The sequence below is a fragment of the Crotalus tigris genome, unplaced genomic scaffold (assembly GCF_016545835.1).
Source record: "Crotalus tigris isolate CLP2741 ecotype Arizona unplaced genomic scaffold, ASM1654583v1 scf7180000017865.1625608, whole genome shotgun sequence".
Classification (NCBI taxonomy): domain Eukaryota; kingdom Metazoa; phylum Chordata; class Lepidosauria; order Squamata; family Viperidae; genus Crotalus; species Crotalus tigris.
In genome coordinates this window covers 502,790-1,079,505 of record NW_024096686.1, presented here as the reverse complement: position 1 = coordinate 1,079,505, position 576,716 = coordinate 502,790, and the positions used below count along the sequence as shown (strand labels likewise).

General features: G+C 41.0%; 4 protein-coding genes, 4 long non-coding RNA genes and 1 other non-coding gene across 25 annotated transcripts; 2 read left to right on the top strand and 7 right to left on the bottom strand.

Moving 5' to 3' along the window:
* Positions 1-137,811: 137,811 nt before the first annotated feature.
* Positions 137,812-146,290, bottom strand: LOC120308093. The gene is made up of 3 exons (XR_005556744.1): positions 144,925-146,290; positions 144,221-144,366; positions 137,812-140,532 (listed from the first exon to the last, which is right to left on the bottom strand). It is a non-coding gene; the product is annotated as an uncharacterized LOC120308093 (long non-coding RNA).
* A 20,872-nt stretch (positions 146,291-167,162) lies between these two features.
* On the bottom strand, positions 167,163-222,321 carry LOC120308092. The gene is made up of 2 exons (XR_005556743.1): positions 221,574-222,321; positions 167,163-170,074 (listed from the first exon to the last, which is right to left on the bottom strand). It is a non-coding gene; the product is annotated as an uncharacterized LOC120308092 (long non-coding RNA).
* Positions 222,322-227,437: 5,116 nt separating this feature from the next.
* LOC120308090 lies at positions 227,438-229,365 on the bottom strand. The gene is made up of 2 exons (XR_005556741.1): positions 229,306-229,365; positions 227,438-228,819 (listed from the first exon to the last, which is right to left on the bottom strand). It is a non-coding gene; the product is annotated as an uncharacterized LOC120308090 (long non-coding RNA).
* Positions 229,366-232,091: 2,726 nt separating this feature from the next.
* LOC120308091 lies at positions 232,092-247,919 on the bottom strand. Its single transcript, XR_005556742.1, has 2 exons — positions 243,216-247,919; positions 232,092-236,957 (listed from the first exon to the last, which is right to left on the bottom strand). It is a non-coding gene; the product is annotated as an uncharacterized LOC120308091 (long non-coding RNA).
* On the bottom strand, positions 244,584-244,655 carry TRNAT-CGU. The gene has a single exon. It is a non-coding gene; the product is annotated as a tRNA-Thr (tRNA).
* A 10,725-nt stretch (positions 247,920-258,644) lies between the features above and the next one.
* RAB11FIP4 (RAB11 family interacting protein 4) lies at positions 258,645-477,856 on the bottom strand. Of its 2 annotated transcripts, XM_039343593.1 has the most exons (15): positions 477,631-477,856; positions 405,396-405,483; positions 386,716-386,804; positions 288,124-288,344; positions 281,278-281,466; positions 277,764-277,898; positions 274,967-275,002; positions 271,801-271,900; positions 270,774-270,877; positions 269,580-269,720; positions 268,032-268,113; positions 265,017-265,154; positions 263,129-263,284; positions 262,418-262,561; positions 258,645-260,134 (listed from the first exon to the last, which is right to left on the bottom strand). In XM_039343593.1, exons 1-15 carry the CDS (start codon positions 477,781-477,783, stop codon positions 260,018-260,020), a joined length of 1,893 nt encoding a protein of 630 aa, XP_039199527.1. In that variant the 5' UTR covers positions 477,784-477,856; the 3' UTR covers positions 258,645-260,017. The 2 variants fall into 2 exon arrangements, with proteins under 2 accessions (XP_039199527.1, XP_039199528.1); XM_039343594.1 differs by lacking the exons at positions 386,716-386,804; positions 405,396-405,483; positions 477,631-477,856 and adding an exon at positions 315,705-315,835.
* Positions 477,857-487,461: 9,605 nt separating this feature from the next.
* Positions 487,462-519,665, bottom strand: SCPEP1 (serine carboxypeptidase 1). Of its 3 annotated transcripts, XM_039343592.1 has the most exons (15): positions 519,511-519,665; positions 508,159-508,604; positions 505,705-505,797; positions 504,725-504,870; positions 502,835-502,924; positions 501,862-502,017; positions 500,237-500,311; positions 498,770-498,842; positions 497,468-497,505; positions 496,197-496,325; positions 495,699-495,792; positions 494,000-494,113; positions 493,302-493,439; positions 491,872-492,035; positions 487,462-489,483 (listed from the first exon to the last, which is right to left on the bottom strand). In XM_039343592.1, exons 4-15 carry the CDS (start codon positions 504,797-504,799, stop codon positions 489,418-489,420), a joined length of 1,212 nt encoding a protein of 403 aa, XP_039199526.1. In that variant the 5' UTR covers positions 504,800-504,870; positions 505,705-505,797; positions 508,159-508,604; positions 519,511-519,665; the 3' UTR covers positions 487,462-489,417. The 3 variants fall into 3 exon arrangements, with proteins under 3 accessions (XP_039199526.1, XP_039199523.1, XP_039199524.1); XM_039343589.1 differs by lacking the exon at positions 505,705-505,797 and having other exon boundaries at positions 519,511-519,662; XM_039343590.1 differs by lacking the exon at positions 505,705-505,797 and having other exon boundaries at positions 519,434-519,538.
* Positions 519,666-519,757: 92 nt separating this feature from the next.
* Positions 519,758-538,962, top strand: COIL (coilin). 3 transcript variants are annotated; one of them, XM_039343587.1, is made up of 7 exons: positions 519,758-520,169; positions 521,656-522,772; positions 524,270-524,356; positions 525,769-525,816; positions 529,190-529,259; positions 529,637-529,725; positions 538,516-538,962. In XM_039343587.1, the coding sequence occupies exons 1-7, from the start codon at positions 519,907-519,909 to the stop codon at positions 538,633-538,635; spliced, it is 1,794 nt and encodes a 597-aa protein (XP_039199521.1). In that variant the 5' UTR covers positions 519,758-519,906; the 3' UTR covers positions 538,636-538,962. The 3 variants fall into 3 exon arrangements, 2 of the variants coding, with proteins under 2 accessions (XP_039199521.1, XP_039199522.1); XR_005556740.1 differs by lacking the exon at positions 538,516-538,962 and having other exon boundaries at positions 525,183-525,816; positions 529,637-529,668; XM_039343588.1 differs by lacking the exons at positions 529,637-529,725; positions 538,516-538,962 and adding an exon at positions 525,183-525,273.
* A 7,273-nt stretch (positions 538,963-546,235) lies between these two features.
* TRIM25 (tripartite motif containing 25) lies at positions 546,236-576,252 on the top strand. Of its 12 annotated transcripts, none has more exons than XM_039343574.1 (10): positions 546,236-547,328; positions 554,210-554,305; positions 556,809-557,042; positions 557,523-557,679; positions 559,909-559,956; positions 561,642-561,719; positions 564,712-564,744; positions 567,756-567,782; positions 569,696-569,803; positions 572,525-576,252. In XM_039343574.1, exons 1-10 carry the CDS (start codon positions 546,705-546,707, stop codon positions 573,058-573,060), a joined length of 1,941 nt encoding a protein of 646 aa, XP_039199508.1. In that variant the 5' UTR covers positions 546,236-546,704; the 3' UTR covers positions 573,061-576,252. The 12 variants fall into 12 exon arrangements, with proteins under 12 accessions (XP_039199508.1, XP_039199507.1, XP_039199510.1 ...); XM_039343573.1 differs by having other exon boundaries at positions 546,237-547,328; positions 559,906-559,956; XM_039343576.1 differs by lacking the exon at positions 564,712-564,744 and having other exon boundaries at positions 546,238-547,328; positions 559,906-559,956.
* Positions 576,253-576,716: the final 464 nt, after the last annotated feature.

Genomic DNA, 576,716 nt, shown 5'->3' with positions numbered 1-576,716 from the left:
ACTCTAGAAAGAGTACAGAGAAGAGCAACAAAGATGATTAGGGGACTGGAGGCTAAAACATATAAGGAACGGTTGCTAGAATTGGGTATGTCTAGTTTAACGAAGAGAAGGACAAGGGGGGACATGATAGCAGTATTCCAATATCTCAGGGGCTGCCATAAAGAAGAGGGAATTAAGCTATTTTCCAAAGCACCTGAAGGCAGGACAAGAAGCAACGGGTGGAAACTAATCAAGGAGAGAAGCAACCTAGAACTAAGGAGAAACTTCCTGACAGTGAGAACAATTAATCAGTGGAACAGCCTGCCTCCAGAAGCAGTAAATGCTCCAACACTGGAAGTTTTTAAGAAGAGACTGGACAGCCATTTGTCCGAAATGGTGTAGGGTTTCCTGCCTGAGCAGGGGGTTGGACTAGATGACCTCCAAGGTCCCTTCCAACTTTACTACTATTATTATAATAAGGATTATTATTAAATATTAATATTTTTAACTTTTAATTTATTATCCAAAAATCTTGTTCATTGTCATAATAATATCTAAAGAATAAGAATTTACATTATAATTTAATATATAGGCTGCATCCTGGATCTCACTTACATGTTTTAGTTAGATTGTTTTACAAATTTATTTTAACTTGGTCTTAAACTTTATTTTATTTATTTCAGAATATACACACTTGTGCAGACACACATATTTTCGTTCGTTCGTTCGTTCGTTCGTTCGTTCGTTCACAGAATGCCCTGCTTGTCCTGGTCTATGACCACAGTAAACTGAACTGAATTGAACCAAGGAGTTGCAAATGAACGGGCCCATACGTTTCTTTCAGATTTATTACGTCTTGACCATAGAAAGTATGAAAGCAAAACATATTTTGATTGTTTTTTTGTTTTTTATAGTTTTTAGGCCATAAGAATCCTATCTAACACTTATTAAAGCCTGAAGCCATTGAAAAGGCAATATAAGATATACCAATCTTCTATTCCAAATTTCAGGCTGGTGTTTTCAGCTTCGTGCTTCGAGGAGCAATGTATGGTCTTAGCTGTTTCTTCCTTTTAACTGCCAGTGGGGGTATGAACTGATTGGGTGGGAGCTTGGCTGTGCTCTGATTGGCTGGGGGGTTGGCTGTGCTCTGATTGGCTGGGGGAGTGTTCTGTTTGGGTGGGGGCTTTGTTGTACTCAGGTTAGTCTGAGTTGCAGGGGAGTTTAAGATGGTGGGCTGCCTTGCTATTTTTTGGCTTCTGTTCCAAAAAATAGCAAGGCAGCCTACCATCTTAAAGGGGTGAAGCTTCAGGAGGAGGTTTTGTTTAAGGCCCCACTGCTGAGGCAGAGATCCCGCTGACCTATTTCGGGAGAAATAGAAATGGGTCAGAACCTCTTCCTCTGATCCAGGAAGTGAGTTGCTGTAGATTCTGCCACAAAGAATGTACAGGTAGTCCTCGACTTACGACCGCAATTGAGCCCAAACTTTCCATTGCTGAGTGAGACAGTTAAGTGAGTTTTGCCCCATTTTACATCCTTTCTTGCCACAGTTGTTAAGGGAATCACTGCAGTTGTTAAGTTAGTAACATGATTGCTAAGTGAATCTGGCTTCCCCCATTGACTTTGCTTGTCAGAAGGTCGCAAAAGTGTTTACATGACCCCGGGACATTGCGACCATCATAAATATAAGCCAGTTGCCAAATGTCCAAATTTTTGATCATGTAACCGTGGAGATGCTGCAATGGTCATAAGTGCGAAAAAAAGGCCCTTCGGTGCCGTTGTAACTCCGAATGGTCTCTAAACGAGTGGTTTTTAAGCCGAGGACTACCTGTATTCAGATTGTCTCTTCCTGTTAATCCTTTCAAATTTCCTACAACCACTATCTGAAACTTCGGTGCTGAGAAGCCACCCCAACGTGAAGATGTTCAGCAGTACATTAAACAGCTTCCTGCACTTGTGTTCTCCATTAACGGTCTTCTCAGCCCCAACTGTAAAATTTGACCTGACATTTAAAAATAGCTCCTTGAGAAGAGCTGAGAGTTCCTCAGCAGAGGTTGCCAGGAAAAGAAAAATTGGCAAGCTCGTTTGCTGCTTAATGTTTCAAAATTAATTTTCCCTGTCAAGACTCTTCTTTCTTTTTCCTCTGCTGTTTATGTAGGTATGTAATGGGGAACGATTAAAACAACCCAAATTTCAAAATTGCTGAAGGCTCTGTAAGAAAAAAAAGGTTTGCTCATTGTTCTCATTTTCAGTGTGTTGTCATCTTCACTGTTATTGCATTTATTTCAGCTTATTAGATGTGTACCTCGCCCTTCTATTCAACTGAATTCGCAAGTATTGTCAAACTAGAGAGCCAGTTTGGTCTAACGCAGGGGTGTCAAACTCAATTTCATTGAGGGCCGCATTGGCATTGTGGTTGCCCTCGGGGGGGGGGGCGGGTGGGTGCGGTCTACTGGATGGGTGTGGATGGAGTGGGTGTGGCCTACTGGGTGGGCGTGGCCAGCTCTACATCATTTGCGTCAAATATGCCTGTGGGGGCCTGGGCAGGAGTGGGACAGATCTGAGGGTCTCTGGCAGAAAGGAGTGGGACCAGGGCAGAGCCAATCAAGCCGGATATGTGAAGTAGGCGAGGGCCATTTGCTGACCACTTCCAGGCGATGGTGCATTTCTTTATTCCTCATAAAGAGTGACACCTCCCCAGCATGCACCCAGGGGGTGGGGCCAAAGTGGCAGGGGCTGGTTCTTCGCTGTTACAAGACGGCCTTGTAGAGCTAAGACTGAATGCATTTCAGCATAGATGGCCACCACAAAATTGTATATTGGCTCCCGGCCAGCCTGGAACAGGGCCAAGGCAGCGGGGGCTGTTCCCTCACTGTTTCCAGGATGGCTTTGTGGGCCACATGAAACCACTTTGCGGGCCATATCTGGCCCCCGGGCCTTGTGTTTGACATGTCTGGTCTAGCATTTAAGGCATCTGGCTAGAAAAGATGAAACCATGAGTTCAAATCCTGCCTTGGCCATGAAAGCCAGCTGGATGATCTCGGGCCAATCATCTTCTCTCAACCCAACACTCCTCAACCCAATTTGTAAGGAAAATTGGAAGAAGATGTGTTGGATAAGTTTGCCGCCTTGTAAAAATAATAAAGGTGAGATAAAATAATGCTGATAAAAATCTTTGAATAATTTAATAACAATATAAATAATAAATAATATAAAAATATAAAAACAATAATTTAATAATAATAATTAAAATATCAGAATACAGTATACAGTATCATTAAGATGTTGAACTAAGATCAGGCAGACCCAGGTTGTCATAGGTGGGAAACAGGTGAACAGAATGCTGTGAGCTTGAGCTTCTGGAAGAAATGATAGAAACCTAACAAATAAATAAAACAAGAAGCTATATTTTCAATGGCAATAGGACAAGACCCTAGTATCAAATGCAAAGGTGAATGAACTTATTTTCATCTTACATTGAAATTGATATAAGGCAATACTATTTAATCTCCTGTGGGAGGCTATTCCACAGAATGGATACTACTAACGAAAAGGTCTTCCTGGCTGATGCCAGTCAGAGGCATCTATGGGGCAGGCATGACCAGGCAGTTAAATTCCTTACATACCTGCCCTTTGGATGCTCTTGACCTCTCCCCATAGACACCCCTGATGCCAACTGAAGATGCACTGAATGGGTCCCAGCCAGGAGTGTCCTCTTAGGTCTTTTTAAGCAAAATTCTTTAGGTTGACACTAACATGGTAAACTTGGACCTATAGAAAATGTATTCTATGTTTGTAGAGTTAGATGCACTACACAGTGTAGCTGTTTCCTTTTGCCCCAGCTTAGCTTCTGGGTCAAGCATAGTCACAGCCCAACAAAGAGCACATTATATTATACCGTTGTACAGGTGGCACTGACTTCAATAACTTTGATGGCTGAAGCTGAACTTCCAAACAGAAGTCCTCCTCCTGATAAGAATAGCATTGAGCAATAGCACTTAGACTTATATACTACTTCACAGTGCTTTACAGCCCTCTCTAAGTGGGTTTAAAGAGTCAGCATATTGCCCCCAACAATCTGGGTCCTCATTTTACTGACCTCAGAAGGATGATAGGCAGGAGTCAGCCTTGAGCCAGCAGCACAAATTGGCCACCGTTTTGAGAAGGTCCTTAATAATGTATCTTATTACAAAGTTGGAACTAAAGTATGATTGAGACTTTGGACTTCCAGAAAGACAACTGGGAATCCTGTAAGGTTAAAGCTGCCAACTTTCTGGATCAGAGGAATTTTCCTTTCTTTATAAAAACATGGGGATGTGTTCATCTGGATGCGGCTTGTCTTGTTGCAGCAGTGGGAACAGTCCTCCTTCCCACCCACCCCACAGCTAAACATTTTTCTAATTGTGTGCTATTAAGAGAAGAAAATCATTTGAGGAAAAGAACTGGCAACTCTAAGATGGGAGCCACCCCACCCTCTCCCACAGTTGCAACTGCATTGTGGTTCTGAAAAGTACAGTATGTGCGATGGTGTCATAATAGAGTGCTTTCATGCACCAGTTCTGAAACCCTTCCAATCTGAAAATTCCCCTATTCCTACGGGGAACATTCTGCCTTGAAAGTTTAATTCAAACTAAGCAACACCAAATTCCTGTACATGACGCTCCCTACCCACAAAATAATCAGAATGAAGAATTTCTTTTATCTGCCCTCCCAGATCTTTGTCTTTTCCTCTGTCTGCTATCATATTGATTTTTTCTGTCCTCTCTAACACTATGCTGTTTGTACACTTTGATCTCTCTGGTTCCTTCAGTTTGTACTGTTCTACGACAAATACAAGGCGTGAAAAGCTTATGCAACAACATTTGAATCTTACAGTGGTCCGATCCATATGGAAACAAGAAGAAAGAAGTTGCATCATTAGCGACGAAATCTTGGATAGCTTTCTGGAGATGGAAGGGAGAGAGAGGAGCGCTTTAGCAAGCGCCTGAGAGATGCTGAATATAAGATGGGAAAGGGTCATCTAATCCTGGATGTGCAAGTCAGAAACTCTGTGATGAGTCCCACTAACTGCAGAATTTCCACGAGGCACACTTGGGTTAAGATCCAGGTTTTTCTGCAATAAATCCATAGGAAAACAAAGCTACACTGCATTTTCTATGACTTTTGGCTTTCAAAGGTTTTCAGTCTCCATTCAAAGTTTTCACTGAATAGCTGCATAAGGTGCATGAAAAATCAAAGGCATTTTTCAGTCCTACCTCTCCCCTGATCATATCTTAGAAAAAGGCCCCAAATCTTGAAGTAAAAGCACTATACAAATCAAAATCATCAGACTAAAGCTAGGGAAATTTCTAAGGTAAATCCTAATGTACATATCCATAAAACTTTTACCCCAGGGTTGTATGTTTGTAGGCAAGACTTGGAGATGGACTAGCATAGAGTGCCACCAGGTCTTGATCTGGGCAAGCACATATAAACTTATATATACTGTCTAAATTTGATTCGATATCATGAAACAAATATGAAGACAAACATACTCTTAAGCAAAATGCAAGCAGCAACACACTGAAGCACATAAACAGTAAATATAAACAAGTGTTGTGTCTTGATATAATTCCTTAGAACATTTCAGATAATGTTTACTATTTTGGCGTCATCCCTAATGCATGTACTTTGTTCACTGTGGGGACCTTGGTGCTCTCTGAGCTTGGTGGTTTGCTTATAGAGGTGTTTCATTACCAAACTAGTGCCAGCGAGGGTCCCTGAGCTGCAAATATTCTCTTAGAGCAGTGGTTCTCAACCTTTCTAATGCCGCGACCCCATAATACAGTTCCCCATGTTGTGGTGACCCCCAACCACTTATACACCACCGGGCGTGGCCAAAGAAAAGGGGGAAAAATGGCGGACAGCCTTGTTTGGCGACCCCCGTGAAATGGTCGTTCGACCCCAAATGGGGTCCCGACCCACAGGTTGAGAACCACTGTCTTAGAGCTTTCCAGAGCTGGGAAAGGAGGACTCAAAAGTAAATGGAATGTTAACAATAAAATGAAAATGAAACTAAATACTGTTTGCCTTAGTTCTAGTTTGTGTTTCTTCTTTAGATCTCCCTTATTCCTAAATACATCCATGTTTACATTCCTGGTACATTTTCTAATAACTTATGACAAGGATATTATTATGGCTGCTTAGATGAATGTCTAAGCTTTGCTACAGATAACAAGAGCCAACTTCCTCCTGCCAAGGGCGTAACAGACCATTGTTTATGAGAATAATCTGCACTTTTGCTACAATCAGCATTATTTCCAGGAGGTTCTAGTTAGGTTTATCTTCAAAATCTCATTTGGTGTAGTTTAAGAATATTTAAATTGCAGCAGTGATGCTTCTGCTTAATGTCAAAGATACTGTTAGTAGCTTCAGTGTTGTAAAAGGAAGAAAGTGCAACAGATAGATATCCACTACCACCACCTTGCCTAACATACTTCTCTGACTAAATACAGATGGTTTTAATGAGGTCAAATAAATCTCTGCATCATGATGATGGGGAATGTCCTCACTGAAAGTCATGAATAATGCTTAAATGGTTACAAACAAACAGCCCTATTTTCTCCCTTTTTACAGATTTTTTAAAGATTTGTGTGTGAATGTGTATGTTTGTGGCTTGCATGTCCCCTCCTAGTGAAACAGGCTAAAGTGCATGTGGAGATGATAGTGACATTAAACGGCAGATAACGCTGGCATTGATTTATATTTAACATTTTGGGACAGGAAAACAATAGTTTCCTCCAAAAATTCTGGCTCGATGTGGGAAATTGCGGGAAAGGGGGAATGAGATTTTTTAAATGTTTCTCTCAAAGGGGAGGTAACTCTATCCATATGCTTGTAAGACAAGGGGAATTTAAAAAAAAAGAGACCACCATAATTAATTCACTAAAAATGAAACTGAAGCATTCCTCTTAATGTTTTTAAGGTTCTGTATTTTAATTAACCAAGTTTAAAAGAGGCAGATTTAATATTTAAGAGATAGTTTGAAATCAATATCTACATGGAAACTGCAGTTTAAAATGTTATAGAACTGCAATTAGAAATAAAAAGAAATGTGAATAAGCCTGCAATAGCATACAGAGATTAATACGTCAACACAAACTGTGCTATAACTGTGACAGAGGTTCATAGGCACCATCTGAAGGTAAATGTAAAGGTAAAACGTGCAGAAAATGGAATACAGTAAGAGCTCAGCAGAAGGCCTGTTGCTTAGAGAGTAAGAAAACCATTTGCTAAAGACAAAAAAATCAGCCATGATTTAAAAAGGAACACAGAATTACAACCAAGCTCCATAAATCATGTCTAGGTCTATATGTCAGGCACAAAAAGAAATAACCTAGGTAGGACAGAAGCTGAGGGAATTTTATCAAAATTTGATCGACGCCCATTGATTATATCTGATTTTCCCATATCTGGAAAAAAATAGAATGAATTTTTCAGGCTTTACAGTGATTTTCATGTTACTGCTACCTCACTATTACCGGTTGCTGATATCCTTTGTCCAGAATTAAGGATATTTATGCTAATTTTCCTGGGCAATCTTTCAAACAAATAGATCTAGCAGAAGCTTGAATCGGTAAATACAGAGGAATATTTTGAGAGGCTTCTCAAAAGAAATACAATCCTTGCAAAGGTTTAAGACTTTTACTACAGACTTGTTTGTGGAGCACCATCTGCAGAGAGACAGAGACCAAAGTGCCACAAGACTTTGCTGGGCACCTGAGACTATTTAGATGGCATCACTGCCACAGCAGAGAATGATGAAGTATATCTGCAAAATCTCAAGACAGCATTGCAGAAATTGGCAGGGGGTACCTTAGTGCATGATGTGACAATTGTGTTTTTAAAAGCTGCTATTGCATATTGTTGCCATATCATTAACATATAAGGCCTAGGCCAGTATTTCTCAACCTTAAGTTTCTCAGCTTTAAGATGTGTGGACTTCAGCTCCCAGAATTCTCCAGCCAGCAGAAAACATTCAAACAGTTATGAATGCTCCACAACTGCCACACACTAATTTTTTTATTTGTTAATTATTATAACAGTTTTCTGCCAGAGTTAGCCATCAGGAATCTATCTCTTGAACTCTTTGCCAGTGAGGAAGTCATGGCAGTAGAAAGGAGAATTTGAACAAGCAAAGAAAATGGTGATTTTGGACATTATCACCCACCTTTACTACTGAAGCTGTCTTGTAACTCTTGGCATCGACCTACTTGTGTTTCATATTATGGAGGAAAGCAGTGCATGCCTAACAGCTTTCATTGCACAGTAATTTCCAACATAAAATAAGAATCGTGGGTAGACATGGAAGCACTGAGGTCTGTTTGAGGATTTAAACATTTCCATCAACCCTGGTCCAGAAGGGAGTTTGTTCTCAAAATTGGTCATCAGCCACTATTATCAATCTTCAATGCTTTAAAAGACTTTCTGCTTAGAGTAGCTGCATTGGGCTTTGTTCCTTGGAGAACACAAAAACAAGACGGAATTCAAAAGGACATTCAATACGCAAATGCCTATGGATTGTTTGTTTTACCCCGTAGAATAAACAGTCTGAAAAATCAACATTAGATGGGGTTTCCTTTGACATGTTTTCTCTCACAAGGATTGAGAATCTTCCTGTCACAGCTGAGATAGTTTAAAGAGAAACAAGGAGAGACTTAATACTGTCTATTATTCCAGAATGACTGGAATACGTAGCAAATGTCTCAGTTCTTGGAGTTTTATATGCTGTGATGAATGTATACTTGAGGGTGACTGTATGAGGTGGGATTGGAGGGTCATCACACCATCCGGGTTGAGAACTTGAGTGTTGGAAGAATGACCTGCTTGCTATCTTTGGGTAGTAAAGGAGGAGGCAATAATTCATTATGCTATTTCGTGGCCAGAAATAGACTCAAACAACATGCAATGGTTTTCAGGTTGTCAGCATGTCCAAAAGTTGTCAAAAGCCATACCACTTCACCTGTGAAAACCATCTGCTTAATATGGCAGAGGATTAATACAGGCATCGCTGCACTATTATAGGCATAATATTTTTCAATGTCAGTTCAAAAGTGACCCAAGGTAATTCCAGGAACTTCAACAACAACAACCACTCATACCAGATGTGTAATGAGAGACTTCCTGCAGAAAGCAGATGTTCCAGAACAAACAGCAAGTGACAGTGGACCACAAATTGTAAATGAACGGTTTTGGTGTTCCTGAAAAGACATGTAGTGCCAGCACCATTCCTCTGAGCTACAAATGGATTGACTGAACAGTTTGTTTGAAGTTTCAAGGGTACTTTAAGTGTAATATTTGAATCAAAAACTTATAATTTTTTGTTTGCACATCTTAGTACGGTTCACGTAGCAAAAAAGTCAAAGACCGGCGATGCTGTGATTGTACCTCATGTTCAAGGTTGGGCCTTCTCAAACCAAATTTGAGAGGAAGTGTTCAGAACTAACAGCAGGTATAAGTAGTCCTCAACTTATAATCATAATTGAGCCCCAAATTTTCATTGTTAAGCAATACAGTTAAGTAAGTTTTACTCCATTTTACAACCTTTCTTGACAAAGTTGTCAAGTGAAGCACTGCAGTTGTTAAGTGAATCTGGCTTCCCCATTGACTTTGCTTGTCAGAAGATCGTAAAAGGGGATCACATGATCCCGGGGACACTGCAACCATCATGAATAGGGGTCAGTTGCCAAAAGTCCGAATTTTCATCACGTGACCACGGGGATGCTGCAACGGTCGTAAGTGTGAAAAATGGTCACTTTTTTTCAATGTTGTTGTAACTTTGAACAGTCCCTAAATAAATGGGTATAAGTTGAAGACTGTACAAGCTGAGTGAGCGTCTCACAAGGAAACAGGACTACCTAGCCAGCTGAAGGTCAGAGGTACAGAAACAAGTGGAGGCAAATGCTGAAGTTGGAAACTCAACTATATTTCCTGAATTATCAGCAGAAGTGCCTATTGCAAAAATAGACATACAACTGTAAATGCTAACAGTGGAGTAGTTAGATATGCCCCAAACAGTGGAGATCCCTGTTTGTGGAACAGATGATTTGCTTATGAAAGCCATCAAAATACTTAAATATGTGAACATAAGAGGCTGTATACTTTGGCAAGGAGATATATCAGGTTGTTGTTGTTGTTATTTAATTAAACATGCCAAAGATCTTACATTTTACTAACCCTAACCTTTCTAGAAGTTTCAGTGTGAACAGCCCCCAAAACCTTACTCTCAATTCAAGTGTCTTTTTGTTTGATGCAAAGAAGAGGTGCAACATAAAGTACCCTGGAAACTCAGATTTGCCTTGGCTAATATACATACATACATACATACATACATACATACATACATTTGCTGATCTGAAGATATTATTTGTGCTTTATATATATATAAAGTCAGTAAAATGAAATGATGAGCTCCGGGATATAAGAAAAAAGGCTTCTTTATTGCTAAGCTTTCGTCAACAAGCTGTTGACATCATCAGAGCAAAGGGCTAAATGACAAGAGAGCATGTGCATACACTTACATAACAGTTAAAATGGTTACAGTATGGCATGTGCATATAGTGAAAAGCAAGCGAGCTTTTTATGAGCACGCTATATGCACATGCCATACTGTAACCATTTTAACTGTTATGTAAGTGTATGCACATGCTCCCTTGTCATTTAGCCCTTTGCTCTGATGATGTCAACAGCTTGTTGACGAAAGCTTAGCAATAAAGAAGCCTTTTTTCTTATATCCCGGAGCGCATCATTTCATTTTACTATTTTAAAAAAATTATACATGTGCAGTGGTTATTATTTAGATAGATGTTGATTACATCTTTCATTTTTCACTTTGTATACTGCTTGGAAGGTCTGTGGATTGAAGAGCCACATAGAAATATTAAGATTAAAGAATTTGTAATTATCCTCCCTCAGTCTCAAGTAGTTGTGGAAGCCATAGTGATGCAAATTTCCTAAATTCCATATGGTTCTCAGAAAATAGAATTACAATGAAACCATAGTATGCTCTGATTTGTGGTGGCTGAACATGTTTGAAAACTGCAACCTGTGTCTTCAAGAATGAATGCAAAGCACACAGGAGCAGCGATCATAAGCAATTATTCTAACATGCTACACAAAGCCTGGGGTAGCTCTTGAGCTGAAAAAAGTTGGCACTTCTGAATTAAGCCATAGTTTGTTTCACATAGCTCCTTTAAGAAAGAAAAATGTTACGTTAATCGCCCAACTAGTCAGTCAGTTAATAACCGTAACAATTATGCTATGCCACAACTTGTGGTTTCCAACTCACAGTGGCTGGGTTCCCATGCTATGACATGGCAAAATCCAGCTGCCTGATGGCTTAGTGTCACTTGCCATGTCTGATCTATTTTGTTGGAGGGATAAAACAAGGCAAGAATATTGAAAAGTAGGTTGGCTACTAAAAAGGGCAACGGAGCCCAGAGCCAACAGCATTCATCTTATAGTGGCCAATGCAGTTTTCAAACTTAAACTGCAAATGTTGTCTCTGCCATTTTAATTGCATACATTTAAAAATGGTAGGAAGACAAGGCCTCGAGGAAGTCCTTTAGGGAGGATGTATTTGTTTGTCTGCCCCTCTGCAAAGCTGACTTGCTCCGGAGTAACTGATATTTTAAGGTTTTAGGATTCCTGCCAGGTTTAATACCCTGATTTCATTGGCAAACCCTGGCAAATTTCAACAGAACTTTGCATGGCCTGTTGAATTATACATCGAGGGAAGTGGTTTCAGTTACCCAGGGTTCTGCTGGTGACTGTGGTTAGTCGGAGGGAGCAGCCTTCTCTTAATGACACACTGGAGTTCTGCTTTAAAAGTCGAGTGGAAGGCAGCTTTCCATCCACACCATGGTGAGCAAGACAGGAGAAGAGCCATTCTGAGGGTGACAGTGGGAATTAAGCTGTTTGTTTTACGGATAAGTATAGTTCCAGCTATTTCCTGCACATTCCAGTTGCACAGAAGATCACCTCTGCCAATTTGTTCTTGACATATTTACAGATGGAGAAAGCTGTCTTTGGATTCGTGCTTGCAAACATTGTGCTCCGTGATGAAAATGTTCCTTTGGAGCTGAACAACACATATTTGTCCCCTGTGCAGCAAGAGCCGGAGTGTCTGCCAACTCTATTAAAGGCTAATTCTACACCTTTTAAAAGGAGGAACACATGCGTACACCAGCACGCACATACAGGCACACAGAGAGCGTTTGAGCTGGCATAATAGAAACCCAAATCCTTTCCAACTGCTTTTCTTCAGACTCCATACCCAAACAAGTGAGATTATGTGATTATTGTTTGAAAGCAAAAATAAATGAGGAGTGTTTGGGAGATGTCTCCCTTCCTGACAATGGGCATGTCTGGAGTTTGTTAGGAAACTGACTGGTATCTGGGGCTGCGCCTTCACAAGGATTTGCGAAGGAATGGGGAAGGTGATCTCATTTTACTCATCTTGTATTTGATTCCAACCTCAGCATTGGAAACAGGAGATGCCCCTACAGTGGGCCTGCTACAGGCCTTCATTATTTAGAGTCTGCCAAGTCACACTTGCTTGTTGTTTTTTTTCCCTCTGGCTCTTCTTTTATAGGCTTTTAGAAGCTGTCTGGATGTGTTTCAAAGCTGGGAATTCTGTAGCATGTTGTATTGTTAACATGAGGGGAATTTTTGGTATCATAAATTGCTTACATCTGTAATAATGTAATAATAATAATGAGAGACAGTTTGGTGCAGTGGTTAAGGTCCTAGGCTAGGACTTGGGAGGCTGTGAATTCTAGTCCCACTTTAGGCACAAAGCCAGCTGTGTGACCTTGGGCCAGTCACTTTCTTCGGCCTGTGGAAGTAGGCAAGGCAAACCACTTCCAGAAAAAGTTGCCATGGGAACTTCAGGGAGTTGACAATGTCAACACTGATTGAAGGCAATCATCATCATTATCAACAATAACAACAACAGTGTAAGATTTTTAACATAGATTGTCAGGTTGTCTCCTATACAGATGTAGGAATGGAATTTGGCCCAGAGAAATAGACTATAATATCAATAAAGCAGAATAAAATAAAAAACATAATGGAATTGAAATGCCAAATGGCCAAAATCACCAGGAGCCATCAGGCTGAAGCCTACAAGCATCTGGGTATTTTACTGTCAGATAGTATCAAGTATGGACAAGTTAAAAATATAATTAATAAAAAATACGCCCAAGAGTGTGAGAAAATTGCTAAAGACAAAATATAACAGTGGAAACATCATCAAAGCCATTAATACCTGGGTCATATCTGTGATATGATGCGCTGTTGGAATTATTAATGGGACAGTTAGGATCAATAAACAAGAAAGTGATGGCTATTCATCATGCATTACATCCCCATGGTGATATAGATACCTGTCGAAGAAGAAAAGTATGCATTGGCTGATTATTGTAGAAGACATCCAAGAACAAGCAATGATATAAGTTAAAAATTGGAACTTACTACTATCGCAAACAAAAAGTGAATTTTGAATATTGAAATAATATAATAAAAACTATTTGAACTTATGCAGTAAAAGCCAGAATTGAAAAATCAGCAAATGATTCAAAATGCAGATTGTACAAAGAAGCAGAAGAAACAGTGGATCATATACTCAGCTCAGGAGGATATGCAAGAAGATTGCACAAATTGATTATGAACAATCACACAACACAGTTATCAAAATGATTCACTGGAACATCTGTAAAAATTATCATGTATTAGTAATTAAAAAATGGTGGGAACATATAGTTGAAAAAGTAGTTGAAAAAGAGCAGGTTAAAATATTGTGGGATTTTCAAATACAGGCTGATAAAGACCTGGTTCATAATACACCAGATATAGCTGTGATTGAAAAGAAGAAAGTATAAGTAATTGATGTAGCTATACTAAGTGATAGAAGAATAGAAGACAAAGAATTGGAGAAGATCACAAAGTATCAAGATTTGAAAGATTATGGCATAAACCAGCTCTAGTGATCACACATGGTTATTGGCATACTGAATACTAAAAAATCTTGGGCAGCACTTAAGAAAATCTGTGCCTTGACAAAATTTCCATGTGTCAGTTGCAAAAGGCCACAATGCTCGGATCCACACATTTACTACACAGATCTTGGGAAGATCTCAGTGCATATGAAGGCCAATACTAGCTAAAAAACTGGCAATTGTGACTTCACCTTGTTATGAATAGATAATAATAATAATTAATTGCCAAAGACAGCTTTACTTGGTAGAGATTACATCCTGCAACAACACCTTTAATAAACAATAACAACTGCCTATTCCAGATCATTGGGAAGGACTCAATACATGGATAAAAATGCCAAATCCAGTCTCAACTTCTGGCTGACTGTACAATCAGCCATACTAATAACTTATGTCCTGTGATGATATCTTTAATATTAATACATTACAGTAACTAATATTAAATTAGAGTAATTAATATTATTAAATAGCCATAAAAACCAGCTGGGTGACTTTGGGCTGGTCACTCAATCTCTCACCCAGCCCACTTCACAAGGAATATAGGAGGAGGAAGATATCTTGGATAAGTTCACTACCTAAAGATGAGATACAAAGCAAGCAAGCAAGCAACCAACCAACCAACCAGTCAATCAATCAATCAATCAATAATTTTTCTTTTGTCCTAAGTTGCATAGACCTAGCAAAAGTCCTGCCCCATCCACTGTCAATGCAAAACTGAATCCACAGATTTTTAAGATTGTTGGAGATTTAACTCTTCTTTAAACAGGACATCCTGATGAAACTGGTAGAGGAGGCCAAAACTACTCTTTGATCACGTAAATGGTTTCCAGGAAGGCTTCTTTCTATGGGGGGGGGGGAGTGAGTAAATCTTCCTCAGTCTGCCCTGCAAACTGTCTTCAAGTTTGCTTCTGTTACTGTAAATGCTGCCACTTTACTAGTGGCCAACCCAGCCCGATGGGATTTGAGATAATTATATCTTTTTGCTGTTACTAGTCTGGTGTTCTGATGAATGGACATCTCATGTTGGCTTGGTCAAGGCAGCTATTTTTTTCTCTCATATTTTCACCCTTATGGACCGAAAGACTTATTTTGCTAATCAGGACTGTACAAAGTGTGATATGGGGAACGGGGGTGGCTATATAAAGTTTGCAAAAAAAATGTTGGGTGCTTTCCCCAAAGCCTCTGCAAAAATCACCATTGAGTTGTAATTTTTCTGAGACAGAAAGAAATCTGAAGATGTGGGTAATGCTGTTATTTTATGAATTTAAGGTCAATGGCTTTTACAATTACAATTTTTAGTATAGATGCTGGTGTACCACTCAAAAGCAGCATGGACCCCTGCATTTGCATTAGCACCATTGTCTTCTTTTCTTTGGGGGCTGCTGTAGAAGTCACTTTTCTTACTTTCCAGGAATTAGACTTCTCCCACAACTCTCTCTTGATTCTCTGTTCATCCTGTATCTATTGTGCCTCTTCCCATTTTTCACCCTAGGTCCTCCAGCTTGGGTCTTACCACAATCCTGATATCCTTATGTCCATCTTCTTCTGCAGGAGACCCAGTCCAGCAGAGACCCATGGTCAGATTATTTTCTAGCATCTTTTTTTGGGTGGAGGTGAACAACTAAATGAATATTATCATTGCTGTTTCAATTTTACTCTCTCTGCTGTCTCAGCCATTCTAGGCACTCTGTCCCTTCCAGATTTTTGGCATCAAAGAGGTGGTAAACGGTTGCACTGGCAGAGCTGTTTCTCTGTGGCAAGGATCTTGGAAGCTTCCCCCCCTAATGTTTAAAACTTAAATAGCTGGCATTTTGTTCTGCTGACTCAACTAACTTAAAGAGAAGACCTTCAGCTACAGTGAGTGAACCCTACATTCACTTCTGTTCTATTTTATATATATATATATATATATATATATATATATATATATATATATATATATATATATATATATGTTTTCTGAGGTTTTCGCGGGTATTTGTATGTAGGTCTTTGGTTGTTCGGGTTTTCTCCCGCGTAAAATTGGAAGTGTCTTGGCAACGTTTCGACAAAGTCCCATTCGTCATCTTCAGGCTGGTGTTTTCAGCTTCGTGCTTTGAGCAGCAATGTGTGGTCTTAGCTGTTTCTTCCTTTTAACTGCCAGTGGGGGTATGAACTGATTGGGTGGGAGCTTGGCTGTGTTCTGATTGGGTGGAGGTGTGTTCTGAATGGTTAGGGGCTTGGCTGTGCTCTGATTGGCTGGGGGAGTGTTCTGTTTGGTTGTGCTCAGGTTAGTCTGAGTTGCAGAGGGGTTTAAGATTTTGGGCTGCCTTGCTATTTTTTGGCTTCTCGTTCGTGGTTGTGTCTCCTTTTCATGGAGGGTGTCAGTTTGCTTCATGTATGGATTGGAGGGGTTTAAAGTGGCTAATGATGCAGCTGTGGTCTGGCTTCTGGTTTGTGGTCGTGTCTCGTCATTGGTGTGGCTTTGGGTTTGTTTTTTGCGTGGATGTGTGGTGGTGACCTCCTGGTGACCAGCCATTTGGAAACCCGCCCTTATTGACAAACGACTCCCTAACACAAAAAATTGGCCACCTGGTCGCAGACAACCAGACCACGGTAAGATCTGCGGAGGAATTCCTGAGTAGGATAAGAACTTTGAGGATAGAGGACGATGAGGTGATGGTGTCATTTGATGTCATCTCCCTCTTCACCTCTATCCCACAGGACCTGGCCGTTGCGACGATCAAAGATGTTTTGAGCCGCAGAGGACCAGGACATTACCAGGATTCACTCCGCTCTGATGACCTTGTGGACCTTTTAGTCCTTTGCCTCAAAATGTATGTTACGTTTCAGGGCACAATGTATGAGCAAATAAAGGGCACCCCCATGGGGTCACCTATTTCGAGTGTTATTGCTGAGGCTGTATTGCAGCAGTTGGAACACGTAGCGATGACCCAATACTGCCCAAAGTTCTGGGTCCGCTACGTTGACGACACGTTCGTCATAATTAAGAGGAGTCAAAAAGCTGACTTTGTGGACACACTTAATTTGGTGTGCGTGGACCTGCAATTTACGGAGGAGGAGGAGTATCAGGGTAAGCTGGCATTTCTTGATGTCTTAGTCCAACGCCAGCCAGATGGGACCTTAACCACCCGGGTCTATCGCAAACCCACGCACACCGATAGAATTTTGCATTACAACAACAATCACCCAGTGGCCCACAAAGTCAGCTGCATTAGAACCCTCTTTAAGAGGGTGGACTCCCACTGCAGTACAGCCAAAGCTAGGACGGAGGAAAGAAAACATCTCCTCCGTCTCTGTAGGTACAATGGGTACCCCATGAAATTCATCAGACGCCACAGTACTCTGGCCAAACCATCCCAAAATCCATCAAATGGGATGGTACCATCACAGATGACTCGTATCACCCTCCCTTACATTAGCAACGTCTCGGAAGCCACCACCAGACTATTGGCACCCTATGGTGTAAGGGTTGCACATAGACCTGACCGGACGTTGCGTTCCTGCATTATGAGACCAAAGGACCCACTCCCCATAGTTGAGAGATCTGGAGTCGTTTACAGGATTAACTGTAATGACTGCCCAGGCAATTATGTGGGAGAAACTTCCAAAAGGGTCAGAACAAGAATGCAGGAACACAAGCTGGCAATAAGAAGAGGTGAGCAATACTCCCAAATACTGACTCACATGGAGGAGTTTGGTCATAAATTTAATTTTGACGATGTAAGGGTGGTTGCCAGTGACACCTCCAAGAGTGGTAGGTTACTCAAAGAAGCCTGGTTTTCAGACAGCATGTCAATCAATCGACATGTGGACCTATGCCCAGCATATCAGACCATGAAGGCGTGGGAAATGCGTAGACGACCTGGGAAAAAACATCTGAGTAACAAAAACTCTGGGTGTCCATTAGATGAAACTGGCAACAAAGAAGAGAGACATCTACAATCTAGACCCCCTTTAGTTAACGATTCGTGTGTACATCCGCCATTAATTAAGAAATTTATTGATATTAATGGCCCATCCTCGGATGCCCCAGACACCTCCTTGCATTGTACCCAATACTCAAGAATAAGAATAACAAGTTTCCCAATTAACACAAAACAAACTCACTACCCCAGTGACCATATCGGCTCCACTGTCCCCAATGGTGTCCCCGCTACAACGCACCTGGTCGCCGGTGCCTTGGAAATGGATAGGAATTCCAAAAAGGCAACACCTACTACGAGCGACGGCAGAATAACACCTTTGCTATGCGGCCACACCGATCAGAGCCACCGAGACAGAGACATGCCTTCAATGGATGTACGGAAGATCAATACTTACAGCCGCCCCATTATGGGGGTGGTCACGCGCTCCCGGAGAGCGGTGTTACGGAAGACTGAAAGAGAGGCAACCGGATTGGGAGTTGCACCGGATGGTACGAAGGAGGAGCACGGAGGATGCGATATGCTGGGAACAGTGGGGGGAAATAAAAGTGTGGATGAGATTGGTGGCAAGGATTGTGGGGGGATTGAAGGAGTGACAGGATTGAAGAATGCAAATGAGTGTGATGCGTGCCGGAGGAGTGGAAGAGAGAAACGTCCCGAGGAACACAGGAAGAAGAATCAACTCAATAGTGCAGAGGACCCTTTAATTTTGAGAAACACACGTTGCCTATATGACTCAGGAACTAAAGGGAGGGGGGAAGTGGGTGGTTGTGTGGATGTAAGAGCTATAAGAAAGAATCACTGAAGGCTGTAAGTGAAGCAAGGATTAGCCGGCTTGGATCTGTTACAAGGTCCATGCGTATAGGCGTGGCTATGCTTATAAGCAGGTTTCCTCACTAGCTAGCTTGTATTCTGACAATGATGGCAGGTGCTAGCCATTGAAAGCTAGGTGGATGTAAGTAAGAGCTAAAAGAAAAAATCACTGAAGGCTGTAAGTGAAGTAAGGATTAGTTGGCTTGGACCTGTTACAAGGTCCATGCGTAGAGTTTAGGTATGGCTATGCTTATAAGCAGGTTTCCTCACTAACTGGCTTGTATCCTGACGATGATGGCTTCCTTTTTTACTGATATATACGTAACACAGCCAAGCTCCCACCCAATCAGTTTTGTTTTTTGCGTGGATGTGTGGTGGTGACCTCCTGTGTGGTTTTTGTGAGTGTGGGTCTGGTAATGCGTTCCTGCATTATGAGACCAAAGGACCCACTCCCCATAGTTGAGAGATCTGGAGTCATTTACAGGATTAACTGTAATGACTGCCCAGGCAATTATGTGGGAGAAACTTCCAAAAGGGTCGGAACAAGAATGCAGGAACACAAGCTGGCAATAAAAAGAGGTGAGCAATGCTCCCAAATACTGACTCACATGGAGGAGTTTGGTCATAAATTTAATTTTGACGATGTAAGGGTGGTTGCCAGTGACACCTCCAAGAGTGGTAGGTTACTCAAAGAAGCCTGGTTTTCAGACATAGCCACATCTAAAGTCTACGCATGGACCTTGTAACAGGTCCAAGCTGACTAATCCTTGCAAACCCCTAAACACAGATCCCACTACCTACCTGGAAAAAACCACCAGATCCAAAATAAAAGCCTCACCCATTAGCGAAGAGATCCAGCAAAGAATCATTCCCAGAGAGAAATCATCCAGATGCCCTAAGCTCTATGGTCTCCCCAAGATACACAAAGAAGGAACCCCATTTAGACCCATAGTCAGCTCCATAGGCTCACCTCTACAAAACCTAGCCAAATTTCTCGCCAAACAACTATAGCCCTATGCAGAATCCATCACCTCACACGTAAAAAATTCTTTCCATTTCTTAGAGATCATAAATAAACAAAACTTACAGCCCAGCGACCTACTTGTGAGCTTCGATGTCATATCCCTCTTCACCCAAGTGCCAATCAAAGAAGCCTTGACAGTTATTAAAAACAAATATAACCCCCCAAAACACATCCTAGATCTGACCAACCATTGTCTATCCAACACATACTTCATCTATAATGGACAAAAATACAAACAAATAGAAGGAGCACCCATGGGATCACCCCTCTCACCTGTCATTGCAAACCTCTACATGGAAAACTTTGAAACCCAAGCTCTAGAAAAATCTGAACACAAACCCAAACTCTGGCTCAGATACGTAGATGACACCTTCATAATCTGGCCACATGGGAAAGAAAAACTGGACAACTTCCTCATACACCTCAACAGCCTACACCCCAAAATACAGTTCACCATGGAAACAGAAGCTAATAACCAACTTCCCTTCCTAGATGTCTTAGTCTACAAGAAATCCAATGGCTCCCTAGGACACACCATCTACCAGAAGAAAACACACACAAACCGCTATCTGCATGCTCTCTCACACCACCACCCAGCACAGATCAACTCCGTAGCCAAGACACTCATCTCTAGAACAAAACGCTTAGCTGATGAACAACACCTAAAAACCGAACTACACACTCTCAATAATGTACTTACATCCAATGGATTCCAACCAAATAAGATCACCAAACTAATCCAAAAAGAAACCCCCACTAAAACCCAAGACAGAGAACAAGAAAACGGCAAAGCCCTCCTCCCTTACATAAAAGGCACCACAGACAGAATCAGTAAGATTCTTCACAAACACAACATTAAGACAGCATTCTGCCCAAACAGAAAAATATCCACCATCCTAAGAAACCCCAAAGATAAAATTGAATTAGAAAATCAAGGAGTATACGAAATCCCATGCACCACTTGTCCCACCACATACATCGGACAAACCAACAAAAGAATAAGTGCACGCATTGAAGAACATAAGAACTCAGTCAAAAAAGAGGAACCAACTTCTTCCCTGGTCTAACACCTAAAAATCACAGGACATGAAATTGACTTTAAAAAGACTAGAACTATTGCCAAAACTGAACATTTTAATAACAGAATAATCAGAGAAGCCATCTAGATAGAAAAATGCCCACACAGCATGAACAAACGAGATGATACCTCCCGCCTACCAGCCATTTGGAAACCCGCCCTGATTGACAAATGACTCCCTAACACAAAAAATGACACCAGATCCACACTCACAAAAACCACACAGGATGTCACCATCACACATCCACGCAAAAAGCAAACCCAAAGCCACACTGATGATGAGGCACGACCACAAACCAGAAGCCAGACCACAGCTGCATCATTAGCCACTTTAAACCCCTCCAATCCATACATGAAGCAAACTGACACCCACCATGAAGATGAGGCACGACCATGAACGCGAAGCCAAAAATTAGCAGTGCAGCTCACCATTTTAACCCCCCCGGCAACTCAGACTAACCCGAGCACAACAAAGCCCCCACCCAAAAAGAACACTCCCCCAGCCAATCAGAACACAGCCAACCCCCCCAGCCAATCAGAGCACAGCCAACCCCCCAGCCAATCAGAGCACAACCAAGCTCCTAACCAATCAGAACACACCTCCATCCAATCAGAACACAGCCAAGCTCTCATCCAATGAGTTCATATCCCCACTGGCAGTTAAAAGGAGGAAACAGCTACAACCACACATTGCTCCTAGAAGCACGAAGCCAAAAGCACCAGCCTGAAGATGACGAATGAGACTTCGTTGAAACGTCGCCAAGACACTTCCAATTTTATGTGGGAGAAAACCCGAATAACCAAAGACCTACATACAGACACCCGCGAAAACCTCAGAAAACATATATATATATATATATATATATATATATATATATATATATATATATATATATATATATATATATATATATATATATATATATATATATGGCTCAGCTTGGAAACCTCTCCCTTTCCCCTCAGCATGGCTGGCTCAGGAATTCTGGGAGTTGAAGTCCACGAATGATAAAAGAGCCAAGGTTGCCTACCCTTGCTTTAGGAGCAGGGATGGAAACTGAATGGAAAAAAAAAAAGGAAGCAGATATATTTCAGAGCTGTGGTACCTCTGGGGAGCAATATAGTTATGTTTCTACAATTTGAACATTAGGTTATGTATAGTCACTTGTTATTCTGATCCCTTGTTCTTTCAATGCTGCAAATATGAGTAACAATTCCAAATTTTTTGATATTCCTAAAAACTGAGGGTTGATTAAAAAAATGTGGTTTCTGAATCAGTTGATTGTGGTGAGATGTCATACAAATCTACCCTGTAAACAGCAAAACATATACTATACTTTTGCTATTTGAAATGGTGGTGTGTGTTTTTTTTAAAAAAAAATTGCTGCAAAAAAGCAATTCCCACATTGACAGCTGAGCCAAGGCCTTGTCTCTGTTAAACCTCATCTCTCCAGTCCACTTTTTACAGCCAAGTAATAATCCCCTGGAAAGTAGAATTGCAACAGAAGTCCTGCTAACTGCTAACCTAATCTTAAATGTAAACCACATTGCTTTACTAAAAAAGGACACAACTACTTATTAAACATATCCATGATTCAGCAATGTGAACTTTAGAGCAACCTGAAGTTTACATTTCTTGTATACTTGGCACAGGTAACCTGCCTTGCTGTCAAAGGCCCCATGTCTTATTTGCACACTCACCGAGCGGTGGGCTGCAATCCATTCATGGCACTCATTCAACTATCACAAACATTGATGTGAATGCCCCAATGTAAGCTTGACAATGCAACCACCTTCCTTCTGACTGGGTTGATACATCCTTGTAAGAGGAATGGCAGCTTTTACATAGGTGTTTTTACCTTGTGGGTGCTAAAAGGAAGCTTCGCTTAAAATCCTTCAGCTAAAAAATGAGAAAGCAAGACCTAACAGTAAACAAAGATAGCAGTATTGATTTTTATAACAACTTTGTTAACACATAATCTGTTTTTTGTCTGATACTGCAAAGATTTGTAAATGCCTAAAACTGAAGTCCTTAGTGAAACACAATCCCACCCACATATCTGGGTGTGTTTCCCCTTGACACCTTCAGACTTCATGCTCTACCTGTTTTTTTACATTTTAGAAAATGTTCTTAACTGAAAGACGGCCTGCTGCTGATCAAAGGGATAGCCCCTGGCATCATTTTATTTCCAAGAAAGCCTCCAGGATTCAAAAGGAACCCCAAAAGGCAGATGGAGAGGGATCCTGAGGAGGTAACAGCAGCAAATGGAATATATTTGTGCTTTGTAAATGCTTCACCTCCACCGTGGCAGTAATTTGGAGAACAGATAAATATTTCTCATCAGTCACTTTAAGAGAATGCTCAAAGCATGCAAGCATGGTTCTCCAGCCGCAAAAAGTTTAAGACCTTTGGGTTAGGTTTTCATTTGCTACGGGGGACAGCATTTCCCATAAAAGGTGATATCCCACCCATTGAATGCTTATACTTTGATGGATGAGATGCATAATAATCAAAACTACTTTTATTAATTTAATTTCTATGTTTAATGTTTGTAGCCACCCATTTCTCTCTTTGACTGACTCCTCATACAAGGCGACATTATGTAGTAACAGGCATATATTAACTACAAGAAAATATCAAATAAAATTTATATTCACTGTAGAACATATCCACTGATGAATGGCTATCAAAGAGGGATCCAGGTAGCTTGGAGCTTGGAGGCAGAGAGTCCCAATCTTTAAATTCAGAGCTTTCTCTTGTCTTTATCAATTCAGGCTTCACAATAACTATGACACAAAACACAGCTTCACTATCTAGAGATGAGACTGACTGATATACAGTAGGATGAGGACCTTAAGACACTCTGGATCTAAACCTTTTTCAAGCTTTAAAGGTCATCATTAGCATTTTGAATTTTGCCAAGAAATAAATTGGGAACCAATGCAGCTTGTCAGGCAGATTGAATTCTTGATAGAGGCCTTATGCTTCCTGATCTATTCTGTTATTATGTTAGGATAAATGCCCCGGAATTAGTGAAATGAACCTAATTGGTTGTTATTTTCATATTTTCAGACATTAAGACATGTGATTGTAAATGTTGATTGGGGATTGTCAACATTCACATGTGGCTATTGAAATCCCACAGATAATCCATAAAGAATCTACAACTCTCTGCTACTGTTCTTTTTTCTTTGTAGGCATTCTGAAGAATGTGGCAACTTTATCCTAGATCAGACCATTTATTTATTTAGACCAATATTATCTGCTTTGAATCATGGGTAGAACTTCATTATGTTAGATGTTTCTTAACTAATTTACTTAAGGTTCTTTGGCATGGAGAACCCAAAGATTAAATCAGACATTGTCCTTCTTATAGACCAGTGCTTCTCAATTATTTTCTGTCATGCCCCCCTAGGAAGAAGAAAACATTTCGCGCCCCCCGCGCGACTGTAAAAATTTTTTTTCTGTACAGAGGACCGATATCCGGGTCTAAAAGTCACATGGGCGGGTTTGGCCAATCAGGATAGAGCATCATGTCTATCCAATCGGGTCCTTTGCATGTGTCACGTGCATTGGCGGTCATGTTGTCCTCCGCGTCGGGCTGCCGCTTGTGAGTGAGTCGGATGATCCGATCTAGAAATCCAATATGACAGTATTTGCTGAGGTCAAACGAGCCCCCCTTTACGGAGCCTCGCGCCCCCCCTGGGGGGCGCACCCCACTATTTGAGAAGCACTGTTATAGACCATGTGCTGTGCTTTATCATTGATTGCAATTTTGTTCCAGCATTCATATAATATTGTTACTGTATTCTTAGACCTGAAGAGCACCCATTTATAAGTGTTGTCTATAAACAGTATATTTGTATGAAGCCTCCCTGTTCTACCTAGAGCAGTGGTGGCGAACCTATGGCACGGGTGCCAGAGGCGGCACTCAGAACCCTCTCTGTGGGCACGCGCGCCGTCGCACCACTCCTAGGCCTTCAGCTGGGTTTTATAAAACCTTTCCGCGTTAGGCCTCCGCCACCGTGTTAAAAAAAAAAAAGGTTCAATGAATCAGTCAATTTCAACTTCTCGCAGGAAAAAAAAAGATCTTGCAAAGTTGGAATTGATTGATTGAACTTTTTAGTCCTACCCAGTCTGCAGTTACCACCGCAACCATGCCCACCCAATGGGCCACACCCACCCAATGGACCACACCCACCTAATGGGCCTCACCCACACGGCACCCGAGGATGCATAAGTGGGTTTTGGGTTGCAGTTTGGGCATTCAGTCTCTAAAAGGTTCGCCATCACTGACCTAGAGGCATCATCTTGATCTGAATGGTTGCAATGACCCCAGCTGAGACAAAATATAAAACTGCTAGGCATCAAGTGCCTGAAATTGAGGTGTCAAAACAAGTCAACTCAGTGGTGGCAAAGGGCCCCTGATTAACTTCAGAGCATGCACAGAAGCCTATTTAGCATCCTTATCTGTTTCTTCAACAGCAAGCTCTGTTTTAGTCTAGAATGCTGCTTTGCTACCCAAAGTGATCTTCTGAAGTTTACACAGTCCTCCTAAGCAAGGAGTTAAGTTTTTAAAAAAGCAGGAGTATTGTTTCTGTGGTCCCTGTCTTTGCTAATTATCTGTTTAGGTGCAGCCCTACTCCTATTTTAAAGGGGGAAAAAAGCTGAGTTAAAATCATAACCACACTGAAATTCATTTCTGAGCATAGATAGATTGCTTTCCTTATCTACCAACCACATGCCATGGCAGCTTGTCACTCTACATGAGGAAAAAAGTAAGGTTGCCTTTTCAGACAGACAGTTCCTACATTCCCACAGTCCCCAAAAGTATTCTCTTTTAAAAAAATAAACCAAGCACTTGCTCCATCCTTTACTGGACACCTCTCTAAGAACACCTTAGAGCTGTGGTGGCGCAGCAGTTAGAGTGCAGTACTGCAGGCCACTTTAGCTGACTGTGTTCAGCAGGTCAGCGGTTCAAATCTCACCGGCTCAAGGTTGACTCAGCCTTCCATCCTTCCGGGGTAGGTAAAATGAGGACCCAGATTGTTGGGGGCAATGTAAATATATATATATATATATATATATATATATATATATATATATATATGTAGGTCTTTGGTTGTTCGGGTTTTCTCCCGCGTAAAATTGGAAGTGTCTTGGCGACGTTTCGACGAAGTCCCATTCGTCATCTTCAGGCTGGTGTTTTCAGCTTCGTGCTTCGAGCAGCAATGTGTGGTCTTAGCTGTTTCTTCCTTTTAACTGCCAGTGGGGGTATGAACTGATTGGGTGGGAGCTTGGCTGTGTTCTGATTGGGTGGAGGTGTGTTCTGATTGGTTAGGGGCGTGGCTGTGCTCTGATTGGCTGGGGGGTTGGCTGTGCTCTGATTGGCTGGGGGGTTGGCTGTGCTCTGATTGGCTGGGGGAGTGTTCTGTTTGGTTGTGCTCAGGTTAGTCTGAGTTGCAGAGGGGTTTAAGATTTTGGGCTGCCTTGCTATTTTTTGGCTTCGCGTTCGTGGTCGTGCCTCCTCTTCATGGAGGGTGTCAGTTTGCTTCATGTATGGATTGGAGGGGTTTAAAGTGGCTAATGATGCAGCTGTGGTCTGGCTTCTGGTTTGTGGTCGTGCCTCATCATCGGTGTGGCTTTGGGTTTGTTTTTTGCGTGGATGTGTGGTGGTGACATCCTGTGTGGTTTTTGTGAGTGTGGGTCTGGTATCATTTTTTGTGTTAGGGAGTCGTTTGTCAATAAGGGCGGGTTTCCAAATGGCTGGTAGGCGGGAGGTATCATCTCGCTTGTTCATGCTGTGTGGGCGTTTTTCTATCTCGATGGCTTCTCTGATTATTCTGTTATTAAAATGTTCACTTTTGGCAATGGTTCTGGTATTTTTAAAGTCAATTTCATGTCCTGTGGCTTTAAGGTGTTGGACCAGGGAAGATGTTGGTTCCTCTTTTTTGACTGAGTTCTTATGTTCTTCAATGCGTGCACTTATTCTTCTGTTGGTTTGTCCAATGTATGTGGTGGGACAAGTGGTGCATGGGATTTCGTATACTCCTTGATTTTCTAATTCAATTTTATCTTTGGGGTTTCTAAGGATGGTGGATATTTTTCTGTTTGTGCAGAATGCTGTTTTGATGTTGTGTTTAAAATCCAAGACGAAGAACAAGAAAACGGCAAAGCCCTCCTCCCATACATAAAAGGCACCACAGACAGAATCAGTAAGATCCTCCATAAACACAACATCAAAACAGCATTCTGCACAAACAGAAAAATATCCACCATCCTTAGAAACCCCAAAGATAAAATTGAATTAGAAAATCAAGGAGTATACGAAATCCCATGCACCACTTGTCCCACCACATACATCGGACAAACCAACAGAAGAATAAGTGCACGCATTGAAGAACATAAGAACTCAGTCAAAAAAGAGGAACCAACATCTTCCCTGGTCCAACACCTTAAAGCCACAGGACATGAAATTGACTTTAAAAATACCAGAACCATTGCCAAAAGTGAACATTTTAATAACAGAATAATCAGAGAAGCCATCGAGATAGAAAAACGCCCACACAGCATGAACAAGCGAGATGATACCTCCCGCCTACCAGCCATTTGGAAACCCGCCCTTATTGACAAACGACTCCCTAATACAAAAAATGATACCAGACCCACACTCACAAAAACCACACAGGATGTCACCACCACACATCCACGCAAAAAGCAAACCCAAAGCCACACCGATGATGAGGCACGACCACAAACCAGAAGCCAGACCAGAGCTGCATCATTAGCCACTTTAAAGCCCTCCAATCCATACATGAAGCAAACTGACACCCTCCATGAAAATGAGGCACGACCACAAACGCGAAGCCAAAAAATAGCAAGGCAGCCCAAAATCTTAAACCCCTCTGCAACTCAGACTAACCTGAGCACAACCAAACAGAACACAATCCCCCAGCCAATCAGAGCACAGCCAAGCCCCTAACCAATCAGAACACACCTCCACCCAATCAGAACACAGCCAAGCTCCCACCCAATCAGTTCATACCCCCACTGGCAGTTAAAAGGAAGAAACAGCTAAGACCACACATTGCTGCTCGAAGCACGAAGCTGAAAACACCAGCCTGAAGATGACGAATGGGACTTCGTCGAAACGTCGCCAAGACACTTCCAATTTTACGCGGGAGAAAACCCGAACAACCAAAGACCTACATACAAACACCCGCGAAAACCTCAGAAAACACACACACACACACACACACACACACATACATACATACATATATATATATATATATATATATATATATATATATATATATATATACACATTGCTTACTGGTGTACACCGCTTAGAGAGTGCTTGCACGTAAAGCGGTATATAAGTCTCATAAATAAATAAATAAATAAATAAATAAATAAATAAATAAACACAAGCTTTGAAATATTGAAACACAGAACTTGACAGGAAGCTTTATGATAGTACAAGTCATCGCCAATGATTTCACTCAGAAAGTTATTGAGAGCTGTGTTATAGCCAGTAAGTATTTACTGGCTTCACTTAAGAAGCAACCTCAAGCTCCCAGAGAAGGAAGGAAGGGAGGGGAGGGGAGAGGGAGTGGAGAGAAGGGAGGGAGGGAGAGATGGGAGGGAGGGGAGGGGAGGGCTTTGACATTACAGATGTTCTTCTTGGAGGGGAGGTCTCCAGGTGGATAGAGCAAGGCAGAAGGGAGACTTCATCTTCACAGCAAACTCCTCTGCCATTATACACATCTGATAATGGAGAGAAAAGTGGGCTTTCTAAGGATGTTTTCCATTAGAAGAATTCCCTTTCTAGTGAGATCTACCTGACATCTTCACTACATGCATTATCTAGATGCCAACTAAGACTTTCTTCCAGTAGGCATTCAGTGTTTTATCACATAATAATTTTTGTTGGCTTTTTTCTGAGGAAGAAAGGGAAGGGGAACTAGCAACTTTATTGTCTTGTTTTTTTTCCCCACTGTCAATATTTTATATTTCCAACTTGCTCCAACAATGTGCGTGCACCCATAATTGTGTTGAGTAAGTTGAATCCAAAGCCCTTTTGTTTCCCTCATAAACATAAAGTGCCCATTCTCTAGTTATTGCACTTAATATTCTCTCTTGTTAACTTCAGCGTAAAGGAACATTTTTAACAAACCCAAATGTGACCACCTGTTGTAGTCAGCTGGGCATAAAAAAGAACAGATCTTCACTGCATTTTTCCAATCAAAAGATTGCTTTGCCTTCTTAATTAGAGGATATGTACAGAGATGTGATAGCAAGTTAAAAGCAAGACAGATATGCTATTACTCACAGGCAATGAGTCAGTGGAGCACTGGATTTTGATTAATTATGTTCAGTTTCTTCCAGGAAGGAAGACCAGCAATTTAGGCATTTCTGGTGTTTATTTATGAATGTTTTTCAAACAAGCAGATGTTTAAGAGCCGAACATGACAGGGCTGGCTGCAGAAGAAAGAGCAAAGCTCGGAAACACCATACTTATCTCATCGGGTTGCTTGTTAGTGAAATTGTTTCCAATTGAGTCCTAATAGGGAAGTGGTAGAGGAGTTTAGAAGAATTTGGCAAAGAGCCCACTACCCATTGGTAACAAAGTAAAGTAGCCTTTTCTCAGTCTTCATCTTATAGCAAGGGTGAAATTGACTTCTTTTCCATGGGAATCCGTTTCCTTCCTTCTTCCTGTATGCAATTTGGAGACTGATGCAATTTCAAGCTGGATCACATTCTTTCCTGACTTTGAGTCATAATGCAACCCTTGTTGAAGCTATGCAGTTTGAGCTGATAGTTTGACGTGAAGCAACCTAAGACTTCCACATATGCTGTCTTGAGTTCCACCATCTGAAAAGTGAAAAAAAAAAAATCCACACAATATACCCGGTCAAATATATCTTGGATGTTGAAGTGTCATCTCCAATAGAATTCTTATTATTTTAGAGGGATAAAAATATCCCAAAGGGTCTAAATGTGACGGGAGGAAGAGGGTTGTTTTGACAAGAATCTTCCAATATATTGGCTTTGCTTTTCCAAGACTTCTCTTTTGAATTTTCTCTATCTTCTTGTGCTGATGGACAATTTGAGGTACAGTAGACCAGATGTCACTGGGCTCCAGGTCTTATCATTATTCATGCTATCTGGCAATGGTAGGGAATGACATTCAACAATATCTAAAGAGCTATAATCCTTCTCCTTAAATCAGTGTTCCTCTAGAGCTGTGGCCTTGTGTCTATCTTGGGACTTTGAAAAAACTGGCTCTCATATCATAAAGCAGGGCTCTTCAAACTTGGCCCTTTTATGACTTGTGGACATCAACTCCCAGAATTCCTCAGCCAGCGTGCCTGGCTGAGGAATTCTGGGAGTTGAAGTCCACAAGTCATAAAAGGGCCAAGTCTGAAGACCCCTGTCCTAAAGTAATGGCAATTCCCAAACCTTTAAAATGTTTAAACAATGTAGAAATGAATGCTGAGGCTTGAACATTCAAAGAATTATCTATTACTTTTGATGAACAGGCAATGCATGTTATATGCATGTTATAAGTCCTGTTAAATTCATTGAGGCTTGCTGTTAATCTATTGGGGAGGTGCAAATGATGACATACACATTTTGGCTGGCAATTTTACCTAATATGAAATTATGGCAAGGATTTCCCCCCAAAGGAATGATAATTCCCCATCTCTCAAGGTCATGCTACAGATTCAGAGGGCTACTTCATTTGCCACAGTTATTTATTTATTAAATTTATATAGCTGGCCATCTCACACGTATATGACTCTGTATATACAGGTGAAACACAAGTAACAATCATAGATAGTCCTCTACCATTAAAGACACTTAAAAACTACATTTTTAAAAATACAGTAATCAAAAGAGGAAGGTGCAGTCTAACTATATACAGTGTTAACACTTTACATTGTTATGTGTGTGCTCATGCTCAGCATAAGCAAAGTCCTCCATCAAGATTGTGAAAAGAAGCAGGATTATTTCCACTTACTTCGTCCAGTTCCTTAGACCCATCCGAGTCTGGAACCTTAAACTTTGCATTGTCCATTCCATCAAATTGGAATTTTTTGGGGAAAAAAAAGAGATCCAAAGAGGTGGCAAAAATATGGTTGTGAATTCTGTTGTTAATTCTGTAAATAAATGCAACTCTTTCTTCAATGTTATATCTGGCCTCTCTTTAGCATTTTTAAATATGGCAAAGAGTGCAATAACTTGCCATTCCAACATTTCCTGTGATTTTTCTTTTTGTTCCTATTTTGGAAAGCATGAAGAAGAGACAAAGAACATAACATATCTAGAGAAGGAAAGGAGGCACATGTTGTTGAATTTCTTATCCCTTTGAGCAAAGGTTCCCCCAAATTATTAATGATATCACTTAGGAAATGCCAAACAATGTATGAAGTAGCCAAAGTTATTATGTAATGTTCTCTCTCTCTCTCTCTCTCTCTCTCTCTCTCTCTCTGTGTGTGTGTGTGTGTGTGTGTGTGTGTAGTAAGACTTCTCAGAATGCTAATAAACATTAAGCAATGGAGTAAAACATAATGGGCAAGAGACTAGAAGATTTTCAAGATGCCTTCCAATCAATGGTTCTATGATTGTAATATTTTTTTAAAAGGCAAATTAAGACTTCTTTCAGATTTCAGGTCTAAGGCAAACAGCCTTTCTGGCACTCTATTACATGTGTGTGTGAGTGAGTGAGTGAGTGTGTGTGTGTGTGTGTGTGTGTGTGTGTGTGAATGTGTTTATTTTACATGCTACTATGCTGCTTCAATCATAATAACGCTAGGTGACTTAAAAAAAATCATAAAATACATACAGTGCAGTAAATTCTAATCTAATAAATCATTTATCAAAATTATATAGTATTAATAATGATACTAAATCACTTCCATTCATTAATATAATCATAACTGCATCATGAAGACCATAATGCAACTGATGGATGGATGAAAGAAGGGATGGATAAAGGGAGTGAGGGAGGAATAAAAGACCAAAAATCTAGACTGATCTCCACTCAGGTACACCTTTCATCCTTGCCCTAAATGCATGCTTAAAATGTGGTGTCTTTAAAAGCTTCCTGAGTCTATGGTGGGGGAGGAGGAAGGGGGCGGTTCTTAGATTTGGTGGGCGGGCATCTGTGGGCCAGCAGGGGTGGAGTCTCTTCTCCTCTTCCTGCGGCAGGCAGGGCTTCTCAGCAAGCTCTTTTCAGAAAAGCAAGATGTGTGTTTCCATCCAGCTCAGCAATTTTGTTTCTTCTTAATGACAAAAATATTAGAAACCCTGAAATATATAGAGACACTTTATGATTCCACCCCCCCCCCAAAAACCAAGTCTTTAATGGGTGGTTTTAGTAGAACAGTGTTTGGAATATGGATTGATCTGGAATATGTATGTGCGTATGTATGCATGCATGTATGCAAGATTGTGAACCTATAAATATGCCAGCCAACTATACTGTGGTACTTTATAGTCTGTTAAAATTTTAAGAGGACATTAGAAATCACAGAATTATGGGAGGAAATTCTGTAAAATAACTTACAGCAAAATGGAGAGCAGAGTTCTATGTAGCTGACAATCTGGAAAGCTTTAAGAGTCTCAAGCATGAGATGGGTGGCTATATAAATTCAATATATGAATAAAGAAAACACAAACTGATTTCCCTCAGTGAGATTCAACTTAAGACAAAGCCTGATATTTTTTATTACTATTGTCATTCAAGTTTGAGTAACTGCTAACGGAGAACCAACAACTTTTAAAAGGATGTTCTCCCTCCCTCTCTTACACACACACACACACACACACACACACACACACACACACACTTTCTTCAGTTTTTTATTTCTTTCATTCAATCATGTTCAGTTCTGGGAGATTGCCTGGATAAGTTCCTGCAGTTTCCTTGGCAAGCTTTTTCAGAAGTAGTTTGGCCATATGCCTCCTTCCCAGGACTGGCCCAAGATCACCCAGCTGACTTTGGGGCTGAGGTGGAAGTTCCTAGTCTCCTGTTTTGTAGCCTCAAGCTTTCACCACTGCACCAAACTGGCTTTATTTCTGCCTTTCCTAGGGAAGGACTCCATGGTTGAATAAAAATGCCAAATCCAGTTTAAATATCTGACTGGTTGTCAACGAACCATAGTAATAACACAGCTCCCTCAGAACATTGCTCCTAAAACAGCCCTACAGCCATTGTGGGCATTTTGGGGGATGAGGAGATGGCTGTGGTCACTAATCCAGAAAAAAACATTCCTTGTTGTGAAACTGATTTCAAAGAGGCAGAAATTTTAAAAAGGGAAATAGGCAAATCCTATTTTACTCCTCTCAGCCCTCAGTCCAGTCACTCTTAGCTCTCTTCCAGTTGAATCTATTATTACAGGTCTTGCAGTATTTTTCTTTCCCTCTGAACATTGGCAGGTAACTGCCAATTTCATTGGAAATGTTGAAGGAGTGAAGTGCTTAATCTCAGGTTCACAATTATTGGGAAACATTGGAGGAGGGGGTGCTATAAACATAGGAGGGAAAGGCAGCGTAAACATCTCAAAAGCAGAAACAAAATAAATTATAACATGACGTCTGGAATAAAGATTGTATTATTTTTCACATATAGCACTGGACAAACTAAAAATGATAGGAAAGGGAGAAAGAAAAGAATAATTCTGGTATCCTAGCTTTGGAAATCAATGTAAATTCTAGGTGTTTTGTATCATCTCTCTTTCTGGGCTAACCAAGCACTGTGAAATGGAATCACTCCAGAGACTAACGTGAAACCATTGATATGATGTTTCAGTATCAGGATAGCATTTAAACTGATTTTAAGGTCTGTTTAATGCAAACATTCACCACTTATTCTGCTTGGTTTTTATCCCTCCCTCCCTGACTCCTTCCATCCATCCATCCATCCATCCATCCATCCATCCATCCATCCATCCATCCTATCCACTTACCATACCTACCTATCTACACGATATAGATATATGAGTTACTATTGTTCCTAGCACCAAATGGTATCTGCCAAATTGATATATACATATTGTCAAATGCAAGATCATTTCACCTGGAAGTGAGCTACAGCAATTATAGGACTTTCTGAATTCAAAAATCCTGAAGATGTTCACGTTTGGGTGTGAGGTGCTGTTTTGTGACTCATTTTTAAACTTGTTTTTTTGAAGGGTCTTCTTCCAGAAGTTGGATGGCCAATGAGTCTCCACATTGTCTGCTTTTGAAGCAGGGTTGACTATGGGTTAGAAAGATGTGAAGAAAATAACAGAATAACAGAGTTGGATGGGACCTTGGAGGTCTAATCCAGGGCTTTTCAACCTTTTCATCCATTGTACCACTTTTAGGATATGGCAACATCCGAGTTCCACCAGTCACCTAACAAGGTGTCAAAAACTTGATGACCCAAAAAAAAAAAAAGGAAAAAAAGTGATAAAGTACAGGTAGTCCTCGACTTACAACAGTTTGCTTAGTGACTGTTTGAAGTTACAATGGCACTGAAAAAGTGACCCCCCCCCCAAGCTACAGCCGAGCAAGACACCTGCCTACCCACCCGGCGGCGCTCTTCCTCCTGTTTGAGGTTTTCATTGTTGTGAGCATTTCTGTTGAGGATTGGCAGCGGGGGTGGGGTGGGGGGTGTTTGGTTTTTATTCCCTCTGTCTGCTGGGTGGTTGCAGCAGGTTTGGTCACTTCACATGACCCTGAGACACTGTGATCGTCATAAATATGAATCAGTTGCCAAACATCTGAATGTAAATCACAAGACCCTGGAGATGCTGCAACAGTCCAGCTGATCGGCACTTCTTCAGGGCTCTAGCTGGAGCCTAGCGCTGATCCTGGCGTGTCCACTGAGCCCTGACAGCTCCGAAGAAGCGCCGATCAGCTGGAAAGTGGCACTGATCCTGGCGCTCCAGCCGTCTTCGCTCAGGCTTGTGTGGTGCTGCCATTGGTTCAGCTCATTCCTCTCTCCTGCTACCACTATTATAGAATGGCCGTGTACCACCTGCCAGGTGCCAATGTACCACAGGTGGTACCCGTACCACTGGTTGAAAAGCCCTGCTCTTATCCAATCCCCTATTCAAGCAAGAAACCCTATACCATGTCAGACAAATGATTGTCCAGTCTCTTCATTTCTGCATTTTCTGCCAATGCCCAAATTGGGATGGTTTGTTCATGTTTAGGGATGTTTGCTGACTCACAGGGCAAAAGAGTGCCCTACAGGTTTCTATTGAGAACATTGTTTTCTTCTGCCAAGTTTTTTATTGATCATGAGGGCCATTAGCACTCAGAAAAGCGAAACCATTATGGAAGGTCCCAGGGAACCCAAGTTGGATTCGGGGGGGGGGCATGAACCACACTTACCCTTTTGTGTAATCAGAAATCCACAGATGTTATCTGGCTTTGAATAGATATTAGATATCAAAAAACAGATGTTCAAATGATCATAGTCATGTTTCTCCATCTAATATGCAGATGAAATTACTAGTTTTTCAATTTTCAGTTTATATGAATTTCTCGATGTAGTTCCTAAACAACAGAAATGCTTATATTAGGAAGAAATATGCACATAAGTGAGTATATTACGAAAAGAGCATACAGTCATTACATAAGTTAGTAAAACTGCAAACTTTTTAATGTAAAAAAAATGAGATTGACTGTGAACATTTTTTTTTTACCTGAATAAAACTGAAGTTGACTGTTTCATCTATTCTTATGAAAACTGGGCTGAGATTAGTGTGCTTACAAACCGGTTAGGCATGACTCACAGGCAACTTATTCAAGTTACATTGCAAAGCTGTAGTTTTTAAGAAGAACTATTGGGCTAAGCCCCAGATTAAAGAAGCATAAAATGGGGCAAAATGCACATAACAAATTTCTCACTTATCAACATAAATTTTGGGGTCAGTTGTGCTCATAAATAGGGGACTATCTGTACTTTTTTCAGAAGCTGGACAGTCAGAGGTTAGGTGTATTAAGTCAAGAATGTTATTATCATCAGTTGTTTCGAGGTTTCAATGCAACGCTGAGCAATTAAAATACAATGCAGTACAATCTGAAGACCATACGAAAGGGGGCATGATAAACTTATATAGGCTAGGTCAGGGGTAGGCAACCTTGGCTCTTTTATGACTCGTGGACTTCAACTCTCAGAATTCCTGAGCCAGCCTGGCTGGCTCAGGAATTCTGGGAGTTGAAGTCCATGAGTCATAAAAGAGCCAAGGTTGCCTACCCCTGGGCTAGGTTGTGTAGTAACTGTGAATCATGCAGTAAGCCAGCCTTCCTAAACCTGATATTCTCAAGATGTATTTGGACTGCACCTCCCACAATTCCTACTCGGAATGCTAACTAGGTTATTCTGGAAAATGCATCTCCATTATACTGGTAGTCCTTGACTTATGGCCATTTGTTTAGTGACCGTTTGAAGTTATAGCGGTCCTGAAAAAAAAAGTGGCTTACAACCAGTTTTTGCACTTACAACTGTTGCGGCATCCCCATAGCCACATAATCGAAATGCGGGTGCTTGGCAATTGACATATATATTTATAATGGTTACAGCATCCTGGGGTCATGTGATCACCACTGGTCACCTTTCCAGTCGGCTTCTGACATGCAAAGTCAATGGCAGAAGCCAGATTTGCTTAATGACCACGTAATTCACATAACAACTACAACGATTCACTTAACAACCAAAAATGATTGTAGAATTAGGCATTACTCACTTAATTGTCTTGCTTAGGAATGGAAATTCTGCTCCCAGTTGTGGTGGTAAGTCAAGGACTACCTGTAATGGCAGAACGCCAAAGTGCATCCAGTTGTCCACCAAGTGAAACAATATTAGATAGAAAGAGTAAAAGAGTGCCTTAAGCAAAAAAAAAAAAATACCCTCTCCTCAACAACCTGCTTATAGACTCCTAAATAATAATAATAATAATAACAACAACAACAACAACAACAACAACAATAATAAAGTTGGAAGGTACCTTGGAGGTCATCTAGTCCAACCCCCTGCTCAGGCAGGAAACCCTATACCATTTCAGGCTGTCCAATCTCTTCTTAAAGACTTCTAGTGTTGGAGCATTCACCGCTTCTGGAGGCAAGCTGTTCCACTGGTTAATTGTTTTAACTGTCAGGAAGTTTCTCCTTAGTTCTAGGTTGCTTCTCTCCTTTATTAGTTTCCATCTGTTGCTTCTTGTCCTGCCTTCAGGTGCTTTGGAGAATAGCTTGACTTCCTCTTCTTTGTGGCAGCCCCTGAAATATTGGAACACTGCTATCATGTCCCCCCTCGTCCTTCTTTTCATTAAACTAGACATAGCCAATTCCAGCAACCGTTCCTTATATGTTTTAGATTCCAGTCCTTTAATCATCTTTGTTGCTCTTCTCTGTACTCTTTCTAGAGTCTCAACATCTTTTTTACATCGTGGTGACCAAAACTGGATGCAGTATTCCAAGTGTGGCCTTACCAAGGCATTGTAAAGTGGTATTAATACTTCACGTGATTTTGATTCTATCCCTCTGTTAATGCAGCCCAGCACTGTGTTGGCTTTTTTGGCAGCTGCAGCACACTGCTGGCTCATATTTAAGTGATTGTCCACTAGGACTCCGAGATCCCTCTCACAGTTACTACTACTGAGCAAGGTACCCCCTATACTGTACCTGTACATTTGGTTTTTCTTGCCTAAATGTAGAATCTTACTTTTTTCACCACTGAATTTCACTTTGTTAGATAGCGCCCAATGTTCAAGTCTGTCAAGATCTTTCTGTATCTTAAGCCTGTCTTCTGGAGTGTTGGCTATTCCTGCCAGCTTGGTTAAAGCTGTTTTAACTCGTTGTTGTAGAACAAGTTACCTCAAAGTATAAATAGAAAAAGAAATATAAATTAAACCCAACTATTTCAATCAATCGGAATAGAGCTGGAAGGGACCTTGGAGATTTTCTAGTGCAACCCCCTGCAAGACCCTGTACCATTTCAGACAAGTGACTGTCTAATCTCTTCTTAAAAGCCTCCAGTGATGGAGCACCTATAACTTCTGAAGGCAAGCTGTTCCATTGGTTCATTGTCCTCACTGTTAAAAAGATTCCCCTTAATTCCAGGTTGCTTTGCTCCTTGATTAGTTTCCATCCATTGTTTCTTGTCCTGCCCTCTGGTGTTTTGGAAAATAAATTGACTTCCTCATCTTTGTGGGGGCCTCTCAAATACTGGAAAACTGCTATCATGTCCCCCCTAGTCTTAAATTTGTTTCTTTATTTAGCCGCCAAATGGTCTGACAGACTTCTGAGGAACCCTGTTCTACCATTGTTATTTTCTTACTACATGATTTATTTTAAAGGGACATAAATAAATAAAAGTAGACGTTCCAGCACTTCCTGCACGCTAAGGAATAAAAAGATCTCCTTTTCATGCCTTCTTCTTGGGTGGGGATGCAGAAATTGCAGCAACCAACTTCCCTTTCTTCCCGAAAGCTAAGCTGTGCATAGGAACTAAATAGCAGATCTGTGAGGCAGTTTGTGAGTTTTTATTAAGTTTGGAGTTAGGCTTCACCTAAATGAAATGAAATGAAATGAAGTTAAATCAAATCAAATCAAATGAACGGATATAATAAAACGTTTTCGACATTTCTAGCATCCTGGAAAGAAGCTGGATCTGGTTGCCTGCAGCTTTGCCTTTCGGTTGCACAACCTTTCTCTGAGAAATTGAAAGAAAAGATCTTGCAGTGATTGCAGGTAGTCCTTGACTTATGAACCCAATTGAGCCCAAAGGTTTTGTTGCCAAGTAAGACAATTGTTAACTAGGTTTTGCCCCACTTTATGACCTTCCTTGCCACAGTTGTTAAGTGAATCGCTGCAGTTGATAAGTTAGTAACATGGTTGTTAAGTGAATCTGGTTTCCCCATTGACTTTGTCAGAAGGTTGCAAAAGGGGATCACGTGACCTTGGGACACAGCAACGGTCGTAAGTATGAGCCGAGCATCTGAATTTTGATCACATAATCATGGGGATGCTGCAGCTGTGAGTCGCTTTTTTCAATACCATTGTAACTTCAAATGGTCACTAAACAAATGGCTGTAAGTCAAGGACTAGTTGTACTTAGTGTGGAAAAGGGAACCAACTTTTGGGAAGGGGCTTCTGAGCTCACATCTGCATGTTTGACCCTAACTTTCCCATTGTCTGCAGAATTTGGGGGGCAAAGTGGTTGAGATGTTCTCCTTTCCTCAGTTGTTGCCTAGAACAGTGGTCCCCAACCCCGGTCTGTGGACCAGTACTGGGCTGCGGCATGCCAGCCACTGGTCTGCACAAACAAGCAAAGCCCCATCTGTGGGATGCAGGCAGCACACAAAACCACACACTTCCAGTCGGTAGAAAAACCTTTCTCCACGGAACTGGTCCCTGGTGCCCAAAAGGTGGGGGACCTCTGGCCTAGAATTCACTGCCAGTAAATGGCCAGTAAACCCTGAATTACTGAGCATATTCTCCCCATCCCTGTGGCCTACGCTATTTGATTGGCTTCAGCGGCACTCTTGGTTTTATGTGTTGGAGGAAGAGTCTTGAAGCGTGCCATGTCATGTTTAAGCAAAATGAAGATTGATGTTCTTCAGAAGATGGATGCAGTGAACGGCACAGCCAAGTAGTGAGCTACGCTCCTTTTCCACCAGATACTCCCGGAGATTTGTCAGTGATTTCACAGCATTTTGCACAGAGAGAAACATATCCATTGGGCTTTGGAACCTCTTATAGGTTCCAATTAACTGCCGGACTCTGGGGAATGAAATTTATTCCAGTTCAGCTGCCTGGAATGAGCCAAAAGAAACAAATGGGACCTGAGGTTAAAATGTAAAAACTCACGACTGTGTAAATATCTCAAAACCAGATCCTTGAGTCTCATCTGGGAGTACAAGACATGTTACAGAAAACAGATATTTTCCCCACCCCCACCCCTCTTTGAAAAGGAGTAAATTTTTATACATGCTTCCCCCCCCCCCACCCCTGGTCATTTACTTAGGGCTGCTTCCGTTGTCTCCCTGGGCTCAGTAGTACAGCAAGCAGTAATGGAGTTAACTTTCCCAACTGCCTCCCCAAAAAATCCCCATCACATTATGTGGGGAAGGCAAATGCAGGCTTGTCACCACATGTATTCTCAATAGGAAAAGCCAACTGTTCCTCTGCTGAGTTTACCCACATGGTCCTTATATGAGTTATTTACCTGTATGAGTTTATTAGCCTCTGTAGCAAGCACAGAATTCCATTTGGGCCAATTTGACACTTTGGGCCCTAGCTTGCTTCAAGCTGGATCTCAGAGAGATCTGAAGAAATGATATCTTTCTCCTGTTAATTAGCTTGGGAAATCCACAATGGCTGCCGATTTTTACTTTTCAACAGAACAGGATGAAGTTTCGTTATATATTCAAGTTGGACAGTATTTAATATTTATTTGTTATGTATATGTAGGGGTGTGAGTCTACACATATGTTGTACATAGTATGTTTAGGTGTGTGTCATGTATTTGTTTCACTTTGAGAGTGGGCAACTAAATTTCATTTTTTATGTGTGCCGTTGTGCCCACAGTAAAAAAATGACAATAAAGGTTATCTTATCTTATCTTATCTTATCTTATCTCATCTCATCTCATCTCATCTCATCTCATCTCACCTCACCTCACCTCACCTCATCACCTCTCCTCTCCTCTCATCTCCTCTCATCTCATCTCATCTTATCTTAGTTGATTCTATAATATACCCCAATCTTAGAGAAATGCATTTGGGGTTTCAGAGCTGAACATTTTCCCCTGCTGATTTGGTTAAGCGATGGGTTCCTTTCTTTGTTTTAAAACTGAATTTGATAGAATATGCATGCTTCGTTGTACCTTTCTGAGTTACCAAGTACAAAATATGTGCTGGAATATGCTTTAAGGGATTTTTTTTTACCGCTAGGTAGGAAAACATTTTCAGCCTTCTCTCTAGGTTGGTGAATAATATCTAGAAACATTTCAGCTCTTGTACAGTAGGCGTGACACTGTAAGTGCTATTCTTTCAGAATCCTATCAAATTCTAAAAAGGCACAAGTTTTGGCATCTGAACTCGGAAGGGACAGATCACTCAAGACAATCTCGTGATCACTTCTGAAGGCCCCCCCCTCCCATTTATCTCACAGAGTAAATGAAACATCCCCAGCTTATTTATTTTATTTACTCATTTATTAAATTTTTATGCCTCCCATCTCCTCAGTAAGGTGACTCTGTTATCTGACTGAAATCAGCGCATACTCCTAGAATTGAATTACCTGCAGGAGTCTACAACTTACATTCAACTCAGTTAGTTAAGGTTTTTTTTACTGTCCAAAAAATGTTGCTGGAAACAAGGAGGACTCTTTTTATTTGCATTCTGTCACTGGGCCCAAAATTAAGGAAAAGATCTAAAACCACAGAAATTATTATCTCCCGTTTCTTAGAGGACTATTTCCGAATACTAAGCATTTCTCTTACATCCTTGGCAAGTTGCAACACAGCATTAAAAAAAAAAAAATCACCTGTTTTTAATCATAGGATGAAGAAGGCTGAGGGACGCCTTCATTCTATCGCCTTAAAATAAAATCCATTTCAGGTTTTCCTCCTTTCTCTGACACCCCTTCCTTCTGCCGTTTTTTTTTTATATATATATTATTGTTGCTCCTGACTTATTTTAATGGGGATGTAGAGGATATTTATACCAATCCTGGTGAGGATGTTTGTTTTCTGCTTCCTGATATGAATACGGAGATTATGAGGGAATGTCCACTGCAAGGCAGGCCAAAGAACAGAGAATGGTACAAGTGGCAGAGAAACAAAAAGACAGGGAAAGGAAGATGCCTTGAGTTCTATTTTCAAAGCAAACCTTTAAAGATGCACTTATTACTGTAGTGCTTTGGGGCATGGGAAGTATTTGGAAGGCATATATTCTCAGGACTGAGGGGAGAAGGGAGAGAAGGAAACAAAAGAACGAGAAGGGAAAAGGAAGCATTGGGACAAAATATTGAGTGCTCTCCAGGGAATAACTGGAAAGGATGTGGCCAGTTATTCTCCTAAACTTTCATTCTGCACTTCCAGGAAGGAAGGGATAATGGAAGAAACACCAATTAGAAGTAGGAAAGAGGTTCTCTGTATCTGGCATCCTGACTAATTACTGTGACGCAACTGCAATTCTTCTCAAGGTCAATGGCTCTCTTGTCCTGGGCTGATTGGCAAATAAGATTTATGAAATGCTGCATAATTCTTACATTCACACCTTATCCTCTCCCCCCCTGCCCCCAACAGTTACAGGGGTGTCCAACCTTGTCACCTTTAAGACATGTGTGATTCAATTCCCAGAATTCCCCAACCAGACATGTGAAGAGAAAAATGCTTCATTTCATGAGCTCATACTAGTTCTGTTTCAATGGCACCGAAGGCTTTCCAGTGTTGTCCTTTCAGCTGCTTATCACCTGGATATAAACCAAATGGAATTTGAAGCTCTTTGGGAAATCCCTTCCTGGATTTGGCCTCAGGAATAACCAGGAGTTCTGCTGTATATGGACTACAACTGAACCGCTGCTTCTTTTCCCTTCCCAATCTTTACCCTCCTGTGGACAGATCTTCTGAGGATCAGTGCAGAAAACAAATCACACCACAGTTTTACAGATCGTCCTGCTACTTTAGAAAAGAAAAGAAAAACTTGGCAGAGCTCCTGTCAATTTAACAGAATAACAGAGTTGGAAGGGACCTTGGAGGTCTTCTAGTCCAACCCCCTGCTAAATAGGAGACCCTATAGTATTTCAGACAAATAGCTGTCCCATCTCTTCTTAAAAACCTCCAGTGTTGGAGCACCGGTAACTTCTGGAGACAACTTGTTCCACTGATTAATGGTTTTTAACTGTCAGGAGATTTCTCCTTATTTCTAGGTTGGTTCTCTCCATGATTAGTTTCCATCTATTGCTTCTTCCCCCTTTATGGATTACTGCCTTGTCGTGGCGAAGGGGCTTGCGTAACTCAATGAAGCTATAAGCTATGCCGTGCAGGGCCACCCAAGACGGACAGGTTATAGCAGAGAGTTCTGACAAAATGTGATCCACTGGAGAAGGAAATGGCAAACCACTCCAGTATCTTTGCCATGAAAACCCCATGGACAGTACTAAAAGGAAAAAAGATATGACGCTGGAAGATGAGCCCCTCAGGTCGGAAGGTGTCCAATATGCTACTGGGGAAGAGCAGAGGGCTAGTACTAGTAGCGCCAGAAAGAATGAAGCGACTGGGCCAAAGCCGAAAGGACGCTCAGCTGTGGATATATCTGGTGGTGAAAGGAAAGTCCGATGCTGTAAAGATTTTTTCTCCATAGGAACCTGGAATGTAAGATCCATGAATCAAGGCAAGCTAGACGTAGTCAAAAAAGAGATGACAAGACTGAACATCGACATCTTAGGAATCAGCGAACTAAAATGGACAGGAATGGGTGAATTTAACTCAGATGACCATCAGGTATACTACTGTGGGCAAGAATCCCTCAGAAGAAATGGAGTAGCCTTCATAGTCAATAAAAGAATAGGAAAAGCAATACTGGGATACAATCCCCAAAATGACAGAATGATCTCAATTCGAATCCAAGGCAAACCATTCAATATCACAGTAGTCCAAATCTATGCCCCAACCACTGGTGCTGAAGAGGATGAAATTGACCGGTTCTATGAAGCCCTACAGCACCTTATAGAATTAACACCAAAAAATGATGTCCTTATCATCATGGGGGATTGGAATGCTAAGGTAGGAAGCCAAAAGATAACCGGAATAACAGGCAAGTTTGGCCTTGGAGTACAAAATGAAGCAGGGCACAGGCTAATAGAATTTTGTCAAGAGAATACGATGGTCATAACAAACACTCTTTTCCAACAACCCAAGAGACGGCTCTACACATGGACATCACCAGACGGTCAACATAGAAATCAGATTGACTATGTGCTCTGCAGCCAAAGATGGAGAAGCTCTATACAGTCAGTAAAAACAAGACCAGGAGCTGACTGTGGCTCAGATCATGAGCTTCTCGTTGCAAAATTTAGGCTTAAATTGAAAAAAGTAGGGAAAAGCACTAGGCCACTCAGGTATGAACTAAATCATATTCCTGATGAATATACAGTAGAGGTGACAAATAGATTTAAGGAATTAGATCTGATAGACAGAGTGCCTGAAGAACTATGGATGGAAGTTCGCAACATTGTACAAGAGGTAGCAACTAAAACCATCCCAAAGAAAAAGAAATGCAAGAAAGCAAAATGGCTGTCTGAGGAAGCTTTGCAAATAGCTGAAGAAAGAAGGGAAGCGAAAGGCAAAGGAGAAAGAGAAAGATACACCCAATTGAATACAGAATTCCAGAGAATAGCTAGAAGAGATAAGAATACCTTCTTAAATGAACAGTGCAAAGAAATAGAAGAAAACAACAGAATAGGGAGGACCAGAGATCTCTTCAAGAAAATTGGAGATATGAAGGGAACGTTTCATGCAAAGATGGGCATGATAAAGGACCAAAATGGCAGAGACCTAACAGAGGCAGAAGAGATTAAGAAGAGATGGCAAAACTACACAGAAGAACTATACAAGAATGAGCTTAACATCCCAGATAACCACAATGAGATGATCATTGACCTCGAACCAGACATCCTAGAATGTGAAGTGAAATGGGCCTTAGAAAATCTGAGCAACAACAAAGCTAGTGGAGGTGACAGTATTCCAGCTGAGCTATTCAAAATCTTAAAAGACGATGCAGTAAAAGTGCTACACTCAATTTGCCAGCAAATTTGGAAAACTCAACAGTGGCCACAGGATTGGAAAAGGTCAGTTTACATTCCAATTCCAAAGAAAGGCAATGCCAAAGAATGTTCAAACTATCGCACCATTGCACTCATTTCACATGCTAGTAAAGTTATGCTTAAAATCCTACAAGCTAGACTCCAGCAGTATGTGGATCGAGAACTACCAGAAGTACAGGCAGGATTTCGAAGAGGCAGAGGAACTAGAGATCAAATTGCCAACATACGCTGGATCATGGAGAAAGCTAGGGAGTTCCAGAAAAACATCTACTTCTGCTTCATTGACTATGCAAAAGCCTTTGATTGTGTGGATCACAACAAATTGTGGCAAGTTCTTAAAGAGATGGGAGTACCAGACCATCTCATTTGTCTCTGAGAAACCTATATGCGGGTCAAGAAGCAACAGTGAGAACCGAACACGGAACCACTGATTGGTTCAAAATTGGAAAATGAGTCCGGCAAGGCTGTATACTGTCGCCCTGCCTATTTAACTTATATGCAGAGCACATCATGAGAAAGGCAGGGCTAGATGAATCAAAAGTTGGAATTAAGATTGCCGGGAGAAATATCAACAACCTAAGATATGCAGATGATACCACTCTAATGGCAGAAAGTGAAGAGGAACTAAAGAGCCTCTTGATGCGGGTGAAGAAGGAGAGTGCAAAAGTTGGCTTGAAACTCAACATTAAGAAAACCAAAATCATGGCATCCGGCCCTCTCAATTCCTGGCAAATAGATGGGGAAGAAATGGAGGTAGTGACAGATTTTATTTTTCTGGGCTCAAAGATCACCTCAGATGGGGACTGCAGCCAAGAAATTAAAAGACGCTTGCTCCTGGGGAGGAAAGCTATGGCAAATCTAGACAGCATTCTAAAAAGCAGAGACATCACCCTGCCAACAAAAGTGCGTATAGTCCAGGCCATGGTTTTCCCAGTTGCAATGTATGGCTGTGAAAGTTGGACCATAAGAAAGGCTGAGCGCCAAAGAATTGAGGCCTTTGAACTATGGTGCTGGAGAAGACTCCTGCGAGTCCCTTGGACTGCAAGGCGTTCAAACCGGTCAGTCCTAGAAGAGATCAACCCCGACTGCTCTTTAGAAGGCCAGATCCTGAAGTTGAAACTCAAGTACTTTGGCCACCTACTGAGAAGGAAGGATTCACTGGAGAAGAATCTAATGTTGGGAAAGATTGAGGGCAATAGAAGAAGGGGATGACAGAGAATGAGATGGCTGAATGGAGTCACTGAAGCAGTAGGTGTGAATTTAAATGGACTCCAGAAGATGGTAGAGGACAGGAAGACCTGGAGGAACATTGTCCATGGGGTCGCGACAGGTCGGACACGACTTCGCAATTAACAACAACAACAACAATTGCTTCTTGTCCTGCCTTCAGGTTCTTTTCATTCAGTTGAAAGAAGAGTGGAAAGGAACAGCACTTGGCAAATCCACCACTGAACTTGTTAACAGAGAAAAAAGAAGGTCCAGCTCTTCATGGCAAGCAGTCCCCAGTTTAAAATGGCCACTGGGTGCAGAGACAAGGGACTGGTGGAAACAGCTTGCTTTTCAGAATATCCACCAGCCAACTTTAACAGAGGCAATTTCTGTGAGATGGACTGAAACAAAGCAGGTGGGCTGGACTGCCCTCCTTGCGCTAGTAGAAAGGAGGGGAAAATACGAGTTTTGATGCAGAGCCAAATCACCTTCCCAGCAGTCTAAAGCTGGGTTGAAGTTGATATAATCACTTACTAATCTCCTTGAAAGAATAGGTGGCCTGTTCTTGAACTGGGGAAGCTGGAAGTGCAGATCAGCACAAGGAACTCTCCAGATTTGATTTCCATAATCTGTTGAATTGGGTTCCTGTTCTGCCAATTAAATGGGCATGCATAACTATTTGTAGGCGTAAGCCCTCTATTAATGGAATTATTAATTTATTGGGAGTTGGATTAGAAGACCCTTCCCACCCTATTATTCTACCTTCTGTGTTCAATGGCTCCAGCATATTCTCATATCACATATTCTCATTCAGCACACAATTGTAAACTCCTAACATTTAACTAAGTAGCAGTGAAGTGATAAGTGCTGTACAATCCCAGGGCCATCTCTGTTTAGCAATCTCTTGTCCTCCAATGAAGGTAGAATTCAACTGCCCTGGTTTCCAGCTGTCAATATCTTGCAGTAATGAATGATGAGAATAGTAGCTTGTTATATTTTCAGGGCTTACCACTTCCTCTAGCATTGTGATTAAATGTTCTTCCTCACTGGGGACTCTCAGCATCTGCCTTAACCGAAGCAATATCCAGCCTGACTGCATTTCTATTCCATTTGCCCGGTGAAAGTGGGAGGATGCTGGAAGGCCGTAGAAATCCCTAGCGAAGAACTGACATCTATCCCATGTGCACGCTTAACCTGAATGTCAATCTCCCTGAATACAGAGCCTTCAGTCTGCATGGATGAACATGCAGAGTGTTGCAGTATAAAGATACTACAAGCAGGCAAGTTCATCCACAAATAACCAAAAACAAACAGGAGCGCTAAGACCAAGAATTCCAGTCCCGAGAAGGGAAGCATCACCATATTGAGGACTAAAGATGGAAATTCTCCAGTTCTGGATAATTCAAATACCCACAGCCACTCAGTCTTATCAGGGTTCATTTGAATCCATCATCTCTGTTCATTTAATCCTGTTTCAGCAGCTCCCCATTATTTTTTTGTCCCTTGAGGTCAGTAAGAAATAGGAAATTAGAAATAACTGTTGTTCTTAGATTTTTAACCAAACCAGTTTTTAATGGAATAAAGTATGTCTTTCCATCTGTTCATTTCAAACAATGAATATACCTTGGAAGGAACTCATTCCATGTGTGGTCTGGAAACCATAGGCACCCATTGTCCTCCCTACTTAAAAAAATATTCTGCAGACACAGGATAGCTGCTCTGGCAACACTGAGACTGGTTCTAATAATATTAACCACATCATTGGTTATCCTTTATTGTCAGGATTCCCCCAGGAAGGAGATGAGCAGAAACCTGGTGTCTTATCATTGGGAGCTGCCATCTCTCTCTCTCTTTGCTGAAGGCACCTAATATTTGCACTTAGCTTCTCAACATTTTAAAATGGTCTGTACTGCATTTCCATTCAGATAATGAACTAACAGCAATTTTTCAAACAAATGTTATTGATAGAGAATCAGGATATTCCCCCGGACATACATCAAATGTTCAGTATGGCAGGGATGGTATCTGTGTGCAAAATCAAATCTGAAGAAGCAGAACTGTGTGTGTGTGTGTGTGTGTATAGGTCTTTGGTTATTCGGGTTTTCTCCCGCGTCAAATTGGAAGTGTCTTGGCGACGTTTTGACGAAGTCTCATTCGTCATCTTCGGGCTGGTGTTTTCGGCTTCATTCTTCTAGGAGCAATGTGTGATCATAGCTGTTTCTTCCTTTTAACTGCTAGTGGGGGTATGAACTGATTGGATGGGAGCATGGCTGTGTTCTGATTGGGTGGAGGTGTGTTCTGATTGGTTAGGGGCTTGGCTGTGCTCTGATTGGATGGGGGGTTGGCTGTGCTCTGATTGAATGGGGGAGTGTTCTGTTTGGGTGGGGGCTTTGTTGTGCTCGGGTTAGTCTGAGTTGCAGGGGAATGTGAGATGGTGAGCTGCATTGCTGTTGTTTGGCTTCGCATTCGTGGTCGTGCCTCATCTTCATGGTGGGTGTCAGTTTGCTTCATGTATGGATTGGAGGAGTTTAAAGTGGCTAATGATGCAGCTGTGGTCTGGCTTCTGGTTTGTGGTCATGCCTCATCATCGGTGTGGGTTTGGGTTTGCTTTTTGCATGGATGTGTGGTGGTGACATCCTGTGTGGTTTTCGTGAGTGTGGGTCTGGTGTCATTCTTTGTGTTAGGAACTCGTTTGTCAATAAGGGGGGGTTTCCAAATGGCTGGTAGGTGGGAGGTATCATCTCATTTATTCATGCTGTGTGGGCGTTTTTCTATCTCAATGGCTTCTCTGATTATTCGGTTATTAAAGTGTTCAGTTTTGGCGATAGTTTTGGTCTTTTTAAAGTCAATTTCATGTCCTGTGATTTTAAGGTGTTGGACCAGGGAAGAAGTTGGTTCCTCTTTTTTGACTGAGTTCTTATGTTCTTCAATGCGTGCACTTATTCTTCTGTTGGTTTGTCTGATGTATATGGTGGGACAAGCGGTGCTTGGGGTTTCTAATTCAATTTTGTCTTTGGGGTTTCTTAGGATGGTGGATATTTTTCTGTTTGTGCAGAATGCTGTTTTAATGTTGTGTTTGTAGAGGATCTTGCTGATTCTGTCTGTGGTGCCTTTTATGTAAGGGAGGAGGGCTTTGCCGTTTTCTTGTTCTCTGTCTTGGATTTTAGTGGGGGTTTCTTTTTGAATAAGTTTGGTAATCTTATTTCTTTGGAATCCATTGGATGTAAGTACATTATTGAGAGTGTGTAGTTCAGTTTTTAGGTGTTATTCATCAGCTAAGCGTTTTGTTCTAGAGATGAGTGTCTTGGCTACGGAGTTGATCTGTGCTGGGTGGTGGTGTGAGAGAGCGTACAGATAGCAGTTTGTGTGTGTTTTCTTCTGGTAGATGGTGTGTCCTAAGGAGCCATTGGATTTCTTGTAGACTAAGACATCCAGGAAGGGAAGTTGGTTATTAGCTTCTGTTTCCATGGTGAACTGTATTTTGGGGTGTAGGCTGTTGAGGTGTGTGAGGAAGTTGTCCAGTTTTTCTTTCCCATGTGGCCAGATTATGAAGGTGTCGTCTACGTATCTGAGCCAGAGTTTGGGTTTGTGATCCGAGAGGTTTGCAATGACAGGTGAGAGGTGTGATCCCATGGGTGCTCCTTCTATTTGTTTGTATTTTTGTCCATTATAGATGAAGTATGTGTTGGATAGGCAGTGGTTGGTCAGATCTAGGATGTGTTTGGGGGGGGGGGGTTATATTTGTTTTGGATAGCTGTCAAGACTTCTTTGACTGGCACTTGGGTGAAGAGGGATATGACATTGAAGCTCACGAGTAGGTCGCTGGGCTGTAAGTTTTGTTTCCTTATGATCTCTATGAACTGGAATGAGTTTTTTACATGTGAGGTCATGGATTCTGCATAGGGCTGTAGTTGTTTGGTGAGAAATTTGGCTAGGTTTTGTAGAGGTGAGCCTATGGAGCTGACTATTGGTCTAAGTGAGGTTCCTTCTTTGTGTATCTTGGGGGGACCATAGAGCTTAGGGCATCTGGATGATTTCTCTCCACACTTTGGGACAAATCCAAACAACTCGCCGCCTGGAGAGTTGAAACACAGACCACCCTCAAGACACATCTGACTATCAAACCAAATTAACCAACCTACTTCAAGACTCCACATACAAACCCCTAAACACAGATCCCACCAACTACCTGGAAAAAACCACCAGATCCAAAATAAAAGCCTCCCCCATTAGTGAAGAGATCCAGCAAAGAATCATTCCCAGAGAGAAATCATCCAGATGCCCTAAGCATGAACAAACGAGATGATACCTCCTGCCTACCAGCCATTTGGAAACCCGCTCTTATTGACAAAGATACACAAAGAAGGAACTCCACTTAGACCCATAGTCAGCTCCATAGGCTCACCTCTACAAAACCTAGCCAAATTTCTCGCCAAACAACTACAGCCCTATGCAGAATCCATCACCTCACACGTAAAAAACTCATTCCAGTTCATAGAGATCATAAAGACAGAGAACAAGAAAACGGCAAAGCCCTCCTCCTTTACATAAAAGGCACCACAGACAGAATCAGCAAGATCCTCCACAAACACAACATTAAGATAGCATTCTGCACAAACAGAAAAATATCCACCATCCTAAGAAACCCCAGAAAGAAAATTGAATTAGAAAATCAAGGAGTATACGAAATACACACACACACACACACACTCTCAGCACTTACAGGGGAAATATAATATATGTGTATGTCTTGAGTATTTTTTTGATGCACCCTGTCATCCCAAATATGGGAGGAAGAAATCTTTTGCCTGTATCAGCCTAATCTAGGGCTATCCACAGGCAGCAGTCACTACTGCGACATCATTTGTGTGCTAATTTTTGGGGATTGCACATAAATATACATATATTATATTTCCCCTATAAGTACTGAGAGAGACTTTCATGGGAATGTTAAATTTGGTGCCTCTGAAATAGGCAACATAAAAGATACTGCTGAACCCAGAAGATGAACCATGATCCAAAGTGTTGTAGTGTACTTGTTAAAAAGTTGGGTTTAGCTAGGAAGACCCAGGCTCAAGTCCACAGTCCATCATGGAAGATCACTGTGCAATTTGGGGCAATCATTCCTTTCTGCTGAATAGTGACCTGTCTTGTGCCTTGATTTCCAAGAAGAATGTAAACCAGGGGGTCAGCACCTAGCTCGCCTTGGCTCATCTCAGCAGCTAAATACAGTCATGACCAAGTATAGGTAACCCTCCACGTACGACCACAAATGACCCCAAAATTTCTGTTGCTACATGCTCCAGGAAGGCCTGGAGGAACGTTGTCCATGGGGTTGCAATGGGTCGGACACGACTTCACAACTAACCACAACAATATGGGACAGTTGTTAAGCGAGTTTGTCCCCATTTTATGACCTTTCTTGCCACCATTGTTAAATGAAACACTGCAGTTGTTAAGTAATGCAGTTGTTAAATTAATCTGGCTTCCCCACTGACTTTGCTTGTCAGAAGGTTGCACAATGGGATCACATGATCCCGGGACACTGCAACCGTCATAAATATGAGTCAGTTGCCAAGCGTCTGAATTTTGATCACGTGTCCATGGACAGTCTGCAACCGTCGCAAGTGTGAAAAATGGTCGTAGGTCATTTTTTTCAGTGCCGTGGTAAACTTCCAACAGTCTCTAAATGAATGTAAGTTGATTACTGTAACGCAGTGTTTCTCAACCTTGACAATTTTAAGGCATGTGGACTTCAACTCCCAGAACTCCACAGCCAGCATTGCTGGCTGTGGAATTCTGGGAGTTGAAGTCCACATGCCTTAAAATTGTCAAGGTTGAGAAACACTGCTGTAATGTAAGTTGATTACTGTAATGGAGAAACATCCAAAAAGAACACAGTGGCAAACTACTTCTGTAACACTGCCAAAAGGACTTTAAGGAGTGTCTTTACACTCATGCACACACTCACTGTCACATAGTAAAAATACCATGCACATGAGTTTGGGAACCTACAATGGAGTCATCAAGGGACATGGAGAAAACCTTGTTTCTAGCACATGTTGGCCACTGGAAGGAGCATCAGAGGACGCAGCTTCTAATTAGTAACTTCAACAGAGGTGAGGAAACAGTGCGGTAATAGCAGAACTGGGCACTGCAATGGCAAGATCCCTGTTTCCACCCTTAGGAAGCCAATCAGGGTACATGCCATCTGAAGCAAAGAAAAATGCGATCAGCGCTTTTAATTAAAAGAAAGTTCGGAAAGATAAACAAGTTGTTCAGCTGACTGCCCCTTTCTATGGTTTGCTTGAGACTTCTGTATCATAACTGTCAAATGTTCAAAGAAGAAGCCACCCAGAGTCCACTGAAATTGGGTGGCTAATACATTTTAATTAATTTAATTAGTTATTACTAATAGTAATATGCTAACTCACCTGAAGGTTGCTTTTATCCAGATTTTCTCCACCCTACTTTAGTTTTTGTGTGAATGGGGAACAGTTTAAATTCATTTTATCGAAATTCATTTTATCGAAATTTTATTGCACTTTAGCGCCTGGAAAACCTTTATGGACAAGAGAAAGAGAGAGAAACCGGGAAAGAGGAAAGAGAAAATTGAACTTGTGATTTTTGGGTTTGAAGACTTTCACCTTTATGATAGGAGAAAAATATAAATCTATAATTATTTTCAAGATGCTTGGAAGATTTTTCTTTCTTTCCTTCCTTCCTTCCTTCCTTCCTTCCTTCCTTCCTTCCTTCCTTCCTTCCTTCCTTCCTTCCTTCCTTCCTTCCTTCCTTCCTTCCTTTCCTTCCTCCCTCCCTATTTACTATTTTTATTATTTTTTCTTTTATGGTTCTTACTTTGTTAAACATTTCTTCAGTAAAAGTTATTAAAAATAAATAAATCTGGTTCTACTCTGGGAACTAATTAAGAAAAGCAACACAAATGCCTCAAGGAACAATAAAGTATACTAATATGAAATGCAACATTTACAAGGTATTTCCTATACAGTCCACTATAAATGTTATTCTGTGACTTCAATTTATAACCTGAAGTACATGTGCAATAGAGATTACTGTACATGCTTGTTAAATGTTTTAACTGTAGTAAGGCCCTTAGTATTGGTTAGTGGGGAATGCCTTAACCTCTTAGGAAACCACTCTGTTTTTTAAGTTTTAAAAAGATGTTGGGGTTTAGCACTGGTACACTGGAGGGAGCTAGAGAGTGATTTCTTTTCCTCGAGGCTAATGATATTTTAATACTGGAGTTTTCTCATGCCGTCCCTGAAACCATCCACAAAAAAGTCAAATTTTAAAAGATCCTTTAAATCCATTGTCAAGTTTCCTAATTCACTCTGTTAATGCAACCTTACCGATGCCTTTCCTCCCATATTAGTGTCATCTACAAAAAGCACTTATTTGGGTAGTCTTATTTAATTTTTATTAACCCTATTCATTTCTGATTTGCACTGACTAGGCCCCAAACCATTTTGAGCAGACCATCCCAGAAGTGCTGGGAACGCTGAGTCTAACAGTCCCAACAATGTATTGTAACTTTATTTACTTTACTTTATTGTAACTGGTGTAACAAAAAGTTTTTAAAATAAATATCAGCCCTAGACATCAATAATGCGTCATTGAGCAGCCTATGCCTTTAGCCATTCTGATCCTGCATGTGAGAAGCAGTATTTGGAAAAAAAAAATGGTAGCCATATTTTGACAGGAGGGGGAGATCTGTCTGGTGGTTCTGTGGGAATAATTATTGTAGCCCTAATAGTAGCAATAATAACACTGAAAGACTCTTTAATGATGTTTTCCCCTAGGTATAACTCCTCATTACATACCAAAAAGAGAAATTACGGGATCTCTGTTAACTGCCTTGCCTGGAGCTGTTCAAGACAGGGCAAGACCGAATAGGGTGTTAATGCCGCAGAAGAATTAACCGAACATCTTTTCATTTATTGTTTCTCTCTCCATCCTGATGAAGGAATCTTGGGTAAGATCCCTGCTCACTTTCTTCAGTGAGAATATGCCTATTCCTCCTGTATACATTTACAGTTCAAGATCCCCTTAGGGATCTAAAATAAAGGGTTGGCTGATCACTGGGCTACATGTTGTCTTGAGTAATAAAAGAAACAGAGGTGATTTTTTTTAGTTTCTCTTTATATAGATATAAGGATTATAGCATTCATCTTTCACATCAACATGGAGTTAGGGAGTTGAATGGGAGACACTTGTCCATCCACGATGAAGCACTATGTGCTTGAATTCCCGGGGCTAAACTCCAAGTATACAAGTCACAACATTTCTATGATGACATCATCATACATATATCATTTCTCACTCCCTTTAATCCCCTATGGAAACCAGTAGATGAATGACTTGCCTTCAGACGTTGTGGGTGCTCCATCATTGAAAGTTTTTAAGAAGAGACTGGACAGCCATCTGTCTGAAATTGTATAGACTAGAGCAGTGATGGCAAATGTTTTAGAGACCGAGTGCCCAAACTGCAACCCAAAACCCACTTATTTATCACCAGGTGCCAAATGGGCATGGTCCATTGGGTGGGCGTGGCTGTAGTGGTCATGGAAGACTGGGTGGGTGTGGCCAAGGTGGGCGTGATAACCTTGATGTTGCTCCTGGGGAGGGATGCCTATGGGGGCCAGGCACGGTTGGGGGAGATCCAGGGGGTCTCTGGCAGGTGGGGCAGTGCGTAGGAGGCTTGTGCTGCTGGGTGAGGCGAGGCAAGGCAAGGCAGGGCGGGGGTGCCATTGTCACAGGGCAAAGTGAGGCAGGGGCCGGGAGTGGCTGCTGCCTGACACCATCAGCCGCTGCACACAGAGGCCAGTGAGCGCATGGGTGCTGGGATGCATCTGGCCATGTGGGACCTCAACGAGTTAAGGGGCAGCTGGTTGAAGAGGGACGGTTACCATCTCCGGGGCATGGCGTGTGTGCCCACAGAGAGGGCTCTGAGTGCCGCCTTTGGCACACGTGCCATAGGTTCGCCACCACTGGACTAGAGTTTCCTGCTTGAGCGGGGTTTGGACTAGTAGACCTTCAAGTTTCCTTCCAACTCTGTTATTCTGTTATTCTGCTCCAAGCAATATTTTTTAGACTTTTTGGGAGGACTCCTTGACACCATTACTAGCTGCTTATCTGATCTGCAAAGACCTCATTTTTTTGTTTATTAGATTTAATGTGAACCCAGAGGCAAGAATGTGATGTTGATAGCCGAGTCCTATGTGTGTAGGCACAAACACTGATGCTAACTACCCAAATTGTATGCCAGAAAAACCAGAAGGTGGATGGCTTCCTTGCAACCTATGTGCCAATATATGCAGGTTTTACATGCAAATGGGATGGGAGCCAGGGACCAGGATAATAGTTTTTGTTAAGTCCTCGAAGCGATGGCGAATGATGAAGACACATTTCTTCAGAACAACTCTTTATTGTGCTTTTAGTCAAAACTCTAACAACGAGCAAAGGCACGCAGGCCTCCTTTTATACGCCCAGATCCCTGGACATAATGGCAACATAGTCAAGCACTTTTCGCGCCTTGCGCATGCGCGTAAAGCCGGCGCCACTCAGTCTGGTCATGGGCAGCTTCTGCAAAGCCCGGGACCATTGTAATGTCCCGAGCCTGCATTTGCAGGCTTGGGACACAACACCCCTCCCCACTAGCTTGGAACAATCCTGACACTTCAGTATTCTTATTTTTGGGAAGAGTGTCAAACTTCCTGACAGTCAAGCATGGAAGGGAGTGCCTGAGGTTGCCTCCACCCACAGGTTCCTATCCTTGTTTCGTCAACTAAGTAAAACATAAGTAAAAAATCATAAGTTAAACAAAATACATTATTAACTAATAACCTTAAGGGTAGTACCCCTTGTAGCTGGACAGCAACTTCACAATGTCTGAAAGATATTTGGGAGGGCACTTGGCCCTTTGCGACCTCCTCGAACCGGGAGAGTTTGCAGGCTCAGGACACAACACTTTTCTCCCTCAATTCATCTATGTATTTTGATAGTCTGCGCATGACAGCCATAAATCTTCCTGAAGAGAAACATGTACAATGGTAGAGCTAGAATGAGTTGCAGAATGAGAAAAAAAATCAGCCCTGGGAACTAAAAGTCTTTCAGTATATTATCAATAATTTTTCTGAATATTTCTCTATTTTATTTAGGAATAGGGATAAATGACGTTTCCAGGAATAATTCATTCATGAAATATATTTAACTCCCAACAGATGGATTTTTTTTCTCAAAAACTTGTCCGTTATTTGGATTTCGATCCCACTAATAATTGCTTCACACTTGGACCCCAGGTGGGGCTCAGGCACACATTAACTTTGCTTTCATTTACATTATCTTAAAGTTTTTGGGTGCCAAATTACAGCATATTGTAGACTGCTAAAGCTAAATAAAATATGGGCTAATTCTTGAATTGATTTTCTTGTAAATCCAATAAAGTAGTATTACAGTTAATTAAGTCTGCTCCCATCCAATTATTACCCAGGACACAGAAATTACCTCCAATTTCAGCTAAATCAGAATATGTCAGTCATTCTCAGCTAACAACAATTATGACTTTGCAACCTTTGAGTTTCTGAATTAGACTGCACTTTTTTTTTCCGTAAGGCACAACTTTTGAGGTATCTGACCAATGTAACCTTTTGTCAGGAATTCTCTTCACATGGCCCCGTGATATCTTTGTTCAGTGAAATTTTGTTTTTTGTCAAGCAAGCCAGGTAGCTGCATCTCTTTGCCACAGGTTGTTGGCCTTTGATCCAAGAGAACAAACGGGTATGAGTCAGCACTTTCCATCTTGCAAAAGCCAGGCCGTTTCCACCCTTTTGGAAACTTCAAAAGATCATGATGACTTCACAGCTTGGCGCCTGTGGGTTGCAGAAACCACCCTTGGGAAGGGATGGTGGAAGCCTGGATGATCTCACCAGACTGTCCTACCTGAGTTATACACAAAGAGGCACTCCTGGGCACATGGAAGACTATCTGAGCTGCCTGTAAGGAGATTACACCCAGAAATGTTTGAACCCTCTTAAAACAAGCCCTGTGGGATGCGTTATTGTCTGCTGGGCCAAGTTCACATCTCATGATTTGGTTCTGATTCATCACTTAGGGCTGGAATAATTTTGCTTCCCAAAGCTGGTGGCAAAGAGAGAATCCAAGATGCCAGGTTCCTTCATAGAGCTGAGAGGCCAGAACAGGAAGCATGATTTAAATTTGTACCCATATACTGTACATTATGGATTGGATGAATAGGGAGGAATTATTACCCAAAGGAAGATGCAGAGATGGGAAAGAAATATGTGTGGTTTGCTTTTGATGCGAATGCATTTCACATTGCCTTATGAAGATAATGCCCAAAGTACAACTCAATGATCCTATTTTATTTGCACTTTTCCAAAGTCGGCAATGCAAATCATCAAATTTAAAAGCAAATGTTGGCACAAAACTTTGTGTATTAATGAAATAAATGTACAAAATGATGCATTATAGTAGGAAAAGACATTACATTACTACGAAGCTGTATTTTGGGCAAAATACATATTAACATATTTTTTTAAAAAAGTTATTCTTGAAGCTATGTGTCTTTGTGAACATTTTTTCTAAGAGAATATATTTCTTAGGAAAAATGTTCACAAAGACACATAGCTTCAAGAATAACTTTTTTAAAAAAATATGTTAATATGAAAAGAAGATTAACTGAACTTTGACTAGAAAAATAAGAAATTTGAGAAACTAAGACTGATAGGTAAAACTTCAGTGAAAGCATAATATGTTCTTCAGAATTCACACTGCTTCTTAAACTTTTAGATTAGTGTGTAGTTTTATTTCTCCCCCCCCCCATTCTAAATGTAAGCACTAAACTTTGATTAGAAGTTTAAATGAATCCAAGAGAACCTAGGGCAGGGGTAGGGAACCTTGGCTCTTTTATGACTTGTGGACTTCAATTCCCAGAATTCCTGAGCCAGCATGGCTGGCCCAGGAATTCTGGGAGTTAAAGTCCATGAGTCATAAAAGAGCCAAGGTTGTGTTGGAAGAAAGGTCTTCATCATGGTTCCAGAGGGTATAAAAACCTACTCCCTACATGTGTTCAGCCCTTTTTTTTTCACTTCTCTTGCTGCCAGAACCATCTTCCTGTCTGGCTCTCCTCTCCAATAAACTACAACCTTCTTCCCAAAGCAGTTGCCATGTTTATTCCCAGCTTGGATGAACCATGATGAAGACCTTTCTTCCAACAGTTGCCTACCCCTTGGCCTAGGGCTTCTAGGTTCTGTGCTAATCAACATTCATGTGAACATGGAGTTGAGTTACCTACTAGTTGAGGGGGTTTTTTTTAGCACTTGTAAGTACCGAGGAGTTTCTGGGTTGAAAGAATTACCCAGTGACATCACACCCAGTTGGGGGCTCCTTTCACGTCCCCGGCAGGATCTGGAAGGAAGGACGAGAGCTCAACCCTTCCCTATAGTAGCTCTTGAGTCTCAAACACAGATGTGCTAACTTCCTGCCCAGTGTTCCAATCACATGAGCCACCTTGCTCCTTTACTAGTTGAGATAATGATATATGTGAAAGCTGGCAACAAGAATCCTACTTGCACAATCCTACTTGCATCTTGATCATTTCTTAACCAAGATAACCTCCATGAATATTCTGATCACTAGGCTGCTAGAAAAACATGCTGTTCTTGGTTTGTTTCTTTTTTTTTTCAGACTGATAGCTGTATAGGTTGCTATGAAAATAATTAATGCAGCAGTTTAAAAATTATAAATTATATTCAGTTGGTTTACCGTAAAGGAGCCACAGGACCAAGACTGTGTTCATTTCATTTTCTCCAACTCCTGATCAGATAAAATGCAACTGTAAGAACTATGATAATTATCTCTAATGTAAGCTTGAGTCTTTTGTTTTGGCCAGATTTTGGTTAAATGGAGACTCCCTCTTGCACTGTATTGTGTTCATGTAGACTTGTTTCCACCCCAAAGTTTAAATTACTCATCCAGGTAAAGAGCAGATGTTTATCTTTCCACTTTGGTTAGCTTCTCTTTTGTCTCATTTTATTTTGTTTATACTTTTTCTTAATTTAATGTTAATAGGTTTTGAAAAACCTATTTTCTGCCAAGTCAAACCATCTCTGAAATGCAGAAGTAAGTCTTTGCTTGCAGGAATCAACAGTTAAAATTAGACTTGTTACAAAATGGGCTTAGTAAAGGCTTCCTACTGGAAATCAGAATTGGTTGGTAGGGAGTTCTTTAGCCAAATAAAGGTGGACAGAGATATTTGTCAGAAAGTGTTTTTGACCTATTATTCAAGCCTATTGAAAGTTTTGATTTTCTGGAGAAAAGAGTCATTGTGATTACTGAATAATCAGAATCCAAACCGGGCTCTTTCTAATTTTGGAAAGCATGAGTCTGACTGCCTGGAACAAAGTCTCAGCCATATTTGAGTAGATTAAATTTTCTTGCGAAAATGCAAGGGAAAAAAATTCTAACTCTCCACTCCCACCCCCCAGCATTATTTGAGCTTTCAGTGGGTCTACATTACTTGCTTTTGTAACTTTGTGGTATTCTGTATGCCTCCTATCCTCTTGTGTGGAATTTTAAATTCCCTCTTAGTCTTAGCTATGGATATGGCTATCTTGGTCAATTTGGGCTGATCAGATAAGTAAAAGGTAAAAGGTAAAGGTGAACAGACCAGGAATACTGTAGAGCAGGGGTTCCCAACCCCGGTCTGTGGACCCGCACTGGGCCATTGCATGCCAGAAACCGGGCTGCACAAACAAGCATCCCTGGGATGCAGGCAGTACGCAAAACTACGCCCCTCCAGTTCGCAGAAAAACCTCTCTCCACAGAACCGGTCCCTGGTGTCCAAAAAATTGGGGGCCGCTGCTGTAGAGAGATCCAGGTTCAAGGCCAGCCTGATCTGTGGAAGATCCTTAAATGGCTGGGGCAGATTGCTTCCTTTTAGCCCAACATTTTTCAAAGGATTGTTGAAGATGGAGTATGATGGAGGCTCCCCTTTACTTCTGAGAGAAAGCGTGATATAAAGTTTATAGGTAAACAAGCAAATTCTTGTTGATGTTATGCTTTTTCTAATGGGAGTGCTGGCTATATGCGATGGTAGTTTACAAATTGCAAATATGGTTAGAACTGAAGCACAGATTTGGTTTGGATTAGTTACGAGTAGTGATAATCATGATACTTGCATAGTTCTAGCACAGGAATTATTCTAAAAGAGGCAAGAGAGGAAAAAGAGAGAACCGTTTGGTGCAGAATTGTATGAGGTATCGCTGCCATATTTTTTAAACTGTCATTTACAGCAGTTTGTATCCAGATAATCTATATATAGTCCAAATGGTCTATGCAAAGAACCATTTTTCAGAGGCATTGATTATTCCCAATTTTTGTACCTCTGAATGTCAACTACCCTGAGTTTATAAGTTTGAAAACGTGAATACTTTTGAATAGTTGTTTAGCATTGGACCAGCACATAGGAAACTATTCATACAGCATACATAAAAAGGGAAAAGACAGCACCCCAAATGATCTTGCCTTCTAAAATCATTTGTGGGATTTTTTGCAAAGAAACTAACTCATATGCAAAGTTTGGGGGGGGGGGAAACAATTATGAGATGTTTAATGAATTGAGAGTCTTGTTCAAACATACAGATGTATGTATCACTCTGTCTTCAGCCGGCACATGAGGAATTAAAGTCAAAGGCTAACCGAAATTGGATTTTTTTTTTTCATTCATGGATTTTGGCAGAGGGTTGCTTTCAAACAAGTGATTTCCCTCTGCCTTCTCCATATACTTTTTGCGGTATAGTTATGCTAAATATTTGTTTCAGCATGTTTGGTTGGCTCAGTTCCAGCTGGCCTGGAAGTTGGTTGATTTGATCAAGCAAATCCAAGTTTTCTCCTGAAGGAGCTTGAATTATATATTGTTTTTTCCTATCCACCTTCCCCCCCCCCAGTTTTATGTTCTGCAATTTTCAGGTACCTGGAGTGCCTCCCAGAAAAACAGGAGATGACGCCAAGACATTGAAAACTGAGATTTTTTCTCCCCAACTATTTCCAGAATCTGGGTAGCTGAAGCATGGATTTGCATGTCTTGGAATGTTCATGAGTCTCATACAGATAAATAGAAAAGAGAAGGGGAAAAATGAGTGGAGAACTGAAGCAGCATTTTTAGGAAAATGCATGAAAATATAATGGGCTCTTGGCAATTTGCTGATTGGAAAGCTACTGGTACTTACATCGTTTCATGTTACTGATTTGTTGAGATGTATGGAATAATCTCAACCATGTTTGCTGAAAAGTGGAACCAAATTCGGCGAGGTTTACTATCAGGTGATTATTTTCCTTTTTGCATTATGTTAGAAGCATGCTTTGGTGACATTAGGAGGATATTTCTCACAGAAATGCCACACATCTCATCCACAGCTTATGCATGGGTGAAAAGGATGTTTTCTCCTCACACTGACAGCAACTAGCGATAGTTAAAGATGAGAGACCTCTGTGGTACTCCCTACATGTGCTGTAGCAAAATTAAGTGAGCTTTTCGGAGGTGCAAAGTGCCTGTCACTTATTGGTTACTTTTGGCTGGGACTGTGCGCACCCCTTCCCTTGAGTTCAATTGGCACTTGCTTATCTTGCTATGGAGGGTGGGTAAAGGAGGGAGCGAGAAAGAGGGCAAGAAGGTCTTTTGTTGTGAGTTCTCCAACCCTACAGAGCAGTGATGGCAAACCTTTTAGAGCCCAAGTGCCCAAACTGCAACCCAAAACCCACTTATTTGTCACCGGGTGCCAGGTGGGTGTGGCCCACTAGGTGGGCATGGCTGTGATCATGGCAGACTGGGTGGGTGTGGTGGTGGGCAGGGGTGCCGTTGCCGTGGGGCATGCGAAGCAGGGGCCGGGGCAGCTGCTGCCTGTCACCATTGGCCCCTGCACACAGAGGCCAGCGAGCGCATGGAGGCCAATAGTGTCCGTCAGCAGCCACAGCCTGCCAGCCCCTCAATCGATGCATTCTGGGGCTCCGCAGTCCACCACCAACAGTTCAGAGAAACTGCCACTGAGCTGGACGGCTGGCCAACAGCTGAGGAGATGATGCAGTGGGTTGTGCCCAGGAAAAAGAGAGCATGCGAGGCCAGGATGGATGGGATGGGGGGGGGAGGGAAACCAGCCATGCTGGGATGCATCCGGCCACATGGGAGCTCAGCGAGTTAGCAGGCGACTGGTTGAAGAGGGACAGTTGCCATCTCCAGGACATGGTACGCGTGCCCACAGAGAGGGTTCTGAGTGCCATAGGTTCGCCAACACTACTACAGAGTAATCTCTCAGGAGAATCTGAAAAGTGGTAGTAAAGGAGTTGTTTACCCCTGATATTTCCCCCCCCCCCCACTGCTTCTCTTGCCACCTATAGCTAAAGAAGCAAAAAAGGTAAAGAGCCAATTTGGTCTAGAGGTCAAAGCACCAGGCTAGAAACCAGGAGATGGTGAGTTCTAGTCTCTCCTTAGTCATGATAGCTGGCTGGGTGACTTTGGGCCAGTCTTACACTCTGTGGGTTGGAAACGTTCACCACCTTCTTTGGAAAAATATTAAAACCAGGATATAAATAATTTTTAAAAAATGGCAACCATGTGACCCCAGGACGCCAAAAACATCATAAATTGCATGCCAAGTACCAAAATTTTGATCACATGATCCATGGGGATGGTGTGTCGGTTGTTAAGTGTGAGGACTGGTTATAAGTAACTTTTTTCAGCATCAATGTAACTTTGAACGTTCACTAAACAAATGGTTGTAAACTGAGGGCTGTCTGTATCCATGTGCAACTTAATCCCATCTGCTGACGATTCGCAATAAGGGAAGGTCCAGTCAACTGCGGAGCAGCCATTTCCCACATATTTCCCAATAGTTGTTGCTGTTATTGTTGTTGCTGCTGTGTTTTCTCCTTTCCATGGTGACCTGATTGACCCCCAAAGGGAGAGAGGGAACTTATCCACCAGTACCCCTTTTTTTCCATTTGCCATCACCTTTCATCTATGGTCTCTGTATACTAAGACAGGAAATTCCTAGAGAGTCCTTTTTTATGGGGAGGGCTTCTCTGGGCCTTACTCTCTATGCTGGCAGCAGCAGAAGAGACTAAACTCTCTGACCTTTTCACACTGAAGCCTTAAGTAGCCTAATTCCTGGATAAGAGAGCTGGAAATGCAGCCCGCCTAATCTTTCCTGGATTTGTTCAGTCCCTTCCTCCATGTTGGCCAAAGTAAGGGCCTGATGGACGGGCCTGTCTTGCTCACTAGAGCATAGACAGGTAGTCCTTGATTTACGATTACAATGGAGCCCCAAATTTTTGTTGCTAAGTGAAACACATTTGTTAAGTGAATTTTTTTCTCCATTTTACGACTTTTCATGCCACAGTTGTTAAGTGAATCACTGAAGTAGTTAAATTAGTAACACGGATGTTAAGTGAGTCTGACTCCCCTATTGACTTTGCTTGTCAGAAGGTCTCAAAAGGGGGTCACATGACCCCAGGACACTGCAACCGTCATAAATATAAGTCAATTGCCAAGCGTCTGGATTTTGGTCATGTGATTATGGGGACATTGCAATAGTTGTAAGGGTAAAAAACAGTCATAAGTCACTTTTTTCAGTGCTGTTATACTTTGAATGGTCACTAAATGAACTGTTGTAAGTTGAGGACTATCTGTACTTGGCGAATTCCTCTACTTTTTTATCCCTCCCATCCTGCAAAAGCAACCCTCGATTACTTTTGGTCAGTAGGTCAGTAAGAATATGGGGTTTTCATGGACAAACCTTTTACAGGTCTTTTGATTTCCCATTGTATTTGATAACAGCAATGTCCACAGAGTGCATTTGTGTGTGTGTATAAAATAAGTTGAGACAGTTCCAGCCTTTGACATAATCACAAAAGAGATAGAGTTTGGATTGTACTGGTGTAATGGCCTATTTTAAACACACACACACACATACCTGCTCGACACCTTCCCACTTGGTGCAATCCCTGATGGACCAGTTAAAATAACTCCTTCCACCATTTTAGCATTCTTCCTGTCATTTGGGCTAGAAGGAGGAACTGGCAGAACTCTTTATCCATTTCAAGAAGAGAAACATCCACTTCTTCAATTTTTACTTCCAGGGACAAAATGGCAACAGAGAGCAGCAACCGGTCATAGTAAGAAAAGGGTATTCCTCTTCAGCTGGGCATTTGTGTCTCATGAAGCAAATTCCAGCACAGAGTCAAAAATATGGTTTTGGAGGTGTAGCAGGAAAAGAAGTTGCCTTCCTGTTTGGCTAGGTGATATCGTCCCTATAAGGTAGACTAGACTGAGAAACCGAAACCATGTAGGTCAAGAACTACTTATATTGCAACAGACTCTTGTAAGTCCGAATGTGCTTCCCCTTTCCTCACTTTATATCTGTGTGAATTAGGGAGAGACCCATCTGAGACTTTTAATCAAAAATTAGTTTCCTGAAATGAGCTCAAGCAGCATTGTCTGATTGTTACTGCAGTAGTAGCTCTTACTTCAGATCTTCACGGGCCATTCCCTCTGGTCTCCACAGATAGATAGAGAACAACAGTATGTATTCCTGCCCTCAAGAAATGATTAGTAGCTTATACTCCTACTAGGACAAGGTAGTCTTGCCAGAATATCCCCCTCTGTTAACCATTTCAGCCCACTTCAAAAGGCGTTGCTGATCTGGGGGGCAATCAGAGTGTTGTGTTTGTGAGTTAACCTCAGGCTGATCTTCTCTCTTCCCCCTATTGATAACTGAGCCGAAATGTTTGCCCAGCCTGGTGCCCTTCCCTTTGACCAAAGCATCAGAAGGCAAGACAAGAGGTAATGGATGAAAACTTATCAAGGAGAGATCCAAATTAGAACTAATGAGACGTTTCCTGACAGTGAGAACAATTAACCAGTGGAACAGCTTGCCTACAGAAGTTGTGGATGGTCTATCACTGGAGGTTTTTAAGAAGAGATTGGACAACCATTTGCCTGAAATGGTATAGAGTTCCTGCCTGAGCAGGGGTTGGACTTTCAGCTCTGTTATCCTATTATTCTGACCCCCTTCAGTATATCATCAGAATTCTGCTTGGGCTTGGAGAACAGTTCAGCCTCCAGCTAACAAACAGAGAAACACTGTAAATAATTTGAACAGGGCCAATATGGAGTTAAGGAGCCAATGGCCTGACTCATAATACAGGTCCTGCCTTATTTTAACTCTCCACAAATGGAAGAATTTAGCATACCCTTCCGTCTCTCCCACCGAAATGAGGGAGGGCAAAAGGGGTTTCCTTTTGCTGATAGAAGGTTTATGACCACATTTTTGTGCTGCACGGTGCTTTCATCTGTTTCTCAAGAACCATCCAGAGTCTGGATTGGTGAATAAAACCATGGGAATGGCATCATCAAACATCCCAGCTTGCCCTGCTTTAAACCACTCAGTCTTTTATCTAAAGCTGCCTTTTAAGTAGAAAATAACAACAATTTGGAAAATATAAATCTAGTGAGTCAGTCTCACGAAGTTCCCAGTGAATGCAAAGTTCTCATTATAGCTGTGAGTGTGTGGTTTTTTTTTTTTTAAAAAAAAAAACTAGTAACAAAGGAAACAAGCTGACACAGTGAATTTTGATCTGAAAAACATCAAACTTGACATAACAGGTAGTTAGTTACATTTTTCTTAATCTCTGGTAGCTGCCCAGAGGCTGCGTTTAATCAATCTCCCACTGCAGCTCCTGAGAAACAATCAAGCTGCATTCATATTAATGAAAGACTAAACTCTATTGATAATAAGTCTCGTTAGACTTGCAAAGCTGCCAGTCCACATCCTATTCTTCTAGGTATCATTACTAACCTTGAATAGCCAAGAAGGGAATGGAACAACGGTTTTCTTATGTCTTCTTTCATGTTAGAACTCAACTATTTTCATGCCCAATTCTGAAGACTGAATTGCAGCATTTCTGATGTTTCATGAGTGAAAAATAGTTCACATCTTACAGTCTCTGCAAAAACAGATGTAAATCAAGTGTATGGTTTCACACAATGCATTTTTATTTATCTGTGTATGTTTGAAAACAGACAAAGACAAGACCGGGGATTGCCTACAAGGCTCCAGGCAGTTACTCCTCTCAAGGAGATATTGAGACAGCAGTCTCTGATGGGCTTTGAGCACTAGGAGATCAGGGAACAGTCTTTTTACTCAAACTGCAGTCGGTGCCTTGGATTCACATACGTCTTTTTCTAAAAACTTTTGGAAATTGCTTGTTAAGTACTTTCCAGCTGTTAGAAAACTTTGGATCAATAAGACTGAAAACACCAGATAAGTCAACCTTCAATCCTTAATGACAGAAAATTTTAACTACCACATTTTGTATATAACTTAGGATAATGAACATAACTAATACTCCTTCCTTCAGTAGGAGTAGGAGTAGGAAGAGAAAGAGAAGGAGGAAGAAGGAAGAAGGAAGGAGAAGGAGAAGGAGAAGAAGGAGGAGGAGGAGGAGGAGGAGGAGGAGGAGAAGGAGAGGGAGAAGGAGAAGGAGAAGGAGAAGGAGAAGAAGAAGATACCCCTGGTAGACATAGTCTAGAAAGAATATCACCATGGGCAAAACAGAGGAAGGGGTTGAAACTTGGAAAAGAATTTCTTTTTGCACTGGCCTTGAGAGTACCAAATGTGTTATTTTTTTTCTAAAAAAAATCAGTTTGCAGAAAAAAGAAGCAACCCTCACCTGTCAAATGTTTCTGGGTTCAATATTGGGTACTGGTCCTACTTCATATTTGTAGTTCGTAAATAAAACTACAACAAAGCAAAACCTATGTGTTACAAGCATCCAAGGGGAGGATTGACCTTAAAAAGACAGACATGGCTGTGCAATTGCAGTCCTATCCCCTTTTAATGTGCATCACATGTGTCCTTTATATGTAAAAAGAGGTGGGGCTTCAGTCTCCCTAGTGGTGCTTAATACTTTGATGCTACTGCTCACCTTACAACGTATGTATGTCTTTGTTACTAGCCACAAACTGTGGCATTGCTCCTCTGGATTGCAAATCAGAGTCAGGAAAGTGGATCATTGATGTTCTATTCAGCTTGAACATTTTGTCACTGAAGGATGTCGTTCTTAGATCAAATATCTGGAAATCAGAAAGTTGATATGGTTCACTTCCAAGGAGACACATGCTGACTTATGGTGAAGCGGATAACAATTTATTTATTTATGAGACTTATATACTGCTTTAAGTGCAAGCACTCTCTAAGCGGTGTACACCAGTAAGCAATGTATATATACATTTACATTGCCCCCAACAATCTGGGTCCTCATTTTACCTACCCCGGAAGGATGGAAGGCTGAGTCAACCTTGAGCCGGTGAGATTTGAACCGCTGACCTGCTGAACACAGTCAGCTAAAGTGGCCTGCAGTACTGCACTCTAACTGCTGCGCCACCTCGGCTCTTTCAATTAATCTTCTGATGCATGGAGCAAATGTCAAAATAGATCAACAGTTTCATTCCTTAAGACCAGTGCTGAACTAGAGGAAGGAAATGCCTGAGAAATGCCTGATCCTTGCTGGAAACCAGGATCAGAACGCAAGAATTTTCCCTCCAAGTTCACCTCGGAGAGAAAAGGTCCTTCCTGTGAAACCACACCCTCCATGGGCATTTTATTAGAGTCACAAACAGATAGGAATTCATGAGACTATGCTATATCTCGGTATTTGTGATAGCAATCTCAGTTGTAACTGACCGCCCCAGGGAAATTATTTGTAATATGTACGCTTTGGGAAGAATTACTACATGTTACAGCAAAAAAAACAACAAAAAACCTCCCTGCAATCTTCCAGGTATCTCTGGAAGGTGAAGGGGGGGGGTGGGAAAAGTTGTAAACAAGGAGTCTGTAAAAATGCATGAGTAGAAAATTATAGGTGACGATGCGTTTAATTAAAATGGAAGATGTACTGCAACAGTCTTACCCGACTTCCATGCTAGAGATAGTATGCTCTGTGTCCGCAGCCATGGTGAAATCTCAAGCAACATCAAATTTCAAGCAACATTTTTTTTTGATTACTTAGTCTTAGATCTTTATTCTCCATCATTGTTAAGAACATTTCTATACAGGTGTGCGGTCTTTCAAAAATGTACGTTTGATGTTTGCTGGTCCTTGCTCCCAAATGAAGATCAGGCAATCACTTTGGGTGATCTTAAAAAGGGGTCCCTTGACTTCTGGTGGTCAGCGTCGATGATGGCGGCTACATTGTAGCCGTCCTCCTGGGACGGCGTCAGAACCGCGGAGCATAGCGTATACCAGCTGTCCCGCGGCTCAAAATCCCCCTCCCGGGCGAAGGGAGAGGGCAGAGAAGTACACGAATAGAGGTAGAGCCTCTTAAACCCCCCAGGACTTTTCTTTTTGGGGGGTGAAAAAAGAGCTCCCTCGGAGTTCGTGTTATCTCCGCCTCCCAGCTGTTTTTGCTTCTTCGGAAGCAAAGCGAAACGCCGCTACCATCTCCGCACCTAAAATGATCGGGTGAGTGACTTTTAAAGCGGACAGAGCCGGATAAAGGATTTTACTTACTGAGTTTTATTTGCTTTTTAGTTTATGTTGATTTCTTTTTCTTTTGTTCTTTGTCGGTTTGGAGAGTGAAAGTAAAATGGCGAATTGAAAGTGCCCTTTTTTTTTTTTCCGGAAAGAAGCAAGTTAAACGGAATGTAATGGACTATATAGCTCTTTCTCTTTTAAACTTTCTAAACTTTTTTTTGAAAGTGGTTTTGTGGTTTTAAAGTTTCTTTTGGACTCTCCTTTGCTCCTTTTTAATTTTTGAGGATTCTAGTATTTTTTTTTTCAAGAAGGAAGAAAGAGGGAACAAGATCCTTTTAAAAAAATGGCTTCAAAGAGGCAAGCAGTTCCTACATTTCCTAAGGTGGCTTCTTCTCCTGCAATCTTACCAGTACAACAACCTAAAGCTACACCACCATCTTCTCCTCCTTTGCCAGTATTATCTGTACAAGATATGAAAGATATAATGGGAAATGCTGTATCCCAAATCAGAGAGGAAATGAAGGAGCTTCTAGATCAGAACAAATCTGAAACTAAAGGGGAAATGAAGGAGCTTTTTGATCAGAACAAAATTCAAATTAGAGGAGAAATGAAGAACCTCTTAGAGCAGAATAATACTATTTTGAGGCAAGATATAGTTACGGCTCTATCAGGATTGGCCTCTGTGGTTGAGAAGCTTGATTCTAGAGTGGAAGAGGTCGCAGACAAAGTTGATATCCTGGAAGATAAATTTGAAGGTATGGAAAAAAAGATGGAAATTTCACAAGATGATATTGTTATGTCTCAGTATAGGGAAATGGAATATGCCCTAAGAATCAGGGGTTTGAAAGAGGATATGAATCAAGATTTGATAGAGATTGTGGTTAATGACCTTGCCATCGTTTTGAATAGGGAGAAAGATGGATTACGTAGAGAAGTGGAAAAAATTTACAGAGTTAACTCCTGGGTCGCAAAACAGAAGAACTTACCAAGAGATGTTGTGATTTATTTTGCAAAGAGATCTCTGCGCAATGAAATCATACAAGCTTTTTATAATAAGAGGTTCCAGATTGCTGCTCAAGATGTTATCATTTTAAAGGAGATCCCATCTAAAATTTTAAGAAATAGAAAAGACTTTTCTTTTTTAGCCAATGAACTTAAAACAAGAATGATGCCATTCAGATGGGAGATTCCGATGGGTATTGTTTTGAGCCATGCGGGGACGCGTTACAGACTTAACACAGTCGCTAAAGCAAAGGAGTTTTATACTTCGGTCCTGGGAGCAGGCTCATCGTCATCTATGATGCAGAAAGTTCTGGATGCTAAAGAGGCGGAATAGCAGTCTGAAGGATTAGGTGTGATGGTTGCTGGAAAGTTACAGACGGAATGGTTGCGACAAACAGAGATCAAAGAGCAAAGAATGACCCGTGCAGCACATAGACGCAAGGAAAAGGAGCAACAAAAGAAAGAAGTTAAAGAATCTCTCCAAGAAAGTGCTTTGTTGCCGGTGGGAGGAGCAAGACCCAAGAGTTCTGCAACACATTCTTCAATGGCAGACCTTCAGGCAGTCTTCTCCAGGCTTCTGGTTAAGGGAGATGGTAAAGCTCCTGACTTGGAATGCTAACGGCCTTAACTACCCGAATAAAAGAAAGAAAATCTTTCACTACTTAAAGCAACATAATAATGATATTATTTGTTTGCAGGAAACACATATTATAGCCAAAGATCAAAAATATTTAGTCAATTTTCGTTTGGGATCTCATTTTGTATCTTCAGCTCCTGGGAAAAAAGGGGGTGTAGTTATTTATGTTAAGCAAAACTTATCAGCCTGTTTGGTAGAATCTGATCCTCAAGGGAGATATGTTATGATTGAAGTTGGTTTATATGGTAAGAAAATACTTATAGTGGGACTGTATGCACCAAACCAACAACAGGAACAATTTTATAGATTGTTGCATCAGAAATTAACTTTGTTGGATTATAGATCTGTGATATTAATGGGAGACTGGAATGGTGTCTTAGATATACAAAGAGATAAAAAAGGATCTTCCACTTTTTTTAAACAGGCTAAACTACCCAAAGCTTTTTTTGACTTGAAAGAGGACTGGGAGCTGCGAGATTACTGGCGTGAACGCAACCAGGAGGAGAGAGACTTTACTTTCTTTTCAGATAGACATCAATCCTTTTCAAGAATTGACTTTTTTTTTATTACAACTGATTTATATTTTAGGGTAAAGAATGTAAAAAATTTTCCTAGGACGTTGACAGATCACAGTCCAGTCTGGATGGAGTTGGTTGATGAAAAAGAGGAGAGGAGATCGTGGAGGGTGAATGAGAATTTATTTAGACAAGAAAAGAATATTCAAAAATTAACAGAACATCTAAAGGACTATTTTGTTTTAAATATGCATAAAGGAACTTCAATGTCAATGGTATGGGATGCAGGTAAAGCCTTCATGCGTGGGATTTTGATACAAATGAATAGTGCTCAGAGACAAAAGCAGATTCAGAAACGTAAGGATTTGGAAGATGAGATTAAATTAAAACAAAAATCTCTGATTCTAAATCCCACAGACGAAAAGGTTAAAGAATCTATAAAATTGCTCAAAACACAATTTAATATGTTGATGGCTGATCAAACCGCAACTAACTTATTGTATATGAAACAAAATACATTTTGTAATGCCAACAAACCAGGGAGATGGTTGGCTTATCAATTGAGAAAGAAACAGAGACAGAGAATTATAGATAAAATAAATTATAAAGGTAAATTGGTGTACCAGAAGGAGTTGATCAAGAAATCTTTTTTAGATTATTATTAAAAACTATATAAGAGTACTAATGTACAAATTTTAGATATAAATAATTATTTAAGTGAAGCCAACTTTCCCAAATTAACAGAAGATCAGAAACAAGAAATTAATGGTTTAATTACCACTGAGGAAATTGTGACAGTGATTAAGGAATTAAAATTAGGTAAAGCACCGGGTACGGATGACTTGACATCTATTTATTACAAAACTTTGTTAGAAGAGATGATTCAACCTTTATGTGAGCTTTTTAATAATATATTACAGGGTTTAGAGATTCCTCCGTCATGGGGCAGAGCTTTCATATCTTTAATTCCAAAAGAAGATCAAGATCTTACTTTACCAAAGAATTATAGACCTATATCTCTTTTAAATGTAGATTATAAGATTTTTGCAAAAATCTTAGCCAATAGGTTTATGAGGGTTTTCCACCAGCTTATACATAAGGACCAAACGGGTTTTATAACTGGCAGGTATATGAAGAATAACGTTAGACAAATTATTAACTTACTAGAATACTTAGATAAGAATAACCAAGTTTCCGCAGGACTGATATTTTTAGACGCTGAAAAAGCCTTTGACCAATTGAATTGGCAGTTTATGTTAAGATTAATTGAGGATATGAATTTTGGAGAAAAATTTTTACAAGCTCTTGGTGCTATATATCAAAAACAAATGGCACAACTTATAGTTAACGGGGGCCTGTCAGAGGTTTTCACAATAGAAAAAGGGACAAGACAGGGATGTCCGTTGTCACCAATACTGTTTGTTTTAACTTTGGAAATTCTGCTGATTAAAGTTCGAGAATCCCAGGAAATAAAAGGAATAGAAATTAATAAAAAAGAATATAAACTAAGAGCTTTTGCAGATGACTTGGTGGTTACCTTGTCTCAACCTACCTATTCTGTAGTAGAGTTGTTACAATTGATTTACCAATATGGATTGGTTTCGGGATTTAAAATTAATAATAATAAGACTAAAATATTACCCAAAAATATGACTAATTTGGATAAGCAGACGTTGGTTAACTTGACAGATTTTGAAGTTGTTGATAAGATAAAATATTTGGGGGTCACTTTATCTGTTTCTAACGCAAAGTTGTATAAAAATAATTATGAAAGGTTGTGGGTCAGGGTACAAAGAGACTTGAAAAATTGGGAGAAGTTGCAATTATCCCTTATGGGAAGAATTGCGGTGATTAAAATGAATGTCCTGCCAAAGTTTCTCTTTTTATTTCAAATGATACCTATTCAAATGAGGTTAACTTAAATGAATGGCAGAAAGGTATCAATAAATTTATTTGGGCAGGGAAAAAACCAAGAGTAAAGCTTAAAATTATGCAAGATATTCGTGAGAGAGGTGGACTCAAGGTACCGAATTTGAAATTGTATTATGATGCTGTGGCTTTAACATTACTTAGTGACTGGGTTAATTTAACAAATGTAGAAATACTCCACTTGGAGGGTTGGGATTTACTTTTTGGATGGCATGCCTACTTAATTTTTAATAAAAAAGTTGACCGGGTTTTTAAATCTCATATTATAAGGATTTCTTTACTTCGGGTTTGGAGGAAATATTATAAAAGTGATTTTAAAATACCATTATGGGCTATACCTTGGCATGCGATAGAGGGGATAAGGAGAGGAGTTAAGATGGATAGTGTTTCTTATGCACAATTACTCAGATGGGATGGTAAAAATTGGCACTTAAAATCTTTGGAAGATTTAGCACATGAAAATATTACATATTCATGGTTTCAGTATAGACAAATAGTGGATAGATGGAAGATAGATCGTAATATGGGTTTGCTTAGAGAAGATGAAAATCTTTTTAAACAAGTAAAAGACCAAAGACGAACTCATATTAAGAGAATCTATGGGGTGCTAGTAGAACTGGATTCAGAACCAGAACTAATTAAAGAATGTATGATTAAATGGGCACAAAATTTTGGTGAACCAGTTCTACTAGACACTTGGGAAACCATCTGGGTGAGGAATGTTAAATTTACACAAGCCCAGAACTTAAGGGAGAATTTTTACAAAATGTTTTATAGATGGCACCTTGATCCACAAAAAATGTCTCGTATGTATCCTGACTTACAGCCTAAATGTTGGAGATGTGGTTGTTTGGATGCTACTTATTATCATATTTGGTGGTCGTGTAAAAATATAAAAGCTTTTTGGATTAAGATATGGTGGAATATTCAAAGAATTTTTAGAAGGAGGGTAAAATTTACCCCACAATTGTTTTTGTTGGGTATCGTTACTGATTGTGATGCTAAGGAGGTTATACTGATGTTAAATTTAATCACAGCCGCAAGGTTGTTAGTAGGGCAATACTGGAAGAAGGAATCTTTGCCTACCTTGCAAGAATGGTTTTTTAAAGTTTCTTATTTGGCGGAAATGGCAAAGATTTCGGCTTTTTTAAAGGATCAATCGCAAGAGAAGTTTTTTGCGGTATGGGAAAAATGGATAGATTTTATACAACATAAGTTGGATATAAAAAAATATTATTTAGTTTTTCAATAACCTATATATAAATTTTAATATTTTATAGATTGTATTTTTTTTCTTCTCTTTCCTTATATTTTTTATTTTTATCTTATCTTATTTTACTTCTTTTTTATATATATATATCTTTTCTTATTTCTTTTCTCTTTTATTCTCTTTCTTTTTAAGTAATTTTTTTTCTCTTTTTTAATATCTATGGGTTTTTTTACATATATGTTATTGTTAATTATCTTATAAGTTTAGGTAATGTATTTAGATATATTAATGGTTTATATTTTTTTAATTTTTTAAAAGATTTTTAGAAATTTTAATCAAGCCTATATTCAGCTCTGGGAAGGTGGGGGGGATGGACTGGGAGGGTTGGGGTGGTTGGGTAGGGTTGTTTTTTGTTTTTTATTTTTTTTTCTCCTTATTTGTAAAAACTTTTAAAAATTTTCAATAATAAAAAAAAGGGGTCCCTTCTCGGTGCAGGACTTTGAAACTGGCAGCTGGATTGCATTTCTTACACTGGGATTCTCTCAGTGATGGGATTCAGCTGGTTTGCACCACTTCGGCAGAACCAGTAGCTAATTTTTTGTTGCCCAGGTCCAGAACGGACTTCCGGAAGCGGCAACCACACAGACAACCAGTTGTTCACATATTTGAATCCCACCATTGGATTCTCTTGCTAACTCTGTTAACCCGCAATCAATACAGGCAGTCCTCAACTTACAACCATTCACTCAGTGACTGTTTGAAGTTACAACAAGTTACACTGAAAAGGTGACTTATGACCCTTTTTCACACTTATGACCACCAACATCCCCATAGTCACATGATCAAAATTCAGGCACTTGTCAACTGGCATGTATTTATCATGATTGCAGTATACTGGGGTGATGTGCTCCCTTTTGGGACATTCGGACAAGCAAAGTCAATGGGGAAGCCCGATTCATTTAGCAACCATGTTACTAACTTCACAACTGCAGGGATTCACTTAACAAGTGTGGCAAGAAAAGTCATAAAACAGGGCAAAATTCATTTAATGGCACTCTTGCTTAGCAACAGAAATTTTGAGCTCAGTTGTGGCCCTAAGTGGAGGACATATAGCACACTGATACAGAAATTGTATAGCACACGGATACAGAAATTGGGCACATGTTGATTTCTAGAACTTGTCATGTGCAAAAATTTTCCAGCTTCTCAGAAATGCAGAATGGCATGATTGGCAGACATCACTGGACTATTTTGCCATAAGGAAATGAACAAAATAACCTAACATCTGGATATCAAGCGACTCTAGCCAGATAAAAGGTGCCAGCTTATGCTGGGTAATAAAATCGCTTCTTTATTTATTATTTATCAGATGCTTTTCTCTCAAACGACAAACAAGACGCAGAAAAGACACAAGTCGATATGCTTAATTCATCAGAATGCAGATTAGGAATTCTGGTCACGTAAAAAGCAAACCCAGCAATACTGAACATGAGACAGCAGAAATCAAAGAGATGCCTCATGCCAAAACGTCTACTAAGCAGCCCAAATAGCTTCTTAGCTTTTGAATTTCCAAGAACTCTGCTATATTTTGGGAAGTTAGTAGTATATAGACAATTTTGCCAAACGTGGAAAGATAATACCTTGCTATGGGCTTTGGATGGTTTAGCCCAATAGATGCTAAGCAAGAAATGCTGCTTTTAAAGTGGATAAATTACAGCGACAGTATATGTCTTTAGTTAACCAAAACATTAATATTACTCCACTCATTAAAATAGCATCCTGTTGGAGCTACTGATACAACTGTGATGTAATATGGATTAGAGAGGCCATTCTAATAATACTTGTGACAATAAATAACATATCCAAGTGTGCAACAGACAGGCATCATGCATTTACAATATTCCTTCTAGTAGCTCCTTTTTATTTATCATGTGTTTTGTTCCATCTTTATCGAACGAGCGCAAGGTAAGGCACATTCTTCTTTCCTTAGCAGCCTATTCCCTTGAAAACCTTAACCTAAGAGATACTAATTCATATAAGGCAGAGGTGTGCAATCTTTTTTAGACTGAGAGGCTAAATTCCAAAATGGGGAGTGGGGGGAGGGAAACAGAGAAGAAACTCTATTTGATTCCATTCCATTTCCATTTATGGTTAATTAAAACCAGCCTAAAATCAATTCTCTCATGATGTTCTAAACCACGATATCACAAGATCATTCTGACCTTTTGCCCATATATCCTCCATCACCTTCCTGGAATTTTCCTTCCTCTGTGCCGGCCCATCAGCTACCCAGTTTCTGGGTCTGTTTACCTTTCAGTTGCAGCCCCTAGATTTTCTCCTCATGCTCTGCCCTCGCTGCTTTCTCTCTCATTCCCTGCATGAATTAATAGTGCTTAATTAATCCTTGGTTCTCATTCCAATAGTATGTTGTATAAATCCTGATATTTCTGGAACCCCAATAGAAAATGGTGGTGTATTTTGAAGACGCATGGTGCCATCTTGTCTGTTGACAGTTCTTGCTTTCCTGGAATTCCTCTTCCTCCCCTTCTAGACGTGGAGACATGTGGAATCATAATGATGGAACAGCCGGCCAACTTTCTCCCATGCTCTCCCTGCTGGCCAATTCAAGGTGAATCCTAATAGCTTTGGGGTGAGAAGGCCAGCCTCATGCTGGAAATTCCTTGCTAAATTAAGACGCTAGTCCATCAAAAACAACCTCCAAAGGATGTATTAAGTTATGGTGGGGTAAGGGATCAGTGTGTCGCCCTGACATTTCAGGTTCTTGTCAGAAGACCTGAATCTGGTTGCTTCTCCTCTCCCCCAAGAAACGAGTCACATTGCAGTAAATGGGTGTAAACAGAAATCCCAAAGCACATGACTGCACAGGCCCACCGTAATTATTCGGCAAATAGTCCTTGACTTACAACAGTTCAGTTAGTGACCGTTCGAAGTTACAACAGCACTGAAAAATATGGCTTAATGACCATTTTTTCACACTTGTGGCTATTGCAGCATCCCCACGGTCACATGATCAAAATCCAGATGTTTGGCAACTGACTCTTATTTATGATGGTTGCAGTGTCCCAACGATCACCTCTTGCGACCTTCTGACAAGCAAAGTCAATGGGGAAGCCAGATTCACTTCAACAGCCGTCTTACCAACTTAACAACTGCAGTGATTCACTTAGCAACTGTGGCAAGAAAGGGCGTAAAATGGGACAAAACTCACTTAACAAACGTCTCACTTAGCAACAGAAACTTGGGGCTCAATTGTGGTCGTAAGTCAAGGATTACCTGCATTACGTTTGTGGGAACTCCACAAAATGGGAGGGATAAAGACCTTTAGATCTTCTCCATTTCCCTGTCATGAGGAAAAGAATGCCTCCCGTTCTCCCTTTAATAGCAAACAGGCATAGCAACCATGTTGGTGAATTTTCTTCAGGACGCGCAGCTGAAAGTCCAGGCCATATGGCATTTGCCTAGAGGAAAGCTTTCTTGTGTGCACAAGCAGCATATCCTGGCGTAAGTCCTGTTTCACAGGCCTGGAGCCACTGTGGTTCTTCCTCATGGCAATTCAACACACCACAGCTGTTGATGTAACCCCAGAGACTTGCTTTAAGCTGACATATTGATGCATTAGGAAGACCTGTCAGTAGTGCTTCTCTTCACTTTCAGCAGCTTTCTCAAAGCACCATCCATCATTAGCTGCTGTGGCTCTCAAGAGGACCAGCATGTTCCTCTCATGGAAACAATTTGCTCTCAAGAATATCTGGCCTGGGAGACGGGCTCCCTCTAATTAGAGGGAGGGCTTGTTTCAAGGCTTCAGCTGAAGCCTCTCAAGTTTGTGGCAGCCTGTAGCTTGTGTGCCCCTGGCCTCCCATTCATGCCCCCCCCCCCAGCAGCTTGAGATCATGTTGTTCAACCTGGGTAGCAAATGGCCACCTTTTCACAATGTCACTTTCCAGGATTGAGTCCCCTCCCCAAATTAAGGATGGAAAAAATGGGGCAGGAGGCTTAACCCTTCCTCCTAAAACCCTACATGGTTGGGGAGGCTGAGAGGGACATGGGAGTGGTGGCTTAAAGATGGGAGGTCTCTGTGAGACAAATGGCTACTATTTCCACTATAACTCTCATGGGGATTGGGGGTTGCTTTCCAGGGATTGCTTTCCGGGGATTGCTACTCTACCTCCCACTTTTAAAATCTCCATAAGCACAAAAAAGGCCTCAGTGTGTTTACCCAAATATTTCTAGTGCTATTTGCATTGTTTGATGAGTTCTCTTGGCCTTCTGGAAGGTCACTTCTGGCTCCAGACATTGCCCCTCCAACCCCTTGCCTCTCCTACTGAAAGGAAAACTGCTCCTTTAGCTATTAAGAAGAGAAGAAACTCATCTCCTGATGTAGATTCATGCTTCCTCCTCTTGTCCCCATAGTTGTGGAAGAGTTCTCCCCATGCTTTTCAAACTTTAGCTCCAGCCCTGACATTTCAAAAATGAAGGGAAAAGCACTAAAAGCACATCTGGGGTAAAAATATGCTTTGCAGATTATTGGTGTAATATTCTCATCATATATACAGTGAGGGTGTTGGTCCCTCTCCCTTCGCACCTCAGCAGTGCTTCCTCAGCCTCCCCTTCAGAAGAAATAGAAGGTTTCTTGGAGCTGTCAAAATTGGGCCACTGAGCATAGGATAGCTTCCATAGTTCGGAGAACCCCAAAATTCAGGGTCCTTATGCCTTTAAAACTTCAAACCAGTAGATAATCTCTCTCCTCCTCACCCCTTCCCTCCCTCCCCCCTCCCCTCCTCCCCTCCCCTCCCCTCCTGTTGTAGTGTTCCAATTGTGAATAACTCTGAACACAAAAATAAAATCACATCAGCATCAAGTACAATAGAACCTTTACTATTTTGGAGAAGAAGAAGAAAAAAACACCACCAAAGGGAACATTTTCAAAATATCCCAGCCATTGTTCCTTTCCTAAATACACCTGGAAATGCTGTCCCATTGAAGGAAGGCAGCAGTTGAGAAGGGTCACTTTTATGATCCATAAACAAGACATTACCTGAATGGAAAGATGTAACGGGAGCCCACAGTACCTACCTGATGATGATAACAACAATGAAAATGACAACAACAATAATAATAGAGTTGGAAGGGACCTTCAAGGTCATCTAGTCCAATCCCTTGCTCAGGCAGGAAACCCTATACCATTTCAGACAAATGGCTGTCCAGTCTCTTCTTAAAAAACTTCCAGTGTTGGAGCATTCACCATTTCTGGAGGCAGATTGTTCTACTGATTAATTCTTCTAACTGTCAGGAAGTTTCTCCTTAGTTCTAGGTTGCTTCTCTCCTTGATTAGTTTCCATCAGTTGGTTCTTGTCCTGCCTTCAGGTGCTTTGGAGAATAGCTTAATTCCCTCTTCTTTGTGGCAGCCCCTGAGATATTGGAACACTGCTATCATGTCCCCCCTCATCCTTCTCTTCATCTTCATCTTCCTGGACAGGCAGAATCAGCTGGGAGTAGGTAGTCCCACACATTTTCATGTCGTCAGCCTTGAAGAGCTTTAATTCAGCACCATGAATTGTACCTGGAAATTAAGTGGTAGCATTGCAGCTTTCCAAATATGGAGATGAAAGTTGATCACAGCACAAGTGCTTTTTAAAATTAACCACTGAATTTGCGGTCAGGGGAAATGTGTGGACAGATTTTCTAAACTGAATCTAAGAAGAGGGTTGAAACAACATACTGGGGCTAAAAATGCAGAATGTCCTTCCCATCTCTGAGAAAAAAAAAAGGAAACTGACAGATAGGCAGGCTTTGCACTCCAAAAAAGGAAAAACATTAGCAAGAAAACCTGGGAAAAGGAATGTCCAGAATGAATGGTACCCAGAAGCTGTCTTTTCCAAGGCCTTTGAATCCAAGACCATACAAAATTTAATAAATCTTAAAGTAAAAATTCTGGCAGAATATGGAGCATTGTAACTTATACTAGCATGGTTCCTCCAAACCAGGGGTCCTCAAACTTGGCCACTTTAAGACCTGTGGACTTCAACTGCTAGAATTCCCCAGCCAGCCATGGCTGGCTGGAGAATTCTGGGAGATGAAGTCCACAAGTCTTTAAGTGGCCAAGTTTGAGGACCCTGGCTCTAAACTCCCATGCTTCTTTAGCTCTTGTCTGTAGAGTGTTTGCTGGAACCGATGTCCTACCCCTATTGCTAAGATTCGACTTGCTTCCAGCATAGTTCCTATGCCACCCACAAAGATCCTACAGCCCACAAGTCCATTTGCATTAGATTTGATTTGCCTGAGATGCTCCATCTGTCGTTACATGGATTGCAGATGTCTGTTCAGAAAATATATTCATTATCATCCACACTGGGTGTTCCTCACCTTTTAGCTCTGTCCCCTAAAGGACAATAGAGCACCCTTATAGAATGCAGAAATCTTGCTCATCCCCTGAGTTTTATCTCCTTTCCTGAACTTCAACACGTACAAGATCTTGAGGAGTTGTGAATCAGCATCATGTGAGGCTGGCTCATAGATTACAAAACAGCTGTATGGGATACCTCGGCAATAAATTCTCAGGAAAGAATTCATTCAGATGGGTTATTCCCATAGTTCTTGTTAGTAACTTTTTGGGGCATTTTAGATCACCGTTGCCTGATCTTGCACAGTGCTTTCCATTATCTAAAAATTTCAAAAGTTGAGATCTTAAAAAAAAAAGACTTAATTCTCATGTAAAGTTTCCACTGAACCCTCCACCACCAAACCTCAAACAATAACACAGGCAAGAGATTTCAGCCTTTGAGATGTATTTTTAAATGTTACAAACAGGAGATTTACGAATAGGAGTTCTACACGGGTGGATCTACGACAGGGGTAGGCAACCTTGGCTCTTTTATGACTCGTGGACTTCAACTCCCAGAATTCCTGAGCCAGCATGGAAACCTCTCCCTTTCCCCTCAGCATGGTTGGCTCAGGAATTCTTGGAGTTGAAGTCCATGAGTCATAAAAGAGCCAAGGTTGCCTACCCCTGGTCTACGACAACTCGCTGAGCTCAACTTGCCACGGCCAACTCACTGTGAGACAACTTGCCATGGCCAACTTGCCATGGGACAACTTGCCGCGGAACAAGAGTCACACCAATATTGAAAAACTCGTGGAATAGAATCATTAAAGAAAGGATGTCAAAAGAGTGAAAAAAAAATGAAAGGTGAATGACAAAAATTGAAATAATTTTTTAAAATTATTTTAAATAATTAAATTGAATTGTCCCACAGCAAGTTGTCACCATGGCGAGCTGGCCACACTGAGTTGTCCTGCAGTGAGCTGGCTGCGTTGAATTATCTGTGGTGAGTTGACTGTGGCAAATTGTCCCATTCTATACATGGGTGGTGCTTTATTGCTCACTGCTGTCATATTTAAAAGTTCACAGCTTTTGGAGTGGCAATGGCACATTTTTAAAGAATGTAAATTCACACTGTACTACAGTTTGATTTGCGAATACTATTGAAAATAAGCATATGCATCCAACACAGTCTTCCAGTTGCCCAGATAAAGCAAGAGGGACCTATATTAGTCAGCAGCAATATAGGAAGAGGCTGGAGGCAGGAGATCACTTTAGTGACAATGGCAAAAGCATCTGTTCATGTAGTGCGAGAGAAGGCAATAGTAAACTGTTTCTATACTGCTACAACCCATTCATGGACAGATAGTAATAATTCAAACTAGTTCAAACAAAGATGGAAGGAATATACTAAAACTCTGAATAGTAAAGATGTTTCCTCCTCCTCCTCCTCCTCCTCCTCCTCCTCCCGCCGTCCCCTTGTCTTGCCTTCCCCTCCCCTCCCCTTTGCTCCGCCCCCCCTTCTCCTCTTTGTCATATTTCTGTAGCTATTCCACCAGGAATTCCAACCTGGTAATGACTAATGGGCTGATCTTCCAGTAAATAAGGAATATTTTCTAAGGTATCTTATATGTGCATATCCCTACTATTAAAAAATGTAAGCACGCTCAGTGCTTTTTTTGTAAAAAAAAAAAAAAAAAAAAAAAAAAAAAAAAAGGTGCCGGAACTCACTCATGTCATACAACCCGCCTTGCCTACCCTACAAGGTTCCATCCAAAAAAGGTACCAGAACTCCGTTCTGGGCGTTCTATGACAAAAAAAAAAAAAAAAGCCCAGTATGTTCCTTCCATTTTTATTTGATTGAGTCATTACCAGGTTGGAAAACTACAGAAATTAGCCTTCCTGATGGAATATCTACAAAATATGGCAAACAGCAAAATAAGAATCAGTAAAATGTTAAACCAAATAATACCAGCAGACCTGGAGAACAGGTTGATTCTGGGGAAATGAATGAATGGAGCAATGCTTGGTCTGCAGATTCAACACAGTAAACAAACTAAGGCATTTATTAGCTAGAACAATCAATTCTCAATTATCTCTACTTGTTAGAGAAAGCAAACCTGTGATAAACTGTTAGGAAACAGCAAACATTTAGAAAAGTGGGATAAATAATTCTAATTTGCCATGTGCCAAGCTAATTAATAGCATTTGAAAAGAGTTGGATATTATGTAAATTGAAAGTAATTATTTTTTACTACTCATACATAATAAAACAGTGTAGTGATTACATTTTTCACCATTAAAATTTAATTCGACTTTGGAAAGTGTTCTCTAGTAGAGTTGAACGCTCACGTCGGTGACTTACAATATGAAGCACTGAGAAATAGCTACTATTTGGCAAATCGTGGACATGCTGGGGAATTTTACATTCCAATCAGCAAGTAGATGCCTCAGCTGAGCTCATAAGAAGAAGGGGTGGGGGGAGAGAAAATCTGACTGTAAAGTTATTTGGGGGGTTACCACATGACTGTAATATGAAATATAGCACATCATCAGCCATATAGCAATCAAAACTATTTAAACCAGTGGTTCTCAACCTTTTTAATGCCACGACCCCCAACCGGTCGTAAGTCGAGGACTACTCAACCGGTCGTAAGTCGAGGACTACTCAACCAGTTGTAAGTCGAGGACTACCCAACCAGTTGTAAGTCGAGAACTTTCCCTGCCCGGGAGCGCCGCACATGCGTGGTGCCGCTCCCTGCGCCGGCCGAGGCGTAGCTGGCAAGGGGCAGCGATGGCGCAGGGTGACCACTGGCTGGGCCACCAGCTGGCCCAGCCCAAGGGAGGTAAGGCACCCACCGGGCCCCACGCACGCCAGCAATCCTCCCTGCGCCTGCTGGCCTCCCACCTGCAACCCCTGGCCCTCTTTTACTTACATTTTTAGTAGTTGCTCAGCAGGGAGGGGTGGAAACTTCCAGACAGCTCGCGTTCACTGCAGACAACTTGCAGCACCGTCAGCAGGGCAGAGACAGCCTGGACAATTCCTATTGGCTTTTGAAAGCCAATAGAATTAGACTCTATTCAAGAGAGTCTATTCTATTGGCTTTCAAAAGCCAATAGAATAAAAGGGAGTAGCACAGCTAAGGAAAAGGGGGAAAAAATGGTAGACTGCATTGTTTGGCGACCCCCGTGAAATGGTCGTTCGACCCCAAATGGGGTCACGACCCACAGGTTGAGAACCGCTGATTTAAACTATATTTTAAAATAGAGTGAATAATTACAACAGAGAGAAAAAAAATTTCAGCAGACATGTTCCAAGAACTTCAGGAAAGTTAGTAGTATGATTATAACATTTGTTCCTAAGCAGTCATTACCACCAAGATGGGTTTATTCCCAGACCCAACTAACAATCACTCCTTACTATACTATGACCTGGACCATAATTGTTATATTGAACTATACAAAAAAATTGCAGGTGGTCCTCGACTTATGATCACAGTTGGAACTGGATTCCAGTGAAGCAGTCATTAAGTGAGACACCCACGTGACTACTATGCTCAACGGCTGAAAACCCAGGTCTCCCAGTTACGGTTGTTAAATGACCACATGGATTGTTAGGTGGACAGAATGAAAGAGCTACCTGCTGAATTTCTGTGTTGGACTGGAGAAATGAAGGCTTGGATCCTGAACATCCAAGCTTTGTTTCTGCAGTCAGAAACATGCATGAAGGGGAAGGCAGCAGCTTGCATTGACTTCTGGGCAAGCCAGCAAAGATTGCAAATGACGATCACACAAACACGGTGTGGAAAGTCAGCCTCCCCTCCCCCCGAGAAAAAATATTTTTGGAAATATTTAAAAGGCAGAATATATTTCCCTAAAGGATTTTAAAAGCAGAAACCAACCCCACCCCCAAGTCTCTCTGTCCAAACAGGAACCAAATCTGTAGAATTGCAGATGTGATAATCTTGTCAGAAAGACTGGAATCAGGAAACTGGGATTAGGAAGAAAGATCCTTAGAATCAACACACCAAAAATCTAAGAGTCATCATCCACAGCCCCAAGGAAGCACTGACATTTGGGACATAATAGGATTAACCCACCACCATCAGAATACCAGAAAGGCACACTCAGACTCAGGTCAAAGTTCATGCCACAGGAACAATTCCAAACAAAAGCCCCAGAGGATATAAAAACCCACTCCCTACATGTGCTCACTCTCTTTTCTTCCAGAACCATCTTTCTGTCTGGATCTCCTCTTCAATAAACTGCAACCTTCTTTCTAAAGCAGTCACCATGTTGTTTATTCCCAGCTTGGACTGAACCATGATGAAGACATTTCCTTCAATAATGGAGAATTTAGAAAACAGTTTCAAATGCGAACAGGTTGCTGAGCACCCAGATCATGATTATGTGACTGCAGAGGGTGGGGAGGGGGAGAGAGAAACAGCATCATGATTTCTGACAGCCAGAATTGCTGTAAAGCAGGAGTCCCCAACTCCTGGTCCATGAACCAGCACCATGTCGCGGCATTCCAGAAAGCAGTCTATGCAAACAAGCAAAGCCCCATATGCGGGATGCAGGCAATACATGAAACCAGGCCCCCTCCAGTCCACAGAAAAATCTCTCTCCATGGAACTGGTCCCTGGTGCTCAAAAGGTTGGGGACCTCTGCTGTAAAGAACCTTTTCTGAGTTGTAGTAACTTCAAATGGTTGTTAAACAACTAGTCATAAGACGAGGACCACCAGATATTGTTATCAGAAATAACTGAACCATAGTACATGGAGATTCTCAGTCATCCAGATCATGGTTGTCCCAAAGGTGCTTTTTCAAGTGGTTACTGGACTTCCTTTGTTTTTCCTTGAAGACGTTTCACTTCTGATTCAAGAAGCTTCTTCAGTTCAGTCAGAACTGAAGAAGCTTCTTGGATGAGAAGCGAAAGTCCCGTTGTATCTTGAAAAAGCACCCTTGGGAAAATTGAACCATAGGTGACATTTTACTGCCCCACTCCATTTAATCCTACGCCAGGATTAATTCCCTGCAAAATCCTTAGATAAACCTTTGCAAAAGTAGTCATTTTTTTGAAAAAAATTAACAAATCAATTTATATATGAGGAACATAATACGAATGGCAAGCATTTACTTAATTTAATTTCAAATTATATTTTAAGTTTAGATTGAATTTAGTTTTGATCTTGGCCCGGTTTTCTGCTTTGTCCTAGACCAGGGGTAGGCAACCTTGGCTCTTTTATGACTTGTGGACTTCAACTCCCAGAACTCCTGAGCCAGCATGGCTGGCTCAGGAATTCTGGGAGTTGAAGTCCACGAGTCATAAAAGAGACAAGGTTGCCTACCTCTGTCCTAGACCCTCCAGCTTTGGGAATGTAGCCCCTGGCATTCTGTCTGAAGTTCAAGGGCAGCATTTGTCTCTGGTTGTCAGAATCCAATCATATTTCATCTTTAATTATCAAATATAGAAACTCCCAATTCTGCCTTCTTTGGATTCTGCCATAAGAGGGAGAGAAGGGGGAGAACAAAGGGGCTTTATGGCCCTCACTTCCTTCAGTAGACTTCAAAGAGCTGAATGCTGAATGTGTGTTTATTGTAACCTATTGTAACCTCAAAGTGTTAGCACCAGAGAACATTAGCATTAACAAAGAAGAGTATTTGCCTTTCATGTAGTTATCTGAAGTCTCCATCCAGACGGAAGAAAGAAGAAACGGGGTGGAATTGTGATACTTGAAACTATCACTGGAAGGGGGGTTGATTGGGTGGGACTACTGGGGAACCCCTTAAAACCTTGAATGGGAGAGCTTGGACCCCAAGTCCTGTCTAGCATGCCTGCAACCATTTTCTCTTAATAAAGGATTCCTGTTGGAAGAACTATTCCAAGAGTTCTGTCTTCTTAAGATGCAAAGTGGGGTGGGTCCTTACATTAGACAGGACTTGCAAAATTAATCCACCTGGAAGGTAGACCCTTGCCGGGGGATTTTGCAAAAATTTACCATGTCAGACAACGAAGCAAGAGAGGGAGAAAACTCCCTGGAAAGAGAGCCGCTGACCCAGTTGGAACCTTGCCAGACGTTGGGATCCGAGAGGCCAGATTTCTCAGAAGAAGAAGTGGTGGAGACACAGGACCACAAGCCTCACTGGTCGATGGGCGTTGGAAAGAAAAGCGAGTGGGGAAAGGAATCAAGAAAAGTGACCCTGAGACGAGGGACCAAGCAACCAGAATGGAAGCAGGAGATGGAGAAATCCCTGCACGCAAGTGAAGAGGGAGGAAGCTGTATGCCGTACTCAGACTGGATCCTAGAGAGAGCTATTGACCTGATGAAGAGAACTCTCAGCTCCCTAGGAGAGGAGATTCCTGAGCCCTACGCCCGCCCCAGTTCCTGGAGCCACAAAGGGAGAGACACCGAGGGGGACGTGGAACCTGCAACCCCAGGGACATTTACTGATCCAGGAGCTCCCACCCCCTACCGGACCACAGATGGAAATCTGGACGGAAGACACTACCACCCACAATGGAGGCACCGATCCATTCCAAGACGTCCACCGTTGGAGGTGAAATTCAAAGGGGAGCCAACACGCTTGGGGTTTTTCCTAACCCAAGTCCTCAGCTACATGGAGGAATATGGGCAGGACATCCCCAGCGACAAAGCCCGCATCCGGATCGTGCAATCTGCCCTGGATGGACCAGCTGCAGATTGGGTGGTGAACCTGCATGACTCCAATGCCCCAGAACTCAGTAACTTCAACCGTTTCATGTCCTCGTTGAGAAGACGATTTGAAGACCCCCTGGCTGATCGCAAAGCCCGTGAAAGAATAACAACGATGAGGCAGGGCAAACGCCCAGTGGCTGAGTATACACAAGAATTCCGAGCCATTGCCAGCAAACTGAATTGGCCAGAAGACATCCTCCTTGGCCGTTTCAAAGACGGACTAAACTATGATCTATATGATGCTTGCCTGCCCCGAGGAGACCCACATCGACTTGAGGAATGGTACGTCTTGGCAGAGGAAGCAGAGATCGACATATTGAAGAGGCATCGCCGAGGAAAACAATGGAGCCGCCCCCCGCCTGAGCTGACACACCAACCGGTGAAATCATCGGATACAGCCAAGAAGCAGATGGGGTGTTTCAAGTGCGGAAGAGAAGGGCATCGAGCTGTAGAATGCCGCTCAAAGGCCCCCCAGCACAACCCAGACAGATCCCCAATCAACAAACCCAGAGGGTATTCAGCTAAGCCAAAAGAAACAGCCATGAAAATGATGGAAATTGCAGAAAACCCCACCTCTGCTCACCAAGGGGAAAGAACTCCAGCCTACACCACAGGGACGGTGGATGCCTCAGATGACAGCTCGGAAGGCGAACCCCTGGTAAGTGGACGCATCACACCCATCTTCAAAACAGTGACTATATTAATCCCCCCCATGCCCGAAGCTGTGAAGGTGAAAGCCTTAATAGACTCTGGCTGCACCCGCTGCCTCATTAGCCCAACACTAGTGGGGAATCTGGGCATCCCATCCAGGAGACTGGAACAACCAATCTCATTTGGCCAGCTAGATGGATCCATAGCAGGGGGGGTGCCAGCTACCCTAGCCACTCTGCCAATACACCTCTCCCTGGGCAACCATGAAGAGGACTTAACGTTTGTGGTGACCCCAGGTATGGAATGCCCAATGATTCTAGGGATGGAATGGTTGAAAAAATGGAACCCCTGGGTAAATTGGAGGACGACAGAAATCAAATTCCCGAAGGGGGACCCTATGGACTTAAAACCCCAAGGGAGGCTACCAGAATCAAGAATAGAAAAAGCATCCATAGGAGAGGAAAAAAGATTAACAGAAATACCAGAGGAATATAGGGACCTTGCTGAAGTCTTCAGTGAGGAGAGGGCGAATGAGCTTCCCCCCCACCGACCCACAGACTGTACCATTGAATTCAAGCCTGGGGCAAAACTCCCGAAACCCAGATTATACTCCATGAGCCCAAAGGAGAAGGAGGAAATGGAAAGATTTATAAAAAAAAACCTGGAGAGAGGTTTCATTGAACCAGCTAAGCCTAAAGTGGCTGCCCCGGTCCTTTTTAGAGAGAAGAAGGATGGCTCTTTACGTTTATGCGTGGATTATAGGGCCCTGAACACAATCAGTGAAAGCAACCTATACCCGCTGCCCCTCATGAAAGACATGCTGTCACACCTATCGAAAGGGAAAATTTTTTCTAAACTAGACTTAAGGGAAGCTTACTATCGCGTGAGAATCAAGGAAGGGGACGAATGGAAGACTGCATTTAACTGCCCCATGGGGTGCTATCAATTCAAAGTCTTGCCATTTGGATTACAAGGGGGCCCTGCAGTCTTTATGCAATTAATCAATGACGTTCTAAGGGAGCACCTGTTTAAGGGGGTCCTTGTTTACTTGGACGACATTCTTATCTTTACCGAAACAAAAGAAGAACACGTCAAACTTGTCAGAGCGGTTTTAAAGAAGCTGCGAGCCGCTCACCTATATGCCAAACTCTCAAAATGCGAATTCCACCAGGAAAGGATAGACTACCTAGGCTATCGCATATCCCCACAGGGCATTGAAATGGACCCAGAGAAGGTCAGAGCAGTATTAGATTGGGCACCACCCCGCACAAGAAAGCAACTACAAAGTTTCCTGGGCTTTGCAAATTTTTACCGCCAATTCATCCCCTCATTTGCACAGATAGCCTTGCCCCTCACTAACTTACTAAAAACGAAGGGAACATCCTCAGTAAAACCTAGCCAGCCACTAACATGGACAATGGAGTGCCAAGCAGCGTTTGAGAGACTAAAGAGACTTTTTTCTGCCGAACCAGTACTAAGGCACCCAGACATGGACAAGCCCTTCATAATACAGGCAGATGCAAGTGATGTGGCAGTGGGGGCTGTGCTATTACAAGAAAATGATGATGCAGTATTGCAACCCTGTGCATATACATCCAAGAAACTCACGGAAACAGAACAGCGCTGGCCCGTATGGGAGAAGGAGGCTTATGGGATACGTTGGGCATTACTCACATGGCGACAGTTCCTGGAAGGCAACAAAATCCCCTTCCAGGTGTGGACTGATCACAAAAATTTGGAAGCCCTGAAAACTTCCAGGAAACTCAATCCCAAACAAGCCCGCTGGTCCCAGCATTTTCACCAATTCCAATTTAAGCTCAAACATTTACCAGGAAGAAAGAACTTCCTGGCAGATGCACTATCTCGCATGCCCCAATATAACAGCGCACGAACCACAGACTCTAGACCAATAATGGCAGAGTCACAACTGGCAGCACCAGTAACCACAAGAACCCAAGCCAAAATAAAACCACAACTGGACAGCCAAACTGGGATTGAATTCAGAAAAAGTTTGGAAACAGATGATTGGTTCCAGAAAAACAAACATGTGTGCACAATGAGAGACGGATTGCCTTGGGTAGGGGAAAAGTTATATATACCAACAACTCAAAGACTAACTTTCATGCAACTTTGCCATGACACAAAATCAGCAGGGCATTTTGGATTTGTAAAAACTTTACACTTAATTAAACGGCAATTTTGGTGGCCATCAATAAAAAAGGACATAGAAAGTTATGTTGCCAGCTGCCCAACCTGTGCATCAGCAAAGAGGTTGCAAGGGAAATCGCCAGGGCTATTACAACCAGTGGCAAGTCCCTCAGCCCCCTGGAGGGAAATAGCCATGGATTTTATAGTGGAATTGCCTGAAAGCAATGGGAATACTGTTATCTGGACAGTCACGGACCTATTTTCCAAACAGGTGCACTTTATCCCTTGCCAAAAAATTTCCACTGCAAAGGCCTTAGCAAAACTTTTTATCCAGCACATTTACAGATTGCACGGGGCACCCCAACGCATCATCTCTGATAGGGGAGTGCAATTTACGTCTACATTTTGGAAGGAATTTTTATCCCTCTTAGGGACCACTCAGGGACTGACATCTAGCCATCACCCTCAGACAGATGGACAAGCGGAACGCTGCCAGTCGGTACTTGAGCAATATTTGAGATGTTTTTTAAATTTCCAACAGAGTGATTGGACGGACTTACTTCCTTTTGCAGAAGTTGCCTACAATAATGCAGTCCACTCCAGCACAGGCTACACTCCTTTTCAAATAGCCAACGGCCAAAGTTTCAACCCTATGCCAGAGTTAACCCCAAAAGAACCAACGATCCCTTCACTGAAAGAATGGATGGAAAACCTACAAAACACCTGGCCAATAGTCAGAAAATCACTAGATGAAGCTAGGCGGGCATACAAAGCACAAGCCGATAAAAAAAGGGTTGAGCCTACACCATTCATTATAGGAGAAATGGTGTACTTATCTACAAAATACCTAAAGTCCCTACAGCCCTGTAAAAAACTTGGACCAAAATATATAGGACCTTTTCCAATTAAAAGGATCATAAATCCAGTAACAGTAGAATTAGAATTACCCAAAAACCTCAGGCAAATACACCCAATTTTTCATTGCAGCTTGCTGAAAAGAGAGCATCAGTCACCTCTACGGCCAAAAATCCCCCCCCCCACCACCTCCAATCATGGTGGAGGGGGAACAACACTTCGAAATAAAAGAGATCCTTGACTCTAGGAGATATCATGGAACAACTCAGTACCTAGTTGCCTGGAAACACCTCCCTGCCTCACAAAAGGAGTGGGTCCATAAACGTCACGTCAGAGCCCCGAAGCTATTGAAGAAGTTTCACACAGAGTATCCTAACAAGCCTAACTAAATTTTTTTACTTGTGTTTTCTTTCAGGTGGATCTCTCTTATTGTTAAGAGTGGCCGGATGTCAGAATCCAATCATATTTCATCTTTAATTATCAAATATAGAAACTCCCAATTCTGCCTTCTTTGGATTCTGCCATAAGAGGGAGAGAAGGGGGAGAACAAAGGGGCTTTATGGCCCTCACTTCCTTCAGTGGACTTCAAAGAGCTGAATGCTGAATGTGTGTTTATTGTAACCTATTGTAACCTCAAAGCGTTAACACCAGAGAAAATTAGCATTAACAAATAAGAGTATTTGCCTTTCATGTAGTTATCTGAAGTCTCCATCCAGACGGAAGAAAGAAGAAACGGGGTGGAATTGTGATACTTGAAACTATCACTGGAAGGGGGGTTGATTGGGTGGGACTACTGGGGAACCCCTTAAAACCTTGAATGGGAGAGCTTGAACCCCAAGTCCTGTCTAGCAAGCCTGCAACCATTTTCTCTTAATAAAGGATTCCTGTTGGAAGAACTATTCCAAGAGTTCTGTCTTCTTAAGATGCAAAGTGGGGTGGGTCCTTACACTGGTACTTCACTGATTGAACTATGATGCTGGAGAAGACTCCTGCTAGTCCCCTGGACTGCAAGGCGATCAAACCGGTCAGTCCTAGAGGAGATCAACCCTGACTGCTCTTTAGAAGGCCAGATCCTGAAGTTGAAACTCAAGTACTTTGGCCACCTAATGAGAAAGAAGGACTCACTGGAGAAGGGCCTAATGCTGGGAAAGATTGAGGGCAATAGAAGAAGGGGATGACAGACAATGAGATGGCTGGATGGAGTCACTGAAGCAGTAGGTGTGAACTTGAATGGACTCCAGAAGATGGTAGAGGACAGGAAGGCCTGGAGCAGCGGTTCTCAACCCATGGGTCGCGACCCTTTTGGGGGTCGAACAACGTTTTCACAGGGGTCACCTAAGACCATCGGAAAACACATATTTCCAATGGTCTTAGGAACCGAGACACTAGTGAGAATTTCTGCTCAAGGCTAGCTCCACCACCCAGCTCAGGCAGACAGGAAAGCAGCCACCTCAGCAGCATGGCGGGGTTGCGCTACCCGTCGCAGAGCAGCTACTGCCGCGTCGCCATGGCTATGAACCTCCTGCTCGGCGTCTTTCAGATCCTCTTGCCTGGCTTCCATCTTTGAGAAGCGCAGGGCCAAGGTAAAAAAAAAAAAGCCTGGCAAAATACTCCCGAGGGGTAGCGTCGATCTCTAGCGGGAGGTGAAGGGAGCGGGTGGGTGGGACGGGGTCGACCAGAAGGGAACCGGATCTGATAAGGGCGAAAATTGAGTGAGGTTTTCCTCCTTGCCACTCTCTCCGCCTCCCTTTGTGCAGCGGCGTCTCTGGCTGCTGCCTTTCTAGTCACCAAGAAAGGGGAAAAAAAGAGCCATGAGCAAGTTCCCCTTTCTGCCTCGTTGCTTAAAGCTTTTTTTTTTTTTTAAACGAGCATTCGTTCAGAACTCCTCGGAGCTTGTTTGCACGAGCTTGTGGCAGATCAGTAAATAAAGGGGTGGGGGAGCCAAATTGTCCAAGGCATTTGCACCCTGAACGTGTGGATGCTGCTTTCATGACTTGCCACCACTGCCCCCTCTCTTCCTGCCCTGCTCTAGCAACGTGCTGTTGCTGCTGCTGCTGCTGGCCGAGCTGAGCTGAGCTGCGGCGCCGAGCCGGTCCCCACGCCTCCTGGTTGCTCGGCCGTGCTCCACCCCGGCCGCCCTCTGCGCCGCACTGGAGCCTACCCCGCGCCGCCTGGCCCGCCTCCCTCGCCGTCGGAGGGCATCTGTGTGTGTTTCTAGATCTTACTGGACTACCATCCCCAGCAGCCCTAAAAAGCACTGTAGAAGAGTGGGGAATGCTGGGAGTTGCAATTCATCACCATCTGGAAAAACATCTCTCCAAAGATCGATCAATCCTTCCTTCCTTCCTTCCTTCCTTCCTTCCTTCCTTCCTTCCTTCCTTCCTTCCTTCCTTCCTTCCTTCCTTCCATCCATCTCCTTCCCTTCCCCTTCAATCTCTCCTTCCTTCCTTCCTTCCTTCCTTCCTTCCTTCCTTCCTTCCTTCCTTCCCCCTTCAATCTCCTTCCTTCTCCATCTCCTTCTTTCCCCCTTCAATCTTCCTTCCTTCCATCTCCATCTCTTCCCCTTCAATCTCTCTCTCCTTCCTTCCCCCTTCAATCTCCTTCCTTCTCCATCTTCTTCCTTTCCCCTTCAATCCTCCTTCCTTCCTTCCTTCCTTCCTTCCTTCCTTCCTTCCTTCCTTCCTTCCTTCCTTCCTTCCTTCCTTCCTTCTCCATCCCTTCCACTTCAATCTCTTTCTCCTTCCCTCCTTTCCCCTTCAAGCTCCTTCCTTCTCCATCTCCTTCCTTTCCCCTTCAATCTTCCTTCCTTCCTTCCCCTTCCCTCCCTCCCAACATTTTTGAGCAAGGAAGCGTAAGCTTCTCCAGCAAGCATTGCTATATTGTTTTTGTGATTAATCACTGTGCTTTAATTATATTCAATTCGTAACCATGAAAATATACCCTGCATATCAGATATTTACATTACTATTCATAACAGTAGCAAAACTACAGTTATGAAGTAGCAACAAAAATAATTTTAGGGTTGGGGATCACCACAACATGAGGATCTGTATTAAAGGGTTGCGGCATTAGGAAGGTTGAGAACCACTGGCCTGGAGGAACATTGTCCATGGGATCACGATGGGTCAAACATGACTTCGCAACTAACAACAACAACAACAACTTCACTGATGCCACCAAGATCATTCAACTTCTTGGTGAGCTGGGAATCCAAGCAACCAGCCCATTAGCCAAGCCTGCTTTTGTCAATAGACATGCTATTTCAAGGTCAGGCATTAGGATGACTATTTAACGGTGGTAGCTACATGTCATTTTATACATTCTTGTTTTACATGGTTGTTGCATTTTAAAATCTTTTGGTATTATTTGATAATCTTTTCATATTATTTTTCATAGGTAGCAACATCTAAATGGCTTAAATAAATAGATAAATTTGGAATGATCTCTAAATAAATAGATAAATTTGGAATGTTGTTCATCACAATGAAACAATGTTCATTTTAAATTTCCTCTAGGATTTTCTATGGAGATTCTCAATCATCCAGATCATGGTTGTCCCAAAGCTGCTTTCCCAAAAGGCAACGGGGTTTTCTTCATTTTTCTTCCTTGAAAATGTTTTGCTTCTCATCCAAGAGGCTTCTTCAGTTGTGACTGATGAAGCTTCTTGGATGAGAAGTGAAATATTTTCAAGGAAAAAAACAAGAAAGTCCAGTTACCTTTTGGAAAAGCACCTTTGGGTTCCTCTAGGATTCCAAGAAGTTCTAGAGATGAATTTGTAAATTCTATTTCCTGGCAATTATGAAGTATGATGGTCTTCTATAGATTAGATTCCATTTGAGCCAGAGAACATATGTCTCCCTCCCCCTCCCCCACTTAGAAAATGGAAGGGACAAATTTTTGCCTCTTTACTTCCTTTCTTTAGAATCTGATATGTGGCTACAGCCGTGTCAGCCACATAGAAGAACCCAAATATATTTTAAGTAACAGTAACATGTTTTGATGGATTGTATTAAGATTACAACAGGTTCATACTGAGCCGGGGATTAGTTTAAATCCCAACAACATAGGAATTGTGAGCGTGTTTGTGTACAATTGCAAATAATAAATCCAAGTTTGAAACCAGCCGTATCAAAAGTTTCAATGGTTGCATATCCAGCATAAATATGTTTTTCCTTCAGCCTTTAGCCTGCCATACCAAATTTCTTGATTTGTCTTGATCAAATGTTTTGTCTTCAGAGCATTTCTGTGGTAGCTCTGGTGCAGCATCAGAGTGATTCGGAGTTCCTTCAACTCACATATGGTGCTCCAAACAAACTGAGATAAGGCTATTACCTGGGACCCTGCCTTTTCTGGATTTCTGGATTCTAGGCCTAGCAAAGATCAAGCAAATAAACCAGGGCCAAAACTCAGGCATCTTGATTATTGCTACAAATACTGTAGATAGTGCTCACATAGCCTTGTGCAACAGTTTTGGCTTTAGTTAAAAAAGTGCTGATTTGCTTAAACAATTTATGTACTACTCCCTGTATGGAAGGCAAGTCGAAGCTCTGCTTGTATTTCTTTGAACATATTTACATTAATAAGACCCTCCCATCTCCAACCTAGATAAAGTGAAAGAAAGAAAGGAAGGAAGGAAGGAAGGAAGGAAGGAAGGAAGGAAGGAAGGAAGGAAGGAAGGAAGGAAGGAAGGAAGGAAGGAAGGAAAAAAATCTTCAAACTCTTAACCTCTTTCAGGCAATGGCATAACTTTTTAAAAAGTACTCATCATGATTCCCAAGTTCAGTCCAATGAGAGATGATGTAATTGAAGGACAAAAGTCCTGCAGATTCCTGCTTAAGAGATGATCAGGAGAGGAACCTTTGTTCCAAACTAGCAGAACTCTTTTTGTGTACTTAGTTGCATTATATGAATGAAGGATTAGTAGATCAGTGACTTCCTGCTTACCTACTGTAACATGAACGTTAGTGCTGTTGAGTTTGCTTCTATTTATTTTTGGAAGCACATTTTAATTAAAATTATTATGGCTTGTATGTCAAAGTCTTGTACTTACCTGAATTTTGTTTGTTTATTTTTATTTATTTATTTATTTTGCTGCCCACTACACTGATGCAGTTACTCTGGGTGCCTTATATCAAGGGTCTCCAACCTGTGGGCTACGGCCCACTCTTGGGCCATGAGGGGTTTGCAACTAGGCCACAGAAACGAACAGCAAGTGGGCACACACATGCATCCTCACTTGCGTGAGCAGCAGGTAAGTGCATGTGTGCATGCTCCATTTGCATGAGCGGGAGGCGCGCATGCACATCACTCACCTAAATGGAGCTGGGTACGCGCACGTGCTTGCCAGCCATTCGTGCGAAACCTTCCCCCCCTGGATTCACGAAGCTGGAAATGTTGGGGAACTCTGCCTTATAGTATAACAAAAAGGTAAAAAAGATAATACAAAATGATTAAAATTAAGAGGATTAAATAGGAAGCTAAAAACCAAGAGGATGAGTGACACAAGAGTTGGGAGAGATTTCCATTGCATAATTATTTCTCCAGCAATCTGTAACTTTATAGGTTTCCCATGTTTCTCTTATGTACCTATCAGGTACAAATAACCAGGAGCATTCATTGAGTTCAAAGCATAGAAAAGTTAATGACTGCTACTACTAATACAAAAATCTAGTCAACTAACTGTCAAAGCTAAAGGGTGCTGGGTAAGAGTCAACAGAATCCATGGCGGGGTGGGATCTGGAATCAATGTGTCCTGCTGCTGGATCCACTTGTGCTTCAAATGAAGTTGTCCCAAGAGTGCTTTTTCAAAAGGGTTCCTGAATGGTGGAGGATGGAAAGATTTATATTCCTTGCCGTCATCTGGTCATTAGCACTCTTTCTGAGAGTCATTGAGGTTAATGACCGGATGACTGCAAGGAATATAAATCCTTTCTTCCTCCACCATTCAGTCAGAAGCGAAGAAGCTTCTCGGATGACAAGCAAAACATCTTCAAGGAAAAACAAAGTCCAGCTGCCTTTTGAAAAAGCACTTTTGGGACAACCATGACCTGGATGAGTCCATAGACATTCAAGTGAAGTTGACAAATGGTCTGATATTTTCCTGAAAAATTCTGATTCAAAGCAAAATTCATCTTTTCTTCAATGATGGCATGTTGTCTAGGTGTTAAGGCAGCAAAGCATCCCTAAATCCTGATACTGTACCTCCAAGATTGACAGCTGTATAAATGTCCTTATATGGAATGCAATGTTGGTTTCTGACAGATGTAACAACACCTATGTGGTTTGGGGAAACCTACTTTTGACTCATCCATTGAGCATCATCCTTGGGCATCATCCAGGTACTGTTTGATAAATTTGAGATAAGTATTACTTTAATGTTTTTGTTAATGAACATTAGCTTATATCTTGCTATCTCCCAGAAATCCCAATTTTCCCAGTCCTTTTGATAGTGGAGGCACAAACACTGTCTTTAATCAAGGCAGGAAAGTTATGCAGATCTCCTGGGTTCCTTTATATTTTCCTGAACAATTTTAATTTCTGCTCTTGGAGTGATTCTCACAGGAGAAATTCTTGGAAAAAAGAATGCAACATTGCCTCCTTTTCAAAACTAAGACCCTGGCTGTATATTTAAGAAGCACTAGAGCTTTATGGATTACTGCCTTGTCGTGGCAAAGGGGCTTGCGTAACTAATGAAGCTATAAGCTATGCCGTGCAGGGCCACCCAAGACGGACAGGTTATAGCAGAGAGTTCTGACAAAATGTGATCCACTGGAGAAGGAAATGGCAAACCACTCCAGTATCTTTGCCATGAAAACCCCATGGACAGTACTAAAAGGCAAAAAGATATGACTCTGGAAGATGAGCCTCTCAGGTCGGAAGGTGTCCAATATGCTACTGGGGAAGAGCAGAGGGCTAGCACTAGTAGCACCAGAAAGAATGAAGCGACTGGGCCAAAGCCGAAAGGACGCTCAGCTGTGGATATATCTGGTGGTGAAAGGAAAGTCCGATGCGGTAAAGATTTTTTCTCCATAGGAACCTGGAATGTAAGATCCATGAATCAAGGCAAACTAGACATAGTCAAAAAAGAGATGACAAGACTGAACATCGACATCTTAGGAATCAGCGAACTAAAATGGACAGGAATGGGTGAATTTAACTCAGATGACCATCAGGTATACTACTGTGGGCAAGAATCCCTCAGAAGAAATGGAGTAGCCTTCATAGTCAATAAAAGAATAGGAAAAGCAATACTGGGATACAATCCCCAAAATGACAGAATGATCTCAATTCGAATCCAAGGCAAACCATTCAATATCACAATAGTCCAAATCTATGCCCCAACCACTGGTGCTGAAGAGGATGAAATTGACCGGTTCTATGAAGCCCTACAGCACCTTATAGAATTAACACCAAAAAATGATGTCCTTATCATCATGGGGGATTGGAATGCTAAGGTAGGAAGCCAAAAGATAACCGGAATAACAGGCAAGTTTGGCCTTGGAGTACAAAATGAAGCAGGGCACAGGCTAATAGAATTTTGTCAAGAGAATACGATGGTCATAACAAACACTCTTTTCCAACAACCCAAGAGACGGCTCTACACATGGACATCACCAGACGGTCAACATAGAAATCAGATTGACTATGTGCTCTGCAGCCAAAGATGGAGAAGCTCTATACAGTCAGTAAAAACAAGACCAGGAGCTGACTGTGGCTCAGATCATGAGCTTCTCGTTGCAAAATTTAGGCTTAAATTGAAAAAAGTAGGGAAAAGCACTAGGCCACTCAGGTATGAACTAAATCATATTCCCGATGAATATACAGTAGAGGTGACAAATAGATTTAAGGAATTAGATCTGATAGACAGAGTGCCTGAAGAACTATGGATGGAAGTTCGCAACATTGTACAAGAGGTAGCAACTAAAACCATCCCAAAGAAAAAGAAATGCAAGAAAGCAAAATGGCTGTCTCAGGAAGCTTTGCAAATAGCTGAGGAAAGAAGGGAAGCGAAAGGCAAAGGAGAAAGAGAAAGATACACCCAATTGAATGCAGAATTCCAGAGAGTAACTAGAAGAGATAAGAATGCCTTCTTAAATGAACAGTGCAAAGAAATAGAAGAAAACAACAGAATAGGGAGGACCAGAGATCTCTTCAAGAAAATTGGAGATATGAAGGGAACGTTTCATGCAAAGATGGGCATGATAAAGGACCAAAATGGCAGAGACCTAACAGAGGCAGAAGAGATTAAGAAGAGATGGCAAAACTACACAGAAGAACTATACAAGAATGAGCTTAACATCCCAGATAACCACAATGAGATGGTCATTGACCTCGAACCAGACATCCTAGAATGTGAAGTGAAATGGGCCTTAGAAAATCTGAGCAACAACAAAGCTAGTGGAGGTGACAGTATTCCAGCTGAGCTATTCAAAATCTTAAAAGACGATGCAGTAAAAGTGTTACACTCAATTTGCCAGCAAATTTGGAAAACTCAACAATGGCCACAGGATTGGAAAAGGTCAGTTTACATTCCAATTCCAAAGAAAGGCAATGCCAAAGAATGTTCAAACTATCGCACCATTGCACTCATTCCACATGCTAGTAAAGTTATGCTTAAAATCCTACAAGCTAGACTCCAGCAGTATGTGGATCGAGAACTACCAGAAGTACCGGCAGGATTTCGAAGAGGCAGAGGAACTAGAGATCAAATTGCCAACATACGCTGGATCATGGAGAAAGCTAGGGAGTTCCAGAAAAACATCTACTTCTGCTTCATTGACTCTGCAAAAGCCTTTGATTGTGTGGATCACAACAAATTGTGGCAAGTTCTTAAGGAGATGGGAGTACCAGACCATCTCATTTGTCTCTTGAGAAACCTATATGCGGTCAAGAAGCAACAGTGAGAACTGGACACGGAACCACTGATTGGTTCAAAATTGGAAAAGGAGTCCGGCAAGGCTGTATACTGTCGCCCTGCCTATTTAACTTATATGCAGAGCACATCATGAGAAAGGCAAGGCTAGATGAATCAAAAGTTGGAATTAAGATTGCTGGGAGAAATATCAACAACCTAAGATATGCAGATGATACCACTCTAATGGCAGAAAGTGAAGAGGAACTAAAGAGCCTCCTGATGCGGGTGAAGAAGGAGAGTGCAAAGGTTGGCTTGAAACTCAACATTAAGAAAACCAAAATCATGGCATCCGGCCCTCTCAATTCCTGGCAAATAGATGGGGAAGAAATGAAGGTAGTGACAGATTTTATTTTTCTGGGCTCCAAGATCACCTCAGATGGGGACTGCAGCCAAGAAATTAAAAGACGCTTGCTCCTGGGGAGGAAAGCTATGGCAAATCTAGACAGCATTCTAAAAAGCAGAGACATCACCTGCCAACAAAAGTGCGTATAGTCCAGGCCATGGTTTTCCCAGTTGCAATGTATGGCTGTGAAAGTTGGACCATAAGAAAGGCTGAGCGCCAAAGAATTGAGGCCTTTGAACTATGGTGCTGGAGAAGACTCCTGCGAGTCCCTTGGACTGCAAGGTGTTCAAACCGGTCAGTCTTAGAAGAGATCAACCCTGACTGCTCTTTAGAAGGCCAGATCCTGAAGTTGAAACTCATATACTTTGGCCACCTAATGAGAAGGAAGGACTCACTGGAGAAGGGTCTAATGCTGGGAAAGATTGAGGGCAATAGAAGAAGGGGACGACAGAGAATGAGATGGCTGGATGGAGTCACTGAAGCAGTAGGTGTGAACTTAAATGGACTCCAGAAGATGGTAGAGGACAGGAAGACCTGGAGGAATGTTGTCCATGGGGTCGCGATGGGTCGGACACGACTTCGCAATTAACAACAACAACAAGAGCTTTAGAAATGATTTTATAACTTTTTCCACATCAATAAGCTTTAAATACGACTTTTAAAATGAAGATCTTAAAATTTCCTTCATGAAGGGTATGATGTGCCTCTGGAATGGGAATGAGAACTTCTGTCAACGCTGCTAACATCGGATGTTTTTGCATTGACAACAGATGGAAATGTAGCCATCTTTTACCTTTTGCTTTTAGAGTTAGATGATGCTGGGAGGGGGGGATGTGAATGAGAGTCCAGCTAGACATAACAACACTAAATCTAGCATGAGAAACAAGGTTATTGTAACCAGAGCTGATAAGGAACTGTTGGGCTGGAGAACTGGAGAGGAAGCCTGCACTTCAAGCTAATTGGGGAATGTGATTTATGACTGTTAATTGGAGAAGGGAATTGTGCTTTGATACTATGTGGGTCAAGGGGAGGGGGTTCAGTTTTTGGCTTTGATTATGCAGTGCCGATGTTATGCTACTCAAAATAAGGATTCTTTAAGGTAAACAATGCCTCGAAATTCTTTTGAAGAATTTCTTCTGTGAGAACCATGACGTTCATTTCAGTGAGAAAGCCAAAGCTGAATGAAGTCCACAAATGGACTAGTTATCCCACTACCTGAACTGGAGTGATTATTTTTTCACATTAACAAACCACCTGTTGCATGAACAAGTTTATGACAATGTTATTTGTTTAGGCAGTTTCCTCTTATATGTCAATAAACACAATACAGGTAGTCCTCCTCTTATGACCATAATGGAGCCCAAAATTTTCTGTTGCTAAGTGAGACCTTTCTTGCTACAGTTGTTAAATGAATCACTGCAATTGTTAAGTTAGTGACATGGTTGTTAAGTTAATCTGGCTTCCCCCTTTGGTTTTGCTTGTAGAAAGTTACAAAAGGTGATCACATGATCTTGGAACACTGCAACCATCATAAATATGAATCAATTGCCAAGCGTCTGAATTTTGATTTACAACAGTTTTTGTAAATCGAGGACTAGCTGTATGTGTTTCTGATGTTATCGAGGGCCAAACATATGCAAAAGAAATTAGAAAATTGGAATGGATAGATCCTTTTTTTTTTCATAGAACTGTACTTTAAAGCACTGTAAAAATGAAATTGAAGCTTTTCTTTTAAAGGGAAAATAACTTTTGGGAAACAGAAGATAGACTTTGGCAGACTATCAAATAGGAAAGCTCTCTGGAGGGAGAATATTAAAATTTGGTTAGGAATCAAATAATGTAAAACAAAATGTTTATTAATAATCATTGTTAAGCCTCACATTTGACTCTCTAGAAAGAGTGCAGAGAAGAGCAATAAAGATGATTAGGGGACTGGAGGCTAAAACATATAAAGAATGGTTGCTGGAATTGGGTATGTCTAGTTTTGTGAAGAGAAGGACGAAGGGTGACAGGATAGCAGTCTTCCAATATCTCAGGGGCTGCCACAAAGAAGAGGGAGTCAAGCTATTCTCCAAAGCACCTGAAGGCAAGACAAGAAGCAACAGATGGATTGGGATCTAATCAAGGAGAGAAGCAACTTAGAACTAAGGAGAAATTTCCTGACAGTGAGAACAATTAATCAGTAGAACGACTTGCCTCCAGAAGTTGTGGGTGCTCCAACACCGAAGGTTTTTAAGAAGAGATTGGACAACCATTTGTCTGAAATGATATAGAGCAGTGGTTCTCAACCTGTGGGTCGGGACCCCATTTGGGGTTGAATGACCATTTCATGGGGGTCGCCAAACAAGGCTGTCTGCCATTTTTCCCCCTTTGGCCACGCCCCTGGCACCCAGTGATGTATAAGTGGTTGGGGGTCACCACAGCATGGGGAACTGTATTATGGGGTCGCGGCATTAGAAAGGTTGAGAACCACTGATATAGAGTTTCCTGCCTGAGCAGGGGGTTGGACTAGAAGACCTCTGAGGTCCCTTCCAACTCTGTATTCTGTATGTCTCTTTATGTACGTAATTTATATTATATTTGTTGCTAAGCAGAGCATATTTTCCTGTTCTAACCTCTTGGACCCTGGAAGGCCTGTCTCTGTGGAATTTTTAATTCCGGGCATTTAAGTCCAGCACTATGTTCTTATTAGTATAACTGCAGACATTTTGCAAAATTTCTTCTGGGACAGCTCAGCTTCCATATGCATATCAATTTCCTTGCTAAAAAAGTCTTCTTTTTCTTTTGCCATAGTGCAACTATTTAACAATCCTTTGCTGGACAGCAAAGGATTATACTGAACCTCAAAACACATCAGAAAGAAAAGGGGGTTGTCTTTGCTAAAACTTTCACGTTTAACAGAATTCTTATAAGAAAATCATTTCTTGGGAAGAAGTAGCAGACAGCCATGTTCAATAAATCTTTTCACATTATCGACTAGTGCCTCATGCTACTGATGGTGTTGGAATGATAGCCATTTCTCAGGGTGTACAAATGTGAAACACTGTCACCCATGTGTGACTTTATACAATCTCATACTTTAAAAAGAAAACCTATGAGTAAAATAATAAAATAGTATAAATGTTTCACTTTTGGGGGAGCAATGGGGTAATTCTATTAAATAACAAGGACTTGTCATGCATGGATGAGGCCAGAAATGTCTAAGGGGATTCTAAGTTTTTGGTGGTTTTTTAAAAAACTTTTTATAATCACATTGGTCCTAATTTAGGGTTTGCATTACACTTTTCCTCTGTTTTCTGCGCAATTCTGCAGGGGCTTATCTCACTTATTGCAGCTGGAGGGTCCTATGGTGGACACAAAACATTACATATGGCCTTAGGGCCTTAGGTTGCCTGTTCCTGTTCTAAAAGCAAGAAAGATCTTTATTCATGCTCATTAAATGCTACTCATCTCACACAACACTTCTGGGAAAGCCCTTAATTATTGTGATACTATTGTATATGTGATGTACTTGCAAACCAGGAAGAAGAAAGGAAAACAAAGAAATCAAGGAAAGAGTAAACAGTGCAAAAAAGGGAGAAAAACCTAAATAGAAAAAAAAGTAAAGAGACACATAAAGTGACTTCTGATATTTTTCACAGTAGTTACAACTGCAAATATATTTAACCTCTCTTTCTAAAGTCACATCATAAAAAAACTTCTTCCTATACATCTACCCTACCTAAATTATTAAAGCCATAAGATACAAATTTATTTTTTATTTTTATGCAAGACATCCATAAGGAGTTTCCAGTCATCAATAAATCTAGTGTCTTTTCTCTAATGAAAGAAATTAGTTTATTCATCTCCGCAAGTTTTTTTCAATTTCACCAACTATTCTTCCATAGCGGTTAGCATTGAATCTTTCCATTTCTGTGCATGTAATAATCTTGCCACAATAATCATATACTAAAATAATATTCCATCATTTTTTTCTAACTGTTTATCCATCAGTCCTAAAAGAAAAAGTTCTGGATTTTATTAATCTTTAAAATCCTCTGTATTTTTTAGCTTTTTTACACGTCCACCAAGCATGATAGAATGTCCCTTTGTGTTGTTCACATTTTCATCGTACATTTGAAGTGTCTTTATACATTCTGAATCATTTTTCTGGTGTCATGTACCAACAATATCTTTCAGAAACATTTTCTTTGAGATCAAAACATTGTTATGGTTCCGACAGTCAGAGACGAATAAAGCAGAACTCCGAGGCTTGAAAATTCCTCAAAGAACACGTTTATTAGTTACAAAGTATTGGCACAATCAAAAGTGAAAACAAGGCTGAAATTCCCACTAAAATTTCCCAGTTACAAAATATAATGTCCCACCCACAAAACTATGCTACACTACATTCCCCAATACATTCATTTGGCCCAGTCCCTGATTGCGGGAGCAGTAGATGACCTTGGTTTCCATAGGACAGAAAATTATTATGACTAGTGAAGCACCTGGGCAAGCCCCCTTCCCTCCATCCTGTGTGGCAACCTAGAATGAAGAGAAAGATGGCTGCAGCCGGGCTCATTGCAGAGTTGACAAACACAATGCAAATTTCAACCCTTTTGACCACATATCTTCACATTGATCTATCTGTACAGTATAACCAACATTCTTAGCCTACTTTAATCATATATTCTTTAACCTGTCTTTCTATGTTTCAAATTTCAAAAAAGGTTATACATTTTAGCAATTATATGTTCATCGTCAGAGCACAGCTGTAGTTCAAATTCTGACTTACTTTGCTCCAAGCTATAAGTCTTTTTGTACATTTCTGGTAACTGTAAATGGAAAACCATTGACAACTGTATCCTTCTGTTATTAATTGTTCTCTTGATTTAATTTTAAATTCCCCTTGATGGTTTTCAAATAATTTCTGGTATGTCAACCATTTGCCTTTGTCTGCTGTTTCTCTTCTGTAATATGCTTTTTGAGCTGAAATCTGTAAAGGTGTTTTGAATTTATATCTATTCCATATTCTCCATATGGCATGCCGAATACGATGATTTTTGAAATCTACTTTAATTTTAACTCCATTATACCATAGATATCCATGCCATCCATTTTTTCATCCAGACCAAACAATAAGCAACAAAATATAAGTTTAAATCTGATGACTCAATCCTCCTCTGTCGTTTGCATCTTGTAATACTTTATATTTTACTTGTGGATTTTTCCCTTGCTTTATACATTTAGATATATCTGTTTGCCATTGTTTAAATGGTACTTGAAATTTTGCCTGAAACAAAAACATTCTTAGCAAAACATTCATTTTTATCACAGACAGTGACAATTTTCTTTTCACCCATTTTAACATGTCCTTTTTAATTTCATGTCTTCACATAATTATTTTGAAATAGCATACAATTCATATTTGCTCAGCTAAGATAATTTAATTTACTTAGTCATCCCATTCTTTTTGGATTTTGAGCACTTACATCATAATCCTGCATCCCTTATAATACAAACTTAGTTCCACACTGGAGCAGTCAGAATGACCCACTCCTTTAGGTTTCTTAGAAGTTAGTTCTTGAGTTGATTCTGCATAAAAACATTAGGAAATTAAAAACAAAGCTCTGGCTGAAAAAAAGGGTCAAAAACATCAACATCTCAACAGTTGCAGAATTATGGAAATCAGGATCGGAATTTGCACCCTTCCAGGGCCTCGGGCACGATTTTTTTTTTTTACCAGTTCCCACAATTAGATCTTTCTCCTTACTTCTCTGCATTTCCACTGCCAATTTGTTAAAAAAAAAGGAATCTGTTTTTGCAAAGCTCAATCTCCCTAGAAAGATTGCCTTCTCTATCCAGTGGACTCTATGGTGGGGTGCTCAAATCTACTTCCTGCATGCTTCATAGTAATGATAAATGAGTTGCAATGAGATGAAGGCTCCTGTTACTCATCTAGAGAGAGAGAGTGAAACTTTTGTAACATTTTTTATCCACCTGGCAGTCTTCCCTTGCACAACAGTATTGCTGCCTTAATTATTTAAAAAACAAAATTAGAAATAATTTTAAATGTGCCACTTCTTCAGTGCCTGCAATCTTCCATCATTAAGTTTTTATATTCTAAAATTCTACAGTTGGATACTAATTTGAGGTATCTTTGAAATTGGAAACAATAAGTCAATTTAAGACGTAAAAACAGGGCGCGGAATATAATAGGACTACGGTAATTCAAATTATTTAATCAGTTCAGATTTCCAAATGAGAGACTCAAACTGAGTTGATTTCTGTTTGATTTGGCAAAAAAGGAGGTTTTGTGCAAAAGGCCCACAAATCATCAAATAGGTTTTAGAAATATCAAAGGTCAGTCTGAATACATGATCAATTTTGTAAGGATGTGTGATTCAGCGATTTGCCAGTATCACCTTCAGACTGAATCTTTGCACAGTTTTCATGAATAATACTGCAAATTGCCCTAGAGACAATTTTGGGGGCAGACGGGCAATGATGTGGTGAATAAATAAACCAATGAATTAATTGATTGAAAACAAAAATAGAATACAACCAGGGAAAGGCACCAAGAGATAGAAACTTTTGATAATGAGGAAGCACAGTAAGATGCTGAATTGGTAATATTCCTGCTTTTTGCAGACTGAATACTTAATAGCACAAGGCCTCGTTCTATCGTCTAAGTGGTTTTGCAGCATTTAAGCTCAGAATACATAACATCCCTGTTGCCTTCAGAAAGCATCCTGGATAGGAGCCAGACATCTGACTTTGAACTAGGCTTGAAGCGGTCCAAGATGAGAGAGCAACAGAGATCTTGTGCTTAGCCAAGCCTTCCCCAACTTGATGCCCTCCAGATGTGTTGGGTTTCAACTCTCAAGAGCCCTTGCCAACTGGACACCAAGTTAGGAATGGCTCGCTTGGACAATCCTAAGTTATTGGCGATATTATAAACAACATTTCAGGTATTCTTGCAATACCCTAGATAGCTAGGATACAGAAGGCTTGGCTTGGATAGCATGTTTGCAGTTTGTAGGCAGTCAGATCATTTTTCTGCCTCAAAATGGAAGACAGAAAGGAAGGGAAAAAGTTCTTCACGATTCTCCTGTTGCCTTCAGAGTGAACAATCTGGAATGGTCCATGGAATGAGCAGAGGTAAACTGGGCAGAAAGATCGAGGAACGAAGGAAGAGAATACTGATTGCCAATATTAATTTGGTAGAGATTATTTGGAGATGGAATAATCTCCTCCTCCTCCCCCCCCTCCTCCTTTCCTTTCCTTTTCTTTATCCTGGAGTAAAGTTTCTCCAGTAAGAATTCTCTGGCAGCCAAAAGAAATCTCTGCGATCTCTACTTATTTTCCATTCTTAGGGGCTCACTTTACCAGATAGATGCACTGCACTGCACTGCTATTCAAGGTGATGTCAGGAAGGCACGGCAGATCAGAGTTTTATTTTCTCTTCAAGATGAGTCATGAAACAAAAGGGGGAAAAGTTAATCTTGATTTTTGAACCATGTTGTTGGAATGAATTCTTGAGACTCCGGGAAAATTGGGAACAGGCTGGGGCTGGAAGACCGTATGCTCCTTGCTGAAGATTTAATCTCTCCTTCACCTCCAGTGTAAATGAGGCTTGGGCACCTCTGATGCAGCCAAGGAAATACATCTGGCTCTGAAGCTTTGCCTTGCTTGGAGGAAGAATAGACAGATGAATCTATCATTTAAGCACTTGCCTTTCTTCTGGGAGAAGGGAAACAAATGATTTGTTTTCTGTGGTTGGAAGGAAGATGACATTTTATACTAGTTTTATCCTCGTTTCTTACACATCTTGATCTGAGACTGTTAAAATCCACCAGGATTACAGGAAAAGCAGTTGATGCGGTCCCATTAAGAAACCTCCAAGTCTTTCAGATAATTTTTCAACTTTTATTTACAATAACAGTAACACCAAAGGCTAAGGAGGCAATCCAGCCGAAATGAAATGTTTGGAAACCTTACGGTTTTAATCAGAGACTAACGGGGCTTTCTTGTAAATGTGTCCTACGTTTCTTGGCGTAACTTACTCCCCGATTAATGAAAATAGGAGAAAGTGCAACACAGAACTTCAAGGAGTTTCAAGTGTTCTAGGGAGTTTGACAACTGGCATGTATTTACCCAAGAGAGGGTCAATAGCTCTTGGCAGCTTTCCAGACCCAGTTGCATTCCTCAGCAGGAATGCGGAGCTGTCCTGCCCTGTGATGTCATTTTTCCAAGCTGAATTACTGTCCTTTTTAGCCCTCTGTGGTTTTCTAGGTGGTGGGCAAGTGGGCTGGTGTTACAAACTTCTTTGGGTTGCTGCTCAGGAAGAATACAGGAGAAATGAGTCAAATTCTCATTTTAAGATTAGAACCCATATAATGTCAGAAGGAAGAAAGGAAGGAAGGAAGGAAGGAAGGAAAGAAAGAAAGAAAAGGAGGGAGGGAGAGAAGAAGGAAGGAAGGAAGGAAGGAAGGAAGGAAGGAAGGAAGGAAGGAAGGAAGGAAAATATTCATGAAATAAGCATAAAAAAGATTTCTAAGAGGAGCTTGCAGAACACTTGCAAAAACCTATATTTTAAGAGAAATGTGTATGAAAATGTGTATCAAATCTATAAGCCAGCGGTTCTCAACCTGTGGGTCAGGACCCCATTTGGGGTCGAATGACCATTTCACGGGGGTCGCCAAACAACGCAGTCTGCGATTTTTTCCCCCTTTTCCTTAGCTGTGCTACTCCCTTTTATTCTATTGGCTTTTGAAAGCCAATACAATAGACTCTCTTGAATAGAGTCTAATTCTATTGGCTTTTAAAAGCCAATAGGAATTGTCCAGGCTGTCTCTGCCCTGCTGAGCCCACCAAAAGTCCCAGTCTGCAAACGGTGCTGCAAGTTGTCTGCAGCGAAGGCGAGCTGTCTGGAGGTTTCCACCCCTCCCTGCTGAGCAACTACTAAAAATGTAAGTAAAAGAGGGCCAGGGGTGGGAGGTGGGAGGCCGGCGGGCGCAGGGGGGGTTGCTGGTGCATGTGGGGCCTGGCGGGTGCCTTACCTCCCTTGGGCTGGGCCAGCTGGTGGCCCAGCCGGTGGTCGGCCTGCTCCGTCTCTGCCGCTTGCCAGCTACGCCTCGGCTGGCGCAGGGGGCGGCACCACGCATGCGCGGCGCTCCCGGGCAGGGAAAGTCCTTGACTTACGACCGGTTGGGTAGTCCTCGACTTAAAACCGGTTGGGTAGTCCTCGACTTAAAACCGGTTGGGTAGTCCTCAAATTACGACCGGTTGGGGGTCGCGGCATTAAAAAGGTTGAGAACCACTGCTATAAGCCAATGGCAAAAAAGTGAAACTAATTGAGAATAGGTGGTGATCAGGAGAGAAAAACAAAAGGAAGCCTAAAATTGATAGAGTTGTCAATCTGTTCTGTGACTGTGCATATCAAATACTTGAAGATGATAACATCAACTAATTATCCACACCTGAAGCAAGCAACACACGCTGCACCTAGAAAAAGTAGCACATGAGGGAAGGGTAAGCTGGGAAGATCAGTGTTCATATATTAATTTTCCAAAGAGGCTTTATTTTTAGGATGAGGAAGTGTTCGATCCTGCACATTTCAGATGAACTAGCATCTGTATCACATAGTTATTCTGATCCATCACAGGTAAAGCCAGTGGCAATGTCATTCTCCACATGGCTACAATAATCAAATGCAAACTCCAGGTATGTGGGATGTAGAAAATGGCTGTAGTTATGGCTGCATCTTGTAGGCATCAATATGTCAATCCACAGTGTATCTTTCCATTTCCATGGGGTGGTCTACTCCTCACGTATCCACATTTTTGAAGCCTATTATAATGTGGCCTGCTTTGATCAATGGCCATATTTATTTCTGAAAATTTACTAGAAATCCAGTTTACTGAAATACAATTCAAACAACTTGACCTTTACATTTCCTGTTTCTGGTTTGGTTGAGTAAGGGCTCTGTCCACAATCTATTGAAGCAATTACATTTAAAAAAAAAACAAACCACTTTCCAGTGGATTTCATAGGATTTGGGCCAGACCTTCTATAACTGAGAATTGATGCAAATTAAACTGAAGCGGAGATTGTTTGAATATGTGTGCATCAAATTTATTTTGAAACTCTCCTGGAATATCATTCAAAAACATAACCGCAAAGTTATTTGAGTTTTTAGATCTTTGTGCAGTGGCACCCTGCATTAGGGCTTCATAAATCCTCCTTCAGAGGTTGAGTGGACTATGTCATTATATGGTTTAGCCCAGGGGATAGGCAACCTTGGCTCTTTTATGACTCGTGGAATTCAACTCCCAGAATTCCTGAGCCAGCCATGCTGAGGGGAAAGGGAGAGGTTTCCAAGCTGAGCCATGCTGGCTCAGGAATTCTGGGAGTTGAAGTCCACAAATCATAAAAGAGCCAAGGTTGCCTACCCTTGGTTTAGCCACTCGGTAGCAGTAGACCTAGGGTTTTTTATTGATGTAATTAGCTGTTTTGTAATGTAGGACAACAAAGCTTCTGATCAATGTAACCTCTAACGTAAGTCTGAAAAAAATATGACAGAAGTAGCTTTTAGGACATGCCTGATTGGGACTATGGCTGTTGGGAAACTGTCAGCCAGGTTGGAAGGAAAAGTCAAACAGGGAATTAGTCTTGAGTCTTTTCCCAGATGTAAGAGCCATAAGCTTGACCCTCCCCAACATCCATGAAACTTTATCTGCTTGGTCCTAGGAGAAGGCAATCAGTTTGGGGAAGATTCTTGTAATATAGGTAGAGAACAATAAAGATGCTTGCTTTAGCTATTTATGAATAGCTCCGGTTGCTTACGCCTGACATTTGCTTTCCCACCATCCTGTTCCTCCTATCAACTATCAATTGAATCTTCCCCAAACTGCTTACCTTCCTCTGGCAAGCAGCAGATAAAGATACTTGAGGCGCATCCTTTGTGGATGTTAAGGAGAGTCAGGCTTATGCCTTTTGCATCTGGGCAAGGACTCAAGGCTAATTCACTGCTTGATCCTTTCTGATAGTTTCAGTAGAAGAATGTGTGTGTGTGTGTGTGTGTGTGTGTGTGTGTGTGTATCCTTATAACAGGATATGCAGAAGAGGCCTTCATCCTGCAGTGGATAGACAATGGCTAAAATGACGATGACGATGATATCCTGATATGTATAAGAATTGCTGGGTATGAATGTGTGTATATCTGGGTGTGATGTGTAAGTGTCTCTGTGAAAACATGGGCTGTGAGAATAACCTTGGAGAGACAGGAGGGAGGGCTGCAGGCTAGACAAACAGTCTGATAAGAGAAATCCAGTCCAAAAGAGGCCTGTGTGGGTAGAAAAGATAGCTCAGAAGGGACACTCCCTAGTTCTCTGGAAAGTAGAGGCAAGGGAGGGGAGACGTTCTGTCAGACTTTCAGAATAAAGGTAGAACTAGTGCTCATGGTTTTGGTTTCCTGTATGGACTACCTCAAAGGGCTGACACTTTGCGATGATCATAGGCATATGTCTTCTGGGCGAGAATGAATAGGGATGCCTTTTTGCACAGTTCTGTGTATATACAGTATGCATTTCTGTATCTGTACATCTTCTCAATCAGAATAGAGCTGGAAGGTACCTTGGAGGTCTTCTAGTCCAACCCCCTGCTGAAGCAGGGGACTCTATACCAGGGGTAGGCAACCTTGGCTCTTTTATGACTCGTGGACTTCAACTCCCAGAATTCCTGAGCCAGCACAATTGGCTCAGGAATTCTGGGAGCTGAAGTGCACGAGTCATAAAAGAGCCAAGGTTGCCTACCCCTGCCCTATACCATTCCAGACAAGTGGCTGTCCAGTCTGTTCATAAAAACCTCCAGTGATTAAGCACCCACAACTTCTGAAGACAAGCTGTTCCATCTGAGGAAACAGGGTGTAGGGTACACCTACACCAATGGTGGCGAACCTATGGCACGGGTGCCAGAGGCGGCATTCAGAGCCCTCTCTGTGGGCGTGCACGCTGTCGCCCCAGTCCTAGGCCCTCAACTGGGTTTTATAAAACCTTTTCGCTTTAGGCCTCCACCGCCGTGTACAAAAAAAAAGGTTCAATCAATCGGTCAATTTCAACTTCTCGTGGGGAAAAAAAAAGATCTTGCAAAGTTGGAACTGATTGATTGAACTTTTTAGTCCCACCCAGTCTGCTGTTACCACTGCAGCCACGCCCACCCAATGGGCCACACCCACCCAATGGGCCACACCCACCTGGCACCCAACGATGCATAAGTAGGTTTTGGGTTGCAGTTTGGGCATTCGGTCTCTAAAAGGGTCGCCATCACTGACCTGCACTGTAGTTTTTGCCCCACTGGCTTGTAATCCCTGAAAGAAAATCACATGTTAATTTAGTCTGGGGGCAAAAAAAGTGGTTCAGTATCCCTGTTCCAAACCTTTTATGGTCTATAGAAATCAAGCTTAAATTCAGAAATTCCTAAATGGAGCAAAAATAGGTCTGAGTTCTCTGCCTTGACTCCTTCAGTTTGGAAAACAACTGGAAGGGGTTAAGAAAATATAAATGGAGATGCCTAAAAGAGTAGAGGCGTGCAGGATTAATCTTAATCTGCTCATGTCTGTGTCCACAAAACTGTACACATTCTGTTCCAACATTCTGGGGCATAAAAAGAAACCTGGGAAATTCTCATTTCTTGCTGTTAATAACTTTCAACTTGTAGAGGTTTATATGTAAGTGTAATGTTTGCTTTATGATAGCTGCATTCATATGCTTTTTTGGAATGAATTTTGCTTTTTTGAGGATGCATCTTTCATAGCTGATGCTTTGTTTTGCCCATTTTTGGCAAGAGACTCTTCGCTGCTTCCCATCTTGTAATGATGGAATTCATTTGGGCCAACGATGCCAATGTGTGCCCATGTCTAGAGCATTTTGAGTTATCTCATAGACCTATCTGAAGCCTGGGCATTTTGGCAGGATGGATAATGGTAGTATGGTAAATAGTAAAACTTAAATGATTACGTAGAATGGGGAGGACAGCCTTTTTTCCAATCAGTGTCTATTTGTGGAGTTTTTGGTGCTCATGTTACCCGGTTGGGTCATGAAATGTCTGCAAGCAAACAACCAAGCCCAGAGGACACCAAGGATTTCACACTTCCACCCTGAGCTACAAATATTCTCTGCATCAGAATTTGTCGATTTGTTTTCTTTCCCGTGTTGCAAGTTCATCATGGTGACAAAAGGATATGTCTCAGGGGTGCAGTTCTTGAGATTTTAGGATGGACTTTGGGGTTAAGTAAAATAGAGGCATCAACCCTATCAAGAGCTTTAATCATCTTACTTGCAAAACAGAAAGAGAAAGACAAAAGTGTCACACGATTTTGGTGGTTTGTCAATTAATTTTATCGTGCTGATCTTGAAAGATAAGACGAGCTGCAAAATAATGCTGGGAACTGCATGTAACTCAGGCTGGGATATGGAGAAGAGTCATTAGATAGCAAAGCAGCACCACAGACTGGAGCCTCTGATGGTCTGGATCCTTGAAGACCCGAAGATCCTCAGCTTTGATGCACTGTTGTACTCCAGCTTCAGATAACATTGGGGGTGGGGGGAATTCACAGGCAATTGATGCTGAATTCTTCAGAATTCTTCTGGAAATGAATTACTAAGTGGTTCGCTGCCCAGTACCAAAAGGAGAAATAAACATCTGAATCACTGGTATCTGTTGTGCTGAGTGTGTGTAAAGAACCACACAATATTTCATCATGCTTTTTGTGAGCACAAGACATGCATGCTGACTTGTGACATATTTATTTGAAGTGATGCTCAGCTTGACTTTAAGCTAGTAATTTACAAGAATCAGAGCTTTCTCAGCTATATTTAGGTTGTGGCATTTGGGTAGATGTTAGATCTAGACCAGGGGTCTTCAAACTTGGCCCTTTTATGGCTTGTGGACTTCAACTCCCAGAATTCCTCAGCCAGGCACGTGACAGCACCTGGCAGAGGTGGTATACCCTGAGGCTGCTCTCACACTTTGGAATAAGATGGAGAAAGCCACACTAATGCCAGTTCAATGAAGGATAAGTCTTGCCTCTCTCAGGAACTGGAAACATGGTAAAGGCAACTTTCATGGGAACGTGGCAGAAAAAAAGGGCTGCCAGGGCATGTCACTATGGTTAGGTACCAGTAGCCCAAAGCCCAATTTCCATTTTGTTTGACTTGTGTTCCATAACCTGGACATTTGAATATGCCTGAAAAATCCGGGAGTGATAATGGTCATGTCTTAAAACCACTCAGGTCAAGTGATTTAAATCTCCCCCTTTTCCTAAAGTGAAACTCAGATTTTATTTTTTATTGCCATGATCTGCCTTTGGTTATTTTGTGAAGAATAATTCCCACTTTCTTGGAGTCCCTGGCTGGGGTGGGATGGGTAGATACCGGGCTATATTGCAGACTCTGACAGGATCTTCACAGGGCTGCAGTGAGGTTCAGATAAATCAGAAGGGTAGATGAGTGATTGTGTTCTCCTAGAATAGCTCTCCTGGAAGAAAAAAAAGATGGGGTGCTGGGTTCACACATGGCACCAAGCTAATGCCAAAGAAATACATATTAAGATTAGCATGATGCATGACTTCAACTGGAAACTTGCCCTTCCTTCTCCTTTCCTGAGAGAAACACTGGAAAGAACAGCCTTCTCCAATCCGGTGTCTTCTGATGTTCACGTCATTCTGGCTGGTGAGGCTGGGAATTCTAGCCAAATGTATGAAGGAGACCAATTTGCTGCAGTAAAGCCAGGTGCAAAAACAGCCTCACTGTTGCCACCCACAGAAAAATCATTGAAAGGGCTGTGGGGAGAATGAAACTCTTCTCTTTTATCAAAAGAGTTTCCTGGATGCTTTGGAACTAGATCCCCGTTCGAATCCTTACCTGGAGAGTCTTTTGTCTGCCCAAAGTAGCTTTTTATAGCTCTGAAGAGCTGTTATAGACTGAGCATGTTTTAGGCAGGAGTCAGAATTCTCCAAAAAGGTTGCCTAAATCATGTTGTCACCGGCTGGCTTGCACGTTGTCAGATATTCTGTAAACATCGTGAGATAGAGAGGATGGTAGGTCCTTGGCATAGCCTGAGAGTCACGTCCTCTGTGCTTCGTGCCTACAATATATTCTCAGAACTTGTTTCACATCTCTGAGCTGAGTGCTCTTAAAAAAACTGCTACTCAGTCTGAACAGATTCCTGTCCTTTTCAGTGCCGGGTAGTTGCACAGTACAATGCTTTCTTAAAACACTACTTTCAATCAATTTGGAATAAAAGAAATCTCAAGCTTTTAAAAAAAAAGTGAAACAAAACAAAAAATGCATTGTGGTGCTGTCAGCAAAGAGGCAGGTAGCTTCGCATAATATCAGATCAATATGTTTACCCCTGAAAACGTTGGTCTGAAATGTTTCTCTTTCCATGTCTCAAATATGTCATCCGTACCTTTTGGATTACAGTGGGAATGACTGGAGGAGAAAGGGACTGCTAGAACCATCCCTTGAATACAATTTCCTGGGTTTGACGCCTTCCAAATGTGTTGGAACTATAATTCTTCCATTTTCTCTACCAGCCAAGGTTGAGGCAAGCATTCTCCAGCTAGTAAGTAGACTGAGCTATAATTCTCAGGATTCTCTCAAGAGCATGGCCACTGTGCACCTAGTACACTTGGGAGATACTAAATTAGAAAAGGTAATACTACTACTACTACTACAACAACTAGTAGTAGCAGTAGTAGTAGTAGTAATGTAGGAAGGGACCTTGGAGGTCATCTAGTCCAACCCCCTGCTCAGGCAGGAAACCCTATACCATTTCAGACAAATGGCTGTCCAGTGTCTTCTTAAAAACTTCCAGTGTTGGAGCATTCACCGCTTCTGGAGGCAGGTTGTTCCACTAGTTAATTGTTCTAACTGTCAGGAAGTTTTTCCTTAGTTCTAGGTTGCTTCTCTCCTTGATTAGTTTCCATCTGTTGCTTCTTGTCCTGCCTTCAGGCGCTTTGGAGAATAGGTGATTCTGTTCTCCTTTTCATGCCATTTCTTCCTGCTTGCCTGCCTGCCTGCTTGACTTCCCTGCAAGTTATTCTATACAGGTACAGTAGTCCTCTACCTATGACCACAATGACCACAAAGAGCCGAGGTGGCGCAGCAGTTAGAGTGCAGTACTGCAGGCCACTTTAGCTGACTGTGTTCAGCAGGTCAGCGGTTCAAATCTCACCGGCTCAAGGTTGACTCAGCCTTCCATCCTTCCGAGGTAGGTAAAATGAGGACCCAGATTGTTGGGGCAATGTAAATATATATATACATTGCTTACTGGTGTACACCGCTTAGAGAGTGCTTGCACTTAAAGCGGTATATAAGTCTCATAAATAAATAAATAAATAAATTGAGCCCCAAATTTATGTTGTTAAGTGAGACATTTGTTAAGTGAATTTTGCCCCATTTTACAACATTTCTTGCCATAGCTGCTAAGTGAATCACTGCAGTTGATGAGTTAGTAACCTGGTTGTTAAGTGAATCTGGCTTCCCCATTGACTTTACTTGTCAGTTCACAAAAGAGGATCACATGACCCCAGGAGTCTGCAACGAGCATAGCATAGCATCCAGATGCCCAGCATATGAATTTTAATCACATGATCATAGGAATGCTGCAAATGTTTGTGAAAAACTGTCACAAGTTACTTTTTTCAATGTCGTCGTAACTTTGAATGGGCACTAAAAGAACTGTTGTAAGTCAGGACTACCTGTGTAAGTTGTAAATATTGATATAAATAGCCCATTGATAGCTACCATCTGGCACCGAGACAGTGGGATCATCTGAGTGATCATAGACACATGGCTAGTTATGTTGTTAGTTATGGTGATAGTTATTGTAATTAGCCATTCTGAAGCATGCATTCACCCATTGTCTGAATGCTTAGAGCAATGTTTCTCAGCCTTGGCAGCTTTAAAATATGTGGACTTAAATGCCCAGAATTCACCAGACGGCATACGGTAGTCGTTGGCAAATTCTGGGAGCTGTAGTCCATACATCTTAAAATTGCTAAAGTTGAGAAACACTGCCATAGAAGGAAGACCGACTTTCATTTGCCTGAAATCTAACCTAATCACAGATATTTGTGGGTTAATGTCAGATGTTCATTTGTCTTACAGCAGGTCTGCATGGCAGGTTTTTTTTATTACTAGCAGGGAAATATGTCCAAATGTATCCATTGAATGAAGGTCCAACAGGAGTCCATTAGAGTGTACAGATATACTTCAGGGGTGCATCCAATTTTCTGTTTAGAAATAATGTCGTTATGAACTGCTTCTAAAATTCTACCAAGATAGCAAGTTGGGGAGAACAGTTTAAAATGGTGCATACCAGGTATCTTTCTTCTGGCTTGAATTATCTTTACTTTAATTTTGTGCTTAATTCCCAGAAGGTCTTTTTGAACTCAAAAAGCATTGAAAGAAACGTATTAGGAAAATCCTTACACAGCTATTTCTAAACCACCACAGGAGACAGAGACACATGTTTGAAATCTGGAGCTATGTTTGTGCCACTAGATCTCAGTCTCCAAATTTCACATATTGCTTGGCCTGTCAGCCTGGGTGTGTTATTAAGTGCTGATATATTTTTAAAGCATGTTCTTCCAATGTGCCAAGCACAGCTCTCTCTCCTGGTTTGAGTTGGGTCTATTTAATAAATAAATAGCACATAATTCCCTGTACTAATAAGGGTAAGAATGTATACTGCAGTAATTAAAATGGCGTGTTCTAAATATTTGTCTGTGGTTAAAGGAAAATATGTAATTTTACAGCCCAAGAATATGCTAGAACAACTGCTTCGGCATAGATAATGCTTAGCGTCCAAGAAAAATACATGGTTAAAGAGCCATACTCCAATAAAACACATGCACACACTTAACTGGCAGTTTGGGGGAAATTTCCCAGCTGCAGCTGTTACTGTGTGATGCTGTGTAGTGATTCAGGAAAAGTTCTTATAATCTTGAGACTTCTTAAGGAAGCCTGACCAGATTACAGGTAGTCTTCAACTTAGGGCCACAAAATTTATGTTTCTAAGTGAGACATTTGTTAAGTGAGTTTTGTTCCATTTTATGACTTTTCTGGCCGCATTTGCTAAGTGAATTGCTGCAGTTCTCAAATTAGTAACAAGGCTTCCCCATTGTCTTTGCTCGTACAAAGGTTGCAAAAGGGGATCACATGATCTTGGGGACACTGCAACCATCGTAAATGTGAATCAGTTGTGAAGCATCCAAATGTAAAATCGTGTGGACCATGGGGTTGCTGCAACAATCATAAGTGCGAAAAATGGACATAAGTCACTTTTTACAGTGCCGTTGTAACTTGGAACAGTCACTAAATGAACTCTTGTAAGTTGAGGACTACCTGTACTTGTGGAAATACTGATTTCAGAAAGATCTCACAAGATTTTTGTTGCTATGGGATGGCAAGACTTAGCTGTACCTACTTTTTTGTGCCACTAGTGGTTTCACAGAAAAACACCCTAAATGCAAGGGATATGATTACCTATTAAACATCACAGAAAAAAGGAGGTCATAAAAGTATGCAGGAATTATTCCTGGAAATAATAACAACAACAACAACAACAACATCAAGCACACTGAAGTCAAGAAAAAGATTAGAGGTAAATACATCAAGAGAGTGAAGAAGATCTTAAAGTCCAAACTCAATGGAGAAAATACCATAAAGGCAATCAACACCTGGGCAATTCCAGTCATTAGGTACACAGCTGGAATAGTGGACTGGACTCAAGCAGAACTAAAAGCAATGGATAGGAAGACCAGAAAAATAATGACAATGAATCATGCCCTTCATCCACGCAGTGACATTGACAGACTTTATCTACCAAGGCAAATAGGTGGGCGTGGAATGCTACAAGTACATCAGATGGTTGAAGAAGAAAAAATGGCTTTGGAAGAATATCTGAAGAACAATGATGAAGATGCACTGAAATTAGTATATCAGGAAGGCTTACTGACTACTGGAGAGACCAAACTGGCCTACAAGAAAGACCAAATGAAGAACAGAATAGAGGCATGGGAAGACAAAGCACTACATGGCCAATACATTAAAAAAATAGCTGGGAAAGCAGATAATAACAAGACCTGTCAATGGCTAAGAGCAGGAAAATTGAAGAAAGAGACCGAGGGACTAATTCTGGCTGCACAAGACCAAGCCTTAAGGACAAATGCATATAAAGTCAAAATTGAGAAGACAGCAACAGACAGTAAGTGCCGCCTATGCAAAGAAGCTGAAGAAACAGTGGACCACCTGGTAAGCTGTTGCAAGAAGATTGCACAGACTGATTACAAGCAGCGGCATGACAAAGTAGCAACAATGGTGCATTGGAAGATCTGCAAAAAATATCATTTGCCTGTAAGCAAAAACTGGTGGGATCATAAAATAGAGAAAGTCATAGAAAATGATAAAATTAAACTGCTCTGGGACTTCAGAATTCAAACAGACAAGCACCTGCAACATAACACCCCAGACTTAACAATTGTCGATAAGAAAGACAAAAAAGTCTGGATAGTGGACGTGGCAGTGCCTGGAGATAGCAGAATAGAAGAGAAAGAACTGGAGAAGATAACAAAATACAAAGACCTACAAATAGAAATAGAAAGACTGTGGCAAAAGCAAGCAAGGGTAGTACCAATAGTCATAGGCTCCTTGGGTGCAATCCCAAAACAACTGGAGCACCACTTGAACACAATTGGCATTGACAAATTCGCTATTAGTCAATTGCAAAAGGCGGCCTTACTAGGAACTGCTTCCATCCTGCGACGATATCTGTAATACCATCAAACATCCACATCTGCCTATCCCAGGTCCTGGGTAAGGACTCGATAGGTAGACAAAATGCCAAATCCAGTCTGAACATCTGGCTGACTGTGCGATGATCCATAATAATAATAAAGTTGGAAGGGACCTTGGAGATCATCTAGTCCAGGGCTTTTCAACTTTTTCATCCATTGTACCACTTTTAGGATACAGCAATATACGAGTACCACCAGTCGCCTAGCAAGGTGTCAAAAACTTGATGACCCAAAAAAAAGGGATAAAGTACAGGTAATCCTTGACTTACAACAGTTTGCGTAGTGACTATTTGAAGTTACAATGGCACTGAAAAAAGTGCCCCCCAAGCCACAGCCGAGCAAGGCACCTGCCTGCCCACCTAGCGGCACTCTTCCCCCTGGCCGAAATGCTCCATTGTTGTGAGCATTTCTGTTGAGGATTGGCAGTGGGGGTATTTGGTTTTTATTCCCCCCATCTGATGGGTGGTTGCAGCAGGTTTTGGTCACTTCACATGACCCTGGGACACTGTGACCGTCATAAATATGAATCAGTTGCCACGCATCTGAATGTAAATCACAAGACCCTAGAGATGCTGCAGCATTCCAGCTGATCAGCGCTTCTTCTGGGCTCAGCAGAAGCGCCAGGATCAGCGCCGAGCTCCAGCTGGAACCTGGCGCTGATCCTGGTGCTTCCGCTGAGCCCTGACAGCCCTGCAGCTCCAGCCATCTCTCGTTCAGGCTTGTGCGGTGCTGCCACCAGTTCAGCTCATTCCCTTACCCCGCTCTCACTTTTCTAGGATGGTTGCGTACCACCTGCCAGGTGCCAGTGTACCACAGGTGGTACCCGTACCACTGGTTGAAAAGCCCTGCTCTAGTCCAATCCCCTGCTCAGGCAAGAAACCCTATACCATTTTAGACAAATGGCTGTCCAGTCTCTTCTTAAACTGATTGCTTCAAATGTAGCCTTTGTCCACAATGTCATATGCAAAGTCCCCTGGTTTTTCTGTGAAGCCGGCAGTGAATTTTAACCACCTTCTTCATGAGTGAGTGGAACAGAATGTGGTTGACAACGTTCATAGGGTGACAAACACCTGAGGGAGGGTGGTGGGCTGGAATAGAAGGGTTCTGTGAATATAATGTACTTGGGCCTGGCTTTTGTAACATCCAGAGAGACCTCCTAAGAATGAGAAATACCATAAACTGAAAGGATAGAAATGTCATTGATACCAGCCTCCTAGAGCAGAGGTCTTCCAATTTGACCCTTTTATGACTTGTGGACTGCAACTCCCAGAATTCCTCAGCCAGCGTGCCTGGCTGAGGAATTCTGGGAGTTGAAGTCCACAAGTCATAAAAGGGCCAAGTTGGAAGACCCCTCTCCTAGAGGTTTGGGGAGCATGCTTGTAATCAATTCTACAGACCGGCACCTTCTGCGGCATGACAAAAACTGGGCCATACAAACAAGTGAAGCCCCATCCACGGGATGCAGGCAGCATGCGAAACCACGCCCCTCTAGTCCTTGGAAAAACTTATTTAGAATAGAACAGAACAGAACAGAACAGAACAGAACAGAATAGAGCAGGAAGGGACCTTGGAGATCTTCTAGTCCAGCCTCCTGTCTAAGCAGGAGAACCTAGACCATCTCAGACAAGTGACTGTCTAGTCTCTTCTTAAAAATCTCCAGGGATGGAGCGCCCACAATTTCTGGAGGCAACCTGTTCCACTGGTTAATTGTCCTCACTGTCAGGAAGTTTCTCCTTAATTCCAGGTTGCTTCTCTCTTTGATCAGTTTCCAACCATTGTTTCTCATCCTTCCCTGTGATGCCTTGGTGAATAACATGACCCCCTCTTCCTTGTGGCAGCCCCTCAAATACTGGAATACTGCTATCATGTCTCCCCTATTTCTTCTTTTCTTTAGACTAGCCAAACCCAAGTCCCGCAGCCGTTCTTCGTATTTTTTAGTCTCCAGGCCTTTGATCATCTTAGTTGCTCTTCTCTGAATTGTTTCCAAACTCTCAACATCTTTTTTGTGATATGGTGACCAAAATTGGCTGCAGTATTCCAAGTGTGGTTTTACTGGGTTTTATAAAACGGCACTAATACCTTGCATGATCTTGATTCTATGCCTCTGTTTATACAACCCAGAATTGTATTTGCTTGTTTGGTTGCTGCTGCACACTGCTGGCTCATGGTCAAGTGATTGTCTACTAGGACTCCAAGGTCCCTCTCACAGTTACTGTTTTTGAGCCAGGTCTCACCCAATCTGTACTTGTACCTTTGATTTTTCCTGCCCAAATGTAAAACTCTGTTTTTCTTCACACTGAAACTCATTTTGTTGGATAGGGCCCATTGTTCAAGTTTGTCAAGATCTTTTTGGATCCTGAGTTTGTCTTATGGGGTGTTGGCTACTCCTGTCAGTTTGGTGTCATCTGCAAATTTGATGAGTTCCCCTTCAATTTCCTCATCTAAGTCATTTATGAAGATATTGAAGAGTACTGGGCCTGAGACAGAACCTTGTGGTACCCCACTGCTTACTTCTCTCCATGTGGATGTAGTGCCATTGAGGACTACTCGTTGAGTATGGTTTGCCAGCCAGCTACAGATCCATCTGGTGGTGATGTTGTCTATTCCATCTTTTTCTAGCTTACCAAGGAGTAGATTGTGGTCTACTTTATCAAATGCCTTACTTAAATCTAAGTATACTACGTCCACAGCATTTCACTGGTCTACTAGTTTAGTCACTTTATCGAAGAATAGGATAAGATTGGCTTGGCATGATTTGTTTTTAACAAACTGATGCTGGCTACTAGTTATAACTTTGTTTGCTTCTAGTTTTTTGCAGATCTGTTTTTTGATTATCTTTTCTAGGATCTTCCCAGGTGTTGATGTTAAACTGATTGGTCTGTAGTTTCCTGGGTCTGTTTTTTTTCCTTTCTTGAAGATGGGAACCACATCAGCCCTTTTCCAATCCTTAGGTACTTCCCTGTGCTCCAAGATTTATGAAAGATGTGGTGCAATGGTTCTAAGATAACATCTGCCAGCTCCTTCAGAACTCTGGGATGTAATCTATCAGGTCCCGGTGATTTATACTCATCAAGGTCGAATAGGTGTTCTCTTACCATTTTCTTGCTTATTTTAATTTTTGTTTCTAGTTTGTCTTTTGCAATGGTTTTTTTTTTTTTTTGGTATGTTGGGCTATAGTTTCTTTTTGTGTGATGATTGATGCAAAGTATGAGTTAAGCAGCTCTGCTTTCTCCCTGTTGTCTGTAATTTCCTTGCTATCTTCTCTCTTTAGTGGACCTACAGTTTCCTTGATTTTTTTCTTGATGTTCTTGTTGATTTCCATGGAACCGGTCCCTGATGCCCAAAAGGTTAGGGGCCACTGTTCCAATGCATATCTGGGATCTTTGCTCCTCCAATTTTACCTCTGTCTGCTATTCCTGAGGAAGCCTAGTCCTCCTCAACTGTTATTCTTTAGACTTCCCAACTTCCTCTGGCTTCCTTCAGATTTGTTCTAAAGGTCTATTTTTGTCTCTGAAGCCACTAGCTGTTGTTTCCATAGGTGGAGCTGAGGTCTGAAGAATAGAGGAGGGGAGAGGAGGGGATGGGAAAGGAAGGGAAGAGAAGAGGAAGAGAAGAGAAGAGAGGTGTTCTGTTTCTCGCATTGGTAGGCATTGAACGAGGGAGAGTAACAAACAGGTGCTTCTTTATTTGCAGCTAAACAGAACTCTCCACAAAATGGCTCCGTCCCTTTTTATACATTCACCCTGAGGCATTGTCAGCCAATGAATGCAATGTATTTTCCCGCTCAATGCATGCTCACCGGGCAGGTCACATGGTCTGCCCGGGTCTCAGTGCAGCTTCCTGCACCTGCTCCGTCAATCAAAGCCCAGAACATAACAAGAGGAGAGGAGAGGAGAGGAGAGGAGAAGAAATGTGAGACAGTGGTGGTGCACAAGAGGAAACAGTGAAAGGTGAAAAAGATAAATGATGGCAATTGCTGAGAAAAAGGGGGGGGAAAGAAAATATAGTGATAATGGGGGAGGGGGCAGACAGTCAATGATGCCTCCCCTACCTGTTGTACCTTCCTTCACCTTCACCCATAACCCACCTCAAGGGATACAGCCTTCCCATGGCATCACCAGTGGATGGATTGTAACTGTCATGTCTACAAGAGTTCCCTCTTCCAATTATTCCTCCTCTGGTATCAGAATATAGAGCCCCATATTACAGTCTTGTCCAAGCTGTAAGATCTGCAACTACACTTGCCAGTTATCCAGGGTACATCCCAAAACAGTGTCACAGCTTTCCTTAGCTTAGTTGCCCGCAATCATATCAGCCGAGGGTGCACATGGAATTTTATCATATTGGAAAGAATCCAAAGAATTCAAGAATTAATAACTGAAGATTCCATATCCGGTTTGATCTCATAGTGCACTTAAACTTGGTGGTTAAAGAAGATGATCTGCCGGGTACAGCAATTTCCAATTTTGGGGCAAAACCAAATGTTCCTTTTTAGGCCCAGTATCAGTTTGAGTTTTGCAGCTATACTTTTGCCATCTCTCGTCCCCAGCAAAAATAAAAATGGGCTTCTGAAATATGCTACATATTTCTGATCTAGCTTCTGCTTCTGCTATAACCCAAGCAAAGCATTTTGATGCAGCGTTTGTCAATGGCTAGGGATCTGCTTATATTTAATAGTCACTGGAATTTTGAATATGTATGTTTTCTAAGCCAGTATGCTTGCATTTTTCTATAATATTGACAAACATTATAGGGAAATGAGCCTGTGTTGAACAAAGACAAACAGGGACTTACAAATGGAGCACTAAGACTACCAAACTTTCTGGGAGACTGACTCAGGAGGCCCATTAGAGAAAGAGGTTCCCCTATAGAGAGAAAACTCACCCCTCAAACATCTCCTTGCTGCACTAACAAACACTTTCCACTGTTGTTTTCTTAGTGTCAGGCAGAGAAATGCTCCTGCATTATTATTTTTTTGCTTCTAGTTCTCACTCCATATGATGAAAGAGAATTTCCTTTTGATTTTTTTTTCCCAAAGACACATTTTCATGGATGAGTTGTGGTGTTGAGCACTTCCAGATGCTAATGTTTCTCGCCTTATGAGCTGCATGCACCTCTGCCAATTGGATGTAGCCTGCACACCAGCTTTACTGTGAAGCCAATTTCTCAAATTTTGGGTAACCTGTTTGTATCTCCTCTTCTTTGCTTCAGTAACCAATGAAACTTGCACTGCCCGAAGTTCAACAAGGGTTTATCTATCCCACTGGAGGGCTGATTCATTTTCTCAGTGGTAGCATTTGAACAACAGTGTGTTCAAGGGATAGATCAGGAAAGGCTGTGGATTCCTTAGATCAAAAGCCCTATTCTTCTTTTGGACCTGTCCCCACACTGGGAAAGGAGTCAAGTCAAATCTCTTTATTTTGAATATGTACCAGCAAAGGGAAAGGAATCAGGAGATATCGCTAGCCAGAGAAAAATGGGAGGAAAAATAAATGATTAAATAAGTAAGCAGAAAGGAAAGCAGTGAACCATGGGATTTGGTGTTGGTTTCCTTGCCATGGACCCTCTTGCTGCTCTCCTGTTAGGATTGTTCCTTAAAAACTTGCATGCACTGGCAAAGGAGCTAGGCGTATTGATGGCCCAAAGTAGTTTTCTTGTTCTGCTTCCTTATTGTTCCTTTCATTGACTGAGCCCTGCATTATTCCTATCCAGGAAGGGTTAGTTTTCTAAAAGGCTGCAGTTACAATAGGTTGACTCCTGGCCCCACAATTCCTATCTGCATCCTTAAGCATCACCCCATCTCGTCTCTTGCCAAACTTCCTCAGATATGTATTCCTTAGAGGTGGTGGAGTTTTGGATGAAGATGGTGGGGACAGCCTTATAGCTATCCACCTACTGTATTAAGCAACCTCAAATACAGTTTCAACCCAGTGTTAAAGGTTGACCAATAACCCATCAGATTAAGATACAACAAGTGGAACTCTTACACAGATAGAGGCGGTTCTGTTGCTTCTATTCTATAAAGGGGGTTTCTTTATTCTGGATTAATTTAATAGAGTTAGAGTAGGTTTTGTTTTGTTTGGGAGACCCTGCTTGGAATCTGAGATTACTATATTCTGGGAAGGAGAGAAGGAAACTGAATTTGGACTGCACAATTTGACTTAAATTTGTTGTTGTTAATTGCGAAGTCGTGTTCGACCCATCGCGACCCTATGGACAACGTTCCTCCAGGTCTTCCTGTCCTCTACCATCTTTTGGAGTCCATTTAAGTTCACACCTACTGCTTCAGTGACTCCATCCAGCCATCTCATTCTTTGTCGTCCCCTTCTTCTATTGCCCTCAATCTTTCCCAGCATCAGGCTCTTCTCCAGTGAGTCCTTCCTTCTCATTAGGTGGCCAAAGTATTTGAGTTTCAACTTCAGGATCTGGCCTTATAAAGAGCAGTCAGGGTTGATCTCTTCTAGGACTGACCGGTTTGAACTCTTTGCAGTCCAAGGGACTCGCAGGAGTCTTCTTTGACTTAAATATTAACTGTCAAAAGGCTACCAGTTGCTGTGGATTGACTAGCGAGCTTAACTTCTTTTATTCACGTGTGTGTGTGTGTGTGTGTGTGTGTGTGTGTGTGTGTGTTGTTAAGAGGGAGTGGTGAGTTATATTAAAAGGTTTTTATGTTTAATCAAAGAGACAGTTGGATAATTAAAACTATTAAAATTGATAGGGCACTAGGCCTAGATAAATTACATCCTAGCTCTCGAGCAGTTAGGATGGCCTCTGGCAACGATTAGGGTGGGAAGAGAAAGTATATGACATGATTCGGAGAGGAGATAAGAGCTAAGATACATGTTCTTAGTGGTTAATTTATAGGTGTTTTTTTAAAAAAAGAGAGAGAAAGGGGAAAATTCCTTCCCTCAAAAGAAGGAAGACAAAAGATATAAACTTTGAGCATTGTAATTGCCATCACTCCCTCCTGGTTCGAACGGTGTTTATTATTTATATAGGATTCTCAGTATTCATAGTGTTTGGGATTAAAATAAGGAAGGGCCAAATATAGTTTCCCATCTCAAGAACGTGCCATCTTAATTTTGACCGAGAAAGATATGGCAAAGAAAGGAAAAAAGGAACAAAGGGAGGATATAGTTTGTACAAATACCAACCTTTCACTAAATATAGGCTTAGTGGTTTAGTTACAATGTCGGATTGGTTTATTTTTTTTTTTAAATGCAAAGTTAAACAGAATATAGGCTCATAATCCCCCAATTTCCCATACACCCCTGATCTTTCCACACTCCAATGCTTTAAGATGGGTGGTCTACTTTTGTTGATGGGGGCATGTTTAATAACGGAGGAGGTAAAAACTGCAGAAGGTAAGGCAGTGATGCCAAGTGGGTGGGGCCTTGTGCCAAACGTAGACGTTTGTTTTCCCAAATTTGGAGATGGGAGGGGAATTTGTGAGGGCCTATCTTAGGCTTCTTTAAGCCTATATTTTACATTTTAGGGCTTACATCATAGTTTAATTTTTTTTTTCTTACTTTAGAACAGCAGTTTGCACATGCCAGCCCTTTTTAGCAAAATAGAGAGGGCTACCACTAAGGGGGTCCTGGCTCACCCATTGCCCTGTGTCCTCATGTTCTCCAAGCCAGCTTTAACATGTGTTTTTGCAGCTGGACTTAGCTTCAGGATGAAGGTAGCTCTGGAAAAAAAATGCCTTAAAGCAGCAGCAAAGAGTAGAATGAGGAAAGCAAGGAGATGATCTGTCCTTTCTTCTCTTTATGCCTCTTGTTGCTGAACTCTTGACAAACAGATGCTTATTGGACAGGAATGAAAGCTGATGGGGCAAAAAGTTCATAAACTATTGCTTCTTGAAATTATGTATTGTATTGTATTGTATTATTATATTACATTATATTATATTATATTATAATAATATAATATAATATAATATAATATAATATAATATAGTTACATTTTGATAGCAAAGATGCCCCACAATGTTACTTAAACATTTCCTATTTTAGGTTCTTTTCTTTGCTTTCATCAATGCTTCTTGATGAATATAGGTAAGGGGTTAGTGATGGCTGACTAATTTATTCATTTTTAATCCCACCTTTATTATTCTTATAACTCAAGACGGTAAACATATCTAATACTCCTTCCTCCTATTTTCCCCATAGCAATAACCCTGTGAGGTGGGTTAGACTGAGAGGCAGTGACTGGCCCAAAGTCACCCAGCCAGTTTTCATGCCTAAAGCAAGACCAGAACTCAGAGTCTCCTGGTTTATAAAGGGCTTTTCTGCCCTGCAGTCTTAAACTGCTTGACTCCTGTGTGTAAACAGCTGGAAAAGAAGCCAGCTTAAAGGATCCCTTTCCAGATTTCAACTTCTTCCTCCACTTCGTCCATGGTCCTGGAATGGCCTTGCACCCAAAACGTGCATACAATGGCCACTGATGGTTGGACCCGCCTAATTATCTATCTCTCCCACAAATGCCAGGAGAGCAAGCCCTTTGCCACCGGCATGTCTTTGAGAATGTGTGGTTTCCATTGGTTCAACATTTTATATGAGCTACACTCACTGGCTTGCTCCCTGCACTTGCTACCTTTCCATTTGGCGTCTCCCCACAAGAAGCCAGGAAAAGAATGAAAAGTTCCATTTCATTCTGGTGGGAAGTAGAAATTGATAGAACTCTTTTCAAAAATATTCAGGATTTCACTAGTGCAGTCTCTTCCCGTTTAGGCTCCCAGGTTGAGATTCTTTTGGGAGAGCAAGTGGCCCAATAAAATGGCCATGGAGGACAGTAACTGGTGACCAGAGAAGTAGGGCCATTCCTGGCACAGTAGCCAGAGGACAGGGAGACATTTGCCTGCAATGCAGCCAAGTACAGCAGGCAAGCCAAACTGTGCCACTTCAGCCAACACAAGTTGGAAATCAGGACTTTTGATAAGTCACAGAAGAAGACAAACAGAACTTGTCTTTCCAGTGGGCTGGGGCTGGATTGATGGTGAAGTTTTCTGTTCCTGTCCACAAGAATTACCCATATTTTTGCCAGGGCAATTCATATCCATCAAGCTGATGAGCCTATAAATTCTCTCCAGTCAGGATGGGATAAATTGATGGGTTTATTCCTGATCCATGTCAACCCTCATTTCCGAATAAAATAACCTGGTTATTTTAAAATTAAAAATTGACATAAAGATTCACATGGAGATACATATCCAATATTTTTGGAACGTCATTTCTCACAAAGCACAATTTATGGAATACCTTTGTAAATCCAGTCAGTTATAACATACCCGTTCTAAAGCACAGCCCAATATACTGTACTTTGAAGTTGAGATTTCCATCACAAATGTGGGGAAAAAAATGCAAAGTCAAGTGAAAAACTGCATTCTGATCGGCTCATGAATTCCGAGATGCAACTGAAATTCATAAAATTTGGCCTCAGTATTGTTAGCGGAGAAATGAAAATACTGGGGAGGGAGCATTAGTCTCCCTGAACAAAATGACTCTGTGACCTCTGAGAAATGGGAGAGAAGAGAAGATGCGGCTGAATCTCATCGAACCACTATGGCCTTGAAAAGTGCCTTGCCATCTTCATTCCCAACCAAGCAGTAGAAGTCCCTCTTCCTGGCCTGCTGCTAAGATGTATCCTGAGTTCAGCTTGAAAGAAGCAATAAGTTTCTGGACTTTAGCTTCTGGCCAGAACAATCAATCAAAAGTGATGGCTCATGTTTATGTTTGGGCGAGAGTCACAGAACAACCACGAGGATGTTGACATGCCTGGCTGACTTGGCACGGAAGAGGCAACCCTTGGTCAAGTGCTCCATGCTGGCAAACCTTTAGGGAGAGGGACTGCGAGAATATTAATAGTCCGAGGATAATCACGGGGTCCGTTCAGAGTTCCTTCACTGTTCTAACCTCTGGAGGAGAGGAGAGCAACGATTTTAGAAGCACCCATTTTACCTTGCTTTGCCAGGTTTTATGTTTTGGGGTGAAACTTTCTTTGCAACATATATGAAGTTTTGACTCCACTTCTGAATCAACTAGTATCATCCAATAAATCATATTAGAAAAAAATTAACTTAGTTGTCCAAGTGTAATTTCCTCCTTCTTTTCCCTCTCCCACAAGTAGCTGGCTGCATCTGCTGTGTAAAAAGACAGTTAAACACTTACTGATTACTGGGGAAAGAGTTCACAGGAAAACCTATTCCTCTTGTGGCATTCTGCCAGGTTCTCTCCTCTCACCTTGAAAGAGGCCTGAGGTTGCAAGCAAGGGAGAAAGTCTAATTGCTTAGCAGAATGGCTAAATGGGGCAATATTAACTGTTCCTTAAATACTGCTTTTGTAACTCATGAGCTAACAGTCCCAATAGTAGAGGGTGATGTTCATCTATAAATGCCACCAAGCAATCTACATCAGTGGTTCTCAACCTTTTTAATGCCGCGACCCCCAACAGGTCATAAGTCGAGGACTACCCAACCGGTTGTAAGTCAAGGACTTTCCCTGCCCGGGAGCGCCGCACATGCGTGGCGCTGCCCCCTGCACCGGCTGACCACGCGTGGTGCCGCCCCCAGCCCAAGGGAGGTAAGGCACCCGCTGGGCCCCACGCAGGCCAGCAACCCTCCCTGCGCCCGCCGGCCTCCCACCTCCCACCCCTGGCCCTCTTTTACTTACATTTTTAGTAGTTGCTCAGCAGGGAGGGGTGGAAGCTTCCAGACAACTCGCCTTCGCTGCAGACAACTTGCAGCACCGTTTGCAGAATGGGACTTTTGGCGGGCTCAGCAGGGCAGAGACAGCCTGGACAATTCCTATTGGTTTTTGAAAGCCAATAGAATTAAACTCTATTCAAGAGAGTCTATTCTATTGGCTTTCAAAAGCCAATAGAATAAAAGGAAGTAGCACAGCTAAGGAAAAGGGGGAAAAAATGGCGGACTGCGTTGTTTGGCGACCCCTGTGAAATGGTCGTTCGACCCCAGATGGGGTCCCGACCCACAGGTTGAGAACCACTGATCTACATGCTTAGGATCTAATAACTTACATAAATAAATCAACCCAAGTCTTATGCATTCTGATGGGCTGGGAAGGTTTTCTTCAATTTAGCAATGTGGTGGTTAATAGCAGGACTTCTTGGTGGCAACCTCTCTGTCATGGGAGTCTTTCTCAAAAGAGGTTTCTTAGCCTATATCTAGGTGGCCAATGAATACTTGTCTGTTGTCAAGTATTTGAACTGCAGTTCAAATACTGCGGTTCCTGTCAGGCATAAGGAACCAGAATAACTCCTTGAACAGACCAAAGCAGTTTCTTTATTGTTGATCACCTATTTTACAAGAATCTCACCAGACTGACTGCTCTTCCTTGGAAACTGGTAGATAACAGCTTCACTAATCTGGCCTATATCACAGTCTGGTTTAGAAGCATCACTGCTTCAGACAGGAAGGCAGTGCAGAGAGTGGTGAGGATGGCTGAAAAGATTATTGGCAGCTCCCTCCCTTCGATCCAGATTTAAGCGTTGCTTGAGCAGGGTCCATAAGATTGTCTGGGACACTACACATCCTCTTCCCAACCTGTGTTCCTTGTTAGCTTCTGGGAGGAGGCTCCGTAGTATCCAAAGCAGAACATCAAGATTCAGTTACAGTTTTGTTCCATATAGTATTAACTTGTGAACTCTAATGCTTCCTCCTTCTGTTATGTATTCAAGTTGGATAGGGATTAGTATTTACATGTTGCTTATATGTAAGGGTGTAGGTCTATACATATGTCGTATATAGTATGTTTAAATGTGTGTTTTGTATGTGTACACTTTGAGAGCAAGCAACTAAGTATCATTTTTAATGTGTGCCATTGTGCCCACAGTAAAAAATGACAATAAAGGTTGTCTGTCTGTCTGCCTGCCTGCCTGCCTGCCTGCCTGCCTGCCTGCCTATCTATCTATCTATCTATCTATCTATCTATCTATCTATCTATCTATCTATCTATCTATCTATCTATCTATCTATCTATCTATCTATCTATCTATCTATCATCTATCTAGCTCAAGGGTCTTCAAACTTGGCCCTTTTATGATTTGTGGACTTCAACTCCCAGCACGTTGGCTGAGGAATTCTGGGAGTTGAAGTCCACAAGTCATAAAAGGGCCAAGTTTGAAGACCCCTGGTCTATCTCATTTCCTCCCACAGAGTGACTCCATGCGGGAGCCCCTCTTTATTTCCCCCTCTCCTTTGGCTGCTGACTCCACATCACCACCATTGCTCCAGGATCAGATTATCAGTCAGACGGTCTTTTTAGTGATGTTTTAAATCTTTGGGCAATGCCTGTATGGTTTTGTTTTAGGAAGTGCTCAACTAGGTGGCGGCCCTGTCTGACCTTGGCTGATCCAGGAGAGCTAAGCAGGGTGAGGTTTAGAAGGAGGACCTCTAGGACAGGCTGAGGCTGTGGGCTAATTGAAAATAAACATTTTTTAATGGGAATAAGTAGAAAGGCCAAATTACCCCATGACACGATCATATGACATGATCTGTAGTCGCTAGAAGTATAATTCAGCTCACAGAAGATGTTATATTTTGCGGGAGACGTGTGGTTTGTTGTTGACTTATTTATTTTTACTCAACTTTTCTTTTTATTGGTCTGCCCTGGGCTCCTTCAGGAGCAAGAGCAAGAAATAAAATTCAATAAGGTTGCAGGTTTGGTGGGTGGGACTGTGACGTTCCTTTTCTTCTGTCTGTTCTTGGTTTTTAAAGCTGTTTTCCAGCTATTTTAAACTGTAATCCTCTCTTTCCTTTCCCCAAATGCCACCAATCTTTAACGCCTTGTAGATGAAGGATGTCCTGGGAGCTACGACGGAAAAAAGCAATCAGGCTACAGAGCCTACGAGCAACTTTGCAGCCAGTTTACCCACTTCGGTGCTGTCAGCACTTTGCTCCTTCAAAGGTTTATCATACATTTCCTCAGTCGGCTGGCTTCAGAAAGTGGCCTGGTTGAAGCTGAGTGAATGCAAGCTTTCCCCAAGTTGAACTTCCAGACACAGCAAGAGGAGAGGTTTTTTTTACATGTGTAAGAAGGCGCCTGCTAGGGGTTAGCGTTAAGGCACCTGGCTAGAAACTGGGAGACTGTGAGTTCAAATCCTGACTGAGACATGAAAGTCAGCTTGGGTGACCTTAGGTCAGTCACCCTCTTTCAGCCCAACCCACCTCACAGGGTTGTTGTGAGAAAAATAGGAGGAGGGAGGAGTATTAGGTATGTTCACTGCCTTGGCTTGTTTTTATAAATGAATAAATAAATAAATAGTTAGATATCAATAAAGGGGACTATTTGTAGTTCAGGGTTGAAATGAGTGGGGTCCTTGTTACTCTTTGAGCTTGGCTGTTTTCTTGCAGACTAGCACTGATGATGTTACCTAGGCTTAGGTAATGAAACATCTGCAAGAAAACAAGCCAGCTCCGAGAGCATAAAGAACCCCCCCCCCCTAAAATTAGATACGTTCACTGCCGTGAATTATTTATAAAAATAGTAAAGGTGGTATCAAGAAAATTAGGTAAAAAAAAAAAACTAGATGGAAAAAGTGCAACCTGATTTTGGAATGGTTTCCTGGCACCTTGTAACTGAGAACGCCATGATGGAACGGGCAATGTGATTTTTACCGACTTCGTTACTGGATCCTGCTGATTTCAGAAGGAAGTCAGACTTGAAAATTTACCCCAAAGCACAGGTGGTCCTCAGCTTACAACCCCAAAATTTCTGTTGCTAAGTGAGACTGTTATTAACCGAGTTTTGTTCCATTTTACAACCTTTTGCACCACGTTTGCTAAGTGAATCACTGCAGTTAAGTTAGTAACACACTTGTTGAATGAATCTGGCTTCCCCGTTGACTTTGCATGCCAGAAGCTCACAGAAGCTGATCACATGGCCCCAGGACATCACAGCTGTCATAAATACATACCAATTGCCAAGCATCCAAATTTTAATCATGTGACCATAGGGACGCTGCAACAATTGTAAGTGTGAAAAATGATCATAAGTCACTTTTTACCTTTGAACAGTCACTAAACATATGGTTGTAAGTCAAGGACAACTTGTATGATTTCACACATTTGGCAACCGTCAAACCCCCACCCTTCAAAATGCTAAGGGCAGCCTTGGCCATTGAAAGGTTGCCTGCTTCTGCCCTGATAACATTGGTTTGTTTTGGCTATTCATGATTTATCCATCAAACCACGGTTTAGACTGATGTGCATCTTGGGTGTTCCCTGCATGTCTAAAAAGTGACAGGCACATTGATTTGGGGTTCAGTAGAAAGGCTGACTGGTGTTTGATCTGTGTGAATCCTGGTTTGGCATTTGGAGAATGAAGATGACTTAAGATGGTCATTCCACTGAGCTGCATGGGAGACGACATGAGGACATCACATGGGAAAGAGTCTGCCATGGCATGTTTGTACCAGGGTTAAGTGCACGCAGGGAACGTTTCCAAGCCCAAAATTATCTCATCCATTTGGCATTTTGTTGACAACTTTTTTTTTCAGTGCATGTTTTTTTTTCCAGCTGTTTATTCTGATTTTCCAGGATTTGGGTTTCTAAGCATATCTTCATTGCCACATGAACACAAGGAACAAGAATACAGTACAGACTGGCCTCAAAGGTGAGCGGAGAGACAGAATAAAACAACAATGAAGCATGTCAGTTTCACCAATACTGTATTCCAGGGGTGTCCAATCTTGGCACTTTTAAGACCTGTGGACTTCTATTCCCAGAATTCTAGCTGTCTTCATTCGTGGCTGGCTGGGGAATTCTGGGAGTTGAAGTCCACACATCTTAAAGTTGCCAAAGTTGGACACCCCTGCTGTGTACTGTCACATTCACTCAGTTCTTCTTATCCCAGCAAACCTCCTTCTCTGAAGGCTTTTCCACTGAAATTTTCATAATCTGCTGTTAGTCTGGCTGTCCAGTTTGGGAATTCATACTGTAGTTATTCTATCTACAACATCTCCTTTCAGTTCAGTTGAGGGAAAACAGAAAGGAGCTTTGGATTTTCTACTCCAGAGCCCAGAAATACAAAATTTTGTATGAAATCAGAAACACAACAAGTAGCTGTGCAACAGTTCAATTTTGCTTGAGCTGAGCAAGGATGACTGGCCCAAAGCTTACTTCAAAATGAATTTGTATTTTGGTCTCCTCAATCCTCCTCCAATTTCCTTAACATTGTTTCATCCTAGGTCTATAAAGGAATTTATTGGGAATACCACAAAATAAGGAAAACAACAATCACAAGAGTTTCCTTGTGGCAAATAATGGGTGGCAAATAAATGTAATAATAAATAAAATAAAAAATAAAACCCCACACAAAGAATTCAAAGTAAACTAGATACTCAGCATGGTTAAACCAGTTACTTATTATCTCTTTGCATATGCTTTAAGTCTCAACATATTCAGGATTCATTCCAGAGATGATGGTTGAAGAGAGAATATCTTGGCCTCCTTTATGGATGTTGTTAGGCAGTCCTCCATTTTCCTTTCTTCCTCTTTTTCTACAAGTACCATTCTCAAGAATACAGAGGACAAGTGGAAGTCAGGAACTGACTATTGCTTTGACTCATTTAGCAAAATGCTCTGATATTCTGAACTTAACTAACACCTAAAAAAATATTTAGTGACTAAACTCAGCTTCCCACTTGGAGGAATTATAAAATATGGTGTGAAATGGGGTGGTATAAATAGGATTGCATCAAAGAGGCATCTTTTATTAGGAGTTGGGGAGAAGCCAAAGCAGACTCCCATTTATTCAAACCTGTTAGCTTGAGCTCAGTTTAACTGGTGCTTTGGGGGCTCTGAAACCAAAAGTGTTATCAGTTACTGGGATGTCTTAAAGCATCCAGCTCTTCTGTTAACAAAATAGGATTTATTCTAGGCTATGTGCATAAGTGAAATGTCTCTTAGTAACATTGTCCTATTCAGATTAGCTTCCTCTCCTAGTTTTGGTATTCCTGCAACACACTAAGTGATGTTTTACTCAATTTGTCCAATCATCTGGGTCCACACCACTCATGGAGTCTCCAGGTTGCTAACTTTATTTTAACCTAGTATATTATACCATAGGTGTTTTTTGGATTGTTGCCTTATTGGCTTCAGAATACTTAAGCTTGGATGGATTTCCTTCTTGTTTTAGAGATAAAGTAGGCTTTACACAGCAGGCCCATCAATATATTCCCAGTTGCCTCTCTTTAATGAAATTTAGCTACTGGAAAATATAGTTGCTGGGAAAGAGTAACCAGTTTCCAGCCCATTCAGTGGGGTTGTCTTTGTTTCTTCCAGATTTTTTGGTGGTGTTTTTTTTTAAGATGTGGGGAGAAGGAACGGTTAAACAGTCCCAGTTTCTTTCTCACTTCTTTCATCCATTGGTCATTTCTTGAGATGGTTTCCACATTTGAATGTCTAAGTGTAAAGGAACATTTTAAGTCTGATGGCATTTTCAACATTTAGAAAAGCCAGATGTCTTGGAAAGCACACCATGAACTGGGGAAGGTTTTATCTCTGTGTGCCTTTGTGTGTGTATCTTATGCATCATTCAATTAATATATAGAGCTTCTGGATTACATGATTGATTGATCATGTGCCAACAAGTCATTGTCAACTCTTAAAAGATCCTATACATAGGTCTTCTGCATGGCAATCTGTCCCTAAGCTGGTCTTTCAGGTCTTCCAATGGTGCACCCATCGCCACTGTAACTAAGTCAATCCAACTTGCTGCTGGTTGTCCTCTTCCTCTGAGCTATATTCTATGCAGATGTCTGCTTCTTCTGCCTCCATTTGCCTGTTTCCCCACCTTCTCAGTTTTAACCCTCCCCCACTTTTTTTCCTTGCTGAAGTCTCTGCCCTGGAGCTGATGCTGCTGTGCCTGTAACCTTTCTTTGCAGCTGCTTATATGCTGCTGGTGCCAGCTGGAGAGCCCGATTTTTTTAAAAAAAAAAAATTGCTGACACATCAGAAATAAATGTGTTAGGAGCCTTTCACTATTATTATCTCATTATAACTTTTTCTGGCTCTCTCGAAGGATGGTAAACAATAGCTGTGTTTATTGGAGGTCATAAATTCATAAATATGCACCTCTGTGTGTGGTCTGCCAACAACTCTGATTTTATGTTCAGGGAGGGAGGGAGGGAGGGAGGGAGGGAGGGAGAGATTGAGAAAGGAGTAAAAAAAGGTGCAAGCTGACTTTTTTGGACATCATCTTCTGTTGACAGACCCTGTTTATCTCATTTCCTAAAATGACATATCAGAATGCAATAACTAAACATGTGAAACCAGATTGTTAATTGAGATATTTCGGTCAGTTTGACCGAACTTTGTTTTTTTTCTTTCTCCACAGAGGAAAGCATGCAGAGAACATAATTCTGGATTGCGAAATTGGTTCGTATTTTGCAGGAAAAACCAACAAGCTGGAGTCCTGTTTCCGGACGGTTTGTATTCATGGACACATTTTGAAAAAGCCACAAATTAAATACCTCCTTCCTTTTTACAAACAGCACTGCAGAGTCATCAATACGTTTTCTTCTGCAGGGCAAAAGTGCACATTGATAGGAATTCTCAAACTTTGGGTCAGGATCTTCCAGGGGGTCACTAACAACATGGAAGGCCATGATCTGATTTTTCTTTCAGCCTGATTCCACTTTCACTGGCACAGGAGGGGTTCCAGAAGGCAGCTGTAGCAACCCAGAATTTGAGATCTGTAATATAATCTGTCGATTAAAATTTAAATATTAAAATTGGATCTTTTTTACATTGCCCAATCCAAATCCCATAAACATATTTGTTTCATTATTGAGAAGTCACACAAAATCATCCATCATTTTAAGAGTCACTGTACCACAAAATTTGAGAGCCTGTCCCATATGAGAAAGTTCCCTTTGGAAAAGCAGATACAAGAATAACAGAATAACAGAGTTGGAAGGGACCTTGGAGGTCTTCTAGTCCAACCCTCTGCTCTAGAAGGAGACCCTACTATTCCGGATAAATGGCAATGCAGTCTCTTCATAAAAACCTCCAGTGATGGAACTTCTGGAGGCAAGCTGTTCCACTGGTTAATTGTTCTAACTGTCAGGAAGTTTCTCCTTAGTTCTAGGTTGCTTCTCTCCTTGATTAGTTTCCATCCATTGCTTCTTGTCCTATCTTCAGGTGCTTTGGAGAATAGCTTGATTCCCTCTTCTTTGTGGCAGCCCCTGAGATATTGGAACGCTGCTATCATGTCTCCCCTCGTCCTTCTTTTCATTAAACTAGACATACCCAATTCCAGCAACTGTTTTTAATATATTTCACTGGAAAGACTCAAAAGTAGTTTAACAAAAGATTAACGTTAGGGATGGAATGGGACAAAATTTCTTTAATTCCCACTTGAAAGTCAATTCAGTAAGACAGCCACTTCCTTCCAAATCATGCCAGCACTTTGCCAAGAAAGAAAACAGCAGTATAAAGAAAGGCCGCCCCTGCATATTTATGAGAAATTTCCTCAGAAATCCATTGCATTGGCAAAAATCAGGTGCATTAAATAAAACTGCAAACAAAAATACCTACGCTTAGAAATACAGGCATATTTTACTGTACATTTTCATGAAAGCAATCTCAACTGTGTGGGAGGAAACCATATTTAAAAATAGAAAAAACAAAAACAAAGAGAATCCAAAGTGAGCAGATTCATTCATTCCAAATGTGAAAAAGAGCTGTACAGGTAGTCACCAGCTTACAACACAATTTGAAACAGAACTTCTGTTGCTAAGTGATGCAGTCATTAAGTGAGCCACATCCAATTTTATGACCTATTTGCTGTAGCTGCTAAGTGAATCACACACAGTCGTTGAGAGAAACTGACTTCCCCCATCGCCTTTGCTTGTTGGAAACCCACTGGGAAGATCACAAATGGCGATCACGTGACCCCGGGGGATGCTGCAGCAGTTGTAAATACAGGCAAAGGGCGACCACAGGGTCTCTGTCGTGGTTGAAATTGCAAGGACTGGCTGTAAGTCCTTTTTTTCAGTGCCACTGTAACTCTGGATTGTCATTAAAGGAATTATTGTAAATTGAGGCCTACCTGTATAAATAAAAAATAAGTTGGCTCTGCATACTGAAGATCTAGTTTGGTAAGAAGGATCACCATGTCATCAAAACAAAAAGGACAAAAGAGGATGTGGAGTCACATAAAGCTGACAAAACTACAAGATAAGACAAGGGGATTGAGTGCCTCCTTGCTCTGCTGTCCAGGCCTTTGGGCTCTTCCTTTCCAAAAAGCTCTTTGAGGAGAAGTCAACATAAAAGTACTTTTCAAATTGGCATTTCTGGCAGTGATTTTCCTAAAAAATTGGAAATGTTTAAGGTTGAAAGGGATGTTATTATGCAGGTGCACCTCTGCAATTCCTGGAATAGACTGAGACAGTAGCACTCCAGTCTGGCCTAGGAGCTAAATCTTGACGGATGGAGAATCTGTTTACTCCACCGTTTAGCTGTGTTTTCAAAGGTAGGTGGGAGCAGAACTGGGCTGTCATCCATGCAGTTCTAATGTACTTTCTTGATTTCCTCTATTTTTATTGGTGGCTCTAATAGCAATAACAATTTGGAATGCAGAGCCAAGCTAAACAAATAGGCTTGGAAAAGCTTAAAACCAAACACACTGCTCCTGTTGGAAACAAGGGCTTTTTTAACTTTTAAAAGTCACACTTGCGGGCTTAAATTGAAAGGACCTGGCATCTCCTTAAAAGACAGCAAACCAAGCAGCACCTTAAATCCTTGAGGACCACCAGCTTGTGAGGCCAGCTATGGATCTAAAAGTTGGTTGCCAAAAGGAAGTGAAAGATACTCTCTTTGTTGCACTTGAGCAAAGTCAGAGGAAGAGGTCCAGCAGACCACTCTTCCTAGCATGTGTCATCCACACCTCACCTTGTTTATTCTAAATTAAAATGTAAAGTTGCCTTCCAGGCAAGCTCAGCTCCTTGTGATTTCAAGGACAGTTCAGATAGGTTTGGCAGCAACAAATGCAGAAGTTGTTTGCATGGCCTTAATCTATACAATTTGATGGCAATTTGGGGATGAACAAAGGGGGCGGCACACAAATGGAAGCCTCTTGAGATGCACTTGTGTTTCTTGACCTAAACAAAGAAACTGTTCTCAACTTCTAATGTGTGTGTTGATGACCACTTGGAAATTGTTGAGGGTTGAGTATGTTGTTATGATATAGCAGGGTCATCTTCAGAGAGCAAATCACTCAGATGAGAGGATTAGGATGAATCCAGGGTCTCAGCAGTGACGAGGGGAAGGAAGGAAAGAAATAAATCCTTCATTTTAAGAATACTGAAGGATAAGCATTTGCAGTTAAAGATTCCCTTCTATTATAACATGATAGACTGCTTGTGCCACACAATGTCCTGCCATGAGCAGCAGCAAGTGGCCACAGAAGAAGTCAGGTGTTGGTGTGACAAGTGTGAGGCATGGGATGCCTGGTTGCGGCAGTCCTGAGGTAAGCGGGTAAGACATCCCCAGAAATAAGACCTTGTGTCTCTTTTAGTGGCAAAAAAAATATGTAAGACCGGATCTTATTTTGGGGAAAACATGGTAGCTTCAGCACACTTTTTTCACTGTTCTCCAAGTATTCTTCCAATGCCCTTTTTCCTTCTTCAGTTGTCTGATGTATTCCACTCCCACTTATTTTCTTTGATAAGTCTGTCAATGTCACTGCATGGATGAAGGCCATGATTCATTGTCATTATTTTCCTGGCCTTTCTATCCAGAGCTTTTAGTTCTTGCTTGAGACCAGTTCACTATTCCAGCTATGTACCTAATAACTGAAGTTGCCCAGGTGTTAATTCCCTTGATAGTATTTCCTTTACTGAGTTTGAATCTTTGCTCTCACTTCTTTGTAGATTTCACATCTGGTCTTGAATTCAGCATGCTTGATGTTGTCAGCCTGAAGGATTATTATTGCTAGTGTTTCTGGCAATGAAGGAGAAGAAAAAAGTGAGATATTTTGCTCAAGCTACCAGAAAATATATTAAACATTTAGATATATACACACTATGTAACTTGCCTTGTTGGTGAAGAAACAGGTATGGTTGACCTGCTACAAGAGGAAAGCCTTGAGCTCTGTTTGGGAGTTTCCCTTTTATTGCATTTACCCATGGGCCTCAGTTAGACCTCCAGACAAAATCATCCAAAGGTATTAAGTAATTCTACTGCTGAATGGATTTTGGGAAGAAAAGACAGAAAAGGGGAAGAGAGACAGAAGGTGATTGGCAAGTCATGTTACTCTAGGCCTCCCCGAATGTTTTATAATTAAGGTGATTGTAGAAGTACGGGCCCATTTTATTCTTGTGTAACATACAAGTAGAGTAAGTTGACATTGCATATACCCTCTGTAATATTTTGTAGGATATGTTCAGGGTTGTGTATATTTACTTTTTTTAGTGGATGGAACTTGGGCCTTCCCCTGAACTGAGATCTTAGGGATTAAAAAAAAAAAAAGCTGCATTCCAGTCTTCTCTATCCTGATTCTGGCTTGATCAATTGGCCTGCAATTCTGAACATTCCTAGGCCATGCTGGCTAGAAATTTTAGAACTGTAGTTTCATCCACTCTGTGAGAACTCCAGATTAGAGAAGGCTCTAGGCATTCTTCTCATTCAAGTTTCTTTCTTGGCCTTCTTCTTTTAGGGAAGATTAGATCTTTGTGAAGAAACAGGTGTGGCCTTCCACCAGCCTTCTCATTCCAGCACCGAAATATGGAACAGAAAGACGTAGAAAAGATTTCAGGTGGAGAACTAGATATATTCATCACCCACAATACTACTGCTGGTGTTCTTACTCCTTCTGTATAGTATCAGAAAATGGAAGAAAATGATATACTTGTATAAGCAGTGGTGAGAAAGAAGTTCCACTCCCAGGAAGTGGGTCTAAAGCATGTGGAAATCTGCCACTTTGATTCAAGGTATCCTTTTCATCTCTGCTGATGCTCCTCGGGAGATCTTTTAACATTCCTGGGTCTGCCAAGTAATTCCAGCCAGTCCCTGTTGAGTTTAGGTTTACCCCCATTTCCACAGGGGTGCCACGGCAGCAACCCCAGGGCACAGGCTGCAAGTAGGAGCAGGAAGAATCCTTGAGAAAGATAGGAGTGGTCGCCAAGACAGATGGTTTCAGGAAGGCAGATATTTGCCCAAACAGGAGATGTCTGGATTCTTTTCATTACCACACCTACTTCATTTCTCTTGTGGCTGATTGGGATGAGGAAGCTATTATGCTCGAGCTAAAATGTAGGAGGATAATATTCCTTGCAGTTTGTTTGTTTGTTGTATTTACACCTCCCCTTTCTTTCAGGAACACAAGGCAGTGTGTTTTATTCCTCCAATAAAAAAGTTTAGGAGGTAACTTGAGCTGAGAGGGAAAGAGTGAATGATCAATGATGATCTTGGTTTCCATGGCCCAGGGGAATCTCCCAAGTCCTTAGTTCAATATTTGAAATGTTTCACCATGTTGGCTTTCTAGTTTAAGGCTGATTGTATGGTTGGAACATCCAGCTGATTCTCAAGAACTAAGGAGGATTGGAGGACTACATGGGAATTACAGGGCTATAGTCCAAAGTGGTAACTGAAAAAAAATTAGCTTATAAGAATGCAGTCACTGAGAGTTCAGGCCATTTTCCCACTTTCTTTCAAGTAATGCCACCAAAATGAGATACAAGTAATCCTTGATTTACAACCACATTTGGGGGCAGAATTTCCATTGCTAAGCAAGGCCGTTGTTAAGTAAGCGGTGCTTGATTTTCTAACATTTCCCCCACTGCTGTTAAGTAAATCACATGATTGTTAAGTGAATCCAGCTTCCCCAATGACTTTGCTTATTAGAGGTCAGCTGCAAAGGGGATCACATGGCCCCAGGATACTGCAACCATCGTAAATACATGCCAGTGGCCAAGCACCAAAATTTTGATCATGGGATGCTGCAATGATTGTAAATGCAAATACTGGTTGTAAGTAAATTTTCAACGCTGCTGTAGCTTTGAATGATCGCTAAATGAACAAAGGCCACCTGTGCAGTACTTGTTCATTGTCCTTTAGCCATCTCAACCCTCGATTCTGCTTTATTTTTAAATGAAACCAATTTTTGGCATGCATGTACATCTAATAAAACAGACATTTATTATGCTAGGTTCTATCCCCCTCCAACAGTCTCTTCACCCATCTGAAATGAAAACAGCAGCGCTCTCTATTTAATGATTGCATGAAGTTGGTTAAAAACAGCAGCTCTTTTAAAAGGATTGAGATGGAACATAATCCAGTCATAATACTTTCAGCACATGGAGCTATTTCTTGGAAGGGCTATCAAAAGATTCCGCAGTTTTGCCCTTGGCAGTGCCAGAAACAATTTTAAAAAAAAATGTATATGTGTGTGTGTTTATCTGTGTTTGTGTGTGTTTGTGTGTACTCTACCTTGGAAGAGGCACAACAAATAAACAATTGTCAAGGGAAAAGAGGCTGTAAAATGTTGCCCTTCATATTTCTTTTCTTCGTTTTTCCCCTCACCCCACCCAATCTGCCCTTTCGAAGCCAAACGTTCCTTTGAAAGAACGTTTAGCTCAGTACATTGCACTGATGGATATTTTTTATTTCTCTGCTTGGAAGGTTGTTTAATTGCTATTCAGGCTTATTTTTTTCTGGATATTCAGAGCATTTTTGCTTTGGTTGGTTTTTGTTCTAAATGGAAAAAGAGGGCAAAATCTCTCGGGAAAGAAACACTGCCTTTTTTTTTTTTCTTCTTTTAGTGCTAAAATAACTGCTGAGATACTCCTTGTACTCCAGTATGGGCACACACAAAAAAGGGAAAATCTTTGCCAACAATTCATTAGGACTGGCTCAACCCCCACATCCCAATAAATGGGATGGGCATTCTCTTCCTTGCATTTGTATAACATGTTTTGTTACTCCCCTCATTTAAAGCCCGTAATCGCTGAATTTCCTTCCTTCCAAGAAAACTCAGGTCATGAAAATTGTTTGTCTCCTGTCACATAATGCATTGCTGTAGAGAGCTTGCAGAGCAATTGTAATGCAGAGAACCCTTTGATTAGAAATGGTTGATTATTTTCATTGGTGCTGTGCTGAGGAAATACAGTATGTTTTGGAGGTTTAGCATCGGCTTCCAAGAATTTCCAGGAGTTAAGCCATTGCAAGGTATCGGTTTACCTATCTTTGGTAGACTTATTTACTTGGATCAACATGATCAACAGGTGGGTGGGTTCAGACCTGAAGGTCATCTATTGTTGAGAGCTGGATGGACCACCACAGCTGAGTGATGTCATTTAGAGTCTGTGACTTGGCACCATCTCACAGTGAGGCATGATGGTGGCTGCTAGTAATAAACAGATAGGCTGAAGACTACTTCGAACCCAAAACTCGCGACATCACATGATGTCACACAATGTATCTGGCCGGTTTTGCCATTGCAATGGGGTAGTCACAGCTTCCGGATGACGCGTCCGACCTGCAGGCTGGCAGTTTGACACCCCTGAAAGCTTTGCTATGTGAACCAAGCCTCTAGTTTCAGGCTCTGCTGAGTAGAAGTATTTGCTTTGCTCAAAGTTTGATGAGGTCATCCCGTTTCTCCCAACTCAAGATGCACAGAAGGATTACCTACCCTTGGACGAGGCTGCCAGAGGCATTCCTGTATAAGGCAATTTTGGCTTCCTTCTGATCAGGAACCATACTAAGAACGGTGACTCATGCCGAAATACAGGCAGGTGGTCTCCTCTGAGGATGTGAGTAAGTCTTGTTCTTTGTTCTCTAAAAATAAGTAATTGGAGCATTAGGAGCCCTGTGTCCTCCAATTTTAAACCAGAAAAAAAAAAGTACTGCAATCTTTTGCGTGCCTATTCAACCTTAGACTGTGTCAGACCAGCCCGTTCGTGGTGGCAGTCTAAACTTTAGGCTAGCCAAACTGTTTTTTACTTAAGTATACAGACACTGCTGTATTTTTTTCAAACTGAACAGTTGTTCAAAATTGGATTTATTTGTGCAAAGGGCATAGAGATCAGACTAGGTACCACTGGGAAATATTTCCTTAAGTGGTAAATACAATATTAAATTTGCAGGAAGGAGCCCATGTAAGACCATCAATGTTTCTTTGTATGCATCAATAGCTGTGAAAACATATTTATATTGTGCACGTTAACGAAGCTCATCACTAACAAATTGCCTCTCAGGCATCTGGAAGCTTTCATTACTAATTGGTTTTTAGAATGTGGCTTAAAGGAGACATCATTAATGTACAGATCCTCATCCTGTAATGAGCTAGAGAAAGGGAGATGATGGAGACAGTTAACAATCCCACTTCACTCTTACTTGTTGCTATGGAATTCCTTCATTGTTCAGCCCAACAGATTTTGTAGATTTTTCCTCATGCTGAAAATCAGGATCAGGCAAATGGCCAACAGCCTTTCCTGGATCTGGGCACCCTCACACTGCATTGTAATGTCAGCTTCTAGAATTCCCAGCCAGCATCTGGAGAATGCCAGGACAGAGCGCTACAAGAGCATTTGCATTCAGAGGGTGTGACTGGTTAGCATTAGCAAGAATCCAAGGGGGCATCCAGACAGAGGATTCTTTGTGTTACCAGTCAAAAGTCACGGCGCAATTATGTCTTCCTCCTTCCAGTGTCATATCCATGGTTGGAAAAAAAGGAGAGGAAAAGCAGTGAGAAAACACAACTCTAAATGAAAGGAGGCAATGGGCACGTCTACACTTTCATTGCTTAGCCCCTTAAAAGCAGCATGATGGTAACTTGCCATTGACTTCACTGAAGCCTCTTCAGACCCTACAAGAACACGGGGCAAAAAGGCAGGGCCAGTCTGGAGCTGCCACTGGTTGATTCCCAGAATCATAGAGTCGGAAGGTACTTGAAGGTCTTGGTGGAACCCCCTGCCCAAGGCAGGAATCTTCAAACTATCCCAGACAAATAGCTGTCCAAATTTGTTTGAAAACCTCCAAAAATAGAGCATCCGTAACTCCAGGAGGCAGGCTTTTCCATTGTTTTAACAGCTGTCAGGGTCAAGAAATTACTCCTCATTTCGAGTTTCTGTCTCTGTCTATAAAACGTCTACCCATTAGTTTTGTCCAAACCCCAGGCACTATGGAGAAAAATCCAGGCCCTTTTCCGTGGGACAGCTGTTCAAGTATTGGAAAGCTACTATCGTATTTTCCCTTAGCCTTCTCTTTTTTAAAGTTAAACAAACGTATGCAGTTCTTTGCACTGTTCTGCTGTGATTTAGCTTTCCAGGCCCCCATCACTTTTGTTATTCGTTTCTACACTCTTTCCAATTTCTCAGCAACCTTCTTGTATGCATGCATGCATGCATGCATTTTTTAAATTTATATGCCCTCCATCTCACTATCAAGTGACTCTGTAGTGACCAAACCTGGACATAATATTCTGGGGACAGTCTGATCAGCTCAGCAAAGGAGAATGATCCTTTCTTGTGATCTCAACATTGTATCACTGGTGATGCAATCTAACTTTTGGCAATTAAGGCATTCTGTTGCCTCCTGAATAAATCACCTAAGACACCCAGATTCTTAATAAAAGTTCCGCTGCTACTTACCTTCTACCTGCACATCTGGTTTTTCCTATTTTAATCGACATCCTGCCACAACAACCAACACCTTGTTCCCATTCCAGATAAAACAGAATTAAATAAAATACTATGTATGCCATATTGATGTAGGTATTTATGTTGCATCCTGGCTTTCCAGGGGGAAAAAAAAATCCCAATGGTTTTAATAAGGGAAAGCTGAAAAACATCATGCTGCCTTTCTGTTTTAAGGACTTGGCAATTTGGTTGAAGAAGGTGAGGGGAAAGAGGAGATTGTTAAAATAGTGAGCCACTTTGGTGTAGTGGTTAAGGCATCAGGATAAAAACCAGGAGATCAGGAGTTCTAATCCTACCTTAGGTACAAAGCTAGTTTGGGCCAGTCATTCTGGGCTAGCCCTAGTAGGACAATGGCAAGTCACTTCTGAAATCTTGCAAAAAAACCAAAAACAAACCCTAACCCCAAAACCTATAGGGATTCATCCAGCAGGCATAGGAGAGAACAGCTTACTCACCACTAAGTCCAGAGTTGCAGTGCCTCTTACTCACTGAGTCTGAACTATTTGAAATTATGCATTTGGAGATGCACATATACCATGCTTGGAAATGACCAATATCTGATTTTTCTCGGTCCTCTAAGGTTTTCTCTGGTTGAGGCACGATGATCATATAATCAAAGCCACTCGAGCTTAGCTCTCTCTTCACCACACACAGAAAGAATTGTCCAGTATAATGAAAAGCAGTTGAAATGTGTGCCTATTTCTTTCCGTTTGATAATGGCAAGGGGGAGGATAAGTGTAATTAAGATGCTGACAGAAACTTGAAATGAGAATTGCCTACTTTAGGCAACTAATAGACTGCTCTCCATTAGATTATCATTACCATGACTCCACTGCCTTTGGGGATATAAATTAGTGGGATTATGACTACATCTCGGTGCATTGCTTGATTTTGGGACAATCTGGCAAAAGGTTGTTGCATTCTCTAACAAGAGATGCTGCCATGAGCAAATCCTGGAGCAATAGGTTGTTTTGTAGAGGAAAAATCAGAAATATTGTAACAGGGTTTAGATTTGGCAATGTATAAAAAATAATCAAACCTTTTGGGCTACTTGCCAATGGATCCAACTAGAAAAATGGACAATCTACTAAGGGACCATCCCTTTTTACTCTGGTTAGTCCAGAGCAGTGTTCATATTGATGTGTAATTCTTAAGCAGAGTAATTCTAGGAGAAAGGGGAGAGAACTGTGTAATGGCTTGGCTCCTGTCAGGTGTGAATAAGCAGACTCACACCTGAAGAGTTTAAACTAGCTAGGAATCTTCCCAAACTGGCATTCAAGGGGGTTCAGACCTTGCCCTCTTATGTCTATGTAATGATTCCAGACTAATTCCCCACTTGACCCCTTCTCCCAACTGGGACAATCCCGCAGTTAAGCATCCACATTGCCCTGTCACTATTAATGAATTCATCACCTGCTAGGTGTTCTCTAGACTTCCATCGCTCCCTGCCAGCACATCCTAAAATTACCATGACTTTCCTGGTTTGAATGAAAATCCCAAAGCACATGAAGTTTTCTCTTATACAGCATGTGTTTTCCTTTTTGAGGTCAACACTCTGCTCTTGGGCTCCTGGAACACAGGACCAAAGGATAGAGAGCTGCAGCCTTCAAGGTGCCTTGTTCCGAATTTAGCAAGTACTAGCAGCTATTTATTAATTGGGATGTCATGAACCCCAGTTTAATTACAGCTCTAAACCTTGTCAAACTAGCTTCCTTGGGAGCTAAATGAGAAAGTATAGGTCTGCAAAGGAGTCCAGTGTAAATCACAAATGAGTAGGGTCAGCTCTATTTTGGTCTGAGGTGTTGCTGGCCCTGATCACATATTGAGAACAAGGATTAGAGCTGTTTTCCTCCAAATAATGTTTTTGTGGTGCCTTGTGAGGAGAAATAATTCCTGGGCACAGGGGTCTTGTGTAGATGTCCAGAAGAAGAACCCTTTTCTGCTGTGGCTCCTGCCCTTGGGGACATTGTATTCCCCCAAGGTGAGACCCTCACTCACCCTCCTGACCCTCTGTAGGGTCTGAAGACCCGGCTCTGCCAGTTGGCCAGGGGCCTCCAACGGGGGTGCACCATTCCAGAGGTGGCTATTGTATTTTATGTTCCCACCCATTTTTAATGGTAAATTATAATTATTATTGTTATTTATTATTTTAATGTTTACCGGTTGTTAATATTTGTAACCAATAGTTGCCTCTGGACGAGACGGGCAATGCACATATTTAACAAATAAATGAAAATAAGTAGAGGTGGTGAAGCAATGCTCTGGATCTTTCTTTATCATATAAGTGCCAAGTGGATTATGATACGCAGAAGAACATCTGGACCTACAATAGCTTAAAACACACGGACCAAACCTTGTAAAGGGACTAGGCTTGTTAAAGTCCACCCACCAGCCTCAAATAGGTGGTCGTTGGTTGGGGATGATGGGAAATATTTTATTTGGGGTTTTATTATATTTCCTGATTGCTGTTTCTCATTTTGTGGTTTTCAATGTGTGCCAGCCGGAGTCACCTTTTGAGAAGGAGGAGGGCTTCATCATTGCCTGATTGGATAAATAAGCTGGAGTTGGCAACTTCTAGGTGGCCACATCCGGCTCATTCTTCTTAAGACAGACAACAAATTGGGACTCTGCAGCTCACCCAGATTGGCAGACGCCTGTGAGCTGAGTAGCAGCTTGCATATGGTTAGTTTGGTGCCTTGTTTCAAAAGCCAAGGATAAGACCGAAATTTGGAAGTCAACATGCAGGCCTAAAAGCAACACAGAACTGCTTTGTGCTTCCTACAGCATTGGAGACTGGCCCTTTACACCACCATGTCTCACTTGGAGAAAAGGTCCAACTCTCAAGGATTGGCCAAAGTGGTGGAAACTGAAGAATTGGCCCATTTGCCTTCCCTCCCTCTCCTGAAGGTGAGCAAAAATGCATGTCATTCTTCCTCTTAATTTCACACACACACACACATACACACACACACACACACACACACACACACACACACCTTCATTTACTTTGATTCAGAATGTGCTTTCTCCTCCCTCCTCTCCTCCCCCTTTCTTCCTGGCTGGCAAGAGGAAAAGCTGTCAGAATCTGACACCGTTCAAATGGAGTGAATAATATTCCCCATGCCAAGGCGCGCACACACACACACACACACACACACACATACACACAGAGTCAGTCCTTCAACACTGCAAATTCCCTTCTCGTGACACCACAAATTGACAACTGTGTTCTTATTTCCTCAGGAAATTTCAAACGGCTTTGGAAATGAAGTGGAGTGGGCATGATCCAGCTTCTCAGATGGCCACTACATGTGTGTAAGGGAAGGTTTCCCGCAGGATTTCATAAAGCCATCGGGCCTTAGCTGGATAGCCAAAATATACATAAGGAGGGGTCCTGGCTCAGCATGCTGACTAGAAATTTTGGACTGTCTGCCCAGTTTCAGAGATAAAGTTGATCTTTGCAATGCCTCCATTTCCCAAGGACTTTAAAAAAAAAACTGATAGAATTCCAGGGTCTGTTTTTTGATGGAGAAAAATGTGCAGTTTCAGCAAGTTCAACTTTTTTTTAAAAAAAAGAAAAAAAATATTCATTTGTTTATTTAATATATTTTATCATGCAATACCCCACAAACACTTGTAGCCCTGTACAAATAAAATAAAAACAAAATAGCAGGGGATCAAATGTATTGATCAACAAAATATACCCAAAGCACCAGCCTGTAAAATCACAACTTAAACAGGACTAAGTTCAACTAGTATAATTACACCTGGTTTGGTTTTGTTTTTTAAAAAAAGTTTGGTTTAGTCTTGGAATACTGATTCATGCATCTCTGAGTTCAACTCATGATGAATTAAGCAATGAAGAACTTTCAGTAGATTTATTAAAGTCAAGTCAGCCAAGATAAAACAGAGCAGTACATAAATATTTCAGCACATGTTAGGCAATACCCAAAAATTAATAAACTCTAAATATTCAACATTGCTTAACTGTTAACAATGTGTCAAAAATATTCAAGAAGTCCTAATTAGTTCACTAAGGAAGAAAGGAATCCTAGCAATTGATTTTGTTACAATATATGAGGAAACCTGGATGTTTTTGGATTCAAAGCTGGACACAGCATTATTTTCCAATGGCTCTTATCATTAACAACACTAGCTCTGTAATTAATGCTGTTAAATCAGTTCTTCAATAAATTTCCAGCCTGATCCTATGCATCTGGATTCCAGGTTTACTCCTTTGGCATTCAGTGCATGCTGAGTGATAGGTGCTGTGATCCAACACATCTGCAAGGACCTATTTGGAAAGGCCACAGATGGGGGTGAAAGCAGTAGCAGACTGGAGCTAGAACTGTATTAATTGAAAAAGTGAGACCCAGATAATATGCATGACAGATAGTTCTTGAGTTACAACCATTTGTTTAATTAATGACAGTTTGAAGTTACAATGGCACTGGAAAAAAGTGACCATTTTTCACACTTCACCACCATTGCACCATCCCCATGGTCATGTGATCAAAATTCGGAGGCTTGGCAACTGGCATGTATTTATGACTGTTGCAGTATCCTGGGGTCGTGTGACCACTTTTTTGCATCCTTGTGACAAGCAAAGTCAATGGGAAAGCCAGATTCAGTTAACAGCTTTAACAATTCTGCAGTGATTCACTTAACAATTCTAGCAAGAAAGGGCATATCATGGGGCAAAACTCACATAACAACTGTCTTGCTTAACAATGGAAATTTGAGGGTCAGTTGTGATTGTAAGTCAAGCGTTTCCTGTACTTGGCTTGCTTGACAGGTTTTGAGGCAATGTCCTCTTTCTAAGGACAATCCACCTTTTATCTTCTATGGGGCTGGACTTTTTCTGATTGAACTAAGACAGCAATTTTGGTCAACTGCACTAAATAAAAAAGGCTAGAAATTTCAGCCCCATCTTCTCCATCAGTAGATAACACTGGGTCACTGGCATGTCTATGTATTATTCTCTGTGTCCTAAAACTCGATTTAAAAAGTGTGCTCTATCCCACCACGTCTATGGGGTTAATCTGTACTCTTGCACCCTGTCCAGAATGGAAGACCCCCAACTTCCAAGCTGTACCCGTGATTTGGATCACCTGTAGATAGAAGGTGCCGCATCGGCTTGATCCTGTTGCTGCCTTTGCTATAAATAGCTAGATATAACAACCCCCTTGGGTCCCTGTGAATAATTCTCACATCCTCCCCGTTGCTTTGTTGAAAACAGAGGCGGTGATACTTAGGCGGTCCTTGGTCTCAAAGAAAACTTTAATACAGTGAGTGCATCTAAGGAGCTGGTTAAGACTGCGAGCGATGCCACTGGCATTTCCTTTTGCTGTAGCTATATTATCAGTCCATTAAAAAAATGGTAGAAGAATTAGCTTTTGGACATTGGTTGGTAGCAGCTAAATACATAGAGAAAAGGGCCTTTGAGATGTTATCGGATGTAGAAGAAAAAAATGCTTCAAGTCACAGTGTTCCACTGAAGTTCGATAAGCTGGTTTTATTTTGTTTTTTCACTTCTATAGTATCGTGATCTTCATCATGATCATTTTTTTTACTAGCCTTTCCTTGCCAGATTGATCTGCTCCAAGATTGTGTAAGGCCCTCATCTGCTTTTTCTCTACAAAAGTCACATTTTTCTTTTTCACATTCCTTTTATCCCTCCCCAGATTAAAAAATGACACATCTGAAAGAATTACCACAGCACACAGTGGGCCAGACCCAGCAATGGCAATTTCCTTCGTGCTGAAATGTTATCGCCTGGCTGAGTGCATTATTGTGTGAGATAGCTAAGCTTTCCCAAATGTCAAAATTCAAGTTAGAGATGCTTTGGTGCTTGTTATCAAAATGCTTTTGTTTTACATGAAAACCTTGAGAAGATAGAGGGAAATTCTCCACAAAGAATCAGAGAAGTGAAAAAGTCATGAGTAAATTCAGCTTAGGAATGAAAAAATCTGTTCACTTGAGAACCGTATGTCTTTCAGAGGTTCCTGCTCCTGACTTGTGAGATTTTTAAAAATTCTCTCCAAAATATTCCTGATGAAGGGGGGGGGTCAACCTATTGTCCAACAAAGCACCTGAAGGCAGGACAAGAAACAATGGATGGAAACTAATCAAGGAGAGAAGCAACTTAGAACTAAGAAGAAATTTCCTGACAGTTGGAACAATTAATCAGTGGAACAATTTGCCCTCAGAAGTTATGGATGCTCCAACACTGGAGCTTTTCAAGAAGAGATTGGACAGTCCAAATATATTGGAAGGGATTTTTTATGAGAATAAATCCCTTCCAATTTATTTGGACTGTCTAGAGCAGAGCTTTTCAACCTTTTCATCCATTGTACCACTTTTAGGATATGGCAATATCCAAGTACCACCAGTTGCCTAGCAAGGTGTCAAAAACTTGATGACCAAAAAAAAAAAAAAAGAAAAAAGGGATAAAGTACAGGTAGTCCTCGACTTACAAATTTGCTTAATGACTGTTCGAAGTTACAATGGCGCTGAAAAAAGTGCCCCCCAAGCCACAGCGGAGCAAGACACCTGTCTGCCCGCCCGGCCGTGCTCTTCCTCCTGTCCGAGGTTTTCATTGTTGTGAGCATTTCTGTTGAGGATTGGCAGAAGAGGTGGGGTGGGGGGTGTTTGGTTTTTATTCCCCCGTCTGCTGGGTGGTTGCAGCAGGTTTTGGTCACTTCACATGACCCTGAGACACTGTGACCATCATAAATATGAATCAGTTGCCAAGCATCTGAATGTAAATCACAAGTCCCTGGAGATGCTGCAACATTCCAGCTGATTGGCGCTTCTTCTGGGCTCAGCAGAAGCGCCAGGATCAGTGCCGAGCTCCAGCTGGAGCCTGGCACTGATCCTGCTGCTTCCACTGAACCCTGACAGCCCTGCAGCTCCAGCCATCTCTCGCTCAGGCTTGTGTGGTGCTGCCACCGGTTCAGCTCATTCCCCTCCCCCGCTACTTTTCTAGGATGGTCACGTACCACCTGCCAGGTGCCAATGTACCACAGGTGGTACCCATACCTCTGGTTGAAAAGCCCCGGTCTAGAGTATGTTGATGTCTTCCAGTTGCCAAAAATTGCATCACAATTTTCAGGGGAAAATGAAATCTGACGAATAATGAATCTCCAGTCAACACTAGGAGCCCAAGAAGGGCAAACCAGCTAATGTAATATAGGAACTCACAAAGATCGGATGGCTTTGACAGTCCTAGTTGAGATGTATTTTGAACAGAATTTTCTGTAGCTTCTCTGCAGTTCAGAACATACAGTACTTTGCTGGCTTGAGCAGCATGTCAGTTCAGTTTGAGGGCTTCTACAGGATTAATGCCACGCTTTCCCTTGTTTTTCTAAATGCTTAGGTGACTTTCACTCCAGATTGCAATCAATTAATACCAATCCTATGTCTGTTTCTGCAGAATAGGATGGTTTGTAAAAAAGTTCGTAGGGTGGAGCCTATCAAACTTCAGATCAATAACATCAGGCTTTTGCATAAAAAAAAATATGATAAATAGACCACAGAGTCTGTAAGCAAACATGTGTTGGCAGGCTCTTCTCATTGTCCTCTGCCCCACTTCATTTCATGTTTTAAAAGTCTTTTAATTAAAACAATATTCAGTGGGAAGTTAAAATGCCACAAAGCAAAACCCAAGCCTAGGAAATCATTTTTATTGACCAGAATGCATCGGGCTCCAAAGGCGTTCTTAGAAAAATAAAAAGGATGGGTTTATCCCCATTGTTATTTGTTTTAACAATGGAGATTTTACTTATTAAAATTCGAGAATCCTCTATAATAAAGGAAATAAAAATAAATAAGAATGATTATAGGTTGAGAGCTTTCGCAGATGATTTGGTTGTGACATTATCTCAACCGACAGAGTCGGTAAGGGATTTGGTGGAAATTATAACCTAGTATGGGAAGGTTTCTGGTTTTAAGGTAAATAAAAATAAAGACTAAAATATTTATTGCTTACCTGCTTAGTAAAAGGTAAGCAGGGATCAATAGGAGAATACTAGGAAGAACCGCACCAGTTTGCTTTTTGATTCATCTTTTTTTAAGTTTTAAGAAGAGTTTTTAAGAAGAGGTTGGGCGACCATTTGTCTGAAATGGTATAGGGTAGGGGTAGGCAACCTTGGTTCTTTTATGACTTGTGGACTTCAACTCCCAGAATTCTTGAGTCAGCATGGCTGGTTCAGGAATTCTGGGTATTGAAGTCCACAAGTCATAAAAGAGCCAAGGTTGCCTACCCCTGGTATAGGGTTTCCTGCCTGAGCAGTGGGTTGGACTAGAAGACCTTCAAGGTCTCTTCCAACTGTTATTCTGTTGTTATTCTTTTTGTTTTCGAGAAGCTTGATCCAGTATGGCAATCGTTTTGGGCCTAGTGACTCCCTCTCTGGGGCAACCATTTTGGAAGAGGCTTATCTTTTTAATTTTCAAATTCCCACCTCCCTTTAAAGGTTGCTTGCTTGCTTGATGCAGATGAGCTGCCTCGCCTTCATATTTCTAGAGCTGTTTCACCGAATACATTTTAAGGGTATACAACAACCCATTGGCAATCGACCCAATGGAAAAGAAGGCAAGCTGAGCTGGTGCTAAATGCCACATCAGGGCCATCGCAAGAGATTCTCAAAAGTGAGAGCTATAGGAACGAGGCTGGCCTTTTGGGGCATGAGTCCACACTCAAACATTAGTGTCTGTTTTCAGTAACCTGGCATCTTTGGTGGCCTTCAGAATGTCATATTTGCAAGACAAGGACTTCAGTTCAGTGACAGATGAGCGTATATCACGGAGATCGATTGTCAGCACCTCCATGTATATTTAGGGATTGTTAGCAAGCAGGAAACAATATCCTCCCATTGTAACCGTGTGTCACACATTCCTGAAGTATAACAGATTTGGAAAGGCAAAGGCATGGCTGGCGAGAGGCCAGGGAATCACCATAATTCAGGGCTGGAGATCTCTGTGCTCTCATAGCAACTCTTCCCTCATTATTTGCATTTCTAGACAAGCTCCTACCATAAAAGTGCTTTAAAAGTGTGCCTATCTTATGACAGAATTTGAATATGGCGGATCGCTTTTTGAAAAGGAGTTCCCAATCCTGCGGAATTGAATGAAATCCTCGCTAGTTCTTTTATCCCCTTTAGTCCAGAAGGAACTGGGGTCAGATGGATTAGGATTACAAAAGGATTAGGATGATAAAACCAAAGTTGGTTGTAGCCTAAAATGCTCAGTTCATTTGTTCCAATGGCGTCTTGTTAGCATTTGTCAATTGTGCTGTTTTAAAGTGACTTGCATGCGCCAACACTAAGCTCTGCTTAGCATTTGGGGATCGACTCTTCCCTAGTCAAAATGTACAATTTCCGCTTCTATAACTTCCATTTTACTACGAAGTAAGGCATATGTATTTTTCATATTTGTGATTGTTTCTTGGTAGGAATGGCATACAAATTCTGAATGCAGTTTAGAGGCTGAGCTTGTGCTTTGCAGACCAAAGAGTTCAGTTAAAAAGATCTTCTTACCAGTTCAGCCCCAAGGATAGACTTGGATAATTTCTCCAAGTTTTAGGAGACCTGGATTAGAGTGTTAGATATGATTATGATCTTCTTCGCATTACAGGTAATCCTTGATACAAGACCACAGATTCAGTCCAAAATTTCTGTTGCTAAGCAATACAGTTGTTAAGTGAGTTTTGCCCTATTTTACGACCTTTCCTGCTACAGTGGTTAAGTGCAGTTGTTAAGTTTGTATGTAACACGGTTCTTAAGTGAATCTGGATTCCCATTCACTTTGCTTGTCAAAAGGTTGCAAAAGGTGATCACATGACCCGGGGAGACTAAATATAAGTCAGTTGCCAAGCATCTGAATTAAATATGAGTCAGTTGCCATGATCATGGGGGCACTGCAACAGTTTTGAGTATGAAAAACAGTCTTACATTACTTTTTTCAGTGCCATTGTAACTTTGAACGGTCACTAAAATAAGCTGAAGATTACCTGTACACAACTCCTTACTTGAACAGCCCAGAACGGTAACCAGATGCTAAACTTCAGTTCCCAGCATCTATTATCATTGTCCAGGGTTACTTAGACCACCTGGGAACTGATGTTCAACAGCACCTGGTTGCCCACTTATTTAACGATAATCTCTCCAGTTTTAGAGTGATGGTGTTTCCAGGTCTTTGACACAGGTTAATACACTCCATCCTAGGAAAGCTTTGAAGGAAGAAAGGAGGTCCATCTGTGTGGCAAATTGCACAAGAGGGAGGCTGGACAGAACCATGCCATCATACTTCCATCCCAGCGTGCCAGGGACTAGGTTGGCAAAACCGGGTTTTAACTGTGCTCCTGAGAAGGTTTTGTAGACATTCCTTCTTTCCCATAAGTCTCTCTACAGGGCCACATGCCCTTTATACAATGTTTCACATAGAAATTTCACTCTAACCTTACAAGCACATCTTAATATTAAGTGGGTGAAATATTCCTTACAAAACAGAAGCCAAATTACGCTGAGATAACGACATGACAAATTGTCATGCATAATGTCCTTAAGAAATAGTTCACAAGTGACAACAAGAAAACCGTCAGCTGCCCATGTTTCATTTCTAGAGATTGTTAACACCACATCACAGCAACTGGAGGAGAAATACTAGTTAATTGGCCAATGTTTTTTGTGTTTTTTTTTTAAAAAAAGACCTTTCTCCCTATTCAGTTTAAATCTTAGTATTATGAGTGAAAATGAGGTATCCAGAGGCATCTGTGGGAGGATAAGGTAAAAAAATCAAGATGGTGGTTTCAACTGCGCCGTAGAAGTTATGCCACTTTTTTTTACGTATGTTACATGTCAAAAGAGACCGAACTTCAGTCATATGGCCATGGCTGTAATCCTGACCCTTTTAACACTACATTTCTATAGATGCCCATTGATATACAAGTAGTCCTCAACTTACCACCATAAATTGGTACCAGAATTTCTGTTGTTGTTGTTGTTGTTGATGATGATGATAATAATAATAATAATAATAAAGTTGGAAGGGATCTTGGAGGTCATCTAGTCCAATCCCTTGGAAACCCTGTATCATTTCAGACAAATGGATGTCCAGTTAACCAAGGCGGGTTAAATGAATCATGCCTGATTTTATGACCTCGTTTGCCACAGTTGTTAAATGAAATCAATGCAATTGTTAAGTGAATCGTACAGTTGTTAAGTGAATCCAGCTTTATCCATGGACTTTTTTGTCGGAAGCCAACTGGGAAGGTTGTAAATGACAATCACGAGCCTCCCTCACCCACCCACCCACCCCCCCAGGATACTGCCTCTGTTGTAAATACATGCTGATTGCCAAAGGCACAAATTTTGATCACGTGACTGTGGGGATGCTACAACGGTCCTAAGCGTGAGGATTGGTCGTAAGTCACTTTTTTCAGTGCTATTGTACCTTCGAATGGACACTAAACAGATGGTCATAAGTATTCTTGTATTCTCACTGCCTCCACTCCTCCTCAAAACAATCGCTTGCATCTTTTCAGACAGTAAACTCAGTTTAGCCAATTTGCTCTCTGGAGCAGCCAGCGCTCCATTTTGATTTTAAAAATGACAAGGTGAAGAAGTCCAGTTTCAACACCACCATTAAGCAACTAGGATTTCACCCCTTTCCCGCTAGGAGCTAAAGTGTTAAATTGCTAATCGCTTTCTCTTATGTGATTGCTTGCTTTTTCATAAAAAGCCTCACTGAAAAAAGCAGCTATTGCTGTGAAATTTGAATATCTCCTGTCAGGTCTTTGGATTAATTGAACATCACGTGTCATGGGGAGCATTTTCCACTCCTGGGTAAATGATATTGAAATACCAAAGAGGGAAGATTGCTCTTGCTAATAGAATAGCGGAAGAATTTTCACTGCGTCCGTGGAGGGTCAAGCTCCTAAAGGAGTCATTGGCCTTCCACACACAGCAGGGAATGGGCGATTCAAATCAATCCTGTGCTATGGTTAAGCTCTTCAGGCCATGGATCACCTTGGAGATGGGCAGCATATCAATTTAATAATTAAATAAATACAGGCATGCTTTCCTTTCTTAAAACTATTTATGGATGAATGACTGGTTGTGTTCTCCATTACTTCTTTTCCTTTAAATAAAATAAGGGAAGGTAGATGGTCAGTGGAAAGTTCTTAGAACTTCCAGCATTTCCAGTGATACTTTACATTTTAGAGGTATGTCAGAAAACACATAGGCCAGTTGGGAGTTATAGAGGGTTGGTGGACAGAGGGAATAGTTGTGTAAGGGGCTGAAGGTCTAATACAGCGGCTTCCAGACTTTTCTATACCCCACACCCCTAGAACGCTTCTGATATATTCTCGCACCCCTTACAAAAGTTTGAAATAATGGCAACAAATTATGCATATACACTACAATTTTGAAAACCCAAGTTTTCACACCCCCAAGAATATTGTCTTCCACCCCCAGGAGGTGCAATCACCCCCAGTTGGGAACTCCTGATCTAATGCTTTGGGGATTGTTGGACTTGAAAATTTTGTTGAGATCATGACTGGTGCTTCTGGAGGCTAACATGAGTTTACTCGGAAGTGCCACCAATCACCTGCTTGATGTTAAGATTTTACAGTGGCAGCAGTGATGGTGAGTGTTTCTTTGTGATCAGCAGCAACTGCTTCTCTGGTCAGTTCAATGGTACTAGCTATGGGATCCTAGTTGTGCAAGGTTTTGGTATGCTGGAGTGACTGGATACTGCCACCGGGACCACAGGAAAGCTGTCTGTTCCCACTGCTGTTTGCGCCTTCTGTAATGACAGGGTTAGCCAAAGGTGCGACAGTTAGGCCTGAGATCTGTGTTTTCTAGTTTTGAAAGGTTGTAATGGATGGTTCTCTTGGACTGGGGACAACTGATGAGAAATTTGTTTTCCCTCTGGGTGTGAGACCGTGAAGGGCAACATATCCTTCTCAGATACCATAACACCAGGCTGTAATTGGGTTAGAGTGGATTGTTTTCATGCTGATTAGTCATGGTGAAGGCAGTCACAGGACTGGAGGTAGCAATCTGAGTATGAAGGGTGTGTGGTTGGGGGACACCTGGCTTGTTTAGGCCTGAACTTACTATGTGCTGACGCAGACACAGTAGAAGTGGACTTAAGGTTCTGACAAGTCATCTAGCCTTGGAAGTGGTTGGTGATAATACCTGGATGTTGGATGAAATCCATGGAGCTAGGGGCATAAATAGCAAGGTGGGTTCAGTTCCAGGAAAAGGCAGGCAGTACTGTGACATCTCTGGGGTGATGAGCAGAAGAAGGGATTGTGGGATGGATGGTGGGGGCATGTTGATCTCAGGGAAACTATACAGGTAGTCTTCAACTTACAATAGTTCATTTAGTGTTTAAAGTTACAACGGTACTGAAAAGGTGACTTATGACCATTTAACATGACCCAGGGTCACATGATTAAAATTCAGATGCTTGTCAACTGACTCATATTTATGATGGTTGCAGTGCCCCAGGGTCATGTGATCACCTTCTGTGACCTTCTGACAAGCAAAGTCAAAGGAGGAAGCTATATTCACGTCACAACCGTGTCCCTAACCTAACAACTACAGTGATTCATTCAACAACTGTGGCAAGAAAGGTGGTAAAATGGGGCAAAACTCACTTAACAACTGTCTTGCTTACCAATAGAAATTTTGGGCTCAATTGTGGTGATTAAATCAATTACCTGTATTTGGAGTCTGTTACAGATTCTGCCTTCTGGGCTCAACCCCAATGCCTGATCTTCAGATTTTCAGAGATCTTGGATTCAGTTGTTGCTATTCAGTGCCTACAATAAGGCTAGAAAACTCAGGAATGTGAACCATTTGGATTTTTGAAAAAAAAAAACATTTAGGGTAACAGAATCTTGAAAGCCTGTTAAAGCAATTTTCCCGATCAACCTATGTCTAGCATAATTAAGGTAGAGTTACTCTATGTCTTTTTCTCATGTGTCTGTGTTCTTCTAAAATAGGGAATTTTTCTGTGACAATTCAATTTCCTCCCATAATACTTTTGCTCCCTCTTTCATGTTTCCCCAGGTCTGATAGACATTCCATTACACCTCTTCATCCAACTTATTATGGATATGAGGGCTGACCTGACATGCATTATCACGATCTGGATGGGCACTTTGAAAGAGGTTTCCCTCTTGGAAATGTGTTCACTTGGGTTGGACACAGCACAGTTGTGGAGACCGGATGGAGATCTTTTGTGGGTTTCAGTGTCATTGTTCTGCAAATAATTGAATATGAAACCCTGTTTGGCTCTAGGGAAGCTTTTTTTGGCTTGGTGGCCTGGCAGGGGGTGGGGGAAGGAATAATTCCCTGTGAGTGGCAGGGGTGTGTGTGTGTGTGTGTGTGTGTGTGTGTGTGTGTGTGTGTGCAAGGGCAAGCGGCTGCTACTTGTTCAAGGGGAGCTTCACGTGCAAGCACATGGGCTTACCCACCACTTATGCGACCCGGGGGTTGGGGACCCCTGCTCTAGGGAACAGATGGGACTGCTGCCATTGTACCAACATTCCTGCTGCATGATGACTTCCCTGCTTGAGGTGCTTGATACTGGGATCGGATTAATAGTGCTATCATACACTTATGACACTAGCTTCCCACTTCAGAGAGGTAGGACCCATTCAGTTGGTTCTTCTCGGTTGCCTGGTGGACCTTATTGGATTTCTGGGGACATTTGGGGAAGTTCCTGAGGATTTGATGGTTTGACTGAAATATTAGTCTGCTTATGGGAATGACGGGGTGGCTGGGGCCGTGGATAAGGTTGTGCCTGTGTGGTGTGTCTTTACATGCAGATCTCACAGGGTTTCTTAGCTTTCAGAGGAACTCTGAGAAATGACAAAGAAGAGATACCTAGTGTGTCTCTGGAGGAAGCTGAAGGGCAAGTCTGACTAGGCATGGTTAACCACCTACATTAAGGATTGTATCATGGCAGTAAGAACAGCAAGACCAAGATATGTTTCTGGTCCTCCGCCACCACGGTCTAGTGCAGTGATGGCGAACCTTTTAGAGACCGAGTGCCCAAACTGCAACCTAAAACCCACTTATGTATCGTTAGGTGCTGGCTGGGTGTGGCTTATTGGGTGGGCGTGGCCCATTGGTTGGGTGTGGCCCATTGGGTGAGAGTGGTTGCGGTGGTAACCGCAGACTGGATGGGATTAAAAAGTTCTATCGATTCCAACTTTGCGAGATCTTTTTTTTTTCCTGCGAGAAGTTGAAATTGATTAAACCTTTTTTTTTGCTATGGCGGCGGAGGCCTAAAGCGAAAAGATATTATAAAACCCAGCTGAAGGCCTAGGACTGAGGCGATGGTGCACGTGCCCACAGAGGGGGCTCTGCGTGCCATCTCTGCCACCCGTGCCATAGGTTCACCACCACTGGTCTAGTGGCTCTGTTTAAGGTAACCTGCTTCCTGGGTTACAATAGATATCTGTGCATAGAATGGGCAACTAGGAAACAAGACTGGCCATGGCTTTCTAATGTGGGGAGATGGTGATGGGGACACGCTTTGTATGGTCTCAGAGCTTTCACTGAGCCATGGTGGAAAACATTCTGTGGCTTACCCACCATCAGTACCAATATAACACCAGAACTTGATTCACATTTGGAGGGAATAGCTAGAGGAGGTCCTGATTGGCATGGACCAGTAAACAACTTTGCAAGTCTTGAGATGTGCCTATTTCCCATCATTAGAGGGAGAAAATACCATTTTTGAAGGCAGCTACAGCAAGACATGATATGAAGTTTCATACCTCTTAAACCAGCAGTCCCCAGCCTTTCTGGCACCAGGGACTGGTTTCAGAAGAAAAAATTGTCTTCCACAGACCGGGAAGGGGAGGGGAATAGTTTCATGCACAACTTAGATCCCGCATGTGCACAAATGAAGCTTTGCTCACCCGCCTGCCGCATGCATGGTCCAGTTTCTAACAGACCACGGACCAGTAATGGTCCACAGTTTGGGGGGTGGGGGACCCCTGCCTTAAACCAATTTCTCCAAGCTGGATGCCCTCCAGAGGTTTTAGAACTTGAATGCCCAGGAATTGTTACATTAAGGAAATTATCCTCTCGATATGTGAAGGTGTTCAGACTGGGGGGTAGGTGAATGAGGAGTCTTGCACAACTATTTCAACACTCAGATCACTGCACTTACTTTCCACCATGAACAGAAAGAAAAAAAAAAGAATCAGAAATGATTAAATCAGTTCCTAGCTTTAGAAATAACTGCATACACGTACACTCCCTCATTTCACATGATGTAAACATTTACCACACACACACACACACACACACACACAGAGAGAGACCACGCATTATTAAATCAACAGTGATGAGCAAAAGCTGTGTGCGACTTATAAACAAGCTTATACAAAGTGCTGCTTAATATTAAAAGCTGCCTGTTGTAAATTATGACTTATTATAGGCTGCAACTTTCTTATCACCAAGGCAATGTGTTTCAACTAGTTCTCTACAAGACAGGGATTTCAAAAGAACGAGAATGCACACGTCTACTGCTTGCTATCGTTCATACTAATCCTAAACATACATACTTCAGAGGAGTGGCTAAATTCAAGGTTTACCATTCCTACTATAATTCATCCACCATTAACATATTCTAGTCATTTGTCCATCTATTATAGCAACAAGGATCTGGATTTTTCCCCAAGGTACTGAGATCAGGATATTGATATAGCTAATACATGGTGTGGTTGGTGGGGACCTCAACATTGTTTATTTCTTTAAAGTATTGTTGTATTGTATAGTGTAGTTGCATTTTATTCCCCTCCTCCCAAGTTCCTTTTGGTAGATGGGTGACTATCTGAACTCTTTTAATAAACAAACAAACACCACAAAGGCAATGTTCTGCTCTGGTCTAGTGATTTCTTGTGAATAAATTGCCAAACTAATAGCAGCACTTGCTTTTTACACCAACAGGAAGAAACATATTGACCTCCAATTTTTCCTTACAGCAACTCCTAGAAAATGTGAATTAGGATGGCTGCCTCCAATAAGAAAAAAATATAAAATATATTTTAATGAATAATGAAGCGATAAACCCATTTTTAAAAAATAAATAAATATCAATTAGTAAATTAAAGCTTTAGGTTAATAAATCAATAACATTTAATTTAAACTTTCAGCAGATCTGAAAATTACAGATGTTACTGTGGAGTGGCTGTTTCAGTTCAGCTACCTTGCAGTATAGTAAAGAGGAAATAAATTAATTAATATTTATTAAATTTAAATTTAAAGAGGAAAGTAAAAGAAAATAAGAGAGAAAACCCAACAAGAAATGAATTTCTTTTGATTGAATTGTATTCCAGATCTCCTTGATTATTTCTGAATGGCAATTTTATTGATGTTCTGCTACAACAGATTAACACCCAACCAATGAATTAATTGATCAATCTGTCAACAAGCTGATGATTAATCTGCTGAATGTTCTCTAATCAGCTGGTAGCTTTACACAAGCATCGCATTGGGAATGTGTGGAACGTGCAACAACATTTTCACCACTTCCTGTTCTACCACCAGTGAAATCACTGCAAGGAAAAATACTTACCTGAAGCTACTTTTCAACCGAAATGCTTAAACTATCTGGGAGAATAAAAAAGTAACTTAATCTAGTGGTGGTTGCTAAGGAATGTCTTTCGCATCAACCCCAGTTCCCTCTGCTTCAGGATCTCCTTCTTTGATTGTCAAAAGAATTGAGACTCTCCATTTCTGCCAAAGGCCTCTTTGCTTTGGATTATATATTGTAGGAATGAAGTGGTTGAGGCTTAAGAGCCATGTCTTATGGCTTAGTGTGATGGGTGAACCAAGCCTCCTTGGTTTCTTCCATCAAGCATGGCCAAAGCAAACCACAAATTAGTAAGAGGGGAGAACCCAGTTATTGCATGGAAAAGAAATAATACCCTATTCATGGAACAATCACATGAAAGACTAACCTGAGAATAAGGTTCTTTCAGGCCTGCGATAATATGTGGCTTCACCCAGCCTCTGATCAGAGTTGGTTATATTGTCAAGAACTGGCTACGTATTCCATATATAAAGTGTCTATTTGTGTAAAGGATCTGCCTCCAGAGCTTTGCTTGATGCTGAACCAGAACAAACTTCAATCTTAAGAGAAGGCTGGCAGATACACAAACCTCTAACATCTGGAGGCAGACTTGTTCCCAGGGTGAGGTGGTGGATACCAGAGGCCTATCAGCCCTTGCCTTGACACCTAGCAGGTGCCTGTCGATGATTTAATTAAAAAAGGGGGTGCTACATGCTATAAAACTAGTGCAGCCTAAAGACAGCTTAGTGAATGTGCCCACCTATCCAGAAAATCTAAACCAGGGGTGTCCAACCTTGTCAAATTTAAGACTTGTGGACTTCAACTCCCAGAATTCCTCAGCCAGCCATCCTGGTTAGTCCACAAATCTTGAAGTTGCCAAGCTTGGAGATCCCTGATCTAAATCAAAGTTTGTTAATGTAAAGAGCCACTCAGGAGTCTAGAAGCTAGTTAAGGAAAAGCTTTTCTCACTTTGTTGTCTGGTAAATATCTATCTATCTATCTATCTATCTATCTATCTATCTATCTATCTATCTATCTATCTATCTATCTATCTATCTATCTATCGTCTATCTATCTATCCATCCACCCACCCACCTAATCTAATCTAATCTAATCTAATCTAATCTAATCTAATCTAATCTAATCTAATCTAATCTATCTGTCATCTATCTATAACATTTTTGAACCCTCCTCCCAGAGGGACTCTAGGCAGTGTAGAATAAAATGTTTGGTAATAGATGCTTGGTGCCTGGCCAGGCCCTCCACAAGGGCCATTTTGTGGGACAGCCAAAATGCATTCTCAATACCCCAAGTGGAACCATCTGCCCCCCCCCCCAAAGTTGGAAATCTCTGAGCAAAATGGGACAGGTAAAGAAAAACATTCATTTAATGCCCTGAAAAAAATCTGTACAGCAAAATACAATCACCTCCTCCCAAAGCACTTAAAACATCCAGGTGTGGGGAAAAATAAGATACCCCCCTCCGCAACTGACACCAGAGATTATGCTGGTTTCCAAGAGGAACCGTACTGTCTAGCTGTGGAGGGGAGGCCTGCAGCGTTCCTCCTCGTCTTAACAGCCACCATGATTTATGATCCAAAGGAAGCTGAGGAAAATTATTCCCACATAAGGAACAACAAGCGATCATTTCCTTTTCCAGACAAAGGGTCATCATTGGCTTTACGGTGCCTTGCAACAAGAGGATAAATATGATATGGCAAAGAAAAAGCAAAGGGCAGAAAGGAAAGCATCCTCAAACATCCATAGCCGTGGCAGGCCTTTTCCTGTTTGTAGCGCTAAAAATATGTGAGAGTAATGGCTTTCTGGTCTGCAGCCTGATGCACAGTGAGGTAATGCTCCCTCTGCTGTGTTCAACACAACTCAAACACAGATAAAGCTAATCACATCCACAGGCTGTGCCAACAAAAACAGACTGACCCTTCCTTCTCACCTCTGTACCAATAGGAGGCATTTCCAAACCGTAGATGGGAAAAAAAGCTCTAGTGGGAACATTTGCTAAAGAGGCAACCTGTTGGGAAGTGAGGTGAGGTGGGTGTTGGGAGTGGTCACCAAAATTTGAAGATGCAGATGACAGACCAAGCAGGACATTGAGGGCCATTGACATGACTGGAATTTTAAAAAATTAAATAAGTCCCAAAAGACATCACTAGCAAACTATGTTGCCAAGGAAACTCCATGGACATTCTCAGGAAATGGAGTTAACTTGAAATACTTTTCTTTCTTTACAAGTATTGACCAGGATCTTATCCTCATTTGTAACTTCACTCTTTAAAACCTCTCAACCAGCCTTCCTTCAGGCATGTTGGACTAAAACTCTCATCCTACCCAGAGGGGCAAAAAACATTACCACATTTTACTGCATGTTGGTTCTTCAACACTGGAAAAAGTATTAATATATGGAATTAGTGTCTTGAAAATGTGATGTTAGTTGTGATGAATAAATTGGTTACAGTGATAGATTATATATGGATTACAATGAAATATCATCACTCTCTATTGAGACAGCTGTCTAAAACTTTGAATACATATTGGTATAAGAAACCTTTTTATTTTAAAAAAATCAAATTAATTATGCATTGCATCAATGACTTTCTTCAGTCTACTATCAATTTATTGCAATTCCATCTCTTGGGGTATGTCTGAATATGATTAGTAGGATGACAACGTCCCCTCCACCCACTTTTTAGAAACCTTATATTCATACTCTGCTCAGTGGACTCCGGACTAAAATTGCAAAACAAAAACAAAAACAAAAACACCACAGACCAAAAAAAACCTCAAAAAAGAAACAAACCCCCCACCAATGATTACAAAAATATTGATTACCTGAAGACCTCATTGGGGTTAGGTGTAATTATTCTCTTTGTCATGACACTTAGTATTTGTATGTATCCAAGCAGAAAGCAATTAGTAAGTAACATCCAAGCCTAAATAACTTGGAAACAACCAATTTAATCTTCACCAGATCTTTTTAAGAAAACTGGATACTGTCCAGAGAATAAGCATCTGTCATTAATATCCAAATATCTTTTCCTTTCTCTAGTCTGTTCTCTACAGTACATCTAGTCAGAAAGAAAGAAGAAATCCTGAAATAAACCCTATGTTTTTAATTCTTTGTGTCTTGATAGATTTCATCTGGAAACGTGGATCCAAATCATTGTTTAGTTGTAATTCTCTCTGCTCAACCCCCCCCCCCCAAAAAACAGCCTGCTTCATGGGGGCAAAATGAAATGATTTCATATTTGCTTCACTGAATTTCCTGGAGAACGGTAGTAGAGTGCAAATACAATGAACTGAGTAATCCGAAGCATTTGTTGTAAGTCGTGTTTATTTTGACAGCATTCGGTGTACAATACAGCATTTAACACATTAGAAAAGCCAGCAGCAAATGCCTTGATATTTATTTATTTATTTATTTATTTATGAGACTTATATACCGCTTTAAGTGCAAGCACTCTCTAAGCGGTGTACACCAGTAAGCAATGTATATATATATATATTTACATTGCCCCCAACAATCTGGGTATCATTTGGAAAAGCATGTACCCTTAAAAAAAGGTAAAAGTTTCCCCCGTCCAGTCATGTCCGACTCTTCTCTGTTTCCTAGCCGAGGGAGCCAGTGTTGTTCAAAGACATTTCCATGCTCATATGACCAGCATGGCTATAAGCAAGACTCACAAAATGCTGTCACCTTCCCACTGAAGTGGTACCTATTTACTCACATGTGTATGCTTTCGAAATGCTTGGTGGGCAGGAGCTGGGGCAAATAACAGGCGCTCACCCGTCACGTGGCCCTTAGGTCTTGAATCTGAGCTGTTAACTTTACAGCCGGCAAGCCCAGCGTCTTAACCCGAGCCATTGTGCCCTTCATGTAAAGCAAATAAATAAAAAAAATAGTTGCATCTATATGTCCTTCCTCAAAGTAAGTGATTGATCCAGCATCTAGAGCTGCATAGGAATAGCCTAACCAAGCAGTCTTTGGGGCATCTTTTCCTCAGTCAACAGTTGAACAGTTGCTTTTCTGCTTACCTGTTTTAAGATGCTGATAAAGCTGAAGTTACCTGTTCAAGGTACAGGCATTCACATTGGGAGCTCTTCAGGGTGATCTCATCTCTGTAGGAAACCTTGTCCCAGTTGGTGCCTTCCAAATGCACTGGACTACAAGTCCCACCCTTCCCAATTGTGTGTCAGAGGTGATGTAGACTACTGTTCATGTCATCTGGGGGGTTTCAAGGTTAATGATTGTTTTCAGCTAACCTAAGGTGTCAAATCTTCCAACCTCATTCATGTAGTACAGGCAGTCCCTGCCTTACAACCACAATTGGGAAGAGAATTTTTCCATTGTTAAGCAAGGTAGTTGTTGAGTGAGTTGTGCCAATTTTACAACCTTTTTTTTCCCCACGGTGTTAAGTGAATCCCTGCTCCTTGTTAAGTGAATCCAGCTTCACCAATTGAATTTGCTTGTCCGAAGACAGCTGGGAAGGTTGCAAATGATGGTCACTTGACCCCAGGACGCTGCAATAGCTGTAAGTACATGCCTGTTGCCTAGTGCCCAAATTCTGGTCACAGACTGTGAGGATGCTACAACAATCATAAGTGCAAGAACCAGTCATAAGTAACTTTTTTCAGTGTCACTGTAACTTCAAATGGTTGCTAAATGAATGGTTTTAAGTCAAGGACCACCTGTAACAACAGGAAAGACACAGCCTTAGATAAAGACTCAGCCAAATTAACCAAAAACTAAAAAAGGCCTAGATAAGGAGTGGGGAATTTTTGCTTTTCCAGAATTTCTTGAATTACAACTCCTGGTTTTCCTCTCCATAGCTGTGCTGTTTGGGATGAAAAGAATAGTAACTCTGCAAAATCTAGAACAGTGACAAATTCCCCATCTTTGTACCAGATAGACAATCCTGTAGACGTCCTCTTCTTGGGAATAGCATTACGTCTTGAAAGCAGTCAAGGAATTTAATACAAAAAGATTGCCTTGTGCAACTGTAATTTTGCAGCACGGCTAGAAGTTGTCATGTTCTGTACAGCTGTCACTCAAGAAATGCTTCTTGGAAGCAGAGCCCTATGGACCAACAATAACAACAAAGGATAAAATAGATTAGCTGCCAGAAGAAATCTACGATAGGAAAAGTCACATATTTAAGCACAAATGTTACGATCCCTCTGCAGACTAAAGGAATTTAGAAATAGATCTAGGATGCTCCCAATACTTCCTAAGATACATCTTTAGAGTTGCAGCCCTATCTATCCATCAAAAAAATGCAAGAAAGGATATAGAATTTAGAATTTTAACAATCAAGTTTTGAGCACTTTCAACAGCAAGGCTGTATGGAAATACACGCACAGTGATGGGAGAGGAAGTTGAGCGTGATTCTTAGCAGTTAGGAGAAACACTTGAGTACTTCATATTGTTCTGCCTTAAGCCTAGCTGAAGCCAAGAGCTAGGCAACAAGCAAAAATAATTCTTTTTCTTTTAAATCAGAAATGCATATGCAAAATTTTTTAGTCTTTTCCTGAGAAAGAGAGAGAGAGAAATGCAGCTTTTCTTGGCACAGTCTTAATAGTCTTGGCAGAGAATATTTGCACAACCTTGTTCAGAGGAACATACCTCAGCTCCGAGTTCATAAAAATGAAACCAGCTGAGATATAAACTGTTGTACAGTAGCTCTCAGGCAGAAAAGGCCTTCTGGTGTGTATGTTGGACTTGATAGAATCAGGTCAAAGAACTCCGTCTCTGACACTGGCTAACCTCTTCTGGGGAACACCATGTGCACATCAAAACCCCGTGTGCATGGAAAAGACATTTGTTCAGCAGGGCGCCTGGCAAACTTCGGGGTCTATAGTATAAAGGTTTCAGAGCTCCACAATGTACTCTTAAGAAAGCTGCCAAAGTTTGAGCAAGTCCAATATGGTAGTTATGTAAGAGATCTGGCCTACTCTGGATCTACAATATACCCATAATGTTGATATATACCTGATGTTGCAATATTTTTTTCTTCTCCTTTTTCCTTACCGTGCGTCCTTCCTTTCTTTTGCTTACTGTGCCTTACTTCTTTTTTTTTTGCACTTTGCATAGCGCTGCTTACTATAAACAGGAACAGCATGATCGGTATGCGTGCATATTTACATTCAGCGCAGCGAAAAACTCACGACACTCTTTAATAAATATTGTATCTGTCTGTTCAATAGAAGCATGTTGCGGAGAGGAAGTGCCTGTCACAAACAACAACACAGAAAAGCAAAAAAAAAATAAAAATTCAAATCTGTTTGATGCTGTGTACGGATTGGAAGGGGTTGCAATTCTTCTTTGACCACAACTGAGGATCCTTGCACCGTCGGATGGAAAGTGATTTGCCCCCAATGGAAACTCACCTTTGAAAATCTTTCTTGACTGCGGAGCATAGTTGAACATTGCAAGGAACAATAAGGATTTTTAGGGGCATTATGACTGGGTTAGTAAAACACAGCTGCCCCTGAAAGTCCCTCATTTTTCTTGCTGTCTCACACCGTCTTCCTTTGGGTTCCCGGAACCAAGAGTGGTGAACCCCTTTTTGCACAGATCAGCATGCTTGACAAAAATCAACAGACAGACCCCTCTTTTTTTTTAAACCACTGTCTATCAGTGTTGAACAATCAGTTGCAACATGGCGAAAGCAGGCAAGCACAGAGATGTTTTTATTTGCCCTTTCGGATCCCATCCAAGAAATCCACATGTGTTGTTTTTGCTCTTCTGAGTGAGCAAACAATCACAGATAATATCAGAGACTATTACATTCTGCAGCATATAGAAGCTCTCAGGAGACTGATTGTCAATTGCTCTTGAGCAATTGAAGCCAATTTAACATCCTTCAAGCTCAGACTAGTGCTGCTAAACCAGCTTTCTAAAACCCGGTGCGCTTCAATTATGGGCCACGCTGGCCAGGAAGGACGTGAGTTCGGCTTCACTGAGGAAGACATGCTGAGCATTCAAATCTTGCTGCAGAACAACACTCCTTGATAGCCAATACTTTCATTTCACTATATGACATACAGCAGTGGGGTCCCCAACCTTTTTGGCACCAGGAACCGGTTTTAGGGAAGACAATTTTTTCACACTTACAATAGTTTTTCGCACTTACAAGAGTTGCAGGATTCCCAAGGTCATGTGATCAAACACTTGGCAACTGGCATGTATTTATGACGGTTGCAGAATCCCGGGGTCATGTGACCATCTTTTGCAACCTTCTAACAAGCAAAGTCAATGGGGAAGCCAGATTCACTTAACAACTGTGTTACTAAGTTAACAACTGCAATGATTCACTTAACAAATGGGACAGGAAAGGTTGTAAAAAGGGGCAAAATTCGCTTAACAAATGTCTCACTTAGCAACAGAAATTTTGGGCTCAATTGAGGTCATAAGTCAAGCACTATGTATATTTGGTTCAGGGCTAGCATATGGGCTGCTCTCTGTTTTCCTCCCGTTTGTTTTACATTAGACCCACAAGGCTGCGGTCAGCATCCTCAGAAACTCTATGACCACTGCTCAACAAAAAGCATGAAAGGATACTAGACGCTTTGCTAATCATCCATTAGAAGAAGAAATGGAGTAAGAACTCCTTCCCGGAAAGATGTGGCTAGAGCAGAAGAATCCTCAGCTGACAGACAACTTGTGATTCTTCAACTTCCAGAGGGCCCGCAAGGGTGTCACTGAAACCACAGATCGTGAGCAAGGCCCAGAGGAATGGGAGGGGGGGGTGTGCAGAGAGAGAAGTTAAGGAGGACTTTTGGGGAAAGCCAAGTATTGCTAAAATAGCCACTGATCGATTTAAGGGGAACTGTTCCACAAACTTCTCAACTTCTGGAGTGCAATTTAAAGATGATTTAAGACAATGAAGTCTGTCCTTCATTAGACACCATTTTAAACATTTTTATACAAATATTTATAAAGAATTCCAAATGGTTTTCTCCATCTTAAAAGTTATTCCCTCTTCTCTTTCACATTAGGCGGTGTGTGTGTGTCTTCCAAAGTGTTTTATTTTAAATGACAAGAAATACCTTTACTGGCTCAGAAATGTGTGTTTTTAACCTCTCTGCAAATACTGCATGACTCACACTCCATCCAAAAGCAGAGACATCCATTTTCACAGAAGTGAGGAAAGGCCTGTGGCAGATAAGCCAGAGGCAGAAACCAGAGGGAGGCTTGAGATTTATTTAACTTTCTCATTCCCTCTTTGGTTTCCTCGTTACTTCTCTTCCCACTAATTCTAATATCTAATGAGTTACAAATTCCCAAATTCTTTGCTCTCGGCCCTGCTGTCTAGAGCAGGGGTCTTCAAACTTGGCCCATTTGAGACTTGTGGACTTCAACTCCCAGAATTCCTCAGCCAGAATGCCTGGGAGGAGGAATTCTGGGAGTTGAAGTCCACAAGTCTCAAATGGGCCAAGTTTGAAGACCCCTGGTCTGGAGTAATAAGAGCTGTAGCTGAGCTCTGTAGCCGTTACAGAATTTTAAAAACAAAGTATGGAGAGTTATGCCATCCCCTTGGAGAAACTTCTCATAATGTATTAACCTCCTTGGACAGCAAGCCTTCCTGCTTGATCTCTGAGCAAGAGGATCCACACCTGAGGTACAACCACAGCAATTAGAATTGCAGCCTAAAGCCGCCAGGCATCCATCCATTCAAAGCCTTGAACTGGGCTGCGGCCCTAATTTTAATAAATGTAAGAATTTCAATACAGGACCAACCCTTTCTCGTCCACAACTCTGCTCTCTCCCACCATCTTGCCATGACGGCTATCATTCCTTAATGGATGGTTCACAAACTAAATGGGACACCTGTCTAAAGTTTCCTTAATGGGAAGCTGCCAGAAAGCCATCTGCAAATGGCTCTGAATTACTCGTGAGGGGAAAAAAAAACCAGGGTACAAATAGAACAATGATTCATGACTGTCAAGAAACAGTTGCAAAAAAAAAAAAAAAAGGTATGTTAAAAAACACCATCCATAAATTCATAGCAAGGCAAACAGCTGAGCCACTCTTATATAAAAGAATGGGAAGACTTTGCTTTTCTCAGGAGGGAGAAAAAAATTTAGCCTGAAATATCTCTGGGAGGTGGATTCTTTTAAAAGCTACTGTTCTGGCCTTCCCATTGAAACACCACATTCAAGACAGAGCAACAAGAGATTTCAACTATGGTTAGCCCTGACAGCTGTTTCATTCATTAAAAAGAAGGAAGAATCCATCTAGATGTAATGAATGTGAAGTGGATGTTCACACTCCCCAGTTATTATTACATTACTTCTAGGGTGTTCATGTTTGAATGTTAAATTGGGCCACATTGTCTTTTTTCCCTTTTGTTATAGCTGCCACAGATGAAGAGAGATGTATCAGCTTTTTTTAAAAAAACAAGCAACTTTCTAGGACAGAATGATTTGATGGGGGGGGGAATTGTTCAGAGGGTCAGGCATGTTGATCCCTTTAGATCTGGTTTCAAAAGGGGGGGGGTCAAAGAGGACTTGAAGCTGCTCCATTTTTATTATTGGAAGAACAGAGAGAATAGATGAGTTTTACTCACCCGGGGAACAGTCTTCCCACATTTGGATGAAATAGCAATAGCACTTAGACTTATATACCGCGTCATAGTGCTTTACAGCCCTCTCAACATAATTTTAAGCTATAGCAAGTGATTCCAAGTTTCCCTGCACACTTTTTTTCTATGAATATAAATTCCCAATGTTCTTTTTCTTCTGCCAGAGATAATGTGAGAATTCCACCAGACTGGAAAATCTAATTAAGTTGGACTGGCAAGAAATTGTTGGGTTCTTCCTCCTAGATGCCTCCTAAGTTTAGCTATGGAAATATCGTGAGCATTTGCCAGTGAAGAAAGGCTGGGTATAAGTCAAAAATAGTTAGTCCTGACTTATGACCACAGCTGACACCGGAATTTCCATTCCTAAGCAAGGTGGTTGTTAAATGAGTTGCACCCGATTTTCCATGGTTGTTAAAGTGAATCACTGCAGTTGTTAAATGAATGACATGGTTATTAAGCGAATCTGGCTTCTCCCATTGACTCTGCTTGTCAGAAGCCAGCTGGGAAAGTCAGAAATAGCAATCACATGTCCCTGGGAACGTTGCAAATTTTGATCACGTGACCGTGGGATGGCGGGGATGGCAGTCAGTGTGAAGACTCATCGTAAGTCACTTTTTTCAGAACTGTTGTAATTTCAAGTGGTTGTAAGTTGAGGACTACCTGTAATAAGTAAATACAAAAAAATACATCCAATATGTACCCTGATTATGATTGTGTTCAGGACAGCTAACATTATCAAGGAAATTGAAGAATGATTAAAGGGAGAGGAGGGAACAAGGTTATGATTAAGTGAAGCCTCCTATCCCTCCTGATCCCCACTGGATCTACCATTGGTTTGCTCAAGACTTACAATGAAATTAGTCTCCAATTTCCCTTTTTGCTAACTGGACGCTTAAGTGTGATTCTCTTAAGACAGGTGAAAGTTTTGGACAGATGACTCTGCAAGTATTGAGCAATTCAGCAATGGTGGTTTCCCAACTGCATCAACCAGAGAGGAGGCAGCTGGCAACATCATGAACATTCACAGCAAGCCATAAATCAGGTTTAGTACATCATATAAAATGTTGTATGTATCTTTTTTCCTTTAAACCTTCTCAAACCCTTTCCCTTTTTTTCTGGAGAATAACCCAAACGTCTTGATGTGATTAGAATTTTTTTAAAAAATAAATTTCCTGCCTGCAAATTCCTTCCTCCCAGGAGAATTTAAAGCGAAGTGCCAGTTCTTCTTTTAAGAATTTGGAGCAAAGTGCCAGTTCTTCTTTTAAAGATTAACTATTTGCTGGCTCCACCAACAGTGGACTCCCCTTATAGATGATAGGCTCTGCCCCAATCTTTGGTATACGACCAGATTTTAAAACCACACCCACCAAAAAACATTGTAATCATGGGAAAGCAAAGCCACAATCACTGGAGAGAACTTTCAAAACCTGAATGTGCAGAAAAATGCTAACCGTAAACAAGATTCAGGAAAAAAGGATGAAATTGTGTCGTGTGCTTAGATGGCATATTGATAAGATAATTTGGGTCAGATTGGTCCAGGGTGAATGTTTTTAGCTAATCTTATTTTGAGTTCATCTTTCCTGAATAGGCACAAGACAGCATAAGGATACGATTGGGATTATGTGTAAAAATGCACACAATAACATGCAGGTAGTCCTCGACTTACATTCATTTGTTTGGTGATCGTTCTAAGTCAGGGCTTTTCAACCGGTGGTACACGTACCACTTGTGGTACATTAACAAGTGGCAGGTGGTACACAGCCCTGCCTAGCCAAGTGTAGTGGGGGAGGGAAAGAGCCAAAGAGCCAGCGCAGGCAAGGACTTACTGTGAGAGAGTTCTCTGGAGCTGCAGAGTGACTGGGGCGAGGCAAAGGCCCCAGGCTCACTTCTGGCTCACCCTCCCCCGTGAGAAAGGAGGAGGAGGGGGATGGAGACAGGAGAGGCTATAAAAGGAGGCAGTTTGGGTGGAGAGGGAGAGAGAGAGAAAAAAAGCAGCAGCCTTGAGAAGAGGTGGAGTCAGCTCTAGCTACACCGAAGGAGGAGGGTGGGGGGAGGGGAGAGGAGATCAATCAGGCTGGCTATGAGCTGATCTACAACTTCTGTGGCAGCCACCTGTGCTGGCAGCAACAAACAGGCAAGAAATGCAGCAGGGGAGGGGTTGTCCTCCACAAGGAATGAAGAAAGGTAGCATCAGCTGGAAGTGAGGCATGGAGGGAGGGAGATGGAGAGTAGAAGGATTCTTATGTGTTTGTGACTTTGAAGTTCTGGGATTTGTGCAATGTGGGCTTTGTGTTCTTAAGGAGTGTTTGGCAATTTCTATTTGGCTGATGGCCGATGTCTTGTGTTAGCTTCTATTGCTCTGCTATTGTTAGCTGTAAGTTTTGCTGCAAGGGATTTTAAAGTATTTTTCTTCTAAATAGATTTTGCCTGTAGCATTCCTTTACTTATGAATGGAGCCATTTGGGGAGGCTGCCTTAGCCGGCAATACTTACTACATTTTTTTTCTTAAGTGCCAGCTGCGCTCCTTAACTTTCCTTTCTAGCCAATAGCTAATTCTTAAAGGGGAATGTGCCTTTTTAAGTTAGTTCACTCAGCAGCTTGTCTTTTCTGTCTCTGGAGGCTTTTCTTTGTTTGATGAATATATGGAAGAGGGAAAATATGGGGGGGGGGTGTTCAAAATCTTCCTTCAGAAGGAGGTGGGCATGGGAAAGAGGGAGGGAGGGAAGTCCCGCCTTAGCACTTGGCCACCAGCAGCCCTGAGATTGACTTTGCTTGTCAAAAGGTTGCAAAAGGGGATCACATGACCCTGAAACACTGTGACCATCATAAATATGAATCAGTTGCCAAGCATCCAAATATAAATCACATAACCCTGAGCATGCTGCAATGGTCATAAGTGTGAAAAATGGTCATAAGTCATTTCAGTGCAATTGCAACTTTGAACAGTTTTTTTTTTGTCATCAAGTTTTTGACACCTTGCTAGGTGGTACTTGAATATTGCCATATCCTAAAAGTGGTACAGTCAGTGAAAAGGTTGAAAAGCCCTGTTCTAAGTTACAACAGCACTGAAAAAAGTGATTTAGGACTATTTTTCATACTTATGATCGTTGCAACACCCCATGGTCACATGATCAAAATTGGCAACTGACCTGTATTTATGACAGTTGCAGTATCCTGGCGTCATGTAATCACCTTTTGTGACCTTCTGACCAGCAAAGTCAAAGGGGAAGCTGGATTCACTTAACAACCATGTTACTAACTTAACAACTGCAGTGATGCACTTACCAACTGTGGCAAGAAAGGTCATAAAATGGAGCCCAAATCACTTAACAACTGTCTTGCTTAGCAATGGAAATTTTGGGCTCAATCGTGGTCATACGTTGAGGACTACCTGTATTTCACTTTGCAATTTCAGTGAGAAATCAGAAGGGATGATATTTGTCTCCAGGATTGCCCCATACATGGACTGCAGTGCTGAAAAACAAAACAAAACCCAAGAGTCTCCATAACAAAATGGATGCTTTTTATGTAGAGTTGTGCTCCCCCACTTGCCAGCTCTTTGTTCTATTAGTTGGGAATTTTGAAAGTTTAACACATCTGTATAGGATGCTACATTTGGAGAAATGATAGAAGGACTCTTGAGTCAATTTCCCACACCTCCATTTAATGCAGGGGACTTCAAAATTGGCCCTTTTATGACTTGTGGATTTTAATTCTCATAATTTCTCAGCCAGACATGTGCCTGGCTGAGGAATGCTGGGAGCTGAAGTCCACAAGTCATAAAAGGGCCAGGTTTGAAGACCCCTGATCTAATGTTAAGAGACAAATGGCTCCCCAGATGCTGCTAATTGATACATTCAGAGCAGACTCAATCATGCAAGCGATGCTGGGAATGGTTATTGAGCAACCTCTGAAGAGTCATATGTTTCCCTATCTCTGAGGTAGGTTTGAGACTGACTCAAAATCCCCCAGCCAGTTTTCCATGCTTAAGGCTAGGAGAAGGACTCATGGTTTCTAGCCTGATGCCTTAACCATTAGACCATGGGTAGGCAACCTTGGCTCTTTTACGACTCTGTGGACTTCAACTCCCAGAATTCCTGAGCCAGCATGGCTCAGCTTGGAAACCTCTCCCTTTTCCCTCAGCATGGCTGGCTCAGGAATTCTGGGAGTTGAAGTCCACGATTCATAAAAGGGCCAAGGTTGCCTACCCCTGCTAAGCAAAACCTAGCAATTACTTCAGAAAACAGATGCCACTAAGAGTAGTGGCAGTTTTCTATTCCTTAGCAGACAGAGCTCTGTGTTACTATGTGATTCCTAAGCTAATCTGATGCCTCAGATGTACCAGAAAACAACATTTGGTCATCAACAGTGAAAAGAAAATGCAGCTGCATTCCACCTTATAGTTCTTCGGGCAGAAAATGTCTTGGGCCATCCTTGAACTTATGTATCTAAAAAACCCTCCTCTTTTCCTAGTATTGCATTGGAGCATTTCCAAATTACCATAGAAAATTAGCATCCAACAATTTACACTCAGCAACAGACTGATCCAATTATAAAGCAGATGTCTGAAGAGCAGAGAAAAGTTTGTGTGCACACAAACACGCATGTGTATATGCAAGGAACACATTCCCCCTGCTGTGACGGCTTAGACAGCTTCTGAAGGTTCCTGGAGAGACTGTGCTATGTTAGTTAGCTATGCTAGTTCTCCTGAGGAAGAAGAAACTGCCTTGTATGAAGAGAGCCTTGTCTCACATTTATTTTTTAAAAAATACAAATAAAGCTGATCATTCTCTTCAAAATTATCTCAAAGGAAACTTCAAGTCAACATTCTTTCTAGGAAGAGCATAACTTCATGGCTGATCTCTACTCTGAATTAATCACGCCTTATGGAGACACCAGGAGAGCCGCATCAAATGCCCAGTGAAAGGCAAAGGGCCCAATCTTTTGGCTGACATATATTTGGGAGGAAGGGAGGGAGGGAGCAGGAGGACAGCTGTGGCTTTTGTACAAATAGAAAGGGAAATTTTATTTCATATTAAGCAATGGAGTCATGAGTTGCCAGTTGGCCTCGTCCAGGGGTAGGCAACCTTGGCTCTTTTATGACTCGTGGACTTCAACTCCCAGAATTCCTGAGCCAGCATGGCTCAGCTTGGAAACCTCTCCTTTTCCCCTCAGCATGGCTGGCTCAGGAATTCTGGGAGTTGAAGTCATAAAAGAGCCAAGGTTGCCTACCCCTGGCCTAGTCAGTTGCCAGCAGACCAGATATTTGGTTTGATTTGGATATTAGAATTTTAAAGTAAATTTATCAATTTATTTCCATTCCACACCTCTGCTCTACTGGTACGGTCCACATCTAGGTTGCCAAACTCAAGCCCAGTATAGATAGTCCAGGACTTATTACCACAATTGAGCCCCAAATTTCTGTTGCCAAGCAAGACAGTTGTTAAGTGAGTTCTATCCCAGTTTGCAACTTTTCTTGCCAGTTATGTGAATCACTGCAGGATTGTTAAGTGAATGGCTTCCCCATTGGTTTTGCTTGTCAGAAGGTGTCAAAAGGTGACTTTGAGAATGCTGCGACAATCATAAGTGTGAAAAACGGACGTAAGTCATTTTTCAGTGCCGTTGTAACTTTGAATGGTCACTAAATGAATGGTTTCAAATTGAGGACTACCTGTACAAGATTTCACATGCTAAGCCTAGGCGACTTCAGAATACAGGCCTGGACTTTTTCCCTTAACACCATCTTCCCATATGCTAGCACAAAGATAAACAATAATAAATATTGCTGTATATACAGATTCCCCATCCATAGTATCTCATCATGACTCCATCGTGACCTGCTTCATTGAACTTTCATTCTCAAATGGTAGCTCAACTGATTTCCTTCTAATAAATTTTTCTACATAACTGTATTACATATAGTAGAATTTCTATAAATCATGGTGATTGATATAGAAATAACTAAGATTACGGGCCCAAGATTGGATCAATGAGAATTCATGTCTGACAGAACACTCCGTGATTGCAGGACGGCGCCAATGTTACAAAGGCTGCCACAGCAGATCTGGAAGGCAAGAGTGCAATTCTCATGACTCAAGTAGACTCCTCACAAATTGGCCAACACTTTTTACATTCTATCATGAATTTTCATGTCTTTTTGTCTTTCTCCATAAATTAAACACTGAATTGCAAACCTAAGTCATGCTTAGGGATCCAAATCTGAGTCATACTTAGAGACGACTTATTAAAGTCAGTGAGGTGAGTCAATCACAGTCTACTTGCACAATTTTTTTTAAAAAAAATGATCTAAATTTAGGAGGGGGTTGCATGGCTCAAAAGTAGTTTTCGGATCTTTTTGGTTCAGAGGGAAACTTGTAATATAGAAAACGGAAATATGAAAATAGAAGGGAAGAGAAATTGATTGGGATTTATAGGTGATCTGCTATTTTATAACAGGTGCTTTTGGCGAACCACCCAGGTATTAAGTGTTATTATAGGTGCTGTTGAATATTTTCCATTCTGAAACGCTCTGTGTTATGTGTTTGTGTGTGTTTATATTTTTAGTGAAAGTTATTTTAAAAAATGATTTGGTATCTGTGGTTGTGCTGGTCCGTGATTGTAATACAAATTGAATTATTCTTAGTATCTTTGGGATTTTAGCTCTAAAATATTTTAAGAGGAGGGGGGGAAATACCCTTTTACATTTCATTAAAGGGCCAACCAATGCCAATAGGTGATTTTAGACACTGAAAGAGTATCACCCTCCAAGGATTGCTACTACAGGTACTCCTTGACTTACAATCATTCTAGTCATCATTTGAAACTATGACAGTGAAAAAAGTGATTTATGACTGTTTTTCACATTTATGACTGTTGCAGCATCCCCCATGGTGACATAGTTAAAATTCAGGCACCAGACCACTGGCATGTATTTATGGTACCTGCAGTGTCCCTGGGTTATGAGATCAATATTTGTAACCTTCCCATCCAGTTTCTGACAAGCAAAAACAATGCAGGAAGCCAGATTCGCTTAACAACCCCATGATTCACTGTGATTCACTTAACCGTGGCAAAAAAAGAGCTGTAAAATGGGACACCACTCACTTAGCAATGTCTTGATTAGCAATGGCAATATGGGGCTCAGTTGCAGTTGTAGGTCGAGGACTAGATGTAATAAATAGTAAAATGGTAGACCGGTTAAAGACAAAGGATATTTTTTTGTTTAAAAAAATATTTCAATACAAACATGTATCTTATTCCTCTGAAACAATTTCAAAATTTAACTTTTCACATAGTTTTATTGCACTACTTCCCAAATGTGGTACAGCTAGAAAGTCTAAATTATATTTTGCTTTTTTAAAACTTTGCTTTGTTTTTTTATTTTTAAGGAAAAACCAACTTATTTTTAGGGTCTCCACTGTCTTGTACATTAGACAGATTTTCCAAGTAGCTGAAAAAAACGAACGCAGGAACCAAGCATTCAAATAGCAACTTGTCTAATTTGTTCAGCCTTGTGATTATCTCACTGTTATTTATGTCCAGGGCAATTCAGAGATCAAGGAGAGTCTGCTCTACCTGCGTGATTCAGAGTATACCAAATAAAACGCTTCCCATTTTTTTCTGAAAGTCATTTTGGAGCTGCAGTTCTTCCCAAAGATCAAGCTACCAATAAACTGTCCTAAAACCAAAGTGCTTAAAGATGGGGACAGTCTAAATGTTTAAAAACAGAACTGTCCAAATGCATACTAGCAGGTACTATATAAAGCATTAAACAGGACAGTCTTAGGGAAAACTGTGGAAGGGTTTTATTTGGTAGCGTTGGGCTCTAAAATATTTTAATAAGAGAGTGGAAAAACCCTTAATACTTTTTATTACAGGGTCAAGCAATACCGATAGGAATTAGAAATTAAAACAGCATCATCATTCATGGATTTCTAATAATAAGTATTAAAATATAGAACTTGTTAAAGAAAAGGGCTATTTTTGCTTTAAAATTATTTTAAACTAACATGCAACTCATTTCTCTGAAACAATTTCAAAAGCTTAACCTCCCCACTAATCCAACCTCTGTTTAGATCAGTGTTTCTCAATCTTGACAATTTTAAGGCATGTGGACTTCAACTCCAAGAATTCCACAGCCAGCAATGCTGGCTGTGGAATTCTGGGAGTTGAAGTCCACATGCCTTAAAATTGTCAAGGTTGAGAAACACTGGTTTAGATTAATACATCCCCAACCAATGTCTTTGTAGCCTCTGTATGATCAACTGCAGCGAAGGGAAACCTTTCTCTCTAGGAGATTGGCTCTATGGTCATGAGGAAGCTTTGGTAACATTCCCCCAGAGCCTGCCTTGCTGTGATCCAAGATCATTATTTCACACCCAGCATTTTTGAGAAGACATGAGAATTGCCTTCTGTCTTCTTTTCTACAGCCCCTTTGAAAGCCCTTGAAGACTACCATCATAATCCCCATTGTCTTCTCTTGGCAAGGCTAAATTTGCCCAGTTTCTTCAATCTCTCCTCCTAGGATTTAGCTGCTAATTCCATGATTCTATTTACGGCCCATTGTTAAACCAGTTCAGAATTCTCGGAATTTTCCTTATACCAATTGCAGCCTAAAATCATATCTGCTTTTCTGACAGCCATGTTGCATGGTTGACACAGACTCAGCTTGTGATCCTCTTTCACTACCAGATCAAGTATGATTATCAACCCATGTATGCCCCTTTCTGTTCCTGTGCACATAGTTGTATCACCTGCAAAACTAATATGCATTCCCTCCACCTAATTGTCCAAATTAGGACCAATCCCAGGCAAAAGCACGGGAAAGGAGAAAGCAAATTCAGATACTCATTCTTAAAAGGCTTTGGTTCTCTTGTAGCAACCAGCTGGGATAAGCAGTTGAATCATTATGATGGAACAATGACCACCTTAGATGGAAATGAAGAGGACCTGAGGCAATGGAATAGCCTGTTTCTCTTCTTCCCCACAGCTCTGTTTTTTTGATCCCATCTTTGGGTCAAAGAGCCTTTCAACTACCACCTAAGCTCTTTTTTGTCGACAGCAGACATTGACAGAAACAACCCAGGCAAGCTTCTTAAATTCACTGTGGATTTAAGCACATCTGGTTTGGCTGGACTATAGACAAGGCTGCTATCATCTACTCCTTTGTTAATATATTCCAAATAGTTGCGCTAGTCCTCTTTACCTAAGAATAATCCTTCTGCTCTACTACAATCTCGCCAAGCACCCAGCCTATTAGCTATCAGAACTAATGAAAATAATAAGGTTTTGTTGTCTTTCTCCAACCTTAGTGTGATCCAGCTCTAAGTAAGCCAATTACTTGGAAGCGAATCGTAAGTACATATTGTCCCTGAACAACACAGTAAGTTGGCAACAATGAACATGAGAAAGGCCCGGGTGCATCAGGCCAATGGCCCGCCCAGTATGACTTAGTAGCCAGTAAGATACGTCCAGGAAGCTCAGAAATATCAAGACAGGAACATTTTTCCGCTTTGGCTCTCCGACAGCTGAGACTTAATGTATGTTGCTTGTAATGCTGGAAGTAGTAAAGAGCCAACCAACTAATAGCTATTGATTGCCTGATCCTCCAGGAATTTGTCCAACCTCCTTAGTGGCCCCATGGGATAAAATTCCAGGTCAGCTTTGTGCTTTGTAAATAAATTCATTGTTCTGCTGGTCCTAATCTCTCTGCATCTGGTTTTAGTGAATAGAATAGAATAGAATAGAATAGAATAGAATAGAATAGAATAGAATAGAATAGAATAGAATAGAATAGAATAGAATAGGAATAGAATGATTGGTCAACTGTGATTCAACACACAAGGAATTTGTCTCTGATGCAAGTCCAAGGCTTAACGTTGTGAAACAGTGGGAAAAACCCTATCTTCTTCCACAGGTTCCATGCTATGAATGATCTCAAGTATCTCTATTACATCTCCTTTGACACATCTTGGTCCATGTTATAAAGCCCCAGACCCAATAGTCTTTCCTTGTAGGGAAGCGTCTCTTCTTGCTTTAGCTGTCAATTCTCTTACAGCTTTTCCAGCTGTGCAGTATCCCTTTTCAGATGGGTTGACTAAAACCGTACACAGGCTCCAAGTGCAGCCTCACCACAGATGTATATAAAAGGCATTACTCTATTGGCTGTTCTATTTTCATCTTATCCTAAGATGCCAAGCATGGGATTTGTCTTACTGATTGCAATTGCACCCTGTGTTTGACATTTTCATTGAGCTGCCCGCCATGACGTCAAGATCACTCTCCTGATTGCTCAGTGCCAGCTCAGATTCCATTAATATGAATGCTGGAAGGGCTAATGGGCATCTCTTTGCATTTGCTGACTTCTAACTCAATTTGGCATTTTACCACTTATTCCCCCCATTTGTCATTTTGACACCCAGACATCCAGTTCTCTGTAGAAGCCCATTCTAACCACGCTAGAGCTCACAGGAAACATTAGGAACTTCAAATGCAAGTAACCAAATTCACCAAGCAGTTCCAATACCTTGTCTTAGTTTCTCTCTATAGAGATTCTCAATCATCCAGGTCATGGTTGTCCCAAAGGTGCTTTTTCAAAAGGCAACAGGACTTTGGTTTTTTTCCCCTTGAAAATGAAAACTGAATGAAGAACTGAAGAAGCTTCTTGGTTGAGAAGCAAAATGTTTTCAAGGAAAAAAACAAGAAAGTCCAGTTGCCTTTTGAAAAGCACATTTGGAACTTGTCTTAGCTTACAATTTCCTTGCTCCTCTCATCTCTTATGATAGACAAAGCTGCCTATATGAGACATAACATCCCATTGCCAGTGACTAAATTACCCTTTCATACAATATATAACCAACGGCTATATCCTTTCTTCATCTGGTAGGCTCTGGAGCAACGCAAGAACTTTGCAGTAGTTGGGATGAACTGCAGTCCCACAACATCTGAAAGATCCCAGGCTAAGGATGGTTGAGAGGTCTGAACAACACTTGCTTCCTCTGTATAAGGATACCCAATATAGACTTTCTGATTCTTTCCTTTTATCTCATGATTTTTCTTCTGATCTATGGTTGAATCAAGACAAGACACGTGAAGAGTGGTTTTTAAAGACTTAATTATTTAAGTCAGAAATTGAAAATTTCTTCACTTCCAGATTGTGATTTAGCTGGAATGCGTTCACAGGTAGTCCTCTACTTACAACAATTTGTTTAGTGACCGTTCAAAGTTACAAAGATAATGAAAAACGTGACTTATGGCTGTTTTCACACTTGTGAACATTGCAACATCCGCATGGTCACGTGATCAAAATTTGGACACTTGGCAACTGGCATGTATTTATGACGGTTTCAGAATCCTGGGGTCATGTGACCATCTTTTGCAATTTCTGACAAGCAAAGTCAGTGGGGAAGCCAGATTCACTTAACAACCGGGTTACTGATTTATCAGCTGCAGTGATTCAATTAACTACTGTGGCAAGAAAGGTTGTAAGATGGGGCAAAACTCACTTAACAACTGTCTTGCTTAGCAATGGAAATGTTGGATTCAATTGTGGTCGTAAGTCAAGGATTATTATATGCACATACACATATAAATTTGGACTACAACTTTTTTTTTTGCTCTGATTCGTACGCACTTAGTTTGACTGATTGGAACGATTTTTTTTAGGAAAAATGCATCAGTTTAAAAAATGAAAATCTGTGCAGAAGGTTAATCTGAATCCCAATCGATGGTTAGAGTGTCCTTGACTATGCTACCTTAAATTTTATTTTTAAAATACACAGCAATAATAAGCCTATAGAAAAAGAACTGCCATTGAGTATAATGGTGATTTACACTTTGGTAAAAGTGCCTAAGATTACAACCTAAATCACTTGTTCACATTTCCGAATACTAGATAAATCAATACAATGAGAATAAGAAAAGGAACGCTAAAAAGCAGTGAAACTGAATCATTTAAAAACAAACACCAGTTTGCCACCACACAATGGAAGCAAGTGAAGTCCTGAGCGAAATAAAACAGACTCAATACTGCACTGAGGGCAGCACCAGATGGATTTGAGTTTATCACAACAGAAAAGTCTGCAAAAACAGTGTCCTTTAGAGCCGGGATGAGGAACGATGGCTTCAACTCCGAGAATTCTTAAGCCAGCATGGTTGAAATTGAAGTCCATAAGTCATAAAAGGGCCATCGTTCCCCATCCCTGCTTTAAAGGAAAACCCCGCCCATCACTCTTATGTCTCTGGCCCAAGAGATATCCTATTTGTGAAGAAGATAGACCAACATTTTTACTGGCCTCTGCCATGTTTTTAGTTGCCAGCAACTTGGTCCGGAGGTTCTAGCACAGTGATTCTCAACCTTTTTAATGCCGCGACCCCCAACCGATCATAAGTCGAGGACTACTCAACTGGTCGTAAGTCGAGGACTACTCAACTAGTGCAGCACCGTTTGCAGAATGGGACTTTTGGCGGGCTCAGCAGGGCAGAGACAGCCTGGACAATTCCTACTGGCTTTTGAAAACCAATAGAATTAGACTCTATTCAAGAGAGTCTATTCTATTGGCTTTCAAAAGCCAATAGAATAAAAGGGAGTAGCACAGCTAAGGAAAAGGGGGGGGAAATGGCGGATTGCGTTGTTTGGCGACCTCCGTGAAATGGTCGTTCGACCCCAAATGGAGTCCCGACCCACAGGTTGAGAACCACTGTTCTAGCAAATGATAAGAGTAACCTGTTCTGAGTGGCAGCTATTTGTATGAGAAGGGGAAAAGGCTGAACTAAGAAGCTTAGCTTTCCTTAAGTTGGTGCCTCCCAATTCCAGAAATATAAGCTGGCCTGGTCACTGGGAGTTCTCACACATTTATAGGGCACTAGGCTGAGGAAGGCGGAGGTAAGGTCTTCCCATTACATCAGAAGATGGCTGATCCTATGGGAAAGATCTTCCTGATTGATTTAATCCATGTGGTTGGGATGTTCAAGCCTTTCCAGCCACCTAGAATTCTCTCAAGAGTTTACGACTCCCCCAGGAGTGGGAAAATGAGCTGAAATAGCACGCCTCTGACATCTCCACGCTGACATCTGTGTTTCTGGCATCCAACTCCATGAGCCTTTCAGTTTTGGCTTAAAGATTTTTAGTCACTCATGAAGGGTAGGATGGGCTCCTCAATTTTCTCCGGCCACTATTTCCCTTCAAACTGAGTTTCTTTGGGATGAATCCAGCTCGAACCAATTTTCTATATTTCACAAGGACAGCGAGGGTTTCAACATCCATCCCTGAGGCTGGATGGGGAAACCCGAGTGTGCAAGAGGGAGATTTGGGCTGCTGTACCTCCTGCGAGGGCCAGAGAGGAACATGACATTGCGGGGGAAGTTTGGGAGGGGGGGAGGGATGCTTGAAAAAGGAAAACCAAAGGAATCTCCTCCTCCGTCAGGACTGGACCCAGCAAAGGGTTAATGTCTAAAATAAGCATTGTTAGAAAGCCAAGAAACCTGCTCTCACTTGTCCCTTGGGAGAAAGGATTTGTGGGCAGGAAACCAGAGTTTCTTATTTATTTATTTGGGGCTATTTGTCCAACTGTGCATCTACGAGGTGCAAAGCTGTGATCAATCACAAAGTGATGCTGGATAAAGATACGCCTGCATTTGTGTGCCTCTGTGTGTGTGTATTTGGTGTATTTTTCTTCCTTTTTCAAAAAGCAAACCGAAACCACAGCCACTGGGGCTTGAGGAGTGTGTGTGTGTGGGGGGGGATATAAGTAGCACAGTACAAATGACCTTTCCCATACTTTTATTTCTCCTGCATTTCCAAAATTCAGCGTGGCTGCAGGAGCATGTGGTTTGGGCTCCTGCCGTCAACACAGCAGAGAGTGCTAGATTCATGCTCGTGTATCTAGTGAAGAAGAACAACTGCAATTGCAACCAGTGAACATGAACAAATGCCACCTCTGATGGAATTCCAGCCTTGGCTTCTAATTAAAGTTGGAGGAACAAACTGCTGTAATTTCCTCTCCCCCCCCCCCCAGGCTACCCTTTAGATAGAACAGTGTTTCTCAACCTTGGGAACTTTAAGGCATGTGGACTTCAACTCCCAGAATTCCCCAGCCAGCCATGGAGAAACAAAGCAGTATCCCATCCCGTAGTTACTGGCACAGCCACTGTGCTAAGAGTGTGGCTGTGATTTATCTCCAAATTAACAAGGATTAAAGGGCCTTCCCAGTTTGCATTTGCAAAATCCTGACATTCTGTAATTTTAGGCTGGCTGACTATACATGCAGGGCAACATTATTTTATTACTTGATTAATTCCCTGAAAGTCTAGACAGTTTATTTAAATTTAGCAAGAGGACTGTCTGGGTCATAAGTGGAATAAATAAATAGAAAGTATTTTTCCCCCAGAACCATCTAATGCATTTGATATAATATCATTAAATGTGAGGAGCACCATTGCACAGGCATTAACAAACATTTGTTTCCCTGACAAACAAATCACATTGGTTGATGAACAAGGACGCACTGCATTATTAAAGCTTACCAAAAATAACACCGCGATTAATAGATATCTGACGCCATTAAACCAAGGCTGGGAAAAAAAGTACAGTTCAGATCTCCACTGTAATTAAATACGGTGGAGAAAGTTCTGGGCTGCATACTTGTGAAAGTTCAAAGTATATCTAAGGGGAGGGGTGAAATGGAGGCAGGTTTACAGTGTAAAGGTTTAAGGTAAGTAAAAGACTTACATGGATGCAAGCATTCATATCCCAGAAAAAGCTATTAAATCTTTTTTATTGTGAGACATAGGGATTTTAGATCTTGCAAATGCATACTTTTGGGAACATGTTAAGAGGCCTGTCTTTCTTTTTGCTTTTTCAGTGCATTTTAGATAACTTTTATAATTTATTTTTAGAGGAGAATATTTGTAGTTCCAGGTTGAAATGAGTGCTTGGTGCTCTCTGAGCTTGGTTCTTTTCTTCAGACGTTTCATTACCCAACTAGATAACATCATCAGTGCTGATGTTCTGATCAGAGCATGGATGATGTTGCCTAAATTGGATAATGAAACATCTGCAGGAAAACAACCAAACTCAGACAGCACCAAGACCCTTTATTTATTTTTAAAGTGCCCTGTCTAAAGGTTTAGCCACATACTTTTCAATTCAGAGGAAAAGGAGGAAAAATTAGCTGGAAAAGTGTGTTACCTTGCATCTATGAAAAGGTGGAAGAAAAAAAAGAAAAAAAAATTCAAGTGCTCTTGTTAGGAGAGGAGGTCCACCACATGACATAGTGTAATAAATAGATTATGGGTCAGTTTTCCTTATTTGTGTCATGTCACATTTCAACTATTAGAATTTATGGATGTCACTTTCCACTTTCTCAGCAGTGAATGATTACTTTACTCTGAGCCAATGAATGAGGACAAGGAGAGAAAGCCTACGGACACCCAAAAGCAAACAACCACACATTTTTCTAACATACACTTTGACAACTTGGGTTAGCTAACTTACGCATCCTGTGATTACAGCAAGCCAACAATCCAACAGCGAACAACTTCAATTTCCACTTGTAGAATGGAAGTCTGTATGAATGGTAAGTAGAAACCTAGGATATTCAGAGAATCCGGACACATCAGTTGTAGATCAAAGGCAACTAATTACATAAGTAACAAAAACAGAGCACAAGTTGATCGTTTTCTTCGTCTGCTGATGTTACAGTTATGGGCAAATCTGTCAGCTGAAACCACACTTGTGGTTTCCACACTTGTGCATATACAAAATTTTAGCAATATGCTGCAGCCCTTAAAGCAGGGGTTTTCAAACTTGGCCCTTTTATGACTTGTGGACTTCAAGTCCCAGAAATCCTCAGCCAGGCAAGCTGGCTGAGGAATTCTGTGAGTTGAAGTCCACAAGTCATAAAAGGGCCAAGCTTGAAGACCCCTGCTTTAAAGTATCTCCAAACGCTTTCTTCGGCCTCAATAATAATAGATGGTCATTAAGCAATGAACCTTCCCCTCAGGAAATCTACATGACACCTAAGTTGTGCTTGCTGAACCAAGAATTGTAAGAGGAAAAAACTACTTGCAGCCCCACCATGCCGTAAGATCTCAATTACTCTGGATCGGACGCCACTTTCAATGCACAACTCCGGAACGTATGGGATGGGCAGACAGAACATAGAACAGTACAGAGCTGGATAGACGAGGAAGATAAAGACCAATCTAATCATAAGCATTTGACAAGAAAATCACGCGGGTGAAGATCAACAAAACCAGAATGCCTCTTCTGAATTTTTTTTTTTTTTAAATTGTGGCTGGTATTCAAACATAAGCTTCCCTCTTTGATCTCATGTTTTATTTTCAAGAAATCTATGAAAGGGCACATTTTAGTCATGTAGGAGAAAAAAAGGCAGAGAAAAAAGGGGAAATTATACTGCAGCCTGATATATATTTTTTTCCTCATGTCTTCACAACTGATTCGATAAAGCTTTTCATAAAGCAGGGCAATCTCGTGGCAGGCGCCTCAGACCTTCTTTTTTCCTTAGCCAATGTGGTTGGCCCCTTGCTCTGAAGCAGGGCTGGGCAAACTGCAGCCACACTTCGTTATCCCCCCCCCCCCTTTAACTCCTGGAGCCCTCCAAGTTGCACCATTAACACCTGCTGGCAAATGACCGATCTGGGGCAGTTCAGTTTTTGGTTCTTTTTTGAAAGGCTGAAAATTCCCTCTGGTTCAAAATGGGGTTCTTTTTGGGGGGGGGGGTCTGTGCACCCATCTCCAAGAACCATTCATTTTAACTCTGTCTCTTTTAATCACACAACTGTATTACTGCTGTGCCTGCTGGAGTCATACGATACCAACCTTTTAGAAGGGTGGGGACAGTGGGCACTGGACACAAAATGGTTGCTCAGTCATGTACATAATAAACCTTCCTACCAGAGTCTCCTGACTTTCTTGGTTGCTATCCCCAATTTGCAAATAGCAGTGCAAACAGGAGTTACTGCGATCCAAACATGGAGAAAGGGCTCCCCCAAATTCTTTTCCCTACAACCCCCTCCCCAATTATATTTGAGGCAGGGCACTTCCAATTTTACAGGATGGAAACAATGAACACTATTATTTACCTAAAACGTTTCAATTTAAGTTTCTAGTCTTCTAGATATTCCTACCAACACGATGGAAAGTCAATAAACAGAGGTGAGTGTCTGTCTGTCTGTGTCAAATTTATTCCTTGCTTGTGAGTTTCCTAGCAGAAACTGACAGGCCAGAAGCTGCCATGATGCCTAGCCCTAGATGATAAACTCAGACTTTTTTTAGATATTTTAATATAACAAACTGTATTATCATGAATGCTGATATATGGAAATTAGTGGACCAAGTAAGCATATTTAGAGCTTAGCTGCAGTCAAAATTTCAGTGAGGTTTATTTGCAGTCTCACCCGCTTATTCAAAATAATCACTGGATTATGTTCACTTGGGTCACAAAGGACTTTTCTCTTAATCGCTAGCATTCATATATTGTTTGCATTGTTTCTTTCTAGGAAGGTATCCCATTATTTCCTGCTATTCCAAAACGCCCTACAGGATCTTGCTACCTTGGATTCCCCTCCCCAATCCAGGGGTGGGGAACTATGGCCCTTTTATGACTTGTGGACTTCAACTCCCAGAATTCCTGAGCCAGGCCGGCTCAGGAATTCTGGGAGTTGAAGTCCACAAGTCATAAAAGGGCCATAGTTCCCCACCCCTGCACCTAATCAGTCAGCGCTAAACTCAAATCCAAGGGCATTTTCATAATTCTCCATCAATATGTGCAACTAGCCAGAATGTAGATCCTGGCAGTAGGACATTTTATCTCCTCATTCTGGCACAAGGACACCCGAAAGTGGAAAGGGGCATGACATTCCCAAGGAAACAAAACAATGATAGGAAATAGTATGCTGCTCCTTTGACTCACAAGACTGACAGCACAAATCATGAGGCGTATGTGTAACCAACCAGGTGCTTCTCTAAGTTTGGAGGGGGGGGAATGAAATTTGGCAATTTTATCTCTGCCCATCTATACAATTTTTCCTATGTTATATTATTTATACTGCATTATATACTATATAGGATTGCATACTGCTTTTCCATCTGAAGGAAATGTTTGGCACATCCAGCAATGCAGTATCACCCCCACCATAATTTAGCCAGGAATTCCTGACTAAAAGCTGGCCTTGCAAAAACATTTTAATGAATTTAATTACTTTCCTATTTTTGAAGATTCTATTTGAATTCCACAAAGGATGACTCATCCTTTCACAGTTGTAGCATAATATTTTCTTTAGAGTTGTTCCAGATGAGACCAAACATAACTATCAGATCCAACACATTAAATGTATGCGATATCATATCACACATATGTCAAATAAAACAAGGTTTGGTCTCTAGCTTATGATTTGGTCTTGAAAGTACTCACAGCATTTAAAACAACTGGCTGCTCATATATTCAAACAAAGCAATTGCCAAATTTTCAGAGGACCCTGCAAGGTCTACTGAATAGAAGACAAATTGTTTTATTTAGTTGGATAGGATAGTTCTGAAGTTCAGCACTTGGGGTTTCGCCCTTGCAGTTTGACTTTGAAGCCTCCCTTTGAAAAAGTTAGACCTTCTTCATCCACTTAAGATCAAGTGTCTGTCTGCCTGCCTATCATCATTGTCTATCAAATATCTGTCTGTCTGTCATCACATTTAGAAACGGCCCACTTTTATCACAGAGGGACTCTGGCCAATGTACAATCAAAATGTTAAAACATAAAAAAATGAGTATTAAAATTAATTTTTTTAAAAAAAGAGGCAAGGAGAATTAAAATTCAACATTAAGAGCTAATTACAAGGCAAGGGAGGGCATTTGGATCGCTTTCACTTTACCACTTTTATCTTCCTGTTCATTTGGATGGTGTGGCTATCCAGAGCAATGGCCAATTTAAATCAACAATTTATATAGCAGCTTGCCAATTTGCTCCTTCCCATGTTTCCTTTTCTCCATCTCCTTGCCAGTTAGAACATTTGACAGGACCATTTTTTTAAAATGCAAGGGGGAGAGGGGGGGTTGAGAGCGCTATATTCAGGTTTGGGTGTTTGGCTTGAGATTTCCTCCCTGATATGTTTTATTCTTGCTTTGTTTGCTGCCTGATCTGTCCTTGTGAGAATTCTCAAAGGTGGGGGAGAGGCAAAGTGCATGTTTTAAGGCAAACTAGCTAACAATGCATGAGATTTTTTTTCACTCAGACCCTCCTCTTTTAGAAGATAGGATTTTAGTCTCTCTCCTTCTCTCATGTTTCTCTCTTCTTTTAGTAAAATACACGTCTTTCTTACAAAGAACAGTATATACGTATTGTAAATATTCATTTCACCAATTAATAGGAAACGAATCCGCGTGGCACTCACACCCCTTTTGTGGTTAATGGGAACATACCAAAGTAAATTACTCTGCAAGGCCCGTTCAGAGTAGCGCCAAACAGGCTTCTTCAGGCATCTTTTATCTTCTTGAAAACTTTTCACTTTGGTTTTATATACTGTACGGTGGAAACGGTGCAACACCTATGATCTCCTATATTTGGCATGTCAGAGCTTTTTCCAGACTTTCTGAATTGGCATGCTGCTTGCACCGGATGAAACAGACAATTTGGTAGTTTTAAAATAGCAACCAGCACAAAATACTTAAAGCACAAGCTTGGATAAATCAGTTGCCAGTCTAACCACTTGGTTTGCTAAGAGCGTAATAGAGAGAAAAATTGTTTGAACTGCTGTTGCAGTTAATAGGGAACAATCCATGCCTCCAGAGGTTCAGGGAGATCATATGAAAATAAAATGTTTCCTTAGGAGCTGCTGCATCGAAAGAGTTAAGTAGGATACTACTAATTCTACACTGTAGCTTCTGGGATCATGATACTGCTGTCAAAACTCCTTCATCCTGCACCAAAATCTTATCCCAACCCTGGTGAAGAGAAGACAATGCAAGTGTTCCTGTGTGTATGTGCAAACTGGAGATAGATGAGTATCCTATATCCATGAGTCCATGCTCTCTCTTCTTTCAGTCCATCTCATCTGAAACTGAGCTGGGAGAAAAGAAATCCCCACTTTGGAATTTGTTCTGAGCTTGATAAAATTGATTAAAAGATTTCATTAAAATAAGTAAAGCCTAAAGCTCTTTGAGCATGGGGAGATGAATGGGAAAGGATTCAGCTCCCCTTCCAAAGTGCCTAAATTAAATATGAGTGCAACAAAGGCATGAACATTTGTCCACTTGTATTTGTGAGAACGGGCCTCTTTCATCCTAACCTCTGACATCAAGTAGGTCCAGGACAGGTTCCAGATTAGAAGCTCTCTTAGCAAAGTTCCTTCTTGCTCTGTGCTACTGGTACACGTAAACGTGCGCACACACTCACACACACTCACACAAAACATCCTACGCTAGCAATTTAGCAGTTCATTTTTGCTATACAACAATGCCCTACTAGAGTGTAGTTATTTGCTCTGGCAACAGAGGTGAAATGGTAGACATTCCATAGTTGGGAAAAAGCTGAACATGCAGGATAGATCTGATTTGATCCAGGCACTGTTAATCAGCAACTGGAAGATACCGGATCCAGATACTGGATATACAGCTTGTCTCTTTCAGACTCTACTCAACTCCCACCCTAACTCAGTGTCTGGGCATCCTTTCTTTATAGCCTTTCAATGCTTTAATTTCTATCTAGTGCCAGAAATATTCACTGTGTTAAGTACTTTTCAGCTGACTAGAATTTCAGTGTTTCTCAACCTTGACAATTTTAAGGCATGTGGACTTCAACTCCCAGCTTTGCTGGCTGTGGAATTCTGGGAGTTGAAGTCCACATGCCTTAAAATTGTCAAGGTTGAGAAACACTGGACTAGATAGACTAGGCTTCAGGCTAGGCCAGTGGTTCTCAACCTTTCTAATGCCGTGACCCCATAATACAGTTCCCCATGTTGTGTGACCCCCCAACCACTTATACATCACCGGGTGCCAGGGGTGTGGCCAAAGAAAAGGGGGAAAAATGGCGGACAGCCTTGTTTGGCGACCCCCGTGAAATGGTCGTTCGACCCCAAATGGGGTCCCGACCCACAGGTTGAGAACCACTGGGCTAGGCAGAAATCAACTCCAAAGGAAAGCCAAAACTACTTTTATTGAGATTAGCTATAATAACACAATCTTGCAAGTCTGATTGTGCCGAACCGTCTACTTACAATTCAGTGAATCAGGGAGGCATCTGCCTAAGACACTGTTGAGTGTTATTTCATTGCCCTAAACCAGTAATAGTGAAACCTATGACATGTGGGTCAAAGTGACAAGGCCAACATTTTGGGTGACAGATCAGCATTCACTAACGCCTAACAATTATTCTCGAAAGCATGTCCTATGCTCGCACAATTTTGGGAGGCTGCAGGGGCCACAGAAGACATTTTCCCAAACTACTTCAAGAAAGAAGGCCTCGTGCGACCCAAAGCAGCCTGAGGTAGGCTGTGGGGCCTATCAACAGAAAAAGAACACTACTTGAAAGTAAGTGGAAGATGGCAGAATGTTAGGAATATAATCTTCCTGGCAGACAGCCTTTTTTGCTCTCAAGCATCCCAACTGTACGCTGAAGGATTATTCATGGAGTGCACATGCACAGAGGGGAAATTCTTAGGGGGTTGCAGAAACAGAGCTGAAATCCTGAAGATTGTAGCTCCATTCTTGCAGGCAGCTGAAGGATTTCAACCTCCCTCTGCTTGCAATCTTCCCTGCCAGCTTCTCCACTGACTTTCTGGGGAAGCTGGTAGAGAAGATTGCAAACAGCAATCATATGATCACAGAATGCTTGGCAATTAGTCCTAAATGCAAGCTGGTTGCCAGACCCCTGAAATGTGGTCATGTGTCTGCAGGCAGGCAGCCCAACATCTTATGACATCTAGAAGTGCTTTACAGGCCACTGTAACGTTGAATAGTTGTTAAACAACCAGTTATGAGTGAAGAACTGTCTGCACACATGCAAGAATTTCTCTTACGACCAAATGATCGGAAGTCTTTCTTGTGCTCAAAATTGCCATATCAGAGGCTAGGCTAGGCTTTTTCTTAAGGTATGACTATGCAATTATACACCGTGAGCATATCATTTATGCTGCCAGTTACCAAAGGCTCCTGAGACAAAGACTGGATTTTCACCTGGAGTCTCAAGTTTCACATCAATAATGGGAAAAATTAATTAAGGATTGCACGCATACAGAAAGAATGTCTAAAGCAGGGGTTCCCAACTAGGGGTGCAAGATGATATTCCAGGGGGTGTGAAAGCTTGCGTTTTCAAAATTATAGTGTACATACATAATTTGTTGCCGTTATTTCGAACTTTTGTAAGGGATGCGAGACTATATCAGAAGCGTTTTAGGGGCACAGGGTATAGAAAAGTTTGGGAACCGCTGGTCTAAAGCATTGGTCCAGCTCTTGGTCCAACTCTCATCGGAGCCTCCTGCCATTCACAGATCCACAAGTAGATCGATGCACATGCTAAATGGGAGGTGGCTGCTGGTTGCATCAACAGTAGCCAAACTATGTTAGTTCAACTCTTGGATTCAAAGCAAGGAGAAGACAACAAACCCCCTTTAGCTTTGCTGTTGCCTGGCTCCAAAAAGAAGCCTTGTGTTGATCTCCCAATTGTTGTTTTATTTATAGCCTGCCTTTCATTCAGGTGCAAGAGGTAAATGTACAGAAGAACAACCCTATGACTTTGGTTGGGCTGGGAGACAGCAAGTGGCCCCAAATCAGCCAGTGAACTTCTGGGCTGAGGATGGACTAAAAAGCTGGGTGTCCTCAGTGCCCTTCCATCTTCTAAAAGGCTATACCACTAGCTCTCTAGATACTGTGGGGCAGAAAGCATAGTAGAGTTGCTGTACAAATTAAAGAGCCGTTCTGAAACATCGCCTTTCTACTGGAATCCCATGCTAAGGGGAGTTTCAGCTTTATGGATTATAAACAGTCCACAGTTTCTTTTTCTGGTCTGAGACTCTGATATAACCACCAAGCTCTGTGCGAGTTGGTGTCCCTTCTCTCCTGCAAAAGTAATGGGGTCATTTCCCTTATGATAGACATCTTTGGGAATCCCCTCTGTCCCGCATGCAGCTGGGTTTTCAAGAGAGGATCTGGAACCAATTAATCCTATTTTCCAGATATTATAAGGAGTCACAGCACTTTCTGCCTCCTGGGTGACAAAACATGAACACACTCTGGGATTAGCTTCAGAATTAATTCCTAGAGCTGTTGTACATAAATTCATTTCATTTTAATTTCATTTTAACAAGTGGGAATTGTACTCTTTCTTAGACAGCATATACTGGTAGCAAACGATATGCCCAAACATTTTCAGGTTGCAACGTTACCCTATTACCTTATGTGGGGGAATCAAGCCACATAGTATGTCCCAAGTGCCCAGATCATCTCACAATTGCAATAAAAATACTATCAGACTCTCCTTTTTGCTCTCTTACCAACGCAGAGGGAACACGCACAAATTTTCCATATCACCCAGATGAAGTCCTGCTGACCCTTTTACTTGGTTAAGGCAGCTTGCAAGGTAGCAAAATTTTGCACAAAATTTTGCATGTCAAATGTGGCAACAGACAACAGCCAATCACTGGCACAATTGACAATCCATGAATCTCTGCAACTGTTGGATTTGATTTCCCATTGCTTTTTTGTTAGTCTCTGTTGACTATTTAAAGTGGCCGGCCTTTGACCATAATAAACAATTCATCTAATACATTTGTAAATATGCATCTGTGTATTCAGATGTGAGTTACAGGGTATAAAGTCTGATCACGTCCATATGGTTCTTTGGGAGATTTTTCAACCCAATTTAAGAGATGCCACAGACTGACAATTGAATCTTCTGTATGCAAACCATGGACCACCTAGCCATCTAACACCACACCATGCTTCTACTCGCAATCATCTTGCTTGGCACGACACACATGGTCACAAAGAAAACCACGCTTGCACACTGAAAAGTCGAAGTGGGGAAAAGCCACTCTTTCAAAAAGATTTCAGTTTCATGCTAATACAAAAGGAGGATTAAAATACACTGAACTGAAACTAATGCTGATGGGATGGCCCAGGGCAGAGGCGAGCAACTATGGCAACTTTACGACCTGTGTATGAACAATGGCTGGCTCAGGAATTCTGGGAGTTGAAGTCCACAGGTCATAAAGTCACCATAGTTGCCCACTTCTTGTCCAGAGTACGGGTGGATATATGTGTCTACACACACATCCTTACTTTGATTAAATCTTAAGTAGTTAGATTAAATGGAGAATATATCAAAGCCTTATCCCTTAAATCTTAGCCCATCATCCTTCTTTTTGAAGAAAAATCCTTCTGGTTGAAATTCAGTATTATTCCAGATGCCCCAGCACAAGGCAAACCCATCACAGTTCTGCAACAATGCCACAGCCTTAGCAGTTTCTGGAATTTGTTCTTACTGTGCTTGCATATTTGAACTTAACCCTATAGTGAACCGCAAATTTAATGAAGACAACTTTTGTTTGCACACAGAATTGGTTAACTCTGATTTAAATAATATTGTTTGTTATAATGGATATATAAAGAGAGTTAAAGGTATTGCTAAAATTTGTAGCTATTGCTGGCTTTTACCGATTTCGTGCCCTCCAGCTATGTTGGATTTCAGCTAATGTGGCCAGGCTAAATCCCACTGCATCTGCAAGACTGGACAAAGTTCTTTCACAAATTGTATTGTTCTAATACTGAATCTCCTAAAGGTGAACTCTAGAGCTGGCTGAGGAATCCTGGGAGTTGAAGTGCAGACTTCTTAAAGAGGCTAAGGTTGAGAAACACTGCTCTAGTGATTCCAAAGGTAGGCTGAAAGGCAGAGTTTCAGCCTCTCGTTTCAAAGTGCAGCTTTCAAGGGAGAATCTTATCTAAAATGAGCATTTGGGTAAAGGCCTACTTTTGAAGGATTTGTTTTTTTAGATTGAAAGTAGCCCACTACTTACGACCACAACTGACCCAAAATTTCAGTGGCTAAGTGAGACATTTGTTAAGTAACTTTTGCCCCATTTTACAACCTTTCTTGTTAAGTGAATCTCTGCAGTAGTTAACTTAGTAACACGGCTGTGAGGTGAATCTGGCTTCCCCATTGACATTGCTTGTCAGAAGGTTACAAAAGATGGTCACGTGACCCCGGGACTCTGCAACCATCACAAATACATACATACATACATGCCAGTTGTTTGATCACATAACCATGGGAATCCTGCACCTATTGTACATGTGAAAAACAGTCATCAGTCACTTTTTGCAATGCCGTTGTAACTTCAAATGGACACTAAACGAACTGTTGAAAGACAAGGACTGCCTGTACTACTTGAGAGAGAGGAGGAGGGAATACAGGAGACTACAAGGAGCAAAGGAACCAGGATGGAGATCCCAAAGATTGCAGATATTCAGAAAAACACATTTTGCAGCAACTTGGCTTGTGTTCTGTCAGCTGAAAATACATGAGGGCGTTTTGAAAAATAATGCCCATGTTTAAAATTCAGCATAGGCTGCCATTTGGGCAAAATATTCCTAGTCATCTGTTCTGTCCTAAAAATGACAAGTTATCCTCAATTGTATTTGCAGGTTTCTCTCTTCACAGATTTTTAATGCTCAAATAAAGAGCAGAGAGGAAGAGGAAGAACGGAACTGTAAGTAAGACTGAAGAAAATGAACTCGTGGATGCAGCATTCAGCCTAAATTTTTGTAAGCATTACTGGCTTCAATAGGAAAAATATGTAACTCATTAAGAGTAAATTATCTAAAATTCTTTGGAAATTAAAAGAGAATTTCTGGAAAAGCATCAACCTAGAGATCCATATGATCCGGTATACAATAAATGATATATTATATATATATATATATATATATATATATATATATATATATATATATATATATATATATATATATATATATATATATATATATTTGATATATGATATGATACGATGTAGCCTACTATGTTTCAAAATTCTTTATAAATCCAGTTTCCCCCCAATCCTTGAGCTTGGGTAGGTGACACATCTCTTTCATGATTTTACACCTTAATCTGAAGTTTATCTATTCTTATCTTTTTTTGTTGTTGTTATATATTGCTTCATGTTGTTTTAAGATTGTAAGTGGCCCTGAGTTTATATGGAGTTGGTCTGCCTTATAAATTTGACAAGTAAATAAACTTTCCTAATAAGTGAATGGCTATTATAAATCTAATGGAAGAGAAGGAGGGGGAGGAGGAGTGTTGAAGGAGTCTAAAATATACACAACTTAACCTATAATTATTTTCATTGCATCTTAACTTTGGCTGTAACATACTCCCTAATCTGTATTGTAAAATCCTGTTCTGTATGTTTCTTCTTGTTCATTAACCAATAAATGTAATTTAGAGATTCAAGCACATGGCTTCAATCTAAAAGTCTGTTTTTTAAAACAGGTAAGTGTTAGCCTTCTCATGAGCTAAGCCAATTCTTTCCTTGCCCCCAATTTTTCTTCAATAAAGTAGAAGCACAGATTTTGCAGCTAGTTCATTACAGAATGATACTATTAAGGCTGCCAAAGGGACACAATGGAACTGGGTTCCACTGAAACAAGAAATATCTTTCATCGTATGTCCAATAGAGATCTGAAGTCCTGGAATAAAGACATTCTCTTTAAAATGTCTGCCAAATCTAGCTGTTGTAAAAGCCAACGAGATAATAATTTTCGAAGCGCTTTCCATGCAAAAGCCATTTTTATTGCAGTTCTGGAACCAGGAGCTATGACTTGTCTTGAGATCTCTGTATATTGTCAAGATTCCAAGGGAGGCCTAAACTACCCTCCCTCTCGAGGGAGCCATTTCAAGCCTTGTGACTTCTTTTTTTTTTCAAATAACTCTGCTGTTTTCATTTTTCTGAAAATCTGAACTTTGTTCAGGAATACTCAAGGGTAGCCCAAAGGCTTTTTTAAAAAAAATGGAAGAAAAAGAGGAGGTGGGGGGGGAGAGAAAGAGAAGTAAATGAGGGAGGGGGAGAGAGAAAGAGAAGTAAAGGAGGGAGGGAGGATTGTTCTCAAGATTCTAAAAATTCCAAAATATTGCAATCCTCCTCCCCCGACTATCTGACGCTACATGCAGAATATGCATATTCAGGTTTAATAAACCCAAACTAAAGAAAGTTCAACTTTCTTCCCCTTTGTGCCTTCTGACAGTCCTTTCTGTCCCTTCCCACAAAGGGGAAAGTGGGTGAACACGACCCATGACAAGAAGGAGAAACTACCTTTCCTTCAGGGCTCGGGGCTCTCCCCCTGCAAATGGCATCCCCTTCCCAAAGCTGTTCATCTGCTCTCTGATTTGACCCTCCTTTCAGAGCCCAGCTGATATGGGAAGAACATGATTTGAGGAAAGGGAAAGGGGGGGGGGAAGGGGGAGGTGCCTGATCAACCTGTGCAAAAATTCCAGCATTCACTTTGGGGGCTGTTGGAAAAAGGGGCAGAGGGAGGCAGGCAGCCTCCCTTGCACGAGGCTTGGAGGGCCGAGTTCCCAATCGTGCCACCAAAGCTGCCTCGATAATGTTACCGAAAGTGGGAGGGAGTGTCTGCGAGGGAGGGAAGGAAGACTGCTCATTTGGTGGAGATGAAAGCCTTGGGAATGAATGGTGCAATTTGACGGATAGGCTGAGGATTGCTTCAAAGCCGTGGGGAAAGGAGCAGAAAGCCAAGAGGAGGGACAGCTGATAGAGAACAAGCCGAGAACAGGGCCCTTCCTTGCCTGCCTCTAACCGCAGAGCAAACCTGATAACTATTTCTTTTCATATCACGTCCTTTCCACATTGCTTTCCTCTCACCCCGGCCTCCAGCAAGGCAATTTAAAAGGCTGTCTTAAACTGCTCCGCTTCCAAAGTAGTATTTTTTTTTTCTTTCCTCCTAACACAATTTTGGCTGTGGGTGCAATTTAGCATGCTTCGCTGATGATGCGGCTGCTGATGTGGTCAGGAACAGGGTCTGTCCAGCTCTGTTGGTCACTACAGGCTGACGCGGACACAGGCCTGCCTTTCCCATTGCTGGGAACTGCCTTCCGTGGCCATTTTGGCTGGGGGCTGGAAGAGACAGTGACCCATAATGCCTGCCTAAGGATTTCTGAACGCTCATGGAGCCTTGTTGCTCTTTTGCAACAATACTGGATCTGCTTTTTAAACACGGGGTTGGTGTCTCCAGAACATGGATCCTGAGAGAAATCTAATCCTCTGTGGCACAGAAAGCCAATTTAAGCTAGGAACAGGAACCAGGTTTTACCCGTGAAAATTCTGTCATTTCAGGTTTTCAGCTGCTTCAGTTAGCATGGGGTTTCCCTCTTTGAGCTATATTGGATTACATTGAGGGTACCGGCTGTATTTGGCCTGCTCCATTGCAGCTTCTTGGCCATCTATGAGCTTCTTCCAGGTGGTGCTATGATCCATGACTTGGTTTTGCTATTAACAGCCCTACTCCCTTACAGCAGGAGTTTCCAAACGTGGCAACTTTAAGACTTGTGGACTTCAACTCCAAGAATTCCTCAGCCAGCCATGCTGAGGATACAGTTTGCTGGTTATCATTTGCTTCCTTCCTTCCTCCTTCTCCCCCCCCCCCCCAATTCCGGTAATCTATCTGTTAGACTACTTTGGGGCATGGATTTAATGCACAAGACCACTAGACATCTGCTCAGAAATACTGTGACTGACACATCACAGGTACCTATAGTTGGGCAACCGAACACTATTCCAAGCAGCAGCCTCACGCCATCTAAAGCAGCGTGATTGGTGGTAAGAGGGGAAGCCAAACTGGGGGAATCCTTAATTTATTCCTAATAAAATAGCAGCACCAGTTCCTGGCACCATTAGTATGGCAGAATAACGATTGGTGATTGGTGAGCAAAAGTGGTGTCAGCCTACCTTTTTATTGGCTATAGGATAGGCAGACAGCATATTAATGTAATCAGGTGGTTAGACTCAAAGACCGACAGAAAGAATAGCGCCACAAGCATGGGCTACCGAAATCTGCACAGCCACTAGAGGACAGCAAAGAGGTACAAAAAGCTCAGACTCTTTGCTGCCCTCTAGTGGGCTGTACAGATTTTGAATGGCTGCAACTCAAATCGGGTTTCCCAATCAAAGAAAGATAAATGAAAAGAAAGAGAGGTTGAGATTAGAGTGCAGAAGAGATGGTAAATGAAGGAAAGAATGACCCAATGAGAATGAATCAGATAAAGAACAAAAGTTCAAAGAGTTTGGAAATGTAGACCAAGAGGCTAAAGCTTGGTAAATACTGTGCCGCTATGCTCATAACAATTCCACATAATTGTAGCAATAGTAGCTTTTACAGCCACTGGAGCACTGTGACCTAGCATCTAAAGAGAGCAATAAGAAACCAAAAATAGTAGAGAGCTGGATTTCAGAAGCAGATTAGATCCTTCCAATCTACCAACTTCTAGTCTCATACTCTCCTAATTATGAAAACAGGCACCGGAGTGGCTTAAGCTAACCTTGGCTCTCCTTGTTTTCAGAAGAATATGAACTGTGCAGGAATGGATGCAAGGGCTGCATCTTATCATCTGGCTCTGGAAGCATTTAGTCATAGCAATAGGAGATTTTTCTTCGCCTCCAAAATTTCCCGTAAGCCTCCAGACATTAGGAGAAAATTGGCTAGGCTGGAATCATCTCTGGAGGCACTTAAAAACAAAGGAAGGTGGCCGCAAATCCGCAAAAACCAACATTCTTCTAAGATGATCCAAGAGCACTCAGAGAGGATGATGAACTAGAGTTTCAATGATTCCTTTGGATCATTATGTTTAAAATCATGATTGGAAACTTGTACTTACTGACCTAATAAAATAATTACACCTGAGCCAAGTATAAGACTGTGGCCTTCTCCAAAAGGGGTCTCTTGTCTAACAGCCTTCTCTTCCTCACTTTTTTAAGGTCCTACCTCTCAGCGCACGATTTAGTGGAAATATGCCAGTTTAAAATTGGGTGTCCCTATTCCCAATCCTTATTCTGCTATATTAAAGATGCTGGTGAACGGTGCTGTCCTTGGAGGCAGGGGCGAAGCTAGGAAAACGACTGGTGGACTCTCCTTACTTGGTTTCCCTCCCACCATCCATACCCATGGATAAAAAAACATTCTTCTTAATACAGGTAGTCCTGTATTAACCAGTCACTTAGCAATTTATGACAGACACCCCCCCCCCCCAAAGACTTATGACTTGGTACCGAAATTCTAATGGCTGGTCACCTCCAACATGGTCACGTGGCTGCATGTTGGCGCTCTGCAACCAACTTGTATTTACGGCTGTTTACAGTGTCCTGTGATTATGTGACTGTTTTACCTTGTTTTTGCTGAAAACTGACATTTACTTTCAGTTTTAAGCAAAAGCAGTCCATAGAGAAAAATGAGTTTGCTTTATGGCCGCAGCATTCACTTAACAACCGCCACAAAAAAGGTTGCCAAAACAGGTTCGGTTACGTGGCGACCTGCTTGATGATCATCATGACTTACAACCGTAATAGCAGGCTCCATTAAAGTTGTAAATCAAGGACTACTTGTATGGACTCGGGTGGGTTTAAGCAGCTGTTTAAATTTGCAGGTTTAGTCAACTACCTAAGACAGTGGTTCTCAACCTTTCTAATGCCCCATGTTGTGGTGACCCCCAACCACTTATACATCACCAGGTGCCAGGGGCATGGCCAAAGAAAAGGGGGAAAAAATGGCGGACAGCCTTGTTTGGCGACCCCCGTGAAATGGTCATTCGACCCCAAATGGGGTCCTGACCCACAGGTTGAGAACCACTGACCTAAGACATGAAAGGTGATAAGGAAGGGTACAGAGTGAATTGGAAAGTTCTCTCATTGCTTCTGCCTAGTGCAGGGGTGGGCAACTTTGGCTCTTTTATGACTTGTGGACTTCAACTCCCAGAATTCCTGAGCAAACATGGAAACCTTTCCCCTCAGCATGGCTGGCTCAGGAATTCTGGGAGTTGAAGTCCACCAGTCATAAAAGAGCCAAGGTTGTCTACCCCTGCACTAGTGTAACTACTGCTCTGAATCTCTTTCTTGTCAATCACAATGTGTCCCAATGTGAATCAAGCACTCTTTTAAATAAGTGCTAAACGTATGTTGAAAATTTCTTCCTGATAGGGAAAAGGCCTTCTTCTCCCTTACCAACAGAAATGCCATGCTGGCAGCAAATGATCAAGGAGCCTAGGTCTCATGGCAGGTAAACACTAAAAGTACTGAACATGGAGAACAGACAGGTTAGAAGCAACTGGAGGATGGATGCAATTGTGACCAACACAGATTCAGTAACAGCCATCCCCACGGCACCTAGTGCTGCCAAAGCCAAAGTCAAGTGGGCAAAATCCTGATTCCCCCTATCCAAAGGGACCATAAATAATTACAGTGCGCTGTATAAACAACCATTAAAACTGCAGCTGCATTTACACTGCTCCCTGGTCAGTACAATAGTTGTAAGCCCTCTTGTGCAAGTCCAAAAAAGTTCATAAAAATAATTGGGGGGAAAAAACCAAACCAAACCCCAGAACAAGTAAAAACATGCCATTCTCCCTTCTCAGTCCCTTGTCAGCTGAAGCAGCAGAGGCCAGCAGCTATTCTGCGGAGTGACAGAATCAGCAACATGCATTCTGGCAGCAGGTCTGTTTCCCAGTTTAAATGGGTATTCTGAGCAGTGCAGGGCTAATGCTCTTTTAAGGCTTGCATTACACTCTACCTGTCTTTCACAAGAGCAGGAGTCTGGGGTTTAAACCCAATTCTGTATTGGGCCTCACCCAGGGACTATGCAAAGCCCAAGCTGCCAGAGGACAGTGGTGAGTGGCAGGAGGGGAGGGTGTGACTCCACACTACATTAAAATGAAGAGCTGGGCCCTGCATCAACCACCCAATTTATTCTTTGAGTTCTTCCTTCCTTTCCTTCCTTGGGTTTTTATGCCACTCAGTTTCCGTAGGCTCCAACCAGATTACAAACTGCCAAAACTTTGGATTAAAGGTATCAAATTGCTTCAGAGCCTTCGAACCCAGCAGGAAAGTACCACCCACAAGCGGGCCTGACTGTAGCCACAGGCAAAATTGGGCTGGGAATACAGGGAAAATACTACTTTGAACCTGGAACATTTGAAGCTGCTTTTGCCAGATTAGAGAAAAGGCAAAGATAATGTCACGAGAAAATGGAAAGAGGTGGTTATCAGGGCGTGTTCGTGCCATGGTTAGACACAAGTGAGGAAGAGGTTTAAGATTTCTAAAGCCAACCCAAGGCTTGTGCCAATAAATACCACTTCAGCACTTTTACCCTCTACAGCAAGGGGGGAGGCAAGCTTGGCAACTTTGTGGATTTCAATTCCCAGAATTTCCCAGTAAGTATTGATAGCCTCAAAAAATAAATAAATGGAGACGTGAGATGCGGATTTAGTACAGTCCCATCATCTCAAGGCCAGAAAATCCAAACCCAACCCAACCCAACCCAGATAAATAAGATTATAGAGAACATCCAGAAAGGGCCAGATGGAGTGGCATGAAACAACTCCATTAACTGTCATTTTGTCGTTCTGACAGAAGGATCTTTCTCGGGGACCTTGTTAGTAAAGGGAAGTCAAAGCCACGTTCCAGAAGAAGGCAATGATGAACCACAGGCCTACGTTTGCCAAGGAAGAGTCACACAACAGTCCAGGAATAATTTCAAGATTTACTTTAATAAATAAATATATTTATTTGTTTACTTGAAAAGACTGAGACAATCTTTTGTGAATGTTCAAGCCATCACCCGCCTCCCTTCTAATAGCCCCCTTGAGGTGGCACCTACTTATTTATAGAGTTTTGCCTATCTAACCAGGATAAGCTGAGGGAGTCATTCATTTGCCCTCTCCCCCACCGAGTGAGAGGCCTTATTTGTTTTAGGGCCTTAGCCTTATCATAGGTAAAAAGATTCTGCCTGCTATGTTGGCTCGCCAAATATTTACCCCTTCTTGCAGAATGTTGAAAATGTCACCTTTACTGCACAATGAAAATTTCAGAGACTTTAATTGGCAGGAGGCAGTGGGACGGGAAAAGGGAATTAATTAGACCACCCTCTAAAAGACCAGTTCTTGAGGGGACTCAGTTGTCTTTCCTGGCTCTTGACTTACCCCCCCCCCAGCCCTTTATTGGGGGTGGGTGTAAAGACTACAAAAATAAGGTAAAATGTAGAAGACAAACTAAAAGAAAACCTCTTTGATGAATGGCATGAAAACCTATGAAGCGATATTCACTTTGGGCACAAGTGCAACGCTGCCACCTCAAGATACACCAGAAAGAAAAGTGAAAGGGACGGGGGAGGGGGCCTGCCAGGCAACATTTAATCAAACTTCTGCCACCTGTGAATTGTCAAGCCAAAGGCAGCCTAATTAATACATTGTGGTTTGCCCCTATGGGATCAACATATGTCTTGCTTAACATCACAAATGCTGCGCTCAGTTGTGTAAGGGACAAAGAAAAGGAGGGAATTTAAATCTCAGACAAGCTGTAGGCAGCAAAAGTACTTGTACAAAACATTTGCTTGGATACGAAAAGGAAAGTGGGGCGGAAAGGAAACTGGAGCATCCCCTGGTGAACACATGCAGACATACTTGCTCGGCCAAGTGGGTGACCAGAGAGATGGGGCGGAATAACCCCTCCTCATGAAGCAAGCAAAAAAAAAAAAAAAAGAGGTGGCATCATCAACCCAACATAAACTTAGCCACAACTACATGCTATCAATAGCAATGGACAGCAACCAGATGTCATTAGTATAGGTCAGGGGTAGGCAACCTTGTCTCTTTTATGACTCGTGGACTTCAACTCCCAGAATTCCTGAGCCAGCCATGCTGAGGGGAAAGGGAGAGGTTTCCATGCTGGCTCAGGAATTCTGGGAGTTGAAGTCCACGAGTCATAAAAGAGCCAAGGTTGCCTACCCCTGGTATAGGTTATGACCACAACTGAGCCCGATATTTGTGTTGTTAAGCAAGACAGTTGTTAAGTGATTTTGCCTCATTTTATGACTTTTCTTGCCACAGTCGTTTAAATGAATCACTGAAGTTGTTAAGTAAACCTCGCTTTCTCAGTGACTTTATCAAGTTACAAAAGGTGATTACATGACTCCGGGACACTGTAATTGTCATAAATACAGGCCCAGTTGCCAAGCATCCATATTCTGATCACATGACCATGGGGATGAAGCAAAAGTCATCAGTCTGAAAAAATGGTCGTTTAAGTCACTTTTTTCGTTGTAACATTGAACGGTCACTAAAAGAATGGTTGTAAGCTGAGGAAAAGTGGAATTTAAACTGGACTAATTCATAATAAATTTCTCCATTGGGACATCACTCAATAGAGTCATTTGCATAATATTTTGTTATAAGATGGACAGCAAATACATTCAATAATTAAATAAAATAAATTACCCTGCCCAGAAACCAGTCTCCTATAATAAACTGGGCTCTAGAGATATCACATCACCAATACTGTGTATACTCTAAATGATGGGGAAACCACAGGCTGAGAGAACGACTATATTAGTTTTTTTTCTAGCTCTTTTGTATAACTTACAGCAACAATTAATAAATGCCAACTTTCTTTTATTATCATTACTATTTATTTGCCATCCTTTCTTGAGGGCCCTAAGCACTGAACAACAAAGAAATAGCCTCCACACTATATAATATTAAAATCTATCGAAAAAATTAAACTAAAACAGAAACATCATAAATAAGTAGCTCTAACATCACAAATACTAAGTTAAAGAGGAGCCGAGGTGGCGCAGCAGTTAGAGTGCAGTACTGCAGGCCACTTTAGCTGACTGTGTTCAGCAGGTCAGCGGTTCAAATCTCACCGGCTCAAAGTTGACTTAGCCTTCCATCCTTCCGGGGTAGGTAAAATGAGGACCCAGATTGTTGGGGGCAATGTATATATATATATATATATATATATATATATATATATATATAATATATATATATATATATATATATATATATATGTAGGTCTTTGGTTGTTCGGGTTTTCTCCCACGTAAAATTGGAAGTGAAAGCACCAGCCTGAAGATGATGAATGGGACTTCGTCGAAACGTCGCCAAGACACTTCCAATTTTACGTGGGAGAAAACCGAACAACCAAAGACCTACATACAAATACCCGCGAAAACCTCAGAAAACATATATATATATATATATATATATATATATATGTAGGTCTTTGGTTGTTCGGGTTTTCTCCCGCGTAAAATTGGAAGTGTCTTGGCGACGTTTTGACGAAGTCCCATTCGTCATCTTCAGGCTGGTGTTTTCAGCTTCGTGCTTCGAGCAGCAATATATAGTAAGAAATAAAATGATCACCAGGGTAATAAAAACCATAAAATTTAATAAAAAGCGCCTAGCTTTCGCCGTCACCTGCCGGCATCCTCAGGGCTAGTGCGCCAGGGAATGAGAGAGTCACTTTTATAGGTGTAACAAAGCCTGCGCACGACTCCTCGATCTCATCATCGGGCCTAATTGGGATGACTGCGCACGGCTGGTCTGTTCCTTTCTATTCCTTTTAATTGCATGTTCATCCTCCTCCATCCTTCTTTCTCTCAGTCTTAGGGTGGATGGGCAGATGCCTCTGTAATTACAATGGTCTCTATGTTTTAATCCTTCTCCCCCGGGGTCAGGTGGCAATACACATTCCATGTTTGTTTTGCGATCCTCCTTCGTCCCATTGTCCTTCTTATGACAAGTTTTTCCTTTAGTTTTGGTGTTCTCACTGTTTATATGGATATCATCTGGGTGGACCCGTAGGTCCTTTCGAGGTGGCTGTGATCTACTGATAGTCTGGGGCTGGAGGAGGAGCCGTTCAGTCACGGAGGAGGGGGGGGGGACGACAACTCCCCAACCACCCCTGCATCCGGTCGTCTCGCGCGTACCGCACCATAGTCAGACAGCCCGGGGGGAGCAGCGGCGGAATCATGTCCTCGCTCCTCCCCCTGGGGTAAGCGCCGTTCAGACAGTCCCACAGACCCCTCCCAGGTGAGTGTAGCTCGTCGATGGTTCGGAACCAGGGGATAGACCGCTCGATCGTGAATGGAAGGGGGCGGCGGTTCCCCGTTCGTCACTGCACCCAGCTGTCTCGCGCGTCAGCTGGGTGCAGTGACGAACGGGGAACCGCCGCCCCCTTCCATTCACGATCGAGCGGTCTATCCCCTGGTTCCGAACCATCGATGAGCTACACTCACCTGGGAGGGGTCTGTGGGACTGTCTGAACGGCGCTTGCCCCAGGGGGAAGAGCGAGGACATGATTCCGCCGCTGCTCCCCCCGGACTGTCTGACTATGGTGCGGTACGCGCGAGACGACCGGATGCAGGGGTGGTTGGGGAGTTGTCGTCCCCCCTCCTCCGTGACTGAACGGCTCCTCCTCCAGCCCCAGACCATCAGTAGATCACAGCCACCTCGAAAGGACCTACGGGTCCACCCAGATGATATCCATATAAACAGTGAGAACACCAAAACTAAAGGAAAAACTTGTCATAAGAAGGACAATGGGACGAAGGAGGATCGCAAAACAAACATGGAATGTGTATTGCCACCTGAACCCGGGGGAGAAGGATTAAAACATAGAGACCATTGTAATTACAGAGGCATCTGCCCATCCACCCTAAGACTGAGAGAAAGAAGGATGGAGGAGGATGAACATGCAATTAAAAGGAATAGAAAGGAACAGACCAGCCGTGTGCAGTCATCCCAATTAGGCCCGATGACGAGATCAAGGAGTCGTGCGCAGGCTTTGTTACACCTATAAAAGTGACTCTCTCACTCCCTGGCGCACTAGCCCTGAGGATGCCGGCAGGTGACGGCGAAAGCTAGGCGCTTTTTATTAAATTTTATGGTTTTTATTATCCTGGTGATCATTTTATTTCTTATTATGAATATTCCCAGGGTTCATGTTTTTAAATTTCTTAAACGCGAATATATATATATATATATATATATATATATATATATATATATATATACATACATACATACATACATACATACATACATACATACATACATACATACATACATACATTGCTTACTGGTGTACATCGCTTAGAGAGTGCTCGCACTTAAAGCGGTATATAAGTCTCATAAATAAATAAATAAATAAATAAAAAAAATAATTCTAGGGCTACACGATATGCCAAACAACTGAGTTGTTGTTGCCTAAAATTTAACTACGACGGAGAGAATTCCACAATTAGGGAGCCATCCGTAGAAAGTTTTTATTTCAAGTAACCACGTCGCAGGCCATTCCCATCACTAGGGCAACAAACAGCATTCACCTTGTCACTCCCAAAGCTTATTCTGAACCATACAAAAGAAATATTAATTATTTAGGATTTTGTACACTGATCCTGAAGCACTGGATTAGGGATGGCAACTTCATACTACAACCCATGAGCACAGCTGAGAAAAGAGCTGCTATCTTGCAGAAAAACAAGTAAGTCCCTGAGCATCGGCAAGGAACCCCCTCTTATGGACAAAGGCATCTTTCATCACATCAACTGCCAGAAAAAAAAAACTGCCCTTGAGACTTATTTCTATAACAATACTATATTTTGGCGCAAACGCATGAAAATGCAGGGGGCTTAAAGACCACCCGGAAACTTCAACTGATATAATCTGGCTCAGAATGCAGCAGCAGTCACAGTATTGGTAGTCCTCAAGTTATGACGGTCACTTAGCAATGGTTCAAAGTTAAGATGGACCTCCTTAAGGCTATTTATGACTCAGAATCAAAGTTCTGACAGCTACCCCCTCCTGTGGTCACGTGGTTGCATTAGGGGCACTCGGCAACCAGCTCACATTTACAGTCGTGTGCAGCACCTGTAATCTCGTTATCGTGATTTACGCTTTTTGCCGAAACCAGTGTTTATTTTCAGTTTTTGGCAAAAAAACGACAACAACCAAACCTCCCTTCATGAACTCATTTAACAACTGTAGTGATTCACTTAATAACTGCTGCAAAAAAGGTTGTAAAATTGGGCGCAGTCACATGCTGACCTGTTTAACAATCAGCATGACTTACGACTGTAATTCTGGGCTCAATTATAGTTTTAAGTTGAGCACTACCTGTAATGGAGGCCCCCAGGTTTGCCCATGTAACACCTCTGTTGTGCGAGCTGCACTGGTGTCCAGTTTCTTTCTGGGTGCAATTCAAGGTGCTGGTTGTCACTCTAAAGCCCTATATCAGAGGTCCCCAACCTTTTGGGCACCAGGGACCGGTTACGTGGAGAGGTTTTTCCACGGACCGGACATGGTGTGGTTTTGTGTGCTACCTGCGTCCCGCAGATGGAGCTTTGCGCAGCCCAATTGCTGGCACGCTGCGGCCCGGTATTCATCCACAGACCGGGGGTTGGAGACCCCTGCCCTATATGTCACAGGGCCAGGCTATCTGCAGAACCATCTTTCCCCAAGGACATCTACCCATCCTACCTGGTGAGATAAGATGGGCACACTCTCAGTCCCCTCCCCTAAATATTGCCATCTGATGGGAGCTAGGAAGCAGGCCTTTTCCAGAGCAGCTCCTGCCCTGTGGAATCTTCTGTCCTGTGAAGTCTGGCAGACCTCTGCCCTTCTAGCCCCTCCGTAAAGCTTTAAAAATCTGGCATTTCCCCCAAGTGCTGGGATAAGATTGGATAATTGCACATTAGAAGTTTGACTAGCCGCCAGGTTTTTTTTGTTTTTAATGTGTTTAGTTTTTACAGTTTTAATATGGCTTTGATGCTCTTTTAACTTTTGATTGGGAGCCGCCCAGATTTTGGTTATAAGATTGGCAGCTTTATAAATGTTTTAAATAAATAACAAAGTAAAATGTGATGCATACAAGGTAATTTATTTTATTTTTTTTTGCCAGTTCTCCCCAAACATGAAAGAACAGACTTAGCAACTGCTCTGATGAATCATTAATACTGATGGTGCTGGTTTAGGCGGCTTAAAACCATAGGAGGCCAGTTCACAAGCAAACTTTCTACCATTTTTAAAGTTTCACAAATCTGTAATCCCACTTTTTACACCTAGTTACAACCAGTTTGATACACAGTTACGGCACCAGTCTAGAAACTGGGAGACTGTGAGTTCTAGTCTTGCCTTAGGCATGAGGCCAGCTAGGTGATCCTAGGCCGGACACTCTCAGCCCTAGAAAGCAGGCAAGGGCAAACCACTTCCAAACAACCTTGCCATAAAAATTTCAGGGACGTGACAAGACAGTTGCCAGGCATCAACATGGACTCAGACACCAATAAATAAATATAAAAATTCGCCCAATATAAGCTAAAATGCATGATTCACATAAGGCTCATTTCTATTTTTTCACACTAGCAACCACCCTAACATATCGTAAATGCTCTAATTCAGTTTTACATGCACATGAACAATCGTTTGTTGTGTTTGGGGGAGAAGGTTATGCTTCAACTCAATGCAAACTCTTGAGTTCAAAATCAAATGGAATGGGGCAATTAGAGGCAATATCTAATTCATTCCAAGGAGGACAAAAATATTTAACTTGTTCTGTCGCCAATTCAAAATCTTCCCTAGAGTTCCGCTTCTGATACCGTCCATTAAGTCATGTCTCACAGGGTAGAAAACCAGTATTACATGGGGTACAAGGGTTCCTTCCATGACAAAGAGGCTGTCCTAACAATCTCAACCTGTTGGGTGAAAAGGAAACATGTCTACACGCATACAAACGGAGTCTCTCACACACAGAGGCCTTTAAAAATGCTCCAAGTAAACTGAAGCAACTGAAAAACCTTCTTGAAGAATCAACAGGATTCAAGCCCAGATTGGAAGAACCTGCATCAATTGATTCAAATATATTGTGTACAGGTAGTCCTTGACTTACAACCATTCATTTAGTGCGGGGTAGTCAACCTTGGCTCTTTTATGACTCGTGGACTTCAACTCCCAGAATTCCTGAGCCAGCTGTGCTGGCTCAGGAATTCTGGGAGTTGAAGTCCACGAGTCATAAAAGAGCCAAGGTTGACTACCCCTGATTTAGTGACTGTTTGAAGTTACAACAGCACTGAAAAAAATGACTTCTGACCATTTTTCACAATGACACTGAAAAAGGTGACTTATGAACGTTGCAGTTCCCCCATGGTCAAGTGATCACAATTAGAATGCTCGGCAACTGACTCATATTTATGACAGTTGCAGTGTCCCAGGGTCATGTTTTGCAACCTTCTGAGAAGCACAGCCAATGGGGAAGCCAGATTCAGTTAACAGCCGTGTTACTAATGTACCGTATATGCCGGCGTATTAGGCGACCCGGCGTATAAGACGACCCCCGTCTTTATAGCCGGGCCGCATTCCTAGAACGTCGTCTTATACGCCGGAAACTACCAGTATTTCCGGCGTATAAGACGACTCGGCGTATAAGACGACCCCCGTCTTTGGCGCCGATTTCAGCGCTCGCGGAAGTCGTCTTATACGCCGGCATTTACGGTACTAACTGCAGTAATTCACTAAGACAGATTCACTTAACAACTGTGACAAGAAAAAAAAAATCGCAGAATGGGTCAAAACTCGTTTAACAACTCTCTCACTTAGCACCAGAAATTTTAGGGTCAATTGTGATCGTAACTTGAGGACTACCTGTGCCTGCAATGTTCTGGGTTCCTCATTTCAGTTTCATTCTGACCGTAAAAAGGAAAAAAAAGTTGTTTCTTGACATTGTCTTTTTTATTCCTAGATTAAATCTTGATTTCCCAAATAATGTTCAAGAACCAGGGATGGGTCAGGAGAAACCCTTCTCCAGGATGAACACAATATGATTCACGCTACTTCCCGGGATAAGGAAGTTAGTGGGACGAGCCCTGCACAACCCTCCTATATCTCCATATATGAATACTTCCAACATTTCCAAAAAAAGGCTATATTTAAAAAAAAATGTGTTTTAATGTCCAAATCATTAGTACCTTCTGCTGGCATGCAAGAAGTCACATCCTAAAGGCTAAAATCTCCCCGCCATTCCATGGGGTATTACTCTCAAGTAAGAATGTGGGACTTTTTTTCTGAGCGCAAACGTGTTTTGCAATTCTGCAGATTCAAATTCAGCCTATGTGCCTTCCATTAGTCAGTCTCTAGTAATTGATGGATACAGCCAAGCCAAAGACTTCCAACCAAGTTACTCAAAGACTCAAAAGAAATTAGGGATGGGTGAGGGAGATAACAGCATCACAAGGTTATTTGTTTATCTAGATTTTCATTCCAATGCTATCCCAAGGACTGGGGGGGGAGAGGGAGGGAGGGGGTAAAGCAACAATACTGCCTTATATCTCCACCATGAAGGAATCCTTTGTTGTTCCAAGATAAGGAGGATCCTTAATTTGTGATAGAGAAAACAAGGGCTTAACTTGAGCATTGGTTTAACAAGTCGAACAACAACTATATGTTTGTGAACAAGGCAGCTAGGCCCTGGGACAATTTTCTTCTGGGCTAGACCAGGATAGGCAGCCTGACCCAGAGGTCAGAGAGATTCTATGCAGCAATGACTTCATTGCCATTGTTTTATGGATCGTTTTATAGCCTTATAAACTGGCCCTCGCTTCGGCGCAGCACTGCAGAAGCCACTAGCTGATACCCCAAAGGCCAATCTTGGGGGGGGGGGGGTTGTCCCAAACTGAAGAGACTCCTCTTGCTCACGGCAGAATTTTATCCTCTTAATTACCCGGCAACTCCGTCATTCTCCTCCAGTCTGCAAGATGCCTTCTAGTAAGAATGAATGGGTGAGTTCAGACGCCAGAGAATGAATCCAAAGGACCCTGCCAAACGGGTGGCCAACCCATAATACCTTCTTGGAAGGTTCCTTCACATGTCCCCAAGCATTTACAAATGTGTGTGCCTGGCGTCCACAAGGGAAACACAATTCACTCATTCATACATTACAGGATTCTTGCAGAAAAACACCAGTTGAACACTTGTTTGGCCACAGCAAACATGATTGTCAGCTAAAATATGGAATGGGGCCTGGAGTACATTTATAGGTTTGCTTTGGCACGTTCCTCCTGTGTCAGCTTGCTAGCCTAAAAAAGAGAAGTCACATTAATCTTTTTTTTTTTCTGTTTTTGCCCAAACGTTTACAAGAAGGATGCACGCTCAAGCACTGTCAGTAAGAATACATACTGTAGAACAGAACAGATAGTCTTGTATACATCAAAAAATCTGAAAGTGCCTGCAGAAGAACTATGCAAATACTTGAACTCTCACTGGGCAGTTTCCCAGTATACCAAAGAAAAGGATGGATCATTATGTTACATTTTGAGTACAAATATTTAAACCATTCCTAGAAAATCTGCACAAGGCAAAATATCAGGGCGAATCTTCAAACAGAAGATTCCTCTATTTAAAGGATAGCAAAACCCTGAAATACTGTATTCATTGAAAATGGAGGAGACAAGCAATGAAATCTGTACTCAAAAGCAGATGCTTACTCTTTCCAAACAGAACTCTGTGTTTCTCTCCTAAGGTTATTGGTTTGTCTGCTTTAAACAATCTCTCTCTCCCTCCCATCTGAATCTGAGAAGAGCCTTAAGGAAAGAAGGGAATTGCAAGACTAGAATTCCAGGAGGCACAGCGAGATCAGAGCAGAATCCAGATTCTTGGCAGAGTTCCTGCTTTTTCTTACAGACCCCCATGAAACCCTCTGGGCTAAACTCCCTTTCTGCTAAAAAAGACTTAAATAATAGGTGTCCCCATTGTTCTAACTGACTAGAAGCTGGAAAACGACAGATAAGCTCCTAAAATAAGTAACACGATTTCAACTAAGGGGCAATCATTAAGCTAAAGAATAAGGATCTTGTGCTGACTTTTTTACATTATTGAATTGCGCTTGGAAGTAAGACAGGCTTGAACCTCTTTTGTGTTTGGACAGGAGGCCACAGGGAAATCCCTGGGCTATAGGCTAGACTGGTAAGTCATAAAGCATCCCAGAAGAAGGCAGTAGCAAAGAACTTCCATATTCTTGCTACTAAAACTACACAGATGCAAGAATGAATTCACTAGACTTTATTAATTGTAAAATAGCATTCTATGTTTTAATGGGGTGTAGGGATTATAATGGGGCAATTTCTTGATCTAACAAGAGAAGCATGTAGACATACACAAAGTTTTCTCATTCCAAATTAACCCCCCCCCCTTTTTTTTTTTTAGGTTTTCTTCCCTTCTGCAGGGCTACTAGCAGCTTCCATTTATTGTAGAAAACAAAAAACAAGGTTAAAGAATAATTTAAGTGACATGGCGCAAGGAAGAAGTAGACTACTCTGTGGCTAGTATCTCTGGAGTTTCTTCGAAGAAAAGAATACAAGTGCAACTGCAATATAACAAAAGGATACTGAAAGAAAACTGAAAGCATACTCATTTTAAAAATTTCCTATTAAAATCCAAAGGTCTGAGATCAGGAAATATATAAACCAAAGACCGAAACATCCAAATGAAATATTTTATATATCAGTGTTAATCTTCAGAGTTCCACCTAATATGCGAATTGAGCTCGTACAATTCTTGAAAAATATTTGCTCTTTTGGTTTTCCCCAAACTACTTTGAGGGTTATCACAGAGTTTTACAACTATTAGTATTCAGAGGATTTACAGCACAACTCTATTCACACTGTTTCTTATGAAAGTGCTGCTGTGTAAATGCAGCCTATGGATTTCAGAGAAGTACACAAAGGATTGCAGTCCCAGGATCCAAGCCTAGAACCACCTATGAGTCCTTCTAAAGCAGTGTTTCTCAACCTTGACAATTTTAAGGCATGTGGACTTCAACTCCCAGAATTCCACAGCCAGCACTGCTGGCTGTGGAATTCTGGGAGTTGAAGTTCCCATGCCTTAAAATTGTCAAGGTTGAGAAACACTGTTCTAAAGTCTTTCGATCTTCTCATGTGGAGACATTTTAGGAATGCATTCTTAACCAAGGATTTCGCATTCACCTCGCTTTCGATCGATCACATACACTTTCTCGAAACAAATCAATTGCAGCATATGCGGGAACACCTTACAAAATGTTTGAAATCTAATCCAGTACAAATTTACATTTAATTTTAATAAATACTCCAGGACACGTCACCGTGTGCTAGATCATGTCATAATACTTTTGACGGGCGTTGGCCTAGCAGAAGGGCTTTAGAGAAGCTCCTCTTCTTTCCAAAGCTGTGCTAAGGGACTTACTCAAGAAATGCTGCTCCTAAGAGAATTTAGAGTAGAAAATTCAATGATAATTGGACATAAGTGCCCCCAAAGGATGACATTTCCTCTCTTCCTCCACTGAGCTCACACATCTACTTCATGTTAGGGTTAAGCGACAAAACTAAGAAAAATGTAATGGGAAATGTCGTTTTTCCTATTCATAAAATGGAAAGTCTGGAGAACAGGAATGGAAATTGAGTTTGCTACACAATGAGATGCATCCTTGTGTAAGCCACAGAGGAGGATCCCTCTTATAATAAAGAGCAACACATACAAAATTGTTTTATTTGTTTCTCATGGCAAACGGATTTTCCTTTAGTCAGATTTACTACATGATGAAAAATATTTAGGTCTGAAAATAAGGTATGTTTGCCCCCATGGAAAAATGTGTCTATTAAATAATTAGGGTTTGGGAAATTATATAGAATGAATATGAATGCGCGCACACACACACACACACACACAAATATAAAGCATATTTCTTGTTCTGGTTTTTTATTATTTAAATAATCATAGTTACTGTTTATGGGCTACCTAGGGCAATTAATAAGCTAATACGGGATATAAAAAGATAAATAAAATATTAATACATATGTTTTTAATATATTAACTGTATCCCTCTAGAACAGGAAAAAAGCTAACAAAGTAACCTTAAAAGTAAAGTAAAATCACATTTTACCTACTAAAGTTTGTTTGTTTTTACTGAAAAAAGAGTGACATTGACTTTAGTCTGAACACTTATTCTAGCAGTAAGTCTCAAGCAATGGGACTAGAGTTTCTTTCTGAGGACTGTAGCACAGAAGTCAGATCCTATGCCTGTTAAATTTAAATTAGATCTTAAATTTCCTAGAAGAGCAGAATTCATTCCCAAATAAACCGACATAGGACTGCACCATGCATACTTCTTTAGAGAAATAGCTGATCTAACAATCATTAAGAGTATTTCTAAGAAAATAGAACAAGGCCCAAATGGACACCAGAAATTCTTAATGCATTCACTTACAAATGGATCAGGTCTCACAGAATACACTTGGATTTTTAATTTGCTGGAATGTATAGTCACAGTTGTAGATAATTAAGTAATACTGAATAAAATCCATTTGAAATTTTGTGCATGAAAAATTTTACAATAGAAATACCAATAATTCTGCTTCTTCGTAGAAATCATTTTGAAAAATATAGTACTGGTGCAAAACACCAAAACTGAAGCCTTTAGAAAAATAAATGGTATTAAAATTGTTCATATTTACTTGACCTTTAGGTCTGTGATGTGTTTCTATTACCGAAATGTTAAATTCCAACCTATGGATTAAAAGTTAGCATCATGGTCCTAACTGAACGATCACTTCAAAATGTTCAGAGTTCAATGACATTTCTCCCAAATGTGTACATTTAGAACTACATGAATGATTTGTTCATCCAGAAGATATACACATATATAATGAAAGCAGAGTTGCTTCTTGATCTCTGCCTTAAATGAGATCTTGGTTGACATCTTTGGCCCATAAAAGATAAAATATTCCCATCTCCCAGCTGGCTTTCAAAGTTTTTGTACACCAATTATGTTTTTATTTATACTTGTATTGCCAGTTCATATAAATGTCCTTTTAAACCTGTGTTGAATTAGTCCCCCTTTTAATGATAGTTTTAATTGATATTTACCAATATGTATGATTGTGGTAAATAAATGTTTTAGTAGATGGAGATAGATTTTTATTTTATTAATGAAATGGGGTTTAGACTGCAGATGGAATATGCCCATATCAATAGGCAGATGGATTGTCATTGTTGTATAGTCTGAACGAAGTGTACAAAGACACAGCTCTAAAAAAAGAGCTGTGCTTTTCATTCCCTGTAAAGAAATTTTAAAATGGAAAGTTGTCAGACTGTTTGAAAATCCATCACCAGAAGGATTTATATAGCAGTGAATATACTATAATGTGGTTAAGTCTTATGGGGATATAGGACAATTATACCATAAAGCTCACATTATTTATGGAAATAATCGTTAATATGTTTATTTATAACTCCCCCCCAGGTATTAACATTTGGATAAACTTTTAAAAGCCAGCGTTGTACACACAATTATTTAGAAATAATTTCTACTAAAATGCGTTATATTTCTGAATATGTGTACACTTAAATTATATAGCCATTATTTTCCTTCTTTAACAAGAATTCTGCTTATAAAGTATTTTTACTTAAAGGCTTTCTACAGTGTGACATGTACGTAAAATCAAATAACTTCTATTATTCAGAATACAGTATATTTGGTAATTTTCCCCCAGAACTCCATCATTTATATAAATGAAACAATCACAGCTATTAGGAATACTGACCATCTATTTTCAAAAGCTGCCTCCTTGTTTAATAAGATTTTTTTAAAGCATTCCTACAAACAATATGATAATCACTAATACTCATACTATTTCCAGTTATGATTATCATTTTTTCCTTAGAAAGAAACTGCATTAAAAAAAAAAAGCTAAAGAACATAAAGAGAAAAAAAAGGCCCCGAACCAGACATGATTACAATGACTTGCAAATTTGGCAGACATAAAAATACATTTCACGTGAACATGGGAAAGGATGGAAAACTTCAAGCACGTTCAAAAAAGTAATTCGCCAATAATGTTCATTTGGTTGCATTAGATATATTTCCAATAGGTCTGAATTCTATTTAAATTTTAAAATCAATATTTTGATCCGTACTTATTCATCTATTTGTTTTTAAAAAATGTCAGTACGTTCTTTATGTTTGAAATAGGTATGAAGGCCTATCGCAACTGAACAACTCAGAGAAAAATTAATTTCTACTACGGTAGGAACCCGGGACTGTTCGCCAGGAAAAGTTAAGCACGTGCTTCCTCTAAAAGGGACGCGACCTTCCAGGGCTCCATTTGGACTGGGTCGAGGGATCGATATTGCCTGGTGCTTCATGTCGTAGGGGAAAATCTCAATCGCAGTGGGTGTATGTCGCGGGTGAGGAAGGAGAACAGCCTTCCCTAAAGCTCATATTCCCAGACGGGAGGAATTATTTCACCGACCCCAGACCTTTGTGACCCTTTTCCGCACCCTGACAATAGAAACGCCTTTTCGGCGGCTGCCTCGCCAGCCTCGGTCCTCTCCCCTCAGGGTAGCGCCCAGTCGCACCGCAAAGTTAAGAGCCGAGAACTGGGACTTTGTAGGCCAGTTGAAGGCAGAAACTTCTCATCTCGCCCGCAAAGACCCAGCCCCAAACTCCCAGCTGCTCGTCCGGAGAAAGCCTTGCCGGGGCTTCAAAAGAAACCGTTGCTTCTTGCAATGATGGGGGGGGGGGAGAGAGACATACCCGTACGATCGGGGAGCTACAGATCCTTAATAACGTCGTTCCATTTTAGCCCCGTTTTGGTTCGCTGGCGGATTTAAAAGCCAAGTGTACCTTAACTGCCAACTAGCTTCTGCCCTTTTGGAAATGCGCCTTGAAAAAGAAAAAGGAAAGAATTATGCTGACCCGAGTAGGTTTCCAACGGGGAAGGGAGGGGAGGATCTGTAGGAACGTGTGGAAAAGCAGCTTCGGGTCTGCCCGGGGAACCTGCGCACGCCACCCCACCGCTTGCAAAACAGCCGCCCTGCCCATCACGACAATCGAACGGCTCCCCAGGAAACGATGTCCCCGCGGAGAGGTCGATCGAACGCGCCCGAGATTGATCCCCCTCCTCCCCCCAAAAAAGCCTGGGGATTTAAAGGCCCCACGATTCACGGCAGCCCGCGAGCACGATGAAACTGACAAGAGCCGAACCATTGCAAAGGAGCTCCGAGGACACGCGTGCGTACTCGGCCGGTCGGTCCTTCCCTTCCCTACTTACCTTCTGTCAGGGGTGACAGCCAGCAACCCCTGCGCGTTCCTGTGGCTTTAACTTGCTTGTCCTCCCTCGTCCTAGCCAGGTCTTGAGTTACACTGGACGGCATAAAACGAGGAGGTACGGCAGGCACGGGGGAGAGGGGGGCAGACTCCCACCCCTCGGGAAAACTAGAGCGGGCTCGTGGAAAAGACTCGCCGGCCACATTTTTCAGTGCTAGGAAAAGGGAGCGGCGGCGGGGGGCGATCGGTCGGAGCCCCGGAGAGTCAGTCAGTAACGGAAGGGCGGAATTCCAATCGCGGGAGAAGGTAGGGAGGCACACACCCCCCGGCCGAAAAGAGGCGCCTGGATCCGCGTGGAGCTGAGATTCTACCACCCGCAATGCTACGGCGAGAGTCCCACGCCGCTGTCCCCGAGCGCGTGTGTCTAAGTGGGCAAGCAAAGTAGCCCTCGAAAGTTTCCGCCGCGCAAAAAAGAGCCCCCACGTGTTAGGCGATAGATCCAGAAGCGCGGGCTGGGCTGGGCTGGGCTGAGCAAGAGGAGTAGTGGCGACGGCGACGACACCAGCAGCAGCAGCAGCCGCCGCCCAGGAAGAAGAAGCGCGCCCCTACCCGGTTCCCTCCGCTCTTCTCCTTCTCCGGGCTGTTTAAGGAAGCACCCTCGTCCCCACCCACTAAAGTTAGACCGCTCCGATGGTGCAATTTCGCTTGGCAGATTTACAGGGTTAGCGCCACCATCCAAAATAATGGACTGCCTTCCCTGCCCGCCCCCCCCCCCAAAAAAATATCCCAGCTCGGAAAGGAACGGCTCGAGCCGCTCGCAAGGCCTCCGCTTTGGAATTTCGGCCCGATCTTGACACGGCCGTTGGGTTTCCCGACGGTGTCTCCCCACCCCACGTCCCGCCGCCCATATTCCGCCCCTCTCCCTCCGCAACCAGCTGAGCATTCAGATCAGGGCTTTTTTTCTTTCTTCCTACCTTGCAGGCGCAAGCAAGGAGAAAGACGGCCCCCTAGTGGTTACAGCTGATTTCCATAAAGAGCCAGACGATTGAATGTCTCCCCCGCCCCCCTCCCCGCCCCTTCGGTCTTCTCCCCGCAGCAAAACCGAGCAACGCGGCGGGCGCCGTTTATGCTCAGTGCTGTTAAGAGAAGCCAGCGCGGCGGCGACGACCAAGTTTACCGTCGGGTCTCCGCCGGGCGCGCTGGTCTGGCGATTGCCCCGATGGTGCCGCTGTTCCTTCCGCACCTTGCAAGGGAGCCTCGCGGTTGCCTTCTGCTGAGTCAGACCCGCGGTGCTTCGAACTCGGGGACCGTGACAGGTAGCGAATTTCCAGCAGCTTCGCGGTTTTTCCAGGAGAGGTCAGAGCCAAGAATGACTTGGATTAGAAGGCAAACTCCAAAGACGCAGTAGTCGGCCTCGCACGAGTTCGCCCGCTCGTTCTCTTGTCAGCACAAGCAAAACGCAGGGCATGAGCAATGTGGGTTTTTTCCCCTCAGCTAAATGAGCTAGACAACAGCTCCCATAATCCACCCTGTGAGGCCCAGCCAAGTAATGCCGCCGGCTCTCTGGCCTTCAGCTTTTTTAGGGCCAACTCTACAGCCTTACCTTATGGGTGCCTTGGATCAGATCTCCTGATCGGCTGAGTACAACATAGGGACAGAAGCCAGTTTGGCAACTACTCCTTTAGTAAGGAGGCCAGTTGGTTAAATAGGTTTATTCCCTAGTAAAACCCGATAAAATAATGTAGTGGTTCAGCTATTGGAATAAGACGGGAAAGCTTAGTTCACTCTCAGCTATAGAAGCTTACTTTGCCCTTCCTCACAGGGTGGTGGTTGTGGGGAAACATGGGAGAGTGCTTTCGAGACTGATTTAAACGGCCGGAGGACTATAAATATGAATAGTAAGAACAACAACAGTAATAGTAATAACAGTAGTGAGTTGTGTTGCAGTTTCTAACAGCTTGTTTTCACCTGGAAAATTGGTGGTTCTTAAGAAGTCACTGATTCCTACTCCCATTGGCCCTGCGGGAGACTGAGGATGGTTGCTGATAAATTCTACAATAAATATGGTACAGATAGTCCTTGACTTATGACCACAATTGTGACCAGAATTTCTGTTGTTAAACAAGGTGGCTGTTAAGTGAGTTGTGCCTGATTTTATAAAGTTTTTTTTTGTAGTTGTTAAGTGAATCATTGTAGTTATTAAGTAAATCATGTGGTCATTAAGCTTCCCTCACCGACTTTGCTTTGTTGGAAGCCAGCTGGGAAGGTATCAGATGTTGTTCACATGACTTCAGAATGCTGTAACCATCATAAATACATTGTCAATTGTCTGCCTGAATTTTGATCATGTAACCTTGGGGATGATGCAATAGTCATAAGTGCAAAAACTAGTTGTCATTTTTTTCAGTGCTGTTGTAACTTCGAACAATTGCTAAACAAATGGTTGTAAGTTGAGGACTACTTGTATTTGAAGGCCCTTGGTCTGTCCTTTATGCTCATGTAACTAGAATTATTGGTTACGGTACATTCAAACTATATTCTGCATTATAAGACATCTAAAGTAAATTACCTGTAACCAGCTAAAGGCATCTAAATTTCTATACATTTGCTCCAGGAAATTTGCTAGATGTACAACTTGATTTCCTTCTACTTTGCTGCATTACTGTTTTTCTCTCTTCACTTTTTAGCCCATAACATTTTGACCATTTTATTGCTAGGTATATTGTTAGCCTTTTCTCATTGCTGCTGATTGAGTATTTTAAGTGCTGAGTTTACTGTATATTGTTGTACATTTTTCCACATCCCCCTTAGATAGGACATACCTTCAGCTAGATTAAACATAAAATCAGTTGCTGCTTGAATCAGGAATCAAGGAATGCCTATGCTTATGAATATGTGTGCCCCAATTGCAGTGGGGCTGCCTAACCTAACAAAAAGGGATAGGGATGTTGCACATTTTGTTTCCAGAGATTTCTCATAGGTAACCAGAGCAGTAGCTATATGAAACAGATATTGCAGAGGAGTTATGTAAGAATCCAGTATCAAACTTGATTCTACTCTTTGACCATAGCTTCTCCCTTGTAAAAATATATATGGATGAGAGCCTTTTGAGTCTAGTGGTTTAAGACAGTAGTCTAGAAACCAGGAGACTGTTTCACCTTAGGCATGAAAGCCAGCTAAGTGACTTTAGGCCAGTCACTCTCTTCTAGCCCATGACCTCAGGCTCTGATGACAAGACGGTCAGTCAATTCCTTTCGCAACCAATAGATCAACGCTAGATCAACCCTGAACTCATGGGAAAATGCTAGGAAGGAAAACAATAAGAATGAACATAGCATAACTAAGATGTAATTTGTCACCAATTAAAGGTAATGTGTCTGTTTAGATGTCCTTGATTCCTGGTGATTAAGGAGTTGCATCTACGTAGTTTTCTTGGTAACAGTACAGAAGTGGTATGCCATTACATTTTTCCAGAACATCTTTTTACTTCCCAGTTGAGGCTAAAGCCCTGAGATTTGTGGTGGTTTCCTCTCATAAATGCTATCCAATCCCTACTGAGCTTTTCTACCACTTGCTGTAGACATCAATCAACATCACTGCCATAATTACCACTGTATTCAATTAAGTTTTACACTGAAATATTATTAGCTATGTCTCATGCTTTTCATGGGCATTTAATCTCGTGTCTCTAATTGGTTTCTCTGTATCCAAGGTATGATTAGGCAAAGGAGAGCAAAACTTCATGCATCTGAGACAGCAAACTGGAAAACCTACAAGACAAGACGCCTGCCTTTAAGATAACCTTAGTTATTTTGCTGTTTTGATCCAAGTGATTAATGTTTTAAGATTGGCTTTTTTATTGTGCATAAATGTCACTTAATGGGTTGGACTCTAACCAAGGATGGCTGACAGAAGTATCCTGAATGTACAGCATAAAGTAAATCTGTAAGCCAAGACTCATTGGTATCAGATGGCTTTTAAAATGATGAGATTAGCGGTCCCCCTCTTGGCATCCTGCAAATGCATTGGAACAACTGTTTTTAACTTTCTAGCCAGAATGTTGATTGGAAATTAAAGAGCTACAATCTCAGTGTATCTGAAGAACCAAGACATCTATGCACTCCAAAAATCAACAAGTATCAACAAGATGTCACTATGTCACTTGATCTTTCTATCTAAGCTTACCATACTGATCCTTCTCTTAATATGAGCAGGTTTGAGAAATGCTGCTTGATCTTTAGTGGTCAACTTGCAAGGGCCATCCCTTGTAGCTCTAGTACTGAAGACTCCTAGCCCTCAAGTACTCAACTTCTTAAATACTGAACATGCAACCATTTTAAACTCCGTCTAATTTTCATTAAAACATGCCTAAAAGCATCCACCTGCAAACATGTAGATTTGGGAGATATGATCATACATACTTGCATTACAGCCCTGACTGATGACTGGAGAACTAGATAAGCAGGTTTTCCAGACTCAGTGTGAGGATCAGTGTAAAGATCAGTACAGAAACTGCATGGGAAAATAGGGGTGGAGCACGTTTACACACCCACATCCCCCAACCCTGTTGCACCCATTATACCTGCATATGTTTGAGTCATACCAGTTAATCTCTTTCTGGCAATGTTCTTGCCCAGTCCTGACATTCAGAGATCCAGTTGCAACCCTGTATATATATTTTTTTCAATGGAAAGTCAGGAGTAAAAATGAAATGCAACTAAATGGAAATCAGTCTGTCACTCTGAACATGGATAATCAACTTGCAAGAAAGCTTATCCCCTGCACTTGTTCCAAGGGCAAGTCATGTACAAACTAAAACACAGGTGCTTCTGAGCAAGTTTTCCAGGCGGAAGGGGCAGGTTCAATTTCTGGCATTCTGCAGCTAGAAAAATTGAATTGCTGGAGGGAAGTTTTCTGCTTGAGAACTGGCTTGTTTTTATTGATCACCCTAGACGATCCAAGCTAAAAAGATAGACAACCTGAGTTAAAGAAAATCCTCTGTCCTTCGAGAACAGATGGATTATCTACATCAACATCATACCTTTTCATCCAAAATAGGATGTCAGCCGCATAACTACGCTGAGTACTGATCATATATTATTTCACAACATGTGGACACCTTAACAAAATTGCTCAGATGCATGCTTTTTTTCCTGCCTGGCTGTCTTAACCATGAAAAGAAAATCATCCCATTTAAGCTTTACATGAAGCTGAGTCTTGCCATTAATTGTGGGAGTTTGATCTGTGATATCTCGATAATATGCATGTATACATGATCACTGAAGCTGCTGTTATTGTGCCTGTTATATGGGAGAGGCTGACAGTGATTGAAGGGGTTTTTTATTGAGTTTTTTTTCATACATATTTCAAAGTTATGTGAGAGACTTTCTTTTATGTATATTTAAATGCCTGAGGTCCTTGGAATCTGATAAGTGAAATTGTTTAGAAATAGGGTGTGGTGCAGGAACAGGGCTTAAGCAGAAGCCATTTGAAGAAAGTAAAACGGGGAGGAAATGTTACTTGCTCAATTAGCATGTGTTTGATGTTTAAACAAACCCAGTTCTTAAAAGAAGAGTCCCAAGCTCAGGATCTGATGTGGAGAGCCAAAGTTATAAACATTTGAATGTAAGGAACATGTAAACAAGTACATCAGGTTTCCCAACCTTGGTAACTTTTAAGATATGTGCACTTCAACTTCCAGAATTCCTTAGACAGCATGGCACCTTGGAATTCTGGGAGCTGAAGTCCACATATTTTAAAGTTGTCAAGGTTGGGAAATCTGATGCATATGAAATGAACTGAAGGACTGCTTTTAACCTCTGAAGGACTAGGTATCCAGTCTGCTAATCCCCAAAGACTGTGAGATCCTTTTAAAAGTCAATCATACTGTATTTTAATATTAATATGGTAAAGACAGTAGCCGTGAATTTTAACATACACAATGGATAGAAAGATAGAGGACATTGCTCTGGCTGGAGCCTTCTGTTACATATCTTCCTTTCATCCCCACAGGACCTGTACTAGAGATTTCCAAATGCCAGGTGGTGGCCCAGACTCAGGATTAAGCTAAGTATATAGATATGCAGATATGTGGAACTTCTCCAAGCATCTGGAAGCTAATCCGTTGGGACTATGTGAATATTCCTCTCCGGCTTCTTGGCTTGTATGTCAGTGCATGTGTACTAGAACGAGGCAAGTGTAGAGGAGGAGGAGGTGATAGAAGAGATAGAAAGGATTAATTGCAACATTCAATTCAGATGTAATCACATGCCCAGCAGGTTGTGGCACATCCCTACTGTCACGTTTCTAAAAATAAATGTAAAAGATACTATTCAGACTAGTTTGGCAATCAGAAGGCTATGTAAGAATGGTTTTGTTTAAGACCGAAGGACCTGGAACAATGCATTAACCTGCTACTGAAAATAACAGGGGAAATAGACCTAAATTCCAGGACATGATGTGACATACATCTCCACCTTTGATTTGTTATGTGTGAAGGAAGATAACACTGAAGGGTTTATCCTTGCCTCTGGGTTCCCAAAATAAACCAAGAGCTGATAAGGATATATGCTTGTTCACTTGGGGACTTCTGGGATAGATTTTAGGGCTGTGCATATTTTCAAAATGATTGAGAAGAGGTGCTTTAAAATGTAGGGTTTTACAAGCACAGCAGCTCTTTAAAATAGCCATGTCTTCTGAAAGTCTGAAAAAAGACTTGGGGCCCTTATGTACTTCAATCTGTATCCTTTCTCTATAAACTAATACGTGCAGACTAATTCTGCTTAATCAAATATGCTTCATTCCTTCAAGATACTTTCAGAAAGCCAGAATTCATATAAACAGGGTGGGTTGTTAAGCTCTGCAGTGTGGTTGACCCTCTTTGTCCAATCTTAAAAAAACAAGAGGCTAGGATTGTAGGATGGTTGTAACCAAGTAGGCTTCATTGTGAGACCACTCTGTGGAAGTCACTTTCAAGAGAACACCTCCCTCCCCTGAACCTTCCATTGTAGCTTATTTTTAGTGACAGCAAAAGATGACCTTTAACTTGATGTTCAAGCTGCACAAACCTGTTGTGCTGTTCTGTTGCAACTGGACAATCAGTTCTTTGGAGTTGGGGTATTGTGTTGTTATTAGACATGTTTTCAACTCATTTTATACAAAGCCTTTTTTAAAAAGTGTGTTTCAGCCAGGGCTAGTCTTGAGGCCCAAAGTGTAGTGCATCATCACCAATGGGTACCCAAATAGGCAAGCTGCAAATGATGTGAGAAGAAGCATCTGGATTGATAAGAGGTATGCAGAGTCCCATTTGTGCTAATTACAGCATCAGGTGTATTTAAGGAATTGAGGGCCCTAATGCAACACTAGGTTCAGTAACCCCTCCATATGCACACATGTCTAGATCAGTGGTTCTCAACCTTTTTAATGCCGTGACCCCCCAACCGGTCGTAAGTCGAGGACTACCCAACTGCTCGTAAGTCGAGGACTACCCAACCGGTCATAAGTCGAGGACTACCCAACCGATTGTAAGTCGAGGACTTTCCCTGCCCGGGAGCACCGCACATGCATGGTGCCGCCCCCTGCGCCGGCCGAGGCGTAGCTGGCAAGGGGCAGCAACGGCACAGGGTGACCACCAGCTGGCCCAGCCCAAGGGAGGTAAGGCACCCACCGGGCCCCACGTGCGTCAGCAACCCTCCCTGTGCCCACCAGCCTCCCACCCCTGGCCCTCTTTTACTTACATTTTCAGTAGTTGCTCAGCAGGGAGGGGTGAAAACTTCCAGACAGCTCGCCTTCGCTGCAGACAATTTGCAGCACCGTTTGCAGAATGGGACTTTTGGCGGGCGACAGCCTGGACAATTCCTATTGGCTTTTGAAAGCCAATAGAATTAGACTCTATTCAAGAGAGTCTATTCTATTGGCTTTCAAAAGCCAATAGAATAAAAGGGAGTAGCACAGCTAAGGAAAAAGGGGAAAAAATGGCGCACTGCATTGTTTGGGACCCCCGTGAAATGGTCGTTCGACCCCAAATGGGGTCGTGACCCACAGGTTGAGAACCGCTGCTCTAGATGAACATTGCAGGTAGATCCTTGCAAACTGAGGTAAATCTAGTGTTTTCCAAATGGAATATCAACAGAATCTGAATTTAAAAAAATAAAGATTTAATCCAGAATAGACATATTGGATACAAAACCTAAACTATACTTTTCGGAATATTCAAATTCTTTAGAAGGAGAGATATCTTTTCACTGGAGAAAGAAATGCAATTTTTCATATTTTTCTATATTTCCTATTTTCAGCAAAATGCAGCTTTTATAGAACTGCTATAGGCAGTGCCAGTTTCAGTGACAAAAAAGAAAACAGTGATTAAAAATCAATCACCCGTGAGAGTCCTCTTACTTCTCCAAGTAATAGCTTGCTGCCCATTGATTCCTACTGTCTTTCCTGTCCTTCAGCTAGTTGCCTATCAATGGCAAAAGAGAGCCTGTCTTTGAAACTGACAGTTCCTCAGCCAACTCAATAATACCATTGTCAAAGTGAGGGACTTTGTCAAAACTTTTGGAAAGCCCTAATACTCATTCCGATGGGTTCAGTTCTAGCCATATGCCTGATCCCATTCTCCCCTGCTGCTTTTCAGACATGGCAGGCAGGAAATAGGATGGGAAGAAACAACTGACTAGGTTGGGATGACTGATTGGCATCTGGGTATCCGGCCTGGAAAGAGGAGTCCAATTGGCAGTGGGATAGCGGTGGGGGCTGAGGCTGGTTGTCCTGAATTGCAAAGTAGAATTTGGTCAATTGGGCAGCCTCCTTTCTTTTATCCAAATTGATTTTCACCTCTGAACTAGTTCTAAGATTTAAAATCCAAAGTAGGTAGACGGTGTTTTATGAAGGGTAGTATTCCCCTAGGACATGGGTGTCAAACTCACTGCATCACATGACATGTCACGTGACATATCGTGACTTTTTTTGTATTGCCGGAACTGGGGTGGGTGCAGCCTCCGTATGATGCAAGTGGCCTGCGGGCCGGCAGTTTGACACCCCTGCCCTAGGACATATCTGTTGGGCTCCCAGTTGTGGAGTTGTAGCAAGCAGGGGTAGGGCTGTAGTCCAATAGATAAGATTCGCTATCTTCCTAAAACAGAGCAGAGCAAGCTCTTCTCCCTCATTCTACGGTAGATGTTTGATTCCCTGTGATGATGTCAAAGGCATCTTAGGCAAGGCCCAATCTGGAACTAACAGTTTCCCCTCTCAAATGAGAAAGTTGTATCTGGAGGAGGAGGAGGAGGGAGAACTACCCCAATGGACTAGAGTTGACCTCCCCTTGTTTTTAACACCACCAGAGACCAAAGAGCAACAGAAGTACACAATCACATGATGTGCCCTCTTGTGAAACTTTCATTGCAGGTTATGGCTATTAATGGCAAATTGCTTGTAGGGATCACCTTGTAGCTTCAGATGTAATTACAATTGGCACATTGACCAAATGCTTTTGAAATATTACAACAGGATTAACAACTTGCATATATAAATAATATGCACAGACAAGAACACCTGTTACTGGGGAAGGCCATTATCCTATAATAATCCCAACATCCTGGAAAGCAACAAAACACGAAGAGGTTATTCACACTGAGATTTTCTCTGCTGAGGAGTTAATTCTATGACATTGTTTCTTTAAGTACTCCAAGGCAGAAGTAGTGAAAATGGGAATGCATTTCCCCAAAACCAGAATAAGCACCCTAACAGGAACAGGACATAATCAAAGAATTTGATTTCAGATTTCCCTTAAATTACTCCAAGCAAGTCTATCGCCATCCATGTTATCTTCAGGCAGCAAATCCTACATCTTTGTGGGAATGGGTCCCTTAATTGCAGTGGGATTAACTTTTGAGATGGCTAGAGAGCATCCTGGAGGAGACGAAGTTCCAAACAACTTCATCTCCCATTGCTTCTGAGCTGAAGCAGAACCCCGAGGAAAGCATTTTCCCTCATTTCTCTCCAAACTTAATTGGAATTTGGAAACCCTCAGGGTCCCTATTGTATAGAGCTGCAGGACCAGCCAAGTATCTGAATGGTGTGTGAAGTGAGTATGTGTGTGTGTAACAGATTATTAAAGTGGGCGAAGCTAGAATAAAAAAGGAAGAGGTTTAAAACTAAAATGCATTTCACTCAAGCTTTAATAGAATCAGATGAAAGCTATATAATTACCCCACATGTATTTCATAATATTCCCCCTCAGTCACATTAAAAATTACAACCAAGTGGCTGTTTTTGACCAAGCAAAATTTTGGTTGCATCCCTCTGCTCTAGTGCCCCAGCCTGGAACCAGATTATCTCAAAATCCATCAGTTTCCCCTCTGCAGAAATGTTTTTCTTTTTTTTTTAATAACCTATTTATTCAAGAACTATATAAACATTTTAAAGTCATAGATAATAATTAAAATGGAAACAAAAATAAAAAAGGCTGACCTTTCTAAAACACATGATTCTTGGCTTGTGGTTAGCCTTACTGATTTACTGGAGATTTTTTTTTTAAATTGTTAGTGAGACTTTTAAATTAATAGTTGTCCTTAATCAGATTTGCAGGCCTGATTATGAGGCACATCTAAAGCCTTTACCCAAACCTGACTCTTGCAGTTTAAGAGTGACAGCAACTTGAGCCTACCCTGATCCCTCACCTGTCCTTGCCAATCCATTCTGGTGCTGGTGGAAGGCTTCCTGGAGAAGAGCAGAGAAACACTTTGAGCAGTTTTTGTTAAGTGTTTGCCCTTGTGAGACTGGCTTCACTTGGCAGCTACCTCAATATTTATTACTGCAATATTCTACAACTTTGTGTTTTGTGTATTTATGACATAAAAAATGTTCTAAGACATTGTAAACTGCTAGTCTCCCCTCCATGGAGAATAGGCTGTTACTTTATTCCTTCCTCATGTAATCTGATCTGCTAAACCTGATCAAAGTTTAACTTCCAAGAATCTGCCTGAAGACCCACAAGCGTTGTGCATAGGAAGCAGAAGAGCGAGGTACTTTGGTAAGATCTTTTGGATGGCTGGCTGAGAAATTCTGGGAATTGAAGTCCACAAGTCTTAAAGTTGCCAAGTTTGAAGACCTCTGCCTTGAAGGAAGTGGGCCCAGTCCATTCAGCTTCAGTCCAGATTTGGACATTCCTAACAATCTGGTCCTTTCCTCTATTTTTGGAAATGGGGGGGGGGTGTGGTTTAAGAAAAAATGCTTTCTCAAACAACTGATGGTACTGAAGGAGACAGGAGTACTTGCAAGTCCACTGGGGACTTGCCTGATTTGCTCTGCAGGTTTCTTCCTTCTGCAGTTTGGCATATTGTTCAAGTTACGGCCTGTTTTGGCTCACTGTGTTCAGTGGTTTTTAAAATGTTATGGAATTGATTGCTTCCTCCTCCAGAAAATTTCCCCTAATTCACTTGATTCTTTTTTCATGGAAGACCTACTAATATTAGACATTTCGGCCTTCCTTAACCAACTTCTTGTTTTTATTACTATTGTTATTAGTATCCCTCCCCTTTTGACTCAGTTGTTTAGATTTATTGGTAATTTCATCCATACAATCTCTTTTCTGTGCTGTCTTATATAGTTCTATCAACATCCTGTTTATGTTGGTGCTTAATCACCCAGGAAGAGTTTTATCCTCACCTACAGCTTCATGTGGATTGGAATAAACATTCCAATAATTCAGACTTTATTTTCCTTTTTATGCTACCCAGGCATAAGATCTTTTACTTCTAACCTGGCTGTAAGACTGAAAGTCTGTGGCAGTAAAAGTCCAGCCCCTCTGGTTATCTGTTGCTCGCAGGGCTGGATAAGGATGTAATGAAAGGGAACATCTTTCAGTACAAGTCCTTCTATTACACAAGTGATGAGTCATTAATAAACATTGATATAATCACTTCCATTTGCACCAAAATCCATCTGTCTGAAACTTGGCAGTGGTTCCCCACAGGAAAGACTACATTTGCTACATTTTAAAAACAAATTATATCCCCAAACAACAGAGCTATAGACACATCCCCCTCATGGACAAAAAGCCAGATTTTAAGGAAGAGTAACTGAAAACGTTCTGAAACAATTTTACTGAAACCTGGCAGGCTGGATTCTGCCCAAGAGGTAAATTACTTCCCATTCAGCTGAATTTAAAAAAAGTGACTCTCTTCATTTCCTTCACATTCAACAATGGCACAGTTTGGTCTAGTCTAGTGGTTAAGGCATCGGGCTAGAAAACCATGAGACCATGAGTTCTACTCCTGGCCTTAAGCATGGAAAACTGGCTGGGGGATTTTGGGCCAGTCACGCTCAGCCAAACCTACCTCACAGGGTGGTTGTTGTGGGGAAAATAGGAAGAGGAAGAAGGATTAGGTATGTCACAGCTTTGAGTTATTTATAAACAATAACAACAGTGGGAGAAAAATAAAATAAATGAAACTCAGTACTACTGCATCTCACTCCAGGTTTGGCCACAAGACCAAACAAGAAAGCCTGCAGTTGATATATACTATGGGACTCAGCTATAAGAGACTTTCATCTCTTTTCTTGTATTCACAGATTTATGTGTATTAACAGGATTGGGAATAGGATTCCCTTTGAGAGATAGCAGAATAATATGCAAAGGAGAAAACTCTAAGGGTTTTGATACTACCAGTAGAGCTCCAGTTGTTGTTTGAATCAACCGATACCATTACCATATACCATTACCATAAAGAAAAGGTGCTTCTTGTCCAATCTTGCAGAAAACCAATGAAGTCAAATTCCAGGAGTTCTTGCAAAAGTCCAAGAAATTCTGTGCAAGAGTAGATGGCTTGTTTTACCCTCTCCAGAATTTGCTTTGGTTGTTAGGAATTCGGTAGATTTTAGGTAGCCAAATAGCAATAGCACTTAGACTTATATACTGCTTCGTAATGCTTTACAGCCCTCTCTAAGCAGCTTACAGAATCAGCATATTGCCCCCAACAATCTGGGTCCTCATTTTACTGACCTCAGAAGGCTAGAAGCCTGAGTCAACCTTGAGCTGGTCAAGATCAAACTGTTGGCAGTTGGCAGAGTCAGCCTGCAATATTACATTCTAACCACTGCGCCACCACGGCTCTTGGTCTAGTGGTAAGTAAGACCCAGTTCCTCACTGGGTAAAAAAGGGGCAGGCCTATTTGTACTCTTCCCGCTATCATTCTGATTTCCAGTTTCATGAAGAACATGACATCTTGACTACAGAGGGCATGTTTTTTTCTTAATCCACAGTGATAAAGAATGGTCTAGAAATTAAGAATGCAACTTCAATTTGGTGTTCAGTACTTCCTTAATTATTCAAAATATGTTTATCCTGCCTTTCCACAACAGCACTGAAAGTAGCTAACAAATTTATATTAACATTTTTAATCTGCAGTGGTATCCTAAGGTCTATTCCTTGGACAGCAAAGGTGACTAACAAACAAGTACTGGAGTGCATAACACCATAACAAACAAGTACTGGAGTGCATAACACCTTGTCAATAGGAAGGCAAAAATCACAAAACTATGTTTCACTTATTTGGCCACGTCAAAGGAGGGGAACTGGAACAAACTTGGAAGTGTTAGTGGTAAAAGAAACCAGGCCATCAAAGAACTTGGTAGCTGGACACCATCAAAGCTGACACCAGCCAGAGCATAGAAAAACTTGAAGAAGCAGTGCAAGATCGAAAGATGTGGAAAGACCTGACCCATAGAATCATCATCACCCTAGGGTTACAGTCAGAACAGCTTGAAGCTCTGGAGAGATGCTACTCTGAAGGGCAGGCATTATAAAAGAGAAAATGCACTCTCTGAGTCCCATCAGAGACTGTGCTTAATGCACACACAAAGTATACCTGCTCTGTTGAAACTTCTGCAACAAGGAGAAATTTTTATTTATTATCAAACTTTTAAAATTGCTCATCTTCCTCACAGAAGGACTCTGGGTAGTGTACAAACAAAATATTAAAAATATTTATGTATATAAAATTTAAAAAGACAATGTTAAAAGTGGAAGGAGGGCTTTCAGGCGCTAATCAGTCCCACAGACAAATGCTCTGCACCCTAAGCAAGATGGCAGGGCCACATTTTAACACCTTTCCTGAAGGCCGGGCAATGACTGTTCCACAAAATGGTGGCAACAGCAGAGGAGGCTCTTATTACTGGACCCTACCAATCAGAATTCTTTGGCTGACAAGGTCCACAACATACCCTTCTTGCCAAATATTCAGGCCCTGTGTCATGAAGGGCTTTATAGGTGGGAACCAGCACCTTGAACTCCGTTCAGAATACTTCAAATGCCAGAAGTGTTAACAGGTGCACACTGATGGGTTCATAATTGCTCACCCCACTACATTCTGGACTGGCCACAGCTTACATGTGGTCTTCAAGAGCACACCCATGTAGAGCACATTGCAATACTCTATGCACAAGGTGACCATGACATAAGTAACTATGAGAAGCTCTCATTCCAGGAAAGGGTTCCAATTATATGTAACATATAATCTGTGTAAAAGTCAAGGTTCCTCCCCTCCCCCTGCTTTAGACCCAACAGCTTCCAATTGCTGGGAAAAGGTCTTGACTGCAACACCAGGGGTTGAGAAATACAGCTGAGTATCATCATCATCATACTGATCAAACATGGCCTCAATGGATAGTGTTGCCCAGAGGTTTTATATAAATGTTAAACGAGAGAGTCAAAATTATTGAAACTACAATTTTTTTACTAGGACTTATGAAAAGTCTATTAGAAAATATTCATGAACAGTTGATTTTATATGTGGTAACAACAGTGAGATTATTATAGGCACAAAAATGGAAGAACACAGAAATAGCCACAACAGAGTAGACTGTGAAGATGGTGGAATTTGCAGAAATTGCTAAAATAACTTGTTTGATTAGAGTGGTAGCAACAACTACTTTTATATATATAAAAAAACACTAGACTTTTTTTGCTGAAAATTGATAAAAATGATTTGATTTTATTTGAAAAGTGATTTATATATCGATTAAAAAGGCTTGTGTGTGGGATGAATTGAAAGAGGGGAACAGTATTAGGTATATAACTGCTGTAGAGAAGATTGGAAGTAGCTTCTTTGGTTTCTCTTTTTCTCAGCACTGTATATTTCTTACTTCTATATTTTTCATGTTTATCTTTTTACTTTGTAAAAAAAATCTTCAATAAAAAATACTTTTTACAAAAAAGAAAATCAAGCGAGTTGAGCCTTGTGGGCACCCTACAGGTTAGGGATCGCAGGCTCCAGCTCTCTACTGTCAACACTGACTGGAATCAGCCGTGATGAAGGGAGAACCACTGCAACATTGGGCCTCTCAGTTCCCGAACCATGTAGCTGGTTATGGTCAATAGTATCAAAGGTCACTGAGAAATCAAGAAAAACAAGAACAGTTAGCCCTATCCTGGCCCCAACAGAAGTCATCCACAAGTGCAATCAATGCCCTTTTGGTACTATGCCCTGGCCTGAAACTCAAATAAAATTGATCCAAATGATCCATTTCTTCCAGGCCCTCTGAAATTCAGTCTGACCACCTTTTCAACAATCTTGCCCTAAATGGAAGGCTGGAGACATGTTTCACTTCTTTTTCTTTGCTGCTTTAACTATATTATCAATTTATTCCCTCCCATCCATTTTAGTGGTACCAGTTTTATATATGCAGAAACCCAGTAAAATATTACTAAGTAAACCTCAAACTGAAAGGAAGCTTGTCAGCTATTTTTTTTCCTGGCAGTACCCATGTAAATTTAACAGCTGAAAGAAGAGGGCTTCCCACTAGGGCAGGGGTGTCAAACTCAATTTCACTGAGGGCTGCATCAGCATTGCGGTTGCCCTTGGTGGGCTGGGTGGGTGTGGCCAGAGTGGGTGCAGCCTACTGGGTGGGCGTGGATGGAGTGGATGTGGCCTACTGGGTGGGGGTGGCCAGTTCCACATCATTCGGATCAAGGATGCCTTTGGGGGCCTGGGTAGGACAGATCTGAGGGTCTCTTGGCAGAAGGGAGTGGGACCGGGGCAAGTGCCAAGGCATGGTCCACCAGGGCTAGTGCCAAGATGGCCACCACAAAATTGTACATTGACTCCCGGCTGGCCTGGGCCAGGGCCAAGGCAGCGGAGGCCATTCCCTCACTGTTTCCAGGATGGATTCGCGGGCCACATGAAACCACTTCGCGGGCCACATCCGGCCCCCGGGCCTTGTGTTTGACATGTCTGCAGTAGGGTCTCCCCAATTCCTTTTTTCCCCCACACCATTACTTGAGGATTTATGATACCTTGACTGATCTGAAAAGCTAACAAGGATCAGAACTGCTGAGGACTTGAATATGAGACCATCAGAAAATATTAGAGCTTTAGGGTAGATTGTGAAGATAGCACTGGGATGCAAGCCACTTTTATATTGTTGCCAATATAGTTGTGGATGACTGCAAATAATCACCAGGAGCTGAGGGATCGGAAGGAGACACTACTCTTTTTTCTCCTTAATGCATACACATTTCACAGAATGATACAAAATAGTTAGCAATTTCATAATCCACAATAAAAAAGCAATATGTGATCAAAATATTCATAGCAGATGACAAGCAGATATCAAATTTCGCAGCTACTAGGTGATAAAAACGTCCCTTTTCTATGTCTTTTCACTTGTGTTTCTATCACATAAATAAAGACTTCTTTACCCCTCTACCAGGAGGGGACAGTCTCTGTTTCCAAGCTGCTCAAGTAGAAGCCTCTTTCACATGTGGGTCAACATAAAAAAAAAAAGTCTGAGTGATTTCTCCTATCCTGGTCATTTTTCCAAGATTACTGTACTTGTGTTTGCAAAGCCTTAAAAGAGTTTTTCCAGGGTTGTATCTTGATTTCGCCACAAGGAGGCAGGTTTACAAACAAGAATACATATGGAAGATTAACGGCAATGTCCCTTACAATATTTCTTTATGAAAGTTGATGGAATATAGTCATTCTAAACCTGCCAAAATCTTTACCCAAGCAATTGGGATAATTTAGCGTATCCAGACTTGGAAGAATTACCAATTTCATCCTTCTCAATTTTTTTTATGTTTTAAGCTACTGTACTGTATGTACTTCCAAGAATATGGCCAACTGTGGCTGATCTTGGAAAAGAAATAGTGACAATCTTGGCTTATACTTAGGTGGTGTACCATGTGGGAATTCCAAAGCTGTTGACTAGACTGGAAATGTTTATAAAATCCTGGAAGAAGACAATAGAGATCACTTCAATAACAGCTATGAAGAAAACATTAACAGTCCCAAACCCTTATAAGGGCACCACCACTAGGAATCAGATTATTTTTTTTATCCCTTTAACTCTCTTCTTTCGTTCAAGCCAATGTTTTTCCATATTTGCATAATGAAGATAGAAAATGTTTAATGCATTTGATTAAGTGGACTATTTTTCCACTAAAGATTTGGGCCACAACATCATGTAACTTCTATTCAAACTACACCGCAGAGAGGTCAAGAAGAGAAGATAATTTGTGCCCTTCCTATTTCAAATTCCGAGAAATTTCAGCCAGAAGAAACTGGGCTACAGCAGCATTAAGAGAGTCACAGCTTCCCATCTGGCTTGGCAGCCCCCACTCTCCATTAAGACCTGAGCTTAGCCCAAAGGCTAAGCTTAGCCCTTGAAGGAAGTCCTCTGGATAAATGGAAACAGAATTTCTGCTCAAACATGTTTCTATACAACAGATATATAAAGCTTTTCACTTAAGATGTGATTCATCTTAAAAACGACCAAAATTTCTGTCACTACATGATGTTATTGTAAACCGCAGCAACATGTGACTGCATTGCTTAGCAATGGCCATCACAGCAGTCCTCATTGCCGTTGTTAACCGAATCCCACCAGGGTTTAGGTGAGGACCCTCCCAGATCCAAGCCATTCCTGCTTTGTCCTTCCCATCCCTCAATCCTTGGTAAGATAGTAATCCTTGCCTCCTCTTAAACTCCCCCTCCGGCCATTTCTGTTGTTTTGGCCACCTGCACAGTGACAATGGTGTCACTAGCACTAAAGTAGAGGCCTGGCGCCTTCAGCAGTCTCAGCCAGTCACCTCTGCATCCCTTGCTCATATTTGGGGATGCTTATTCCATCTTTCTGGGCTCCGCTGAAGGCCTATCTTTTCATTCAGGACTTCCATCAGTAAATCCTAATTTTTTTTTCTCCCTCCAACATGTATAGATGTATACTGCATATGCTTATTTATTTATAAATATAATTAAAAACAAAAATATGATCATGGGTATATTATTGTTCATTATATTGAAACGTTTCTCTTTTAACTTTTTTCCTGCACTGCCATGTGCTATTCATGTGGGAATTCAGTATAAAAAAATTAATTGAACAAGGAACAGTAATAAGTCATTCTTAAAAGATTCTGCTTGGTCATCTATATTTTAACAAAGTAGCCATAAGCATGAATTTTTGCATGACTCTACACTTTAACTAATCTTTTTCTGTATGTTATAACATCCTAATAGTTTCTCAATCAAATTTAACAGAGCGGTTATATAAATAGTATTTTGGGGTCGGGAAGAGACTGAGCTTCCTCAAGATTGAATAAAAAAATAATAAATTTGTTTTAAAAACAGTGAATTTCTGTTTCTGCAACATTTTAAGCCCTTGAGCAGTTTAAATCATAATCTCAGGGCTTTTTATATCTTCTCCATATTAACCTTTTGTTTCGTTTGTGAGGCTGCAGTTTGGTTGGGACTGGGCAGACAAGACTGCCCTTTATTAATCAGTGATGGGACAAAGAAGAAGATGGGGGGGGGGACAGCCCAGGTTACTAAACTTGAAACCACAGGCAAATTCTAGGCTGCCTTCCAGATTCTCTGTCTTGCGGATGTTGTAGACTGATCTCTTTATCTGCTGAGTCACCTGCTCAGAAAAAGGTTGGGTTGCAGAGCACAGGGAGAGAACCAGGGCACCTCACTATCTCTTTGGCCTTTCCCCCATTATTCAAGCTTACTACTGGTATAGTGTTTCATCAGAATAAAACTGTCTATCCAAGTTGATTAAAAACAGGTTGCTAACCTGGGGGGGGGGTAATCACCCTTCTTCATCACTCTGACCTCTGCTCCCCTTTTCTATTAGGGTGAGTAGCCCATACGTGAACCCCAGGTGACCTCTTTCATAATCCATCACACCAATTCAGTGGCACAATGAGAGATTTTCAATGGCAATATTTGGGCAGTTGAGGGACTTCTCAAGACTGGCTCTGTGAGTCTCTCCATTTCCATATTTAACCTCTCCCTTAAAAGAAAACAGAACTACAGAACTGAAATTTTACACACACACACACACACACACACACACACACAGAGAGAGAGAGAGAGAGAGAGAGAGAGAGAGAGAGAGATCTCCAATTACTAGGCCTCCAGCACAAAGTCACCCAGCTGACTTGAAGGTTATGGATTTTCTAATTGGCCCCTACCCCAAATGTAACCTGAAGCCAGTGACAGCCACGTTGTGTTTGCCTTGTTTACTATTTTGCCTGAGGAAAACCTCTGGGGAGCTCCAAAGCTTGCACCTGGCATGTGGTACACCTACGACTGAAAAGCACTGTAAAAAAAAAAAGTGTACAAGTGTAGCAGAGGAATGAGTTGAAACAGTGGCAGTGCCAAAAAGGCCTGTGGGAACTCTGCTGAATGCCCTGGATTGGTGCAGGACTCCAGCTGATTGGCCCTTCTGGGAGGAGGAGGGGGGAAAGAGGAGAGGATATAAAAGGAGGTTTTGGTGGGAAAGGGAGAGAAAAAAAAACTATGGGGAAAGAAGGGGACAGAGAAAGAGAGACAGAGGAAAGACTTCTTTGAGACAAGCAGAGGGAGAGAAGGGGATAGAACACTGCAAAGATTAATGTCAGAGAAAGAGGCACAAATTTCCCATTAAGAGTGTGGTAAGTGGGTGTAAAGATAGTCCTCAACGTACGACCACAATTGAGCCCAAAATTTATGATGCTGAGTGAGAAATTTGTTAAATGAGTTTTGTCCCATTTTACAACTTTTTTGCCACATTTGTTAAGTGAATCACTGCACCTGTTAAATTAGTAATACAGTTGTGAATCTGGTTTCCCCATTGACTTTCCTTGTCAGAAGGTTGCAGAAGGGGACCACGTGACCCTGAAACACTGCGATCATCATAAATATAAATCAGTTGCCAAGCATCCGAATATAAATCATGTGACCCTGGGGCCATGCTGCAAAGGTCATAGGTGTGAAAAATGGTCGTAGGTCACTTTTTTCAGTGCCGTTGTAACTTTGAAGAATTACTAAGTGAACTGTTGTAAGTCAAGGACTACCTGTACTTTATCACTTTCCTTGGTCATCAAGTTTTTGACAACTTGCAAGGTGACTGGTGGTACTCGAATACTGTCATATTCTAAAAGCAGTACAATCTGTGAAAAGGCACAGATCTAGACAGCCGCTTTTCTGGAATGGTATAGAGCAGTGGCCCCCAACCTTTCAGGCACCAGGGACCGGTTCCATGGAGAAAGATTTTTTTGTGGACCAGAGGAGGCGTGGTTTTGGGTGTTGCCTGCATCCCACAGATGGGGCTTCGCTTTTTTGCACGGCCAGTTGCTGGCATGCCAGGGACCTGTACTGGTCCACAGCCCAGGGGTTGGGGACCCCTGCTATAGCGTCTCCTGCTTGGGCAGGGGGTTGGACTAGAAGACCTGTCCAAGGTCCCTTCCAACTCTAAATTGGCCTAATGAAGAGCAGGGCTTTGAAAATGGCCAATATTGGAGATCACACTACCCATAAGACCACAAGTGCTGGTTGGGCAATTCCTTCTTTACACAAACACATAATATTATAAATATTGTAAAACCAGGCCTAGGTGTCTAGTACAGAAGCAAGGAAAGACACTATGCCCAATCTGGGCCCAGGATAGAAATCCAAATGAAAGTATCCGAAAGATGACTGTCCAGCATGCTCTTGAATAAATCAATCCAGTGTGTCTGCAGATAGAGTGTCATGATGTAGGCCCCAATCATATGATCAAAATTGTTGATGCATGTAGAAAGGGCAAGGCTTTGATTTCATGGTGCCCACCATCTTGACTTTTCTGACCCTCTGAAGGGGAGTCTGCTCCCTTCCTTTGCAATTTATGCCACTGCTCTTCTTCTTAGGCATTCCCCCCTCCCCTTTAATATTAGGTCCTCCTTGTAACTGTAATAAAACTGTAACTGTAATAAAACTGTGATTTAAGGCGTATTATTCTAATAGACAACACTGGCAATTCAAGTTGATTTTTCCACTGATAATTTTTGATGCCTTTTCCGGAGAATCCTCTCACTTCCACAACAGTAAAATTGAAAGCAAGCAAGTCATTGCTTTATTTCGAAACCTCCCTTTAATGAATATATCGAAACTCAGGAGGAAACCTCAAATGATGACACAAGATTTTCGTACTACCTTGAGAGACGGAACCAACTCCTTTTCTATCTTTTATTTTTATCCCTTTGTTTCTGTAAGTAACTCAAGGTGGTGAACATACATTTAATGCTCCTTCCTCTTCCTATTTTCCCCACAACAACCCTGTGAAGAGGGTTGGGCTGAGAATGAGAGACTGGCCTCACAGTCACGGTTAAGGCAGAACTAGAACTCACCACCTCCTGGTTTCTGGGCCAGCACCCTTCCCCACTAGAACCAGATTGGCTCATCTACGGCTCCCGCGCCGAATTCCGACTCGTGCCTTCCTTTTGCGTGCTCGAGGCACAACTCACGTCTGAAGCATACTAACATACTTTTCTAGCAAACAGCACCCGAGGACAGAGGGGCTTTCCCCGAATCCGGCAATGAAGCACGCGGCAATTGGTTGGTTGGGGAAAACCGAGTACTGCATTAATGATCTCGTCACGCGGACTCGACTGGGAGGAGGAAGAAAAAAAAGGCGCTTTTCTTCCTTCTCCTCAGCGGCTGCTTCCGGCATGGCTTTCTGCGGCGCGCGCTCCCGCGCGCAGTGCAACCACAACCGCCGTGTTTAAAACGGGAGCCCGAGACTCCTCCAGATTAGCAAGCGCGGAACTACCCCGCGTCGGTCGGAGGGCAAAGCTTTCCGTTAGATCAATCCCCTAATTCAAGAGGACCGTGCAGTTCTCCGAGTTCCCTTAGATATTTTTTTGGGGGGGGGGGGGAGGCTGGCATCCATCATGACCCGACTTCTCAAAGTCGGCTCTCCTCCTCTTAGGCTTAGGGCAATATGCACAAGTCCCCCCCATCCCACCTCCATCCCCGAAAGAGAAAATGCAACGTTGTGATTTGCCTTGAGGCGCTTCTGAAGATTCCGCAGCCTCGACGTTGGGAAATCCTCCCGTTTGCAAAGCAACCCAGCCATTCTCCTTTCGGATGTAGGAGGAGAGGGCTGGCTGAGAGAGCCCAAGCAGGTGGGCTGCTGCGGCTTTTCATTTGCAAGCCTTCCCGCCATTACGGAAAAAAATGGAAGCGAAGGGCATTTCCCGTGCAATACCGCACAACGGGGGGAAAACAGTGCCAAGTTACTGTTCTCTTTTTTTTGTAGCAGCTTAATTTAAAATCGCTGGTGAGAATCATTCCAACACCGGTCCCGACATTCTGCAGTTCGGCTTCTCGAAATTTGGAAGATTTACGCGGGGAATATGCGGACGACCACTAGATGGCAGGGGCGGCTTCTGTATCTTTTTCTCGGTGATCGATCGGACTTCTGCAATTCAGGCCTGGCAGCACTAGTTTCCCATAGGAACAACGTTTCAGTTTCTCTTCTCGGGATTGTTAATCCCTATTTTTGCAAGCCGAATCCGCTTCTTTAATCCAGACTCACATTTCCCCCAACAGGTTTTTTTTTTTTAACCCTTACATCTTTTGCAGGCTAGCCCATTTCTCCATTTCCGCTTGGTATTTTTCCTCAATTATGGAACCCGAGTAAAAAGTGGCCTGAGAAAGGAAATCCCACTTCGTTCCCTTTCGTACCAAGCCGCGGCGCTGCGCCGTCCAACGTGAGGCACGGACGGGGTTCGAACCCGCGATCTTCGGTTTACGAGACCGACGCCTTACCACTTGGCCACCGCGCCTGACGGGCTAGCAGCAGGGAAAAGCAGCCAGTGGAAGGAAGGTTCCGGATTCACGTTCCATTCGCGGTTCCACGCGCCTCGTGCTCGGGATCCGCGGGGGGGGGGGAGAGGATTGCGAGAGATCCAATCTAAGCAGGCGGACATTCTTCTATTTTTTTTTCTTCCTACCTTTCCCCCCCCCACCCCCCAGTTTTGCAATCCCGAAAGGAGCAGCGCCCGACACCTTCCCCCTGCAAACCAGTGCGGCGATTTTTCTGCACAGCGTGCAAAAGAAACAAGAACGGTTGCGATCCTCATTCACTCCGGTCCCTGGCCGCGCACGAGTATTCCTCTAAAGCCCGAACGGCGCAGAAGCGAGTCCTGGGACCTCGGTTCCCCCTGGGAATAGAGAATAATCCGCCGAGGCGAAGGAGCCCGGGTGCCCTTCGCACCGCCGGATTTCCCACCGTGCGTAAATACAAAGGGCAGCCGCTCGTGATTTCTGGGGGAATACCTCGCTCCGGCTTCCTTCGGCCGCTCGGAGCGAGGCGGATTACAGTTTCAGGAGGGGGAGGAGGGAAAGCAGCCATTTTGAACCCCACCACGAGGTGAAGGTGGAAGGGGGGTGGAGAGTTGGAGGCAACGGCGGAGGACCGGACTGCAGCGCCGGCTTGCAAGCGGGAGCGGCGGAATTGCTACGCTTGCACTTAACGGGGAGCGACGCGCTTTCCTCACCGGGGAGAGCAAATGGATTTTGAAAAAGCCGGTCCTGGGGGGATCGTTGCTTTCAAAAGCCGAGCTGGGATCCTCCGTTCAGACGGAATGTATTCTTTACACGGGAGTCCTGGCAAAGGCCATAAAGATGGCTTTGCCTCTTCTCATCACGGCCGCTGCTCGTTCTTTGCATTTTCGCTTCGGGAGATGGTTATATGTTCTTTGGATTCACCATATGGTTTGTACGTATAGTTGATTAGGGTTGCAGAGTTTGATTTGCTTAATGGGCAGGAGTTTCAAGCATGAGTATTGCCTTGGACTGGATGTCTCGGAGCATATGCAGAGTGCATTCCCTTTCGTTTAGGGAAGTCAATGCTAAATAAAGATATATTTTTTTTGTTACGATTGTTTTCTCTTTCCTTTTCCCCTTCCTGTCTTTTCAATTTATACTGGGCTTTTTATTTTGTTTATTTATAAAAGCTATTCAATTAAAAGCAGTCTTAAAGCATGTTTTGCATTAGTTATGTATTGGTTTTTGAAGAAAAGAGCTTGAACTTTTCACCTAAGTGACAAAGCATATCTGAACAGTTGTAAGCAAATCAAAATTTCTCTTTCCACCCCCTAGATCGGTAAACTTTTTTCTCTCAGAATCCCTTCCCTCTTTTAAAAGTTATAGAGGATCCCCAAAAATGTTTTGCTTGAATGGGTTATATTGATTATTTACCATATTAAAAATTGATCCATTTGCTGCTGCCACTGCTGCCCAAGATTGTTGGATGAAATTTTAATATTGTATTATTTTTCAACATAAGTTGGCAAATAATTTTGATTTTAAGGACCCCCCGAAAAGATATTGGGGAACTCTCAAGGATCCTAGGACCACATTTTTGCTCTAGATCTTCTGGAAAAACAGCCAAACGATAAAATTCAAGTGGACTAATAATATTCTGGTAAGCAGGCCTGCTTTGGAAGAGATACCCATATACTCAAGTTTTTATGTACAGTAATTGGAATATCCACATTGACATCTATCGTAGCAGCAAAGACTGCCATTGTGAATAATGAGCAGTCTAAAAACAATTCATAGCTATTAAAGGTGGCTGATTGGGTTATCGAGTTGATGTCAAATCTTAGTACCACACAGCACAATCGTGTGTCAATTCTTAAAAAAAGGTAAACAACAACGTTGCAATAGGGTGTAAATGTTATCACTATTCATTCCCCATCCTATATTCTGGATATGCTGGTTCCCCATTCACATTACTGCCCACCAATACATATAGATGCACCAACAGAGATAGCCAACTTCAACAAGCTTGGCTCGCTGAAATGGATGAGCTGTTATAAATGGCACCTTCCAAATTGCCAAATATCTAAAAATAGAAATGCCAAAACATCTTAGGGAGGTATTTACAAACACAAGATTTGAGCTGCTGGATACAATGATTAAATATGGATGATTTAATGAAGTTCCTTATAAGAAATGTATTTACATTGGCAGAGCTCCAGCAATAGAAGACCTAATACATATATTATTTGAGTATCAGATGTATAAGAAAGAGAGACTGGCTTCTTGGGTTGCACATCAGACAGGCAAACTAATTGGGACCCTCATATTAGAACTATCCATTTCATGTGTGGTCATCCCCAAACTGCATACAATACAATCCTTTATTTCAATAAAACAGTCCAGCTGAGATATACCTACTGTATAGGTCTGATAGAGGTAAATTAACAGAAATATTTCTTATTTAGCCTCTATTTAATTTGTTTCCTGTACTTCTCTTTTACATATAGTTCTGCTGTTTTAAACATATTTTATGTTTTATTCTGAATGTTTTATTTTGTATTTTGATATGAGCTACAGGGTAATTGGTAACAATGAAGTGACCTCCCAATACGAACACTGTGACAGGCATCATGGAATTGTAGTCCAGTACATCTGAGGTTGAAGGCAGTTCTGAACATTATAAAGAGAGCAGAACCTCATCAAGGTTGGCAGATGTCAAAATAAATAAGATCAGATTTGGACTGTTAGGTGCTTGGAAAGGTGAATAAATAAACATATGTAACATTGAAGATACTCTCCCCTAGTCTTTTTAAATAATATTTTTTTATTATGGCATAATTTCAATGCTTGTTTCTTTTATGATTTGTGTTTATGGTAAGCTGCCCAGAGTCATGTTTATGAGCTAGGTAGCTACTGCATATAAATATAATTATCAAGATTAGGATAGATGCTGCTATGATATCACTAGGAATTATTTGTGTGCCTAAAACAGCAGTAGCAGGATTGGGGATTTAGATCAGGGGTCCCCAATCCCCAGTCCATGGACCAGTACCGAGCCATGGCATGCCAGCAAATGGGCCGCACAAACAAAGTCCCATCCATGGGGTGCAGGTAACATACAAAACCATGCCCCCTCCGGTCCGTGGAAAAACCTCTCTCCACGGAACCAGTCCCTGGTGCCCAGAAGGCTGGGGACCTCTGATTTAGATGACTTCAGATGACTCGATCCAAACAACCAATTGATTCAAGCACTTGCCATTGTTTAATAAAGACAGAATGCCTCTCAGATACACTGGAATTGTGTGGTTTTCTAAGATGGTTTCTAACATTCTCCTTTCCTCTTATCAGTTTTCTTTTCCTTGCTTCCTTCTTTTTGGGGAGGAGTGCTTCAAGGGTATTGGGGTACTACCTGCTGATCTGACTTCCAAGTATGACATACCAAAATGGCAATGAATATGGAGAACTGGATGCTGGATTACGACCGTACTACTTATTTGTTTGGAACAGATGCAGAGCAAATAAATTCAACACTGAAAAAGAAGGTGTTTTAGAAACTCTTTTAAAGAGAATATTTTCAGAGAAATTCTCAGGGGTACAGGGGAGTATTATTGTACTTAATTGTGCAGTGGCTAAGGGATGTATATAAATGTTCTGCCTTTCCTGTTTAATTTTCTCTCAGGTTCAGCAGCCTCCCTGAGGCATTTCTGTTAAATCCCAGAGGAAGATTTTCACTAGCAGAATTACCTAAGCAAAAGTTTTGTCCCCAGATAATTCTTGGAGAACATCATCTTCCTTGAGAAATTATTCACTTAATTTGTCCCAAATTTGATGGACAATTTCAAAAGGATCTTTCAGGAAGTACCGGTAGTTGTTTTTGTCTTTTTTCTGACTGCATATTAAAACTCAGAGGAGGTGAATTAGGCATGTGGCAAATCAGTTTAAACCGTCAGTGTTTCTCAACCTTGATAATTTTAAGGCATGTGGACTTCGACTCCCAGAATTCCACAGCCAGCATTGCTGGCTGTGGAATTCTGGGAGTCGAAGTCCACATGCCTTAAAATTATCAAGGTTGAGAAACACTGGAAGCCTTTCCCGCCATTTTGCCACAACCTCCCCTTGAATGGGATTTTGCTACTTTTCTTAGAGGTTAGCCCCATTTTTGCACAGTAAAACTTACTTCTGAATAAAGAAGCAAAGTTAGCCTATTTTGGAACTATATGATTTCTTGTAATACACTGACTGCGAACAGAACTACAAATGTTTTAAGATAACTGGTTTTAAAAAGGATTAAACCACAATTGGAGCTAATTTAAATTAATCCCCACTGGAGTGAGGGAATTTATTCCTGGGCAAAAAGTGTGCAATTGTGGCTTAAATTTTAGTTATTCCACAGAACATAGAATGGACATTTAAAATGGGATGGCTGTAAACTTCATTGTTCAATGGTGGTCAACATCTGAAATAAAGACTACGATTACTACAAAACTGTTATTCTGTCAGCCTATTTGGCGGCTGGGATAGATCAACTTGATGCAGCTGCTGCCAATGTAAAGTTTTTTTTTTTAAAGAAGAATATGGCAGTTTCCCAAAAGCAGCATAATTAGATATATATTTAAGTCATAGCCAAGACTAGTCCAGACATAGGAGCTTTATTTTCTTTAACTATGTTTTTGTGTCATTCTTCTGTTGTACAGGCAAGTTAAGATGACCAAAGGTTCACTGGAAAAAATTAATCAAGAGATATATCGGTGATAGTCACAGTTGAGCAGTCAATTCAAATGATTCTTGCTTATGATTCTGAGCAACAATTTCCAAGGCAAAAAGATAAAAAGACAGCCTTTGAGGCAGTGGCTTAGCATTTTCCAACTCATTTCAGGAAATATTTTAAATTCTAGCAGGCTCATTCAAATAGAACCCTGGTATAACAGTCTCACATTATAAGACGCCATTATAAGATGCCAATTTTATTTTCTCTTGATGATCTTTTGGCAGTATAAATACAGATCAAATTATGTTGGGAAAGGGCAGCCTTTTGCAAAAAGTGAATGAGTTGTTGGATTTTGTATCCTATTCTCTCTGCAAATACGGGAATTGAAGTGCACGGACTTCTTGTTTCCTAATACACTGTGCAGTGGTAAAGTATACTCTTATTAGCATTTTATTATCAGGAATAATGAAATACAACTTAGGTTTTTGGACTGCTGTAAGATTCTGCTGTGGCCCTTTGGTTGGGGTCAACACTAATTATGTGAGAGAATAACTGGGTTCACATATTATGGTTTATAAATCCAGCTGTTTGACACTCTAATCCAGCTGCATGAACAATATTTTGGTCCAGCACAAAGTGCAAACCTAGCCAATCACTGAACAGTAGTGTAGATAGCAGATAAATTATTTTGCCTCCATAGATTAAGGACTACCTTTTTCTGATACAGATATTACTGACAAGAACTAAATTTCTATTTGGAAAACAGCAAAAGTCAGAATAGAAAATAATGTACCTTGTTAAATATTTTAAGGATTTCAGCTAAATAGGCAATGAATGAATGGTAAGATCACCAAAAGATTTCAATCTCTTTGGGTCCCCGTGCCCCCTGGCCAATATTGCAGATGCCACATTTGTTAGCCATGTTTGTTAATAGGAAAGCTCTTATCCTGCAGAACATTGATGCTGGATGAATATGTTTACATGATGTTCAAGTAGTCCTTGATTTACGACTACAACTGATCCCAAAATTTCCTTTATTAAGACAGTTGTTAAGTGAGTTGCCCCATTTTACGAACTTTCTTGCCACTATTGTTGAGTAAATCTCTGCACTTGTTAAGTTAGTAACATGGTTATTAAGTAAATCTGGCTCCCACATTGACTTGTCAGAAGGTTTCAAGTTTCACATGACCCTGGAACACTGCAACCGTCATAAATATGAACCAGTTGCCAAGCATCTGAATTTTAATCATCTGACCATGGGGATGCTGCAACACACAAGTGAAAAACAATTATGTTTATTTTTTCAAGGCCGTTGTAATTTTGAATGGTCACTAAATGAATTATTGTATCTTATGTAGATCTGTATCTTATGTAGATTTAATTAGATTTTATTTCAGTGATACACATCTTGTGGGACAATAGATTTGAGCCAGGAATGGAAAGATGAAATGGGGGTGATCTGTTGTGGCTCCACTCTCTTGAAAAAGGGCCTAATGAACCATCACTGGGTTTGAATATGCATTCTTAATTAGATCCTAATCAAATTCCCTATGTATTTTTAACCTTTGGGAAGTACTGTAATTTCTGGTCTCACACATAAGTTTTGTTGTTGTTGTTGTTAATTGCGAAGTCGTGTCCGACCCATCGCAACCCCATGGACAACGTTCCTCCAGGTCTTCCTGTCCTCTACCATCTTCTGGAGTCCATTTAAGTTCACACCTACTGCTTCAGTGACTCCATCCAGCCATCTCATTCTCTGTCGTCCCCTTCTTCTATTGCCCTCAATCTTTCCCAGCATTAGGCTCTTCTCCAGTGAGTCCTTCCTTCTCATTACGACTGTTCTTTAGAAGGCCAGATCCTGAAGTTGAAACTCAAATAATTTGGCCACATAAGTTTAGAAACACCTATTTTATCCCTGACATGATGGTGGTGGATGGAAGAATTGAATTCTACTGTCACAGATAATTTCATTCAACCTAGGTACTGTACAGTTGCATTTCACACTTTTAAAAGTGGGAGAATGTATTAACGATGTTGTGCCCAAGACTGAAGCATTTTTCTAATAGCTCTTGGTCTTGCTTTCCCACATGTTGACAGTCATGTTCAAACCCTGGACATCTTTGGAGAGCATCGCCTGGTCAAATGGCAAGTTCCTGGGATGAGAGAACTACTTTAGCCCCTGTATTTGAGAGGCTGGTAACTGTGAAACATGAATGGAATAGCAGTGGCAAGCTCACAATAAATACAATTGAAACCCTTTTTTTGTTATCTTATTCCTGAGGAAGTGAGCACTATAGTTTTGAACAGATACCAGTAAAGAACAGGGTGAAAATGACTAAGAAATTGAAAAGTATATCCAAATAAGAATGAACTGCTCTTCTTTAGTAAATGTTGACATAGAAATTTAGAAACCTGTATGACTATAAGTAACATTCCCTTTTTGCTTGGGAGTTGGTGTGAACCTCCTCATTTTCATAAACATTTGGGTCTTATATTGGTTTGATAGCTGTAGGGCCAAAGTATTGATAGGTTCATGGTATAAACCTTGCAAGTCTTTTAAAATGCATCTTCAAATTGTCCCCAAGTTCCTGATATCCTAGCTAACCATCGTATCTTTGGTAATCTAAGATGTACAATTTATATTCCAATGGAAACTTCACTGGTATAGGTGATGATTTTTTTCTGTTTCTGCTCATGAAAACAGGGAGGATGGTTTACAGCAGGGTCTCCAAATTTGGCAACTTTTAAGACTTGTGGACTTCAATTCCCAGAATTCCCCATGGCTGGCTGGAGAATTCTGGGAATTGAAGTCCACAAGTCTTAGAGTTGCCAAGGTTGGAGACTGCTGGTTTACAACAGCAACACTCGTATAGGACAGTTTTTTAAAAAGCCAGGATGGGACAGTTTTTTTAAAAGCTAGCTTTTAAAAAAGCCAGCAGCACCTTGGCTTTTTTTGTCTCTCCCTGCTTCCAGCTTCACATATTATATACGGCTGGTGTCATACACATAATGCCAAGCCAAATTCTGCCTTGCTTATTTATGCCATGGCATGTGTGAACCCCATGAATGGTGGTTTGGAGGTTGTCTCCATCTCAGCTCCTGGACACAACCTGGAACCTGCTAATACATTTATGTACTGCTAATGAATCTTTCAGAGGCAATTACTGGAGTAGCCACATCTCAGGAATCCTGAGTTAAGTTCAAGTTAAGGCAGACCCATAGAGCTGTTTTTGGGAAAAAAAAAACATGTTCTTAGTAAATTATCAATGTACAGTCTTAAAAACATTGATGAAAATCCCAGTGAAAATTATTCTGGATTGGAGACAGATTTGGTGATACTACGGAGGAACATTAACTAATGTAAAAATGAGGTCCTAACCCTGAAGTTATGCTCAGCTTGGCAAAGGATTCCTTGCTAAACTGGCATATTAAGGTGAAAACCTCAATAGGAAAGCTTTTTCTGCCATTCCAGAAAGCCACTGTCAATTAGAACAAGCAAAACTGACTGAGCTGACTAAGTAAAGTTTGGTGTAAAGTAACATCCCATAATATTCAAAGTAGTAATGCAGTTTTGTTCCCCACAGGCTGGAAAAAAATCACTCCCGAAAGCTGGCAAATATTTAAGTATTTGCAGTATATTTTTCTGGCATTCAACATAGTTTATTAACTCAGCAATCTTACAAGTTAAGGCAAAAGGATTATTCCCTTATGGTGGGATAAATGAAGGGAACTGAAGCTGAGAGAATGGCCTTGGAACTCAATATTTAACTGAGGGAGATTTTGCTTCAATTCATCTGACACAACCTGAAGAAACTTCACAATCCCTTAGAATGAAATAAATAACATATGTAGTTAAGCCATCAATTTAATTTGCTGTAAACTCTAAAACAGGACAGAAATGATGCAACCCATTATAAATAAAGACAATAAATCAGGAAGGATCATAGCTTGTGTATGTGAGAGTGAATGAATGTGAATTGAATTTTTACAAAAGGGCAAGAGATAATTCCATTTAACACAGCAATGCTAAAAAAAAAAAACAGATCTAACCAGTTATTTCACTATGTGCTCAGGACAAAAATTAATGCATCTAAGTAAAAGAAAAACATTCTGTACAAAATGAATAATCTTTTTTTTTACATTCTAGTGAGGCACATGAAATACAAACTTAGTTCTATTTTATATATACACATTTACAGTAGATTGCGTAGGGATGGCAAAATAAAGATTGAATAAAAATAAAAGACTTCAAACATATAAAACCTGTGGCCAACAGCATGAATTTCAATAGACATTAATTCTGTACACAGTCAAGTAAAAGGCACAAAAATACTAAAATCATGCAAAATAATTTTGTTTAAAAAATCCAATCCTTACACATAACTACATTCTGTGCAATAAAGCAAAACTACAATAGTGGTTCCCACAATAAAAAAATACAGCAATTCTCAATTTCTATCAGTACCAAAACACATTGGAAATTGAACATAACTACTGCCTTGTAACATACAGATCAAAGATGCTATTTTTTTTCCTGCCCTGCACATCTTGAAAGACTAGCTTGTTAATTTTATAAATTCGGATGAGCAGTAATAAATCTGCACTGAGGATTTGCGTAATTATAGCTCCAGTCTTTAGTGGTAAAGTGTTTCCACCTTTTTCTCTTGTAATCTTACTTATGTACATGCATGGGCATTGGGAACAGCCCATATGTGTAATTCTGAGGTGTTGACATGCCACTTCAGAAGTAGAAAGATAACACTGGGTTAATTTTTCAAAACATGAACACTAGGATCAGAGAGCAACAAGGGGAATCTAAAGTTCTAGGGAAGCTACATTATTTTTCTTGCCAGGAATGCAGTCACAGCCAAAAGGAAGTCAACTTGACCCCATTCATCAGCCAAAGATGAAAGGGTCTTACTTTGCCAGAAACAAAACTCAGCTACAAGTGATCATTGCTTTGGGAATAGAGAAAAGGAAAGAATATATATAGCCAATTCTTTGTCCTAAAGCAGTGGTTCTCAACCTGTGGGTCGGGACCCCATTTGGGGTCGAATGACCATTTCACGGAGGTCACCAAACAACGCAGTCCATTTTTCCCCCTTTTCCTTAGCTGTGCTACTCCCTTTTATTCTATTGGCTTTTGAAAGCCAATAGAATAGATTCTCTTGAATAGAGTCTAATTCTATTGGCTTTCAAAAGCCAATAGGAATTGTCCAGGCTGTCTCTGCCCTGCTGAGCCCGCCAAAAGTCCCATTCTGTAAACGGTGCTGCACCAGTTGAGTAGTCCTCGACTTACGACCAGTTGAGTAGTCCTCGACTTATGACCGGTTGGGGGTCGCGCCATTAAAATGGTTGAGAACCACTGTCCTAAAGGAATAAGAGCCACCAATACTATTTAAGCCAAAACACAAAAAGAAGCTCAGATTTATAACCTACAACTTCATTTTAGCCTCTCTTTACTTTCTTTCTCTTCCTATCCCATAACTCAAGACTCGGAAGCCAGATTTCGGTTTCAAGGCTTCTATCATTATTTGAAAGGTAAAATTCAGAATCTGAGTTTGGGAATTCAAACTGACTGATAAATTCTTAAAATTAAACATTTTGATAACATTTTTAGTTTTCACTGAGAGATTCAAGCTCGTGTCCTGCTACAGACTACTGGATAGGAAATTTCTAGTTCCTTTGTTGCTGACATAAATAATGCTTTCCTAAAATTCACAATTTTAAATAAAGGATACAGGAAAGATGACTAAACCTCCCATATTGTAGAGTTCAAAGTACAGCAGTTCAAACATATCCCATTGAATGCAATATTCAACTGTATTCATGATTTCAATGAAAAATCAAGTCTACAACTTTAGTGTAAGATCCATGGTGGTTAGGATGTCTTAAATCCTACTAAAAGTTTCGACAGTTACTGTTTTAACCTCAGGGATCACTTGTTGCCCAGTGAACACTTGTTGCCTTTACAGGAGCAGTTATTCTTTTTTTACTTTCACAGAATACAAACCGGATCAAAGGTGCTCCACAACTAGTAGTAGGGATGAGAACCAATAAGGGAACAAGTGTTTCAGTTTCAACCAGCTGTTCATCAACCTTAGCAGAATTTTGAAGTTCTATTAAAGCCACTGGATCAGGTGAAAGCAAACTATTTGTTCCAACTATGTTTTGATTGTTACATCAGCGCCCATTGTATAAATATCAAAGAAATCCTGGCTCAGTAGATAAGTATACACTAATGCACTTTAATCCAAGCAAACATAAAAGGTCTCTGACAGTGTGACAAGAAATTATGTTGAGAAAAAGAAACTATTGGTAGATTCCCATTAGCAAATCCCATTTCCTAATAGTGACTCCTTATCTATTTAGCAGCCTCTCATACTCAGGTTTGCACATGGATAAGGCTGACTTTTTTTACAATGTGAACTTTGCACTGGTGAGCTACAGGAACTGAAAAATCATTCTGCCAAACAGACAGCAACAGATATCTACTTAAGGAACCACTGCAAATAAAACCTTGTGCTCTTTTGAGCATAGAATGTTGGCTACTATTTGAAGCATAACACTGATCTTCTCTCTACTAGATAGCCTCTAAAATATGTGACTTCCAGATTTTCAGCAGCTGAAGTCTTTTTTAAAGAAGACAAAACGTGCAACGATGAAGATCCTGCAGTTCAGCTGGGAACATCTGTAACCCTTAAAATTAGGACACCTTTCCTAGCAAACAAATTTTGTACCTAGAGATTAAACCCAATTTTAACTAGCCACACTCATTCTTGTATCCTGCATGGCAATCTTTGTTGATAGCACAAATGTATCCATGCTTATTCAGAAATAGGGACTTTCTCTCAGCTAGAGGCCAACAGTTATAGTTTCAATATAATCCAGCAATCCACCCTGCTTTCATTTTCCACTACTAAAAAAACCCATCTCTTGCAGCCTTTGCTCAGAGGCATTTAAATGAACCTGTCTCAAATTGTCTCATTATCTTCAAACATAAATAAACAGTTTCCCTCTGTTAATGTGCTACGGTCCCTCCCTTTTGGCCTAATTACTGCATTATAATGCAATGCTGTACTACTGGCCGAAAATGTTCATCAGAAGACTTAATTAGCCTTTCAACAACTCCTGATCTGAAATCATGCTGGGAAACTTTAGCATTTGTAGAAATTCATGCCCAGAAATATGAATTCTAAATAAGCTATGCTGACAATCAGGCCTTTTCATTTATATCTCCCAAATTGTTGTGCTAAAGCAAAGGCATTCATATAATACAGACAACTGGCTAAAGAAATTGTTGGCCCCTAGAAACATCATCAAAAGATTGCTCACATTTCTATGGATCATCTATGAGCAAAGAAGGAAGCAAATGGATGCAAAGACTCATTTAAAGACAACCAGGAATAGTGTGTGGACTGAGGTTTGGTAGCAAAATATTAATTTGTAAGGGAATCAGGTCATATAACCCAGCCTTTCTCAACTTGGTGCCTTCTGGAACACAGGATGAAAGCTACTGTGAGATGTACCATCAACCTAAGAGACACCACATTGGGAAGGTTTCTCTACCTCAGTGCTTGCTAATCCAAACCAATTTAGTCATCTGCAAACAAGACAGCCTTTCTGCCACCTCTTGGAAACCACTTTACTCTCCTCAGAATTACTCCCATGATTCATGTAAAAACTCTTCTTTCAATTTCTATCCAATTCACCTCTTCACCTCCTAACTTGCGGAGATTTTTTTCTTTCTTTCTCTGTTAGAACGTCTCCCCCCTCAAACTTCTGCAAACTCAACATGCCCGGTTCTTTCAGCTTTCAAGAACTTTCAGATACATTTTGCTTCCTGTCCTGTCAACTCAACTGATAAAGTCATCAACTCTCACCATTAAGATATCAGCAGGATAAACCAAAAGCAAGCTGGAATAAGTAGTCTTAACCCCACTCTTGAAAGGCAACCTGTAAAAAAAATAAATTCTCCAAAGGTCTGTGGTTACATAAATTATCACCTCCCTTCCCAAACAGAGAAAGGAAGCACTGCTATAGTTTGCAGCAGGTGGATACTGGGAATGTGGTTCCTTCGGAGCAGGATTCCTTCCAGCCTATGCAAGGGATGGGCAAATCCTGACTGGGAAAAGAATTCAGAAGTCTCCTTTATTTGATTATGACTTGACTACCTAAAAAGAAGGTAGTAATACAATGGATTCAGTTTCATTTGCACCAAATGCAGAAAGTCAAAAGCAAAGGAGGTATTAGAAGCAGCTTAGACGTGGAGTAAAAGTAATGGCTGGCACTGGCAAGTATCACCTTGTATTAACGATTAACTCTCTTGCTACTTATTAGAAAAAACAGCCAATAAACACAAGGCTATGCCCCCCCCCCCAGTTTTTCCTGATGAGATTTATACTTGTGCAGAAACATAACACTTGTTGGAATGTGAAATACTGAAGCACAACATAATTTTATAATTTATATACCAGCATGATACCCAGTTTGGAAACAGGGTTTCAATGCTTAGAATCTTAAACTGATAAAATTAACATCAGGTTCAATCTTTTGATTTATTCTTTGAAGAGACTCTCAAATTAATTATGCAAACTTTACTCAGGACACTGCAAGGAAAAAAAAGACAGCTTGATTTGAAACTGGAAATGTGCTTACGGAAGAAAACAATACATATGAACCAATAGAGGTTTTTTTATCTATTATACAGAGCATGCAGTTCTCTTTCACATGTGTTGGGAAAGGCAATCTGGGGCTTCTAAGATATTTTTAGACTACAGATCACATCATACTTGGACACCACCTATACTGAACAGGGCTTATGGAACTATAACGCCGATATCCAGGGAGGATATCTTGTGCCTACCTTTCGTGTGGGAAGACAATGAAGCCTGTGCACAGGTCATTATAGAATAACACACTGTTCTTTTCTCACATGCATGTGACTGCACATATCCATGCATCTGAATTGTTACTTGCAATGCACATGAAGGCCTTTGTGCTGTGTTTTTTTTTTTTTTTTAATCAAAACACATCTCAGACAGGAAGGGAGAAATCTTTAACTGAAAAAACAAAACTCATTTTCACCATGGTCCCTACACAAGCCATCACTTAACTTTACAGATTTCCTTAGAGCGTGCCTGGGTGGTGATATACAAAACATCACGAGGATTTGCTCTGAAAACGAATGAATGCTTATGTTACAAAAGTAAGATTGAAAAGAAAAAGGAAGTGGGAGGAGGAAGTGGTGGTGGTGACAGTGATAATAGCAAGGGCATGAAAACATGAAGAGCCTGACTCAATCTGAGAATATTTATTGATAGCACAAAGTGAGGTGAGTATCTTCCTGTAACTGCAGGAAGTGTGATGCTTGATAAACAATCATTTCTGGCTTTTCTGCGCTAATCACTCCCAGTGAAGGAGGCAAAACTTTTCAGTGAAACTCCAAAATTGCATCAAATAAATATTAATATGTATAAATAAATATCTTTTCCCTAAACCTGTAAAAGAACCATTTAAAATGTTGCCTTGTCTGTAAGAACAGGGTCACTTTTACCCACAAGTGCCTAAAAAAACAAAAATCTTTCTCCAACTTCTTAACTGCTTTATTAGCAGAGGGTGCTTTTACAAATGCTGACATGAAGCAATATAAAACAAAACGATTTAAAAAATGATTGGTTTCTATTTGTTACGGTGACAGCACCAAGTTCTTATCAATGAACAAATAGCTCTCTGCAATCACCACTTTTTAATGCTGTTGCTGAAGCTGAAACAGGACTGGGACTGTTTTGTAGCCCTGAAGCATCCCACATTTATGATTCCAGCTCTCCCACCACTAGGTTCTTGGTGATCTTGCAATAAAACCCAAAGTCAGAAAATGTACCTCATGAATAGTCTGGTAAGTTCAAGAAAATATGGAACCCCAGGACCCATTGTTTTCTTGGGCATCCCAGATTCCCCTGGAATACAACAGACTGGTCACCATTCCAAAGGATTCATAGCCACTTGGGTTCAAGATTTAGAAACTGCTTTCTAATTAAAACAGTCCAGGTTCAAACAGAAACTTGTGAAGATTCCAGAATACCCGCTTTGCATCATACATACATTCCCATCCAAGGAAAGGACTTCAGAAGCATTAACTCAGGCAAAGTTAAAACAACACAGCCAGCACCAGTGAGAATTCAACCTGATAATACAAGATATTTCTGAGATGACAGGGAGGCAATTCATAAGACATAGACGCTCAGTATTGTTTGTACGCTAGGAAAAGGCCTGGCACAAGTGACTTTCCATCATGTTTTATCTTTTCATCTAGAGGTAGTATCATTTTTTTTCTGTCCAGTATCTAAAACAGTGCAAATCCAGTTTTGTGGTTTTTCATTATAATCCCTAGCATCCCCACAGAGAAAGGGCATGAAAAATGGATTGATGCAAATTATGAGTCACAAAATATATCAAGCTCATATAAACACGCCCTGTGTATCCACACAAGTTTTTTTCTATTTATATATATATATATATAATATATGTGTGTGTATGTGTGTTTTGTGTGTTGTGTGTTTTGAGAGAGTTATATATATGTATATATTTATAAGTTCATATATAGTAGCAAATAGAGATACTTGAATCTAAAGGCATCCTATCTGCCCACCTCCCTTCCCACCCCAATCTTCAATTTTTTATTTCCAGGATGGATGGATTGTGGTCTAGGATGGCCAGGATGATCTTGTCCATATATTGGCGCAATCGGTAGTTGATCTCTTCCTGTTCTTTGAGGGCTTCCATGAGCTGAAATGAAAAAGAACTAGATTAAGAAGTACTCTGAGGTCACTACTATTCTGAGATCCTCTGTGTCCATTTTACTAGAGTGCTCCTGAATTTCAAAAGTTGTTTTCAATGTATCTTTCTTTCCAGATCATTCTAATGGTGATTCATTTGGATGGATGGAAGAAGGCTGGCTATTTCCTCACCTTCATTTTACAAATTGTTGAAGCTATATTGAACTTCAACACCATGCTTTCGAGCAGAAGCATCACCCCATCCTTGTGCCTCAGTTAATTTATGCTCTTTTACGCAGAAACTCATTGGAAGCCACTGAGAATCAATGTATACTTTGGTATGAATCTCAATTCTTGAGCATGTAAGATGGAGACAGACTCAGTCATCTATCTTTTCAGAGGGGAAAACCCCGTAATGTCATCTAGATCTTTTGGATAAATCCTACAATTTGGCCACTGGCCACTGACCTTGAGCTATTAGGGGTTAGTGCGCACATAACAATAAAATAATAATAAAATTTATTCAGGTGAAAATTGTGGCTAGGAAGGCCTTTGTCTTGTGTGCCAGTTGCACCCATACCTAGATCAGCAGATCCTGCTTACAGTCACTCTTGCTCTGGTCATTTCCAGATTGAACTATAGGTAGTTCTCGACTTACAGCCACAATTGAGCCCCAGATTTCTGTTGTTAAGTGAATTTTGCCCCATTTTACGACCTTTCTTGCCACAGTTGTTAAGTGAGTAACATGGTTGTTAAGTAAATCTGGTTTCCCTATTGACTTTGCTTGCCAGAAGGTCACAAAAGGCGATCGCATGACACTGGACACTGCAACCGTCATAAATATGAGTCAGTTGTGAAGCATCTGAATTTTGATCACATGACCATGGGGATGCTGCAACTGTTGGTTCAGAATGCAGGGGCACAGCAGTTATGTGCATTCCCAGAGCAGCACATATCACACCTCTGCTCCACAAGCTGCATTGGTTACCATGAGCTTATCAACACCCTCAACCTGGGCTCTGCTCCTCTCCAGGACCTTATCTATAATCCCAGCTCAGCACACTGAGTAACAACTAAGGCAGAGTTAAATTAAGTCTGAATCATGCCAAGGACCATTCACTTCTTTTAAAATGAGAGACTTACATTCGATAACATTACTTTCCATACACCCAGAATAGCTAAGGCAAACACAATTTATGCTCTGTAAATACACAGTTGCCCAGTTACATCTTCATACTACAGTATTTGGTAACAAACCTTCACAACCTTTACTCAAGATTTACTTGCATAACAAAATCTGAGGCAGAGACTTTTTTTAAACAAAGGCCTCTGGAATAACTTCTTGAATGTGTGACGGGGTTGCTGCGCAAAGGACAGAAAGGTAAATCAAAATGCTGTGAGCCGAATCAATTGAGACTGGAGATGAAATACTGAAAAAAGAGGACACAAGTGGAAGGGAAGGCAGGATAGCACAACCCGTAAGATCTAATTCTAGATTTGCATTTTTGTATCTCTTTGCTGCCATCCAGTGGTCATACAGATTTCTGCAGCCCGGATCTGGTAGCCCTAAGACAGAAGTCACCAACCTTTTCATGCTGCGGCCCGGAGGGAAAGGGAGCAGATAGGAAATTTGTGTGCGCGTGCATGCACTCGCACAGGGCTGTGTGCAAATGGGGCCACATGCACCCGCACAGCGCTAGCAGCCCTGTTTGCGCAGGTGTGTAGGTGCTAGCTGCCAGCCCCATGTGCATGCGCAAATGGGCCATGCAACCCCATGGGGCTAGTGGCCCTGTTTGCACAGGCATGCAGGCGCTAACCACCACCGCTGCTAGTTCTGCGCACATGTACAAATGGGTCTGCAGGCTCTAGTGCAAGTGCATTGGCCAGCCAGCGCCCAGCCCAGTGGCCAGTAGCCCACAGCCTGGCAGAGGGCCACGGACCATAGGTTGGGGACCCCTGCCCTAAGATTCAAGAAATGCTCCTGAACAATTCTTGAGTAGTGCACGGAAACAATTTTCAATGGAAAATAACTTTAGTTGTAAAGAAGTATGATAGAAGAGAAATAAAAGAAAATGTCAAGAATTTTAGCCAATTCTGATATCTTAGTGCCTCTGTATGCTGATGGCATCCCAGCTAAACCAAAATAAAACATCCCAAAACAAATGTGGCATTGCTAAAGCATGATTTTCAGAGTTTCCCACCAAGTTAGGTTTTTGCCAAGTTGATTGCTGAGAGATACTTTGCCAGCCTAGTCATTTAATTAGCTGCAAGAGATTGCTACTGGTCCCTTTACCTCATCCCTGGAGGCAGAGTCAATCTCAGCTGCCAGTGACTGGGCTTTTGTCTGTGTTGCAAAAAGGTTCTTAGCTTCATAGAGGCTGAGGCTAAGGATTTGTCCATTGAGGTCATCATTCTGGTCGTGGAGCTTTTGATTCTCCTGTCGAGAGAGGAAGGAAAGAATTAAGTGATTAAGGCACCTGGTTAGAGTGAGTTCTAGTCCTGCTTTAGGCAGGATTTTAAACAGAAAAGGTAAACGAGTTTCCCACATCCAGTCCCGTTGCCTTTGCGTAGTCCCTCCATGGTTTCAAAGCTGAAATACAGTGTACCTAAAAAACTTTGCTCTATTGGGCAACAGCAACACGCGGTTGCAAGCCCAATAGTTTCATGGCCATGATGGACAATAAAAACAGAGGAGCTGCAAGCTTATAAGCAGAAAAGAGGTGTGCCCTGATAAAAGCTGCTGAATGACAACTCCCCGCAACCCCAGACAAATTTTATGATCAGCTCTTATCTATGGTCTTGTGAATGCTAAAATCCATATGCTTATTATTTAACGACATAGCCCCTTTGCTAAAAGCTTTGGCCAAAAGGAGATATTTGTAATTTCAGACCCTCAAAAGCCCAGGGGAGTTGAGAAATCCTTTTGGCTTCCTACCATGTAGCTGCTTTGGAGAGAGAAGGTTCGTTTTGCTCCCTCCTTCTTCTAGCCCCGGCTATACTTCACCTGTTTTAGACGTTTAATTTCGTGTTCCATTTCCACTTCTCTCGTCTTGGCATTGAATTCGCTCAAGCTGGAAGAGCTTCTCCCTCGACCGGGACGCTCACACTCAAGTTTATACAACTGAAGGTGTTCCAGCTCCTTTCTTAGATCCTCAATGAGCTGCAGAAAAAGCAGGGCCTAATGAACCATTGTGGCTAGGAACACGACAGGATAATCTGGGGCACAAAGCCAATGCTGGCCCTCTGATTAAAACTAAGATCTAATGTGCGCCGAAAGAACATGAAGGGTGTAGGGTGTTCTTGGCTTCAGTGCTGACCTTTTTATTGAGCTACAGGTAGTCCTCGACTTACAACGGCTTGTTTAGTGACTGCTCAAAGTTAACAGCAGCCCTGAAAAAACTGACTTGACCATTGCTCACACTTGTGATCATCGCAGCATCCCCACGGTCACGTGGTTTAAATTCAGATACTTGGCGACTGACTCATATTTATGCAGTGTCCCTGGGGGGGGGGGGTTTCAGGTGACCTTCTGTGGCAAGCAAAGTCAATGGGAAAGCCTTATTCACTTAACAATTGTGTTACTAACTTAACCGCCGTGATTCACTTAACAACTGTGGCAAGAAAGGTCGTAAAATGGGGCAAAACTCACTTAGCAATTGTCTCACTTAGCAAGAGAAATTTGGGGCTCAATTGTTGTTGTAAGTCAAGGACTACCTGTACTAGTTATGACGGTACCCGAACAAAAATTGCAATGGTTGTTCCTATGCTGGCAAGCTTTTGTTCAGGCTATTGAAGTGATCTGGAAAATTCCGTTAGTTCAAAACAGGGCAGCTAGATTCCTTATCGGGGCTAGTTGAGTGCCATGGCTCTGACTGTCCGTCTGCTTCCAGACCTTCTATATAATCTATTCCTATTCACCTTTAAACCCCTAACTGACTTATTGAAGTAGATGTTCTGGCTTTAAGTCACTAAGAGGTTTATAGGTTAACATAATCCAGGTTATCTGTTTGGAGCCTGAATCTTCTCCCGAGGCCCTTCTTCAGCTTCCTATGTCCAACGAGGCAAGACGAGTGGCTGTCGGTGGTGAAGTTTGCATTGTGCCATTTGCTTTAAGAATCTTAACCATTAACGGTTTTATACCCTTAATGTTTTATGGCTATTATTGCCATTGATTTTGCTGCCTCTGATTTTTATCTTATCTGTTGTGTTGTTCTTTACATAAGATTTCATATTTTTATATTGCTTCAGGCAGCTTCTACACAAACTTATTTTATATTCTTTTTCATCTGCTCTTTATAGTTTTATAGAGGTTGATTTTGTATGTGTTTTAACCAATGGCACATCATTCCGAGGACATCTGCTATCGGGCAGTATTAGAAGCATTATCTAATTTTTTCATTACAGGAAAAGACATTACAAGATAAGATGAGTAAAATTCAGGACGGAAAAACTCAAGGACAGTATTTTACAGTCTTTTTCTAAGCCTAAAGGCTGTCTAAAGAAATGTCATGGCAGAGTGCATACATGAGACGGCAGCCGTACAAGGAACAATTTCAATTTCAATCAGTTGCAATTTCAGTCAAACCAAGTTTCAACTTTCCAGATTTATGGCTATGAAACCACCATGCCATCCTCTGGGAATAATCACTGTAACACATCTGAAAGGGCTTCAAGGTTTTTAGGAATGCATTTTTGAAAATGGTTGCTAGCCAGCCATTATTCCTAACAACCCCTGCTTCAGTGACACCAGGCAAACTGCCATGCAGTTTTTGAAGCTACATTTTCTTTTTAATTTTGAAAACATGACTTTGTTTAATCTCAGCGTAAAACATCAACCTCAAGAGAGGACATGGAAGATGTACTGGCTGTGTGCCACCTGCATAGTTACCAACCTCCTGAGTAGCTTCTCTCTCCTTGTTAAATTCCAGCCTGTTCTGCCTCAGTTTGTCCATCATCCTTTTATACAAATCCATTTCATCCTTCAGCCTCAGACTGGTATCTTCTAATCTGTCAGACATTCGCTGCCTCTCCTGACGAAGGTTGAAAAAGAAGGTTACAGATTGCCAGCAAATCTAATGGTCATTTTCAGTGTATAGGGAAACGATCATTTCAGGGAGCTGATGGACGAAATTGGCATAGGCATGTAGAAAACCACCATGACCTGGTCAATGGTAGGTTAGAACTTTTCATGCAAGCAGGTTAATTTTTCCAATATGGGAAATTCTCTGAAATGTGGGTCTATTCAACTTTTGGTACTTTGAGAAGAGAAACACGTCTAAGCCATGCAATCTGTTGCTCAGCCATCAGATTCTCACTTCTATGTCCTCAGTTCATGGAACAAGTTAGATTGGGATCTGCAGAACAAGACAGACAATGGCTGGCCGTTTTCCAAAGGTCAACAAGACTGCTACCTTGCCTTTTGTTCTTTAAACTACACCTCTTTCTTTTTGAAGATCTTGCCAACTCTGTCCATCCATGACTTTCGTATACTTCCCCTTGTTTTTGCAATTTCATCGTTCCCTCAACCCGCCTGAATGCGCTCTTTGCTCTTTTCTCTATTTGTTCTATGTTCATAGAGCACCCTTTCATTCTTGATACTACCTCTTCTAGTTTTACCACACATTCTTCTTAAGTCATTCCCAGTGCAAGCAATTCTCAAGACAGCGAACAGAAATGTTTTTACATGTAACTATTTTGGCTTCCTTTGACTGACCTCATTCAACCCTTGCAAGAAAGATCATATATTACTTACTCTGTTCCAACAGGATTTACACTAACTCTTAGCCCACAAAACGCTACGTAGGCATAGCAATCTGTAATTAGAGCACCTGTAGCACCAGTTCCTAAGAATATCCAAAACTATAGAAAGTTATCATGGTACGGAATGTGATCCCAGCAAATTCTTTTTCAATATTAACAGCAACATCAGCAGAGTTTAAGTCAGCAATCACAAAGAATAATGGAGAATGTCAGATTGTTTGGCTTACTGTTCCTTTGTTATAAGGTCAAAAGTCAGGGCTGTCACTTAGATGTTCTGCCATGAAGAAAACTCTTTGGGAATTACTGTTCTGTTTTTCTTTGAAGAATACAATATGGCAGCCAATGTGATATAGTGGTTAAAATGTTGGATTAGCATTGAGGAGACCCAGTTGTAGTCCACCATCAGCCCTAGAAACCTCATAGCATGGCTTTGAGCCAATTACTTTTTTTCAGTCCCATCTACTCTACATTTTATAGCTGGGGGATGGAATAGAAGGAGATAATCTTGAACGCCTGAAGGAAAAGTGGCATATAAATAAAAAGCCCACCAAGCAACCCACAAATCTTCTTTGTCTTCCCTACCTCATTGTTATAGAGTGGTAAAATCCTACAGGAAAGGAGATTATTTGATACTGTAAACAAATTCTAGTTACAGAACACACATAACTTTAGACAAACACATTGTATGCATGTTCCCTACTATCAAGTGACTAGTCCCTCTTGGCCACAGAGAAATCTAAGTCTATGATTTACTGAACAAAGTACACAAAGCTACCAGACCCCAAATATGGAGCCACATAAAACATCTACCCTGCACAACTAGATCTTCCCCACAGGCACACAAATCACATACCCACACAAAGCAGTGGTGGATGCTACTTTAATCGTTTTCTGCAACACAGCTTGGTCTTAGAGATATCCTGCTTGTAAATTAGTTCAGCTGGATTCCCAGAGCATAGTAATGCAATAAGAAGTTTCCCAAATTCTGTAAGAAATGCCAAACTGTTCCTAATTAGTTCTGAGCCCGGAACATGGGATCCATGTTTCCATACTGCCAATCTATGTGTTAGTTGCAGCCAATTCAAACAAATTAGCAATTCCAGCCTGAGCAACACAAACTGACCAGACAAAAGATAACAATAGAATATTGTCTTTGGTTCTAGATCATTCCTGGCGGAGAGTGGCTGTGGGTTTGTGGGCTATCTCAATTCCTAGGGGTTGAAGAATTCTGGCTGTCATTTCTGACACCCCTTTTGGGTATGGTAAGGTTCATTTTTGCATGGCATTCGGCTGTATGGTGTGTGGTGGTTTGGGTGCTGTATGTCGGAATATGAAGTTTTTGGGATAGCCATTACAGAGAAAGACATCAAGCAGCCATTTTTCTTCTGCTTTTCTTAGTGCTGTGGTGCTGCAGTGTGTCCTGGCCCTTCTGAACGGGGTCTGGACGCAGCTTCTTTTGTGTGCGATATTGGGGGGGGGGGTTGCTTGTGAAGCTGAGGATCTGGCCCGTGTACGTAGGTTTGCAGTAGACGCAGGTAGAATATCTAAGTGCTGCTTCCTCAAGGTATCTCTGATATCCTGTTTGTCTCCTATGATTGCTTCTACTCAGAAATCCCTTTCCTGTCATGGGAACACTCCTGGTCTTCTGGTCAAACATGTCAAAGGATCGACTCCACTGACAGAAGCCCTGCTCAGGTAACATCATTTTTTAAAACATCCAAGATTGAAGCAACATACATTTTAAAAGCCCAGAGCTCTACTAAACAACTCTGCCTCGTTTTATTATTCTTGACTTACCTTATCAATGTAGAAGGAGTAAAGCATGGGTCCCCAACCTTGGCAACTTTAAGACTTGTGGACTTCAACTCCCAGAATTCCCCAACCAGCCATGCTGGCTGGGGAATTCTGGGAGTTGAAGTCCACAGGTCTCAAAGTTGCCAAAGTTGGGGACTCCTGGACTAAAGGGCAAAATTTTATATTGCTTTGATTCCACTGTCTGATCACAGCAGTACTGCTGTTCTGGAATGCTATGTCTTGGTCTACACACCCGTCCACCCAGGGAATCAAAAATTAAGCTGGCTAGGCGGAGACAACAGGCTGGCTCGGAATAGGGGGATATAGAGCAAGCATTTGCAAACTCTTGTTACCTCGTCCAGTTTCTCAGTTTGCGATTTCAGTCGTAGGACAGTGGTTTTGAGCTCACCATTTTCCTCTTCCAGCTGCTGAACCCTGAAGGTAAAGGCAGAAGTCTGGTAATCGATTGCCTAGAAAAAAGCTGTTTATCTGTTCTGCTAGGATATGAACTGAATTTGATTCACCAGTGGCCACGTATGAAAGGTCAGTGGAAAATAAGAACGTTACCCTGTGTTATTAATTAGATGGCACAAGAGGGTGAGAAATAGAATATATTCAAATAGATAAGATGTGTGTATCCTGAACATTAGATTTTGTGATGAATTGCGATAAAGGGAACTTTGGTCACTTAAAACTTGGCAATTATAAATATTAAATGTTAAGTTTAAATATTAATGGGAACTAAAAATTGGGAAAAACTACTTAGGACATTGATTGTCTGTCAAGACTGAATGTTAAAATAACCAGGATATGTATAAGCTAAAAATTATTGGAAAAGGTAAGAATGTTATTTTTATTTAATTGATATAAAAAGAATTGTATTAGTTTAAACAGTAAATACTAAGGGGAAAAGAGAGGAAATATTTAATGTGGTAGTTTGAAACTTGTACTAAAGAGGCTTGGATGTCATTGAATTTTCGATTAACTCAGCCGCCACGTTGCTTTTTAAATACTTAAATGTAAAATTAGAAAATCGATAAAACATTAAAAAAGGAAGAAAGAAAAGTCAGGGCTAAAAGAAACGGCATAGCAGTTCTTGACTGGTGAACTTTTGAAATTTAATTGTCTCATTTCCTACGTTGCACCAAATAATTGAAGAAATCAGTCTTCTTAAAGGGTACTTAGTTCATGCATCATTTTCCTTGCTCAGGTATACATTCCCAGCCATCTCCAGAAACATGGATACCCAGAGGAAATGAACATGAGATGATACACAGATAGCAAACTGAAAAATCCAATGTGAGGCAGTATCATTTAGGATTATTCAGATGGGTAGCATTGGATATAGTTTAAGATTAATGAAATGGGTAGCATCGATAATGAGATGGGAAACATATAAATTTAATAAATGAATAAAAATGAAGGGGGGGCAGTTCTACTCTTCATTCAGCCATAAAATTTACTAGGCAATCTAAAAGCAATCATTCTTACCTCTGCCTGATCTGGAATAAAAAAATAAAAATAAAAACATCTAATTGATGTTACTGATAGGGAGTCTGCAAGATGGCTGCAGTATGTGCAGGATGCTGCTCCATTCCCCTGTAGTCATATTTATATTTATGTGGAATTGTTTAAATGTTTTTAAGACTCGATTGTTTTATTGTGCACTACACAGAGTCACACTTGTGAAAATGAGCAGCTTATGTAAATGTGATAAATAAATTATTGTGTATCTGGACAGGAACAATGGGCTTCTTAGCCACTGTGTGGGAAAAAGAGAAACCATGGCAAGTACATAGGTGGAGCCACTCTTAATCCAAAATGGGAGGGAAAAATCAAGAAGCATTCCAGTCACTTTGAGACAAAGCCCCTGGTAGTTTAAAATATTACTGGGATGTTACCGTGTGTTGAGCAGCTCAATCTCCGTGCTCTTCTCCTTCTCATATTTGCTGTAGGCTTCTCTGTGCCTCTTAATCTCTTCTTCCAGGTTCTGCTGGGCTGAAGTCTCCTGGTCTTTCAGTAGTTCTTCTAACTCATGCACTCTGGTTGTAATCAAGCCACGTAGATTTCATTCAGTTTGGTAAGCAAGGTATTTGAATTATTCTAGCTATCCACTGGATTGAGCATTTCCTACAAAGGTTGTTTTCCCTTTATATGGCCTTCTCCAATCTGCTGCCACATATACAGCTCCTGGCTGAGCATTCACAAGACTCCGTTTACTAACATTTCTGCAAATAATGTGTCACGTCCTCCCATTCCCAAGTCTCTGAAAGTCCAAGTCCCAAAAAAAGTTTAGTTCTGTCTCTTCTGATGATATCATTACCTCACTTGAGACCTCTTGCGAGGCTCCCTAGAAGGCCCCCAACTCTAAATTGCCCCACTCCCCTAGTATAAAATATTGACCTGATATGATGTTTTGACCCATGAAACTACCGACTACATTTAGAAAATATCCTTCTCTTTCTTGGATGGAAAAATAAAAATATTGCTTCGCTTGTCCACCACAATGTATATGCACACTAGCCCTTATTAAGAGGACCTTGCTCTGTAAATCCAGAAAGGGCCAAAGACACCATCACTGAAGGAGACTTTCTCACCAGTTTACAGGTAATCCTCGAGTTACAGCAATTTGTTTAATGATCATTCAAAATTACAACAGCAATGAAAAAGGGACTTCTGACTGTTTTTCACACTTACGACTGTTGCAGCATCTTCATGGTCACGTGATCAAAATTTGGATACCTAGCAACGAATTCATATTTATGACGGCTGCAGTGTCCTGGGATCACTGCAGCCTTCTGACAATGGGGAAGCCAGATTCACTTAACAACCATGTTACTAACTTCATAACTGCAGTGATTCACTTAACAACCGTAGCAAAAAGGTCATAAAATGGACCAAAATGCACTCAACCACTGTCTCACTTAACCATGGAAATTTTGGGCTCAATTGTAATTGTAAGTAGAGGACTACCTGCATGACGCTGTCCTGTTTTCAAGCAATCCCCCGTTCAAGCAGATGGGAAATAAATTAAAACTGAGCTCCCAGTTGCTGCAAACTACCAAAATGCCATGGTGGGTAGCAGGTTAAATTACCTGTGAACTAGCTGTGTATTCTCCTGCTTCAATTTGCTCTTCAGGTCACCATTTGTTGCAGTATCATTTTCCAGCTCTGTCACTTTTTTTTCTAAGTAAGTCACCTACAAAAAGAAATAGGATGCAAGTGGGCTGAGGCCTTAAGAAACTAAGTAGAGAACGATCAAAAAGGATCTCATTCATTCCTTTAGTATCAAATTATCTTTCTCGACAAACTTTGCATAATTCTTCCATTCTTCCACTTTGATCCAATTAAATTACTTATCAGTTTTCATATAAATTAATTCTAGATTGTACAAGTACAGGCTTCCCAACTACCAGATGTGCTGCAAATGCAAATCTCAGAATTATTGTATTGATCAAGGTCAGTGATAGCAAACCTTTTGGGCTTAATGTGTCAAAAATTAGGAAAATTCCTAACTTGACTCTGCTGGTGTGTCACCCCTACTCCTGAACAAAAGTGAAACAATTTTCTAACACACACACCCCCCAATCTAGGCCATCCTGAACAGCAACACCTGGCATCAGCACCAACTTTGTTGCTTCCCTTCAGGCAGTGTTCTCTTTTTATTGACAGGTTCCTGCAGCCTATCCGAAGCTGCTCCAGGTTGCAGAAGGCCTTAGTTCCCAAAGCCACGTTGGAGAAGGGACTTCCTTGATCTCTGCACCTTTGAAAACAGTGTGAAAGCACCCACTGTTTTATGCAATTTTGGGAGCCTGTACGAGAGCACACCCCATTCTCATGCGGCCCCTATAACCTCCAAAAATGGCTCAAGAAGAGTGTGTGTTGTCGGATGTTCACTGGCATGAAGACCCAGAATGTTGTGGCATATCATCTTTGACATGCATGTCAAAGGTTTGCCATTACTGATCTAAGTCTTTCAGAAGTTGGCAGTACAACCAACTGGAATGAAACAAGATCTTGAGTATGCTATATCGGAATCCTGTTACTTCTTTCTTTCTTTTTTGTACATCAACCAATTCCTCAGATTTTTTTTTTCTTCATCGAGATGTAGAAACTGCTTACCTTTTCTGTGATATCATTGTCACACGAATCTATGCTGTCTCTGAATAAGTCCTCTGTGCTGCCATTACTACTGCTGAAGTTGCTGTTGTGGAAAAGTTGTCTGTAAAGACGAGAAAAGATTTCAACACTTGGGAAAGCACCTCTCGGAAAAGAAGCTCCAGCACATGATTTCATCGGGATTTCTGCATTTAGTGGGATGGAGAGAGGTGGTCTGATTGGCCCCTTTCAACTGTGTAATTCAGTGGGGAAGCTTCCAGTGTTGACAAACAACAAGGACAAAATGCCACGAACATCCAGTGCAAATATTTAATATTAAATATTAATTCTAAAGTGACTTTTTAAAATAAGGGCGGCGACATGAACTTGCAGTACAGAAATATCTGCAGCGCTGGAATATTTGTCCAAGGGAAATGACTCTTATGTGAGAGACAACCTCTATTTACCCTCACTGTTGTCTCAGTCACAGGAGTTCAAGGCCCTGATATCCTCAATGAGAATGCCCAAAATCCCGGACCTAAAAAACAATCTGCTGCATTTCCACACGCTTCACAAATTTCCTCAGCTCTTTCTTTAGCCTGAGGATTTTCTTCAGAACAGACTGGCACCTGAAACAGCAGTGCTGCTGCACCATTAATGCACTAATTCAGTGCTATTTTTAATTATTTAATTTGTAATGCTAAAAAGCATCCTTTAACACAGAGGTGGGGAACTATGGCTCTTTTATGATTTCTGGACAGGCTAGCTCAGGAATTCAGGGAATTGAAGTCCACAAGTCATGAAAGGGCCATAGTTCCCCACACCCATTTTAACAGAACAGAATTGGAAGGGACCTTGGAGATCTTCTAGTCCAACCCACTACTCAAGCAGGAGACCCTATACCATTTCAGGCAAATGGCTGTCCAATCTCTTTTTAAAAGCCTCCAGTGATGGAGCACCCACAATTTCTGAAGGCAAGCCGATCCACTGATTAATTGTTCTAACTGTCAGGAAATTTCCCCTTATTTCTAGATTAGTTCTCACCTTACAAACCATGCAAACAAAGCCCTGGAATTATTTATACAACTGCCAGCCATAGTTTGGTGCCTTTGGTACCAACCTCTGCAGAAAGATGGCTTTCACCTGGGCAGTTTTGTGGGTTTGATTTCTATGAATCTAGGATACTGACAGCAAACCTATGGCACATGTGTCAAAACTGACATGCCACAACATTTTGGGTGACACCCCAGCATTTACGCCAGTATTCACCAACCTCCAACAACTATTCTTGAAAGAAGGTCTCGTTCTCATAAAATTTTTGGAGGCTGTGGAGGCCATGTGACAATACGGTGTGCTCTCACTTTGTTTCCAAATCTTCTGCAAGTTGCGGGAAAATGAGGCTTGGTTTTGGGAAACTGCAGAAGGTGTGGGAGAGCACTCTTATAAGGTGCTTCAAGAATGAAGACCTCATGTGACCCAGGCAGCCTCAAGCTGGCCGCAGGGGCCTGTCAGCAGAAAGAGGACACTGCCCAAAAGTAAGCAGCATGTGGCAGATTATGGGGAGCACTAGGCCATGGGAGCAATCACACCTTGGGGAATCGCATGAGGCAGCATTGTTGAGTGGCAGTGGCAGTGCTAGGGCTGAAGTTGAAGCCTGGACTTTTATTTCAGACCTAGCCTCAGTGCCGCTCTCAAGTACTTGCGTGCAGGGTGGCCCAGATGAGAGGTGGGGAAACAAAGAGAATTGTTTCTCTTTTGTTTGTGTGGTGTGTGTGTGTGTGTGCGCACGCACATGTGTGTGAGACAAGTTAGGCAATTTCCTAATTTTTTAACACGCCAAACTTTCATTGAACTAGGCATGCTAGCTGAGGAATTCTGGGAATTGAAGTCCACGAGTCATAAAAGGGCCAGGTTTGAAGACCCCTGAACTAAGAGAGAGTGAAGAATTGAACTAAGAGATACAGGTAGTCCTTGATTTACAACAGTTCCTTTAGTGACCATTCAAAGTTACAGTGGCACTGGAAAAAGAAACTTATGGCCGTTTTTCACAGTTACAACCTTTGCAGCATCCCCATGATCATATGATCAAAATTCAGATGCTTGGCAACTGGTTCATATTTATGACCGTTGCTATATCCCGGGGTCATGTGATCACCTTTTGCAACCTTGTCACAAGCAAAGTCAATGGGGAAGCCAGATTCACTTCACAACTGGGCTACTAACTTATCAACTGCAGTGAACAACTGTGGCAAGAAAGGTCGTAAAATGAGGCAAAACCTGTTTAACCAAGATCTCATTTAACCAAAATGTTGGGCTTAATTGTCATAAATCAAGGACAATCTTTAGTGAAGAATTCAGGATTACACAGAGCCACCCCCACCCTCCCAACTGATATATTGTCGGCAGCAATAGGGCTTTATTTATTTGTTTGCATCCTACCCTTATAATTTTTACAAAAAAGTGGCAAACATATCCAACATAACTTCTATTTTCCCCAGAATAACCCTGCGAGATAGGTTGGGCTAAGGGAGAGTGACCCAGCTGGCTTTCATCCCTAAGGCAGGTCTTGAACTCACAGTCTCCCATTTTCTAGCCTGGTGCCTTAAGCACTAGACCAGGGGTAGGCAACCTTGGCTCTTTTATGACTCATGGACTTCAACTCAGGAACTCAGGAATTCTGGGAGTTGAAGTCCACGAGTCATAAAAGAGCCAAGGTTGACCATACTGGCTGTTCCAAGAGTAGGACTATCTTAGTGCAGCCCCACTCACTGCATTTTGCCCACTTTTCACAATGCTGAGGTATCTTTTACTTTTGCCGTGGAAGAGAAAGAAAACCTTAACAAATGCAAAATCAAGACAGTACCTGTCCTGTATAACTATGTTAACTGCTTCTTTAATCACTGAGAAATTTTTTCTGTTTTTCCTCAAGGAGAGGATTCTCCCCACCTTCCCAGGCAACATGTGATAGAACACAAAAAACCCAATTTGCTTAGCTTCTGCCATTTTAGTTCCGATACAAAAGACTGATGAAGTACCTTGAGACAGAAAAAGACTGATACAAAAAGTGCCCTGATACAATTGAATTTAGATATTATTCAAACCACATGGCTCTTCCTTCCCCATGCAATTGTCTAAATACGCTTGCAGCTATAAATGATTAGCTTTGATAATAATCTACCATGTCTCTTACCTGCCAAAAGCTGTACTAGAGATCTTTCTGTTTGGGCTAGAATAATAAAAAAAAAAGATGCAGGAGATTTTAATTGCAATACATGTTCTCATTTTAATAATTTTGGACTATAGCTGAGGCATTAAAACATAATAAAACTACAACCTTAAACTTCATACTAGACAGCAAGTCCACATGATTTGGTAGATAGGCCTTTGAATCAGATATTGAGGCTTGCACCACAGTCATCTGCTCACAATTAGACCCTTTTTACACCAGGCTAAGCATCATTTAAAGGACTGAGCTTCCAGACCTTATGAAAGGACAAAGGCCACCGAGTGATGCTTTGATAACACATCAGAAGTGATACGACTGACCCTTTTTCGGTTCACTTTTGGATTTTGGAGGAGTTAAAAATGGGGTGACATCCTTGAAATCACTTAAAACCCTTTAAAATTCCCCCCCCCCAAATGAACCACAATCTTGGGAGGCAGAGTAGGTCCCAATTGGCATGTTGTGGGAAGCTGCGCCCTGTTCAGTTTCCCTCATTGTCCATTTTTAAGAACAGGTAGCTACTTTGTAACTTCAAGATGCAGTATAGATTGTTTGTGCTGTATCCATGTAAGAATGGTCCTGCCTGATCAGACTAAATGTGTATCTACTCCAGCACCCCTTGCCCTTCCAGGTCCTTCTGGAAGCTGACAAACATCACTTTGCTAGTTTCCTGCCACTCTTGCTTCCCAGTTTTTGGCATTCAAGAGTCAATATATTTTTGCTTCTGAAGAAAATAAGTTGCTGATTATCATGGATGATTTTACCCTCCATGAATTTTATTTTCTTTTAAAGCTATTCTCATTAACATCATCATAACATATAACAATGATAAATGAACAAGAATATACATGTCCCAGGCTAATGTTGCAGGATCCAATATGGGTCGGTAACCAAGACCAGAGATTGTGTCTTCCAAGCTTCTCTAGAGAAATTCCTTGAGGATGGGATCCAGCAGGACTTCAAAAGCTTGGAAGACAAATACCTCTGGTCCTGATTAACGACCCGGATTGGATCCTGCAATATAACAATGACTTTGATAATTAATGTGCAAAGCAACTTTTTTTAAAATGATCAACAGAGTAAACAAATTAGTCATTGAAAAATACTAAAAACTAACAGAACAACTTTTTATATTTTAAATCTGTTACACATAGCTCCGTGGCGATTAAAAAAAAACGTGGATTACTGATTTTTAAAATGGGAAGTTAAAACTGACAAAAGAGATTTGGAATCTTTCTTCAATTCATGATTTTTTTTGTAATATTGTGGGTGTGCATTTTATCATTGCATTCTTCTTTTATTCTCATTTTTGTTATTGTTAATTACCAAGTTCAATGTCCTTTGGGATGGAAAGATGGGTGTAAGATAAATACTGAGGAAGAAGGGTGGTTAAGAAATATGAAATATAAATAAATACATATATTCATTAAAACCAACATTTGGAAGGGTTTTACTTGACGGAGCTGAGAATAAATGGTAGGAATGGTGCCATTCCTAGACAGGTGGCAAAGGAACAGAAACAGAACAATTATGAAAATAAACCTCAGAACAAAATGGAAGAAAAAGAACCAAAAAGACAGACTCTGTTCCACTATGGAAAAAAGAGTGATGTTCTTTCTGTCAATAAATGATTAGAGTTAATACATAAACAGGAATCTCAAATAATTAGAATGTTCCAGGCTACACTGAGTTCCCAGTGGTAATACTTGAAGTTCAGGGGAGTAGAGACACTGAGTGGTTGCTGTCCAATGGCTATACCTGGGGACGGAGTATAAGTTAGGTGTAAAAAAGGCAAATGATAAATTCATGCCAATAACAGCATTGCATGGGAACAGTTTTCATCCCAAGGCCCAAAATCTTACACATTTTTCCTTTAACTTGGTCAGGGACTGAACCTGGAATTTCCAGGCAAAAGAGAAAACAAGGTGCATGAATTCTATCACTGTGTTATGCCCTTTCCTATTAACTATTTAAAAGGCTGTTACATGGATGATGGGAAATAGACCAATCACTGTATAAAGCACAGGAGAAAATACTTAGGCAGATATAGCAAAGAGTGACTCATTCTTCAATGCTGCAGTAAACACCAGCCTTTTTAGTGTTGTTCCAGCATTAAGACAATACAGTATAAACTGAGCTTCAGCTAAAGTCTTTGGCAGCATTCAGTGTGGGGATAAGAAGCTGAAACCTTACACAAACACATTAGCTGAGTAGTGTAGCCATCGACACACATGTATGTACTTTAGACTACAGATATTCAGGAACCCAAAGCTTGAATCAAATCAGCAAGGCCAATTTTTGCTCAGCTAGATATGTTGTCTTATTTCTCAGAACTGTTGGGGCACTAGTACTTTACTCAATGATAAAAAAAAAATGTATCCATTCAAGAGAGCCCATACTTTAGACAGCAAGAAGTAGATTTTGCTCACTAAATTATAAGCTGAGTAACCAACTTCTACTGAGTATCTCAAATGAGCCTTAAAACTGAAATCTCACTGCCATGCAAAGCATTCAGTTAAAAGGCTTAATTGATTCTACAAGTCTACTTAGAAGCAAGGATCACTAAATTTAATGTTAATTAACCATCATGAAGGTGCCCTGCAACAACAAAATAATTGGTTAAACTACCACCATTATAAAAGGGTATCTTACCCTGGCAAAGCTTGTTTCACTTAAAAAAAAAAAAATCAGAGATAGCTGAATATACTCATTCCTAACATGCTTTTCAGCAGATTCTCAGTGAAACTCCATTGGGCTTACTCACCTGTTGGCTTTTAGGTTTTTCAGCCTGGCTTCCAAATCATTAAGGAGGTTGATTTTCTTGCAGCACTGGGTGCAGTAGACATCCAAGAGCTCACTGTTATAGATATGCCTCATTTTCCGTGGAGTTTGACCAGCACTGTTAGTGGAAAGATAGTGAGTTACTAAATTAGATTCTACAGGCATTACGAGGACCAGGCTAGATTCTTGTTGTTTTGTTTTATTTTCACATGAAACTCTGTACTGATCCTTATGGCCATAAATACAGTAGTTATTTTTTTATATTCCATTATTCAAAGATTTACAGGCATTTCCTTACTCTCAGAATGCTCCTGATAGGTAAATGCTAAATACTCTGGATACATTCCATTTTTTTTAAGCCAAAGGGAAGACTTACAACCAAAACATTTCCCCTCGAGCATTAACTATCAATTAAACAGTTGTTGTTGTTGTTGTTGTTATTATTATTATAATAAAAGTGGACTTCCGATATTTCTGATATTTTCAGCCATGTTCTATTAAGGAAGGTTATCAAGCCAGCCAGCCTCTGGGAACAACCCATTTCCTTTACTATATCAATTCTCTCTCAAGAGGAAAACTGGGAAGAAAATAATTGTGAAAACTAAGTTGTCCTCCAGATGGAAGGAAAAGAAGAATAGATTTAACTTTCCACTGTTTTTCTCAATATCAGTTCTACTCACAGGCATAAGTGAGCTTCCTAGATCAGTGTTTCTTAACCTTGGCAACTTCAAGACATGTGGACTTTAATTTCCAGAATTCTGGGAGTTGAAGTCCACTATCTTAAGGTTGTCATTGAGAACCTTAATTGAGAAAAACTGTTCTAGATCCTCAGACAACCCCCCCCCCCCGCCCTAATAATGAAAAAGATCTGGTGTTGGGCACTTTCCTCACCCAACACTAATTGAGGGCAGCTGGAGTAAAAGGGGGAGTTATAGTTGCATATTCTCTCCCCGGGGAGCCTAGGAGTCTCCTATGCTTGCAAGACCTGAGATGGCTAACTCGTGCTCTGACTATCCATATATTGTTAGTCCAATTTATCTTGTGAACATGGGGGGAAAATACTGTAGAAATTTCCAATCCATATAAGCAATAACAATTTCCAATACTTTAACAAGACTAAAGATTCCCTACTGAATTATTTTGCTATTCAGATTTTCCATTAATGTTTTTCAGTTCTGACATTAAAAATCACACATATGATAGTATTTTCCATGCCAACCTGTAAGAATTTTTATTATATCATCATCATCATCATATCATCATCATCATCAATCATCGCACAGCCAGCCAGATGTTCAGACTAGATTTGGCATTTTTGTCTACCTATCAAGGAACTGGGATAGGCAGATGTGGATGTTTGATGGTATTACAGGTATCGTGGCAGGATGGAAACAGTTCCTAGTAAGGCCACCTTTTGCCATTGACTAATAGCGAATTTGTCAATGCCAATGGTGTTCAAGTAGTGCTCCAGTTGTTTTGGGATTGCACCCAAGGAGCTTATCACTATTGGTACTACCCTTGCTTGCCTTTGCCACAGTCTTTCTATTTCTATTTGTAGGTCTTTGTATTTTGTTATCTTCTCCAGTTCTTTCTCGTCTATTCTACTGTCTCCAGGCACTGCCACATTCACTATCCAGACTTTTTTGTATTTCTTATCAACAATTGTTAAGTCTGGGGTGTTATGTGGCAGGTGCTTGTCTGTTTGAATTCTAAAGTCCCTATCACTTTCTCTATTTTATGATCCCATCAGTTCTTGTTTGCAGGCAAATGATATTTCTTGCAGATCTTTCAATGCACCATTGTTGCTCTTTTGTCATGCCGCTGTTTGTCATCATCATCAAATAATAATAATAATAACTTACTATCAAACAAGGGAAAGTAGTGAAAACTGAAGGAATCAAGATGCCCCACGAAAATAACATTAAGAGTCTGGATGAGGAAGATTACTACAAATACTTGGATATCCTTCAAGCTGACAACATCAAGCATACTGAAGTCAAGAAAAAGATTAGAGGTGAATACATTAAGAGAATGAAGAAGATCTTAAAGTCCAAACTCAATGGAGAAAATACCATAAAGGCAATCAACCCCTGGGCAATTCCAGTCATTAGGTACACAGCTGCAATAGTGGACTGGACTCAAGCAGAACTAAAAGCAATGGATAGGAAGACCAGAAAAATAATGACAATGAATCATGCCCTTCATCCATGCAGTGACATTGACAGACTTTATCTACCAAGGCAAATAGGTGGGCGTGGAATGCTACAAGTACATCAGATGGTTGAAGAAGAAAAAATGGCTTTGGAAGAATATCTGAAGAACAATGATGAAGATGCACTGAAATTAGTATATCAGGAAGGCTTACTGACTACTGGAGAGACCAAACTGGCCTACAAGAAAGACCAAATGAAGAACAGAATAGAGGCATGGGAAGACAAAGCACTACATGGCCAATACATTAAAAAATAGCTGGGAAAGCAGATAATAACAAGACCTGGCAATGGCTAAGAGCAGGAAAATTGAAGAAAGAGACCGAGGACTAATTCTGGCTGCACAAGACCAAGCCTTAAGGACAAATGCATATAAAGTCAAAATTGAGAAGACAGCAACAGACAGTAAGTGCCGCCTATGCAAAGAAGCTGAAGAAACAGTGGACCACTGGTAAGCTGTTGCAAGAAGATTGCACAGACTGATTACAAGCAGCGGCATGACAAAGTAGCAACAATGGTGCATTGGAAGGTCTGCAAAAAATATCATTTGCCTGTAAGCAAAAACTGGTGGGATCATAAAATAGAGAACGTCATAGAAAATAATAAAATTAAACTGCTCTGGGACTTCAAAATTCAAACAGACAAGCACCTGCAACATAACACCCCAGGCTTAACAATTGTCGATAAGAAAGACAAAAAAGTCTGGATAGTGGATGTGGCAGTGCCTGGAGACAGCAGAATAGACGAGAAAGAACTGGAGAAGGTAACAAAATACAAAGACCTACAAATAGAAATAGGAAGACTGTGGCAAAAGCAAGCAAGGGTAGTACCAATAGTAATAGGCTCCTTGGGTGCAATCCCAAAACAACTGGAGCACTGCTTGAACACCATTGGCATTGACAAATTCGCTATTAGTCAATTGCAAAATGCGGCCTTACTAGGAACTACTTCCATCCCGCGACGATACCTGTAATACCATCAAACATCCACATCTGCCTATTCCAGGTCCTTGGTAAGGACTCGATAGGTAGACAAAATGCCAAATCCAGTCTGAACATCTGGCTGACTGTGCGATGATCGATAATAATAATAATATATGCTGCATCTCCAATTCACTCTCTTAGGATTTGAGAAAGATACTTGCAAGGTTTCTGCCCAAAGAAGGCAGAGGCAAAACGTGGAGCTAGTATTCATGAACAGCAAAGCAACTCAGTCATGGTTATCTCCCTAAGTCCTTTCTCCACCTCCAACCTAAAGTGAGGCATAGCATATATTAAAGTAGCCAACCTGGAAGAAACAGATGAGCCAAGGTCAGAATATGCATGTGTCCTGCTTTCATCATCAAGACAAGGACTGCTGGGGGTAAAGTCTACATCAACTCCTTCTCCATAGTCTTCAAACTGTTCTTCGTTACTGATCAGAGAGGCAGTGGAATAGGTGGAAAGATCAGAAGATGCAGGATTCAGCAAATTTGATCTTGGGAGAAAAAGAAAGGAAACATCATGACACAATCCTAATAATAAGCTTTCCACCTTCAAAACACAAAATACTTTCAAAAATTGAAGGACATCACTTTGAGAAAATGGGCTCAAACTGACAGATGTTAAAACAGCAAGCTAAACATACAGTAAGACAATCTAGTTCTTGAACTCAAAAAGAAGAAGACGCATAAAACTCTTTCCTCCTCTCTATTTTTTGGGTCACTTGTCTAATGCAGAGTGACATTGTTATAAACGATTTTTATACCATAAATATATAGTCTCCTCTCGGTGTCTTTATAGACACATCCATGTAATTATTTTGGCAATAATACAGAAGTAGTTTGCCATGGACTGAATATTGAAGCTCATTTAAGAACTGTATAATTACAAATACACATTCCTAATATATGCCACATTGTGATTCATATACTACATACTTATGAGTTCCTGGAACCTGCTGAAATTTATTCTTCCCTGCCAGTCTCTCTTTCTTCTTTTCACAAGTGCTTCCCTTTTTCCTTAGCAGTTGTCTCCACCTTCAAGGGGCAGCTCACATCATTCTTATAGAATGAGTTCTAGACTGGGGTAGACAGCCTTTGATGTGTCTGGGGTTCACTTGCCCAAAATGAACTGTTCAGCAAATGCACAAATGCCAGAATACAAATATACTTCTCACACACACAAAGATACCCCAACAATTTTTCTTGTCGGAGGAAGGAGAAGATAGACTCTTAATATGTAATCCACTTTAGACCGATTCAGCTTTTGACCCTAACATATCTAAATGATCCAGCTACCAAATACTACTGGATTCTTTTTAAATGATAAAGAAATGCAAGGAAAGATTTATACAATACATATTTATATAAGATAGTAGACTCCGCAGTTTGCACACTGAATTAGGTCTTGAAAGAGCTAGATTCCTATTCTTATTTAGATGTGACACTTATGGAGTGACTTTTAGACTAATTAGCTGAGTTCAGGAAAGTTGTGGAGCTGGAAGAAAAGTACCTATGATGCCCTGGCCAAATTGATGGAAGGGTGACTTAGAAATGGAACAAAGCCCTCAACAAACGGTTTGAGGTGTCTATGCATTTTCCAAGCTCCAATGTTAAAAGACCTTCATCTTCATGATTAAATGGGCACAAAATTTTGGTGAACCAGTTCTATTAGATACCTGGGAAATTATTTGGGTGAGGGATGTCAAATTTACACAAGCCCAAAACTTAAGGGAGAATTTTTACAAAATATTTTATAGATGGCACCTTGATCCACAAAAAATGTCTCGCATGTATCCTGACTTACAGCCTAAATGTTGGAGATGTGGATGTTTGGATGCTACTTACTATCATATCTGGTGGTCGTGTAAAAATATAAAAGCTTTTTGGATTAAGATGTGGTGGAATATTCAAAGAATTTTTAGAAGGAGGGTAAAATTTACCCCACAATTGTTTTTGTTAGGTATTGTTACTGATTGTGATACTAAAGAGACTACATTGATGTTAAATTTAATTACAGTCGCAAGGTTGTTAGTAGGGCAATGTTGGAAGAAGGAATCTTTGCCTACTTTGCAAGAATGGTTCTTTAAAGTTTCTTATTTGGCGGAAATGGCAAAGATTTCAGCTTTTTTGAAGGTTCAATCTCAAGAGAAGTATTTTGCGGTATGGAAAAAATGGATAGATTTTATACAACATAAGTTGGATATAAAAAAATATTATTTAGTTTTTTAATAACTTATATTTAATATTTAAAATTTAAAATATTTTATAGACTTTACTTTCTTTTTATTTTTACTTTTTACTTTTATTATATTTTCTTTTATCTTTTTCTTTCTTCTTCTTCTTTATTCTTTTTCCTTTTAAGTATTTTTCTTTTGGTATTTATGTTTTTCTATATATATATTATTGTTAATTATTTTATAATTTGTTTAATTAATGTATTTAGATTTATTCATGGTTTATATCTTTTTAAAGATTTTTTGAAGAAATTTTAATTAAGCCTATATTCAGCTCTGGGAAGGTCGGGGGAGGGAATGGGAGGTTTGGGGAGGTTTGGGGAAGGGTTGTTTTGTTTTTTTTGTAAAATTTAAAAAAAAAATTCAATAAAAATGTATTTAAAAAAAAAAAAAGACCCCCATCTTCTTTAAGTTGGCTCATTTATTGGTAGTTAATCTTCTTAACCTGAGAGCTACCTATCCAGGGTTTTGAAAGCTACCAAACCGTGCTTTGCTTCAACAACACTTCAAACAAATCATTCCCTCAGAGATGCTTCAAAGCAAAGCTGATCCCTTTACTTCTAAGGTTGAAATAAAGTGATCACATTGCAGTTGCTATTATCTGCTTCAGAGCCCATCTCAGCCTTCTTCTGCAGAGCTCAGGCTAGAGAAGGAGACCAAAAAGAGTTTTCTCTGCAGTACTACCTAAGGCAGGGGTAGACAACCTTGGCTCTTTTATGACTCGTGGACTTCAACTCCCAGAACTCCTGAGCCAGCCATGCTGAGGGGAAAGGGAGAGGTTTCCAAGCTGAGCCATGCTGGCTCAGGAATTCTGGGAGTTGAAGTCCAGGAGTCATAAAAGAGCCAAGGTTGCCTACCCCTGACCTAAGGAGTCTCAAAACTGGGTGGTTCTGCAAAACCCCACTCTCTAATTTTTGTTTCTCTGCCTTCTCGGGTCCGGGATTGGTGGCTTCAGCATTTATGCCTTGTAATGATGGGGACAGAGGAATTGCCAATCAAAGGACGGCAGAAGAAGAGAACTGATGAGTGGGATTTGGGAAGTATAAGCAGAAGACAAGTCTGAGGAAATTCAAAGTCTGACGTGAGAAACCAGGCCCCTCCCCCCCAAAACAGTCAGGAATAAATTTAGTTCTACGATAGGTTAGGATTGATGGGATATAGATCCTTTATAAAGGATCAGACTTCAAAATCACAATTATGTTTTCTTAAGAAAAGCCCATAGCAGTTTGTGGCACTATTTATGAACTAAATGATAATATAACTACACTATTATATTAAAAATTATATACTATAAATATATAAAATAATATAGGGAAGAGGGAAGAGACAGAAAAAAGGAGGAAATGCTATAATAAACTATCTAGAGAAAAAAAATCTCTAGAAAATGGGAAAATAAAAAAGAACTATAAGCAACTAAGCAAATTAAAAGTTCTAAAAATCCCTATATTATAGCTAGCATTTGTGTGTGTGTGTGTGTGTGTGTGTGTGTACCCTTATTTAATGAATATATCTATAAGACTATTAAATTAAATATGTTCCTTTGTCTTTTCTCCAAAATTTTGACTCTATTTTGAACAGACTCAATACATTTTGAATTGTATTGTCTGGTCTTGTTCCTCTCTTCAGGATAAAGCCAATTCAATTGCTGAAAATGGAAGCAATTTCATTAAGCCAACACTCAAGAGTCCAAGATACAAGCATCCTTCCACTTGGTATATGATCACATTTGAGGCAACAGTCCATATGTTTAATGTTCTTCATAGATGAAAAGATTCCTGATTTGGAGAATGTAACAAAATATTGATATATTTAACCTTTAACTGCTTTAAGAACCTAGTTTGCTATAACAATAGCGTCTAACCAATAAGGAATGTCAAGCAAATCTTTCTCATCATCTACCTCCTTTATGTTATTGTAGACTTAAATCATTTTCAAACAGAAAAGAGGCTTAGTGATGGCAGCAGAGCACAAACAAGGAAAGTGTGCAACAGAAACTGTCTAGGAGCTTGTCCAAGCCAGGTGGCTTTGCATGGGCAGCTGTCACTTTAGAAACATTTTAACCAGTGCTGGAAAACAAGAGTGATGGGAACTGTCTCCTGCAGCTTTGATCAGATGCAGTTCAAATCTTTCCAAATTGCTTCAACAAGATGAACTGGGTGGCCTTTCTGATTCAATGAACCAAATCAGGTCACCTCCATAGCTCTGTCAAAGAAGATTTCAGTTGCTTTGCGCTGGCTTTGTGGGGCAAATCAATATAGCTCTTGGATACTCACACAAAGAGTCTTCTGCTACCATGCTAACAGAACCAGGAGCGTTAGGCAATTAGGACCAACATTAGTAACATTATTTTGTACATACCGGTGTACAAGTACCCGTGCAATTACATCTGTTATGCATATACAGATGAGTATTTGTACAAGAACCACGGGTTTCCTCAATTCCTGGACCCATTATTTTGCTGCCATAGAACCAGATTGATCCAGTAGTTAAGAACAGTGCAGCAAAGAAAGAATTCCTAGAATATTTAACCTGCCAGGCTAAAAACCAGGAGTTCTAATCCTGCCTTAGGCATGAAAGCCAGATGAGTGACTTTGGGCTAGTTACTCAATGACCTCACAGGGCTGTTGTTGTGGGGAAAATCAGAGGAAGGAGTATTAGGTATGTTTGCCACCTCGAGTTATTTATAAAAATACTAAAAAGGTGTGATAAAAATTAAATAACCAACTTTGAAGTACTAAATTGTTTTACCCATTGGGAACTCTGATTTCAAGACTGGAGCTCTCTGTCTGCCGCCCTCTGACAGAGAGTCAGTCCCTCTTCCCCTAATTCCTACTGCTGTCCCAACTAATTGCTTTCCCTCTTGCACCACCTTTACTTAGTTTTCTACTTCCAGCCAGTGTGCTATGCAACCCCCTTCCCTCCACACACACACATACACATACACATCGGAAGAATGATTCCAAGTGAACACTATTCAGTCTCCTAGTACCATTTTTCACTGCTGAATCAGCCAGGGTTGCTTTAGTGCTGCACCTTATTACATGACATGAGGAAAGGCTGGAGAATAATGGCAAGAAGAATGCAAAGACAGAGCAAAAGAAATGAATACTTTGGGATATTTTGCATTTAGCAACTGATTTGCAGGAACTAGACCAAATGGGTTAGCTAACATCCTGATTGCTCTCTCTTTCCACTCACCTCCTCTGTTCTAATATATTGAAACTAGAGCCCTAATGATCATTAAGAATAAGTCACAGATCACATATTTTCACTTCTGTTCTGTGAGGCCTCTATGAATACCTAGGCCAGGAGTGTCAAACTCGCAATGCCATGTGACATGTTGCGACGACGTGTCGTGACTTTTTTGCCATTGCTGGCAATGGGGTGGGCGCAGTTTGAGCATGACGCATCCGGCCTGTGGACCGGCAGTTTGATACCCCTGACCTAGGCCTTACAACTGCTGAAAGGCTCCAGAATCACAGAGCTCACTGTACAAAATCCAGTATGTAATTCTTTTGACTTTTGTTAACTGAGAAGACTCTAGAGCAGTGATTCTCAATCTTTCTAATGCCGTGACCCCATAATACAGTTCCCCATGTTGTGGTGACCCCCAAGTGGGTGTGGCCACCAATAAGAGGGAGTAGGACAGCTAGGAAAAAGGGAAAAAAATGGCAGACAGCATGGTTTGGTGACCCCTGTGAAATGGTCATTCGACCCCAAATGGGGTCCCGACCCACAGGTTGAGAACCACTGCTCTAGAGCAAGGGTCTTCAAACTTGGCCCTTTTATGACTTGTGGACTTCAGCTTCCAGAATTCCTCAGTCAGCATGCCTGGCTGAGGAATTCTGGGAGTTGGAAGTCCACAAGTCATAAAAGGGCCAAGTTTGAAGACCCCTGCTCTAGTCTAGAGCAATGTTTCTCAACCTTGGCAACTTTAAAATGGATGGACTTCAACTCCCAAATTCCTGAGCCGGCAATGGGGAATCATGGGTTAGATTATTGTAGGATTTAAATTAGGATGAAGTGGGTGGGGCAAAGGTTGTTGAAGAATATCTCCATGTAAATTGACTTAAGCTTGAAGTTCACCCATCTTAAAGTTGGCACAATTGAGAAACGCTGCTGTGGAGCAAGGGTGTCAAACTCGCCGCATCATGTGACATATGGCGACATATTGGGATTTTTTCCCCACTGCCGGAGCTGGGATGGGCGCGGCTTCCATGTGATGCATTCAGCCTGTGGGCCAGCAGTTTGACACTTCTACTGTAGAAGGACAGATTTTTCAAGAAATCAGTAGAAACAGCAACCATCAGCATGTTTGCCAAGGGCACTGGGTCAAGAAGACACAAGCAGGGTAGCTGAAGGACTGCAGGCATCTGAAAAGCAGGAAGTTATCCAATTATATTGCAGTGCTTCTGCCAATCTGCAGTATCTAACTGTACAACTATGTTGTGCTTCCAATTATCTAACCACTGTTGGTTTTGTCCTCCATGTTAGCCTAGCAGAGTTTCTTCTATATTTATCTCAGTTTCTCTGTTAAATCACAGGCAGAACACTATCCACAAATTATTTGGACTAGCCCTTTGACGACTCCTACAAAGGCGTTGATTCCTTATTCAAGAAGTTGAGAACAAAGGCCAAGAAGAATGATCCTCTCAAGAGAAAGGCAAAAAGTTAGCAGAAATTGGAGACTTGAAGTTAGCAAATTGATGGGTGTCAGCTGTCTCTCTCTCTTTCCTTCCCCCTTTATATATGCTGTAATTGAGAGACATTTTCATCAGCTGTGCTGCCATTGGTAGCCAATGATGAGGAAGCAATGCATCCATCAATACCTATTACAAGGATGAACCTAGCCTACAGCTGAAGGCATTTTAAAAGCATTAAAAAAATAATAGCTTTTCCAACAATATTTGTACTCACTTATCTCCAGGCAGGAAGAGGCCATTCAACACACCATCCTTCTCAACCTTGCACACCACTGATGCTTCTGAACTGTGGTTACTTTCAATGGCACTGTCCATATCAGACTCATGGTGGACTTCCTGCTGGGCCAGGGTCATGGTGTCCTCATCTGGAAAGAGATCTGATTCGCTGAAGGCACTTTCACGGTCCCCGTAGCCGTTCTCTGGGATTTCAGTGGCCTAGTAAAGGAAAATAAATGGGAAGGGAAGAGTCAGGAAGCATGGGAGATTGCTCAAATACTTAGCAGTAATCATGAAATGGATAGAACAGGAGTGTCAAACTGGCGGCCTGCGGGCTGGATGCATCACACACAGGCCACGCCCACCCCAGCTCCAGAAAGGCAAAAAACGTTGCAATACATCATGATATGTCACGTGACGCGATCGGGTTTGACACCCGTGGGATAGAAGATCCAAGGGTCAACTTTTTATCCCATGATATTTAGATGCCAGGGATTTGCTTTGGCACTGTTGAAAAATTGTAGTTTCACTTTCATTTTAGGTGGAAGAGCATTACAGGAATTCTATTTCCCTGCCAGCTTGTCAGGAAAGAAAAGCATATTCAACTAATTGGGGTTTCAACACAGAAGAATCACATCTTGACTTTTTTTCGGAGGAGAGGGTGACTCAGCATGTGGCTTGAATTTTCACTGGATTAACAAAAGTCCCTGAAAAAAAAAGAGAAAAATTTTCCACAGGTACTACAGATCAGTGTTTGTTCCAGCTGTCTGGTTTCAGTCTGCAACACATGCATCAGATGGAGTGCTGCTAATATATTCAATAAGCCTATATAGTGCAATGAAGTTATATTTTGCAACTCTCTGGTCTCTTACATCTTGTAAAGCCAGGATTACACAAGAAGGGTCAAGTTTACTGTTGAAACCTCCCAGGTCACTTCAAGTCACATGTCAAAGAATGTGCCTGAGGCCTGATTTTAAACCTGTTACTTGTAAAACCTGCCCAGCACATCTGCCAACTCTCCCCTTTGCTGATCTTCACCTTTTACAAGCTTAACAGAGCTATAAATGAGGATGAAAAGTATGCCTCCCCCCCTCACCTATTTTAACTCCATGTGTGTTTAGCACTCTTTTCTCTTGTGCTGTTATTTTAAAAAAATTGCAGGTGGGTTTAAGCAGCAAGATGGGTACAATGAGCTTTGCATGGACTTAAGAAAACACTAACTCACATTTCAAAACTGAGGTTGATATTTCCATTTTCTAGACAGTAAGATATTTTAAGGGTTCCAATGGATACTTCTGCCCCTCAAAACCTAATAAATCTGCCCAAAATGGATCTATAGGGACTTCCCTCTTTTATTTACTTTTCTATTCAGAAAGGGAGCGAAGAAAAGATATGCAGTGACAGCATTTTCCCCTTCTTTATTAGTCAGCTAGGTGTCATCAAGTCACGTTCTGCTTTGGGTGGAAGGCTGCAAGCCTTTAAATCTTCTTAACACAAACTCCCACTGGAGTTTATCAGGCATATTTCTGAGTAAACTATATAGGACTGTACTGTTCAGCTCTTTTTCTCTCACTTCTGATATCGGAAGTATGCACTAAGAGATATTAGATATTAGACTACATCAGGGGTGTCAAACTGCTGGCCTGTGGGCTGGACAAGTCACGATGAAACCACACCCACCCCATTGCCAGCAATAGGGAAAACGTTCCAATACGTTGCGCCACGTCACATAACGTTGCGAGTTTGACACATCTGGACTACATTATTCCCACAGTACACCAAACAGGTACTCAGCTAATCAGTGAAGTTGAAAGTAAGTGTAGACAGTCCTTGTTTAGTGCTCCCATTTGGGACCAACAACTCAGTTGTTAAGCAAAGCAGCCACTAAGTGAAATCCTGCTTGGGCTTACAATCTTTACTTCAGCTTTCTTTTGCTTTGCAGGTCTGCAATGGTTGTAAATGTGGGGATTGGTTGCAAAGTTACTTTTCAACACTGTCATACATGCAAATAATCACTATCCAAGGCAATTACTAAACAAGGATTATCTGTAAGGACTCTCTCTCTCTCTCTCTCTCTCTCTCTCTCTCTGTGTGTGTGTGTGTGTGTGTGTGTGTGTGTGTGTGTGTGTGTGTCTATACATATCTACATTTATCTAATCTTACTACTAAACATTTTTCGTTTCAGATTTCACATGCTTCAGAATGCCCTTAAGTCCTAGTGGTTTTCCCACGCAAGTTAAACGAGCAACTCTTGTATTTAAGTTTCAAAACATACTGTAACAAACTGCTTGACAGCAAGTTCTTATCTGCTCATTTCCCCAGCAGACATCAACAAAACCATTAATGCGAGCTCATGTCTAAAACTCTTAAAATAAGCAAAACTGGTTGAAGGAATAAACACATTTTTATTCAGGTTCAAATGTATGCCAAAGATTAGGAAAAATACTGCCAATCCTGGAGGTCTATAGCATTGTAAAAAACAATGTCAAGCCATTAGGGGAAAAAAAGGGATGTCAGCCAGGCCATAAAAAACACACACACAAGAACGTAAGGACAGTCTTGCTGGATCATGCCAAAGGCCATCTTAATTTTTCACAATGGCCAGCCAGATGCTTCTGAGGCGTTCCCCCAAAAAAACACGGTACAGTTTTTTTAAGGGGAAATATTTGATATAAAATAGTAATTAGAATCAATTTTAATGTTTATAAATACGGGTAATTTCCAGTTGGGTATAATGGGAGGGAATCTGGAAGTTAATACTTTATTTACTGATTGTTTTTGGTATTTATTTTTCATCATTCTTGTTTATAAGATGTATATTTGTTTGTTTTATCATATTTAAGATCTGCCCATCTCCCTCACAGAGAGGAATTCTGGGTGATATAGATTTATTTTAGCTAATGATAAATAGTGGTGATATCCATAATAATATTAATGTTTAGAGTTTTCTAGTATTTTTCAATATCTAAAGATGAGTCTAATTTTATATATTCAATTTAATTATTTAATCAATGAAATAAGGAAATAATGTTTTTTAAAATTTTATGACAATTGTAAATTCTACGCTTATTTATGATATTTTGTTTTCCTTCCATTGCCATTATTTATTTTCTTTTTTTTAATGCAGTTACTTAATTCCTTAAATATTTAAAAAAAATTAAAATGTTCCTTTAAAAGAAAGGGGTTGCAGACATACTTATCTCCTCCAATTATCCCACTGTGACTGGTGAATAGAATAGAATAGAATAGAATAGAATAGAATAGAATAGAATAGAATAGAATAGAATAGAATAGAATAGAATAGAACAGAACCTTGGAGGTCTTCTAGTCCAGCCCCAAGCTCAAGTAGGAGAACCTGTCCTATACCATCTCAGATAACTGGCTGTCCAGTCTCTTCTTAAAAACCTCCAGTGATGGAATGCCCACAACATCTGAAGACAAGCTGTTCCACTGGTTAATTGTCCACACTGTTAGGAACTTTCTCCTTAATTCCAGGTTGCTTTTCTCTTTGATCAGTTTCCAACCATTGTTCCTTGACCCCCTCTTCTTTGTGACAGCCCCTCAAATACCGGAATACTGCTATTGTGTCACCCCTATTTCTTCTTTTCTTTAGACTAGCCAAACCCAAGTCCTGCAGCTGTTCTTCATATGTTTTAGTCTCCAGGCCTTTGATCATCTTAGTTGCTCTTCTCTGTACTTTTTCCAAAGTCTCAACATCTTTTTTGTAGTTGTTGTTGTTGTTGTTGTTGTTGTTAATTGCGAAGTCGTGTCCGACCCGTCGCGACCCCATGGACAATGTTCCTCCAGGTCTTCCTGTCCTCTACCATCTTCTGGAGTCCATTTAAATTCACACCTACTGCTTCACTACTACTTTTTGTAGTATGATGACCAAAATTGGTTGTAGTATTCCAGGTGTGGTCTCACTAGGGTTTTATAAAACAGTACTAATATTTCATGTGATCTTGATTCTATGCCTCTGTTTATACAACTCAGGACTGTATTACCTTTGTTGGCTGTTGCTGCACATTGCTGGCTTATAGTCAAGTGATCGTCCACTAGGACTCCAAGGTCCCTCTCACAGTTGTTGTTTTTGAGCCAGGTCTCGCCTAATCTGTACTTAAACCTTTGATTTTTCCTACCTAAATGTAAAACCTTGCTTTCCTCCACATTAAAACTCATTTTGTTGGATAGGGCCCATTGTTCAAGTTTGTCAAGATCTTTTTGGATCCTGAGCTTGTCATCTGGGGTGTTGGCTATTCCTGCCAATTTAGTGTCATCTGCAGATTTGATGAGTTCCCCTTCAATTCCCTCATCTAAGTCATTGATGAAGATATTGGCCTAAGACAGAGCCTTGTGGTACCCCACTGTTTACTTCTCTCCATGTGGATGTAATATCATTGAGAAGCACAGTATTTGGAGGCACAGAAAAGAATTGCAAATAAAATTACTAATACTGTAACATTTTATGTAAATCAATTTATTATTCTATAAAAATCCAGTTAAAAATCCAGTTTTAACCCACCTACCCAGCCACCACCACCCCACACACACACACACTCCCCCATTCTGTGCAGTGGCAACAATCAGATAAGCTACTTGATCAGCTCTGAATGGTGTCCCCAAGTATCCTGACAAAATCAGGCTTGCCTTTTCTGCAGAAAAGCAAGGAAGTGGGAACCAATCTTATTTCTGGGGGAATGATGTTCTCAAGGGAGGGAGCCACCACACTGAAGGCCATTTTAATAGATCCCACCAAAGGTCTTCCTTGTTACTTCTCTTTGCTATGTACTCATCATATGCTAAATAAATACTAGATCAACCTTCAACATGCCTGGCCTTCCTGCTCTGGTGGCTTGGGTAGATGTAATGAAACCATTACGAATCTGATGTGTACTGAAATGTACTATTCCAAATATCACATCTTAAAATAATATTTTAGCATGGCAAAATATAGAAAATATTTTTTTAAAAAAAGACATTAGTGTTTGCTTAACTAACCATGATTAATCCCATCTAAGCATGATACTCCAGTTACTTGGAGTGAGAGCTGTTGCAACTACCTTACTATGTTGATCACATTCTTCCTCTGGGTGTGCAAACAGTGGGGGCCTTTCCTCATTTTATCATTCTCACAAAAATCCTATGAGACAGTTTGAGCTACCCGGTGGATTCAACTCTTGGCTTCCTCAGATTAAGTTTAACACTTAAGCCCTTGTTAGAATGCAGTACTGCAGGTGAACTCACTGCTCACTCCAGGAGTTTGATCCTGATCTAGCTCAAGGTTAACTCAGCCTTCCATCCTTCCAAGGTCAGTAAAAGAACCCAAATTGTTGGGGGCAATAGGCTGACTCTGTAAATCGCTTAGATCAGCGGTTCTCAACCTTCCTAATGCCACAACCCCGCAACCGGTCGTAAGTCGAGAACTACCTGTATTTCCCTTCCCGGGAACGCCGCGCATGCGTGGTGCTGCCCCCTGCACCAGCCGAGGTGTAGCTGGCAAGCAGCAGAGACGGCGCAGGCTGACCACCGGCTGGACCACCAGCTGGCCCAGCCCAAGGCAGGTAAGGCACCCGCCGGGCCCCACCCGCGCCAGCAACCCTCCCTGCACCCGCCGCTGCCCCGCTAGCCTTACCTTGGCCAACGCCCATTCGGGGTGGCGGCAGGCAGGCCCAGGTGCTCCTGGGCAGCCACGGCAAGTGGCAGTGACGGCGCAGGCCGACCACTGGCTGGGCCACCAGCTGGCCCAGCCCCAGGCAGGTAAGGCACCCGCCGGGCCCCACGCATGCCAGCAACCCTCCCTGAGCTCACCAGCCTCTTACCTCCCACCCCTGGCCCTCTTTTACTTACTTTTAGTAGTTGCTCAGCAGGGAGGGAAGCTTTCCGGAAAGTTTGCCTTGCAGCACCATTTGCATAGTGGGGCTTTTGCTGGGCTCAGCAGGGCAGAGACAGCCTGGACAATTCCTATTGGCTTTTGAAAGCCAATAGAATTAGACTCTATTCAAGAGAGTCTATTCTATTGGCTTTCGAAAGCCAATAGATTCTATTGGCTTTCAAACGCCAATAGAATAGAGTCTCTTGAATAGAGTCTATTCTATTGGCTTTCAAAAGTCAATAGAATAAGAGGGAGTAGCACAGCTAAAGAAAAGGGGAAAAAAATGGCGGACAGCCTTGTTTGGCGACCCCTGTGAAATGGTCATTCGACCCCAAATGGGGTCGCGACCCACAGGTTGAGAACCGCTGGCTTAGACTATAAAGCACTATGAAGTGGTATATAACTCTAAGTGCTATTGCTATGTGTATATGTGCCTTCCAAGTCCATGTTAACTCCTGGCAACTGCCTGGACTAGTCCCAGCACTTTTATTAGCACATTTTTTTGAAAGCAATTTGCCCTTGTCTCTTTCCTAGGGCTGAGAGAGAGGGATTGGTCCAAGATCACCCAGCTGGTTTTGTCCCTAAGGTGGACCTAGAACTCCCAATATCCCAGTTTCTAGCCTGGTTTCTTAAATATTCTGGCAATTTCCTGCACTACTGTGTTCAGTTCACAGATGAAGGAGCAACTGATGTGTTTGTTTTTTTTTTTTGCTGCACTTTAGCACTCCACTTGTGAAAGGTCAGGAGATGAACTTGCAAGTACCAGATATGCTAACACTGTTCACGCTTCTGAACTTTGTTGTTGGAGACACCTGAGAACAGTTCATATAACCAAGGAAACAAAGAAACAGATCATCAAACAAATAAACACAGAGTGTTTACTTGAAGCAAAAATGACCAGGATCAAATTATCGTATTCTGGATATATATGAAGACCTAACTCTTCTAAGAAAATGCTAATAATCAGAATTATGAAAGAAAGAGAAGAGGGAGGTGACAAGCAACAAGGTGGATAGATAGTTACTTTGGCAATGAATGCACCATTGAAAGATCTGAAAAATCAGGCTAATGACTGACATGGAAAAAAAAACCCAAGTAATTGCTGTGAGTCAACACCAACTTGACTGTACATAATTAATCAAGCGATTAAAGAGAGATAGTGTTTATATGCATATAAGAAAACACAACACAAATGTTCTCGGCAACGTCTTTTTGTTGTGGAGAGGGAGAATGAAGTCAGAGGATCCTATTCCTGGGTCCAGATTGGAAAAGGAGAAGGCTTCCCTCCTTCTTAAGATGTGATTGTCACCTAGAGAGGCCCTCCTGTACTGTGTCACCAAGCTTTCAGCTCCCATATTATAATTTCCTACAATATCCCAGCTGTTCAGAACACCACAGGATATTTCAAATGGTAGCTCATAACTAAACCAGCCAGCACAGAACGTTAGAACAGGAAACCCCCCAGCATTCTTTTGCATTTCTAATGGATTTTGGAAGACATCTTAGGCTGCCACAAGCCCTGATAAAAATTTGTCACTTTCTGAAATAACATTTGATACTGCTAGGATCACAGGCGTTTCCTTTTTTGAGAAATGCTATCTAAAGCTGTAAGAAATTTTTAAAAAACACTAAACTTTTAAAAATGTAGGATTAAGTCAGGGGTGTCAAACTGCTGGCCCGTGGGCCGGATGCGCCATGCAGAAGCCGCGCCCACCCCATTGCCGGCATTGGCAAAACTCTCCCGATCCGTTGCGTGACGTCACACGATGTCGCGAGTTTGACATGTCTGGATTAAGTTATACACACCTCAGTATTCTTCTAGTAGATTTTTCAAAATTGGTAATTTTAAGTTGTGTGGACTTCAACTCCAAGAATTCCCCAGCCAGCAATTAGGGAGTTCAGAGAATTATGGGGAACCGGGGCATTCTGGGAGTTGAAGTCTGTACATTTTAACATTCCCAAGTTTGAAAAATAGTGTAGTGGATTACGCACTAGTATCTCGTAAATGATATTTATGATACTTAATACCTTGCCTCTTGATCACTACAAGGTGAAACAATAATGCAAAATGTTGTAAATCACTAAGGACAGATTAATATAAAGGTAGGCCTCAAGTTACAACTGTAATGGAGCCTGCTATCATGGCCCAATTTTACAACCTTTTTTGTAGTGGTCATGAAATGAATACAATAATTGTAAAGCTGCTGCTGTGGTCATTAAACAAATGCTGTGGTCATTAAGGACCAGTAGTATAGCTGAAAACCGAAAGTAAATGTCTGTTTTGGGTAAAACCATTGTAAAACTCAGTCATGTGACTGCAGGATGTCTCAAATGGCTGTAAATGCAGCCCAGTTGCCAAGCGTCAGAAGCTGGTGACAGTTACACAACTATACACTATACAGTTACACAACCCCCGACTGCTGGAACTTCAAATCCACTTCACAAGTACCCGTCCCCCCCCAGGTAGTTCTATTGGAACTTTGGATGGATTGTAAGTCAAGGCCTACCTATCACTTTCAACGCCAGATACTAGAATAGACAGAAGACAAACAAATCCACTGTATTACTGCAGAGGAGCTGTTTTCAGGGGTAGCCTGAAATCTCTTTGCTTTCACAGAGGAAATATGTGGGGCAGAGGGCAAACAATGAAAAGTGGCTTTGTGTTCCTTTTAGCAGTTTTAAACTGAGACAGACTGAGTTTCTGGTGCCAGAGAGGGAAAAGCCAAAACAGGAGTGATCTGGGATCCGGAAACAGATCAGGAACCACAAGAATGTTTGCACTACCTGTTGTTTTGATTGGGTGGAGGAGGAAGTACCGTATTTTCCAGCGTATAAGATGACTTTCTAAACCATGCAAATCTTCTCTGAAGTCGGGGGTTGTCTTATACGCCGAGTTGTCTTATACACCAGAAAATACGGTATATTGTTTAACATGAAAGTTGCCATCCAAAATTGAAGGCTCTTTGAATATACTAAAGAAATCTCAAATCAGAAAAAAAATACCTTTAAATGGCACTGGAAAAAAAAGACCGGGCAGCTTATATTCAGGTTAAATAGGTAATTTAGTATTTATATGGTGCAGTGGCAGTATGACAATATTGTTCCTAAACAAGGGAATGCAAAGTATACCTAGCCAAATGTGCATGTTTTTTTTGTTTTAATTGGTACATTTCTTTTACAAGGATCACGCAGGGTCCTCAATACAACACACAACTATCCTGAGCTTTTGCAAATGCACAGCGATGTGTTTATTATTAAACTCTGCACAGATCTCAGATCCTTCTGATAATTTCTAACAACTCCACACTTTGATAACATACTAACATTGTATGACTTGCAACTGCAACTTACTATTCCAAAATTTTCATTCTCCCCCATCTTTGTGTGTGTATGTGTGTATGTGTGTATGTGTATTTCCAGTTCTGCTAGAGGCTGTTTTGTAAAACTAAATTAACAAAAGTCATTGTTGGATCAAGTCATCCTCATGATCTAATAAAGAATGTTGGTGGGTAGAGATTTAGATAGATTTTACATAATCTTTAAGAAAGCAAGTGTCCAATGGGATCTCCTGTCCCCACTTCCTCTCACCCCCATCACAAGAGTTCTCCCAACATTGATAATCTGTGGCAGGGTGAGAAAGCAAAACATCTTATAAGAGCTAAAATCTCCTATAAATAGAATAACTGGATTTATCAACACTTTTTCCTTTTCCTATGAATTTCAAGACAGTTGCAGCCAAATTATTTTAAAAACTTATTTTACTTCATATCAGTGATCCCTCGTTCTTCTGCAGAAGGCAGTATTTTCCAGTTTTCAAAGAATGATTAAAAATAATCTGGGAAATAGCTGGGATTGAACCTGGAAACTTTTCTACTCTAAACAGGTTAAGTCTTCCTCAACTCATGTTTGACTCCTGATGACTCCCTGAGCACCTCTTGGTAGTTTCCTTGACAGCAATAAGAAAGCAAGCCTCCCTCAGGCTTTCTTTCAGCTTTTCAGCCCAGCCCACAGCTTTGGTATACCTAAAAGACACAGCAGACCACTACTAACGAGGTTTGACTCTTCTTAATGACCAACTTCAGGCCCAGGCTAAGCAGACCCTGCAAAACATTCAAAGCTTAAAACATGTTCCCTAATATTTCAAGCTCTGATCAAAACACCCATGCTCCAAGAATTTCATTCCAAAACACTTGTGTTATTCCAAGCTCTCTAGGCTAAAGAGGACCATTTTGAGTGGCACTGTTCAAACAATCTAAGAGTCACAATGCTTGGGTTTGTTTTTTTTTTAAAAAAAATGTTTTCAAGCATAGCTTGTAAAGTAGAGGGGACCTGTTTAGCATTGCCTGCATGTTAACTAGAGACACACCACAGCATCTGAGCATCTGTTACAAGGCCTTCACTGCTATCCTACCAAGCGCTCCCCTGTAGCTTCTGTAGCCCTCTACAATTGATAATTAATCCTAAAATGGTAGCATTTTATCCACCATTACAGTGTCTTCATTGTTAATTCAGTTGCTGGATCTGTTGTACTTTTGGTCTTCTTTATAGTTAATCATAGTCCTATTTCTTTCCCCATACTGCTCCTTGACTTTCATTATTCGCCCTTGCAGAACATTTGCATTTTGGGCTAGCACAGTAGAGTCAATAGTGCAATGATGATTCGTCTTCTAGTTATGCCCATCTTTTTCCAATCCAGTTTCCCTCAATATATATTCAGCTACTCTCTCTGCACAGTTTATCAGGAGAAAAATATATGTGTCACAGCACATTGCTGTTCATTTTTGCTCACATAATAAGCTGCATCTTGCTAGATTAGGTTATGTTGTTACATATTTGCATTTAACCATAGTCAATAATTCCTTGACTTTTGCATTGAAAACACAATCGATTTTTATCAGAGTAGTGTATTCCTCATAGCGCAAGTAACTGATGTTACTTCTTTCAATTTTAAATAGTTATCTTTTTCCAGTCTTTGAGAGTTAAGGAAGACAGGTAAGATCCATTACCAAAGCAATAAGGGGAAAAACATATCTTAGTTTGTTAGTCAGAGGGGACACCCCCTAGACCAGTGGTTCTCAACCTGTGGGTCGGGACCCCATTTGGGGTTGAACGACCATTTCACAGGGGTCGCCAAACAAGGCTGTCCACCATTTTTTCCCTTTTCTTTGGCCACGCCCCTGGCACCCAGTGATGTATAAGTGGTTGGGGGTCACCACAACATGGGGAACTGTATTATGGGGTCGCGGCATTAGAAAGGTTGAGAACCACTGCCCTAGACTCCTTCTGGCTTTTTGGCACCATAGATTAATACGGCTCTCCTCCTATATGGTAAAAAAAAAAAAAAAAGAGTATCTTTTATTTATTTATTTATTTATTTATTTATGAGACTTATATACCGCTTTAAGTGCAAGCACTCTCTAAGCGGTGTAATATATATATATATATATATATATATATATATATATATATATATATATATATATTACATTGCCCCCAACAATCTGGGTCCTCATTTTACCTACCTCGGAAGGATGGAAGGCTGAGTCAACCTTGAGCCGGTGAGATTTGAACCGCTGACCTGCTGAACACAGTCAGCTAAAGTGGCCTGCAGTACTGCACTCTAACTGCTGCCCCACCTCGGCTTTTAAGATATCTTCCATGTTGGTATATTTACTTTATGGAATGTCTATGTACTTCTTCCATCTATGATTGATCCTGTGAATCAGATCCACTGACGTCCTTTAGCATACTAATCTGAGATTGGAACATCCTTCTGAGTTTGCAGGTCTTTTCTTGTTTTCCCATGTTCTTTTCCCAGTATCTTTACTGATATTGTTATACTATTGCTCTATAGCAGACATGTCAAACACAAGGCCCAGGGGCCGGATGTGGCCCGCGAAGCCATCCTGGACACAGTGAGGGAATGGCCCCCACTGCCTTGGCCCTGGCCCAGGCTAGCCGGGAGCCAATGTACAATTTTGTGGTGGCCATCTATGCTGAAACACATTCAGTCTTAGCTCCACAAGGCCATCTGGAAACAGCGAGGAACCAGCCCCTGCTGTGTTAGCCCCACCCCCTGGGTGCATGCTGGGGAGGTATCACCCTTTGTGAGGAATGAAGAAATGCATCATCGCCTGGAAGCGGCCAGCAAATGGCTCTTGTCTACTTCACATATCCGGCTTGATGGGCTCCGAGGGAGGGGTTTCAGCAGGCAGTGAGGCTCCTCCAGTGGACCATGCGTTGGCGCTTGCCCCAGTTCTACCCCCTTCTGCCAGAGACCCCCAGATATGTCCCACTCCTGCCCAGGCCCCCACAGGCACCCTTGACGCAAACGATGTAGAACTGGCCATGCCCACCCAGTAGGCCACACCCACCCAGTAGGCCATACCCACCCGTCCCCCGAGGGCAACCGCAATGTTGATGTGGCCCTCAATGAAATTGAGTTTGACACCCCTGCTCTATAGGCAGCTCCCTGAAACGATTTGTTAAGTTCCTTCCAAAATTCTTTTATTTTCTTGGGTTTGGCTTCTCTTCTCTTCTCTTCCTGTTTTAATATCCAATTTGATTTCTTCTCTTCCTGTTTTAATATCCAATTTGATTTCTTCTGCCATTGGCAGTTTGTTTTGGTTTTCATTGTTAACAACTTCTTTTTTATTCCATATTTTCTTGCATTCCCTATCAATGAGAGTCAATACTTGCAAAGTAATTCCTGTTCTCCTTGAAAATGGTGCGTGTATATTCAAGAGCATATTGTGGAAACTGGGTAATTGTTTTCTTCCACTCTAGTTCAATTTGAATTAGAGTGGAACACATTATGTGTTCCATAATCAACCTGTGGCCACATCTATGTTGTTAAAACCGAGCTCTTCTCATCCCTGTTATATTGTCAGATTGATTTCTGGGTGCTCCATCTGGTGATATCCATGTATATATAGGCATAATTTTCTTTGCTTGAAGAACGTGTTAGCAAAGTAGCCATTAGACAATGGAATATCCGTTCTGTACACATCACACAAATATTCCTAATAATGCTTCTGAAATTTGTAGGCTCTAAGTTGTAAAACACAAGAGACTATATTGCATTTGCTTTATTGTTGCGCTTTGGCATGTGCACTTTGTTCCCACTTTGGGGTTTTCATACCTTTGCTTGCTAAGTGCTGCTGTCAAACTGCTAAATACAGATATATGTTCTATAACTGTGTTATTAGGAAGGAAAAGTATCTTCAAGCAAACAGCCTGATAGCTGTATTTTAGTTACTATGTTTATAAGCTCTGCTGGAATGAATCATACTGTGGGTTGCTGTTTCCTAGGCTTTTTTGGGGGCCATTTGTGCATACAGAATAAGAGGGGGAACTGCTTAAAAATTTGCTTTGTTTTCTATGAGAATTTTTTTTTAAAAAAACATTTCATTAAAAACAAACACAGAACAAGTTCTCTGTAGTTCAACCAGTAAGTAAATATTGCTTACATCGCAACCCATTTCTGTGGCCTTAAGGTAAAACAAGGAACCAAGAGCATTCTTTTAAAGATTTCAGAACATTCAAGGTGTTCAGTTACATTCCATTAAAACGCTGCCAATTCAGAACGTTCTAAAGAAGCATTCTGAACAAGAATGTTTTCTCCCAAGCTTGAAATGTTTTTTTTTTCATATTTCATGCACATTCTTATAAATCATACATTTTAACTCTGAGTTCTGTATCTACTCCTAATGCTTTTTAGCTTCTAAGCCTATTTATGTTTCTATCCTGCACTTAGAAAAGAAAACAAGAATTCCAAGTAAAACTGAGATAGTAATGCGATAGTGTTTTATTTATAAATAGGTGAAATTGAATTAGGTTGTTCCAACCATGCCTCGGCTCGGGAAAAAAGAAATTAAACATAAGGAGAGAACACTTTGCGCAGATCCAGAATAATATCTCTGTACTTGATGACAGTGCATTACGTAACATAATTCTTTTTTTACAAAAAAAAAGAAAAAAAGAATGGAAATCTGAATTAGGATTACAATTTTTTTAAATCAGGTTTGCTAATATACATTAGATTTAGAACAATGATAAGGAGGATATTGGCCTCTTAAAACATTTCTTTTCCATTAGGAAAGTACTCCATATTCTCTCATAGGAATACATAAAGGATTTTTTAAAATTTCTGTAAGATATTTAGGTTCATTGTCTAATCTATGTATACCTTTCAACCCCACATTTGCCATTTAAAAATGGTGCAAACATTTTCTAAACAATACTATAAATACCATAATCTCAATTAAAGATAGGGAATCTCATTCAGATGTTGCTCCAATTTATCTCATCACTGGCCAGGCACTGGAGCTGCTGAGAAATAAATTCACTGGCATCTGAGTAACCGCAGATTCTCCAGCTCTGATATACTGGTGCTTCGGTGAATTCGGGACAACTTTTTAAATTTCAGCAGAGAGTTGAATATGCAATTGCTCTGTATATAGTAAGCTGAAAATGGGAAAAAAAATCTACACTTTTTTCTTTTACACCTACGCTCAACCTGTAGATGTTTTTTCCTCCTGCAAATGTGCTGCAAAAGTAACCTTAGTAACAGTTTTCAAAAGTGCCTAAGGTACAAAGCAGCCATTACAGCACAGAACTATTTTCCCACTGCAGTCCTAAAAATATCCAATATTCTAGGCACATCAATCCTAACCAGGAGACACCCTGAATACTGGCAAGGGAGAAGAGGTAGCAAAGACTGAAGAGCATTCCAAAGTGAGGCAAAAAAAGACTCTAAACTGAGAGTGGGGGTAATTCAAAGAAGCCAGAAAGCCAAAAAACTTTTAGCAACGGGGTGAGACCATAAAGGAAGAATAAAAAAAATCTGTACCTAATATGTAGAAAAATGCATATACAAAAATGCACAAAGCAATGAGGAATCAAATGAAATGGGATGAAAGGAATGATAGAGAGGCTCGCGTAATTGGGTAAGACAGACCCACCTGGTCTTGACAAAGAGTAAAAAGAATCTAGAAGGATGACAAGAATGTTGTCTGAAGCAAGAGAGTATACTCGAAGTAGGAGAATACATCGTGAAGAACGTTAAACATTTTGCTGTTGTTTTTAGCATTCTATAAGGGCCATTATTTATTTGCTGGTGGCCTCAAGTTTGCTAGTGGATGGATTGTCCTGAGAAGTAGCTGGAGCAGATTATCACTAAACTTTTCTTAATTCATTTGAACAAATATTCTAAAGGCCAATTAACAAATATATTCAAAATATAAATAGCTGTGTTGAAAAGCTTCACAATGATGGAATCAATTTGGTGCTATGTTCATTATGTCTATTAAGCTAGCTCTGTTTTCAGAGTTTTTTTTAAAAAAATGCTTATTTAATTGAAAGAAAAGTACAATTTGTTTCAAAACAAGTCCTGTACCCTTTGTACTCGCTCACCAAATATAAGGCAAGATAAATGAAAAGAAGAAAAAAGATTTGTTTGATTTTATAAATCACTCAGAAATTTGCTTTGAAACATCTTGTTTGGTGCTGTGGAAAAGAATGGTTTAAAAGCAGCATATTCTTTCTTTTCCTTGAGAAACTCGGGGTTGAAGAACTGCAATCCTTATCAGGTAGATAGTAAAGCACTGCTCACCTGCTGCAAAGCAAGAACATGGCAAGTCCTATGGCAGTGATGGCGAACCTTTTAGAGACCGAGTGCCCAAAAACTGGCCCTGCCCCCACTCCACCCCCCTGCCCCACCCCTCATCCCCTGCCCCGCCTGTCCACAGGACCACTCATCGCCTCCAGGGCCCGCCGCAGATCGCCCAGGCAGCCCAGCAGCGCTATGGCGGCCACGCCCTCTTTCTGCGCCCTGCAGCATCAACTGCATGATGGAGTGTGAGGGCAGAGTCTTGTGTATGCTGCCTGGCTGCCATGTCCTAGGCTGCGTTGCTCCATGTGGGCTACACTCAGGGGCGACTCTCCTCCAGGGGGGCTGCTGGAGAGGAGGGGGTCACAGGGAGGCAAGGCTGGGGCAAGGGCACGTGTGCCCACAGAGAGGACTCCGAGTGCCGCCTCTGGCACCCATACCATAGGTTCGCCATCACTGTCCTATGGTATAAAGAAGGCAATGAGAAAGGTTTGATTTAGAAAGCCTAAATACGTGGAAATATTAGAAAGCCTACATATGCGGAAAGGCATACCAAAATGTGTGTGTGTGTGTGTGTGTGTGTGTGTGTGTGTGTGTGTGTGTGACAGAACATGAGGATTACATCACCTTATTTAACTGTCCATATATAACTAGCTTGCTAGATTATCTCAACGTCACAGATCTGGTGGGATATCAATAAATAAAATTAAATTTAAAAATATGCTGAAAAAATCTGTGATGTTGAGGTAAGCTAGCAAGCTGCATTGGTTGCCAATTGGCTTCCAGATACAATTCAAGATGCTAGTTTTAGCCTTTAAAGCCCTTCGTACCATGGGACTGGGCTACTTGAGAGACCGCCTCTCCCTGATCCCATCAGCCCACCACATTTGATCTGGCAGAGAGGGCACACTGCAAGATCTACATTGGGGGGGAGGAGTCCCAGGGAATGTTCCTTCTCTGCCAGAGTGCCCATCTTATGGAACATTCTTCTTCCCAAAATTAGACTAGCTCCATCTCCTTTGACATTCGGAAAGCCCTTCAAGACTTGGTTATGTTATCAGGCCTGGGGCTCCCAGGGAACTGGAGACATGTCTAGTTGGCTCCATTGATGAGGTAGCCATTTTATTCTCCCCTTGCCTAGGGTTTGTGCATTTGTTTTTATAATCTTTATTTTTTAATCTGAACTTTGTATTTTCTACATTTCTTGTTTTTATATGTGTTGTGGTTCAACTGTATGCTGCCCAAAGTCATGTTCTGTGAGATGGTCAGCTCTACAAATTTGGCTAATACATAATTAGGGCTAATAAAATCCAGCAGGATGGAGGGGAGTCCAAAATCCCATATCCTACTCCATCAAGGTTGCTCTGACTGACTGTGAGAATAACTGTGAGTTGCTTCTATTATTAAACTAAAGCTTTTAAAAATCTTCCTAAAGTTTCCACAAGTTTTTTAAGTGAGCTGCATAAAACATTCCCAGTTCTCTAACAGAAAACAAGCCTCTTTGTAACACAGTGAGACTGTCTTAAGTTTTACTTGATCTACAGCAATTAGTGGGAAAGCATTTGCTATTATGTGAGATCATGCAGATTACACAATGGTGCTGTGGGGCCTGAAAAGATTAACAGTCCTTGTTATAAACAGGTTGTTCAGATCCCTGAAATCCCAAAGTACCCTTAACAATATTTCGGATGCTTAAAGGTTTTCACACAGATGGTTTGCCTCTCTCTTCTGCCCTTGATCAGATGAGTCTCACCACAATCCAGATTTCTGTACTTGTGGGAGAGGAGAAATGATGGGCTTGGCATGTGGTCAGAGCCGCAACAAAGAAAGAGTCTAATTATGTGGCTATGACACAGCTTTCTATTTTTACCTTCAGATGGTTGATCAAAAACCAGGTTCACGTATGGTAAACTTTTTGTTTGGTCTGCTGCTCTTTGTAGCAAGATTATGCATTGGATTTCCCACAGGAAAATTCCATTCCTCAAGTCAAAATTCATAAACAGAGGTCTGCTATCTAATTTTCATCCCACCAGCTAAAACAGCTAGCTAAGTTTTGCAACGAATGCTTCCAAAGATTCATCTGTGGCATTTGCCAGTTTTGGCTCCATCTGCAGACCCAGCTCCAACTCAGCCACTGCTCAGAACAGCCCACACCTCACCCCACTTTCCAAATATCAAGAAAAGGCTTTGAGAAATCAGAGTTTGAAGAGGAAGAGGATGATTTCCCCCCAGTATTTGTTAGAGAACACCCCTGCTTCCCACATTACAAAAGGAGCTTTCCACCTCAGGAAGCTTAATCTGGATCCATCCCCATGACAGACCACAGGAACACTTCATCTGGGCAAGCTGTAAGTACTGTAACATCACCTTTAGCTTAGCTTCAAGTAAGATCTATTCTGCTATACAAGAAAAAGCCAACACAGCTGAACATCTATATTTGATAGGTAAACATTCTGAAGTTTGATTCCTATTGATCACATGAAAACAATTCTTGGTAACAATATGGATACTGTTTGAGATTGCCTTCTTCCAACATACAGTTCCAAGACTTAACCAGGCACCGATTCTGCTATCCAGATTATAAACCACATAAACCAATTTCAAATTGCATATGGATGGACATACTTTCACTAAAAAAAAACTATCCATCCTGATGCAGGTAACACTTAAAAGTACAGCAGTATACACCATTGTTCATAAATTCATTTAACACATTTTTTCACCTTTGCAAAAGATAACAAGTCACTTAACTTTTGGAACTTATGAAATGTTTTTAACTATAGCTTTCTGTCTTGACACCAAGGATATAACTATGCACTTTTAAGATTCACAAAAATCTATCACAGAATTTGCATCTTATTCACACACTACAAGGTGATACTTGTAAAAGTACTATAATAAAGTGTGAATATTGACAAAGTACGTTTGGAAGGATAGGAAAACATTTAGACTGCAAAATGAAGAGAAGGCCAATTTGGAGTAGGCTAAAAATAAAAAAAACATTGTTCCAAATATGAAAAAGAAAAAAAATATTGGCTAATGTTGGTTTAAAAAAACTATGAGCAATTTGATTATTCATATGCAATAAGAAGTCTGTTGCCCAAATATGAAAATATATTATGACCAGGTAGAATTCCAGTGACTGATTGGAAAATTAAAACCCTACTTATCCATATTTCTATCTTGATTTGCCATACTGCTTGGTCTGGAAGAACTTTTTTTTTGTTTGTTTAGATGAAAATGTGCTATTTTTTTTACGTAGTTTAGCTGTTCTTCTCTTTTAAAAAGTAGCCGTAACTTGCCATCATACTAGGCCACAGTAGGGTTGTTATATATTTGGCCCATTCAAAAGTCACAGCTGATCATTCATCAAAGACTTATTAGTAGCTATGAAAAAACAACAATGTATTTATTCTATTTGAAATGTAATGACACGTGATATACATAATGCAAACACCATATAACCATATTGGCTGTTAAAAAAATTAGTAGCTTGTGAAGACAGGAGAAAAAGACAGGGGAACTTTAGTTTAAATTCCAGAATTGGGAGAAGTAAAGAACAGACACCTCTCTTTTCACTCTGTCGCATAATCAGCACCTGTCCCAGCTGCAAATAAATTTCTTGTATATAGATAAGCTTAAGGGCAATAAAAGCGCAATAAAAAACAAAAAGAAAGAAAATTAGAAATAGTAGCAGAGGAAACATTTGGAAGAGCTTCAACGGTCAGGAGGTTGAGTCATCGGTAACAATCAAGGGCAGTATAGTATAGTGGTGGCAAACCTATGGCACACGTGCCACAGGCGGCACTCAGAGCCCTCTCTGTGGGCACGTGCACTGTTGCCCCAGTCTCATCTCCCCCCGCGGCCCCTTCCTCATCAGCAACCCCCTGGAGGAGAGTTGCCCCCGAGTGTGGCCCGCATGGAGCAGCGCAGCAAAGGACAGGGTAGCCGGGCAGCAGGGACGAGACTCCGCCGTCGCATCCCATCTCATGCAGTTGATGCTGCGGGGTGCGGGCAGAGGGCGTGGCCACCATGGTGCTGCTGGGCTGCCTGGGTGACCTGCGGCAGGCCGTGGAGGAGGTCAACAGCCCTGCGGGTGGGCTGGGTGGGGGTGAAGCGGACAGGATGGGGGGCAGAGCAGGGTGGTGGGACAGGGCGAGTCCGGGTTTTGGACACTCGGTCTCTAAAAGGTTCGTCATCACTGGTATAGTATTTACTGATTAAATCATAGGCACTTAACAAGCTTTGAGAAGTATACAGGTAGTCCTCAACTTACGACCACAACTGAGCCCCAATTTTCTATTGCTAAGCAAGGAAGTTGTTATATGAGTTTTGCTCCATTTTGCAATCTTTCTTCCCACAGTTGTTAAGTGAATCACTGCGGTTATTAACTTAGTAATGCAATTGTTAAGTGAACCTGGCTTCCACTTGTCAGAAGGTTGCAAAAGTGGTCACGTAACCTCAGGACACTGCCACTGTCATAAATACATACCGCTTGCCAAGCGTCTGAATTTTAATCTCATGATCGTGAGGATGCTGCAATGATTGTAAGTATGAAAAAAACCTCATAAGTCTCTTTTTTTCAGTGCCACTGTAGTTTTGAAGGGTCATTAAACAAATGAAGGTAGATATACATGTCCCAGGACAATGTTCCAAGATCCAGTCTGAGTGGGTCACCGGGATCAAAGGTTTATTCTTCCAAGTTTTCAGGCTCATGCTGGAGCCCTTCATCAGGAAAGTTCTCTCTCTCTCTCTTTCTCTCTCTCTCTCTCCCTCCCTCCCTCACTCCCTCTCTCTCTCTCTCATGGTTGGCTACATGCTCTCTCATGCTTTGTACAATTCAGCTGCTCTGAGGAGAGAAAAAATACCAGATTATAAATTTTATTCCAATTTTGAACCATATTTAATTCAGAGTCTCTCTCTCTCTCTTCTCAGTTTTATAATTATCTCTCTTGACATTCCCCACTCCCAATCATCAGTGGATTTGGGCTATACACGACAATAGCTGTAAATGCAAAGTCTGAAAGCTTGGAAGACTAGACCTTTTGTCGCAGGGACTGGCTTAGATTGGATCCTGCAGCATTAAACTACAGTAGTGGTTTAAGTTTGGGACTACCTGTATATAGGAAGAAAGAAATTCAGGCAATATATGCTTATGGTCAAGCAAAAATCAATCTTAGTGGAACTCTAAAAGATTTAATCTCTTCAATGTCTCCTAAATCATGTGGTGGTGGGGGGAGTGGAGAGACTTCACTAGAGTTAAGGAAGCATTGAAATAGCATTGGAAAAACCAGGAGGAAATTTCAAGCCTGGAGGAACAAGAAGGAAGAACACTAGAGAGATCTTTTTCTTAGTGGAAAAATGAGAAGAGGCTTTTCTTCTGAAAATTAGAGATGCAAAAATGAAGTAAAATAGCATGTCATGGAGTAATATGGCCCATAAGAGAAAACCCGTTGTGGCAGGGGGTCTTCAAACTTGGCCCTTTTAGGACTTGTGGACTTGAGCTCCCAGAATTCCTCAGCCAGCGTGCCTAGCTGAGAAATTCTGGGAGTTGAAGTCCACAAATCCTACAAGGGCCAAGTTTGAAGACCTCTGTGTTATGGTATCAATAAGGATGCATGTATATACAGGTATCTGTGACTTATGACCATAAGGAAGTCTGCCCATTACAGTTGTAAGATGTGCTGGTCGTAAAGCGGTTCACCCATGTGACCAACAATCTTTTCCACAATGGTTGTTAAGTTCAGCTGTGATCCTTAAGCAAACCCATTGTTTGCTATAGCGCATTTTTGCTGAAAGCCAGAAGTCATGGCCCGGTGACTATGGAATGCTGCAAACAGCCAGAAATGCAGGCCGTTGCCATGCATGTGAGATGCGGTCATGTGACCATGAGGAGATCATCAAAATTTTGGAACCAGTTCCACTTCAAATGGATAAGCATAAGTCAAGGACTACCTGTATTGCAATGAATTAGGAATTTTATAGGACAGGTCAGGAAACAGATTCATTTTCTATCATGGCAACTGATGGGTGAAATTAATTTTTCCTCAGTTTAAGGCAGAAGCAATTCATGTGTGGTAACATATATAGATGGGGTTCTATTGCCATCACACATGTCAAGATGTTGCAACCAAGGAAAACTATGGTTGCATTATTATTATTATTTTGTTTCCTACACATCGCTAAGTATGTTTTCCATGGCAGCCCTTGATTTTTGTTGCTAATGTCACATGAGATGAGGACATATGCAGCATGGACTTGAGTTCTTTTCACAACTATTTCAAAGCCACTGAATTATGTTCTCTCCATTTAGCAGGTACAGAATGTGGCCATGTGACCAATCATGGGTGCCCTAAACACAAGGCGGGTCTGCACAAGCTGCATTGGTGCTCATTTTCTTCCAGATCCAATTCAAGGTGTTCATTATCATTTTTAAGGCCCTACATGGCATAGGGCCAGGCTACTTAAGGAACCATCTTTGCTCCATTACGTCAGCCCATCCCACTCGGTCACACAGCAAGGATATGTTGTGAACCCTGCCAGTTAAAGAATTCTTCTCTGCCATTGCTTTCCCATTTTGAGCCCACTCCTGCCTGAGGTGAGGTGGGCCCCCACTCTCCTGGCCCTTTGGAAATGTTTGAAGTTCCAGCTCTATTGACTTGCTTGGGGCTCACAGAGGACCACAAAGCTGTGGGCCCGGTTGGCATTTTGAAGGCCTCCCCCCCCGCCGCCTTTTTAACTTAATTTTACTTTATTCTATTCTTGATTAAATTACCCTCTAATATAATTGCCTCCTAATGTAATTGTACATCTCTGAGAGTCCCTCTGTGAGTGAGATGGGCAGTTTCTAAATTGGATATATATACATATAAATAAATAAATTAACAGCAAAACACAAATATAATTCCTCCTACATTTCATTCTGTTTTCTTGCTGCTCAATATAGGTCTGCATCAGACGGGCACAGGAAAGGGAGGAACAGAACACCCATATGTAAAAGGAGAGAAATACAAACATTTTCATGACTCCCGCTTCTAACAGACCTCCTGGTAAGTCAACCATCTCTCAACCAGCTACAGCATATGAATATATTATGTGTGACTTCGGAAGGTAAAAATTTGCCATGGACCCCAAGTCCATCAAGGGGGGTCATTGGCTATGTCAGGGGTAGGCAACCTCGGCTCTTTTATGACTCATGGACTTCAACTCCCAGAATTCCTGAGTCATAGCTGACTCAGGAATTCTGGGAATTGAAGTCCATGAGTCATAAAAGAGCCAAGGTTGCCTACCCCTGGGCTATGTGAAGGAGTGGTCATTGTTTCTCAAACCCCAAATAGGAGGAACCCTGATTGGAGCAACTTTATCCAACCAGGGAACATTATTGAAGGTGAACTCTCCTTTGCAGAACAAACAAGAGCAAATCCCTCCCACACTCACAGCCTCTTGTGAAATTTGGCATTTCCAGTAGAAAAAGAGGAAGGCAGCAGAATGGTTCCAACTTTCAGTCTGGAGTGTTCTTCATTTACTTTACTAATTCAACAGGAAGCTGGACTCGAAATGTGGCATAACGTGGAGCTCAGTTCAGTACACTTCATAGGTAGAGAGAGATGAAGCTTTCAAAGTGTTGGGCAGAGGTGAACATCTCTAACCCACCAAGCCTACTATTCACTCTTCCTTTCGTATTTCCATATGAAGATTAGCTTAACAGAGGAGTCTGGATAAAGAGGGAGCGTTCAATAAGTGCACTGGCCAGACTATTTTTTTGCCTTTTTTATTTAAATCCTCAAAGTTATCAAATTTGAAAAATGCAATAGCCATACAGGAAATCCAACAAGAAATGATTGTTTCTTATGGCACTAAGCTCCAGCTGCAGGCACAATTTCAAACCATTCATCAACAACTGTCATAATTTAAGCCAATTGCCTTTATCTTACGCTTTCTCTAAATCAACAATATTCAGTACATTTTCTTGTTGTTTTCATATATTTCTCAATGACCTGTGGAAAAGTGAGTATGTGGGTTACACATCCCTTGCTTGGCATGAAGTCACATTACATTTCTCAAATTTTGCTGACTGTCTTGTCTCTTAGCTTTTGAGTTGAAAATCCTGCCAACTCTTTCCAGGGTACACTTTCACCGGTCCCTCTGTACTTTTTGCATTCATCCTTGTTACCTTGCCTTTCATATAAGAGAAAACTTTTTTCCGATTATCAGCCACAGATTGAGCCTCCACATACAAACCTGTATTAAATAAGCCACACTGGAACTCCAGGACGAAATACTCTTTGCTTCAGCTTTCACACAATCTCTGCTGGCAGTCTCACCATTTTCAAACATTATCATATGTATGATTTCCTTTCTATCATTGTTTGACACAAAAGCTTAAACCAATTGTTTCAGTTCCACTCTTTGATCACTCTTCCCATAAACATTCCTAAAATATTCATTTGAATATTCCTCCACTTAAGTTTCATTGCAAATAATTCATTTTTAATTCCATTCACCCTTCTGAGGGCTTGTTTAGCCATCTTTGCTCACTTATGAAACATGTTATTTCCATTAGAATTGGTCTCTATTTTCTGTCTTATTTAACCTTAACCATGTCTTACCCCTTTGAGCAAATCCTTGGCAATTACCTTTCTTTCATTCTGATTTTTGTAGGAATCATTTCCTTTTCCCCATTTTTCTTACAAATAATATGAGCCGAGGTGGCTCAGCAGTTAGAGTGCAGTACTGCAGGCCACTTTACCTGACTGTGTTCAGCAGGTCAGCGGTTCAAATCTCACCGGCTCAAGGTTGACTCAGCCTTCCATCCTTCCGGGGTAGGTAAAATATACATTGCTTACTGGTGTACACCGCTTAGAGAGTGCTTGCACTTAAAGCGGTATATAAGTCTCATAAATAAATAAATAAATAATAAATAGCCTCCTTCACCATCACTGCATCTCATCCCCCATGCATCCTTCTCTAATTCTGTCATTCTTCCGTCCATAAACAATTGACTCAATTTTGCTTTTAGATTTATATTTTTCTCTTTTCTAAGCAGATTGTCACCAGTCACATTTTTTATTCATTCTTGAATCTCAAAATGAGTTGATGCATTTTTTCTATTCTCTCATCTTCTTCCCACCTATCACTTCGTGTTCATTACCTAGCATGATTTCCACTCAGTCCCAATCAAATTAGAATGTAGCACAATTTCCCCTCAGACCAAGTGCTGATTCTTTCTATTATCACCATTTGTTGAAATACAATGTTCAATTAGCACCAACCTACGGAATCTTATTTTCCTATACCCTCAAAATCTACTTGGCACAAATTCTTGTGTTCTAGAACATATTTTAGATCTATGTCTATTTTTTCTTTAATTTTATTTTTCTAATTTTAGCATTTACATCTCTTATATTTAACATGCCATGGTCATTACCAGATGGATACTGACCTGCAACTGGCATCATAACAGATTAATCAAAGTTAATCAATCAATCAATTTCATATAATATAGAGAAGTGATCACTTAGGCTACCAACCTTAGTTACACTGTTGCTATATTCAGCATTCCTTGCTGAAACATGGACAGCATTAGATTTGGCACATTTTGACATGTACGCCAAAATGTGCCAAATAACCGAACTTCACCCTGATCCCGTTCTGCTGCTCTTGTAAGCTGAATCAGCCACTACTTTGCAAGACAACATATTGTCCAAAACTCAACAGTACAAGCAGCACACTAGCACACTCATTGTCAAACACTGATATACAAAACAAGACCAAGCTAATTTATATCAGGCACATTAAACTAACATCACTAGCAGAAAATAAGGCAACTCATCTAATATTATTTAAATGGTAACAGAATTATAGTCATACTGAAAATGCTCAACATCCTAATTGGGCAGAAATGCAATCATTACTCGTGAGGCAGGTTCATCCATTTCTTAGAAACACTTCCCACCAACTACAATTCAAACATTAAGCTATATTGTAGTTTCATGTTTCATTTTCATTTTTAGAGGATCACAGAAATGACAACCCTACACAAGCCAACTTTTTCTAAATCTCTACATGGCTACAAATGAAAATCTAAAATGGAAGCCCAGGAAGTGAGAAAGCCTGCTTTCTCAAGTCTTTTCAAACAGCACTAGCAAACACGAGGGGAACATTTAAATACATCAATCTTTTGCAAAAATGCTTCATCACCCACCCAGCCTGTTTTACTTTTAACCATTATGTGGTTACAATCCACTTTCTTACTTCATCCCCCAAACTGGATTATTGATATGATAGAATTAGAATCTATTAAACTGAAAAAGCAGTCAACTACCATAGAGATCGCCCTGGCATAGGGCTACTTAAGGCTCAAATAATCTATCTGTCATGCTCAATAAGAAGGCACCTGAGTAATGTTAAGTGGACATACCTCACGGAGTTGATGTGAAAAAGCAAAATTTATAAAGCATTCTGAGTATTGCTGCAGATATAGATGACTACACACACATACAGCCTCAAAGAAATGTATTGGAGAACACAGGCATTCTTGCTGAAAACTACCAGGTTATTTCCATAATTGTAAGTACAGTACCTCTTACCATTTTAATTGTAAGCTAACAAACTAACAAATCCCAGTGCCATAAGGACAAAATGCTTTGTTTAACTGTTACCAGGTTTGGCAACAAACCCGTAAAATATAGGAATGCTTTTGATTTCTCACAGCATATGTATAAAACACGACTGCATATAACAGAAACATAAATTAATGTAGCACCCTTCCAGCGAGTATATACGGAATATACAGTATCAGATTTTTACCATCAGATGCCAGCAAGTATAGCAATTTCTAGCTCTTCAGCTAGCAGGGAGTCTACAGTAGTCTTTAAATTAAAAGAGATAAATCCTGCATTGTAAAGAAAATATTTGTCCTACTCCAGTAGAGATTCAAGGATCTGCATTCTTAGATGTACAGAATTTAAAATTTTCTTTCCGGAACCGTTCCTAGCCAAGGTAGGGGACTCTTTAAAAGTTATGTTAAGATTCACGACTTTGCCCATTCAGCCACTATAAAATTGCAGATTGGGAGAGACTATTATGCGTCTCTTTAATCCCTGGACGCGTTCCTCCTTCCCAAGGGTTCCCAACAACAGAAAATCTCACACTCGGCCAAAGCACCCCGAAAAGGTCACGGATCAGGGCTCTTTCGCCCACCCAGGTTGCGTCTCTGCCCTCTTCTTCCAAACCAACTCGTGCCGCAAATTCAGAAATAAAAATAAAGCAATTCCCCCCCCACCCAAAAAAAACACCCCATTCCGATATTCAGCTTGCATGAGCTGCCACTGCACTGGGTATTCGACCATTCTCTCCCCCCCCCCCGCCCCGCGTCCCGCTCCCTCGAGTCAGAAAACTAACCAAGCGCTAACAAAAGAGGATCTCCCCCCTCCCCCTTTCTGGAATTTTGTTCCGCCGATGCCTTGAGGTTCCCCAATACAACAATTTTTCTAACGGCCGATTTCCCCACGGAACAGGCTGCGGCGAAAGGGGGTGGCGAACGGGCAGCCTTTTCCCAGCCTGCCGCCCACCCCCGATCGGGAGGGCTAAAACTCGCGCGGACAAGGGACGGCGACAGTCGGTGCAGTCCTGGACGCCTGCCCAGCACCAGATGCGTCGCAAAGAGGGCTGGCGCGGCGAGAAGTTTGGATGCCAGAAGGGCAAATTAAATAATAATAATAATAATAATAATAATAATAATAATAATAATAATAATAATAATAATAATAATAATGATGATGATGATGATGATGATGATGAAAGAAAAACGCGTGACAAGGAGAAGCAGGTTAACTGGAAGCCGCCAGTCCGCCCAGCTCAAACCAAATCCATATGCGAGGTGAGGTGTGTGTGTGTGGGGGGGGAGACAGCTTCCACACAAAGAGGCCAGCCCCTAATCGCCCTCAAACTTCCCAGCAGGTCTGAGAAAAAGAAGAAGGGAGAGTCTCTCTCTTCTCCCCTCATTCTTCCGCCCGTCCGTAACTCCGCCTCTCCTCGCCCCATTCATTCCGGCTGGCCTGCCGGCCTCCCTTCCTGCCCTCCATCCTTTTCTTACCTGGCTCAGCGGCGAGGCGACGCTCCCGTCCGCCTTCCCCCTCCACAGAGCCACTCAAGAGAGCAAAAAGAGGCTCAGCCGCAGCGCCAGCGAAAGACCGACAGCCTCCTCAACCCGCTCGCCTCCTCCTCCTCCTCCTCCTCCCCACCTTGGGCAACAGTTGGTAGTTGCGCGAAAGCCACGCCTCCGCCTCCGCCCACGCCCCCACCCCACGGCTTGTTGTTGCTAAGCGCCCCGAGCGCTTCATTGTATCCGTCCGGTGATATCACAATGGCGGGGTTTGCAAAGATTCCAAAAAGGGGTGGAGTCAAGAGTCGAGAGGTAATAATAACTTGAAAAGAGGTCAAGGCGGGCCATTTCGGGCTGGCCGTTGGTTGCTCGCCGCCGGCGGGGGATCGGAGTCTTTGCTGAAGGCTAACATCCGACCCTTGTGAAAAGCGGTGGAAATCTTTCGGCTAAAAGGGATGGGTTGCAGCTGAACAGCCGCGTTAAAGGGCAAAGTCCGGCTGACCTCTTAAGGCTTGAGTTTTGAGTAGAAACGCGGTTCCAAAACGCTTCGTGTAACTTGGCATCTTCCTTCCTCGGACGGGAGTATAAGATATAGGGCAGCTTACGTGCTTCTGCCAGCAGACAGCTAAATTCAACCCGTTATGAATTCTTGCAATGGAAGAGGAACATTCTGAGAAATTGTAAAAAAAAAAAAAAAAAAAAAAAAAAATCTCTCCTTTCTCAAGATTTGAACTTGATCTTTTGGACTTGCCCGCAGTGAAGTTCTTAATAAGTCGAATTTGAATTCATAAGGGATGCTCCTTGTTTCAGTGGGATGCAAAATTTATTTTATTTGGATAATAAGAAACAGCCTTGATACTTTGCAGCATTTCTGTGTTTGATTTTAGGTTTGCATACTGTATAGATTGTTTATGCAGAAAACCATATTTAGTAGTCTGAGTAAACCAGTTAAATGAACCATTTTCTCTCTTTTTTATTATATTGTTGTAAATTTCAATGAGAGCCAGTTTGGTTAAGGCATCAGGCTAGATTTAGAAACAAGGAGATGATGAGTACTAGTCCTAACTTGGGCAGAAAAGCAACTGGGTGACTTGGGCCACCAGTCACTTCCTCTCAGCCTTAGGAAAGAGGTAATAGCAAACCAGGACTGAAAAACCTTGCCAAGAAAGCTGCAGGGACTTCTCCAGGCAGTCTCTGACAACCCAACACAATTGAATGGAAGAAAGAAAAAAAAACAATCTCAATACAATAATTGTACAATATTGATTGAAGATTACTAACACTCCAGTGTTAGATTGTTGAGGATAAGAAAAGTATTTCAATATTAATTACTATTTAGGATGTCAGTGCTGTGTGGGTGCTCCATCACTTCAGGTTTTCAAAAATAGACTAGATAACTGACATTTTCATCCAGAACTGAATGTAACATTAAAAAAAAAACTACACATTGTGCCAAATTATTTGTTATACAGTAAAGTTTTGATCTTAAACCAATTAGTATTCAGATCTCCATTGTATTGTTACTTGATGTTTTTGCACACATCGGTAAAAGAAAGTAAACAAGTTTGATAGCAGTTAAACTATCAAAAACTGGAATAAAAAAAAGAAACTATTGATTTTCTAACTTACCTCTTTTCATACATCCATATTTACAATCTTTATAAACATTTTAGCCTCCCCCAAAAAGAAACCAGAGTAAATGATATTTTTGCTGTGCTATTTATCTGTGGCAATGAGCCACATTGTTGACAGTCCTTTTTATATTAATCGGCAGCAGTCAGTAGTAATTCTACCTCAGTTCTGACTTAGAATCTTATTTAGTCTCACCTGGAGGTGGTGGAATTTGAGTCTGGTGAGAACTTGGCATGCAAATCATTTGCTCCGTCACTCAGTTGCTCTTCTTTCTCTCTTGGGCTCATTGTCTGCTCTTCTTTCTCTCTTGGGCTCATTGTCGCCTGGAGCTTGATCTTGTGGAAACTACTGTTTTAAAAAGTCATGGGGAACTGGCAGCACATCAGCCTTTTCCTCGAAGGCTGACACTTAATATGCCTCCATTTTAAAATTTGTATGGCATCATTTGAGTGGAGAAGGTAATGAGCCTGGTTAGTGCTTGGATGGAATAGCTCTAGTGAACCCCAGAACTGCAGGCTAGCTTGGCATGTTGAAAAGCCACCCAGCAAGAATGCATAAACTATTTCCATATGGCTGCCAAAAAAGTTACTAAAGCTATTGAGAGAGCCAGTTTGGCCTAGTGCAGGGTTGGGCAACCTTGGCTCTTTTATGACTCGTGGACTTCAACTCCCAGAATTCCTGAGCCAGCATGGCTCAGCTTGGAAACCTCTCCCTTTCCCCTCAGCATGGCTGGCTCAGGAATTCTGGGAGTTGAAGTCCACGAGTTATAAAAGAGCCAAGGTTGCCTACCCCTGGCCTAGTAGTTAAGGCACCAGGTTAGAAGCCAGTAGACTGTGAGTTCAGCATGATGGCTGGGTGACCTTGGGCCAGTCAGTCTCAGCCCAACCCCCCTCACAGGATTGTTGTTGTGGAGAAAATAGAAGGAGGAAAAAGGATTGGGTATCCTTGCTGCTTTGACCTATTTCTAAAAATAATGAAAGCAGGATACAAATAAATACTGGTATTAATAAAAATTTACTCTCAGTGGTAAAATGGGCCAGCTATTCTACTCAGATCCATGTGATGAGTTCAGGTGATCTGTCTACAAGTTAACCTACTGTTTCCATAATAGTATTGCCTCCCTCAAACTCAATTTTTCTCACAGGCCTTAAATCTTAAGAGCGCTTCTTCTTAATGTAAGAAAACCTTGAGTAGTTGTTTCTTCCTTGCTATTTTCTCTCACCTTTCTCCATTTCAAGTGTTACATTACTTTTCTCCTGTGGGTGTTCAAGAGGGAAAATGTCATGGGTTCTAGTGGCTGCATCAAATGTGCCAGCATGATGTAGTTTAAAAATAGCTTGCAGTTTTCCTGTATCTATAAAGTTCAAGCTGGGTTGGCTGGTTTCCTTCCTTCCTTCCTTCCTTCCTTCCTTCCTTCCTTCCTTCCTTCCTTCCTTCCTTCCTTCCTTCCTTCCTTCCTTCCTCATTTTCATAATAGCAGTGTTATTTAAAGTGTGATAAATTGTATACTGCCAAAACACAGGAGAAGTGTTTTGGGGTTGTTCAAGAACCAGAAAAAGTTGCTTACCATTCATGCATAACACACATTACAATATTCTGGCTAGTCTTTTCAAGATCTGATTGCTCTCTAAATACTTCCTTAAATATCTGTCTCCTTCTGAAACAGCTTAATTCCTTAAATATCTGTCTCCTTCTGAAACAGCTTAATTCAGTATCTTTAAACTTCTACTCTCAATTTGTTGTATACAAGAACAGGCATTCACAACGCCGATGCTTTTGGTTTTGCCTTAGATACCTGTCTGAAAATGAACATTTAAGCAGTAATGAAGTTACATTTAGAATCTCTTCACATTCTGTCAGTCCACAAAGGACACCCCTGTGTGTATGATGGAATTATGTTTTAAGAAAAAATTACTCCATTTTGAATATAGTAATTCAATGTTTACTTGTTTACTCCAATATTTACAATATTTACTCTTTCTACACATTCTCTTCAGAACAGTAGGAGAAATAACTTATTTGTATAAAGTGTCTCATTGAGACAGATCAACTATACTCCACATGGGCATCCTTTCATTCAGTTAATATCTCTTATTCAGATGAAATGCAACCCCCCCCCCAAAGAATGATGTCATCCTTCCTAGGTACACCAGATAGGAAACATAATCAATGAGCTAATTCTACTTTACTGTAAGGCTACATGAACAGAACCTTGCAAGTTTAAAAGTACAAATTTCCCACCATCTCCTTTAGAGCCTTTAGGGAGGGTCTCTTCTGAGCCTTTTTCTCCACCCATTATACAGCTGTGGGCTATGCCCTCTCTTTTCTGACTTTTCCGTAGGCAATATCTCTTTACCCCAGTCTTTTGCACATATCATTCCAATCTGGGGGATAAGTATCCAAGTATTCTATACTTAAATCCCAAATTTTCAGACCTGAAACTAAGCACGTTCTCTGTTAAATGCAATTTTACTTGGAATATCTGGTTCTTGACATGATGTACAGAGGCAAAGCTAAAAAACACTTCCTAGTGGTGATGGATATGGATGCCCCACCTGATAAGGCATTTGGAAGAAAGCTGATTCTCTTCACTTAGCCACATGATCCTAGGAAAATACACATTTGAATTAAAGAGGAACCAACAGGGCACCCTCACCTGCTCTGAACATGCTGCTACATCATCTTGTCACCTCTAAGCCAAATATGGCATAACTACTGTGCCATAATGGCATAATTACTATGCATACAGAGGAAATGTAGCTTCTTTAAGGAGGCATCAACAGCTACACTGTGTGCACCCACAACTCCTCTTCTTTTTCAACTTTGGAACCAAAGTACTGCTCATCCCTATTTCTGATCATCATTTGTCTGATCTTTGGAGTAGTAGAAGTACTTATGAAAGTACTTACATGAAAGATTAGCTGCTGTGTGAACAAAGCAGGCTGGTTCTCAGTAGGTGCCTCCACAAGTAGTCCTTGACTTATAACCGGTCACTTAGTGACCTTTTGAAGTTATGATGGACACCCCAAAAACTACTTATGACCCAATTCCAAAGTTCCAATGACTATCCTCCTCCCAGTCACCTGGCCGCATTTGGGGCACTTGGTAACTAATCTGCATTTATGGACATTTGTAGTGTCTTATGGTCATGTGACCACAATTTATAATGTTTTTTGCCAAAAACAAATGTTGATTTCCTGTTTTTGGCAAAAATGCTCCATGGCAAACAATGGGTTCACTTAATGATTGCGGTGTTTAATGACCACAGATTCATTTAGCAACCATAGTAATTTGCTTAATGATTATCACAAAAAGCTGTAAAATCAAGTTAGTTACATGATAACCCTCTTTACGACTGTAAATTGTCAGGCTCCATTACGATTGTAAGTTGAGGACTACCTGTATTTCACAGGACTGATATGAACTTCAACAGAAATATATTTTAATTAGTTTTTATTGAAAATGGTACATGGAGAATGGGCACCACCCAAGGCACACACTGAAGTGCTCTAAGCATCCTCTTCCTCCATATTCCTCAAGCATAGAGTTAATACATCTTTTCTGTTGAGACAAAAAAATATTTTTTGGCTGTTGTTTCTTCTTTGCAAATACATCTATCTGCACCTAAACACAATCAGGGCTGCCTCACTTTATTCTTCTGCTTTCAGTAACTTCCTTTTTGGGTAGCATTTCTCAACCTCTGGCTTCTGTTGTGTAAAATTTTCTGCAAAAATACATCTGAGAGGAAGTGAAAACAAAAGGAAGATAAAAATGAGAGAAACAGCTTGAAACAGAAACTTTCTTGATAAAGAAAGTTTATTCTTTAAAGTTTATCCTTCAAACCATATTCCTGACTGCAATCCCTTTGTGATGATCATCTTTTATCCACTTGGGAATAGACCCCAAAGGGAAGTTGCTTTGTCCTTCGTTGCTTTCCTGAAAAATCCTCAGAATGTGGAATTATACCAATTGGCTCACATAACACACTGAAATATAAAATACAGTAACCACAATAGCTACGTTTCTTCAGTGCATTGAGCCATCAAATATACAACTGAAATTTAGTTTCTTGTGCCTCGCCAAAGAAGCCACTCAATGTCTTTCTTGCGGAATCAATAAGGTCTGTGGAAAAAAATATATGGTAATGGTACTTTGAAGTAATCAAAAAATGCATTTATTGTTGCTGTTGTTATAAAACTTTTTTTTTTTCTAATTGTGAATGTATTTCTGGAGACTTTGCTTCTTTCAGCATGAGTAAGCGTGGACTGACTGCATTTTCATAGTACTGCTGTTTCATCCTCGCTTCCTTCTGATTTCATAAAGTAGTTAACTGCAGTGAGGCTATTCTGAAGCTTCATCCAATATTATCTTCCCATGGAACAGATTTTGAGATGTGTGCAAAAGGGGGAAATGCCAGGGAAGTGGGAATTACATCTCTTGGTTAAACTGATGGAAGCTGTTTCATCAGCAGAAGATGGCACTTTCTGTTTTTTCATTATATACTCTTCACCACCTTTTATAACTTGTTAGAAATGCAACTAATAAATAATCAAAATAGATAAATGTAGAAAACATGACAGATGTGTTGAGATTTCAATTCCCAGACTAATTATTTATAGGTGACCATTCCAAAAATTTCATCCATTTTATTTTGCAACTGTAAGCTTTTGAAGCATTTCCACTGTTCAGATAAATACATATATGAAAGTAGAGGTCCATGCAAAGAGTAGAGAAGAATCAAGCGATTCATTTTCTTCCTCCATTTTGACTGGATTTCTTTTTTATATATAAAAAAATCCTAGATCTGACATATTTTGTTCTCTAGATTAAAGAGGATTTTTTCCCTGAAATATTTGGCTGTGTTATAAATAAACAAACCATAAACTACATTTTCTATTTAAGAAGATGCATTTAAGTGTGAAAAATCTCAAGATGTTTGATAATCTAACATTATTTTAAATCCTGCTAGATTATGAGAACCAGAACAAAGCGGAATGTTCCAATAACTTGAATTGCCTACTAAAATGTATAAGTAATATTTAATAAGGGAGAACCTGACTGAAAATACATTTTATTTGCGATAGATTCACAGATACTATGTAGCAGTTTATAATGCATAAACCGAGGTATTGCTCAGATCAGGTTATACAATTTATTATGTCAGCTGCATAATTAAGAATGTATAGACATCTGGTTGTTAGAAATCTATTCAGCTTATTACAAAAATATAACTCTCAATCCATCATAGCCTCTATATATTGATGTTTATGAATGTGATGAAGCTGTAGACATTGGAAACCTATTTTCCCTTAGATTGCACCAAAACCCAGTTTACTCCTTCATTTTTATTAGGTAACATTTCAACAATTTGATTGGTCACTATAATATAAATTCCCCAAATACAATTCTCATTCTTATGATTTATTTGCAATCCATGCAGAAACTCCATTGGTTTGATATACTGGGTTAAAAATCAGGATGTGAATAAGTATCATGCATTCAGCTTTCATTTCTCTTTATATGGGCCAGACAGCTAGCTATGACTCAGCACTTAAACATATTTTCTCATAAGGCATAATGGTAGGTTTATCTTCTTGCAAACAAACTCTGATTTCAAAGTGAATATGTTTTGGTATAAAGCTGGTTTCCTGTTATAGCTCTCTTTTTTAAACCCTCAAGCTCAGTTCATACATTGTGCGTATGTAAACCATGATTACCAAAATAGATTCATTATGGTTTAATGTAATATGTGAACCCAGATAATGAGATGATAAAATATAACAGCTCAGTAAATATTGTCTTAAATATGTTGAAAATGAAGGGGTCCAGCCAGCTGATAGGAAAGTTGAAAAATTGTCCTGTGAGAATTGTCATGAAGTATATTCAGCTGTGAGGTCCTTGGTTCTTTCTGAGCTTGATGGTTTTTCTTAAAGACATTTTATTACCCAAATAGGTAACATAATCAGTGCACAGTTCAACTCTGAGCTACAGATATTCTTTTCTATCCATATATTCAGCTCTTAGTGGAATATTACTCAACTTGACCTAGTGCATCAGAATATCAAGCTAGTGAAATATGCATGGAGATTGGAACTGCCTCCCTCTTTTGATATAGTATGAGTATATCAAAGGAAATTTGTTTTAAGATGTGCAATACAGCAGAATCTAAACTGTTAAGCAAGTCTGGATTCTATATATACTAAGTTCCATTATGGGGGGGGGGGAAATGAACTATACATTTAAGTCTGAAAAATCAGAACGACCATATTATCTTACCGGTATTCCTTATTTTGGTTTGCTGTTGTCTTCCACACAAAGTCTTCTGAATTAGTGTGAGTTCTAAGCATTAATAGGTTCAATAGGTAAGTTAGTGAATAAATATATAAGAAACCATTGTTCCCATGATTTCTAGCAAGACAGTAATGTGCAATTCCCCAGATGCTGATGCTGCTTTGCCACTCCCAACTTACATCAACCACATATTTCTTAGGATTTACAGGAATTGGCATTCAACAATAAATAGCTAGATGGCTGCCTATGGTCAATCTTTGATTGATTGATTGGATGAACCAGCATGGTTGAAGAATTAGTTATTACAGAACAGTGAAACCCATTTGAAATGAATTTGGGGAGGGGGGTTATCTTAGAAAAAAATAAGCAAAAAGGAGATGATACAGCAACTTATTGTAAGATGTATCACAGTATCAAGAATGTGCTGAATAATAAATATTTGCAGCAGAGGGCACTTCCGAAGAACAGTTCTATTCTGATTAGTACTCACCATGAACACCCACAAATCAGATAACTGCACAAATGACACCTCCGATACCCTCTCCCCCCTCCAATTTGGGGAAAAGTAATGACCACAGAAAGAAAGCTATTTCTTAAAAAGTTTTGATTGTTCAAACTGCAAGTAGGAGGAAAGTTGGCCTGCGCCTTAAATAAAGGAGAATACAGCTCAGTTGCTTCTTAGTGAATCATTCATGCTGTATCATGGTATGAAAATCTGCAGAGAAACCCAAATGAGTGTTGTGAGCATGCCAGCCTCAACAGCTGCACATGGTGTGGGCACAGAAACACAGCAGAATGAAACAAAAATGTGCTGCCTTTTTTTCCCTTGAAGATGAGGAAAGGAGATGTGGAATTTGTGGTGCTCTCTGAATGTGGTTGTTTGTGTGCATTATGTTTCATGACCCAAATAGATAACATCATCAGCGTGATGGTGGGGTTATCTGCCTGTTATAGAACTTGTCCTGCAAGATATACAAAGGTTATGGTTTCCTCCTTAGTGGTTCCTTGTTTAGAGTATTGTTTTCTATTTGGTTATTTGGTGCTGATCATGGCTTATTTGAATGTTGGCTGTGGGAAGTGATGGGTTCTATTCTTTTTGTTCCTTCCTATGTTGGTTTTTTTTAATTGCTTATTTTGAATGGTATGTAAATGTGGTATATTTCTATGTGTCTGTTGATGGATGATTTGCCTGAATGCCAAGCTTCTACAAATTCCCTGGCTGTGGCATTTTGAGATTTGGCTTGATTTAAAATGCTAATAGTGTCCCTGCTGAAATTGTGATTGAATTGGTCCATGTGTTGTGAGATTAAGATGTCTTCTGATAGCCAGATCTGGTGTTCATGGATGTGCTCTGCTAATTTTTCTACCTGTCTGTCCTACATGGTGGCTATTGCAGTCCTTGTACTCCTTGTTCTAGATTACTCTTGCTTTTAATTCTTGGGCTATTGGGTCTTTTAGTTTGCTTAAGATGTTTTGGAGGGCTTCATATTCAGAGGGAATATGTTTGTACAATATTTTATATATATATATGTGTGTGTGTGTGTGTGTGTGTATGTGTACATATATATATACATACATACATACATATATATATATATATATATATACATATATATATGTATATATACATACATACATACATACATACATATATATATATATATATGTAGGTCTTTGGCTGTTCGGGTTTTCTCCCGCGTAAAATTGGAAGTGTCTTGGCGACGTTTCGACGAAGTCCCATTCGTCATCTTCAGGCTGGTGCTTTCAGCTTCGTGCTTTGAGCTGCTCAAAGCACGAAGCTGAAAGCACCAGCCTGAAGATGACGAATGGGACTTCGTCGAAACGTCGCCAAGACACTTCCAATTTTACGCGGGAGAAAACCCGAACAGCCAAAGACCTACATACAAATACCCGCGAAAACCTCAGAGTATATATATATAATACATCTATGTCTTGGGGGAGATTTATATAAGAAAGTCTTCAGGTTGGCATAACATAATCCTGGAGTGGTTTTAGATATACCAATGTGGAACATCTCCTTTTCTCAAAACTATGTGCTCACAGAACTCTTTGGAATTCTTCAGATAACACTATTACTCCTTAGAACACAGTTTCCTTAGTTAAGGTTTTTGACAAAAGAGCCACTGCCAATGGGAAGAAAATGTCACAGCAGTGAAAGAGTGAGCTAGTATAGGACATCTACTTCATCTTGGCACCTAAAATAAAATCATGCCAGGGCCATGAAAAATATTGGGAGGAACAAGACAATGCACGTACACTTAGCTAGCAATTGCAGAATCTTATGGGCTGATTGTTCTCAGAAGAATGGAGGTCATTAGGAGACAAGCTGTTATAATGCAGCATTCAAGCAAGACAACAGCAACCTTCTTTTTAATGGAGATGTCACTGCAGTGAAACATGCTTCAGGGATCATCTCCTTGAGACAATTCCAGGGCTTCAATAGGACTGTGGACTTTTTGATTTAATGTTAGCATCACCAGCCAGTGTAGACATGGGAAAAACCAAAGATACATGTGAAAAAATGTTATTTTTGGAGACGTGTGTAAAATAATTCCCAATTAATGTATATTAAGCCTAGCTTAGATTCTAGAAATCTAAATATATCTGGAAGGAAACAGGTTGTGGAGGTCTTATCTAGCCTCTTTTTTATGGCAAAATATACAGTGTTCCTAGGTAAATTAACTGAAAATCAATTCTTACAACAAAACCATCACATACTGTAAATATAAAAAGCAGAGGCATGCCTATCCTTGAAACTTACACAATCTGATAGTGATAGTATCACAGAACATTGTCACTTTGGTTGCTGAATAGTAGAAGAAATTTGTTGCCCATAGCCAAAGCAGTCTTCCCCGATTTTATATCTTTCAGGTTTGTTAGAACTTTTCCCAAAATTCCTCAACCAGCCTACTTGGAAAAGACTGGCCTATTCCTCAGCAAGCACTACAGAATTTACTCTTCTCTTTTCTTGGCCACTTCATAGCACTAAGGAAATCACATCTGTCGTTTTCAGTCATGACTGCAACATCATAGCCAGGTTGTTCAAGTGCCAGTTGATTGTAGTGGCCCTACAATCTTTGGGACAGAGCTCCAGGAAGCTGTCTTCAGCTCACTCCTTCAATTGTATATAAGAACCTTGTTATATACTTACAGAAGAACTTCCCCAAAGAGCAAGCCAAATTATTCTGTTTCTTGGGGACCTTGAATTTGTTCCATGCCTTTAGATAAGGAGGGCTTTCTAGCAGGAATGCACTAAGCCAGGGTTCTTCAAACTTGGCCCTTTTATGACTTGTAGACTTCAACTCCCAGAATTCCTCAGCCAGCATGCCTGGCTGAGGAATTCTGCGAGTTGAAGTCCGCAAATCATAAAAGGGCCAAGTTTGAAGACCCCTGCACTAAGCCTTCCATTACTTAATAATCTTTCAAAGCTCATTTTAAAGAAGTCGGAGTTCCAATGCAGTTGTTGTTCCAAGACACCAAAATGTGCCAGACCAAGTGGTAAGTCCTGAGCTGGGGGATATATTTGGAATTTTGAAGGCAAATCATGAGCACCCCTCACAAAACACTGGACATATATAAAATGTCATTTATAAAAAAGCAAACTATGGAAATAATTCCTCAATCCCCTCTTCACTCTAACGTTTTCTACTGCTCACCTACCCTTTTTCTGGGTCCTGGCAATTACTAAATAAAAGCTTTGGACTGGTAACTCTATGAATTCAAAGCTAGCTGTCTCTCTGTCTGTTTCTCTCTCTCTCTCTCTCTCTCTCTCTCTCTCTCTCTCTCTCTCTCTCTCTCTCTCCCCTTATCTTCCATGTGTATCTCATTTTTATTAAATATTTTTAAAAAGAAGATAAAAGTTAATACAGACTAATAGAAAGTAAGAAAAAGAAAAGATAAAGAAATCAAAGAAAAAGCTAAAAGTGCAAGAAAGGGAAAAAAGAAAAAAAATAGAAAAGAAAAAAGATACAAAGAAGTAGCTTCCTTTCCTGTTTCACGTAAAAAAACCCATAAGAGTTTCTAGTCAGCAATAACCATAGATGCTGTCTTGTGTCTTCTCAAAGAAGTCAATTTAGTCATCTTAGCAAGTTCCATCCTGTTCATAAACCATTCCTCCTTTGTGAGTAATACTGCCTCTTTCCATCTTTATACCCACAAATTGAATTACAGATTTCACAAGCAATACAAACTTTGCAAAATCTGTTTGACCAGAGAAAGATTGATCCTGGTTGGTTTGTTTTAGCTAACCACAGTAAAAATATATGAACTTTTCCCAGGTTTGGACTGGACAGGAAATTGCAGTTTATTAAAGCCCCAAAATAGAAGCTTTCAACCAACTCTGCCTGGAGGAAGACAAGGGGAAGAAACTGTACAAGCTGAGATTGACCACCAAGGGTTGACATCTTTGAACTGGGCTGCAGAGTGAAAACACCCCCTTGTCTGACACACCGTGTGTGCAGTATTTTTCTTATAGCTGCTCTTACTAATATAGAAAAGAAAGTTCACAGTTGCCCAGTTTCTCATTTTGCTTCTAAAATAAATACTGCATGCCAACGTTTGTGGATGTATTGTATATGCAGAATTCAATAAAACACAAAACTGACCCCAACATAAGTTAATTTTTTTTACCAGCATTAACAATTATTCATTGGATTTGTCTGAAATATGAATCAAATGGGCTAAAAAAAATCCCCACTGAGTACTTTAGTTCCTGTCAACATCATATTTATGGGGCAAATATACTTCAAGTCTATTAAATTGCTTTATACAGCAGAGTCTTACTATACCTCTTCTGGACTGCTTCCACAAATATGCAGTAAAATATACGACATAGTCAACAAATAAACAAATAAAAAAGGGAACAGGAAAAAATGTATCATTTTTTTTAAAAAAGAGTACCTTAATTATCTGTAAATGATTTATCTGAAGTTGCAAGAATAGAAAAAGAAGGCAGTGACGTGATTCAGACAGCTGTTTTATTTATTTAAATGAATAAAGTAGAAACACATAATCAGCAGGACGATACCATCTCTGTCTTTGCTTTTATATCCATGTTCCTTATTTAATATTGGATTAAATGTAGCAGGCCAAATTTAGTTTCCAGTGGCAGTAGTCTGAAATTGGAGGCTTTTGTAACGAGACTAAAAGAGAACCTACATGCCAGGTTAGATGTGAGCATTTGATGGACACACACGCGCGCACACACACACACTCTCTCCTGGTGGTATTCGTTCCCGTCGCATCGGGGGGATTTAATTCGATGTTTTCTTGTATCCTACCATGGGGGAGAAGCTCCACCGGTTGCAAGCCAACACCCTCTTCAACCTCTTGCAACCAGTGGGGCTCCGCCCCCATGGTAGGATACAAGAAAACATCGAATTAAATCCCCCTGATGAGACGAGAACGAATACCACCAGGAGAGAGGGGGACATAGGTTTGCCAATGACCCCAGAAATCAGCAATAGAGAAATAAAGAAAAGAACTCGAAGGAATGACGAGAAAGAACATAACGTCAGATATCCATTCCGCTTATCAGCTGATCAGCCGGGGCCAGTGACGCGGTCTAAGAGCCGCATGCAGATGTCGACCAAACCCATTTAAACCACCTTGTCAGAATGGCCTTTTAGCCCTGATGATGTTGGGGAGTTTTCCCAATGAAAGCTTGGCAACTTTTTAGTATAGTAAAGTATTTTTAGTAAAGTATTTTTACTTATAACTCTCCCAGTGATCGAGTATTATTTATTCTATTTATAATTATGCCCGGGAGTCACATTTTTACCAACATTATTATATATATATATATATATATATATATATATATATATATATATATATATATATGTTTTCTGATATATATATATATATATGTTTTCTGATATATATATATATCCATCAGAAGGCCTCTGGAACAATCTTTGGACAATAGAGCACTAGAAATGGTAGCTGTTTAATTTTTTTTCTTTGTATACCAGTCTCCTGAAAATCGATCCTTCCCCTTAGACATTACAGCAATAACAATAGCACTTAGACTTATATACTGCTTCATAGTGCTTCACAGCCCTCTCTAAGCCCAACCCCCGGTCCATGGACCGGTACCGGGCTGTAGCATGCCAGCAACCAGTCTGTACAAACAAGCAAAGCCCCATCCGTGAGATGCAGGCAGCACACAAAACCACGCCCCCTCCGGTCCATGGAAAAACCTTTTTCCACAGAACCGGTCCCTGGTGCCCAAAAGGTTGGGGACTTCTGCTCTAAGTGGTTTCCAGAATCAGCATATTGCCACCAACAATCTGGGTCTTCATTTTCCCCACTTCAGAAGGATGGAAGGCTGAGTCAACCTTGAGCTGGTCAGGATCTAGGCTGTGGGCAGAGTTTTTGTCTGCAATATTGCATTCTAACCATTGTGCCACCATGGCTCTTAATGAGATGCTTTTCTTTGCAAGAAGCAAGGCTCTCTGTCCATAGCTTTGCCTGATGTTTTTCTTGCTGCTATGGTAGTTATAGAAACATGGCCACCACAACCTGGCAGTATCTGTGGTCATTTCACTCAAAAGATTTGAGACACCTCCCACTCACACACGCCCAAATCACACCTTTGAATCCAGCAGACATTACCGTGGTGATGGGTTCTTCCTTATAGCAACCTTAATTCCAGTGAGGAAGAAGCTGCCTCTAGAGTGAGCCTCTAAAGCAGAGTTGCATGGCTAGGCTGCAATAATGTGGAAACCAACATTATTGGTTTCCAATAATGTTGGAACAGTCTTGATGACTGTTGAGTTTTGCAGCCCAGATCTGATCACCTTACTCTACAATTTTCGTTTATCCCTTTTGAGGAGATCCTCTTCCGAGTTTATGCTCCGTGCTTTACTCCTCAGAATAGGCAATGTGCCTGTCAGGAGCCCTAGGCCCACTCTTCTGGCTGTTGAGTATTATGTGTGGCCAGAGGGACGCCTGCTCATAATTAACCCAAAGTCTTCAAAGTACAAGAATAGCCGTGCACAATTAAGATTAGTCTGGGATGAGAACACAGTGTGATTTTATTTAGCATGATGAAATTGCTCTTGGCTTTTTTCCCTGTCCAACAAAACTGACATCGCAATTTGTTGTGGCTGGTATTCCAATGCCCAGCATTTTCAATGATTCTTGTCTGCTTCCAATCTAAAGCATGAGCATTACTCTCTTTTGTGTTAAGCTGTATCAAGCACTGCATTACTGAAAATTCAGGATGGGGGGCAGGGGGGGGAATATGTGATGATTGAGAAAAAAAATAGGTATCAAACCAGACTGACACAGGCAAAGCCTTTATCCAACTTGATTTGCCATAATCTGTTAAACATTATTTTTTTCACTATACCACTCCTTTGAATGTTGAAGCACGGGCAGAATTATGCCAATTTTTTCTCAATCACTCAACCCAGCAATTCAGTGTGCACCTCAAAAAAAAAAAAAGAGAGAGAGAGAGAGAGAGAGAGAGAGAGAGAGAAGGAGGGAGGGAGGGAGGGAGGGAGGGAGAGACTTTGCAGGAGTTGGAGTAAAAGCTTCTCCTTACCATCTTCACAAACTAATATTCAGTATATAATAACTTGGAATGGGTTTGAAAAAATACGACATGAAATAACATTTATATCCCTTCATATCCAGATATTTGGTGGAGCAAGTGAATATCAGTAGATACACCTGATTATCCCATCCTCAAACTGATCTATAATCAGTTTATATTTGGTCTCCTGAAACTTCAATAGCTTATGACTAGTACATGTAACTTAAATATTTCATAAAGTCATTGCATAGATGAATTTGAAATTTTCCCTCAGTAGGTTCCTGTTGTGCAGCAATACATTACAAGAGACATTTTTGAATCATTATAACAAATAGTTTGGGGTTACTCTGATCAATCCTCATGGATAGCATTTTAAATGGGAAAATGCCTCTTAGTTAAATTTATTGTCATTTGTGTGCCATATTGTGTGACAAATTTCTAATCAAACATTTATATCAAGCCATTAAGATTTCCCAGAACACAGATCCTATGATTATTTGTTGTTATTATTTAAAACATGGCAAGTCAAAATAAGGCAGTAATGATTAATTAATTTACACAACATGACATTTCTTGACAGTGTATAAAAAATGGAATAAATAGTTTTGTTGCAGGCTTTATTATGCAACCCACAAGAGGCAACACTGCAGTGAATTTTTGCTTTTGCTGCTATTAACAAGGACACAAACATGCAGTCCTCTTGCAATTGTGTTGTAATTTAAGAGATTATCCACTGGAACCATTGATTTACAAAGCAAAGCAATTAAGCAATTTTTTTAAACAGCTAAATTACATTGATCTGGCAAATAAAAAATTCTATTAATAATTTGCCTCCTTCCCTTTAAACGCGACCCTTTGGATTGCCACTTAAGGCATATAACTCTGGAGAAATTTTGTTGATGATATGCAAAAATGCATAGATCATTATCACAATGATGCTTAACTTATGTGATGAATTCAATACCATGTGACAGGTGATGGCCACTAACTTGGATAACATTAAAAATGTATTGGATACATTCACAAATAACAGTTTTACTAAAGGCATTTAGAATTACCTATGTAATTCAATATTGGTTCTAAACTGTGGGAAAACATGCTTATAAATACGTTGTTGCAGAAGAACAGTGGTAGAAAAAAATAATTGTAACCCTACCCATGTTTTTGAGAATTCTAGAGATGTCAGGTTGACCATTGGAGGAAATAGAATGCTGGATTAGGATGGTCCTTGTTCTAACAGAGCAAAGCCATCCTTTTATTTTTATGAAGATATTCCAGTACAACTTCACAGGTATTAGGAATACTATAGTAGAACGTGGCGGGAAGTGTATGGAAACAAGTACTTCACACATAATTCTCTAGGAGTCTAGGACAACCTACATAAGTATGGATTCAATAAGTAGAATTAGAGAAATGGGACTGAGACTCTCTCCCTCCCTCCCTCCCTCCCTCCCCCCCCCTCTCTCTCTCTCTCTCTCTCATGGTAGCCAGTTGCTTTGTACAATTCAGCTGCTCTGAGGAGAGAACAAATACCAGATTTTAAATTTTATTCCAATTTTGAAATATATTTAATTCAGAGTCACTCTCTCCCCCTTCTCAGTTTTATAATTGTCTCTCTTAACATTCCCCACTCCCGATCATCAGTGGATTTGGGCTATACACGACAACAGCTGTAAATGCAAATTGCTTTGGAGATGAACTAATTTTCAGTGTTTAATTGGCAATGATAATGATTTAATGTCTTTGACTTTATTAGTCTCTCTGGACTTCCAAAGCTGACATGCTATGATAAAGGGGCTTTGTTGTTGCATTAACATGGGTGCAAACTAGCTCCCACACTGAAGGCACAGCTATAAACATTTTCCAAGAGTTGATAATGAACCCGCTTTAAAAATTCAGTATGAAACACTAATGTAGTAATTATTATCTACATTATAGGAACAATAATTTGGAATTTGGGACGCATTTTGATCTTCTCTTAATAGCACTGTTTAGAAAGCATTCCTTAAATTGCCTGTACCCAAAAGATGTCAAAAGAATCACAGGCATTTTCCCTAAATTTGAATGGATCAGTTTAACAACAAAATAGCTGGAGCTGGGTAGATACGCCATGGGTAGTTTGACAACTGCAAATGAAAAAAGCAGCTGGCACTCTTCTCTCCCTTATACCCCCTTCTGTGATTTTATATTCTTTTTATATTGTGCAAACAGAGTAATGAGGTTATTTGAAGAAGAGCAGCACGTAGTGTCTTTTTTATTCTAGCCAGTTAGTAACTCCCTTCTAAATAGCCTAGCTTTTATATGTGGGGAAAAAATATTTCTAGCTGTGAAAATATATCCTGATGACTCAGAAACTGAGGTTAATAAGAAAGATCCCACACAATTGTATGAGGAATTGAATGAATCTGGCAAAAAAAGATTCTAACTTCCTGTAAAAATAATTATTATAATCCCGGCTCTTTTATTTTCAATGACATTTAAAATCCCTTATATTTTATTAGCCTTTTCATGATGAAGGCATTGACACCAGATGTTTGCAGCCATATTTTCTTTTTTATGACTGATTTCAGATTTCCTTGAAGAGGATTAAGGAAAGTATTTTGAGAACAGACAAGAAGCTGCTGTTAGCCTATAACAGTGGTGGCGAACCTATGGCACGGGTGCCAGAGGCGGCACTCAGAGCCCTCTCTGTGGGCATGTGCACAGTCGCCCCAGTCCTAGGCCTTCAGCTGGGTTTTATAAAACCTTTTTGCTTTAGGCCTCTGCCACCGTGTGCAAAAAAAAAAAAAAAAAGGTTCAGTCAGTCAATTTCAACTTCTCGGGGAAAAAAAAAGATCTTGCAAAGTTGGAATTGATTGATGGAACTTTTTAGTCCCACCCAGTCTGCCGTTACCACTGCAGCCACGCCCACCCAATTGGCCATGCCCAGCCAATGGGCCACACCCAGACAACGGGCCACACCCACCCAGACACGACGATGCATAAGTGGGTTTTGGGTTCCAGTTTGGGCACTCAGTTTCTAAAAGGTTCGCCATCACTGGCCTATAACCATTCCTGTCTTTAAGATGGCCAAGGGTTAGGTTTGGCCAAAAATGATGCAAAATGCAATGATCTAGAAAGTGACTATGGCCTTCTATGGACACAAACATGTATTTATTATTGACTTCTTCAGATTTTTGGCTTAGGATAAGGACAACTTTCCTGAACTTCGTGCCTCAATTGATGTTGAATGAATAATCCTAGATTTCCAGACAGGAGAGCTAGGACTCTGAGAATTATAATCCCAATGCATTTGAGAAGACCACCTGGAGAAGGCTGTTCTAGCAAATAAGCATCAACATACTCCAAATTATTGCAGTCTTGACAATCCAAAGGCCTCAATATATTTTCCAAGCTGAAAATATTTATATTAGTAATATCTCCAGTTTTTATTTCTTTATTTATATGTATTGAGGATTTTTTCCCATAAAAAAAAACAATTTTAAAAAAAGGAAAAAGAACAAAGAACAAAAATATTAAAGAAATGGAAGAAAGAAACTAAAGGAATGTATAGGTAACTTCCAACTTTTTCTACAGATAATTACAGTCTTATTGTCCTTCCTCCCTCTTAAAAACCCCATCAGCTCTTCATTTAATCCACATTTGTCTTAATCTTCAGATCCATTTAGATAATGTTATTTCCTTTTTCTTTCAGCAAAAAAGTTTATATATGTTTTTTGTTGTTTTTTTTTCTTCTGACCAAACAGGACAATTTTGTTATTTCTCTGAATTCTGACATTTTCACAATCTGTTCCTCCACTGTAAGGATTTCATTCTTTCATTGTTATGCATACAATACTATAATCTCATTGCACTACCACTAATTCATTGTTCATAAGTCCCAATAAAAAGAGTTCTGGTTTCTTTGCAACATCTTTAAAATCCTTTGCATCATTGTGTGAATTTGTACCCAAAATTTCTTAGCTTTCTCAAAAATCTATCAAGGATGATAAAATATCCCCTCATGTTTTTCACATTTCCAACATTGGTTTATATTACCTGCCACATCTCTGGTCTTAAAATACTCTTACCTCTCCCATATTTACCATATTACTCCCTGAATTCACTGACTCTTCACAAAACTTATGTGCAACAATGCTCCTTCTGTTTCACATTGGTTGATTAAAGCTGGAAGACACTAATAACAAGACATTGTGATAAAACCTCCATTATATAGCCCCAATTTCCCTTACTCCCACTTGATTATAAAATAATACCTCAACCTAAAGTTTTATAAAATGTAGGAAAAGGGTGCTTATGATTAATGAGCCAACTGCAGTATGAAATCCCTTTACAGCGTTTCAGCATCTTCAGCTACCACAGCTAATAAAAAGAAATATTAAGAGATGTAATTCAACAATATCTGGAATGATCCTGTTTGCCCATCCTGTTCTAATCGCTTTCCACTGATTAAATTGGTGCCCATCAGTATCTTAGTGAATTCACAACGTAGTTTAACATGCAATTTAGCAGTGTGAAATCCTCCTTCTCCTCCTCCTCCTCCTCCTCCTCTTAGGCTTTGTGCCTAAGGAGGGGCTAGATACAGTGTTTCCCAAACTTGAAAATTTTAAGGCATGAGGACTTCAACTCCCAGAATTCCACAGCCAGCAACGCTGGCTGTGGAATTCTGGGAGTTGAAGTCCACATGCCTTAAAATTGTCAAGTTTGGGAAACACTGGGTTAGAATACAGGCTCTCCTAGTTTCTAGCCTGAGGCCTTAACCACTGCACCAAACTGACTTCCTTTTAAATACCTTAAATTTCTTGTCTTTCACTGAATGACAGAGAGGGGGGAGAAATGTGTTGAGAGTCAACAGTCAACCTCCTGTGGCTCACAGTTAACCATTAACTCTTATGAATAAACAAATTTCAAAGGTGTCATTGAAATACATTTATCAAAAGGATCGGTTCTAATTCCTGTGGCAAACTGTGCTACTGGTAAGTAGCTTATCAAAGGCCAGGATGCTTGCTTTCAATTATTTTGCAAATGCCCCTCTCTTGGGCTTCCCCCACACCCCAATACAGTATCTAACATTTCTTTCTCCAATCTCTATTCCATGCAACTAATATAGTAGACATATATTAAAGGTTATGATGTAATAAATTTATTTTGTCTGTAAAGTACAACTCTGTTGCTTTTGATGCAGTAGACTTTACTCAATGACCTTTTGGCAAACCATTGAGCTTGAGTTTGTACATGCTTAACTAGTCCAGGTCATGTAAACATAGTTTTGCTTTCATGCCTCATGCTAAACTTGCTTAGTTTGAATTGCGCTTTTTCTTGTTGTCAGCATGGGTTTTCAATTCTACATATCAAAGTTGTTTCAAGAACAAACCCAGTACTACACTCTGCATTTCATTCCTTTTGGACTTCACTCCACCCCCAACAGTATCTATGTAGGGCAGTGGTTCTCAAACTTTCTAATGCCGTGACCCCATAATATAGTTCCCCATGTTGTGATCCCCAAGTGGGTGTGGCCACCAATAAGAGGGAGTAGGACAGCTAGGGAAAAGGGAAAAAAATGGCGGACAGCGTGGTTTGGCGACCCCCGTGAAATGGTCGTTCGACCCCAAATGGGGTCCCGACCCACAGGTTGAGAACCACTGATGTAGGGTATACTTGCCATAGCCACCCAAGTTGTGATGCATAAGATGGTAGTCTTTTAAATAAATAAACAAACTGGTCAGGATACCATTTCATTTATCTAACAAAGTGGGTTCTACTTATGTACCAGCCCTACCCAGGATAAGTCCATCAGAAATATGAATTAGTACACTAATGAAGGAGGTGATTAATGTTACTTATTATACTCTATTATACTGTTGCTGCAAATAAAGTTTCCCCTAACTAATGATTATTTTATGAATGGCCTCTGTGAATAAATATCTCTTCACCTTTGTTGTCCTTTGACCTCTCCTTTTACTTTTTTTCCTCCAAACAGGTATATCTGCATGTATATCATTTCTCACAAGATAATATTCCACGCATTTAATGAAGTCGATCGAAGTCCACAAAAACTGATGCTATGACAGTGCTGTGAGATGTCTCACCATTTGATGAGAAAATAATTGGATCAGCATGTGAACCATGGAATTACAGGCAGCAACTTATCAGTGATATCTTGGTTGCCTGTTCCTTATGCAGCTATACAAGCAACTTGAAATACAGTTTTGACTTACTGCTTGGCTGACACTTTCCTAGTTCCTTAATCTTGCTGGCTCTCGTTAGCCCTGCAGGCATGCCTTTTCCTTAAAACCTAAATATTGACAGATTCCATTTCTCCTTCTTATCCAAACTCTTGTCTGACACCTAACCTTAATCCTCCCTAATCCTAATTACTATATATTGAAAGAAGGAATTGCAATTCTAAAATATAAATTGGAATATTGGCTACAAAGAACAAGAATTATTTAGCTATATAGAAAGTTCTAAACTAATCTGCGCAATATGCTTTTATAATTCATCGGATTGGCTGTTGTTGCAAGATAGAAACTGGAATTGACTTGAAAGAGATTTGCCAAAAACATTGGTTTTAGTGGCTCTGAAGCACTTGGTGTGATCATTTCTAAATTCCCAATGTTCTCATAACTTCAAAATTAGAAGATCCATAGTCTAAAGCAGTGATGGTGAACCTTTTAGAGACCGAGTGCCCAAACTGCAACCCAAAACCCACTTATGTATCGTCAGGTGCTGTGTGAGCGTGGCCCATTAGATGGGTGTGGCCATTTGGGTGGGCGTGGCCCGCTGGGTGGGCGTGGCTGTGGTGGTAATGGCAGACTGGATGGGACTAAAAAGTTCAATCAATCTATTCCAACTTTGTGAGATCTTTTTTTTCCTGTGAGAAGTTGAAATTGATTGATTGATTGAACGTCTTTGGGGGGGGCACACGGTGGCAGAGGCCTAAAGCGAAAAAGTTTTATAAAACTCAGCTGAAGGCCTAGGACTGGGGCGATGCTGCGCGTGCCCACAGAAAGGGCTATGCATGCCACCTGTGGCACGCGTGCCATAGGTTCGCCACCATGGGTCTAAAGCATCTAGGTGGAAAAGGAAAAGAGTGAGGACATCCACAGTGGGGATCACTAATATCTAAATGACAGGCATCACAGGGCAACAATTCCTCTTTCAGTATGGGTGTAATGCATAGGACACATATTTTAAAAAGGGGTGGGCTACAATTGCCCAGCTGTACCCACCATTTTGACATTTTTGATCACCACCCTATGGCCTTCCTTGGGGTAGAGGATCTCATTACTGTTCACAGCAGTGTAAAAGAGGGGATTTTAGCTAATATACTAATATAATTTATTCATGCCACAGGGCAGAAGCAATACATTTCTTTGGAATTCTACAATTTTATTTTTTTTAAACTATATTAAACTAAGCAAATATTGAAGGGATTCTAGAGAGGATATAATAGTTTTTTTAAAAAATTGCTTAGATTAATGTAGTTAAACAAGATAAAACTGTAGCATTTCAAAGAAGAATCTCTCCAGACTGTATTTAAAGTTTAGATAAAGATAGATTTAGACATGCCCTCCCCTGAGCACATAGTATCAAAGCACAATTCCCTTCTCCAATTAACAGTCATAAATCACATTCTCCAATTAGTTTGAAATGCAGACTTTCCCTCCAGTTCTCCAGCCTTCCAATTCTTATCATTTCTTATTTCAATTACCTTGGTTCACACACTAGGTCCAGTATTGTTATGTCTAGCTAAACTCTCATGCACATTCCTCCCCCCAGCATCATCTAACTCTAACTCTAACTCTAAGAGTAAAACATAAGAAGAAATAAAATAAATAATAAATAATAAATAAACCCTTTATTATCAAAGTATAACATGCATACAGTAAAATTGGCTGAGCCTCCCTCTGTCTGCATCTCCAACTGTTGTCAACACAAAAACATTGGATGTTAGCAGCGTTGACACCAATCCAGATTTCAAAGTTATGCCACTGAATACTATAAAGCAGGGGTGTCAAACTGCCGGCCTGCGAGCCGGATGCATCATGGTGAAACCGTATTACCCTATTGCCAGCAATGGGAAAAAAGTTGCGATATGTCGTGACACGTCATGTGACGTTGCAAGTTTGACACCCCTGTTATAAAGCTCTAAACAGCTTTCGACCCTGTTATACAAGAGTATCTTTACATCAGTCTTTTGGTAACAATGATCCTTGGTGGAGATGCTATCTATGTTGTGGCAATGCCAAGACGGGCTTTTACTGGTTCTGGGGCATCAGTCCTCTGGAAGGACTTCTCCTGTGCCTCAACATAGATACATTTTTGTGTATCCTTTGAAGATCTATCTTTATAGGAAGCCTTCCCCCTTGTCAGAATCTGGGAAAAGGGATAATTAAGAAACTATAAAAAGCTCCATACAGAAATGTATGTATAGTTTGTTAGGCTAAGGCCATGATGTACAGTATTTAGAAATAAGTACAAGTTATTTACCTAAAACCACTGTAGCAATAAGCATCACTATAATTTTAAAGAAGGACCACACAACTGAGTCATATATGTTTGTGTTTGGAAATATCCTCTCCTTTTTTTCCACTCTCTGACATGCCTTTTAAGAACTGTTCTCATTCTGATGTTTTAAATACTTTTTAAACATATGCTTTTATAATGGCTATACATTATTATGGATCATCGCACAGTCAGCCAGATGTTCAGACTGGATTTGACATTTTGTCTACCTATCGAGTCCTTATCCAGGACCTGGGATAGGCAGATGTGAATGTTTGATGGTATTATTATTATTATTATTATTATTATTATTATTATTATTATTATTGGATCATCACACAGTCAGCCAGATGTTCAGACTGGATTTGGCATTTTGTCTACCTATCGAGTCCTTACCCAGGACCTGGGATAGGCAGATGTGGATGTTTGATGGTATTACAGATATCGTCGCAGGATGGAAGCAGTTCCTAATAAGGCTGCCTTTTGCAATTGACTAATAGCGAATTTGTCAATGCCAATGGTGTTCAAGTGGTGCTCCAGTTGTTTTGGGATTGCACCCAAGGAGCCTATGACTATTGGTACTACCCTTGCTTGCTTTTGCCACAGTCTTTCTATTTCTATTTGTAGGTCTTTGTATTTTGTTATCTTCTCCAGTTCTTTCTCTTCTATTCTGCTGTCTCCAGGCACTGCCACAGCCACTATCCAGACTTTTTTGTCTTTCTAATCGACAATTGTTAAGTCTGGGGTGTTATGTTGCAGGTGCTTGTCTGTTTGAATTCTGAAGTCCCAGAGCAGTTTAATTTTATCATTTTCTATGACTTTCTCTATTTTATGATCCCACCAGTTTTTGCTTACAGGCAAATGATATTTTTTGCAGATCTTCCAATGCACCATTGTTGCTACTTTGTCATGCCGCTGCTTGTAGTCAGTCTGTGCAATCTTCTTGCAACAGCTTACCAAGTGGTCCACTGTTTCTTCAGCTTCTTTGCATAGGCGGCACTTATTATTATTGTTGTTGTTGTTATTGTTGTTGTTATTTGTTCATGGGCTGAATGTGTTCCTTTCAATCTCTCTTCCTTATCATCATCTCCAGCATGAGAGAAATATAGATATAGATAGTCTGATGTGATGAGGAAGAAATATATTCACTTGCTTCCATATTTGCCCAGAATTCAAAGTCATGCCTAATATGTGAGGCACGATTACATTCTTATAAAGAAACAATGAAAATGATCCAGTTATTCAAGTAAAATTGAAGGGAATGCTTGTGTATAATTTAAGTTCCTGTATGAGCCTAATGCTGGGAAAGATTGAGGGCAATAGAAGAAGGGGATGACAGAGAATGAGGTGGCTGGATGTAGTCACTGAAGCAGTAGGAGTGAGCTTAAATGGACTCCAGAAGATGGTAGGCCTGGAGGAACGTTGTCCATGGGGTCGTGATGGGTCATACACGACTTTGCAACTAACAACAACAACATGGTGTCTCAAAGGAGCTTTCCAAAAAGCAACTGGATTTTCTCTGGTTTTTTTAAAAAACATTTTGCTTCTCATCCAAGAAGCAGTTTTGGCTGAATGGTGGGGAATGGAAGGATTTATATTTTTTGCAGTCGTTAGCACTCAGATGGCTGCAAAGAATATAAATCCTTCCATTCCCCACCATTCAGTTAGAACTGATGAAGCTTCTTGGATGAGAAGCAAAGAAAAAAATAAGAAAGTCCAGTTGCCTTTTGGAAAAAGTACCTTTCTCAACTGGATGGTTGAGAAACTCCACAGACTTCCTGTATGGTGTTCAGTATGAAAGGAGAAGCGTGAGATTTTCCATTCTGTTTCCTGAAAGGAAGGCGAATTTATCTAAATTAAAGCTTTTCAAATTCCACAAGAACTTTAATAAGGTTCCATGAAAAGCTAAGGATTAAAATGAAGTTTATTCAACAAAGCCTATCTTCTATCATTAGTACTTTGCCTCTTGATTAGGGTTTGGCTTTTTTTTTTTTTTGCCTGACACTTCTGTGGCCTGAAAAAGTTTGAAAACCTCTGATCCAGATTTTAAGTTAAGAAGGCAGTTATTTTCATGCTGCATTTTTTGCTGGAGGGAAACTAACATTACTACTGTTCCCAGAATTCAGGATGACCCTGGCTTTCTAGAGGGCAAATGGTTGAAGAAGATGGGGGGGGGCGCTCTACCCCCTAAATTGAATAGTCCAAAGTATTCATTAAGTTTTATCTAAAGTTATGCAAAATATAAGCTTCAACTCCCCTCTCCCTACCCTTCTCTATATTTTAGCATGGCATTCCAGGCTGAAGGAAATGCATATGGGGTATTCAGGGACTAGGCTGCATTGATACAGCTCTTTGTAGCATCCTGTGGTCTCATGACTGTGTTTCATGCTTTTGCTAAAAGCTAGAATTTACTAAAATATCCCCTAATGAACGCTGGGTTCAGTTTATGATGGCAGTATTCCCTTTATGACCATCACAAAAAGGTAAAAAATCAGTCACATGGATGATCCATTTTACGGCCATCACAACTTATAACCATAATGAGCAGGCTCCATTACAGTCATAAATCAAGGACAACCTGTACTTGTTTAATGCCAACTCTATTTCTTTTTTTCTCCCTTATTTTAAATTCCAGATATCCCTATTTTTGCAATAATAGTATTTTGAGGAATTTGCTTTGCTGGAGAACTCAAGTGAACTGTTTTCATGATTTTTCCCACTCAAAAATTAATATGCACATGTGGCAAAAGCAAAATAGTGGCCACTTTGGATTCCCCCCCCCCCCTTGTTCCTGAAATGTATTTCAAATAAAACATTTTCATGTGGGTAAAGTAAATGTCTATGGAGATTCTCAGTCATCCAGGTCATGGTTGTCCCAAAGGTGCTTTTTCAAGAGGCAACTGGCCTTTCTTATTTTTCTTTGAAGATGTTTTGCTTCTTGGAGGAAAAAGAAAAACAAGAAAGTCCAGTTGCCTCTTGAAAAAGCACCTTTGGAACATGGGTAAAGTAACTTAGAAATAAACCTCATTCTAATAAACTGCAACAATCAGGTATATTTTACATATGCTTTGCAGCAATAGACTATGAATGCTGGTTACTAGAAGTAATCAGAAAGAACTAAAGATTATAGTTAGAGGACAAGATTCACTAATGCAGAATGGAGAAAAACATTTTAGCTTTGGAATAATTCAAGGGTATTTGGCAATAATGTACTCAGAACTTTCTTTTAAGACTGGTACTATAAAATGGATTCCAAAGAGGCGGGGAGAGGATATAACTGAGAATCAGGCTGTTTGGATACAGAGTTAAAATTGACAGCATGCAAGAATGATATTGAGAAAGATGTTATACAGGACTTACAAATGAAACTGGCTGATGTTTTAATAGCTAAAAGTGAGAATAAAAATCAGAAGAGTGATTTGGATGTGTGGATTTCAACTCAAAAGAATGACTTTCCTACTTTGGATTTACAAAAGGTATGCATTATGAAGCAGTTCCTGAGGAAAGATAAAGAATTCAGTTTTGGGGACATTAACAGTACTTAAAATGAGTAAACATCAAGACAAGTAAAAAGGAGGCTTATAACATTGGCTTATTTCATCAAGGTTAACATGTATATGATGTTTTCTAGCTGCTTTTTATGGTTTTTTTTTTTAATCAGGACTGAAAGCTGACGCTTTAAAGATTTGTTTATAGATTAGACATGGAAAGAAGATTGTTTTTGCTGCATTTTTAGAGACAGTGATAAGCTACAGAATTAAAATTGAAAGAAAGTGTTGAACCTGTGAAGAAGTTTCTGAGATGAAGAGATGATAAGAAATTAATTATGGGACATTATTTGAAGGGATTAAATATGTTGTTTCTGGTAACTCAATGGATTTTTTTCTTGATTAAACTTAAATGATGAGACTTCAAAGATCTGTTTATATATATTAGGCATGAGAAGAGTTTGGGAAGAAGGTATTTTTGATTGAAATGTTAGAGAATGTGATAAGTTAATGAAATTGTTTGTATTTGTTCTGATGAAGGGGGATATTCTTCATATATTCTTCCTTTTTTCTTTTAATATTTTTTTCTCCCCTCCTCCCTTTTTTCTCTGCACTTTTTTCTTTTTATATTTTTCTTAGTTTGTATTACTTTTTTTAAATCTTCATATTTTTAAACTTCATTAAAGTATTATACAGAATAATGAATAAACTGCTACAGTTTGGATATACTTTAGTTAGGCTTTGCAACAATCCTGCACAATCAGTGAAGTTCTGAGTTTATTATAAATTACACACATTGATTTGGAGTCATTAATTTGCGGCACAAGCATAGGCAATCAGTGAAATGATACCTTTGGTCTTTTTCTTATGTCAGGAAAGGTTTGGGCAATAATAGGCCATTATCACTCCAGACTGAAAGATACAATTTAGAGGTGACATTTTCTTCCATTGTTTTTTTGTATGATAATCATTTTACAGTACACCAGTGTGTATGGAAATTGTGCAGAAAGCTATGAACCAAGTTTATTAAATAGGCATATTTATTCAAGAATGGTGAATACATTAAACTAAAATTAGGTATTGCCATAGTAAAAGGTATAATTTACAAATTGAAGCAATTAACCTCTGTAGAATAATAAAATAATCTTATACAAGGCACAGAAAGAATGTGTAACAGATCAGTGCAATCATTCATATCCGTTTATAACAGTGGTTCTCAACCTTTTTAATGCTGCGACCCCCAACCGGTCGTAAGTCGAGGACTACTCAATCGGTCGTAAGTCGAGGACTACTCAACTGGTGCAGCACCGTTTGCAGAATGGGACTTTCAAAAGCCAATAGAATAAAAGGGAGTAGCACAGCTAAGGAAAAGGGGGGAAAAATGGCGGACTGCGTTGTTTGGCGACCCCCGTGAAATGGTCATTTGACCCCAAATGGGGTCCCAATCCACAAGTTGAGAACCACTGGTTTATAAGAATGCATACAACCAAACCTCTCAGACTGAACAGAATAAAACAAATCCAAAATATTCCAGTATATACTGCTATAAGAATTCACCTCAATATAAACAGATTTTTTTTCTCCTAAAAGACCTCCACAATTGGTTAGAGACCATGATGGATTTTTTTTTTTTTTAAATTATGTAACTGGTGGCTTTTGTTAGTTTTGTCTAGCAAGATGTCTCTGGGTTTTGAAGCCTGTAAAGCACTCTCTTTGCTGACCTGCAGGAACATAGCAAAAATTCCAGCTCTGGATTTGGCAAGGTTTTTTTTACCTTTTGCTGTCTCAGAGCACTCTCCAGCCAAGTTTCAATTATGGCTTTAAGTCACTACATTTGTCAGGTAGTTTACTAGAGAAAGAGCCAGCCAACACTTCAACCCTCATTTCACACATGGTTTAATGGACAAAAGGAAAAGGACAGCAAATAAAGTGCCAACTAAAATGTGCAGTGTGTGTGTGCGTGTGTGTGTGCGCGCGTGTGTGTTGGGTCATGTGACTCTGCCAGCTGGCCACTGATGAAGTGCCAAAGTTGTTTTATTCTGAAGGGGTCCCTAAGAAAGAAAGAAAGAGATGGAAATGCTGCAGTGCTGGGAAATGGAGAAAATTAAAGGGTTCTTGATATCCGAGCTTGTAAAATGTTGTTTGGGCTGAAATGTATTGAAGTGGACAACTAAGTGCCTATGTGTAATATGGCCCTTTCATGATACTGCCACATGGGCAAATACAAATGGCTTTTACCCTACAGTCACCATCCCAAGTCTGCTCCTCAAGAGACATGGAAAAAAAGAGTCCTGCTATGGAGACGACCTCTATGGGTTAAGATAGGGAGACTACAGTTATCTGGAAGTCATTCCCCACTCGATGGGGTGACCTTTCCCAGAATTCCCAGTCAGCATGGCCAAAGACAGCTAGTTCTATTCCTTCCCTTTCTGCCAGTTCTATATCCAAGGATATTTCGGTTAATCTCCGTCCAGCCCACCTTCAGCATCTGTCCTTGGGGAAAACCTTTCAAGGCCAATTCCTGCAGCAACATCAGTGCCCATTAAATATTGATTTGTAGGGATAAATATTCAGAGGTGAAAATGCTAGTACAGATAGTAATTACTTAATGATCCTAATTGAGACCGGCAACGCATTAAGCTATACGGTTGTTAAGCACCAGCTGACTGCACTGATTTACTAAGGTGGTTTCAGCAGTCTAGTGGGGAGGTCATTCAGTGGTCATTAAGCAAATCACCTGCAATTGTTAAGCAAGACATCTGAGATGGTTATAAATGGAGATCACATGGCTGCAGGATGCTGCAACCATTGTGTGTGATGGTTTCATAAATGCCCAAATTGCAATCATATGAGTACAGGAATGCTGTGACAGTTCTAAGTGTGTTGACTATTTTCAATGTCGTCATAACTTCGAACAGTTGCTAAGCAAATGGTTATCAAATACTGAACTGTATTCCAGATTATTAAGAGATTAGTTTCCTTAATTCATGAGAAGTGACCTCCAATATTCAACTGCAGACACAGAATGAACACAAGGCATCTCAAGTAAAGAAACAGCTAGAAAAGACTTCTTGAGATGTTTTCAGGATGAAACCTGATAATTAGGTGATACTATCTTTGGAGAAAGGGGAAAAACAGGGCGGGGAAAGGAATAGGGAAGAAGAATCTAAAAATATCCAAGTGTGGAAAGCTACTCCATGGGACAGAGTGAGTTTTACTTTACTCACTAGAAACCATCAACAAAAGCAGCTTTTGATGTTGAGCAGCACCCTTATAAATTCCTCAACAGATGCTGTGTTTACATTTTAAAAACACTTCTGAGTAATTGCAGGAATTATTTTGGAAGCCCCATAAGAAAGGGAAGATTCTCCCAGTGGGATTATCCAGTTCCTGTGTATGGAATCCCATTGGCAGGCCATGTTGTATAATATGGTTGCCTTTCATAAAATCATTTCAGAAATACAAAAGAGAGGCAAAGCAAATGTTGTTTGATGCCACAATACTAAGTCCTTGCTCCTTTCTGCCCAAGTCTGTATTTAAAACAAAAGGCAGCCATCCCACATTTTAAGCATTAACACACAAGTATTTGTGGCAGACTTTAAACTCCTTCCTGAAATAGCTAATAAGAAAACTCTGACAATCAGCAGCTGAGAGTTACATCATGTTCTCTTGGTAAACCATAAATTACTTAAGGATCAATTGGGATAGCTTTGTCCAAGTATGATTAGAGTAAAGCTTGGACCAACAACAGAGGCAACTGGTAATATTTATGTCTGACAAAATAAGGGGATTTTTTTTTCTTCTCTATGAATTTCTGATTAATATATTGTTTCAAATGACAGGAACCCAGCAGATAAGAAAGAACATGCTCATTTTTTTGTTCACAGGGTGCCAGCCAGATAAAGTTGATCTCTGTATATTTGTGTCAGAAGCATCACAATTAAAATAAGGCGTACTAAATGACATAAAATATAAAATACAAGATTAAAACATGTACAAGTTAAATAGATCTTGCCCAGGAACCAGAAACATCAATTGCATTCTGTTGCGCTGCCATGAGGTCCTTAAGTGTACACTGATCAGGACACAAAGGGCAGGTGTACTTATGTGTTGTTGTCTGCATGTTTGATCTATAAATAAATAACATAAATTGCATCAGCAAAGGGGGAATTAAGTACGATGAAACCAGGAAAAGGATGTAGAAGGAATGTTTGGAGAGGATAGTTCATGGGTGAACTAGGATTTGTTACCAGATCCATTCAAGAGCAGAATAACACACACACAATTAGGTTAAGGAGAACAATCCTTTGTGAATATTAAGCTATATTTCTAATTATGGGCTACCCTTCCATAGGGCTTCATCAGATGACAGATTTAGGATGATTATATTAGATAATACAGAAGCAGTGAATGCTCCAACACTGGAAGTTTTTAAGAAGAGCTTGGACAGCCATTTGTCCAAAATGGTGTAGGGTTCCTGCCTGAGCAGGGGCTTGGACCTGATGACCTCCAAGGTCCCTTCCAACTTCATCATTATTATTATTATTATTGATCATCGCACAGTCAGCCAGATGTTCAGACTGGATTTGGCATTTTGTCTACCTATCGAGTCCTTACCAGGACCTGGGATAGGCAGATGTGGATGTTTGATGGTATTACAGGTATCGTCGCAGGATGGAAGCAGTTCCTAATAAGGCCGCCTTTTGCAATTGACTAATAGCGAATTTGTCAATGCCAATGGTGTTCAAGTGGTGCTCCAGTTGTTTTGGGATTGCACCCAAGGAGCCTATTACTATTGGTACTACCCTTGCTTGCTTTTGCCACAGTCTTTCTATTTCTATTTGTAGGTCTTTGTATTTTGTTATCTTCTCCAGTTCTTTCTCTTCTATTCTGCTGTCTCCAGGCACTGCCACATCCACTATCCAGACTTTTTTGTCTTTCTTATCGACAATTGTTAAGTCTGGGGTGTTATGTTGCAGGTGCTTGTCTGTTTGAATTCTGAAGTCCCAGAGCAGTTTAATTTTATCATTTTCTATGACTTTCTCTATTTTATGATCCCACCAGTTTTTGCTTACAGGCAAATGATATTTTTTGCAGATCTTCCAATGCACCATTGTTGCTACTTTGTCATGCCGCTGCTTGTAATCAGTCTGTGCAATCTTCTTGCAACAGCTTACCAAGTGGTCCACTGTTTCTTCAGCTTCTTTGCATAGGCGGCACTTACTGTCTGTTGCTGTCTTCTCAATTTTGACTTTGTATGCATTTGTCCTTAAGGCTTGGTCTTGTGCAGCCAGAATTAGTCCCTCGGTCTCTTTCTTCAATTTTCCTGCTCTTAGCCATTGCCAGGTTTTATTATTATCTGCTTTCCCAGCTATTTTTTTCATGTATTGGCCATGTAGTGCTTTGTCTTCCCATGCCTCTATTCTGTTCTTCATTTGGTCTTTCTTGTAGGCCACTTTGGTCTCTCCAGTAGTTAGTAAACCTTCCTGGTATACTAATTTCAGTGCATCTTCATCATTGTTCTTCAGATATTCTTCCAAAGCCATTTTTTCTTCTTCAACCATCTGATGTACTTGTAGCATTCCACGCCCACCTATTTGCCTTGGTAGATAAAGTCTATCAATGTCACTGCGTGGATGAAGGGCGTGATTCATTGTCATTATTTTTCTGGTCTGCCTATCCATTGCTTTTAGTTCTGCTTGAGTCCAGTCCACTATTCCAGCTGTGTACCTAATGACTGGGATTGCCCAGGTGTTGATTGCCTTTATGGTATTTCCTCCATTGAGTTTGGACTTTAAGATCTTCTTCACTCTCTTGATGTATTCACCTCTAATCTTTTTCTTGACTTCAGTGTGCTTGATGTTGTCAGCTTGAAGGATACCCAAGTATTTGTAGTACTCTTCCTCATCCAGACTCTTAATGTTATTTTCGTGGGGCATCTTGATTCCTTCAGTTTTCACTATTTTTCCTTGTTTGATAGTAAGTGTGGCACATTTGTCCAAGCCAAACTCCATTACAATATCTTGGCTATATATACGGACAGTGTTGAGCAGCGATTCTATTTCAGATGATGTTTTTCCATACAGCTTCAGATCATCCATGTAAAGGAGGTGGGATAGTCTGGCAGATGTTTTTGATGTTTGATAGCCATGTCCTGAGTTATTCAGTATTGTTGACAGAGGAAACAGTGCAATAACAAATAGTAATGGTGATAATGAATCTCCTTGAAATATTCCTCTCTTGATATTAACCTCTCCCAGCTTCTCACCATTGATCTGCAACTGTGTCTTCCATTGTGCCATCGATCTTTGCACAAATTTTCTGATGTTTCTACTGACTCCTGTTATTTCAAGGCACTTGATTATCCAATCATGTGGCAGAGAGTCAAATGCCTTTTTGTAGTCAATCCATGCAACATTCAGGTTGGTCTTCCTTCTCTTGCAGTTTTCCAAGATCATTTTGTCTATTAGGAGTTGATCTTTTGTTCCTCTGCTATTGGGGCGGTTTCCTTTCTGCTCAGGTGGAAAGAGATTGTTTTCAACTAGATGCTGTTGTACTGCATCAGCTACCACACCAGTTAGTAATTTGAAAGTTGTTGGTAAGCAGGTAATTGGCCTGTAGTTACCTGGTGTTGCCCCTTTTGCTGGATTTTTCATTATTAGGTAGGTTTTCCCAGTTGTTAGCCACTTTTCAATTTCTCCTCCTTGTAGTATATTGTTGAACTGCTTGGCAATGAGTGGGTGTATAACAGTTAGATGTTTCAACCAAAACCCATGCAGTTCATCTTCACCTGGTGCTGACCAATTTTTGATTTTCTTTGCTCTTTTTTCTACCATTTTTGTTGTTATTACTAGTTCTTTCATTTCAACTTCTGTTTTATTTGCATCCACCTCTTTTAACCAAGCCGCATCCTTGTTGTATTTCTTTGGGTTATCCCATATCTGCTTCCAGAACTGCACTGTTTCTTCCTTGTCAGGTACTGACTGATTCCTTGCAGTTTCTCCATTGATGGATTGGTAGAAACGTTTCTGATTGGATTGAAATTGGAGGTTCTGCCTATAGTTTGCAATTCGAGCTTCATATCTACTGATTTTCCTGGCTATAGCTGTTATTTGTTGCTTTATTATTTCCAGTGCTTCCTTGATCTTCCTTGTTTCTAAGTGGTATTTCTTGATTAGGTATTCTTTGGTCTTCTTGTTCTTCAGCTTCTTTTCTTTCATCTGTTCTAGCTTGCTTGCATGTGATCTTAACTTGCTGATCTTATTTTCTAATCTAACCTTCCATTTTTCTGGTGCACTGTTTGTTGTTTTTCTTCTTTGTTGATTTTGCATCCCAGGTATTCAGTTATAACTGCAGCTGTGCTGTATATTAGTTGGTTTGTTTCTTGCAGTGAATTGGTGCTTATACTTGCTATTGCAGTATTTGCATCTTTTAATGCTTGTGCTAGCTGTTTCTTTGGAACAAGCTTCAATGCAGGCAGCCTTATTCTGTTGTTTTTGTGCTGTTCTAGATGCTCAGTTATTCTTTGTTTCAATTCTTTTATTTCTTTAGTTAGAGGGTTTTGTTCTTCCTGAGGAAGAGGTGCCTGGTTTCCAAATGAGAACAGTTGTATATCTCTGCTGGATTCCTTCACTGCCAACTCCCCCTGGTTTGCCTCTACATTCTGAATTACTTCTGGTAAGGCTTTGATTTCTTTGCCCTGGGTAAACCTTTGCAGTTCGTCCAATTCTGTTTCTGTGAATACTTTATTTCGTGTTATAAATCGGCGTTGATCTGCTAGTCTCTGTTCTGTTATTTCTGATTCTGGATGTTGTTCTTTCCAGAACTGGTGCATTCGTTTTAGATATCCTCTTCTTGTTGGACTTGATCTGTAGTAACAGATCATTATTTCTTTGTTTTCCATCACTGTGTATCTGCGACGGGTAAACACCTTTTCTTCCAGTAGTTCTGCAGCTGCTGGCCCTGGTTGCTCAGCCAACAGTCCTGAGTCCTGTAACCCATTTTTCACCAGATATCCAGGAACTCCAATATCTAGCGCGGACCTTGTTAACCCGGGCGACATCCGAGCCGGTATATTATTATTATCGATCATCGCACAGTCAGCCAGATGTTCAGACTGGATTTGGCATTTTGTCTACCTATCGAGTCCTTACCCAGGACCTGGGATAGGCAGATGTGGATGTTTGATGGTATTACAGATATCGTCGCAGGATGGAAGCAGTTCCTAGTAAGGCCGCCTTTTGCAATTGACTAATAGCGAATTTGTCAATGCCAATTGTGTTCAAGTGGTGCTCCAGTTGTTTTGGGATTGCACCCAAGGAGCCTATGACTATTGGTACTACCCTTGCTTGCTTTTGCCACAGTCTTTCTATTTCTATTTGTAGGTCTTTGTATTTTGTTATCTTCTCCAGTTCTTTCTCTTCTATTCTGCTATCTCCAGGCACTGCCACATCCACTATCCAGACTTTTTTGTCTTTCTTATCGACAATTGTTAAGTCTGGGGTGTTATGTTGCAGGTGCTTGTCTGTTTGAATTCTGAAGTCCCAGAGCAGTTTAATTTTATCATTTTCTATGACTTTCTCTATTTTATGATCCCACCAGTTTTTGCTTACAGGCAAATGATATTTTTTGCAGATCTTCCAATGCACCATTGTTGCTACTTTGTCATGCCGCTGCTTGTAATCAGTTGTGCAATCTTCTTGCAACAGCTTACCAAGTGGTCCACTGTTTCTTCAGCTTCTTTGCATAGGCGGCACTTACTGTCTGTTGCTGTCTTCTCAATTTTGACTTTGTATGCATTTGTCCTTAAGGCTTGGTCTTGTGCAGCCAGAATTAGTCCCTCGGTCTCTTTCTTCAATTTTCCTGCTCTTAGCCATTGCCAGGTTTTATTATTATCTGCTTTCCCAGCTATTTTTTTCATGTATTGGCCATGTAGTGCTTTGTCTTCCCATGCCTCTATTCTGTTCTTCATTTGGTCTTTCTTGTAGGCCAGTTTGGTCTCTCCAGTAGTCAGTAAGCCTTCCTGATATACTAATTTCAGTGCATCTTCATCATTGTTCTTCAGATATTCTTCCAAAGCCATTTTTTCTTCTTCAACCATCTGATGTACTTGTAGCATTCCACGCCCACCTATTTGCCTTGGTAGATAAAGTCTGTCAATGTCACTGCGTGGATGAAGGGCATGATTCATTGTCATTATTTTTCTGGTCTTCCTATCCATTGCTTTTAGTTCTGCTTGAGTCCAGTCCACTATTCCAGCTGTGTACCTAATGACTGGGATTGCCCAGGTGTTGATTGCCTTTATGGTATTTCCTCCATTGAGTTTGGATTTTAAGATCTTCTTCACTCTCTTGATGTATTCACCTCTAATCTTTTTCTTGACTTCAGTGTGCTTGATGTTGTCAGCTTGAAGGATACCCAAGTATTTGTAGTACTCTTCCTCATCCAGACTCTTAATGTTATTTTCGTATAATAATAATGTTATTATTATTATAATAATAATAATATTATTATTATTATTATTATTATTATTATTATTATTATTATTATTATTTCCATTGAGCTTGTGCAGAGAAGGAGAACTATTGGTGGGTTAGATCATGGTTTGCATGAAAAAATAAAGGGAGATGCGCCTCAGAGGTTACATTACCTCGGCCTACCTCTGTGGATCAGCTTCTGATCACACAACTGCCTTATCGTGCAGAAGTATTTTCAAGTGCTGGGCTTAGAGTTCACTGTTTGAAAATGCTGAGGACTTAGTACCACTTAAAGAGAAATCAAGCAAAGCCATTTCTCAAGTGTCTATTCTGAACTGTGGATGCACAGTTAAACCTGGTGACGATGTCCTCCTTGAGGACATGCTATCGGATCCAAAACATGTTAATGGATAAGAAAATAGATTAAATGATGGCTAATTTCAGGGGTACAAGAATTTAGCTACTTTTTCAAAGATGCATAATAATCAATATTCTCGTTTGATTCTTGAGGATCTTGTTTTTATTTGTTTGTTTGTTTGAGTTGAAGCCTAGCCTTTGAGAACTTTCCTATTACACTGGACTTGGATGGCAGCCAATCGATGAAGGCTATACAGCAGAACAAGAATCTGTTTTGCAAAGCTGAGACTCACCAAGAGCCATAGTTGCCTTCTGGGACCCCACTATATAACAGCTTGAGGTCCACTTTGGAAGGATGGCCAGATATAAAAATAAATAAATACTGCAGCGGAATAATAGCATCTAAATGTGGTCGGCTTTTGCTGGATCTTTTAGTGCATGAATGTGAAACTAAGAGCTATTACAAGAGGCAATGAACTGTAGTCAAAAACAATTATAGTCCTTCTACACACGAGTTACATCGACATATCCAACTTATTTATGCTGTCCTTGTTGCAACTGCCGCTTAAGAATTATTAAAAAGTACCTTGACTTTCTAAAGGTCAGAAGTAGAAAGGTAAATGATCATGGACTCCCTACTGGTAAAATACCATTACTATCATTCACATTGCAGTACATTTTTTCTTACTGAAAAAAATAAACCTTTAATTGCTGGATGAATCCCTCTTCAAATTAAAAAAAAACTTATAAGGAAACTCTAATAAAATTAGCAGATCGGTCTATTTAGTCACTTAAATGCCATTGAACTGGATTGACTCCTAGTCTTTGCAGAGACAAATGGAAGGTTAGTAAAAGTTGATCATGAAATGTTTTGAGGCCATCAAAATGACTGAAGATGCTCTCAGACCATAAACTCGAAGTCTTAGGATGAAAACCATGGAGGTAGAAAGAATAAAAAAACCCAAAAGTTAAAACCTACATTAATGTTACAATCTCTTGGGAAAGATAAACATATTAGATCTATACAGTATTATTAAAGCACAAGCATTCCTCGTTAACCCAAGCAAAAATGATATAAGTATGTGCTGTCCTCATTGTTGATCTCTGAGAAACACTGCCAACTTACGGTGGCTTTAATAGAAAGGAATATTGTAGCTAGGGTACATTCTGTAGGGTCCTTGGTGCTCTCGGTTTTCTGGCAGACATTTCATTACCCAACTAGGTAGCATCACCAGTGTATATGGAGGCTTTATTTACTGTGTAGGCAGTATAATAAAAAAAGGGAATTGGATTTGTTTCCTTTTCTAAGAATCCTCATTCTTCTTAGATCAGCATCTACAGCTGAACTGGAGGAAGGAGGGAATGGATTCCCCTCCAAAAGAGATGACAACCCCAGATAATAATAATAATAATAATAATAATAATAATAATAATAATAATAATAATAATAATAATAATAATAATAATAATTCAGAATGTAGAGGCAAACCAGGGGGAGTTGGCAGTGAAAGAATCCAGTAGAGATATACAACTGTTCTCATTTGGAAACCAGGCACCTCTTCCTCATGAAGAACAAAACCCTCTAACTAAAGAAATAAAAGAATTGAAACAAAGAATAATTGAGCATCTAGAACAGCACAAAAACAACAGAATAAGGCTACCTGCATTGAAGCTTGTTCCAAAGAAACAGCTAGCACAAGCATTAAAAGATGAAAATACTGCAATATCAAGTATAAGCACCAATTCACTGCAAGAAACAAACCAACTAATGTACAGCACAGCTGCAGTTATAACAGAATACCTGGGAGGCAAAATCAACAAAGAAGAAAAACAAACAAACAGTGCACCACAAAAATGGAAGGTTAGACTAGAAATAAGATCAGCAAGTTAAGATCACATGCAAGCAAGCTAGAACAGATGAAAGAAAAGAAGCTGAAGAACAAGAAGACCAAAGAATACCTAATCAAGAAATACCACTTAGAAACAAGGAAGATCAAGGAAGCACTGTAAATAATAAAGCAACAAATAACAGCTATAGCCAGGAAAATCAGTAGATATGAAGCTCGAATTGCAAACTATAGGCAGAACCTCCAATTTCAATCCAATCAGAAATGTTTCTACCAATCCATCAATGGAGAAATTGCAAGGAATCAGTCAGTACCTGACAAGGAAGAAACAGTGCAGTTCTGGAAGCAGATATGGAATAACCCAAAGAAATACAACAAGGATGCGGCTTGGTTAAAAGAGGTGGATGCAATAAAACAGAAGTTGAAATGAAAGAACTAGTAATAACAACAAAAATGGTAGAAAAAAGAGCAAAGAAAATCAAAAATTGGTCAGCACCAGGTGAAGATGAACTGCATGGGTTTTGGTTGAAGCATCTAACTGTTATACACCCACTCATTGCCAAGCAGTTCAACAATATACTACAAGGAGGAGAAATTGAAAAGTGGCTAACAACTGGAAAAACCTACCTAATAATGAAAAATCCAGCAAAAGGGGCAACACCAGGTAACTACAGGCCAATTACCTGCTTGCCAACAACATTCAAATTACTAACTGGTGTGGTAGCTGATGCAGTACAACAGCATCTAGTTGAAAACAATCTCTTTCCACCTGAGCAGAAAGGAAACCGCCCCAATAGCAGAGGAACAAAAGATCAACTCCTAATAGACAAATGATCTTGGAAAACTGCAAGAGAAGGAAGACCAACCTGAATGTGGCATGGATTGACTACAAAAAGGCATTTGACTCTCTGCCACATGACTGGATAATCAAGTGCCTAGAAATAACAGGAGTAAGTAGAAACATCAGAAAATTTGTGCAAAAATCGCTGGCACAATGGAAGACCCAGTTGCAGATCAATGGTGAAAAGCTGGGAGAGGTTAATATCAAGAGAGGAATATTTCAAGGAGATTCATTATCACCATTACTATTTGTTATTGCACTGTTTCCTCTGTCAACAATACTGAATAACTCAGGACATGGCTATCAAACATCAAAACATCTGCCAGACTATCCCACCTCCTTTATATGGATGATCTGAAGCTGTATGGAAAAACATCATCTGAAATAGAATCGCTGCTCAACACTGTCCGTATATATAGCCAAGATATTGTAATGGAGTTTGGCTTGGACAAATGTGCCACACTTACTATCAAACAAGGAAAAATAGTGAAAACTGAAGGAATCAAGATGCCCCACGAAAATAACATTAAGAGTCTGGACGAGGAAGAATACTACAAATACTTGGGTATCCTTCAAGCTGACAACATCAAGCACACTGAAGTCAAGAAAAAAATTAGAGGTGAATACATCAAGAGAGTGAAGAAGATCTTAAAGTCCAAACTCAATGGAGGAAATACCATAAAGGCAATCAACACCTGGGCAATCCCAGTCATTAGGTACACAGCTGGAATAGTGGACTGGACTCAAGCAGAACTAAAAGCAATGGATAGGCAGACCAGAAAAATAATGACAATGTATCACGCCCTTCATCCACGCAGTGACATTGATAGACTTTATCTACCAAGGCAAATAGGTGGGCGTGGAATGCTACAAGTACATCAGATGGTTGAAGAAGAAAAAATGGCTTTGGAAGAATATCTGAAGAACAATGATGAAGATGCACTGAAATTAGTATATCAGGAAGGCTTACTAACTACTGGAGAGACCAAACTGGCCTACAAGAAAGACCAAATGAAGAACAGAATAGAGGCATGGGAAGACAAAGCACTACATGGCCAATACATTAAAAAAATAGCTGGGAAAGCAGATAATAACAAGACCTGGCAATGGCTAAGAGCAGGAAAATTGAAGAAAGAGACCGAGGGACTAATTCTGGCTGCACAAGACCAAGCCTTAAGGACAAATGCATACAAAGTCAAAATTGAGAAGACAGCAACAGACAGTAAGTGCCGCCTATGCAAAGAAGCTGAAGAAACAGTGGACCACTTGGTAAGCTGTTGCAAGAAGATTGCACAGACTGATTACAAGCAGCGGCATGACAAAGTAGCAACAATGGTGCATTGGAAGATCTGCAAAAAATATCATTTGCCTGTAAGCAAAAACTGGTGGGATCATAAAATAGAGAAAGTCATAGAAAATGATAAAATTAAACTGCTCTGGGACTTCAGAATTCAAACAGACAAGCACCTGCAACATAACACCCCAGACTTAACAATTGTCGATAAGAAAGACAAAAAAGTCTGGATAGTGGACGTGGCAGTGCCTGGAGACAGCAGAATAGACGAGAAAGAACTGGAGAAGATAACAAAATACAAAGACCTACAAATAGAAATAGAAAGACTGTGGCAAAAGCAAGCAAGGGTAGTACCAATAGTCATAGGCTCCTTGGGTGCAATCCCAAAACAACTGGAGCACCACTTGAACACCATTGGCATTGACAAATTCGCTATTAGTCAATTGCAAAAGGCGGCCTTATTAGGAACTGCTTCCATCCTGCGACGATATCTGTAATACCATCAAACATCCACATCTGCCTATCCCAGGTCCTGGGTAAGGACTCGATAGGTAGACAAAATGCCAAATCCAGTCTGAACATCTGGCTGACTGTGCGATGAATGATAAATCAATAATAATAATAATAATAATAATACGAAGAAGAAGAAAAGAAGAAGAAGAAGAAGAAGAAGAAGAAGAAGAAGAAGAAGAAGAAGAAGAAGAAGAAGAAGAAGAAGAAGAAGAAGAAGAAGAAGAAGAAGAAGAAGTAGTAGTAGTAGTAGTAGTAGTAGTAGTAGTAGTAGTAGTTGGAAGGGACCTTGGAGGTCATCTGGTCCAACCCCCTGGTCGTCCAGTCTCTTCTTAAAAACTTCCAGTGTTGGAGCATTCACCACTTCTGGAGGCAGGTTGTTCCACTGGTTAATTGTTCTAACTGTCAGGAAGTTTCTCCTTAGTTCTAGGTTTCTTCTCTCCTTGATTAGTTTCCATCCGTTGCTTCTTGTCCTGCTTTCAGGCACCTTGGAGAATAGCTTGACTCCCTCTTCTTTGTGGCAACCCCTGAGATACTGGAACACTGCTATCATGTCCCCCCTTGTCCTTCTCTTCATTAAACTAGAGACATATCCAATTCCAGCAGCCCTTCCTTATATGCTTCAGTCTCCAGTCCCCTAATCATCTTTGTTGCTGTTCTCTGTACTCTTTCTAGAGTCTCAACATCTTTTTTACATTGTGGTGACCAAAACTAGATGCAGTATTCCAAAATCTTGTCACTATGCAGAAAAACTGCTCAACCAATTCCATGGCAGTAGGCAGAGTTAGTTTGGAATTAGCATCTAATTTGTCTCTAATAAGTAGCCAATGGTTCTGGAGAATCCCCTACTGTCCCTGAATGATCAGTGCTCCAGGATAATGGCCTTCTAGAAGAGAGGAAAATCCTGCAGGCAAGTCAGATTCCATATGATATGCAGTTTTCCCCATAGCTGGCTGATATGAAAGTCCCTTTTCTCTATCACTTTGCAACAAGCCAAGAAGAAGACAACTGCCCAAGCTGCTCAGTTCCACTCAGATGTTTTCAAAAACAGGAAAGGGCTGTTTTTTTGCCAACCATCTGCTCAAGTCACCCCAGTGATCACTTTCTTTTCGGTGTTCAAAAGCCGGATGGCTCACAATGGTGGCTGCTAGCTTCTAATGAAAGTAGCAGTGCCAAACCATCCGCTGGGCTTGTTAATGGTCCTTTTTTGCTGCATGGACACTGGAGTGGGGTGGGGGGGGGGGAGAGAGAAAGCTACTAAAGGGTCCCCCCTTTTTTCTTTCTTCCCCTCGTTCTGCAGCAGCTGCAACAAGATCAGTGGCTGCCACCCTGGAACAGGGATGCAGAAGAAAAGACTGGGAACTGCTACAACATTTGGCAGCTCAACAGAAGGAGATGTGCGCCTGAGCTGAATCCTGATCAGCTCAAGAATTTCAGGCGAGGAAATAAGAAGGTGAAGGAGAAAATGAAAAATAAGAAGGAAGTAATAAGAACAGCGTTGTGAGCACAGTGGCAATACCACTGCAGGGTTGGTAGGTTTAGGAACACATGTAGGCCTCGACTTACAACAGTTGTTTAGTGACCGTTCGAAGTTACAACAACACTGAAAAAAGTGACTTATGGCCATTTTTTATACTTATGACTGTTGTAGCATCCTCGTGGTCACGTGATTTATGTTCAAATGCTTGACAACTGACTCACATTTGTAACTGTTGCAGTGTCCTGAAGTCATGGGATCCCCTTTTGTGACAAGCAGAGTCAATGGGGAAACCAGATTCACTTAACAATCATGTTACTAATTTAACAATCGCAGTGATTCATTTAACAAATGTGGCAAAAAAGTTGTAAAATGGGGCAAAACTCCCTTAACAAATTTCTCACTTAGCAACATAAATTCTGAGCTCAGTTGTGGTGGTACGTCGAGGCCTATCTGTACAGGTAGGCCTCGACTTAACAATAGTTTGTTTAGTGATTGTTTGAAGTTACAGTGGCACTGGAAAAGCGACTGTTTTTCACATTTATAACTGTTGCAGCATCCTCATGGTCATGTAATCAAAATTCAGAAGCTTGGCAACTGACTCATACTTATGACGGTTGCAGTGTCCCAGGATGACGTGATCACCTTTTGTGACCTTCTGACAAACAAAGTCAGTGGGGAAGCCAGATTCAGTTAACCGCTATGTTACTAACTTAACACTGCAGTGATTCACTTAACAACTGTGGCAAGAAAAGTTGTAAAATGGGGCAAAACTCACTTAACAACTGTCTCATTTAGCAACAGAAATTTGGGGCTTAATTATGGTCATAAGTTGAAAACTACTTGTACTCACATGTGAGAAAGTATTGTAAATATAGTGCAACTTTATGCCTGTAGGATTCTGGTGATGCTTACACATACACAAATATCTGGGATGAGTTAAAACTACCTAAAATGGCCGCAGAATCTTTCCAGTGATGTCAAAAAATATTTTTCAATAATTTTTAGCACAGTTGACAAAATGATTCTTCTGTACATGTACTTTTGATCCGGCTTGCTCTCATTTGAAATTAGTCTTTCCCAAATGGGGTTCTCATGTATTGTGAGACTAAATGCCCATCATCCACAGCCAGCATAGCTGGTGTTTCAGAGATGAAGAAGACTAGTAATCCAACAGCATTTGAGGGCCGTGTGTTGGGCAAAGCTGTTCTAAATTATCTGTATCTTTGCCTCTGTGCTTTACAGGGAGGGTGGTCAAAACTAAATAGCCAAATGCAATTGACTGCACAAGTGTTGGATCATCTTTATCAATGGATGTTCCCTAAAAAAGAAGATTGGGACTAACTCAGGAAGCACAGATTTCATACTCACTGATTTTGGCTATGTCAACATACAATTTAATGGTATATACCAGGGGTGTTAAACTGGCGGCCTGCGTGCCGGATGCGTCATGTGCAGGCCATGCCCACCCCAGTTGTGCAAAAGCAAAAAAATCACAATACGTCACGATACATCACATGACACGATCGAGTTTGACACCCGTGGTATACACTAATAGCATTACATTTTCCTGTTATAGGTAGTCCTCAGTTACTACTGCCCTGTTTAGTGACCATTTGAATTTATGATGGCACTGAAAAAGTAACTTTACAACCGGTCCTTGTCCTTATGACTGTTGCAGCATTCCCATAGTCACACAATTTGCAACTATCACAGCTGGCTTCTGACAAGCAAAGCCAATGGGGAAACTGGCAGAAAATTGCAAGTTGCAGGCCTATGATGTTGTGTTTAACAACTATGGGTGATTCACTTCACAACCTCAGTGGAACTGACATTGTAAGTCTGGTGCAACCATATGATATATCATTTAATAACTGTGTTGTTTAGCGATGGAATTGCCAGTTCTAATTGCGGTGATTAAGTGAGGACTTCTTCTATATAATTTTATTGCAGGTTCTGCAGGTTATAAAAATTATCAACTTCCTTCTTCCAACTAGCAAGATGATTATTACATCAGGACTACAATTAGTCCTTAAGTTATAACCATTCATTTAGCAGCCATTGAAAGTTACAATGGTGCTGAAAAAAGTGACTTATGACCAGTCCTCAGATTTACAATTGTCACAGCATGATTGAGATTCAGAGGCTTGGCAACTGGCATGTATTTATGACAGCTGCAGCCTTCTGGGGTCACATGATCACCATTTGCAACCTTCCCCACCATCTTCCAGCTTGCAAAGTCAGTGGGGGGAAGCTGGATTCATTTAACAACTGCATGATTTGTTTATTAAAAGATAATAAAATCAGCGATCCCGCACTGACTCATTTAATGACATTGTTTAGCAGTTCCAAATTTGATTGTAATTCGAAGACTATCTGGATTCCAATCACTGAGTGTCTTTGAAGGGAAAAAAACTGCCAGTTCTGCAGGTTATAAAAATTACTGTCCTATTGGTCTCCTAAAACTGAAATTGTAAACGGCAAAGATGAGAATTAGCAGAGAAGATCCTGATATTTGGAAAAGAATCAAAGACAATGAAAAAAAAAATCCAGCAGTAGACGAAGGGACTAAATATTACTAGTTTCCAAAGAAGTAGTTATTGAGAGACAAACCTGGCTCAACAACCTCTAGAACTATCTAAATTCAGTGAAATCAAATCTAGTTGAAAGCACAGCAATAATTTTGTGCTGCTGTCCCTTTGGAACAATAGCACAACGGTAATTCCAACATTCGGTGCTTTCAATACATGAGACAGCCAAAAAGTCAAGATGGCAGCCACCCCAAAACAATGGATGTTCCATCTGGTTTTCTTGTGGACTGCACACATTATATACATAGAAAAACAAGTGGACTTTCAATCACATGGTCATGGCCCTTCACAATTTTTTTTTATCATATCCATAGTGATCCCTTCAAGGGGGGTAACTTTGCTTTGACCTTGAAGATCCAGATCCTTACAACAGATCTTCTGGCTATGCCATTCACTGCTGAACACCTTGCTCCAGCATGAAGGACCAAGTGGTTAAGCATCAGAACCATGTGGCTTTCCAGATTAACCATTTGACTCAGCAGAGAGCCAAATGACAGAACAATGGGCTAATTCACTATGTATCAGCTGCAGCATTAGGCCACTCTGCTTCCAGATTCTTGTTGGGATAAATATGATAGAGTTCCAGAGATATATAAAGTCACCTAATTCTATTTTGCAACCTGAAAATTTGGGCTCAGTTGTAGTCAAGGACCACCTGTTGAAGAACAATTTTTAAGAGCTCTGATGGTTCAAGATGAGAACCCATCCAGTCCAGAGTTCTGCATCATACAGTAGACCATGATATGGTATCCAAGACAGATTGCCTATGATTCAGGGAGAACAGAGACCCACTGATGGGCTAATCCTCCATGAATTGATTAAATCTTTTTAAAGTCTCCTATACCAGTACTTATGACATATGATGATACTGAAGTTTTACTTGAAGCTGCTGTAGAGATGCTCCCATTCCTCTAGTCACGTGTCTATGTGTGGGTGCACTCATGCATGTGTGTGTTCATTCCTCGGTTGCCTCCTCAGTATCTGAGGGCAAAATGACCCTCTAATATTTTAGTGATCCACCATAAGGCAAAATTTAAAACACAAAAGAGGGAGAGGTTCCTACAGCTGCATATTGCTGTGCCCATTCCCTTTCATCCTGTACCCCTTTTCTAAACTATTTATTTTTTTGACATGGCTAAAAGCATATTAAGAAACAGCCGAAATGACAAGCCATCAGTACAGAGTTGACTATGATTTCAACCTGTCATTTGGGCAGCTTAAAATTTGGCTAAACAAAATTTAGCACATTTGCCCATCCCTGACCCATGTTAAGGAGGGTAATTGATGATTCTTTCCCCCAGAAACAGATGATCTAGAGCAGGGGTGTCAAACTTGCAACGTCACATGACATGTTGTGGCGTATCGCAACTTTTCCCCCCATTGCCGGCAATGGGGTGGGTGCGGTTTCACCATGATGCATCCAGCCTGTAGGCTGGCAGTTTGACACCCCTGACCTAGATGGATGGGAAACAAAACCCAGGAAATCATCTGAATTAAGCCTGTAAGGACAACTCCCACCCACCAGCACTGTCTGGACAGACTTGAACACTGGGCACTATCTAACAAAATGAAATTCAATGGTGAAAAAAAGTAAGGTTCTACATTTACGCAAGAAAAACCAAATGTACAGGTATAGTATAGGGGGTACCTTGCTCAATAGTAGTAATTGTGAGAGGGATCTCGGAGTCCTAGTGGACAATCATTTAAATATGAGCCAGCAGTGTGCTGCAGCTGCCAAAAAAGCCAACACAGTGCTAGGCTGCATTAACAGAGGGATAGAATCAAGATCACGCAAAGTATTAATACCACTTTACAATGCCTTGGTAAGGCCAGACTTGGAATACTGCATCCAGTTTTGGTCATCATGATGTAAAAAAGATGTTGAGACTCTGGAAAGAGTACAGAGAAGAGCAACAAAGATGATTAGGGGACTGGAGACTGAAGCATATAAGGAACGGCTGCTGGAATTGGGTATGTCTAGTTTAATGAAAAGAAGGACGAGGGGGGACATGATAGCAGTGTTCCAATATCTCAGGAAAGAAGAGGGAGTCAAGCTATTTTCCAAAGTGCCTGAGGGCAGGACAAGAAGCAACAGATGGAAACTAATCAAGGAGAGAAGCAACCTAGAACTAAGGAGAAACTTCCTGACAGTTAGAACAATTAACCAGTGGAACAACCTGCCTCCAGAAGCGGTGAATGCTCCAACACCGGAAGTTTTTAAGAAGAGACTGGATGACCATTTGTCTGAAATGGTATAGGGTTTCCTGCCTGAGCAGGGGGTTGGACCAGATGACCTCCAAGGTCCCTTCCAACAACTTCTTCTTCTTCTTCTTCTTCTTCTTCTTCTTCTTCTTCTTCTTCTTCTTCTTCTTCTTCTTCTTCTTCTTCTTCTTCTTCTTCTTCCTTCTTCTTCTTCTTCTTCTTCTTCTTCTTCTTCTTCTTCTTCTTCTTCTTCTTCTTCTTCTCCTTCTCCTTCTCCTTCTCCTTCTCCTTCTCCTTCTTCTACGTATTGTTATTATTATTATTATTATTATCTGGGGTTGTCATCTCTTTTGGAGGGGAATCCAGTAGCGGTGAATGCTCCAACACTGGAAGTTTTTAAGAAGAGACTGGACAGCCATTTGTCTGAAATGGTATAGAGTTTCCTCCCTGAGCAGGGGGTTGGGCTAGATGACTTCCGTTGTTGTTGTTGTTATTATTATTATTATAGCAGAAAAAAATCTCAGCTACCTGGGCAACGCAATTTTTTTGCCAGTAAACTTTTCTGGCAAAAAAATTGTGTTGCCCAGGTAGCTGAGATTTTCTTTCTGCTATAATAATAATAAACTTTTCTGGTAACTCTAGGACTGAAGAATGCCTGAGTTGCCCAAACCACAAGATGGGTAGCAAATAAATTTGATAAATAAATAAATAAATAAAAATAATATAAATAAATGCATGATAATGAGACTATGAGGAAGAATCCTTGTACATTTTACTTGACACTGTTATCAATTTTTCTACAAAAAAAAAAAAAAAGACTTAAGGCAAATGACCAGCTCACGACCAGCTTCTAATTCTACCACCAGTATACATGGGAGTTATTTTCAAGAGCTTCCTGTATCATCTGGTATTCAAAGGGGAAGCATTTTTCTGACATAGTTTTCCTTGTTCTGTGCAGAACTTCTGCAGCCCCATTAAACGAAGGTCAAATCATTTGTATCAGATTTTAATTTTTAATTGAAATTTCACACTGTTATCTCAGCAACTGTCGACAGGGTCACTTGAGTCCCCTAACAATTGCTCTCTTGCAATTGCTTTCAAAAACAATTTTCTCCTACTAGATTTTCATTATGCCGTCAGTCACCTCAGCCCATCAGTGTAGTGAAATTGCAAAAACTCTCCCCATTCAGTTTAGATGGAGTGTCCAGGAGAGCAGAAATTGTTTTGGAGTGCACAAAACAGCGTAGCCCTTTCTCTTTCAAATGTTGACAGTGGAGAGACCTGTTTTCATCTAACTTTTCTGACTCTTATGAACTGGGGAGGGGATAGATATGACCAATAATTTATTTGTTTCAGACTTGAGTCCAAATATACCAATCTATAACATCAGGTTTTAATTATATAATAGCGTTTTCCTATGTGTGCTTTCCTCGTGTTTGAGTCTCAATGGGTTCAAGAAGATTTTTTTCCCTAGTTATGTGTGGATAGAATTGTAACTTGTGCAGCAGACTGAGTTTGTATCTATCCTCTGAGTAAAAGATTCTGTCTATGAACTTACTGCTAGGGTTTCTGGAGGTGATGTCTGCTAATTCCACTTACTCCTTTCACCAGCTCTTTGGCTGCGCTGAAAAATAATAATAATAATAATAATCCCCCAGTGAGACACTACCTTGACGTGGTTGTGGGGCTTGTGTATTCTGAGGAAGATGAGAGCTATGCCAGAGGTTCAACCATACTGGACAGGTCTCATCAGAGGAGTCAGACAAAGAGTGTCTCTCCCATAAAAAATATGGTGAGACGTAAATTTCAGAATGCCATACCGGCTCGGACGTCGCCCGGGTTAACAAGGTCCGCACTAGATATTGGAGTTCCTGGATATCTGGTGAAAAATGGGTTACAGGACTCAGGACTGTTGGCTGAGCAACCAGGGCCAGCAGCTGCAGAACTACTGGAAGAAAAGGTGTTTACCCGTCGCAGATACACAGTGATGGAAAACAAAGAAATAATGATCTGTTACTACAGATCAAGTCCAACAAGACAAGGATATCTAAAACAAATGCACCAATTCTGGAAAGAAAAACATCCAGAATCAGAAATAACAGAACAGAGACTAGCAGATCAACGCCGATTTATAACACGAAATAAAGTATTTACAGAAACAGAATTGGACGAACTGCAAAGGTTTACCCAGGGCAAAGAAATCAAAGCCTTACAAGAAGTAATTCAGAATGTAGAGGCAAACCAGGGGGACTTGGCAGTGAAAGAATCCAGTAGAGATATACAACTGTTCTCATTTGGAAACCAGGCACCTCTTCCTCAGGAAGAACAAAACCCTCTAACTAAAGAAATAAAAGAATTGAAACAAAGAATAATTGAGCATCTAGAACAGCACAAAAACAACAGAATAAGGCTGCCTGCATTGAAGCTTGTTCCAAAGAAACAGCTAGCACAAGCATTAAAAGATGCAAATACTGCAATATCAAGTATAAGCACCAATTCACTGCAAGAAACAAACCAACTAATGTACAGCACAGCTGCAGTTATAACAGAATACCTGGGATGTAAAATCAACAAAAAGAAAAACAAACAAACAGTGCACCACAAAAATGGAAGGTTAGACTAGAAAATAAGATCAGCAAGTTAAGATCACATGCAAGCAAGCTAGAACAGATGAAAGAAAAGAAGCTGAAGAACAAGAAGACCAAAGAATACCTAATCAAGAAATACCACTTAGAAACAAGGAAGATCAAGGAAGCACTGGAAATAATAAAGCAACAAATAACAGCTATAGCCAGGAAAATCAGTAGATATGAAGCTCGAATTGCAAACTATAGGCAGAACCTCCAATTTCAATCCAATCAGAAACGTTTCTACCAATCCATCAATGGAGAAACTGCAAGGAATCAGTCAGTACCTGACAAGGAAGAAACAGTGCAGTTCTGGAAGCAGATATGGGATAACCCAAAGAAATACAACAAGGATGCGGCTTGGTTAAAAGAGGTGGATGCAAATAAAACAGAAGTTGAAATGAAAGAACTAGTAATAACAACAAAAATGGTAGAAAAAAGAGCAAAGAAAATCAAAAATTGGTCAGCACCAGGTGAAGATGAACTGCATGGGTTTTGGTTGAAACATCTAACTGTTATACACCCACTCATTGCCAAGCAGTTCAACAATATACTACAAGGAGGAGAAATTGAAAAGTGGCTAACAACTGGGAAAACCTACCTAATAATGAAAAATCCAGCAAAAGGGGCAACACCAGGTAACTACAGGCCAATTACCTGCTTACCAACAACTTTCAAATTACTAACTGGTGTGGTAGCTGATGCAGTACAACAGCATCTAGTTGAAAATAATCTCTTTCCACCTGAGCAGAAAGGAAACCGCCCCAATAGCAGAGGAACAAAAGATCAACTCCTAATAGACAAAATGATCTTGGAAAACTGCAAGAGAAGGAAGACCAACCTGAATGTGGCATGGATTGACTACAAAAAGGCATTTGACTCTCTGCCACATGATTGGATAATCAAGTGCCTAGAAATAACAGGAGTAAGTAGAAACATCAGAAAATTTGTGCAAAAATCGATGGCACAATGGAAGACACTGTTGCAGATCAATGGTGAAAAGCTGGGAGAGGTTAATATCAAGAGAGGAATATTTCAAGGAGATTCATTATCACCATTACTATTTGTTATTGCACTGTTTCCTCTGTCAACAATACTGAATAACTCAGGACATGGTTATCAAACATCAAAAACATCTGCTAGACTATCCCACCTCCTTTACATGGATGATCTGAAGCTGTATGGAAAAACATCATCTGAAATAGAATCGCTGCTCAACACTGTCCGTATATATAGCCAAGATATTGTAATGGAGTTTGGCTTGGACAAATGTGCCACACTTACTATCAAACAAGGAAAAATAGTGAAAACTGAAGGAATCAAGATGCCCCACGAAAATAACATTAAGAGTCTGGATGAGGAAGAGTACTACAAATACTTGAGTGAATAGAGATTAGAGTGAATACATCAAGAGAGTGAAGAAGATCTTAAAGTCCAAACTCAATGGAGGAAATACCATAAAGGCAATCAACACCTGGGCAATCCCAGTCATTAGGTACACAGCTGGAATAGTGGACTGGACTCAAGCAGAACTAAAAGCAATGGATAGGCAGACCAGAAAAATAATGACAATGAATCACACCCTTCATCCACGCAGTGACATTGACAGACTTTATCTACCAAGGCAAATAGGTGGGCGTGGAATGCTACAAGTACATCAGATGGTTGAAGAAGAAAAAATGGCTTTGGAAGAATATCTGAAGAACAATGATGAAGATGCACTGAAATTAGTATATCAGGAAGGCTTACTAACTACTGGAGAGACCAAACTGGCCTACAAGAAAGACCAAATGAAGAACAGAATAGAGGCATGGGAAGACAAAGCACTACATGGCCAATACATGAAAAAAATAGCTGGGAAAGCAGATAATAATAAAACCTGGCAATGGCTAAGAGCAGGAAAATTGAAGAAAGAGACCGAGGGACTAATTCTGGCTGCACAAGACCAAGCCTTAAGGACAAATGCATACAAAGTCAAAATTGAGAAGACAGCAACAGACAGTAAGTGCCGCCTATGCAAAGAAGCTGAAGAAACAGTGGACCACTTGGTAAGCTGTTGCAAGAAGATTGCACAGACTGATTACAAGCAGCGGCATGACAAAGTAGCAACAATGGTGCATTGGAAGATCTGCAAAAAATATCATTTGCCTGTAAGCAAAAACTGGTGGGATCATAAAATAGAGAAAGTCATAGAAAATGATAAAATTAAACTGCTCTGGGACTTCAGAATTCAAACAGACAAGCACCTGCAACATAACACCCCAGACTTAACAATTGTCGATAAGAAAGACAAAAAAGTCTGGATAGTGGACGTGGCAGTGCCTGGAGATAGCAGAATAGAAGAGAAAGAACTGGAGAAGATAACAAAATACAAAGACCTACAAATAGAAATAGAAAGACTGTGGCAAAAGCAAGCAAGGGTAGTACCAATAGTAATAGGCTCCTTGGGTGCAATCCCAAAACAACTGGAGCACCACTTGAACACCATTGGCATTGACAAATTTGCTATTAGTCAATTGCAAAAGGCGGCCTTATTAGGAACTGCTTCCATCCTGCGACGATACCTGTAATACCATCAAACATCCACATCTGCCTATCCCAGGTCCTGGGTAAGGACTCGATAGGTAGACAAAATGCCAAATCCAGTCTGAACATCTGGCTGACTGTGCGATGATCCATAATAATAATAATAATAATAATAATAATAATAATAATAATAATAATTGGAAGGGACCTTGGAGGTCATCAAGTCCAACCCCCTGCTCAGGCAGGAACCCTACACCATTTCAGACAAATGGCTGTCCAGTCTCTTCTTAAAAACTTCCAGTGTTGGAGCATTCACCGCTTCTGGAGGCAGGTTGTTCCACTGTTTAATTGTTCTAACTGTCAGGAAGTTTCTCTTTAGTTCTAGGTTGCTTCTCTCATTGATTAGTTTCCATCCATTGCTTCTTGTCCTGCCTTCAGGTGCTTTGGAGAATAGCTTAATTCCCTTTTCTTTGTGGCAGCCCCTGAGATATTGGAACACTGCTATCATGTCCCATGCCTGGGATATAACATTCAAGAAATTCAGACATTTCTTCCTTTCTCTCTTTCTCCAGCATGAATAGAACTCCCAAGGTTTTCTCCCTTATAAAGTGCTTAGCCTGGAGTTAGCACGAAGTTGCCAGCATAGCCAATCCTTTTCTTCCCTTGTGTAAATCTATTCCATCTTCCCCATTAATCTTGCAGTGGCCTGATTGGTGGATGGTTTACCTGTCAGCTGGGAAAGTGTTCTCCTTGAACACAGGAGCCACCAAGTGGTTCATAAAAGATGCAGTCGCTTTGTTACCATTAAAATGTTAATGTTATTATTCTGCATAACTAGAAGTTTTTAAATATTTTCTAGAGCAGATCCAAGTGACTAATAGCCAAATCTGAAAAACTAGACAGTCCTTCAAAATGTCTTTTAAACGGAGAGCGAAAAAGAGAGATTAATATAGACATATTGCTGACACTGTTGTCATCAGCATCTTTATCATCATCATCATCATCAGAAATTGTGGGTGCTCCATCACTGGAGATTTTAAAGAAGAGACTAGACCAGTGTTTCTCAATTGACAATTTTAAGGCTGGCTGTGGAATTCTGGGAGTTGAAGTCCACATGCCTTAAAATTGTCAAGGTTGAGAAACACTGGACTAGACAATCACCTGTCTGAGATGGTATAGGTTCTCCTGCTTGAGCAGGGGGCTAAAGACCTGCAAGGTCACTTCCAGATCTACTCTACTCTACTCTACTCTACTCTACTCTACTCTATTCTACTCTACTCTACTCTACTCTACTCTACTCTACTCTACTCCACTCCACTCCACTCCACTCCACTCCACTCCATTCCATTCCATTCTATTCTATTCTATTCTATTCTATTCTATTCTATTCTATTCTATTCTATTCTATTCTATTCTCATCATTGTCATCATCTCCTTCAGGAACTGGAAACCTGAATTTTGAATTTTGGAATAAGTGGGTCAAACCTCCTGAAGACTCATGCCTGTGAAACTTCCTTGTGTATGAGTAGAAAAAAAATGGCAGGAGAGGGAAAACACAGTTATTTGGATCTATCTAATTACCCACTCGGAGGGACAAAGAAATCTGTGTAACTGATGCTATTGGTGCAAGAAAAGCCAAGAGATACAGCTCTCCCCAACCTGTTCTTCTGTAAACACTGGACTTGGTTCCTAATACCTAGCTAGCACAGCTTTTGACTTTTACAGAATGCGGTTGTATCTATTTCCCACAGGTTTTCTCCTAGACTATGATTACTTGGTACTTTTATTTTGAAAAATGAACTCTAAAATACACATCTGTCTTTCTTGCCAAATATTGAATACTCCATCTTCAATCATAGAAAACAGATGACTGTACTTACAAAAATATGTAACGAATGGGTTCACATTTTGGGTTAAGCCATGATTTTTGTAACCATGGTTTACTTAATGAACCATAAATGGCAGGGTCACACAATACACTAAGCCATAAACCCTGGTTTACAAACAACTCCTGTCTGGGTTCACACAATATATTATTTTAAATGAATCATATAATGACTGGCAATAATATACAAAGATCTACAGCTTGCAGGATCACTCAGGGTTCCATCCTAGTTCCACTGAAAGACCTAATTCGTGGTTTTTTTCTTCAACACAAAAAGAATTTGCAGGTAATTGTTTGGATGTCTGCCTTTGTCTGGCCATGCGAATGAAAATTATTCCTGTATTTAAAGCTTGAGCAGGATGATTATGCTTATCCAAACATGTTATATACTAGCAAGGGGGAGGCATTACCTCTTAGCATGTGGCTGTTCAAATTCAGCATATAATTCAGCTGACTGTCAGGCGAACACGGGCAATTTCCATTTAAATTAGTCCCATCCAGGTGGCACATTACTCTTTTGCCATGCAGGGTAATTGTCCACTGGAGGTTTCTTGGAAATCCTAACTAAGATACTTTCAAGTTGCCGGAATTCACATTTCGGGGTGGGAAGATGGCAGAGATGACTTGCGGACAGATTAGAGTCAGAACAGGAAATAAGTGGCCAATCTATTGACAGGGAGATCTGACCTCATTTTTAAATTGGCCCTGCAAACGTAAACAGCGGGCAGTGTTTCCACTGTAATGGAAATGACTCCGATGACCACTTCTGAGGGGAAATCCAGGGCTATCCTGATCCGAGGTCATAGGAGATAAAATAACACATATTTTGGCATTCCTGGAAAGACACAGCCACAATTAGAGCTGCTCTTTAAGGGTGCCAAACGAAGATGGTTTCCGACTTAGCCAAATGTAGTGCCACCGAAACCTAACGGCTTAATAACCAAACATGTCTTGTATTCATTACATCAAGTGGAAAAAATGCTGGAAAGGCCAAATACTACTCAATCATCCCTGTATTTTTTTTTTTTAATTCACTGGAGGTAGCTGGGAGCAAGGAATGACTACATGCTCATAATGTGAACAGTTGCTGAGGGTATACATGATGAAGATCAAAGTGCACAGGAATGATTTTTTTAAAAACATCAAAAAGCAATTACCACAGGGCAAATATACATATTTTAAAAGGGGAGAAAACAGGATCCTGAGAACTACAGTCAGAGCTTATCCACACTTCAGCAAAAAGGCTTTAAAAAAAAAAAAACCTCAAACCCTCCCTCAGAAAATGGCAGGAAAATATCAGGGTTAAGGCTTGGGTAGATAAGTTACTTTTACTGAAGATACAAGAAACCTTAACAATGAAGATTTACTACGTTACAATTAAGTATTTCCACCCCTCTGTTCAACACAGCACTAAGCTTGTGTCTTTTTTTCTACCTTTTATGTGGCAATGAGCTTCTTGCTATTTGTTTTTAGGTTTTTTTTAGCTTTGACACAGAAAGCACCTGCAACTACATCTGGATAATGGCTGTGCTCAGGAACTTTGATTCCAACCTTCTCACCTCACAACTAGAGACCTGTCAGTTTTGTAGGGAGGCTGAGAAAGGAATGGAAAGAAGACCAGATATTAAAAAAAAATCTAGGCAAGGTTGACAGGGAGCAAGTCAACCCACGGTTTATTTTATCAATAGCGACGTAGACCACTGTCAAGAACCAAGGAAGAAGCATGTAAAAATCACTGTAAGAAATATCACCTTAATTCATGCATTATAAAGAAGGATGAGAAATTCCTCTTACAGGTTCCAAAATTCTGTATTTACTACAGAGTATTATTAACTATACCTTACTGAAGTCTGTGCAGTTCTGGATTCCTTTATTTCTTTGACGGTCTTACTATCAATATAGGAAAAGATTCCAGAGCACATAATAAAGTGATCCATCTAGAAACATCCTGACATAGTATAATAATTACTAGATATCTGCATGGATTCATAAAAATAACCTTATTCCATTGAGACTCTAGAAAGAGTACAGAGAAGAGCAACAAAGATGATTAGGGGACTGGAGATTAAAACATATAAGGAAAGGTTGATGGAATTGGGTATGTCTGGAAGTTTTTAAGAAGAGACTGGACAGCCGTTTGTCTGAAATGGTATAGGGTGTCCTGCCTGAGCAGGGGGTTGGACTAGATGACCTCCAAGGTCCCTTCCAACTTTATTACTATTATTATTATTATTATTATTATTATTATTATTATTATTAACTTATTTTACTTTTTAATAGGGTAAGGTCTTTAATAGAATATGGGAATGGCTTGAACCTAATATATATTAAATGACCTGCACGCCTATTAGGTCAATCCAGAGCTGACTTGAAAACCATATTCAGGGTGCTTATCAATGCCTCTCATCAGACAAATGAAATATAGACTGGAATGCCATTGGGCTCAGACTCTTCAATGTTTTTATTAAAGATTTAGATAAAGGGGTGGAAAAATTATTATCCACTTTAAGGATAACACAGAACTGGATGGGATTGCAGAAAATGAAATTAAAAAGGGAAATGATCTTCATAGGCTAGCAATTTAATAAAGACAAATGCAAAATTCTTCGCTTAGGAAAAAGTAATAAGACTCTATGTACAGGCATTGGGGCAAAGGAGATGCCTGGTTTGGTAATAGTACGGTAAATAAGGAACTTTGAACTGTGAGTAATAACAAACGAAAATGAAACAGAAGTGTGATGTGGTTTCTAAAGGGATTGGAAATTAAATCATACAAGGAGAGATTTAGGAATCAGAAAAGGTGAATACACGATAGTGCACTTCAAATATTGAAAATGTATTACGCAGAAGATGAAAGATATGGAATAATGTGTATTTAAGGTACAGGGATTAAGATTCCAGTTGAGCATTAAGAAAAGCTTAAGAAAAATGGAAAAAAGCTGTTACCGAGGGAAGAGTTATTCTCTACTGGTTGTGTTCAAGCAGATACAGCAAACAAAATGGACAGCATGTTAACACAGATGCTTCCAATGAGATTCCTGCATTGAGCAGGAATCAAGACTCAGGCACTTTTATCCAAGAGGCAACTGGATTTTCTTGGTTCTTTGATTCTTCTTTGAAAGCATTTTGCTTCTCATTCAAGGTGCTTCTTCAGTTCAGTTCAGCGCCAGAACTGAAGAAGTTTCTTGGATGAGAAGCAAAACATTTTCAAAGAAAAAAAATCAAGAAAGTCCAATTGTCTTTAGAAAAAAGCACTCCCAGGCATGATGATTACTTTAAACATAATCTCCATGAATGGGGGCTATCGTTTCTTCATATCAATTTGAGACACACAAACTAAAACATGCTTTTATACTAGGATCTGATGTGGTTTTTCCAAAGATGAACATATAAGAAATTGTAAAAAGCCTGAGCAAGCAATAGCAGCAGATAGTATAGTTCAGGGGTAGGCAACTTTGGCTCTTTTATGATTCGTGGACTTCAACTCCCAGAATTCCTGAGCCAGCCATGCTGAGGGGAAAGGGAGGTTTCCAAGCTGAGCCATGCTGGCTCAGGAATTCTGGGAGTTGAAGTCCACGAGTCATAAAAAAGCCAAGGTTGCCTACCCCTGGTATAGTTTAACCTCCTGTATCATTTAGTTACATTAGGCAGAAGGAACAACAGCTGGAGATGTTGTAGAGCGGCACAAAACCTTTGCTAAAGTGTGGACCTTGGTGAAACAGATATTGAATAATGGACCATACAGTGTGACTCCCTTGTTTAGATGATGGATACTATATTTGATAAGGCTTGTAATCAGGAATATCCAACCTACAGCTGCAGGGCCATATGCAGAGGCTGCTTAGAACAGTGGTTCTCAACCTGTGGGTCGGGACCCCATTTGGGGTCGAACGACCATTTCACGGGGGTTGCCAAACAACGCTGTCCGCCATTTTCCCCCCCTTTTCCTTAGCTGTGCTACTCCCTTTTATTCTATTGGCTTTTGAAAGCCAATAGAATAGACTCTCTTGAATAGAGTCTAATTCTATTGGCTTTCAAAAGCCAATAGGAATTGTCCAGGCTGTCTCTGCCCTGCTGAGCCCGCCAAAAGTCCCATTCTGCAAACGGTGCTGCACCAGTTGAGTAGTCCTCGACTTACGACCGGTTGAATAGTCCTCGACTTACGACCGGTTGGGGGTCGCGGCATTAAAAAGGTTGAGAATCACTGGCTTAGAAGAACTGAGTTGAAGAATGCTATGTCCAAGACTATCAGGTCTCCACTCAATCTTCATTTGACAAAATCTAACATATGCAAAAACAAAAGTAAGTGTGATGGAGTGGTTAAGGTGTTGGATGAAAAGTGGGAAGATTCAAGTTCAAGCTAAATCTGGGTGACTGTTGGCCAGTCCACAGCTGAGTTTGGGAGATGCAGGGGCAAATTATGACACATGTGTGAAACATCTTCCTGTAAATGTTATGATTGACATCCTTGAAGCAGACATTGTGGCTCAGGTATATAGGGACAACATTTGCATGGTAACATTGCTACACCTGTCAGCATTTTGTTGTCCTTGTGGTTTGCATAGATGCCACTGGACTACTCATTCTCTCTCAGCCCTAGCTACTTCACACATTTCTTAATAGGGGGATAAAATGAAAGGACCTTCCTCAGTGGTGGGATTCAAATATGTGAACAACCAGTCCTCTGTGTGGATGCCGCTTCTGGAAGTCCATTCTGGGCTTGGGCAACAAAAAATTAGCTACCAGTTCTGCCAAAGTGGTGCGAACTGGCTGAATCCCACCACTGACCTTCCCATGGAAACTGCCTTGAATCTGAAGACAATATGGGATATAAATCAAAGTCTAATATGACATCGGAAGGGATGCACTGTTGAGTCCAAACTCAGCAGGAATTCTTGACCTATTCTTGGTTTCTGTTTTAATTTTAAACTTCTGCAGTGGGATAGGACATTGACTTCCAATTATTGCCTTGCTGAATTTCTCAGGTTTAGGATTAGTAATGCTGGCCAGTAGGACATAAAAGCAAACATCCTCGTTCCTCGTGATTAGAAGCATATGCCGAGCCATTTCTTCTCATGATGCACTGCAGGAATAGGAAGGAAGTAGGGAATTTTGACTTCAGATGCAAGATATAAATGCCACACATCTGGAAATACATGCACTTACTGTTTCTGTCTATGTAGCCACAACAAAGTCCTCAGGCCATTTGTTTTTATTTTGACAAAAGCCCTGCAAATTTAATAGACAATTTCTCCAGCATTCCTGACATCTGAGGGTTTTGCTAATGTAGACTCTGTCGCATACTGAGTGCTATGTCCTGCCCTCCTTTGATTTATCTTTTCACAGATGAGAAATGCATAAAATGTAGGGGGGAGGATTTTTTTTTCTTTAAAGCAATGCTGAGAAGTTTTCTCTTTCGCACCACTTTAAAACTGGGGTATTCGGAAGAATGTTCTGTTTAAAAATGACAATTTTTATTGAAAGATTTCATTGGAACATCATGGAGCATGCAAAAGAGAGGTCAGGCTGCCATTGTGGTTTATTGTTTTATTTTTTATTAAATAAATATTTATAACTTTCTACATCAAGGATCCTTTTTTAAACTGATAATAAATAGTTCCCAGAAAACAAAATCTACTGTTGATAGGGAATCTTTCCTCAGAAACTTTAAATGTTGCTCACAACTTTTTATCCCTTCTAAAATAATAATAATAACAACAACAACATAATGCTGTTTCCCATCTCCATCTGCAATAAGGCAGAGATTTCATAGGATAACATACACTCATTTCTAGTTAAAATAAAAGGCTTCACTTATCACGATAAATCAAAAACAACCAAACCACATTATGGTTTAGAATAATGTATATGTGTGTGATTTGTGAATCATCCCTCACAGTGTAGACCAGGAGTAGGCAACCTTGGCTCTTTTATGACTTGTGGATTTCAACTCCCAGAATTCCTGAGTCAACATGGCTGGTTCAGGAATTCTGGGTGTTGAAGTACACAAGTCATAAAAGAGCCAAGGTTGCCTACTCCTGGTGTAGACTATGTTTTGATTTTAACTTTTTGCTTTTATTAACTGAATACAAAAATCAAATAAAAATAAGCAATACCCAGTTATAAAAAGATGCAGAACATATGTTCATGAACACATATGCATATGTAAAAGTACTCCATAAATGTTTAGCGATATAGATGAACTCATTATGACTTTAGCCAAGGGTAAAGCAGTTAAGAAATTAATTATTAATAAATAGCAAGAGTAAAGGTTATCAGAATAACAGAGCTGGAAAATACCTTGGAGGTCTTCTAGTCCAACCCCCTGCTCAGGCAGGAAGCCCTATACCATTTCAGACAAATAATGTCCAATCTTTTCTTAAAAACCTCCAGTGTTGCAGCATTCACAATTTCTGGAGACAAGTTGTTCCACTGATTAATTGTTCTAACTGTTAGGAAATGTCTCCTTAGTCCTAGATTGCTTGTCTCCTTGATTACTTTCCATCCAGTGCCTCTTGTCCTGCCTTTAGGTGCTTTGGAGAATAAGTTGACCCCCTCTTCTTGGTGGCTGCCCCTCAGATATTAGCACGCTGCTATCATGTCACCCCTAGTTCTTCTTTTCATTAAGTTAGACATACCCAATTCCAGCAACCATTCTCTATGTTTTAGCCTCCAGTCCCCTAACTGGTTTAAAATCAAAGGCTTAACTCCTACTTATTCTATATTATAGTTACACATCATAGCCTTAGCTTAAGAGCCATGGTGACACAGTGGTTAGAATCCAGTATTACAGGATAACTCACTGCCCACAGCCCACAGTTCGATTCTGAACGGCTCAAGGTGGACTCAGCCTTCGTCCTTTTGAGGTTGGTAAAATGAGGATTGTTGAGGGTAATATGCTGACATTGTAAACTGCCCAGAGAGTGCTGTAAAGATCTATGGAGTGGTATATAAGTCTAAGTCAGTGGTTCTCAACCTGTGGGTCGGGACCCCATTTGGGGTCGAATGACCATTTCACGGGGGTCGCCAAACTATGCTGTCTGCCATTTTTTTCCCTTTTCCCTAGCTGTCCTAATCCCTCTTATTGGTGGCCACACCCACTTGGGGGTCACCACAACATGGGGAACTGTATTATGGGGTCACGGCATTAGAAAGGTTGAGAATCACTGGAAGTGCTATTGCTACTGCTACTGCTATTATATCAGCCAAGGACTGGACCTATGCTGGGTAGAGATCAGTGTGATAAATCCAGTGTGAATTAGGAGATAAAATTGAAGCTTAGAAATGTTTGTGCAAATTTTATGATTTGGCCAAATTGTTAGACAATTCATAAGTAACTAATTATTATATAATCTATAAACTTTATGCCCTATGAACATATAACTGGTTTGTGTTTTTTTCTTGTCTAGAGTGAAGAAGATATGAGCAACAGAGATATTAAGGGCTCTAGGACATAATCAAAGAATCTAAATATACACCACTGAGTTCTGCTTCTTGTCTGTGCTTTGCTTAAGAGCATTGTAAGAAGAGGTGAGGAAAAGTGCATCATGGTGATATAACTTGCATTCAGTCCATTAAATTTATTCTAGAAAACACTGGTAGTTTTTGAAGAGTGACCAATTGACACTTTTTCTCTATCTCTAAAACATAAACTTGATATCCAAATACAATTTTTATTTGGACCATGAATAAAAAAATATGAGCTCTCTTCTAAAATAAATAGAGTGAGCACTTTTATGTAATATAAAGCAATCCAAGAGAAAAGAACATATGCATCTCAGGGTTGAACTGTGGAGTCCTTGCTGTTAACTTTAGTTTTCTTGTTCCTTTCTTGCACTTTTTTGTTTTTCTTTTCTTTTATGTATTTAACAGAGTAACAGAATAGCAGAGTTGAAAGACACCTTGGAGGTCTTCTAGTTCTAGTCCAACCCCCCTTGCTCAAGCAGGAAATCCTACACTACTTCAGACAAATGGCTGTCCAATTTCTTCCTAAAAAAACTCCCCTGGTTAATTGTTCCGACTGTCAGGAAGTTTCTCCTTAGTTCTAGGTTGCTTCTCTCCTTGATTAGTTTCCATCCATTGCTTCTTGTCCTGCCTTCTGGTCCTTTGGAAAATAGCTTGACTCCCTCTTCCTTATGGTAACCCCTGAGATATTGGAACACTGCTATCATGTCACCTCTCTGTTTCTTCTTTTCATTAAACTTTTTTGGTTTGTCTTTTATTCTATGAAAATTCTTATTAAATATAAATATAAAAAAAGAATTTGAGAAGTAAAGGACATACAAAGTTGGTTTGACATGGAAGTAGAAAGGCGAATAGTTTCATCCACAATGGCTTCTTAGTAGAGTTTGATTTTCTTCATTGAACATCTTCAAGAGTTAATGCTATGGTTCTGTCTTGCTCCTTCCCAAGGGTTTCATTGCCAGTCCTTGAGAATTGTTAATGCAGAAAGCACACACTTAAATGAGGTCGACAGGCACCAAGAGGTAAAAGGGGAAAAAAAGGAGCCATGTGTATAATTAATTGGCTGCTTCTGAGACATCTGGAGCCTAAGAGGCTCTGCAGCCAAGCACTGTTCTGCAATTTCATATTAAATTAACACCAACAATATGCTAGATCACATTACAAGGTCCTCTTGATGTTGTTGAGGTAGCTCAATCCCCAAGATTGCTTAAAATAACATATTTTCTCTCTTCAGTTCTTTGGGGAAAGAAAAGATTAAAATCCCAAGATTTACCAGCAGTAGCAGCTGGCTGTTCCTTAAAGCAAATAGTGGAAGTCAGAAACAATGTTGTTTTCTTTTACCTTACACTGACACCCTGTGGCCCTTTTTTACCATCACATGTCAACACTTGCAAGATCACAGAAATTTTCAGGAGAATGATAGAGAAAGACAGACGGAGACTGTTTTTCCGATACAGGGCTGGCTGGTCTTCTGCAAGGTTCAGCTTCCAAAACGTCATTGTAAAGTTATAAAAAGTGCTATGTATCAAAAGCTAATATTAAGGTAAAAGTTTCTCCACCAGTCATGTCAGACTCTAGGGCATGGTGATCATCTCTGTTTCTTGGCTGAGGGAGCCAGCGTTGTCTGAAGACAATTTCCCTGATCATGTGGCTAGCATGACTATACGCCAAAGGAGCATAGAACGCTGTTATCTTCCCACTGTAGTGGTACCTATTTATCTACTGCATTTGCATACTTTCGAACTGCCAGGTGGGTAGGATTTCAGCATTAGTTTCTTATTTTTTTTAAGACAATTCTGCAGAAGATAGGAATATTTAATTTTCAGAAGGATTGTGAAACTATTGTCACAAAATACACATCTATAAACTCTTTCTATCTCTCTCTTTCATTGGAGGCACAAATAAGGAATTAAATTATCCTACTTTGGGCACAATATGGGAAGACTTAGCTCTTTGGAAAAGGCAAGAATCCTGGGAAAGAAAGAGAAGAAGAGGACGACCCATTGGCTATAACGACCACATAGTTTTTCTTTGTGATGATCTGTGCCTAAATTGGTCTTTCAGATCTTCTAATGGTACATGATCACCAGTTTAGGCACAGATCATCACAAAGACAAACTATGTGGTTGCTAAGATAAGTCATCAAAAGTATATACACACACATACACAAAATGTCTGCGTCGCATATCTTTCTTCCCCTGTCCTGGCCACTTTCTACAGGGGGACGATCGAGAGCATCCTGTCATATAGCATCACAGTCTTGTTTGGAAGCATCACTGCTTCAGACAGGAAGGCGGTGCAGAGAGTGGTGAAGATGGCCAAAAAGATCATTGGCAGCTCCCTCCCTCCCATCCAGGACATAGCACAGAAGCATTGCTTGACCAGGGTCTGTAAGATTATCTGGGACACTACTCATCCTCTTCACGACCTGTTTTCCTTGCTACCTTCTGGGAGGAGGCTTCGTGGTATCCGAAACAGAACATCCAGATTCAGCCATAGTTTCAGTCCATACAGCATTAACCTTGTGAACTCTCAAGCCTCCTCCTTCCATTATATATTCAAGATGGACAGTATTTAATATTTATTTGTTAAGTATATGTAGGGGTGTGGGTCTATACATATGTTGTATATAGTATGTTTTAGGTGTGTGTCATGAATGTGTTTCACTTTGAGAGCAGGCAACTAAATTTCATTTTTTATGTGTGCCGTTGTGCCCACAGTAAAAAAATGACAATAAAGGTTATCTTATCTTATCTTATCTTATCTTATCTTATCTTATCTTATCTTATGATATATTTCTAGGTTTCATAGGGCTTCTATCTTAAATACATAATTCTGGCACAACAGTCCAGAAAAAAATAAATTATAAAACCTTGAGATATAAATATAAACAAAGTAAAAAAAAAGAATAACTATAATTCAGCAGTTGAGGCACCATAACAAACTCACAACACAGCTACACCTGCAATATATCGGGGTTAACTAACATTCTGGCCCAGTCAGTACCTGAGGGAAGAGCCAGGTCTTCACAGCCTTGCAGAAGGCAAGGACGGTTATGACCCTCCAAATTTCAGAGAAAAGGTTGTTCCCCATATTCTAAAATAAACATCTATTGTTGCTAGAAAACTCCAGTTGCAAAATTGGGGGAAGGGTCTATGGAAATCAGCCCCCCCCCCCAGAGAAGGAAATATTAAAAGGGCAGAAAAATATATTTCCTCAAAAGATCCTAAAGAGGCAGTTTTCTTAATAGCCCCAAGTCTCCCTCCCCCAAGCAGAAACCAGCTCTGTACAAATGCAGATGTAAATAATCCAGGAAGGTTGAAGGCCCCCAGCTAAAAGATTAAGAAGACAAAGACACCTAAAATCTACATACCCTGCCCAAACTCTAAGACAGGACATAATAGGATTAACCCACATATGCCAAAGGGACACAGGTCAAAGTACATGACACAGGAAATACAAAGCCTCAAACAGGAACAGTAAACAACCTCAAGAGCCCCAGAGGGTATAAAAACCCACTCCCTACATGTGCTCTTCTCTCTTTTCTTCCAGAGCCATCTTTCTGTCTGGCTCTCCTCTTCAATAAACTGCAACCTTCTTTCTAAAGCAGTTGCCATGTTGTTTATTCCCGGCTTGGACTGAACTATGATGACTTTTCCTTCATCAGGTCAAACCTGAACAATAATTTCCTTACAATCTGCGTACAAGTTATGGATCTCTTCAGTGAAGCACCATATTTCTGAAAGATATTAGTCCTTAAAACATTCCAAATTGACGGTGTTATGAAAGATGAGGGTATCATTAATGAATAGTGTAAAACACATTTTTCAGTTTTACCGAATCATCATTCTTCATAATTAGTGTTTTTCTGTATTTCCTACAAGCTCTGAATAAAACATCTCAGACAGCTAAGCAATTATTTTTCTAGTATTTGATTTATTAATTACACCTAAGTGCAATGAGAAAATGAATTGAAGAAGTTAAAAATCTACAAAAAAATTTACTTATTTAAGACTTTAGCTAGGAAAAATTGAAGCTAATTGTAGTGTTCACTAGCTTTTCCTGGAATAAAAAAGAGCACCTTCTGTATATTTGGGTTACCATATCTAGCTGCAAACATTTGAACAACCACAAGATGGCAGCAAAATATTAAAACGGTTTATACCTTTTTGCTACCATCTACTGATTGTTCAGGGTTCTGCAGCCCAGCTCTGGTAATTCAAAATACTGTACTGCATACATGTAGTCCTCAACTTAGAACCATTTCTTTAGCAACTGTTTGAAGTTACAACAGCACTGAAAAAAGTCCCTGCAATTGCAGCATTCCCATGGTCATGTGACCAAAATTTGGGTACTTGGCTACCTACATGTATTTACAACAGTTGTAGCATTGCACAGTCAGGTGATCACCCCTTGTGACTTTCCCAGCTGATCTCTGACAAGCAAAATCAATAGGGGAAGCTGGATTCTCTTAATGACAATGTGAATCATTTAACAACTACAGTGATTTGCTAAGCAAGCATGGCAAAAAAGGTTGTAAAATCGGATGTGATTCACTTAACAACTGCCTTGCCTAGCAGTGGAAATTCTGATCCCAATTATGGTCATAAGGTGAGGACTATCTGTATTTGGCCAAACCAACACTTCCAATATTCTTCACATCAATTTAACTCTTCAGTTCTCTACTGGCTGGGATGTGGGAGTTAAAGTCCAATATAATTCTCAGATCCCAGCCACACGAGAATATGTCAGGGATTATGAGAGTTGAATATCCAACACATTTGGAGAACTAAGCTGGAAACAGTTAGCTTAGGAATTGACTCATATGTTCTGTAACCATTTTTAGAATATGTGGCAATAAATAACAATGGTTGCCTCCTTAATTCTGTTCCCATGGTTGTTTTCAATTTTAATGGACTGGATGCTGCATCTTTAACCATGAGCTGACTGCTAACAATGCGTGCACAAACTGAACTTTTCATCTCTGAGAAATCTAGCAATTTCTTGCATTTCTGCTCATCAGATATCAAGGCACAGGATGAATCCTGCATTCTAAAAAAAACTCCAAAAAAAACCAACCCAGCCATCCCCATTCCCTATTTAGAAACTCACAGGCAAAGGCTGGATCTAATCCCTGGGTGCGTTTTCCTCACAGTAGAGTAACTATCCCACTTTGTCATGCTCACCCAAACTTGGGAATACTATTTCATGATGTTTCCACATACAGAAATATTTTATTCAGTAACTAAGCCTGGTTTCCGCCACCAGCATCCCCTCCCAATCCACTTCTTTTCATACTTGCTTGGCTTCCAAGTGGGCCTGGGATTCTGAGAGCTTTGCACTACAAAGCGGCAACACTTGAGACTCACTAGATTTCCTGCTGATGTTTCATGGTGCGGGGCCAGAAGGAAGAGAAGGGCACAAGGTCTAAAGAAGCTTGTCACTCCAGAAGTGCCACTCCCTTACTGAAGAGAAGGGAGGAATAAAAGATGGAAAGCCGAGTCAACCTTGAGCCCCACCAGATCGAATTCCAGACTGTGAGCAGAGTTAGTCGGCAATACTGCATTCTAACTACTGCACCACTGGGGCTCCTATGGGATAGGAATCCAGATTAAAGCATCTCTGAGGCTAAAGACTGGGAAGAGAGGCCACCTCCAACTTCATCAGATTTGACTTAGAAGAGCTCCTCAAAATTGAGTTGCTACTTCACTATGGATTCAAAGAGATGAGAAGAGCTCCACAAGAATCAATGCCCTATGCAGGGCTAGGCAACCTTGGCTCTTTTATGACTCATGGACTTCAACTCCCAGAATTCCTGAGCCAGCATGGCTCAGCTTGGAAACCTCTCCCTTTCCCCTCAGTGTGGCTGGCTCAGGAATTCTGGGAGTTGAAGTCCACGAATCATAAAAGAGCCAAGGTTGCTTACCTCTGCCCTGTACTGTTGCTTTCTATGGGGGGGGGGGAGATGAGTTTTAGGAGAAGAGACCTGAGCTATGAGCATGGTTAGTTGAAGTGCATTTAATGTAACCATTTAAAACCAAATGTTTTAAACCACAGGAGTATTTTAAGATAATATATAAAGGAGACATTATTTATCGTATTTGTAAGTTAGAATTCAATTATGCAGAGATGGAAAAAAACATCACATCGCCTTTACCAACCCTCCTTATAGCCATTGCCCAGGGAAAACCCTAATAGCAAAGATTAGAAATTTATTCTTCCTTGCAAAATGTCTAATTTTCATCAAGAGGTGTAGATTATCACATCCAACGTTGGCCACACTAGCTTTTAACCTCATGATCTTTCAGTAACCAGTAACCACAATTGTATCTGAAACAAGCATGTGCTGGTCATCGCTTTTTTAGCCATATCCCCATAAATGTTCCCATCTTGCCTCAAGGTACCTATCAGTCCACCTTAAGTCATCTTCAACCCACTAGGACAGGGGTGTCAAACTGCCGCCCCGTGGGCTGGATGTGTCATAGCGAAACCGCGCCCACCCCATTGCCGGCAATGGAAAAAAAGTTGCGATACATCACAACACGTCACATGACATTGCGAATTTGACACCCTAGCACTAGGGTTACACTAAATCAGTGGTTCTCAGCCTGTGGGTCGGGACTCCATTTGGGGTCGAACAACCATTTCACGGGGGTCGCCAAACAAGGCTGTCCGCCATTTTTTCCCCTTTTCTTTGGCCACGCCCCTGACACCCAGTGATGTATAAGTGGTTGGGGGTCACCACAACATGGGGAACTGTATTATGGGGTCGCGGCATTAGAAAGGTTGAGAACCACTGCACTAAATGATCCACTTCTTTAAAGAGAAGTCAAACACTACAGGGATTTACAAAAGCGGCAGGATGGCGTTCAGCAATAGGGACAACAATTTCATTTATGTATTTAATTAATTAAAGAAAAAGTAACCATCTACTTCCAAAAGAAACCAACAATATACTAAATAATCATCAGGAACTCTGTACCCAACCTACCTCAAGACTTGGGGAAACAGTCAGATCTTTAAAGATTTTGGGAATGTCATCTGGATAGGAACCACATGAATCTCTTAGGGTGGTTGTTTCAAAGGGCAGGTGCTGTGACAGAGGAGGTGGGTTTCCTATATCCAGGCAGGAGATACTATTTAGTCAAAGGGACCTGGAGCATACCCACTCTTCCCAATTTTCCTTGGATGCACAGAGGCTATTGGAGAGAGGTGATTCTACAAATGCCATATTATGATTGGAACATAATGATATAATTATAGGATTTCTCAAGGGTGAGGGGAATAGCACTTGAGCTCAGCAGTGGGGAAAGGCAATGGGCATAGTACTGTTGTTTCGACAGGGAACACCTTAGTTTTCAATTCTGGAGCCAATTAACAAGCCAATATCCTAGTCCAGGGGTGTCAAACTCGCAATGTCATGTGACATGTCGCAACATATTGAGACTTTTTGCAATTGCTGGCAATGGGATGGGCACGGTTTTGCTATGATGCATCCGGCAGGCGGGCTGGCAGTTTGACACCCCTGTCTTAGTCAATGGAATTTACTGTGTAACATACCACTAGCACACAAGATTCTCCAATAGCAGCATGAGATACGTGAGTCACAGTTTCACTGAAGATAAAATGCAAGATAATCTAAAAAAATAGGCTCCTGGCAAAAACAATGTTCCCTGGAAATTCTTCATTGTCTATGTGCATGTATGAAAGGACAAAATTATTTAATTAAGCTCTTTTTCAACACCCCAAGGGAAAAAAAGGCATGCTAGTTTAAGACCACGTAACAGCAATAAAAAAAGTTGGCTCTATGAATCTCTAGTTGTCCAAAAAAAAGCACATTCAGCTTTGCTCTAATTTTTAAAAGGCAAACTTTCAAATATGTTTTCCATATCAATCATTTGTGTTGCAGCCAAAAGAACAAAAGCATTTCTTTCGAACCTAACAAATCTCTCAATCAGTACATTCATTAGAATTTCTAAAAGGACTACCCAACACCAAAGAATGTTCAGCTCTGTAAATTCAGTTGCTCAAGATGTTTCCTCAGTCATGTCTTGGTCTGTGCCTTCATATTTCTGGTATGTGGGATGAGCTGCAAAAACTGGAAATTGCAAATAATCATGGCCTTTGAAATGCTGCCCAAGTTTCAAGCAATTCAGTCTTGCAGTGACTTTGTTTTCATGCTGTGAATTCCATGTTTAGCAAATTGCAATTTGATAATGTGAATAAAAGTGGGGAAAGTGTAGGACAGGGGTAGGCAACCTTGGCTCTTTTATGACTCGTGGACTTCAACTCCCAGAATTCCCGAGCCAGGAAGTTGAAGTCCACGAGTCATAAAAGAGCCAAGGTTGCCTACCCCTGGTGTAGGAGAAAGACTCTAGAATACTAGAAGGAGGTTTGGCTTTATTAAAAAAGTCAATTTTTTTACCTGATAGTAGTAATTCTCATATTCCGTCTCATAGTGCCGAAGCCCAAGAGTTTCGACAGACAAAGCATCTTTCAGTAACTCTTCACAGCCTAAAAAAATAAGGGGATAGAACATGTTTTACGAATCTCATTAGAATAAGTTAGATAAACAACACTTTGAAGAACAAAGGCAAATCATAGCTAGCATAATAATATGTGCTGGTTTGTACTGAGTGCCCCCCCCCCCGACTAAGCCAATATGTGATTTGGTGCAGTTTTAAAGAAGCTATAACACACAAATTAATGCCTTATTTCACGGAGGTGTAGTAGATGAAAGAAGATAAGTGCCTCACGCATGAGATTCCCACTGTGTGGTTTATAAATAAATGTGTGTTTATTCTATATTTTCCATTCTAAGACAAATCTTCAGTACAGTCGACAGCAAGGTCATATAATGATAAAACAGAAAAAAAAATAAGTCAGTTTTTAAAATAAATAAGAAAGGGGAAAAATAAAGCAATCTTATAATATTTTCTAAAATGGGTATCTGAATTGATCTCTAAACTATGAAATAACCAAATCTCATGAGCCAGCTGGATTCCAATAAAAGAAAGACCCCTTCCTGTTTTTATACCATCACACAGCAGAAGGAAAAATGGGAGAGCTTCCCTCAATAATAATTCCTATCAGGAGTGTCCAACCTTGTCAACTTTAAGACTTGTGAACTTCAACTCCCAGAATTCCACAGCCAGCCAATTCTGGGAATTGAAGTCGACAAGTTTTAAAGTTCATAAGGTTGGACATCCCTGGACTAGAATGGTTTGGTTAATAACAATTTCAATATTGATTTAAAATCCAGTTTCTCTGCAAAGTTGCTCTTGCTATCTATGTTTATAGACATTGATTAAATTCATGAGTATTGTATTTCCTCTACTCACCAGAATTTTTAAAAGAACTATACTTTGCAATGATATACTAATCATAATTAATAGATACATATATTCTCCATATTGCTTCAAATCATTTTATGGATGCTTTAACTTTTAATTGGGCTTAATATCCAAAGTCTTATATTCCTTGGACAATATCTGATCAATATTTCTTAATCTGGGAATGTGGGCCAAATAATTTTATCCAAATTCCAGAAGCCATAAAGCACATTTGTATATATTATTGCAATTCCTGCAAGGGCCCAATAAGATGTCATATTTTATTTTGTATTTTGTTTCAGGATGCAACATAAAGAATTGTTTGGCTTGTACATAAATGCTTCCATTTCTTCTTTACATTAAATTCTCATTCCCTCTTTTACTGATTCATTCACGTTTCAAACAACATCTCTCTGAAGATAACATTTTCAACTTCTCTAGGATTACAGTCCATGATATTATTAAAAATGTAAGTGGAACTAAAAAATTTCACAAAAAGAAATCAATTCTTAAAGAAACTCTATCTTGGTATGTCTAAGAAAAATTTTTTTTTTTAAATGAACACATCAGGTATAATAGTGAAGTGAATACTACTATCAAGAGTTAGTATTACTAGAGCTACTTTGGTGTAGCGGTGAAGACGCCTGGCTATTTTTTTTCCATTTTACCTTCCTACAGCTCAAGTGATTGAGTGAGGTGAAAACCAAAGCAGACACAAAGACAGAGTGCCTAGAGAGGTCCCATTTTCATGGGGCGTCTCTAGTACTGCATCTCATCTCACAGGTAGATTAGTTAATATCACAAAATGGATGAAAAGAGGGAGATACCTACCTCTTTTGGCTATTTCTCAGTTTGCCAGAGAAAAAACATTTTACAAATAAATTCAACCTTTGACCCACCCTTTTTTTAAAAAACAACAACAACCGATGGCTATGTCTCAGTTTCAAGTTAAATATAGTTGCTTAATTCCCTGGTCCCTCAGAAAGAAAAACAATTTTGTTTTCATACTGAGCAGTAAAAAGGGCATAAAAAGGGCAGCTTATTTTAAAGGCAGCGAGTAACATTTCTGTTGTGTAAAATGTGAAATTCTTTCTCCAGGAGAACTAATAAAATGGGGAAGGTGCAGGAATGAAACTGCTATTACACTGCAATGTTTTTCAATCTATTTCCCCCCCCTAGGCAGCAGCACATATATTTGTTTATAACATCATGTCCTGTTATTGCCGCTTGCAAAGTAGGTAAGGACTTAAAAAAAAACCAGAATAGAGATGTCAGGAAAAGTAAATAATGACTAGTTTTCCCTACAGAAAGAACAAAATGAGTGGCGGGGAGGGGGGGAACTTATAGCAAAGCCCACTAGAAAGGAAACAGTTTAAAAGACTTTGATCAAAAAAAAAAAAATCAGAATAGAGATGTCAGGAGAAGTAAATAATGACTAGTTTTCTCTACAGCAGTTTAAAAGACTTTGATCAATGGAGTCTTTACGGAACAATAACTCTGGAGTAATGATTTATTTATTAATTTTATTGGATTTTTATCCCAGCATTATTATTTGATGAGTAATTCAAGGCAGTGAACATACCTAACATCCCTTTCTCCTCCTATATTCCCCACAACAACAACAACAACAAATACAACTGTATTGAGCTGAGAGAGTGTGACTGGCTCAAGGTCATCCAGCTGGCTTTCACGTCTAAGGTGGAACTTGAACTCATCGTCTCCTGCTTTCTAGTCTGGTGTCTTAACCACTACAGTGAACTGGCTGTCTTCTAAATAGCAATGGGCAGCTGTTCAGTTTCAAACCAGAAATAGTTGTCCACAGTGCTTTTTTTGTAAAATGAAAAGGTGCCGGAACTCACACACGTCATACAACCCGCCTTGCCTACCCTACAAGGTTCCATCCCAAAAAGGTGCCAGAACTCTGTTCTGGGCGTTCTATGACAAAAAAAGCCCTGGTTCTTCAGAGAGCACAGGGGCACATTCAGTAGACCAGTGTTTCCCAAACTTGACAATTTTAAGGCATGTGGACTTCAACTCCCAGAATTCCACAGCCAGCAATGCTGGCTGTGGAATTCTGGGAGTTGAAGTCCTCATGCCTTAAAATTGTCAAGTTTGGGAAACACTGCACTAGACTGAGAGCGCCACTTTTAAAAAGCCCCCTTTTCTCTTGAGATTTCATTGTAGCGCAGCCCTACGCACTCAACTGCCATAAATTGGGGCCATTCGTTTCCATTCTTTAACTGCATTGCAACACCATACCGTGGTGGTACAGTAGTTAGAATGCAGTATTGCAGGCTGACTCTGCTTATTGCCGGAAGTTCGATCCTGACCGGCTCAAGGTTGACTCAGCCTTCCATCCTTCCGAGGTCGGTAAAAGGAGGACCCAGATTGTTGGGGGCAATATGCTGACTCTGTACACTGCTTAGAAAGGGCTACGAAGCTCTACGAAGTGGTATATAAGTCTAAGTGCTATTGCTCTTGCTCTTTATATGGGTAACAGGTCACACATGCCTATATCTATATTTCTCCGAGTTCTATTTGGAAAGTACAGGTAGTTTGTTTAATGACCATTCAAAGTTAAAACAGCACTGAAAAAAGTGACATGACCATTTTTCACACTTATGACTGTCGCGGCATCTCCTGAGTCACGTGATCAAAATTCAGGTGCTTGGCAACTGACTCACATTTATGATGGTTGCAAGATCCCAGGGTCATGTGATACCCTTTTGCAGCTGTCTGACAAGCAACGGGGAAGCCAGTTTCACTTAATCACCATGTTACTAATTTCACATCTGCAGTGATTCACTTAACAACTGTGGCAACAAAGGCCATAAAATGAGGCAAAACTCACTTAACAAATGTTTCGCTTAGCAACTGAAATTTTGGCCTCAATTGTGGTCGTAAGTCGAGGACCACCTGTAATGGGAATGAAGGGACAGACAGAGGTCCCAATATTCCACTATTATGCCATTTCAAGCCTTTATAAGTAGTTTCTTTTGCAGTTCACACACAATGTGTCTTTTTTTTTTTTTTTTTAAAGCAGCAGAAATGCAATAAACAAGACTGACTGGAGGAAGCTAGTGTATTCACATGGCACCAAAACAGCCTGGTCACCTAACTTCATCTCTGACACAAAGGATGGCAAAGTTTAACTGGTTTTATATACCGTATATGCCGGCGTATAAGGTGACTTCCGCGAGCGCTGAAATCGGCGCCAAAGACGGGGGTCGTCTTATACGCCGAGTCGTCTTATACGCCGGAAATACTGGTAGTTTCCGGCGTATAAGATGATGTTCTAGGAATGCGGCTCGGCGATAAAGACGGGGGTCGTCTTATATGCCGGGTCGCCTTGTACGCCGGCATATATGGTACCTTGGGACTGCCATTGGATGCAGTACAGATAAAGGAGGGGGAAATTACTTTAACGCCCGTACAGAGAAAATAACTTACATCTATCTTACTCATAGGCTGGGAATGAGATTAAAGCTACATCACATGGACCCAGTGGTAGGATTCAAATAAGTGAACAATTGGTTCTCTGTGTGGATGCCACTTCCGGAATTCCGTTCTGGGCCTGTGTAACAAAAAATTAGCTTCCGGTTCTATCGAACTGGTGCGAACCGGCTGAATCCCACCACTCTGTGGACCCAATGGAAAAACAGGTTGCGGGTCCCTGTTTCTACCATGGTACGTGCTAGCAGTTAAAGTCCCTTTGACATTCAAAGCCTGATGAACTCTGAACTGGGTAAAATATCGGAAATGTTGTATAAGACCCTATTAGGGAAAAGCCTCCATGTGTATAATCTGGTGAGTATTAAATTAGTTCTACAAGCACAGGCTCTTTCTGTTGCGTGGAAATTATCGTTACAAATTGAATGATGGTTCTCCTCGCTCTTTGTTTTTTCTTCTTCTTTACAGTAGATTTCCTGTGCTTCTGTGGCAGGAGGTAATTTATTTTCTGTTTATACCCTTTAGATGTTAACAACAAAAGCTCATTAGTCACACAGCTGTCTCCTGCCATTGCATCTCAGGAGAGTGTTTAAAGCACAAATGAGCTTGGTATAAGCTGCCACACTCACTGCCAGGGAGGATGGGGGGAAAGGAGGCATGTTTATTAATGGGAGTGATCAGAAAAAGAAAAAAAAAAACCAACAAGTACATAGCATATGTAAACAGAATAAATGGAGTGTGTCCATTGTTATAATTCATCATTGCTAGAATAATCCCAGCCATCAGTCAAGCTCTCCTTTGCAAAAAGATATTAAAGTCACCATGCGGCCATAATAAAGCAATTCAAGTGTCCAAAAGTCTTACGATGGTTTAATTTCCATCCATCCCCTTCCAGGGAAGAAAAATAAATAATGTGTATTTGAACATTTGTTTCTCCTTTGTGAGTTTTCTCCAGCTTGACTCCCTCCAGATTGGCTGAATGCCCATGATCCCCACCCAGCATAGTTCTTTCCCTATAGAGCCAGTTTGGTCTAGTGCAGTGGTTTTCAACCTTTCTAATGCCGCGACCCCATAATACAGTTCCCCATGTTGTGGTGACCCCCCAACCACTTATATATCACCGGGTGCCAGGGCCGTGGCCAAAGAAAAGGGGGAAAAATGGGGGACAGCCTTGTTTGGCGACCCCCGTGAAATGGTCGTTCGACCCCAAATGAGGTCCCAACCCACAGGTTGAGAACCACTGGTCTAGTGGTTAAGGTGCTGGCCTAGGAACCAGGAGGTGGTGAATTCCACTTTATGCATGGAAACTGGCTGGGTGAATTTGGGCACCCTCTGTCAACCCCACCCACCTCACAGGGCTGTTGTTTTAGGGAAAACAGGAGGAGGAAGGAGTATTATATTTTGCACCCCTGAGCTACTTATAAAATAATAAAAGAAGGATAAAAATCTAATAAATAATTATGTCTCTCTCTCTCTCTCTCTCTCTCTCTCTCTCTCTCTCTCTCTCTCTCTCTCTCTCTCTCTCTCTCTCTCTCTCTCTCAGCTCTCTGGATGGTACCAGAAATTTTGTAACAGAAAGGTACAAATGCCTGTGTCTTTTTCATTTGTTTGCTTGCTTACTTTCTTTGTTTTACAGAATGCCTGCTTGACGTAGCACTCTTTTCCTGTAGCTGTTCAGCTGTTCTTGGGAGGTCAGTGGTACCCTTTTCTCCAACAATCTCGAACCTGCTAGCGGCTTAGCTTTTAGATGAAGAAATAATCTGGATCAGACCAAACGTTATTTTGCTTCAGCAGGTTGTTTCCTAAAGCAGTTGCCCATCTGCACATGAGATGGGCATTTGACAGAAAGAAAGGCAAAAAGCTTATCTTGCTATTCTGGAACAAATGCTCATTGGCGGTCCTCTTGCAAACACAGGGGTTTTATTGCGTTATCTGAATCAGTTATGTCAAGTTGTATCTGTTGAGCAAAGCAAGCTGTCCTTGATCCACGATCATCACATCTTCAGCTCTTTCTCTATTTGACAGATACCTTGCTGGGTCCATGTAGACAAGCACAATGCAAATGAAAAGCAGCTGTGGCCCAGGCTAGTCCCAGGTGGGGATATATATGTTTTCCTAAGCTTGGCTGGCAGCCTAGAAAATGCCAATGTGGGAAGTTAATGTATCACCATTAGGCAAGAAATGTTTTAGCCTATCTGAGTATATTGTCAAATGTCTATATGCACATTGCTACTTATGTCTAGCATGAAAAAAGGGAGGAGGAGGAGGAGGAGGAGGAGGAGGAGGAGGATTATTTTACAGCTTTGGGGCATGGGGAAGACATGCATGAAGAAATTCAAGTTCAAATTTGCACCAGTCCATTCATAAGGACCCAATGTATTCTTTTTTAAAAGGAAAAACAGAAAACCTAGTGATAAACTTCTTTTTCTGGAATGCTTTTCTGTATCACATCCCTGAAAAGACAAATAATGGTTTCAGCTTCACTCTTTTGGATGGCAAGCACTCCATTTCATTCCACAGGTAGTTCTTGACTTACAATGATTCCTTTAGCAACCATCACAAATTACAACAGCACTGAAAAAAGTGACTTGCGAGCACTTAACCATTGCAGCACCTCCATGGTCATAAGATCAGAATTTGGGGGGCCGGGCAACTGGCATGTATTTACGATAGCTACAGCATCCTGGGGTCATGTGATCACCATTTGCAGCCTTCCCAGCCAACTTCCCACAAGCCAAATCAATGGGGAAAGCCAGAATTTGCTTAATGATCAATGATTCATTTAACAACTGCACTGATTTGCTCAACTGTGGCAAAAAAGTCATAAAACTGAGCATGACCCACTTAACCCCCTTGCTTTCCAATGGAAGTTCTGTCCCCATTGTCATTATAAGTTAAGGATTATCTGTATTGAACAGCAAATAACTAAATATTAATATAATAGGTATATTATAATTTACACATATAAATTATAATTTATATATATATAATTATAATTATGGAATTATAATTTATATATAAACAGTGGAAACAATCAACCAGTGTAACAGCTTCCCTTCAGGAGCTGTGGGTGCTCCATCACTGGAGGCTTTTAAGAAGAGACTGGACAATCACTTGTCTGGAATGGTATAGGTCTCCTGCCTGACCAGGGGGTTGGACTAGAAGACCTCCCAGGCCCCTTCCAGCTGTGTTATTCTAAAATGTATTCCACATCTCAATTCTCTCAGGCTCTTCCTGTGTTTGCTTCCACTGTAAATTTTCTAATAATAAATGTTAGCTAGCATAATTGAAAAACAACCAACAACAACAGTCAATTAGAAGGATCTGATGGAATGTTTAATTGTGTAATAAAACTTTGACCTGGGAGATTAAAGATGTGAGAACAGATGGATGCCAATTTCATAATGAAGTTGTTTCTTGCTTGCAGGTGATTGAACATTTGCCAGCATCCTTTGTTCCCTGTCTTCAGGCAATTTCATGTTTATTTTTTTTCCTCCCAAGTATTTGCCTACAGGCCAAATCCAATGAACTCGAATAGATATGAATAGTTTATCCAGAGGTATACTCTCTGCACATAAAGTCTGTTCTGTACATGAAAAGTACCAGGTCTGATTCACTTCTGCCATCAGCAAGGAGAAAACTGTTTCAAGCACAGTGAAGCAAATGCCTATATCTGCCCTGTTGCATAGAGTTTGGTCCTTTGGCTGTAGCAAAAGAGACAATGAGCAGATGGTGGACCTATAGATAGCAACAGTCATCATGGAAAGCTATCAGAACATGTTTCAAGCACAATGAAGCAAATGCCTATATCTGCCCTGTTGCATAGAGTTTGGTCCTTTGGCCGTAGCAAAAGAGACAATGAGCAGATGTTGGACCTATAGATAGCAACAGTCATCATGGAAAGCTATCAGAACATACTGAAACAGAAGCTGGTTCAAGGGGATAGTTGGAGGACATAGAGCAGTGTTCCTCAACCTTAGCAACTTTAAGAAGCATAGACTTCAATTCCCAGAATTCTCCAGCCAGTCAGAGATGTTGCCTGCTAGATTAATGGTGTGATATTCTGGTGACTTTAAAATTGCAAATAAATGCCTTTTTTTTGTGAGATCCTGGACAGAATGTTGTATCAATATTTAATCTAGACCAACAAATTATTAATCATTCCTCTGAAACATTTTGATTTAATGCAAGAAGAGTCTGGATTGTTAAAAACTGCCAAATGGCAATGTATTCAAGTTAAAACATCTTTTGATATCTCAATCTGCATTTTATTAAATCATCAAATCCCCTGTGGTTTTGAGAAATGTTTTGGAAGAAACTAAGTCTACAATTTACTGGATTTAAAATCTGCGTTGAAGAAACATTCATCACTCTTTGAACTGGCTCTATCAAAGTCATGAAGTGACCGGCCACTCTCATTCCATGAGCAAGACTTAAGTCGCCACTACACTTAGTCACTTTTGTATATCTATTATTGCATCTATGTCTAATAGGTTTTGTTGAGGAAAGGCATACCTGCCAACTTCTTCAAGGGAAGGGTGGAACATAAATAAAATACATGCTTGAATACTTGGCACAAGATGATTAGCAGTTAATAAATGATTATTATATAAATAAAACATAAAAGGAGAGTTTGCTAAGTTTGCCACCCAGTATACTGCTAAAGAGGCAAAATTGCCTGCACGGTCCTGCCAGGATCACACCTGACTGCACTCCTAGACTTGCTTCCCTACAATATGGGAATGATTCTTGGAATATGTGATGATACAACTGTAGGAAGGAAAGAAATTCACTTATATAGGTAGTCCTCGGCTTACGATTACAATTAAGCCCAACGGTTCTGTTGTTAAGTGAATTATGCCCCATTTTACCACCTTTCCTTCTACAATTGTTAAATCAACCCCTGCAGTTGTTAAGTTAGTAACACTGTTACTAAGCAAACACGGCTTCTTCGCTGACTTTGCTAGTAAGAAGGTCACAAAAGGGGATCACATGACCCCAGGACACTGCAGCTGTCATAAATATAAACCAGTTGCCAAACATCTGAAGTTTGATCACGTGATCATGGGGATGCTACAAGGCCCTAAGTGTGAATACTGGTCATAACTCACTGTTTCCAGTGCCATTGTAACTTTGAATGGTCACTAAACAAACTATTGTAAGTTGAGAACTACCTGTACTAAAATACTTAAGTTTATCCAATTGAGGAATCAGAAGCTGTGGGGAATGAACATTCATTCACTCACTCATTCATTCATTCATTGATTCATTCAATCATTCATTCATTCATTCATTCAACTTTCCGAGTCTCAGATTATAGGGAAGGAGTTTCAAAAGAAAGAGAGGCCAACATTTGCAAACTACCTTTCCCAGTCACCAAATTTATCATTTAAAAAATCGTAACTGTTCGCCAGAGTGAGATTCAGGGTTAAATTTCATCCTTAAAATGGTGCTTTTTCTAGTTTTTAAAAATCAAGCTTTTTTGGTGACTGGGGAAGGAAATTTCTGGTGCTGCAGTCAGGAATTTCTGTGTTCCAAGAGGCAAAAAAAATTCTTTACCCAAATGCAAAAACGGATGCCAGAGTGAGATTCAGGTTTAAAGTTCATGAGTAAAAATGGTGCTTTTTCCAGTTTTTAAGAATCAAGCTCTTTTGGTGTCTGGGAAAGGAAATTTCTGATGCCATGGTCAGGGATTTCTGTGCTACAGAAAGCGAATTTTTTTTGACCCAAATGTAAAAATGGATGCCAGAGTGAGATTTGGGATTAAATTTCGTGCTTAAAAATGGTCCTTTTTCTAGTTTTTAAAAATCAAGCTTTTTTGATGTCTGGGGAAGAAAATTTATGATGCTGTGGTCAGGGACTTGTGTGTTCCAGGAGGCAAAAACTTTTTTGGACCCAAATTCAAAAACAGATGCCAGAGTCAGATTCGGGGTTAAATTTCATGCTTAAAAGTGGTCCTTTTTCTAGTTTTTAAAAATCGAGCTTTTCCAGGTGTCTGGGGAAGGAAATTTCCGATGCCGTGGTTAGGGATTTCTGTGTTCTGGGAAGCAAAATTTTTTTTGATCCAAATGCAAAAAGGGACGCTAAAGTGAGATTCGGGGTTAAATTTCATGCTTAAAAATCGTGCTTTTTCTAGTTTTCAAAAATCAAGCTTTTTTTGGTGTTTGGGGAAGAAAATTTCTGATGCCGCAGTAAGGGACCTCTGTGCTCTGGAAGGCAAACATTTTTTTGGACCCAAATGCAAAAACGGACCCCAGAGTCAGATTCGGGGTTATATTTCATGTTTTAAAATAGTGCTTTTTCTTTTTTTAAAAAATCAAGATTTTATTGGTGTCTGGGGAAGGAAATTTCTGATACTGCGGTGAGGGATTTCTGTGCTCCTCGAGTTGAATTTTATTTTGACCCAAATGCAAAAATGGACGCTAGGATGAGATTCAGGGTTAAATTTCATGATTAAATTGGGCTTTTTCTAGTTTGTAAAAATTGAGCTTTTTTTTGGTGTCTCTGGAACGAAATTTATGATGCCACTGTGAGGGATTTCTGTGCTCTAGGAGGAGAATTATTTTTTTGTCCCAAATGCAAAAACGGATGCCAGTGTGAGATTCGGGGTTAAATTTCATACTTAAAAATAGTGGTATTTCTAGTTTTTAAAAATCGAGCTTTTTTGCTGACTGGGGAAGAAATTTATGATGCCGTGGTTAGGGATTTCTGTGCTCCTGGAGGCAAATTTTTTTTTGACCCAAATGCAAAAACGGATGGCAGTGTGAGATTCTGGGTTAAATTTCATGCTTAAAAATGGTGCTTTTTCTAGTTTGTAAAAATCGAGCAGTTTGGGTGTCTGGGGAAGGAAATTTATGATGCCACAGTGATGAATTTCTGTGTTCCAGGACGCAAAGTTTTTTTTTCATCCAAATGCAAAAACGGATGCCAGTGTGAGATTCAGGGTTAAATTTCATGCTTAAAAATTGTGCTTAAGGCTATATATCAACAACAATCGGCACAAATTATAATTAATGGGGGATTAACAGAAGCATTTAAAATTGAAAAGGGTACAAGACAGGGATGTCCATTATCCCCATTTTTATTTGTTTTAACAATGGAGATTTTACTAATTAAAATTCGTGAATCAACTACAATAAAGGGAATAAAAATAAATAAGAATGATTATAGGTTGAGAGCTTTTGCCAATGATTTGGTTGTGACGTTATCTCAACTGACAGATTCGGTAAGGGATTTGGTGGAAATCATAACTCAGTATGGGAAAGTCTCTGGTTTTAAGGTAAATAACAATAAGACTAAAATACTACCGAAAAATATGTCTATGAAGGAAAAGGATATGTTAGCTAAATTAACAGGTTTTGAAATAGTGAAAAAGGTTAAATATTTGGGGGTATACATTACAGCTTCTAATATTAAATTGTACAAAAATAATTATGAGACATTATGGGTAAAAGTGCAAAAGGATTTAAATGATTGGAAAAAACTATAGTTATCTTTGCTGGGGAGAATCTCAGCGGTTAAAATGAATGTTCTTCCAAAGTTTCTTTTTTTGTTTCAAATGATACCTATCTTGAAAAAAGATACCAACTTGGAGGAATGGCAGAAGGGGATTAACAAGTTTATTTGGGCAGGGAAAAAACCAAGAGTTAAGTTTAAGATTATACAAGATGCACAGGAAAGAGGAGGATTTAAGGCGCCTAATTTAAAATTGTATTATGATGTGGTGGCTTTAACATTGATTAGTGATTGGCTTAACTTAACAAATAAAAATATACTCCTTCTTGAGGGATGGGATTTATTATATGGATGGCATGCATATTTAATTTATAATAAAAAAGTAGATCAGGTTTTTAAATCTCATATTTTAAGAAACGCTTTATTACGTGTCTGGAAGAAATATTATTATAAGTTAAACTATAAAATTCCAATTTGGGGGATTCCTGGACACGCGATAGAGGAGGTATCTAGGGGTGTGAATTTGGACAGGATTTCTTATAAGGAATTACTTAGTTTGGTAAGGAAGGATTGGCAATTAAAATCTTTAGCTGAGTTGAAGCAAGAAAATATTGTACACTCTTGGTTTCAGTATAATCAATTGTTAGTTAGGTGGAGTTTAGATCAAAAGTTGGTATTACTTTAGGGGACGTGAATTTGGTAAAACAGATTAAAGATCAAACTTGAGCCCATATAAAGAGAATTTATAATGTTTTAATAGAATTGGATTTTGAAACGGAGTTAGTTAAAGATTGTATGGTAAAATGGGCTCAAAATATTCAAGAGCCGATTCTATTGGACACATGGGAAACAATTTGGGTTAGAAATGTAAAATTTACTCAAGCTCAAAATTTAAGAGAAAATGTTTATAAAATGTTTTATAGGTGGCATTTGGATCCTCAAAAGCTGTCCTGTATGTATCCTAATTTACAGCCCAAATGTTGGAGATGTGGAAGCTTAGATGCAACATTTTCATATTTGGTGGACTTGTAGAAATATAAAAGCTTTTTGGATTAAGATTTGGTGGAACATTCAAAAGATTTTTAAGAGAAAGATAAAGTTTACGCCACAATTATTTTTGTTAGGTGTTATTGTAGATTTTGATGTTAAAGAAATTAATTTGATGTTGAATCTTATAACAGCTGCAAGATTATTGGTGGGGCAATATTGGAAGAAAGATTCTTTGCCTACTATGGAAGAATGGATACTCAAGGTGTCTAATTTAGCAGAAATGGTAAAAATTTCCACTTATTTGAAGGACTATTCACAAGAAAGATATATCTCGGTTTGGAGAAGATGGATAGATTATATTCAGAATAAATATGAGACTAAAAAGTATTATCTAGCTTATGAGTAAATTTTAGACTATTATTAATAGTTTAATATGGTAGAATTTATATTAGTTTTAGTTTTATGGTTTAATTATATTATTATTTTCGTATTTAATTTGTTAATATTTATTTTGAAGAGGAGTTAAAGTATGTTATGGATTTGATTGTTTGTATAGTTGGGTAATGTTAGTTAGATTATGATTGTTTAATTGTAACCCTGTAATCAGCTCTGGGAAGTGGGGGAGGGGGGAGGGGGGAGGGAATTGGGATATATTGTATAAAATCTTTAAAACATTTAATTAAAAAATTGGTGCTTTTTCTAGTTTTTAAAAATCAAGCTTTTTTTGGTATCTTGGGAAGGAAATTTCTGATGCTGCGGTCAGGGATTTCTGTGCTCCAGGAGGCAAACATTTTTTTGGACCCAAATGCAAAAACAGACCCCAGAGTGGGATTCGAGGTTAAATTTCATGCTTAAAAATGGTGCTTTTTCTAGTTTTTTAAAAATGAGCTTTTTTGGTGACTGGGGAAGGAAGTTTCTGATGCCGCTACCAGGGATTTCTGTGCTCAAGGATGCGAAACTTTTTTTTTACCCAAATGCAAAAACAGACGCCAGAGTAAGATTTCAGGTTAAATTTCATACTTAAGAATGGTGCTTTTTCTAGTTTTTAAAAATCGAGCTTTTTTGGGGTTTCTAGGGAACAAAATTTATGAAGCCGCGGTGAGGGATTTCTGTGCTCCTGGAGGCAAAAGTTTTTTTGACCCAATTGCAAAAGTGGACACTAGAGTGAGATTCTGGGTTAAATTCCATGCTTAAAAATAGAGCTTTTTGTAATTTTTAAAAATCGAGCTTTTTTTGGTGACTGGGCAAGGAAATTTATAAAGCCGCGGTCAGGGATTTCTGTGCTCCAGGAGGTGAATTTTTTTTTTTTGACCCAAATGCAAAAACGGACCCCAGAGTGAGATTCGGGGTTAAATTTCATGCTTAAAAATTGTGCCTTTTCTAGTTTGTAAAAAAAGAGCTTTTTTGGTGACTGGGAAAGGAAATTTATCATGCTGCTGTCAAGGATTTCTGTGCTCCAGGAAGCAAATTTTTTTTTCACCCAAATGCAAAAACGGACACCAGAGTGAGATTTGGGGTTAAATTTATGCTTAAAAATGGTGCTTTTTCTAGTTTTGAAAAGTCGAGCTTTTTTTGGTATCTTGGGTAGGAAGGTTATGATGCCGCTACCAGGGATTTCTGTGCTCCAGGAGGTGAAATTTTTTTCTGACCAAAATGCAAAAACCGATGCCAGTGTGAGATTCGGGGTTAAATTTCATGCTTAAAAATGTTGCTTTTTCTAGTTTTTAAAAATCAAGCATTTTTGGTGATTTGGAAAAGAAATTTATGATTCCGCTGTCAGGGATTTCTGTGCTCCAGGACGCAAATTTTTTTTTACCCAAATGCAAAAATGGATGCCAGAGTGAGATTTGGGGTTAAATTTCATGCTTAAAAATAGACCTTTTTCTAATTTTTAAAAATGGAGCTTTTTTTGGTATCTTGGGAAGGACATTTATGATGTCGCGGTCAGGTATTACTGTGCTCCAGGAAGCAAAAACCTTTTTCGAACCTATTTTTTTTTTTTTACCCAAATGCAAAAATGGACGCGATGTTAGATTCGGGGTTAAATTTCATCCGTAAAAATGGTGCTTTTTCTAGTTTTTAAAAATTGACCTTTTTTGGTGGCTGGGGAAGAAATTTTCTGATACTGCAGTGAGGGATTTCTGTACTTCTGGAGGCGAATTTATTTTTCACCCGAATTCAAAAGTGGACGCTAGAGTGAGATTCTGGGTTAAATTTCATGCTTTAAAATAGTGCTTTTTGTAATTTTTAAAAATCGAGCTTTTTTTGGTATCTTGGGAAGGACATTTATGATGCCGCTGTCAGGAATTTCTGTGCTCCGGGAGGCAAACATTTTTTTGGACCCAAATACAAAAACGGACGCCAAAGTGCAATTCAGGGTTAAATTTCATTTTTAAAAATAGTGCTTTTTCTAGTTTTTAAAAATTGAGCTTTTTTTGGTGTCATGGGAAGGAAATTACTGATCGCGGTCAGGGATTTCTGTGCTCCAGGAGGCAAAAAAAATTTTTTTCACCTGAATACAAAAATGGATGCCAGAGTGAGATTCTGGGTTAAATTTCATTCTTAAAAATAGTGCTTTTTGTAGTTTTTAAAAATCGAGCTTTTTTGGTGACTGGGGAAGAAATTTATGATGCCACGCGCGATCAGGGATTTCTGTACTCCAGGAGGAGAATATTTTTTTTGACCCAAATGCAAAAACCGATGCCAGTATGAGATGCAGGGTTAAATTTCATCTTAAAAATGGTGCTTTTTCTAGTTTTTAAAAATCGAGCTTTTTGGTATCTTGGGAAGATTATTTCTGATGCCGTGGTTAGGGATTTCCGTGCAAAAGGAGGCAATTATTTTTTTGGACCTAAATGCAAAAATGGATGCCAGAGTGATATTCAGGGTTAAATTCCATGATTAAAATGATGCTTTTTCTTGTTTTTAAAAATCGAGCTTTTTTGGTGACTGGGGAAAGAAATTTCTGATGCCACAGTCAGGGATTTCTGTGCTCCAGGACGCAAATTTTTTTTGACCCAACTGCAAAAATGGATGCCAGAGTGAGATTCGGGGTTAAATTTCATGCTTAAAAATAGAGCTTTTTGTAATTTTTAAAAATCGAGCTTTTTTTGGTATCTTGGGAAGGACATTTATGATGCCGCTGTTAGGAATTTCTGTGCTCAAGGACGCGAAACTTTTTTTTCACCTAAATGAAAAAACGAATGCCACTGTGAGATTCGAGGTTAAATTTCATGCTTAAAAATGGTGCATTTTCTAGTTTTTAAAAATTGAGCTTTTTTGGTGACTGGGGAAGGAAATTTCTGATGCCGTGGTGAGGGATTTCTGTGCTCCTGGAGGCGAATTTTTTTTCACCCAAATTCAAAAAGGGACAATATAGTGAGATTCTGGGTTAAATTTCATGCTTAAAAATAGTGCTTTTTGTAGTTTTTAAAAATCGAGCTTTTTTGGTGACTGGGAAAGGAAATTTATCATGCTGCTGTCAAGGATTTCTGTGCTCCAGGAAGCAGATTTTTTTTTCACCCAAATGCAGAAATGGACGCCAGAGTGGGATTCGGGGTTAAATTTCATGCTTAAAAATGGTGCTTTTTCTAGTTTTTAAAAATCGAGCTTTTTTTCGTATCCTTGGAAGGAATTGTCTGATGCTGTGGTGTGGGATTTCTATGCTCCGTAAGGCGAAATTTTTTTTTCAGCTTAATTCAAAATTGGATGCCAGTGTGAGATTCGGGGTTAAATTTCACACTTAAATTTGTGCTTTTTTTAGTTTTTAAAAATTGAGCTTTTTTGGTGACTGGGGAAGGAAATTTATGATGCCGCAGTCAGGGATTTCTGTGCTCCAGGATGCGAAAAAAGTTTTTGACCCAAATGCAAAAACGGATGCTAGAGTGAGATTTGGGGTTAAATTTTATGCTTAAAAATGGTTTTTGTATTAGTTTTTAAAAATTGAGCTTTTTTTGGTATCTTTGGAAGGAAATTTCTGATGTCACAGTCAGGGACTTCTGTACTCCGGGAGGTGAATTTTTTTTTGACCCTAATGCAAAAATGGACGCCAGAGTGAGATTCGGGATTAAATTTCATGCTTAAAAATGGTGCTTTTTCTAGTTTTTAAATATCAAGCTTTTTTTGGTATCTTGGGAAGGAAATTTCTTATGCCGCGGTCAGGGATTTCTGTGCTCCAGGAGGCAAACAATTTTTTGGACCTAAATGCAAAAACAGACACCAGAGTGAGATTCAGGGTTAAATTTCATGCTTAAAAATGGTGCATTTTCTAGTTTTAAAAATCGAGCTTTTTTGGGGTTTCTGGGGAAGGAAATTTCTGATGTCGCAGTCAGGGACTTCTGTACTCCGGGAGGTGAATTTTTTTTTTTTGACCCTAATGCAAAAATGGACGCCAGAGTGAGATTCGGGATTAAATTTCATGCTTAAAAATAGTGCTTTTTTTGTTTTTAAAAATCAAGCTTTTCTTGGTGTCTGGGGAAGGAAATTTATGATGCTGTAGTCAGGGATTTCAATGTTCAGGAGGTGAATATTTTTTTGACCCAAATGCAAAAACGGACGCCAGAGTGAGATTCGGGGTTAAATTTCATGCTTAAAAATGGTGGGTTTTTTTCGTTTTTAAAAATTGAGGGTTATTTGGTGTCCAGGGAAGGAAATTTAACCCCAAATGTCACTCTGGCATCCGTTTTTACATTTGGGTGAAAAAAAATTTTTGGCTCGTGGACATTGATATCCCTGACTGCGTGTGGCATCAGAAATTTCCTTCTCCAGACACCAAAAAAAGCTTGATTTTTAAAGGGCAAGTTTGAAGGCTCCTGTTATTTCAGATGTATATACAATATTGATGTGCATTTGATTCCATGCCAAAAACAAAATTACTGCAGAATTTTCATTTATTTTTTCATCTTGGCATATGCATCTTTTTTTTAAAAAATCAGCTTTATTCTTCAGATGCAGTGAGTTTTTGTGCTAGTTCCTGTACTAAAACACTGAATAGTCCACATGCAACCATCTCGTGTTCCTTGTGAGATTATTGCTTACTCCTGTCCCCCACAAAATAAAACAAACCAAGCAAATATGGTGACAACAACAACATTTAGAAGAAGAGCTGTGAATAAGAATGCCAGGTTTCACTCTGAAACCTGGATGCTGACTTTCAGGTTCCATCGATTGTGTTCACTAAAATGCCAAATCACTTTGCAGGGATCAGAAAAGATTTTTCTTTAGGTACGGGAGGAAGGGGGTGCAGCATAGATTTATTTCTGTGTGTTTGCTGTGCAAACTCTAACAGATCTTTTTTGGCATCAGGCAGAGAGCAGGTGATTGAACCCCTGTAATAATAACAGTCAATGTCGTATAGGGCTGTTAGGCAGGGAGTAGAAAAACCCAGATTCAGGTTCCCTCTGGATGAAGGAATTTACCACATCAGATTTTTTCTCAGACCATCTTACATAACAGGATAGTAGGAAATAAGCATTAAGAAGACACTGAAGAACAATGGGACAGCTTATGTCTTAATCTTTAACTGTCCTGAAGAATCTCGCCATTTCTTTCCTTCCTCATAGCACAACTAGATGGGTTTTCCCAATGGGAGAAACCATGCTTGAGTTTCACATCTATGGAGATTCTCAGTCATCCAGTTGTTAGCACTCTTTCTGAGAATCGTTGAGACCACTTGGAGGTTTATCCATATACTCAGGGTCACCTGAAGAGGGCAAGTGAGTGTGGAACCTTTTTGGAACCGGTGAAAGGACTGTGTTGTGGAATATCATTTTTTCAAAATTTCTTAATATAATTCTTTTTGTCACTCCCATGTTCAATACAACCACAATTCTTGATGAATCATAAACTCTCAAAGAATAAGTGTAAAAATTATGTCTACCTTTGATGGCAAACACTCCATGACAGAAATCTTTGAAGCTGATCTTGCCCAGATCATTTGGATCCAAGTATTTGGCAAATTTTTCCACCTTTGGAAAAAAAATGAAATATGTTAGAACAGGGGTGTCAAACTCAATTTCATTGAGGGCCGCATCAGCATTGCGGTTGCCCTCGGGGGGCCGGGTGGGTGTGGCCTACTGGGTGGTCATGGATGGACTGGGTTTGGCCTACTGGGTGGGCATGGCCAGCTCTACATTGTTTGCATCAAGGGTGCCTGTGGGGGCCTGGGCTAGAATGGGATAGATCTGAGGGTCTCTGCAGAAGGGGGTGGGACCAGGTCTTGACACTGTGATTAGAGCACCCCACTGCCTGCCAAAACCAGGCAGGCTGGGACCTGGGCGGCCTTGCGCTTCTTTTTGGATTCATGCCATCCGACTCAGCCTCTCAGCGCTGTGAAGAGAGCGCCTCACTGCCTGCCGAAACCCCTCCCCTGGAGCTCATCAAGCTGGATATGTGAAGTAGGCAATAGCCATTTCCATGCAATGGTGCATTTCTTCATTCCTCACAAAGGGTGACACCTCCCCAGCATGCACCCAGAGGGCGGGGCCGACGCAGCAGGGGCTAGATCCTCGCTGTTTCCAGATGGCTTTGTGGAGTTAAGACTGAACGTGTTTCAGCATAGATGGCCACTACAAAATTGTACATTGGCTCCCGGCTGGCCTGGGCCAGGGCCAAGGCAATGGGGGCAGTTCCCTCACTGTTTCCAGGATGGCTTCGCGGGCTACATGAAACCACTTTGTGGCCCACGTGGCTCCTGGGCCTTGTGTTTGACATGTCTGTGTTAGAGCATGGGCCACATCTCTTTTCACAGGACAGCTGGAAAATACAGGACTTGCTTTTCTCTCTCAAAGTAAGAAATTTAAATCAGGAGGAGGAAAGTAATGCACAAGTCAGCTTTATCTACCTCTATTCCATCTTTCCAGACAATCATGTTCAAATCTATTTTATGACATTTTTTAAAAAAAAACCCTTTTGATGATGATAATGATGATGAATGTTGATAAATGTATTTGCTGCTAAACTCCCAGTAGCCACGATCAGGTCTTTTGAGCATCTGAAAAGAATGATATGCTATTTAAACATCGAAGGAAAAGAGCCATGTTAGTTTATGATACCAAACAGAAGTAGTCCTTGACTTAAGCACAATTGAGCCCCAAACTTCTGTGGCTGAGACATTTGTTAAGTGAGTTTTGCCCCTTTTTACAACCTTTCTTGCCACAATTGTTAAATGAAACACTGCAGGTGTTTAAGTTAGTAACATGGTGGTTAACTGAATCTGGCTTCCCCATTGACTTTGCTTGTCAGAAAGTCACAAAAGGTGATCACGTGACCCTGGGACATTGCAACTGTCATAAATATGAGTCAGGTACCCAAGGGTCTGAACTTTGATCACGTGACCACGGGGATGTTGCAATGGTTGTAAGTGTGAAAAACGGGCATAAGTCACTTTTTTCAGTACCATTGTAACTTCAAACAGTCACTAAATGAACTATTGTAAGGCAAGGATTACCTATATCTGGTCTGTTAGCATCTTTTCACATTAATAAATATTATATAAAAATTAAATAAAAATATTTTATTTTTTTTAAAAAATATCTCACAATATTTTTAAATATCTCAGAAAAGTTAATGCCTTTTAATGTGTAAGTCTAAAAGGATGCCATCAGACCCCCTCCTGGTTTATGCTACTGGTAATACGCAAAGTCAATGGGGGGGGGCAGATTCAGTTAATCAACATGTTACTAGCTTAAACACCTGCAGCGTTTCATTTAACGACTGTGGTAAGAAAGGTTGTAAAAAGGGGCAAAACTTGCTGAATAAGTGAGAGGTGTTTCTTGCATTTGCAGCGAGCACTGAAGTAGATAATCAGTGCTGAATTTTTTTCCCCGCTTTTACATGACATATTAACAGCCCAATTCTGGTCAATGCATTTCTTCTGGGGGCTGACCATTAAAAAGAAGAATACTGAGTACCATCTCCAAATTTCACAGAGTTCTTTCTCTAGCGTACTGTTTTCATGCCGATGTATCATTCTGGAGGGTTTTCCCACTAAGTCAAAAATCACAATATCACCATAAAACCTGAATGTAAAATAATAAACACAGGAAGAATCTACACGGTGAGGCAAAAATATTAGCCAATGTGCTTTTCAACATCATTTAGAATTGTGAAAAAGTCTTTAGCCTGCCAGAGAAAAATTTCAGACATGGCACTGCCAGAAATTTGGAGTCCTAATCTCCAGTCTATCAGTGCATAGTTGATACATACTGCCAGGAATCTGTGTGAAGATGGCAGATAGAAATATTATAAATAAATCAAGTAAGTTGTAGGTGTTTTGTTTCAGATATCTATATATAACCAACCATGACCTCCCACTGGCAGGGTTGTGGTAGCACAGGGGTCTTCAAACGTGGCCCTTTTATGGCTTGTGGACTTCAACTCCCAGAATTCCTCAGCCACGAATGTACCTGTCATAAAAGGGTCAAGTTTGAAGACCCTTGTGGTAGCAGAATGAATATCAGAAGAAGCCAGCTAAAGACAACATGGGAAAATCTACACACAACTACTGAAGTTCCAATTTTTTTCATAACTATTCAAGAGCCTAGGTTAATCAGAATAGGGCTTCTTCTCCAGATTCAAGGCAAAGCAAGAAGGCTGCATTTTTTTTTACTGAAAATTTTTAAATTTTTACAAAATAAGAAAAAACAACCCTCCCCAACCCACCCCAACCCTCCCAGTCCCTCCCTCAACTTTCCCAGAGCTGAATATAGGCTTAATTAAATTTTCTTGAATTCTTAAAAAAAAAAATATAAACCATAGATAAGTCTAAATACATTACTTAAACTACTAATAGAATAATTAACAATAATATATATATATATAAAAGAGATAAATATTAAAGAAAAAAAAAGAAAATACCTAAAAAAAAGAAAAATAAAGAGAAAGAAAGAAGAAAAGAAATATAAGAAAATAAAATAATAATAAAACATATAAAGAAAAAGAAAAAATAATACAATCTATAAAATATTAAAATTTATATATAAATTATTGATAAACTAAGTAATATTTTTTTATATCCAACTTATGTTGTATAAAATCTATCCATTTTTCCCATACCACAAAAAACTTCTCTTGCGATTGATCCTTTAAAAAAGCCGAAATCTTTGCCATTTCCGCCAGATAGGATACTTTAAAAAACCACTCTTGCAAAGTAGGCAAAGATTCCTTCTTCCAATATTGCCCTACTAACAACCTTGCGGCTGTAATTAAATTTAACATCAATATAACCTCCTTAGTATCACAATCAGTAACAATACCTAGCAAAAACAATTGTGGGGTAAATTTTACCCTCTTTCTAAAAATTCTTTGAATATTCCACCATATCTTAATCCAAAAGGCTTTTATATTTTTACACGACCACCAAATATGGTAATAAGTAGCATCCAAACAACCACATCTCCAACATTTGGGCTGTAAGTCAGGATACATACGAGACATTTTTTGTGGATCAAGGTGCCATCTATAAAACATTTTATAAAAATTCTCCCTTAAGTTCTGGGCTTGTGTAAATTTAACATTTCTCACCCAGATGATTTCCCAGGTATCTAGTAGAACTGGTTCACCAAAATTTTGTGCCCATTTAATCATACATTCTTTAATTAATTCTGGTTCTGAGTCCAATTCTACTAGCAACCCATAAATTCTCTTAATATGAGTTCGTCTTTGATCTTTTACTTGTTTAACAAAATTTTCATCTTCTCTAAGCAAGCCCACATTACGATCTATCTTCCATCTGTCCGCTATTTGTCTGTACTGAAACCATGAATATATAATATTTTCTTGTGCTAAATCTTCCAAAGATTTTAACTGCCAAATTTTACCATCCCATCTAAGCAATTGTGAATAAGAAACACTATCCATCTTAACTCCTCTCCTTATCCCCTCTATCGCATGCCAAGGTATAGCCCATAATGGTATTTTAGAATCACTTCTGTAGTATTTTCTCCAAACCCGAAGTAGAGAAATCCTTATAATATGAGATTTAAAAACCCGGTCAACTTTTTTATTAAAAATTAAATAGGCGTGCCATCCAAAAAGTAAATCCCAACCCTCCAAGAGGAGTATTTCTACATTTGTTAAATTAACCCAATCACTAATTAATGTTAAGGCCACAGCATCATAATACAATTTCAAATTCGGTACCTTGAGTCCACCTCTCTCACGAATATCTTGTATAATTTTAAGCTTTACTCTTGGTTTTTTCCCCGCCCAGATAAATTTATTGATACCTTTCTGCCATTCATTTAAATTGACCTCATTCTTTAAGATAGGTATCATTTGAAATAAGAAAAGGAATTTAGGCAGGACATTCATTTTAATCACCGCAATTCTTCCCAAAAGAGATAATTGCAACTTCTCCCAATTTTTCAAGTCTCTTTGTATCCTGACCCACAACCTTTCATAATTATTTTTATACAATTTTACATTAGAGACAGATAAAGTAACCCCCAAATATTTTACCTTATCAACAACCTCAAAATCTGTCAGATTAACCAAAGTCTGCTTATCCATATTAGTCATATTTTTGGGTAGTATTTTAGTCTTATTGTTATTAATTTTAAAACCCGAAACCCATCCATATTGATATATCAATTGTAATAACTCTATTACGGAGTGAGTAGGTTGGGACAGGGTAACCACCAAGTCATCTGCAAAAGCTCTTAGTTTATATTCTTTTTTGTTAATTTCTATTCCTTTTATTTGCTGTGATTCTCGAATTTTAATCAACAATATTTCCAAAGTTAAAACAAACAGCAAAGGTGACAATGGACATCCCTGTCTAGTCCCCTTTTCTATTGTAAAAACCTCTGACAAGCCCCCATTAACTATAAGTTGTGCCGTTTGTTTTTGATAAATAGCGCCAAGAGTTTGTGAAATTTTTTCTCCAAAGTTCATTTTATCGATTAGTCTTAACATAAATTGCCAATTCAATTGGTCAAAAGCTTTCTCAGCATCTAGAAATATCAATCCTGCAGAGACTTGATTATTTTTATCACTGCATTTTAAATATCCTAGATACAAGTCATTTAGGGCAATGAAAGGGTCATCAATAATTCAAATTATGACCTAAGGTAAATTATTAAGCAGGACTGTCTGATTGCACGAGGGATATTCTCATTCTTGAAACCTCAACACTGTCATAAGTTCCTGGATACCTTCATAGTTATATTTGTATTGTATTTTTATTGTGGCAAAACTCTAACCTAAATGTACTAAGGTGTATGAACTAGTGTAGGTTTATTTTTTCATGTGGGAAGTGGAAATGCTGCCCTGTTTAGGAAGATAAGAATTTAGAATTAGATGGGTTTTTTAATTTTAAAAAATTAATTTCTGCAATAACAATATAAGGTAAACACAATCATCTCAGAGTTTAATGATATCTAGCTCTAGATCATGGTTCTCAATCTGTCGGTCGCGACCCTATTTGGGGTCGAACGACCATTTCACAGGGGTCGCCAAACAACGCGATCCGCCATTTTTTTCTCAGCTGGCGGCACCGCGCATGGGGATGCCACCGTGCATGTGCGCTGCGCATGGGGATGCCACCGCGCATGCACACTGCACATGGGGGCGCCGCCGCACATGCGCGCCGCACATGGGGCGCCACCATGCATGCACGGCACATCCTTATGACCGGGATCGCCGGTATAAAAAGGTTCAAAACCACTGCTCTAGATGCAACTTCAAGACAAGGAATGGAAAACTAGCAAATTGTTCAGCACCATGGACAGCTGTCGTTTCCAAATAATTTGTGAAGCTTGCTTAAGAAAGGCCAACCTATCAGAATACCACCGCCTACATTTGCTGCCTGTAAACCTGCAGTCTTGCTCAGCAGATACACGTAACCTTTCCTCTCTCTGACATTTCAACCCATTTTCATTCTATTTCAAGAATTACCTTCTGTTCAACCTAGAATTTTTCTCAAAAATACCCAGGGAACTGAATGCGACAAACTACATTGGTAAACCTTGCAATATGCAGTTCTGTTAAAAGATAACCAAAAACTGTTTTACACACACACACACACACACACACACACACACCACACACACACACACACACAGAGAGAGAGAGAGAGAGAGAGAGAGAGAGAGAGAGAAATACAGTGACTGACTTCACTTGTTGCATTATATCTTGCCTTAGCATGTTTTGTGTTTTCAAGAATTACACTGTTGAAGATTATGATTTATGGCTTCAATTATGAGAATCAAAAAGGTTGTAAAAAGGAAAAAAAAGTGATATATTCTGGGGAGGAGAGGCAAGAGATACATAATTTTTTTAAAAAAAAAATAAATCCCCATCTAGAAATATATTAGCAATTGCCAGCACAGCTATTTCATTTGTTTGCTTATTTGCTTATAAATTTAACTTAAGGGCGAATGTCAACACCTGTGACCTAAGGACCTGAAGACCATTGCCATTAGCCACAACAGGATGCTTTAATTTTTCTTTTGCTCTCTACTAAAATGACCTAGGCTAATCTGAAAAAACTAGGCAGGGCCAGGCCTGGTTACATTTGGTTAGGTAGACCACCAGAAAATCCCAGGATCTTAGTTAGGCTAAGCAGGCAAGTCAAACAAACATCCTGGATGAAGGCAATGACCACTTCCCAGGAATCAATTTCAGATTAAGAACACTGTTGTAATGGCATCCCAGAATTGGGATTCACAGTTTCCAACAAGAACAAAGAACAACTAATGTTTGAAGGTGTGAAATGGTATGGTTCATTTCTGTTGCCTAAGCCAGGGGTGTCAAATTCGCAACATCACGTGACGTGTCGCGATGTATCGTGACTTTTTTTCTATTGCTGGCAATGTGGTTTCAGCATGATGCATCTGGCCCGCGGGCCAGCGGTTTGACACCCCTGGCCTAAGCAGTACACATTTACTTCCCCCATCCTGCTGCGAGGCCATCAGATCTTCTCTCCCTATCCTTCCCAACAGCTCATTCTCCTGCCCAAACACTTGCTCAAAGGGCCCATATTGGCCATATTTCACAAAAAGGCTTCCTGCCAGAGCCCTGATTTCCACCACTCTTTTCATTCTTCCTGCTTCATCTGCTGAAGAGTTGTGATTTAGGATTACAAAAAGGGATTGAAAGCCATCTTTTAAAGAGGAACAAGTGGAGCTTGTTTGTAATTATTTGATGGAACCCATAGAACCCATGACTAAGTATTCCAAGTTTCTACCTAGCTAGCCAAACTCTTTCTCAAAATATTGTCTTGCATTCCCCTTTTAACTTTCCCCCACCCTCATCTAATATTTCATTTATTTACTCTCTTCTCCCCTCCTTAGAGGTGTCTCTTTTCAAGTCGCTGGCATCTGTACAAGCCTTTGAGTTCTCCCAAGCCTGCTGGTAGTTCCGCTCCTAAGTGGGTGGGACCATTTTGGATCTCTAAGAATTATAATTGGCTCCCTCTCTTGCAGGAGGTGGCAGATGCAATTCTCTAGATCAGTGTTTCTCAAACTTGACAATTTTAAGGCATGAGGACTTCAACTCCCAGAATTCCACAGCCAGCATTGCTGGCTGTGGAATTCTGGGAGTTGAAGTCCACATGCCTTAAAATTGTCAAGTTTGGGAAACACTGCTCTAGATGTTGCCAAGCTAAAATTCCCAGAAATATCCATCAGTGTGGCCAGTGATAAGGGATGTTGAGAGTCATCGCATCAGGTTCCCTGTTCTGTTTATATAGGATGAATCCATTCAAGCTTGTGGAAAAGCTTCGCAAGACATTTTCTAAGGTTGCTTTTTTCTTTTTCATCTCCTATTGAGAGATAAAAGGCAAATGACAGATCACATGGCATTATCTGCAAGCCGTATCCCTTTCTGACGTCCCCCTCTTGCCCTGCTCTAGTGGAGATAGGGAAGCAGAAGGGCCAAACCAGTAGCAGAGCTAGTTGGTAGTTAAGGACCCATCTTGGTCCATTCAGATGCTTGGCATTTAAGGTTATCAATACAACATGGAAACAAGGTGCCAGCACAGATCATATGCTCACCCTGAGACCAAGTTGACTCTACAAGCTTTACATTAACTTACTTTCATTACTATGCAATATGTTTGTTTTTAAAAAAATGTTTTAATCTCCCTCCTCTACCTGGATATGAGGATGCAGCTCAGAACAAGACTGCTGGAAAAGTTATTCTGAACTTAAAGCACATAACTCTTGATCTCAGGCATTGCTGCATCAATTTGTCTCAACTTTAGAAAGAAATGGCCAGTATTTCTTCTTAGTGCTTGGTGGAGCATGTTAGGAACAATTAATCAGACTTTCAGGGAAGACACAACACGATCAGGGCTACCAGAGTTATTTATGGGAGAATAAAAGGTTAGCAGCTTGTCAGCTGAATAACTGGGATTCATGACATGGAATTACTTCTGTTCCCAAAGACATAATCTACTTGAACACACTGGGATGCTATACTGTATTTTAAAATAAAACAGGCTGCCAGATAACCTGCTTGCCTACTCAAGCTTGTGGCTCAAAGAGGGAAAACGGGTTTTCAGCATATGTTGACCGGCTCGAAGATTTTCCTGTCTGGGGACAACCAATCATGGCTTAGAGTTCAGGAATGGAGATTGTGCTTTGCTTATAAAAGCTCCTGTTTTCCTTTCACTGGCACCTTCAGCTAAAAGGCTTCACATCATGTGCAAAAAAGTGTTCACATTTGCAACATCAGGCCAAATTTCTACTTGAGGCTATTCTGATATATGACCTAAGACTTAGGTGCTTATGAACACCTTGTCCAAAGCTCCATAATTAAATGTAGCTTCCTCCTAGCCTTACTTATTCCTAATCTAAAGCAAATTCTTTTTCTTTCTTTCTTTCTTTCTTTCTTTCTTTCTTTCTTTCTTTCTTTCTTTCTTTCTTTCTCTCTCTCTCTCTCTCTCTCTCTCTCTCTCTCTCATTTATTCCATTTCTGTAGCTGCCCATCTCAGCCAAGTGACTCCAGGTGGCTTACAATTTTAATTCTAGCTATGATCTAACACAGGCATGTTAAACTGCCAACCTGCGGGCCGGATGCATCAGATTAAAATTGCGCCCACCCCATTGCCGGCAATGGGGAAAAAGTCACGATATGTCATGTGACATCACGTGACGTCGCAAATTTGACATGCCTGATCTAACATGAGGCAAGGTGGCAATTATCAATATAACTGGAATCCAGGTATAGGTAGTCCTTGACTTACAACCACAACTGAGCCCAACATTTCAGTGGCTAAGCAAGACAGTTGTTAGGTGAATTTTGCCTCATTTTACAACAGTTCTTGCCACTGTTGTTAAGTGAATTACTTCAGTTGTTCAGTTATTAACACATTAAGTGAATCTGGCTTCCCTATTTGCTTGTCAGAAGATCCCAAAAGGTGATCACCTGATCCCAAGACATTGCAACCATTATAAATACAGTTGCCATGTGTCCAAATTTTGATCGTGTGACCACAGGAATGCTGCAACAGTCATTTACGTGTGAAAAACGGTTGCAAGTCACTTTTTTCAGTGCCATTGTAACTTCAAACAGTCACTAAACGAAGAATGATTGTAAGTCAGGGATTACTTACATAGCTGAAGAAACATTTCCCTCTCTACACCCTGCTCTAAGGCATACAGTCAACCAGAACAGGCGAGATGAAAAGGAGTAGCTAAAACCTCACTTCCAATCTTTTTCAGATCTTTTCAATTTTTGGATTCACATATAATGCTAAATTTGTTTAAACATGATTTGTTGAGTAAACCACAAATTATATATAGGAACTGCACAATGTGCTAGGCAGAATGTCTTGGCTGATAAACCACAAGGGCAAGATACATACAATACTTTATATCAAAATACAGTACTATGGTTTAACACAGTCTGTGATCCCCAATCCATGTATGTTTACATAGAATATGACAATCCACCTTGCTGCTGATCTCTTCTCCTCTTTCCTTGGATTTACATGGCCTCTCCCATGTTTTCTGCATAAATCACACTGCTTTTACATGAGGACTAATCTTTTAGTATGTCGGAGAGAATCAGCCAACTATCACACCTAAAAGGCACAACTATATAATTGGCAATTCCATTAGTATCGCTAAAGGAAGACCTCACATATTGGATGTGTTTGTATCTTAGCTGGAATTTCCTGTGGCATAAAATCAAATGCATACAGCTTTCCCCTAGATGGTGTTTGAAAAGCTCTTGCATCATTTATAAGAGAAAGTGCAGATCTCTGCCATTTTGAATTTAACAGAGAATGCCCATGTTTGAAAGATACAAGGTGTTTGGCAAATAGTTGGGCTAAAAATAAAAGTATCCACTGGAGATGAGAGGTAATATATGAGATTGCTTTTTGGAAGTGGAATAGTCTGATTTGTGCCTCTGATATCATCCTAAGTTGATTCTAAAAAGCCCCAAATTCAAAGGTAGCGTCTCCTTTGAGAGGCCTTGAGATTATCCTGCTTGACATGCTTTGGTTCAGGCACGCGGGTTTGTGATAGGCTTTGACTGTAATGCAAACTGGCATGTGGCAGGTTTGAGTCCACTGGTGATAACATTTGAGTTCAAACGCCACTTTAAATGGTGGTTTGTTTTAAACTTGAATAACTCAGAATAGCCAAGCTCACACAATGCACTAAATAGTGTAATAAACCATGCTTTGTGGCATACAGTGGTTGGATTCACAACCCTATCAAGAAAAATCAGTCACCTTGTGGCTGACTGTCATGTATGAAGCCAAGCAGCCAAACAATAATTTACTGCCTAAAAACAATCCTTTAGGAATTTGGCATAACATTTGGTTGTGAAATACGATTTGGACCAACAACTAATGCATCCTTTAATATACAACTATTAACCAATTACTAATAATTCTGACATCACGTCAAACACAAGGCCCGAGGGGTGGATGAGGCCCGCGAAGTGGTTTCATGTGGCCCGCGAAGCCATCCTGGAAACAGTGAGGGAACGGCCCCTGCTGCCTTGACCCTGGCCCGGGCCGGCTGGGAGTCAATGTACAATTTTGTGGTGGCCATCTATGCTGAAACGCATTCAGTCTTAGCTCCACAAGGCCATCTAGAAACAGCAAGGAACCAGCCCCTGCTGTGTCGGCCCTGCCCCCTAGGTGCATGCTGGGGAGGTGTCACCCTTTGTGAGGAATGAAGAAATGGACCATGCCTTGGTGCTTGCCCTGGTCCCACCCCCTTCTGCCAGAGACCCTCAGATCTGTCCCATTCCTTCCCAGGCCCCCACAAGCACCCTTGACATGAACAATGTAGAGCTGGCCATGCTCACCCAGTAGGACACACCCACTCCATCCATGCCCACCCAGTAGGCCGCACCCACCCGCCCCCCTGAGGACAACCACAATGCTGATGTGGCCATCAATGAAATTGAGTTTGACACCCCTGAGTTAAGAGAACAAAGAGCAACTGATTAATCCTGTTACCAGCCACTATGTATATCTGTATATCCTATTCTTACAGAGCAAAGAATTTGATATGTGCTAAAATATTACAACCCTTGTGTGCCCCACATGCAGAACTGGACATAAGGAAGACTTAAAGAGTGCCTATTTTCGTATGCCCAATACATGGAATGCTGCAGATATGTTTTGGAAATAGATTCAGCAGGGTAGGAATTAATTCAGGTATTGTTGTCTTCTGAGGTAGAGTGAAAGCTGAATATGCTCTAGTTATGCCATCACCGAAGAGAATCATCCTTTCCCTTGAACTAACTCTCTGATTTAACCATCTTCCTTTTTTAAAAGAGAAATTCTCTGTCAACACTGGAATAGGCCTAGCTGAAGATAATGCTTGTAATGCTTCCCCCTCCACCGACTCCAGGGGATCAAAAGGGGCGTTGACTTACCTGAACGCCTTTTCTCAGCACGGAGATGGATAATCCACGCAGTGGGTTGAGACTGTATTCCTGGCCAATCAGATCAGTCAGCCAAAGTTGCCACGCCCCGTGTTGGACCATGATCCTTAGTCTTGACGCGAGCGCAGCCATTGACTGACAGTAAGACGTTTTGGCTCCACTAAATATACCCTATTATTCTAGTCTATAAGGGTGGGTGTGGATTATCCATCTCCGTGCTGAGAAAAGGCGTTCAGGTAAGTCAACGCCCCTTCTCCAGCACTGGAGATGGATAATCCACGCAGTGGGATATACCAAAGCCTATTGTCCCTTGGGTTGGGGAATAGACTGGTCCCGTGTGCAACTTTGGTCTAGCACCTGCTGGAGAACCCTCCTACCGAAGGAGGCCTCTGCAGAGGAGTACCTGTCGATTTTGTAATGACGAATGAATGGAGAGGGCGAGGCCCAAGTGGCTGCCCTGCATACCTCTTCAATAGAAGCCTGCATGGCCCATGCTGCTGAGGTGGCAGCACTCCTTGTGGAATGGGCTGTGATATGCTTGGGGACTTGCAAGGACTCCGCCTGGTATGCCCCCGTGATGCATGCCCTAATCCACCTACCGATGGTAGAGGACGAGACCTTCCGGCCCCTAGTAGCGGGGTGGAAGGATATGAAAAGCGCTTCCGAGCGTCGGAATTCCGCTGTGCGTGAAATGTAATGTCTTAGTGCCCTGCGTACGTCCAAGGTGTGCCATTGTTGCTCCAGGGGATGAGCTGGGTTTGGACAGAAGTCTGGTAGGACTATTTCCTGTGATCTGTGAAAAAGGGAGTTGACCTTTGGAATGAATGAAGGGTCTATTCTTAGGACTACCTTGTCCCTGTGAAAATGGCACAGGTCCTTCCTCATTGAGAGAGAAGCTAACTCGGATATCCACCGAGCTGACGTGATGGCTACCAAGAATGCTACCTTATGGGTCAGATAGCGAATGTCACATGTTTTGAGTGATTCGAAGGGCGCTCTGGTAAGAGCTTGTAGTACTCGTGGTAGTTCCCACGATGGATACCTGTGCACGGTTGGCGGTCTGATGTTCGCAGCCCCCTTGAGGAAGGATCGTATTAAGGGATGCTTGCCCAAGGATTCACCGGGGCTGGCAGAAAGTATAGTTGAGAGGGCGGCGATTTGCCTGCGCAGTGTGTTTGGCGAGAGGTCCCTCTCTAGGCCATCTAGTAAAAATTCTAGGATCTTGGGAATTGTGATCCCTTCGAGTAACAATTCCTGTTTAGAGCACCATGATTGGAAGCTTCTCCACGTGGCCTCGTAGATACGGTTCGTGGAGGGGCGCCTTGATGCCTGTATGACCCTAATTACACCCTGTGAGCAAGCCCCCTTGGCTAAAATTGACCGTTCAAGAGCCAGACGGCTAGTTGTAGCCATTGTGGCTCTGGGTGGGAGATCTCCCCCTGCTTGAGGGAGATCCTCTCCGGAGGAATCCGCCATGGATTCGTGCGGGAGAGACTCCTCAAGTCTGCGAACCAAGGTCTCCTTGGCCAATAAGGGGCCACAAGGATTACCTCGGCCCTTTCCCGCAGAATCTTGCGTACTACCGCCGGAAGGAGAGGTAAGGGTGGAAACGCGTACAGGAGCCCCCTTGGCCATGGGCTCCGTAACGCGTCCGTCTGCTCTGCTCCCTTGGATGGGAATCGGGAGAAGAAGCGAGTTAGGTGGGCATTGGAAGGAGAGGCAAAAAGGTCCACCTGGGGAAGCCCGAAGCGGTGACAGACCTCCCTGAAGATCCTCGGGTGTAGTTGCCACTCCGAGTGATCTATTGTTGATCTGCTCAACAGATCTGCTTGGATGTTTGCCTCCCCCGATATGTGGTCGGCCTTTATGGAGGCCAGATTTTGTTCCGCCCAGGCCCCCAGTAGGAGGGCCTCGGCCGAGAGCGAGCGAGAGTGTGTGCCCCCCTGACGGTTTATGTGGGCCTTGGCTGTCACGTTGTCCGTCAGGACCAGTACGTCCCTGCCTTTTATGCTGCTGTGAAAATGCCTTAACGCTAGGTGAATAGCCCGCAGCTCGAGCCAGTTTATGTTGTGTCAGAGGTCCACCGCTGACTAGCGGCCCTGTGTCCACTTGGTCCCCAAGTGGCCTCCCCAGCCGAATAAGCTCGCATCTGTTGTGACTACTACTCTGTCTGGTTCCCTGAAGGGGGACTCCCTGAGGAGAGCTGGAGATAGCCACCACCTGAGGGAGTGTCGTACTCTCAGAGGTATGCCTACCCTCTTCCGGGATGCACTGATTTGTTGTCTCTGAAACGGGAGCATGAACCACTGCAGTTCTCTTGAGTGCAGCCTTGCCCAAGGAACTATTGCTATGGTCGATATCATCTTCCCTAGCAGCTGGGAGAGGCAGACCAGCGTCACTGACTGACCGCGGCTTACCTGTTTTATGGCTTTCTTTATGCTGCTGAGGCGTTCCTGTGATAGGTACACCTTGCATTCCTTTGTGTCTATGACCGCTCCCAGATGGAGTATTCTCGTAGTTGGGGTTAGATGGCTCTTTGGAAAGTTCACCGAGAAGCCGTGGTCCTGCAGCATTTTTATCACTAACTTTAGGTCCGCCCGAGACTGCTGGGCGGACGATGACTGGATTAGAATATCGTCCAGGTAGCACTGGACTCTGACTGGTACGTTTCTTAGGTGTGCTGCCAGAACCGCCAGAATCTTGGTGAACACCCTGGGCGCTGATGACAGGCCGAATGGAAGTGCCCTGTATTGAAAATGATGCCCCCTGTAGGCAAACCATAGAAAGCGGCGGTGAGCCAGAGAGATAGGGATGTGCAAGTATGCCTCCGTGAGGTCGATCAATGCCAGAAAATCCCCTTTCCTTACGCTTCCAAGGATGGAGCGTAGTGTCTGCATTTTGAATTTGCAGTATTTTATGTAGAAATTTAGCCTTTTCAAATCCAAAACGGCTCTCCAACCCCCCGAGGGTTTGGGACCACAAAGAGGATAGAATAAAACCCCTGGTCTCTCTGGTTCATAGGCACCGGCTCTACGGCCCGTATGTTTAGAAGGTGCTGAACGGCCTCGTTCATGAGCCTTCTCTTTGTTGGGTTTGTGGGACAGGGGCACGGGCGGAAGCGGTTCGGGGGCTTTGAGAGAAATTCTAGAGATAGACCATGACGTATGGTGTTCCTGACCCATACGTCCGTGGTGGTCTCTTCCCACTGGGGAGCAAACCCTGCTAGTCTGCCCCCTATGGGAAGGTCTGGGCGGGAGTCATCTGGTACGGCGGAAGGGGCGGTTGTTCCCCCGAAAGGGCCGTCTTCCCTGTGTTTGCCTATGTCTTGTGTTCTGTCTGTCCCCCTGTCTTTCCCTATCCTGTCTAGCTTGGAAGGGTTGGGAATTTTGAAAGTAGTTGACCCTGGCTTCCGTACGAAAGGATTGTTTCCTTCCCCAGGAGCCGGGTCTCTTGTCCTGCCTTTTAAGCATGTGTTTAAGGACCTTGCGCTTGTCCTTGTTCTCTGTCAGGTATGGCGTTAGTGCCTCACCAAACAGCTTTGCCCCTTGGTACGGAGCCGAAGCCAATTTCCACTTGGATTTGGTATCCGCCTGCCAGTTCTTTAGCCAGAGGATGCGCCTGCTCGTGTTGTTTGCCGCCATTGCCTTGGCTGAAAACTTGGTCGCTAAAAGTGTTGCGTCCGACGCATATTCCGTGGCCGCTACCATTTTGCTGAGTTCCTGGTGAGTGCGTATATCTTCCATGGGAACCCGGCCCTGTAACTCACGGAGCCAACAAAGTGTGGCTCTGGTGAAAAAGGACGCGGAGGTAGACGCCCTGGTAGCCCAAGCTATTGCCTGGTGCGTTCTCCTGTAGTTGGACTCACTCTTTCGGTCCTCGGCTTTAAGAGCCTCAGCAAAATCTCCTGATATGGCCGTGTCCGATATCAGGGGACCTATGGGTTCGTCCACCACCGGCACCTCCAATGTTCCCTCTAGCTCCCTTGCTACGTTAAATAGCTTCCTCTCCGCATTGCTAGGAAGCGGTAGGGAGGTTGGCGCTGCCCACTGTTTCCTTATTGTGTTTAGGAACATGGTCGGGCATGGTATGCGGTGTTGAGTGGTTACCTTTTCGGCGAACGTCGGCTCAGCCTCCGTGTCAACTGTGACAGGCTCCGCTGGTGTCCCATGCCCCAGATGGGCTGTGGCCTCAGCCTTGCGCAGAATAGTAACAAAAAGAGAAGGGTTAAACAGGCCGCTGAAGGACGGCCCTTGAGGTGAGGTGTCCTCCTCCTCCTCAGACATTTGAATCCCTTGTGACGTACCTGGCTGGTCCAGGTAAGCTTCCTCAGAGACCGACGAGTCTGAGACGGAGGAGAGGTCCTGATGGTCCTCCGTTTCCTCCCGATGCCTCGTTCTAAGTCCTAGAGACTTGGCTTTTGAAGTTTGAGCCCTGGCCTCCAATGCACGGTCCACTGCCTGTGCTATTAGGGTAGCTAGCAGATCCCCCGTCAATGCAGGAGGAGTGACCATTGCCTGTGACCCTGCAGGTGCTGTGGTTAGCATGGTCCTCGGGGTTTCCTGTAACCTCCGTGGGGAGGGGGATCGGGAGAGCGATGAGAATTCGCCTATCCCACCCTCTGTTTGGGACTGTGATGAGCTCCCTAATGACCAAATGGCCCGTGGGGATGAAGGGAGACCCAGCGGTAGATCAGGACCTATTCCCCCATTCTGCCTATTTTCAATTCTGGCCCTTTTCTGGGCTCTGTCGAACTCTTTTTCTAGGGCTTGGTGTCTTCTGATTGCCTGTTTGTCAGCCTTCTTTGATGACTTCCTTGCAGCCTTTCTAGGGGCTGCAGAGGATTCCGAATCCTCTGAAGCAGGTGCTCCAGAGGATGAAGGCGGGGCTCCAGTGGAGGGAATGATTGCTTCCTCCATTCTCCACTAACGCTGGGCCGCGATAGGGGGGATCCAGGTAGTAGGAGAGCTCCAACTTTGAGTAAGGACAGGCGCACTACTGGGGGCGTCTGGAACTCAGGAGCAGACTCTGCAAAATTGTCAGAGTTAGTCACTGTGCACGGATAAGAACAGGCACGCTAATGGGAATGCCTGGAACCCGGCTTGACTATGGTGGGTAAGGACAGGCACGCGACTGGGGATGCCTGGAACCCACCACTAAATCCAGAGGCGTACGGGCCACTAATGGGGGACCCGAAGTCTGGAAGGAGCCAAAGGCAACTAAACACAGTTAGTTATGAAAGGTTCTTATTTACTTTAGGTAGAAGACACCAAGTCCTGGAACCAGTAGCTATGTGTCTGATTTGAATGTCTCTGAATGAATAATAGATGCTTTAGTACCCCAGTACTGCTTGCCTATTAATTCACTCCAGCGGCTGAACCTAGCTTTCTCAGTGAGCTTTAACTCCCCTGTTTGGACAAAAAATATGGCCGCCGCTGCCAGGAGGCTACTGCGCATGTGTTAACAAGGCTGCCTATGCCACGTGCGGTTGTAACAAAGAGCTGCGCGTGCTTCCAGCTGTGCAGACAATGGCGCCTCGTTTAAAAAATCCTGAGCAGCCTGGAGTGAAAAGACTGTTCCTTCGCACGCCAGCTGTTTCCCTTAATCAATCTCCCTCCCAGCATGCCTCCCCTTTGTCCTCCGCTTCCCTCGCTAACTGCTTGCCTTTCTGTCTTTTTTGTTTTGTTTGTTTTAAACGCGAGGGGTTGCCCGAGCCTCCCCGTTTGTTTAAGGCGGCTGCCGGCTGCTGGAAGGTGGCTGGGGTTTTTGGGTTAGGGAGGGGAGTTAGGGATTTCCCCCTTTTAAGTGGGGGTGGTTTCCCCTGTAGGAATCTGACTTCCTGAGTCTTACAATTTAGCAAGGAAATTTTTGAGTGATCAATTAAATTGAATTAAATTATCTCTAATTAACTTTTAAACTAAGCAATTTCAGCTACTAGAAAAAATCCCCCCTAATGGAAAGGAACTATACCTGCCCAGGAGCCAAAAGTTGTAGGTGTCTCTGTATGGCCAGATCAGTCAAGACTAAGGATCATGGTCCAAGACGGGGCGTGGCAACTTTGGCTGACTGATCTGATTGGCCAGGAATACAGTCTCAACCCACTGCGTGGATTATCCATCTCCAGTGCTGGAGAACAAGGAGACCATCAGTCACCCTTCCTCCACAGCCTGAAGATACAACAGGATTATTTCACTCTTGGTCCAAGGAAGATTAAATCAACCCTTTCCTTTTATTTGTTTGTGTCTCTGTGTGTAAATTATATGCCATCAAGCTGGTGTCAGCTCTTAGTGACCACATAAATTTTTTCCCCCACAATGATCTGTTCCAACAGTGCACCCATTGTTACAGTAACTGAGTCCATTCACCTGATTGTAGGTTGTCCTGCTTTCTTTCTTTCTTTCTTTCTTTCTTTCTTTCTTTCTTTCTTTCTTTCTTTCTTTCTTTCTTTTCTTTCTTTCTTTCTTTCTTTTGCATAGATTACATCACATCCCTTCCTCACTTTTCCGATATGGGCTGCAGCATCCTTGATGTGGGGCTTGTTCCCCCCAGAGACCATGGTAAGTGGCAACATTCTCTGTCTTTGATATCAAGACTTTCCATTCTATACCTGGCCAGAACCTTTAACCTTTATGTTCCTCTCTGCAAGCACTACTTTTTTTATTATTGTGTGCTTATTATTCTTTTGGATTTTTTAAAGATGATAGGTAGATAGGAGATTTGGAGTTTATCAGATCATATCATCTTAAAGACTAACAGTCTTATATATCTTCTTCCCTCCTCATCTGCTTTTCCTTTCGTGTTATGCATTTTAGATTATAATCCAACAAGCAGAGAAATTGCTTCGGGTGAAAAATGGAATAAATTGCTGTAAGTAAGTAAGTAAGTCAATTTCTTTCAGCTAATGCCAACTAATTGCTTTCTCCAAGCAGTTCTATTAATTCATTACAGCCATTCAGAAACCCATCATAAATATAATAAAATGGTTCTTTAGCAGATTCTTATTTAGGAGTTGAACATCTCACCATACCCAGATGACAGGCCATGTGTTGAAAAGGGTTATCATTAAAGAAGCAACCTCCCCATTAGCACCAGAAGAAGTGGTTTAAACTTTCAAGAGCCTTGATCTTTTCTCCCCTTTCCTAGCACCATCTCAAAACCTCAGAAAGGAAACAGGCTGTGAGCGCCATTAGGTTTAATAGAGATAATTACAAGGCACAAAATGGATCTGCCACAGGAGCAAGGACAGGTTAACTTCCCTTATTCCAAGAAAAGGATGTGAATTAGGGAGCTGCAGCAATTGGCTTGAAGGCTCAAACAAGCAGCATGGTGAATTCATTTATTTATGTATTAGATTTATATCTCTAATGGGCAGAAGGAATAGGCTTGAGGAACAGGAAGAAGAGAGGCAACAAGACAATAGGCAGATAAAAGAAACCTGAGTCGGAACTGATATGTAATTTGAAAAGGCGTCTCAGGCTAGTCCCTCCCTGGTTCTCATCAAGATAAAGGAAAGGAAGGAGCAGGGAAGCACATCCAGACTTGTAAGATTCTGTTACTATAACCTTATATCAAAAATAATATTAGCATGGATAACTTTGGTTTCCTGGTCTGGTCTACCTTGAAGGGCTGATGTCTCTCCTCTCCTCCAGGTATATAGCAGCAGTCCCCAACCATTTTGGCTTCTTGGACCAGCAGAGGCAGCAGTGGCAGAGGGAATGGTTTCGTGTAAATCCCATACATACACTTTCCGCAGCCCATTTCCCAACAGGCTATGGACCAGTATCAGTTCATGGCCCAGAGGTTGGAGACCCCTGGTATACAATGTATTTCCACCTACATTTTTTCTCCCACAAGAATCACCCCGAATGGACATAGGATTGAAAGTTAGTGACTGGCAAACAATTACAGGTAGTCTTCAACTTTCAACAGTTCATTTAGTGATCACTCAAAGTTACAACAGCACTGAAAAAAAGTGACTTATGACCATTTTTCACATTTACGACCTTTGTGGCACCCCCATGATCATGTGATCAAAATTCAGACGCTTGGCAACTGGTTTATACTTATAACCGTTGCTGTGTCCCAAGGTCATGTGATCACCTTTTGCAACCTTCTGACAAGCAAAGTCAATGGGGAAGCCAGATTCACTTAACAACCGGGTGGCTAACTTATCAACCGCAGCAATTCACTTAACAAGAAACATTGTAAAATAGAGCAAAACTCACTTAACAAATGTCTCACTTAAGAACAAAAATTTTGGGCTCAACTGTGGTCATAGGTCGAGGACTAACTGTACACTGTGAATGAGTGTGGAATTGAACGTAGGTTATTTATTTATCATATTTAGAAATCCCCCATCTCTCTTCCAGAGTGACTCTGGGCAGTGTACAAATAAGATATAAAAAGACATTCACTCTTAACATCCTATCCACTACACAATTTTCCTTCTACTGACTTTGGGTGTGTGAAAAAAAACCCTATAATATGGTTTTGATTCATGATTTCTGGCTGTAGTCCTGATGTCAGTGTCGACAAGCTCATAAATCAGGCAGTGCCACCTTAATTTACAACTTCCTCCTCAACTTACAACCATTCATTTACTGACTGTTCAAAGTTATAACGGCACCGAAAATGTGACCTATGACCCATTTTCACACTTACGACTGTTGTAGCATCCCCATGGTACTTGGCAAATGGCACGTACTTATGACAGTTGCTACATCCCAAGGTCATGTGATCCCCATTTGTAACCTTCTTAGCTGGCTTCTGACCAGCCAAGTCAACAGGAGAGGTCAGATTCACTTAATGACTGAATGTCATATAAGGAACGGTTGCTGGAATTGGGTATGTCTAGTCTAATGAAGAGAAGGACAAGGAGGGACATGATAGCAGTGTTCCAATATCTCAGGGGCTGCCACAAAGAAGAGGGAGTCAAGCTATTCTCCAAAGCGCCAGAAGGCAGGACCTTCTGGCGCTTTCCATCCTTTCCAATGGATGGAAACTAATCAAGAAGAGAAGCAACCTAGAACTAAGGAGAAACTTCCTGACAGTTGGAACAATTAACCAGTGGAACAACCTGCCTCCAGAAGCAGTGAATGCTCCAACACTGGAAGTTTTTAAGAAGAGACTGGACAGCCATTTGTCCAAAATGGTATAGGGTTTCCTGCCTGAGCAGAGGGTTGGACTAGTTGACCTCCAAGGTCCCTTCCAACTTTATTATTATTATTATTATTATTATTATTATTATTATTATTGTTGTTGTTCTTGTTTCATGTAACCAGTCCAGCTGACTCATTTAACAACTGTGGTAAGAAAATGGGGCAAAACTCGCTTAACAACTGTTTTGCTTAGCAGCAAAAATTTTGGGCTCCACTGTGGTCATAATTTGGAGACTTCCTGTACCTACTCAGAGCTTCCTATCAACTGAAGTTGGGGTTGTAGTCCCCATTGCCTGGAATTCAAATGGCGTTGCTTTCATTACTCACATTTTTAGGCTGACTGTGAGGGTTTTTCTTAATCCGGGACAGATCACCAACTTTATTTCCCCTCCCCACAAAAGCTGTTTGATTATACAAAAGTAAACTCCTATTCCTTACTCCTAATATTAATCCTAATTCTATTTTCTTACTTGGTTTAATTTACGATCTTCATATTATTATAGGTTTACAACTACAATGAGTCTTTAACTTACAACTACAATTGGGACCAGGATTTCTGTTGTTAAACAAGGCAATTGTTAAGTGAGTTGTAGCCTCTTAACAACCTTTTCACCATGGTTGTTAAATGAATCACTGCGGTTAATCACATGGCCGTTAAGCGAATCTGGCTTCCCCCATTGCTTGTTGCTTGTTGGAAGGTTGCAAATGGTGATTAAATGATCCAGGGAGGCTGCAACCATTGTAAATACATGCCGATTGCCAATGCCTAAAATCTGATCACGTGACCATGGAGATGCTGCAATTGGTTGTAAGTGTGTGGATCAGTTATAAGTCAGTTTCTTCAGTGTCTTTTTATCTTCGAACTGCTGCTAAACCCATGTAAGTTGAAGACTATCTGTATTTCTATGTTATGTAATCTACCATTTTCTATCTATGTCGATATTCCTATCTCTTTCGTTTTTACAACTATGTTTTCCTGTCCTAACTATTTACATCAGGGGTCCCCAACCCCTGGTCTGTGGACCAGTACCGGTCCATGGCATGCCAACAACCGGTCTGTACAAACAAGCAAAGCCCCATCTGCGGGATGCAGGCAGCACACAAAACCACGCCCCCTCTGGTCCGCGGAAAAATCTCTCTCCATGGAACCGGTCCCTGGTGCCCAAAAGGTTAGGGACCTCTGATTTACATGGTAAGGGAGAGGGATTCTCGTACAGACCAGTCTCACAAACCATGCATCTCATCAATACTGGGTTTAATGAATTACTATACCTATACTGCATATATAAATATCCAATAAAAGGTAAAGGAGTCCCTGTGGATTTTAATCCGCTACTCATTGCTGACTACAAGCGGTGGTGCTCATCTCCGTTTCATAAACGTCCAATAATTCTGGATAAAACATGGGGGGGGCGTCCTTAAAACAATCCTAGAGTGTTGAAAGAGACTATGGAGTCCAATTCATAGCTCAGTGTGGGCAGGCATTCTTATTTATTTATTTATTTATTTATTTATTTATTTATTTATTTATTTATTTATGAGACTTATATACCGCTTTAAGTGCAAGCACTCTCTAAGCGGTGTACACCAGTAAGCAATGTATATATATATTTACATTGCCCCCAACAATCTGGGTCCTCATTTTACCTACCCCGGAAGGATGGAAGGCTGAGTCAACCTTGAGCCGGTGAGATTTGAACCGCTGACCTGCTGAACACAGTCAGCTAAAGTGGCCTGCAGTACTGCACTCTAACTGCTGCGCCACCTTTGGGGACCCCTGTTTAAAGCAGGGGTCCCCAAACTCCGGTCCAGGGATCAGTACCAGCCCATGGCCCATTGGGAACTAGGCCGCACAAGCGGCGGGTAAGCATGCGAAGCTCCATTTGCGCACGCATGGGATTAGTTGTGCAAGCGAAAGAATCCCTTCCTCCCCCCCACCCCGCTGCCACCACCGCTGCCAGTCTGCAGAGTTAGAAAGATTGGGGTCTGCTGTTTTAAACCATTCCTGAAAGACAGCTACCCGGCCGCTGCTTCAACACTAGTAAAAGGGAGCCCACCACCTTTCTGGCTAACTGAACCCACCATCAAACTGCTCTTCTCAAAAGATTTAATTGGAACCTACCTTCCTGTAACTTAATCCCATCCTTCTTTCTGCCTTCTTTCCTCCAAAGTCTCAGCCTTCTGCACCTGCATCTTCCAATATCCTTGCAGGTGTCTGCAGAGCAGTTTTGATAGCCGCCTCAATCTTTTCTTCTCAAAGTTAAGCTGTCCCATTTCCAGAGTCCCAATAAATAGTTCTTAGCTTCCATAGCCATGAAGAACCTCTGTTCCATTATCTCTGATTTATATATGTTTTTACTGAGTTTGCTGTAACAGAAGAATACTTAGCTTATCCAGGGAGATGCGTCACTAAAAAATGGGGATCTGGGGATGAGCATCAACTCAGAATTAACTGCAATTCTCTCCCTTGTTGAGGAAAAGCAACAGATCTTAATTTAGGCTATCTAGTTTTATACAGCCACTAGAAAGAAAAATAATCACAAAGGCACTGCAATCCGATTACCCCATTTTCTTCTAAAACTATGGCTAATAGAGCCTTCGTTTCTTCTCTACAAATTAGCACACACAGTAAAATTTAAGCAACCCTAATAGAATCTTTACTGCTAGGCTGGGAAACATGGGAACAGCAATATCCAATGGAATCCTCCTTGGGGAATTTTCCAGAAGCATTATCCTCCCCGTTTTAAAAGATGCTTTTAGTTAATCCAAATTAAAGGGGAAGCTAATATGCAGGAAAGCAAAGGGTAACCCTGCAGGATTGCCTTTTTCTACATTAAAAAACAAATCTGGGTCACATCGGTATTTTTAAACACGTAAATGGTGAGTGAATGGGTCGATGTGCGTTCATTTATCCAAGAAAAGGAAATAGGAGGAAAAAGAAGCAAACAGGACATCTAGATTGTTGATCAGGAATAACCTGGCTTTTTTGACTTCTGCTGAATTGGTACATGGTGATGAGATAGCCCTTCCTGGCAGCTGTTTTGTGTATGGGCAAATCCCTCCAAGGCACAGTCAACTGTCCAGACGTATCTACTGGCTTACAAATTGTGCCTTGCCCAGATTGACAGATCTTCAAATGTTCAAGATTTCCTGGAGAAATTCAGTTTTTAGACTCTAAAAACCCCCACGTGGCCAGATATCTAAAAAGAACTAAAATTTCCAGATTTGCAGGTTTGCTCAAGGGTCTCTCTCTCTCTCTCTCTCTCAGACACAGACACAGACACAGACACACACCTGCTACCATCATCCTTTTCTCATTTTTGCAGAGCACTTTGTAGATGGACCATCGGAACTTTAAATCCAGTTTGTAAGTCCTCCCTAGGCCAGGGGTCCCCAACCCCTGGTCCATGGACCAGTACCGGGCCGCAGCATGCCAGGAACCGGTGTGCACAAACAAGCAAAGCCCCATCCATAGGATGCAGGCAGTACGCCAAAGCACGCACTCTCCAGTCTGTGGAAAAACCTTTTTCCATGGAACCAGGGGACCTCTCCCCTAGGGAGATCTGTCATAACTTTGAATGGTTGCAAAGCGACTGGCTGTAAGTCAAGGACTACTTGTACTGTGGATGCATCCTACCAGATAGACAGACAGACATGTGTGTTTGTGCATGTACATGTGTGGACATGAATACAGTACACAAACCTTTTTATAAAAAAGATAACTGCTACCTAGTTACACTATGCACTCCTGTATGTTTATAGGAAGATGCAGCATTCAAACAGGCCATTTATTGACACAAAAGTGAATAGGTTTAAGTGACTATTCAGTCAACATCACAATTAAACTATGGGAGATTTAGCCAGAGCTTCCATTGGAAATTGTACCTGCCCCTACTTGCTGCCTCCACCCATAATTAGGCATGGTCTTCATACAGCTAGGCTACATAAATATAATCAATAATCTTATTCATTCAAAAACCATTCAGCCCTGTGACCGCATTGCAAGCTCTAATTCCTAACAAATGTTGATATATTAATGCCAGCTCACAACAAGCATATAACCTCTTACCCACTGTGTGTTTACAAGCTCCTGCTGTACAGAATTTGCAAAAGCAGAAATAACGGAATTGCGACATTTGCAGAGAGTGCTGGCAAGATACAAAGGGCTGTTTCCAATTCATTGGCCTAGGTTCAACTCCAAGCAAGCAAACTCAGAAAGAAAGGAAAGCAAAGAAAAATTATTTTTCTGTGAGCGCAACCATTAGAAGTTTTTTAAAGGATTTTTCACACAACCGCTTGCCAAGAGCTGCCTGCTGTGGTTTTCCTGGCCATGCTCATCTGCTTTCCAAGGCAGCCTGTGCCAGGGCCAAGGATAAGAGAAAGTGTAAAGTATAAATTAACTCCTTGTAGTCAATTGTAAAAATGTATAATGATATATCATGTTTTTAAGCCATAGAGCCAGAAACTGCATTCGTCTTCCCTTGTATCAAAACAGGGACTGGCACAAACCTTCCCACAGCAAAACATCCCTTGAAACGTTACATCTATGTCTGACTTATTAATTTCTGGCTCAGCTCTGTTTAGCCAAACCTGCAAAACAAGCTGTCTTTCCATTTTCAGTGACAAAGCTCTTCGGAGCTTGTAAGCTATCTGTTTTCTAATCAAGAAGAACTCCGGCCTTAATAATATTTTATTAATTTTCCAATGTTACATTTAAGTATTTAAAAAGCAACATGGTGGCTGGGTTAATCAATAGTTCGATAACAAAATCTTTAGTACAAATCTCAAGTTACAACATCAAATATTTCCTCTCTTTTTCCCTTATCATTTACTGTCTTGTATTTAAGCTAATACAGTTCCTATTATATTAACTCAGTAAAAACATCATTATTACATTTATCAATAAATTTTAGCTTATACATATCTTAATTATTTTTTACATTCAATCTTCATAAACAATTTATATCCTGTTATTAATTTTTCCCAATTTTTAGTTTCCCATCAATATTCCAATTTAACCTTTAATATTTATAATTTTCAGGCTTTAAGTAACCAAGATTTTCCTTATCTCAATTCATAACAGAATCTAATATCCAAAATACACATTTTATCTATTTGAATATAATCTTGTTCTATTTCCTAAATATTATCTATTTCCCACTATATTAAATCATCTACTTAATAATACAATATCCCCTTTAATAAATCAAAACCATTATATATATTACCTGGGTTACTCAATAAATCAAACATATTCATAATAATTAATTTTTAGGCCTAATTTTTAAATATTAAACAGATAAAATCCTTATTTTCAACTAATTTCCAAATATTTTAAATCTAATAACCAGAATTCCCCTTATCTCAACTTCTCCCTTTAACCCTCTAATTAATAATATGAAATCCCCTCTAATAAATCAAAACCCCAATTTTCTTCAGCCTTATTCTGGCTTTCTTCCTTTGCCAACTAGGCTTCCATATCGGTGCTTTTAGACCAGTGTTTCTCAACCTTGACAATTTTAAGGCATGTGGACTTCAACTCCCAGAATTCCACAGCCAGCATTGCTGGCTGTGGAATTCTGGGAGTTGAAGTCCACATGCCTTAAAATTGTCAAGGTTGAGAAACACTGTTTTAGACTGTCAGATAGATCTCCCTCTATTATTATATATGTTATTTGAAATAAAGGAGATCATTTAATTGCTATTTTTTTGGGAAGTATAGCCCATTTGTATAGTTGTCTCCCTGTTATTCCAATTCCCCATGATTGCCCTAATATGTTTATCTTCCATTCAATCTGTTCTTCTTCTTTCTCAAATATCTTCTGATTTATATAGAAAGTCTTTTCCATTTTCAGTGTTGTCACTCCCTTTTCTGGATTTTCCATTAACTATATTTGTTGGTCAATTGAGTCCTCTGTCTTAATATTTGATTGTTCCACTTCTTCTGTTATCTTCTGCGTTGTTAGTTCTTTGGTTGTAGTCAAAATTTGGGTTTGTGTATCTAAGTGGTGACTTGATCTTTTATGTTAGGTCTTATTTTATCACAAGCTGAAAGAATGATTTCATGTATTGCTTTCAACATGGAAAGGATCTTTTCCTGGTCTTCATCCATCTCTTTCACGTGTTTATAAATTGTCTTTATAGTAGAAATCGTTTGTCAAGCAAGATTTTATAGTCCAAGGTATTTCATCATCTCATATAGTAACCAATATTCCTCAAATAAAGAGATAGGAAGGCAGTTCCCCACATAAAATTACAGACATGAAGGTGACTGAGACTTGGCTTCCAGCTGGTTAATGAAAAGATACAGGAGTTGAAACACACCTGCATGAAGTACCTTAACCATCTTCCTAGGTTTGCTGTACACATTGAACTACAACTTACCCAAACACATTTTAAGGCTGTGTAAACTGAGCTAGATTCTTAAAAGTCCAAAACAGAGGTTAACCAAGATGCAGACCTGGTTGGAGGGAGAAAGGTCTGTTTGGCTTTCTATGAGATGCATGTGGAAATGAGATGTGGGGGACAGAGCCACAGCCAAGGCAAAAGCTGAATAAGCAGCAGCTTAGCCCGCAGAAAGAATGAGTTGTGGCAAATGTTTCAGAAATGACCTTCCATAATTTCTTGGGTTGTAGAGACAAAGAGGAGAGAGATGGACTTTCAGACTTGCAAGATCCTATTTATAATAAGTTTAAAGCTAACATTCCTGGATGTGCTTCTTGTCTGGACTCTCTCAAAAGCTGACAGCACGTGCTGTGTGCATTGGGTAGCATAGCTCTTAACTTGCCAGATTTATTTGCTCTTCTGCAGAGGACTCAGGTCAAATTTAATCCAAGCACTTCAGGGGGGTTAAGTCTGTTTTACTTTGGGCCAAGCAAAACTGACTAAGATTTCAGTAGCGTTGTTTAAACACTTTTGCTGTCTCTTTGCAGCCACCACTTGAGTATTTTCTAGCACTTGCAGAAGCTGCCACTTCCTTCAGCTTTTACAAGTACAATAGCAGTAGGTGTTGCCTTGCAGCCTTTACTTAGCACTCTCCAATATTTGCAAAAGCAGAAGAGGCAGATGCCAGGAAAGGCTGAGAAGGGATTGGAAAACTGTGTGGCTGCCTCTCCTCTCCTCCAGAAATGAAAGTCTCAGGTAATTTTTATGGGTATAAAACAGTGCAGGATTCTGCTGTAAGAGTCTAGTCTACAGTTTCCTGGCTTTCCTTGCATAGTAATTTTATTTATTTATTCAATTTCTGTAGTTGCCCTCTCAGACAACTGCAGCGCTCAGCCTTCCTTACGGTCCAACTCTCCATACAATACTACTGCGGAAACCAAAGCTTTGCCTATACAGACCTTTGCTGTATAGGTGACCTTGGGCAGTGACCAGTCATAACCTCCATTGAAACTTGAAAGGGGTTTTTTCCACACACTCAAGGGTCCAGGCCTGGCCACATAACCAGACCTTCAAGACCTACATCAGGGGTCTTCAAACTTGGCCCCTTTATGACTTTTGGACTTCAATCCCAAAATTCCTCAGCCAGCGGGCCTGGCTGAGGAATTCTGGGAGTTGAAGTCCACAAGTCATAAAAGGGCCAAGTTTGAAGACCCTTGGCCCACAAGGTCAGGACTATCCTAATTTCTGTGGGGGGCATTTTTCAGAGGGCAGTGCTACAGCAGAAAGCTCCTAGTTTCCACCAGCCGACATTCCTTGGCTGATGGGACCTATAGTGTGTCCAATTTGCCAAAGCAAACACTGTAATGATTTTGTTTTACTCTGATGGCAAGGATGGAATGACAAACTGCAATGTTAGTTAAAGATGGAATGCTAAAATTTATTGCCAACAGTTGATGGATAGAATCAAGACTCCTAAAAAAACTAACCACTAATTTAAACCGCTTCTGAGTAAAGGACCTCATCCCAGAACCAATCGGATCCCATGCCAGCATCAAGAATAACACTGAAAAGAGAAGTTGATATTCTGATTGGCTGACACCTGTTGCCTTACCTTCTAGGATTTCTAAGCGAATCTTGATGAGGGAAACAAATGTCAAAAGGTGCTATGCACCTAAAAGGCAAGTTCCATGCTGCAGTTAATTCTTATCCCAGGATTAAGCTGAGCAGGCTAAGAACTCATCCACAGAGGCTTGCTGGAGCTCATGAGGATTAAAGAGAGCGCAGTGCTATACAGAATTTGTAATGCAAAGCAAACCCTGACTTACATATCATCAAGCGTTCCTAGTCTGGGCAAGATGCCTCATAAAAGATGCATAAACATAAGATGCCAAAGGGAATTCATTTCCACATTAGTATAGGTTCAGCATCAGAGAGCTGATTCTCCACCAGGATTTATATAGCTGTGCAAAGCTTGCAGAGAAGTGGTTTTATTTCTCAAGCAACAGAAGAGCCTTTCTACGCAGTAATAATTTTGGTGTTTGACATGTTGTGGCAGCTAGGACAAAGGCAATCCAAAAAGACAAGGTAGCTATTTCTATTATAGCCTTCATCCCAAAAGGAAAACCACATAGAAAGACAGGATGAAGAAAAGGATATGGATTTGCTAAAGATTTGAAAAATAGTTTACAAGTGCAGATGCAAGTTTAGAATTGCTATAACTCAAATAGAAATCTAATATAGATCTAATTGGGGAGATTGTGAATAGGCGACCTTTGTGCCAGTGAGGTCAAAATGTGAGGTGTTCATGTACAACAGCAGTGCTAATGTGAGTGTGCCTTCCTTGTGGTACTTTATTTTTAAGACATGCAAGTACAGCATCCCTTCAAACAGAACGTTGTCTCCTGTAGTAAGACAAAATACCATTTTTTATAGCAGGGACATCTGCAGTTGTTGGTCAGTGGCTTTAAATTGGTGGTCACAACCAGATGAACAAAGTCCAGCTTCCTTTAAGCATGCAACATACACATTCACACAGTAAAAGGGTCAGGGTTTACATAATTACACTCAACATTTGAAAGTCAGTGAATGCCCCTCCTTCAGGGTAGCGAGCAAAATCATAGAAAAAGTCTCTAAACATAGCGTTCTGTTTCACCTATTGTAATAAACCAGTGTGTGGTGCAAGAAATATTACAGCTTAATGGTGTGTAAGCCAAGTCATTAAGTCTTGTTCAATAAATCATGGATAAAAAACTAGCTCAACAAGATTTGCACACCATAACTATGTGGCATGCAGGATAAGCATAATTATGAAAACTTTTATCTTAGATCTTCCAATGGAAGGTTGGTGGAGTATATATGGAAAATTATGAGGGATTCTAATTAGTAATAAATTCATCCAGTGTCCAGACCTGTGTTTCCCAACCTTGGCAATATCTCACATATGTGGACTTCAACTCCCAGAATTCTCATTAATGCCCATATTGGTCTAGACCAGGGGTAGAGAACCTCGGCTCTTTTATGACTCGTGGACTTCAACACCCAGAATTCCTGAACCAGCCATGCTAACAATTCTTCAGAGTGGTGAATTCTGCTCACTTAGCATAATACAAAATGGATACAGGAAGAAGATGGGACTAGCATTTTTTTTGCCCAATATTTTTGGGGTGAGACTAAAGTACTTCCTTATTTAGCTATTTTTCATTGGTTGTACTACCATTTTATGTGTTTCCTACAAAAAAAATGATGGAAACTAGATTGATGGTTTTAGGGGCACTGCTGGATTTTGAAGAGTCCTGAAAGCCATTAAAAAGTAGTTTGGATGCCATCTGCATTCCCTGGAAGCACAGACTGATCTATACAATATCTATATAATCTGGACAAATCTTTTCTACTCATTCCCTAAAACACGCATGCCGAGGGATAACCTTTCAAATTTACCAAATATATTGTGGCTATGGGTTTTTGTGCTAGTCCCACAAATGTGTGGAAAAGAAAACTTAGAGAAAAGAACAAAACCTACTAAATTCTAAAATGAGATAAGGAGAGCCTGCAGAGCATGCCTGAAGGCTGCATCATGGCAACTGGACTTGTTTTCTTGTTACGTAATTTGAGACACTTTGCGGCTTAGCCAAGTAGCTTTATCAATCAGAGCTGAGTTAGGAAGAGTCGTTGGAATATACCAACTAGCACCAACATCAAGGGTTTCTTCCCCAAACTGCTGCTTAGATGAGCACTGAAATATCTCAAGCTAACAAGGAAGTAAGTCCAGTAGCTATGATTCAACCTTCAGACAATTTTAGTTGGATGACAGAGAATTTTTATTGATATATCATAGATAGAGCATGGTTTCTTGGACAACCATTTGTCTGAAATAGTATAGGGCAGAGGTAGGCAACCTTGGCTCTTTTATGACTCGTGGACTTCAACTCCCAGAATTCCTGAGCCAGCACGGCTGGCTCAAGAATTCTGGGAATTGAAGTCCATGAGTCATAAAAGAGCCAAGGTTGCCTACCCCTGGTATAGGCCAGGATTTACTGCTGGAGCAGAAGGTTGGACTAGAAAAACCCCAAGGTCTCTCTTCCAACTCTATTATTCTGTTATTCTGAATTCCCCTCAATCCATTAAAACTCAACTCTGAGTTGTATATCTAGAGAAAAAAAGAGACAGGCAAGACACTGGTAATTTTAGGATCCACTGCCCATTTTCTTCCTGCACAGTCCCCCATTTTTGAACCCCAGATAGAAAGTCTATTTCATATTTCATGAGTACATTCTTTCAGTTGATCCTCACAATTGACCCAAATAATCTGAATGCAAACCATTTGGCTTAGCCTGCACCCCTACAGTTGTCTGCTGTCAAGGCTGTCCTTATCGTGAGTAAATCCCCACATTTTGCTAAACAACAACTTAACGGACCACAGTTTATTGGATAAATCATCACTAGATTGCTTTAAACGTGTAACATCTAAGCCAAAGATGCCAATATGGAGCAGGGTGAAAAGAAACCTGCCACGTTTCTACAGTTTTCCCTCACAGTGGGGCTGGTTGCCTCAAAAGGAGGACAATTCATATGTGGAGGAGCTTCAGATGGGCTTCCCTCCCTCCTTCCAGCCTTACCCTGCCATTGGGTTATAAGACCTTGGAGATTTTTATTGGGTGCCTTGGCAGACATACATGGGCTTTTAAGAGGCTTTTTTACCATGCAGGAAAGGAAGAAATATCTTGCCATAATTCAGAGAAGTGTCTTGGATTGGTTCTGTCTGCTGCCCTCAAGCATGACTGGAGTGACAAATTGATCCTTCCCTGAAGCCATCCCTGAAACTCCCAGCATTGTGGCCAAATTCAGGAAAGCAGACCTTAAAAACACAACCTCCAAAAGGCAGAGGAAAGTCCCGATCAGCCTTCTTTCATATTGACCATAAATTTTGGGGGAGGGACATCTGAAGTTCTTTATGCTGTTTTCCCACAAAGGGCAGTGACAGCTGAATATTATTGTTTGATTTCTTTCATTTAATTATTTAGCCATTGCTTGTCTGAAGGTTCCCACTCAATGCTCCCGGCAGTGTGAGTCAAAATGCTTATTTTATTTTTCCCTGACAAGGTAATATCAAGAGGCTGTTCTATTTTTAACTCCTGTCAAATTTTAAAATCCTGGTTCTTAAACAACCACAGTCTTACAGAAACAACTTTAACAGGATTACCACAAACCTTTTTTTTCTCATCTCTCTCTCTCTCTCTCTCTCTCTCTCTCTCTCTCTGCATGACAACGCTGAAAAAAGTGACTTATTTATAACTGATTTTCACCACAACTGTTGCAGCATCATCATGGTTACGTGATCAATATTTGGGTACTTGACAGCTGGCCTGTGTTTATGACAGTTGTACTGCCCCAGGGTCATGTGATCATGATTTGTGGCCATCCCAGTCAGTCTCTGACAAGCAAAGTCAATGACGGAAGGCAGATTCACTTAACAACCACGATTCATTTAACAGCAGCAGTGATTCACTTAAAACTTGGGGCAAAAAAGTTCATAAAATGGGGTGTAACTCACTAGCTTAGCAATGGAAATGTTGGGCTCTATTGTGGCCATAGAGTGAGGACTATCATGTTTGCTGCCTTGTGTTATTTATACAGATAATAAAGGTGGAATATAAGTAAAGTATAAATAATTAAAAGAATAACTAAATAACATCAGAAACTCCATCAGAAGACAGCAGTCAGGCTTGGATTGCTTACCAATTTACTAAATTAATTTAAGACTGAGCCAGAGAAAAGGATAAATATTTGCAAATATTTCATTGCCTAGTTGCCTGAAGCTGCTTCTTTTATTTTTCATATATCTGGATTAAATGTTGCATGCATAATCTACTGTGTTAGTTTTTAATGCATGACTACTTTTACTTTGAGAACTCAAAGAAGAAGAATAAAGGAGAAAAATGTGAACAGGATCAGGACTGTATTAAACTCTGAAGGAAGATCTATCTGAGGCCAGAGAAACATGAGTCCTTTTGAAAGCATGGACTAAAAATGTGATCATTAAATAGTTTCCTGCTGAAACTTAAAACAGATGATCCAACTTGCCCATGAACCCTTCTGAAAGTTCACAGGCAATTACAAAAATGTGATCCACATGAACAGCTTATATTAATAAGCATGGAAAGGAGCTATCATTGGTGCTATTAACTCTTTTTTAAAAAAAATAAAAAGAAAGCAGCACATTAATTACATTTTTTTCATAATTTTTATTGAAGCTTAAAAATACAAAGATAATACACTAATACAAACTAAGGAAAATATAAAAAAGACAAAAGGGGAAAGTACAAAAGGGGGGGAGGGGAAAAGAAAATATATAAAAAGGAGAAAAGAAATAGAGAGAAAAAATGATTTCTTTCTCTATCAAGACAAGTACAAATATTTTCAGTACTTTCTCTAATATTTCTACCAAAAATCTTTTCATTCTTTTCAACTCATATCCCATCTTTTATCTATTGGCAAATATAATAAATCCTCATCTTTCAATCTTAATCAACTATAAGAGCTACCAAAAATAAGTATTCATATTAACCTTAAACAAGTAAATTAATTTCATATTTCTTTCCTTTATACAATACCTTTTTATTTTCTTTTAAAAAACAAATAAAAAAGCTTTTCTTTCTATTTCTTATAAACAAATTTTTAAAACTTCACCTGTCAAATTTAATCAACAAAAAAATCATTAGGAGCTACTAGAAACAATGTATTAAAAGATTAATTTTTAATCCCTACAAATTATGTCCCACAAATTGATTTCTTATCATCTTCTTTTCCTCTTAATTTTAATACCATAGCTTATCCTTTCTCTGAACTTACAACAAAAAAAATCTCTTCTTCCCATATCTTATCTATAAACAAATCTTTAAAACCTTGTTATTCAATCCTAGTCAGGGGGAAAAAACATTAAAAGCTGTTATATAAAAAACAAATCATATACAGTTTAATCTTGATCAAATAAGCCAATTTTGTAAATATTTTATTTTTACATGTGTTGATTTTTATTTCTTTCAGATAATGCACCAAAGCTGATTTATTTTCCTTTTCTCGGGAATTTCTTTATAAGTATAATGCATCTCTTTTATAAATGCAAAGTAAAAGATTTGTCACTTTTCTTAGTTAAAATCCACATATCCAAGTCACTTTTCTTATTATTTGTGCGTCCCTTTTCACTATGAAAACCTCAGCCAGTTTCATTTGTAAGTCCTGTATAACATCTTTGTCAGTATCATTCTTGTAGCCTGTCAATTTTAAATCCATATCCCAAACAGCCTAATTTTTCATTATTTCCTCTTCTGTCTTTTAAGTTTATTATTATTATTATTGTATCAGATAGCCTAAAGAATATGTTCTGGGTATTCATTTCATTGTCAAACAAGTCGGATCCGGGTTAAAACATTTTTCTCTATTCTGTATTGGTGGGTCTTCTCCTTTAACTGTGATCTTTAATTCTTTCTGGTTGCCTCTAGTAACCAGTCTTGCTCTTATTACGTTTTCCCCTCATTCCCAGGAAGAGACTTCTTACACCTACACTCAAAATCTTCGTGTATTTTAATAAAATCTTAAACAAACCACAGGAAGTATTCTTAGAATTTTTCAAAGTCTTGTTTAGTCTGCTTAAAAACTTCCCAAAATCAACATTCCAATTACCCTTTTACTGCTTGTTTCCAAATTACAAAAGGTTTTCTTTAAGTGTTAAACTTAAATAAATTATTTTTCCCAGCGGGTTAGAGAAAAATCACCCACGTAATAAAACGTGTCCTTCTGAATCTCAAAAAGTAATTAAAAGGGTAAACGGGAGAACCCAGCACCCTTTCTGAAGACTCTGAACCACAGCCTGGGCAAAACTGACTCTCTCACTCTCAGAGCAATAAAACCCAGCAGAGGCCATTGTTTTATGGTCTCGTCACAGGGAGCATCGTAAGGAACACTGTGGGGTAATCTCAAGTCTTCTCCTTCACCCATAGAGGAGATCAAGGTGCCAATTCCTTTACCAGCAGCACTTCCAGCCTTGATCATTTGCTGTGCTAACAGCAAAGCTGCCTTTACTCTGTCATTGCTTCCTTGGATGTCTGCACCTTAATTGCATTCAGGGAATGGGAGTTACTATTAAAGGTAATCCTGGACTTACAACAGTTCATTTAGTGAACATTCAAAGTTACAACAACACTGAAAAAAGGTTTTCACACTTACGACCATTGCCATATCCCCATGGTCACATGATCAAAATTCAGGCGCTTGGCAACTGACTTGTATTTATGACAGTTGCTGTGTCCCAGGATCATGTAATCACCTCTTGCGACCCTCTAACAAGCAAAGTCAATGGGGAAGCCAAATTCGCTTAATAACTGCAGGGATTCACGTAACAACTATGGCAAGAAAGGTTGCAAAACGGGGCAAAATTCACTTAACAACTGTTTTGCTTAGCAACAAAAATGTTGGGCTCAATTGTGGCTGTAAGCCGAGGTCCACCTGTATTGATAACAGGCCATCTCATTAAACCTGTATAAGATTGATCCTCTATTTTGAAAACCTTTAACTTCACTCATTTCTCCAAAAACAATGGTGAAAATGAACTAACAAGAACTGTCAACTTGGCCCTAGTTAAGGGAAGAGGTAAAAAGAGTGTTAAAAAAACTATTTACAGGTTTTGGCTAAAATTTGAAATAATTAACCGGTCTGAAGACTGACTATGTGCCACCATATCAATGTTAACTCTTAGCAGCTACATATAGATTTTTCTCCATGACAACCTGTTCCTAATCTAGTCTGATTTAAATCCCTATTTAGCTGTGAAGCTCAGGAGTAACTTAGCCTATTGTAGCTCACAGATTGTGAGAACAAAATGGGTGGAAAAACCATGAAAGCACTCTTGTCATTCTTAAAGAAACTGTGGAATATAAATGTTAACAATTGAACAAATCTGTGGCCTAATTGGTATTTCAGTGTTCGAAATTTTGCCTCTTTACAATCTATGGTAAACATTTTCATTAGGATTGAAAACTGTGATTGGTACAAATCACTACGTTAATCAGGTAAAATTTCAACATTACCCATTTAAATAATGGAATACAGGTAGTCCTCAATTTATGACCACAGTTGAGCCTTGCCCTGTTTTATGACTTTTCTTGCCACAGTTGTTAAGTGAATCACTGCTTCCCCATTGACTTTGCTTGTCAGAAGGTCACAAAAGGGGATCACAGGAGCCGAGGACACTGCAATTGTCATAAATATGAATCATCCCAATATAAATCACGTGACCACAGGGATGCTGCAACCGTCATAAGTGTGAAAAAGGATCATAAGTCACTTTTTTCGGTGCCATTGTAACTTTGAACGGTCACTGAATGAACTGTTGTAAGTTGAGGACTCCCTGTACTTCAGTGATGAGCATCCCTGTTCTAAGGTTTGCTGTGAAGAAAAATAAAATAAAATATTAGTTCTTTTTTATAATGGTTGGTAACTTTGTGAAATATATTACATTTCATAACCCTCATATATTGAATATTGAATATTGAGGTGTGAGATATTGAACTTTGAGGTGTGAGATGTCAGTTCTTTTAACTGGAAATAGTATGGGTAGTCCTGAATTTACAACCATTCATTTAGCAACCCATTTGAAGTTGCAATGGGACTGAAAAAAGTGATTTACACCACTTCTCACATTTATAACCATCGCAGCAATCCCCCAGTCACGTGATCAGAATCCGAGACCTTGGCAACCGGCATGTATTTACAAGGGGTTGCAGCATCCCAAGTCACGTGATCGCTATTTGCAACCTTCCCAGCCAACTTCCAACATGCAAAATCAATGGGGGAATCCAGATTTGCTTAACAATCACATGATTCACTTAACAACTGCACTGCAATTCATTTAACAACCATTTGCTTGTCAATGGAAATTCCGATCCAATCTGTAAGTCAAGGACTACCTATAATGCCTGTTCATTTTTATATTTTATTTTTATAAATAGCAGCTGGAAGGGCAATTCGTAACAGGACCCAGGAAAGAAGGCAATACTTTTCTCCCCCTCCACCACCACCTCCAGCCCTCACCCATCCACCCATCCCTGTACCCCAGTAGCCTTTTTCAAATTTCTATCCCACTGGAAAAATATATCAGCACATATAGAAAATAGTAGCTTGATCTATAGGATAATTTGGGGAGAAAGACAGTACTGGACAACAGAGTTAAGCATGGAATCTTTTTGCTCTCCAACTGCTTCACAAACTAGGAAATATTGTCCAAAGTTGCTGTTAGATTTTTAATCTCACTTTTTAAATACATACTATATTTCTCAAGATGGTGAACTAAACTAATACTCCTTCCTCCTGTGAGGTTGATTAGGCTGAGAGAAAGCAACTGAGCCCAAATCACCCACCTAGTTATCATGCCTAAGGAAGTAAAAGTGTCATTCATTAGAGCAGGGGTCTTCAAACTTGGCCCTTTTATGACTTGTGGACTTCAGGCATGCTGTCTGAGGAATTCTGGGAATTGAAGTCCACAAATCATAAAAGGGCCAAGTTTGAAGACCCCTGCATTAGAGGAACCTCCTTACCATGCCTACTCCAGCTCTCAAAAAGCTTCCCCAAATGACACTTCGGCAGCAGGGTTCAAGGTTAAATTTGACCAGCAGAATCACTTAAGGAGACAAATGGCTAATAGATGAAGACTTCCTTCAAATCAATTGATCTGAAGCTGTTTATTTTCTTCCTAACATCTGTCTGATTCACAGAGAAATGGAATCTTCTGATTCAGAATGCCCAAAATGTAATGCTGAATATTTATCACCCCTTAGCTTAAATTCTAAAATAGGTATAACACATCCACATATTCAAGGAGCTGAGCTGCATTAATTTACACACTCCGGGTGACCTAAATCTCCATACCCCAAAGGAAAGGTTGTTTTGTAACAGTAGTGAAATGAGAGAAAGGTTAGCTGAAAAAGAAGGCATTGTTTAAGTCAATAGCTAGGGGTGTTTTCCCTCTACCTGACAATGCGCATCTGGATCTGTGCCAGACAAAGCTCCTTCACATGTCTGGAAAAGGATTGAGATTGTGAGGTGACCCATTTGCCAGGAGCTTCTGCAGGAATTGTAGAATCTATTCAAACCTCCGATGCTGCCAAGCAGTAAAACCTCTTCAGATTGCACATACAGTATGCAGAAAAACCATTTTTAAAAAAGTCAGTTAAAGCAGAAAGCACCCCTAGTAGAAAGTACCTGAGGGAAAAGTTGCGATGTTCTCAGTCAAAAATGACTCTGCCATTTATTTCCAGATAAACCAGTAGAAGACCGAAACATCTCTCTCAGCCCAACCTACCTGACAGGGTTGTTGTTGCGAGGAAAATAGGAGGAGGAAGGAGCATTAGGTATGTTCGTTGCCTTGAGTTATTTGTAAACATAATAAAAGTGGGATTAAAATGCAATAAATAGATAAAATTATAGTCTAGGCCAGGGATAGGCAACCTTGGCTCTTTTATGACTCGTGGACTTCAACTCCCAGAATTCCTGAGCCAGCAGGGCTCAGTTTGGAAACCTCTCCCTTTCCCCTCAGCATGGTTGGCTCAGGAATTCTGGTAGTTGAAGTCCACGAGTCATAAAAGAGCGAAGGTTGCCTACCCCTGGTCTAGGCCAAAATGTAGAAGAACAAGTGAGATGGCAAGGAGACACTGAAAGTAATGATCTAAGGAGCCTTCCCCAGCAATAAGCATCGTCATGTGGGGGGAAAGAATAGGATTTGAAAACAAAGTAGAAAAAATTTGGAGCCCTGTAAATATTCAATTTACTGCCTTAATTACAGATAGTCTTTGACTTACAACAGTTCATGCAGTGACTCTTCAAAATTACAACATCACTGAAAAATATGACTTATGACCATTTTTCACACTTATGACCATTGCAGCATCCCCATGGACATGTGATCAAAATTCAGACGCTTGGCAATTTATGACGGTTGCAGCGTCGCGGGGTCATGTGATCCCCTTTTGTGACCTTCTGACAAACGAAGTCAATGGGGAAGCCAGATTCACTTAACAACCGTGTTACTAACCTAACAGCTTCAGTGATTCACTTATCAACTGTGGCAAGAAGGGTCGTAAAATGGGACAAAATTCACTTAACAACTGTCTTGCTTAGCAATGTAAATTTTGGACTCCATTGTGGTCGTAGGTCGAGGACTGCCTGTATCAAGTTTTAGGAAATCAAGAAGCAAGTGAGGTTGAATTGAGCATTTTCTCATCTCACAACCTACTCAGGTCAACTGAGGAATTTCAGCACCAACTTTTGATATTCACAGGTAGTATTGCTCTGCTCCTTTTGCATTTATCCTACTGGTTAAAAAGATGACTATCAGAGTAATTTTGCTTTATTTCAGCACACATGAGGTCTTGATAACTCAAGAATGGAAACCTTTCAGTTTTGTAGCCTGACACCATTTTCAACAAAGTTTGGCCAATTATTTCTTTAATAATGCTCTAACTTCTGATTTGGATAAAATGAAAAAGAAAAAAAAAACAACTGTTCTGGATCTAGGCAAAAGGGATGGGCCTGGCCAACTCAACCTATTTTCCTATCTCTGGTTCAGACTGAAATTAGAATGTGAGATTGTTATACCATATTTACGTGCTCCACTGCAGAATAATATTTCATTTTCTCCCTAGAAGCTCTTGCTGGTTATTTCAGCTCTTAGCCCAATTAAGCCTCAACAATGTGCAAGTTGCTGATCACTGTCAATTATTCTGAGTGCTCCCTACATTTAAGGAAAAGAAAGAGAGAAACCATAGTGGAGCCCCAGTATACAGAAAACTGCATTTCAGTTGGACTCATAAGCTGAGATAGAAGGAAAGCAAACTGAACAGACATCTTGAAAAAAAAAATATTAAAAGCAATTTGCAATAGCATTATTGTCTATGTCAATGCAAATGAATTGGGTGCCTGTTGGAACACTTACATAAATCATATTTATTTCCATCTGAAATAACTCTGATAAAGCTGAAACCTTTGTGCTGAAAAGAACTAATTTGATCTACAAATTACTACTGCATATTGAAGTTAATGGGGAGAAAAATTAGGTCATCTAGGCGAAAAATCAGCAACAAGCCACCCACTCCTATGAATACTTCTGGCTGTAAAAGGAGAGGGAGGGAGGGAGGGAGGGAGGGGGGAGGGAGGGAGGGAGGGAGGGAGGGAGGGAGGAAGGAAGGAAGGAAGGAAGGAAGGAAGGAAGGAAGGAAGGAAGGAAGGAAGGAAGGAGTATTGTTGATTGTACTCTATGCTGGGATGAAATGCTTTGCCTACAATCCTTGGCACTCACCTTCTTGGAATTTCAACAACTCCTATGTTTTTTTCTAAACATATAACATATGTTAGAAATCATATTTTATTTTTTTGTAGGGGAGAGAAGCTTTTGCTGTTGACTTAGCTTCCTATTCTACACTTAAGGGCTTTGAGCGTACTAGTTTATAATGAGATGTTGAGATTTCTATTCTTTCATGGTTATGATTAATTATTCTGTATAAATTTATACAGTAACCTATTGTGGAATATTCAATTCCAGACCCAGGTCCACAATTCTCAAACTAGAGAAAGAAGTAGTAGAAACATCCGTGCCTCTTTTCTGGATATCAGTTACTCTTCATAGAGTATTGGATGAATAACTTACAGATTAAAAGAAGATAATTATCTTTCTTTCTTGTGCCAAATTAAACAAAGCAAGTGTATATGGATTAGTATAGGATTAATAGGGATCAACTACTACCATTTCAATGTAACACGTTCCCTCAAACTTTTACGAGTGCTGTTTCATATCTCCAAGGATCATTGTGTTTTCTATCACAGATTGTTTTAACAACTTATGCCTCCCAGCCAAATGCAGATTAGTTAACGCAATAATTTTCCCAATTGCTACTTATGGTTGCGAAACCTGGACTCTGAAAAAGGCAGATAGGAGAAGGGTGGACGCCTTTGAGCTTGGGTCCTGGAGACGACTATTACACATCCCATGGGCTTCAAAAATAACAAAGAAGTCCTAGACTGAATCTCACCAAAAATATCACTTGAAGCCAAGATCACCAAACAGAGGCTGTCATACTTTGGTCATGTCATGAGAGCTAACTCCCTTGAAAAGTCAGTCATGCTGGGAGTGATCAGCAGAAAAAAGGAGAAGGGGCCACCCTCTTATCCGCTGGTTGGAGACTATAAAAGATGACACCGGAATGACCATGGTGGGTCTGAAGGAGTGAGACAGAAGAGCATGAAGAGTGCTGATCCATACTGTGGCCGAGGATGGGATATGACTGATTGGATGACAATGATGATGACGACATCTCTTGTTTTTGAGCCATTGTTTTTGAAGCTAGACTAATCTTTGAAATTTAAAGAGATTAGGTTTTCCCATCAGGTAACTGTTGATGGGAAAGGAGACTATTGTGCTTAGCAGAGACAATACTGGACTAAGTGGACTATGGGTCTGAGTCATCATAAGGTAACTTTGAATGCATTGCTATGTTTTTCTGCCTATTAACAGAAACCATATGGACTAGAAAGTTATTCAAGATCAATTAATTCTATAAATGCCTTGGCTCTGGTGGATCTTATGTTGCACGTGGTTTCTAAACTAGATCCCAAGTCCACAAAGCATGAGAAACTGGATCAAATTCAACACCATTCTCATTCATACGAAAAGGTTTTCCTTTAACTGCTCCAAGATACGTTTTCTGCGAGTATGAGAAATTGGCCAAAGCGTTTTGTGTAATAAATGTTCTTTTTTTAAAACTACGGCTGTATTTAAAATGCCCTTCGCCCTGTGCTTTGAAACTGCAAGGAACTCATTGTTGTGGTGGAACTATACAGAAAGGAAGGGGGGGGAGTATGCTCCATTTAAAAATATTTATTACCATTAGGGTAACTTGGTCCCTTTTTTTCTGTCTCCCCAGTATGTTTCTCCTCTATTACTGAAAGAGGATGATAGAGGGGTTAGAAAACCAGGGCTTGCTCTTCCCTTTGGCCAGCTGGATGTTATTTCTCTGCCTGTCCTTTCTTGTCTGCCCCAGATGCAAGGAACACAGTGGAGAACCTTGAGGGGGGGGAGGCATCAATAAGCATGTCCAGGAGATGCAACCAACTGTGGGAATGATCTTGGGAGAAAATAGGAAGAGCCACGGCTTGTACAACAGTCAGACAAGAGGCAGCCAGAGTCCTCAGAAACAATGAGGGCATTGCAAACATCTTTGAAGGGACCTGAGAGGGGAGAGAGATGGAGTTCAGCCTTGCAAGAGCCTGTCAGTGTAACCTTACAATAAAGGTAGAAGGGGCGTTGACTTACCTGGACGCCTTTTCTCAGCACGGAGATGGATAATCCACTCAGTGGGTTGAGACTGTGTTCCTGCCCAATCAGATCAGTCAGCCAAAGTTGCCATGCCTGTCCTGGACCACGACTTCCCAGTCTTGACATGAGCGCAGCCATTGACTGACAGTAAGACGTTTTGGCTCAACTAAATATACCCTATTATCCTAGTCTATAAGGGTGGGTGTGGATTATCCATCTCCGTGCTGAGAAAAGGCGTTCAGGTAAGTCAATGCCCCTTCTCTAGCACTGGAGATGGATAATCCACTCAGTGGGACATACCAAAGCCTATTGTCCCTTGGGTTGTGGAATAGACTGGTCCCGTGTGTAACTTTGGTCTAGAACCTGCTGGAGAACCCTCCTACCGAAGGAGGCCTCTGCAGAGGAGTACTTGTCGATTTTGTAATGGCGAATGAATGGAGAGGGCGAGGCCCAAGTGGCTGCCCTGCATACCTCTTCAATAGAAGCCTGCATGGCCCATGCTGCTGAGGTGGCAGCGCTCCTTGTGGAGTGGACCATGATATGCTTGGGGACTTGCAAGGACTCCGCCTGGTATGCCCCAGTGATGCATGCCCCAATCCACCTACCGATGGTAGAGGACGAGACCTTCCGGCCCCTAGTGGCGGGGTGGAAGGCTATGAAAAGCGCTTCCGAGCGTCGGAATTCCGCTGTGCGTGAAATGTAATATCTTAGTGCCCTTCGTACGTCCAAGGTGTGCCATTGTTGCTCCAGGGGATGAGCTGCATTTGGACAGAAGTCTGGTAGGACTACTTCCTGTGTTCTGTGAAAAAGGGAGTTGACCTTTGGAATGAAGGAAGGGTCTATTCTTAAGACTACCTTGTCCCTGTGAAAGTGACAAAGGTCCTTCCTCGTTGAGAGAGAAGCTAACTCGGATATCCGTCGAGCTGACGTGATAGCTACTAAGAATGCTACCTTATGGGTCAGGTAGCGAATATCACATGTTTTGAGTGGTTCGAAGGGCGCTCTGGTAAGAGCTTGTAGTACTCGTGGTTCCCACGATGGATACCTGTGCACGGTTGGCGGTCTGATGTTCGCAGCCCCCTTGAGAAAGGATCGTATTAAGGGATGCTTGCCCAAGGTTTCACCGGGGCTGGCAGAAAGTATAGTTGAGAGGGCGGCGATCTGCCTGCGCAGCGTGTTTGGCGAGAGGTCCCTCTCTAGGCCATCTAGTAAAAATTCTAGGATCTTGGGGACTGTGATCCCTTCGAGTAACAATTCCTGTTTAGAGCACCATGATTGGAAGCTTCTCCACGTGGCCTCGTAGATACGGTTCGTGGAGGGGCGCCTTGATGCCTGTATGACCCTAATTACACCCTGTGAGCAAGCCCCCTTGGCTAAAATTGACCATTCAAGAGCCAGACGGCTAGTTGTAGCCATTGTGGCTCTGGGTGGGAGATCTCCCCCTGCTTGAGGGAGATCCTCTCCGGAGGAATCCGCCATGGATTCGTGCGGGAGAGACTCCTCAAATCTGCGAACCAAGGTCTCCTTGGCTAATAAGGGGCCACAAGGATTACCTCGGCTCTTTCCCGCAGAATCTTGCATACTACCGCCGGAAGGAGAGGTAAGGGTGGGAACGCGTACAGGAGTCCCCTTGGCCATGGGCTCCATAACGCATCCGTCTGCTCTGCTCCCCTGGATGGGAATTGGGAGAAGAAGCGAGTTAGGTAGGCATTGGAAGGAGAGGCAAATAGGTCCACCTGGGGAAGCCTGAAGCGGTGATAGATCTCCCTGAAGATCCTCGGGTGTAGTTGCCACTCCGAGTGATCTATTGTTGATCTGCTCAACAGATCTGCTTGGATGTTTGCCTCCCCCGATATGTGGTTGGCCTTTATGGAGGCCAGATTTTGTTCCGCCCAGGCCCCCAGTAGGAGGGCCTCGGCCAAGAGCAAGCGAGAGTGTGTGCCCCTCTGACGGTTTATGTGGGCCTTGGCTGTCACGTTGTCCATCAGGACCAGTACGTGCCTGCTTTTTATGCTGCTCTGGAAATGCCTTAACGCTAGGTGAATAGACCACAGTTCGAGCCAGTTTATGTTGTGTCAGAGGTCCACCGCTGACTAGCGGCCCTGTGTCCACTTGGTCCCCAAGTGGGCTCCCCAGCCGAATAAACTTGCATCTGTTGTGACTACTACTCTGTCTGGTTCCCTGAAGGGGGACCCTCTGAGGAGGGCTGGAGATAGCCACCACCTGAGGGAGTGTCGTACTCCCAGAGGTATGCCTACCCTTTTCCGAGATGCACTGAGTTGCTGTCTCTGAAACGGGAGCATGAACCACTGCAGTTCTCTTGAGTGCAGCCTTGCCCAAGGAACTATTGCTATGGTCGATATCATCTTCCCTAGCAGCTGGGAGAGGCAGACCAGCATCACTGACTGACCGCGGCTTACCTGTTTTACGGTTTTCCTTATGCTGCTGAGGCGTTCCTGTGATAGGTACACCTTGCATTCCTTTGTGTCTATGACCGCTCCCAGGTGGAGTATTCTCGTAGTTGGGGTTAGGTGGCTCTTTGAAAAGTTCACCGAGAAGCCGTGGTCCTGCAGCAGTTTTATCACTAAAATTTAGGTCCGCCTGAGATTGTTGGGCGGACGATGACTGGATTAGAATATCGTCCAGGTAGCACTGGACTCTGACCGGGACGTTTCTTAGGTGTGCTGCCAGAACTGCCAGAATCTTGGTGAACACCCTGGGCGCTGATGACAGGCCGAATGGAAGTGCCCTGTATTGAAAATGGTGCCCCCTGTAGGTGAACTGTAGAAAGCGGCAGTGAGCCAGAGAGATAGGGATGTGCAAGTATGCCTCCGTGAGGTCGATCAATGCCAGAAAATCCCCTTTCCTTACGCTTCCAAGGATGGAGCGTAGTGTCTGCATTTTGAATTTGCGGTATTTTATGTAGAAATTTAGCCTTTTTATATCCAGAATGGCTCTCCAACCCCCCGAGGGTTTTGGGACCACGAAGAGGATAGAATAAAACCCCTGATCTCTCTGGTTCATAGGCACTGGCTCTACGGCCCGTATGTTTAGGAGGTGCTGAACGGCCTTGTTCATGAGCCTTCTCTTTGTTGGGTTCGTGGGACAGGGGCATGGGCGGAAGCGGTTCGGGGGCTTTGAGAGAAATTCTAGGGATAGACCGTGACGTATGGTGTTCCTGACCCATACGTCCGTGGTGGTCTCTTCCCACTGGGGAGCAAACCCTGCTAGTCTGCCCCCTATGGGAAGGTCTGGGTGGGAGTCATCTGGTACGGTGGAAGGGGCGGTTGTTCCCCCGAATGGGCCGTCTTCCCTGCATTTGCCTATGTCTTGTGTTCTGTCTGTTCCCCTGTCTTTCCCTATCCTGTCTAGCTTGGAAGGGTTGGGAATTTTGAAAATAGTTGACCCTGGTTTCCGTACGAAAGGATTGTTTTCTTCCCCAGGAGCCGGGTCTCTTGTCCTGTCTTTTAAGCATGTGTTTAAGGACCTTGCGCTTGTCCTTGTTCTCTGTCAGGTATGGCGTTAGCGTCTCACCAAACAGCTTTGCCCCTTGGTACGGAGTCGAAGCCAATTTCCACTTGGATTTGGTATACGCCTGCCAGTTCTTTAGCCAGAGGAGGCGCCTGCTCGTGTTGTTTGCCGCCATTGCCTTGGCTGAAAACCTGGTCGCTAAAAGTGTCGCGTCCGACGCATATTCCGTGGCCGCTACCATTTTGCTGAGTTCCTGGTGAGTGCGTACGTCCTCCATGGGAACCCGGCCCTGTAACTCACGGAGCCAACAGAGTGTGGCTCTGGTGAAAAAGGACGCGGAGATAGTCACCCTGGTAGCCCAAGCTATTGCCTGGTGCGTTCTCCTGTAGTTGGACTCACTCTTTCGGTCCTTGGCTTTAAGAGCCTCAGCAAAATCTCCTGATATGGCCGTGTCCGATATCAGGGGTCCTATGGGCTCGTCCACCACCGGCACTTCCAATGTTCCCTCTAGCTCCCTTGCTACGTTAAATAGCTCTCCGCATTGCTAGGAAGCGGTAGGGAGGTTGGCACTGCCCACTGTTTCCTTATTGTGTTTAGGAACATGGTCGGGCATGGTATGCGGTGTTGAGCGGTTACTTTTTCGGCGAACGTTGGCTCAGCCTCCGTGTCAACTGTGACAGGTTCCGCTGGTGTCCCATGCCCCAGATGGGCTGTGGCCTCAGCCTTGCGCAGAATGGTAACAAAAAGAGAAGGGTTAAACAGGCTGCTGAAGGACGGCCCTTGAGGTGAGGTGTCCTCCTCTTCCTCAGACCTTTGAATCCCTTGTGACGTACCTGGCTGGTCCAGGTAAGCTTCCTCTGAGACCGACGAGTCTGAGAAGGAGGAGAGGTCCTGATGGTCCTCCGTTTCCTCCCGATGCCTCGTTCCAAGTCCTAGAGGCTTGGCTTTGGAAGTTTGAGCCCTGGCCTCAAATGCTCGGTCTACTGCCTGTGCTATTAGGGTAACTAGCAGATCCCCCGTCAGTGCAGGAGGGTAACCATTGCCTGCGACCCTGCAGGTGCTGTGGTTAGCGTGGTCCTCGGGGTTTCCTGTAACCTCCATGGGGAGGGGGATCGGGAGAGCGATGAGAATTTGCCTATCCCGCCCTCTGTTTGGGACTGTGATGAGTTCCCTATTGACCAAACGCCCCGTGGGGATGAAGGGAGACCCAGCGGTAGCTCGAGGCCTATCCCCCCATTCTGCCTATTTTCAATTCTGGCCCTTTTCTGGGCTCTGTTGAACTCTTTTTCTAGGGCTTGGTGTCTTCTGATTGCCTGCTTGTCAGCCTTCTTTGATGACTTCCTTGCAGCCTTTCTAGGGGCTGCAGAGGATTCCGAATCCTCTGAAGCGGGTGCTCCAGAGGATGAAGGCAAGGCTCCAGTGGAGGGAATGATTGCTTCCTCCATTCTCCACTAACGCCGGGCCGCGATAGGGGGGACCCAGGTAGTAGGAGAGCTCCAACTTTGAGTAAGGACAGGCGCAACAGGGGGCATCTGGAACTCAGGAGCAGACTCTGCAAAATTGTCAGAGTTAATCACTGTGCACGGATAAGAACAGGCACGCTAATGGGAATGCCTGGAATCCGGCTTGACTATGGTGGGTAAGGACAGGCATGTGACTGGGGATGCCTGGAACCCACCACTAAATCCAGAAGCGTACGGGCCACTAATGGGGGACCCGAAGTCCGGAAGGAGCCAAAGGTAACTGAATTCAGTTAGTTATGAAAGGTTCTTATTTACTTTGGATTGAAGGCACCAAGTCCTGGAACAAGCATCTGATTTGAATGTCTCTAAATGAATAATAGGTGCTCTAGTACCTTAGTACTGTTTGCCTGTTAATTTACTCCAGCGGCTGGACCTAGGCTTCTCAGGGAGCATTGGATCCCTTGTTTGCACAAAAATATGGCCGCCGCTGCCAGGAGACTACTGCGCATGTGATAAAAAGGCCAGGAGGCTACTGCGCATGTGCTAAAGAGGCAGGAGACTACTGTGCCTGTGCTAAAAGGCTGCCGGGCATGCGCAGAAAGTCTCCCCTCTTGCCTGTGCCACGTGCAGTTGTAACAAAGAGCCGCGCGTGCTCCCAGCTGCCCAGGCAATGGCGCCTCGTTTAAATGACCCTGAGCAGCCTGGTGAGTGAAAGAAGCTGCTCCTTCGCTCACCAGCTGTTTCCCTTAATCAATCTCCCTCCCGGCATGCGTCCCCTTTGTCCTCCGCTCCCCTCACTAATTGCTTGCCTTTCTGTCTTTTTTTTTTTTTAATAACGCGCGGGGTTGCACGAGCTTCCCCGTTTGTTTAAGACGGCTGCCAGCTGCTCCGGCTGTGGGAGGGTGGGGGGGGTGAGGGAGGGGAGTTAGGGAATTCCCCCTTTCAAGTGAGGGTGGTTTCCCCTCTAGGGAATCTGACTTCCTGAGTCTTACAATTTAGTAAGGGAATTTTAGAGTAATCAATTAAATTGAATTAAATTATCTCCAATTAATTTTTAAACTAAGCAATTTCAGCTACTAGAAGATAATCCCCCAATGGAAAGGAACTATACCTGCCTAGGAGCCAAAGTTGTGTGTCTGTTCTTTGGGCCAGATCAGTCAAGACTGGGAAGTCGTGGTCCAGGACAGGCGTGGCAACTTTGGCTGACTGATCTGATTGGGCAGAAACACAGTCTCAACCCACTGAGTGGATTATCCATCTCCAGTGCTGGAGAACTCGTACTCCTGGTTGTGCTTCTCCCCTGGACAACCTTGCAAGGCGAACTCAGTCTTGCAAGTCTTAAAGTACCCCTTCCTTCACTTCCTTTTACTTTTCTGAAAACTAGGGAGGATCCCTTCTGAAATGTTTTCACATCCCTCCTCTTTTGGACTCAAATTTCATTTATTAGACTGTTGTCTAGTCTGTGGCTCTTCTGACTGTCTCTCATGATCACTCTCACTTACCATTAGAGGAGGGATTTACCACGTGTCTTCTCTTTTCTTCAGAGTTACAGGCTGAAAACCAAAGGCAACATTAAATAACTCAAGGGAGCATCTAAGACAGCAAGGGGAATATGATGTCTTAGATGACATGCTGTTTGGGCTCAAGGTGATGGGTGTTGTGGTCTAGCACAGAGGTCCCCAACCTTTTGGGCACCAGGGACCGGCTACTTGGAAAGAGGTTTTTACATGGACTGGAGGGGCGTGATTTAGTGTGCTACCTGCATCCCGCGGATGGGGCTTTGCTTGTTTGTGTGGCCTGGTTGCTGGCATGCCACAGCCCGGTACTGATCCACAGACCGGGGGTTGGGGAGCCCTGGTCTAGCATACATAAAAAGCACCAGGTTGGAAAAGACTGCCATATGGTGTAATTAGGTAAAGCAATTCAGGGTGTAAACATGGAAATCAGCAGTATTGTCTAACAGACTTTTCTTTAAGTATGTTAATAATGTTGCAAACATATGCACATTGTTGTTTGCATATGCATCTCCGCAGGAGAATAAATTTGAAAGAATAATCAGTTTCAAAGTGGCATATGGATTGTGCTGGGAACAGTTTATCTTCTTCTATAGTTTCATCTAGTCATAGGGATTGAAAACCATGACCCCCAAATCTTCTGGATAGACATAAAGCGTCGAAGCAGTGCAACTTACAGTAACTCTAGATCTGCTGAATTGCATGCCACGGCTCAACTATTTTCCAGCATCCTCCCTACCATGCACCCACCCAAAAAGTTCGAGAAACATTTTGAAGCATTTGAGGACAGAATTACAATGCATAAGTATTATTTATGATGCATCCAAAGATTTTTTTAAAAAAAAAATCCTTTAAGCTACATATGGAATGATAAAATGACAAGGAATAGTAAGCTAGAAAGAGTTGTGATCCACAGCTCCTCTAGTAGTTTGCCAATGCCTAGCAATTACATTTTCTCTTTAAACTGCAGGCACATGAGATCTCCTGGTAGAGATGAAGAGGCTTGCACATCCCAGTGACCCTAAGTCAGGGGTCTCCAACCTTGGCAACTTTTAAGACTTGTGGACTTCAACTCCCAGAATTCCTCAGCCAGCCAAGCTGGCTGAGGAATTCTGGAAACTGAAGTCCACAAGACTTAAAGTTTGCCAAGGTTGGGGACCTCTGCCCTAAGTTGTTCGGATGCAGAGTTTGAACAAGGTTCATCCATATGAGGCAGTCTTAAATGAGCGATAAGATTAAATAAGATTCACTAGAAAATAAAGTGGCAGCTTATTCCTAAAACCAAATGTTTCCATGGCAAAATACTGCCAAGAATATTGACAATGATAGCTGAGAATGTAACCAATAAGCTACTGGGGAACTGTAGAAAACAAGTATGAATTCTTCTGATATGGTTAGATTAAAGGCAAAGGTACATCCAGCTGTTGTAGGAAAGTTATTGGCATGTGTGGACTGTCATGTGCAAAGGCAAACCTGGAGTCATCAGAGCAGAAATTTCAAGATTTAACCTTGATGGTCTAGAATTTAAAGAACTGACCTCCAAGGTGCCTTCCAACTCTATTATTATTATTATTATTATTATTATTATTATTATTATTATTATTATTATTATTATGGATCATCGCACAGTCAGCCAGATGTTCAGACGGGATTTGGCATTTTGTCTACCTATCGAGTCCTTACCCAGGACCTGGGATAGGCAGATGTGGATGTTTGATGGTATTACAGATATCGTCGCAGGATGGAAGCAGTTCCTAATAAGGCCGCCTTTTGCAATTGACTAATAGCGAATTTGTCAATGCCAATGGTGTTCAAGTGGTGCTCCAGTTGTTTTGGGATTGCACCAAGGAGCCTATGACTATTGGTACTACCCTTGCTTGCTTTTGCCACAGTCTTTCTATTTCTATTTGTAGGTCTTTGTATTTTGTTATCTTATCCAGTTCTTTCTTGTCTATTCTGCTGTCTCCAGGCACTGCCACGTCCACTATCCAGACTTTTTTGTCTTTCTTATCGACAATTGTTAAGTCTGGGGTGTTATGTTGCAGTGCTTGTCTGTTTGAATTCTGAAGTCCCAGAGCAGTTTAATTTTATCATTTTCTATGACTTTCTCTATTTTATGATCCCACCAGTTTTTGCTTACAGGCAAATGATATTTTTTGCAGATCTTCCAATGCACCATTGTTGCTACTTTGTCATGCCGCTGCTTGTAATCAGTCTGTGCAATCTTCTTGCAACAGCTTACCAAGTGGTCCACTGTTTCTTCAGCTTCTTTGCATAGGCGGCACTTACTGTCTGTTGCTGTCTTCTCAATTTTGACTGTGTATGCATTTGTCCTTAAGGCTTGGTCTTGTGCAGCCAGAATTAGTCCCTCGGTCTCTTTATTCAATTTTCCTGCTCTTAGCCATTGCCAGGTTTTATTATTATCTGCTTTCCCAGCTATTTTTTTCATGTATTGGCCATGTAGTGCTTTGTCTTCCCATGCCTCTATTCTGTTCTTCATTTGGTCTTTCTTGTAGGCCAGTTTGGTCTCTCCAGTAGTTAGTAAGCCTTCCTGATATACTAATTTCAGTGCATCTTCATCATTGTTCTTCAGATATTCTTCCAAAGCCATTTTTCTTCTTCAACCATCTGATGTACTTGTAGCATTCCACGCCCACCTATTTGCCTTGGTAGATAAAGTCTATCAATGTCACTGCGTGGATGAAGGGCATGATTCATTGTCATTATTTTTTTGGTCTGCCTATCCATTGCTTTTAGTTCTGCTTGAGTCCAGTCCACTATTCCAGCTGTGTACCTAATGACTGGGATTGCCCAGGTGTTGATTGCCTTTATGGTATTTCCTCCATTGAGTTTGGATTTTAAGATCTTATTCACTCTCTTGATGTATTCACCTCTAATCTTTTTCTTGACTTCATTGTGCTTGATGTTGTCAGCTTGAAGGATACCCAAGTATTTGTAGTACTCTTCCTCATCCAGACTCTTAATGTTATTTTCGTGGGGCATCTTGATTCCTTCAGTTTTCATTATTTTTCCTTGTTTGATAGTAAGTGTGGCACATTTTTCCAAGCCAAACTCCATTACAATATCTTGGCTATATATACGGACAGTGTTGAGCAGCGATTCTATTTCAGATGATGTTTTTCCATACAGATCATCTTCAGCTTCAGATCATCCATATAAAGGAGGTGGGATAGTCTGGCAGATGTTTTTGATGTTTGATAGCCATGTCCTGAGCTTTTCAGTATTGTTGACAGAGGAAACAGTGCAATAACAATTATATAATAATTAAATAATAATAAATATTATTATTATTATTATTAATCATTGCAGTCAGCCAGATGTTCAGACTGGATTTGGCATTTTGTCTACCTATTGAGTCCTTACCCAGGACCTGGGATAGGCAGATGTGGATGTTTGATGGTATTACAGATATCGTCGCAGGATGGAAGCAGTTCCTAGTAAGGCCGCCTTTTGCAATTGACTAATAGCGAATTTGTCAATGCCAATTGTGTTCAAGTGGTGCTCCAGTTGTTTTGAGATTGCACCCAAGGAGCCTATGACTATTGGTACTACCCTTGCTTGCTTTTGCCACAGTCTTTCTATTTCTATTTGTAGGTCTTTGTATTTTGTTATCTTCTCCAGTTCTTTCTCTTCTATTCTGCTGTCTCCAGGCACTGCCACGTCCACTATCCAGACTTTTTTGTCTTTCTTATTGACAATTGTTAAGTCCGGGGTGTTATGTTGCAGGTGCTTGTCTGATGATGATGATGATTATTATTATTATTATTATTATCCAAGACAAGGTGCATCAATATTACAGTGATTCAACTCTGTGCCTGAAATAATCCAAAGTTGGACTGTACGGATGCTTACTTGAAATAGCTTGTCAAAAAGACACAAACTGTTGGAGTCTTGAATGCTAAAATCAGAAGGAAAGTAGCATCTGAAATAACAGGAAAATGGCCTGGTTCTTTGAAACAAAGCAGAAGAGAGAATAAAAGGATTCTGCCAAGAAAATTCAGTGTATTTAGTGTTTATAGCAAATACATTTTTCAAAGATGATGCCTATAAAAATATTATTTCGCAAAAAAAAGCAAAAGGAAGTGAAATATTTGCATGCTGATATGTTAAAAGCAAAAGGCAACTGATGGGGGAAAATTACCCAACTTAATCCGAGTTCCAAAGAAGAGCCGAAGAGACAAGGAGTTACATTTAAATCAGCAATTCAAAGAAACTGAAGATAACCTTGGAGTGAGAAAGGCATTAATTTAGGAAGATCACAAAAAAACAAGGGAACCTACTGTATGCAAATATGGGCATAATCAAAGACAGAGGATGCAAAGATCTCCTGGAGAGGAAAAAAAGATAAAAAGAAGAGATGGCATAATTATACAGAAAACTGCAAAAATAACTCAAAACTAATGATATATGCAGTATGAGGGTTTAATCACTCAACTAGAGCCAGACAGTCTGGAAAATGGAGTTAAATGAGCTATAAGCCATATTGCTAAGAACAAACCGTTGGTAATTGATGAAATACCAACACAACCATTTAAAATCTTACAAGATGCTGCAGTTAAAGTACCACTTACAATTTTTTAAGCAAGTATGGGAAAAACAGCAGTGGCTAAGAACGTGAAAATATCAGTGTATATTCCAATACTAATAAAAAAGACGATGATAAATTTACTGGGCAATTGCACTTATCTCTCAGGTGAATGCTCAAGATTTTGCAGTCTTCAACAGTAACACAGAAGAGGAACTGCTAGATTTCAAGATGGATTCAGAAAAATATAGAAGAAACTGACAGCACAGCGCTAACATCTACTGCAGAGGTTCCCAACCCCCGGACCGTGGACCAGTACCAGACCGCGGCATGCAAGCAACTGGTCCGCACAAACAGGCAAAGCCCCATCCGTGGGATGCAAACAGCATATGAAACCACACACTCTCCAGTCTGTGGAAAACCTTTTCTCCACGGAACTGGTCCCTCGTGCCCAAAAGATTGGGGACCTTTGATCTAGTGAATTCAGGTAGTCCTTGGGTTATAACAGCAATTGAGACCGGAATTTCCACCTCTATGCAATGTGGTTGTAAAGTACAACATTATGTGACCACATGGTTTAGCAATGGCAATCCCAGCAGCTCCTGTTGCTGTGAAAGGTAGAGCCCCAGATACATAAAATTAGGATGTACCTAGGTGCCCTGTGGGGGGTTGCTACAAGTAGGCACCACTGAGCAAGGGCAGACTGGCAGAGGTTGTAGGTTGATTAGTGGGGACCACAGGGCAAAAGTGGGATCTTGTAACCCTATAGCAGGGCTGGAGAAAAAAAGTGATGGAGGTGTCTTATAGAAGTGACTTAAAACAGTCATCCCCAAACTTTCTGTTCCATGGACCGGGGACCACAACAGTGGGGGTGGGTGGGGGTTTGTGCGCACAACCTAGATTCAGCACATGTGCAAATGAAGCTTCATGCACTCATTTGCCACTTGCATGGGCCAGTTCCCAACAGGCTGTGGAACAGTACCAGGACATGGACCGGGGGTTAGGAACCCAAGTTACAATCTCCCCTGCTGGCACTCCCATTGACTTTGCTTGTGGGAAGGTTGCAGGAAAAGCCACAAAGGGTGATCATGTGACCACAGGACATTGTGACCATCATAAGTAAAATGAGAGCCCACAACATGGACTTTGTCATATTGTTATACTTGATGACGTTTTCTTATATTTTAATTTGATTTTATTCTTCTCTTTTACTTGATGTTAATAGCTAATAAACCATTGCGGACCGGAATGTAGAAAGCTCTTTACTCAGTTACTGGATGGATGGATTGATTCCTTCTAATATTCATAAACGGCAAGATAAAACTATCTTTGCTTTCCAAGTCAAGATAGGAAAGGACCGTGTTTGTTTCAAAGAGGACTTCTGTATTTTGTCCCCCCGCCCGATGATCCCGAAGACTCCCATGGAATACACATGGACATTAACAACGCAGAAAAAGGGAGAGCTGAAGAGGAGCATTATGACAACCAGAAGGAGTATGATCCGGCTACCGCCCCCCCCCCCAGACCGAGTACCCGAAGTAGGACGCGCGCAAGACAGCTGGGTATAGCGATGACTAGGAAACAGCCCCTTCACCCGACTGAACAATCCGCACCCCAGACTGCCACCCGCACGTCGTATTTGATTCGTAACAGCCCGCAGGACCACCCGGATGACAAGTGCACTAAAAATGAAAGTACTGGAATCAAAAGGGGGACTTACTTTAAAAAGAACAACTTGATAGGATATGGCTGTGAAAGGAATGTGGAATGTGTATCACCACTGAACCTGGGGGGAAGTTAGAATATAAAGACAACCGAAACAACTGGAGTTGTCATCCATCCACCCCAAGGTTAAGAGAAATAAGGATGGATGAGGATAGACATGTAACCAAAAAGAACAAGGAAGAACAGGTTAACTGTACGCAATTGAATCAATCAGGCCCGATAACGAGATCAAGGAGCCGGGCGCAAACCTTGACACGCCTATAAAGGACTCTCTCATTCTCTGGCGCGCTAGCCCTGAAGATGCCGGCAGGTGACGGCGAAAGCTTGGCGCTTTTTAATTGAACTTTTATAGTTTTAATTAATTAAAAACTTTTACAGTTTTTATTACCCTGGTGTTCATTTTATCTTTTTACCATATATATATATATATATATATATATATATATATATATATATATATATATATATATATAGGTCTTTGGTTGTTGGGTTTTCTCCCACGTAAAATTGGAAGTGTCTTGGCGACGTTTCGACGAAGTCCCATTCGTCATCTTCAGGCTGGTGCTTTCAGCTTCGTGCCTCGAGCAGCAGTGTGTGGTCTTGGCTGTTTCTTCCTTTTAACTGCCAGTGGGGGTATGAACTGATTGGGTGGGAGCTTGGCTGTGTTCTGATTGGGTGGAGGTGTGTTCTGATTGGTTAGGGGCTTGGCTGTGCTCTGATTGGCTGGGGGGTTGGCTGTGCTCTGATTGGCTGGGGGGTTGGCTGTGCTCTGATTGGCTGGGGGAGTGTTCTTTTTGGTTGTGCTCAGGTTAGTCTGAGTTGCAGAGGGATTCAAGATTTTGGGCTGCCCTGCCATTCCTTGGCTTCGCGTTCGTGGTCGTGCTTCCTCTTCATGGAGGGTGTCAGTTTGCTTCATGTATGGATTGGGGGGTTTAAAGTGGCTAATGATGCAGCTGTGGTCTGGCTTCTGGTTTGTGGTCGTGCCTCATAGTCAGTGTGGCTTTGGGTTTGTTTTTTGCGTGGATGTGTGGTGGTGACATCCTGTGTGGTTTTTGTGAGTGTGGGTCTGGTATCATTTTTTGTGTTAGGGAGTCGTTTGTCAATAAGGGCGGGTTTCCAAATGGCTGGTAGGCGGGAGGTATCATCTCGCTTGTTCATGCTGTGTGGGCGTTTTTCTATCTCAATGGCTTCTCTGATTATTCAGCCAAGCCCCTAACCAATCAGAACACACCTCCACCCAATCAGAACACAGCCAAGCTCCCACCCAATCAGTTCATACCTCCACTGGCAGTTAAAAGGAAGAAACAGCCAAGACCACACACTGCTGCTCGAGGCACGAAGCTGAAAGCACCAGCCTGAAGATGACGAATGGGACTTCGTCGAAACGTCGCCAAGACACTTCCAATTTTACGTGGGAGAAAACCCAACCAAAGACCTACATACAAATACCCGCGAAAACCTCAGAAAACATATATATATGTTTTTCTGCACAAACAGAAAAATATCCACCATCCTAGAAACCCCAAAGATAAAATTGAATTAGAAAATCAAGGAGTATACGAAATCCCATGCACCACTTGTCCCACCACATACATCGGACAAACCAACAGAAGAATAAGTGCACGCATTGAAGAACATAAGAACTCAGTCAAAAAAGAGGAACCAACATCTTCCCTGGTCCAACACCTTAAAGCCACAGGACATGAAATTGACTTTAAAAATACCAGAACCATTGCCAAAAGTGAACATTTTAATAACAGAATAATCAGAGAAGCCATCGAGATAGAAAAACGCCCACACAGCATGAACAAGCGAGATGATACCTCCCGCCTACCAGCCATTTGGAAACCCGCCCTTATTGACAAACGACTCCCTAACCCCAAAATCTTAAACCCCTCTGCAACTCAGACTAACCTGAGCACAACCAAACAGAACACTCCCCCAGCCAATCAGAGCACAGCCAAGCCCCTAACCATTCAGAACACACCTCCACCCAATCAGAACACAGCCAAGCTCCCATCCAATCAGTTCATACCCTCACTGGCAGTTAAAAGGAAGAAACAGCTAAAACCACACATTGCTGCTCAAAGCAAGAAGCTAAAAACACCAGCCTGAAGATGACGAATGTGACTTCGTCGAAACGTTGCCAAGACACTTCCAATTTTACGCGGGAGAAAACCCGAACAACCAAAGACCTATATATATATATATATATATATGTGTGTGTGTGTGTGTGTGTGTGTGTGTGTGTGTGCAATTGCTATTGCTATTATCAGAATATTCTGAATAAATTGTAATAAAATGATCTTTCTGCCTCAGTCTTCCTTATTGGGATCTATGAATGCCAAGACATGAAGCCTAGGCCAGATTTGGCCATCAGCAAGCAGATTGCCAAATACCTAAATCGTCATCAAATGACCGCATGGATGCTACAATGGCCAGACATTGGAGGACCAGTCGTGTCCCTTGGTTCAGCGTCATCAAAACTTTGAATTATCACTGAATGAGTGGCTGTACAGGGCTACCTGTTATGGAAAAGGAAAAGAGGTTCTGAAAATATGTCTGCGATTGCTTTTATTATTTCAAAGGCTTTTGTCTGCACAGATCACCACAAGTTATGAACAGCTCTTACAACACTGATACACCTATGCTGGACCAAATCATCAGCCTGTTGTAGAATGTGCATGATGACCAGGAGGCAACAGTTAGAAAGCAATACGGGCCCAATAAATGGTTCAAAATTGAGTAAAAAGGGGTGCAAGGTTTGCAGCGTTGCATGTTGTGAAAGCTGGACCCTCAGAAGAACTGATCAGTGAAATACAGAGAGAGTTGAATTGTAATGCTGAAGCAAGTGTCAAGACTGCAAGAAAAATTCAGTACTAAATGAAGTAAGAAGAGACTGCTTGCTGGGAGCATTAATAACGTAGCCTAGACATTTTGAACACATAATGAGTGGGCAAAGGTCATTGGAAGCCCCCTGATGCTTGGGAAAACAAAACAACTGAAAAAGAAATCAACAAAAGACCAGATGGGTAGATACAGTTACTGATGGCACAAGATGATAAATACCCAAAGAAGCAGTTATGGGCTGAGAATTTTGGCCAGATAAAAAGCCAGTGGGTCATGAATAGTTGGCAACAAATGAAGAGCAATAAAGAAGCCCCTGTTCTGTCCCAACCTACATGAATCCTTGTTATGCTCACAAGGAGAAACCCCTCTTCCAAGAAACAGGCAGGAACTGCAAGAAAAAAAACAACCCCTTTTATTCTCACATATCTGAGTCAATGTCCAAGGCAAACAAACACAGTCCACAGAAACTCGATTCTCAACATGAATGGTTGCCTTCAGCAACCAGCACCTCCCACACCTTCCCTTTTATAATTCAGCCAAGGTGTGGCTTCCTAATGCCTTCTCCTTTGCCTTTGGAGCAGCCCCATTGCTTTCCTCTGTCCTACTCGCTTCTCTTGCCTGCGCATTCGTGCATCCGGGATTTTTCCCAGCTGTTCTTCATCACTATCCAACTCAGGCTCCCAGCAGAGCTGTGTCTCAGCTTGAGTACAAGTAGAGGGGCCAGGCTTCTTGTCCAACTGTAAGTCTTGGAGCTCTTCAGAGCCTTCCTCTGACTCTAATGTCACTCCAGGCCCTTCCTCCTCATTTGATTCCTTAGACTCAGCTGCTGGATCCACTGGCTGGCGAGGAATCACAACAGCCCCAATAATTATTAACTCTTGAACGCTGTAATCTATGTGCAGCTTTCAGAGGTCTATTCCACTCCTTTCTTTGATTACAGGCCATTTAGTTTTTCCTATCCAAAGATAATTAATTGTTATAACTATTAGCTATTTTTTATTCATACAATAATATCACCCCATTGCAAATTTGTGCTAGAGTTCAAGATCTGGAATTCTACACTGAGAAAGAATTTTACACCTTATCTCTCAGTGGCTATTTGGGGGGGGGGGCTAGAGATTACATGCTGTAGTTCAGGGGTCCCCAACCCCTGGTCCGTGGAACAGTACCAGACCATGGCATGCCAGCAACCAGTCTGCACAAACAACCAAAGCCCCATCCACGGGGTGCAGGCAGCATAGAAAATCATGCACCCTCTGGTCCGTAGAAAAACCTGTCTCCACGGAACCGGTCCCTGGTGCCCAAAAGCTTAGGGATCTCTACTCTAATTAGCTTTATAATCTATTCTAAGGTTAAGCAATCTGTTGCTTTCCAATCTTTTTTATTCCTTTTGGGCCAGTTCTCACAGTCCCTTGCTCCTGGCTAAACTGGCTTAAGCTGATGGGAATAGGAATTCAAAAGATAGAGAAGTCATCAAGCTAACTGGCTGTTTGAAAGGAACTGATAATGATTATATGATTTTATAAAAAACTAGTTTGGTGTAGTGATTAGAAATCGGGAGGCCATAAGTTCTAGTCCTACTTATGCACAAAGTCAGCTGGGTCACTTTCTCTCAACCTAAGAAAGGAAACAATAGCAAACCACCTGGGGGGGGGGGGAACTTGCCAAGAAAACTTGTCCAAGCAGTCTCCAGGAATTGGACATGATTGAATCAATGAAAAAATGACTTTATAGATAAAATCCTCTTATTCCAACAACACGTGAAGGAAAATAGGAAAAAAAACAGGAGTTTTTTTTCCTTATGTAGGGACATGATTCACCACTACCCCCTTAAAATCTCCAAGTAATGTACTCATGCTGAATCTAATATCATAACCTTCCAATTCAGGTTTGGCTCTAAACCTAAAATAAGTTGTGGACCCATATTATACAATCTATACCAGGCATGTCAAACTCGTGACGTCATGTGACATCGCGCAACGTATCAGGCTGGTTTTGCCATTGCCGGCAATGGGGTGGGCGCAGCTTCCACATGACACATCTGACCCACGGGCCGGCAGTTTGACACCCCGATCTACACCAAGGATACTCTGTTCAAGAAAATGGCATTTGTGTTCTTAAAAAAGTGCAGAAGTTAGGGTTTAGAAATTTTCCTGTACTTTAAGAGAAGCTGAGACAAAAATCTGGGGAGGAAATGGTCTACGTCAGAGGTCCCCAACTTTTTGGGCACCAGGGACCAGTTCCATGGAGAAAGGTTTTTCAGTGGACCAGAGAGTGTGTGGTTTTGTGTGCTGCCTGTATCCCGTAGATGGGGCTTAGCTTGTTTGTTGGGGACCCCTGGTCTATGTAATCTTAACAGAGGGGCTTTAATTACATATGGAACAGAAACTAAGAGAGAGAAGTCTGTTAGTGTAATTCCTTATTTATAGACACATTGCTCTTGTAAAATCATATGCTATATGGTGAACGCTTGTTTCCGCTATGTTTTGTTACCATTCGTCTCTTTAATCATCTCTCTTCCATTTAATTGAATACCACCACCACCACCACCACCCCTGAAGTATAAATAAATTGAAATGGTACTGAAATAGCAATATTAAAATTATCCAGTTAAGAAGCACCCTATATTCTTTACAAAACATGACATATTATAGATAGTCTAATGTCATGCAGCCATTTTGGACTGCAAACCCTGTAATCCATGCTGGCGGGGGGGAAACTTATAGGAACTAAATTCCAAGCATAAAGTTCTGAATATTATTAATATTTATAATTATTAATGTATTAAGAAGGTATGAGAATTAAGGCACAGAAGTGGCTAAGATTTCAAAAACAGACTCCTATTGGCTGTTGTCTATGGGAGTTGTAGTCCAGCACACCTGTGGTTGGAGATGGTTGAGCTAAAAATCACCAACCATCACGGGAGTATTTAAATGTGTGCAAAGCTTTTGTAGAAGAACAAAATAGTTCATGAATAGTTACCTAACTGAATACTGCAGTTAATCATTTCTTTAAAATGTTATGATCAGCCTTCTGGTCTCTTTTCCTTGTTCCACTTCTATGCACCCTGGTTTGATTCATTTGCTATGGTTACATGACATGCTTACCCATGGCTTTTCATTTTTTTACCTAGGTCTGTGCTTTCCAAAAAAAGAGAAAGAAGGGATAAAATGTGTACACCCTAATTTTAACTTGTTTTTATTTAAGTCAGTTAATCTAAGCTGCATTCAACTGATTTTTTTTGTGGGGGGGTGTCTGCCCGATGCACTGAACGAAAACTGAACTGAGTTCACACAGTATGCTACGCCAGATCTGTGGTGTAGCTGTCTAAGATGTATAGTGTATAATACGGAATGTAAATGTAAATATTGTGTAATGTGTTCCCCCCCCGCCAACTACAGGTAGTCCTTGACATATGACCACAATTGATCCAGAATTTTCATTGCTAAGCAGGGCAGTTGTTAAGTGAGTTGTGCATCATTGTACCTTCTTTTTTAACCTGGTTATTAAGTGAATCAACAATTAAGGGAATCATAAGATCGTTAAGCAAAAACAGCTTTCCCCCGTTGACTTTGCTTGTCGGAAGCTGGCTGGGAAAGTCACAAATGACACTCAGAGGACCCCGGGACACTGCAACTGTCGCAAATACATGCCAGTTGCCAAGCACCTGAATGTTGATCATGTGACTGTGGAATGTTATGATGGCTGAAAGTGCAAGGACTGATTGTAAGCTACTTTTTTCAGTGCCGTTGCAATTTTGAACAGTCACTACATGACGGTAATATTGTGTGCCATACTGTAGTGTACTATAAGTCAAGGACTGCCTGTATAAGGTTGCTCTTATGGTGCTGAAAAATTGAAAACAAAGGGCCAATCATTTCCATGTGAAAGAAATTTAGATATACTATTTCAGGTGTTCTAATAAAAATAACAAATGCTTGTCACTGTACCAAAAGACTACTAGAAGATAACCACGCTTGTAGCAGATTTTTTAAAAAAAGATTCCAGAGAATTTTCCTCACTGGACTCAAAACAAGAGGTCAGCTGGCGGAGGAATTCTGGGAGGTGAAGTCCCAGAATTTATTGAGATTTGCCCCATTTTACAACATTTCTTGTCACGGTCACTAAGTGAACCACTGAAGTTGTTAGGTTAGTAACCCAGTTGTTTCCCCCATTGACTTTGCTTGTCAGAAGGCCACAAAAGGTGATCACATGACCACCCAAGACACTGCAACCATCATAAATGTGAACCAATTGCCAAGCGGCTGAATTTTGATCACGTGACCACAGGGATGCCGCAAAGGTTATAACCAGTGCTTTTTTCTAAAAAAAAAGGGGGGGGGCGGAACTCACACACGTCATACAACCCGCCTTGCCTACTGTACAAGGTTCCATCCCAAAAAGGTGCCAGAACTCCATTCTGGGCATTCTATGAGAAAAAACGCTCTGGTTGTAACTATGAAAAATGGTCATAGGTCACTTTTATTCAGTACCGTTGTAACTTTGAACAGTCATTAAATGAACTGTTGTAAGTCGAGGACTGCCTGTAATTGATCATGGGGAAGGATGCTTTTTGATTATTCCACTCTCTGGAATAACCTTTTAAGTTAAGAAAACATACATCGATCTTGCCCTAGTTCTGTTAGAATGTGCTACGCATATATTAAATGCTGTAATAAATAGAGAAAACTTCCTATGAGGTGGAAACACGATGATTTGTTTCTGTTGCGGTGCTGGTTAATTGTGGAGCCTGCTTCCAATTTGTGTTGCAGGCAAAACCAAGCCACAAAAGAAAAGGCATGATTTTTCTCACCGCTTCAATCATGCAGACATTTCCCTATGGCAAATATTAGCTTTCTTGCCTAGAAATTGATATGATCTTTAATCCGTTTTAGATTACAAAACGCAGATCACCTAATCGTGAGTCAGCCAGGAAGCATCACGGATGCATTTAACACAGCTAAAAAGGAGCAGACATTCCTCCCTCCCCAAACCACTCTGCTTATTATTATGGTTAAGTGTGCTGTGTAAAGCTGATGAAGCAGCTCGGAACAATATGCCTTTCCTAGCACTACTGAAGTGTTAATTATACAGCATTACCCATTTTTGGGGTAGATCATCTACATAACACAAAGATTCCCAGAGCTTCACAACAGTAGAGAGGAGAAAGGAAGCCACGTGCAACTGTTGGAACAAATGTTCTGAATGTCTCCTAGGCACAACACAGCCATGAAACCCACTACCATTAGGAAGCAGAGCAGCTTATAAAATATGCAGGAACTATGCAAAGCAACCAAGTGGTAAACCTTATTTATTTCATGCTCTGTCTTCAAAAGAATACAGCCTTCCAAGAGAGTTAAAGCTCTTCTGTGCCAAGAGATAACACCAGAATTCAGTATGGTAGATGCTTGGAAACAGCCATACCCACACCCACGCACACATATCATAAAACACAGATTGCAGATTTATACAGGTAATCCTCGACTTATGACCACAATTAAGCCCAAAATTTCCATTGCTAAGCGAGACAGTTAAGTGGGTTTTGCTCCATTTTACAACCGTTCTTGCCACAGTTGTTAAATGAATTGCTACAGATGTTAAGTTAGTAACATGGCTGTTAAGTGAATCTGGTTTCCCCATTGACTTTGTCAGAAGGTTGCAAAAAGTGATCACATAAGTTCGGGACAATGCAACCGTCATAAATACATCAGTTGCCACGCATGAGAATTTTGATCACGTGACCATGGGGATGCTGTTGTGTGAAAAACATTTTTTTTCAGAGGGAGGGAGAGAGAGAATTATTTCAATAAAAGGCTAAGATTATTACAAGTTGTTGCATTTACCATAGTTGATGTATTTGCAAATTGGTGGAAGAATAAAAAGTACTCTCAAGAAAGAGGGACATTGAGAAATATAACAGAAATTGAAACATACAAAACCAACACCGCCTATTAGAATATATATGAAAATTGTAATTTAAATATGTCAGAGGTGAAAAAAGAAAAAATTGTATGATAAAGTGAATGAAAAACTTCAAATAAGCAATCAGAGTTGAATGGGAAGTGCTATGAGAAAAAAAAACCAATAAATTTACTCCGAGTTATAACTTAAGGGGGAATTATACAAAATGTTTTACAGACTGCATGCGGTATAACCCCATCAATAATTTCTAAGATAAACAAATCACCCAACAATAACTTGCAGGAATGCTGTAAGAAAGAGGGAATATGTCAAAATGTGTGGCAGTTATACTTACCCAAAAGAACCCTTAAAAGTACAGTACTGGAAAAAAATTATATCAAAATATTCCCCCCCCCCCAAAAAAAATCCTAAAAAACAAACTTTGAAGTGAAACCACAAATATTTTTATTAGTTATACTTCCAGAAGACATAAGTGAAAAATATCACAATTAACCCTTGCAAATATGACACCCGGTTAGGACGAGAGCCAGCCAAACTGAAACTTGGAACTTTTCGGCTGTTGCAGAAGGAAATCTGGAAGGGTTTCTTCTGCACAATTTGTGCAGGAGCAGCCTGTTCACTGACCTTCACAGCACCTTCCAGAGAGCATGACTGACCCAAGATCACCAGCTGACTTTGTGCCTAAGCTGGGCCTGGAACTCCCAGTCTCCCGTTTCTAACCTGATGTCTTAACCACTACTCCAAAGCAACTCCGATTGCTATATCGCAAACCAAGGGCAGCATACACAACAGGTCCTCCTTCCCCTCCCCTCATCTTCCCAGTACTTTTTTTCCTTGTAGCTGCTGCTGCCACATTTGAGTTCACACACAGCATATCCAGTCAATTCATCTGGCCCTCCTTTATCTTCCCAGAGACTTCACTTTTCTGACTTCTGCTTAGCCCTGCATGGCATAAATGTATCCTGTCTATCTGTGTGATTTATACAGTCACCTATTTTTGTAACTCTTTTTTTGCATCTTCCCTTCGGTCTCTCGCCCTAAACACACCTATCCAAAAGACAAGCCTTCCAGATTCAGGTCCAGACCAAATACATTTGCTTCAGTCCAGGTCCAGGTCACCCAACACAGCCTGCTCCAAGCATGGCTGATGCACCCAGATAACATTTTGCTCATTCTTACTAGGGACCCCCAGCTGATTCTTCACATCACTGTGGAATTCAAACTTGCAACAAACAGCCAACAAGTGCTTGAGTTGAATACTTGCCAAGCAGTATTCTTATGTAAATCAGTTTTTAATTCTACAAAAGTTTACAAACAGCTCCATCAGAACCGCATTGGTCCAACAAAATGATATTATGAAGGGTCCAGTTTACTGCTAATTTCTGAACTGAGATTACTCCATAAAGAAGATTCTTCATGAATAAAAGTAGCGGTTAAAATCTTAGCATCCACATTTGTCAAGGGAATGTGCAGAATGCAGAGTAGGAACCCTTGCTCAGCTTGTGAGTAATTACAAGATTTGCTTCATTAAAACTAAAAGGGAGGACTGTATCTGAAGAAGCTTCACTATATATCTCCAGTGAAACAGGAGACAGAAAGCCAATATATTTTTTTGTACTGCTTCAAGTGAAAAACCATCAAGGCTGGCCAATAGCTTTGTTTGATTAAAAAGTTTAATTCTAGTGACAATTTGTTAAAGGAAAGTAATAAAATAACATTAGTGACTTTAACCAATGATAACCAGAATAATCTCGTATATTTTAAAAACTTGACCAAATTCTGACAGGCAAGTCCTGAGTAGGTGGTACTAGGAATTTTCTTAATTTTTGAGGTTTTGTTTTGTTTAGAGTTGTTGATCCCTTTTTTAGTCTCTGGTACACAGTTCTGAAATGGAAGTAGATATAGATAATTCCCTTCAGAGTGTAATTACGTCTGATGTGTTTTAAAGGAACATGTTGGGAACAGGCGGAATTGTATCAGCTCAGCCATTAGCCTGTTGAGAGTATCAAAGAAAAAAGTTGAACTCTAACAGTTCTTCAGTATGTTCTAACAACGTTACACCTAGGATGTGCATAGGGAATGTTGCTTGTGGTTTCATGTATCTACAGCTAGTCCTCTACTTACAACCATTCCTTTATGACCATTCAGAATTATAACAGTATTGAAAAAAGTGACACTCCTTGCACTTATGACCATTGTAGCATTCCCACATCATTGAAATTTGGGCATGTGGCACCCGGCATGTATTTACAAAAATTATAGGGTCCTGGGGTCGTGCACATTGCCATTTGTGACTTCCCCAGCTGGCTTTTGACAAGCAAAGTCAATGAGGGAAGCCAGATTCACTTAACATGATGCTCTTAACAAGTGTGTTGATTTGCTTAACGACCCTAGCAAAAAAAAAGATCATAAAATTTAACAACCCCCCCCCCCCTTGCTTAACAACAGAAATGCTGATCCCTAATTGTGGTTATAAGTTGAAGATTACTTGTATGCCTTCTTTATAGCTGTCCATGTTAAATTATTTATAACTGTTTATATTGCCAAGTTTCTGCTGAACTGTAATAAATATATCATAAACTAATATGTTATTGACTCTCAGTGTTGTTTCGCTTCAATATGGTATAAATAGTCTTGTTTTTTAAAAAAGATTTCTAAATAAAACAAGTCTTTGTGGATCATTCTGATTAAATAAGTGATTTATGGATAAATGATAAAAAAATTCTTATCTCAGTATGAATCAGTTCAATAAAACACAGATTATTCTAAGTTCCAATCTAATGCTTGTTCGTTTCATTTTGTTCTATGGATTTTTTTTTTCTGAAGATGGCAAAAGAGAGAGAGAGAGATTTCTGAACTAACTCTTCCAAATTTCCATTCTATTGGAAGCATTTTGTAAACAGGGCTTAAAAAGAAAATGAGCAACAAATACAACAGCATGTTCGTAAAACAAAAACAATAATACTGTAATGATAAGAACTTTACTTGTTAAAACTGTAATTCTCCATTTCTGTATTTATATAACACCTGATCAGCATGATCTTCAGGACCAGACTATGCAAGAACCAGTATCATATTGCAAAAATATTAAAAGCCACTGTGCAGGTTATGATGAAGCAAGCAAGGTAAAATCGGAACTCTTAAAACATTCTCAAGTTGACATCACAATATAGGAGATGTTATTGGGGAACTAACGGCAATGTTTTTGTTATTTTTAAAGGATGGTCAAAGCAGTTTCACTGTATCTAATAATTCAGTTCAACTACTAGGATATAAACTATAATCCACAATCAGATTTGCTTCACCATCTGATAACTGTAACTGAATGCTTCATTCTTCCAACTGCTAGCTACAGAAGTAATCCCTCTAGTGATGAATTCAGTGTTATGACTCGGGTCTCACAGATGTACTCTTTTTCTTTGTAGTATATTCATTTCATGTTCTGATAAAGCAATGGGTTTTAATGAAGCTGCTACTCCCAGATCAGATCTTTCAACTAAGCCCATCTTACATCCTCTGCACACGCACATCAAGAGACATCTTCGGTTAAACCAATACTGAAATGGCACCTAAGCACTCCTTCTGAATCTGTTCTACTCTCTCAGGCTGATTTCTAGGAAGTGAACAGAATTCTAATGACAGTGAGCAAATAGCGATAATGTCAGTGAGACCTTTATCCACAGATATTGATATATTACAGAAAAGCACCTAACAAAATGAGTGAAGGGCTGCTGAGATCAGGCAAAAGAAAAAGTAGGTGAGGAGGGGATCTTTCTTTTTCTTTTTTTCTTTCTGTTTGTCTTTCCTTCCTTCCTTCCTCCCTTTCCTCCCTTCCCTTTCTTCCTTCCCTTCCCTTTCCTTTCCTTTCCTTTCCCATAGTCTGCAAAACTGCTTCCCGATTCTTATTTATCAAAAGCAGCCATTTTTTTTTTTTGAGAATTTTGATTCAGGCATTCTTCACAAGATTTTATGCCAGCGTTTAAGAAAAGATTCTCCTTTTATTATTATTAGGATACAACTGCCTGCCTCCTTGTTTTGCAACATAGTTTTGTCTGAGAGCTCTTTTGTTTCTAGAGAAGAAGTCCCGTAAACATCAGAAGCCCCAAGGTGCATAAGCTCTTGGTGATATGGAGGGCAGATAAAAGAACAAAAATGTTATTGTTTATCAGAAAGACAATGCTCCGGAAGCAGATGTCCTTTGAAAACTTGGTTAAGAATAAGACTATCAAACCTGCACTGCAAACTTTAGGTAATAGCTAGATAGTTGCAAGCAATGAGTGGTTTCCTATATCTTTTGGCATCACCTAATGGTCACCCAGATTTTTGCTGCTCTGATTTGGTATCCTAGGAATAATCTAAAATGCAATGAGACTCCAGCAGAATGCCAGTTCTCATCACTAATTTTACCTTCCAATAGCCATGTTAAAACAATCCTCTTGTAGATATGCTACTAAATCATCCAGAGTCTTCGAGTTCAAAATGTTGACATTTAGTATCAGTAGGACTCTATCTCTATCTAATATCAGTAGGAAGAAATGGAGGTAGTGACAGATTTTATTTTCCTGGGCTCCAAGATCACCTCAGATGGGGACTGCAGCCAAGAAATTGAAAGACGCTTGCTCCTGGGGAGGAACGCTATGGCAAATCTAGACAGCATACTAAAAAGCAGAGACATCACCCTGCCAACAAAAGTGCGTATAGTCAAGGCCATGGTTTTCCCAGTTGCAATGTATGGCTGTGAAAGTTGGACCATAAGAAAGGCTGAGTGACAAAAAATTGAGGCCTTTGAGCTATGGTGCTGGGGAAGACTCCTGCGAGTCCCTTGGACTGCAAGGCGTTCAAACCGGTCAGTCCTAGAAGAGATCAACCCCGACTGCTCTTTAGAAGACCAGATCCTGAAGTTGAAACTCAGATACTTTGGCCACCTAATGAGGACTCACTGGAGAAGGGACTAATGCTGGGAAAGATTGAGAGAAATAGAAGAAGGGGATGACAGAGAATGAGGTGGCTGGATGGAGTCATTGAAGCAGTAGGTGTGACCTTAAATGGACTCCAGAAGATGGTAGAGGACAGGAAAGCCTGGAGGAACGTTGTCCTTGGGGTCGCAATGGGTCAGACACGACTTCGCAATTAACAACAACAACAACAACAACAAGGACTCTATAGTAGGAGAAATTTGTGTGGAAATCAGATCAAGATAAATAAGGCTGCTAAAAAGAAAAATTTCAAAAAATCCTAAAGGAATTTGCTTATAGTACCTTCACTCAACATCTCTGAGAATGAATGAAATACCAACTTGCTGCAGGAAAACAAATGTCTCTAACTTGGAAAAGAGAAGAAAAAAGGACACGAGGAAATCCAGATTTGACAAGGATAGCTGGGAAGATTCAACACTGGATCCCACAGAGATTTGGTCTAGTGCAGGGGTAGGCAACCTTGGCTCTTTTATGACTCGTGGACTTCAACTCCCAGAATTCCTGAGCCAGCCATGCTGAGGGGAAAGGGAGAGGTTTCCAAGCTGAGCCATACTGGCTCAGGAATTCTGGGAGTTGAAGTCCACGAGTCATAAAAGAGCCAAAGTTGCCTACCCCTGGTCTAGTGGTTAAGGTACCAGGCTAGAAAGTGGGGAGACTGTGAGTTCTAGCTATGAAAGTCAGCTGGGTGACTTTGAGCCAATCACCCTCTCTCTCCATCCAGCCAACCTGACAGGATTGTTCTTGTGGGGAAAATAGGATCTGTTGGGATATGTTCACCGCCTTGAGTTATTTGTAAAAATAATAGAGGTGGGATACAAATGAACAAATATACAAATAAATAACTCTTGAAAAGAACTCTTTGAAAAGAAGTCAGTAGGGATTTGTCAGACTAATTCTATTTCAAATTTTATTAGACGACTTCGGTTTGCAGGAATGCTATGGGCAGAATATATCTTAATTCCTGCAAAGTGTTTGATAAAATGCTATTGCATTGTGATGACATTATGATTAGTTAAATCTGATGGAATATGTATTAGTTAGGGGTCCCCAAGCCCTGGTCCGTGTACTGGCACCGATCTGCAGCATGCCAGAAACTGGGCCACGCCAGCAAACAAAGCCCCATCCACTGGATGTAGGCAGCATGAGAAACCATGCCCTTTCCAATCCATGGGAAAAAGTTTCTCCACGGAACCAGTCCCTGATGCCCATAAAGGTTGAAAGGCCACTATATTAGGTGATCTTGAAAACAATATTTAAAAGAGTGTTAATCAATTATTCTTCATCAAGTAGAGTGCCATGAAGCTTGATTCTGAGCCCAGCACTCTTAACATGTTCATTAATTGATTTGAAGACATGAAGAGAATTAGCTAATTTGCAAATAGCACAGAAATGGGTGGAAGATAAAATTCTATCAAAGACCAAAACGATACTCAAAACGATGCTGATGGATTAGACAAATTGACTGAAAATAAAAGGTAGAACCCTAATTAGAGAGAAATGCAAAGTTCTTCCCTTAAGGAGGAGTCAAACGCACAAGGATAGGATGGGAGGTAATAATTTGATAATTGTACATGTGAAAAATGATCTTGGAAATTAACAGATCACAAGCTGAATATGAGTCAGCACCATGACGAGGCTGCTAAAACAATAACAAATGCAAACTTAGGCTGAATCCATCCAGATAATAAAATAATAATTTCATACTATTCTGCACTGGTCAACTCCACTTAAAGTACTATGTCCACCTACAAAAACGATATTTTAAGAAAAGATATGAGAATAGGTACAGAGAAGGGCAGTAAAGACCAAGCAGAGGCTGAGGAAGCAGTAAGTTTAGTCTTCAAAAAAAAAGGGAAAAAAAAGAATTGGGTAAGGGGGTATGACAAGAGTTTGCTAATGCCTGAAGGGATGACGTAGATCTGATCTTTATCATCCCAGGGTGCAGGACCCAGAATGAGTGTCTTGATAGAGGGAAACAGATTCTGGCTGAATGCTGAGAAAAACTGAGTAGCAACAGCAGTTTAACCGTGAACAAATAAATACCCAAGATGTGAGCTTCTTTCTCTGGATGAGTTCAAGCAGAGACTTACTCAGATTTAAATTTGATTCTTGCACTGAGCATGGAGCTGATGACCTATAGTCTCCATGATTCTCTGACATTTAGAAATCTAGGACTGGGGTGTCAAGTATACTGTAATTGTTGGGGGGGAGGGTGTCCTGAAACTACAGCCAGTCTATCCCACAGAGCTATATGCAAGTCTTCCAAACCCCGGCACTGGGACACATCTTCTTCTTGCAGCGTTTTGGGCTTCAGGCATAGGGGCCAGCAGGGTAGGAAACTTGTCACTAGTTAACGGTATTTTCTCCTGTAGATTTCTGCTTCACGAATGTCCATTGCATGGGATAGACCGCTGCAGTGATTAAATATTTGTGAGGGATCTACCCAAGGGTGACTATTCCATTCCCCAAGCAATACGGCCCTTATATTCTAAAGGGTAATTGGTGAAAGTTAAAGTCCACATCTCTCCCATCGAACATGGGACAGACACAACCTTAAGGGAGGGAAAGCTCTCTGCACATGCTCAGAAATCTGCACCGGTTTCACATAACTCAAGGCTAAGCCCCGATTTGAAAGGCAAACGTCCACATTAGCTTCAGACCTGTCAAATCCAATGCTGGGGGCTGAGGGGATAGCGAGGGAGAGGAAGGGGACCTCTTACAAAAATGGGCCTCCTGGGGATGGTAGTCCAAATCTTGGCTCTCCTCTAAAGAAGAGCAGATCGCAGAAATCCGGCTTCCTCAGCAGGCGGTCAGGAAAGGCCTCCCGCCTTTCGGCGGATCCCCTTTCTCTGCCCCACCTGGCGATCGTCTCCCGCCCAAGCCACTCCTTTCTTACCTCATCCCCCTGGCCGAACTGCAGCCCGAGGGCGACGAAGTGTTCCACCCGGATGAAGCCGTCAGCGTCTTCGTCACACACATCAAAGACCTCCTTGAGTTTCCGCAGTAACTGCAGGAGACGCGGGGGCTCTTCGGGGCCGCCGGGCTCCATCGCGCCCTTGGGGGCTTAGCTGGGAGCTGCGGGCGAGAGACGCTGCAGCCCCACCGTAGCAGCCATGATCGCGGGCGGGCGGGCGGGCGGACGACCCGGTGGGTCCTACTCGCTGCTCTCGCCGATGCTTTCAGCCAGAACAGGCAGCGAATGACATCAGCAAAGGGAGGAGAAAGACGCGGAGGATGGGTTGGGGGAGGCGGCGGCGGTGCGGGAGAAGGGAACAATGAGGGAGGCAGCGAGAGAGGAGGCAAGAGGTCAGGCGGTCGTTGGGAGCGGCGGAAGGATGCACATCAAAGGGAAGATGGCCTCAGGATTCCGAAAGAGAATGGCCGGGGAATGGGGGAACCAAGAGCACACAAAGCTTCCCATCTCAGGCGCTCTGATGACTCTCTCTGTGTCCTCAGGACCCACACCTGAAGGAAGCCAGAGACCAGACATTGCATGGCTGACGATCCAGATTACAGCTTTAAACCTGCGGCACATAAGGAAATGGGGGAAGTGCACATTTAAGGTCACATGCGAGACATTTCTTATATATATATTTATTTAGAGTTTTATCCCGACTTTTTTTTCATAGACAAGGCAAGGAAGCAAACATCCCAATGCTCCTCCCTCCTCATTTTTCCACAACAACCCCATGAGGTGAGCTGGGCTAAGAGAGAGTAACTGGCCCAAAGTCAGGCAACAAGCTTTCATGACTAAGGTGGGACTAGAAGTCCCAGTCTCCTGGTTTCTAGGCCAGCACTTTAATCACTATTTCAAACTGGTTTTTTAAAAACACCTTTTTAAAAAACACGCTTTCAAACAAGAGTAGGGACTCAAATGTCATTGGATTATGACTCCCATGAATGTCCACCTTTGTGGTCAGTACTCGGAGATGAGGGAACTGTAGTTGAACCAGAACCAGAAAACCACCAGTTTGCCACTTCTGTTCTACAGAATACTCACTGTCACGTAACAAGAGTGTTAGGTGCAGAATAGGTTCCCCATCCCTCACACACCCCCTTTTTGAACTATCAATGTGAAGTGAAGATTTTAATTAATTTTAGTAACTGAGAGCCTGATGTGTTAAAGCAAATACATTAATATTCAAAATAGGGACTTTTATGGATAGTACTGAGAAAATCCTCTAGTTATCCTCTTAATTGTGAGTAAAACAATACGGTTAAAGCTTATTAAAGGTAGGTTAATTGATTAGTGGTCAGAATATTGAATTAACTAGACTGACTTCAATGAATCTTGGTTCCTGATGTTTCATAGACATGCTGGCCATAGGATGGCAAGAATTTGCCACTGCTGCTTTGTGGGTTGTGTTTTTTTTATTTCCTTGGAACAGATCTGGAGTTTCTATGTGCTTTTCCACCTAGGTTCTAACTATTAAGCTATTTTTCCAAAAATGTCAGCTAGATCCTAAAAGTAGTTGTGATGCATATTGTCCTTAAACCGTCCATGGCTAGAAATACAAATTAGTCAAGGTTCAGGGTCTAGCTCTATCATCTCACTAGAAAAGCCTCACAAGGAGTGTTCGCAGAACAACTACATCAAACTGAGTGGGACCTAATTTACTCCTAGGTAAGTCTTTGGAAAATTCCTCAATATTTTTTGAAAAAGAGAACCAGTGCTGAGAAACGAGCTTTCCGGTTGTGTACATTTTTATTTCACTATTCAAAGCAAATGTTGGGGGAGAAAATCTAGGTATTTGAGGAGTTGGAATAATGCCAGGATTTTGACAACTTGCTAGCAGGAATTACTTGTTAATGGCTTCATGTAGCCCTTACAGTGATTTTCTGTCCCTTGTGATTTTTGTGAGTGATGTTTTGAAGAGCATTTGGGAGATCGGAGAGGACTTTTGAGTGCTCTATTTCATTCCTGGAAAAATTAACGTTTACCATAAAGTTTGGAATCAGCCTAGATTTTGATAGCAAAACTATTCTGTCTGCCTATGATGATACTGACAATGAAAATCAAAAAGAAAAGAAAAAAAAGTAAGCTCAAATCCATTCCTCCCAAAATATGGCTCTCCTCAAAGTCCTATCAAAGATCAAGCATTTCTTCTTTAAACTTTTTCCAATTTCAAGTGATCTTTCTTGTTAATGTGAAAATGTGCAGGAGGAAGATAGCTGTTTTGCATATTTTTCTAAGTCTCTTTTGTGCCTTAAAAAAAAAAAAAGATTAGGAATATGTTATATAATTAAAAAAAAAAACCTTGTTCAAACACATGTCATAGTTCTATTGCAAGAGAGATTCCATGCTTACATAATCCTATCCTGGCAATAAATTTTGCAGCAAGGAAAAAAAAAGAGATGAAATACAAATGCCTTTTGAAAGTCAGAATTTGCTGAGCTCCTTTACCTTCATAGCATCTGATGCAAAGGTGTTTAACTTGAGCTTCCCCTAGAATTGATGCAGGGATTGCAAAGATCTTTGGATACCAAAATTATCAAGTTCTGTCTTTACATGTGACAAAAAGGAAAACATAATTAAATACAGGAACAGAGACTATCCCATTAGTTACAGTTATTTGTAACTAATTGGACATAAAATGAAGAGAGTTGTAGGTTTTCCTGTCTACTCCTTTTGGGGGGGGGGAATAACACTTAAAGACTGATTGATGCCCTTGACCCAAAAATAACTGTGTATCCTTGAATTAATGTTCTTGGAACATCACTATTTGAAATGAATGGTTCTCTCTGGATATTTTACAGGAATTGTGGTTCTGCCTGGATTACTGCTCTTCCTTTCACAGCGCTGCCCTATAAAAGTCTTGTTTTGGACATTGTTACTTCAATGACATTCTTAATAATGCTCCTCCCTGCCTCATTAAGCTGGATTCACACATCCCATTATGCAAGTTGTTTGATTTTTGTGAACTAGTTGATTTGTCTTATTTAATAACCACAGTTCCCAAAAAACCTACGATTTTGAAATCAGCTATGAGGAGCTTTCAATCTCACTTATGGTTAACATATTCAGTGGTTCCAAACAATTGTGTCTTATTCAAAATACAAAATATGGCTTGGTGTCAGTAGCTTACTATCATTTGGGCTGGTAACAGAAAGTGTTTATATATAAACAGATATAAACTGCTCTATATCTCATTAATGAGTTCATGCAGCCCTTCCCAAGCTGATTTCTTCGAGATGTACTACATTGCAACACACATCCTCTTTAGACAATAAGGCCATGTTAGCTGGGGATGATGGAGGCTGTAGTCTAAAACATCTGAGGGACATCAGCTTGAGGAAGGCTAGGATAAATGAGCATTGATGGCGCCTAAGACCCTCAACCCCTGAAGCGGTAAAAGAGGAAATGAAGAAGGATGGAGCCTAAGAACCTAATATTCATGAAATTAGACTATAGCATCAGGTTCACATCCAATACAAAGAGGAGCTTCTAGTTTTTCCTGTTTCTCTCTGGCAGTTAAAATTGGTCCTACCTAATCAAGGAGACCAGTGTACATTGGGAGAAATAGCTGGGCCAAATGGAACGTAGCAGCTGCATGTAACTTTTAGATCTAAGAATTAATTGGGGTACATTTCCTGCAGCAGTCAGTGATCTGCAGCTGAATGAGATTGTCAGCGACAACCTTCCTCTTCCTGATCTGTCTCTGGATGGAGATGATGAACGGCTGTCAGCTGCTTCTTGAATGTGAACTCAGGCAAAGGAGACCATGCGGAAAGTGAGGATGGCACTGTTGAAACTGCTGGAGGCTGCAGTGGAAGATGTTTGGCTTGGATTATGAGGTCAGATGAAGTCTCCAAGGAAGGAGAAAAAAGCTAAGCAGAGATCAGAGAGCAAGGAACGGTTTTCACAAAAGCCCTCAATCACAGAACCACAAAACACAGAAAGCCAATCCTCAGCCTTGTTGATCTCTTGGGAGAAAACTCTCCCAGTGTTTGCAACAGGACCACTTTTAATGTCACCGTTAGTGGCCAGGCTTGGGAGCCCACAAGGATAGAGAGTAAGGAAGATGACTGTGGCGGAGATATGGAGGAGTTGTTGCTTAGGCAAAAGGGGCTGAAGCATTTTTAAATTCCAGAGCAACAAGGTAACATTCAGAAGCCTCCACTGAAGTATAAAACCAAGGAAAGAGGTACAGCAAAATCAGACTGTGTTGTTATAGCCATGCTCAACAAAACTCTTCATAACTTTCCTGTGCAGTTGATTTCCTGTTCTGGTCCATCCAGTGGGATTGAGGGCTGCTGACAGCATCTTTAGAAAGGGTTGACTCTATTCAAGCCAATTATAGAAGTTGTGCTTCTTGACTGGCCTACCTTGAAGGATCGAATGGGGCAAATGGCCATCTCTCTCCACTTCTCTCATTCCCTTCCTACTGACGTTAACCAACAAAAAGTCCTTGCAGGGGCTTTCAGGCTGGCATTATTTTGTTCTTGGTGAACTAGGGGATTGTGCGTTCTAGTTCTTCCTCCAACACACCTCTGCAATAATCCCACCTGCCCTCAGTTCAGTCTTCATAAAATCCCATTTGTCCTCATCTGGACCAGCCAAGCTTTGTGTCAGCTTTTCCCAGGTGTCATCAATTGTGAATTGGGGCAACAGAACATCCCTCCCCTTGCTGCAGATCAATTGTACGACTGTAATAGTTTATGGCAGAGGTCTTCAAACTTGGCCCTTTTATGACTTGTGGACTTCAACTCCCAGAATTCCTCAGCCAGGCACGCTGGCTGAAGAATTCTGGGAGTTGAAGTCCACAAGTCATAAAAGGGCCAGGTTTGAAGACACCTGGTCGATGGAAATGACTATTAGGGGACAAGGAAGAGTCTGGGAAGCATTTCAGAAGTTTTCCTCCCTAGTTTTCCAAAAAGTGAAAGGTGAGGAGTGGAGAAATACTTTCAGTCTTGCATTTTAATGTACAAAGTTAGTACTCATAGTTTTGCTATGAATACAACTATGAGAAGGGCTAAATGGGACTGCAATTCTTGTTGATTTTTAAAATTGGTTTGGTGTCCAGTACTACTTTCAGGGAGCCTTGATAAGACACTTATCAAAATGCATCAGGCAATATCAAGTCTCCATAAAATCTCTTCCTCATGGCATCTATAATCAAGTGACTTTTTTTTTTCTCACTTAGTGCTGGGGCAATTTTCCTTGCCACAGTGCAAATTTGAGGTTTCTGATAAACTGCAAAAAGTCAGAACTGCTGCAGGAAAATGACTATAAGCAACAGTTGCCAGGCGAGATAATTGAAAGGCTCAACATGACATAATGTATTGGCTAACCTCAAGATGCCAAATTCTAAAACTTCTCATACATGTTCACATACAATGAGCCCTGGAAATTCAAAGGAAAATCTTTAAGTGCACAGCCTTTTTTTTAATTAAAAAGATTAGGGAAATGATAGGATTTATAACGATGCCTTTAGGGAAAGTAACATGACTTCAGCGACATAACGATACTTCAGCTAAAAAAGCTACAGGGAGATCTGTATGTCAACAAGGAAATAGTGCTTTGTTTTATTATTTTTTCCCATTAAAGTTATGAGCTCTTCAGCCCACAAATCTTTTGATAAAATGAGTAGGGGGTAATCTTTAGTGTCAGCACATTTCTCAATAAAGTTTCCAGAGAAGAAATGCAACTCAAACAAGCCCTATTGAGAACAACATTAAAAGTGCCCCAATGGGAGATGCTGGCTGAGTTTGCAGATTATAATAAGTTGCAATGTAGCTGCTCAATTTTGGTCGAGTGTTCCATGAATCAAGATATTGTAATTTGTAAATCTTAGTTCTTGGCTTGGCACAATGCAGGAATACAACCAAATATGACTTATTCAAAAAAACAATGGAAACCAGGGCTTGGTGCAATGTATGAACCAAAAGGATTTGAATCATAGCCAAATAGAGTCCCTCTCTATTTTAAAACGTTTTGCTTTGTTCAGAAAACATGATCGCTTGTGGATATTTGGTTCATGCTGCCTTTCCCAACAGGCTTCCTTCCGGTTGCCTTGCAACTCCAGTTGTGGGAGTTGCATTTCCAAGGCAACTGAAGGATGCCAATTGGAAAGACAAGATGAAACCCTAGAGAGGGCCTTTGAGTTTCATCTCCTTCTTTCTGTCTGGCTTAAAATATGTTAACAATTACTAACAAGTTGTAAGCACTGAAACTGCTTTATTTTGTGAAGGTTATTGTTGTTTTTTACATAAATAATGTTGACTTAAACATGAACAGATCATTCATCTGGGCCATAAAGAGATGAGTTGTAGGTTGCACGGGAATCAGCAATTTCCAAATGGCCTCTAAAATCCAGGGTGTCTCTCCATTTGAACTCCAACCATGGCGTCAACATGGCCTGGCATCATTTATTGTACCCTTATGACAATACTTTCATCTTACCTACAGCCCAGGAGAGAGAAGACGTTAAGTTGTTCTTAGATGTACCTGTATTAAAACAGTATTTTCCAGCACCATGTGACACTTTGGGGGGGGGGAGAGAAAGGAGGAGCTATGTTGGGGCATACAAAAGCCAATCTACCTTCATTCTTTAAAGTTCCCTGTTTTGTTTACCTGGGATTCTGCTTCTCAGAAAAAGACATAGCTGTTTTAAAGAGTTGTAGACAAAACAAGAATGGAACACAAGCTGCCTTCCATTATTAGTATCACTTCTGCCTATTTTGATCACAGGCTTTAGGGACAAAGAATGTAGATGATTTAAAATATGCTGTAACTCTTGAAATGTCATTTCTGACAAGCTGTCATTTTCAACCTGTTAAAGGTCAGGACTAAGGAGAGAGACTTTTCGCAGCTAACCCACTTTCAGCTCAGTTTTGCTTGGTACATTCTCCTGGGGTAATGCCTGTCCGTCAGAGGCTTCCCAACTGACTAATTACAAAGCTGACGTGTCACAATTGCTCAGACAAGGAAACACAAAACCGTGAGACTTGGTTGTCGGGATTGCTTTCCCATGTGCAGGAAAAATGTCTTTGCTTTTGTAGGCCATGGATCCTCTTAACACATTCAACAGGAAAACAGAAATATGGTTCTTCGTGTGAGCCTCATTACAGAACCTACCAAATCTCTGGACCCAGCTACGTTCATAAGGACTGTTGAGCTAGGGAATGAAACTGGGTATGGAAGCTTGGGTGGCAAGAGTTCATATTTTGGGGGTTAGAACTGCAGTGGGCGGCACAGAGAGGCCATGTCACGTAAGGGAAGTCAGCTTTTTTTTCCTTCCAGTTCTGAGTTCCTTTATTAACTTTAAAGGCCTGTCTTGGGTTGTACATTATTTTTTTTCAATGAGTTTTCTCTTTAGACAATTGGTTGTTTCCTCCAAGCAATTTGGATGATTGAAGGACATAGAGAAAGTAGGGGTTAAGTCAAGCTTGGCTCTTAGTATCTACATGGACACATGTACCTTTATATGTCCCTTCCTCAGATCAAGCAACTAGTTCCTAGATGCTGTTGTAATTGATTCCCAGAATTTGCCTTTCCCAAGTATGACATCTTAGATTGTGTTCTACCAGCTCCTCTGGAATTTTGACATTTTCCACCTCTGCCTACAGATCTTGTAAGCCTTCCTTCCCTGAGCTACAATCATTGTAGATGATTGTAGATCATCTGAGATACAGCCATTGGCAGTAATAGACTACACTGCTCTGTAGCCAGAGAAGTAGGCTGGGAAGATTGAAAAGATAGGACAACTATTCACTACAAAGGACCAATCTTGCTTCTTTAGGACCTTCAAGTGTAAATTGGTATTCAGAAACCAGAAAAAAGAGACTTTACAGAATGGAGATGAACATTATTCCTGGTTAATAATCCAAGCATTATATAACTGTAAAATAAAAAGTCAAAAGTTTCAATGTCATGCAGTGATTTTTAGAAGTTTAGAAAGTGAACAAGCCGGGGGGGGGGGGAAGATGGCAACTAAAAAGCAGAGCAGTACATAATCAGAGCTATTAAAATTGAAGGTCAAGGAATATCTGGGTTCACACATTGTGCTAAGGTTGGTTTATTGATTTGGCTTAGCATGGCATGAAATCAACCTAGGCAGGTTGAATGCAATGGCTTATAGCAGGGGTGTCAAACTCGCAATGTCACATGACGTGTTGTGACTTTTTTTTTCCATTGCCGGCAATGGGGTGGGCGCGGTTTCGGCATGACACATCCAGCCCGCGGGCTGGCAGTTTGACACCCCTGGTTTATAGCTTTATGTTTTTTTAATAATAATTAGAAAGCAACATTCACATCATTAGCTATGGGCCTCAAGCTAAAAAGTGACACCGCCTGCCATGAACTGACAGTGGTTATTTCCCCTTGCAGTGTGTGCAAGCAATACAGAGAGAACAGCTGAGCCTTCCTATTTGCAGGATAATTAAGCACACTAGGAACTGGCCAAGCCTCAGGAACAGGACATCAGTTCCCTTGACTGAAAGCCATAGACTCAGTAGAAGGGACAAATGCTGCTGCAACTGATTTGTATGCTTGCCTTTCTTCCATTGTGATTATCTCATCAGAGAGCTGTGGAGTCCCACTGTTTGAAGACCAGCCTTGTGCCTTCAGAGCCTCTACTATGGGGAGGTGTTTTGCACATGTTTCACGTTCCTCCCTCTGGTGCAATAGCTGAAAGAACCTGGGGCAATATTGCAGCAGGGACATCATAAGAGTAACTCTAGACAAAGTGGAAGGTCTTCTGTTTCAGATATTTCAAAACAAATGCTTGGCCAATCACCTCTAAGCTCTCTGTTAAGAGCACTGAGCTCATATCAAGAGGCAGCCTCAGAACCTCTCACCTTGCCATGCTATCGCTCTTCGTCCCAACTCCCAATTTCATCCCATTGCAGCAGGCAAGAAGAAGCAGGTTCAACCCTCCATCACAACACTTAGTGACTGCATTTGTTATTTATATCCCACCTTTATTATTTTTTATAAATAACTGAAGGTGGCAACCATACCTAATATGCCTTCCTCTTCCTATTTCCCTCCCAAGCACCTCCCTATAAAGTTGATGAATGTCCTTACACATTCCTGCCTTCCCTAAAAAGATTTCTTCATGAAGCAGCCCACAGCTATCTTAATTCAGTTCAGACTGCAGCTTACTGGAACAGCATCCACTCAATGTAATCTCAGCTGTCAATGCCTGGCACTACCAAGTCAGGGTAGTAAAATTTCTGCCTAAAACTCAGGAGGTCCACCAGTTCACCCAACACACCAAGCTATACAGCAGTGATTTATTAAATGAATCCATAGTGCATGGCTTAGCACATAGGTGGCCAACCTTGGCAACTTTAAGTTGTGGACTTCAACTCCCAGAATTCCTCAGCCAACATGGCTGGCTGGGGAATTCTGGGAGTTGAAGTCCACAGGTCTTAAAATTATCAAGATTGGCCACCATGGCTTGATGTTGTGCAAACTCCAGCCAATTATATATATTCTTTCAATAAATCATGTACATAAACCAAAGTTGACAATACTGGGCTAGGCAGATCAGTGGTATTCCTATTTAAAGATCTTTTCCCCCACCAAGTGGCCTAATAGTTCATTGCACTTTATAAAAGGATTAAATGAACAGAGCTGTGTGCTACATTCATGGGAAAAGAGGTTGAGGCAGCAAAGCTTAAATTTCTGCCACACCCCTCAACTTGGAGGGGGGGGGAAAATACTACACGGTCCTTTTTTTACCTCTGCTCCATCACACAGATATATTTGCAGAGCTGCTGATGAGGTATGATGGAAATCAATATTTATTAAGGCCACATCTTTAGCTTTCAGATTTCATATACATATACATAAAACACATAAGACAAAGGCAATTTCACCACCATGGAAGGAATTTGTTTCTCTCCGAGACAGGCATTAAACTGTGTATACAGAGCATCAGTTTCATTTCCAACAGTTGGCATCTTTGAGGAAGACACAGTGCTTTCCCTGCAAACTTCACGGTTCAAGAGATGTACTTCAGTACTAATGTGAGAAGCCTCCCTAGTGACTTCCCACGCAGAATGAGCAAGTGGGACAGCCAAAGGAAGATAATTCTGAACTAAGTTTGTATTTGCTTTTTCTCAGCATTAGAGGCAGACAAGACCCTTCATCTATCTACCTCATCGAATTGTATAATTATTATCCACACATAGGCTTTGGCACTTCCTTACTCAGTGTTTTACTTAAGTGCGTAAACAATGAAAAGGAAACAAATGCTCCACAAAGCCCTCTGAGTTGATTACACACCTGAACAGAGAACTTAAACCATGTATCAAAAGAAAGGAGTATAAGACAAAACAACTGTGTTGGATTTGTGAATAGCAGACTAGCTATCCCAAACTGGTAAGTCACTTAAAAGATTAGGTAATTATGTCCCCCTAAAATCATAGAAGGTATTGTTGTCAAAAAAGATCAGAGAGGCTCAGGTTAGACCCATATTTCTCAATTTACCATCCAGCTATGTTGACCTAGCAGTTTCAGAATCCTAGCAGCTACCATCCCATCCCCACCAGATGGGTTGGGGCAAACAACCTTTGCTTAGACTGGGTTGGGCAACTCTGCCCCCTTTTTACAACCCATGGACGTCAATTCCCAGAATTCCTGAGCCAGCCATGAATTCTGGGAGTTGAAGTCCACAGGTCTAATGGCTTAGACAAACCCATTAGCCTAAAGATCAAGATTAGGAGACTTTGAACCTTTGCTTCAGGTTGCTGCTTTTGTTCCTATATTTCCTCCACGTTGGAAGACAAGGGAAACAACTGCTTCTACTTTAGAAATGAGGCCTTAGCTCTGTATGCAGTTGGGCTTATGCCCGTCAATCCTGAATATACTTCCTAGGAAGCACATCTCACTTAAATGAATGAGACCTGAATCCAACCCATTGTTTTCAATCAAACTGGAAAGGCTGGTGGGAAAAAGGATGTGATGGCTTTGGGCTTGAGCTCTGGGGCAACCTCCAGGAGGTATATTGCCTAGGCAGGTAGAAAATGCTTGAGCTGGATGGCTTCTGGCTCCCAGGACAATTTCACCCACTCTTGACCACATGCTTGTCTCTGGGAGGCCAAAAACCAGGAAAATTACCTTTACATGGGTCTGGACAAGAAACTATCTACAAAGAGGCTCCAAGTGGTATTTGCATGTAAAGGATATATAAAAAAAGAATTAAAATCAGTCAAAAGGAAATATTGCACTTGAGAAAACACTGTTTCAAGAATGGACAACCTCTTTTGTCCTGGGAGCTACCCTTGACTATTTGGAAGCTAGGACAATAATCTCTCCAAGAGGATGGGGCTGAGACCTGGATGGGACCATTTTCTGGCTATGGAAATGGATGCCTTTTGCCTCCAGAAGGCTGATTGAGCCATCTCTACTTCGTTTTGGCAAAACCTACCCCAAAAGGATATCTCACCAATTTTACCAGATGTTGCAGGACAAAAGGAGGATGTTCTGAGGCTGCAACACATGCACACGGCCTACAAGAAGCCCATCCATGATTTATTAACATTTTCCTTTTTCAGCAGGAGTTAGTGAATTATTTCCATCCGTGTCTCCTTAAAATGCCTTGCATAATGTCTGAGAAAATTAAAACACAATGATGTCATTGTTCTTTCTGCCTTCAGGGTGCAAAAAAAAAAAAGATCCCAAACAACCTGCTTTTGTTTTGAAGAGGAGCCAAGCCAGCTGGCTCTAATTTAGTCACTGCTTTTGTTGGGTGACCATCCTAAGCATCTTCAGTGCCATGTCACCTTGGTCAGCCGGGACCTGAGATCAAAAGAGCATCAGTTAGCCAACTGTAAGGGATTTTCCAGAAAGCTACAAGAACAGGAGCAGCCATAAAATAAAAGGGCACGGGGACCACAAAGAAGAGAAGATTCCCTCCCCACGTTTTGTAATATTATTCATCTATTGTTCATTGAGGCTAAAGAAAAGAGAAAATAAAAAAAGGAAGTAGAAGGCTTGCTCATCCGGACAAAACTACAAAATACGTTTAGACTCCATTATCTCAACTTTGTTGTTGTTAGTTGTGAAGTCGTGTCCGACCTATTGCGACCCCATGGACGTTCCTCCTTTACCATCTTCTGGAGTCCATTTAAGTCCATTATCTCAACTATGGATAGTTAAACATAGTCCCTTAGGATCTTCATCTATTATGAACTTCTGGGTGAGGGAATGGCAAACGAGACATCTCTGATGGAATGGAGATGACAATGCAGCCAAGAGTGACAGACTGGCAATAAACTCAGTTGACAGATGAGGAGAGGATGAGAGATCACCCATTTGTGCTCCAGACTGGCCATGGCATACCAGCAACCAGGCCGCGCAAGCAAGTGAAGCCCCACCCACTGGATGCGGGCAGCATAAGAAACCACACCCCCTCTGGTCTGCAGAAAAATCTTTCTCCACAGAACCGGTCCTTGGTGCCCAAAAGGTTGGAGGCCTCTGCTCCAGACAACCAATCCTTATGAAGAGACTGCAGGACTGCGGTTGAGTGATAGGTAGGAGCACTGGGAGATAAGGGAAGCCATCAAGTGGAGTCTTTAAGATATTGGGGTTCATCCAACCTCAGTTACTAACCATTTTTGGATTTATAGTGATTTTATAATTAACAAAGGTCTTCCAAGCAACAAATCTGGTGACTAAAACTTCATCCCAAAATAGAGGAAAAACTAGCTTATGGCTTAGAGCAGTGGTTCTCAACCTGTGGGTCGGGACCCCATTTGGGGTCGAACGACCATTTCACGGGGGTCGCCAAACAAGGCTGTCCGCCATTTTTTCCCCTTTTCTTTGGCCACGCCCCTGGCACCCAGTGATGTATAAGTGGTTGGGGGTCACCACAACATGGGGAACTGTATTATGGGGTCGCGGCATTAGAAAGGTTGAGAACCACTGGCTTAGAGAATTCAAAGAGCATAAAATAAATGCAATTCAAGAAAGTTATAAATGAATTAAGGAAACAGGTGAATTTGGGATGCTAGGCCTTTTGCTAAGATTTTTAAAATAACTCAGTAAAACATTATTTTCTTTGTAGGAACATAAATGGTTTAATCTATCAGGGAAAAAATGAAAATGGTTGAAATTTGAAAATAAAAAACAAAAAAAATCTGATACTTTTGTGATTAAAGAAATGGGACTCTAAAGAAGACTAAAGTTCCAGGCACAAATAGTAAAAAAGAAAGAAAGAAAAGGGGAGGGGAACCTGTCATCTATTCTTGAACTGAAATAAGAGCAGTGGTTATGGATTATAAAATGACAAAGTTATGATGCTTGAGACATTTCAAAGGAATTTTGAAGAACTGTGCCTGAAACATATAGTTAAACTGTCAGAAATAATTTCTGCACCTCCAAATGCATTTTTTGAAGAAGACTCTAAAAAAGAAAGACATGGAAGAGACTAATATGGAAGAAATTATAAACTGACAGGATGAAGAGGCAAAACAAACTCCAACTGATGTAGAAACATTGTAAAATAAAGTGTCGATTATAAGACAGAAATGGCAGAGTGGAAAAACAAATGATAAGCCAGGAGATGAAAAACGACCAGGATAAGATATTATTGAATTTACAAAAGAGGGTTTCTAAAACCTTGAAGAAATTTGAGACTGGGGTAAAGGAAGTTTAATTAGAGATTCTCTCCGGTGACAGCAATTGGACGAACTGAAGATCAAGATTGTTAGAAACCAACAAATGGAACATAAAATTGACTTCTTGGATCGGGGCTGACATAAGAAATATTTGAATAAAATTCTGGAAACCCTTTATGAGCTTTATGGCAACGCCTGGATAGAAATGACAATGATCTTTGGAATTGCTAATGGATTAAGGTAGGATTATGGGAAAAATAGTTTTATCTTTTAGCATTGTTAAATTATTTAATAAAAACTATTTAAAAAAGAATCTTCATATGCTATTACGATCAACTGAAAGAGCCTTGCTTATGGCAGCCTCTCTCTCTCTCTCTCTCTCCTTGCAAAATTTTCATTTTATTGGCAAACTCTCTCTTTCATGGAAGGGACATAGGTATCATCATACTTGCCCTATTCTTTTGTCTTTGTACTACGCAAAGCTGTGTTTATAAAATGTTTTTCCTTCTTACAACATACAAAACAGAAGCTGTCCTATTCTTGCTCTGAAAGCATGGAAAGGACTTACCATGTGGCCAGCCTTCAGGATCCAGAAGAAGCTCAGATTACAATAGGATTTATAAAAAGCAGCCGTGTCTCTGCATTCTGGGCAGGTGTACAAAGGCTGCCACTTCAGTGCATTAAATTCTTTCAGTTTGGGCCATTTTAGCTTCCGGACCCAAGCTTCTTGCCCTAAACATAGAAGAGAGATCAATAACTCTATCATAAAAAAAGTTGCAACAAACTGGTCCAGTTTGAACAGATAATCCCCCACCTACCGTGGTGGAGAGCCATGGTAGTGCAGTAATTAGAATGCACTGTCGCAGGCTGACTCTGTTCACTGCCAGGAGTCTATGTCTACCAGACATTGATGTGAATGCCTTTGATCAAACAGACCTGAAAGGTCCAGTCATTTTTGCTCCAAAGGACCAACACAACCATCTACTACAAAAACTCGGACTCAGCTCAGCTGAGTGGGCAGATAACATAGGCTGCATTCATACTTATTACTAAGCCTAGATTTGTTCACCTGGATTTGTTGAACATACTACAGTGGTCTGGTTTACATATCTCATTAAGGAAAAACCAGCACACTGCTTGCCTAGATTAATGTTATACTGTACACTAATTATTTACTCTGGGTTAATAAACTGTAACTGAAAAGAAGAATCTAGTTTGGCATATGCATGCAAAGACTGATGAAGTCTCAAAATGCAGCAAAGTAGAAATGAAGAGGGCTTAGGAAATAAATCCAGTACTTTAGCTAAGGATCATGTCATCATTAAAACCGAAAAGCAATGCGAACTACTACTTGTATGGAAGAATGGGTGACAGGAGTCCCATTTTAAGATGAAAGGGAGAGCATAACCTCCACAAACAAGTTTATGCCAGCTACTTCTTACTTATTCATACATCAATGCCTTGATCCTACCTTCTAGCAAAACATCATTCCTATACAAAAGATTTAGCTTCTGATACCATTAATGTCTCACTATATTTCTCTCTTCAATACTCTCTTCTAACCCAGCTCACTTCTTTCTACTATTTCTGGGTTCTATAGCCCCAATTTCCTTCTAGAGCTATGCCATCTATCATCCTTCTACCATTCACTCATTTATTTCTAACTTTTTGCTTCTGATCTCTTCACTTTCTTATCTTACTTGGCGTTTCACGCCGTTCGTGCTGAAAACCGGCATTTACTTCCAGTTTTCGACAAAAACACACCATTGGTTGACTTAACAAGTGCAGATTCATTTAACAACTGCTGCAAAAAAAGCTTGTAAAATCAGGCCGGTCACATGACTGACCCATTTCAGGACCGTCACGAATTATGATCACGATGGACAGGCTCCCTTATGATCATTCAGTGGAGGATTACCTCTATACAGTTGCGCCTGACAACACTGACCTCCTTTGCTGTCTCCACCAAGCCACTCCCGCGGGAAAAACTACTCTTACCCATTGTAGGAACAATGAGATCCAGCTGCCCATTGTATACCGTGACATTCACATTGGCTTCCAGCAAGCTGTCTACAATATCAATTGCGTTTTTCATAAAGTCTTCAGCCATATTCATAAATACACCTGCTGATTGCCCTGCAGAGTGATGACAAAAGAGTAAGAAAAGGCAGATTGCCTTTTCTGTTTTGATGACATTTTTATAAGTTGAAAAGGGGGGAAAAAAAGTAAAATAACTCTTTTCCATTTAAATTCAGGAGAACCATCACTTTGGACGTTATTGTAAAGTTGCCCAGAGTCATTGTATCCCTGAGATGGGTGGCACAATAAATAAATAAATACCCCCAGCTCCCCTTAAGGACAGTACATCAGTTCAATGCCTGCAGATCGATAAAATACATTTTGCCACTGTTCAATCCTAACTTATCATAATAGAAAAATATAATTTCCTAAGAGAAGAGCTTCATCAAAGAGTTCTTCATTCTCCAGTCAGCTATGATATACCGTGCAACAAACTACATGAGTGTTAGATCAGTATTTCTCAACCTTGACCATTTTAAGGCATGTGGACTTCAACTCCCAGAATTCCACAGCCAGCATTGCTGGCTGTGGAATTCTGGGAGTTGAAGTCCACATGCCTTAAAATGGTCAAGGTTGAGAAACACTGTGTTAGATGGAGTCAGTGGATATTACAATACCTCCCCATTTGACATGGTCTGGAATTATTTTCAGCTTCTTTCTGATGGGCCCATTCATCAGGTCATTCAGCTTGTCTTTAATTTGATTTTGTACATGACGCTGGAACAATTTTACTGAAGAAAGAAGAGAAAGAAAAATAGCATTTGAAGTTTACCGGAAAGGGACCCCCTTGTATAGTTGGATGCCCTATTCTTTCTCTTTCTTTCTGTGGGTGTTTCCATAAGTAGAGATTTTTAAAGAAGAGACTGGACAGCCCTTTGTCTGAAATGGTATAGGATCTCCTGCTTGAGCGGGGTTGGACCAGAAGACCTCAAGGTCCCTCCCAAACCTAATATTCTATCTTCTGTGTTCTCTCTCTCTCTCTCTCCCTCTCCCCCCCTCTCTCTCTCACACACAATCAATTGCAACAACTAAATCATATATATATACAAAACAAAAACCCAACCCTCCTCCTACCTTCCCCAGCCCTAATATGGCAGCAGGTCAATAAGTAATAAAATTAATTAAAGTAAAGTAATTAAATTAAAATTAAAACCACTGAAATGTGGCTCCAGTCATGTAAAGGGACATTTGTTCATGACTTCTGAACAGTGAATCCGTGGCAGCCTACCAAAATGTAATCAGATCTAGTCAGTGGGTTTTTTATAAAAAAAAAAAAATGGTGCTGGAACTCACACATATCATACAACCTGCCTTGCCTACCCTACAAGATTCCATCCAAAAAAAAGGTGCCAGAACTCCGTTCTGGGCTTTTTATGACAAAAAAGCCCTGGATCTAGTCAGAAGTAGATCCTGTATAGATCCTTTCTAGCAGTCCTTTGTCAAATCCCAGATCTTGTATATACATTATGGCCCTAACTTGCAAAAGCTTACCCCACTCACCAAGCAAAAAATAAAACTTCTGACAAGACTTTAATGCCATGCTCACTAATGTAATGTTAGGTACTTATCAACAATGGAGATCCAATATGACAATCACAGAACAATTGCTTGTATAGATAATCAGAACTGTCATCTTTTCATGCAACACTCCATTGTTGAGTTCCTGAAACTTTATTTCAGCAACTTCTTTTAGAGCACAGAAGCAGAGAAGGAGAATTTGAAAGCTGTTACTTCCTGTTTGTTCTGATCTCCATTGCACAGTTGCAACAGGCATGTCATGCAAGCTCCCTATATATATATCGAGAGGGCTAGTATGTGATGAGTTCAGACATGCTGGAGTTCCCAAGATTATCTGTGGAAAAAGGTAACAACTGCTAGCATCTGTAAAGGAGCTACACCAGGGGTCTCCAAACTTGGCAACTTTAAGATGTGTGGACTTCAACTCCCATAATTCCCCAGCCAGCATGGGAGAAGTTTATTTATTTATTTATGAGACTTATATACCGCTTTAAGTGCAAGCACTCTCTAAGCGGTGTACACCAGTAAACAATGTATATATATATATATTTACATTGCCTCCAACAATCTGGGTCCTCATTTTACCTACCCCGGAAGGATGGAAGGCTGAGTCAACCTTGAGCTGGTGAGATTTGAATCACTGACCTGCTGAACACAGTCAGCTAAAGTGGCCTGCAGTACTGCACTCTAACTGCTGCGCCACCTCGGCTCAAGTTGCCAAGTTTGGAGACCCTGGGCTATATCTTTGATCTTCTAAAACTACTATTTCTTGCTAAAAAGAGTTCTGACTCAACTTACAAAATGGGGTGGTTTCAGTTGCAGTGGACGAAAGAGCTGCGTCGCTTGAAGAGTCATGTGTTAGAATGTTATAGAAATTCACGCCATTTGTGTTCTAGACAAGAAAAGAAATGAGATTAAGGATAGAGATTCTACAACAAGAGACATGGTTTGCTCTAAGGTTTGGTGTTGAAGAAGACTCCTGAGGATACCACAGATAGCCAAGAAAACCAAAACATGGATCATACAAGAAATCCAACCAGAGTTCTTAGTCAAGTCACCAGGCTTTATGTTACTGTAAGTGAAGATCAAGCTCTCTTAGAAGTCTAAAATGCTGAGAAAATGGAAAGAAGAGGATGACAAGGTAGATGGACTCAGTTACAATGATGATCAGTGCATCATGGGGAGACCCTGAAGACCAAGCTGGAGACAAACTGTCAGAGACAAAATCTACCCGTATGATCCCGAGAAGCTGCCATCAGGTTGATGGCACATAATCAATTAACTAAATCTCTTTACCTTTTCTATGATATCCTCTGCTTTATCCCAAAGCAGGGTAGCAAGCTTAAATGCCCCTATATTCATTGCATTCAAGATCTTCTTGGCAGCAATAGTGACTTCCTTCAAGCCTCGATCATCCAGGAAAGACTGCAGTATAGGGAGTGGGGTGATGGCACAGCAGAAAAGTGGGGGGAAAAGAAATTCAGAACCAACATTGCAGAATATGCCTCAAGTATTTTCAAAGGAATATAAACTGGGCAGCAAATCACCCCAATATCAATGTGTATTTTAACAAGATATTATTTGCAATGGCTTCAAAGGAAATGTAGAGGCTACCTGGAACAATACATTAGAGGGCTGGTAGAAGGTCTTTATTAATCTGAGCAAAGTCAACAAACAGAAACTATTAGAAGTCCTCAGTAAAGGGAATTGTGATGCTCTAAAGAGTCTGTATTTACCACCTATGCTTTAGATAGTTTCCTTTCAAGCGGATCTTACATTATGGCCTATTGGCGAGGCGGATAAATCTCAGCACACTTGAGACCCTGCTGTTCAAGCCTAGTTTAATACCAATGCCATTAGGTGGCATCTTCAGGGATCAAAAACAGCTAAGGGCAGCTGGAGCAGCTGTACCGAAAGGGGGGCACATGGAGAATATGTGCTTGCATGACGAACACATAAGTACTGTAGATCCCAATATGCACTGAGAGCAGATGTAGCCTTTGAGGCCCAGTTGCTTCCTTCCTTCTAGCCTATGTTTATAACCAATCAAATGTTGATCATAACATTCTATGAACTTGCTGACTATGACACTAATTCCAGGAATCTAGAGGAACATTTCTGGTCTGATCCAACAAGGCAACTCTCATGAACAGTCAAAAAGCAGAGGAAGGGGGGAGGGGAGAGAAAGGAAGGAAGTAAGCATCTAGCATTTTTCAAGCTAGGCTCAATGAAATTTGTTGACTTGAATTGACTCTTTATTGGCAGCAAAACAGGTTCATTAGATGTTGTATGGTCAAGGATTAAATTGTGCTTTAAAAACAAAGTTGCATGAATTTTGATATAAAGATAATCTTGATATATCTGTATAGTAGTAAAGTTTATTTACCCTATTTATTAAAATAGAATAGTTCAAGTTATTTTTCTTTTTCTCCCCTCCTTGTGTTAGTTTTATTCAGAGTTTTATATTTTGTACGAATTGTATTCAAAAGTTTGGGGTTTTTTTGTTCTTCCTGGTAGTTGTAAGAACATTAATAAACTTTAAAAAAAAACATGGAGTATATACTTACAGTGCTGTATAGGTAAGGCCCCCAAGCAAGCACAGAATCTAAAAGAAACAAAAATTAAGATTGGCTTTTTTAAAAAATAAAACAGAATAGTGGGCTTATCTTAGTATCTTTCTCACATTTCTCTATTTAAAGCTGTTTAAAGCTCTGTTTAAACTGTTTTAAGTTCCTGAATGTTTTCTGCACCAGAACAGAATAAGAACTTATATAAAATCAATCCTAGCAATTTAAAATTGGCAGCTTTTCAAAAGGAGGAGGAGGGGGGGGAGGAAGAGGCGGTAGCAGCAGCATCAGTGCAGGGAAAGAACTCCTAGTTTTTAAAGTGGCATCAGTGGAGCCTCACAAAAATCTCTAAATCCATGGAGATCTAATTTAGCATCAAACTATTTATTATCCCAAAATATCAAAATCTGGAGTCTTCCAGGAGCATTGATACAAAATTTCCATCATCCCCAGATTGGAGGGATAGCCAATGCTGGCTGGGTGCTGAAAGCCTTGTATTCTAACTAACATATCTTGATGCTACCAGGCTGAGGAGGATGACATTAAACTATTCACATTTTTAAAAAGATCTCATTCGTGTTGGTATTACATATTCTGAAGAATAGCCAAGATTATGAAGGGGGAGTAAACCCTCTGGACAATTTTCAAATCACATGGGAAGGCCAATCCAGATTCACACTGACAACGGCCATTGTGTATCTAGTAATGGCATTCTGTTTACAGTAATCAGGATCATGTGTTAGATCTCCTATTCCAACATGCAATATCTTCTTTCCTTTAAGATAAAAATTGCCCAGTTTAATCATACTTAAAATAACCAACCAGAAAGCCATATATAATTGAACATATAATTCTAAGTGGCTGGAATATTAAATTTCCAATAGAAGAGAATATCTGTAGCTAAGGGTTGAACTGTAGAATCTTTAGCGCTCTCTGAACTTAGTTCAGACATTTTATTACCTAACTAGGTAACATCATTGGTGTTATTTAGTCATGTAATAAAACAACTGCAGAGAGCACCAAGGATTCCATATTAAACTTCCTCAGTCTCTAAAAATTATCTGATAGACAAGCAGAATTGAAAAATTTTGGTATACAGATAAGATGGAGAGATTTTAATCCTAAGGTACCTGAAGTCAAGTTGAGATAAAACCAAGCCTCTACATTCTCCCTTGAACCTGAGTTGCTGGTACCGAATTTTAAAATATCCGTAACTTTTTTTCAGATTTTGCCAGAAAGAGGCAAGAAATACATTGGAAGATACATAATAGCACAGATGTACTTAGCTCCACATGAATATACCTAGAGGAGAAATCCATGAATCACCAAGGGCTACTCCATGAAAATTGCACTTGATTGTTCCAGCTTGAATAGCCTTAAAAAACAGAATTAAGGCTTAATTAAAATCTAAGTATTCTGAGGTAAATGTATCATATATTTTCAAGCACCTTCCCTTAAGGGTAGGAAGAAGGCAAACAGGAACTGCAGAATTTTAAAGTAGGTCAATTTCTTAGCTGATGCTACAGCTAAGGAAGATGCTTCTTGGTTAAAAACAATCAAATCTCTAGCAATTTCACACACAGACGGGCCTGTGTGCATGTCAAGATCAGGAAGGTGGTAGATGGAGTGTAAGCCTTGCCCCTCTGAAAGCTTGTGCAATGACGAATGGACAAAAGGGGCGGGACTTGCCTTGTGATCAACTGCTCACCATCTTGTCAGTGGACTTTGCTGCTTATGCAGTTTATTTTAGCTTAGTACTAACATTCTTTGCCTCCACTGTGCTAGTTATCAGGTCTATGCCAGGAATCAAGTCTGGAACAGACACATCTGATGAACTTGATCCTCCCAAGATCTCTTTAATAAAAAATGTACTTGATATTATGTAATTTGTACATTACATTTTACTTCCTTCCTTCTCTCCCTCCCTCCCTCCCTCCCACATTAATTTTCTTCCACATTTTCTGATAATCGTAAGGGGAAAGAGTAGCTACTAAATCACTAGCTAACCCAGGGCTCCTACTGCCAATGTGCGCTTACACAACTGGTTGCAGCAGGGATGTACAATATCTTTTGGTCTGAAGATTGCACCTGGTGCCTGAGTCTCATGCAAAGTCCACATATCCACATGACTCTTATCTAACTCTAAGCAAGTGCTGTTAGTAGTTTCTGGTGCATAGTCTATAGCAGTGGTTCTCAACCTGTGGTCCACAGATCCCTGGGGATTCATGAAGGCTTGAAGAAATACTATGCTTTAAATCTTGAGTTAAGTCTTGGAGGTCCATGCCTTAGTCTGTGTCCACAAAAGGTATTTAAAGGGGGTCAGTGGTGAAGAAAATGTTGAGAACCACTGGTCTATAACAATAAATCAGTTTAATTGAACCCCATGTGGACCTGATCTTTCACACCTGACATGGGAATATATATATATTTCACATCAGAGATGACAGCACCTAGCTAGTTTTGACTGATCTGAAAAAAGCAAAAGCAGTGAAATCTAGTTAATGCTGGGAAAGGAGAGCATTAGAAAGCCAAGGGTCATAGACTACAGTAGACTGGGAGGTCAGAAACACATCCTAGAAGCAGTAGTAAAACACTTCCATCTTGTTACCAAAGAAACTACATCAAGGTGTCCATATAATAATCAGAAATCAACCTTGATTTGAGGAGGATTTTATATGCCTCATTTATTCTTCCCTCAAGATCTTGCAGAAGAAATCTAAGCTACCGTGAGGGAATCCATTTTCTCTGAGAGGAAAAGATCAATTTTACCTTATGAACTTCCAGAGCAATTGCAGCTGCCATTTTTCCTCCATAAGATTCGGAAAAGATGTAGAAGGGGATTGTCTGAAAGGAAAAATGCATTAAAAAAATTAAAGAGTTTGAGCAACATTCCACAAAAATAAAAGAATTGCTCAGTACATAAACCTTTACTCTTTTCTTCCTCTTGCCTGATGCCCATAAACCCTACGGGTAAATCTTTCCTCAGAAGAGCAAAGCAAAATGGCCTCCTTCTGCAGCTAGACACCCCCTTGCATGTCTGTCCTGCCCGTTCCATAGGTATGGGATTCATTACAGTGCAAAGCAGATTATGTCATATAATCAGGCCCAATTTTATGTTTTTTACTGCAATCATTAAGCAAATGCCAGTGTCATTAAGCAAAGCCTAGTTTCTGGCGAAAAGCTTTGTAAATCACATAAAGGCAAGCTGGTTACCGAGCACCCAAAATGCAATTATGTCATCACGGGGGTGGGGGGTAGGGAAGCAATTGTCAGAACTCTGAATATGGTTGTAAGTACAGGTACCTTTTGGGGGGGGGGTCTGCTGTAACGCTAAGTGACCCGTCATAATTCATGTTTTACCTGTACACCAAATGAAGTCATTTACACATCAACTAGGACATTTGGGATTTCAATCCAAAAATAAAAAACTAACATTTAATTTTATTCCCTCCTAAAGTTAGAGAATCCACTCCATTTTAATGACAGAGCAACCCAATGAATTTGCAGGGACCCTTCATATCTCCCTCTAATCATAGTAAAAAGCCTACTTCTTAGGACTGATCCTACGCTCTAAGTCTTTCCAGCCAAAATTAGGCCTAGGATTATAAAACACTCCATTAAAGTATTGCACATGGGCTGGCTTCCATTAAAGGACCAATTTTCAGAAGAGAGAAATCTCTATGCTAGCAGGAATGAGGAACCTTTCAACACACCATCATTTGCCTCATATTCTGAGAGACTTTGAAGGAGGGAAAAGGGGGGTTAAATCTAGACTTCGGGCACACTCAAATTGTGAATTCCTGCTATGTCAGCACTCCCAACAGGACTTGCCCTCTAGCAGATACTGTTCAAGATAACAGTCTGCAGGAGCCTTTGCAAGCATAACTATTAGTGGCATGAACAAGGATCCCAATTGGTCAAGATGCTGATTTGCAAGGAAGCCAGCATATTTATTTATTTATGAGACTTATATACCGCTTTAAGTGCGAGCACTCTCTAAGCGGTGTACACCAGTAAGCAATGTATATATATATTTACATTGCCCCCAACAATCTGGGTCCTCATTTTAACTACCCCGGAAGGATGGAAGGCTGAGTCAACCTTGAGCCGGTGAGATTTGAACCGCTGACCTGCTGAACACAGTCAGCTAAAGTGGCCTGCAGTACTGCACTCTAACTGCTGCGCCACCTCGGCTCAATGTGCAATATGTGCAATTTTAAGAAATTTAAGCAAGGTTTCTTTCCCAAAGCCATTTGATAAACGTCAGCAGAGCTTAAAAGATTTGTGTGATGTGTACTTCAGTTTTGAAATGCCTGAGTAAGTGCTAATGTGTAGTGCTTGATACAGTGTAGTGGACAATATGGCTTTCCATGGGCTGTTCCAGCTGTACTTGCCTGGAATTCCACCTTTGATTTAAAGAACTCTCGGAGAACCACCATCATATCCGAAGCGACCATGCTGAGATCAGTGGCATAGGCAAGGGTGTCATTAACATAACTGTATCCGGTGCCAACAGGATTGTCAACAAAGAGAAGACTTGCTGCCTGCAGCTACATCACCCAAAGGAAACACTGACATCAGCAACACACACAGAGGGAGAGCAGCATAAAGGAATCACAATGAAAGGAGGAGTCTTTGAAAGATTCCCACAAAGACACGATGGGAGAGCTTATTTTGCATTGAAAGGATAACACATTACTTAATATTGCTGTATTTTAAGCCTAGAGGCATTTATTAAATATCTCTTAGCATTAGCTATTCTTAGGCAACCTCAGCCATAGAAGTCTTTATTAATACTTGCAAACTTTGCAGAGTCATACCTTCCATACTTTGTGGTTCTAAACAAAATTTCCCCCAATTTTAAGTTCATTCTTTTAAGGTTTTATAAATTATCCAGATGTTTCTGTCTGTCTGTCTGTCTGTGTGTTTATGCATACATTGGTGTGTACATGTGTATGTATATATCTATCTTTTTAATATACATGTTTTTGTTTGACTTTCAGGATAGTGAGAAGCAGTCTTACTGGTAATCTTTAAAAATGAATCCAAAGTAATATCTAAAGTCTTACTTGATTTGTTTAACACAAGGATAATACCGAAAAATACAGCACATAAAGATTTCCTGGCATAAAGACAAGTAATCTATTAGGCTCCTGAATGAGATGTACAGTAAGAGTAAGATCACTTTAAATAATAGACAGCTTCAGAAGCATTCAGTAAATGGGCTGCTTAAAGGAAAAGAAGCAAGAAAAATCTCAAAGTCTACATTTCAAACAAAAATCAACATATTGGAAATTAGCCATTTTTTTTTTTTACGTAGCCTGCCAGAACATGCCCAGTCTTCCCACTATAAGTTAAGACAAATACCCAAGTTGTATTTCTTGGTTTTAAATCAGCATCTAGGGGGCCAATCTCTTCAAAATTTCCATACCCGCAACTTGAAGCTCCTGGGCCTCCCTGTGGAAACATAGAGATGAGAAATGGAGGGAAATACATCAAACATTTTTCTTACTATCTTTATTTTTCCATTTATCTCCCAAGAAAAGGAGTGATGAACATAATGGTTCCATTCCAAGACTCTAACGCAAATTTAGATAGAATCCTGTAGAACTTTTTTCTCAGAAAGGGCTATGTTAGTCTAAATCAGACATGTCAAACGCAAGGGCCGGGGGCTGGATGCGGCTCGTGGTTTCATGTGGCCCGCGAAGCCATCCTGGAAACAGTGAGGGAACGGCCCCGCTGCCTTGGCCCTGGCCCAGGCCAGGCGGGAACCAATGTACAATTTTGTGGTGGCCATCTATAATGAAACACATTCAGTCTTAGCTCCATAAGTCCCTACCCCCACCCCACATGGCCTGAGAGGAACAGTGAGGCTCCTCCAGTGGACCATGCCTTGGCACTTGCCCTGGTCCCACCCCCTTCTGCCAGAGACCCTCAGATCTGTCCCAATCCTGCCCAGGCCCCCACAGGCACCCTTGACGTGAATGATGTAGAGCTGGCCACATCCACCCAGTAGGCCACACCCACTCCATCCATGCCCACCCAGTAGCCTGCACCCACCCCGGCCACACCCACCCGGCCCCCTGAGGGCAACCACAATGCTGATGCGGCCCTCAATGAAATTGAGTTTGACACCCCTGGTCTATATGGAAAGAAATTGCAGGCCTTTAAAAGATGCCCAGCAGGCAGAATTTCTGAATTTTCCAAGCTAAACCTAATTCCTGCTTGTTACAGGTAGTCTTTGACTTACAACCACAACTGAGTCCAAACCTCTGTTGCTAAACAAGACAGCTGTTAAGGGAGTTTTGCCTCATTTACAATCTTTCTAGACCACAGTTGTTAAGTGAATCACTGCAGATGTTAAATTAATAACTTGGTTGTTAAGTGAATCTGGCTTCCCCATTGGCTTTGCTTGTCAGAAAGGTTGCAAAAGGTGATCACATGATCCCGGAACACTGCAACCATCATAAATATGACTCAATTGCCAAGCATCTAAATTTTGATCACGTGACTATGAGGATACTGCAACAGTCATACATGTGACAAACAGTCATCAGTCACTTTTTTCAGTGCTGTTGTAATTTTCAATGATCACTAAATGAATGGTTGTAAATTGAGGACTACCTGTATAGGCATAGGACCTGACTACGTGAAATGCCACAATAAAATTCTATAGCTCAATTATGCTATGCCATCACTTAGTTTTTGCCCTTAACGATTTGAATTGCTGTTCCCAATTCTTGACAGTGCTTTGAATCTTTAAAAGCTTCTGTAGTTTGAGATGAGGGAAATATTAGCAAAGAATGACAAGCTCCATACTCCAAGTAGCTTAACGAGCAACACATAACAAGCAGGATGGAGCTCTGAGGAAGCTTAGCATAATATAGTTTCCTCAATTTTGGCTTAGAGCAGAAGTGTCAAACTGCTGGCCCGCAGGCCGGATGTGTCATGCCGAAACTGTGCCCACCCCAGTGCCAGCAATGGGAAAAAAAGTCGCAATACGTCGTGACACGTCACATGACGTTGTGAGTTTGATACCCCTGGCTTAGAGTGTTATGCAGCTATAATTATTTGCAAATGGCCCGGCTTATTTTGGTAATCATGTTTCAAAAGCAGTAGCTAAGCTCATAAAACACTCCAAGCAACTTACAAATCCAAACAATTAACAGCACAGCTTTGTGTGGTACATCAGACATAATATTTCTGATTTTCAGTTGCTTTTAATAGCTTGACTTAGAATAATTACCCCCAACTTACCTGCAGCCATAAGATAAGAGGAAGTTGTGTGAAATTTTGAGTGGGACTGTCTGCATAGTACAACCACCAAAACATGCTTGCATTGCTTCTGACAGGAACATACCCCCATGCCTGTTTTGTTTCTTTAGGTTCCTTTATTGAAAAAGCTAAAAGGGAAAAAAAAGTAAGCAATTACTGTGCTTTATAAAGCTAAGAGTACAAGAGGACTTGGTATTCTCCTATCATTGTGAGAATTTCAGCAGAAGAATCTCTTCCTTCTACACCAGGATACTCCAATCTTGGCAACTTTAAAACTTGTGGACTTCAATTTCCAGAATTCTGGGAGTTCAAATCCACAAGTCTTAAATTTGCCAAGGTTGGAGATCCCTGTTCTACACTACCACATCAAACCTATAATTCCTCCATACTTTCTTGTACAATTGGCTTTGCACAGTATGTGGTTCTTTCAAAGCACAGAGATAATAGAGATAGCAATGCTACTTTAAGTGCCAGAAATCCCCTCGATTTTGCAGGATCCTATGCAAACAGGGTTAATCAGCAAGGCCCAGATTAAATTTTGAGCGCTAAGTGTTTCATCAACATTGACAGTGGGAGAGTGAGATAGTCTATGGATCTTTTCTGCCCAGTGGAAGAGCCTGAGGTGACATTCATCCTAGAGCTATGATGAATCACAGAGTAAGGTTTACATATCAAAATGTCTCACGACTCACAAGCATTAACAAGACTTTTTTTTTTGTCAACATCAAGGAATCTGCAGATCATCTGCTATCCAAATTCCCTCTACTTTTGAGACAAGCTCTGCCCACTTCAACAGGACAAACCAGTATCTATTCGTTAAGCTCATTCCTTTGTTTTGAATGAATACAGATTTTAATCCTCCTTAGTCTTCTTATACAACAAAATAGATCCAGCCACTTCAGAGACCAAACAAATGGCAATATTTTGAGGGTGTGGAAAATACCCACTTATTTGAAGCCAACCTGTTCAACTTCCTTTCCACCACTCCATTTTTCTTTTGTTCCTTTTCCTGAATTTTTCCAAATGAAGCTCAGCACATGAAGCCCACAGGCATTCTTTGAAATTAAAAAAGAGACATGTCAGTCTTCTTAACTAAAACAACTCTGTTTTTAAAAAGAAAAAGAAAAAAAACCACAGAGCAGGTAGGAACGTTGGAGGGTGCTAATTGTCCAATCTCATGGAATGATCTGTGGGATGGGCACAGAGTACACCAGATACTTATTTTCACCTTTCTTAAATCTTGCCACTTTTTCTCCTACCCAACAGACCTCTCCTTGGAATTAAATAACTGGCAGTAGGGAATCCACCATCTCACTCCAGAGGGCACAATTTCTTTGGAGCTCTTTAGTAGACAGGATTCAAACTTAGAAGACACTCCAAGGTCCACATATTAATAAACAGGACTGCATAGTTAGTATAACCAAATCCAGTGCCAAGTAGATTGCCAAGATAGCCTCCTACACACCTTTTGCTCACCTTCCATCAAGAGGACACATTCCTAAAGCAGCTTACATCATACCGGTATCAGTCCTACTGACCTCAATGTAACTGCTCATCTGTAGATGTAAACCTTATGCAAAATACTGCTAGCTTCTTTCCCCCACAGTAGCAGCACTTGTTTAAAGGCAGTGTCAAGATAGAATTTGGAACGTAGAATAGTTTAACCCAGAACTATAACATCTCTCTACAGTGCAAATGGGCACTCCTAATTATACTGCTGCTTGGTAGACAACTCATTATTGAAAGCAGAGGAGAAGAGAGAAAAAATAAATAAAATGGAGTACCCCAATTCTCAGAGTGCAGTGGGCACAATCCTACATAGAGTTGGTAGTTAAAAGTCAGTTCTTCAATAGGATTTATTTCATAATAAGCAACTGTGAGAGTAAATCCCATTGTGATCTCCGCCTCAAAGACTATATTATGCAAACCCAAAGACCTTCCAAGAATAAAGGTTGGTATCATATAGTGATTTATTACAAGTAAATCCTATTCAAATCAATGGGACTCAACAGAATAGATTTGTATAGGACTGTGTTCCTCTCATCTCCAGTGCTCAAGTTAAATAGCTCAGTGTAAGGTAGATAGGATTTGTACAGGCTTAACACTACTGATCTGAACAGACTTATGCTAAGAAGTACTAACCCTGATTTTTAAAAAAAACCATGTAGATCTATCACATATCGTCTGGAAAAATCCAGAAGATCACTTGATAGAAGCATATTAGACTGTTCTATAGCTCTCTAGTGTCATGTAGTGGCCATCCAGATTTTTCTTCTCTGATATGGTAGTCTTAACATCTGGCTCTCTTATTTATTGCCACTTGATTGAAAGATACCTGGTAGAATAATCCCACAAACATTTATTCTGAAATAGTATCAGCAGTGAGATGGGCAGCCTATAAATTTAATAAATAAACATTTTCTGATTTTATTGGGGTTTGCTCCTATAATAGTTGGTGAAGCATAGAGAAGTCTGGCTAAAACTAAAGACTCCCAACTTCCTCAGTCATGGAAACTCACTAAGGAATTTGGGTAGGTCACTATTCCTCCATTATTATTTCATTTTTTTTATTTGTCTATGAAAATGCCTGCTGCACCATATATATACTTTGCCTTTGAAGAAATATTTCCATATTTGGGAGAAGAAGTTATACAATTTAAATTTAAATTATATAGTAGTTCTTGAGTATCTAATGTTAGAATGCTACCTTTAAAAAAAGAGTGACTACCTAACTGGGAAGTTTCCTTTTAGGCAAATTTAAAAACTTGTTTTAAATAACCTACCGATTAAAGGACTAGATATTCTACAGTCACATTCCAAACAAGCCTGCTTGGCTGAATTCTGGAATCAAAGTGTCTCCCCACAGTAGCTCATATCTCCTAGCTCTGTGCCAAGCTGTCACCAGAGATCAGAGAAGTATGTGGATGACAAAGGAAAAGAGATGTCAACTAAAATACAAAGGGGGGGGGGAGTGCCTGAAAGTACTAATACTGCTTGCATCTGCAGACTGCAGCAGTTTTTACTGTAAAAGGCAAAAATTTCCCCCCAAAAAGAAAGATCACACTGGCTGAAACTGCTGGGAGGTGTAGTTCACCAACAACCTAAGGGAGATGGGCTGGCTCTAAAAAGAGGATCTAAGAGATTTCCGCAGAGATTTCAGCCCACGATTATTCGTTCAGATTCTGCCGCTTAGCTAATTTTCTTGCACGGGGGGAGCTTTGCATAACTGACAGGCTGAGGAGGTTAAGCACAAAGCAAGTTTCTTAAATCTCAATACAAATAAAATAACAATGGATCTTACGCTCGGGTTAGGTTTGTGTGTGCGCGAGCGCGCGTGTTTTAAATTAGCTGTTATTAATCCTACACGATCTGGGGGAAAAAAGGAGAGAGAAGAAGCCGTCTCCCTCCAAACTTACCTGAATTCAGAGTCCACAGCGACAATATCAGAATAATTCTTTCCGTCAGCAACATCTTGACGACGGCACGGCAATCTTCAGGACAACAGTCGTAAGGTTTAAGCTTCCCGTCAGCGTCTCTGAAGAAGGGGAAGTGGCGAGCCGAGTTTAAAAGCGAGCCTTGCGGTACAGTTTAAGACCCAGCCCAACTCAGGAACTACGATGTTGTTGTTTTTTCCAAAAGCTTCTCACATGATCGCTTTGGTCCTGCCCGACCTTTGCGCGCTACGAGCTGGACCGGGGGCGTCAGACCGGCCTTCACCGCGCGAGATTCAAAACGCAGGCGCTGATTCTGGCTTTGTCCTGGTGGGACGGATTTCGCCCCTGCGGCTCTTTTGCTCTGCTGGAAGAACCGCCAAGTTCCTCTAGCCCGATCTGGCCTAATTTTGGCTACCAGGGCGATAAGACTGGTGAAAAAAAATCAATTTAAAATAGTTTAGCCTGTATGCTGTAACCTGTAACCTATTTGGAGTTGCTTCCATCCAATGTATTTCTTGCTGACAAATGTAACCAACATGGACCTCTGGCTGAATTCCATCACTGCAACATACCCCCACATACGCCTGCCTACCTTATGGACCATTCTTCTTCTACACACACACATACACGCATACACACCCCTCTTCCTATCTTTTGAAACATTCTTCCTCTATACACACACACATATATTCCCCTACTCCAGACACAGGCATGTCTTGAGCAGAGGTTTGAAGCTGCAGGACACAGCTTGATAAACTGAGTTTATTGCTTCTTATATACTTGTTACATACATAGGCTTTATCATTAAATGCTGACATTTTACATTCATAAGTTTAACCATTAGATGCTGACATAAAGTTTCTTCATTGGAAAATTCCTTCATATAAGCAACTATTTTCTAGTAACACATTACATGGTCAAAGACCAAGTAAGAACAAATACAGGTAGATCAAAAGGAGAAAGAACTGACAAAGACAGGAAGAGATAGGAAGGAACTTAAGCATAATATCTGTTTAGGTAGGTGAGGCATTAAGTCAACAGCAGATGACCTTCTGGCTGCTTCATTAGGACAAAGGGTATCAAAAGGTTATAAGGTTTGTGGGTGGGGGGGGGAAAGCACGGCAGTTTGCTGCACGTGCATTTTTCCCCACACACTCCTACTTATTTTCTGGAAGTCACTGATTATGTCATCAACGCCTGGGAATCTCAGGGGACCTGTGAAATATTGAGGTGCTCCCTTAATGATCTAAGCTCATTTGTTTTTTACTTTTAAAACTTCAGTTTGACTACTTTTGACATATTTATTGTCTTAGATTATTTGTTGTACAGTCGTGAATTATTTCTTGTGAAATGAGTGGCCATACAAATTCGATGGATGGGTGGGTGGGTAGATTAGATAGATAGATAGATAGATAGATAGATAGATAGATAGATAGATAGATAGATAGATAGATAGATAGATAGATAGATAGATAGATAGATAGACAGACAGTCAAACAGATAGACAGACAGACAGACAGATGTGGTTTACTTTGTTTTCATTTAGTCTGGTATGCATACCTAGTAATAGGGTTAAATAAACCACAAGTACTACAGGAAATTGTATGATTTGGGAACTAGGTATTTACTTCCACAACTTCCTCTTATAAAAGAAAAAGCTTCCTGAAATACAAGCTCCCCTAAGCATTTGCAACCTTGCCCTAAAAAAATATGATTGCACTCAAGAGAAAAAGCAAGCAGAATTCACTATGGGATTAGTAAATGTGGCTTTTTTGCTTTTGGCTTAGTGTGCTGGATGCATCCAGTCAATTGGATGCATCCGGGACATGCTATCAGTGTTCCAATATCTCAGGGGCTGCCATAAAGAAGAGGGAGTCAAGCTATTCTCCAAAGTGCCTGAAGGCAGGACAAGAAGCAACAGATGGAAACTAACCAAGGAGAGAAGCAACCTAGAACTAAGGAGAAATTTCCTGACAATTAGAACAATTAACCAGTGGAACAACCTGCCTCCAGAAGCGGTAAATGCTCCAACACTGGAAATTTTTAAGAAAAGACTGGACAGCCATTTGTCTGAAATGGTGTAGGGTTTCGTGCCAGAGCTGAGGGTTGGACTAGATCAGTGGTTCTTAATCTTTTTGAAAAAATTGCCCCCTTGAGCTAATGAGGAAGTTGTCATCGCCCCCCTTCCCCAACATAACCTCTCAATCACAACATAGGAAATAATTCTTCAATTTATGCAAACCCTTTTTTTGTTTTCTTTAAAATTGTCATCAGGACATACGATGCAAATAATTTATTTCCAATCTTTTTCCCATATCTCAACTGTGTGAAAAAGTTTGGTGCCATCCGTCACTTTATTCCCAAACTTCGTGATACATGTATTTCATTATTATTTTATTTATTCAAGACACTTAAATGTAATGACCACTGAAAACAAAACACTGGGAGCCGCAAAATCCTTTTGACATCTAAAATGAAGATAACACTGAAGATATCCCTTTTTACCTTTATACAGTATATATCTTCAGTGTTATCTTCATTTTAGATGTCAAAAGGGTCTCTCTCTCTCTCTCTCTCCCTCCCTCTCTCTCCCTCTTTCTACCCTTGGTCTGCCAGTCCTCTTCCTCCACTCAGTGTGTGTGTGTGTGTGTGTGTGTGTGTGTGTGTGTGAGAGAGAGAGAGAGAGAGAGAGAGAGAGGCACTTGCGCTTCCTCCCTCTCTCTCTCTCCTCTCTTTTTCTCTTTCCCTTCTCCCGCTCTCTTTCTCTCTTTCCTCTCCCTCCCTCCCCCCTTCTTTCTCCAGGTGAGGAGACAGAGAGAACGAAAGGCAGAAGGCGCCGAAGGGGTGGGGAGGGGGGGCAGGAGGCAGCAGAAGACCCCGTCGCAGCTGGAGGCACCCAGCTCTGCTGCCCGCCGGGCCTGCAGGGAGACCCCGGCTCACGTTATGTTGGCAGGCCGTTCCATATGCCGCTGGCATCCCCGGGCTCAATTCAGAGCCACGGGGCATCTGTGGAATGCCCCGCCCGTCGGCTGCATCGCCAAGCCTCCCCTCACGCCGCTGGTGTCCCCAAGCTTAAGTTGCCGGGCATCCGCGGAACGCCCCCCATCAACTGCGTCGCCAAACCTTCTCCCATGCCACCGGCATCCTCGGTCGGAACTGGAGCAATAATCCACCTACCGCCAGGACCAATGCTGGAGCCTCCCATGCTGCCGGTAGTTCCATCGTGCTAGAGGAGTTGGGGCCACTCCGCACTGCGCGGCACACCTGGCGATCCACGACCCACCAGCATTGCCCAGGGAGCGATGCCCCCACCAGCCACCACCCCAGCCCAGACTGCCATCTGGGAGGGCAGCAGGAGGAAGAAGGGGAGGAGGAGGAGGGCAAGGAAGTCGGTGCCGGGCCCCAGGAGGCGGCGCTCCCGCGGGTCCGGCCAGGGCTCTTCTGCTGCTGGTTGGAAAATGCCTCCCCCTCCCTTTCTCTCCCCCCCCCCATCTTCTGCTCACCTCACATTCTTTGCTGACAAAGCAGCCGGGACTCTGGTGTGCCTTCCCAGCCAGCTGGGCCAACGATCCCATGGCTGGGGATCGCAGGGGCTGCTCTCCTTCGGGGCCGCAGCTTGCGGGAAGGCTGGCCCGCTCAGCTGAGGCTCTGGCAGGCTGCTCCCAGCAGGGATCCCAGGGCTTCCCCGCACGGTTCCCCAGCCATGTGCACCTCGGACGGGGCCAGCCAGGGAAAGGGACTTCCTGGCTGCGCTTCTCCCAGGGGGCAGGGCACCCAGGCACAGGGCCAATCAGGAGCCCTGCTAAAGTGGGAAAGAAATAGAATAACATAGAATAAAGAAGAATAAAGTATAATAATAATAATAATAATAATAATAATAATAATAATAATAATAATAATAATAATAATGAAAAATCACTAAAAGCAAAAATCATGTGTCTGCATAATCTCTGAAAGAAAGCTGTGTTAACAAAAGCTGTATTAACAGTACGTGAATGACCTAGTGCATATTTAGAAACATTGTATAAAAGTAAAAACTGCCTTCATTGTATTCCCATGAGAAATGGACCTAACGTGTGAGAAACTATCTGAATGTTACACAAAGTAGATTCCATATACAATGTAAGATTCCATCTATGCTTCCTTTGTTCCTGAGAGAAAGAAACCTATAAAGCTTTAATTCAGACCCTTCCCCCTTGTTCAGAAATTTGCTGATTGTTAAATCACTTCTGAACCTTTTTGCGCAAAAATAAAGATCTCTCTTTCACCCATGGAATTTCGTAAAAGCCCTTTATTTTTTTAAGGCTTTATTTTTCCACAAGATTTATGGCGACTCCGCCGGGACATTTTTAAGGGCTTTTAAGAAAAAGGATTTAACCTTCCAAGACGGATTGCCCTGGTGCCCCCCCCCTCTCCTAAACGACGACAGCTCCAAAGCCGGCTTCGTAGCTCTTGACTACGAGGAGAACTCGACGGGAGGAAAGGGAATTAACCCATCAGGAAGCATTCCAGTCTGAGGATCCATGAGGGTGACAGACAGATCTTAAATCAACAAAGGAGTCTGGAAAACGCCTGCAGGCAAGTATTGTAAAACAGGGGAAACCTGATCCCTTTTGGATCGGAAGAGGGGACTGATCACCCCCTAGAAGGCAAAGGTGGCGTCCTTAAGCCTTCAATAGGCAGGATTGTGTGGGAGGTTAAACCATTGTAGCTCATGCTGAGTGATCAATGGTAGTGTATTAGAGAAATGGGTGGGAAAAAGTCAAAGGAGAGCGTTGACCAGACGCCACTCCAGTGCATGTTAAAGAATTTCAAAAAGGGTTTTTCTAGGGATTATGGAGATCCAAAACCAAATCCAGCCATGTTAAAAAGATTCTGTGAATCTGAGTGGACTGCCCTGGGCGTAGGGTGGCCAAAAATGGGATGGGCGAATCCCGAACTCGTTGCACGGGTTCATCAAATTGTGACTGGAAATGGTTATTGGGACCAGTACCCCTATGGAAAATCAACATTGCACAGAGACCCAGATGGTTAGCAAAATGTCAGATAGAGTGTGCAAAGATATATTTGGCAAGCCAAAAAGCCAAGCCTCAAACAAAAGCTAAGATTTTCAGCCAGGAAGATAGGGAGGAAATTGCCAGACCACCCCCCTACGTTCCTAGAAGAGAAGAAGGGAGAATAAATCAGCAAATTCCACTCCCTCTGCCTGAAAGAGAAGCCCAATTTCAGCCAGAAGCCGGTGAGGAAGGAAAATTAGCAACAGCTGAATCCCTTCAAGAAACAGATAAAAGCTTGAATAACTTTGAAAGTGAAACCTCAGTTTCTAGCCGCACCAGGAGCAAGTTAGAAATAAAGACAGAAGAAAATATTGCCCCTCTAAGAGAGGTGTTGGTTCCTGGACCAGATAACACTAATATTTCAATGCTACAATATGTTCCGTAACCGTGACAGGGAGGAGGAACGTAAATCAGATCAAAAAGAAAAAAAAAAAGAAAGTTGAAATGTTAGCCGTGGCATTGGAAGGAACATGCCTAGGACCCAATCAGTGTGCCATCTGTAAACAAGAAGGACACTGGCAAAGGGAGTGCCCCCAGAGGAATGGCCAACCCAGGGGACAATCTCGCCAGTATGGAAGAGGAAGAGGATTTAGAGGGACTTTCCAGAGAGGCTTCAGAAAGAGCTTCAAAGGAAGAGAGCATCCAGTTTATCCCAATCAGACAGAGGAAAGAGAAGAAAACATGATCGGCTTAGCTGAACTGGAATGGGAAGACTGAAGAGGACAGGGTTCTATCGCCCACCCCCAGAGCCCATTGTTAAAATAAGGGTGGGAGGACAGGTTGTCCCGATGCTAGTTGACACGGGAGCCACCAGATCTGTCCTAAATAAATCTATTGGCAAGCAATCAAATCCTTGTGGTAGCCGTATATTTAAAAATTCGCCAACGTGCTTTAGTCAAGCCCTAGCCCAAGATCTTGCTTATCTGAAGTTAGTCAGACAAGAGGATTGTTGCCTTCAATATGTCGATGATGTCTTAGTAACTGGCCAAAGCAGGGAGGATTGCTTTGAAAACACGTCCAGACTGCTCCAATTGTTACAAGACTGTGGTTATAGAGCATCCAAAAAGAAAGCACAATTAGTTCAAGAGACTGTGATGTATTTAGGCTATGAACTTTCACAAGGACAAAGAACTTTGGGCCCCCAGAGAAAGCAAGCTGTGTTACAGATTCCCATCCCACAAACAAAACAGGAAGTTAGAGCCTTTTTGGGAATTACAGGCTTCTGTAGAATTTGGATTCCTAACTTTGCTCTCACAGCTAAACCATTGTACCAAGCTTTAAGGGGACCAGAAAAAGAATCTCTTTTGTGGCAAGAGGAACAAACCCAAGCAATGAGACAATTGCAACAGGCTCTCACCACAGCCCCGCCCTAGGACTACCTGATATATCTAAGCCCTTTTCACTTTATGTGGATGTAAGACAAAATGTAGCTCTAGGGGTCCTTACCCAAAAACAGGGAAGTTGGAACCGCCCTGTCGCTTATCTGTCAAAACACCTGGACATTTCTTCACAAGGCTGGCCCCAGTGTTTAAAAATTCTAGCAGCAGTTATGCTATTATTGCAGGAGGCAAACAGTTAACCTTTTCAGCTCCAGTGACTGTTTATACTAGTCATGCCTTGCAGACAATCATTGACAATAAAGGACATTTATGGATAAGTAATCAACGAATGCATAAAATACAGGCTCTTTTATTAGAAAATCCACAAGTTACACTGCAACAATGTTCAACTTTAAACCCAGCAACTCTAATGCCAATTCCTAATTCAACCAAACCTGTTCATGACTGCATGCAAACAATAGAACTACAATATTCTTGCAGACCTGACCTTACAGACCAACCCTTGCATAATCCAGACTATCAATGGTTTACTGATGGTTCTAGCTTTATGGATAAAGGATGTAGATACTCTGGTTACGCAATAGTTTCTCAAACTTCTATTGTTGAGTCAGCACAGTTGCCTAGTCAAGCCTGGAGATAGAGTGTGGGTAAAGCACTGGAAATCAGATCCCTTGAGCCCAAGATGGAAAGGACCGTATACTGTTGTCATGTGTTCTCCTTTGGCAGTGAAAACCCTGGAAGGAAAATCTTGGATCCATTGGAGTAGAGTGAAAGCAGCTGCACCTGCAGATCCGGTGACCTACAAGGTGGACAAGACTGACAAGCCTTTGGTGTTGAAATTTACAAGAAATACAGCAACGGGTTCCCAAGACATGGTGTGATCAACAACCTTGCTGAGACACCCCAGGAAGCTGTCTCTCTACGCACGGTGGAAGATATGAGGATTCTACAGCTCATAATATTTGTTAATTATTTAATATGCACACACATTCCTACACAAATCAGTACAATGGCTACACAAGAGGTCATAATGCAAAAAACCCTCTAATAAAGAATTATTGAGTAGCACACACCAAGAAAGAGCAGAAACACAGGGAAACCAAGGTTGTCAAAACTGTATCAAAACTACAAAACAAGGAAACCAGATAACCAAGACTTTGATTTACCATACAGTTAAACCAGAAGGGTGCCAAGATAGTTCTCCTGACTCTTGTACATACAATAGAACTACATATAAAGTTTGTAGAAAAGGTGTCCAATATCAGTGTTATAACCCGAAGTCTGATCCTGATTGTTGGGCCTTACAAATCAAAACACATAGAACAAGAACTAGCTATAAGGACCAGGCACTCTTAGGGATCTCCCAATGGAAATCCAATCCACACTCCAGTTTTAGCGTCACCTTTGATGTTTGCAAAGCAGCTAATTATTGGACTCCAACATATGGTTGCGGAGGGATCGGTAATATTCACAACTTTATCCCAAAACATAAGTACTTGTGCCCACCAGATGGATGTGCGGTCAAATGTAAGTGGTGGTCATGTATTAAGTGGCATACCCAAGACCCAAAAGAGATAGACCACATCTTGTTTGAAAAGAATGAAACAAAAGCAGATTCCTGTGGAACGGATAACTGTAATTTGGTGACTCTCACAGTCAAGAATGGCAGTTGGTTCCTAGAACAAAATAGGTGGGAAGGTAAGAAATGGATGTTTGGGATAGGAATAGATACAAATGGCTATGACCCAATGTCAGAAATAGAAGTCAAAATTATAACTGCAACCAAAAGACCAGAACAAAAATCATTATTTTGGTCATATTATGAGGAAATGGAGAACCTACATATTCCTGAAGTATCTAGACATGTAACCAATACCTTTGTTAAGTTAGCAGAAGACATTGCCCATACTTTAGGCGTGTCTAACCATGGGAGGCACAAGAGTTAAATTATACCAAGGTACTGGAAATGTCTAAAAATAATAATTTAACCTATACAAGTGGGAAAGATGGTGATTGGGGTCTCACTTCCAATTTGGTAGGACACGTATGTTACTCAAGAAACAAAACAGAATCTTGTGTAGCAGTAAGTGACCTCCTATGCACAGGGATATGGGAAGATGGTAAATGGTGGTCTGGAACCAATGAGACCACTGCTATGGATCCTGGAATTAACAAGGCTGCTATGACTATGAAGGTTTGTAGGCCTGAAAGTTTTGTTAATTCTGGGATGTATTTTAATTCCTTGCTTGATCCCCTGCCTTATAGCCATGATTCGGAGAATCTCAGAAAGTACAGCCCAATTAACAGCGAAACATGAGACAATGTTAGCCTTATGGGAATATAAAATGGTACCTTCAGGAGATCCGGAATCAGAGGTAGAATAATGGAAGTTTAAGCTGGAAAACTTCCAAAAGGGGGGAGTAAAGTGGGAAAGAAATAGAATAACATAGAATAAAGAAGAATAAAGTAATAATAATAATAATAATAATAATAATAATAATAATAATAATGAAAAATCACTAAAAGCAAAAATCATGTGTCTGCATAATCTCTGAAAGAAAGCTGTGTTGGCCAAAAGCTGTATTAACAGTACATGAATGACCTAATGCATATTTAGAAACATTGTATAAAAGTAAAAACTGCCTTCATTGTATTCCCATGAGAAATGGAGCTAACGTGTGAGAAACTATCTGAATGTTACACAAAAGTAGATTCCATATACAATGTAAGATTCCATCTATGCTTCCTTTGTTCCTGAGAGAAAGAAACCTATAAAGCTTTAATTCAGACCCTCCCCTTTGTTCAGAAATTTGCTGATTGTTAAATCACTTCTGAACCTTTTTGCGCAAAAATAAAGATCTCTCATGTTGGCAGGCCGTTCCATATGCCACTGGCATCTCCGGGCTCAATTCAGAGCCACGGGGCATCTGTGGAATGCCCCGCCCGTCGGCTGCATCGCCAAGCCTCCCCTCCCGCCGCTGGTGTCCCCGAGCTTAAGTTGCCGGGCATCCGCGGAACGCCCCCCATCAACTGCGTCGCCAAACCTTCTCCCATGCCACCGGCATCCTCGGTCGGAACTAGAGCAATAATCCACCTACCGCCAGGACCAATGCTGGAGCCTCCCATGCTGCCGGTAGTTCCATCGTGCTAGAGGAGTTGGGGCCACTCCGCACTGCGCGGCACACCTGGCGATCCGCGACCCACCAGCATTGCCCAGGGAGCGATGCCCCCACCAGCCACCACCCCAGCCCAGACTGCCATCTGGGAGGGCAGCAGGAGGAAGAAGGGGAGGAGGAGGAGGGCAAGGAAGTCGGTGCCGGGCCCCAGGAGGCGGCGCTCCCGCGGGTCCGGCCAGGGCTCTTCTGCTGCTGGTTGGAAAATGCCTCCCCCTCCCTTTCTCTCCCCCCCCCCATCTTCTGCTCACCTCACATTCTTTGCTGACAAAGCAGCCGGGACTCTGGTGTGCCTTCCCAGCCAGCTGGGCCAACGATCCCATGGCTGGGGATCGCAGGGGCTGCTCTCCTTCGGGGCCGCAGCTTGCGGGAAGGCTGGCCCGCTCAGCTGAGGCTCTGGCAGGCTGCTCCCAGCAGGGATCCCAGGGCTTCCCCGCACGGTTCCCCAGCCATGTGCACCTCGGACGGGGCCAGCCAGGGAAAGGGACTTCCTGGCCGCGCTTCTCCCAGGGGGCAGGGCACCCAGGCACAGGGCCAATCAGGAGCCCTGCGAGGGGCACATCCGCGTGAGAGACAGAGAGAGAGAGAGAGAGAGAGAGAGAGAGAGAGAGAGAGAGAGATGTGCCTCTCTCTGTCTCTGTCTCTCTGCAAATGGCGAAAGAGACTCAGAGCTGCAGGGGAAGGCTCAAAAGTGTCCCCAAAACTTCTCGCTCCATCGCCCCCTTTTCGTCCCTTCACCCCCGCGTCGCCCCTTTTCATTCCATCGCCCCCCTGAAAAATGAAATCGCCTCCTGGGGGGCAATATCGCCCAGGTTAAGAACCACTGGACTAGATGACCTCCAAGGTCCCTTCCAACTTTATTATTATTGTTGTTTATTCAATCAAATAGGACTTAAACAATTTTAACTTAAAGTGTCCCATCTTTAGCCCATCACAGCAGTCATCTTTTATTCCAGCTTGGTTCCCATTTTATTAAGTTGAATCTGAGCTGGACCACTTCAGATTGCAAAAATACTTCATCTATTTTTACCCATAAAAATAACCACACAAAAAGCTGGCTTATGGACTTCTCCTTTTCTCTGACATTCATGTTTCCATATTACTCTCATTTTAAAATGGAAGAATGTTACTTTGAGTCCCCTATTTATTGATTTAATTTATTGGCTGCCCATCTTAAAATTATGGGCAGTTTATAATATGAAAAGGTTAAAATTATATAAAATCTATATACAATGTGAATAAAACACTACAATTACAGTTATAATCAAAACATGAAGTGAACATTACTAATGTACAAATAATCTCCACCTTAGCTTCCTCCAAATTCAAGATGGTTATTATGAGCAAGGCCAAGGAAAGAATACAGACTTGACTTAATTTAACAAACTTCTATTTTACTGAAAACTTATTTATATAAAAAAAGAGGGGCACTCTGGTCCTATACAGAAGGCTACTAGCTATCACAGTGGCAGGGAGAATAAAAGTTCATGTATTTACAGAAAACTCACAGGGAGAATTCAGTAAAGGAAAAGTGTGAAAAATGAACATGTATCCCCACCTAAAATTAAAAGAGGTTTATTTAGCCCTTTAACAGTATTGCCGACTTTCAAATCTTTTACAGTTTTGTAGAGTAGACAAACTTGTTTAATCTCCTGCAATTTCCTATTTTTACATTTTATTTGCATACCTTTATGATAAAGAAAACTAGTATGTTTCTTTAGCAGATGACACATTCATCCGTACGTATTTTTTTAAACGTATTACCGTGCTTTTATCAGCGGTGCAGTCTCTTTGCTCGGAGAGTTCCGAGAGATATTAAACTATTCAGAGTGAATAAGGAAGTCGAATTTGGTTTTTCCTCTTCCCCAGAATTCCAACATATTCAGAGAGCCTGAAAACCTCCAGCCTAATTTGATTTTTTGTTATGATTGTTTTAATTTAAAAACATTCAATTAAAAAAAAATGGACATTTTTTGTTTTTTTTTAAAAAAACGGGCAAAGCAACAAATCGCCGTACTGGAAAAGCATTCTCAGGTTCTCGCGCTTTTTCTCTTCCGGAGCCTTTCCGAGCTGTTCGCGGCCAGCCGCGCCCTCTCTCGCTCTCGCACTTTCATTGTCTTTGTCCCGCGTGGCACGCCGTAGCTGTTGGCTCTCGGAAACATGGCGGCGGCCATGGGCAGCGGCTGCGAGGCTCCGGTGCGTCTCCGCCTGCTCTTCGATTACCCGCCGCCGATGACTCCGGCCTGCGGACTGTGTTGGCTGTTGGTGGAGCCCAATCAAGTGCGCCTCATCACTGACCTGATCAGCCTCATTCGGGAGAAGTTCGGCTTTAGTCGCCACGCTAGGCTCAACCTCTTCCTGGATGGGGCGCTCCTGCCGCCCACCGAGAGCGCGCGACTGGTGCGGGACAACGATTCTCTTCGGTGGGAGCCTTGCAAAAGGAAAAAGGGCCGGGGACTCCTTGGATACTACACACAGGCCTGGGCTACCGTGGTGGGGGAAACGGGCTCTCCCGAGTGGCTGCCTGCTTTGACATGGCCAGAGATTTGGTTATTTTGTTTGCGTGTTGGCAAATTTACTTAAATAAATTTACTTTTTGAATGTTAGCTTGATCCTGTTCTGATTTAGATAGAAGCTACCTTCGAAGTACTTTGAATTGTATCTTCCATTAGATTCACATCCAGTGAGTGGGATTTATGATGCTAAGTAGTTGGAAGGAGAAGGCTAGTGAAAGCTAAGTGCATCATAATTATATAACTCTGTGAACTCTGTGCATGTTAAAGTTAGTACATTTAAGGTGGAAATAAGCATCCTTAAAATTATTTATCATCTAGAACAGGTACTCACAAACCTTTGAAGTTAAACTTTACCAGGTTTATATTAGCAAGGCTTTATCACTCTTGAGGTTTGGTCTGTTTTGCTTGTGCAAGCTCATAAAATTTGAGAACGCTGTGATGACTACATTAAAATGTAATGTGTAAAAAGCACCCCCACATGTAAGCTCTACTCATTGCCAAAGCTATAGGATGCCCCCCAACCCTAAATGTGAACTATTTAAAGTACTCTTGTAAGAAAACATTCACAGCAACCTTGACCCTGAGTGGCATCAGAGGGAGGAATCGTTGGTCAGAGATAATGTGGGTGCCATGCTGACCTAGTAAGAATGAATAAATAATATGTCACATGAATGTCTTTATCTAAAACATTCCAAGGGTGTGCTGTCCTTTTCCCTTGTCTTCACAATGAAATAGGCCAAAGGTATGTAAGCTCCTGGCTATTCAGCCAACTGCAGAAGTGTTACTGGGAGCCCAATATCTACTGTTGTTTGCATGCTAATAAAATTATGTGGTATATTCAAAGAATTTTGGTTGCTTTTGGTGAGCCAGGTTTTGGCCGCAACAGTAATTATTACAAGTAAGCAATGCACTGACTTGCCCAAACTTGGCCTTAATGATATTCATTTTATTTACGGAGGCTGTCATACAAATTCATTTATCATATTATTGGGTGATGATAGTGCTCATTTTGAGAAAACATGACCTGGTGGAAATTATTTGTTCTTTCAGGCTGTGGTCCTAAATATAGAGAAGGCTTCACACATTATGTAACCTTATGATTATTTTTTTTGCTTTAATGTGATATATGAACTGAAACAAATGCAGCATGCTTAAACTATGATTCAATAAATCATGGTTCCATGTGATATGATCCCACTCTTTCAAATATACGCATATAAAACTTTTACTCTTAAGGCATAAAGACTAAAAAGAGAATATTGTATTGAGATCAGTATTCCTAACCTGTATCTTTGTTGGATTAAAGGCCAGCTGGATGGGTTTCATTTTTTAGCATGATGCTATATAAAATGTGCTGCAATATTAACATTTTCTTTGTTTGTGGATTTGATAGAGTCAGATTGGAGGAGATTGTTGGACTGAACAGTTACGACACCGTCACCAATGGTTCCAGCAGCTTGTCAAAAAGCCAAAGAAAGCGGCAGAGGAAATTGGAGGCAAAGGACTCTGAAAGTGAAGATGAGGACCCCAACAAAAGAAAGAAGAGTAAATGGAATTTTGAGCAGAAAGAAGAAAAATCTACAAATATTCAAGATTCTGTGACATTGGGGAAAAAGAAAAAAGCGGCACCTGAAAGGAGTCATATGATGGACACTGAGAGTGAGGATGATAATTCTCATTCCAAGAAACTTAGGAAAAAAATTGAGCAGGGGAAAGAGCAGGATGCAAAGAAAAACAAAAAGAAGAAAGCAAGTACATGTCCATCAAAGAGCACCTCCCAAAAGACTGAGAAAAGTTTCAGCCAAAAAAGCACAAAGGGAAACACAACAGCACAATCCAACCCAAAGAAAGGCAGTTCCTCTAGTGAATCCTCTACATCATCATCTGATAGCAACCATAGTACACCAGGCACAAAACAGACCAACACACATGCATCTAAAGGGACATCGCAGCACATAAACAAACCACAGTTGGCTTCTTTAAAATCTCTTTCCACTGGGAAATATAAAGACAAAATTTCTCTTAAAACAGGAGAAACTAAAAAAGCCAAGAACCAGTCCTCTAGTTCAGATTCAGATTCCAGTTCAGAGGAAGAGCAGCAGAGCAGCAACCTGAAAAATAAGCTACCATATCAGAAGCAAGAAACGGTGACAGGCCATTCTTCAAAGACTGAACCTAAAAGCTCCTCATCGGAATCTGATGATAGCTCTGAATCAGAGACTGATGCTTTAAAGAAACAGAATGCCATAGACAATCTATCTGTCAGAGGGAATGACAAACAACTCTCAGATGTCTCTTATGGACTAGCTTCAAACCTGAAGGAAAATAGAAGGGGGCGTGGAAGAGGGGAAACCCCCTCGTGGAGGGGACCTAGAGTTCGCGGATGCCGTGGGATGACCAGGGATAGGGGGAGGGGAGAACGTGTTCATTTTTTCTATAATTACAGTAGCGAAAACCAGAAACAAAAACAGTTAAACGAAGCAGCAACAAATGCCTCTGTTATTATTCAGGTGGGTATAGCAGTAACATCTAGTCTATGATTCCATGGATCAGCATTCTTAGAAAAATTGAAGCCATTACATACCTGTCATTATCATCAAATAATGGAAGTCTGGTTTCTTAATTTTTTCCTGCAGAAATTGAGTATCAGTTGAATGTTCTATTTCTGACATTGTCTAGAAACTGAAAAGCATGGTATGAGGCTGCTAGAGTTTTATTCTGAAGTTTGATTTGGCATTTAATACAACTGACTGAATGTTTCTGTGCTGCGTTGTTTTCCTGTTATCTTTTCTTCCCTTTATGTTGCATCTTTGTGTAGTAAATGCTGGTAAGGTAGCCATTCCAACTATTTTGTGCAGTAGTCCAGTTGCATGTGCTCATATGCCAGTGGTGGCGAACCTAGGGCACGTGTGCTAGAGGCGGCACGTGGAGCCCTCTCTGTGGGCACGCATCATTGCCCCAGCACACGTGGTCTCTAAAAGTTTGCCATCACTGGCCTAAGGCCAGCCAGCCTGGAGCCGCCATTGGGGAGTCCACCCACCAGAGATCCCCTGGATCTACTTCAAATCTACTCCACACTGCAAGAAAGAATATTTTTATGAAAAAGTTGAAATAAGGGTATAGATGGAGTTTTTTGTTTTTTTTAAATCCAATATAGGATCACTGGTAGTTTCAGTACTTCAGATCAATATTTCTCAGATTTTTTTTTCCTCCAATCATGGACCACTAAATAAACAATAGGACTATGCAGAGACTAACCAATGAAACAAGCCCTCCATACCTCATATACTACCATTTTTAAGAGCATAAGTATTTACATTTATCAGCAAATATATGAATATTATAGTTCAAGGGTTCTCAATCTTTTCTTCACCCTGGACCCCCTTTAAATATCTTTTGTGTCCCTGGACCACCAAGATGTAACTCAAGATTTAAATCATAACATTTCTTCAAGCCTTTGTGGATCCCTGTTACAACATTGCAGACACCCACAGACCACAGGTTGAGAACCCCTGGTATAGTTCCGTGTATGGGGATTATCTTCCCACCCCTCCATTTTAAGGAGCCTTGTAAATTTTTCTGTGCCAAAAACTTTCCTGAGGGGGCACTGAGCAGTAAGTGGTTTGGCAGCTGGCTGTGTGCACATGGAGTGGTGAAGTTGAGGCAACGATCATGAAATAGCTTTGGTAGACCACACACACTGGGGAATTACTGCCTCAGAAGATTGAAGGAAGAGTAGACAGGCAGATCTATTTCCCCCTCCAGCTTTCTGAACAAGTGTGGCCTGTGTGGAAGTCCACAAGGCTAGAAAGGTTTTAATTGAAATAGATAACCATGCTTGTTATCTTTGTCTGGCTTAATTTTTCATAGATTAAATGCTCCAGTGAGTGGGTAGTGCCATCACTGTCAAGGGAGCTAATGTGTTATAAAGTACACCTTAATTGGGCAGCTTTGCATTGCAATATCTTAGTACTGTACTGATGATATTTTTAATGATTGTTTTGTAGAATCCCGTGGAAGCTCCGAAAAAGGATTATAGCACACTGCCTCTCTTAGCTGCTCCTCCACAAGTAGGCCAAAAAATTGCCTTTAAGGTATTATTCTTTCAGCTGTATAATACAAAGCAGGGGATGAAATGCAAATGCAAACTCTGAGGCTTAGGGGGAGTAGCACATTCTGTTTTGTGAGGTAAGTTTGTTGAAACATGATTGATTAAACTCCCAACACCGCAATTGGTTGGTTTTCACAAGGCACTAAATAACAAGCAGCGGTTTACAAAATTAAGTGATACGAACAAGCCTCATCATGGCTTAGCATTATAGGTGTCCCTGGTGTGTTTTCTCTGCAGATCCAAAATTGGATTTAAAAAGTGGCTCCTCTGTATGACGGTGGAAGCTTCTTTTTAGAAGAGAAATGTGTTCTCATGTCTATGAAGATTCTCAGGCATCCAGGTCATAGTTATCCCAAAGGTGCTTTTTTCACGAGGCAACTGGATTTTCTTGTTTTTCTTTGAAGATGTTTCACTTCTCATCCAAGAAGCTTCTTCAGCTCTGAGCTGAAGAAGCTTCTTGGATGAGAAGCGAAACATCTTCAAAGAAAAACAAGGAAGTCCAGTTGCCTCGTGAAAAAAGCACCTTTGGGAAAATGTGTTCTCCTGTGTGAAAAAGGGTAGAATATTCTCATTAAAAACGAGCGTCACTTGAGAATTAGGATCCATGTTAATGCAGAAGCCATTTAACCACCTAACTACTTTGGATGATCTTGAGAAGTTAAGCAAGATTTGACCTGGTTATTTCTTAGATGAGAAGTTACCAGGAAATCTCATTACTATATCTTGGATTGGGAAGTCAGCAAAACAAACCCCAAAACCATCTTGGAAGAAGCCAGTGGCAAACCATCTCTGTGTTATTGTTTGTTTAGATAAACAACATGGATGTGTCCATGAAGTCAACGGGAGTTGAGGTTGACTGGAGACTTGCTTTAGAACTTTTTCTGCCAGTATCTGTATCAGGTGAAATTCTCCTCTCTCCCCATCAAAGAATTAATTGGTTCACAGGCTCGTCCCTTCTCTGAAAGATTTATATACCTTTTTCTCCCATATGTGTTTTCCTGGGAAGTTTTACTTGCCTTACTACAGTGACATGTACATAACAACTCGGAGAGAGCATCATTTATCACTGGCACTAATTGCCCAGCCTGCTTGGGATTATGGATTCTATGATTTTTGGAGTGCTATAGGTTCTTCTATCTCTCCTGAAGGGTTATTAACCTACTGATTAGCAGAGCTTTTGAGATGGGGTACACTGTAAATAATTATTAATATTATTGTGCATTGAATTTATCAGAAGTAATTGGCTCCAGATTTTTTTATTTTATAAGGTTTTTTTTAATCAATAAAACTTTTATTACTGATTTCTAGTTTCTACGCTAACTTTAGGTGGATGATACAATTTGTGGAGGCTACACATGTATCTGGAGCTTAAGAATTTGGTTTTTCTTTTAACAGCTTTTGGAATTAACCGAAAATTATACACCTGAAGTATCCGATTACAAGGTATTGCCATCAACTTTTCAACGTAATTTGATGCTGCTTTTCTATTTATTAAGTATTGCTGCTTTGTTTTGTAAGACAGACATGTTAGTGTGTGGTAGCAAAAAATCAGAAGCAGCACCATTTCTGAATAACATGCTTTATTAAAAGGCCTCAGCTTTCATGAGCTGAAATTACAAGCTACTAATTCAGGTTTCCTCTTAGAATCTGTTTCACGTCTTACCTGCATCTGTATAATCATTCTGCCTTCACCCCACCCCACCCATTTCCTCTACCCCAGTTTAAATCCTATACATCTGATGAAGTGAGCAACATCTTCTAAAAACCTATGCCTTTTAATAAAATTTTTCTTACGAAAAGGCACTACCTTTTTTTTTTTTTTGCTTTACTGGCAGTGTTTATTTTAATATTGAATTAAACAAGTGAGATATCAATTGGGGATTGTCCAATTTGAATCTAATTCTTTGATCTTGTCTTCTTTGATAATAGCGCTAGTCTAATTTACAGAGGATTGAAAGGATTCTTGAGATTATACATTAAACCTCAAAAGTCTTTAGGAGCATAGAGTCTTATGTGAATTATGCTATTTTTTTGTTGTTGTTTGGGACTTTATCTTTCTTACTCAATTTGTGTAATGGAAAAAAACCCAATCCATTAAAAGACAAACTAAAGCAATTGAGATCAGAAGTTTCCTTACTGAAATACAGAACAGTGAATTCTGGGCTCTCAGACAACCAGTCCAAAAGCACTAAAGACAGATTTGTAAAAGATTATATAGAAAAAAAACCACATGGTCAGAAATGAATAATTACCGTATATGCCGGCGTTTAAGACGACTTCCGGAAGCGCTAAACTCGGCACCAAAGACGGGGGTCGTCTTACACGCTGAGTCGTCTTATACACCGGAAATACTGGTAGTTTCCGGCATATAAGACAACGTTCTAGGAAGACGACCCGGCGATAAAGACAGGGGTCGTCTTATACGCTGGGTCACCTAATACGCCGGCATATACGGTAACAACATTTGCCCAGCTAAGAGAAGCCCCCAACTCTGTATCAACAAAAAGCCAAGTTGGTGCAGTAGGTTAAGGCATTAGGCTAGAAACTGGGAGAGTGTGAGTTCTAGCCCGTAGGCACAAAGCCAACTGGATGACTTTGGGCCAGAACTTTTTCTCAGCCTAGAAAAGAGGCAAGGCCAAACCACTTCTGAAATCTTGCCAAGAAAACTGCCAGGACTTGTCCAGTGAGTTCCCAGGCGGTTCACGCTGATTCAAAGGCACACATCTAGACATACTGCATAAACAATAAACTCTAATCTAGACTCTAATCTAATCTAGACCTTGAGGCTGATGCCTTAGTCTTACTATCAACCTGATCTACATCCCTTTATTATTCTATTATATGAGCCTTTTTGCATTACCCTTTGCCGGCTATGTTTATGGCATGTTACTTGGCTTCTGCTCCAGACTAAACTTCAGTGGCAAAATGTACCCTGGATCCTCACTGCTTCCTTGATTTTTACATATATTTGCATACTTCCTCCCGCTCTTCTTCTTCTTGTGCCATATCTGTTATCGGACATTGGCGATCATGTTGGCGATCCTGTTTTTATCAGCAGCCGCATGAAAAAGTGCTGCTGAATTTTGTCCAAACCAGTCCCTTAGGTTTTGAAGCCACGATGTTCTTCTTCTGCCTGGACCTCCGGCTAGCACAGGAATATAATTTTGTATAGGAAAAAAAAAATCAATTTTTAACTAGGAAAATCTACCTTTATAGATGTCCTTTCAACTTTCAAACAGCACAATCTGTAATTCTGAAGGTTGGGCTAATTGTTGAGAATCCCATGAATGTGGTGTCTTCTTTTCTCTTTGGAAATATAGTAGAAGGAATTTCAGAATTTTTTAAATAAGATTTTATTAATTTTTTTCCATACATACAATAATAATTTTTCAACCAATGTGCTGTCTGAGTTTAAATACGCTAATTACATATTTAAATCCTAATCCTTTATTCTTTCCTCTAACCATTGGTAAAGTAAGTCCCAAGTTTGATAATATTCTGTTTCTTCTTTTTTCTTTCAGTCTCATAATCTGTCCATCTCTGCGCATTCTAGTATTTTTTTAAATTATTTCTTCATCGGGTGGTATTCCTTCATTTTTCCAATATTGCGCAAATATTATTCTTGCCACTGTTATGATGTGTAAAACCAAATATAGGCTTTGTTTGTTAGTCTTTTCTGGCAGCTTCAGCACGCTGTTGACAGTCAGCTGTTTGGCGGAGCGCCGTGGCTCCTCGCTTTCCTTCCGGCAGGCGACGACTTGGGCTGCCTGGGCTCACCTGGTAGCCTTTCCTCCGTCCTTTCAGCGGGTTTCTTCAGTCCGCTCAGACCAACCGCCGTCTGGTCTGGGCTCCTGAAGTATCCCTCCTTCTTCGTTGCCCCTCCAGGGCAACTTTCTGACCCTTTAGGGCAGTGTTTCTCAACCTTGACAATTTTAAGGCATGTGGACTTCAACTTCCAGAATTCCACAGCCAGCATTGCTGGCTGTGGAATTCTGGGAGTTGAAGTCCACATGCCTTAAAATTGTCAAGGTTGAGAAACACTGCTTTAGGGTCACCGGACAAAGCGAAATCGGCCGCCGAAACCGGATCAGGAATTTCAGAATTACTAGCGGAGTTGTTCACTAGTCAAGTTCTCATTGTTAGCTTTATATGAAATGCCAGGCATCATGAAGAAAAGAAGTAATGCATTTTACTGGAAATACCTTATCCTTGGACATCAAACTACCCAATGCAGGTAGTCCTCAATTTAAAAACAGTTTGTTTAGTGACCATTCAAAGTTACAATGACACTGAAAAAAGTGACTTATGACCATTTTTTCATTCTTATGACCGTCGCAGCATTCTCTTGGTCACATGATCAAAATTGGGACGCTTGGCAACTGATTCATATCTATGACGGTCACAGTGTCTCGTAGGTCACGTGATCACCTTTTGCGCCCTTCTGATAAGCAAAATCAGATTCACTTAACAACTTTGTTACTAACTTTACTAAGTGCAGTGATTCACTTTACAACTTTGGCAAGAAAGGTCGAAAAATGGGGCAAAACTCACTTAACTCATTTAGCAACAGGCTTGGGGCTCAATTGTGGTCATAAATTGAGAACTAGCTGTACTTCGCAGAGAGGATGAATTGCTCTTATTTAAACAGCTGCCCCATATAATAAAAATCCCTATTGTTCTTAATGTTGCAGTACCAATTGGGGGTTTGTTTTTATGCTAATTATGCTAATATAACATTTTATGATATGATAAAATACCTCCATGTTATTGAATGCCCTTACAAATGCCATTATTTAATTCTTTCCCATATTTTAAGGAAGGAAACCTTGTCAGCTGGAATCCTGTTAATAAGCAGCTAGAACTTGAAATCCTTTCTTTTTCATCAGGTAAGTATTATGCAACATCTTAAAGTGTTGCTCTTGTGAAGAGGGATCACAGATTATCACCGTTTATAATGGGGTTTTGCAAAATTAGTCTGGCTTAAAGATAAAATTAAACCACTGTTGGAAAAAATCTCATCTTGGACGAGCGGAATTTCCTTTTCTTTTGCAGCTCACAGCCCTAAATTGCTCCAGAGGGAAGTTCTCAGGAGCAGAGGTTGAGGCCCTGCTGGGGAGGGCAAGTTCCTTCTCTGTCTTGCTGGTGGAATCTCTTCCATCAGTGGAATCCATTCATTGACACCATCCGCAGACAAGTTCTGCAATTTCCAATTATATTGGAAACATCCTGATATAATTTACATTTTGTTGTGGTCTTTTTTTAGTAGCAAAAGAGCCAGGGAAATTCGACCTGGTTTATCAGTCTGAAGATGGAGATGAGACAATTGAATATGCTGTATCTCAGGACAGGAAGGTATGACAGCACTTTCTTGAAATTGATTGACCTTGAATGCATTTGGGTCAATATAAAAGGGGGGAAAAATGACATTACCATAGGTGTATACTACAGGCCACCCAACCAAACAGGAAATAGATGAACTTTTTGCTAGTCAGCTAACTAAGCTAAGGTATGTAGGAAGCACATCACAATAGTAATGGGGGACTTTAACTACCCTGACATCAACTGGGAGACAAACTCTGCACCAAGCGGAAGATCAAACAGATTCCTTGCAAACCTAGCAGACAATTTTGTCTCCCAAAAAGTAGAGAAGGGAACTAGGGGATTAGCCAGTTTGGATCTAATTCTCACTAACAGAGATGAAATTATAGAAGGTGTTGAAGCCACAGGAACCTTGGGAGGAAGTGATCATGCAATATTGGAATTCAACATTATGCAAGCACAAGCAATAGAACACAGTCAAACTAGAGTCTTGGACTTTAAGAGAGCTAATTTCAATAAACTTAGAGAGGGCTTGGGAAGGATTCCATGGATGAGAATCTTCAAGGGGAAAACAACTCAAAAAACTTGGGAAATTTTGAAAAGTGAGATAATAAAAGCCCAGTCCAGCACAATACCAACAAAGAGGAAAAATAACAGCTCTCAAAAGAAACCAGCATGATTGCATAAGGAACTCTCTGATAAATTGAAAGATAAAAAGGACAAGTATAGAAAGTGGAAAGGGGGGCACATAACTAAGTCAGAATATCAAAAAATAGCCCGAGCCTGCAAAGATGAAATGAGGAAAGCTAAGGCTCAAAATGAACTAAGGCTTGCGACCAAAGTCAAAAATAACAAAAAAAGCTTATTTTAACATGTAAAAAACAAGAAGAAAGTGAAGGAAATGATTGGTCCATTAATGGGGGAAAGTGGCAAGAAGGTGACAAGCAACAGGGAGAAAGCAGAACTATTTAACTCGTTTTTTGCATCTGTCTTTACACAAAGGGAAAAAACAGACCAACCTACCAAAAATAGTGCCATAAAAAACAGAATAGAAACGCAAAGATAGGCAAGAAAACAGTAAGTGAGCACCTGTCCAGCCTAGACGAATTCAAATTGCCAGGACCAGATGGATTACACCCCAGGGTTCTCAAGGAACTGGCAGATGTGATCTCAGAACCATTGAACTATATTTTTCAAAGATCCTGGAGCACTGGGGAACTATCGGAGGACTGGAAAAGAAGAGCTGATGTAGTTCCCATCTTCAAAAAAGGAAAAAAAATGGACCCAGGAAATTACAGACCTATCAGCCTGACCTCAATACCTGGGAAGATTCTGGAAAAGATAATCAAACAACGAATCAGCGAACACCTAGAGCAGGGGTGTCAAACTCAATTTCATTGAGAACCGCATCAACATTGTGGTTGCCCTTGGGGGGGCCGGGTGGGTGCGGCCAGGGTTGGTGCGGCCTACTGGGTGGGCGTGAATGGAGTGGGTGTGGCTTACTGGGTGGGGATGGCCAGCTTTACATCGTTCGCGTCAAGGGTGCCTGTGGGGGCCTGGGCAGGAGTGGGACAGATCTGAGGGTCTCTGGCAGAAGGGGGTGGGACCAGGGCAAGTGCCAAGGCATGGTCCATTTCTTCATTCCTCACAAAGGATGACACTTACCCAGCATGCACCCAGGGGGCGGGGCCGACACGGCAGGGGCTGGTTCCTCGCTGTTTCTAGATGGCCTTGAGCTAAGACTGAATGCATTTCAGCATAGATGGCTACCACAAAATTGTACATTGGCTCCCTGGGCTGGGGCCAAGGCAGTGGGGGCCGTTCCCTCACTGTTTCCAGGATGGCTTCGCGCGCCACATGAAACCACTTTGCGGGCAACATCTGGCCCCCGGGCCTTGTGTTTGACATGTCTGACCTAGAGGCAAACAAAGTCATTACTAAAAGCCAACATGGGTTTATCAAAAACAGATCATGCCACACAAACCTATTGCATTCCTTTTTTTTAACAATATTTTATTGAGTTTATAAGCATAAGGAAAAAATAGGAACAATACGGGTATGGTAAGGGAAGGAGATGGGGGAAAGGGAATAGGGGATTTAGGATAAAATAAGGATAGGTACAATCACATATTTTAACAAACAAGCTACTGTCTGGATCATAATAATGGGTAAATATCATACTCTACCATTTTTAAAATAAGCTTAACTATAGCCATATTACTAACAGTAAACAAATTCATCTATTTAAATTATATATGAATAATAAAATCTCAAGAAGTCATAACTAACAACATTAACGGATAAAAATCACTAAATCACTAAAAATAAAGATGTTAACAACCTATTAATTATAACTCGGTTAAAAATCAATCATTATTCTAAAATATTAAGTCCTTTTCAGATTCTAACGTGTCTCTAACCATTGATAAATTTTTTCCCAAGTTATAAAATAAACTCAGTCATTTTTTTCTTTCATCTCCAATGTTAATCTATCCATTTCTGCACACTCTAAGATTTTAGTAATTATAGCCTGGTCAGATGGTAGATTCTCTTTTTTTCCAAAATTGGCCAAATACTATCCTTGCGGCTGTTAAAACATGCAGTATCAAATAATCATTCTCTTTATCATAATTAGGTCTTAATATTCCTAACAAAAACAATTCCGGTTTAAATTCTATCTGTATTTTCATCATCTTTTCCAACCATCTATGAATCTTAGACCAGTATTTCTTAGCATTCACCAGGCATGGTAATAAGTGCCTGGCTGTTGTTTACATTTCCAGCAAGTATCTGAAACATTTTTAAACAATTTCGCTAAGCGAACTGGTGTCATATGCCATCTGTAAAACATCTTGTATAAGTTTTCTTTATATGCTACCGCTTTTGTAAACTTAATATTTTTATCCCAAAGTTTTTGCCAATCTTCCAAATCTATAGAATATCCAAAATTCTTTGCCCATACTATCATTGTTTCTTTCACTTGTTCTTCTTCCATCTTCCAGTTTAAAAGAAATTTATAGAGTTTCTTAATCAAATTCTCATCTGTTTTTAACAACATTTTATCTAATGGAGTCTATTCTTTATAAAATCCTGTTGATTTTATATCTTTTTCATATCTTGTTTGAATTTGCAAATAGGACCACCATGTCAAGTCAATACCTTGTCGTTGAAGAGTTTGCCTGTCCTTAAGTTTTCCCTCTTTGTCCAAAATATCTTTATAACTAACCAGTTTATCATAGTTAATCAGGTTTGGATAAGCAAATGCTTCCATTGTTGAAAGCCACTCAGGTATTTTCATATAAATTTTATGTTTGATTTTCTCCCATTCTGAAAGTAGTACGTTTCTTATTGCATGATTTATGTGCTTTAGTTTTCTCATACCATATAAAAGCATGCCAACCTAGTTGAAGATCATGTTCCTCTAAATCAGTGGTTCTCAACCTGTGGGTCGGGACCCCATTTGGGGTCAAACGACCATTTCACGGGGGTCGCCAAACAATGCAGTCCGCCATTTTTTCCCCCTTTTCCTTAGCTGTGCTACTCCTTTTTATTCTATTGCCTTTTGAAAGCCAATAGAATAGACTCTCTTGAATAGAGTCTAATTCTGTTGGCTTTCAAAAGCCAATTGGAATTGTCCAGGCTGTCTCTGCCCTGCTGAGCCTGCCAAAAGTCCATTCTGCAAACGGTGCTGCACCAGTTGAGTAGTCCTCGACTTACGACCGTTTGGGGGTCGCGGCATTAAAAAGATTGAGAACCACTGCTCTAAATAAAGCAATCTTTTATTTCTCAATACAATCCATTCTTTAAGCCAAAGCAGAATAGCTGCTTGATAATAAAGTCTCCAGTCTGGAAGTCCAAAGCCCCCTCTGTCCTTAAATTCTTATAACAATTTACATTTGATTCTAGCTTTCTTTCTTTGCCATATAAATCGTAGAATCATTGCATTTAAATCCTCAAAAAAATTCTTAGTAAGTTTAACAGGAACTGTTTGGAACAGAAACATTAACTTTGGTAAAATGTTCATCTTAACTGTCGCTATTCTTCCTAGGAGTGATAATTGAAGATTTGCCCACCTTTCCAGGTTTATTTTTATTTGTTTCATTAATCTCTCATAGTTATCTTCTTTTAATGTGGTATATTTTGCAGTTAGATAAATGCCCAAATATTTGACTTTTTTGACTATTTGAAGGTTTGTCATTTTAGCAAGTTGAATTTTCTGTTTATCTGTTAGGTTTTTTGTTAATACTTTAGTCTTTTCCCTATTTATTTTCAGTCCAGCCACTTCTCCAAATTTCTCAATTTTCTGCAAGAGTTTATCGGCTGTTTCCAATGGCTCCTCTAAAATAAAAACCAAGTCATCCGCAAAGGCCTGTAGTTTATATTTCTGGTTTTTAATCTCCAAACCTTTAATTTCTGTATCTTGTCTAATATTTCTTGCCAGTATCTCTAATGCAGCAGTTCTCAACCTGTGGGTTGTGACCCTTTTGGGGGTCGAACGGCGCTTTCACAGGGGTCACCTAAGACCATCGGAAAACACATATTTCCGATGGTCTTAGGAACCGAGACACCGCTTCTCTATCTGGCCACTGCCCTCCTCCACCGGCTCCTCTGCCTCCAGGGCTCCCTTCTCCGACAGTGCCTGCTCCTGCCGCCACAGCGCCATCGCGCGCACCCCCGACTGGCTCAGCTGTGTGGGTGGCTGGGCCGAGCCGGGTCTGGGCCGCTGCTGGCACTGCCGCTGGGCTGCTCCGCTGTTGCTGCTGCTGCTGACTGAGCTGAACTGCGGTGCCAAGCCAGTCCCCACGCCTCCTGGTTGCCCAGCCACGCTCCCCCCGGCCGCCCTCTGCGCCGCGCCGGAGCCTCCCTGCACCGCCTGGCCTGTCTCCCTCACCGTCAGAGGCCGCCTCGGCCCTCTGGCACCCGGCGCGGCCCTGGGGCTGGCGAGCAGGAGCGGCTCCTTTCCGGCTTACCGGGCTCCGGGCCTCGGAAGCAGCCAGGCTGCGGGGAAGAGGGCGAGGCGGCGTCGATGCCCGCATGTGCGTCGGAGGCCAGTGGGCCGGGCCGGGAGGGGAGAAGTGGCGCCTTCCAAGTGGGAGCTGGCACTCCAGCCGTGCCCCTCTCGTGTGCGATGAGTCGGGGAAGGGTCGTGGTGAAGGGCTGCATGGTGTGGAAAGGGGCTCCCGCGACCCCGCCGCTGCGATGGCACTCAGGAGGCTGGAGGGGTGGGCAGGTCCCAGGGGGGGCAGCTGGGAGAGGGCAAGAGGTTCTGAGATGAGGATGGGGGCTCCAGGTTGGTGGGCACGAGAGGGCGGCCAGCGGTTCCCAGGTACGCGTATCCTCTGCAGGGCTTCCGAGGCCCCGGAGGTGCTGCCGCTTGGCTCTCCGCCAGACTCTCTGCCAGACTACCATCCCCAGCAGCCCTAAAAAGCACTGTGGAAGAATGGGGAATGCTGGGAGTTGCAGTTCATCACCATCTGGGAAAACATGACTCTCCAAAGATCAATCCTTCCTTTCCCCTTCAATCTCCTTCCTTCTCCATCCCTTCTTTTCCCCTTTAATCTTCCTTCCTTCCTTCCATCTCCATCCCTTCCCCTTCAATCTCTCTCTCTCCTTCCTTCCTTCCTTCCTTCCTTCCTTCCTTCCTTCCTTCCTTCCTTCCTTCCTTCCATCTCCTTCCTTCTCCATCTCCTTCCTTTCCCCTTCAATCTTCCTTCCTTCCATCTCCATCCCTTCCCCTTCAATCTCCTTCCTTCCTTCCTTTCCCCTTCAATCTTCCTTCCTTCCTTCCATCTCCATCCCTTCCCCTTCAATCTTTCTCTCCTTCCTTCCTTCCCCCTTCATCTCCTTTCTTCTCCATCTCCTTCCTTTCCCCTTCAATCTTCCTTCCTTCTTTCCATCTCCATCTCCATCCCTTCCCCTTCAATCTCTTTCTCCTTCCTTCCTTCCTTCCTTTCCCCTTCAAACTCCTTCCTTCTCCATCCTTTCCCCTTCAATCTTCCTTCCTTCCTTCCCCTTCCCTCCCTCCCAACATTTTTGAGCAAAGAAGAGTAAGCTTCTCCAGCAAGCATTGCTATATTGTTTTTGTGATTAATCACTATGCTTTAATTATGTTCAATTCGTAACAATGAAAATACACCCTGCATATCAGATATTTACATTACGATTCATAACAGTAGCAAAATTACAGTTATGAAGTAGCAACAAAAATAATTTTATGGTTGGGGGTCACCACATGAGGAACTGTACCTAAAGGGTCGCGGCATTAGGAAGGTTGAGAACCACTGCTCTAATGTAAGAATAAATAACAGGGGAGACAGTGGACATCCCTATCTGGTGCCTTTTTTAATCTCAAATCCATCTGTATAATCTCCATTTAAAAGTATTCTTGCTGTTTGTTTCTTATAAATCGTTTGAATTGCTTTGTTAAAGTTCTCACCAAAGTCCATTTCTTGAAGTTGTTGAAACATAAATTGCCAATTTAAATTATCAAAGGCTTTTTGTCCATTTATAAGTGCCATCTGGTTCCCTGGATGGATTTCATAATATTCCAAGACGTTTAAAATAATCCTCAAGTTGTTCTTTATCTGTCTTTTTGGTAGGAAACCATTTTGGTCTGAGTGAATAAATTCAGTCAAAAAGTTTTTCATTCTTTCTGCCATTATTGCAGAAAAGATTTTATAATCCACATTTAGTAGCAATATTGGTCTATAATTTTTAATTAGTGTATGATCAGTATCTTCTTTAGGTATCAAAATAATATTAGCTTCAGTCCATGAGTCCGGTATTTTTGTCTGTATGAAGACTTCATTACATAAATCTTTCAAAGTTGGAGTTATAATATCTTGTAACGCTACATAAAATTCTGCAGGAAGCCCATCAGGTCCTGGTGTTTTATCTTTCTTTTGCTTTTTTATTGCTTCTGTAATCTCCATCATTGATATATTCTCGTTTAGCCTCTGGCACATATTCTCCGGAACCTTTGGAAGGTTTGCTTCTTTTAAGTAAGCCTGGATTGCCTCTTTAGAAACCGTCTCCGCCTTATAAAGTGTCTCATAATAAGCCTTCGTAATTTTTTTCATTAAATCATTATGGCAATGTAGCTCACCCTCTGAGTCCCGTAGCTTACTTATTAATCTTTTTTCTCTTTCTTTTTTTAATCTATATGCAAGCCATCTCCCTGGTTTATTAGCATTTTCAAAGAAATTCTGTTCAGATCATTTAATCTGTTGTGCCATTATATTTGTCTCAAGTAAATTTAATTTGTGTTTTAATAATTCCATTTGTATTTTCAGCTTTTTCTTTTGTGGGTCTAGAGTTGTAACTCAGATTCCAGAATGCTAAGTTGTTCTTTCAATCTATGTTGAATATGTTTCTTTCCCTTATTCTTTTTGGCAAGATAAGTAATAGCCAAACCTCTAAAGTATGCTTTTGCCGTGTCCCATACAATTTGAATAGAGGTTTCTTCTTTTTTATTAACTTTAAAAAAAAATCCATTTCTTTTGTTGCAAATTGTAGAAATTCCTTTTCCTTCAGTATTGATTTATTCAAGAACCATCTCGATCTTTTCTTAAATCCTTTCCAAATCATTTTAATTGGATTATGATCTGCCCAAATGTTCAATTCTATTTCAATTTCTTGTATTATGGTCTTTAAATCAAGAGAAGTCCATATCATGTCAATCCTTGACCATGATTTATGTTTATTAGAGTAAAAGGTATATTGTGCTTTTTCTGGATTCATCTCTCTCCAAGTGTCCTGTATACAGAGTTCATCTTTCATTTTTAGAAAGGGTTTAGGTAAAATATTACTTCCTTTTTTCTCTTGTTTGTAACTTTTATAGTCCTGTACTGGATCAACAATTGTGTTGAAGTCTCCAAGTATACACAAGCTATGATAATTTAAGTCCATAAGTTTATCATATAATTGCTGAAAGAATTGACCTTGTTTCTCATTGGGAGCGTATATCGCAGCCATCAGTATTTGTTTTTGGTTCCATGTGATCTCTACCATTAATATTCTTCCCTCTTCATCAACATAAATCTGTTTTGGGTTCATCTTTTCTTTTATATATAGAGCTATCCTTCTTTTCTTTTGTGATGCCAAAGAGAAATAAAGTTTACCTAGTTTTGATTGTTCAAGGATTCTGGAATGTTGTATCTTAATGTGTGTCTCCTGGAGACAAATTATGTCCATTTTTAGCTTTTGTAATCTGTGGAATATTTTACTCCTTTTTGATGGGGAGTTAAGACCATTTATATTTATAGAAAGAATTTCAATTTCCTCCATGGTTTCAATTATGTTGAGATCTCAATTTTCTAGGAGAGCTTATCTGTCTCTGATCTTTAGGTCTAACATCTTCCTCTGGTTGAGTCTTTTTGGGCATTTCTTCCTCCGTTTGTTTTGATGTTCCTGTAGCTGTTTCCTCTGATTTCTTTGGTTCCGCCTTGCCTTTCTCCAAGAAGGCTCTATGATTGTTGAAAAAATGTTTTCAAATGTTGGGCTCAATTGTGGCCGTAAGTCAAGGATTACCTCCATATCAACTAGAGGAGGTGACCAAATACAACCCTTAACCTGAAACCAACTGTGTTAAATGCAGTTCAGCAGCCTTTGATCAACTCTGTACCATAGATGAGAGGTCGTGACCCCAAGACAGGTTTGCATTTTTAGCTTTTAGAAAGGCTAAAATAATTATCAAATGCTTTGATAAATGTTTTGCTCATAATGAAACACTTTACATTGTCTTGTGCTGATTGAATGTCGTTCAGTTGGTGTCTGCTGGCTGCATCAATTTTCAATATTTCATCTTATGTTTTTCTCTTTTAGATAACTCAGAGTTGGGAGGCACTAATTGAACCCAGATTAATAATTGATTCTCCCCCTAATGAATCTGGCCCCCCAAAAGAAATCCCTTCAAACATGAATTTGCCTGACCCTCAGATGTGAATACAGTGTGCCTGAACTGTGTGGAAATGGTCTTTGATGGATTTTCTTCAGTTTCTGAAGACCGTGTATACATATGCTTTTTCTAAATAAAATATTATAATATGAAAATGATGCTGAGGGGGATGTATGTCATTTATTAATGCCTGGTATAATGTCTTGGAAATTTTCTGCAATCAAGGACCATTAAATGAATGCTTGGAAAATGCAGAGACCAGCTAATTAAACTTAACACCCTTCCTTTTTTTCCTCTTTTAAGTGGATGGATGTGCACAATTTTTGACAATTGTGTAGCCACCCCTTCATGTTTTAATTAAATGAAAAATTAAATATTTGTATTATTTTATGTGTTCATAATCATAATAATAACTCTTAATGTAAACTAGTTGATCAAGAATATTCAAGAGAAATTTCTGAGTACTGAAGGCTGAGTCATTATCTCCAGCACAATGAAATCCTGTTTTTATATATATCCTGTCCTATTTTCTTGTTGGGTTGCTTATATAAATCATAGTTATACTTAGTATATCACATGCAGTCCCATTTATTTATCATGGACTTGTACGATGTATTAACATTTTGCCTAGATTAATAAAATATAAATGTTAAAAAGATCTGTAGTCAACTACCAATGTCTCGGCCATCTAACCATGCAGGCCCATAATTAGTTAAAACCTACTTGAGACCTGTTCACCATTATCAGTTTCCTGAATTTTAATATTCACATTCCTACCTGTTTTCAGCCCATTTTCTATTCTTATGAACCAGCTGCCTATCAGAACATTGGTGGGTGGATGGTGTTGGGGGGGAGCAAATAGATGAAGCTGAGGATGTGAGTACCTTCTGGCCTGTCAATGTGAGCAGGCTGCACTAGACCGCCTGATGGCCCTCTGTGGCCCACAGTAACCCTGAGGATTACTGACTAGTGTTCTTGTCTTTAGGTGACCGTATAGCAGTCAATGACCATTGTCTCAACAGCCACCTGAGGGAATGCTTGGTTGACTTGAGAGTTGGATACTGCCCTTTGGGGTAGCTGCCTTCTCAGTAGCAGCCCATGACCTGTGCAACATGATTCTCCCCAAGCTCTGGCAAGGTGGAGCATCCTTCTAGCCTAAGAAGTTGGCTTTCCCCCAAGCCATTGGGATAGGCTAAGGCTAGAGCCCTGTGGTTGTGGTTTTTTTTTTTTTAAGTACTGGGGAGTGCTGGTTTAAAGTACTGGGAGTTGTTTACTTATATTGTGATCACTGTTGATGACAGTTGTCCAGAGTTCTGGCTGTGTAAGTTTCTTAAATTAAATAATACATGTTGGACCAGTTTTGACATTCCCTATTGTTTCTCCCATGTTTGCCTTTCCTATCAGCTTCTTAGCTAGTAAAAGCAAAAAAGTAAGTAGATCAGAAAGTAATAGGGGTGGGAGGTGTTCTGGACCATGTAGTTCTGTATGTTAGAAAGTTGGCATTTATTGGGCTAAGTGCTGTCTCCTTAAGAGATGGCTTATGGGAAATGTAGTTTAGCTAGTCAGCTATCTCATGTTATCAGGTATGTGGGAGGAGTTACTGAGCTCATCACAGGATTTCCTGGACACAAGCCAGTTTGGAATGTCTTTGTCTCAGAAGCATGGGGTCAACAGCATGTCTCTGATGACCCCAATTCACAATGTAGAAGTGGTATGAAGAAAGCATTGATTTCTCACCTATTGGGAATGAACAGATGAAATTATCCAGAAGCAACCATCATAAACACAAGTAATTCCTCTGAATAAACATAAATCTGTTTTAAAATCATTTCTATTGAGTTTATCTGTCTGACCCAGTTTTATAAAAGCAACTTCATTCTGGTTGTCAGAACAGGAGGGGAGAGAAAGAGACATGGATCGTGTTCTTTCCTGGCTTGCATCTTGCCAGTATGAGTCAAACTGCTTTGAATGAGATGGTTTGGTCCCCTTTAGTACTCTTTAAGATGCTCTGTGAAGCTGCCGTGCTATAAATGTTTTCTTTCTTTGGAGGAAACAAATCCTACTGAAATCAATGGGACTAATTTCTGATTAGCTAAATAAAGGATTCTGCTGGAATCCCTCCCCCAACTATAGCAAGAGAAGGATAATAAAATTCAATCTATATTCCCAGTTACTCAGTTGCTACAAGAGTATTATCAATTTGCCCTAAAGTCCCTTTTTGTTACAAATGCCCATCTGAGCTTTTGAGATATAGAATTATGCCTGCAGTGAGGTTGAGGATGTTTTCACTTGATGGCAAGAGTGGAACTATCCATTTTCTATATGAACCTTTGCAAGACAGTTGTGTCCTCAAAACTCTTCCACACAATTTTACATAACTGGGCTTCAGTAATATCTGCTGATGTTGCATAACTTTCATCAGGTGGTTTGGGTTTTTTGCCTAAGACAGGAGTAGGCAACCTTGGCTCTTTTATGACTCGTGGACTTCAGCTCCCAGAATTCCTGAGCCAGCCATGCTGAGGGGAAAGGGAGAGGTTTCCAAGCTGAGCCATGCTGGCTCAGGAATTCTGGGAGTTGAAGTCCACGAGTCATAAAAGAGCCAAGGTTGCCTACCCCTGGCCTAAGAGTATGGTCTCTGCATAATAGTCATTAGTGTGTAGAATAAATAATCAGATGACTTAATAATGATACTTGCTTGTATTACAATTGGTACATGGGGTACCTCTTCAGGGGGGAACCAAGGTTTGCAGAGGTAGCTGAGTCAAGGTAACAAAAGCTTATTCATTATATAGAGAAGAACTGATTTTAAAAGAGCTGAGTGTTCTCCTTTACTGTCCCACATGGACAAGAGCAAAACTGAGTTCAGAGATGCTTGTTTCCAGGTAATGAATGTTTAATGAATATAAAATATAGAAAAATAACAGGATTTAAAAAACCCTAATACAGCTAGTCCTCAACTTAGGACCACAATGGAGTTCAAAATTTCTGTTGCCAAGCAAGACATTTCTTAAGTGAGTTTTGCCCCATTTTATGACCTTTCTTGACACAGTTGTTAAGTGAACCACTGCAGTTTAATTAGTAATATGGTTGTTAGGAGGGAGTCTGGCTTCCCTATTTACTTTGCTTGTCAGAAGTTGCCAAAGGTAGTCACATGATCTTGGGACACAGCAACCGTCATGAGTCAGTTGCCAAGCACCTGAAATTTGATCACATGACCTTGGGGAGGCTACAACAGTTGTGTGAAAAATGGTCACAGATAATTTTTTTCAGTGCCATTGTAATTTCAGACGGTTATTAAACACACTGTTATACCTGTAATTGGTACAGAAGTAATACAAATTAGTGGAAACCTTGCCCATCCTTTTTAAGGAATCCTTTTTTATATATTTAGGCTGGCGTTTGTACTTCGAATCCAAGTTTTGCCTCATATAAAAAGACCATTACCCTGAGTCAAGATATCAAATTTTATCTTTTTTAGTTATGAACCGTGTGGTATTTCTTTTCTTTTTTTAAAAAAATTAAAATAACCAATAACATACTTGAAAAAAGTCTGTCAATAAAACCTGGATGCTGCAATACGAAACGAGTCACACAAATTGCTATTTGGATAAGAAAAACATGTGTCGGAACTTACTTATCCTGAGAGCTTAGCCTTCCTTTCCTTTAAAAAAAAAAAATCTTCATGTGCTACTGTCAGGTCCCCAGAAATCTTATTGTTTTCCCTGCATATATGCTCTTGTTTTGGGCCTGCCATTCTGCTGGGGGGAGGGGGGAATTTGCTTTTGCTTGGGGTAACTTTAGCTTTCTAACTTCCTCTCCCGCCTCTCTCCACTTGAGAAAGGGATGTGTCTCCCTTATCAGGGAGAGGGTTGCAGAGAAACGAAACTGGAGAAGACCTTGAGATGCCGTTCAAATAGACACTATTGATTCTGGTGGGAGGAGGAATATTGCTGGTTTAACTATACCAGGGATGTCAAACTCAATTTCACTGAGGGCTGCATCAGCACTGCGGTTGCCCTCAGAGGACCGGATGGGTGTGGCCAGGATGGGTGCAGCCTACTGGGTGGGTGTGGATGGAGTGGATGTGGCCTACTGGGTGGGCATGGCCAGCTCTACATTGTTTGTGTCAAGGGTGCCTGTGGGGGCCTGGGCAGGAGTGGGACAGATCTGAGGGTCTCTGGCAGAAGGGGGTGGGACCGGGGCAAGCGCCAAAGAATGGTCCATTTCTTCATTCCACACAAAGAGTGACACTTTCCCAGCATGCACCCAGGGGGCGGGGCCCACACGGCAGAGGCTGGTTCCTCGCTGTTTCTAGACGGCCTTGTGGAGCTAAGACTGATTGCGTTTCAGCATAGATGGCCACCACAAAATTGTACATTGGCTCCCGGCCAGCCAGGGCCAAGGCAGCGGGGGCCGTTCCCTCACTGTTTCCAGGATGGCTTCACGGGCCACATGAAACCACTTCGCGGGCCGCATCCGGGCCCCGGGCCTTGTGTTTGACATGTCTGAACTATACCGTTTCAGCGGGATTTTCCCCAGGTTTTGCCTTCCCTACTGTCACTAACACCTAATAAAAGTTTCCTTTTGAGACAATGCCTGTTTCAAGAGTTCTGCTTTCTTGGGTGGTTAGCTGAGGTGGGTCCTTACAGCTACTTTATTCCAATGGAGATATAAAAGGAAACAATCTTCATGTTCTAGCATGGATATTGAAAAACACAAGAGGACTGAGAAACACAATAAGGTACATCCTAACTTGTATTATTTAAAGCAGTGGTTCCCGGCCTTTTCTACACCCCACATATACAGCAAAAGTTTGATTAATTTTGCACTCTCCACAAATGTAATTGTGGCTCCTGACTTATCTGACTTAAAGGGACACAAGCTACTATTTGTCACATACCCTGAAATTCCATCTCGTACCCCTAGGGGTGCAAACACCCCAGTTTGGGATCCTGATTTAGACAAAAATGAGACATGCTCATTGCTTCAGTTAGGGGGTCTATCTCAAATATTTGATATCAGATACATTATATAGATCAAGCATTTCCAGAGTGAGTGGTACTGCCCCATCCTGTGGGCAGTGGAAACATTTTTTTTATCCCTTTATTATTTTTCCTTCACCAAAGTGAGGAATCCTTGGTGTTCTCTGAGCTTGGTTGTTTTCTTGCAGGTGCTTCATTAACCAAATTGACGTAATGAGACTTCTGCAAGAAAACAACCAAGCTCAGAGAACACCAAGGACCCGTCATTTCAACCCTGAGCTACAAATATTCTCCTTTATTTGTAGTAATACAAATACTAATACACCTTCCTCAGCCTATTTTCCCACAATGGGTAAATGTAATGGAGAAGAGGCAATCCCTCAGGTAATGTGGCCCCATTCTGTCCCATGTAGGATTTTAAAGATCAAAACCAGCATCTTGAATTGCACTCAAAAGCAAACTGGTAACCAAATCAATTCATAAAGCAGAAATATAACTGCCCTCATAGGGACACACATAGCTGCCTGTGCCGCTACATTTTGCACCAGTTGAAGTTTCTGGCTACTCAATTACAATGTAATTACAGTGGTTTGTAAGGGAAGTGACTAGGCCAGGGCATGGGTAACTGAGCAGAGCCTTAAGATTCAGAAACTGACACAACTGGCCCTGACTGCCACCTACTCCTCCTTTATGAGTCAGAAGGGCTCTCAGAATGCAAACTGGGGCATTTCCACTTATATAGTATCAAAGAGGGTAAAGTCCCAGATCTGAAAGGCCCTAAAACTCAAAGCCACTCAGTCTTATTTGGTTTCAGTTGAAGCCTGTTGTTCCTCATCTAGACCCTTACAGCCTCCAAGCAACAGGAGAGGACATCTGCAGCACTGCTTAATTTGCCAGGCGTAGAAAATTACAACTGAGTTTCATCAGCCTACTGATGGTAACAGATGATCTCCCCCAACAGTTTCATGTAGAGGAGTGGTTCTCAACCTGTGGGTTGGGACCCCATTTGGGGTCGAACGACCATTTCGCGGGGGTCGCCAAACAACGCAGTCCGCCATTTTTTTCCCCTTTTCCTTAGCTGTGCTACTCCCTTTTATTCTATTGGCTTTTGAAAGCCAATAGAATAGACTCTCTTGAATAGAGTCTAATTCTATTGGCTTTCAAAAGCCAATAGGAATTGTCCAGGCTGTCTCTGCCCTGCTGAGCCCGCCAAAAGTCCCATTCTGCAAACGGTGCTGCACCAGTTGAGTAGTCCTCGACTTACGACCGGTTGAGTAGTCCTCGACTTACGACCGGTTGGGGGTCGCGGCATTAAAAAAGTTGAGAACCACTGATGTAGAGGGTAAACAGGAGTGAGAGAACACCAAACCCTGCGGCACCCAGGGGGTAGGAGCTGAAGGCAGGATCTCCTGATCAACATTGACTAGTATCAGTCCAGAAGAAGGAAAAGAACCAGCACAATACTGTGCCACCCACTTCCAATCCTGGGAGCTGATCCAGAAGGATACCATAAGTGATATCAAAAGCTGCTGAGAGGTCAGGTAGAGCTAGAAGTGATGCACTATCCTCAATCTGCTCCTGCCAGAGATCACCCAAACACACAAACAATGCCATTTCCACCCCATGGAATGAATGAATGAATACATACATACATCCCATGTTTAGGCCTGAATCCTGACTGAAAGGGAACCAGATAATGTGCTTTATCCAGGGTTTGCTGAAGCTGCTGCTTTCTTACTATCAGCAAGTATGCTTGAAGCAGAACAAATAAGTGCATACGGAGTTCCCTTATTCCCAGTCACAACTTTGGTCTCTTTAACTGCTTTGTTAACCCCTGCAGAACAGCAACTCTTTATTACTTAGAAAAGGATTTTTAAAGTTCACTGGGGAGATTCCAGAGAAAGATTCTGCAGCCCTCCTGATGCAAAAGTTACATTCAGCCAATTTGAGAAAGCGGAAGAGCTCATGTCGATTTTGCACATGCAAGCATCTTTTCTTTGCCTAAATACACACAATGTGACTTAGAATATCAGGTCAAAGTTAAGCCTAATCAGCTTTCTGCTTCCTCCTATGTCCCGGAGCCCATAAATGAGGCAAGAGCAGACTAGCCACGCTGTTTTCCACACAGGTTTCCAAGAATTAGTATTAATAGGTTTACTTTCTCCAATTTCAGAAATAATAAACAGCCATCTTGTTGACCATCATCTGTTGGCTTTTTTACAATTCTCATTCAATATCTGGTACGTAACAGGAAAGGACTGGGCCACCCTAATTATTAGAAGCTGAATGTGTTGGTTGATTGACTTGACCAGGAAATAACTGGCTCTAAATCTAAGCGGTATTGCTCATCCCAGGCAATCTGTTACCAAAACTCTCCTCTGCATCTTGCATACCGGACATGCATTTAATCAGAAAAACATATATTTCCTCGACCGATAGAAAAAAATAGTTCTTGTTTCCTGGTATGGAAGCGAATGAGTTTAACTTTCCGGTTTTGCCACTTATAAACAATCAAGGCATCACCGGGGAGGGGGCATTTAATGCGTCCTCCCATTCACGCCCCAAAGAGGCATCTGGTACTTTTATCCAGGGCCGTTTCCGCCATCGCAGGGATGACGCCCCATTGCATTCAACAACATTTTTTTTTCTTATGAAACTTCCCGTCGAGGTCGTTTGCGCTTTCTATGCACTTCTGGGGGAACGAGCGCTCCCGACTTCAAGCCAACTCCATCGGAAGCAAGCCAACTCGCTCTATATATGAACTGCAAAGTTTAAAAAACGGACGGGGCTGTTTCCCGGGGCAGCAAAGCCAGCGGTACTGAGCAGCAAGCCTGTCGCTTCTAAGCATGCAAGGGGGAAAGAACGGGGATCGGGAAGCAGAAACAGCAAGCAAACCCTCCCTGCCCTTGCTGGTGTGATTAGATCACATTCGGGCAATTTGGGAGAACCTCCCTTCCTTTCCACGAAGGCTTATCCGCAGACTCCCTTCGTTGTGCACAAGCGTCTCCGCCCACCCACCCACGTGATTTCTAGGAAATCCATTCAACGCCTGTTCCCAAAGTTTCGGTTTCTTTTCCTTAGCGGAAAATCTATCTATATATATAAAGCGCCGACTTCCCTCTGGCAACGCAGCCATGGCTAGCTTGGTCGATGCGTTGTCTATGTTCGGGCTGGAAGACGAACTGACTTGCGCCATCTGCCTATGTATTTTTCAGACGCCGGTCACTACGCCCTGCGGCCATAATTTTTGCCTGCCTTGCCTGGAGATGACCTGGATGGACATCGAGGAAAACTTCAGCTGTCCCCAGTGCAGGGCTTCTTTCGAAATTCGTCCTGACTTGAAGAAAAACACGGTGCTTTGCAAGGTGGTGGAGCAATTTCAGGTCAGCCAAGATGGCCCCTCCAAAGGGACATGCGAGGAGAAGCAGAAGAAGGCGGACAGCAGCGTGCCCAAGCCGAGGGCTCCCTCTCCAGTGGCCTGCGACAGTTGCTTGGTGGTCGTGGCGGCCAAGACCTGCCTCACCTGCATGGCTTCCTTTTGCCAGGAACACCTGAGGCCCCACCTGGAGAGCCCAGCGTTTAAGACCCACCAGTTGTCTCCACCTGTGAAGGAACTTCAGCAGAAGAAGTGTCAGACGCATAACAAGCTCCTGGAGGTCTTCTGCCAGGACCACAGAGTTTCCATCTGCTGTTTTTGCCTGGTTTCTCACAAGACCTGCTCAACTAGCCTGTTACAAGAGGCCAAGGAAACAAAGAAGGTGAGAAAGGAGTGGATGGGAGTGGATGGTGGCTATGTTGTCTTGTTAGGCCTGGGGAGACACATTGATCTCAGCCAAATGTCTATGGAAATTCTCAAGTCATCCAGGTCGTGGTTGTCCAAAAAGTGCTTTTTCAAAAGCCAGCTGGCCTTTTGAAAAAACAGTCCAGTTGGTTGCCTTTTGAAAAAGCATCTTTGGGACATTGACCCAACCCTGAATGCTTCTAGGGCAGGGGTAGGCAACCTTGGCTCTTTTATGATTAGTGGACTTCAACTCCCAGAATTCCTGAGCCAGCATGGGTGACTTTGAGCCACCGTGGGCCACATCCAGCTGCCCGAAACAGTACCAGCCCCATTGGTTCAATCCTCTATAACAGCGGTTCTCAACCTGTGGGTCGCAACCCTTTTGGGGATCACACAAGCCTTTCACAGGGGTCGCCTAAGTCCATTGGAAAACACATATTTCCGATGGTCTTAGGCAGGGCTTGTCAACCGCCTTCTCCCCCCCCCCCCTCTGCTCCACCTCACTTGTTTGTGGAAAATATGCTGCTTGGCGGCAGTCTGCACGAAGTCTACCAAATGTGCCCTGCAAGGGGCGCATGAAGAGCACAGGCGCAGAGCAAGGCCTCGCCCTCCCCAGAGACTCATTGTGCAGCAACTGGATTGACTTCTTCTCGTGCACGCAGGTCAGTAAAGGGGAGGCCGCCACAGCACCCAACTCCTGCGCCCGTCAGCTGTGCTTGTCAGCCGGGAGGTCTGGCAATGGCTGCCGGTCTCCTTTGCCACCCCGCCCGTCCTCATCTCCTCCTCCGCCCGTTCATGTTGAGCCCGCCAGTGCTTGACAGGGAGAGAGGGAGGGAAGGAGGAAGGGACTCGTTCTCCTCTCCTAAGCTTCAAAGCACAGTCGGCTTCCCAAGGGCGCCACAATCCTCACGAAAGCGGGGGAGGGGGGAGAAGCAAAGGGGGCGAGAAAGCTTGCGGTGGGCTCAAAGGAGCACCTGTCAGCGTTGGTGACGAGAAATTCCCCACAAACCCAGGGAAGGGGTGGAGAAAAGGAGCCCCCTTTGGGAGGAAACCACCACCTTCTTCTCCTTGGCTTTGCGCTCTTCTGTTCCTCGGCAACCGGGCTGCCAAGCCTCTGCTGGCTGGAACTTCCTTTCCTTCCCTCCCTCTTGGTCTCTTCCTCCTTCCCTCCCTCTCCCATTGTTCCTCCCTCCCTCCCTCCCTCCCTTCCTTCCTTTCGCCTCCCTCTTTGTCCCTCCTTCCCTCCCTCTTTCCCCTTGTCCCTTCCGTCCTTCCTTCCTTCCCTCTTGTCCAGGATCGGGGCGAGCCTCTACGCTTCTGCAGCTGTAGCTGCTCTCCTTGGCTCCTGCCCAGTAAACTTGCTGGAGCTTTGCTAGAAAACATGCCACTTGCTAATTTAGCAGAAGCGCGAATCAGCTGTAGCCCGGCGCTGATCCTGGGAACTTCTGTTAATTTAGCAAGTGGCATGTCTTTCGGCGAAGCTGAGCAAGTGAGCTGAGCGGAGCTCTCCTCTGTCTCTGCCTGTGCACAGGCAGGTTTGCCGGCAGCAAAGCCCCCAGCCACGCTGGCAGCCTAGCCCCCCTCCCCTTGTCCCTTCCTGGGCACGGAGGAGGGGAGGAAGGAAGGGGAGGGAAGTAAGGAACAATGAGAGAGGGAAGGAAGGAAGGGACAAAGGGAAGGAAGGAAGGGACAAGGGGAGAGAGGGAGGGAAGGAGGAAGTGACTAAGAGGGAGGGGAAGGAAAGGAAGGAAAGAAGGAAGGGACAATGGGAGAGAGGGAGGGAAGGAGGAAGAGACTAAGGGAGGGGAAGGAAAGGAAGGAAGGAAGGGACAATGGGAGAGGGTGGGAAGGAGGAAGAGACTAAGAAGGAGGGGAAGGAAAGGAAGGAAAGAAGGGACAATGGGAGAGAGAGGGAAGGAGGAAGGGACTAAGAAGGAGTTGAAAGGAAGGAAAGAAGGAAGGAAGGGACAATGGGAGAGAGGGAGGGAAGGAGGAAGAGACTAAGGGAGGTGAAGGAAAGGAAGAAAAGAAGGAAGAAAGGGACAAGGGGAGGGAAGGAAAGCAGGCACCCACCCCAGTCCATCCCAGAGACCCACAGATTCCCCTCCACAGGCACTCTGCAACTTGAGTGATCAGCTGGCCACGCCCCCTGGCCATTGATCACGTGACCCTGGGACACTGAATGTCATAAGTATGAATCAGTTGTCAAGCATCCAAATGTAAATCACATGACCCTGGGGATGCTTCAACAATCCTAAGTGTGAAAAATGATCATAATTCGCTTTTTCAGTGCTGTTGTAACTTCTAACAATCACTAAGTGAATTGTTGTAAGTCGAGGACTACCTATACTTACCCATTTTTCCCCCCCCTTTTTTTTTGGTCAAGTTTTTGATATCCCCCGGCCAGCTGGATGGGGGGTTGGGGGTCACCACAACATGAGGAACTGTATTAAAGGGTTGCGGCATTAGGAAGGTTGAGAACCACTGCTCTACAACAATCCCAATTTCACATATGGCCCCTTGGAAAAACTAATTGCCCTTCCCTGATCTAAAGAAATAGTTTTTCAGGATCCAATCTGGATTGGTCACCAGTACCAGACGTTTAGTTTTCTGGATTTTCTGAGCTTTTGGACTCGTGCTGGATCCCATCGTCATGGATGGCCTCCAGCATGAGTCCAAAAGCTCGGAAGACTAAACTTCTGGTCCCTGTTATTGACTCAGTTTGGATCCTGTAATATTATCTAGGGACATGTATATTCATCTTCATTTGTGAGAAATAGTTTTGGCTCCTGGAAGCTGTCTGGATAAGCCTCTGCAGTTTCCTTGGAAAGGTTTTTTGGAAAGTGGTTTGCTCTTGCCTCCTTCCTAGGGCTGAGAGTGAGTGACTGGCTCAAGGTCACAGGGTTGGCTATTTGCCTAAGCAGACATGTCAAACTCGCCACATCACGTTGTTGGGACGGTTTTGCCATTGCCGGCAATGGGGTGAGCACAGCTTCCACGTGACGCATCCAGCTGCCGGCAGTTTGACACCCCTGGTTACAATTTGTGTTCAACTACTCTGTATATGGATATGACAGACGTATATGGAGAGCTGTCTTGCATTTAACCATGTACATGGCAGCCATTGATAGCAAAGATGTACACCCAAGGGACAGGATAGAAGGCATGCTGAAACCTGCATTGGCTGCTCGAGGCAGAAAGAGCCTTCCTCCACAGCTGGCAGATGTCAACAGGATAACAACACATAAGCTTATTTTGCAATGAAAGACAAAGTCTGTGAATTTCACAGCTGGCCTAAAATAAAACTGTCTAGAAAAGAGCACCAAATGCAAAGACAACATCAGCTAAGTTACTCTGACATATGGTGCAGGCTCCCTTTAGTTTTCCTACTTATCCATGGTAAAAGTAAATAACACAAAATATACAATCATATGAATGTCATTACTTTTGTGATACCCTAAATATATTTTCAATAATCAGGTTGTACCAAACCTGTTATTACTGGACGCTTATATGTTCCCTGGGCCTACTGATTCCCTGTTTTAGGCAACTTTTCTGACTTTTAAATTTTTTTATCAGTACAACTATTTTAGCCTGTTGTAGCAAGATCCTGAAGTTGAAACTCAAGTACTTTGGCCACCTAATGAGAAGGAAGGATTCACTGGAGAAGAGCCTAATGCTGGGAAAGATTGAGGGCAATAGAAGAAGGGGACGACAGAGAATGAGATGGCTGGATGGAGTCACTGAAGCAGTAGGTGTGAATTTAAATGGACTCCAGAAGATGGTAGAGGACAGGAAGACCTGGAGGAACATTGTCCATGGGGTCGCGATGGGTCGGACACGACTTCGCAATTAACAACAACAAAGCAAGTCTGAGTTTTGTTCTGGGCATTACTTTTTTTCCCTTGTAAATCTTAGATTTGTTAGATTTCATGGAAGTTGTCCAGGCTTTCTTAATACTTTGTATTTTGTTGTGAGATGAATTGCTGCCAGAATTGAGCCCCAAATTTATGTTGCCAAATGAAACATTTGTTAAGTGAGCTTTGCCCTGTTTTACAATTTCTCTTGCACAGTAAATCATTGCATTTGTTAAGTTAATAACATGGTTGTTAAATGAATCTGGATTCCCCATTGACTTTGCTTGCCAGAAGGTTGCAAAAGATGATCGCATGACCACAGGACACTGCAATTGTCATAAATATGAACCACTGCAACTGTCACAATTACATGTCAGTTGCCAAGCATCTGAATTTTGATCATGTGACCGTGGAGATTCTGCAGTAGTCAGAAGTGTGAAAAATGGTCATGTCACTTTGATGCCATTCTAACTTTGACCGGTCAGACTTGTTTACTGGCTTTGTATCCCGCTGCGTTCACAAAAACTTTCAGTGACTTTAAATCCATACAGAATCTTTAAAAGAATGTAAAAACTTAAGTCGGGGGGGGGGGGGGACTGAATAGGGAAGGTTTGTGTTTTTTTGCTCTGCTATAGGAATCTTGTGGAAGATGAATCTGACAAAAGCTCCCTCTCTGTATAGAAAACCTTAGCCTTTGACTCTTACAGCCAATTATGAAATATAGATCAATATGCACAGGGGAAGAAAGTGACTGTGTTTCTCTCTGATACGTGTATGTCAGTGAGAAGCAGTTTCATGCTATATTTCGTCTAGGGCAGTGCTTCTCAACCTTGACAATTTTAAGGCATGTGGACTTCAACTCCCAGAATTCCACAGCCAGCAATGCTGGCTGTGGAATTCTGGGAGTTGAAGTCCACATGCCTTAAAATTGTCAAGGTTGAGAAACACTGGTCTAGGGTGAGAGCAAATGCTTTTGCTGCAGCTTCTATTGCTAAATGTTTCTTGAATTTATAAAGATAATAGAATAACAGAGTTGGAAGGGACCTTGGAGGTCTTCTAGTCCAACCCCCTGCACAAACAGGAGCTCCTATACCATTTCAGACAAAGAGGGCTGTCCAGTCTCTTTTTAAAAGCCTCCAGTGATGATGAAGCGCTTACTACTTCTGAAGGCAAGCTGTTCCATTAGTTAGTTGTCCTCACTACTAGAAAGTTTCTCCTTAATTCCAGGTTGCTTCTCCCCTTGATTAGTTTCCATCCATTGTTTTTTATCTTGCCTTCTGGTGCTTTAGAGAATAAGTTGACCCCCTCTTCTTTGTGGCAGCCCCTCAAATATTGGAACAGTGCTATCATGTCTTCATAGGTCTTGTTTTATGTTGAGAACTATGTTTTGGAACGCTCAGCATGTGAGTTTTTCTCTGCAATCTGATCAGCTTATTTATGATGGACAAGTATTCAAAGGCAGCCCCACTAATAGCAGTTTTTCATCAGTGGAGAATTGTCCAGATGACCTTTGTCTGTTTCTGTTCTTTCACAATCTGCCTGCAAGATAAAGCAGAACAGTGTTCTCTGTACATCCGTGGATCTCTTTTTACCACTGAGACCAGCGGATATATATTTTCCAGCAGTAGGGGCTGAGCGAAGAGCCCTATGTATTAAGTGGACATTTTCCCCCAACGTTCCAAGTCTGCTTGAAGTGTGAGGACATTGTTCCAAAATAATCCCCCATTTATCTGATGATTAAAGCATCCAGGTTAAGAAAAAATTAGGGAACGGCTTTTAGATATAGGATATTAGCCTGATCTTAGACCCATTTAACAACAAAGTGGAACGTGCCAGATAGCAATTGGCCTATTGTATCCGGTTACTTATTTCTTCCTTCCAATCAGGTTCAGCCTATTCTACCTTCTGTTCTGTTCCACTTTCAGTAGGTCTATATCGGAATTTCACCCCCACAGCAGTGGTTCTTAAACTGGGGGTAATTATCTCCAGGGGGGGTAATTTGGGCACACCCTAGGGCAGGGGTAGGCAACCTTGGCTCTTGTGGACTTCAACTCCCAGAATTCCTGAGCCAGCAGGAATTCTGGGAGTTGAAGTCCACGAGTCATAAAAGAGCCAAGGTTGCCTACCCCTGCCCTAGGGTAACAGCAATTTGTAATCGCTTATTGATGAGTCAAAGATCCAGTATGGGGCTGCTGTTGTTGCTGAAATAAATAGTAATGCTACCTTTAACACCATCAAACAACCTGCCTATCCCAGGTCCTTGGGAAGGACTCAGTAGGTGAGTAAAAATGCCAAATCCAGTCTAAACAGCTTGCTGACCCTCCTAGCAACCATAATAAAAATTAATACTTGCGTAAAAAAAATGTGGGTTTGGATTTTGGGGCAGGAAGGTTGACATGCAAGACCAGAAAAAGAGGTAATAGGGTCAAACAGTTTCAAAACCACTGCCATATATGCTATATATGGCATCTGTTACTCTGTGTTGCTCAACTTTCTCTTCACAGCCAAAGGATGCGTATATTTCTCTTTTTCCTACATGCTCCAAGTCACTGAATTTTATGTCAACCACCTTCCTTCAAATTAGGTAGCTTCTGTCATGTGTTGCTAAGTGGTGGGTTTCAGTAGCTAACATCCCTAAACCTCTGAAGCGGGATTGATAACAACTTATTTTATGTTTTAAAAAAGACTTTTACAATAATGTTTACACCGTTGGTATTGTTATTTTATTTCATTCTGATTGTTTTTTGTGTACTGGATTGAAACTACATTTATCTACATAGTTGTCACCTCCATCTTTGGTCCACCATTTCCCCCCCCCCATTCTGCACAACATTAAAAACCTTGTTTTAAAAAAAAAAATCTCATTTTTTTTTGAAGTTGTGACTGCAGATGTGTCCCTTTTAATCAGAATCCTGAAGCAAAACTATATTCCCTACCAGTGGTTTTGTTTCCTTAGTAGCTGGCACAGATGTTGTTTTTAATCTTTTTTGTTCCCTTATAGTTACAGCTGAAGAAGAGATTAGCAGAACTCTGTGCCCTCAGTGACAAGACTGCTAAGTCCTTGGAACAAGTACGAGCGCAGCAAAAGCAACTCAGCGTAAGGAAAGAATTCTTTTTTAAATGGAAGTTCACTTCTCTTTGCAATCAGGAGGTGGTAATGCAAGGGGGCTGACCCCGGTTTCATGATATAGGCCCTCACTTTGGAGTTATGCATTGTGCTTATTGAGATTGTGTGTGTGTGTGTGTGTGTGTGTGTGTGTGTGTGTGTGCACGTGTGTGTGTGTGTGTGAGAGAGAGAGAGAGAGAGATTTGTGTCAAAGGGCTTGGGGCTTTGCTATTTCAAAGATTGCCTTCTGCTGTCACCATTTACTTGAATTTTGTAATATATGAATTAGGGAGCTGGGAGACAAATAGGAAAAAAAAACGAAGTTACAATTCTTTTGAAACATTTTAAGACTGAGTTGTAGTATAAAAAAATGCCTCCTTTGAATTGACTCACGATGTCATGTACACACTATTGGTAGCCCTCGACTTAAACAGCCACAATTGAGCCCAAAATTTCTGTTGTTAAGTGAGTTTGCCCCATTTTACGACCTTTCTTGCCACAGTTGTTAAGTGATTCACAGTAGTTGTTAAATTAGTCAAAATGTTGTTAAGTGAATCTGAAGGTGGCAAAAGGGGATCACATGATTCCGGGACACTATAACCACCATAAATATGAGTCAATTGCCAAAGGTCTGATCTTTGATCACATGACCATGGGGATGCTACAACAGTCGTAAGTGTGAAAACTGATGATGTCGCTTTTTTGAGTGCCGTTTCAATTTTTGAATGGTCACTAAATGAACTGTTGTAAGTCGAGGACTACTTGTATGTAGGTTTCTCACCTGGTGAAGAATTAGTCTGCCCTTGCCTTTCCTTGGAATGTTTGTTTCAACTTTGCCATCTAGTCTGTTTCTGGTGACTTCACTTTCAAATGCTAACCCTATCCCAGGGGTAGGCAACCTTGGCTCTTTTATGACTTGTGGACTTCAACTCCCAGAATTCCTGAGACAGCCATGCTGAGGGGAAACGGAGAGGTTTCCAAGCTGAGCCATGCTGGCTCAGGAATTCTGGGAGTTGAAGTCCATGAGTCATAAAAGAGCCAAGGTTGCCTACCCCTGGCCTATTCTATTCCACTTAACTTTCTAGATCAGCCAGTTACAGTTATTTGCTAAGGAAGATTCAGTTCATCCTATATTGAATTCATCCTATCCAATAAACCAACTTCTTCCTTTTACAAGATCTAACAATCTTAATCTTTCATCCAGTCAAGTAATGTTGTAGAACTTGATTTCTTTTAATTTATTTTTTTGCCCCTTCTCATAAGATTCATCCAAGCTGTAACAAATCTCTTTTGTAAATCCAATATATGTGAATTATGCAGGTCGCTCTGTTGGCTTATTATTTGTAATCCTTTTCCGGTTTTTAAAAGCATTAACTGATTTATATGTCCAGTGAGACATCTTTTGCCATGTCAGTCTTGTAGTCTGTCATTTATAGATCCACTTTTAGTCAATTCTGTCTCATTTTTGTCAGAGAAAATGTCTTTCTCTTTTGCCATTTCTTCCAAAATAACTTTTGGACACAGTCTAGCGATAGAAGTAAATTTCTCCATTGTCGCTGTTGATATTAACTTCTGGTTCCATTTTTCAAAAATATTCTTCGGTATTTCCAGTGTTATAATATTTTGCTTCGTTCTGTATCTGCTAATCAGGTTGATGTATTCTGCTTTAATTAAAATCTTTAGTTCTCTCTGCTGTCTAATTTTTTAGATTATTTAAAACAAGTCCAAAGACTCCACAGGAAGGATTCTTTATAATTCCCATATCTTATTTCAAATCTATCTGGACCCTTAAGCTGTTTATAACTTTCTAATGTTAAAGTCTTAGTTAGCTTTTTGCTGTTCAATGCATTTTTTAAAAGTTTATTTTATTTATTTATTAGATTTTTATCCTGCTTTTCTTAATCTTCTAGTTAAAATTTGGTTTACTTAAGGACTGGAAACAGAATTGCTCATGTTTTCAGACTTGTCAATTCAAACATTTCTAATAGCTGAAAAGTAGTTAACAAGCAATTTCTGAATATGATTAGAAAAGGAAGTACTGTATGTGAACTTAGTGTCCTTTTAAAGATGCTAACTATAGTTTGAGCAAGATGGCTATTTCCTCATCTCCATGTGCTCAAAGCCTATAGAAGACTACTGTCTTGTGGTCTCCTCATGAGGAGTAACTGAAGCAATATTGGGCGATCTCCCATCTTCTCTTTGTTTGAAGAGGTTCAAAGAGCTGGTCTATTTTATTTTTATGTATTTATTATATATATATATATATATATATATATATATATATATATATACACCGCCCATCTCACTGTCAAGTGACTCTGGGCAGCTGTTCACCAACTGTTTATTCTTAGTTGTGGTTGTCAGCTCCATATTCAGTCCACCAGTTCTTCCTCCAAAGGTCTCCCAACTTCTCCATTTTTCAGCCTCTTAATAAGTAATGTTGCATTACTTCATTTCCAAATCATGTTTTATTTTGATGATATTTCCCCTACAGAATACCACTAGTCGGAAGCTGGATTTGCTGAAATCAGAATTCCTAGAAATAGTAGCCTTAATTCATGAAGAAGAAAAGGATTCTTGGAAGACAATCAAAGCAGAAGAAAAAAGAGTCCTCGATAAATTTGAATACGTCCATACAGTCCTGGGTAAGAAGAAGAATGAAATCCAGAGGGAGAGAGATGAAATTGAAATGACCTTGACAGAGATGGATGACATCACATTTTTAAAGGTAATGTTCCGTTGGGAGAAACTCTTCTAAACAGTGATTAAAGGACTCCCTAATTTCTCCAATTGGGGAGGCACTTTCTCCAGTGAAATCTTTCCTGAGCTGCTTGTCCTACAGATGTTGGACTCTCAAAATTCCCCTTTTGCTGATAATTCAAAGAGTTGCACAGAAAATTGCACAGAGAGGGGATGCTCATTTTAGTGTCTTTAAACTAAGAATACATAATGGTGGAGTCCTAGTTTAACCCACCCAACCTGATGCTCCCTGGGTGTTGTTAGTTTTCAACTCCTAGAATTAATAAACACTGACATTTGAGAGGGGTATGCCTTTCCCTGCCTGGGGTCTGTTTAAAAAAAGGAAAATGCAGGATGTATGTTTAGTCATTTAATAAATACTCCACTATATAATGTGTCGAGCACTGTGGAAGGAAGTAGAGCTCTTTGTTGGTTCAGATTATCACAATATCTTATTACTTTATTTCAGAGAGCAACAAAACTACGGGAGGTATCCTTCACTGATGTGTTTGTTCCCAGAATAGAGTTGGATCAAAACCTGCTAGGCACTGTTTATCAGAAAGCCTTTAACCTCAAAGAACTTACAAAACGATCTTTGGGTGTACCTCTGGAACAGAAAAAAAAAGGTGCTTTTATTTATTCATTTACTTACTGGTATACATAATATGCAAACCGTATGGGAATATACACATATACATACATATATACAGTGCTCTTTTTTGGGGGGGGGGGAAAGGTGTCGGAACTCACACATGTCAAACAATCCGCCTTGCCTACCCTACAAGGTTCCATCCAAAACAGGTGCCGGAACTCCGTTCTGGGTGTTCCATGACAAAAAAAGCCACACACACCAAAAAAAGCCACACACACACACACACACACACACACACACACACACACACAGACAGTTTGCATATTTTATTCCAGCTGTATTGCTAACCTATTGGAATGTTAAAAATTAACTGACTTTAGTTAATAAGATTTGTGAGATAGTACAGATAGTCCTCGACTTACAACGGTTCATTAGTGACCATTCAGCGTTACAATGGCATTGAAAAAAGTGACTTATGACCATTTTTCACACTTTCAACCATTGCAGCATCCCCATGGTCACGTGATCAAAATTCAGATGCTTGGCAACTGATTCATATTTATGACGGTTGCAGTGTCCTGGGACCATGTGATCACCTTTTGCGACCTTCTGACGAGCAAAGTCAATGGGGAAACCCAATTTCCTTAACCATGTTACATCTCAACAGCTGCAGTGATTCACTTAATGACTGTGGCAAGAAAGGTCGTAAAACGGGGCAAAACTCACTTAACAAATGTCTCACTTGGCCACAAAAAAATGTTGGGCTCAGTTGTAGTCAGAAGTTGAGGACCACCTATATTGCTAAACTATTGTTAATCATGGAGAACCATGTTTGCAAGTGGACAAGGTAGCTATGGTCTTTCTACAGCATTTAACTGTATAACATTACTTTGAATTAGCGCTAAATTCCTTTTTTGCCTTGGGATGAGAGCGTTTGGCTCCTATCTTTCAGTAAGGTCATGGTTCTTGGGTTCCCATATTTCACCTGAGGAGAAGACTGCGGTGGGTATACATACATAGTACAGAGTAGTTCTGAAAAACACATGCTCACTTCATACCAGCTTAAAGTGATCTATGAATGTGGTTCTGGAGCCCCCACATAACTTTAGACACTATGTAGAAATGTTAGTTTTGGCCATTGGAGTAAAAGGCTCCCAGGCTAGGCTACCAACCAGCCCAATAGTGCAGGGGTCCCCAACCCCAGGTCCATGGACCAGTACCGGGCCGCTGCGTGCCAGCAACTGGTCTGCACAAACAAGCAAAGCCCTATCTATGGGATGCAGGCAGCACACAAAACCACGCCCCCTCCGGTCCACAGAAAAACGTCTCTCCATGGAACCTGTCCCTGGTGTCCAAAACGTTGGGGACCTCTGCAATAGTGCAATCAAATCCTTCCCTGCCTCTGGGGTAGCAAAGAGTAGTAGCAGTAGAGTAAAATTTCTAGATGGACTGTTGTGCGCTGCCATGAATTTCAGGATAATGTTGCTAGTTTCTGGGCAAGATCCATTTAACTTATACATATTTTAAATCTTGCATTTTATATTTTAAATGTTATGTATGCCTTAAAATTGTGATGCTTCTGACATGAATAAACAAACTTCAGGATGAGATCTAAACTTAACTAAAGATAGTATAAATAAAGCTTAGTTCTGTTAAATTAGTGTTATTCTGAGAAAGGAAAGAAATGTCAGCTATCCCAAAGGTGCTTTTTCAAAAGGCAACTGGACTTTGTCATCCAAGAAGCTTCTTCAGTTCTGACTGAGGAAGCTTCTTAGATGAGAAGTGAAACGTGTTCAAGGAAAAACAAAGAAAGTCCAGTTGCCTTTTGAAAAAACACCTTTGGGACAACCATGACCTGGATGACTGAGAATCTCCATAGACAAATGTCAGCTATGGAAGATGCAGGTGGGTTGTAAATAGTCATGGGTGGAGTGCAGGCTATTGAAAGTGAGAGTTAAAAATTTGCTGCCAGAAGAATTTAGATGCTTCCTGAGATTGCATGGGGGATGTTGGAGGAAGAGGGAATTGACAGAAGTCATCATTCAGAGGGAGGGGAGCACTTTTTGGACTTTGTTTCCCCTGTGCATAAAAGGAACTTTTTTTGTCCCAGATAAGTCAGAAGAATCCCAAATGTTACCCGTAAATCTGTTTAAAGAATTGGAATAGGACAATTCCATGCTAAATGCAGAGAGGCTACCCTGCCACGATTTCTCTGATTTGCCTACTGTCTTATTTATGTCTCTTTGTCTTTTTCTTTCAGAAGGGCCCAAATCAGAAGCTCTTACACCACAACCAAAAGAATATAGATCTAGTAAGTGAGAAATCAGCACACACACGACTTCTACTTGTCAGACTGTTTTTACAGGAGCAAATACAGTTAGTCGTCAACTTACAATAGTTCATTTAGTGACCGTTCAAAGTTATAATGGTACTGAAAAAAATCATGACTCGTGACCGCTTTTCACGGTTACAGCCATACATCCCTATGATCATGTGATCAAAATTCGGATGCTTGCCAACTGATTCATACTTAAGACCGTTGATGTGTCCCAGAGTCATGTTGCTTCTTGTCCTGCCTTCAGGCGCTTTGGAGAATAGCTTGAGTCCCTCTTCTCTGTGGCAGCCCCTGAGATATTGGAACACTGCTATCATGTCCCCCCTCGTCCTTCTCTTCGTTAAACTAGACATATCCAATTCAAAGTTTTTTGTTATTTTTGACTTTTGTTGCAAGCCTTAGTTCATTTTGAGCCTTAGCATTCCTCATTTCATCTTTGCAGGCTTGGGCTATTTGCCTTAGTTATGTGCCCCTCTTTCCACTTTTTATACTTGTCCTTTTTGTCTTTCAGTTTATCAGAGAGTTCTTTATGCAGCCATGCTGGTTTCTTTTGAGAACTTTATTTTTCTTCTTCATTGGTATCGTGCTAGACTGGTCTTTCATAATTTCACTTTTCAAAATTTCCCAAGCTTCTTGAGTTGTTTTCCCCTTGAGGATTCTCATCTATGGAATCCTTCCCAAGCTCTCTCTAAGTTTGTTGAAATTAGCTCTCTTAAAGTCCAAGACTCTAGTTTGACTGTGTTCTATTGCTTGTGCTTGCATAATGTTGAATTTCAATATTGCTTGATCCCTCCCCCCCCCCCCGGTTCCTGTGGTTTCAACACCTTCTATCATTTCGTCTCTGTTAGTGAGAATTAAGTCATGCTGACTACATGAACACGGAAATGTCTTAGGACAACACTGGCTCCCTCGGCCAGGAAACAAATTAGTTCACTCTCTAGAGTCGGAGATGACTGGACAGGGAAACATTTACCTTTAAAGAGGTTATAGAGGTAAAAGATCCTTAAAAGATGAGAGATTCCTTGTCAGACACTTTCTGTAGATGTTCTACATGCTCCTAAGTTCAGCTTATGGTTACTCACTTGCACACGTACACTTGGTTGAGACCTTGTAAGCCCCCCTACCTTTCTACCTGTGTTTTCCAGACAGGAACTGCTAGGGCATACAAGACAAACCTAGTCAAGAGCAGAGAAATAGTAAGGAACATAAGGATCACTTTCAAATGAGTGAAATGCTGAGGAACGTCAAGTTCTTCTTGAATTCACAGAGAACCAATGAATTTAAAGTGCGGGGAGAATTTTTTTGGTTGCCATGTACATTTACTCACTCTTATACTCAAAGTCATCCACATCCTTCTCAACTAAGCTGCCACGAACTAAATAGAGGGGCAGACGCCACCAAGTTCATATTCAGGGATGATTAAAAGAATGGGTGGGCTCCAGGACCCCTTCTAACCCTTCAAATACCCTGGTTTGTTGACTCACAACTCCAGTAACTGCTGATGAGATTGATGGAATTACCTTGTGCTCAGCACCCAGCCTCCTTCCTTTGCTTCCGGCAACATTTTTCTTTTGTTCCTTGTTTCCTTGTTATCTACCTCCTCGGAGGGATCCTTTTGACAAGATTCCTGGCTTTTGTCGTCTTTGCTTATGTACCTTTAGGTAATGTCGGCATTTTTGCACTCCCATTGAAGATGCCCATGGTAGAAGAGGCATGCCCAGCAGCTGTAGGAAAAACTAGTGAGTATTTAGAGCAAGTCAGAGTGATGGGTATTCTTTGCACATGGTGGAGTTTTTGAAGTCAGAGCAGGCAGCAGGAGTCCCTGGAACAATTATCTTTCTTTCTGAAGGACAGCTTTGTCTTAAGGAAAGGAAGGGTGGAAGGAAGCTTCCCTCATTGTGCCATTAAATGTTGGAAGAGTTGGAAATTTATGGATCATTAAAACTATTGCATGAGATAAAACAACAGCTAATGATGAGCTATGAGCATTTTGTTTATAACAATCCCCTTTGATTCTTCCCTGCAACCTTATGAATCCGTCTAGACCAGGGCTAGGCAACCTTGGCTCTTTTATGACTGGTGGACTTGAACTCCCAGAATTCCTGAGCCAGCCACGCTGAGGGGAAAGGGAGAGGTTTCCAAGCTGAACCATGCTGGTTCAGGAATTCTGGGAGCTGAAGTCCACGAGCCAGAAAAGAGCCAAGGTTGCCTACCCCTGGCCTAGACTAAGAGCAACTCTCCCAAAGGCAGTCAAGCTGAATTAGGACTTTTGGGTCACTTCATTGTAACCTGACACACATGTTTTATCACACAAGTTATTTACCCTTTGTTTATGTATACATCAATTAATGTGGCCACTTACCTATCCAAAAAAATCAAATTGAGGCTTAGTGAAATTTCAGTATCCCCTAATCACATACAATTATACTAGCATCCTATCCTAATAGCAGGGGGGAAAGCCAGGACTTCAAGGGCTTCCAAAAAGCCAGTAGAGTCGGGGCTGATTGTCTCATAGGGGAGCCTGTTCTGTAGGGTGGGCATTGCAACAGAGAGAGCATGCTTCCTGGAGCCCAGTCATGCTACCAGATCTGGAGGAATGAACATAAATCACACTAGGTCAGGGGTAGGCAACCTCAGCTCTTTTATGACTCATGGACTTCAACTCCCAGAATTCCTGAGCCAGCATGGCTCAGCTTGGAAACCTCTCCCTTTCCCCTCAGCATGGCTGCCTCAGGAATTCTGGGAGTTGAAGTCCATGAGTCATAAAAGAGCCACAGTTGCCTACCCCTGCACTTGCCCGTGAACTGGGCCCGTGCCATGTAGGCCTTTAAGAGTAGCAACCAGCACTTTGAATTGTACCCAGAAGACTGCAGTGCAGCTCGCAACATAGTGGTATCATACGGGTGGACCATGTAAATATTTGGTGAGGTTCTCTAGCTGCTTACACTATAAAAGCACCTCTTCTAAGCATTATGGCATATACAGTAGGTGGTTCTCAACTTACCAACGGTTCATTTAGTGACCGTTCAAAGTTACAGTGGTACTGAAAAAATGTGACTTTTGACCGTTTTTCACTGTTATGACCTTTGCAGCATCCCCACGTTGCTGTGATCAAAACTCAGTTGCTCGGCAACCGGTTCACATTTATAACCGTGGCTGTGTCCCAAGGTCACAGGATCCCCTTTTGCGTCCTTCTGACAAGCAAAGTCAATGGGGAAACCCAGACTCACTTAATAACCGGGCTACTAACTTACCAGTTGCAGTGATTCACTTAACAGCTGTGGCAAGAAAGGTCGAGAAATGGGGCAAATCTCAATTTAAATGTCTCATTTAACAACAGAAATTTTGGGTGCAACTGTGGTCGTAAATCGAGGACTACCTGTAGTTAATTGAGAGTGTAAATGCGCACCTTGGACTGAGGTTGGATGGAATTGTTAAGCTCATCAGAGAAAGGGCGGTAAGCAGTCTAAAAGCCAAAAGTTTGAAGTTCTGTATGGATGTGAGGGAAAAAAGTAGTGAATGGCATTGATGAAAAGTACATTTAGCTATATCTCCTTCTTATTCTTATTCCATGTCTTAATTCATTTGGCTTACTATTTCTTATTTCTTTTTTGCAACTGGCATAATGCTGCCTACCTTGGGAAGAACAGTGTGGTGATTTTAACATTTCTGGCATGATGTGGTTTATACCTGAGTCCATATATTTGTTCGGCTTTCTTTTCAGCATTTTTTCAACACTAATATTTATACATACATTTCAGTATCGTTCCTTCACATCTTGCTGCATGCAGACCTCTCCTGCTTTAGTTTCATCCCTGATCTTTTTATCATATTTATTTTTAATTTCATTCACTCTGGTAGAGGCTCTTTTCCAGTCCTTTTCATCTATTTCCAAACACTTTCATCATCATGATTCAGCAAAGTGTTTTCCTCCCCTTCTTAATCTTATCTGTTCTTCTCTATTGCTGATTGTATTTTTGCAACTGTCCTTTGTTTCTCTATTCTTCTACATATTTTGCAGCTAATGTTTCCTAATACAGGGGTCCCCAACCTATAGTCCGCGGCCCACTGCTGGGCTGTGGTCTGCTGGCCAATGCAAGCACTTGTGTGCACGCACTCACTTTCATTCATGCTAGAGCGCACAGACCCATTTGCACATGCACACGAGGCTAGCAGTGGCGCTGGCTAGTGCCTGCGTGCATGCACAAATGTCCGCCAGCACCATGCGAATTGTGCGGCCCGTTTGCACATGCATGCAGGACTAGCAGAGATCGCGGCTAGTACCTGTGCAAACGGGCTGCTAGCACCATGTGTGTGTGCGTGGCCCCGTTCGTACTCGGCCTTGTCCGCACACGTGTGTGCGCGTGCACAAATTTCCCAGCTGCTTCCTTTCCCTCCGGGCCGCCAGCATAAAAAGTTAGGAGACCTCTGCCCTAATACACAATTTTTCTGACCTCATAGGGTTTTAAAACCTTTTTTTCCCTTAATATTTCCTGCTAACATCACTCTGCATTCTGTAATATATTTTAATTCATTTCATGTCAAATCTTTGCTCGTTCTATAGGGATCCAGAATTGGTGGGATGCAGGTAACAATTGTGTTGGCTCGCAAGTCTGAAGATTACAGTAGAAATCCTAGCTTGCATAGAAAACTAAAAATGTACTTGGAATAAAACTGGATTCTGCTTGCACTTGTGCCAAAACTGATGGCATTGTTCTTTTTTTTCCCAAGGGGACGGTGCATATGCCGCTGGTATAACTGACGGTAAACTAAATTGCTTTTTTTCCCAGAAAAGCTTTTTTTTTCCTTGTTGCATAATCTCTTAGACTGACTTTTGACTTGATTCTGGCTTCTCTACTTTTCCCAAAGTCTTAAGCTTATCATTGGATCCATGATTTCTTGTATGTATGCATTCCAAATATACGATTTGTTTATAGTTTTTGATCTTTTGGACTTCCGGTTTGTTACACAGCTGCCATGGATGGTAGGGAGACTTGCTCTCTCTCTCCCCCATTCAGTTTCGCATTGCTGGGGGGTCCTGAAAAGGGCCGAAAGTTGCCCCAAAGAGGCGACCAGCAAGGAGGGGCTTTCGCTGGATCCCGGGAGAGCAGCAACTCTTCTGTCAGACCAGACGATCCCTCCAAACTGGCGAACGAAAGGACCGGCCATAGAAATATGGCTCGTCCCTAGGCTGCAAACAGCCGAAGTCACACTACCATCTGGCAACTTCAAAGCAGCATGAACAGGACTGGGTGAGGTTTGCCTCTCTTACATCCTAACTATTTAATTACCTGCATAAGCTGCTAAAGTACTTTCCCCCCTGTGGTGAGGGAAGGAGGATTCTAGCCCTCCCTCCAGAAACAGCAGCTATCAACCACTTGGGAGTTTAAAACGTTAGAAAAATACTGAGATCTTAATTGGAATCCTATTTCCTAAAATTGGTGGATTATAAGATTTGCAACTTTCTGCTCTCTATATATTTCTTCATTGACTTTTATTCTAATTACTATTGAAGATTTGGGGGTTTTTCCCCTTAAAATAGAGTGGGAAAAAAAAACCCTAAAAAGATCCAACTAACTTTAAGACGTAACCTGCTATTCTCTAAAAGACTTGTTGACAGCTTTGAAAATAGACAAGATAAAAAAATAACCTTGAAACACCATCTGCAAAATTCAGCTCAGCTCCCTATTTGGTGGATTTTCTGACTGTCAGTTTCTTTCTCTTGAGTTTAATATATTGCAATGGAAAGAGAACAGGAAAGGATTTCTTCTACAGAGGAAGTACAGGAACAAATTCTTTGTATGTTAAAAGCGATGATCCAAACTCTACGTATGCAAGCTCTGCATATACAAACTCAAACTATGATTTCAATCAAAGAATTATCTATACAGAATTCTATAGAGAAAGTGAAACAACCAAATGTTATGACAGAAGACTTAGATACTCAACAAATACAGACAGTAGAAAACACAAAAAAGGAATTGATAATAAAGAACAAGGAAAGGGCGTTTCTTATAAACCAGAAGGAATTTGAAGATAAACAAGAAAAACAGATGAAAGAGAAGATAAATACTTTGGGACAACTGCATCGAACTGGAAAAATAAAGAGACTACCGGCTAAATCAACTCCTTAAGAAAACATCAACTGGACGTTCTTACCAACATCAAACAATAGCCACAACAATACAAGGAGATTTTTTTGATGATTTAAAGGCAAAAATACAAAAAATGACCTGGCAGAGGAAAAAGGCTAGAATAAGATTGAAAAAGATTGGGGTTCTGATCTATATATGAGATCTAAAATAGAATATATCTAAATAGATAGAATATGTATTCTGAACACAAGAAATTGTAACGATTTGAGATAAAGAAAATTTTGGTCATATAAAATCTAAAAATATGTTGAAATAAGAATATTGTCATTAGATGGGTTAGATAGAGGGTAGAAGTTATATATAAGGTGTGTATTTTAAATATTAGAATGTATGAGCAATTGGGATAAAGGAATTGTGTTTAATTAAAATTTGGAAAAATTAAATATTAAATGTAATCTGAACGTCTACAAATAATTAAGATTTGAATTTAAGATATTGTTATGAGTTGAGACAAAGGTTAATAAAACTTAAAAGTATAAGTACTAATAATTAAATTTGTATATGGGTTTGTGGTATAAATGTTGGTTTATTTTCAATTTTTTTTTCTCTTTCTGGAAAGGAAGAAAGGAAGAAAGTGAAAGGAAGAAAAGAAAAAAAATTATTAGCTCCAAATGTGAGATAGGAGACTTAGAAATTGGGATCACTTAAAATCTGGAAATGATAAAGATTAAACATTAAACTTAAATATCAGTGGCAAATTAAAGTTAAGAAAAACTTACTAGGTTATTGTCTAAAACAGTGGTTCTCAACTTGTGGGTTGGGACCCCATTTGGGGTCAAATGACCATTTCACGGGGGTCGCCAAACGCAATCCGCCATTTTGTTTTCCTTTTCCTTAGCTGTGCTACTCCCTTTTATTCTATTGGCTTTTGAAAGCCAAAAGAATAGACTCTCTTGAATAGAGTCTAATTCTATTGGCTTTCAAAAGCCAATAGGAATTGTCCAGGCTGTCTCTGCCCTGTTGAGCCCGCCAAAAGTCCCATTCTGCAAACGGTGCTGCACCAGTTGAGTAGTCCTCGACTTATGACCAGTTGAATAGTCCTCGACTTACGACCGGTTGGGGGGTCGCGGCATTAAAAAGGTTGAGAACCACTGGTCGAAAAGGTGGAATGTCAAATTAATTAAGATGTATAGACTGAAGATTATTGATGAATATTAGAAAGGTATTTTTTGTTTGATTAATAGAATAAAAACTATATTGGTTTGAACATGACAGTAGATATCATGGGGGAAAGAGAGGGAATTAGTTTGTTGTAATAATTTGAGACTTGTACTGATGATATTCAAATGTAACAGAATTACTGTGCTCAGCCGCCACGCTACTTTTCAAATATGTAAATGTAATATTGTAAAATTAATAAAAAACTTGAAACTGATAGTTTTTGATCTTTTTTGTTTCAATAATCATAGTGAAATTTAAGTAAATTTACTGGTGTGGTGACGATAATTTCCACATCGCTAAAATAAATCATTGGGATAATCAAGTCAAATTGGTAACGCTTCTTAAAACTTCTATAAATCCTAATGAGAGCTAGCCACAGGATCTGTTGCTTGTCCATTCTGAGAGAGTTGTTCATCTTGTTCCCAAATAACTAAGTAGGACATATCTTTTTCTTTTCGGAGCAGAGAAATCGCCTTGGCAAACGCGGTAAGTACAGTCTTTTAACCAATTGTGTGACTTTCCACTTGCCAATGAACTTCACCAATTAAAATTTGAGGAATAGCTGCCTCTGCTGAAATTCCAGGAAGTTCAACAGGGCATTTGTTGACGTGGAGTAGAAGTAATTGTGCTGTGGTCTGGCCATGAGAAATTGTGTGTGTGGCTTTAACCCCCTATGCTGACACTTTTTCTTAGCACAATTAGATACCTTTGTTTGCTACCTCTGCACTTTCAGTTGTGTCTACCAATTTAATGTACTCCGTACATTTTGAGTGGCAAGTTTTACTCTTGAGGTATTTGGGTCCTCGGCTTTCAGAAATGTTGTGCATCCCAAAACAGCATTCTAAATGTACAAGGGAGTAATGGTTATGTAGTCCTTCTTAAAATCACAAATATTCATTAGTGGCCTTGGCGTAAATCTCTCACCACCTGTTCTTTACAGATGTTAAGTTATTGGTTGGTTGAAACGATCTCCCAGTTTCTTGAGAAAATGCTATATTTTTGTAGTTGCTTTTCCCTCAATCTTTTTCATTCCACAGGGCAAGAGATATAGCAATAGCACTTAGACTTATACACAGTCCTCTCTAAGCGGTTTACAGAGTCAGCATATTGCCCCGGATAATCTGGGTCTTCATTTTACCAACCTCGGAAGGATGGAAGGCTGAGTTAATCTTGAGCCGGTCAGGATTGAACTGCTGGCTGGGGGCAGAGTCAGCCTACAATACTGTATTTTTAACCACTGCGCCACCACAGTGCCTAATGAGCACTAGTGAGATTAATACTGAAATAGAATAGTAAATAATGCTAAATGGCTACTGCCAGGTTCCAGGGAGAATGTTAGAGCCAAGGAAACTAAGTTCACGGACTTAGTTGGATTGAGATTAGATGGAATTGTTGAGATCATCAGAAAAAGAGTGGTAAGAAGGCTTTTAAAAAGCATTCTTGTTGGAAAAACAGATTAGTGGTGTTGTCATGAGCGATGGGCAAAAGTGACTCACTTTGGGCCATTGTGTATGTTTACTACTTTTTAGTAGGAAATTTTCATGCACTATAGTTCTGGCTTGTAATAATGATTGTTGCAGCCCTGCCTCTGTTTTCCTTTAAACAGGATTCTTCTAGGCTCTAGAAATCCATAATTTAGAGCTAAGAGCTTTAGAAAGCTAGAATCTTGTACATCTCACAATGCTAATGCTGTTCTCTACTGCCAGCTCTTGGAAATCTTGGATTGTCTGATGGTGAATGTAAAATCTCCTCCCACAATTTTGTGGCCGTGGAGGCATGCAGAGCAAATGGAAGCAGAAGGGAGAAGAATTCCACTCCTGAAATGCTATGGACTACCAGATCTGAAAGGAGCTGGAGATTCTTACTTGAGTGTAGATTATATTCAGTAGCTGGTTCAGAATACCAATAGAAAAGAATATGTGTAGTTTAGGATTAAACTGTGAGGTCCTTGCTGCTTGAATTGGAAACTATTCCACCAATTGACATGGCAGTGGGTGACAGGTTGTTCTGAACCATATGGCCCTTGGTGATCTTTGAGCGTGGTTGTTTTTTATTCTCTTAGTACACATACAATAACTATGTCTGCTTCTGATTTGCTGAGGGTTCTACCCATCAGATTAAATCTCATGTAATCAAAATCAAATGTCAACCACATATGGAATGACGAACTAAAACTACATGTCAACAGCTAGTACAAATTTTTGCCTGTCTTGTAGAGATGTATAAAACTTGGCAGTCTTTTCATTTTGCTGTAATATATATATATATATATATAGATAGATAGATAGATAGAGAGAGAGAGAGAGAGAGAGAGAGAGAGAGAGAGAGAGAGAGATAGAAAAAAAAACTTTTAATGAGTTTGTAAAGGTGTGACTTTTTATCTTGTTTGCCAACTATAGCACAAAGTCCCAGAAGGAGAGGTCAAAGCTCCAACAGAGCTGAGACAAAGAGTGAAACAACAACTCTTGATACTTTTTTAACAAAATCAAGAGAGGAGCTTCTGGAATGTAAGTAATAGTATGGTATAAATTTTGGAAATGAGGCAATATTAATAATTAAAAATCATGGGATATTAATCATTATGATTAACATTCATTCTGAGAAAACATTACTAAAACAAAACCATCCAGCATAAAATAGAGCATATAAAATGATCGACATCTAGCTTCAATTAAGGTTAAAAGTCAGGTGGAAGGTTAAGGCTTTCACTTTTTAAAGTCTGATCAACTCAAAAAGTACCCCCCCCCCCAAATTAGCATGCCGTTATAATCTCACCAGTCATGTTTCTGTAGAAAACATGTTTCTGATTTCTGGCCTATTTCTTTAAATAAAACAGTAAGGCTACAGTATGTTGAAAAAGAATAAAAATAATAATTTGCAGAAGAAATAGTAATAAGTCCTTTCTTCTAATATTTATAAGGGTTCGTTGAATGTCAGCTTATGTTGATGGCATTGACCTGAGAGATCGCTGCTGATTGGACTTCTAAAATGTCATTGCTTTGGGATTACAAGTAGTCCTTGACTTACAACATTTCATTTAGTAACCATTCAAAGTTACAATGACACTAAAAAAAGTGACTTATGACTGTTTTATCATGCTTATGACGGCTGTGGTCACATGATCAAATTCTGATGCTTGGCAACTGACTCCTATTTATGACGGTTGCAGCGTCCTGGGGTCACTTGATCACCTTTTGCAACCTTCTGACAAGCAAAGTCAATGGGGAAGCCAGACTCACTTAGCAACCATGTTGCTAACTTAACAGCTGCAGTGATTTACTTAACAACCATGGTAAAAAAAAAATCGTAAAATGGGGCAAAAATTCACTTAACAGCTTTTCACTTAGCAACCAACATTTTGGGCTCAGTTGTGGTCACGAGTCAAGGACTGCTACCTTTATTATGACTGTGGTTTTAGTGGATAGCTCCTCTTATTATGTATCCATAAACTTATTAAGGTGTCAGAAATACACAGTAGAACGAAATGTTCTCGAGATCATTTCTTTTTATCTTGTTGATAAGGAGCTAGAAATGAAGAGGAAAATGTTTCTGATGTCACTTAAGTTATTTAGGATGAATAACTAAAGCGATTGCAAAAGAGTCCAAAAGAATTTTACTATAATTTAGTGCAGTGTTTCTCAACCTTGACAATTTTAAGGCATGTGGACTTCAACTCCCAGAATTCCACAGCCAGCATTGCTGGCTGTGGAATTCTGGGAGTTGAAGTCCACATGCCTTAAAATTGTCAAGGTTGAGAAACACTGATTTAGTGGCAGTACTACATGGAGGAAGATTATTTATTTATTTATTTTATGTGCCTTATTATAGTTAAGGGATGTTTCCCTTCTTGTCATACTACTGTACCTGGAAGGCTGCTTCATATCCTGGCAACTGTACTGCAGTGGATTTTGTAAAACAGAAAAAAAGTGGTATAAACAGAGCAACTGAACGATAACAGAATCTGTGCCAGTGGTTCTCAACCTGTGGGTCGGGACCCCATTTGGGGTCGAACGACCATTTCACGGGGGTCGCCAAACAAGGCTGTCCGCCATTTTTTCCCCCTTTTCCTTGGCCATGCCCCTGGCACCCGGTGATGTATAAGTGGTTGGGGGTCACCACAGCATGGGGAACTGTATTATGGGGTCGCGGCATTAGAAAGGTTGAGAACCACTGATCTATGCAGTTTCTTTGGTGCCTTTTTGTTTGATTTCTTAGAGACATGGTGAAAGCGTATATAGTGTGGAGGAAAAAGGTATATTTACCCCCTCCCCCCCCCCTTGCAAAATGTAGAATTCTGGACTCCTTTGGGATAAAATAAAGGTGAGCATTTTTTCATAGAGTAGGCAAATTATATATGTGGCTAATACTCATCCTGACTATATGTGGACCAGGAGGGAACCTATTGGCACTTCTGTATCTTGAGGGCTTCTTGTAGGTATTTGATTAACCTCTTGGAGGAATTCTGTAGTAATTGGCATAGACTTTGGATTCTTCTCTATGCGATCATTGAGAAATGAGGCTCTGTTTGAAGCTGTGTAGATGGGAATATGACTGAAGCTCAGTGAAAGTAGAAAAGTGGGGATGATGATCCTTTTTGAGCCTTTAAGAACATTTGAGAATGTCCTATTCCAACACGGTTTGAAATGTCTTTTTTTAGGATGGTGGCCCTTTTGTCTCAGTTGCACCTCTTTTCTAGTTGGCTTTGAGGTTAGGGGAGGAGATACCTTTTAGAATAGTGGTTCTCAACCTTTTTAATGCTGCGACCCCCAACCGGTTGTAAGTTGAGGACTACTCAACCAGTCATAAGTTGAGGATTACTCAACTGGTGCAGCACCGTTTGCAGAATGGGACTTTTGGCGGGCTCAGCAGGGCAGAGACAGCCTGGACAATTCCTATTGGCTTTTGAAAGCCAAGAGAATTAGACTCTATTCAAGGGAGTCTATTCTATTGGCTTTCAAAAGCCAATAGAATAAAAGGGAGTAGCACAGCTAAGGAAAAGGGGGGAAAAAATGGTGGACTGCGTTGTTTGGCGACCCCCGTGAAATGGTCGTTCGACCCCAAATGGGGTCCCGACCCACAGGTTGAGAACCACTGTTTTAGAAAAAGGGAGCCTACTGCTTATTAGGAGACAACAAAACCGCAGAGCTAGCCTTTTCTTTCTTGCTGCCTTCTCTTTTTCAGGTTTCTTGCTGTTTTCTGATTTCTCTTCCGATTGTATTTATTCCTAGTTGCTACACAGTTTACTCTGGATCTCCACACTGCTCATAAGAATATCATCTTATTGGAGAAAAACACCAAGATGTCTGTCACGGAAACAGTGCAGGATTACGAACTGCACCCTCGGCGCTTTTTAAACTACTTCCAAGTGCTTTCCTTCCAGTGTTTCAAGAAGGGAATCCATTACTGGGAAGTTGATTTGGAGAACAACAACTTCTGTGCTGTCGGCATCTGCTATGGGAGCATCCCCAGACGGGGGCCGAAAAGCCGCCTAGGACGCAATAATAGCTCCTGGTGCATCGAAAAGGTCAACAATAAGATCTCAGCTTGGCACAATGAAAAAGACACATCTCTGCCGAGCAACAAAGCAACGAAGATTGGCGTCCTTCTAAATTATGATGGGGGTTTTGTCATTTTCTTTGGTGTCATTGAGAAAAAAGTCATCGTGCTCTATAAATTCAAAGTAGAATTCACAGAAGCTGTCTATTCTGCATTCTGGGTGTTTTCTAATGGAACCACCATTTCACTCTGCCAGCTGAAGTCGTAATAGGCTGTGCACAGAATGGCCTTCTCCCAAAGACCTGCTATGATGTTGCCTTTCTACAGGCTTTCCTGTGGAATGAAGTCTTGAATGAATGTTTTGATTTTAAGCTCTGTGTTTGCTTTTGGGGAAATTCTGGGGTTATTCGATCAATATTTTAGTCCACTAACAGAGGTCCTTGGCAAACCCATTGGGGAAACTTGCCTAGAGGGTTCTTAGTGGATTGCACCCATCAGGTTTATTGTTTGCCTCATAACTCTGCGGTCTAATGGGAAGGTACTTCCTTCATTTTGTCTCATGCTCTACTATAAAATAAGAAATGCAGAAAATAAAACCCCTGGATTTTCAGTGACCTAGTTGTTAACTTCTGCACAGGCTTCACTGTTCACAGCTTTCATCCGCTTCTTTTTGTGGTGGGCACTCCTTGTTTCTCACGGGGTGAATATTTCAGGGGTGTTCTCTTAACTTGCCTAGAATTTGCTGCCACATTTGGCTGTATGAACGGCAAGCTCTTAAGGGTCTTATTTTTCAGATGTCTGAAAACAAGGCTGTGCTGGGAGACAATCTTTTTCATCCCTTTATCAAGCGCCATGGAAAGAAGGGAAAGTGGTACTTTGGTAGTGCTGCTTGGAGGAAAAGTGAAAATAAAAAGGCAGCATTTTCATTTCTGGAGCTCCTTTTGAGGTCATGTTTCATGGATTTCTTTCCCTTCCTCCCTACTTTTCAGATGCTCTGAAGATGTAGGAAAGGCCATTTTGTGCCATCTGATAAATCCTTTGCTCAGCTTAGGTCCTCAGAATTATATGTACTTAAGCTAGAGCTGTTTCTCAGTGGGTGTGCAATAGCTTTAGACTGTGTTCTGCATGCAAGTTAGGCCGTGAATATCCTTGGCCATGGTTACCAAAAAGAAGTGGTTTAAAAGAATCAGCTGCTTAACCAACCAACTCACATTGAACATTGTTCTTTGATTATGCTTGACTAAGAGAATGAGGTTCCTGTTCCTGTTCTTTGAAGGGCTACGTACCTTCACAATGATGTTCTAGATTCTAGATATATTTAGAAGATTAGGTATAACGTCTGCACCTAGTCTTACAGGCTTTGTTCTGCTTGTCAGTTTGAGGTAATTAGATTACTCTAATTTCCTGCATGCTGTTCTCTGAGCATAGCCTTTGATCGCATTTGGCTGTGGAACCAAGTGTTGAAGATCATTTAAAAGACTTCCATTAAGTGTGAAAACCCATTCAGGGTGCCATTAATTTCTGTCTGCAAGCTTCCCAGCCAGCATTTCAACTTCAGTATATCTTCTGCTTTCTTTTTAAAAAATGAACAGTAGACTGGGAAGATCCAGAGAAATTGGAAGCGAATGGTTTAGGAAACCCAGTTGAGACTTCTGATAGTTTTCATCCTGGGGCAGGAGAGGCACCTAATGGCACATGGTTGTGAGAATCGCACATCTAAGCCATTGAATACCTTGCTATGCTTCCTCATTCATTAGAGGTATTCTAATTGGCATTAGAAGAATCCATAACCCAAATGTAATGGCTTATGGAGCTGTCAGCTTTCAGAAATACCTCTGCTAAGAAGTGGAAGGAAGTATCCATATGATAGAAGTAAATAAATAAATTACAGTTTTTGCCAAATCTAGATTTCTGCAAATCTAGAACATAATTTGAGATAAAAGGGCAGTCTGACTGTAGCATTCTGGTTCAGTTGTAGGGTTAGGAACAAGTAAAGGACCCAGTCTCAGGATACCACAGGCGAACTTGCTTACTAAGTGTATCTTTTATGCGACAATATTATTTGACTTTGAGAAATGTTTAAGAGTCAAATAACAGGCATTAGGTACGAGATGCTCTGGAAGTTACTGAAGTGGAATGGACCACTAGAAGAAATAAAATGAGCATTATCCATTCCTTAAGGGGAAAAGGCTAATTAGTTTACTGCAAGGTATGAAGTAAAAATAGGAACAGAAAAGTTCCACAAAGGAAAGACAACCATCCATCTATATTGAGATCATGGCTGCATGAAGATGAGAAAAATTGGCATGAGACCCTGTGGTTTCTTCTGCAATGTAACACGTATTTTGAAGTGGAGGGGTACTAGGAATGTCCCTCTATTATGAGGCTTGCATAGTTGCATGTTTCTCTTCGGCTTTTGCTTTATTCTTGAGAGCATATGCTCCCATAGGAAGCATTCTTTCAACAAATCATCACTTAGATTTAGACATGTATCTGTAATTTTTTTTAAAACTCACAAATCCTAAGGCAGTGTGTATCCAGCCTCTTGTTATCCAAATACCATGTGGCTAGCATTCACTGTGGTGTCTTTGCTGGTATCTAAATGCCTTTAGGTCGTGGTTACACTAGGTGACTAATTAATATTGAAGGCTTAATGATTATATTGGAACCACCTAATGTTCTTGAATTATCTCTGGGACTCTTTTAAGAATTTCTTTACATAGTTTATTTAGTAATTAAATATTTTAAAATGTTTATCCAGGCACAATATTGTTCTTTGGCTAAAAGTTGTTTCTTAGCCTTTGTTTCTTATATTACAAACCAGGTTTCTTTCAGATCAGCCCCAAATAATGTTTTATCTTATGGCAAGTCAGCTATTGGTATAATGTCAGTGGGTAGGATCGAAGCATATTATTTTCCCCTGGTTTTAACAAAAGACAACCAAATCTCATGCTTTCGCTTTGAACTTTTGTGTTGTTGGTTCTGTATCTCCAATGGTCATATTTGTATTATTAACACTTGTTATGATCTAGCCTGTGGCTTAATATTTTTTTGCTCAGCTTTTCAAAGATGCAGGAGATGCATCACAAGCAATTTTGGCATTAATAACACTTTGGAGAAATGGTTTCTTTGGGACCTCGGCAGAAAGGTTGTTCAGCATGCTATATTATGCTGTGTTATGTTGACAGTAACATATATAGATTTGTGAGCCAGTTTGTGTTTTTATTTTGAATTGTAAGGGAAAAAAACACATTTGTGGTTTACGTTAACAAACAGTGACCTCAAAATCTCAGATAGTTGAAACTGTTAACGATTTCTGCTGAAGTCTTTACCTTGCTTAATTAAGAATCAGACTATTGTCTCCGAAACTATAAAAAGGTAATGTGATGAACCTCATTGCCTGGTCTTTCAATAAATCAATGCTTGTTAAATTAAAATTAATAAAGTTTATCGTGGCTAATCATGGAGTGGTGTTTGTGCTAAACTCAAGCCTGTTGCTTCTGCATAGAAAGGTTGCCACGAATGAAACAGACATTTGAAAATATATTTATGTAGTTGAAAGGAATTGAATCCAGTAAAGTGCACATGAAAATAAACATGTTGCAGTAATATAGGAGCTAAAGCTTTAATTCCAAGCAAATGTACTTGAGAGGAAGCTCTCCCAATAATGTCCCACAATTAAACCTTGGTAGGATTCAAATATATCACAGAAGCGGAAACACTGCTTGGAAGCAAAAATCTCCAGCCAAATTTCACTGAATTGTTTAAAGATGTTTAAACCCTTCAAAAAGAGATCCTCAATCTTTGCTGCCTATTTGGGAACCATCTTTATCTTTCACAATCATCTAGCACAGTGGTTCTCAACCTTTCTAATGCCGTGACCCCATAATACAGTTCCCCATGTTGTGGTGACCCCCAACCACT

Excerpts from the sequence above, each read along its gene's own strand:
- TRIM25 (XM_039343573.1), top strand. The coding sequence starts at position 546,705 with ATGGCTAGCTTGGTCGATGCGTTGTCTATGTTCGGGCTGGAAGACGAA. Across the intron at positions 557,043-557,522 it reads ATGACATCACATTTTTAAAG|AGAGCAACAAAACTACGGGA; the intron begins GTAATGTTCCGT and ends ACTTTATTTCAG. Across the intron at positions 564,745-567,755 it reads TGCCGCTGGTATAACTGACG|AGCAGAGAAATCGCCTTGGC; the intron begins GTAAACTAAATT and ends TTTTCTTTTCGG.
- RAB11FIP4 (XM_039343593.1), bottom strand. The coding sequence starts at position 477,783 with ATGGAGCCCGGCGGCCCCGAAGAGCCCCCGCGTCTCCTGCAGTTACTG. Across the intron at positions 281,467-288,123 it reads CTCTTCCTGCCTGGAGATAA|ATCAAATTTGCTGAATCCTG; the intron begins GTGAGTACAAAT and ends TTTTCTCCCAAG. Across the intron at positions 265,155-268,031 it reads AAACTGAGAAACTGGACGAG|GAGAGGCAGCGAATGTCTGA; the intron begins GTAACAAGAGTT and ends AACCTTCGTCAG.
- COIL (XM_039343587.1), top strand. The coding sequence starts at position 519,907 with ATGGCGGCGGCCATGGGCAGCGGCTGCGAGGCTCCGGTGCGTCTCCGC. Across the intron at positions 524,357-525,768 it reads GCCAAAAAATTGCCTTTAAG|CTTTTGGAATTAACCGAAAA; the intron begins GTATTATTCTTT and ends TTCTTTTAACAG. Across the intron at positions 529,260-529,636 it reads AATCCTTTCTTTTTCATCAG|TAGCAAAAGAGCCAGGGAAA; the intron begins GTAAGTATTATG and ends GTCTTTTTTTAG.
- SCPEP1 (XM_039343589.1), bottom strand. The coding sequence starts at position 508,213 with ATGTTGCTGACGGAAAGAATTATTCTGATATTGTCGCTGTGGACTCTG. Across the intron at positions 502,925-504,724 it reads CTCTTATCTTATGGCTGCAG|GGAGGCCCAGGAGCTTCAAG; the intron begins GTAAGTTGGGGG and ends ATGTTTCCACAG. Across the intron at positions 495,793-496,196 it reads CAGAGGATATCATAGAAAAG|AACACAAATGGCGTGAATTT; the intron begins GTAAAGAGATTT and ends TTTCTTGTCTAG.